The following is a 576,716-nucleotide window of genomic DNA, read 5'->3' on the forward strand; positions in this document are numbered from 1 at the left end:
GATACCGCTTTGCTTACGCTACGTTGACGACACCTTTACCGCCGTTCACAAAGACAAAATTGACGATTTTCACGACCACCTAAACGAACAGAACGTCGACATCCAGTTTACTAAAGAGATCGAAGAAAATGGAAAACTTCCTTTTCTAGACTGTTTGGTAAGCCGCGACAACAACGAACTACGAACGACAGTGTACGGAAAACCGACGCATACCGACAGATTACTTGACGAATCATGCTACAACCCGACTTCACACAAAGCCACGACTATAAAGACTTTGACGAGACGAGCGCAACTAGTTTGTGACACACCTGACAGCTTACGTGACGAAAACAGATACCTTGAACGTGTTTTTCACAAAAACAACTACAACGCTGACTTTATTACACGAAACATTTACCGACCTACTGAAGCTGACGCTACGAACAGGAACCCTACACCAGTTACTACAGCGACTATACCTTACATTAAGGGCACTTCTGAGACCATCTCACGGATTCTACAGCCCTACAACATTCGTGTAGCCCACAGACCTACAACTACGTTACGACACTTACTGACCAACGTGAAAGACAGAGATGAACCTAACGACAGACAAGGAGCAGTTTACAAGATCAAATGCTCCGACTGCCAGGCTTCCTACATTGGTGAGACTGGCAGAAACCTTAACGCGAGACTGACTGAACACAAACGAGCCACGAGAAATGGTGATGCCAACAATCACATTGCTGTACATCACCAACTGACAAACCACAACATATTGACTGGGACTCTGCTCAATGCTTAACCTACAGTACAAACTATTTTCAACGACTGACTCTGGAAAGCTGGTACACTAACCTAGAACAAACGCCTCTTAACAGATGTCAACAACTACCGGCGCCTTACAAACGACTTATCCACGACAGAAACGAAACCGACAAACGGACTTCTAACAGACCGACTTAACAATACACGGACCGAAAACCGACCTACTTGACCAACAATAGACGGATCGAAACCCACCAATGACTGATGACAAACTTAACTCGAGTCTTTCAGCCAATACCATCATGGCTATACTAACCAATCACGTTCAACGGACCAGACTTATAACATCATCGACTGACAAATACTATTCACTTGACTCTGAAGATGACTTCCGCTCAGGTTGTCGAAACGTCAGTCACCAACAACAGTTCTTTTCAGAACTACACTCACCCGGACGATCACACTATAATAAATCAGTCTTCAATGTTGGCAGCTGTTATTGTTTTAGGGTTAGGGGCATTGTTTCTGTTGTTTGTTCTATTGTTCTCTCAAAGGGCATCAAGCCATTTATGTGAGACCTTACCGTTCGGCATGTGCTGTGCGCTGTGTAGTCAAGTGACGGGTGGCCAGATTTCTTTTGGGCTGCCCAAGGCCACCAACCGTCAACCAGTTTTTGTCACTATTATTCCTAATAACTAATCGTGCCTTTGTGGTACACTTTGGAGGTATGTCGGGTGATCGAGTTTGGACGACCCATGGTTCGAAGACCAACAAGCCTTATGTGCTGCCGAAGCATAACAACAAATGTATGATTCGGTATTTACCGTACTCATATTCGGCCAAGTGACCATGATAACCTAGCCATATTAGGTCAGTGACTTGATATCACACGGTTTGAGGACAGTAGACACGGCTTCTGATTGGCTGATTGCGAATTTGGGTGCGGTAGATCATCAAATTGAAGACAGACGAATAAAAAGCGACCTGAGTTTATTGAAGTTATAGAAGTACAGCGATCATTGCCCGCTTTCTTGCAGTGAGGTTTTTAAGAGAAATTATTACGCTGTTCTTTTTTTTTTTTTTTTTTATTTCATCGTTTTAATTAAGGTGATTCCTCAGAAAGAAACGTTGCCGAACATTTTTTTTTTGAAACTTTCTCCGATCAATTTTGCAACATATTTTTTCAAATTACTGGAACAATGAGCTTTATCACCTTTCCAATTAGTGATTTATGGAACAATGGGCAGTTTAAATAGTTGAAAAAACTCACCGGAAGTCTAATCGTGAACAAACTTCTCTCACAGGAAAGGATATGCTATTGGAGTCGAGAGAGGGGAGAGGGTAAAATTGTCGTCGTAGAGCCGTCACCATTCGACACCTGTCGACTCAAAAGTAGAGTCTGCTAATGTTACGCTTTAAGTGCAACCCGTGTGCAGTGAAAATAAAATTACTCATTATGCAAACAAATCATTAAGAACCAATGCAGTGCTTACTCGTTCTATTAAAGTGCGTGGAAAAATAATACGTTTCATGCACTCAACTCAAGCGATTCAAGAATATCGAAAGTAAAATTTTCGAATTTTTAAGAATGTTATGAGAATAAAGCCAAGTTTAAGATATTGAAAATATAATTTTGTGTTGAAAATTTGTAATTAAACATGCGCGAGTGCCGTACTGGGAGGATTTCGGCCGAGGTCTTGACGGTACGGACCGAGCACAGCAAGGTCCGTACACTGAAAAAAGACCGAGGGCCGATATCCTCCAAGTACGGTCCCGAGCAAGCATGGTTAATACGATATTTATTACCCGACGGAAAATGTTAAGAAAAACTGCCACGAACACGTACCGAAAAAGAAATCGAAAACAAGCGCGCAATTGTGATTGGGAGCCAAGAAGGCGAATCAGTCACATGTGATGTTAAATAAATCAAAAAGCTATCTTATGTGAAAGCAAGTTCTTTCATAAACGTAAGCCATAAAACTACCAGAAGATCTCAGTCGCGCGGCATCATTCGGGAAAGTGCCCGGTCCAATACATAGAGGATATTGTACCGGCAATAGAGCAAGCTGAATGGTTTATTTTGGTTATTTGGTCTTTGAACTAACTTATTCGTGTAAGAAATAACGAAACTATTTTTTAATTAAACCAAATAAAATTCAGTTCTTTTTCTAAAAGGCAAACTGGCTAGCCAAAAACCGTCTAAAACAGCGCTAATTGTATGTTCGTTGCTGAAACATTTCTGCACATTTACTTCCATGTGTCATGCCATACTCTATTTGAATGACTGAATGACAACTTTATTTAAGTCTCAGTCTTACTAGCTGAGCACAAGTGCTCTACTAATTGGGGAGACTAAAATATGAAGTAAAATGTATTCACCTAAGATTTAGCAAAATTAAGAAAATATTAGAATATTAAAATTGAATCAAAAAAAAACAAAAAAAAAACCACTAATTTGTTGATAAATACTATCATAATATTATTACCTAATTTGTTATTTCACAACTAACTACATACATGAACAGCAAGAACAACGCATACATCAGTCGTCCAGCACAGAGCTAACGTCAAACTTTTTAATAGTGCTTTTAAAGTTGTTCAAAGTTTTTGCAGTTTTGCTCCAAAATTACTTAACGGCATGAGAATTATGATTGGACAGACAATCTGACGTTGTGTCGGCAATTGTAGAGACAATTAAGTGGTGAATACCTAACCCAAAACGTGGTCTACCAAGCTAGAGTTGAAAACCCCAAGGGAAAGGAAACATATATCAGACTTATCGCGAACCAATTCAAAATAAGATTCAACAATCACACGGCTTCATTTCGAAACGAAAATAAAAGGAACGCAACCGAGTTGAGCAAGTACATCTGGTCCCTGAAGGACAAATTTGCTGTGACCTGGAAAATAATGGCTCGTGCCATACCAAATTCAAATGTGACAAAGAAATGCAGCCTGTGCATAACGGAAAAATTCTTCATCATATGCAAACTGGGCGCGAGCACCGTAAACAAAACGAACGCACTGGCGAGTGCGTGCCGGCATACAAGCAAGTACTTACTAAAGCATGCTTGAACGATCAGCCTATGAAAGGAACCTTAGTTGGTCAGTGTTTCATGCTCCTGACGAGAGAGGACCACCAGGCCCTTTCGAAACAGGTGAATGAATGAATGAACGAACGAACGAACGAACGAACGAATGAACGAATGAACGAATGAACGAATGAACGAATGAACGAATGAACGAATGAACGAATGAACGAATGAACGAATGAACGAATGAACGAATGAACGAATGAACGAATGAACGAATGAACGAATGAACGAATGAACGAATGAACGAATGAATGAATGAATGAATGAATGAATGAATGAATGAATGAAAGACTTTATTTAAGAGTCAATGATATTTAGCTTAAAAAAAAGAAAAAAAAAAAGAAAAGAAAGAAAAACTAACTGGGGACACTGTTGTAGATAATGCTCTCCTTTCCTATACCGTTAAGAATATAGGAAGTCTGTGTTTCGATTTTTCCGTACTACGGTGCTCGATACATTGAAGTAGAGCGCAATATATATATTGAAGATAGAAAGAAATAAAAAAACAACAACAAAAAAAACGACACTTTCATCCCGACAAGCCTGTTTCGTGATCGCTCACTCTTTAGGGGATTTTTATGACAAGAATGTTCAAAACCATCGGTTAAATACTATAAAAGTTACACAATTTTTGTTGCAGAAAATTTAAATGTTTAAATGTTTAGTTGTTACGTAGTTACGCTTTGTTTCTGTGGCGGCAAGAAGATACAAGTTCGTTACGTTTGTTAAGTGATGACAGATTAGGTCGACAGATGATTAAAAATTTCTCTTTGAGACAGAGATTACATCTTCTACTTGAACTGTTGTAGGACGAGCTAGATGAAATGATACACCATGAAATAGAGTGGTCAATGTTGCTGTCTTTAAGAATCCAGACGTGTGTGCTGAGTTTGGTAAAGTTCCTGTGGTTTGCGTGACGGAAAGATGCAGTGTGGTTTCTGTATCTTGTCTTGAAGTGGTTTTCTGTCAGTCCGATGTATCTTTTTCAGGTGTTATTGTCGTTGCGTGTGACAGTGGCTTGGTAGATGACTGATGATTGGAGGCAGTTTCCGTTAAGTGGGCATGTGATCTTTTGTCGGCAGTTGCAGGATTTCTTGTCAACAGGGTTATCGGCGGTTTCATCAGCTGCTTAAATGAATTCAAAATTAAAGAGTAACTAAAGAGTAAAGATGGTCCCGCTAATCATTCTAGCAAGAAAGGAAAAATAGAATAATACCAAAATTAAGAATATATATATGTATATTTTTTTCTTTGTGAGAATGTTCAAAAGAATAATACCAAAATTAAGAAAATATATTTGCACATTTTTTTTCTTTCTGAGAATGCTCACAAGAATATTTTCAGCATAAAATCGGCAGGAAAGTAAAAATATTCAGCCTCGCCCTGAAAACAATAATTTTATATAAATAAAACTACGCACGCAAGCAAAATACAAAAAGTGCGAGTAAGCATGTAAAGTGTCAGCCAAGCCGGGAGAGAACCCATACTACATGAATGTTTAGTTGGCGCATACAATAGAAACCCATGCTATGTACAAAACTACCAGCATGTGCAGAAATTAAAAGTGATACGTTTTAAGGGAAATGCAGTGACATAAAGGACACCACTTTAAACGGACGTGACAGCGGTTTTTTATTAGTATTTTGATGTTGTGACATCTGTCAAACCAGGGGTCGATCTGTCTTAGAATGTTATTCGAAGTAAAATAATTTCGTCGTGCTTAAAGCGAACTACGGCAAAGATAGTGTATTCGCACGTGTCATCCTCGGTCTTACACGAGTGCGATACTCTGTGTGTTGAGGCATATGTATCAAATATACTCGTTTATCTCTTTTCTCAAGTATCTCACCATTTCAGAATCCTGAATTATAGAAATTGATTGGATAATACGCGGGGCAGTTTTTCACGATACAGATTCCAACAGGTCTTTGTTCACTTTAAACTATATCGGCTCTGTGATCGTTAAAGAAAAAAAAAAGAACAAAGAGAAGAAAAAAAACAAACAAAAAACAAATAAAAACAAAAACAAAAACAAGAAGAACGCAGAATAATAATGATAATAAAAAAAGACATTGCTTCGGTTAATAAAAAGATTCCAAATCGAAAGCAAGTGTTGTTATCCAGAAGCAATCATTTTACATAAGAACAATAAGGATTCTACAACACCTATACATTTGGACTGCTATTTTACTCTTTTTCATTTTATTTCTTGCGATTTCAAAATCCTTTGCTGTTAACTTTGCAAGTTCTCTTAAATGGAAACATCAAGAGAAAAGATTTACCTTACTTTTGCGATTTTAAAATCTTTGGCTGTTAGTTTTGGTAGTTCTACTAGATGGAAACTTCTAGAAAAATGTTTTATTCGCTTTTGATTGCCTTCTTGAGTATGCGAGGGTAATTGAATAGCTTTCATATTTCACTTTAATATTTTCTTTAGATATATATTAACTTTGGCAGTTTTATAAAATGAAATAAAATAAAAACGATTGTGGTCGGTATATTCCAAAAACAAAAACTTTACCCTCAGCCTTCGGCCTGTAGCCGTAGATAATACCTCCGGTAAGTTTTTTCTTGATAGGACATTGCGAAGAGGTCAACTCAAGGATAGAAAATTTATAACATTGAGATTACTCTTTTAGTTTTATTATTTTATTCGTTTATGAAATAGGAAAAAGTTAATTTTTCCTAACGTGTTGTAGACACAGGAGTGGACCTGTAGGAGAATGAGAAATTGTTACACTTGCATCATGGAAACGGTTCAAAATGCGACCAGGCAGTGAATACGAAAGGGTACGACACTGAAGGAAATTACATAAATGATCAATTCATTTTCTACGGTCCCATGCTACAATATTTGGTCCTTGATGACTTTTATAACGTTTATAATTTGTTTTTAAGCAAAGGAAACCAAACCTTGTTCCTTGATCTAAAATACATATGAAAGCAATTTTGCGACATGCCATTGTTTACAGAAATTAATGTTCAACTTGATATTTGGATATGCATGTTTCCAAGATAGCGTTTTAACAGGCTCTTTTACCAAAATTTTGAAGTTTTCAGTTTTTGCATTTTACTATTCCAATAGCTTTTTATACGGTTGAGACCATTTCGTTGTATAAAAGAAGGGAACTAAAATTGAAGGTGCCGGATCCAAGTTGCCGATTCCACATTGTTTAAGTTTTGTTAAAATTCGACGTCGGCATTAATACTTGGAAACTACTAGCTAAAAAACGAACAAAGAACACCTGTTTTTCCTTTTTTATCAATCATACAATCTTCACCACAGCGCGCATGTTTGAAGTGAAAAGGAACAGTGGAATTGACAGACATTGTCATCCTTCTCTCTCTCTTTTCTAAACACAGGTCACAGCTGTAAAATAGCACTGATAGGCTTGTAATTCACAAGGACAGATTACCAAACTAAGATCCAGGTAAATCCCATAAGCAGACCGTTGTCGAGTTCGTTTTTACAAAATCTCGACAAGAATTAATCGCTGAACAGTAACGTGAACAGAGTCTATTGAAGAGTGATAAGGTTCGTAGTACAATTACAAAACTCAGTTAGTCTCAAGACAGACAATTCACGCACTGAATGTCGCGTAAATCGGTTCGAACTGAAATACGACAATGAAAAAACAGAAATCTAAGTTAAGTAACAGATATAAGCACTCAAATTTAATACAAGATACTAAACGATTACAGGCAATAATACGCGATATAAAGATAATTCTACTCTTACTTGAAGCATAAAAATAACAAAGGCTATAACAACTTAAGGTGTCTGGACACGCTCAACTTTTGAATAGTCCAATAGTTCTTGGTAGCAGTTAAAAAGGGAAAAAAGACCTAACTTGACAAGGTAAAAGTTACACGTTGCGATCGACGTTCCGAGCATAAATCAACTCGGTAACGTTGCCTACATTACAACAGGGACTTTAAGGAAAATTTTCGATTCGACAGATTTTTTTTTTTAATATTTACTACGGTCAGATAACGAGTTACTTGTGTCAGAAATGCCAAAAAAAAAAAAAAAAAAAATGGTGGTCACGGACTTCGTTTCAGAGATAAGGCGTGTGGAAAACTATCCTGATTTTGAAAAATTGGCGCACGTTACTCAGCATGATTTACAGGGGTTTATAATTAAAAATATCGAAGGTGAGTCAACGGAGGTAAACGATCTTAGTCATATTTTTTGGAAGAGGGTATGTTGCGTAAATAAGTCGAAATGTTGCCAACGTTTTCACAAAACTTAATCCTTCTAGACGCATTTGAAACCGCCGCACAGATAAAACCGAGAGTAAAAGCAACGGAATTCGACAGTGCATTTTGCACAAACTTCAAACTGCTAATGGTTAAATGTTCTTCATGTTCTCGCTAAATGTAGAAAATCGGTAAAGAAAATGATCCATCAAAAGAAAAATAGGGATCACCCAACGTCCAAGATCGTTAAATCTAGGCAAAGCTATAGCAATGGCCATCTGCCCTATCACTGTTCATTTTATTACTGAGCATGCGCTCAGTGCATGACGTGGCGTGTGAATTTGCGTGCACAGTAAGGATGCGCAGAAGTAAGCAGCACAAACGTATTTATACGATAAACTCCAAAAATTTAGGGCTGCCAGGGTCATTTCCGAGTCTAGGTATGACACACGTGCCAGTTTTTCTTTCTGTTAAATAGACTCCACTTGAACAATCTTTCCACATGCAGGAAAAAAAAATCTTACGGCGATGTTGATGTTTAAACTCAAAAATTGGCGGGGGGGGGGGGGAGGGGGATGGGAGAGCTTACTCTGGCGTACCTGCAAAACGTGTTTAGCATCCGCAGTACACCGTGTAATCTAAGAAATTCTGAGCTGAAACTAGACCCGCCCAAGCCGCGCACAGACTATTGCAAGCGTGGCTTTGGCTATAGCAGGGCGCTTTCATGGAATAACCTACCCGCTTATTTACGGAAATCAGACTCTCTTGGACGCTTCGAAAGGGAAATTGACAAACTTTATAACAACTGTCAGTTAGGCTCCCACACGGCAATCTTGTAAAACAATGTACTTGTATTAAATTAAACTTTTCTTTTTTTATACTATTAGAATAATTTACTGAAGATTTTACCGTGTTGAAATACATAAAGTATGTAAGTATGTAAGGTATTAAACGGCGAGAAAAAGGGGGTGAAATTTGTCGTGTTGATCAATTTTAGTGGGTGAAATAGCGCCAATCGCCTTCCTTTTCCCTTTTCATACTTCCATCGACGATTAATCTACACAAGTTTTTCGCTATTCACTTTAAAATGTCAGGGGGAGTCACAATGAATAAATTCTAACGAATGTTTTAAGGTTGTGAGTTTGGTTGTGCGCTGCAATTGGGCGTAATCTTGTGTTTCTCACGGCGTACAGCTTTAACTAAAAAAACTGAGTCAATTTCAGTCGAGTTTATCTCTTTGATCGGTTTTTGGTTAGAATTGAGCTAAATGCAAGAAAAGTTAATTTCTAAGATATGAATCTGTTCTTTCATACATTCCTTTGTGTCTAGTATGTAAGTTGGTGGTTAAGAAGTTTTTTTAGGAATGGTTTGCAGACGGCACGTAAGCCGATTCAGAGACACAGTGGCAAAAACAAACCCACTTATAGTGTAAGCCAATATACCGCAGGAGAGAGAAGAGCAAATTGTTATTTGCCGGCTTAGGGTCGTCCGTATAGTGAAAAACTCTGTTCTCGAGCTTGAAATTGCTAACCTCGCCCTGCTGCCTACAGACAAAATTAAGCATAAAAGTAAACATATTAGTTGGTTGGCTACTCATACCCATTGTCTAGTATTTCCTTTATAAAGCACTTAACGTTTGCTACCGTTTAGTCGTTGATAACATGTTTCCAGTTACTATAGCTTTCTTGAGGCAAGTATCACTTCACGCGATCATCAATTCCTCTCGCACTTTTACAAGGAATTTTCCATCCTCCAAGTATACGCTCGATCGTTTTGACGTTCTACAGATCCTCTCTGCTGAGCTGTCCTAATTTATCATGAATTCGAGCACAGACACATGAAAGCTGGCCTGAGTTTGTTGAATAGATGGTCGGCTTTGAGTGCGCACTTTTTTACAGAGTGTATTACCATGGTGCTGTTCTTTGTTGTTGCGTATTTTGTTGTTGTTGTTGTTGTTGTTGTTGTTGTTGTTGTTGTTGTCAAACGTAGGTATAACTCACTTTAATGTCTGGCCTGCCATCAATTATCACTCTGTCCAAAAGATATTTATTTTGTCGTGACTTTGACTATATCCCAAGAAAAAGTGGTAACCGCAAGGGATTTGAAAAAGCTCGAGCGCATGGAGATGATCTTGGGAAAGACAAAATTGCTTTGTGTACACTTCGCAGCCCCCTTGCGCGCAGAAGAAAAATAACTAGTAGACAACAACGAAACGCGTGTGGACGGACTAATAATTAATTATTTATTTATTTATTCATTTATTTATTTATTTATACCTCTAAGTATATCGATTACTATTTCAAATATCAATTGCTAAATTCTAATTACATCGTTTAACTTGTAATGTAACTCTTCATTTTCATAATCGTATTGTAGCCAGCAGTAACATTGACAGTCTCAGTGCAAGAAAATGCAGGACCATAGCTTACGATTGTTTCTGAGTATCTTTCATAGTCAGGCCAAATTCCTTTAGAGAGCTTAAAAATTAAATGTGAAATCTAAATTACACGTGTCCGTAGCTGCTTACAAGAGCAAGTAAGCACTGAGTTTGTATGGCAGTTCAAACGGGTTTTGTGAAGGTGGTCGTAAGTTGACCTGTTCGCTTACGAGAGTGTGTGTTAGAAGAGGTTCCATTGTATTTAATTCAGACGTATGGTGTATAGGATCAATTCTAATAAAAGTTAAGTTTATTATCATTACAATGTGTAGCCATAACCTCACCATGCTAGATATAGATATTTTTCACTCAGTTTATCTATTGCATAATACTTACTTAGAAATAATAATTGGAATTGACAGAAAATGTTTTCCGCGGTGATAGCAACGCTTTGTATATCAACGTAATTTTTTTTCAATGTTACTCTGATCTAAACAAAATGCACTAATATCAGGATAAACAAGCAAGCTCCCACCCTACCCCACCCGTCTCTTTCCCCACATTTGGTCAGGAATGTGGCGGTTGGAGGATGGTCAATGAAATCCTCTTTTGATATTTCTTCCACGAAGTCACATAAAGATTATTTGTCGAAGAAAATATGGAAAGTGTTGATTAGCAAATCCGTTTTCTAATAATGAAAAAAACAAAAAAACTCGCTCTGATGCAGCAGAAGAAGGTTGAATTCGCAAAAACTGACGGCATTTGCTGCTAGTTAAGTGAATGGTTCCTGGTTTGTTTTAGGCTGTCTAAGGCCGTCAATCTTCTGCCAGGTTTAGTCACTATTATTCGTAAATACTAATCGTGCTTTCTGATACGCTTTCGTTAGCATATCAGGAGAGTTTGGTCGACCCATGGTTCGTAGTCTCGCCAAAATACTCATGGCGATCGAAACCTAACGAACCTGCTATGCTGCCGAAGCATAACAAAGAAGGTATGATTTGGTATTTACTTTCCTAAATTTGGCCAAGTGACCATGATAACGTAGCCATATAAGGTTAGTGACTTGAAATCACACCGTCTCAGGACAATAGACACGGTTTCCGATTTGCTGATTGCTAATTTGAGTGCGGTAGATCATCAAATCGATGACAGACGAATGAAAAAAGGCCTGAGTTTATTCAGTAGAAGTACGTCTTTTATTGCGAGTTTTGTTCCAAGATGTTTTTGATGAAAAATTATCACGCTGTTGTTGAGTGTTTTTTTTTTTTTTCGCTATTATTATTCAAGGACAGAAAAAATTTTGTTAATAACCATAATGGACTCATTCCAAAGTCTGTTTTCCCATAAATTGTAAATTAGCCTCAGGCTATAGTAAAGCTTTACATATCCGTGCATATTCCTAAGTCTTTTTTTTTTTTTTTTTTTTTTTTTTCACTTGACTGCACATTTTAATTGAGTCTCAGCTTATGATATAGCCACACATTTTTTTTTTTGTATAATAAATTTACCTATAATATGTTAATTACAATAAACTACTTAAATACAATACTTACGACAAACTTACCTACAATACGTTTTTTTTCAACATTAACATAACGCTACATACAGCACTTACGGATAACCACTGTACTAATAATAATACCATATAATTACAACTGATTTCTACAGGATATATTCTATTCAATTTAAGTAATTGCTAAGATGATGATTTTGCGAGGTTTCTTTTTTTTTTTATTGCGAGAAGTAGAAGACAAATTGAACTAAGCGAAACCTTCTACTTTCAACATAAAATTTAGTTTTCGGACAAAAACATCCCAATTACATGCACGTTGGTTGATTTTCTGGAAATGAAAGTAGAATTTGGCATAGAGGAGACAGAAATTTTTTATTATTATTATTATTAGTAGTAGTAGTATTAGTATGAGTATTAGTATTAGTATTACTATTATTATTAAAGATTCGCTCAGCTATTGATGATATTGAAGCTGGTTTCGTCATTGGCTCCGGGCAACAGCAACTTGTCTAGGGAAGCCAAGAAACACCCCTTGTTTGCTTTTTCTCTTCTTTCTACATCTCCAGCACCTTTCTAAGAATTCTTGCCGACCCCAACAATGCACATCTCTGGATCAGTCCAACAGGAATGCCCACCTCAATGGCTCTCAGATTGTCATTCAATCTCAGTGGTATTGATCCCAATGCTCCCACTACCACTGGGATAACCTTATTATTAATATTATTTCATTATCGTTATCAGTAACTGCTCCGAAGAGTATTTCTTTTGAGTTTAAAGTGATCGAAGAGTTTTCCTTTTCATTAAACCAGCATAGCACTTTCCGGAGAAAGTCGACCGCAATGCGACAACCTAAGAAGAAGTGCATTAAAGAGTCGTCATCCGCACAGTAATGACAACTCTTTTTGTCTTCAATTCGGTATAAATGTAACTCTTTCTTTGTGGTGACACTGCGATGAACAAGTTTGTAAAAAAATCTTTTAATTTATTTTGCTTACTGATTGACTTTATCCGCTTAAAAATTGTGCTCCAAGAGAGAGTGAACTGTGGAAGGTCGCGTTGACACTTGCTAGGGCCAGTTGCGCAAGGTTCCTTCCTGTTCAAAAAAAGCCAGTAATAATCTTTACATGTTAATTTAGATAGGTCGATCGACAGCGACGGTGACAGATGACATGTGGAATTCCCTAGAGTAAAAATTGGATTGGTGCCAAAAGAGTCCCTCGCCTTTTCCAGCAGTCGTTTAAGGATAGCCGACAGAAAATAGGTGAGAAAATTGGACTCAACTGAAAATTTCCGACAGAAATCTGCAAAATTTAAGTACATTCTACTGGAGTCGAGAATGTCACAAATTGAGTAGACTCCTTGGTCAAACCAGTCCTGATAAAACACAGTTTTACCACGTATTTGTATTTCTTTGTTGTTAAAAAGGATTAATTCCTGGTCTTTGTTCGTGTCATAGATACTCTTCAGTTCCAAAAAGAAACTGAGAATTTGCTTGTAGAAGGATGGCATTTCAATGGACTTTAGGAAATTTTCCTCAAAGTTACAGTGAAGCAAAAAGTATAAGCCCATATATTTCTTAAAGAAGGAACAAGGGATGACTTTGCAATTTTCTGTCCCCCGGCTATCACTTTTTAGGGGCCTTTGAATCCATGCCAAACGTAGAGCCTTATCCAAAGTTTCAACGCGTGTTACACGTAGACCACCTCTTTCATAAACTTGATATAGAACTCTCCTTTTAATTTTGTCCAGCTTTTCCTTCCAAATAAATTTAAAAGTTGAAGATTGAATTCTTGCAATGTAATCCTTGTGAATGTCTAGCACGGCAATAGAGTGAACGATCTGTGAAATCCCTAGAAACTTAACGATTAAACAGCGCCCGAAGATAGAAAGTTGGCGCAATCTCCAGCCCAGCTTTGCATTAAGGTTTTCAATTTTTTAGTTGACATTTTTTTTTCTCTCAATTCCCGCCTTATCGTAAGAGATATGAATCCCCAAGACTTTAAGCGGTTCTTTCGTCCATATGAAGTTGAGAGGTCTTTCGGTACGCTGTTTCCATGGACCTAGCCAAAGAACGTTGGTTTTGGATTCGTTGAGGCTTAGGCCAGATAAAATCCCGAGCTCGTTTAGTATGAACAAAGCGTTTTGGACCGATATTAGGTTACTGCAAATGAGCGAGGTGTCGTCCGCAAATTGGCTAATTTTGAGTTCCTTACGAAAGATAAAAATGCTACAAATCGAATTATCTTGCCGTATTTTAGTCGCAAGTGTCTCCGCAGATAGAATAAATAGATAGGGTGATAGTGGAAAACCTTGCCTTACTCCTCGAGACAACATGAGCTGCATAGTAGTGAAAGCATCATTAATAACAGAACTCTCTGCATTACAGTAGAAAGTTTCTATCCAACGCTTAATAGAAACACCAAAGTTGAAAATTGACAGGACTTGCTGAATCATTGGCCACTCGATTTTGTCAGAGGCTTTGCGAAAGCCGAACTGGAGGAGAATGCCTGGTATATTTTCCAGTTCCGTCTGTTCTAAGAGGTCACATAGTCAGACTTTAGTGAGCTTGCAAAGCCTGTAAAGTATATTGAACAACGTTTTAAATACTGGTAGGCCGATTACGATATCTTTAAATTCTAGCCGAGTTTGGCTCCGAAAACTTAGGGGAATAAAACAAAACACATTATTCATTCATTCGTCAACCTCGCCGATCTGATTTCTTATTTCTTACTCCTCTCACTCCTGTTAAAGGTAAGAGCTAAGGTACAAAACTCCCCTCTCCACCCCGTCCCTTATTTTCGGCCAACTTCAAACATGGCTACTGCCCACATTGACTTCATATTAAAAAAAAAAAAAAAAGTGTTCCAAAAATGTGAGATGTTGTTGTGTATAGTGGTCAATGGATATGGGATGTATAGGGCAGAAATTAAAAGGATATGGGTTACTCAAACCCCTCCCCCTCTCAACGGGGCAGAATATTTTTGCACAATTTTTGTTGAAAAAATTTTGTGCCCGCAAATATCCCTACGTTGTAAACCTCAAGGGGTGTCTAATCGACGATCCATTACATCAATGAATAATCAACGAGTAAACGTTGGGTAATCAACTGATTATTCATTGATTATTGGCGATGATCAATGACTAATCTCCCACACCACCCCACCACTCCCCCCCCCCCGTCCCCTCTAATCTCATAACTGGTCAAGAGGATGATGGTTTGAGGATGGTTGATAAAATTATCTGTTGTTGTTTCCTCTACGAGGACACATCAAGATTATTTGTCATAAACAAAAAATATTTATATTGTATGTGTTTACTATCAAATGAGTTTTCTAGTAATCGCTCTGATGAAGCAGAAGAGGGTTGAATTAGCAAAAGTTCTCGGCACGTGCCGGTGTGCTGTGTAGTAAAGTGATTGATAATCAGATTTCATCTGAGCTGTCTAAGGCCGCCATCTATTTTGGTCACTATTATTACGCTTTGGTGGCATATCAGGCGAGTTTCGTCGCCCCATGTCTCGAAATCCTTCCAAACTACCCATGGTGACCGAAGCCAAACCAGCCTGATGTGTTGTCGAAGCATACCAAAAAAGGTCGGATTATGTATTTACCGTGCTCAAGTTCGGCCAAGTTGCCATAAAGACGTAGCCATATCATGTCAGTGGCTTCACATCGCACGGTGTCAAGACATTAGGTACGGCTTCTGATTGGCAGATTGCTATTCTGAGTGCAGTAGAGCATCAAATCGAAGACAGAAGAGTAAAAAAGAGCCTGAGTTTATTGAATTTAATAGAAGTCCAGCGCTTATTGCGCGCTTTCTTTTAGGGGCAGAAATTATTACGCATTTGTTCTTTGTTTATTTTACCGTTTTAAGGTAATTCCTCTGAAATAAAAGTGACAATAGATTTTTGTTCAAACTTTGTCCACTCAATATTTGTCATATGATAACTTCAATTTTGAAATAAAAAAGGGGGGGTGCCCATACTCATTAAGGAGCAGTGAGGCATTGAAAATACCCCATTTTGGCATTATTTAATGCTTATTATAAGAACGCATTCCCAGTAATTGTAAAATCTTTGTGAACCCAGACTCATAAGAACACGCATTAAACTAGAGTCAATACATTGTGTCGGACACAAATAAACATTTTAAGTTTGATTCAGGCAGAAAGTTAAATCCTTGATTAAAAATTTGAACCAAATTTCTTGACGTGGTTACCGCCTGCAAAATAGAAAAGACCACAGTGTATCTGCTATTTTTCTTATTTATTCAATTTTCAGCAATAGAAATTAGATCAGTCTTTTCTCACACAAAGCTTATGATTAGTTGATTACAATGACTGGGAAAAAAATTTGGGTACCCGTGCTCGTTGGTGAGCTAGAGCCATTTTTCAACTGACAGAGCTCAATATCAAGGCAAATCCGTCATGTTTTCAATGTGCGTGTGCACGAGCGCGCGCTAATGACGCCATAAATTATGCGCAATAAGGATGCGCAATGCAAATGTGAGGAATGACCTTGAGGTGATTCCTGAGAAATAAAAGTTGTCAAACGATTTTTTTTTTGAAACTTTCTCTGAATATTCCCTACCGAGAGCTCTTTCAGGAAATACAATTAAAAAGAAGGTCACCAATCTCTAAAAAGATATATGATGGGCCCATCTTACCCCTTTTATGCCTAATCACGTGTGTTATTTTATCGGTTCACGTTACATTTTGCGGTCGATAAAAGAGATTTTTTTTAAAAAGAAAGACTTCATAAAAACTTGATAGGTAGAAATTCTAAGGCATATAGAACGATGTAATATATAATTTATGGCATATTCAAACAATTTAAAACGACATCGACTTAAAACGTTTCTCCACTTGTTGTTTTCAAGGTCATAATTTGTATCTTAGAGTAACGGTTTTGAGCACACTTTAAGCTACATTTTTTTTTCCTTCCGAACATTATTGCTTAACTGTTTAGTTATATAGAATTAATTGTATACCAAACGTCAGTAATAAAAGAAAATATAGCTCACCATGCTCGTTTAAGAGAAAACTAACTTGAAGGACATCTCTTCATGTTGTGTATATACACGCCTTCGTGAAGCGCGCGCAAAAGACGCGAAAATCATGCGCAGTAGACCTACCCTCTCCATCGTTTTTTTTTTTTTTTCACAAATTTTCCACTCGCAAAAGTGAATCTCTAGTGAACCTGCTATGCTTGTAAAGTGTATCGATCAACGTTTAAAAAAATAAAGGCGCCAATTGTGATATCTTAAAATTCTAACTTAGCTCTTAGGCTTAGGGGAATAAAAAACAAAACAAATTATCTACTCATCCTTCAATTTCGACTTGATTTCTATTTTTTCTCCTAAGCCGAGTTTGAATTTTAATATATTTATAAACCAATTGTGTTTTTAACCAATTGTACATACATTTTCATCTTGTTATTTTGTTTTCTTGGCGCACCTAAAAACTAGCTGATGCGTAATGTAGACTCGGCTGCTTATCAAGTCTATGGGACGCACCGTTACCATAGCTAAGTGTGTTCTCCGAGTAAAATAAACTGTCTGTCTATGTCTAATATACAGAGTACACTGGACAAAACGTTTTACAAGAAAAAAATAAAACAAGCAAAGTGACGGAAATTATTTTTTTGATTTTCTTAAACATTATTAAATTCTACACTTCTTCAGTTGTAACACGACGATGCAAAACAGTTCGTTCAGCGTACTATCGAAATTGCAACATTGCTTAATTGTACTTAAATCGATCCAACCCCAAACCCTAATATATTTTTAACTCGAAAAGTTTCACAAAGCATTTGCCATAACAGCCCAAACTGAGGGTGAAAAATTTATAATAGTAACATTACATTTTTATTATTGAAAGTGAGAGGTAAAATATAAAGAAAAGCGTTTAATCAAGCTTAAGTCTAACTCACCACAAACTCTGGCCTCCCATATATAGTAAATTATGTTGTAGTAAAAGTTCGTGCATCAATGTCAATTTCTTAATCAAATTTATCTTATCCTTAACAAAATGCACTAAAATTCGGAGATAAATTTCAGCAGAGCTGTTACAAGCAAACACCCTCTTTCCCGTTCTCTTTCCCCAAAACTGACCAGGATAGTGGAGGGTGGAGGGTACTTTTTGATTTTTCCTTTCTTGAACTCTTTTGTATCTTGTTTGTTTCTTATTTGTTTATTTTTTTTCCTTCTCATTTCTTTCTTTCGTTGTTTGTGTCTTTTGTTTTGCTTGTTTTTGTTTTTATTTTCGAAAAATGAAAAAGAAAAAGAAAAAAGGTTTGTGTGCAATGGCTATCAGGAGGGAGGAGGCTTTTGAAAGAGTACAACTCGGCTGAAAGTTATTTTAGATTATGAGCTCGAGATTTCTATCGCTTAAGGGCACAGTCTGAGTCTACTATATCACGCATGAAAATCGAGAGAGAATCATCTAATTGTTTTAGCATACTATTTCTTCGAGACGAAAAGAAGCGGATGCCATTTTGTTAACAGCCGCACACTGCTAGGCTACTCACTATATACAACAGAATAGATAATGAGTAGTGCAACCAGCTAGTTCTATACGAAAACTAGATAAAAATACTCATAAAATCCTTTGATATTTCTCTTACCAAACTCTGCGGGAAAATAAAAGGAAATTAACTGTTTATTTGGATTATCAAAATGTAAACTGTCTTTTATTATGCCATCACTGTCTCAACCGCTCGCGGTAGTTTTGTGTTTCCGTCGTGCATTTTATGATAACTTTTAACTTATTAACCACGTGCTTATTTTTGGCCAGTTTCTACTGTCGATAAGATTTCAGGTACATAGATCACACTATTATGCACACATTTTTACAGTGTGTTTAGTGATGCTATAATTTCCCGATATTAAAGCTCAAATTACATCTAACGGAAGGTCTTTGAAATGAATATTATATCAACATTGTTAACGATAACGTTAGGGTCAGATTGGATTTCAGAATTATTTTGCTTTAAAGAAACCCAGGTTCTTTCGCACTCTTACCTGAGATTTACTCACATCAAATCTACTGCCTCATCGATTTGGCTTTCGCTTACGCGAAAAACAAAATCCGTGACGCACCGTGCCTTCTTACTTATGTTAAATGTCGTCGTAAAATTGTCAAACTATTTTTTTTTCTCTCACTCGGCAACGCGTTTATATCCCACAACTAGTTTGCCCGCACTTTGTCATTAAATCGAGCACAGGCGTATAAAAAAGCTGGCTTCAGTTATTTAAATAGAGGTTGGCTTTTAGCGCGCTTTCTTATTGGGTGTTTTCTAATAGGAATAACCACGGTCTTGTCCTTCGTTGGCCTGTGTTTATTTAATTGATTTAAGGATTGCGAAAGTCTGCCAGCCCATTTGTAAGCTGATCAAGACGACACCGAACAGTTGAAAACAAAGCGCTTTTACGAACCTTGAACACCTAAAATGTTGATTGTAAATAATAAAATCATACTCAAAATGTAAGTACAATTTTTAAGTCAAACTGTAGAGTAAATCGTAACCATTATTGTTAGTGCGAATTATGTTGCGTAAAGTTTACTCCGATTTTAAGTAGTTGTTATTTAGATGTGTCATTATTTTACCTAGAAAGTTGAGAATATTTCCTGGTAAAACATCAGTAATCTGACGAGAAGTTCTGCTGGACGTTGCGGAATGTTTATATAGTGGTGGATGCTCTTAGCTACAGCTAGCTACTTTTCAGGCATGTCAATTAAACTGAACGAAACAAATATTGCAAATAAACATAACAGGCTTAAAAATCCCAAATGGAGTGAGGAAGACCAGTTGGCTACTTACAAGTGTGACCGAGGAGCTGACGCTTGATGTCATCGTGATATTATATCACTGTACTGATCACTGCACTGGTAGTCATTCAAGCCCTTCCAAAAAACATGCGGGAAATTTCTCACCCAGAATTTTCGTTCTATTCGATTTTAATCCAGCGGGAACTTTCAAATTGTTTTGTTGAATAAATAGCTTTTCGGAGATTAAAAATGCTCAAGATTTTCAGGAAACTTTACCAGCAAATCAGTGTCCATACCGTTTGTCACCTTTTCCAATGTTTTTGGACGTGCGCACTCTCATGGATCGCGCAAGGAACATTCCTTCCACGAAGGAGGAAGTTTCACGGGAAGCTAAACGAGTAACGAAAGCCCTTGCCACTAATAACTACCCTGCAAATTTCATTCACAACGCCCGCCAACTGAGTAGACAACAAGAAACGAATGATACCGACCATCGTGGTTTTGTCATCCTCCCCTACGCCAAAGGTTTTTCCGAAAGAGTCGCAAACGTTCTTCGAGGTTTCAATATCAAGGTCGCCCATAAACCTATTCGTACCATCTCGAACATACTAAAAAAAAAAAACAAAAAAAAAAACGTAAAGATAAGATCGAGAAAGAGGCTTCCAGAGGCATTGTTTACAAGATCAAATGTAAAGATTGTGACTGTGTTTATGTTCGTCAGTCATCACGCGCGTTAAAAACACGTATGAAAGAACACGCAAAGGCTATAGCAACATTAGACAAAAACTCTTTATTGGCCAAACACCATATGCTCAACGGTCACCAAATAGATTTGGAGAACGTTGAAATTGTCGACAGATCATCAGTATGAAAACAAAGACTAATTCTTGAAGCTTGGCATTCCTTGCGAGACAGGAACGCTATAAACGAACACATAGCGCTACCGAACGTGTACAATGGCATTAAGAATTTTTACACTCATTAAGAATACTCTAGAGACTATCGCTCATCTAGTTTTATCACACATCTATTACATATCCTAGCAGGACGCCGTTCAACATTTGTATTTTCCATCTTTTGCTGAAGAAGGCAACAGAAGTGGCCGAAACGTCCGATAACCATATTTTTAGCCAGTGACAACCATTTAATTCCTTTCCTTTTTTACCAATTTTTAACATGCCTGGCTACACACCGAACATTTATAATCGAAGTTGTCCTCTGACTCGCAGAGGACACATTAAAATAGCGGAAGACAAAAAAGGTTTTAGACCTTAATCTTCAATTTGGTGTTCGCTTAGACAAAACCTCATTACTTGAATTAGAATATTTGTTTATGCCTTTAAGTTAATTTTTTCAAACAAATTAGCAATTGTTTTGCCAACTTCTGCAAAGACTGGCACCTTCTGGGAAAATTGTGTAAAAGAAATAATCATAAATGTAGCCAGCATTAACATTAACAGCTTCAGTGCAACAAAATGCAGGACCATAGCTTAGAAATGTCTATGCAGAGAGTAGCTTTCATAGTCAGGCCCAATTTCTTTCGGGTTTCCGCTTACGAGAGCTTAAAAACAAAGGAACACTTTAAATCGCAATTCTTCAAAGTGTCTGTGACTGCTTTCGAGAACGAGTAAGCACAGAGTTTGTATGGGAGTTCAAATTAACTGGTTTTGTGAAGGAGGTCGTAAGTTGACCTGTCGGCTTACAAGAGTGTCCGTTAAGGGAACTTCCACTGTATTTGGTTTGGACGTATGGTGCACAGGATCAATTCTAATAAAAGTAAACTTTATTATCATATTACAAAGTGTATCCATAATCTCACCACTATTACTAGATATACATATTTTTACTTGTGTCTTTATCTATAGCAGATACTTATCGAGAAATAATATTTGGAATTTGACAGAAATTGTTTTCTTCGGTTAGAGCAAGGCTTTACATTTCAATGCCATTTTCCCCAATGTTACTCTGATCTAAGTAAAATTCAGTAGAATCAGGATAAACAAGGAAACGCCCACCCCACCCCACCCATCCCCTCTTTTTTTCCACATTTGGTCAGGCAGGTGGCGGTTGGAGGATGGTCGATGACATCCTCTTTTGATTTTTCTTCCACGATTATTTGTCATAGAAAATATGAAATGTGGTTATTGCCAAATCAGTTTTCTAATAACGAAAGGAAAAAAAACCTCCTTCTGTTGCAACAGAAGAGGGCTGAAGTAGCAAAACTTATCGGCATGAGCTGCTTGTTTTAGGCTGACTAGGGTCTACAACCGTCTGCCAGTTTTAGTCACTATTATTTGTAAGTACTCATGGTACTTTCTGGAACGCTTTGGTAGCATATCAGGTGAGTTTAGTCGATTGGCGATCGAAACCTAACAAGCCTGCTATGCTGACGAAGCTTTACAAACAAGGCATGATTCGGTATTTACTCTTCCCAAATTCGGCCAAGTGACCATGATAACGTAGCCATATCAGGTCAGTGACCTAATATCTCACCGTGTCAGGAGAGTAGGCACGGTTTCTGATTTGCTGATTGCTAATTTGGTTACAGTAGATCATCAAATCGAAGGCAAGCAAAAAAAGAGCGGTTTGAGTTTGTTCATTAGAAGTACAACGTTTGTTGCGCGTTTTATTCCAAGATGTTTTTCTTTAGAAGAACTTACACGCTGTTGTTGTGTGTTATTTATTTATCTTTTTTTTTTTTTTTTTTTTTTGATTCAATGACAGGAAAAGCTTTCTTTCAATCATTATGATGGACTCACTTCAAAGTCTGGCTTCCCATAAATTGTAAATTGGCCTCAGGTTTTAGTGAAACTTCGCATATCCATGTCATGCTTTCAGTGTTATTCTAATCTAACCAGAACCTTCCAACATAGTGATAAACAAGCAAATGCCACTCCACCCCACCTAAAGACATGAAAAGTATTTTCCATCCAGAAATTAGCCCTGAACCAAGAGGAGATCAAGGTACCAGGTACTTACGTTGCTCTTGCTCCAGAGGGCAAGGTGGTTGGAACGCTTTTATTAATGATGTGTACCTTAAGAAATAATTAAATAAAAGTTAGCTTAATTATTTCGACGTTACAATATTATTTTACACTGTGTACTCTTAAACTCGATATTGATGCCAAGAATTTTTTTATTTTTACAAACATTTTTTTTTTGTCTATCGCAGAAACCTACAAGGAAATAATATTCAGAATTTACCAGAAAATGTTCTCTCCGGTTTAAAGAGATTGAGCTGGCTGTAAGTATATCAATGAGCCGTGTTTTAAATTCTAATTGCTAAATTCCATTTACATCATGAAAACACCAACCCTCCACTTCCTTTTTTTTCTTTTACACATTTTCCTCTCGGAAAAGTGAGGCTTTAGTGAGCTTGCAATGCCTGTAAAGTGTATTGAACACCGTTTCAAATACTGGTAGGCCAACGATATCCTTAAATTCTAGTTTGGCTCCGAAAACTTCGGGGAATAAAACAAAACACATTATTCATTCATTTGTCAACCTCGATCTGATTTATAATTTCTTACCCTTTTCGCCCCTGTTAAAGGTAATAAGTAAGGTACAAAACTACCCCCTCTACCCCGTCTTATATTCTCGGCCAACTTTAAACATGACTATTCCTCGCATTGACTTCATGTTAAAAAAATGTTCAAAAAATGTTCGATGTTGTTGTACATAGTGGTCAATGGATACAGGATATGTAGTCCAGAAGTTAAAAGGATATGGGTTACTATTATTGATTACCCATTGATGACCCATTGATTACTCATCGATTACCCATCATTACTCATCAACTATCATTGTGCACTAATATTACAAATTTCTTGCTTTCTGGTAGCGATATTTTGTAAGTTCTTTTAGTGTTTGTCTTTTATAACAGACGTTCTTGTTTCCGTAATTACGCCTACACTTAAAGTCAAACAATGTACCAGCATGTCGAGACATGTTTAAGAAATGGCAAGCATGCAGCGTGCAACTATCGAGTTACGGATGCACGCGGGAGGTTGCTAAGCACGAAAGAAGCGTAACAGTCACACGGGGCGATAGCCGAGTGCGACTCTAGCTTCCTGAGTGGTTAACCAACTACCCAAGCGCATCCACAACTGGATAATTCCATGTTGCACGGTCACCAGTTCTCTGATAACATTGAGACTTTTCAGATAAACCGCGATAAACCGAGCGAAAATGTGTATTCAACAATCTGACAAGGTGACATATCAAAATTTTTCTTGAATAGCGGCGAGGTAATAGTTCCTCGGGCAAACAAACAATTTTAAAGTGCTCAGTTCACCTAAACATCAAGCTGACAACAAACGGAAATGGCAGTCGGTAAAGGCGTTACTCAAGAATTCGTTAAGCTAAATTTGGATCAGTTTACCGAAGAATTGAAAACAAGCTGCACATGGTTGAAGCTTTTGGTGGTTGAGCTTTCTGTCCTTCACGGCCTTTTCGACGAGAGAAAAGAACAAAATGGAACCAGACATTTCTTAAAAGCGACAGTGGAGAGGAAAGCAAACAAAACACCCCTGGCTTTGAGCTGTTTGAGATGTCAGTTATTCAATAGCCAGTTTGTGGGGTATGTTGTCAAACCAGCACTGCCAATGAAAGATCGAATGCACTCCTATAATTAACGCATGCACACCGCCAAAAAATTAAACGCACACTGCAAATGAAAGCAAAACGCACACTGCTAAGAAAAGTGGATTGCAGACTGGAAGTGAAAGCAAAATCAATCCCCAAATAAAGTAAAAAAAAAAATCTCACAGCAAAAAAACTGAAGGCACACTGAAGAGAAAGCAAAATCAACACTGCAAACAAAAGTTAACCGCACGCCACAAATGAAAGGGAAATAAACTATGCGCACGCATTTCAACGACAAGGCCTGAGACCTAGTAGTAGGCTCTAAGATTCGCGCCCTTTTTCGAAGACAGAGTTTAATAAATATGGCGTCCAGTGGAAACTCGAGCAGCTCCAGCGAGGACGAATCGGCTGAAACAACTCAACACGGCTTCGTGGGTCAGTATTACTTTTACAGAGGTCTTACGTATAGGCATATTACTCTGATGTTCGAAAAGCAACATAATATTACAATGAATCAGCGAACTCTTAAGCGAAGGCTGAAAGACTACGGACTTAAGAGCTTCTGCCTGAGAGACCGGGGCAGACTTGGAAATGAAGTTCCGCCGATTTCGCTTAAAATTGGTACATAGAGTCGTTATGTGGACTTATGCAATATGCCAAAGTTTCAGGTTCAACGACCTTCTTTCAGCCAAGTTCTGGATATCAGCCCCTCAGGGGCCCCTGAGGCAGATTTTTAGTGTAATTTTGGCCACTTTTCAATCTCTCGTTTAGCAACGTACAATTAATTTCAGACAAAACCAAAACCATAATTGTAATGCCGTATCCTTAGGCTTTTATGGGTAAAAGTATTAGCTCACGGGACAATTTTGTTAGACAATTTTGTTAGCCTGTGGCTGTGATCACAAATTGGTCCTATTTGAAGCATATGGGAAGCAACCGGAAATGGCCTGTTTTTCAGACCGCATATTTTCCATGCCCATGTTTTATATTGTGAAGTCTTAGTATCCCTGCAAAGTTCAGCCCTTAGTTTAGTAACACCAAGAAAAAAATACTGAGGTTGAGGCTTTTTTACTAAGAAAAAAATTACGAGAAAATGACTAACCAGGCCACCTCCGGTTGAAGTTTCAACAAAGCGTGTCTGTAAAAATGAGCCATTTGATTTCGATTAATACCTTTCTTTTCTTCTAATTCGTGAATTAGAGACTCTGATCATGAAGTTAATTTTAACCGAAAAGACTTACCGTTAATCAGATATTTTCATGTGATTTTTTTAAGGGCCGATCAGATTTTGGTCTGGCAGCGGTCATAAATTTTGTGGAAGAAGTCTTGAAAATTACGGATAATGGAGTCGCTGGACTTCTTTTCTGAAGAAAAACAACTTATCAGTCATTCTAAATGCAATCACAACGTCTCTCATGACACTACTTAAAAATCGCTTGAACCTTAAGGAAATTTCGAATATATTGAAAGCTGATTGTAAAATTAAATGCAGTCTCACTATTCCACTATATGCAAGGTGTCTGGATAAATTCACGTACTATGAATGCTTCTCTGGCTACAGATTTAGAGACATGCCCCTTTCTTATAATCCCTTAAAAGTGAAGCAACATTAAAAACCCTAGCCCCGGCGATAAATTGATCGTGAGTGTGTCGTTGCGAGTGATGAAAGTTCAGGTTGATTCATAACGTAGGTAGCGAGTTCATGACACACCAACTTATCTGAAGTTTGCTGGCTATGATTGTCTTGAAGTTCAGTTTTTTTCTCGTCTAGATTTGTCTCCTTGATACAACATAGAATGATTAAGTATAGAACTTGCATGAGAACCTGAAGAATGAATGGATATGTTACAGAATATTTATTCATACCCAGTCCGCCGGTGCAAACGGCTTAGGTATTATAAATTGAGGAAGTCCAAGATGGTCCGTTTTCCCCGCCAAGCCGCTGAATGGCTGACTAAATTACCAGAAAATTACTCATCGGCACACTTTCCCTTTCTCCATCGGGATTTTCCTTTTGTTGCTTTCTCAGTGCGCACAGATCCAGACTAAGTCGGTGTACTGCAAATATCCAAAGATAGGGCAGGGGAGAAGTGGATTTTCCTTCAAAGACTACTGCTTATAGCACCCTAGTGGTAGGATTGCTGGCGCTTAACTCCGATTTCCATAATAAGAAGCGATAATCCCAAGGACGACCAGTATGCTTGGTGTAGGTAGTATGGTAAGCCGTCACAAAGTCCAGTGTGTCATGCCTGCTGGAGCTTAAATTGGTTATTGCTCTTCTTCCCTGGACAGGATGATAATCACCGGCTTTCATTTATACATCTGGGTGGAGAGAGACACTGTGAAAGAAAATTGCCTTTTCCAAGACGACATGACAACGCCCTAGTAACCAGGAGCGCTCGATCCGGAGTCCAGCCCGCTAACCATTAGGCCGCTACCGTGCTATGTGCTAGGCAGTTGCCAGTTTTGTATAGAATCTGAACGCGTTACTACGTTACATGTTTACTTCAGTCTGTCGTAAATTGATAAAATGCAACTGTGAAATGAATATATGGCCAGCACGTGGACATCTTGCCGGCTTGATTGTCTATTTGAAAGGAAAGAAACTATCATTTGAGTGTGCTTGAAAGGCAGAGGAGCGAAAAAGTCTGGCTATTACAATTTAGTCTCCTGGAAAACTGAAAACATGATTATACAGTGTCCTGTTTGGAAAGAAGATGACATATGCGGGGCATGAGATAACAAGCCGCCAGAGCCTGCTGTGACTCTCCCATTAGCGACGCTAGATCGTGATGTTACCCACCTGCTGGTCAAATTAAAGTGGGCACTGGTACTAATAAATTGGCCACGTCCTATAGAGTTGACAATTTCCCTGAATGGAAGTTAAAGTGTGAATTAAAGAAGATTGCCAACGTCACCGCCGAAAATTCACCCGTTTGCGTGACCAAAGTGGGCCATGTCAGCACCCTTTCCATCAAGGAGAATAAAGAAATTGAAGAAATCAAAGAAGGTTACTGCTGACGTTTCAGATAGCATATTTCAGGCGCTCGGCATTGTAATACCTATTGCATCCATAAGCATCCAAGGGTAGAGTTACTGCATGCATGTTCATTAGACATAAATTTATTTTGCACGTTCAAAGATTTTTTTTACACGCTTTAATGTCTTTAATTCGTTCCATTGGTTCAAGGATCGTTGTTCCATCATCATCTGCATACACACTTAAACAAAATATCTCTAACTTAAATTGTCTACCCACCCACAAATCAATTTCTAACATTTTCGACGCCATATTGGATGTCGTTTCACTTGAAAAGTCGAAAGGGCTTGGAGATGAATTAAGTAGTTTCACAAGCCCAATATTAAATCACAGCGGAGACGCTTCGTGTATCATGCTCAAACAATGTAATCTCCTGACAAAAATAGGAAGTAATTTGGCCCTCTATTGTATCACGAGGCTTACTTACTTTCAATCTCTATCGTAACGCTAGTATTCTTATTTAGAATCGATACCAAAGAGGAGCTAGGACGGAAGCTTGAAGGAAAGTATCTCTGGGTGCGTCACAATTAAGTCGGAAATTTGTGTACCACTAGTCACACAGGGTATTTGTGATCTTCTGTCAGGGGAAAGGAGAAAAAACTCAGGGCTTAAAATTCTAACCATGGTGAATAGTCAGCTATGAAGGCACGTGACGTTAGAATGTCATAAATTTCAAAACATCCGTAATATTGAATCCACCGGTCTGGATTTCATGACTATTCCATGAAATCAAAATATCGTTTTTGCCAGGTATAACAAAATTAAAAGAGAAGAGAAAGGGTACTAAAAGAATTAAAAGGTGCAAAAAAACTATGTTTTCCCCAAGAAACCTTGAAAACGTCAATAAAAAACAGAGAATTAGATGAGAAAAGTCAAACTTAGGGTAATTAAGCCTGACAAAGCAAGGTTGCCACGGAGACAAGGCAGAGCCCCATCAATAAGGCTTTTTTTTCTGAGCTTTTGCCACCTAACTTATACACTCAGTAAACAACTTGTTTCATTGTGTTTTGATTACTTTTCTTGTTATCAACGTATAAAGATTCCCCTCACCTTCCAGTCCCCTGGGTACAGGGTACAAATCGTACATAAAATTTAGTTTCAAATCCGTCAGTAGGAAGATTAATTTCTAGTTTATGGTTTGAAAATATATATTTCCTTTAAATAATTTACTTTGGGATCATTGATTGTTTGTTAATTGTGCAGCTTGTGTCTAAAAATCTCTCCTAAAAAGTAATTAAGAGTTTGACAGGGGGTGCGTAGTAGGCAATTTCTTTAAAAGTGTCTCGTAGTAAAAAAGCCTCAACCTTAGTATTTTTTTTCTTGGTATTACTAAACTAAGGGCTGAACTTTGCAGGGATACTAAGACTTTACGATATAAAACATGGGCATGGAAAATATGCGGTCTGAAAAACAGGCCATTTCCGGTTGCTTCCCATATGCTTCAAATAGGACCAAGTCGTGATCACAGCCACAGACTAACAAAAAATTCCCTTGAGCGAATGTTTTTACCCATAGAAGCCTAAGGATAGGGCATTACAATTATGGTTTTGGTTTTGTCTGAAATTAATTGTACGTTGCTAAACGAGAGGTTGAAAAGTGGCCAAAATGACACTAAAAATCTGCCTCAGGGACCCCTGAGGGGCTGATATCCAGAACTTGGCTAAAAGAAGGTCGTTGAACCTGAAACTTTGGCATATTGCATAAGTCCACATAACGACTTTGTGTACCAATTTTAAGCGAAATCGGCGGACCTTCATTTCCAAGTCTGCCCCGGTCTCTCAGACAGAAGCTCTTAAGAGACGTGAAAAAGTAGACGAGGAGCTCAAGGAACGCGTCAGGGATCTCATTTTGCAAGAAATATGTACTGGTCCTGAAAGCCTTAATGGCTACAGGACTATGTGGCATGTCTTGCGTCTCAGACACCGGATTAATGTTCCTCGGCGATTAGTAGAGTCATTGTTAAGGGAGGTCGATCCTAGGGGAGTGGAACACAGAAGGAGCCGTTGCCTTCAGCGCAGGATGTATGTGTCACCTGGATCCAACTTCTGCTGGCACATGGACGGGTACGATAAACTAAAGCCGTTTGGCTTTCAAGTTTCCATTCACGGCTGTGTCGACGGCTTTAGCCGAAGAATTATTTGACTCGAGGTCCAACGATCGAACAAAAATCCAAAGTGTGTAGCAAGCTACTTCATCAAGCATGTCAAAGCAGTACACGGATGCCCAATGCGCGTCTATACTGACCCCTGCACTGAAAACGGTCTGGTTGCTGGAATACAGTGCTATTTGAGGGCTGAAGGATTGGATGAATATGCAGGATCGAAGTCTCACAAGTATGTATCGAGAACTAGGAATCAACGTATTGAATGTAAATGGTCACATTACAGGAAACAACGTTCAAGTTGGCGGATCGACTTCTTTCAAGATCTTCATGAATCGGATATTCTCGATCTGACCAGACTTGCATAAAGAGGCTATTTGGTTTTATAACATAACTAAAGCAAAGCGCGCTCTCTCATTGGTTAATTTAGCGTCTACTATTTGCCCATGGGTGTACGCTGCTGACGTGTGTGCTAATGTTTACAAAGCAAATCTTTTGACAGGCATTGTTTCCAAAGTAATGGTCGACGTCCTTCTCCTAGAAATGCGAAACTGTCTTCACAGTTGTGTGAATATGAAATTTTATCGAGTTACTGGTGTGCAGTCGGTTGTCATGAATGAATTTTCGCGCGCTCGTTTTCTATTGTCATGTAAGACTACACGAACATTTTTTTGTGATGTAGCTCAATAAAAGGACTTCTGTTGTTCCAATGTCTCAATGTTATGTTATAAAACAAATGGTAAACGTCATAGCGTACACTATTGAGTTATGGATGCACTTGGGAGGTTTGCTAAGCACTCAAGAAGCTAGAGTCGCACTCGGCTATCGCCTCGTGCGACTCTTACGCTTCTTTCGTGCTTAGCAACCTCCCGCGTGCATCCATAACTCAATAGTACACGCTATGGCGTTAACCATTTTTAAATTGTTTTGCTGATCTGCTCCAGACTGATCTGGATAAGGTAAAGGAATATTGGAACAGTCACCGGATCAGGAAGTCAAAGCATGCCACTGTTTCCGGCGTTCCCGACATGATGTACTTCCTGCCTGAGGATTTTGGACATAGCGACTGCTTGGTTCCAGTATCCCCACACGAGATCACAGAAATGGAAAATAGGTTTGAAGGATTCGATAATGAATATGATGAAACCAACCTAGTTTTCTGCGAGTATTTTCAATACGTCATGGAAAAACATAGCTTATCCCACCCCACAAGCATTCTGGAAGCAAGAATTCTTTTTGAGAAGCTAATCAAGTTCGCAAAAGGTGAACCCTAAATTTCTCATGTTCTGTGACCGGGGAAAACACTTTGCGAAGGACTCCTGTGGAGAGAGGAAGGAGGCAAGAACATAATAGTTCATGCACTGCTACCAGCCAAATAACATATTGTGGGGTACCAAAAAATATCCCTACTCACCCCAAGGCCTTGGAAAGTCCATGGGGGAGGGGACTTTCCAAATCCAAAATCTTCAAAGAAAAAAGTTTGAACCAAAACTGGAATATCCGGAAGGCTGGGGTCAAACCAACAACAAACCTCTGCGGGAGGAGTATGGATATTATCTGGAACAACACAATCATTTCTCACCATAAAATGGTGAGGGGCATCCTCTTCAATGGGATATGGGTATCATTTCACCTTTCTAGTGTAATTTGCATGTTCATTTACTATGTTTCATTTCTGCATCTATGTCTGATATACACTGAGAATTTTGAACCCATCTTCAATGACAAATGCGTGTAATCCAAACAACAGGCTGCTTGCAAGTTACAGAATTCTAACAAATTTATTGAAACCATATTACTAATTAACACTCTACATTCTGTCGGAAATGGCTTTGGCCAACACTTGGCGACAATAAAAGGTCATCTAAACTCTGCCAAAGGTTTTTTTGTGTGTTATTGCAGTGTCCATGTTAAACTTAAAATCACTGTATGTGGTCATGTGAGCCACCGGTAACTGTACCCAAAGGACACAAGTAGAAACCATTGGAAAACAAATTGGTGGTCAGTGCTGCAATGAATGAATTTTAGTGTTATGCCAAAACTGTTCCTCTCTGAGGGTAAAATTGGCCTCCTGGTTTTCCCAGTAAGAAACTGGAAAATATCTTTAACACTCACAGGGCTGTCGGTAGACTCATTGTCCCCTGTACAATAAGACAAATCATAAAAAGCTATCAGTACTAGTTCATATTGACAATTAGCAACAAGTCTATCAGTACTGGTTTATGATAGGCCTCTTTTCACTCTCTAGATTGCGAGTGAAACACAAAATGAGATATACTAACTCCAGGAAAGGGAAGTTCCCCCCCTATAAATATTGCAGGTGTGGTTGTTGAAAATTTTAAAAACACCCCTAAAACAACAAGAACAACAACAGCAACTTCATTTCACCTCAAAGGTACCAGACTCTCTTTTAGTGGGTGCTGCCTCCTAAGAGGCACAAATTAAAAAAAAAAACACTGGCATTACTGTTTAAAAGGGAATAATTCAGAAACAAAAGCTATTTGCAAAACAAAAAACGTTTACAGTTACTTTCATTTTTTACATCCATAAACTTAAAGGTCCCTAAAAGGTACCAGGACAGCTCTAGCAGAGCCCTCAGTGGTAACAATCTGCAAATGGTACCCATGAGATCCCTGGCCTTTTTGGGGGGAGTATTAGCTGTTAGCTCTTGGAGAATGATGGCCATGTCCTGCAGCATGTCCCCATATATGGTATTTTATTTAAAAAAAAAACAAATCGATAACATTTATCACTTTCTCCAAAAGTGAACTTTTATAGGAAACCCTGACTCACTTTGGCATCCTAAAGATTTGGAAGATTTGTCTAGCACCACTCTTGGAAGAATTGCTGTTCAGATTAAAATCGCTTTTAAGGAATATACACTCATTTTGACAATTGCAATTTTTGTATTAACTGGCCGATTTGAGATAATAAGGTACTCATGACTGTCTTCTGTTTCTTCAACATATTGATTGAAATGAGCCATTATAGCTGTTTCTTGTACTTTGTTTGTGGACCCTGATTGCGAGTATTCAGCATTTAATGCGTTCATCAAGTATGTAGATGTGACCTGCATTCAAACCAAAAAATTTAATCAGACCATTAACTTTGGGAATTCATTTGAGAAATCAATGAAACTGTTCAGTTATATAGTAAAGACTTTAATACAAAAATTATATGCCAAAGGATGAAGGTGAACAACAATAACAAGACAGGGGATACATGACTGATTGTGTGGAACACAGCTGTCTAGGTACATCAATAAACTCAAATGCTCATCCCTTTGAATGGCAAAATCTTCCAAACTTAGTGAGGGACACAAACAGCACAAGTGTTTAAAAGGGAGGAAGGAAAACTTTACAAAGATAACAAAAAACAAGGCAGGTGTCATCCAGGAAACTCTTACATTGTAATCCTCTCCTGGTACAAAGAGTTCTTGCATCAGTGATGGATATTCTTCCATGTATCTCAGAAAACCGTGAAGCTTCAGCCCCTCTCTCATCAAGCTCAGCTTTCACTCGCACAATGGTGTTCTGAAGTGTTATAACCCTAAAAACAAATTCCCTCTGTTACATGCGCAAAGTCAACCATGACATGCAATATCACTGTTAAATTCGAAGTGAACAAATGCGGAAAAGTTTCTGATCCCTAGGTAGTTTCTTTAAAAACTGTTAGATAAGTAGTACTTACATTTATTTCACATTTCAGATTTCAGGGTTTTTTCCCAAAGTTACAAAAACAAAGGTAGAGGTTAGGGAGAACAGTGCAAAACTGAACCACTGTTTCCATTTCTGTTTGACATTCTCCCAACTAACTACACGTCTTTCCTTGTTCTTTTAAATACACAGAGAAAATGTTCTATTTATTAGTAATTGTTTAATCCACGAAAAAGCTGCAGCATTTCAATGGAGTTACAGAGAATCGCTGCCTTTAGCCAAAGTAGTCCATAATAACTGACAAAGGACATGGATGTAGCATTTCAAATGAAGTAATTACATGCAAAAAGGCAACAGTTAAATACATCTTGGGATACTGTAAATGCTTGTACCTTACAATAGTGTCCTTTTTCTCCAAAGAAATTTTGGATGTAAAGCCAGTATTCATTAAAACATCCATATTTGCATCATCTTGGAAAATGACTTGTAGTTCTTCATCGCAGTTCACTTCTTTAACCTGGTGACATATCATTGTCAGAGGTGGTTTAATACCTAAGACTTATTACATGTGTAAATAACTTACTTCTATGATCTCTCTCTGCAGTTTGTTAGCATTTTAAAATAAAGAATAAAATGGCCTTTTTTCTGATGTAGACAAATATCCTGTAGAGAGAGTTTTGGGAGAATTTTAAAGTACTGTCATCAATTTTTCCTTTGTTTTTGCTTTGTTTTGCCAACAACCTTTGCATGAACTTTGGAAAGTCGTGCTGAGTTTGTGTTGGTTAATCATCATGCTACATGTATGCGGGTTTTGTATTACTCTAAACTGTTAAATTTAAATCACAGAAATAAAATGATGATGATGATGATGATATACAAGACATTTTCGATGAATATACAGCACACAAGTAATCCATATAAGAAAGTGAGAATGTTGTGTAAATCAGTAGCAAAACGAGCTGAGATATACAAATGGAAAGCTTTATGTCAAGCCATTGTACAAGGGAATATTATTACCCTTTTCACTAGAGTCCTGACATCTGGATTAGCAATATCATCATCTGCTAGTGATATGTCTGTGATTTCTGGAGTACACAGATAGTTGTAAACCCAGTTAGCTAAGAAGGCAGGTGGTGGACCCTCCTGGAGAACTGACATTGCCATGACTTGTCCAATGGCTTTGAAAGAGCCATTACCCACAGCCTCAACATAGGGTCCAGGTGACAGAGCGCTGTGTTCTGTGCCCTCAAATAAGTTGGTCTGGACAGCTGCAACAAATGCTGTAGAAAATAATATTTAAAGAAAAAAGTCTTCAAATGTATGCTAATCAAACAGACTTAGTTACAAGACACATCTTACTTCTATGTATGTTCTCGATATTTATGGAGGAAAATAAATTATTTTGTCAAGCTCAATTAAAGCTCAACAAAGTGACATATATTTATCTCCATTAAATAACTGAGTTACAGCCACCCACACAGTGAAAAAAATTCCTGAGATTTCCCTGCATTCTAATAATTATTTTGGCAAAAACAGATTACTGAAATTAATATCACTGTCTAAATTACCAGATAAAAACTCCTTCCGCAGCCCTCCAGTGTCTATCCCAGACTCTCCAAAGAATTGTACTTTCAACACACCCTCCAAACTTTTTTTACATCTTAGCTGCCTGATGCCATCCCACAAAAGATCTTGTCTGTTAACTCTTACATTGATTCATTCCTGTTGTTTAACTTTTCTGTAGAGGATGCTTAAGATATCATCCAGGCTGTGGAAAAATAATATTATTTTTTGATACCAAATTAGGTTAATGTACTCAGTAATCACTAAAAAGCTAATCGGGTTGAGTAAAGGATATTAATTTTGACATATAGGAGGCTAAGGAGAAAAAAGCACTTAACTAGTCAATAAAAAAAGAACAAGAAAAATAAGCAAACAAGCAAGCAAAGAAAAAAAAACTGGCAATATGCTTAGCCGAAAAGAAAAAAAAATGGAACAGACTTTGAGAGAGATGTGACAAGTATTTTACAGGTTATTTGTGATGGACTTGTTTTCCATCCCAGTAATGGTTTCCAGAGCAAAAAGAAAACTAAACCAGCACTTGACAAAAAAATTTTATTGAATGCTTCAAAATTTATAACAACATTGTTGAGAACCAAGTTTAAAGTCAGATGGATTTAATGGATTTTCACTATTGAAATTAAAGGAAAACCTGCTTTAGCTTCTATGAAGAAGCATGGATGCAAAACATCCACTTTTCAATTCATGCCTAAGCCACACAGTGAATATGAGAAAGTGATATGAGTAGAGTTTTGTAACACTGCTAATCAAAATGTTGTTCAAGTCCTGAAGTTCAAGAGGAAAGTACATTCTGGCATGAAACAAACACATTTAAAAGAAAAACATCCATCCATAACTCTAAAAATGCAATAATGAATTTATGCTTGAGCTGAAAATAACTGTTCTCACCTTTCTCACAAGTGAGTTGGTGTATTAACTCCCCTCCCTCTCCCCCCTTTGGACTACATACCTAACATATAGATTTAGCCAAGCCTAAAAGCAGAGCTCGTCAGTTATTTTTTGGAATGTTGTTACTGATGAAAATAATCCAACATGTACATGTATGCGAAGTAAACTGCGAGCGATTTTGTAGTTTCAGCCTGAACTAGGATTACATCAGCAGATCGAGGTGTAAGATGGTGTGGTGATGAAAATAGAGCCATGATTTCAAGCACTTCAGGGGAGCCACCAAAAATGTTGATCACATAACAGAACTGTCTTCTGTGCTTTTTGGTGGCATTTCCTGTTCTTTCTTATTGAGAAAGACAAGACATTGTTATTAAATGTAATCATTATATTCTTTCTTAGTTAACAATTGGGACTTCCGCACAAAAGAAGTTTACACATTTTTGTTGTTGTGGGGTACGACTGAAATGCAGTGGTTACAATATACTCAGTCCCCAAATTTCTACCAAATGAAGTCTCACAAAAATACCAAGGTAGCATACACATGTAAAGAGTTAAAAAGTTTTGTTTTCTAACTTGATCCCCAAAGATAGTTAGCTATCTTCATTTCTGTATGGAGTCTCCTCTTGCTGAAAGGGTTTGCACCATCTCTCAAAGTATAAGTATAAGCAAAATCACTCTGGCATGAACAATAAATATGATATTTTGTTGCTGATCATGAATACTTGCATAGGCTTCTGATAACAATTTTATTATTCAATTCCAATGTGATTTGTTCTTTTTCTCGACTGAGATTGTGGACTCCAGGAGCTGTTATTGGGTTCCATTAATTAATTTTGCGCTGATTAAATTATACCAAGAATTGTAAGCTATGAGTAAGTTATATTATGTACATGTATTTTGTCTGCACTGCACAACCAAACGCCCTCAAAGATTATGAGGCATAGGTACATTTGTCAGAAAAAGCCAGCATATCAAAGATATGTTTTGATTGACACATCAATTAAAGATAATTTACAGTAAAATGGATAAACAATACATCAATATCCTGCATGCACCAAAGCTGGACATGGGTTTATAAGGCAATCATTTAAACAACAGATTAAAATGATTTATAAATTAGAGAACACTATTTGTACAACACTAGGGAACAAATCAACCTTATTTGACGTTGCGAATGGCAAGGCTGTCGGTAGAATGTCACAAATTTCTCAAATCTTTCTTTCTACAAAAATACTAATCCTGCAACTTTGCTTAAGACCCAGTTCTCCATTTCGTGTTGGCAAAATATTAATTTATGCCATGCCCAATGCAGGTTATCACAAAATTGATTTAAGAGCAACATAAACCAAGCACAATAAATACCATTTTTAAGCCAAAAAAGCAATTATTTAAATAAACCATGACATGATGAGTAAATTATCTCTAAGAAAAACTGATTAATTTAACAGACACTTTAAATAATTCGTTAATACATGTATCATAGGTGTTTCTCAATGATGTAATACAGTTTATCTGTCACAATGTTGCAGTTACAGCATTTTGATATTACTACACACAGTATGGGTTGCAGACCTCAACTTCTAAGTCAGTTTGTTCAATGAACTTTGAGTGTAGAAATTATTATGGCATCAAGTTGTCTGTAAATATAGAGAAACTACACAAAGCATTACAATCTTAAGTAATAAATTATTGCACTCTTTCACATGTAAGTACAATGTATGTTCCATTAATATTGGGGATCTCTCAGAAGCTGCATCTATGATGATTTAATTTGCTCCCAGTGCAATTTTTTATGGAACTTTTCACACATTAATTTCTCTGTCATGACAGTGGTCACTGTGTTCTACAACAATTAGTACACAAGACAAATACACTCAGAAAGATATTGTTTACAATAAAATCAATCCCTATAAGCAATCATAAGGGCCTTGAATTTATATTTCTTTAGAAATATCTCACCTGGCCAAGGTTGCTTTAAATATCTTTGATATTTTAATCCAGGCTGCCCATGTGTACACTGTTCATATATTGACTGACAGGAACAGGGATGTAAATCATACTGTATATAGCTGCTACTTGAACACCACTGAACATACAAAGACATATCAATTATAATTTATAACCAACAGATGACATTCCTTTCATTGATATACAGTGTACTCCATTGCTAGTTGTTTACTGAGTGTCTACAGTAGTGAGTCAAATGCTAGGCAGATGGTACCAAAACTTTCACAGTGGCAGGCTCTGCCCTGAGATGCAAAGCAAACATATCTAACTGTTATGAACTTGCTTTTGAGCGCACATGCAATTTGCTTTAAGCAAGAAACTGGAACATTGTAGTACAAGAATGTGCACAGTCCCAATCAAAGGGCCATCCAGGCTGAAAATCAGACTTTGTCAGGATAAATACTAATGTTCTTGCTGACTTAATCTGAGTGTGCAGTTCCAGAAGATATTCACACCCAACACCCATTCATGGCCAGTCATTAGAAATTCCAAAGTAACAGGAGGAGGGAGCTCTTAAAGAAAGAAACCTCCATGTCGGGTATGAATCTTTTCTTGAAGAAAACAATGTCTAAGAAATCATTAATTACAAAATATGCTTTAAGAAATACATGAATCTTAAGTACCTTAGGTAAAGGCCAACTTTCAGAAAGTTTTGTAATCTAGACTGGCTGGCCAGTTCATACATTTGACAAGTTGACACCGCAGGCATGTTTGTAAATTTGTGTGCTTAAACATCGCAATACAATGTACATGTAGCAGCGTTGGTCAACTGAAAACAGCATAATTTGGTTAATTAATTTACACTGTACATTATTTGGTTAAATATTGGTGTATATCGTTGCACACCAACAGATGACTATTAAAATTAATTTACAGAACATATTGGCAGCTAAATTATAACAAGTGAAAAATCGAGCATGAGCCATTTATGTACATTTACATGTAACAGCCCTCACCCCAGAACTGTCATAGATATAATATATTTTCAAACTCGTTGAAATTTCAGATTATTTAATATTAACATGCACATACATCTTTAACACTGTGTTTGCTTTACATTCACATTACACACAGCCGGTATCCACCATAGGCAGACTTTTAAGTTTGCCTTTGAAAATAAATTGCGTCAACTAATGCATCTTTCATTACGTATTCTTGTGACAAAATGACACAAAATCCAAGTACAAGAAGTCATAAGCATAAAACTAACTTAATTACCTAGTAATGCTTACAGCACCTCTTACTGTCTGCATATGCCGTCCATAAACTGGTACAGCCTGGACAATACTCATTATTTTTCTGATCACATCTTTTAAAATATCACTGTTATATAATTTGTCCTGAAAAGGCAAATGCATGAAATGTTATGCCTTTGGCACTCACCACATACCTTTATATGATGTACAATGTACACCAAGTCATGATCGACATTCACAATTCTTTTTACTTTCATTGTAACTTTTTTTTGTAACTTTTTGCAGTGTCATTTTCCCTCACTTGAAGACAGGACTTCCACATTAGGTGGTAATTCTCTATGAATTCACAGGGAGTGATAACAGTTAAATGGTGACTTAACTTTTAGCAAAGGAGGCATTCAAATGTCAGATTTTAATGTTAAGTTCATAACTTTACATTTTTCTGCGTGTGTGTATATATAACGACACAATGATTGCACTTGTAGAATGCAGATGTGCTGGTGGAAGAGACGTTCTGAACTTTCTGAACTTTTTCCCCTTACCTGTAATAGGATGACTAATATGAATTGCAATTCACAACCAACACCACCATCAGGTTATACTGTATACACATGTACATGTATATTTTGTTGTCTTCTGTTACCATAAAAAAATAATAATAATAAACCTTTAAAACCCTCCATAAAGTTCACACTCATTATAACACTGCTACATGTAGTGCTGTTTAACTGGAAATCATTTTAACTGAAACTGTTGAAACAGCTCTGTCAAAATTGTTTCTAGCAGTTATTAGGCAGGATAACAGAATATACAATCATGTAGTACAAAGTAAAGGCCACCCAAAGAACACCCATGTTAGTTATTAATTTTGTTAGGATTTGGTGAGCTTCTGTGTCAGGTATGGTGAAAAATAATAATGGACGCTAGGTTGCAAAAATGAAGGTTCCTGAGACATTTTGACAGGGCTGAGAGGAATTAATATACATGTATTTACAAAAGAAGGAGAAGTTCTTGCCCTGTCCAGTTCTCAGTCATAAAAATATCTTTTGCATACATTTGTTATATATGGCTTGCATTTTGAGCCAATGTAATGCACACTCTGATTGTCTAATGCATTATTTCCATTTGCATGGTACATGTATATGTCGGTAAAATCGTAAAACATCACGTGTGACAAAAATAAAAATAAAATGCCCAATTTATAATAATTTAAAAATACTTAACACTAAAATGAATCTAATTCTTTACTTGAAAATTATTCTCCCATAATGCCCATGGGCCAATTACCGGCCTGCTAAAAGGTCCTAAAACAAAGCAAAAGGAAATTAAGGAAATCACTGCTTTTTTCCTGAAAATTGTAGCAACTGAAAACGATGATTGAACACTCTGAGAGTGCATTCTATTACCCTGATGAGATAAAATTTTATGAGAATAGAGAATTCACAAAGTTATACGAAACGAATTGGTACTGGACAGGACAAAGGAAACAGTCAGGAAGAAACTGAAACTTTCTTCGATGAGCAAAAAAGTAAAGCACAACAAAGAAAACAGTCAGTGACATTTGGTTAATAAGTTAGTCAATCAAAAAATTAGTGTGAAGAAGAGAGCAGAGAGAGAGTGGAGCGAGGAATGCACTCTCACCAACTAAATTTTGAATGTATATATGTAAAAGTTATTTTTATTACCGAGAAATGGTCAGGGCAAGGACTTCTACGACCTAAATTTTTTCTAAGTATGTAAATGCCATTTCACAGTTCATTACCGAGTAAAGCTCTAAGCATTTTTTTTTTAATTAGTACTATCTCACTTTTATGGAATATTTCCATAAGTGTAAATACCACACTGGGGAATAACATTTCATTAGGAAAATAGGGGCCATGTGCCCTTGTGAGATGACTTTAAGAATTCCTAGGAATTCCTAGGAAAAAATTCCTAGGAATTCCTAGGAATCTAAGGTGTGAATTTTCACGGTAATTCGGACTCGGAATTCCTAAGAATTCCAAGGAATTCCAAGTTTACATAGAGCTGACTTGGAATTCCTAGGAATTCCTAGGAATTCCAACTGAAATATACTCACCTTGAAAATTCCTTAAAACTCCCAAAAATTCCTAAGAATTTCTGAGAATAACTTGGAATTTGTAGGATTTTTTGAGAATAGGTTGGAATTTTTGGGAAAATCTGAGAAAAACTGGGAATTTTGTATCATTTGTAGGCCAGACAAAATTTTGATGATAAATGCCTAGCATTAAAATAACAAATAAAGTCACTGATATCACATCAAACAGGTTTTAAATGAATGGTTTATTACATTGGCTCTTATGAATTTAAACATAAGAATAATCATCCTGTTTCTTTTTCATTACATCAAGAATCAAAAGTAAAACTGAAAACAGATATGAAGGTCAAACTTTTACATGTTTGATAAAAAGAGAACTTTTTCAGATAATTTACTTTTTTAGTTTACAAATCCAACAATTTTCCATACACAAGATTTTACCTTAAATTATTGTTATTGTGTGGAACATATCTGGATTTTCATGATTGTAAGGAATCAATGATAAGAACAAAACTGAGACATTCCTTAAAATTAAAAAAAGGCTGAGTTTGGGCAAACTTAGCTGCTGTTCAGTTATTTCTGTTGATTCTGCAGCTAGCCTCTTCATCTTCATCTTTGTTGTATGACACCTAAAACAAAATTTAAAAAAATACATTACACTGCGATATATATGAGGTACTGTAAGACTAAGATCCAAATATTTATGTGCTCACAGTTTAATAAATGCAGCTAATTAAGGCCTGACTGTAAGCTGGTTGAAATGTGAAAAGAGAAGACTTGATAACTGTGAAGGTGCTTGTATACTATTGATAAATATGTTACATAAATCTTGAGCTTACAGTAGACTAAATCAAGGTTTTCCTTCTTCTATAAGTGTATCAACAACTCTCGAATTGGAGGATATATATCACGGTTTTTAGCCAAATTTAGACATTAGAAATATTAAAAAAGACACTTAAAACATTAAAGGAACATTGAAATAATAGAGTAAACGCAAAAGAATATACGGATGGACAAAATTGAAGATCAACACGGATTGCCATACAGTCAGGCTGAATACACACAGGAGACATCAAACTCATGCAGACTGTGGCTGCCTCGTTGGAGTTTTTTTCAAGAACTTTGACTGGGATCAGCGAGAACTGCTATATTTGTTTCGTTTGAACAAGTGTGGCGAGAGAAACGACTTGTTATTCGCAAATCAAATTGTTTAGGCATGCCCTCTGGGCAACCTAATTGTTTCAACCTTGCTTTAGCCAGAATTCATTTCGTGCCATGACTGAGTGACCCACTCGTGTATGATTCGTGATGACAAAGTTCATTCAAAAGCTTTTGTCTAAATAAAAGAAGTTACTTTGTATAATATAGGGTTACTTGAATTTGATTACTCACCAAATAATTTTGTATACAGCTAATCTGCCCTTTGAATTTTTCCCTGTTGAAACATCCACAGTAAGACTTTCTTTTAGCTCCAAATCTTCGCCAAGAATAACATGTTTCTCATTGATGACACTCACGCTGTTTTCTTCTAGTCACAGGACCGCAGAAAAAACCATTTTGATATAATTTTGGAAGTGAAATCTACTAATACGCACGAGCGATCAACCGTTAACGCTAAATTCAAAGATGGGCGCCAATAGAGAATGACTAACGCGATCTTTGTCACGCTCAGTCACGAGGATAGTCACGTGAAAATTCGCGTGCTGTGATGGGTTCAGTTGATCAGTTGAGGAGAGAATGGAAACTGGAGAAGAAGGAGAGAGAGACTGGCAACAAGGTTGCCAGACCAGTCGCTTTCGATAGTAACTCTACTTCCCTTTCCACGCTGTGTTGGTGGTCTTTTGAAAGATGGGTCTTGCTTCAAAAGGAAAAAACTACACAAACTTTTTTACGAAGAAATCGAGGAAACTGGAACGTACTTTAACTAGCTGATCTGTTCCCGACGGTTGTCAAGATATCAAAGGATCGTGAGGCACTTAAATCAAGTTCACTGCAAAGGTAAGGAATCCAATTTCATAGGGATTTTCTGTTATGATAAGCTATAATTCTAAATAAATCAAACTAAGCAATGCATTGTGTGCTCTTTAAAAACCCAAAAGCCGAAATTCACCTAAAAGGTTTCAGATCGACCTGAGAAAACGAGATAAATTCTGCAAAATAAGCTTAAGCTTGTTGTAAGTCCACCAAATCTATTTTGAGAGCCCACGTGTTTCAACACCCAGTCAGCACGATGCAGCAAGTAGAAATTTGCAATGCTTATCATTTTTCCTTTGAATTATTTATAAGGATTAACATTATATGAGATCTATAGTCTTTTCAATACATCAAGATGTAGGTTTTTTTTATTTGTCATTTATTTATGTCAGTTATTTATTTGTTTCCCACTGACTCATAATCTTTTTTATTCTTTTGATTTTGTTGTGTCATGAATTAAAGTGACCGTGAGGACAAGGAAATACAAGAAACATATTGATGATCCCACTATACCCATACCAAAATCTACAAGATTTGACCAGTTGATGTCATCTCCCTCTCTTGCATCACTTTTTCCTGGAGACCGTTTCCAGCACCATGAACAGAACACCTCAGAGTTTTCGGCTCGCCTGAGTGAGATGGCTGTTGACAGAAATGTTGTGGATGACTTTGATGGACTATGGAGTCAACCTTTATGCAAGAATTGAAGCTTCACAGAAGCATTTGATGAAATTGAGTTGCCTATACACTGTACCTGAAAAGACCACAGAAATACCAATTGATGTAATACACACAACAACTCAGATTTGTCCACAGACAGTGATTCAGATAATGATGTTGAAGTTTCTAGTTCTGACTCCTCTGAAGAAATTGAGAACTCTGACACTGACGGCCATTCACTGGACTCCCCTGATGAAAGTGAAACTAATTGTTCACAAGAAAAGAACATTTTCTGCCAAAGAATATGCCTGTATGGCTATTCTGGCCTTAATTTCAAGACATTGTATGACAATGAGAGGCTGCTAAAGATATCCTTGTTTTAATGAAACTACAGGTAATTTGTCCAGAGAATGTCACAGTACAGTTTTGCAAATTTACAGCAAGTGTGTGGAAACTGTGAGCTTTTCATTTCTGACATCTGTGAGAGATGTCTTCCTCTTTTTCGTAAAGTCATAAAGGATCAAGTCAAAAATTGTTCAACAGTGGGCTGCGATGGGTATGTGTGTGAATCTACAATTATATTAAATATATACATGCATATATATACTTTTGGTTTTATTGAAATTGTAAATAATATATATACATTTATGCTGACAGGAATTTTTTGCCTAATCTATTTATCAGATCTGAGAGCATCCATTTTTCTATCAGTTAAACTCTGGGTGTTTGATTTAAAGGTCCATATGGGCACATATACACTAACAAATCAGGTTGGATCTAAAAAGCAATGTTATGAGTGCTATAGTTTTATGTTGAGTTGTCAGACTTAAACTGGAATTAATGTAGTAACATTTGTTTGGAAATAATTACCTTGGAGCTTGACAACAATAAAAAGGTATGGAACTCCAGGGAAATGATCCTGTTGATTTTTACTAATTCACAGAAACTGATTCATGCACTGAGTTCATCTTTAATTTTGACATTTTGGGAAATTTATAGAAATTTCAAACACAATATTTCATGTGTTTTAGCTGCTCCCAAAAATTCCCAGTCATACTTTTCACTATTCCCAAATATTCCCAGAAATTCCAAGGTCTTGGATTAAGCATAATTTGCATGGCTTGGAATAACTTGGAATTCCTAAGAATTCCTAGGAATTCCCAGACTACTGGGAATTTATTTCGCAGGGGTACCCCCAACCAAAAGCAGTGGCATTAATAAAATGAAATAGCAAATCAAAATCGAAGTAGAGCTTTATTTGCCGACAGGGTTTACATGCATAATCGTCCACTCGACATTTCGACTACAAGCATTTCACCAAACCGAACTAACCCTACAACAACAAAATAAAACGAGGAAATCTACATTATAAACGCAATATGCATATCATTACATCTGAGTATCAAACAGCAAATCCCTTCTCAATGAAGGTTGACCGAATGAAAGAAAGGATGAGAAAAATTCGTTTAAGCTTGTAGTGTTGAAGTTTAACAATTATTCACGCTGAAGCATAGATTTGAATATCACAGTGTGTATTTTTGTCGACGGCTTAATTTACCTTTGCAGTCATTTTATCGGCGGTAGCTTTACCAGTCTTCAACCAAATTAACCTGGAAATTCCCCCTAAGCATTTGCCAAACCGAATAAATTGAACTAACAAAACGAGGAAATACTTTGTAATCACAAGATGTAAATATTCACATAGGAACGTCAAAAGTAAATTTAGCAAATCCTGTTCGCTTCGGCTTAAAATGGTTTGTTGACCTATCTTGGTTTAAGAAATTTTTGTAGTCTAGGAAGCGGTTGTGCCAACTAACACAGAGAAAACTTCAAAACTCGCCCGGCAGTGTTTACAAATACAGTTTTTTTTTTTTTTAACGTGACGACGAAACTCGAGACAAAACTTGATTTGTTTACAATATGCAACTTACAACAACCTCCACAAAGCCACTCACGTGTTATTGTTATGAGCGAAATTAAACCTATGTAATTTGTAAAATGCCCCACAGCATGGCTTCAAATAAGGAAGACTCTAAAAAGGATTCCTATTGAAAATAACCTTACCTCGCCGAGGCAACTTCATAATTTCCATAGCAAACGCCACAAAAAGCGTCACTTACCTCAAGTTGGCAATTCACTTCGGCCAGTGTAAATGTTCCGGGCAGGAACTTGCAGCAAAAGTTGTGAAGACTGAACCGAACTGATCTAATCTTTTCGATAGATCAACGAATCAACCACTTTTTTCCACTGTGTTTTCTGTTTTGCAATTACTCTAAACACAGAGTTCTCTAGTTCGTCACCTGATTTTAATCATGTGACTTTTCTTGCTCGGCCGCACGGCATCTCGACGCGACGCGCGAGTTAACTTGAGCAGTTCTGTAGTCGTCGGGTGTTTCGTCTCTTTCTATAGTCCTCGTTAGCTTTGCTTCACGGCATTGTTCCGAATTATTTCATCCCCTTTCTCTAGTCCTTGACTCGCTATTATTCACGGCAGTGTTCAGTACTGTTTCGCCTCCTTCCCCAACGCTGGCCTGCTCTCTTTCACGAGGCCCTGTTAGAGGGGGTACCCATGTCCCCTGTCTGAATTTCGCCACCAGCCATGTCGGCATTTCGCAAGATTACTATGTCGCCTGTCGGAATTTCGTCTCAGAGGAGTTGGGTCGGGAAATTTGACCTTGTTCAATTAAAACGAAGCTACACGTATAACACATCGTAATACCTTTGTTTATTACAAAAAGAAACCGACACAGTGCTCTCAAGTCTCACGCATTGAGCATGAGGCTCACACAAACGAATTCAATCTTGCGCTCTCATGCTGAAACTATTATTTCTCACGCATTGAAGGTTCCTTACTGTTTTAGTCTAGTACATATATAATTAAGTATCTCTTTGGATATAATTTACTCCTTGTATGCTTTGCAGTAGTATAGGGAGAGGCATACAAATACCATTTCGCAGAGGGAGCCTCATTTCACCTTATCGCAGCCCCCACCATCAAGTCCGGCCCTCACAGGCTCGGGCCGGTTGAACCTGGGGGCTGCGAACAGTGAAATGAGGCTCCCTCTTTGAAATAGTATTTGTATGCCTCTCCCTATACTACTAACAACAGAGGCTCCCCGCGCAGCGCCCCGCCACGCAAGGCGGCCGCGGCCACTGGAACGAACCGGTTTGGACCGGTTTCAACCGCTCCTCGCGGGGGCAAAACGGTTGTGGGGCGCGGGGCCACAACAAAGGAGTGCGCCATATTAGAAACGCGCGAGCCCGGGGTGTTATACCACCAGAGCCGGGATGGCACGAGCGCCAAACAAGTGCGGGTGGCTGATGCGGGGCCGGAAAGAAAGCTGCGGAAAGCGCCAAGAGGAACGGCAGCCGGCAAGCCAACCACAGAGAGAGCGGAGCCAAAACTCGCGCTGGAAAACGCTGCCGAGAGAACGCTGGAGCCTGCGGCGCCCCATTTAACGAACTTTCTCGCGCGTTTGTATTTTTTTGCGACGAGGCGATAGTGGTGGACCTCGCCGGCCAATGTGTTGGATATCTCGCTGACCTTATGCAAGCGGAAATTTTGAGAAGGCTCCGCCGCCACCACCGGATATAGTGGCTCGGCAGGCGGCGCGCTTGGTGGTAACAGATTTGCCGAAGACATTGCGTATATAAAGAAAATTAATTTAACTCTAATTCAAAAAGAAGAGGGAAGCCCTTGAAATCAAAGAGTTCGCCATTTTCATCTTTCACGCTAATGGTGATGCTATTTATGGTCTGGTCTGTAGAGCAGTCTCGCAAAACCTGTTGCGGAGAACCCTGGTAGCTTACTTTTTCATAAGGCTTCCCTTTCACATCAAAAGAGGCCAGGATATCTGACCTTTTGCCGTTGAACAGATTCTTTTGTTTCTCGACCAAGTCGCAATGAATGAAATATGTCGTTGGAGATCTTAGCCTTTTTACGAAGGTTATATACAGCAGCTTTCGCCCAATACCAAGAAAACCAGCTAAATCGCGATCAAGTTCTATCGGTTTTGACCCGGGATTTTGGATTACAAGCTGGCCAAGAGGCTGGTTTATTGTTGTTACCAACTTATAGTTATATTTGGCGAACAGATTGTCAATTTCTTTCGAAATTCTTTCTAAACTGTAATGCCCTGGGAGCATTTTGCCAACAGACAAAGCGACATCTTTGTTTTTGTCCCCCAAGGTGGCCGAACCTTCTCTTTTCAAATTGTCCCAGCTGTTGTACAAACTGCACGAAATGAGTTTCATGAAATCGACTCTCGGTATCGGCTCTTCAAAATAGATGGTCTCGCCGTTCTGTTGCGCGACAAGAGTGAGAACAACCATTTTTATATTCAACAAATAAAATTGTGTTCAAATAATATGGCGAATGTGGAAAGATCCAAACATTGTGATAAAAGACGCAATAGCCAAGGCAAACGCGTAGAGAGAATTTGTGGGACATTTCCCCAAGGCCGATAGATCCCGTTTCATTGCTCAGGGGAATACCGACGGAAAAAACGTAACGGAAGAAATCTTTTTCAAAGAGGGCCCAAGCTCGCTTCAAAGCGTCTTCGGCTCAGACAAAAAATATTGGAGCGAGGAAATGAAAAAGGCGCTCGGTTTGGAAGACAAGCGCTCGGGGGCCGTTGGAGGTTTTCCTTACCAACTGGCGCCGCTTGGTTCAAAAGTTTCCTTGCCCATCCCTGCCGTACCTTTCGACGGCAAAGCGCAATGTTTGAAAAAAATATTCGACGCCTCAATCCAAATATACGTCACGCCTGAACAATATTTCACGACAAAATTTCGAGAAATATTTGAAAAAACCAAACTCAGGCACACGTCGGCAGTCGAATCAAAACGCTGGCTGGGAGGGCCTGACATGAAATATTGGCCGCAGCAGCTCAACTTCGCGGTTTTCTGCGCGACACAGGGGTGCGGAGTTTCTCGCGAAATCTTCGACAGCGGGGCCCTGCGGGCGGCAGAAAATTTTGGGGGGTCCGGGGGTGAAACCCCCGTGGATCTCCCCCCGCAGATAAGAGCTTTCTACAAATTCCACGTGTACTTCACGGTCAGGCGGATTCTGTACCAGCTTGGAGGAATTCAGAGCATGAGCGCTTTGCCCGGAGACCCGCCGTTCAACCAATACAACAATCATTACGACGTCGCTTCGTACAAAAGGATATGCGGCGAGTTCGGCATTTCCCCCTCGAGCGATTTCCGCTTCACGCACGGGGAAAACCACGGTCTGGGAAGCGTTTACGTGTACGCGACCGGCGCGGCCCGTCGAAAACCGACTATAAATATCCGGGATGGAACAAATTCAGCGATGAAGGCGGCAAAGCTATAAATGGGGACTTGATCGATTACATCGAGCCGGGGGCCGCTTCTGATGCTCAAGCAGACTGGTTCGCGCCCAACACCGCGAACGGTTTGACGCAGGCGGGCTTGTCGAGAATCAACCAGTCAATCGAGGCTTTCGTTTACTGCGTCCTGGGCGCGCAAGTCAACGTCCGCAGCAGCATTCTCGGCTATGGCGGTCGGGCGAGAGAAGCCCAGAGCGAGTTCCTGGTGCTGATGGAAGACGCGATCAGACAGCCGGACTTGGCCGCGAGCGTGCAAAGGTACCAGCTCGCGGTGGACCAAGCGAAGGTCAGGCTCAATCTCGCTGTTGCCCCCATGGCGTGGCTCATGCCCGCGCAGATGATAATCAACACCGCAAGCACGATCGGTTACAACAACAAACTGAAACAGGCTGTCTCCGGAATGAAACTGGGGGTGAATAACGAGGTAAACCCAGAGACAAAAAAAGCTGGGCTCAAACACATGGCAGGCGGCCCGTCAAAAATTAACCCGCCCAATAGCCACCCGTCCAACCCGATTCACAAAGCCGCAACAGCCGAATCGGGGCGTGTGGTTCCACTCCACAGGAAACCAGCTTCGACTGCGCTGCGCGCGGCAGAAAAGGCCATTGGGAGTCCTGGGGCTTCGCCCCCGACCGAAACTCAGCAAGCGCAGCCACCGGCGCAAAAAATTGAGCCCGAGGCTGCAGACAAAACGCCGCAACACGAAATTAACAAAACGGCTGTCATTGTCGGTGTAGTTGGATTATCGGCGTTGCTGTTCATGGCTTGGCGCTAAGCTAACGCTGCTTCTTAAAATATTTTTCGAACAAAAAGGCCACCGCGGCAAGAATGAGCAGCCAGGTGTGCTCGGCCAGAAACCCGACGACTTGGCCGGCGGCTTTGAACAGGAAGCTCACGATCGAGCCAATCAGCCCGGGCAGCAGAGAGCCGAGTTTCGCGGCAATATCTTTGAGGCCGTTCCCCAAAGCTTTGCCGGTGGCTTTCAAACCGCTGGTGAGGACCCCGATGACAGCGCCGATTGTGGTCCCGGCGGCGAGAAGAATGGCGGTCAACGTCACGCCATATTTTTTGAAGATCTCCTTGACCCTTTCCAAGAGAGGCAGCCCCCTTTCCCTTTCCGCGATCTAAGTTTGCAAACGCGCGATCTCGTTTCTTTCTGCCACTCTGCCTTCTGCGGCTTCTTTTTCGGAGGGTGAGGCATTCTCATCTTAGATGATCGCCTGGTCTTCCTCGTTTTGGCGCTGCAGCTCGCTTTCCTGCTCTTTGAGGTCGTCCAACGTTTTTGTTTGGTTTAGCCTTTCTTCCATGGCGTTTGTTTCACTTTCTTTTGCTGCGAGGCTGGCCCTGAGCCTGTCAACCTTGGCTTGTTCCTTTTCTCTGTTTATCGCTTTTTTTGTGAGCGAGTCCAAAGATTTTTTCTTGTTTTCAAGATCGGTTTGATAGCTCTTTTTCTGTTGTTTGAGCCTACGCAGCTCTGCTTCACTATCAAGATTCGAACCTTGTTCATCCTGAATGGCATCAATCTGAGTATCAGTTTGCGCGATTTTACTTCTCAAAGCTTCCAATTCTCTCTTTTGGGCCTCTCTTTGCGCGGCTAATTTCCCCGCCTGTTGAAGTTGTTTTTCAGCTTCTTTCAGTCTTTGGCGCTGTTCTTTGATTGTATCTCGGTCTTCGGCTATAATTTGTTCAGCCCTCGGCCCAAGTTTATCTTTGAAGCTGTCTACAAAATTTTGCATGAAGCCTGACTCATCATCTTTTAGAATCTTGTACTCACCATTTTTAGACCCCAAAGCAACAATTTTTCCCTCATTTTTTCCGGTGCCTCTTCTAATTCTGATTTTTTCAAAGTTTGCTTTTGGGAATTTGTTTTTTATCATATCTACAGCCTTTTTTGAGTTTTTTCCGCAAATAACTTTCTTTTTGAAGATCGCTGATTGAAGGTGTTCTTTCAATCAAAGGGGTTTCTCTATCCCCCAAAGGACGTCTCGGCATAAGAGGTGTCAGGCGGGTCGGACTGCTTGTGAGGAAAAGTACTTATTTCCGTTTGTTCGCCCCCGTGGCAGGGGTCGCCAGGTTGGTAGGGAGTGGACGCCGAGCCTGGCTGAAAAGGACGGGTTGTGTCAACCTCTTGTTCGCCTTCATCAGAGTCGTGGTCAAGTCGATTGTCAAGGTCCGGGTCTCCGTAACCAAATTCGCCACCGCGATATATTTAAGCCAATTATTATTTTTCAAATTAGAAATAATCGCGGGAGTCCTATACACAATGGCAGTTCCAGAGAACCTTCGCGCGCCGTACAGCAAAAAAACATTACAAGGCATGCAGGCCGAGCGCGCGGTGAAGCGGATCACCTTTTCCCGCACTGAAGCCAACCCCGGCGATACTTTGTACGTTTACGCTCCCAAGCTGAACGCGAACGAGGTTCTGGTGCCGAGCTCGCTAGCGCTTGTCTTTAACATCGACCTTTCTGGAAGGCACGCCAACAACTTCCTTGTCCAGAACGTCACGCGAGCTCTCGTTGACAGGCTGCACGTGAAGTTTGGAGGCACTACCCTGCATGACGCGGCTGGCTATGGCATCTACAAAATCTATGATGACCTTTTCCTTTCGCAGGAAGAAAGAGACAACAGGATCCTCGAAGGGATTCAGAGCGAGGATCTATGCAAGATCCGCTCAGGCGCGGGAGACAAGAAAACCTCGGGCGTCGACGCTGAAGAAAAGCTGAACGAGGTGTACGGGAGCAAGTACCGGATCAGGCTGGACCATCAGATCTTAACCGACCACGGCGTTTTCTACCCCCAGGCCCTTTACAAAGACCTCACGTTCGAAATAACCCTGGCTGAAGCTGCACATGTGGTCAATGGCTCCGATACAACCAAGCTGAAATACAAGCTGACCAACATCCAGCTCGAGTACGATATGATCCGCAGCAAGACTCTGGCAGACGAGGCGCATAGCGTTTACACCAGTGGAAAAGAGTTCGCCTATGACCACGTAATGCGTTCCCAAGTGGTTACCTTCAAAAAAGACACCGACGCGAGGAAGAACATCAAAATCGATGCCCAAAAAAGGTCGCTAAAAGCCCTCCTGCTACTGTTCATAGAGCCGTATGCTGATGGCGCCAGAGATTCAGAAAAATACGTCTTCCCGGATCTGACGAAAGTCAGCGTCACGATCAACGGCTCGCCCAACATGATTTACAACAACGGCGTCGAAGGCAAGGACATGTGGGAAGAGGCCCAACGCTTCTTCGTGAAGGAAAAAAATAAAACCGAGCACATGGATGTGACAAAGTTTTACACCGGAGACAATTTCGGGCTTCTGGTTGATATGCGCTCCATGGCGGACCAAGACATTCATGGAAGTGGCAAGCGCATTGTGAACAGTACGGACGGGGTCCAGCTGGAAATCGAGAGGAAAGCCGAAGGCTCAGGCAACGTGAACTGCCACGTATTCGTCATCGCCGACTCCCAGTTCAACATTATGGAAAGACAGCTGGAATCTGTACAGAATTAATAGCGCTGCGCGCGGCAAAAACTTTCTCCAGTCGGAAGACATGGACCCAAGCAAGATACCCTTCAACGCTCTCATCGTGGGGCCGACAAATTCTGGCAAATCGAGGTTCGTGGTGGACCAGCTCTACGGCCCTTTCCGCGGGAAGTTCGACTACATCGTGCTCATCTGCCCGACGTTCACGCGCAACATAACCTACCACCGGCTTGGCGAAAACGATCCAAGAATGGATGTGATAGTCTGTGATCAGCACGACGTGGAAAGGTGGTTGAAGCTCGTGAGATGGCTTTCCGAGAGCACCAACACGCTCATAATCCTAGACGACTGCGCGGCCTCCAAAGACGTGAAAGGGCGCACAGGCGAGCTGGTAAATCTTGCCTTTTATGCACGACATATGGGCATCAGCGTGTGGGCACTGGCCCAGAAGTTGACCGGAATAACAGCTTCCTTCCGGGAGAACGTGGCGGCGATCGTCTTCTTTTACACCCCTTCGGCCAGGACAACGAAAGCCATCTTCGACGATTACGCCGGCGAGCTCTCCCCCGATGAGCACAGAGGATTGATTTCAAAGCTGAAAGAGCGAAAGTTCTCTTATCTTATTTTCGCGCTTCGCCACCCGTACGGGGTAAAGTTATTTGAATAAAAAATTACAGCTCTATATAGCCTTACACAATGGCTGCAGAAGAAGCCGCGTTAGCACAAGTTTTGGACCTTCTTGAAACGGAGCCCGCGCCGTCGAGTGGTCCCGCATGCGGCCTTGTTCCAACCGCCCCCGACATTCCTGCTCTTCGCGAGCAGCTGGCCGTGCTCATGTCCACAGGCAAAGCCAAAGAGGCTATCGGAGTGCAGATAACCCACGAGCGGGTGAAGCGCCTGAGCGACAAAGAGGTCGAGATATTCACCAAACGCTACGAGACGTACGTGGGCTCGAAGACGACGGAAAGCCTGATCGACAGCTTCATTTTTCTTGCAACCAAAGTGGTCGGAATGACCGTCAAAATCAAAGACATCGAGGCTTACCAAAAAGAGCTCAGAAACGACTACATCTTGAACAAAGAGCTCTCCAATCTGGCCGGCAACGTTTCTTTGAAGTGCGGCCGGTTTCTTGCCGCGGCCAACGCGGTGTTCATCACCACGAAACATATTGATTTTAGTCCACAGCAGGGCTCTGCCCCGCGCCCCGGGGATGTGGGGTGGAACCCCACACAGTTGCCCGTGCAGAGCCACCCTTCTCGTGATGAAAACGGCAATCCGCTTGAGGGCGTTGATGAAGTACCTGGCTCAGCAACTGCTGAATAAATGGGCACCATTCATCAACAAATACTGAGGTCTTGCTGTCAAATTGTTAACAATTAAACTTTTTTCATTTGCTTATAATACGGTTCGCTTCAATGTCAACCGAACAATCCGAGAGCGCGCCTTCCGCCGTCACTGAGACCAAGGCAGCGCCTGCCGCCGTCACTGCGCCTCAGGTAGAGACCAAGACAGCGCCTGCCGCCGATACCACACAGCAAGCGACAACTCCGACTGCAACCACGCAGCGCGTTAAAAACCCCAAGCGTGTGGCCGCCGGAAAAATGGTTGCCGAAAGAAGTCTTCTGGCCCGAGAAGAACAGAAGAAAGCGGCCGAGGCTTATTACGCAGAAAAGCAAGCGAAAGCTGCCACAGCGGCCCCTAGGCCAGCCGCGTCTACAGAAGGTGAAAGCCCAAAGAGCGGCGGCCTTTTTGGCCTCAGCACCAACCAATGGATTGGTATTGGCGACTTTGGCGTTTCCCTGTTCGGGATCTATTACAAACGTGAAGAGATCCTGGCAGCGACCAATGCCGCATTGGACAAAATTAGAACGCCGAAGCCCGCGCCTGAGCCCGCTCCTGAGCCCGCGAGTGTCGAGCCAAAACCTGCTCGCGATACACGGCAAAGAGGATTTTAAAAAAAAGGATTTAAATGTTTGCGCGTGATTCATATCTCACGATGCCGAGCCCGAGCATTTCCCAGGTTCTCATCTATACAGCAGCAATCGGAGGGATTACGCTTTTTTGGGTCGATTTAACCAAAACGGCTTACGGAGCGGTATCAATGCTTGCCAACGAAATGTATGCCGATAAGGTCTCTCAAGACAGAGAAAGACGGAGAAAAATGGAACAAGAGGTGCGAGAAGAGATCGAAATAAAAAAAAGATTGGATGAAATCGCAGCGGAGTCAGGCGCTCCGCGTGGTGAAAATTCGGGGCACAGCCCTGTGGATCTTTGATCCACGAAGAAAATTTCTTCGCGCGAAGCGCAGGCAAGACAGATTAATTTTGTTTTAAACTTTCGCTGATTCCTTATATCAAGCGCGCCATGTCAGACAACAAGCTTGTCAAGACCGTCATTGACGCCGCAACTATCACTGGATTAGCCGCGGGCATCGGCTGGGCCGCGAAAAAGGTTGTGAAAGAGAATTTCACTTCTGATCCCAGCAGCAGCTTTATGAATTACATGAAGTTCACCGTCGTCGTGACGGGCAGCATTGCCCTAAAAGGGTACCTTGAGGACCAGAAAATCCTGCCCGCCAGCATTTGAAAAATCTTCCGATAATATAGACCACGGCGAGCATCGCTATCATGATTGGCGGGGCTGTGTTGAACGCCACGGCTTTTATCGGTGACAATTATCCGGCGAGGGCACTCGGCGGGGGCGACAAAGCCGCGCTTGAAGAAAAGAAGCGCCACGACAAAGCTCTCGAAGATTATCAAGCCGCTTACGCCAAATACACGCGAGACCGGACACAACTTCTCGACTGGATCGCGACCAATGCGCAAACAAAGGAGCAGGCCAAGCAAAACCTGACCAACACGGACTACGCCTTCAAACTCTACAACCAGGCACATCCTGACGAACAGATGGTGCCCCCCAAGGAGCCGAAGTTCTCAGATTTCTATCAGCCAAGCGAGCAGCAGAAAAACGGCGAACTCGCGTTCGTGGGCGCCGGCGCTCTAGCTCTGGGCTACGCGGCCTTCCGGTTCCTTTAAACTTTTTTACGCCTTACTTATATGGACGCGAAACTCGCAAAGATTTACTACAGCCCCGGGGGCTACTGAAAAGGCATAGCCGCGATCAAAAAATTGGCCGAGGCCGCCAAGGTACCTGAAGAAGCCACAAAAAAGTGGCTGATCAGGCAAGCGCCCTGGCAGATATACCTCCCCGCGCCGAAGCGGATTCCTCGGCCGAAATTCGACGTTCCCACGCCCAACAGGGTCCATCAGGCTGACCTTCTTTTTGTGCCGCACGACAAGCTCCCTCGCGGCCGCAAAGTTTTCAAATACGCGCTGACCGTTGTCGACGTGGCCAGCCGCTTCAAAGAGGCCGAACCCCTGACTTCGAAGAATTCTGATGAGATCGCCCTGGCCTTTCAGAAGATTTACAAGCGCTCGCCTCTCGAATGGCGCGAAATGCTGCAGGTTGGCCTCGGGCGCGAATTCATGGGCGCAGTCGCCAAAGAGATGGACAAGCACAAAACCTTTATCCGGCGCGGGCGCGTTAACATTCACCGTGACCAGGCCATTGTCGAACGTTTCAACCGCACTCTGGCTGAACGATTGTTCGGGCACCAGTACGCCGAAGAGATGCTTCTCCCTGAGGACAAGGGGTCCACTGCCTGGGTGAAAAGACTTCCTGAAGTTGTTTCGGCTTTGAACAACGAGGTCACAAGCCTTATCGGCAAGAAACCCGCCGTTGCCATCAAAGAAAAATCTGTTTACGCAAGGCCGTCGACACTTTACACGAGGCCTGTTGGAAAAAGCGAAAAAATCCTCCCCTCTCTTGTCCGAGTTCGTTATCTCTACCAGCCCGGCGAGCTTGAAGGAGGCGTGAAAAGGGCCACGGACCCAATCTGGTCTTTGAAAGTTTACAACATTGAAACGTCTTTCATCAAACCGGATCAGCCCGTTCTATACTATCTGCGCGACGGGCCCAAGCGCGGCTTCGTGCGCGAAGAGCTGGTGGTTGTTTCTCCGAACACTACTCTTCCTCCCGCTGACGTGAACTAGATGTGATATGCGATTGGTTCGGAGTGTATCCCGTCGGGCAGCACCCACCGCTTGTCATAATAAGCGCTCAGCCCCAGCTTCCCCTGCTCGTAAGTGACGATCTGGCCGTCCCGCATCCTGAAACCCCGGTTGGTGGCCATGTCTTTGCTGCCTTCCAACGCTTCCTTGAACCGCTGCCATGACACCTCGTTCTGCCTTTTCGCCATCCCCTTTATGCTGAACTTCTGTTTTTCGCCACCCTCTCCGTCGTCGGCGTAATAACACTTTGAGCAAAGGGCGATCATCCGGAGGCCCTCGAACTCAAGCTTGAAGAGACCTGGGCTCCGGCCACTCCACTTGTCCCAAGACAGCCACTGGTTTTTTTCCGCATCGAATTCTGCCTTCAGCGACGTCCTCGAGCCGCTCGCCCGAGATCGCCATGTAGTTGCTGTCCGTGTCCATCTGCATCAGCTCGAAATCTCTTCTGTCGACGTACTTGTCGAGAAAGTCGTAGTAGAATTCCAGCATCCGCAGCTTCGCCAGCTGGTAGACGGCGATTCCGATCTGGAACGGCCGCCTGATCGTGATCCGGGGCTTGCGGCTTTCCAGCTCGTAGGCCTCCCCGATCTCGTCGAGGTCTTCGAAATACGCGCTCCGCAGCGCTCTGTCGACAACCTTCTCGTCTTTCGTGTAGATCACGTTCGTTTGCCGCTCCAGCGCTTCGATCAGTTTCCCGTACGCGCTGTTTCCGAGCAGTTTGAACACTTCAGCGAGCAGCGCCTTGCTTCTGTCCACGTCTCCTGTCCGGCGCACCTCCGTCCCCTGCTCCACGAACCATGTGAAGATCCTGCCCGGTTCGTAGTCGATTGTTCTGGAAACCTTCGTGACAACCGCCCCATGGTTCACGTACCACTGCAGCAGAGGGGCGTACACTAACAGCCGTTCTGCGGACAGCGCCCCCACAAGTTTTTTTCTGTCTCCGCGCTTTCTGCACGTTTTCGCCAAGTACTCTTTCATGTGTTCCGGCCAGCTTCGGCGGGAACCCTTTTGTTGTAAAACAAAGGGCACATCTCGTCGAACATTGGCCGCAAACGCTCTGGGATCTTGATGTCGACTTCGGCGAAGCCGAACCACTCCCCCGCTTTCAACCTGCTAAACAAAACTTCGGCCCCTTCCCCTTGGCGGTCATCGCTGTAGTGCACGACCTTCTCCTTCCCGCAAGGCATTTCTCTGAGCATGGTCGAGAGATAGAGAGCGCTGGCGTCGTAACCGAGAATCTTTTTGCAAAGACGCGGTTCTTCGAACTGATGCGACCTTATCCGTGTCACGCCGGCCTCGTGCCGTCTTGTGAAAACCAGGCTCGGCCCGCCAACAACCGCCCCTTTGAGCATTTGGTAAGTCTCTCTGCCAGGGCTGTAAAGGTCTGCACCGCGCTCGATCACCCCTCTGAGCAAATAATGCAAACTCACCCCTGGCAGGCTCACCGCGTCTTTCAGAATGTCGATTCCTCTCTCGGTGTAGAAGCTTTTCATCTTTTCCAGCGCTTCGAGGCCGGGAGCCACATCAAGATTGTTGTAGTAACGCAGCCAGTCTGCAAAGGTCAGCATCCCCTTTTCTTTGAACTGCCGCTGGCACCCCTCCCACTCCTTCAGCGTGAGAACGTATCCGCCCTTCAGCTTCGAATACCAGGCCTCGTATTCTGGGAGCCCAGGGAAATCGAGCTTTTCGGGCGCGTCGAACCATTCGTAAGGGAACCAGGATTTCTCAGACTCGCTTCCGTAGGCTTTCACCCATTTCGCGTAGCTCGTGCCCGGGCCCAGATAGTTGATGATATCGAGGAAACGGGCCCCCCAGGTGAGCAGGAACATGGTTTTGTTCCCTTTCTTGGCCACTTTGACTTTTTTTGAGACTTCGGCGAGAGTGCTGACGAAGTGTTTTTTGATCAGATTCAGGTCGTACGAGCCTGAGTTGAAGCCCACGACAGGGACCTGGTTGCACCATTCATTAATTTTTTGCTGCTGGTCTTTTGTCAGCAGGTGCATGTCTTCTGGCACGAACTCCGCTCTCACCTGGTCCTGGATGTTTTTCTCGCGTCTCTCCAGCTCTTTCAGGAACTTTCGGACCAGCTCCACGGGGTTTCTTTCGCAGATGTGGGTGGGCTCTCTTTCAAGAGAGTCCCCAACGCTTACAGAGATGGGCACGTGCGCGCTTTCTATCGTTAACGCGCCTGTCGGCTCTTTCCGATAATTTTTGTCGCCATAAGCCTCGAAATCGTACAAGATCTCGTGCGGGTAAGTTTTCGTTTGCTTTCTCGGGAGTTCCCCCTTGAGACGCCCAACTTCGCAAGACCAGGCCTCGATAACTTTGTAGCCGCTCTTTCGCAGAAATGCGGAACGGTTCACTGTGGCCTGGTACAGCTGTTCGGCTGTTTTACCGTTTGTTATGACCTCCTGTCGGTTAGGATAACATTTTGGGCATCCGTGGAAGGGGCAGCCGTGGTATTGGAATACCGTCCTCGTTTTGTGGTGGTACCCGTCGACAGGAGAAGACTTCATTTTACCACCTTCTCGAGGAAGCCATCTCTCGCCCCCGTGCCCGCACATCGCGTGGTGGATGTGTATGCCCCGTCGCTTCGCTTCCCGCTCCAGCCACAGAATCGCTTGCACCGACGCTGAGCCTTTTTGGTACATCACTCTCTCGAAAGCTGTCTCCGGGGCTTCCACTTTTGTCCCCGGGCAAGAGATCACCGTTTCTCCCGCGCTGCAGGTTTCATGGTGGCGGTGTAGATTCCAGGTTTTTGTGAATCTCTGGCCGCAATGGGTGCATGCATAAGTTTTCGTAAGCTTTGTGATGTCTTTTATCAAGAAAGCGTGTCCTTCGTAGACACCTATCGTCAAAATGTTTTTGAGTTTGGGGTTCGGGTTTGTTCTGAGATGCCATACCACTTCACCGCCAACCAAACGCTCAGGCTCGTAGACACGAATTCCGAGCCAAGATGCGACGGGCGAGCCCTCATTCAGATGGGCTTCCACCTTGTCGAGCTCGTCCAGAGACGTTTTTCTGAAGTTCGGCGGAATGGCCTTGAGTTTGTAGAAACTCTGGGCGATACTTCGGGCTTCTTTTATGCAACGATCTGTGCGTGCCCCTCGGTGCACTGCGATGCTCCGCCATAGGCACAGGTTGTCGTTGTACGTGTCCAACGCCACCATCTCCCGGCTGTGGGCAAGGTTGCGCAGCCAGTCAGGCAAAGGCCCTGTTCCCACCAACGGCTGCCTGTCGAGCACAACCTTCATGTCAACGTTGAAAAAGCCTTCAAAAGCCCACTTCGTGCTGGGTCTTTCAACTCTTTCGTTGTCGAGACGCTCTTCTTCCCGGGTGATTAGCCATTTTCCCGCGTCTTCCAGTTTGTCAAACCACTGTGAGCCCTTGGGGTTCGAGTAGTACACAATAATTGTTCCATCCTCAATGTTTCGCAACTGGTACGCGAAAACGTGCCGAAGATAGAACGACGTGCTTACTCTTTCGCGTATCTTAGCCATAAACTCTGGCGTGAGGTTTGTCCCCAAACCTCTGATGAAGCGCCATCGAATGAAACGCCGGCCTGTGATCTCTTCCCCTTCTTTTTCTGCATCGTCGAACAGATCCAGAATCTCGTTCTGGTAGTCTGTCACTGTTCTGATTCTCCGCGCAGGGAAGGGGTCGTACTCCCTCAGAAGCGCTTGCACTCCTCTTTGCCTTCTTTGGCGTGGAGGGGCTCTTGGCTCGTAAGGTTTCGGAAGAAGCGGCTTTTGCAGACGCACCTGCGTTTCTTGAGAAATTGGTTCATCCAGCACGTTCTGGACAACCTTTCTTACCGCTGGCGGGCTTTCTGCAAGAAGCTCATCGAAATAACGCAACACAGCGGAGTCTATTTTTGCGAGTTCTTCTTCCAATCTTTCTTGAATGACGGAAGACATGGCTCCTTGGAATATAACGCCGGTTACATTTCCCCAACTGGTGTTTTTTTTCTTTCTTGCAGCTCGAGCAAAACAAGCTGAAAAGCTTTTTTCGCTTTTTCTTGTTTGCGGTGAAGCCGCTGTTTTAGCGCGCCCCCGCCGCAGGGCTTGCAAAGACGATAGTCACACAGCAGTCCGACTCCGCATACTCTGCATGGCTCTGGCATTTTCATTCCTTTTTTCAGCTGGTAGTTGTGCTGGCCGCAATACGCCCCGTAACAGCGCTTTCCGCAGCTTTCTTTCCGGCCCCGCATCAGCCACCCGTACTTGTTTGGCGCTCGTACCATCCCGGCTCTGGTGGTATAACATCCCGGGCTCGCGCGTTTCTAATATGGCGCACTCCTTTGTTGTGGCCCCGCGCCCCACAACCGTTTTGCCCCCGCGAGGGGCGGTTGAAACCGGTCCAAACCGGTTCGTTCCAGTGGCCGCGGCCGCCTTGCGTGGCGGGGCGCTGCGCGGGGTGCCTCTGTTGTTAGTAGTATAGGGAGAGGCATACAAATACTATTTCAAAGAGGGAGCCTCATTTCACTGTTCGCAGCCCCCAGGTTCAACCGGCCCGAGCCTGTGAGGGCCGGACTTGATGGCGGGGGCTGCGATAAGGTGAAATGAGGCTCCCTCTGCGAAATGGTATTTGTATGCCTCTCCCTATACTACTTTTGCACTTACTGCGAACACTTTTCAGCACTAGGAATTCTTATGCAGAGCCAGCATTTCTCCGGTCAGTGGGTTTAAGGATTACTTTAAGGTTACTTTTAAGGTGGCCGAACACAGTTTTCGAGAGCCTATGCTTAATTCACCATTACTTTTAAGCTATTTATGCTTTGGCGCTCGTTTTTTGCAAGAGTCAAGGTTAGCCACAGAAAAGTTTATTCTCGCATTTTGGCTAAGGTGTGTGCTGTTGCCACGGCAACGGGGCTGGTTAAAAACAAGGCTTAAAAAATGGTTTTTGTTTATTTAAAAAATATCCAGTCGTTAGATTTTTTTCATCTTTTGCCCACTACGAATTGACATTAAATCCCTTCTGTCTACACTGTTCTAATAAAATTTTGACATTTTCGTAATTCGATTTTCGTAATTCGCCGTAAATCGTTTTCACCGCATGTTCTGTATTATTAAAAATTCCCTATGTCAAAATTCAGATTTTTTTGCGATAGATCATTCACGTGGTTTCTGAACTATTTTTTTGCCAAATTTCTTGAAATTCTAACGACTGGATCGTCAGAAATTCGCAAGTTTCTGCAAAAGCAATCGGTCTCAAATTTTTTGAGCAACTGCGCATGCGCTGCATTTAACTGGGTTCTTTCGGTAACAAAGAGAAAGCTGAGAATTGCTGGTCTCTTTGCGTCGTTACCTTTTCTAACATATCTTTGTAATAAAAGGCTAAAGTCATCAATATACTGCGTTCAATAATAGAGAAAAAATAGCACAGATAGTGCGGATGTTGAATGAATGAAATGATCGCTCTTTGCAATCCTTGTGCGCGCGCTCAATTGCATCAGCAAAAGCGCGCGCGAAAACCGTGTTCGGCCACCTTAAAGCATCACATTTCGACTCAGAATGAAGGAGAAGACTTCTTAGCTACTTCAATTTTTCAAAATTTTCTAAGGGGCTGGGGGCATGCTGGGGGGCATATTGGGTACATGTTTTCTAAGGGCTTGGGCATGCTTTCGAGCGCTGAAGTTGCTAACCTCCTAGGAGATGTGGGGGTATGCTTCCCCGCGAAATTTTGAAATTTAGACGCTTGGAATTGCTATTTTCACCCATTTTCCAGTCAGTATTTGGACCTAAAGTACAATCGAACCTATGACTATTTTTACCATGTTTATGTTTAGCAACCGTTCTTTAACTCAAAATCTCAACGGCCTCAATCAGATTATCTCTCCTGTCTATAATCTTTCTTTGAATTTGGCGTAACCCTTACTTTCTGCTGAAGACCAGAAGACCTTGGCAGCTTTCCCCTGTCTCTCTTTTCCTTCCATAATGCCATTTGTTGATAATACAACTTGATATTCTTTTACTGGTGACACACTAGTAAAAATATGAAGGAGACTTTCGAAGATCTCTTTCCTTTTTCCTTAAGCGTGTTTTTAGGCGTTTTAGGCCACTGCTCTCTTAGCTAAGGGTGAGAAAAAATACTCAGCAATGACGGACTCGATTTATTCAACGTGGACGTTTTAGCATATATATAAGAAAGCCTGTGTTTCACGACCCGTCAACATCGCGCGTGAGAGAGGAAAACACACTTAAAACTCTGCCGGAAATGCGTCTTCACTTCGACTCAGACGTTTAAAACAAACACTGCATTCTCAGTTCCGAAATTCGTTGTCGGTCTATCTTGCCATTGGTGTCGCTTTCTCTATTCTGCTAGAGTAGCCTGTCGTTCGTCGCCAATTCATAGCTCTCATGTCGCCGTTTCAAGGCCATGTCGCTTGTCGGAATTTACCCCTAACAGGGCCTCTTTCACGATCTTGTTCGCTACTTCTTTGCCTGTTAATTCTTGCTTTCTGTTTCTGTTTTGTGCTTCAGTGCAACCCCATCTTTAAAACGTTAGAACAACCTCCGCTATCATTTGTTGACATGACAAATAGAAATGAGTTTTCTTTTCTTTAAAAATCCCGCCAAAAAAAGATAGCATTCCTCGGTTCCCCAGTTTGCGTTACCGCGAGGCTCCTCTCCCCCTCCCCCACAGTCTGTACGGACGGCGTTCGCTCGCTCGCTCGTACGGTGACGTCATAAACAATTTTTTTTCTCGGCTTGATGGGTTTACCAAAATTTCTAAGGAATGAGGCTCTGCTCGCGCGCCTTCGGCGCGCGGTAGCTCCGCTACAAATGGGATCAATTGGTTCACTGCTCAGTTCAGTCGCTAGGAGTTTCTCAGCATCTCCATCTCTTGAACAAGCATTTTCAAGGGCCTGAATGATTTCTTCTTCTGTGTTTGTTGGAAAAGTTTCTTTCAAAACTTTTACATCACTTCCTTCTGTAATGAAATGTAATCAGAATTATCATTTTGTTGTCATTTTGTGTCACATCAAGGCTACATTCTTTGGAGACAGTAAATGAGAAAAATGCAGAAATTGGATACCTCAGTCAGTTGCGTGACTCGTTTTTGTGACAATAACTTGTAACCATTAAGTCTTGTCCACACTTGTGGATAATAACAAGGCCCAAGCCTGTGGAACAAACATAAGTCAACAAGACAAGTGCAGTGGCATCAGAGGAGATCTGGTGACAACAGATCATATGCTTGTGCTTATTTTGTTTCATGCTGTATCACTTATTTGAAATTAAAGCTCAAATACAAGAAAAGAACAAAATTTCTATGTATTATGCTTGTGCTTATCTCACACCGATCACACACATTATGCTTAAGACTGTGATTATTGCACAATTGCGTATCAGCCTTTGACCTTCATATCAAGTTTCACATGAGTTTTGACTACCACCTTGACTTGTTTGGATTAAATGTTACCGAGTTTCTTCAACTACTCTTCGAGGACGAGAAAAAAATAGAGAAACCTACCAGTTCGTTGACCCGTGATTAAAGGCTCAGCGGCAGATCCAGTGGAAGCCCAAGGGCACCGATCCATTTCATTGTCGTCATTTATATCATCGACAACCAGAACTGTGCTCTCAGTTGCCTTTCCTTTCCGGCATGCCCCAGAGAAACCATATGTACACAAATGCGATTCTTTAGCAGCACCTTCGAAAGTTTCGCTGTCACTTTTATCTGACTTGTTAGTATCAAACTCTTCAAGAGGTATAACGTAAAATGTTAATCGCGTGAATTCCTTGCCGATTGCTTGCTTGTAAGCTGCAAGTGAGAACTTGTCATTTGTTCCAGGAACATGAATCACTTCCCGAAAGTCCGGATATAGCAAAGCATAAGCAACGGTCTCGTCAAACGTCTGATCAAAGCTGGCATGTTTTGCCACTGCCCTCTGCATGATCTTTTCTTTGATGGCTAGCGAATTTACTGTAATGACCTGTGTCTTCCAACGACGAAGCTTTATCACTCCATCTGTTTGGGCTGCCAAACCAACCTTTATTTCTACATTTGCCGATTTCTGTGAAGTAGTGCCCATGGAATGGCGGGACTGTTTTTTTTTTTTCTTTTTTCTTTTTTTTCTTCTTGGGGGGGGGGGGGGGGTTTAAAACCGTGTTGACGTTCTTCTTCACGCTTTCCATAGAACTCTTCGAACGATTGAGTACGTTCTGACGACGACGAGTGGTCAGGGGAATCCGAGTTCACTAGACTTGTAGAACGACAGGCACCTTCACTTATCTCGCGTCCCGTTCCTGATGTAGAAGGAGAACCAAGCATTCGGAAAACCTCCTCACGGACTGCTGCACGAATTTCGTCTCGTACATAATGAGGCGCCATCTTGGTTGTCACCTCAAGGAAAAAGCGCGCGAATTAGAGCTTACTACGTAGGTCTCAGGCCATTCTCGTCTCCAGAGACTCCGTTTCTTTTGGTCACGTGGTCGGAGAAACGGAGGTCGGAGAAACTCGTCAACGACATTTTAAGACGAGTAGCACTGGGGACGAGAATGGTCTCAGGCCTTCTCGTTGAAATGCGCGCGCATAGTTTATTTCCCTTTCATTTGCGGCGTGCGGTTAACTTTTGTTTGCAGTGATGATTTTGCTTTCATTTGCAGTGTGCGTTCAGTTTTTTTGCTCTGCGATTTTTTGTTTACTTAATTTGGGGTTTCATTTTGCTTTCATTTGTAGTGTGCAATCCACTTTTCTTTGCAGTGTGCGTTTTGCTTTCATTTGCAGTGTGCGTTTAATTTTTTTGCCGGTGTGCATGCGTTAATTATAGGTGTGCATTCCATCTTTCATTGGCAGTGCTGGTTTGACTTCATTCGTAATATCTTTGATTTAGTGTGCAGCGACATTTTTTGTTATTTTGTGTTTTTTCTGTTTTGTAAAGTTGTCCCTAATGGGCCACCGTATAAATGAACAGAAGACTGTGACCTTGAGGAAAATGTCAGAAATGTAAGCTTATATTTGTGCATGATCCAGTCTTTCCTTCGAGCGGCTGTTTCTTCAAGAGTTCAATTCACGATCAAGCGACGAGTTTTCGAGCTAACCTAAAACCCGGGAACTGAAATAATTCATCAGAGGCTACCAATATTTGATAAAACTTCCTTTATTAAAGCTCAGAAAAACTATTGCCTTTATAACGTTTTCGGAACAGAAGGATTTCATATATAAGACTTCACAAATAGAGATTTCTTAAAGCATTTAAATGGCTTTCGATGTTACAAACGTTTTACAATGAAAGCTTGTGCTGAATTTTACTGTCGTCAAATCGCTAGAAAATTCTCTCTAAAATTTCCGCAATGCATTACTCACCTCGAAAGGCTGCTACAGACCAGTTTTCAAAACCCATTTTTTTTTCGGCCCGACCCGTCTCAGAGTACCGAATGCCTTTGTTCAACCAGCTGATTCAACCCCTGCTCGCCTTCGCAAATTCCTTAGGTGGATGCCCGGCAAAAAAACTTTAGCTCGAAATTTGGTAGCTCACAGGAATAATATTGCTCATCTCCGGAAGAATTATTAGATTTTCCCATATTTTACAAGAAAAAAAAATAGGAATTATGTTTTACAGTGTCAATCAACATCGACTAAAAAAAAATGGCTAAGAAAAAGTAAAAATAAACAAACTGCCGTCAGCGTGCAACCCACAGGCAAATGGATCGAGCGTATTAGTCAATCAAAACGCGCGCTTCGCTAAGGCTATGTTATAAAGATCAGTAACAGCAAATACAGATTTTGAAAATTTGCAATCAATGACTAATCGATGCACTCAATCAATGAGTAATCGATGACTGAAAATTTAGTGGCCTATCGATTACTCATCGATTACTCATTGCCCATTGGCAATAATTGATAACTAATCAACTGATTACCCATCGATTATAATTGCCTATCGATTACTCATTGATGTCACTGATGTCATCGACTAGATAACCCTGGAAACCTATACAATTATCTTTCGAGAATCAAGAACATTAGCGTTTTACGACGCATTATCACAAGTCAAACTTTGCCATAGTCAAGATACACCCAGTACACCGTATAAAAAGATGCAGCCAGCGCGACATCTCATCACATCCTTTCATATTCTGCAGACCGGACGTTTGCCTGCTAAGTGGTTCGAGCAAAAATAAAAACAAACAAGTTGAAAACCGGCAGCAGTAGCACTGGAGCAATGACAGTAAACTAATTCATCTAATAACTACTGTTCCCTGACCATTTACAAACACCCTCCAATAAGTCGTCAGTTCGCACTTCTTTTTATGCTTCTTTGTGGAGTCATCTACAACCTTAGCCCACTAAGTTTTGTTCTTCACGACATAACTCCCGGTAACTCGAGTTGACCACAAGGCTAGACGAATCGACACCCATTGGGTATGATGGCAACACTAGCCATTTTGACTAGAGGAAAGTCAGTCCCTCTTGCACTTTTTCCTAGCATTTTCCATCTTGATAGTTTTGGTGTTCATAGGTCCACTTGGCTGAGCCCTGCTAATTTGTCATGAAATCATGCAAGGACGCATAAAATTCTGGCCTGAGTTTGTTGAATAGAAGTACAAGTACAGCTTTTAGTGCGCGCTTTCCTACAGGGTATATTTGAAAAGGAATTACCATAGTGTTCTTTTTTGTTGTTGCTTATTTATTTTATGGTTTTGAGCTCAGCAAAAGCGAATTTTCTTTAAAGTCTGGCCTCCCATTAATTGTTAGTCTGTTCACAAACTCTCTATTTTGTTTTGACTTCGTCTAGATCCTAAGCAAAAGTATTAACCGCTCTGGATTTGAAAAGGCTCGAACACTAGGCTCGGTCCTGAGAATGACGAAATTACTTTGCGCCCGCTTCTTGGCCGCTATCGCGCGCCGTAAGAAAAGTAACTGATAGCCAAAAAATAAACGTCCGTTGACAGAAAAATTAATTATAAATCAGCTGCAGGCTATAAGCCTTTGCATATCAATGTTCTTTTTCCCGATGTTACTCTGATCTAAACAAAATGAACTAAAATCGGGCCAGCGTAATATAATTAACAAGCAAACTCCCACCCCACCCCAGCCTCCCTTCCCCCAAAACTGGTCAAGAGGATGGTGGTTGGAGGATGGTTAGGACATTAGATACGGCTTCTGATTGGCAGATTGCTATTCTGGGTGCAGTAGATCATCAAATCGAAGACAGAAGAGTAAAAAACGGCCTGACTTTATTAAATATAATAAAAGTACGGCGATTATTTGCGCACTTTCTTTCAGGCACAGAAATTATTACGCTTTTGCTGTTTGTTTATTTTACCGTTTTAAGATGATTCCTCAGAAATAAAAGTTGTCAAACGATTTTTTTTAAAACTTTCTCTGAATATTCCCTACCCAGAACTCTTTCAAGAAATACAATTATAAAGAAGGTCACTAATCTCTCAAAAGATATATGATGGGCCAATCTTACCCCTTTTATGCTGAATCACGTGTGTTATTTCATCGGTTCACGTTACATTTTGCGGTCGACAGGAGCGAAGTTTTTAATAATAATAATTTGCATCCTAGAGTAACGGTTTTGTGCACTCTTTTAGCAATATCTTTCTTCCTTCCGAACATATTTTTTTTAACCTTTTAGTTATAGAGAATAAATTGTATACCAATTAAACGTCGGTAATAAAAAAAAATATAGCTCACGTGCTCGTTTAAGGGAAAACTAACTTGAAGGACATCTCTTCATGCTGTGTATGTAGACGCGCTCGTCAAGTGCGCGCAAATGACAGGAAAATCGTGCGCAGTAGACCCTTGCCTGCGTCTTTTTTTTTTTCACAGATGTTCCACTCGCAAAAGTGAATCTCTAGTGAGCCTGTTATGCTTGTAAAGTGAATCGATCAACGTTTAAAATATAAAAGGCCCAATTGTGATATCTTAAAATTCTAACTGAGCTCTTAGGTTTAGGGGAATAAAACAAAACAAATTGTCTATTCATCCTTCAACTTCGACTTGATTTCTATTTTTTTCTCCTAAGCCGAGTTTGAATTTTAATATATTTATAAACCAATTGTGTTTTTTAATCAATTGAACATACATTTTCACTTTGTTATTTTGTTTTCTTGGCGCACCTATAAACTAGCTGATGTCTACTAACTATGGTGTAATGTAGACTCGGGTGCTAATCAAGTCTACGGAACGCACCATTACCATAGCTAAGTGTGTTGTCCGAGTAAAATAAACTGTCTATGTCTATGTCTAATATACAGAGTACACTGGACAAAACGTTTTACAAGAAAAAATAAAACAAGCAAAGTGACGCAAATGTTTTTTTTTTTGATTTCAAGTTAAACTTTATTTTAATATTTTAATAATTTAATAATGTAAAAATTCCACACTTTTTCAGTTGTAAGACATCCATGCAGAACAGTTTTGTTCAGCGTACTATCGAAATTGCAACATTGCCTAATTCTACTTAAATCCCTTTAACTCCAAATCCTGATTTTTTTTTTTAATTCGAAAAACAACACGAAGCATTTGCCATAACAGGCCAAACCGAGGGTGGGAAATGAAATTTGTTTTTACTATTATTATTATTATTATTATTATTATTATATATTTATTTGTTCGTTTTGTTTTGTTTTGCTTGTTTGTTTGTTTGTTTTTTCGAAAAATAAGCCAGTTTGTGCTATGGCTATCATGAGGAAGAAGACTTTTGAAAGAGTACAACACGGCTCATAGTTATTTTTAAATATGAATTTGAGATTTCTATCGCTTAAGTGCACAGTCTGAGTCAACTATATCACGCATAGAGATCTAGAGAGAATAATCTAATTGTTTTAGCATATTACTTGTTCGAAATGTAATCTGAATCCTCTTTACACACACGTGGGTACGCAAAGAAGCGGCTGCCATTTTGTTAACAGACGCACACTTTTAGCCTCGCGATCCTCACTATCTACAACAGAACAGATAGCGACTAGCGTAACCAGCTAGAGAGCGGCATTTATGATAGACGTTAGTAGACCTATGCGAAAACTAGATAGATACACTGAGAAAATGCTTCGATAATTCTTTTACTAAACTCTGCTGGGAAAAAAAAAAAAGTTTCACTTGCACTCCTACCTAGGATTTTCGTTTCTTTATACAGAGCTACTTTGACAATGTTATGACGCAATTTATCATCAAATCGAGGACAGCCGCATACAAAGTTAGCCTCAGTCATGTTGGCTTTTAGCGTGCTTTCTTACAGGCTAGGGCGTTTTCTAAAAGGAATTATCACGGTCTTGTTCTTCGTTGGCCTGTGTTTATTTAATTGATTTAAGGATTGCGAAAGTCTGGCAGCCAATTTGGGAGCTGATCAAGACGACAGCGAAAAGTCAAAGCGTTGTTACAAACCGCGTGGTGTGCAGCAAAAGTGTTAATAGTAAATAAAAACAGAAGGTAAACGCATTGTTGCGCTGAGTTGACAAAACTCAAGGCTCACTAAAGTCAAGGCTGTTGACTCAATATTTTGAGTAACCGTACTCAAAATATAAATACAATTTTCAACTCAAAATAAAGAGTATAACATACCCATTATTTTGAGTGCGACTTACGTTGAGTAAAGTTTAATCCAATGTTAAGTAGTTGTTACTCAGATATGTGTCATTATTTTACTCGGTAAGTTGAGAATATTTATTGGTAAAACATTAGTAATATGATGAGAAGTTTTGCTGGATCCGGGAGAAAAACAGAATAGTTTTCAAAACCAAGACCATCTGTAATCCCAAGCCAATTGTCTAAGAGTATATTTCATGTCTATTTCTGAATTGATATTAATTATTCACTGCCTTTCGAATTCTTTTACAAATATTTGTTATTTCTTGATTACTCCTCTTCAACGTAAGATTTTCAACAGCGAGTTTTCGCTAAGCATGGCTAAGACAATTTGGGCTTAACTTCAAGGACTTATGACATCCGGCCATAGCATTCATGATCAGCCTGAGTAACATGGAAATCTAGCTAGAGGCAGCAGTTTGACTCATCAAGTCTCTGGGTTTCTTGGGCAAATTTGGTTGAATAATACCTGCGTGATCATGACTTGCCTGTGTGCTGGAATAGTACTGATACTACCATATGCATTGCCAGGCTTGATGGCGCTGTATTACTTTCAACTGAGAATGCCTTCGTGGCCTGACTGCCTGGCAAATATGTTGGACTAATAATGACTGGTAGTCTTATCTTCGTAACGAAATTTTGTAGTGATACATACTGCCATCGAGCCACGCCAGAGTGAGGAATTTTTAAGCACCACGGTACGCTCTTCTCATACTTTTAATGCGGTTTGCTTGTGTGGTAAATCTGTCCTGATAATGTCTGTGGCGGCCGATCTTCAGTTAGGTGCTTTTCTTGCAACAAGTTTGGGCACTACCAAAGCTTTTGCCTTTCTCGGCAATCCAGGAGCCCGGAAAAAAAGAGAGAGAGAGGCTTAGCAGCCTTAACTGCCGGGTTGCAGCAGCAACCTAAAGATGTGACGTGGGAAAATGGAACGTACCAGGACGGTCGAACGATCAATGGCTCCTCTTTGTGCATCAATAAGTAGTCATGGTGGGCTTAATTTTCGTCTTTAGTCCCTATTTTAGTTTTATATTTCCAGGGATTTACTAACGAATTAGAATTTCAGTAGTTCTTGATCGGGTTGAGTGGCTCCTTCTGGTATAAATCATATCCCGGTAGCCACCAGAAGTCCTGTGCCCACTTGTATTTGAGTTGACCTTTCCTGGTCGAAAAGCTTGGTACTAACAGACTTAATTCGTCTTGTTGTTGTCATTTAGTTAGACTATAGGTAAAGCCACTATGGCTATATTCGAATCTCTTTACTATTTATACCGAAAGGTAAGATAGTGATTACCTCAGTGATTAACACCGAAGAAATATGGCACGCTAGGGAATGAGACCGTTTAGTGTACGAAAGTATATTCCATGCGGAATTCTTTTTTTGGGGGGCTATTTGCGTCCGAAATACGATCCAAAGAAAGAAGTGTCTTTTCTTTTCTGGCTTGTTTTCTTCCGTCGCGTGGGTTACTTTAGAACATTCTCCTGCGTCGTTGTCAGTCGTTGTCCAGAAAGGCAACCTCGTCGTATCGCGTATCCCGTGGTCCCCCTTCTCGTCAGGTGGTATCTATATACCCTTTTAACTTCCTTTTTACTTCTATTCATACAAGTCAGCTTTGTTTTTGTCGCCAGTCAGGTTTCCAGCTGCTGCGGTCGTATCGAGCCGTTCAACCCACATATTCATCACCTTGTGGTCGTTTCTAAGTGAACTGACCTGCTATGCTCGGTTTAATTCGTTTTTTTCTTTCTTTTTTTTTTTTAAAACTTCGAAACACTGTCTCGCCTTTGCTCAAACTTCAACAAAATTGTTCGCTGACGGTCTTGCTTTGTTTCTGGCGGGATTATTTTTCATGCATTTTTAGCCCTCATTCTTCATTTTAGCGCCTTAATGTGCTGTAAACCACCTCGTAATTTAATTAGAGCATTTGTTTTTGCCTTGTTATTTCAAACATATAAGCAACGCTTTTGGAACTTTTGCAAACATTGGCACCATTTGGGTAACTTTAATAAATAAAATGACCACTTTTAGAGCTGTTTTGGACGACTTTTGAGAAATCATGGGGCAACTTGTGGCTGAGCCAAGTCACAGGACCTTTAACAGTGAGTGTCTGACCCAGACGACTAATGAAACGGCCATATTATATTATAAATCTTAGACGTATTATCGGTCTAAGTAGTAAAACCGACGAATAAACTAAACTATAGAAAGCCCACGGCTCTGCACGTTTTTAGAGGAATTCGTCTCTCTTTTTTGCTTGTTTAGCTGTAGATGTATTTGAATTAGCTTATCTACCGAAAAGTTTTATACAACGGATTTAAGAAGAATCATAATGTCCAACGTCCTTTATCAGTTCTCAGTAAAGCCGACCTACAAAGGTCCCGGTCAGGTTTTGTAAGCTATTTCTCAGTTTTCAGGTAAAACTTTCGCCTGTTGTCAATTCTCTTATTTTTAGGCAATTTTTATCTGAGCTGGTTATGGCCAGCATAGGCTATAATCGAACAATATTTTCTCAGACCTTAATATGTCAGGCAACTTGTGTGTGCCGGATGTCAGAACCGACTGGCTTGTTGAAGCCATCCTTTTTTGTAGTTTTCTGGTTGGTGATGTATGAGTAGTCTAGTTAGCATTATTTAGTTCGCAGTATTTCTACATTCAGTCTGTAGCTTCGTATGAATCAATTTTGCAATATATTGTTTCAAATTACTCGAACAATAAACTTTATCACCTTCTCAATTAGTGATCCATGGAATAATGGGCGGTTTAGATATTTCACAAAACTCACCAGAACTCTAATGCATCAGTGAATTCCAGCAGTGCCCATCCCACCCCCCCCCCCCGGGCAACCGCGGGGCATTTGCTCGCATTGTCAGTCCCGGGGATGGGGCATTTGCAATTTTAGCGCGGCCGGGGGCTGGGCATTTGCGTACCCCGGGGCGACCCCCGGGCATTTGACAAACGTGTTTTCGAAAGCTAAGTGTCGTGGATGAGTTCATCGGGAAACACGAGGCGTTTGTTAAGCAATGACTTTTCCGTCAGGGATTAGGGAAACTTGTAGATGTTTTAAAGGTGTGTTTTCTTAATTTTAGATATTTCTCCATTACTTGTAAGCATATAAATATAAGCGACAAGGTGAACTATATTTTGTTTATCACAAAACAATCACTGACGTGAACACGACTATTTTGCATTTCGCATTCAAAACTAGCCTAGCATTTTTAAATTCAGGAAGGTGGACTTAAAATACTTAAGGTTTGCGAATTCAAATGATGCGATCTTCAAGAAAGATCTTGCGAGCTTAAAATTAAATGCATCATCATTTAAAATGTCTTGATTCCTCACATAAAAAGTAGCCTGAGAAAACAGGCACCTATCATCGCTCGCGGCTGGAGGCACGTCCGCCGCGAGCCTAGCTATGCTCTAGTAAACTGTTAAAAACAAATATAAAGAAATAAATATAATCAGAATCAACTAACACGTACTGTTGTCCTTGAAGTCTTACCGTTGCATTAAAGTACTGAACAGTTGAACATTTTATTCACTGATTAATAAGAAAAACTGCAGAGGTGTTGGAAGGCAACGATCCCGGGGGCGGGACATTTGCCCTCTTTCTTCGTCCCCACCTCGGGGCATTTAGACAGCTTATGTGTCCCCACCGCGGGGAATTTGCCCATTTATTTAAAAAAAAAATGCTAATGCCCGGGGAATAGCCCGGGGGGGGGGGGGGGGTGGGCACTGCTGGAATTGACTGACGCTTAAGCATAAATGAACTTCTCTAATTAACGGGAAAGGAAATGTGATTGGGGTGGGGAGGGCGTAAGGTGGAGAGGGTAAAATTGTCGTCGTCGGGCCCTCATAATTCGACACCTGTCGACTCAGAAGTCGAGTCTAGTAATGTTACGTTCAATGCATGTGCAGAGAAAATAAAACTATACCTTATGCAAACAAATAAGGTGCCCATGCAATGTATACCTCCTTCTATGAAAGTGTTTTGAAAAGTGAAACAAGTGCAGTGATTCAAGAATATCGCAGCTCAAATTTACGAAATTTTAGGAATGTCATGAGAATAAACCCGAGGTTAAGATATTGAAAATATAATTTTGTGTTGAAAATTTGTAACGTACATGTCTTATTAACCAAGCGCGAGTTCTGCACTGGGAGAATATCGGCCCGAGGTCTTTAAGATACAGACCGAGCGCAGCAAGGTCAAGCAGAGGGCCAATATCCTCTAAGTACGGTCTGATCAAGTATGGTTAATACGATATTTATTACACGAGTGAAAAAAAAAAAACTGTTACGAACACGAACCGATCAAGAGCGCAATTGTAATTGGGAGCTGAGCAGAAGAAAACTTATGTGTTATGCTAAACAAAGCAAAAGGGAAAGCTGGAGAGTTAAATGAAAAAGATAAGGAATCTGCTATGTGAAAGCAAGTTCTTTCTGAAACGTAAGCCATAAAACTACCAGAAAATGTCAGTCGTGCGGGATCATTCGGGACAGTTCCCGGTCCAGTGTTGGGAGGATGTTGGACCGGCAGTAGAGCAATATCTGATTGGTTGATTTTTGTTATTTAATCTTTGAACTGCTTTAGTCGTGTAATAAAATACAAAATTATGTTTCAATCAAACCGAATAAAGAGCCTTCCGCTAAACGTCAAAACTAGCCAAAAACACCACGAAAACAGCACTAGCCGTATGTTCGTGGCTAATAACATTTCTGCACTTTTATGTGTGTCATATCAGTCTCTATTACCTGCAGTTTTGCTCCAAAACTACTCAGCGATATGAAAGTCATGATAGGACAGATAATCTGACGTTGTTTCACCATATTCCATTTTATATCTCAGAACATATATAAAACAATAGAAGTAAAGAGCAAGATTAGTTGGTCCAAGATATTTACTTGCTACTCAGAGTTTCATCCTTTTTCCGAAACACTCATCAGGCAACTCTGTGTAGCAAGTAAATACCTTGGACCAACTCATCCAGCTCTTTACTTCTACTGTTATATATTGCTAAGTCTAACTACTGAGCACTCTAATAGCCGATGAGGACCTTTTTCTTTCTAAGAATATTCACAATAATATTTTCAGCAGAAAATCGGCAGAAAAGTAAAAGTATTTAGCCTCGCCCTGAAAACAACATTTTTACATCAATAAAACTACGCACGCACGCCAAACACAAACATGCGAGTAAACCTGTGAAGTGTAAGCCAAGCCGCAAGAGAACCCGTGCTACATGAATGTTTAGCTGGCGCATACAAACGAAACCCACGCTATATACAGCTCCTTCTACCAGCGTGTGCAGAAATTTAAAGAGATACATACGTTTCTTAGGGAAATGCATATGCTAGCTATTTGTAGCAGAAGACAAGAAAACTCGACGCGTATGCTTGTGTATAGCTTGTTTTAGAAATGATCTTTAGCACGAAATATGTATGTAGCGACGTTCCCCCAGGGAGTGGGGGTTGAGGCGTGACTAGCTTGTGAAAAAGGCGGGCGCGGTTGGTCATTTATGCAGTAACCCCTAAGCGACACGCATCGGTTTTTTATTATCATTTCAAAATGTGGTTCGATCTGCTTTAGAATGTTATTCGAAGTAAACATAACTTCGCCGTACTTAAAGCGAGTTGCGAGAGAGAAAGCGCACTCGTGTTTTCCTCGCTCTAGCGTACGCGAATGCAATGTGTGTTGAGGCATATATTTCAAATATACTCGTTCATCTGTTTTCTTAAGTATCTCATCGTTAAAGAAAAAAGAAAACAAAACAAAAACTTAAACAAAAAAAACCCCGCAGAATTAAAAAAAAAAAGAAGCGTTGATTCGGATAATAAAAGATTCGAAAGCGAAAGCAAATGTTGTTATCCAGAAGCAATTATATTACATGAAAACAACAAGGATTTCATGCTAGGATTTCATGCGATTTCAAAATCCTTTGCTGTTAGTTTTGCAAGTTCTATTAAATGGAAACTTAAAGACAAAATATTTACCCTACACTTATTTTTTTTGGCGATTTTAAGATCCTTGGCTGTTATCCGTGGATGTTCTATGAAATGGAAACTTAAAAGAAAAATGTTTTATTCGCTTTCAAATGCCTTCTTGAGTATACGAGGGCAACTGAATGGCTTTTTCTTTTCTTTGCGTATTTCCGGCATTTTAATACTTTTTGGATATTATCTTTGACAGTTTTTCAAAAATAAAAAAATTAAAATGTTGTTTGCGATTTTGATCACTAAATTCCAAAAAAAAAGCAACAAAAAAAAAAATGCCCTCAACCTTCGGCCTGTGACCCTAGTCAATGCCTCCGGCAGATTTTACTTGATATGGACATTAAAATGAGGTCAAACCAAGGTAGAAAATTACTCTTTTAGTCAGTTTATTATTTTATTCGTTTATGAAATAGGAAACAGTTCCTATTTCCTATCGTGTTGTAGACACACAAGTGGAACTGTGGGAGAACGAGAAATGGTTACACTTGCATCATGTAAGCGGTTCAAAATGCGACCAGGTGTAAATAAAAAAACAAAACCTCGCTTTGATGCAGCAAAAGAAGGTTGAATTCGCAAAAACTGTCGGCATGTGCTGTTAGTTAAGTGACTGGTTCCTCGTTTGTTTTAGGCTGCCTAAGGCCGCCAACCGTCTGCCAGTTTTAGTCACTATTATTCGTAAATACTAATCGTACTTTCTGATACGCTTTGGTTAGCATATCAGGAGAGTTTGGTCGACCCATGGTTCGTAGTCTCGCCAAAATACCCATGGCGATCGAAACCTAACAAACCTGCTATGCTACCGAAGCATAACAAATAAGGTATGATTTGGTATTTACTTTCCTAAATTTGGACAAGTGACCATGATAACGTAGCCATATCAGGTCAGTGACTTGATGTCACACCGTCTCCGGACAATAGACGCGGTTTCCGATTTGCTTATTGCTAATTTGGGTGCGGTTGATCATCAAATCGAAGACAGGCGAATAAAAAAAGGGCCTGAGTTTATTCGATAGAAGTACGGCGTTTATTGCGCGTTTTATCCAAAGACGTTTTTTAACAAAAATTATCACGCTGTTTTTGAGTGTTGTATTATTATTATTATTATTATTATTATTATTATTATTACTCAAGTACAGAAAGAGCTTTTTTCAATCATGATGGACTCACTCTAAAGTCTGGCTTCCCATAAATTGCAAATTGGCCTCAGGTTATGGTAACGCTTTGCATATCCGTGTCATGTTTTCAGTGTTATTCTAAGCTAAACAAAATGCACTGAGATGCGTAGGACGTTCCCTTTCAACATAGCGATAAACAAACAAACGACACTCCACCCCACCTAAAGACATCAAAACTATTTTCCATTCAGAAATTAGCCCTGAACCAAAAGAAGAAGATACAAGGTACTTACTTTGCCCTTGTTCCAGAGGACAAGACGGTTGGGACTCTTTTACTTTTTTTGACATTCAGCATTTACCAGAAAATTTTTTCTCAATGTCCACTCTTAAACTAGATACTGAAGGTAGTTATTTATTTATTAATGTGTGATTTATTGTTTTTAAATTGGTGTTTTTGTCTATCGCAGATACCTACAAGGAAATAATATTCAGAATTTACCAGAAAATGTTTTCTCCGGTTTGGGGAGGTTGTTGGAGCTGTAAGTATATCAATCAGTGTTTCAAATTCTAATTGTAAATTCCAGTTACATCATGCCAACTCCAACCCTTGACTTCTGTTTTTTTTTTTTTTTTTTACACATTTTCGTCTCGGAAAAGTCAGACTTTAGTGAGCTTGCAATGCCTGTAAAGTATACTGAACAACATTTTATATAGTGGTAGGCCAATTGCAATATCTTTAAATTCTTGTTTGGTTCCGAAAACTGAGGGGAATAAAAGAAAACACAATATTGATTCATTCGTCAACCTCGCCGATCTGATTTCTTATTTCTTACTGCTCTTAACCCAGTTAAAGGTAAGAACTAAGCTACAAAACTTCCCCCTCCACCCCATCCCTTATTTCCGGCCACCTTCAAACATGGCTACTGCCTGCATTGACTTCATGTTAAAAAAAAGTGTTCAAAAAATGTTCGATGTTGTTGTGTATAGCGGTTAATGGATACGGGATGTATAGGCCAGAAATTAAAAGGATATGGGTTACTCAAACCCCTCCCCCTCTCAACGGGACAGAACATTTTGGCGCATTTTTTTGTAATATTTGCGCGCAAATATCCCTATGCTATAAACCTCAGGGGGTGTCTAATCGAGATCAATTACAACAATGAATAATCAATGATTAAACGATGGGTAATCAACTGATTATTCATTGATTATTGGCGATGATCAATAACTAATCGGTGAGTAATCGAAGCCCAATAATTTGTGGCCTATCGATTACTTAACGATGTCATTAATTAGTCATTGATGACATTGATTTGCCATTGATATTATTGATTACTCATTGATGATTTATTGATTACTCATCGATTACCCAACTATTACTCATCGACTATCATTCTGTGTTAATATTACAAATTTCTTGCTTTTTTGTATCGATATTTTGTTCATTCTTTTAGGTGTTTGTCTTTTTAAACAGACTTTCTTATTAACGTAATTACGCCTGCGCTTAAGGCCATACAACGTACCGGCATATCGACACATATAGATCAGTAACAGCAAATACAGATTTGGAATCAATGACTAATCTATGTAATCAATCACTAATCGATGACTGAAAATTTTGTGCCTATCGATTACGCATCGAGTGCTCATTGCTCATCGGCGATAATCAAGGACTAATCAACTGATTTCCTGTCGATTGCCTATCGATTACTTATTGATGTCATTGATGTCATCGACTGCATACCCCTGGAAACCTATACAAGAAGAAAATCAGCGTTTTACCACGCTGTATCGCACGTCAACCTTTGACATAGTCATGATACACCCAGTACGCAGTATAAAAAGATGCTTCCAGCAGGATATTTCATCACATCCTTTCATACTGTGCAGAGCGGACGTTTGCCGCTAAGTAGCTCAAGCAAAACAAACACAAGCAAGTTAAAAACCGGCAGCAACAGCAAAAACATCAATAAACTAATACCTCTCACAAATACTGTTCCCTGAGCATTTCGAATCACCTTGTAATAAGTCGTCAGTTCACACTTCTTTTTATGCTTCTTTGTAGAATCATCTACAACCTTAGCCCACTAAGTTTTGCTCTTCACAACATAACTTCCGATAACTCGAGTTGACCAGGAGGCTAGACGTTTCGACTCCCATTGGGTATAATGGACAACACTCGCTATTTTGACTAGAGGAAACTCAGTCCCTATTGCACTTTTACCTAGCTTTTTCCATCTTTTAACCATACGCTTGATAGTTTTGGTGTTCATAGATTCACTTGGCTGAGCCCTGCTAATTTGTAATGAGATCGAGCACGAACGCATAAAAAGCTGGCCTAAGTTTGCTGAATAGAAGTGCAAGTACAGCTTTAAGTGCGCGCTTCTTTTCAGAGTGTATTTGAAAAGGAGTAACCATGGTGTTCTTTTTTAATGTTGCTTATTTATTTTATCGTTTTAAGCTCAGCAAGAGCGTTTTCTTTTCTTTTTTTTCTTTTTTCAAACTTAGGTCTGGTCTCCCATTAATAGTTAGTCTATCCACAAACTCTTTATTTTGCCTTAAGTTCGTCTAGATCCCAAGCAAAAGTATTATTAACCACTGGGGATTTGAAAAAGCTCTGCCCTGAGAAAAAAGAAATCGTTTTGCGCCCGCTTCGCAGCCGGTATTGCGCGCTGTAAGAAAAATAAGCAAAAAATAAACTGTAAATTGTAAATTGGCTGCAGGCTAAAAGGCATATCAATATTATTTTTCCCATTGTTACTCTGATCTAAACAAAATGAACTAAAACCAGGACAAACAAGGAAGCTCCCCCACCCTACCCCCCTCTCCTCCTAATCCCATAACCGCTCAAGAGGATGATGATTGGACTCGGATAGTTGATAAAATCATCGTTTGTTGTTTCCTGTACGAGGACACATCAAGATTATTTGTCATAAACAAAAAAAAAAAAAAATATATATATATATATATATTGTATGCGGTTACTATCAAATGAGTTTTCTAGTAATCGCTCTGAGAAAGCAAAAGGGGGTTGAATTAGCAAAAGTTGTTGGCATGTGCCGGTGTGCTGTGTGGTAAAGTGATTGATAATCAGACTTCTTCTGAGCTGTCTAAGGCCGCCATCTGTTAACCAGTTTTGCTCACTATTTTTACGCTTTGGTGGCATGCATATCAGGCGAGTTTCGTCGACCCATGTTTCGAAGTGTCTCCAAAATACCCGTGGTGACCGAGGCCAAACAAACCTGATGTGTTGTCGAAGCATACAAAAAGGTGGGATTATCAATCTACCGTACTGAAAATTCGGCCGAGTTGCCATAAAAACGTGGCCATATCATGTCAGTGGCTTCATATCGCACGGTGTCAGGACATCAGGTACGGCTTCTGATTGGCAGATGGCTATTCTGGGTGCAGTAGATCATCAAATCGAAGACAGAATGGTAAAAAACGGCCTGAGTTTATTGAATGCACTAGAAGTACGGCGATTATCGCATGCGCGCTTTCTTTTACGGGCAGAAATTATTACGCTTTTATTCTTTGTTTATTTTACCGTTTTAAGAGCACCTTTTTTTCGTGACCCAGTGAGAGGTGGCACATGGTCCAAAAAACGACTACCCTCATATTTCGCTCAAAGATACCCTATGATGAATTAATAAACGTGGTATAATTTTTTTTGCTTAGATCTACTTTAGTTTTCCAGAAAATTCGCAAAAAATTGTACAAGATGCCGACCATGCACTTCAAAAATGGTGGACATTAGCGCGCCGAGTATCAGCACAAGAACTTCGCTCCTGAAAAGTGCAAAAGCAAGTTCACTTTTCTTCTATTTGTATATATATGTGTGGGAGGTATTGGCAAATTATTTAAGCCAAAAACAAGAATTTTCCGTCTAATTTTGAATTCACGGCTCGTGTTTAGAAATCACCAATTGATGGTTTTAATTTCTAATTTTGGAGCATTTTTTCAAGGCACGTTTTTCCTATGCGGTATAACTCCGAATCACTTGAGATTAAAGTCGTGATTAGTGGAAATGTTCTTCTTTTCAAGGATATAAAATATTAGTTTGGGGCTTTTAATTACCGCACGGAAAATACACCCTATATTTCGGAAAAATCTCTACCTCGAGGTGCCAACAACTACGAAATAATAGAATTAGAGTTTCTGTTGTCGAACCTCAAATTAAAAGCAAATCTTAGTTGTTAGCATCCTATTAAATAAAAATCAATACTGATAAGCTCAGCTTGTAAATCCAGTGGCTGTTGATGGGGTTTTATCCCCATTTTCTGTTCATAATAATCGTCTTATAAATTTTCCGTTCAACAGTGTTTACCGCACGAGTAACCGATGTGAACAGTACCTGGATGGCTCTTGTAGAAACATCGCAATTCTTGGCAGTATCAAGCATTTCTTAACTTCTATCCTTCTATAACGTTCAAGGGAGCTTGAAACAAGTAAATTCTAACCATGTTAGTGGTCAAAACGAGCAAAATTACCGAATCCCGTACTAACATGTTCAATACATGTATTGTTTGTACGTCACGCAATGGCATGCCACACGCCTTTTGAGGAAGTCCCGCGAAAATGGAACTTTGAGGGGTGCTATATTTTGCGGAAAAGCCAATAGTTTTGTTTTGTTTGTTTGTTTGTTTCTTTTTTAGCACCGTTTATTTTATATAGCATAGCTTGAATAGCGCCTGCACTTTTTTCAGGGAAAGAAATAGCAGGCACTGACTGTCGCGGCATGTAAATGCGGTTTTCCTGATCTGGTTTCGTCGATTGAATCCGGCTTAGGCCGGGATCTTATCAACAGAATGTAGCTATTTGACCGATGGTACCATTCAGTATTATGTGTACGCTGTTTGTGCAGGGAAATCTGTTGGGTAATAATTTTTTCTTCCTCTAAGTTCCATGCGCCTCCTGGGAGGAGCCCCGATATTATAGCTTCGGCCAGTAGAGATGAGAACTCTATACTAATCATCCGACATCTTACGGCACTAGCCAGTAGTGCCTCAGTGATACAAATCAGTGGCGGATCCAGACTTAGAGCTAAGGAGGGGGCCCGGGTTTTTTTTGCTTGCCCTGCATGGTGTTCTTCCTTCTGCGATTTTTTTTTTACTCAAAATAAGGGGGGACGGTTCCCCGAGCACCTCCCCTAGATCCGCCACTGCAAATTGATAAATACTTAACTAATAAAGAAGCCGAAGCCGTGTATTACACTGTGGTAAAACACGACGGTCATTTGAGAACACGAGGGAAATGTAGAAAACACGAGCTACAGGCAAGTGTTTTCAGTTCTACATTTCTCTCACCGCCCAGTGTTCTCAAATGTCCGGAGTGTTTCATCACAGTGTAATATACGGTTTAGGCTTCTTCATTTGCTTCATGATATAAAGGTAACGTGGCAAAAAACAATAAAAAACTTTTTCTATGTTTTATACTTTGATAAAACATGGGTTTTTGATCAATCAGAGCGCGCGCAGGGTCCTATCTATATTATATAAAGAAATAACAGAGTTAGACGTGTATTCAGTCAAAACATTTAATGATTCATATCATGTTTTCAAACATGTGACAACATAAAATTGAGCATAAGTGCTTAATCTTATCATAAAAAAAAAGTTGACCAGACATCTAGTATCTCTCTCAGCTGAGGGGTTTAGTCTCAAACCGATACATGTAGACGCAGTCATACTACCACAAAATAAATCTTGGTTTTATTGGGTGTCCTGTGCACTTAGTTTCATTGCGTGACAAACATTGGCGACCTATTATCTTGGACACGACTCTACTAAATGCGCGTCTTCGGGCTTTAAAATTTGTTTACCTGCAGCTATAATTAATTGAATCGTCGTTCACTATCATGCAGTCAAGTTATCTCATTACTATAGCCGTATAGATTTCAAATATGGTTAAATCTGACAAAAAACTACTATGTTTCGTGCAAGAGCCGTACGGTATGCTTGTTTATTTATTGTGTCATTTGGTAAAACATGGCCGATGCGATGATAACAGTTTGAGTGCGAAAATAGCTATAAAACCCCACCTACAGCCACTGAATTTACAAAGTAAACTTATAATATTGATTTTTTTTTTGTTTAATAGAATGCTAGCACTAAGATGTGCTTGGAATTTTGGGTTCGACAGAAGAGACTCTTATTCGATTATTTGTAGTTGTTGACACCTCGAGGTAGCGATTTTCCCGAAATAGAGCGTGCATTTTCCGTGCAGTAATTAAAAACCCCAAACTAATCTTTATAGCCCTGAAAAGAAGAACATTTCCTCTAATCACAACTTTAATCTCAAGTGATTCGGAATCATACCGCATAGGAAAAACGTGTCATGAAAAAATGCTAAAAAATTAGATTTTGATAGCATAAAATATTGGTGATTTTTAAACAAGCGCTGTGAATTCAAATTTAGACGAAAAATCCTGGTTTTCGGCTTAAGTATTTGCCAACACCTCCCATACAAATACATAACAAGAAGAGAAGCGAACTTGCTTTTGCACTTTTCAGGGTTGAAGGTCTTGTGTTGATACTCGGCGCACTAGAGTCCAACATTTTGTAGCGGTTGGCATCATGTACAATTTTTGCAGTTTTTTTGGAAACAAAGTAGATCCAAACAAAACAAATATACCACGTTTATTAACTGATCATGGGGTAACTCTGAGCGAAAGATGAGGGAAATCAATTTTTCAAGCATGTGCCACATTTTTGTGATTTCACGCGGTCTTCGGGAACATTCTCTCTTAAGGTGATTCCTCAGAAATAAAAGTTGTCAAACGATTTTTTTTAACTTTTTCTGAATATTCGCTACCCAGAACTCTTTCAAGAAATACAATTGAAAAGAAGGTCACCAATCTCTCAAAAAATATATGATGGGCCAATTTTATCCCTTTTGTGCCTAATCACGTGTATTATTTCATCGGTTTACGTTACATTTTGCGGTCGATAGAGGCGAAATTCTTTTAAAGAAAGGCTTCATAAAAACTTGATAGTATAGAGTCTAAGGCATATGAAACAATGTAATTTATAATTTATGGAACATTCAAACAATTTAAAAGTGCATTGACTTAAAACGTTTCTCCAGTCGTTGTTTTCAAGGTCATAATTTGCATTCTAGAGTAATAGTTTTGTGGACTCTTTTAGCTATATCTTTTTTCCTTCCGAACATTTTTTAACTGTTTAGTTATAGAGAATAAATTGTATATAAAACGTCGGTGATTAAAAAAATATAGCTCACCATGCTCGTTTAAGAGAAACCTAACTTGAAGGACATCTCCTCATGTTGTGTATATACACGCGTTCGTGAAGCGCGCGCAAATGACTTACTGTACCCTTGCCTTCGTCGTTTTTTTCCACAAATTTTCCACTCGCAAAAGTGAGTCTCTAGTGAGCCTGCTATGCTTGTAAAGTGTATCGATTAACGTTTAAAAAAAATAAAGGGGCCAATTGTAATACCTTAAATTTCTAACTTAGTTCTTTGCTTAGGGAAATAAAACAAAACAAATTATCTACTCCTCATATCCTTCAATTTCGACTTGATTTTTGTTTTTTTCTCCTAAGTCTTGCTTGAATTTTAATATATTTACAAACCAATTATGTTTTTTAATCAATTGTACGTACATCTTTACTTTGATATTTTGTTTTCTTATCCCACCTATAAACTAGCTGATGCGTGCTATAAACGCGGCTGCTTGTCTATAGAACGCACCGTTACCATAGTTAAGTGTGTTGTTCGAGTAAAATAAACTGCCTATGTCTAATATACAGGGTGCACTGGACAAAACGTTTTACAAGAAAAAATTAAAACAAGCAAAGTGACGCAAATTATTTTTTTGATTTTCTTACACTTTATTTCCACAAATTTTCAGTTGTAACGCGACGATCCAGAACAGTTTTGTTTAGCGTACTATCGAAATTGCAACATTGCTTAATTCTACTTAAATCGCTCCAACACCAAACCCCGACCTTTTTTTGCTCAAACTTCCAACAAAATTGTTCGCTGACGGTCTTGCTTTGTTTCTGGCGGGATTATTTTTCATGCATTTTTAGCCCTCATTCTTCATTTTAGCGCCTTAATGTGCTGTAAACCACCTTGTAATTTAATCCGAGCATTTGTTTTTGCCTTGTTATTTCAAACATATCAGCAACGCTTTTGGAAACTTTTGCAAACATTGGCACCATTTGGGTAACTTTAATAAATAAAATGACCACTTTTAGAGTTGTTTCGGGCAACTTTTGAGAAATCATGGGACAACTTGTGGCTGAGCCAAGTCACAGGACCTTCAACGCTGAGCGTCTGACTCAGACGACTAAGGAAACTGCCATATAATAACAATAATAATAACAATAATAATAATAATAATGGCATTTCGGGCAGTATATCCACAGGGTGGCTCTTCGCCTGCCCGATGCTAACTAAATTTACAGTTGTAAAAAGATTAAAAGATATCTAAGAATTTATATCTATATGTAAACGAGATAAAATTGTGTTTTAAGATATGCTAAAATAAATAAACGAATAAATAAATAATTAAAATTATGCCAGGTGTTCTAAAGCTCTCTTAAAAATAATGTTTTTGGTGTCTTTACAAAATTTAATATAGTCTTGGCAGCACCTCCCGTTGCTGGGCAACGTGTTAAATAAACTTGCAGTCTGGTCCTGTAGAGTATTATTAATTAAAGATCTCTCTTACTGAATGCTGTTACTAGATCTTAAGCATCTTTCGTGTTGAAATACATTAAGTTTCAGATAACTTGGCCAATATGGGTTGTGAAGGGCTTTGTGAGTTGCCTTAAGTAGGTTCCATTGGCGTTGTTCCTTTACGGGAAGCCATTTGAGTTTCGTAAGGATGTCTTCGGATGACACAAATCTACCAAGCACAAAACTAGCTGTAGCCTTTTGTACTCTCTGGAGACGTTTCATTAAATAATCTGGGAGTGAGTGGTATACTATGTCATTATAATATAGCTTGCTTAGAACCAGTGCCTGTGCCAAATTCTTTTTAATATGGAAAGGCAGGATGTTCTTTAACTTCCTTAGGGTTGTTAGAGTAGCATAGCAGGACGCTGCTACTTGTCTGACATTTCCTTCCCAGTTCAGATGCTCATGGATGTGAGACCCCAATAATTTAGTGGTGGTCACTCGTTCCAAGGGGATGCTGTTGATTGTGATGTCGAACTTTTCAGTGTTTAAATGATGGACCTTTGATAACTGCGGAGTAGATAATAACATCAGCTTAGTCTTGGAAGGATTAATGACTAAGTTTGTTTCACGTGACCACGCTTCCAACTTGCCTATACTTGCAGAAAGTTCAGTTAGAGTTGATTGAAGATCTGCTGGTTTGCACTGTGTGTACAATGTGGTATCATCAGCATATTGATGACATTTAACTCCGCGTACATATGACTGAAGGTCAGCCACGTAGAGATTGAAAATGAGTGGCCCCATGATAGAACCTTGAGGCACGCCGAAACTCATCCTACAAAGCTCTGACGTTTTGTCGTCGACTTGCACAAAGTGTTTCCTTCCTGTAAGATATTGGATCGTCCATTTAAGATATTCCTTGGAAAAGCCCAACAGGCTGAGCTTTTCAAGAACAGTCTTGTACTTGATGGTATCAAACGCCTTAGAGAAATCGGCTAGTACCATGAGGGTAACTTCTCCCCGCTTCATGGCGCGAATAATGTCATCTCTGATCCCTAATAGAACAGTAGTCGTTGAGTGTCCTTTCCTGAAGCCTGAGATATTCTCTTTTAACAGGCAGTGAGAATCAATGTAATCGATGACTTGGTGGTGTACGAGTCTTTCAAAAACTTTTGAAAGGACCGGAAGTATTGATATCGGTCTCATGTCTGATACACTGAAGGTAGAGCCACTGGTCTTAGGGATTGGGGTTATCCTCGCAACTTTCCAAGCGTCGGGAAATGTTGATGTGGCAATACAGGAATTTATGACGTCTGTCCAAGGTCCTGCAATCAGGTCGGCTACAGGCTTTAGGAACTTAGCTGGTATTTGGTCAGGTCCTGTCGATGTATCGGAACGAATTAATTTGATTTCCTTGAGGACCTCTTCATATTTAACGTGGCGCAAAGTGAATGATCTTTTCCCCATCAGGCATGGCTGCAAGCTATCAACAAAGTTCAGTAGGTCTTCTTTTGCGTCAACACCTGCATTTCCGGTGGTGCGTTGGGCAACTTCTGCAAAATGCTTGTTAAGCTCATTGACATCCAGACGTAAAGGCTGTGGACATGGGTTCAAAATACGGTGTATAATACGCCAGACCTCTTTTGGTTTCGTTGATGATAATGCCGTATTGATGAACGATCGTTTCGCCTCTTTGATCGTTGTTTTCAGACGATTACGGACGTCGCGAAAAGCTTGCCAGGCATCGGGTGTTTTTAACGAGTGTGCCTTGTGTCTTAGTACATTTCTCTGATTTTGAAGACCTACAATTTCCTCATCATGTAACCAGGGAGCTGGTGGCCGTGTGACCTTTGTGCGTGTCAGTGGAGCGTGTCGTTCAATACAGTCAGAGATGAGTGTAATAAACATCTCTAGCTTTTCTTCAGGATCATCTGTTGCCTGAATGACACTAAATGGAAGGGATGTAAAGTCGCGAATGAACTCTTCTTCCTTGAACCCACGCTCTTTTCGAATCATTTTAAACCTTGGAACAAAGCGCTCAGCACGAATGTTGAGGCACGCGTAAGGTGCATCGTGGTCGCTCACATTTGAGCATGGAAGAACATCAACATGTGTAACACGCTTAGGATCATTTGAGATTATGTGATCAATCAAGGTCTCACTGTGAGGTGTAACTCTTGTTGGCTTTTGCACGTGCTGTGTTAGGTTAAACGTGTTCAATAAATCTGTATACTGTTTTGTCAACGGTGCATTTGGCTTCAGCACGTCAATATTTAAATCCCCAGTAACAAGCAATAAACCGTCCCACGAAGTTGACAGATCCGCCAACATGCTCTCCATTTGGGACATCCACTGTTGGGTATCTAGTATTCTTGTGGATCTGTATATGGTTCCCATTAATACGTGACTATGTTTATTGCGTCCTTGAATTTCAAGCCACAAGTGTTCTAATTCAGGGTATCTTGATTCAATATCCTTACGCCTTTTGTACTTTACACTTTCTTTAATGTATGCACCAACGCTTCCACCTTTGATTTTATCTCTGTTCCTAAACTCATTAGCATAGCCAGGAATAGTTACATGGCTAAGTAGTTGTGGGTTGTCTTTGAGCCATGTTTCGCTAAGCATGACCACGTCAAAACCATATCTTTGAATGACGAGGAGTAGCTCGTCGAATGTTGATGTCATACACTGCGTGTTGATGTGCATAAAAGAAAGTTGTTTTTGTCTCGCGATGAGAGCATCGAAGTGGCGGTCGGAATTCCAATGCAAATCACTCGCAGCATCATCTGTCGTGTCCAGAGCGACTAGATCTTTTACTTTAAAGAAGGGAAGCTCAGATAATGTACAAGTACTACATGTCCAAATGCCAGGCTGGTTAACTTTGATGATTTTATGGAAACTGGCGTTGCTGTTTACACAGCGAACATGAATTAAATCATAACACTTATCGCACTGAAGATGTTTATGGTTTCGCTGAACTGGCTTTGAGCACTTTGGACATTTGGCAGTAAATCCGCTTTTTGGTTTTAGGTTGCTCGAAGACGTATCCAACGCGGGTCCAGGATGCGGATGAACGTCCCCACAAATTAGTATCGCTGAGGCAGTAACATTGAATGATGCGGTAGAGTTGTGGTAGTAGAGTGGGCGACTCTTAAGCCATTTGCATTTCCTCGTGGTTGATGTCGGCGAATTTCGACTCCATTTGATAGGAGTTTCGATGAAACACCGATTACTTTCGATTGAATTCACCTTTAGGTCCGACTTGTAGGTAGAAATTTCAATATTTAGAGCGAAAAGAAGCAATAAAACGAAATTAACTTCGGAGACTAGGAAGACGCGTCTTTCCATACCTGAAGTTTTATTGTGTTTTTAATCTTAGACGTATTATCGGTCTAAGTAGTAAAACCGACGAACTAAACTAAACTGTAAAAAGCCCATGGCTCTGCACCTTTTTAGTGGAATTCGTCTCTCTTTATTGCTTGTTTAGCTGTAGAGATATTTGGGTTCGCTTATCTACCGAGACTTTTTATACAATGGATTTAAGAAGAATCATAATGTCCAACGTCCTTTATCAGTTGTCAGTAAAGCCGACCTACAAAGATCCCAGTTAGGTTTTGTGGGCTATTTGTTAGTTTTCAGGTAAAACTTTCGCCCGTTGTCAATTTTCTAATTTTTAGGATATTTTTATCTTGGCTGGTTATGGCCAGCATAGGCTATAATCGCACAATAGTTTTTCAGACCTTAACATGTCAGGCAACTTGTGTATTTGGCGGTTGTCAGAACCGACTGGCTCGTTGAAGGCATCCTTTTTTGTAGTTGTCTGGTTGGTGACGGATGAATAGTTTAGTTAGCAGTATTTCTACATTCAGTCTGTGGCTTCGTATGGATCAATTTTGTAGTATATTGTTTCAAATACTCGAACAATAAACTTTATCACCTTCTCAATTAGTGATCCATGGGATGATGGGCAGTTTGGATATTTCAGAAAGCTCACCAGAACTTTAAGCGTGAATGAACTTCTCTAATTGACGGGAAATGTGATTGGGGTGGAGAGTGCGTGGGGTGGAGAGGGTAAAATTGTCGTCTTCGGGCCTTCACAATTCGACACCTGTCGACTCAGAAGTCGAGTCTGGTGATGTTACGTTCAATACATGTGCAGAGAAAATAAAACTACACCTTATGCAAACAAATAAAGTGCCCATGTAATGTATACCTCCTTCTATGAAAATGTGTAGAAACGTGATACAAGTGCAGTGATTCAAGAATATCGCAGCTGAAATTTACGAAATATTAGGATTGTCATGATGATAAACCCGAGGCTAAGATATTGAAAATATAATTTTGTAATATATATGTCTTATTAACCAAGCGCGAGTTCTGTACTGGGAGAATATCGCCCCGAGGTCTTGAAGATACAGACCAAACGCAGTAAGGTCAGTACACTGAAAAAAGACCGAGGGCCAATATCCTCCAAGTATGGTTTCGAGCAAGTATGGTTAATACGACATTTATTACACGAGCTACACGAGCGAAAATATTAAAAAAAAAAAAAAAAACTGCCAGGAAGACGTACCGATCAAGGGCGCAATTGTGATTGGGAGCTGAGCAGAAGAAAACCTATGTGTTATGCTAAACAAAGCAAAGGGAAAGCTGGAGAGTTGAATAAAAAAGATAAGGAATTAATCTGCTATTTGAAAGCAAGTTCTTTCTGAAACGTAAGCCATAATACTACCAGAAAATGTCAGTCGTGCGGGATCATTCGGACAGTTCCCGATCTAGTATTGGGAGGATATTGGACCGGCAATAGAGCAATATCTGATTGGTTGATTTTTGTTATTTAATCTTTGAGCTAGTTTAGTCGTGTAATAAAATACAAAATTATGTTTCAATCAAACGGAATAAAATTCAGGCCTTCCGCTAAACGTCAAAACTAGCCAAAAACACTAACAAAACATCACCAGCCGCATGTTCGTGGTTAATAAAATTTCTACACTTTTATGTGTGTCATATGAGTCTGTATTACCTGCAGTTTTTCTCCAAAACTACTCAACGATATGAAAGTCATGATAGGACAGATAATCTGACGTTGTTTCCCCATATTCCATTTTATATCTCAGAATATATATAAAACAATAGAAGTAAAGAGCTAGATAAGTTGGTCCAAGACATTTACTTGCCACTCAGAGTTTCATGCTTTTTCCGAAGCAATCATCAGGCAACTCTGAGTAGCAAGTAAATATCTTGGACCAACTCATCCAGCTCTTTACTTGTACTGTTATATATTGCTCTAGTCTAACTACTGAGCACCCTAATAGCCCATGAGGACCTTTTTCTTTCTAAGAATATTCAAGATAATAATTTCAGCATAAAATCGGCAGAAAAGTAAAGTATTCAGCCTCGCCCTGAAAACAACATTGTTACATCAATAAAACTATGCACGCATGCCAAACAGAAACATGCGAGTAAACCTGTAAAGTTTAAGCCAAGGCGGGTGAGAACCCGTGTTACATGAATGTTGAGCTGGCGCATACAAACGAAAGCCATGCTGTATACAGCTCCTCAGGCTAACAGCGTGTGCAGAAATTTAAAGAGACATATACGTTTTTTCAGGAAAATGCATATGCTGGCTATTTGTAGCAGAAGACAAGAAAACTCGACGTGTATGCTTGTGTATACCTTGTTCTAGAAATGATCTTTAGCATGGAATATGTATATAGCGACGATCCTCCCAGGGGGTGGGGGGTGGAGCCTGATTAGCATATGAAAAAGGCGGGCGCAGCTTGCTTTATGTAGTGACCCCTAAACGACACGAGTTACGACAGTGCTTTTTTACTATTATTTTGAGGTTGTGACTTCTGTCAAACCAGGGGTCGATCTGCTTTAGAATATTATTCGAAGTAACAATAATTTCGTCGTACTTAAAGCGAGTTGCGACAAGTATAGTGTACTCGTGTTTTCCTCGCTCTTACGCGAGTGCAACATTATGTGTGTTAAGGCATATATATCAAATATACTCGTTCATCTTTTTCTCAACCATATCATCGTTAACGCAAAAAGAAAACAAAATAAAAACTAAAACAAAAAGAACGCAAAATGAAAAAAAGGCATTGATTCGGATAAGAAAAGATTCTAAAGCGAAAGCAAATGTTGTTATCCAGAAGCAATATTAATCATTTTACTTGGAAACAACAAGGATTCTACAACACCTATATATTTGTACTGCCATTTTACTCTTTTAGAATCCTTGGCTATCCTTGGAGGTTCTATGAAATGGAAACTTGAAGGAAAAATTCGCTTTCAAATGCCTTCTTGAGTTTACGCGGGCAATTGAAGGTTTCTTTTCGTTGCGTATTTCTGTCATTTTAATATTTTTTGGGTATTATGTTTGGCAGTTTTCAAAAATGAAATAAAAAAAAATAAATAAATAAAATGAAAATTTTCTTCGCCGATTTTGATCCCTAAATTCCAAAAAGAAAAAAAAAAAAAAGATGCCCTCATCTTCGGCCTATGGCCATAGTCAATGCCTTCGGCAAGTTTTACTCGATATGGACATTGAGACAAGGTCAAATCAAGAGTAGAAAATTGCTCTTCTAGTTTTATTATTTTATTCGTTTATGAAATAGGGGACAGTTCCTATTTCCTACCGTGTTGTAGACACATGAGTGGAACTGTGGGAGAACGAGAAATTGCTACACTTGCATCATGTAAGAGGTTCAAAATGCGACCAGGCAGTGAATACGAAAGGGCACTAAAAACTGAAGGAAAGTACGTAGAAACTGCTTTAATTCAGCTTACCGAAATAAATGATCAATTCATTCTCTACAGTTCTATGGTGGTGTATAACTTTTTTTATAACGTTTACATTTTTTTTAAGCAAAGAGAACCAAGCCTTGTTGCTTGATCTAAAATATCATGATATGACTGAAATCAATTTTACTATATGCCACTGCTCACAAAAATTAATGTCGAACTTGACATCTTGTTTCCATGGTAGCTTTTCAATACCTGTTTTACCAAACTTTTGAATTTTTCAGTTTTTGCATCTTACTATCTCAATAGATTATTTACAGGGTTGTATAAAAGAAAAGTATTGAAATTATAGGTTTCGACATTGTTTACGTTTTATTAAAATTCGACGTGGGCATTGATACTTGACTGCTGAGCTAACAAGCGAACAAACAACACTTGTTTTTCCTTTTTTTACATAGCATAAAATCTTCAACATAGTGCACATGTTTGAAGTGAAAAGTAACAGAGAAGTTGACAAACACTGTCATCCTTCTCTCTCCCTTTTCCAAACACAGGTCTCAGCTATAAAATGGCACTGATAGGCTTGTAGTTCACAGGGTCAGAATACAAAACGAAGATCCAGGTAAATCACATAAGCAGACCGGTGGATAGTATAAACACGAACTCGACAAGAATCACTGACGGTATATCTTAACGTGAATAGGGTTTATTGACGAGTGGTAAGGTTTGAAGTACAATGTTCCAAAATTAAATTTGTTTCATGATCAAGACACACAATTCACGTATTGAATGTCGCGTAAATCGGTTCGAACTGAAATACGATAATGAAAAAACAGAAATCTGAATTAACTGGCAGATATAAGCATTCCAATTTCATACAAGACAAAAGTACTAAACGATTACAAGCAATAATACGCGATATAAAGAAATGTCTACTCGTGCTAAAAGCATAAAAATAACAAAGGCAATAACAACTTAAGGTATCTAGACACACTCAACCTTCGAATAGTCGAATAGTCCTTGGTAGCAGTTAAAAAGAGAAAATAGAGCTAACTTGACAAGGTGAAAGTTATACGTTACGATCAACATTCCGAGCATAAATCAACTCCGTAACGTTACCTACACTAGAATAGGGACTTTTAGATACGCTACGGTGAGCTACTACTACGGCTACTTTGGCTGTGAGCTGAGGGTGTAGACGGACATAGCCGTTTTCTCCCCAAAACTCAACCAGACTAAGATTTAATTTCGCTTTTCGTGTACGGCAACTTCGGGTGCAGCCTCTACGTGTTCAAGGACTTCATTCTACTTCCATGCGACATAAGCTTGATTAATGATGATGATGTTTTACTTCTTCTGCATCCGTCTTACATTTCCCATGATCTTTCGAGGACTTTCCAGAAACAAAACAAAATAAGAATTATAAAAGTTTCGATTTCAGCACGGGCAGGGTGTTCCTACGACGTTATAAGGCTGGAAATACAGAACTTTTGATTTTAATAGATACGCTTTGAACAGGAATAAACAAGTGTAGCTCAGCTCAGTACAAACATGTACGAAGCTTTCTTATCCGCAGCTGTTCGGCCAGCTACAAATATGACTGTCGCTTACGGTAGGTGTTTAAATCGTTTCATTTTCTGTTCAAATGACAAAGAAACCATTATCTTAAAATGGATTTGAATGATTGAGCACTTTATCTTCGAACTAGGGTGTTCAAACAGTGAAGAAAAAAAAAAGCGTTAAAATGAGAAATAAACAGCAGGCTTATACTCACATAGAGTAGGTTAAACCAGGCAGGAAAGCTGTAATGGAACGCGCGTCATGACGTCAGCAAAGGTGGTCTTCACTATTTGCCGCCGTACTACGGCCTAGCCATACCATATCTTAAAGTGCCTAATATCTCGGTGACGACCGTGAAAACGTAAGCAATTAAAAGAAAACTAAAGCTAAATAAAATAAATAGAAAGGTTACTCAATTCGGTCGGCACACGCACCAAACGTAGATAGATAATAGCTGAAGAGCCGAACAGCTGCTATCACGGTAGCGTCTACACTTAAACTGATCCTATTTGGTAGATAACTTACTATCATACCCTTGAAAAACGTGCTCGATAAAAGTAGCGGCTCATTTACGTTTGTTAAAGGAAATACCACCCTTAGGCAAGCTTGACAACCATGAAGATTATCACCACGCGATAATTTCGTGGCATAACATAAAACTTTAGAAAATTCTAGCATTAATATATGACACTTCCCGTAAAGGAAATCACGCTTCAAAACAAACAAAGCTCTTTACCAATGTATACGTGTTTTTTGGTCATTACAACGTAATCTTTCACGCACGCTTTGACACGGACCGCCATAGTTATAACCGTCAAAAGAGATGAAGGGTAGCGGATTTAATCTCCCTTATAGGCCTTAGGCTTTCTTTTTTTCGACTACTCTGCAAGTCGAGTCTTGTCAACTCGTTTATACTCATCAGAGTCATCACTTGCACGTTTTATGCTACGCTAAACTTTTTACAACGTGTTACTTTTTATGTTACGGGCAACTTCTTATGGAAGTAAGTTGGGGTGTTTTTATTGACAAGTTTGCAAAATTTTTCTTGGTTAGAGCGATCTTAAATATTCCCATACAAACTCTTATGTTGTCGCCATGACCGCTTTTACGTAAGATGATCATCTCACCGCCAGAGCTAGCGCCGCCTGTGCATCTAACCATTAAAAAAAAAAAACAAAAAAAAAAAACAAAAAAAAAAAAAACAAAACATTTTCACCATCCAGAAAATAACCCTGAACCTAAAGAAGATCAAGGTATTTGATATTGTTCCAGAGGACAAGACGGTTGGAACTCTTTTAATAATGACGTATAACATTGAAACATAATAAAATAAAAGTTAACTTTATTATTTAGCCGTTACAATATTATATTACACTATGTACCCTTAAACTCGATATTGTTGTTATATCGATCATTCTTTTAAATTCTAATTGCTCAATTCATTTACATCATTCCAACTCCTACCCTTGACGTCTTTTTTTTACAAATTTGCCACTCGGAAAAGTGAAACTTTAGTGAGGTCACAATGCCGTTACAGTATGTTGATCGACATTACAAATACTAATAGGCCAATTGCAATATCTTAAAATTCAGCTTGGCAAAGAAAATTGGGGGAATAAAACAAAATCACATTAATTATTCATTCATTCCTCAGCCTCGACCTGATTTCTTACTTTTTACTCCTTCCAGCCCCGTTAAAGCTGCTAACTAAGGTAAAAAAAAAAACTCCTCCCTCCACCCCGTCCCTTATTTCCAGTCAACTTCAAGCATGACTATTGCCTGCATTGACTTCGGTATGTTAAAAAAAAAAATAATAATAATAATAATTTAAAAAATGTTCGATGTTGTTGTTTACAGTGGTCAATGGATACGGGATATGTAGGCCAGGAATTAAAAGGTTATGGGTTACTAAGACACCTCCCCCTCTAAATCAATCAATCAATTTATTAAAGTCATTGCGTGGGATTGAGGTTGCCCTCAGTATCCGAGCCAGAGACTCATGTATAAAACGCATGCCTAAAATAAAAGAGATAAAATTAAATAAACAATAACAAAGTGATAAGAAAGATACATACATGGAATTGTTAACAATTATCAAGCTATCCAACTACCCAACAAGCTAGATAATAATTATTTAGTTATAAATATAAGTACATCTAACCTAAAACGGGGCAGATTTTTTTGCTTTTATAGAAATTTTGTGCGAGTGCGCAAATATCCCTATGCTGTAAACCTATACAAGTATCTGTCGAGAATCGAGAACATCAGAGTTTAGCCACGCTGCGGCTCACGTACGTGTCAAGCTTTGACATAGTCTCAGCTTGATACACACAGTGCAAGGTATAAAAAGATGCTTCCAGCAGGATTTTTTTGCAGGATATTTCATCGGATCCTTTCATGCTCTGCAGACCACTCGTTTGCCTGTTAAGTAGCTAAAGCAAAATAAAAACAAACAAGCAAAAAACAGGCAGCAGTAGCAAAAACAACAAACGTACTCAAATTCGGTCAAGTGACGATGATAACGTAGCTATATCAGGTCAGTGACTTGATAACACGAGGTGTCAGGAGAGTAGACATTACTTCTGATTGGCTGATGGCGAATTTGACTGCGGTAGACCATCAAATCGACGAAAGACGAATAAAAAGCGGCCTGAATTTTGAAAAAATGAGTTTCAAAGCGTCTTTTAGCAACACTGTACCGTTACCATAGCAACCGTAAGGACATTGCAAACACCCTTAAAAATTTTTACTGCAATAGCTTGATTCAGATGACAAAACATTGCTCTTCTGATAGGGACAACAGTGTTTTAATCTTTCTTCATTAGACACGCATTGTTAACCACGAAAAACCCTTTGGAGCCTCCATAAAGGTAATATTGTGACAGGATCCAGGCCCTGACAAGTCCCATTTCGCCGACATAATTAAAAAGGAAAAAATAAGGCAATAATAACGAAGTATATTTTATTCTGTTACGAAATTACCCTGCTAAAATGTTTTTCTGCCAATTCTAATCAATTTTGGGCCAAACTGGACAGCGGTTCCATTTTATGATGTCATCCCCTAAAAAAACCCTTACAACTTCTCATTTTAACGCGTTTTTCACCGTTTGAACAGTCTAGTTTGAAGATAAAGTTCTCAACCATAAAAATCAGTTCTAAGATCATTGCTTCTTTTTCATTTGTACAGAAAATCGCGAGATGATCAATTCAGTCATATTAGTATAGCCTGCGAACAGGCTCCCAGCGAGGGCGCAAAAAAAATTTGGCGAGCGAAAGCGTGATTCCGCGAGCGAGGCGAGTGGGAGTTAAGGGCTGCCAATTTTCGTATTCCTTTACAAAACCTGTTAACATGTTTACTTTGAAGACAGAGTGCTAATCGAGCCCCCTTGTCTGCTTTCCCTGCGGCACCCTTCTAGGCAGGTTATCTGCAAACACGTAACCAGTTATGACATGAGAGTCTCTATGAGGTTAACCGTTAGTCGAAAAACGGCCAAAAATTAAGCCGTTAGGCGTAGAAACTGGAAAAAACTAACCGTTCACCGTCAAAAAAATGTTCACGATAAAGTATACACGACATGAAATCTAGATGGTTTTCCCACGCCGCGTCACGCTGCAATGACGCTTTCTGAACTCGGGTAGAGGGACTGTGCATTTGTGCATCCAAAGGCGGACTTTATTTTATTTCATGTTAGCAATCTCTTATAAAGAGTCGCTTCAAAAACGAACAGAAGGCAGGGATGATTGACATTCACCGGAACTTACTCAATTATTCATGTGTCCAAACATTTTAAAAGAAATTCGTTGAAATTCATAACCTTCTATCGTTAATAATTAACTCAAGCTTAAGGTCTGTTGATGTTTGCTCCTGTAAAATAAGACATGCAATAAAGATAAAGTGAAATTGTGGCTAACTGTTATGGCATCTGAATATTAAAGAACAGTAATCGTAATCGCCAGTTACTTAAAACTATTTGCCTTTATTCCTTTGTTTGTTACAGAGGAGCTGTACTGTGGAACTGTTTTTCAGAATATTGTAACGATTCTTGTAATTTTAAACAATTTTATTCAAAGGCAAAATCTAGTCCGAATTTAGGGAAATCAGATTTGCGATAAAGTAAGTTAATTTCTTGTATTTCATTCATTTTATCAGTAGGTAAGTAGATAATTAGATAATTAGTTAGATACAGGACCCCTCCAGCATGTAGTGCTTAAACGATAATTGAGTTTTAAATAAAGGATTTTACTTTACTTTACTTTAACAAAGGCAAAAGGCCAGGCAGTGAAATATTGTCTACGTACCACCGTGATTTTGGGCCAAAATGTATTACATTTACAATCAAACGTTGTTGCACTTAGAACCTTTATTACATTTAGGGCCAAATTGTATTACACTTACGACCTTTATGACATTAAGGGACATTTATTACATTTGAGACCCCAACAAGCCTCAATTCGAAAGGTTACAGGAAGCATTTGAGAGTTACGACATATCGAGGGTGGAAATTTATAATAGTAACACTGAAATTTTATTATTTTATTTAAGAAATAAAAGGACAAGGAAACGTGTTTAATTTTCAAACTTATGTTTGACTCACTTCAAAGTCTGGCCTCCCATAGATTGTAAATCAGGTTATAGTAAAACTCTGCATATCCATGTGAGTTTGCAATTTGTGTTTTCTGGTTCTGATCTAAACAATATACACTAAAATTTGAAAATAGTCCTATTCCATAACAGCTGTAACAAGCAAACACCCAGTTCCCCGACTTCTCTTTCCACATAACTGGCCAGAATAGTGGTGAACGGAGGGTGGTTGATAGAACCCGCATCTCTGTTTTCTTTTTTTTTTCCTTGTTCTTATTTATTATGATCATGATTATGATCATGATTATGATTGTGATTATGATTATTTTGTTCTGTTGTGTTCCGCTATATGTTTTTTGGGAGGGGAGGGGTGGTAAGAGTTCTGAAAGAGTATAATATGATTCAAAGTTAAATTAGATTATGAGCTCGGGATTTCTATCGCTTGAGTGCGTAGACACAGTCAACTATTACACATAGAAATCGGTAGCGAATAATTTAATTGTTTTAAATCTACTAGTTACCCAAAACTGAATCCTCTTTACGCACACTTCGAAACTCAAAGAAAAGACTGGCATTTTTTAGCAGCTGCAAACTGCTAGGCTTCTTACTATCTACAAAAGAATAGATTGTGAGTAATGTAGCCAGTTAGAGAACGGCATTCATGATAGAACGTTAGTAGATCTATACGAAAACTCGATAGAAACAAAGAGAAATGAAAACAACAGAGAAATCACTTGTTTACTTCGATTTTCAAAATGTTAATTCTCTTTTCTCATGCCATCATTTTCTCAACAGCTCGTGGTAGTTTTGTGTTTCTGTCGTGCTTTTCATGATAACTTTCGACTTATCCACCACACGCTTAGTTTGTGGTCAACTTCTGTCGTCAATAAGACACATAGATTACGCCATCAAGGGCGGAACTTAAAGGGAATACTGGCTGAAAAGTTCCAAAGTATGCCTAATGGTTTTCTATAACTGATTCGGGGGTTTTATTTTGATTTCTCTGTAAGTGTGTTTGGTTTTGAAATCAACTAGGCATTCCCATGTTTACTTTATGGTAATTTATGACATCATCACGCGGTCAGAGGTGTCAATTGGGAGGCTACAGGAGACTTCCCATTGGAACTGAACATATTCATCTGGAAGGTGAATTATAAACGATTAGAAGCTCTTTAATATCCCTAGATTCACACAACGCTGTATTTCAAAACGTCCAACCGCGCATTGACGTCATGATTTCCCATCAGTCTTTGCAAAGGTAAACATGGCGGCATGCGGAAAATTTGAAATCCTGAAATAGCTGAAAGGAAAAGCCCAGCATTTAAAACAGACAAAGAATTATCGGCCTCAAATCGCTGATACAATTATTGTCTGTAGTCTAGTATTTTTTTTTTCTCGGATTTACTTCGGTTAGAATTCGAGTAGTTTTTGTTCGGGTTGAGTTACTGTTGGTATACCGCATATCTCGGTAGCCACCAGACGTTCTGTCCTCAGACGTGTTAAGTTGGCCCTCTCCCGGTCGGAAAACGGTACTGTTACCCTTCCTTCTTCTCGTGGTTATCATTTAGTGAGACCTTAGGTAAAACCCCTATTCAAGTAGTTTTGCTATTGATAGCGGATGTTAACATACCCCACAGGAAGTCTGACTATTCTAACTGCCCATGCAGTTTTCCCAGGGTAATTTGTCCCGGAGTGATTAAGAGCGAACATATATGACTGACAAGGAATTCACACGTAAAATTAGTGTGTGATAGTATAAAAGACTGAAGTGAGACTTCTTCTTTTTGAGTCGTTTGCGCTCGAAATTCGATCACCCAGGAACATGTGTTCTTTTCGGGCGCTAGAGCTTTCCACTCGATCAAAAATTCTGGTTTGGATTTTCGGAAATTCCAGCAACAAATAGGCCATTGTTTTCCGGAATATCCTAAAGTGTTCAAGTGGAATAGAAGAGAAAAGAGGACTGAGTCACCGTTAAATATAATAGTAACATTAAGTGCAGTAAAAATGTAATGTAAATATGTAATATCAGCTGTTAATGTAATACAAATTAACGCTAAATGCAATAACAATCGCAAATGTAAAAACTTGTCCTACCGAAATGTAAGAAAAATCAGCAATTATAAATGTAACAACTTACCACACCGTAAATAGAATTCAGTCATAAAATTTAATGTTAAATTTAATTATAACGCTTTATTTTATCGCGATATGATATCACTGTACTGATCACGTCACGGATGATCATTCAAGCTTCAGAATTCTCTGGAAACCTTACAACAAATGTCTGTACCATTTGTCACCGTTTCGAAACTTTTTAAATTTTTGGCTGAATAGAAAGCGCCCTCCGGCTCTGGCTCCTTTTCGTTTGTTCACGTGTGTGATTTCAAACTTTGTTCTGCGCGGTTGTCCGGTCCATCCAGCAAGACAGCCTCGTCACATCGCGTATCCGGTGGTTCCTTTTCTCGTCTGGTGTTTTCCACATACCACATACTGCAAAGTAGATTTGTTTTTTGTCGCCAGTCAGGTTTCCTGCATTCAGTTCAGCTGTTGTGTCGCGCTGTTCTACCCACATATTCATCATCTTTTGACTCCGCTGGTCTTAATTCTGGTCGTGCTTCTTTTTTTAGTGACACTGCTTTGTCTTTGCTCGAGTTTCTAACAATTTTTTTTCTTGTTCTTCCAAAGCCGCTTTTCCTGGTGCGGGTTTTTTTGTAAAGGCGTTCCGGTCTTAGTTGTATTTCCGATGGAATTATTTTGCTTTGGTTTGGTTTTTCCCAACACCACAGCGTGTCTCACGTGTTTCAAGCTATTTTTTCCTCTTTTGTCAGTGCAAACAGTTTTAGTGTTTAGCGAGAGTCTGGATGGGGATCACAAATTTTAAGCAAAGTCTACGGTAACTTAGACAATTGTTCTTCTTTGGAGCAACCTCTTAGCTTTATGTGCTTTTCCGAGTGATACTTTATCCAAAAATACTCTGCGTTTCAATTTTTGAAAGTGTATGTGTGAAATTGTTTGAGTCGGCTTGCATTTTTTTTTACGTATTTTATCCCCTGGCCTTGTCTTCAAGGGTCTCTGTTGAGGTACCACACCATAGTTGTAGTGTCTATTGGCTCGCACAGAACACGCTTCAAAATAGCGGAAGACACTTAAAACAGAAGCTTATTTAAAAAAAAAAATACTCATAAGAACATCTTTAAGATTAGGCACAGCTGGGTGACATTCTGTTACAAGCATCGAAAATCGTTCCCCGTTTTTTGTTTACTTTGTAGAGCCTATATTCTTTCGCTAAATTTAATTTCTGAGAGAGTAGTTGCTAAATTGTGTACTGTGTAATGTTTTCTTTAAATGTAGGTTTTGAAGAGTTCTTTCTCAGATGCCGTAAGGCTTGGTCTTTGATGAAGCCTTTCCTTACGCCTGTAGGGTAGCAGGTGGTGAAGTGCGTGTATTGGAAAGTTTCGGTTGGTTTGAAGTACGCACAAGTGTCGAGAATAGATTCCTTCTTAAATCTTTCGCCCTCGTATACATGTATCCAGGAAAGGTTCTGTATCTGTACATTTAGCCGTGAATCGAACTTTTTGATGGGAGGATTGTTATTTGATAGCTCTATAAACTTGTTTATTTCTTCTCGATCTGTTTATGTTCCATGGAGAAAAGACGTCATCGATATATCTTTTGCGAGTGAGTGATGATGAAAACGTTGGTAAAACAGATTTTCAACTTTTTTTTTTTTTTAACATTACGGCATCCTGTGTTTGAAAAGAGTTTTGACGTTAAAATGTAAAGAGATTTTTTTTCGTTTAAGATAAGCCTGAGCATATCCCTGAGAGAGAGTGTGGGTATGGGGGGTTTGTTTTGGCGGAATGTTTCATATGTCAGAGCTTGGCTTTTCAAGTCAAAGTTTCCCTATCTTAACCAAACGGTGCGTTTGGCGTGTCAACCATTTGTATAAATCTGAAGGTAATGACCAAAGCCACACTTGATTGCCGATCTAAGTATCGCCTGTGTAAACCTGCAAACTTGCTTGTTTGGTTTGGAACGTTTGGGAGGAGGGGTGGTGTGAAATATCGTCGGGCCGTTACAACTCCCCAAAGGTCGACGTAGAGGTCCACTCGGGTTATGATTCGTTTTAAGCGAAACGCGTATGCAAAAAAAAAAGCTATCAAATGAGGGGAAGAAAGCGAAAAGAACCCATGCTATGTATGTCTTCCTCTTTCTATCGGTATGCGCAAAAATTTAAGGATATACGATTTTTTGGAAATGCGTATGCCTATATCTCGAGACAAGAAAGACTCCACATGTAGTGCATCAGCTGACGGGACTGTATGGCTTCCTTAAGAGAAACAAACGAAACTTTTATATTCTTAATCTTTTACTATCAAGCATCATAAAAATATATGACAGCAAGAACAGAACGGTGGCTTTCACTTTGTAAATCAAATACTAATACCCTTCTCGTGTCTCCATCTTGGATTTTTGGGGAAGGCATCAAAGTTAAAGTGAACAAGTCGCGTTTCAAATGCAAATAATAAACGTATTTGAACTACAAACATGATTTCCGTTTGTTTTAGTGCTTGAATTATAAGTACAGAAGGCACATGTGAAGTCACAACGCCTGATCATTAGTGATCATAATATGACCAGTTTGCACTTACTGCTACCTATAATAATTGCAAAAAAAAAAGATTGTGATAAACGGTTCTCAAGTTTTTTTTTTTTTTTTTTTCAGAAAAAAAGAGAGAGCGTAGATAAATTATATCTATAAATTACAACTTTGTTGAATGAATCCCTCAAGGCATTTGCACGGTTCCTTCCTCCAGCCCCAGTTCCTAAATATGTGGTCTTACAAATGAATGTTGGAAAGTGTTTCCTCTGCACCATGATCTGATCAATGGTGAACGAATGCATTGCATGCGGTTGCTTGGGTTCTAAGCTAGCCCACTATAGATATATTGTTTGATAGACATTTCTTTAAAGGAACCCAGTCAGTTTTGGGACCGCGCTGACTTGGACACTAATTTTTTCACCTTGAAAAAAAGTTCACCTCAGCCTGAAATCAGAGTACATCTAGAAATCCGCTCCAATCTGCGCACTGTTTTCCTTGATTTTCAATCGTTTACAGAGAAATCTGTTTTTGAGTGTGCTTTTGCTCATTCTATGGTATTATTTTTTATCATCCTTGCTTAAAAGTAGTATGGATCGCGTCACTGTGATTTGCAAATTAGTTATGAAATGGTATCTATTGTACATGTGCACCAGTTGACTGTTTCCCTTTAATCCTTTTGGACGAAAAAAACCTGGTAAGACCATTGAGAACACTATTAATTGCGACAGCTGGACAGAGGGAGGCTACATAGAGTTTACTTTTAATTTGCCGCGACTCAGATGTTAACGATACAAGACGTGGTGTGTATAGGAAGCTTCTTTCGAACATTTGGGTATTACTTCATCACAAACCTACATCCACGAGGAGTTGGCACCAGGAAGCATTAAAGAAGACATCAAAGCTGTAGAAAAGCTGGTGCATCTGCTTGAGGATGTATTCAACAGTCCATGGAAACAATAGGCAGTGTTCACGAGCGTGTTCACGGGTATCAAAGTGGCAACAGAAGTAGGTGATGACTTACTGCAGGGCAAGATCGAGCAACAGAAAGAAGGCCGTAAATGACTTTGTAACGAACCGCGTTTCTCGTCCAATCTTACTTTAGATTAATTTGATCTACTGAAGAAAGCCAAGGTGACGTCTTTTAGGATTTGAAGGCGTAAGGTTCCCAATAGGGATCTAGAATTTCCTTTTCGTATGGATCATGATGTATCCCCCTGATGGCACTTCTCGGAAAGTTTCGTGAGATTGACTGGATTTTTGTCTTCGACTGTCCTCTTAAATCTCAAATGAATATCAGCTCAGCTTCTCCAATGCAGTGAAATTTACGTCCAAGATATGGCGAGAATTGGGTAGGAGTGGACAGTAGGGACTTTAAGATATGATACGGCTAGGCTCTAGTACGGCGGGAGATGTTGAAGATTACTTCCGGTGGCGTCATGACGCGCGTACTGGCATGGCTTTCCCACCGTATCCTTGCTTTCTACGGGAAATTGTTTTCTTCGGCGTACACTTCACTACGTGAGTATGAGTCCGTTGTTTTATTCCATTTTTAACGCTGTTTTCACTGTTTGAGCAGCCAAGTTTGGAGATGAAGTACTAAACCATAAAAGTCCGTTCAAAGATACTTGTTCCTTTGTTCTTTTTACAGAATTCTTGAACGACTGCGAGCTACTTCCAGTGTACTTCAGTCATATGCCGAGTCACAGCATGGCTACAAAAAAGAAAGCGTCGTAAGTGCTACGTTTTGCTCTGAAATTTTATTGCTGTTGAAAATGGATTTCGAGAAAATAATCGGAATCGAAAGTTCTCAATGTTCGGGCTTATCACATTTTACGAACATTGAGTCAAAATCGAGATATATCTGTTAGTTTGCCTTGAATGTTGCCGAAGTACAGGCAGTTCGAAGCGTTTTGACAGATTTTATTCACTGTTTATTGTATCAACATCACATTTACAGCACACCTTATTCCAAAATGAGCGCCATCTTAGTGTTGGTTTTGTTTCCCTTCAAATTACTCCTTGTTCCCTCTCTCTTAAACTCAAAATTCAAAAGAATATTTTCCCTTAATTGAACGAAGCAACAAGGGCTAATTTGCAAAGCAAACAAAAGAACACTAAAATGGCTGCCATTTTGGAATAAGGTGTATGTAGTTGAATCTGATTGAAAGGGTTTTATGGTCTCTTCTGCGATAAAAAGTTGAAAGGGAAAAAGCTGCTCCGTTATCTGCAAAACAAAACATTTCTTATTTTTATGAGTGAAGGTTAAATGAACAGCTGGTTTGACATAACGTGGGCTGTGCACGGCTCAACAAAAGCAAAACCGATAAGAATATTCTTCGCTGTTTTCCAGCCTTGCGTCTTTTTTTAAAGTTTTTTTCTTTTCTTTTTTTTTTTTCTAATGCCCATACCGGCTGCTTATGAATTCGTATACCGTAAATAGGAGTGTTCCTCAGGGGATGGACGCTGGCTATTGCTGTTTAATACAACCTTGCTTTTTTCCCTTTCAATAGGAATTCAATGTACTGGACCAAAGCCTATGATACACTGCTCTGCAGAGAGGTTCTAGCTCTTGAGCCTTACAAGCACAAAAAGGGCAGAAATGAGGCGGGAAAGATGTGGACTGATATAGCTCAGTCTCTGAAGAATTGCCAGCAGCTGACATTTAAGCAGAATCTCTCACAGAGAGCAGTAAGGAAGAGATTCTCCCTTCTTTAGGCAAGGTACAAAGAGAAAGAAAGGGAAGAAATACGCGCATCTGGAATATCTCCTGAACAGGATGAGCTGGATGTTCTCTTGGAAAAGATCACGGAGAAAGAAAAAGCTGCAGAGAAGAACAGAGAAGATGTCAATAGAAAGAAAGAGAATGATAAAGTTACTGCTGAGGAAATGCGAAAAAAAAAAAAAAAATGAAAAGGATGGGCCAGGCAAAGAAGAGGAAATCCCAGGAAGATAATGAAGGTGAAATGAAGGACAGGAGGAAGAGAAGGAGTGGTAGTGATGCTGTAGAGTTTTTAAAAGAAAAATGCGAAAGAGAAATGGCACTCCGCGAGAAGGAAATCGAGATGAAGAAGAACCAACAGGAGGATAAGGCTAATCAGTTTCAAGTTATGGTGAACCACCACTAAACACTGCTGCAGGCCATGCAACAACAACAAACACAGCAACAGCAGTAGAGTCAAAATCTCCGCGTGATAATGGCTCAACAAAACCAGGCCATAATGTTCTTGTTAGAAAAAGCAATGTCAAAGCACTGAATATGTAATTTTTTTCGTTTTTTTAATAATTATATTATCCTTTTCTGTTGGAGAATTTTCAAATCCAAAAAGATGTTCTGATTAACTATTGTTGACATTACTGTTGTGGTTATAATTAATGTGGGTAGTTGTATTGTGCAAGAGTAGATGTTACAAAGCTGGGAAACCATGTTAGCGAACATGGGTATACAAAAGGATCAAATGCAAGCATTTCAGTTGGCTTTTCTACAGCAAGAGCAACAACAAACCTAAACTATGATGGCTTTATTAGAAAAAGTTACTAAGAAGAAAACTTTAAAATCTTAACTATCTCCTTGTAGCCAACTAATTGGAGTAACTTCTTTCGACTACACAACTTGTTTAACCTTTCAACTTTAGGGGACTGCATTATGTTGGGTTCCACTTTAATTGTATTTCATACTGATTCATCACATTTCATGGAAAAGTTCGCCAAGCGACAGCTTGATTCCCGAGCAAATACTTCCAAGCTTGGATGCCTAAGACGTATACTTGATTTTGCTGAAAAACCCCTTAAAGCTAATGAAAAATAGTCCACGAGTTGTTTGTTCAAGCGAAATACTGCTGAGGGTTAGGGGGATCACAACCAAAAAAATCCGATCTTGTGTTGCCACAAAGGCACGTTAGAGCATTTCTTAATAAAACACATACAATGTACATCTTACCAACGCTGCTCAAACCGATTTTTAAATTCTTCTTAAAGTCAATAAATTTAAAGTAATTAACAATGTCACCAAACAGCCACTCCACTGAAGATCGGACAGAACTCATGGAAGAATTGTATGCCTTCATCTGTGGCGTTAAAAGAGCATTCCGAAATGGTGCTTGAAGATGGACACGAAAGGGATAGGCGGGGTCTCCATAAATACATAGTGGATCGCTAATTGGTGAAAACGCAAACGCTTGTAGATTGGCAAGAAGGTTAGAGTCGGCTAACATTCCTGCATCGTGCTTCCTTCCCTCTGAAAGGAACAAACAAATGAAAAGCATCAGAAATATGGACTCTTGTTCCACAAATTAATGTTATTGGCAAAAAGTCAAATCGCACTTACCGACCGGTTCAAACATATTCGCAGAAGGCCATTAGGAAGTGCGACAGATTGAAATTTAATGGAATGTACACGTTTGTGACCATTATAAACCCCAGCTCGTCGACAAGCAGTGGCAGATGAGTTTTCTCAAAACGAAACTCGGTTTTACACTCATCATTTAACATGCTTTCGAGATCAAACAAAGGGTACTCGTCGTAAGGTAAATTTAAGCTCTTTGGGCGGTATAAGTCGCACAAGATAAAATATTCTTCATCGGAGATTATATTCTAGCAGTAGCAGAGGAGCAAATCCTTTTGAACCTGTTTAAATGAGCTCATTTTGAGAAGAAAAATGGTAAACTCCGCGTTTACTTCGGTAAACTCCGCCGTACTACAGCCTAGCCGTACCATATATTGAAGTCCCTAGTATCTTAAGAGATACGGAGGCACTTGTGTGTCAGTTGTGTCAGCTATACAGGAAGAGGTACCAGAGTGTGGATGAGCTGCGCTAGTAGATTCACTGCGCCAGCGGAGGGGAAGTCTGGCCAGAGGCTATGCCACCATGGAAGTCATCTCTATGGATTCGCGTTGCAAGAGCAAATTATCACCACCAATCTGTAGAGAAGAGATGCCAGAGTGTGGATGAGCTGCGCTAGTAGATTCACTGCGCCAGTAGAGGGGAAGTCTGTCCAGAGGCTATGCCGCCATGGAAGTGATCTCTATGGCTTCGCGTTGCAAGAGCAAATTATCAGCAGCAATCTGGAGAGATGCCTGTAGAGAGAAGACAGTTGAAAATACAACGCTAGTAGCGGAGTATTTTTGACAATTTTTGAGGTGTTTGGAAATACGGTCTTGAGTGTTTGATATATCTTCTTAATCAAGACTAAAACTAATTTTAAGGGGAAACACAAAATTAAAAGCGCAAAAATATCTGCTAATAAAGATCAGATATTCAAACACCTTCATGGTCATGAGTTATCGTGTTTGAACTTGATGAATTGTGAGTGAGTTTTAGAACTCATAGATCAAAAATGTAAGTGAGAGCGGCGAAGAACGACGTTATACGATCTTGGCGTTTCTGTACTTAAACGAGCTCTAAACTAAAGTGTATGTAGCTACTCTGATTTATGGTATATTAATTAACAGTTTATAAAATAACTGAGCTACTACGCGCGCTCTCATTGCTCGATAGGGGTGTTTAGACGAGAGTGTGTAAATACGGTTGTGACGTTTTAGCTTCGCGCGTATTTTTTAAAAATTAATTTATACTTTTTTCCGTGTTTACATAGCCTCATCTAAACACTCGAGGGTTGGGAGTATTCTCGAAAGTTATGTAAACCCTCGACTACGTCTCGGGTTTCCATAACTGTCTCGAATACTCCGAACCTTCCTAGTGTTTAGATTAGGCTGTGTAAACACGGAAAAAGTGTCCTATTGCTTAAAAAAAAAATCGTTTTTCTAGTAGTATGATGTGGAGCACCTTAACGGTAATTTAGTTTTTTACAGATAATTGAAATACAAGTTCAATACACAAAGTAGAAAACAAAATGGTATCACTGTAACGTAGTTTATGACGTCATTATAGCTCAAATTACCTTAGGCAATACTGAAATAATATCTAAGATATAATTTTTTCCAAACATATGTCTAGGCCAAAAAATAGCATTGTTAAAGTTTTCTTTAGAAATCCAAGATAGCGACTAAAAGCAGTGTATTAGGGGCAAATTCATATTTCGATTTACAAAGTGAGAGCTACCGTTCTATCCTTGCTATCATACATCTCTACGATACTTTAAAATGCTGAGTCAGAGATTAAGAATATAAAAGTTTCGTTTGTTCCCCTTAAGTGAGCCATACAACCTCGTAAGCTGATGGAGTTTTATAAGGCCTTCAAGACCGAAAATGTACATAGTGAAGATCCAGCTAGATTGTGACGGCCGTAAAATCAGTTGTTGAGCCGTCTTAAAATGCTCGGCGAAGGATAAGTAAAATGATTTCGTCGTTCTTAAAATGAGTTTAAAAAGGTAGCAAAATCGTTTATTCTTCATTCGTAAAGCATGTTGCGTTCAAGATATACAATGTATCCGTGTGTTGACGCATAGATATTAAATATACTCGTTTATTATTTCACTATACTTCGCAATCTCACCATATACCTTCATGAGAACGTGCAAAATATAAGCCAGTAATGCACGGTTTACATACGGACAGAGACAGCGGAGCAACATTGGTCGAACATAATGACTCAAACCTTGACTTTTTTGACGGGAACATGTGTTTGGTGTGAATCAAATAAGTGGCATTTTAATGGTTTCGTTTGATTTGTTTTCGTCTTTTGCAGGCGCCTTATGCGATTGGTACGATTTTCCGATTATCCAGAATGTATTTAAAAAAGTCGACAAACTTGAAAATGACATTATAATGGAATAATTAACCCCTTATTCCAAAAATACATGCAGATATTTTCCTCACAACAAATACTGCGCAACTTACAGTATATGCGGCGTATTGTTTGTTAAAACAACGAATACGGAGTACATTTTCCTTTCCTCAATCTCCTCAGCATTTCCCGAAATATCGAATCCTAGAATTTTATTGGCCATTTACGTTGGGCAGTTTCGACGATAGGAACCCCACGTTACGAACGCTCATATCTCCTCATTAAGGGTTTGGTTTGCTTTTAACTATGTAGGCTATGTAAACGTAAAAAAAAATTAAATAAAATACATAAATAAATAAAATAAAAGCGTCGTATATCCTTGTCATTTCTTCGATGTTACTCTGATCTAAACAAAAAATATGCTAAGATCTGGATGAATGTCCTTTCTAACTTAGCGATTAACAACGAACACACCTAAAAACACATCAAAACTATTTGCCAGTTAGATGGTGGCCCTGAATTTGCTGCACAGCACAACCCGGCTGGAACACTGTTAAACAGTGGCGTGTAATTTAAACAAATAGTTTAATATAAGTTTACTTTACTATTCAGTAATAAAAACTCGGTGTGTACTCTTAAGCTCCATATTGATGCTATATATATTTTTTAACTTGTTTCTCTATCTATCTCAGAAACCTACAGGGAAACAGTATTCAGAATTTAACAGAAAATGTTTTCTCCAGTTTACCGGACTTACAGCACCTGTAAGTATACCGATCAATGTTTTAAATATTAATTGTTGAATTTAATTCACATAGTTCCAACTCCTACTCCTAACTTTTTCAAACCTTCCAAAGCTTTAGTAAGGTATCGATGCCTGTTAAGTATATGGCTCGACTTCCTTAATACTAAGCAATAATAGGTCAATAAATAATAATAGGTCATACTAAATAATACTAAATAATAATAGGTCAATTGTAATATCTTTAAATTCTAACTTGGCGCCAAGGCCTAGGCTTATTGCAACTAAGATGTGCAAAACCCCCGAGTTTTGGGGTTCAGGTGAGATCACTCGTTCTTTTAATTAATCAGTTGTTTCAGTGCTGGATAGTTTGTTGAATAACCATACTTAAAATATACAAAAAGTTTTTAACTCAAAATAAGATGTATTTTATACCCATTATAAAAGAAAAAAAATTGTTTTGGGCAATTTGTGACTCCGCCTAGTCACACGACCTTTAAATGCTGTTTATTGTCTAATTTCGAATCGCGCGGGAGACTGACATTAACAACTTCTTGCGGACTTTTCAAAATTCCGGATTCAAATGGCTTCCAAAACAAAAGTTGAAGAAAAGATCACTACATTACGAGCGAGATTACTCGGGCAAAGTTACCTTTCTATGGCATAGAGCAGTTGCTTTACTACATATGAAAATTTTCACGAAGAACGAGGGAACAGCTACCGAAAGTTTCAGCCTCCTAGAGTAAATCGTCTTTTCATAACTTTGAAAAGACTTCATGGGGGCGTGGTGGGGGGGGGGGTTGCATCTACCCCCTCCCTCCCGCCTTGTACGTCCGAAGGTTAAGACATGCATGATATGAGTACAGTCATTAAATGCCAAATGGGAATGGCTAATGCGAACCTTGTCGTTGAGCTGCCTCTTTGGGACCGATCGGTGCAAGCAACATGTTCACAATATGGGCAAAAACCTTGTAAACACAACAAAGAATTAGTCCAGGCATTTTGTAATCAGACCTGCTACTAATTGCAACAGAAGCTTTCTCATCGTAAACCAGTTAGAAATAACCTATACATTAACATACTAAAAGTCTCTAAAGATTCAAGCGTGGGAAAGCCTCCAAAGACGATCAACCTCTAACTCGCTTTCTGCTGCAACATGAAAACGAGGCTCTAAACAGGAAGTTGCTATTTACGGTTGTTTTATTGGTATAAATCATGCCTTTCCTTGAAAATTAAGAACATACTCTTAGTACAATGTTCCCCGGGCCTTAATCTTAAAATAAAGACCCATAAAAGAACAACTTTTAAAATGCTGAGTCATTCGAAAGTTTACATTTTCCAAGACACGTTTATCCCTTATCTTCACGCTAGAAATAGAGTCATTCTTGAATTGTAATCTACACATGCTATACAAGTAAATCTTCCGAATCTTCAGTTTCGTAGTCCAGGGCGGTGGTAGAGTTACTGCACGCGGACCCATTCTGTAGAGCCTGAGTCAGCGTCATCAAAAAGCGTTGCTTGTTCTTAAGGTTAGAGAGAAAGTTATCTTTCTTTAGCGTGATGGACATGCTTTCTGTAAAGGTGAGAGTGGCAGCAACCTTCCCTGATGCGCGCCTCTGCTGTGTCATAGCTTTAGTTCACATTTCGTCATACCCGTCAAATACCACTATCGCTCTTCCGTATTTCCTACGCACGTAGCTGCAATACAAGTCGCACACTTCCTTGTAAGTTGGAGAACCTCTCGGCCACGAGACTCGGTGGAGAAGGGCACCTCCAGCCAACACATATTGGACATTTCCTTCGGGCTGCGTCTTGGCCTCTAGTGAAAGCTTCGCCCACAGTGCTTCCGCTAGCGCTTGTTTTTGTGGTTGTCTAAGGGTTAATGGTGAGTCGAAAAGAGATGTGGGATAAGTGCAGAGCTCGTATCGAAATAATTCCGCAAGTTGCGTGCAGGCATAGATAATAACCAGATAAGACGTTGCTGCTCCGTTAGGCCCCTTCCTCTTGCCAAGCCTCCGCTCGTCTTTAGACTTCTCCTAAGAACCTGCTCGATGATTAGGTCAATCGATAATCCTGCCCAAAACCTATCACTCCTTTTTGCCACGTGAAGACCGGAAACGAAATTTCTGTAGACATCCGAATGTTTCGTTTGGAGGTCCGTCATCGACTGTAGGTATAGTCGAGCGCACTTAACGTACAAGTTGTGGCCAGAAGCAGCGAGATATGACAGCATTGTTGTCAATGCCTCGAAGTGGAGTTCCCAATTAGCTGTTCGCTCTGCTTTGATAAAGGAGCGCAATATGTCCACCATTTCTAGGTACTGAATCCAAAGCGCTGCAGTGCGGCTTCTCTCGGCGAGGACGTCTTTCTTTCTGCGTACGCATTCTCGAATCTCGCTCAGAACATCTGTTGTGCTTGCTTCTTCAGCTGACTTTCTTTCCTGTCAACTTATCAAACAATGCACGCGCCCGTTCAATCTTTCAAATTCCAACCTGCGAGTGGATGTCTTCAGGCATCGGCTCCAAACGATGCTGGTGGCCTGCAATATTAAATTAAATTCTCTTCTTGCATTTTCTCTTTATTTTAGCAACGCTTGTCGAAGTAAAAGAATTGACTTTAAACTGATACTTACTGTTATGAGTGCTTTCTGCATGAGGGTAAGCGATACATGACTCGGAAATTTCATAAGCTAATTCAGACGCAACAGTACTCTCATTACCTGAAATGATAAAATGTAAAATAATCTGATATAATTGCTGTCTACTTTGAGTGACATGTAAAAGGTACCGTGTTAATTTTACCTCGCTGCTCAGTCTCATTGTCTCTGTTCGCTGTATCTTCACCGTTCGCATCGCAAATTGTGGAATTTTCCTCAGAAACTACAATATAAAAAAGTAAAAAGAAAATAAGAAATGACAATCAAACCAGATACGTTTTATAGACAAAATAAATGGCTATTACCTGTGTGTTGTAAGTGCGGTATGGGTACTTCCGGAGCTTCCGAATACAGGAGCACATTCAAAGCGGCGTCCACGATGAGGTGCGCACGAACAGCCCAAGCAATTGCTTTTCCGGTCATTATATGGTCTACCGCATTAGACGCATAAATCAGTTCCAGAACCTCTCGTAAACCGGACCCCGCCATCAGATGGCCAATACTTCCAAGAAAGCTCATCTCCGCATGAAAAGCACCAAGACGCACGATCACTTTGGGTAAATCGCTGTCAGCTGGTTCAGACTGTATTATGTCAAAGGCCTTTAACCACAGAGGCTGATCAAATGTGATGATGGGATTGGCAACTCCGTGTTCTTTGGCATGCTCAGTTACAAAGTTCAGGGTGGAAGAGATACACGTGACATCGGTCGGATTCATATCAATCATGGGAAGGAACATAATTGAAGACTTGCCCTGATGCCTTCCTTGGTGAACAGATTGCATCATGCCATTCCAAGATGGACGCGGGGTGCCAAACAGTAGAGATACCTTCCAAAGGACGTCAAGATTAGAAGTGGGGTCTTCCGCTCGTACGAGAACCACGTCATTGTATTTGATCTCCACGTTCACCTGACTGGGTCCACATGGATGAATCTCTGCTCTTCCAGTTGTCGAGATTTCTTCTGCAGTAACTTTGCGTCGTGGGTCATTACAGTTGTGTTTAGTACCAGGCGTAACAACTGCGATCATGCCCATACCGTGAAAGGTGTTGTTTCGATCGAGTGTCCTAGAGTTGTGGTCAACATTGTCGGCCGCGTACTGAACAAACTCGCCATTAAAAGAGGGTATATTAGTTCCCTGGATAAGTGCAGCATTCTGGTTGAACATTTGCACTTCTTGGTAAGATGAACAAAACCCGTGGTGATGCAAGGTGTCAATAAGGAAGCTGTGGTGCAACTGAACTGCAAGCCCCATCTGTAAAGGTGCGCTAACGACACGTAGCCGCGCAGCTTGAACAATGGCCTTCCCGATTGACGCTACCTTCAACGAATTATTTTTTCTGAGACGAGAACTCCCAGAAATGCAGAAAGCGTGGCAGGAAGAAAGTGGACATGACATTCGGCATCGGTGTCTATCGTGGGGTAGTTGCCTCTTGAGGTCGCAAGTGATTTGAGGTCGTTTTTTATCAGCCTAGCTACTGTTTTGATGATGTTAATTTTTTGTGTTTCGCTATCCACGTCATCCTTCTGTACGTAAAACTCTTGCAAAATTGCAGCGGCAGTGGTTCGAAAAGTTACAACGTTCGGCTTACCGTTAATATCCGTTATCACGATCTTATCTCCAAAATACTCAAGAAGTTTGTTTTTGATGTGCTGCCGTCCGTAAGCTTCGCTATTTGTGTCACTCAGATATTCCTCCATTTTCTCCACTAGATCACTCACTGTTATCTGCTCGTCGTCATTTTCTTCAAGAAACTTCGTAACTTTAAAAAAGGCCTCGCGTTTTTCTTCATCGTGGGGACGACCAACTTTCCTCTTTTTGACAGCCGGTTGCTCATCCCCTTCAAAAACTTTAGGTAATTTCCTCTTTGTGCGGAAGTTTACACTGCACGTTTGGTGGTAAACCGCTTCAGCAGCAGGCAAATCATGCACATTTAGAAGCCTTGCTCTTATCTTATCAGACCACTCGTCTCCTCTCTCTGAACAAATTTTCAATATCTTGTCCTTCGTTTCACTTGTCGTAACCCTCAACGCTTCCCCCAGTCTTTTTCTCTGTTCCCCGAACTCAACTTTGGTGTCACAAAAGAAGCAGTCAGCTTTGAATGAGAAACACTGTTCTGCTTGGCGAGTTAGAGAGCGACGATTACTAGTTGTTTCGGACGTAAGAATTTTCTTGGCTCGCTTGATGTTACGTGGCAGACAATACTCTCGCCGGCAGTTTTCGTGAACCCGCTGCCCAGGAACCGTAGTGATGAAATCATTTCGCTCTCTGCTCGCCCGATTTATTCCCGCGCTTCCCTTTTCTCTTAGTGGTACGACCTCGGCCTCGCTATCAAAGTTTTTTTTTTTTTTTTTACGAATAACACACTTTTCTGTGTCATCGATAGTTGAGAATCTCGTTTTCTGAAATTACTGGCAGATCGGAATGTATAAAAGACATCAAGACAACGATAGATGAATAAAGAGCGCTTTTTGCACAAAATAAATCTCAATTCTATTTACAGCTTTGTGGTACTTGGAAACGTTTAGTTTGATTGCGTAAATGTGACTTAAATTGGCTTTCTCGAATTTTTGTTAAAGTTCGGTTCTATTCTTGCCAAATTAAGTCTTCAGTGAAAATGAATTTCAGACAAATTGTTTTGTGTTCAAAGCGCATTTATTGTTCGGATAAATTTTTATTTCAGAAAAGTTTTTCATTTAGAGATTTCTAAGTTATGAGAAAAAGATAACGCACAAAGCGCGAAGCGATGAGTAAAATATCGATTTTTCGTGCACTGAGTTGAAACTCAATTTGGGATTCACTGCTCAGGTCACAATGAATTTTTTTGAACTGCATTACCTTAGCACATAACAGCCATGTTTCTTTTAGCTCAAAAATTTCTTTTTTACATTTTAACTTTGGTAGCTGAAGGCAAATTCCTACGCTAAATACCTCAAACGGATAAGCAACAGCGCAGACGCTTTCTACCAGCTTTGTGTATTTTTATCGATTTAAGAATCTTATTTAAGCAATTAGCTGATCTAGTCTGCATGTAATTGGACTTACCTATCAGGAAAACACGAAAGACTCTTTCTTTCTCTGCTAGCCCATGCTGCACGTGGAATTGAACTCAAGCGACACAGCAGATAGTACAGGCAGCCTCGCTTCCATGCTGCATTATATAGGGTCTTAAAAAAACCCGTTTTTAGTCACCTTCCCCTGCTCAGATTTTCAGAGACTTTTGATATGTTGTAGAGGACATGTTCCTGGACCAAAAGGCGTTGAAAAACCTTCTGTTGCAATTAGTAACAGGTTGACCTATTTTAGGCGATAAAATGCCTGGACTATACGTGTCTCTATACAGTTTAACTTTGCGGAACTTTACGTATCCCGTAGTGTCCAATTTGTGGTTTTGTGCTGTGTTAACCACTTCAGACGAGGCGGGTCACACAAAGAGAAATCGTTTTGTAGTAATTATCCCAAAAACGTCGGTCAAAACCGAATGAGAGGAATTCGAAGTTACAACAAAATGTGTAAATTTCTTGACTCAAGCAAAACACATGCGCTGCGCCGACAAATGAACCAAAAAAGTACAATTGTTCTGGTCAACGAACGAATACACGGTCGTGCTCTTGCCGTATGCCCATATTCGATAAGAATTTTCCGGGTCCACGTCACGGTTGTACACGCCATGAATACTCTAGAATTCTATAGCTTTGTTGTCAAGATCATGTATTCGAGGATAAACGTATACACGCGCAGATCGCGCATACTTTGAATTCATAGTCTAAATTTTGCTTCCAGGAGAATGCTATGCACCCGAACTATTACCTTTTTTTATAAAGTTCTTTTTAAAAAGGGTTCGCCATCATACTCTAGGAGTAAGACAGATGTGTGGTATACTTTAACGAAAATCCTCGAACGATTATGAACGGAGCGTATTCCGCCATATTCGACAAGAATATTCCAGGTGTACGTCACGTGTTGTGTGCGGCTTGAATACTCTAGGATTCTATTGCGTCACAATCACATATTCGAGTCTAGAATACTCTAGAATATTTTGGCTTTCACGCAGTGACTGGTGTTCAAGCAGGGGTGAATTATATCCACAACTCAAGTTCTAGGGCCTGTTTCTCGAAGGTCCCGAAACGTTTTCGCACCCGAAAAGCCGTAGCAAAATCTCAAAAATTATGAATTCAGAGCTGTTTTATGCACATATTCTTAATATGAAAAGGGGTTCTATATATACAAGACGTTTCACGGGTATACAATGCGGGCCCGAGAGGTTTTTTGGGACTTTCGAGAAATGGGTCCCTGGTTGCTTATTCTGCTGTTAAAATTGGCAGTGCTGGTTTACGTTAGAGCTATAACAGAGGGAGGCTTTATGTTCCTTGCTTGGTTCTTTACGATGGACCACACAAATTATGCCCGATGGATCCCTGTTCATCTGAGAGACATGGTTACACTGAAAGACGTTCGTCCCAAAGTTTTTGCAGAGTTTCTGAAAGGAAATTTTGTGATCAAGAAGACATCACACAGATTCTCTGCTATTGCTATTGACCTAGGCCATGAGGAGAACGATGCTGACGTGAACGATGACGGTGGGGCAGTAGACCTCACTGAGAACCCTGCTGCTCTAAGGCACTGGATAGTTTCTGGGTCGGAGATGGCTAGAGTTATTGGGGAGTTTTAAGTATCAACTAAAAAGAGAAAGAAGTTAGATTCACGATATCATGAGGAGATAAACATGTGCAAAGGGCATTTGAAAGAGGTGTGAAAAGTTTAGCCAACATCATAGAGGAAAAGGGCAACCCGTTTACTGAGGACAGCAGTGGCGATCTCCTTGCATTGGACAGTAGAGACATCGCCGATCCAGCCGTTATTGACACGTTGCGCCAACTGAGAAGACCACCAAAGTACCTATGTCAAAGAGCGTTTTTAATTTGGGACGAACACCACCCAGAAAGTTTAAAAGCTGAAACAAGAATCAAGAGAGGAAAGGGAGTTAGGAGACGTGTAGAGCCTCCTGGAAACTGGAAAGAGATTTTGCGCATTGATGAAAATAAAATAGAGCTACTGTAGTAGCATCCATCGACTGCAGCAAGCAGATAATCAGCACACATCGCACTGCCGTACTTTGCAATCAATCCAGGGATGTCTCAGGGCTTGCTCCATGCAGGCAGGAGAATCATTCTACATCTGGAAGATGCTGTGAAAGGAGGAACTACTGAGGTTTCCATACGCAGAGTTGACAGTGATGTGGCAGTGACATCAGCTCAGCACCTTAACAACGCTGAAGTATGGATTGCTTTTGGTACCAGAAAATACTTCAGTTTTATAGCAGCTCGTGAGATAGCCAGAGCTTTGGGGCCTGATCAGTGCATGGCATTGCCAATGTTCCATGCTTTTACAGGTTGCCATACAATGTCACGTTTTGGACGAAGAGATAAAAGAACTGCATGGAACACATGGAAATCCTACGGTGACGTCACACCAGCACTTTGTTATTTGCCGGCCATCCCAGAGTCTGTAAAGAGTCTTTTTAAACCATTGGAGTGATTTGTGATAATGCTGTATGACAGCACCAGTAACTTGGAATGTGTCAACCAGGCCCGGAAGGCAGCTGTCATACAGCACACTAAGCAGTCAACGTACCAGGCTGGTTACTGCTGGGGCCATGCAAGTAATGATTGTAATTTCAGAGCTTCCATCGCCGAGTGATTAGGGCTGGACAAGGAAGGAGCTAAGTGGTTGGAAAGTATGCTGGTCAACTCTGCCAGAAGCTATAAGGGCTTGTAGAGAAGTTCTGCGATGGGGTTGCAAGAAAGGTTGTAGACGACAATGCAAATGTCTAAAGACAGCACTCCAGTGCACTTCACTTTGTCATTGTGGTGGACTTTGCTCAGAGAACTAGTCAGAAAATATTGCAGTCTCTCGCACATTCCACCTTTCGAAATGGATTTTAAGGTAAATGACGCCAAAGAAGAGAGCGTAAATCTGTTAAATTAACATGTACTACTGTGATTTTGAAAGTTTTAAACATGACGATAAATCGCGGTATATATCCGCCTGTCGTCAACATACTTTGACATAGTAAATAAATAAGGAGACAGGATTTAAAGGCATGACTGTGATCTTTGCTATCTGATAGGTCATTACAATGTTTTTGGCTGTTTAAGATGTGCTACTTAAATCACAAAGGAAAAACAAAACAAAACAAAAAATAATAGACAATGCCAATATGATAAGTCAATAAAGATGGTGAATTTTAAGCTCGGTAATGAAATGTGAAGGTGAATTAATCAACATGACACAAGCGTGGGACAAAGAAAAATTCTGAGTCCCTGACAGGAATCAGGGCGGGCGCTCTATCCACTGAGCTACGAGAACTCATGGAGAGCAGGGCCATTTAACTGAGTTCATATATGACAGGTGTCCTGCAAACTGCTAGGATCAACACTATCGAAGTCATCGTGAGTAGTGATAAGTTAATAAAGATGGTGAATTTTAAGCTCGGTAATGAAATGTGAAGATGAATTAATTTTTCTTTGTCCCACGCTGGTGTCATGTTGATTAATTCACCTTCACAATGCCAATATGGTAGCCATAATGTTAACACGATGTTGCCATGGCAACGGGAATTATTGTCATGGCAACAGCAATTAGTGATCAGGCAGCTCTATTCGTTATTGTTAATAAGTATGGCGTGAGCAGTGTCTAGGTTTTACAGCTTTGGCTAATTCGTCGCAGTCACTAGTGAAACTGAGGAGGACCACGCCCTTATTTAGAAAGAACCGCCATATTAGTCACGTAACCAATCTGAAATGGCCCTATAACCAAAGATGCTCTGTTGGATATGCTTTCCATGTTTGCCAAGTTTCATTCTTTTATCATCAAAGGCACAATTATTTCATTAATCTGCTAGACTAAGAGGCATGAAAATGAGAATTATTACTTCCTTTGGTGATCGGATAAGAAGCGGTTCTTTCTTTATAATTCTCTCAATCTCTCGGACGAGAATAACTGGGTCTCTCAGACCGATAACTTCAAAAGTGTTTTCAACAGTATTATATCTCCTCGTGTATTCTTTTACCGTCGCATGCGTTTTGCACTATTTATCAACAATGCCAGTGGCATCAAAATTGTCACTGTTTACAGAGGATCCATTTTACAAGTTGAGTGGCTCATATCCACTTTGATTAGAATATATCGGTTATTAACTCAATATTTTGAGTAACCGTACACAAAATGTAAACACAATTTTCAGCTAAAAATAAAGAGTAAATTATAAAACGTAGCTATTATTTTGAGTGCGAGTTATGTTGAGTAAAGTTTACTTCCAATTTGCGTAGTTGTTACTCAGATATGTCATTATTTTACTCAGTAACTTGAGCATGTATACTGGTAAAACACAAGCAATCTCAGTGGTGAGGATTTTTGCTGGATCCGTAAGAAAAACAGAATAGCTTTCAAAACCAAGACCATTCATTATCCCAAGCCAATTGTCTAAGAGTATATTCCATGTCTATTTCTGAATTGATATTCATTATTCACTGTCTTTCGAATTCTTTTACAAATATTTGTTATTTCTTGATTACCTCTCTTCAACGTAAGATTTTCAACAGCGAGTTTTCGCTAAGCATGGTTACGACGATTTGGGCTTCAGGGACTTATGACATCCGGCCATAGCATTCATGATCAGCCTGAGCTAGCAGGGAAATCTAGAGGCAGCAGTTTGAGACTCAGCAGGTCTCCGGTTTTCTTGGGCATATTGGATTGAATAATGCCCGTGTGGCTTACTAACAGACTTCCTTCTTCTTGTTGTTGTCATTTAGTTAGACTATACGTAAAGCCACTATATTCGAATCTCTTTACTATTCATACCGAAAGGTAAGACAGTGACTACCTGATTAACACCGAAGAAATATAGCACGCTAGGAAATGAGACCGTTTAGTGTACGAAAGTATTTTGGATGTGAAATTCGTTTTCTGGGTTATTTGGGCCCGAAATACGATCCAAAGAAGGAAGTGTCTTTTCTTTTTAGGCTTGTTTACGTTTTGTCGCGTGGGTTACTTTAGAACTTTCTCCTATGTCGTTGTCAGTTACATCCAGAAAGACAACCTGGTCGTATCGCGTATCCGGTGGTTCCCTTTCTCGTCAGGTGGTCACTAAAAACCCCTTTAATTTCTCTATTGCTGCTTTTCCTACAAGTCAGTTTTGTTTTTGTCGCCAGTCAGGTTTCAAACTATTGCCATCGTATCGAGCCGTTCAACCCACATATTCATCACCTTGTGGTCGTGTCTAAGTGAACTGACTTGCTCTGCTCAGTGTAATTCGTTTTCTTTGTTTCAGAATTCGAAACCCTTCCTCGCCTTTGCTCCAACTTCCAACAAAATTGTTCGTTGACGGTCTTGCTTTGTTTCCCTTCGGGATTATTTTTCATGCATTTCTAGCCCTCATTCTTCATTTTAGCGTCTTAATGTGCTGTAAACTACCTTGTAATTTAATTAGAGCATTTGCTTTTGCCTTGCTATTTGAAACATGTAAGCAACGTTTTTGGAAACCTTTGCAAATATTGGCACCATTTGGGCAATTTAGTAAATAAAATGACCTCTCTTAGAGTTGCTTTGGACAACTTTTGAGAAATCATGGGACAACTTGTGGCTGAGGCAAGTCACGGGACCTTCAACGCTGAGCGTCTGACCCAGACCTGCAGACGACTAATGAAACTGCCATATTATAAATCTTAGAAGTATTATAGGTCTAAGTAGTAACACCGACGAACTAAACTAAACTGTAGAAAGCCCATGGCTCTGCACGTTTTTAGTGGAATTCGTCTCTCTTTTTTGCTTGTTTAGCTGTAGAGATATTTGGGTTGGCTTATCTACCAAAAAGTTTTATACAATAAATTTAAGAAGAATCATATGGTCAATCACCTTCTCAATTAGTGATCCATGGAATGATGGGCAGCTTGAATATTTCACAAAAGTCACCAGAACTCTAAGCGTAATTGAACTTCTCTAATTAATGGGAAAGGAAATGTAATTGGGGTTGGGAAGGCGTGGGGTGGAGAGGGTAAAATTGTCGTCGTTGGACCTTCACAATTCGACACCTGTCGACTCAGAAGTCGAGTCTAGTAATGTTACGTTCAATGCATGTGCAGAGAAAATAAAACTACACCTTATGCGAACAAAGAAAGTGCCTATGCAACGTATACCTCCTTCTATGAAAGTGTGTGGAAAAGTGATACAAGCGCAGTGATTCAAGACTATCGCAGCTGAAATTTACGAAATTTTAAGAATCTCATGAGAATAAACCCGAAGCTAAGATATTGAAAATATAATTTTGTGATGAAAATGTGTAATATGTACATGTGTGTCTTATTTTCAAGCGCGAGTTCTGCACTGGAAGAATATCGCCCGAGGTCTTGAAGATACGGACCGAGCGCAGCAAGGTCAATAACACTGAACAAAAACCGAGGGCCAATATCCTCCAAGTACGGTCTGCGCAAGTATGGTTAATACGATATTTATTACACGAGCGAAAATGTTCAAAAAAATAAAATAAAAACTGTCACGAACACGTACCGAACAAGCGCGCAATTGTGATTGGAGAGCTGAGCAGAAGAAAACTTATGTGTTATGCAAAACAAAGCAAAGGGAAAGCTGGAGAGTTGAAGGAAAATTATAAGGAATCTGCTATGTGAAAGCAAGTTCTTTCTGAAACGTAAGCCATAAAACTGCCAGAAGATCTCAGTCGCGCGGCATCATTCGGGACAGTACCCGGTCCAGTACTGAAAGGATATTAGACCGACAATAGGGCAAGCTGGATGGTTGATTTTGGTTATTTGCCCTTTGAACTAACTTGTGATAAAATCAAAAATATGTTTTAAATAAACCGAGTAAAATTCACTCCTTTCTCTGAAAGGCAACCTGGCCAGCCAAAAAAAAAGCGTCAAAAGCAACACTAGCCGTGCGTTCGTTGCTAAAACATTTCGTGCGGGATCATTCGGGACAGTTCCCATGGAGCAATATCTGATTGGTTGATTTTTGTTATTTAATCTTTGAACTAATTTAGTCGTGTAATAAAATACAAAGTTATGTTTCAATTAAACCGAATAAAATTCAAGCCTTCCGCTAAACGTCAAAACTACCCCAAAAAACCTCGACAAAAAGAGCACTAGCCGTAATTTCGTGGCTAATAACATTTCTGCACATTTATGTGTGTCATATCAGTCTCTATTACCTGCAGTTTTCCTCCACAAATTACTCAGTAACGACATGGAAGTCATGAAAGGACAGAAAATCTGACGTTGTTTCGCCATATTCAACTTTGTACCTAATAATATATATAAAACAATAGAAGTAAAGAGCTAGATTAGTTGGTTCAAGACATCTACTTGCCACACGGAATTTCACGCTTTTTCCGAAGCAATCATCAAGCAACTCTGAGTAGCAAGTAAATGTCTTGGACCAACTAATCCAGCTGTTTACTTCACTGTTATATTGCTCTAGTCTAACTTTTGAGCACTCTAATAGCCGATGAGGATCTGTTTCTTTTTAAGAATATTCAAAATAATATTTTCAGCATAAAACGGCAGAAAAGTAAAAGTATTCAGCCTCGCCCTGAAAACAACATTTTTATATCAATAAAACTACGCAGGCACGCAAAACACAAACGTGCGAGTAAACCTGCAAAGTGTAAACCAAACCTGGAGAGAACCCGTGCTATATGAATGTTTAGCTGGCGCATACAAACGAAGCCCATGCTATATACACCTCCTTCTACGTACCAGCGTGTGCAGAAATGTAAAGAGATATGAACGTTTTTTAGGGAAATGCATATGCTAGTTACCTGTAGCAGAAGACAAGAAAACCCGACGTGTACGCTTGTGTATACCTTGTTCTATAGCATTATCTTTAGCATGAAATATGTATATAGCGACGATTCTCCTTCCTCCCCCACCCCCCCCCCCCCCCGCCCAACTGGCATGTGAAAAAGGCGGGTGCGGCTTATGCTTTATGCAGTGACCCCTAAACGACACAACTTACGATTGTGGTTTTTTATTATCATTTTGACGTGGTGGCTTCTGTCAAACCAGGGGTCGATGTGCTTTGAATGTTATTCGAAGTAAAAATAATTTCGTCGTACTAAAAGCAAGTTGCGACAAAGATAGTGCACTCGTATTTTCCTCGCTCTTACGCGAGTGCAATGTGTGTTGAGGCATATATATCAAATATACTCGTTCATCTTTTTTCTCACACATCTCATCGTTAAAGAAAAAAGAAACAAAACAAAAACTAAAACGAAAAGAACGCAGAATCAAAAACAAAAGGCATTGATTCGAATAATAAAAGATTCTAAAGAGAAAGCAAATGTTTTTATCCAGAAACAATCATTTTACATGAAAACAACAAGGATTCTACAACACCTATATATTTGAACTGCTATTTTACTCTTTGTCATTTTATTTCTTGCGATTTTAAAAGCCTTCGCTGTTGGTTTTACAAGTTCTATTAAATTGAAGCTTAAAGAGAAAATATTTACTCTACATGTATTTTCGTAATTCTAAAATCCTTGCTTGTTATTCTTGGAAGTTCTATTAAATGGATACTTAAAGGAAAATGTTTTATTCGCTTTCAAATGCCTTCTTGAGTATACGCGGGCAATTGAATGACTTTCTTCTCTTTGCGTATTTCCGTCATTTTAGTATTTTTTGGATATTATCTTTGGCAGTTTTTCAAAAATGAAAAAAGTATAGATGTTCTTCGCCGATTTTTATCACTAAATTCTAAAAAAAAAACAAAAACAAAACAAAACAAAACAAAACAAAAAACAAGAAAAAAAAAATGCACTCAGCCTTCGGCCTGTAACCGCTAAGATACGCTACGGTGCGCTACTACTACGGCTACTTTGGCCGTGGGGGTCTAGACAGACATCGCCGTTTTCTCCCCAGAACTAAACCAGACTAAGATTTAATCTCGCTTTACGTGTACGGCAACTTCGGTTTACGGTGCAGCCTCTACGTGTTCAGGGACTTCATTCTACTTTCGTGCAACATAAGCTTGATTAATGACGATGATGTTTTACTTCTTCTGTATCCGTCTTATATCTCCCATGATTTTTCGAAGACTTAGTTTTGCCTTTTAGAACCACCTGTAATTTCAGAAAGAAAACAAAATAAGAATTATAAAAAGCTCGATTTCAGCACGGGCAGGGTGTTCCTACGACGTGATAAGGCTGGAAATACAGAACTTTTGATTCTAATAAATAATGAACAGAAATAAACAATAATAGCTCAGCTCAGTACAAACCTGTACGAAGCTTTCTTATCCGCGGCTGTTGGGCCCGCTACAAATATGACTGTCGCTTACGGTAGGTGTTTAAACCGTTCACATTTTCTGTACAAATGACAAAGAAACCATTATCTTAGAATGGATTTGAATGATTCAGTACTTTATCTTCGAGCTAGGGTGTTCAAAGAGTGAAAAAAAGAAAAAGGCGTTAAAATGAGAAATAAACAGCAGGTTTATACTCACATCAATATATCAATCTACGCTTGAACTGAACCTATTTGGTGGATAACTTACTTTCGTACCCTTGAAAAACGTGCTCGGTAAGCGTAGCGGCTCGGTTACGTTTGTTAAAGGAAATACCAGCCTAGGGCAAGCTTGACAACCGTAAAGATTATCACCATGCGATAATTTCATAGCCCATAACATCAAACGTTAGAAAATTGTAGCAGTAATGACACGTCCCGTAAAGGACATCACGATTAAAAACAAACAAAGCTCTTTACCAATGTATACGTGTTTTTTGGTCATTACAACGTAATCTTTCAGGCACGCTTTGACACGGACCGCCATAGTTATAATCGTCAAGAGAGATGAAGGGTAGCGGATTTAATCTCCCTTATAGGCCTTAGGCTTTCTTTTTTTCGGCTATTCCGCAAGTCGAGTCTTGTCAACTCGTTTAAACTCATTAGTCGTCACTTTCACGTTTTATGCTACGCTAAACTTTTTACAACGCGTTACTTTTTATGTTACGGGCAACGTCTTATGGAAGTAAGTTGGGGTGTTTTTATTGACAAGTTGACAAAATGTTTACTTGGTAAGAGCGATCGTAAATATTCCCATACAAACTCTTATATTGTCGCCAAGACCGCTATTACGTAAGATGATCATCTTACCGCTAGAACTAGTGCCGCCTGTGGAGTCTAGCTGTTAAATAAACACGTTTTCGCCATCCAGAAAATAGCCCTGAGCCTAAAGAAGTCAAGATATTTACCTTTTATTTATTTATTTATTAAGCTTCGGCCTACTATTACACATAAAGAAAAACAAAAAGAAGAGGAAGCAAAAAAAAACAAAAAACAAAAAAAACAACAGACAGCAAAACAAAACAAAATGGCCAGGGGAGCCGCTACAGCTTAGCCAATTACAGCGGCCCCCTCAGATATAATTAAGAGACAAAATTATACAATATATAAAAATCTAAATCTAGTATAGGGAGCTTAAAAGCAGCAATGCGGTGGGCGCGTTAAGGTCTTAGCGGTATTGCACTTTGGGCAAATTGTCCGCCACGTCCTTATATCTTCTTGATCAAAAATATCTACAGCATTTGTATAATATTTTAGTCAGGATCTCTTAAAAGCAAGGGGTGTTTGATTGTGTTCCTTAAGACTTTCAGGTAAAACGTTCCGGATTCTAGCACATCGGACAAAAAACGAGCGTTGATAGGAAAGAGTACGGCATTTCTTAGATATATAAGTGACAGAGCTATTGCTAGAATATCTTGTTATTCTGACCGGTTGCCTAGCAACCGGTAGAGCATCACTATTTACATATATTAAATTATTTACAGCTTTGTAAAAGAAAACAATGTCCAAATACTCGTGCCAGAGGGATAATGGAATTAAGTTGGTATTGCTCCAGAGGACAAGGCGTTGGAACTCTTTTAATAATGACGTATACCATTAAAAATAATTAAATAAAATTTAACTTTATTATTTAGCCGTTACAATGTTATATCACACTATGTACCCTTATAACTCGATATTGTTGATATATCGATCATTCTTTTAAATTCTAATTGCTCCATTCATTTACATCATTCCAACTCCTACCCTTCTCTTTTTTTTGTACAAATTTTCCTCTCGGGAAAGTGAAACTTTATTGAGGTCACAATGCAACTACAGTATGTCGATCGACCATTTAAATACTAATAGGCCGATTGTGATATCTTAAAATTCTAACTTGACAACGAAACTCAGAGGAATAAAAAAAGTCACATTTTTCATTCATTCCTCAACCTCGACCTGATTTCTTACTTCTTACTTTTCCCATTCATGTTAAAGCTGCTAACTAAGGTAAAAAAAAAACTCCTCCCTCCACCCCGTCCCTTATTTCCAGCCAACTTCAAACATGACTATTGCCTGCATTGACTTCGGTATGTAAAAAAAAAAAAAAAATGTTCAAAAGTGTTTGATGCTGTTGTTTAAAGTGGTCAATGGATACGGGATATATAGGTCAGGAATTAAAAGGTTATGGGTTACTCAAACACCTCCCTCTTTAAATCAATCAATCAATTTATTAAAGTCATTGCCTGGGATTGAGGTTGCCCTCAGTATCCGAGCCAGAGGCTCATGTATAAAACACATGGCTAAAATAAGATATAAAATTAGATGAATAATAACAAAGTAATAAAAAAGATACATACATCGAATTGTTAACAATTATCAAGCTATCCAACTATCCAACAAGCTAGATAATAATTATTCAGTTATAAATATAAACACATCTAACCTAAAATGGGGCAGATTTTTTTTTTTTTTGTACAAATTTTGTACGTGCGAGCAAATATCCCAATGCCGTAAACCTATAAAAGTATCTGTCGAGAATCGAGAACATCAGCGTTTAGCCACGTTGCGGCACACGTACGTGTCAAGCTTTGACATAGTCTTGATGCACGCAATGCACGAAATACAAAAATACTTCCAGCAGGATATTTCATCACGTCCTTTCATGCTCTGCAGACCGCACGTTTGCCTGTTAAGTGGCTCAAGCAAAATAAAAACAAACAAGCAAAAAAAACAGGCAGCAGTAGCAAAAACAACAACCGTACTCAAAATCGGTCAAGTGACGATGATAACGTAGCTATATCAGGTCAGTGACTTGATAACACGCGGTGTCAGGAGAGTAGACATTGCTTCTGGTTTGCTGATTGCGAACTTGGCTGCGGTAGATCATCAAATCGACGAAAGGCAAATAAAAAGCGGCCTGAATTTATAAAAATGAGTTTCAAAGAGTCTTTTAGCAGCACCGTACAGTTACCATAGTAACCGCTGGGACATTGCATACACCCTTAAAAAAATTCACTGTTATAGCTTTATTCAGATGACAAGACATTGCTCTTCTGATAGGGACAGCAGTGTTTTAATCTTCCTTCATTAGACACGCATTGTTAACCACTGAAAACCCTTTGGAGCCTCCATAAAGGCAATATTGTAACAGGGTCTAGACACTGACAAGTCCTATTGCGCCTACATAATTAAAAGGAAAAAAATAAGGCAATAATAACGAAGTATATTTTATTCTCTTATGAAATTACCCTGCTTAAATGTTTTTCTACCAATTTTAACCAATGTTGGGCCAAACTGGACAGCGGTTCCATTTTATGATGTCATCCGCTAAAACTATATCTGCATCATCCGATCTATTTTTATCTTCTCACACCGATGATGTCATCTTCCGAAAGGAGGAATTACGTCAACCTCAGCAAAATTATTCAAATCATTAGGGCAGTCTCATCTCCAGCGTTGCGAGGAACAAGCAAAAGCCCACTCTCTCTAGCTCACGCCTTCTTCTCAATGTACTAAGTGTTCAATAGAGGACTGCACAGATTGGAAGGTGGTTGATAGAATAGACCTTTGGTTTTTCTTTCAAAAAGACACCTTAAGACTAATTGCCCTAGAGAAGATAGCGCTGAACTAGCCCTAAAGAACAAGACGGCTTAAACCGGTTTAAAAAATGGTAGAAGAAATACAATGGAACCTCTCGTAACGCGATAGTTTCAGGACGCAGAATAGGTGTTCGAAACTGGAGTTGTCCGCTAATGAGAATGGTTTTCGGAAGCGACCTGTCGTGCCTTTTCCTGGTAACAATAATTACAACGACAATTGCAGCGACAGAACGAAAACGGTTACATCTGGAAGCATATTGTCTGTTACAATTTCCAATACACTCACTCCCTTTTTTGTATTATTTAATTATTTTACATTTTTTTTCTAAAGCAAGGTTCTTTTTGTCTTCTTTCTCGGCTACGTCATCATTGAACTCGTGTCAACTCTTGTCGCCACTTCAATTTTACATTTTATGCTACGGATAACGTTTCATGTTACGTGTACATTGTTTAATTAGAGTCATCTGCAACCAATTTCTGTTCTTTAATAAGTCGAGACGACTACCCGTTGGGTTTATTGTACAACACTCATCATTTTGACTAAAAGAAAGTCAGTTTCTCCGGCACTTTCACTTGGCATTTTCTATCGTCCAAGTATACACTTGCTAGTTTTGGTTAATATCAAATCAACCTCAGCTTTTTATGCATTCACTCAGATAAATTTGGTTATAACCATGTCATGGTACTATATGGACCCACTTGGCTGCATTTTGCAGTTCGTCCGGGGGATAAGCGACAAAAAATCATGGAATTGTTCAAATAGTGATACAAGTATGAAAATCTCAGTAAATGTAGCTTTTAATATGTAGATTAATATAAAAGCAAGACCCCAGCTGGATCTTGTCCCTAAGTTTATATTTTGGTAAGTTTTAGTATGCGGTCAGCAGTTTGGGACTGCAGGCTCATTATTATTAAATTTCTTTGCTTAAACACTCCGAATTTACGTCAAACCAAATAGAAAAGTCTACGTTTTTATTAAGAAGGGTAATTTTTGTCAATTTGCTCCCAATCTGAGCTTCCTGTTGCGTGCAGTATTGTTTGGCTGGTATTAGCACTCAGCATGTACGCCTGGCTGATATTAGAAGTAGCGCCTAGCTGATTTTAAAAGTAGATACTAGCTTTCGAACAAGGACTAGCAGTGTTTTAGATATTTGATTATGGAAACTGCTCAGGTAAGAACAGAAAAGAACTGGAATTTCTGTGCTTTGTGTGAACAATAGACAGAAGAGAAGTTAGGGTGTCCTTTAAATAGTCGAGGAAAAACTACGGCTCGGGGTACAAAAGTTTGGAGGACAATCTACAGCAATTTCGTGAGATTGGTGAATTGCCAATTCAAGCCTCTTTGTCAAGCCTCGATGAGGGAAGCGGAATAGAAGTAACGTTAAAATGTCATGAAGCAAAATGACACAAGTTGTGCTTTAACAAATGCAGCATAGTCCGGAAGATAAGGGTAGAATTGTTCAAAATATGATGCAAGTGCCAAAATTGGCCTGCCAACTCCTTTTGGCATGTGGAATGAAATAAAAGGAAGATCCTTCTCGGATCTTGCCTTGTTCAACAATAAACAGCCTTACAAATTCCCACATAAGGTTTGCATGGAAAACCACAGGGTACCCAAGTTCTGAAAAAAAAGTGAAACCTTTATAAAACTTTGTACGATCTAAATTATTATTGTAGAGTTGGCGGTAAAATGACATCCTTAATTATTTTATTCGATTAAGATAATTTTTTCACAGAATGGATCATAAAACGCACTGATTTGAAGATCATTCTATTCTTGGTAACAGCTTTCTGCACACTGAAGACAGTGAAGTGCAAGGGAGGTTTGCTTTAGTACATTTACATAGACCACGGCAAGTCCTCTTACATCCACAGCTTATCAGTTCACTGCATATATGCCTTTGATGCCTCAGCTAGCATATTCCACTTGAGAGACCAACCTTCTGGTGATTGCTGCCGACCCCACTCTGCCGGACTGGGAACTTGGTGCATGGGACTGCGGCGAAGCAAAGTGGGCTGACCAAGCGATGTAGTCTTCCTTGTCCAGTTTATCCTTTTCTATCAACTCTTTGACTTTATCTAGCCACTGATACTCAGTTTTCATACCTTCACCGATCCGATCTGACGAAGGTTTTACAGATTTACACGCTTTTGGAACATAACAATCCTTCTTTACTTTTTTTGCAACTTGGCATAATTAACATTCATAATATGAACATTAAAAAAATGTAATTAAAAAATGGAGTCACCGTGCTTGTCAACGCGTCAGCAGGCTCTTAAAGTGGGGTGTTTTTACTGGTTGCGCGTTAAAAAAATTCGAATTTCCTTCATACAGAATTGAATTAGGTAGCTGCCTGTTTCGCCCCATGGCGAGTCTGCCCCCACCGAGTTCGCCCCTACATCGACTCGACTTGATCGAGTTCGTCCCCAACCAGATTTTAATCGAGTCGCATATAGAGATAGTTCGTCGTTCTTTTATCCACTGCCTTATTAGATTACCGGTGGCGAGGAAACTTCCCTTGGTGGCTAGGTGACTTCGCTTGGTGAGAGGTGACTTCGCTTGGTGGCGAACGCAAAAACTTCATTGCAAATCAGTCCACCGACAACTTCGCCATGTTCCCCCTGCAACTTGTTTCGCGGCCAAGCTGCAGGCGCCACGCGGGAAAACCCGCTTTTGGCGGGAAACCCGACCACAGTGCGCAACCAGCGCCAACCGTGCTTATTGATAGCGGTTATCGCGAGTATTTGGCTCTCTCAAGTCTCTCTTATGTTCAGTTTTGTTTACAGTGGAACGAACAAAAGAAGTCGACGATCCGAGCAACATTTTTTTTTTGTTACCATGAAATGCTCCAATTTTGAGGATGTGGGATTTCGCTTTGGAACGTACATCATGGTTTGAAACTGTCTCCCTATGCAAAACATCTTGGCGAAATGTCAGAAAAGAAAAGTTGTCACAAGCGATTTGCAGCCAAGAATATTTCGACAGCCGGGTTGACTTTAAAAAGCTGCAAATTTTAGCGCTTCGAATTTTTTATTCAGGAAGTGTTCCAAAAGCAGGTCACGTAGATCACCTTGTACACTAGGCCAAAGGAATTTAAAAACGCAACAATCACTTTTTGGGATTGTGTTTGAGGAAAACTCGGTCAGGGAAATCACACGATTATCGTGACGCCAAAGTTTTCGAAAGCTCCGTTTACAAAATGCTTCCGTCCACACGAAAACGAAAACCCGACGTTTTCAGATTTCTCCGGTTTGAATACAATTATCGGAAAGCTCCGTTTTCGTGACTGATTAGTGTGGACGGTAGGCTTAACTTTAGAAACATAGCTAAATTTTCAAATTTCGCCGGCGTAGTGTGGGCGCTGCCTAACTTTTTACATGAAAATTCTTCGTAACACTAAGACAATCTGTACAAAAAAAGTCTGCGCTTCAAACTAACAAACAAAGTTTACGTGCAGACGTTCGACATCCTTCCTGCGTCGAAAATCAAAGCAGGAAGGAAATCTTAAGTCTGCAAGCAGCCTTCAGTTAGTGTTCGTGAAACCACCTTCTTAAGGAAAGTAAGTTTTGGACCACTAAACGCACGACTGACCTTTTTACTCTTGGTTTATTTTTAAAAAGACTTTTGGCCGGGTTAAGACAATGTTTTCAACAGCGGACGGCGCGGTGTAGTGGTTCAGAGAGTTCGCTTCAGAGCGGGAGATACCGGGTTCGAGTCATAGTAGGGAATTAGAAAAATGGGAAATCCAGAAATTCGGAGTTAGTGAAAATAAAATGTGGAGTAACATGGGAATCAGGGAAATTTGGTGTTCGGGAGAACTGTGATTAAAATTAAGAAATAAAGGAAATAATAATCTGAGAAGTCTGATCCTTAAAGGGAACTGAAAGATATGCCGGGAATCGAAGCAGAGATCGGAACGAAGAGAGAAGGGGTGTTAGAACGAAGGGGAAGAAGATAATTACCCTAGGGACACCAGGGCACATGAAAAGTAAGGGATATGGGGGACAGTTGACAACAGTGAACAGGTAAATTGGGGAAGTGGGGAACAGACGGAAGACTGGAATTAGTAGACAGGGAAAAAGGGATTAGTGCGGCCGTAAGGGTAACTGGAGAATATGGGAAGAGGAAAACGTGGGAATTATGCTAGGATTCACGGTGAGCAGCGACACATGTGGTCTTTGCCGGGGTGGGGGAAGGTAGCGAAAGAATCCATGACGAGGTGTGGTGTTTTTAATTACCATGTTTTATATTGGTCTAAAGGATGTAAGGAAAGGCAACGCGTGTCTCTTTTGTTTTTGGTTTGGTTTTGTTTTGTTCTTTTTGTCTGAAGGTGACTGTGCCATGATCACTAAGTTATATTTCCTCGGAGCCTTCCAGCCATTTTTTGATCTGCTAAATATCTTAACTGCGAAGGGTGCATGATGACGTTATAAGTGTCTAAGTGACCGACTCAACCCTTAAATACACTTTCGCTTAGTGCATATTTCTTTGTCAAAATAACACATAATCTGTTTCATGTAGGAGAGAGAAAATATATAGCCCTCTTCAAGCAAGAATAGTTAATTGGTATCTATGACTATAAGCCTTGTTCAATACTAAACGGCACGTCTACAGTTCAGTGTTCTGAACTAATTGCGTTTCACAGAAAAAAATAGTGCACAACAAGACTGAGTACGCTTTGAAGACAAACAGCTTCTACTAAGTGCTGCTCTTGTAAGTAACTAGGGAGCTTTAGCAAAGACGACGGCGTCTGTTCGAAATTGAATTTATAATTATATTTTACCATCAAAGTTTGCAGTTACCTAGAATTGTTCCGTGTGCCTACATCAGTCTAAAAACATGTTCAGGCTAAACGAAAAGTTAGTCGTCCTGATTCACGTTCTCCAAAATACGGAGAACTTGGTCATTCCTTGATGTTGTTTGCAGAGGACGGCTACGAAATTTACAAAGATTTATAATGCACGTGCACAGCCCCTACTCTGCTGAATGAAATTTTTTGTTTGGTGACAGTCTCGTTGCCGCAGCCGCCGTAGTTTACAATGGCCCCCTGAGTTAGTTCGCTGATTGAGACTGCTTGCTGCTAGAGTAGAAGACCCATAGAACGTTTGTAGAACGGGCAAAGAACAGTCGGTTGTTCAGAAGACATCCAAGCCTGAAAAAAACATACCTGTAAATGTCTTACTGACGAAAAAAGCAATGTATTTACATAGCGTCCTGAGTGACTCTAAGATCACAAAATTGCTTCTCTTTAGCCGTTACATCGCCCTCGCATTTCATCTGAAACTATTTCAATCATCTAGGCGGTGTTACTGACGTTCTTTGAAATGTTCCAAATTATGTAGAAAAGATTATTATCAGAAAAGCGTTTCTTTCAGATACATGATGCAAGAGTTGATTTTTTATCATTCCCGAAGTTTCCTCGAAATCTATCTAAAGGCCCGCCATTTAGTATCAGTTAAGGACTGGAGAGGATTATATAAATATACTTCCGTACCGTTCTTTTGATTCTAAGCAGATATTGCAAGACTGAACTATGTCTTTATATATTAAAAAAAAAAACGTAAGTCTGTTATAACGTTCTGGACGTATTTTCGTTGCCATGATAACGCGGCTCCAAAACTTAATTCTACCAGCTCCTCTTTTGTTTTTGTTTTTGTTTTTGTTTTTGTTTTTTTTTATTGTGACCTTGCTGACGTTTTTCTGCCTCACGAAGCTAACTTTTGGATGTTTTTGGAGGAGTTATGTCACGGAAATTGAAATTGAGTTCAGCTGTCGCTGTCATTATTTTATGAACACAGGTTTTTTTTACTGGGAAATACACCAAGGCTGCATTATCTAAATTGACATGATTGATGTATTTTACATTTTAATGCTATTTACATTTTTTCTGCATTTCCTTTGAAAAATACTGCAGCAACGTGATTGGAAACTCTTGTTGTCTTAGAAAATTAACATATGCTTGAAGGCTAATCTTGACTGTACCGGTTTGTGCAGTTGTGGTGGAAATTACGACTAAAAGAACCTTTATTCAGCCAGCGTTTTTAAAAGCAGGCTTAGGAACGTTACAGCCAATGAAAGCTGTCTTTTTCAAAACGTTTCCTTCAGACCAAAAAGTTCAGCTAGTGTTGTGACATACCTGATCTATTCCGGCATATTTGAAAGTTTCAAACGCGAAATAGAAAAGGTGTCTCAATCACAGTAAGCAAGTAACTCAAGAAAATCATGTCAATCAAACCTATTTAAGGACGGTGCCTACTTTTGTTAGTGCGCACACGTTCTGCGCATCACGGAAGCCATGGTTTCAGCGTCGCGCGCGCACTGGGGTTGACATTGACGTAATCAACCACGCTACCAAGTACATGTACACGACTAAAATGAAAGCAAAATTTTCTCTGTGACCAAATCAAGTTTAATGAACCTGTACTTAAACCAGGAACGCTAGAATAGCAGCACATCGCTAGCCAGTAACTGTTAACGTCTTCCAGCTCAAAAACTAGCTGTTATCTGTCGAAAATTATACTGAAATCCATCTGTAAACGTGTACCTGCAGATGGCGTAGTGCGCGCGCAAAACAAGTGCGAGATACGCAAATGTCTTAGTTACTGAGGGGTGACAGGAAAAAATGTAACGGGCACCGTAAAGTTTTGAAAAAAGATGAATAACTTTAAAAAAACGCGTGGTTACCCCTACATTTTATGTCATGAAGTGAAAGTGGCAAGCCTATTCAACACGTAATTAGTTTCTGGTTGTGAGCAAAAGGTATTTAGACTGTATTTTAGCTGAACCAGAGGAAGGCTGTCAGAGACGCTAAAAGCGCTGTTGCAACGATTTTGTTGTTAAAAACATACCATGGTTTCGTTTCTGTCGTGGATAAGTCGTTTGTAAGGCGCCGGTAGTTGTTGACATCTGTTAAGAGGCGTTTGTTCTAGGTTAGTGTACCAGCTTTCCAGGGTCAGTCGTCGAAAATAGTTTGTACTGTAGGTTAAGCACTGAGCAGAGTCCCAGTCAATGTTGTGGTTTGTCAGTTGATGATGTACAGCAATGTGACAAACGGACTTCTAACAGACCGACTTAACAATACACGGACCAAAACCGACCTACTTGACTAACAATAGACGGATCGAAACCCACCAATGACTGATGACAAACTTTACAGGAGTCTTTCAGCCAATACCATCATGGCTATACTGACCAATCACGTTCAACGGACCAGACTTATAAGATCATCGACTGACAAACACTATTCACTTGACTCTGAAGATGACTTCCGCTCAGGTTGTCGAATCGTCAGTCACCAACAACAGTTCTTTTCAGAACTACACTCACCCGGACGATCACACTATACGAACTAAGGCTAATTATCTCGAAAAAATGCGTGGCTACCCCTATAAATAAATGTAAAACTTACCATACCGTCAATAAAATTTCAGTCATACAATTTAATGCTAAGTGTAGTTAAAATGCTTTATTTTATCGTGATATGATATCACTGTACTGATCACGTCACTGATGATCATTCAAGCTTCCGAATTTTCTGCAAGCCTTACCAGCAAATGTCCGTACCATTTATCACCGTTTCGAAACTTTCTGAATTTTTGGCTGAATAGAAAGCGCCCATCTTTTCGTTTGGCCACGTGTGTGATTTCAAACTTTGTTCTGCGTCGTTGTCCGCTCCATCCAGCAGAACAGCCTCGTCACAGCGCGTATCCGATGGTTACTTTTCTTGTCTGGTGAGTTCCACATACCACTTGAATTTCTATTTTATTTCTTTTCTTGCAAGGCAGTTTTGTTTTTGTCGCCAGTCAGATTTCCTGCATTCACTTCAACGGTTGTCTCGCGCTGTTCTACCCACATATTCATCATTTTTTGACTCCGCTGGGCTTAATTCTAGTTCTGCTTCTTTTTTTATTGACACTGCGTTGCCTTCGCTCGAATTCCCAACAAAATTGTTTCGCTTATGGTCGCGTAACATGGCAAAACAGCTCCGCCTTTGGTTCTGTTCTTCTAAAACCGCTTTGCCTGGGGCGGGTTTTTTGTAAAGGCGTGTCGGTCCTGGTTGTATTTCCGATGGGATTGTTTTGCTTTGGTTAGGCTTTTTCCAACACCACTATGTCTCTCACGTGTTTCAGGTTATTTTTGCCTCCTTTGTCAGTACATGCAGTTTTAGTGTTTTGCGAGAGTCCGGATGGGGGGATCAGAAATTTCAAGCAAAGTCTAGGGTAACTTATACAGTTTTTCTTCTTTGGAGTAACCTCTTAGCTTTATGTGTTTTTCTGAGTCATAGTTAATCGAGAAATATTCAATGTTTAAATTTTTGAAAGGATATGTGTGAAATTATTTGAGTCGGTTTGCATTTTTTTGTTTGTACGTATTTTATCCCCTGGCCTTGTCTTCCAGAGTCTCTGCTGAGGCTCCACACCATAATTGTGGTGTCTATTGGCTCGCACAGAACACGCTTCAAAATAGCGGAAGACACTTAAAACAATCGTGTTGTACGTCTCATATGTAAGAATGTTGAAACAAATGGTTGACAGGCTTTGCTCTAACGAATACGTTTGTCAAAGACCTCCCTTTGTACGAAAGCCGGGAAGAGAATTATAGATCTCTCTTAGCAGAGGCTTATTTTCTTTTAAAAAATTTACTCATAAGAATATTTTTAAGATTATAAGCAGCTGTGTGATATTCTGTCACAAACGGCAAAATTCCGTTGCCTTTTTTTGTTTACTTTGTAGAACCTATATTCTTTCGCTAAATTTAATTTCTGAGAGTATATTGGCTAAATTGTGTACTGTGTAGTGTTTTCTTTAAATGTAGCTTTTGAAGAGTTCCTTCTCAGAAGCCGTAAGGCTTGGTCTTTGATAAAGCTTTTCCTGACGCCTGTAGGGTAGCAGGTGGTGAAGTGCGCGTATTGGAGAGTTTCCGTGTCGGTTTGAAGTAGGCACAAGTGTCGAGAATAGATTCAATGGTAAATATTTCCCCCTCGTATACATGTGTCCAAGAAAGTTTCTGTATCTGTAATTTTAGCCGTAAATCCAATTTTTTGGTGGGAGGATTGTTATTTGCTAGCTCTATAAACTTGTTTATTTGTTCGCTGATTATGTTCCATAGAGAAAAGACGTCATCGATTTTTCTTAGCGAGTGAGCGGCGGTGAAAACGTTCGTTAAAGAGACTGCCTTGTTTTTCCATTGCGGCATTCTGTGTTTGAAGTCAATTTGGACGTTAAAATGGAAAGAGATTTCTTTTAAGATAAGCCTAAGCATATCCCTGAGAAAGACATCCTCGTTCCCAGGGTCTCTCATCTTGCCGCCCCCTGGAGCGAACGACGAGAGACCCTGGCTGGGTCTGATCACGCGCCACTTTGACAATTGAGAACATCAGGGAGGGGTCCTCTGTAAGCAGCAATTTGTCGCGTTGAGCTTTGTAGAATTCAAAGTATCGCGCTGCGACTGCCATTACCCGCGGCGTTTATCAATACTTTGCTTTCAGGCTGAAAATTCGGATAATGTCTATTCCTAATGTTTACCTAAAGGTTAAACAAGGCTGTTTCGAGGCAATTTAGTGGTCGTGATTTTCAGTGTTGCCGTCTTACCCACTGGATTTATGGAAAGATCTGGAAAGTCAGTCATGTTTCAACTGTGGACGTCAATTACTACGGCATTTCATCCCGTAGTAATTGTTGTTTCTCCTTTGAATGCACTCGATCAAATTGATGCAAAAAACATAAGAATGTCTCTAGGAAAACGTATAGCTTTCTCAAAGTAAAGCTAAGGCAGTCTCTGAAGAAAAGGTGGACGAAGATAAATATGATATTTGTGCGACACAATGTACTTGCAAACATCTAATCAAATAGCCGGGCCTAGCGTCACCTGCGGCGTCACAATATAGAATGCAAGTAGGCAATATGTTCACGGAATATTTTAATCTTTGTCCCTGGAGAGCCAACACTTAGAGCCTTAAACCATATCTTGCAATAGAAACGAACCTAAACAAATTATAAGCACGGCATGGCAAATTACAGAGGTGTCAAACTCTGAGAAGCGATGTGCAGATCGGAAACCATGCAGAGCTACGACCTCTAAAAATATGCCGTAACACAATCAAACGACTCCGCTCTACTTATAATTTCCATTTCTTCTAATAACACGGCATAAAAAGTGCCCCTCAGAAACACGCGTGAAGTAAAGAAAGGTCGAAAAATCGAAAATTAAATTAGAATGTGTACAATTGTCACGAGCCGTTGGAGTGTGATAACAGGTTTTTGGCCTGGGAAAGCACTTCTGTAAAAACCTGGGGAACTCTCTTGCTGCGGGGATCAGTACCGGATCTGTTACAGGGAATTGTCTTCAGAGAGGTCAACAGCACTCAGAACTTAGGTCCAACGATATCGTTTTAATTCAAGAACACAACCAGAATGCAACCGGAACATAACCGGAATGCAACCAGAATGTAACAGGAATGCAGCCGGGATATAACTAAAGAATATTTTACAAGGCACGACTATTTAAGCCGAAAGCACAACCCTAAAGGATCACGTAAGGTTATTAAAAAGTCTTAACTAAACATCATCTGATACATTTCAGAAAGCTCGATTGGCTATAACGGAATTCAACGTTTACAAGATTAATAACTTTCAAAATAATACAGGTAGATAACAGTTTAACAAAAGACTGTCGCAGATAGAAATTACAGTTCAACGCTTATTACAGTTATGATCCTACAACAAACTAGCAGGTGTCTGCTACGGTCAAGGAACTGGAACAGTAACCTGTAACTTAAAAATGCAAAACGAGCTAAAACTAATATCTACGTTGGATTTCTATATTTTCTGACAGCGAAAGCAAATATGTAAAACATACTTCATTATCTAATTTTCTCTCCTCACAGGAGTCACGTACACTAATTTATTAACGACACAATAAAGATTATATTTTTCTTTTTCTAGCTTTCTTTCGGTCGAAGATAAATCCAGTTTATCAGCAACGACGGCGAAATGCATACCGCGACGAGTTCGTTGTATTATCCTTCGAAGTTCGGGGCGCCGACGGCGCGGTGAAACTTCAATAAATGGTTTTCACCCTTTCGCTCCTTTCGAAGTGATTGGGGCTTTCAGTGATCAACTAATGGCCCTGAATTCTCTAAAATTATTTAACCGCCGTTCACAAGACCTACACTTCATTGTGAGGAAAAGATGAGTCAAAGATTGTCCATACACAGCCTCGGCCGCGGTGTACAATTCTCCATTCGCCCTCTTGAGGGGATTTTTACAATATGTAATGTCCTTCACTGAACCGTACAACCTTCAGCGACTTGGATTTCCGCTATCAGATGATGGATAAGTTTTCCTCGGCGTGCATTGCCGCAGAACATCATATCGTTCCTGGTTTTATACTTTGGTGACAACACATCCCGCATTCCCGTAGGCTAAGTATAGACGAAATTCCTACTAGGCCGCCCATTCCTTCAATAATAGACCATTTTACAATTGTCTGGTTGGTGACCTGGCCTTTGCATGGCAGCGAGGCTGGAGGTGACCTTGCTTTGATACAGACCTCTCCGCATTTGTCATGTAAATGCACCTAGTTAGCATTAGAACAACTTGATTTACACAACAAAGCAGTGAGGTCTGTATCAAAACAAGGTCAACTCCAGCCTCGCTGCCATTCAAAGACCAGGTGACTGAGCAAACAACTGTAATATGGTCTATTTAATTGTCATCTCCCAGATTCTGGGAGACACGTGACCAGATCCAACCAGGGTCTCTCCTCGCTCGCTCCAGGGGGCGGTAAGATGAGAGACCCTGGGAACGAGGTTGTGAGAGAGTGTGGGTATAGGAGGTTTTTTTTGGTAGAATGTTTCATATTTCAAGAAATGGATAACAACTTTAAGTTTAAAACAACACATGTTTCGATCGTTCAACGATCATCTTCAGTTGTGAATTCGTTTACAAGTTCGGTTGAATTAATACAAGCAATGGCGTATAAGATAAAACGTGATACAATTCAAAATTTCGAACAAATTAACGTACAATTTTAAGAAGCGCGAGGCATGTTTCATATGTTTTGCATACAGAAAAGAGAGGTCTTTGAAAACGTTTTAGTTAGAGCTTGGCTTTTCAAGTCAAAGTGTTCCTATCTTGACCAGAAGGTGCGTTTGGCGTGTCAACCATTTGTATAAATCTGAAGGTAATAACCAAAGCCACACTTAGCTGCCGATTTAAGTATCGCCCGTGTAAACCTCCAAACTTATAATTGCTTGTTTCGTTTAGACCTTTTGGGAAATGTTTTAAAGTACTGGAACAATGACTTTCCCATTATTAATCAGAGTTATTCGTGGAATAATGGGCAGTTAGCCTGTTACTAAGTTTCCCCACGTCGTTCGTTCCGCAACGCGCATCGTTCGTAAACTCGCTGGCGCGCTAAAGCGAAAAGTCAGATAACAGCACTTGAGTGCGAAACTCAAACAGTATTGCCTGCTCGCAGGCAAAAAGAGAGTAAGGATGGTATACAAAACTCACCGGAAGTATAATGATGAATGAACTTCTGTAACCCGAAAGGATCCGGAGCGGAGGGGTGTTGTGTGAACTATCGTCGACCAGTTACCACTCCCCAAAAATCGACGTAGGCGAGGTCAACTCGACTTATGATTCGTCTTAAGTAAAGCGCGTGTGCGGAAAAAAAGCTATCAAATGATGGGAAACAAAAACAAAAACAAAAACAAAAAAACCCATGCTATGTATGTCTTCCTCTTTCTCTCGGTATGCGCAAAAATTTTAAGGATATACATTTTTTGGAAATGCGTATGCTTATATGTTGAGACAAGAAAAACTCCGCATATAGTCCATCAGCTGACGGGATTTTATGGCTTACTTAAGAGGAAAAAACGAAACTTTTGATATTCTTAAGCTTTGACTGTTAAGCATCATAAAAATATATGATAGCAAGAATAGAACGGTAGCTTTCCCTTTGTAAATCGAATACTAATACCCTTTTTGTGCCTCCATCTTGGATTTTTGGGGAAGGCATCAAAGTTAAAGTGAACAAGTCGCGTTTCAGATGCAAATGTTAAACGTATTTCAACTACAAATATGATTTCCGTTTGTTTTAGTGCTTGAATTATAAGTACAGAAGGCACATGTGAAGTCACAACGCCTGATCATTAGTGATCATAATATGACCAGTTTGCATTTACTGCTACCTATAATAATTGCAAAAACAAAACAAAAAAGATTGTGATGAACGGTTTTTATTTTTATTTTATTTTTTTCAGAAAAAAAGAGAATGCGTGGATAAATTATATGTACAAATTACAAGTTTGTTGAATAAATCCCTCAAAACATTTGTCCCGTTCCTTCCTCCAGCTCCAGTTCCCAAATAAATTATGTGGTCTCACAATTGAAAGTGCGAAAGGGTTTACTCTGCACCATGATCTGATCAATGGCGGACGAATACATTACATGCGGTTGCTCGGGTTCTAAGCTAGCCCACTATAGATATATTGTTTCATAGATATTTCTTTTAAGGAACACTGTCAGTTTTGGGACCGCGCTGACTTGGGCACTAATTTTCTCACTTTGAAAAAAGTTCATCTCAACCTGAAATCAGAGTACATCTAGAAATCCGCTTCAATCTGCGCACTGTTTTGCTTGACTTTCAATCGTTTACTGAGAAACCTGTTTTTTAATTGTGATTTTGTTCATCCTATGGTGTTATTTTTTATCATCCTTGCTTAAAAGTAGTATGGATCGCGTCTCTGTGATATGCAAATTAGCTGTGAAATGGTATCAAATGCACATGTGCATCAGCTGACTGTGTCCCTTTAATCCTTTTGGACGAAAGAAAACTGTTAAGACTATTGAGAACGCTATTAATTGCGACTGCTGAACAGAAGGAGGCTACACTGATCGAGTTTACATTTAATTTGCCGCGACTCAGATGTAAACGATACAAGGCGTGGTGTGTATAGGAAGCTTCTTTCAAACATTTAGCTATTACTTCATCACAAACCTACACACACGAGGAGTTGGCACCAGAAAGCATTAAAGAGGACATCAAAGCTGTAGAAAAGCTGGTGGATCTGCTTGAGGATGTATTCAACAGTCCATGGAAACAATAAGCAGTGTTCACAGGCGTGTTCACGGGTATCGAAGTGGCAACAGAAGTAGGTGATGACTTACTGCAGGGCAAGAGCAACAGAAAGAAGGCCGTAAATGATTTTGTAGCGAACCATTTCTCATCTAATCCTACTTTAGATTAATTTGATCTACTGAAGAAAGCCTAGTTAAAGTATTTTAGGATTTGACGACGTAAGGTTCCCAATAGGGATCTAGAATTTCCTTTTCGTATGGATCATGATGTATCCCTCTGATGGCACGTCTCGGACAGTTTCGTCAGATTGACTGGAATTTTGTCTTCACCTATCCTCCTAGTCAGGTATTAGTCCACTTCCTTGGTCTCCTGCCGCTCCCTGTGGACATCCGCGAAAAACAGCAAAGCAAAACTCTCTCAGTGTGGTAGCTCAGGTGGTAGGCGCCTAGACGTAGAGTTCAACGGGTATCGCGTGTCTACCTCTGATATACAGCAATATACTTCCTGCCTATACTGCAAAGTCATGGCACAAGCTTTTCAGTATCACCGCAAACATGCCTGACATTGGCAATTCCCTCGTGTCACAGCGGAAGAAAGAAGGACAAGAAGCGTTCAGATGGACGCTCGATAACGGAATCATGTACTTGACAATCGCGAAGATCAGTGCTGGAGACTAGAAGCAGCCATGCATGTGCGAACCAGTTCCAGGGATACGGTATAACCACGAAGAGGCTGATACGCGTATGGTTCTCTTGCCATACTCGTTACGTGGGAGACAAGTGCATCATCTACTCTGACACGGATAGCTTGTCTTTCTGCTTGGTCATAGCTGAAACCTTGGAAAGTGCTGCGTGAAGAAGAGGCAAAGTCCAGAGTAATGAAATTTCTTTAGTTATCACCAGCTTGCAGAAGCAACTCGACCAAGGCATTGACAAGCCCATGAAAGCCCTAATTGACTTAGACACAGTCACACGCCGTGAAACCATCCCTTCCTTCTCTGGTATTGAGAAATTGATATCAGTTCAGCATCTCCAATGCAGTGAAATTTACTTCCAAGATATGGCGAGAATTGGGGAGGAGTGGACAGTATCTGAAGCGATACGGAGGCACTTATGTGTCAGTTGTGTGAGCTATACTGGAAGAAGTGCCAGAGTGTGGATGAGCTGCGCTGGTAGATTGACTGCGCCAGAGGAGGGAAACTCTAGCCAGAAGCTGTTGCAAGAGCAAATTATTAGCGGCAATGTGGAGAGATGTCGACACAGAGAAGGCAGTTGAAAATACAACATTAGTAGCTGAGTATTTTTGAGGTGTTTGAAAACACGGTCGTGAGCGTTTGATATATCTTCTTAATCGAGACTAAAACTAATTTTAAGAGGAAACCCAAAATTAAAATCGTAAAAATATCTGCTAATGAAGATCAGATTTCCAGACACCTTCATGGTCATGATTTATCGTGTTTAAACTCGATGAATTGCGAGTGAGTTTGGGAAGTTATAGATGAAAAATGCAAGCGAGAGCGACGAAGAACGATATTTTACGATCTTGGCGTTTCTGTACTCAAACGAGCTCTAGACTAAAGTGTATGTAGCTACTCTGATTTATGATATAGTGGTTAACAGTTTATAAAATTAGTGAGCTACTACGCGCGCTCTCATTGGTCGATAGGTGTGTTTAGATGAGAGTGTGTAAATACGGTTGTGGCGTTTTAGCTTCGCTCGTATTTTTTAAAAATTATTTTATAAAAGCAATAGAACACTTTTTCCGTGTTTAGATAGGCTCATCTAAACACTCAGGGTTTGGGAGAATTCTCGAAAGTTATACAAGCCCTCGACTACGTCTCGGGTTTGCATAACCGTCTCGAATTCTCCGAACCCTCCTCGTGTTTAGATGAGGCTATGTAAAGATGGAAAACGTGTTCTATTGCTTAAACAAAAAGGCGTTTTTCTAGTAGTATGATGTGGAGCACCTTGATGGTAATTTAGTTTTTTTCAGATAATTGAAATAGAGGTTGAATACACAAAGTAGAAAACAAAATGGTGTCACTGCAATGTAATTTATGAAGTCATCAGAGCTCGAATTATCCTCAGCAATATTGAAATAATATCTAAGATACAAATTTTTCCAAACATATGTCTAGGCCAAAAAATAGCATTCTTAAAGTTTTTTTTAGAAATCCAAGATAGCGACTAAAAGCAGGGTATTAGAAGCAAATTTAAATTTCGATTTACAAAATGAGAGCTACCATTCTATCCTTGCTATCATACATCACTACGATACTTTGAAATACTGAGTCAGAGATTAAGAATACAAAAGTTTCGTTTGTTCCCCTTAAGTGAGCCACACAACCTCGTAAGCTGATGGACTTTTATAAAAGGCCTTTAAGACCGAAAATGTATATAGTGAAGCTCCAACGAGATTGTGACGGCCGTAAAATCAGTTGTTGATCCGTCTTAGAATGCTCGGCGAAATATAAGTAAAATGATTTCGTCGCTCTTAATTTGAGTTGCAAAAGGTAGCATAATCGTTTATTCTTCATTCGTAAAGCGTTGCGTTCAAGATATACAATGTATCCGCGTGTTGACGCATATATATTAAATATACTCGTGTATTATTTCACTATACTTCGCAATCTCACCATATACCTTCATGAGAATGTGCAAAATATATGCTAGTAATGCACGTTTGTATACGGACGGAGACAGCAGAGCAACAATGGTCGAACTCAATGACTCAAACCTTGACTTGTCTGACGGGAACATGTGTTTGGTGTGAATCAAATAAGTGGCACGTTAATGGTTTCGTTTGTGTTGTTTTCGTCTTTTGCAGGCGCCTTATGCGATTGGTACGATTTTCCGATGATCCAGAATGTATTTTAAAAAGTCGACATACTTGAAAATGACATTATAATGGAATAATTAATCCCTTATTTCAAATATACATGCGGATATTTTCTTCAAAACAAATACTGCGCAACTTACAGTATATCCGGCGTATTGTTTGTTAAAACAACAAATAAGGAGTACATTTTCTTTTCCTCAATCTCCTCAGCATTTCCCGAATATCGATTCCTAGAATTTGATTGGCTATTTACGTGAGGCAGTTTTCGACGATAGGGACCCCAAGTTACGAAAGCTCACATCCCCTCATTAAGGGTTTGGTTTACTTTTAATTACTATATATATAGGCTATGTAAACGTAAAAAAAAAAATTAAATAAAATAAATAAAATAAAAGCGTCGTATATCCTTGTCATTTCTTCGATGTTACTCTGATCTAAACAAAATATGCTAAGGTCTGGATGAATGTCCTTTCCAACATAGTGATTAACAACGAACACACCTAAAAACGCATCAAAACTATTTGCCAGTTAGATGGTGGCCCTGAATTTGCTGCACAGTACAACACGGCTGGACCACTGTTAAACAATGGCGTGTAATTTAAACAAATAGTTCAATATAAGTTTACTTTACTACTCAGTAATAAAAAACTCAGTGTGTACTCTTAAGCTCCATACTGATGCTACATATTGTTAACTTGTTTCTCTATCTATCTCAGAAACCTGAAGGGAAACAATATTCAGAATTTAACAGAAAATGTTTTCTCCGGTTTACCGCATTTATATGAGCTGTAAGTATACTGATCAATGTTTTAAATATTAATTGTTGAATTTAATTCACATAGTTCCAACTCCTACTCCTAAATTTTTCAAACTTTCCAAAGCTTTAGTAAGGTCTCGATGCCTGTTAGGTATATGGATCGACTTCTTAAATACTAAATAATAATAGGTCAATAAATAATAATAGGTCATACTAAATAATACTAAATAATACTAAATAATAATAATAGGTCAATTGCAATATCTTTAAATTCTAACTTGGCGCCAAGGCCTAGGCTTATTGAAACTAAGATCTGCAAAACCCCCGAGTTTTGGGGTTCAGGTGAGATCACTCGTTCTTTTAATTAATCAGTTGTTTCAGCGCTGGATAGTTTGTTGAATAACCATACTTAAAATATACAAAAAGTTTTTAAGTCAAAGTAAGATGTATTTTATACCCATTATAAAAAAAATAGAATTTGTTTTGGGCAATTTGTGACTGCGCCTAGTTACACAACCTTTAAATGCTGTGTGTTGTCTAATTTCAAATCGCGCGGGAGACTGACACTAACAAATTTTTGCGGACTTTTTAAAATTCTGGATTCAAAATGGCTTCCAAAACAAAAGTTGAAGAAAAGATCACTACATTACGAGCGAGATTACTCCAGCAAAGTTACCTTTCTGTGGCATAGAACAGTTGCTTTACTAGATATGAAAATTTTCACGCAGAACGAAGGAACAGCTACTGAAAGTTTTAGCCCCCTAGGGTGAATCGTCTTTTCAAAACTTTGAAAAGACCTAATGGGGGAGGGGTTGCATCTACCCCCTCCCTCCCGCCTTGTACGTCCGAAGGTTAAGGCATGCATGATATGAGCACAGTGATTAAATGCCAAATGGGAATGGCTAATGCGAACCTAGTTGTTGAGCTGCCTCTTTGGGACCGATCGGGGCAAACAACATGTTCACAGTATGGGCAAAAACCTTGTAAACACAACAAAGAATGTCACATATGCTTTTTGGTCAACATGCCAGTATAGAACACTCCCTCATTCTACCTATGTAATTCTCATTGTAAATTCCTAGAGTTGTCACATCAAAGTTTCTGCTCATGTCACTCTCCTCATTACATTTGAGTAGTGAGCGATTGTGTAGAAGTCACTTTGAGTGACAGAGATCCTCAATTCCTAATCCCTTGTCGGTCAAAACTGTGGTGTCTTTTTCCTTTATCATGTCAAGAAAACCACAGTCTGAAGTTAAATCACTATCAGTAACCGACCCTGGGTATGTATCAGTACACATGACCAAGCTACCATATGGTGTGATCCATATGCCAGTTTTGCCAGTGTCGTGGTTCTTTAAAGAACTAAATGTTGCACCGCTGATGTCATGATTCTCTTAGGAAGAGATCCAGTTTTCAGTCCAATCACCCAGAAGTACAGTATCCTAAAATCCCTCCAGGTAAAGGGCAGAGGTCTATTGCATCGAAAACGGTACAAAAAGAAAAAAAAAAAAGAAAAAGAAAAAGAAAAAACTGCCCAGGCACTAAAAATTCTGGACTGAGTAGAGTCACTTGTATTTGTCATAAATCCCATTATTCCTAGATGGAGGGTGTGTTGTATCTTTTTAGATAGCACATTAGTTCTGTCCTCTTTGTTCGCTTTCTTTGTCCATTTTCATAATTAGGATAGACAAATACAGGGCAGGACACACTCAAAAAGACAGTCAAGTCATTTAATGATAATCCAATCATGTACAGAAATTGTTGTGGATACAATTTCAAACAAGCATAGGAGAATGCAGACTTTTGGTTGCTTTGACCAAATTGTTTCAGTTGTTTGGCATAGGCTTCTTTCTCCGCTTTAAGTGAGCTCAATTCACCATGTAAACATTATATTTACCTGTTCTGTTTTCACTTTCAGTGTCTCTTTTAGATCCTCAATTTCCTCTCTTAACACTTTACAATCAGAGGGTTATCTTCCTTTTTATAAACCAGTCTCCTCCTTTTTACTCTCTCATCTGGCTGCCTTGTAAGAGCACGTTTGGTCGACTCCGGTTTTTGCACTTGATGTTGTTTCCTTGGTAATTTTCTTTTCAAGATAACTGTTACTACATGGCAAATCTGGAAGTTTATTTATATCCCTCCTTGTTGTATTAGTCCAGTGGGCAGAACAAACGAGATCTCGTTTGAAATGCACGCCTTTATTCAGAATTTTACTGTATGCGTGGCGTTTCTCTGAACAATTAGCGACTTCACTGAAACGGTAGGAAGTCAACTTACTATTTGCTCTCAACGAATTCGTACAAAGTGTTGCATCACAGTTTCAGTGCTCGACTCCACACGTGGTAAATTTTATAGTCGGCAGGTCTTCGATATCTGTTCTGCTTCCTGCTGCCTCGTGTTTCGTGCAAATGACATGGCCATTAAAATTAACTTCATGTTTTGCTTGGCCAAGAACATACAAATAAGCATAAACAACCTCTTTTCTTTCTGAGGCTAGTTTTGTTAACGTATAGTATTCACCACCGTTTTTCCAGGAACTCTTACAATATCTCCTTGAACACTACCACTGCCAAAAATGGAAACTCTTTACTTTCTGCGATGTACTTAATTCGTCTACCACAGCGGACGCCATTGTCATTCTGTCCGCACAAATCCGTTAGCGCCAGTCTCCCGGGCGACATGAAATTAGGCAATGTGTACGACGTATAAAACAGTCTTATTATACGTCTCAGATGTATAATGCGTCCAGGTAGTAAAACAGTCGAACTAAACGTGAATAAACTGTGTAAAGGACATGGCTCCGCACGTTTTTAGTGCAATTCGTCGCTGTTTGTACTTGTTTAGCTGAAGAGATGTTCGGGTTCTCGTAGATGGTCTGCAGAGTCAGGTAAAATATTATTTCACTCATACAATGTTTTGTTCTACATTTGCGAAGCAAATGTATCGCAATGGAGTTTGCTAAGCTTCCTTTCTGCACGGATCGGTAATTTTGTACGGTCCAGCCAGCACGGTCACTGTCACAAAAGGTCGATTCGTCAACACATGAGCTTTATGGACTATCATGCCTCTCGTACCTAACTAAAGCTAAGGCTAGTTGGACGTGTAACACCTTTTTCTAAGTAAATACGGCCATTTGCGATCTGCTTAATAACGATGTGCACCAAAATGCCTTATAAATCCAAGTGGAAATGAGCATGTATTAGTCACGAAGATGGTAACTATCAAGGCCACAATTAGTTGCTTCCATCTTAGAAATACCACTGGCATTGGCATGCGGGCTTCATTGATTTTCGAACGCCGCATCGAAATCGAGACAATAAACACAAATGCTGACGGTCCCTTGGATAAAGCCACAAATGATTCTCTTCTCTTCTAAAACGTGTGATCATCAAAAATTAAAGATCCTGTAACACATGCTAGGGTCGAATTGGTAATGATTATTTAACGTGCAAATCAATACATGAAAGATTTGACATTTGGACTGCGAAGAAAGATATGAAGAAATTAGTGAGTATCACAGTTATATACACAACTTACCCAGCTGTGAAATTAAAGTCTGAAAAAAAAAATTGGGTTTGAACTGGATTCGAACCAATGACCTCTGCAATACATCTACAGTTGGACATATACCGTTGCAGTGCGCAACTCAGCTATCAAGCCAACTGGGAGCTGGTAACATTGTAAGTTTGTAATATACCCGTAGATGGTGAAGAATGCAAATGAATATATGAAATATCATATATTTGAGCTGCGGAGAAAGTTCAGGTGTTAATTTTGCAGCTGCTTAACTTATGTATATAACTGCCATGGTCATTGATGTCTTCAGATCATTTAACGTGGACGCAAAACTCTAGAGTGATTATTTCTTACAAAGAAATCAACAAAAAATCAACCGAAAAGTTTTTATAATGGGTTTAAGAAGAATCATAAGATCCAACGCTCTTTATCATTTGTCAGTAAAGCCTATTACTATTTAAATGCCAGTGTCATGTTTTCTTAGGCTATTAGTCAGATGTCAGTTAAAAGTTTCGCCTGTTATGAATTCTCTTAGGCTTTAGGTCAAGCAATTTTCATTTTTGCTGGTTATGTCCAGCATAGGCTAATTGGACACATTTTTCTCCCAGACCTTAATCGTTCAGGCAACTTGTGTCTTTGTCGGTTGTTAAAACCGACGGGCTTGTTGAAGCCATCCTAGTAGATTAGTAAAATTTTTGTATATTTTGCTGGTTGGTGGCGGAGTAGTTTAGTTGGCAGTATTTCTACATTCGGTCAGTGGCTTCGTAAGGATCAATTTTGTAACAAATTGTTTCAAATTACTCGAACAATGAACTTTATCACCTACCCAAACAATGATCCGTGGAATAATGGGCAGTTTGGATAGTTTATAAAACTCACCGGAAATCTAATCGTGAATGAACTTCTCTCACAGGAAAGGATATGCGACTGGGCTGGGGAGGGGTGGGGGAGGGTAAAATTGTCGTCGTCGAGCCATCACAATTCGACACCTGTCGACTCAGAAGTCGAGTCTGCTAATGTTACGTTTTAAGTGCAACGCGTATGCAGAGAAAATAAAATTACGCATTATGCAAACAAATCACAAGAGCCAATGCAACGTATACTCGTTCTATTAAAGTGTGTGGAAAAGTGATACGTTTCATGCAATCAAGTGGCTCAAGAATATCGAAGCTGAAATTTTCGAAATTTTAAGAACGTTATTAGAATAAACCCGAGCTAAAGATATTGAAAACATAATTTTGTGTTGAAAATTTGTAATTAACCAAGCGTGAGGGCCGTACTGTGAGAATATCGGCCCGAGGTCTTGACGATGCGGACCGAGCGCAGCGAGATTCGTACCCTGAAACAAGACCGAGGGCCGATATCTTCCAAGTACGGTCCCGAGCAAGCATGATTAATACGATATTTATTTCACGACCGAAAATGTTCAAAGAAATGTGCCACGAACACGTACCAAAAAAAATCGCAAGCAAGAGGACATTTGTGATTGAAGTAAGCGAATCAGTCACGTGTGATGTTAAATAAATCAAAAGGGTAAGCTAGAGAGTTGGATGGAAAAGAAAAGGAATCTGTTATGTGAAAGCAAGGTCTTTCATAAACGTAAACCATAAAACTACCAGAAGATCGCAGTCGCGCGCCATCATTCGGGGCAATGCCCGGTCCAATACATAGAGGATGTTGGACTGCGAATAGAGCAAGCTGAATGGTTGATTTTGGTTATTTGCCCTTTGAACTAACTAGTAATAAAATCAAAAACATGTCTTAACTAAACCGAATAGATTCAGTCCTTTCTCTAAAAGGCAAATTGGCTAGCCAAAAAAAAAAAAAACGTCAAAAGCAACACTAGCCTTGCGTTCGTTGCTAAAACATTTCTGTACATTTACTCCGATGTGTCATATCATACTCAGTTACCTGCAGTTTTGCTCCAAAATTACCTATCGACATAAAAGGCATGATTGGACAGATACTTTGACGTTGTGTCAGCAAATTCCACTTTGTATCTAAGAATATATTCATGTATATATTTTTTTTTCTTTCTAAGAATTTTCACAAGAATATTTTCAGCACAAAATCGGCAGGAAAGTAAACATATTCAGCCTCGCCCTGAAAACAATATTTTTATATAAATAAAACTAAGCACGCAAAACACAAAAATGCCAGTAAACCTCTAAAATGTAAGCCAAATCAGGAAAGAGCCCATGCTATATGAATGTATAGCTGGTGCGTACAGAAGAAACCCATGCTATGCGCACGTCGTTCTACCAGCGTTTGCAGAAATTAAAAGTGATACGTTTTCAAGGAAATGCGTATGATAGCTGTCTGTAGCTGAAGACAAGAAAACTCGACGTGTATGCTTGTGTAGACCCTGTTCTGATCTTAAACATGGAATTCTAGAGTAAGCAAGGAGTTCTAAATTTGTGTTTTGAAACGACATAACATCATATCGGAATACTGAAAATAAGTTGGCTCTTCCGCAGCCCCGCACGTGCACCAATTATTTGAAGAAGAGTTTCTCTTACAGCGGAGCCAGGTTGTGGAACAGCATATCCGATGACGTTCGTGCAGCAACATCTTTACATGATTTTAAACTTGGCATGCGTCACCACAGTTTTGAAAGAATTTTTTTTTTTAATACGGCTTTCTTGCAAAGCATCTTTGAGTAGGTAGTTTAGGTTAGTTAGTTTAGTTAGGAATAATTATTTGATCTTTTACCATTGTATAATCTTTGCTGAAGGATGTACTGTGTACAAATAAAGTTATCAATACCATTAGGGAATATGTATATACTGACGATCCTCCCTCCCCCCTTCGCCCCCCCCCCCCCGCCTCTTTGTGCCGGGGGAGCCGACGCCGACTCGCTTGTGAATAATGCGGGCGCGGCTTGTGCTTTATGCGGTGACCCCTTAAGGACACCACTTAAAACAGAAATGAGAGCGGGTTTTCTTTTATTATTATTTTGAGGTCGTGACATCTGTCAGACCAGGGGTCAGAATAAATACAAAACAATGAAATCTCAGCTTGTTTGTTTGGATGCTAAAGTGATTTATACAGAGTCGCTTAAATTGTCAATTTAACCGTTAAAAAGAAACCCTTCAAAAGGTCTCTAAGCAGTTTCGTATGTGTACAGGTTCGTAAATACGAACGAATTGGAAAGGTATTATTTACGATGTAACTGAAAGGAGCGGAAAGCAGACTTCAAGTAGGAGAAATGAAAAGTACTTGTAACCTAAATTGTTTTTTCGAAATATCTTCGATTTTTTTCATCAGGTGAGGTTCCTATGCATGGCGCTATTGCCGTTTGTTTTTGCCTAAGTGATTTTGCACGCTGAGGCTTTGATAGTACTACGAGGAAAAAAAAAAACTCGTTTGAATTCTCCATTAAGATGTTATTTCAATACACTGATAACCCAGAAAGGGAGCTCAAACTCCGAAATGTACAGCTGTTGAGACGGTCAACGCGATTGTTTTCCGTGAACTGCTTAGTGGATAAGCGAAAGCTGAATAAAAATAGAAACACAGACAACAGACGAGGAATTGATTCTGTAGAAACACGTCAAAACTGGTTTGTGCTAACTGGCATTTTGCTTGTGAACGGCGATGAGCTGAATTTTAAAATTCTGCCAAAGTTTTCTTGTCGTCTTTACCTTGTTTTTCTCATCAGGCCTTTTGGCGCTTCCATAAATAAATAATTTAAGAAGAAAATATAGACGATGATTTTGCATTTTAGATTGCAACTTTTTCACTGCAAAACATTATCGGTCTAGATGTCGGTCTATATGAGAAAATCTAGACCGCTCTCTGATATCGATTTCAGCCAATCAAACTCGTTAATTTGGTAGTTCCCAGTCCTTGTGGGAGAGACCCATATGATAGTCTACGATTTTAGACGACAACCGTAAAATGATATTTTGTGTGGCCGTACGTTCACAGTGGAAAACAGTCAACCTAATGAGTTTACCACGCTTGTTAATGTAAAATCTAAAATAAAGTAACACAATATTTCCTAACGCGAAAGTACTAAGGGCTTGAGCTTGACAATTTATTAACAGACACCGTAGCTGCTTAAGCATCGCGGTGAATAAGTTAAGATTTCATTGCTTTGAATGGGACATTTGATTGGCTGGATTTGAAAATATTGGTATCTATTGTTTCAGTTCTGCCGCGTACCTGATTAGCTTTCATTGTCTCGTGGCCCCGGTTTCTGTAAAGACAAAAGATTTACCTTATTTTTTTCGATTTTAAAACCCTTGGCCGTTAGTTTTGGAAGTTAAAAAGGCGTGAGTATTTGCCACGCTAACTGCGTATTTGCTACGGTAGCAATTACTTACCAGGTAGCTATTTGCTATATTGGTAGGTATTTGATACGGTAGCAAATACGTATGGTAGGTATTTGCTACAGTCGCAAATACGGAAGGGTGGGTATTTGTTACCAAAAGTGGGTATTTGCTACCTAACAAATATGGAGGGTAAGTATTTTCAACCAAACATGCGTAATTGCCGAGGTATTTGCTGCTCAAAGTAGTTTAAGGTTAGGTGTGCTCTATTGCTCTACATTTGTTCGGAATAAAAATATGTAACTGTTATTTCCTCGTTGCTACACTTACATTAGGAAACTCCGTCTTTAATCGCTGGAAATAAACGGCTTTTTGAGGAGGAAAATGTGTTGGTTCTTTCGAAAGGGGAGAGAGGAAGTTAACTTATCTAGTTTCATACCTTTGCCCATTTTCTCCCTGTTATCGTATTTTATTGCGTAGCTTACTTCGTTGACAAGTGATCAGTCAAGAATGTGTCAAATTTACTGATGCTTTGAGGAAAAGGATAAAGCAATAAAGGGGTGAAATGGAAACTTCGGGTTTGTTGCCCTTATGGCCATTTAAGAAAACATTGATTTTAACCCACATACTGCTGCAGCCTCAATTCTGAATAACGAAGAATTTATTTGAACTTCCAGGGGCTTGAAACTAATTTGCAAAGACTTTGCCTTTCAGTTAGAGCAGTTCGGGAAAGATTACGACAAGCGCGTTGATCTACGTACTGGTTATCGTATTCTTAATCAGAAGAATAGGAGTCGTTTTGGCCTAACACGGACTTGAAATTGAGCTGCCAAGACAATGATTATGACCGGACCTACATAGGCTTGATTCTGAAACACGCAGAGGTTATTTTTAAGTTAAATGGCCTTGCAACTAAATTGCAGAGATCTTGCCATCGAGTTAGAGCGGCTCGGTAAAGATTACGACAAGCGCATTACTCTAGGTTACTGTATGAAAGAAGATTACGAGAAGATTACGAGAAGCGCGTTGGTCAAGGTTATTGTTTTCTTAGTCAGTAAAGTCAGGATGGGTCGTGTTTACTTTACACCGGCTTGATACTGAGCTATGGAGACATTGATTTTGACTTACATAGGCTCAATTCTGAATAACGCAGATGGTATTTTTGAGTTCAATGGGCTTGAAACTAAATTGCAAGGCCCTTGCCTTTCTATTAGAGCGGCTCAGTAAAGATTACAAGCGTGCTGGTGTAGGTAATTGCATTCTTAGTGAACAAAATAGAGGTTGTTTTGGAGTCAGACGGGCAGCTGCGGAGACATTCATTTAGACCTGAATAAGCTAGAATCTAAAACACGGAGACTGAGGTTATTTTCAAATTCAAGGGGGTTGAAACTAATTTGCAGAATAGTGAGAGCCACTCGGTAAAGATTACGACAAGCGCGTTATAGCTAGTCTAGGGGGTCGTTTTGACTTTAGCCGGGCTTGATACTGAACTGTGGAGACCCTGACTTTGAGATACATAATGTTGATTTTGAATAGCGCAGAGGTTATTTTTGAGTTCTAGGGGCTTGAAACTAAATTAAGACAAAGAAAGGATTGCCTGTAAAGGCTCGGTTTATATTACGACAAGCGCGTTGGTCTAGGTTATTGTATTCTTAATAAAGTAGAGGTCGTTTTGGACTTACACGGACTTGATATTGAGCCGCGGAGACATTGATTTTGACGAACATGGATGATTCTGAAACACGCAGAGGTTATTTTTAAGTTAAATGGCCTTGAAACTAAATTGCAGCGATCTTGCCATCGAGTTATAGCGGCTCGGTAAAGATTACGACAAGCGCATTAGTCTAGGTTACTGTATTGTTAGTCAGTAAAATAGAGGTCATTTTTACCTTGGTCGGGCATGATACTGAGCTGTGGAGAGAATGGTTTTGGCCTGCATAGGCTTGATTCGGGAACACGCAGAGGTTACTTTTAAGTTCAAGGGGCTTGAAACTAAATTGGAAAGACCATGTGTTTTAGTTGGAGCGGCTAGGTAAGGATTACGAGAAGCGCGTTGGTTTAGGTTTTTGTGAGTAGTCGGTATTTTTTTTACACAATATCTTGTAAACATGTAGTTTGCAATTAACACTTTGCTTCTTCTGAGTTTCACACATGATCATTGGTCAACTAGCATTGCGAATACAAAGCAATATTACAGCATTTTCCCGAACTTTAAGGTACCATGCACTTTATCAAATATCCCTTATCTTAAGAACCATGTATGTGGAAATTAGGGAACATTTCAAAAAAATGTTCGCCGTTCATCGTTGAGTTCTTGTTATGTTAATTATAAATGTAAATTATACTTATATTATTGCGTTCCGTTCATTTGTTAGCTTTGACATTTTTGTCGAAAAGAAAACTAGGGACGGTATAATAAACATTTAAGCGTTGGAGATAAGTATTCTTATCGGGAGATTTCATTTGATTGACATTAATCATTGGATGGTTTAATCGTTGAATTAATGATGGCGGTGTTACGCCGTAAAAATAAAACAACTAACGCAAAATGTAATAACGCGAGATGTAACAACTTTTGACCCATAATGTAATATTAGCTCGAATTGTAACAACTTTTGACACAAAATGTAACAATTTCTTTGACGCGAATTACAACAACTTTTTAACTCAAAATATGATAACCTCTTCAACACGAAATGTAACAACGCAAAATGTAACAACTCTGCTCTTAATGTATAAAGGACGAAATTCAGATAATGTATCATCGTTCTTCTCAAGCTTAGCAACCCCTGTCAGTCAAATTATACAAACCAACCTGTTATATGACCAGTTCAAAATTTTAAAAGAACGTGTTAATTATACCAGGTCCGTGTCTCTCCGTCCGTGCTCTACGGACAGACATGAACTTTATATCTGCTAACGCTAAACAAACAACAGCAAATACAAAACATGTACGAAGGCACGAATAATATACTACTACCTGACAGTCACAGTTGGAGGCGTCAGAAGTCACCCGACTTTAGAAAACTGCTTGTCCACTACCTTATCACAAAAAAGTGATCACTTACAGGAGCTGGTAGGTTAAGGGAAGTGATCGTCAGGAAAGAGTTGACTTTATTGGATAAAATCATTTGGTTTCGGAAGGTCAACGTTTTTACTCGACTTAAAATATTTTAGTGCATAGAATGTATAGAGCGGTAGAACAACTCTCTTACTCTTGTTAAATTGCTAATTCAATTTAATTTTTGAGTTTTGTTTAATGATGGGGAAAGCAAATTTATACTGTAAGTAAAAGCAAGGGAAAGTAAGTGGTAGAAGTTGTTTAAATAACCATTCTTCAGGTACCAGAGATAAAGCTTTCGAAACTCCTCCTGTGTGTATGTAGCGTTTAACAGTGGCAAGGAGGACACTACATTTCCGCCATATCCACCTAATCTGACAATCGCTTCTCCGTAACTTGTCGTCTCACAATTCTAAGAACTTGGGAATATAATGACCCTTCGCTCCTCTTGCCTGCTTTACCTCTATTACTATCGATAGCAACATGAACAGCGGTTTATTAATTTAGAATCCGAAAAAAAAAATACTTCATAAGGTTTAGACCATCAAAGGATAATATTGGCTAAAGCTATGCTAAGGGTTGTTGTAGCCAAGTTTAGCCACTCTTACACAGTGATTAGAGATGTCACGTAAGCTCTACTAGTAATAATATATCGAAAGAGTTGTTACATTTTGCGTTGTTACAATTCGTGTTAAACAAGTTGTCACATTTTGCGTTGAAAAGTTGTTGCAATTCGCGTCAAACAAATTGTTACATTTTGCGTCAAAAGTTATTACATTTCTCGTTAATGTTACATTTTGCGTTAGTTGTTACATTTTGCAGCGTAACATTCGTCACTAATTTTAGTTAAAAAGCGCTCTAGTACAACGTAGAGATGTTCTCTCGTTTAAGTGTCACTGTTTGAAATGGAGATCAGTGACTCCAGAAACATTAACCGTAGTTGAACAGTACAGAAAATATAAGGACAGCGGGTATTTTCAAACAGAATCAAGGGCTCGTTGAGCCTATGACTGTTTTTGAATCCGGCGAATCAGTGAATTATCTTCAACTTAGTACACACTCACATGCGTATTAAGGACCCAGAGTTGCCAGTGTTGCAGTTTGGTATTTGCCTGTTGTGATGGTTGGATATGCTCGGTGATATTAAAAGCTGATAAAGCTACTCTGCAAAGTAGCACTTAGAATTTTATTTCACGTTGTTTTGCACTTCTTAAGTGCATGCAGAGCTGACTGCTCATTGAATCTTGTGTTCCCTTAAATTAAAAACTTCACCGTCGTTATCCCCACATAATGCAGACTTATATGACTCAGTATTGTGATTATAAATTGTTAGTTCTGATCAAATCACTATGATCAACTTTCCCTCTTGTTTTCTTCGACCAACTGAAAAAGTCTAGTTTTGGAACGAAACAGTGGACGTTAAAGCCGGTTTCACTACAACATAAGCACAAGCATAAGCATAACAGTAACAGGGGCGTCCACAACACAAGCATTAGTGCAAGCACGTGGCAGTAAAGACGCACACAACACAAGCAAAAGAGTAAGCACAAGAAGAACAAACGTTCTTGTGCTTCTTGTGCTTGCGCTTATGCTTATGTCAAGTGAGAATTTGCTGCTGTGATCGCGCGCATTAGCATGAGCGAAAGTCCGCCTTCTTGTTTTACTGTATCGAGAAGGTATGGAACCGGAAAAAGGCAATTATCAAATCTGCGCATGCCAACGTGCTTATGCGTGTGTTGAGGGCGTTCTAACTTCCGTCATGCTTATTCTAATAGTTGCTCTTGTGCCGTGTAAAAAGTCCAAACTTCGACGGTCATCCTTAGTGCGTATTTCTTACGTAAGTGAGTATTTACTTCCTCCGGACTTATTTCTTTGAATTAAAAAGGTCCAGAATGTGCAATAACATGCCAGGGCAATTGAATCCTTTGCAAATTTTCCGAGGCGATGTATCTTAGCACAAAACCCTGAGAGATTAAAAAAAAAATGGATTTTTTCCACAAAAACCCTTCAAAACACACAAAAACAGAAAAATTAATTGTTTGTTTAATTTAATATAGACCAAGATGCCTGATTTGGAAAGAAGTATATTGCGCTTCTCATATTCTCAAGTTAGACTTTTTGTCCGTTTTTCGTATTTAAAATAAAACGTGCTATTTCTTCAGCGAAACATGAAAGTGGTATTTGCTACAGAAATGCGTATTTGCAACGAAATTACATTTTTTGAAATAAATTTGTTTCAACATACAAATTTGAGGTCAAACAAGATGGAGGCAATTCTTTATTCAAAGCGCCCACATTCTCTGCAGAAAAAACGTCGTAAAAAAAAAAAACAAGGGAAGGGTTTTAAAAGGCAAAAAAGGTCCGGCTACCTTCTAAAAAACCTGTTCAGATTAAGGTCGAGTTTACTTGTAAGCTAACAACAGGATATTATTCAAACTAAGCTTGGCAAAGGACCAAAAATATTTCAGATTGATGGGGGTTTAAAGGGAATTATCCTTATCTAATTGACCTTCGGATTTGGCCAAAAGCTGGATTTTATTTTAAAATTTAGGTCAGTGTATCAAAGAGTAGGTAATTGCTACGTAGGTGGTATAAGAAACGTGATAGAAATGTTTTATTCCTTAAAATTTGGTATCTTTCTACAACGGTCAAAGAATAAAGTGTTATTGTTAAGGACAATACCTATTAAATCGCTTTTTTATTTAATTTAAGGCATTAAAAACGTAAATAGAAAATAAGCAGCAAATACCTACTTATGTTTCTAAAGAGAGAGAGAGAGAGAGAGAGAGAGAGAGAGAGAGAGAGAGAGAGAGAGAGAAAAAAAAACCTTCTTCGCCGATTTTGATTAGTAAATTCAAAACAAAACTTTGTCCTCAGCCTTCGGCCTGTGGCCGTAGTCAATACCTCCAATCCGGCAAAGTTTTTCTCGATACGGACATTGTAAGGAGGTCAACCCAAGGGTAGAAAATTCATAACAGTGAGATTACTCTTTTAGTTTTATTACTTCCTTCGTCTATGAAATAGGGAAACAGTTCCTTTTTCCTATATCGTGTTGTAGACACGCGACTGAAACTGAGGGAGAAAGAGAAATTGTTACACTTGCATTGTGTAAGCAGTTCAAAATGCGATTAGGCAGTAAATATGCTGAAGGGCACGAGACTGAGGAAAATTACATGGAAACTGTTTTAATTGTACTCGCCAAAATAAATGATCAATTCATTTTCTACAGTCCTATGCTGGTGTATTCAGTCCTTGATAACTTTTATAACGTTTATAAGTTTTAAGCAAAGGGAACCAATTACCAGGTTGCCTGATCTAAAATATATATGAGAGCAATTTTGCGACATGCCTTTGTTCACGGAAATTGATGTTGAACATGATATTTTGACGTGCATTTTTCCATGGTAGCGTTTTGACAGGTTGTTCTACCCAAATTTGGGATCTATTTCATTTTTTCATTTGACCATTCCAATGGATCATTTACAGTGCTGAGACCATTTCGTAGTATACTAAGACAAGAATTGAAATTGAAGATGGCGGATATCGATCCAAGTCGCAGATCCCACATTATTTAAGTTTTGTCAAAACTTGACGTCAGTATTGATACTTGGTCACTACTAGCTAACAAGCTAACAAACAACCTTTGTTTTTCATTTCTTTTTCTTTACAAAGCATGCTATCTTCACCACAGTGCGCATGCTTGTGTCGACGAACACTGTATTCCCTCTCTCTTCCTTTGCCAAACACAAGCCACAGCTAAATAAGACTATAGGTTCCTTGTTAATGTGTACGTGTGTTTTAGTTATTACAAATTAGTATTTTCCGCAGGCTTTGACAAGGACTGTCATAATTAAAATTCGTCAAGAGAGATAAATGGTAGAGAAATTGATCTCCCTTATAGACCTTAGATGAATGGTGGGGGAGTTTATCTCCCCTACAGACCTTAGATGAATGGTAGGGGAGTTTATCTCCCTTGTAGACCTTAGATGAATGGTAGGGGAGTTTATCTCTCTTATAGACCTTAGATGAATGGTAGGGGGAGTTTATCTCCCTTATAGACCTTAGATGAATGGTGGGGGAGTTTATCTCCCTTGCAGACCTTAGATGAATGGTAGGGGAGTTTATCTCCCTTATAGACCTTAGATGAATGGTAGGGGAGTTTATCTCGCTTATAGGCCTTAGATGAATGGTAGGGGAGTTTATCTCCCTCATAGACCTTAGCTTCAAGGTAATCCCTCTCAAGTTATTTTTAAACATAGTACCCAGTTCTTCGCCGGATAATGTTACCACGGGTGTTGCTCGGATGTTTTCGTGGATGCTGTTAAACCTCTTGTCCTGTCCGCGTTTGCAAAATATGCGTCACAGAGTTGGCTATTCTCAGACCGCCCTGAGATTTCCGAACCGGAAGCGACGTTTAAAGTCATCTTACGAATAAGACCTTTATGGAAAATCAGCTCTTTTTATTTTCATCCTGTCTAATAAAAGTCGTGCTTTAACACGGTGTGAATGTAATTCATCAGCGAAGCTTTGAAAATACAAAAGGTTTCAATACAGCCAAGGAAGGAAAATGATGGAGGCTCATCTCCGGTCAGTTCATATTGCAATTGACCAAATGTGATTTGGTTCGCGATTACGAACTTCAGCGGTAAAATACTCTAACCGCAATTGTTTTAATTAGCTTTGGATAAACTACATGATATATTTTATATGATTGCAGGTATCTCGGCTCAAATAAAATTCAACATCTCCCCACAGGAGCATTTCCCAAACAACACCATTTGTACTTGTTGTAAGTATATTATAAGGGTGTTAATGCACGTCATGCATGAACGGGGAGTAGGATTGCTTTGATGGTTCTTGGTCCAAAACGTTTGTTTTTTACCATACATTTATTATAGGGTCTTTTTTACACAGAGGGCAAATCAACTGAATGGCTATTGGTCAAGGAGTATCGATTTCCTTCCCTCGTTTCATTTGTTGACAGACAAACTAACCTGCTTCTCATTGGCTTAGTGTGAGGTTTTTGCATTCAATTTACCTCTGGCAATGACAGGAATTTAAAAACTGTCAACCGTGCTCTGTGTGGCCCTTCGGAGTTTGAGGTCACTTTTAGGATATCTGTTTCATTACATAGGATTAGAAACTGAACGATAAATGCAAAGTAACAAGAGACTACTCAGCTTGAGACTAGAAAAATTAATTCACGTAGAGACAGAGCCGTTTGGTCGATATTTTACACACAGGCTGCTAAAATTCTTTGCTTCTTTCCCGGGGAAGGGGAAAAGTCTACCCCCTTCATTGGTCATAGACCATATCAAATGACTATTGAAGTTTTGCATTCTGTGCTCGAAACAACATTTAAGTGTTTATATCAGTAGTTTGCACGGTCGCGAAAGGAGACAGGCACTCGCTCACGAGCTAATGTTACGTGACCTCATATGTTAGTTCCTGTTCGGTGAAGTTGTCCACCAGCAATCGCTTAGTCGTTTGTTTTAGTAGAATTGTGATTATGCGTTACGTAACGGTTTTGAATATACTGTAGTTTGCAAGTTCAAGAGAGAAGAGATGTACACCCACGTGTACAGCTCACGTGAGCTCCTAAGTGCTTGATGTAGTTGTTGTTTAGTCAGTCCAGTCCTAACACCATGATCTTACATTGTTCGGGCAATTTACAAACGGTTAAATGCTTAAAGGAAAATAAAATTTTCGACCTTTGCATTATAAAAAAGGAACTTTGTTTATTTTGTTTATTTACTTATTTATTTATTTATATATATATATATATATATTTTTTTTTTTTCGCAGGGATTTGGCGTCAAATGAGATTCAATATCTACCTACAGGAGTATTTTCCAGCTTCTCGCGGCTTTATTACCTGTAGGTTGAAATGAAAAAAACTTTAACCTTGCTACACAAAACATTTAGAACCTAGCAGTCTCAGATTTTGATTTCTATTCCCTTTTGTCTGTGATTTTGATTTTTGTATTCTTTTTAAAGTGATTGCTTTTTAGTACTTAATGTTTAGTAGTTTAGTAGTTAAAGTTAACCCCCCCCCCCCCCCCCGACGTGCAAAGGTGGAAGGGATCAGTGGATGTATCTGAGATGTACTTTGTGATTTCGGAAGTTTCAGTAGGGTTAGGTTAAATCTGTCCTCTTTTTCGGCTAGATGAAAAATGTGGAGACGGGATACGGGATACGGGGTCCCGGGGTCTGTAGAAAACACGGGGAGTGGAAAACACGGAGCTGATGTTAAACACGGGGTCCCAGTGGAAAACGTGGGGTCTAAGTGGCAAACACGGGGTACATTTTTTTTTCCGCCAAAATATGAATTTTCCTCCCTAAGATGAGAAGTCGACATTTTGTTAGTTTAAATTGCAGTGAAAATCAATTCAGCATCTCGAGGTGAAACGCGTTTCACGATCAAAAAAGCAAATTAAACGTTTTTTGAGAAAGAAAACCATTCAAGAGCCAACGTGTCGTGCATTGGTTTTCTTTTGGGGCGTTTATTTCATTTTTTAGCGGCAACTTGCGTGTGGATAACATAGGGTCTAATAATAAAAGCACAAAGTGACATAACGCACCTCTGCACGGTATTCTGTAAAGAAAATATAAACTAAGGAAATTTAATTACATACATTCAATTATATTTGTTTGAAAAAAATTCAAAAAATAGTTGTTCGAACAGTGAGCGCTATAAATTTTTATGCCATGACAAATGTGTATATCAAGTTACCACAGTTGCCGTATTTGCTCGATTAAACGCCGGTTACCTTGTAAGTAGGTCCTCAAGAAATGGCTACAAAAATTACCATAGAATATAAGGAATGAACGTCGATCGAGCTTACCTAATTACAAATGTAGAAATAAAATATGCCTGGACAGGCCATGCCAAATTTGAAACAAAAGCTAGGGGAGTTTGAAGGGTTATTAATCGAGAAAATACAGTAACCTTCTTACAATGCCAGTTCCAAAATAAATTCTGGTGTTCTTTAAAATAGAACAGAAGTCGACACAGTACAGTAGTTGCTCGCATTAATTTCACCGCGAATAATCTCCACTCTATAGATATCGTTTTTGGTGTCGCAATATACATGAGTTTACAAAAACTAGATGCTTTGCAGCGTGTACCCAGGCAGTCGTTATACTGAGAAGCAATAGCTGTATTGCAATTGAGCTAAATGTTCTGCATTTAAAGTTGTACGAAATTCAATCGAATTTATGTGCTTAAGCTATTCTGCTTTTGATTGCATTTCTTGGAATCGATTAATAGCTTATTACTCGTTTGCAAGTCTTTAGGGTGTGAAATGAGTCAAGGTCTTTATATCAACCTTTAAACGTTTCAGTCTATTTTCCTTAGCCTTTGTCGTTGTTATTTGCGTTTCTCAAGCAAACGAGACATTTTGAATTTCATAGTTATGGCGATGCGTGACATAGACTTACGAACACGGTTGTCGAAATCATATACTTATCTCGTGAGTTTTAGCCCATTTAGAAGATAAAGTATTAGGAAAAGTGCTTATGTAAATGCCTGTTTGTTCAGTACAGATAATAAGTCGCCTAGATAGCCAAAGTAAGTTCCAGATGCATGTTTACAATATTTTCCGGCCGCAAATTTGTAGGCGTACCGCGGTTCCATACTGGTCTGTCTAAATTTGTGCAAAATATTTCGACGAATATCTAAGCTTGGGAAAACGTACAGACTTAAAAATTCGAGGAGTGTCATCTTTATTAATCTCCTATAAACATCACAATTTCTTGATTTTATCCACCAAATGGTTTTCGAATAAATTTTTTAATTGCGTCAGGATTGCGTGACAGTGCAAGCCAAGAATTGTTTTGCCGGGGTCAACATACATTAGTTTCTTTCAGCTTAAATGTACAATAATTCGCTGCATGAGTTTCACTCTTGTTAAGACACATAACTCTGTTACAAGCTAATAACGAGAGAATATCGTTTAGTTCGAGATTTTATCTTTATTTATACTTTACGAAGTTTCTCAGAGCGGTGTTACTTAGGTGTACTCGAACAGATGAATTCGTAAACAAATTCTCTAACCTTTCTGCTCTTGTTGCTCAGACTTTCTTGAGCTCTTGTTGGGATTCTGCTCGGTTCACGATCTAAAAATACGAAGACGCTTCTGAAGATGCTTTTTATTAAGTTGAAGAGTTGATAGCCCCGGTTGATGGCTCCTTTGGTATAACATGATTCATGATTCACTCAAAATGTTCGCTCGTAAATTGATCTCTCGTACAACTTGCAGCGACCCTTTCCGAAAACGCTTAACGTCCTTTAGTGTTGGTCTACCTGGAACGGTGTGCTGGTTTGTATGTGATTTCATCGCCCTAGAAATCATGGAATCCGTGCTAACTTTTCTCGACGACAACCTCTGTAACTTCCATGTGCTGTACGCATGCACAGGTGGCCCATGCGCTTTAGAGACCAGACGGCGATTTGTGACTGAACGTGGAAAAAAAAAAAAAAAACGGAGCCGAAATTTAAATCCAGGCCTCACTGCCTGGGTAAAAATGTAGCTCTAGTGAAGTCAAAATGTTATTCCCTTGCATCAACTACCGACTGGGACCTCACTAGCGATATACCACAGTCGTTTAATAAATGATCGGACTCCAATTACTTTTGTCGTATTTCATGTAGCTGTTGTGTATATTAGTCGCGCGCTTCAAACGCTCAGTTCTGCAGTCGGAAGTGAAGCTCTTAGCACTTGTATGGAGAGACTTCCTCATGGTTAAAGATACTAAGCAAAACAATCTTTATTATAACATTATACACAATACAATGCAATGTAATGCAATGCAAGTTTATTGTGTCATACGTTTATTCAGGTGTGACATTACATGACGACCTTTTTCAAAGCGTTTGAAAAATACCTGCCAGTTACTCAGTGATAAAAAAAAAAAAAAAAAATAGACGCCTTAAAAGAAAACCAAGGTAGGACACGTTGGCTCTTGGATGTCTTTTTTTCGCACGAAATGTTTCATTTTCGTTTTTTTATCGAGAAACGCGTTTCACGCCGAGATGCTGAATTGATTTTTATTGCAATTTAAACTAACAAAATTGCGAATTCGCATTTTAGGGAGGAAAGTTCATATTTTGGCGAAAGCAAATGGTACTCCGCGTTTTCCACTTAAACTCCATGTTTTCCACTCATGTGTTTTATACAGACTCCGGGACCCCGTACCCTGGCCCTGCATTTTTCATCTAGCCCTTTTTTTTTCCAGTTTGATAAAGCAACATTGCAGAATAAGCACCTTTTTACTGGATGAAGTTTTCATCGAGTTACGTTGTTTTCTAAGTTTGTGAGAAAATGAAGAAATCCAAGATTTCGGATCCAATAAAAACGATCCAGTGGACTTCAAGACACTTTGTTATGTTATATGACGTCACAGCTAAAAAAGACATAATAACCTTGATATGTCTTATTAAAACGAAACCCATGGCTGGGCTTCATCCCTGCCACCCAACTCTCTCCCTCCCTCCCGCCCCCCTCCCTCCCACCCCTTCCTTCCCCACGGTGGAGGTACGAGTTTGCTTGCAACTCTCGAGGATTAAACCTACTGACATACTTTTTACGTAACTTTTCTCAGGTTTCTGCACAGCAACCTTATAAGCACCATATCAAATGAAACATTTTCCAACCTTGAAAACCTTGAATATTTGTAAGTATGCAAATTCAAAACATTCAAAGCACCACCTCCATTATGGACACTGTAGGTAGAAGTTTCAGTCGCCCATCAGAGACACATTGCGTCTTGGACAGTGATATAATTTTGTGATCTCGATGAATAACTTAATGCAACTTTCTGTAGCCTCAAGTAATATTCACCGCCTAGCCTTCAAAACTAAATAAAAGCTTTAAAATCTATAGTGAAATCATTCTGTCATTCTGTGCTGTCCTAGCCCCTCTAAATTCGACAAGACCTTTATGCCTCAACAGTTTTTTTTTTTTCTATTTAATTGCTATAGCTACCAGCCCAGTTGATATATCATAACATGCTTTCTGTGTGGCAGTGATTACTACTCAAGTATCGCAAATATTTTTGTAAATCCCATACTGAGTGCTGCAATATAGCTGTGGAATCAATTTGAAATTGATAATGAAATGTCTGGATTTCAATTTTATTAGATTACTCAGTGAGAATCGTCTCCAGGAAATCCCTGATCAGGCATTCAAGACCCTGACAAATCTGAAGATACTGTACGTAAAAATTGAATCATGCTCAACTGAATTAACAAAATATACATTATAAATTGCGGAGACTTTGCATACTGTAGGTAATCGCTTGATTTTTAGTGTCTTCTGGAACAAAGAGAACAAGAAAAGTTATAGGAACATCTTCTGAAATATCCTGAAGATAAAATTTTGCATTATCTTTGGATTACCATCAACATTCTTTCACCGGCTGTTTTCGAGTGATTTTCGATAATTTTTCTTCTTTTTTTTTTCTCCTTGTTTTTTTCATACGGAGTACGATGAAGTTAGTTTAAATGATAACCTTGCTTACAATACTAACATTACCTACAGCAACAACATTGCTTACAATATTAACATCGTACGAGAGATTAAGTCAGGAAAAGAACGATAGCCTCAACGTTTTGGGGGCTGGGTAGTAAATATAAAATAGTGCGACTTATGTCAGTATTGCTAACCTAGTTAGAGTTACGGATGTAGATTGAAGGATCCATTTCTAAAAATTGTCTCGCTAAAAGATTAAAAGAAGTTTATTTGAAGGATAAACTTCTAAGTATCCGACTTCAGCACGGCGATATCCATGGGGATAGTTTCCTAGTAACAATCGAACGTTTTCTACACTGTAAGTTGCTGACCGAGTGTTAACCCCCTCGGCTTTTGGACCAAGCTTGGGCCAAAAATACAATAGAAAAATCGAGGATCCGTAAACTTGACAATATGGACCAAGAAGATAAGGTTAGTAACATATCTCTGTTGCGCGGAGTGCCGGAGTGCCGTCTGCCAAAAGCATCCTGACTAGTAAGCAAACTTAGTGAGTTATGGCAACAGAGAATGATATGGTATAGGTTATCGTCTCTTGGTTATGGACGTATTTTTCTTTCTTTCTTTTTTTTTTTTCCTGTCATTTTTGTTCAGGTTAGTCTGATTTGATTATAATTTCATAATTCTAAAATGTCATTTTTATGTATTTTCTAGATTGCTTTCAGATAACCCTATCAAGACTATTGGATCACAGGCCTTTGCCTGCGATCCACATCGAAAGATTTTGATGTAAGAAAGCCTACTAATTGTTATTATAGTTTAAAATTAAAGTTTCCGTTGACCTCATTGGCCAAAAATGATCACGTGGTACGGTCTTGTGAGAGCAGATCGATCAGGCGATGGAAAAGGCCATAAGCGTACTATTAGACGATTCTTCTCGCTCAGGGAAGTGGCTCAGGAAACACAGCTTTGTGCTACAACGTTTAGCATGAAGATAAAACACAAGTCACCCTCTTAAATTCTAAAGGAAAATTCATTATACGACGAGGGAATTCCTCGTTAGATTTCATGCGAAAAACCCGGCGATGTCGCAGGTGGAATTCATGAGTCAGGTTACGAATTTTCCTTGAATCGCATACCTTTCTTTTAAAGCCTCATCCCACAACATATTTTACATACATATCACACCAACTGGGGTTTAGTCGGACCCCGTAACAAAATGTGCTAAAAACAACACCGGAATATCACCTTTAAAATTTTTTTCTGTTTCAATTTGTTTTTATTGTTAATTTAACAAATAACATATCACGTTGGTGTATTAATAACCCAATTATTAACTTTTTCCCTCACAACATACACCTCAATAATTTCCTTTAAATCTCACTCAATAATAACTTTTAGAAAACTAATGTAAATTATACTTCCATTTGGTTATACAAATATTAACATAGCTCCTTGAAATTTAAGGAAAGTGTTTACTTGTCAATTGGACAAACATACTTAGGCAATTCAATTGTCCAGTAGTTCAAGTAGTACACTTGAATTTTCCTTGTGCTTCCCTGGGGGCATTTTAGACCCCAATAGGCAAATGAGCGTCAAGTTAACGTAGTCCTCTGCAATCTAGAAGTAACATTTGCATTTAAGTCACCTAACAGATGGAGACAAATTCTTAAAATCTCGAAAATTATGTTTAACCATGTGAGCTATTGTGAATGTTTATTATTACCTGGGATCTCTTTGGACCCCACTTGATAGGATGAGAGTTAAATTAAATGAACGAAAACCCTGTTTTATTTACGTCTGTGTAAATGTTGCAATATTCAACGCGCCTCACTTTCAAGAGTCGCAGTTGCAATTGTACGCTGAATGCCTCGCCTAGGTAACCAACAGCGTACGAGAATTCTCTGGGTTATGCGATCCTGATGTAAACGGATAATTAAATTATTAAGAAGACTAAAAGAAAGACATTAACGGTTTCTTGACGTTAGATTTCTTGAAATAATTGAAAAATGATGAGCGCGCACACACAGCTGCAATTTCAAATTCAATCCGAAGGATCTTTCTAATAGTGAGGTGGCTTAGGATGATTTTAAGACGTGATGTTTACAGAGTGGAAGAAAGTGAGAAATTTGGAAAAAGAATCTTGTTGGTGTAAGAAACAAATTTAGCCTGGGTGCCACGTGTGCCAATGATCCGGGGGGAGAAGGCAGAGATTTCAATTCTCGACAATCTTCATTGGCAAAAAAACGAGGCTGATGAATAAAACAATGGTTCTCAACTGTTTTGACCACTAAATTAAGCCAACATACATCAACAGCTTATAAATTACCTTGAATGACTGGGTGTCACGTGTGTCAATGATCCGGGAGGAGAAGGCATGGCATTTCAATTCTCGACGATCTTCATCGCATGAAAATAAGGCTACTAAATGAAACCATGGTTCTTAACAGTTTTGATCACCAAATTAAACCAAAAGACATCAACAGCTTATAAATTGAATCTTTGGTTCATTTAAATAGACTTTAGGTAATAGCGACTTCTGAAAATAGCGTATTCCTTAGCTTTTTTATTTACGTTCAATGATCTGACTTCAGAGCCTGCAGTTGAATTTGAACTCGTTTTTTTGTTAGTTTTCCCTAGGTTATTCACTAAACGAATGAGAAACTGAGGAGTTAGAAAAATATACAATTGCTGCCAGGTATGCAAAGGATACGAGCGTTGCCATGCACAGAAAAGTTTGCAAAAGGTGCCAAATAAGGGAATCCTGTAAAAGATCAGTTTTGGTTTGACTTCAAAAGTGTGATCTGTAAACAAGTTTTGCTGCTGTATCAGTAATTGTTTTAGCTCCCAAGAAGCTCCAAGAGAGTTTTTTCTCCACGGTCTTGGTGAATGCATAGAGTTTTTTTGAATGAAGGAAGTCCTCTACAGGTGAAAAGCGCCCGGCCGCTTTCCATTTCTGGAACATAATTCTCTGGTTGGAAGTCCTCATATACCCATATTTTCATCAGATCTCTTCGTGAATTATATTTTCATTCTATGGTAAAACACTTGAAACCTTTATTCCATGGTACTCCTTGGACCAAACCGATTATGCATGATGGCTTCCACTGTGCAAATCAGGGGCATGATGAACAGTCAAAGAAGACAAGCAGAATTACTGGATTGTTAAGAAGACAGAGAAGACATTTTCCTGTATAGCAAATGAGCAGGCACATGGGCAAAATAATGCCATCGTCAAGGGTTCTAGTGGTGCACTGGGCTAAATCGCACGCCCAACGGTTTTTAAAGACGGATGGTTTCTGGCGCAGGGTTTTTGTTTGTTTGTTTGTTTGTTTGTTCAAGCACAGTACCTCGCTGAAAATGACCCCATGCTGACAAGTCGTTAAAACACCATTAAAGTGGCATTTCTGCACAGAAGATATTCCAGATGCAGGTGCTTAAAATGGCAGACACGTGATGAAAACATTAGGAATCTTTTATTGAGGGGACAACGTAGAAGAGCTTGTGAACATTGGAAATGGAGATTGTGCATCAGGTGTTGTAACCGCGCATTGAAGTCCATCTAGAGTACGGGGCAGAATCGGGACAAGAATTTTGTGATTATAAATACAATGATCGAAAATAGAATTGTGTCTATTAATAATACCATTACCTTTTTACGTAAAAAAAAATGTAATGTGTGTGTGTAATTTGTTGTCGTTAATTTGTGTAATGTATGTTACGTTGTAAGTAATGCATTGTAAAATCTAATAATAAAAAAATTGTGAATAAGCCAATTGTAATTTAATTAGGAGATTGTATATTGTAAGATATGTATTGTAACTAGTGCATGTATAAATAGTGTAAGAATAAGAAGTGTAAGTAACAAGTATCGTGTAAATGTAAATGTAAGTATAATATTAGTATTGTAAGTAGTGTAAGTGTTCGTCCTGTAAACAAAATTCCATTTCAAACAAAAAATTAATAATACCACCAAGAAAAATCTGTCTGTACATAGATAGCCACCCAGCATATCGAAGTGGAAAGCTTGGGGAGTTTTTCATACACAAAAACTAACCCTAGTACCTACCATCTCTATACGAGTTTGGGAAGCTACGATTTAGGAAGAAGTCAGACCTCTTGACATACGTTAAGCCTGCCAGTACAAAGCAGCCTGGCGCACCTCCACTCTATGATTGTCGGATCTTTGATGGCTCAGTTGTGTCCACAACTGTTTGATAGCTAAGCTGAAAACACCTTTATTTCGTTCATTATAAATAATCGACAATCAAGTAATCGAGTGGTCATTGTTTGGGATACATACAAGGTGAACATCATCCGGCAAAGATGGCTAGGTGGAAAACGAGGGGCCGGGGTTTCGGGGTACGGGGTACGGGGTCCCGGGGTGTGGAACACACGGTGTGTGGAAAACACGGGGTGTGGAAAACACGGGGGGAACATTTTTTCGCTAAAATATGAATTTTGCTCACTAAAATAAGGACTCATTGCTATTTTAAATTGCAATGAAAATCAGTTCAGCTTCTCGGCGTGAAATGCGTTTTTCGATCATAAAGGCATATTAAACATTTCGTGACAAAGAAAACCATTCGAGAGCCAACGTGCCGTGCAGAAGTTTTCTTTTGCATGGGGCTTTTATGTTATTTTTTGCAGTGACTTGCGCGTTTTTTTTTTTTGTTTTTGTTTTTTTGTTTTTGTTTTTTTTCTTTTTTTATGTACCTTTGAACGAGACTGATGAAATAATAAAGATTGTTTTGCCTGCTATCTTAAATCATGAAAAAGCCTTTCTATACAAATAATCACATTTCGACTGGTCATTATTTATCGCCTGGGGGGTGACAGAGGAGTTTCGGCTAAAGACAGTAACATTTAGCTGATACCCCATTTAAATGTTATTTTATCAAAGTATCCCCCTCATAACAAATTTCATGATACCCCTCAATGTCTTCGCACACATATTCAGCTTTCTACATGTATATTTAGTGCTTTTAACGGTCATGTGATAGTAATATTTCTAATCATGATGCTGACTTACAGGTTAATGAAGCCGCCATGGTGCAGTCACTTGATCCGTGTCTTCCTGATATCTGATCAGGGTTCTAACAGAAGTTAGAGGCGTCAGAGGCGTCCAATTCAGCATAACAGGAGACATAAATTAAAGTGAGGCCCGATTCGCCCGAAGGGGCAAGCCAACGTACGGACTCGGGGGTATCTTCCCCCAGGAAATTTTGAACTTTTAGGTAGTCAAAGATGCGATTTCACGTATTTTGGGGGGCAAAGTGTTACGGAAAATTAGTTGTTCATGATCATAAAATTAGACGTAACAAGTAGCGCTGTATCACCTTTTATTATTTATTATTTTCTTCTTGAAACGTCTCAGTCTGCAAGTTTTAATTTATTGTTCTATGTATACAAATTTCAATGACCGGAACAGGTGGCTACATTCGATTTTACAGTCTGTAGAATTTCGCCGTTCCACTGAGAGCCCTGTGACTGATGTCAGTTGACATACCAGCAACTAACCATACCAAGTGTTTGGAAACTGCAAAGTTACATTTTAGAGTGCCAAATAGCTGACTACCAAGTCTTTATGGGCATGTGACATGTAGTGATTCTCTTTTCTGGGCTCTCAGTTATGACTGATTCCCCCCCCCCCCCCCCCCGTCATCCTAAAAATCTAATGATCCCCGAAAAATCCTCCGCGCGTCCCCCAACAACCCCCCCCCCCTCCAGGAGTCTGATCAGTTATGAATCGTTAGTGAGGTCCCAGTCGATAGTTAATGTGAAGGGAACAACATTTTGATTTCACTAGAACAACCTTTTTTTTGTAAACTCGTGTGTAAGGAGACACCGAAAACGAAATCCACATTCGTAATAGTGGAGATCATTCGCGCTGAAATAAACGCAAGCAACTACAGTAAGGGGCCGACTTATGTTTTACTTAAAAGCACACCAGAATTTATTTTGGAGCTGGCATTTCAAGAAGGTTACTGTATTTTCTCGATTAATAACTCTTTAAACCCCTTTAGCTTTTTTTTTGGCTAGGCCACGCATATTTTATTTTGTTTATTCTTTATATTTTATGGTAATTTTTGTCGTCATTTCTTGAGGCAGGTAACCGGCATTTAATCGAGCAAATACGGCAACTGTCCCTTTTCATGGTTAAAGGTACTAAGCAAAAATTCTGTATTATTTTAAGATTTTTTTTAAAAGTTAAAACAAAAATCCACGCAAGTTACGGCGAAAAATAAAATAGACGCCTCATGCAAAAGAAAACCACTGCACGGCACGTTGGCTCTTGAATGGTTTTCTTTCTCACGAAATGTTTGAGAAACGCGTTTCACGCCAATATTTTGATTGCAATTTAAACTAACAAAATTTCGACTTCCCATTTTTACTATTTTTGGCGAATAAGAATGGTTCTTCGTTGTTTTTCACGAAGACCCCGTACCTCATACCCCGCGGCCCCGGTCCCGCGTTTTCCACCTACCCTGGCAAAGATTCAGCCAGGGAGAAGAGGACTAAAGCTCAGAAAAAGGTGACAGCTGACACCAAGATTCCTCCAAACTGGAAAGCATTTTCCTCAGCTAGACAATACCAGCCATAAAGACCTCTTTTCCCCGCTGACAAGCATAGTTGCAAACTTCAAGTTTCCAGAGATCAAGGAAGTAAACTTTACCTCCGACGAATCCAGTGTTGAAAGCAGAGACTGTTCTTTTATACAGAAATGCGTCCACTAGGGAGCTGACACGAGGATAGCTGTTCATGTTCCACAGGTGCTGAACAATGTATACAGTCAGGTTCTCCTGCGCACAGGGGATACAGGTGTTATTGTCATAATGATAGGGCTTTTTCATTATACAGTATTCATCTGCAGTGAAATCTAAATTGGTTCGGACATGGAGAAATATGTCCAGTACATCAGTGTGAATTTCACTTACGAATTTCTTGGCCCTAAAACATATCTGACATATTTCCTGATAGTGCCGACATATCGGGCAATAATTTTATTCGTCGATTAAACGCAACAACCTCCTGTTTCTTGGGAAGGGTAAGAAGTCTGCTTGCGACGCATAAAAGTTGTTCACTGCCGACATGACGGAGGCATTTAATTTCCTGTAAGATCACCCTTAATATGTGTTGACCAAGCATGATTCCATTTTCAAGCTTCTGGACCGATTTACTGATCACAGTAGTTCTTTACAACAAGACCAGCAATGGGCTAAATGTAAATGAATCCCACAAAGAAATCTTCATAAACAAAAACAGTCCCTAAGGGGAACATACCTCGTACACGGATAAATTGCGTGTGTGTTTCATTTCGACCTATCCTATTGCTTTTATATTAATAAATCTGTAACGAAAGGGACAGAAGTAACAAAGTTGATTTCTAATTTTGCTTATGTAGGACTTACTATTACAGCACGCTTTAAAATCGGAGAAGTTTACCAAAGTAGCATCTCAGTGCACAAGCCTGTAGATGGTTTCTTGACCAGAGGGATGAAAACGAAAGGTTATTACTCTAGAACTCCAACGCATTGAAATCAATACTCATTCTATTGAAACAATTGTTCAGTTAGCATAAACTTGAGCGATAACTCATTTTTTGACCTACGCGAGAGCCTTCTCGGGCCGTCATTTTAATGTCAGGGAACGCATAAACTTGGAAAATTAAATGTGCTCTATAACAAAATTTGAAACCCTGTCGAGCTTAAACGTTGGAAAACGTCAAGTTATTACAGGGTCTTAAATCTGATTAATTTTAAACTTCAGAAGGATTGGTGATTTTTAGTTTTGGAAAATGGTGTCGTCACATGAAAACGAGCAATAGGAGCCATAGCCTGCCTTGAGCTCTTTACATGTGGCTGGAAACAAGGATGTTCTGGCAGATGCAAATATTCCAAAGCTAATCTCCTTCTATTAAGATCACTAACCTGATCATAATAGAATATGTTCAAAACTCCATGTTACCTGTCAGTTTTCAAAGTTGTTTGTGATAACTGGAAACACCCAGACGCCCACCCCTGAATACTTGATTTCATTTCAGGAAAGCTTGCTGTAAATCTATTTTCATCGTACGACTTTCAGTTTTCAAAATAAATATATCAATACATGATGTATGTGCTCTTCTTTACTCTATTCTGTAATGACATTGTTGGTCCATATTAAGTGTGCGCGAGAAATATTGGCACGTGATTGTCACGTGACTGCATCATAAGTACGAGTGCTATTTCTTTGTGAAATGAAAAGAGTACTCAAATAATTATTTCTGTTTCTGAACAAATTTTTACCGATTAGAAACATCTGACTGTTTTTCCAAAAACATCCCGCGGATATAAACCCCTTCATTCATGTAACCTCTGATTTTGTTGTTGTTGTTGTTGGCTTTCCTAATGGCAGCACCTTGTAAGGCTTAGCTAGCATGAAATGTAGAGAACTTATTTCTGTACGTTTCACTTATTCATTTATTTTTTTTTAATCATTTATCGCTACCCCCGTACCCCTGCTTTATTCAATTGGCGTTAAGTTTAGCCCAGGCTATACTCGACTGATTTTCAGGTCGCGCCGTGACTCGGAGAAGGCGCTGATCTATTAACGTTTTACTACTGCTGTCTAAAGAAAGTCTGCCCGAGGACATCATTAAGTCCAATGAAGGCGCAGGTCTGACGCTTTGCTAGAAAGCGTCGTCCATTATCGTACATGAAGGGCCCTGAGATGTACTGAAACGGGACGTCATTTAGTCCCGCAATATTGGGCCGTTAGCACTGTGGCGATAATAATGTGCTCGCTTTAGACAGCAAAGAGCTTTAGCTGCATCAATTAGGACTTAGAAGTGCAATGGACTAGACATTTGTAGCTGCTGTTGACGTTATCTGGGTTGAACTTTGATGCGGCTTAAGACTTTCCCACACGATGAAATTCAAGTACATTCGGGACATTGCTATTTCCGAGCAAACAATGGCCACAAACCGAGTGAATAAAATCTCGTCAAAGGCCGATCTTGGGTAGAATTTCCTTGATTCATCAATTTTAGGTGTTTTCGGTTTAGGTAACTATCAGAATTGTCTTTGATTCGGAAGTGCGGAAGAGATTTACTTCTGTGACTTCCGGTCGATAATTGAAGTACCGACGACACACGGAGTGTTCGTTTACTCATAATTATGGCCTAGTTTGTTTCACGTTTAATCGATTGTCGATGTAGGAAGCTCTTGTTCAGTCCATTTAGGACGATGCAGGCCTTTAGAAAACTGTAGATCAGCTCTCCGCCGAGGTTTTGATACGTGTACGTTTGTGTTGATTTAGACGCGAATTTCATGTTGAAAGCTCTCTTAATTGTACAATTCATGATTCAGTGAAAAGACGGAAAGTTTCAAAAGGCATACAGGAGAGATATTTGCTTTTATTTGAACCTTGTGGAAAGCTAGCTCTAGGACATAATTGTATCAAGATTATCAGTGACAAGTCAAATTCTGTGGCTATGTTTTTGCGAATACAGACAGACATATTTTAAAACATTTAAATGTACATGCCTCGTTTTCATGCTAGCAAAGAGTGGCACAAATGAATTGCTGTCATGCCCCCACCACCCCCCGATAATCAAATCATGTGGCACCCAGCCTAAATTTGCTTGCAGTATCGTAACGAGTTTGTGTGCCAAATAGGGTAAAGATGTGCTTTCTTCCAGTCGTTAACGATTTTTTCACCCTTAACCACCTCACAATAAAGCGTGAATTTTTTAAACTTCACGCTTTATAGTGAGGTGGTTAAGGGTAAAAAAAAAATATTATTAAAATGAATGTGCTTAAAATTATTATTAAGTATTATTAAAATAATACTTCGAGAAAGAATTAGAAAACGTTATTTGAAGTAGATTTCAGTTAAAATTCTACTAAAACGATTAGATTATTCGCTCTTAATTTCTTTGAGGTGATAGTTGATGAGGCTGAAGATCTCACCATGCAGCTATCACCCCGTAGAAATCCGGAGCGAATAATCTAATTGTTAAATAGTTTACAGTTAATACTTTGGGATTTACAAACTATATTTTAGACCCTCTTTAAAAAGCTAGAGACCAACTCTTCGCCGGAGTTTTGATATGTGTAGGTTATGCGTAGGTTGTTGTATTAATTTAGACTTGCAATTTAATGTTGAAAACACTGCTAGTTAAAGTGGTACAATGATCAAATTTTTACCCCCTGATTTTTTAAGTGTATCACATAGAATTCCAAAAAATAATAAAACTGCCGTTTACCATTTGTAAATATCTGCATTACTTCCGGAGATATTTAAGTTTGAAAAATGTGTAATAAAATATGCAAATGGTGACTGACTGATGACGTCATACACTCAAACCAATATTATATCACACAGACAGACAGACAGACAGACAAACAAATTATTTCAACACGGTATCTCTTCCATTAAAAAGAATTGGTTTCCAAGAAAGCCGTGCTAAGAAATTACTAAAAATAATTCAATTACAAAATTTCATGATATATCGATATATCATGAAATTTTGTATATCACGTATATAAATGAAGCTATCTCGGTCAATTTGCACCACAGACCATTGGTACTTGATAGGCTATTGGTTCTATAAGAAACACACCTATGGCCTACAGCTATAAAAAGTCATGTTCCCATGGCAACTCACCTTTCCAGTCCCCACCCACTTTATTTCAATATGTTAGTGATTTTCCGCTCAAAAAACATTAAACGAGGCCGCGAACTCGAACAAAACATATTTATATGCTTGCTGGATCATGCATATGAGACACCATAAACAAAATCAAAATGGAACACCAAAGGGGGCAAGAAAAGCCTTAAATATTGGGGAGGTCTGGAAACCAGTATGTTGCCATGATAAAAAAAACTGTTAATCTGGTATTGTGGAGCATATTTAGTAGAATTTTACTGCAAAGAATCAAACATTTCTGATACAAATTGTCTGAGATATCTTTCTTGATCATATTTGAACAAAATTTGGTTGAGTGAATGAAGTCGTCACTTAGCTAATTTGCATATTTTAGAAACTTGAGTATCTCTGGAACGAAAAGAGATATTTGAAAATAGTAAAAAGCATTTTCTTCCTATACAGACTACTTGTTTATGATTCAAGATGGCCTAGGTAAGAAACATGCGATTTTCGTCATAGTACCACTTTAAATATGCCCAGCTCATGATTCAATGAAAAGACCGTGAAATAATTTAGTGTTTCTAGCCTAAAAGAGGCATAAGCCTTGTCGAGAGCTAGCTCTAGGACAGGAATGAATCAAGATTACCAGGGACTTGTCAAATTCTGACTTTGCGAATACAGACAGATATACACTTAACATACCGTAGAATTCCGAAAGTAACGCCGCTCTCCCCTGAAAATAACGCCTCCCCGAAAGTAACCTTAATTCTTTACCTTCCTATTGAATTTCGAAAGTAACGGTCCTTCCGAAAGTAACGGGGCCACCCGAAAATAGCGGCCCTTTGAAGAAGTCAGTAAAAAGAGAAAAGTTTTGTTCTCAAGCGCAATGCGTATGGAACAGCCTGACTGCAGGACTAAACAGCTTGAAGAGTTCTTTTGAATTTATTTCGAAATAAGCTGAATGTTTCTTTAATCTATCATTTATAGGCTGTATTCTAGCAGCAGAGCCAAATGATAATACTGCAGTGTATCGAAGTGTAATGAGTTACGCTGCTATATAATGCAACGTTAACCATTAGACTTTCGCCCACAAGCACCAACAATTAGGGCCTTTTTTTGTTTATCCAGGCTGTCTCGTTTATGTGGGTAGTTAGGAATATACAAAATACGAAACTTTTAATTCCATATGTCACGTGTCCGCTTTGTCTGAAACGAATGTTACCGCACAAACGTTTTTTGACGTTCCGAAAGTAAGTAACGCTACCCATAAGTAACGGCGACCCGAAAGTAGCGGCCCCTTTTGCCTGCTAATTCCGAAAGTAAAGGGAGCCGTTACTTTCGGAATTCTACGGTAATCTTAAAATATAGCCAATCTCAGTCTCCATATTCTTTCAAAAAGGGTTTTACATATATAAAAAAGCGGATTCATTTTAACAAGGTAGAAAGAACGAGACATAAGCAGATGTAGAAACTGAAATGATACTTGTGGTAACATCAATATTTACATGATCCTGAAAACATTGGTCAGTTGACCATTTGCCATTACCACGGCTCATTCTTGGCTACTTGATGGCGCTGATCGGGCATAATACCACTGCTTTAATCACTCACCATACCCGCATGCCCTCTGAACTACACCCAACAACTTATTGTTACTTTTTGCTGACGTTTTCGTAAAACCTTATTTTTGAGCAGTGCCGCGCTCTCATAGATTAACCCAAGCGGATTTTGAAATAAAAGGGTTCGGATGGCCAGCGTAGTTGACAGAAATTTGTCATCATGGCACATGCTGAAAAATATCTCTCCATTTCATTCCTAAATCAGGAATTTCACTAATTTCCCAAAGACATTTTTTAAACATTGAAAATCTTTGCCCGAATCAGCTCTCAAGTCGAGTTAGCACCTGTTTTTGAAAGCTGAATATTTTGTCTTTAAAATGAAGTATCGGAGCATTTTTTAGTACCAGTGATACTGAATGTATCATACCCACAGCTCTAACTTATATCCAAGCTGTGCGAATTGTTTATTCATTTACTTATTTATTTATTTAATTATTTAGTAATTTATTTATTTTAATCTATTTTTTGTGTGTATTTAGTTGCATGCTTAGTATTTTCCCTTTTTTAGATATATGATGCGGACAAATTTAAAACGTATAAGCCTTCACTCTACATACGACGTCGATAACCTGCCTGCTATTTTGTAAGTATTAAACAGGTTTTTTCCTGCTCAACATTACTGTTGTAATAATAGTCTAAATTTTAGATCAAGTCCTCGACTGTGTAAAACATCATTAATTATGCGGAGTTACAAACGACACCGTTTACTTCAAGATAAAGAGAACAACTCAGAATGCAGTCGTAAGCGTTGACAGGCTGTCAAGAATTTCTAGTTAAATATCGTAAGATCATACATTTTTAGTGGCAATACCTTGCTAATGAGTTTCTTTTAGCGTGTACTTTTTGAGTTAGACGGAATTTTAATTGAGTTTCTCAAACTCATTAATTATTCAAGCAGCTCTTACCCAACCAGAGCATCTTCTTCTGGTCAGGTGGATGGGTTTAGAAACCCAATGATAAACGAGGTAAAAACCACGGCGTGTTTGGAAATAATTTCAAACACGGATGCAAATTTTCTTAATCTGTATATTGATGAAGCAAGAAAAACACTTGACGATAAACAACTTTATTTAATCACACATTTTACAAAACAAACTTTAAACCTAAATTGTTTACTGGTGACGTTAAAAGTAACGGTACAGTTATTTAACTTCCCAAAACAGAAAGGGCGATTCTTTTTCTAAATTTAAATTCTCGCTCAATGGTGGCGACTTCGTCTGTTGGTTCGCTTTCAACCTTGCTGTACACTTCTGACCTAAAATGACAGTAACGTTAGAAATTTCCAGTTCTAAGGCGTACTAATTTACTGTCTACTCCTGCATTTAACGATTAGACGCACACGTTACCTCGGAATAGCGCAGTAGTATATAGGGCATTAGACAAATACCGTTTCGCAGAGGGAGAAGTATTTCCCTGTTTTACAACCCCCAGGTTCAAAACCGAACCTCACAAGCTCGGTTCGGATGAAGTTGGGGATTCCAAAACGGGGAAATGCTGGGTCCCTCTGCGAAACAGTATTTGTCTAATCCCCTATATACTACTACAGGGAAGGGAGGGAAGGGGAGGGATTCCTATTAGATAGAAACGACCTCGCTGTTATACCGCCCGAATAGCGGCAATGGTTCGAGGAACAAACAAGTGTGCGTGGCTGATGCGCAACCGGAAAGAAAACTGCGGAAAGAGCTGTGTCGGCGCTTATTGCAGGCAGCACAACTACCAACTCAAAAAAGGGATGAAAATTCCTTCCCCGTGTGTCATCTGTGGAGTTAGAGTTTTGTGCGATTACCGTCTTTGCGTTTCTTGCGGCGGGAGCGCGCTAAAACACCGGCTAATCCGCAAACGCAAAAAAGCGAAGAAAACTTTTGAACTTGTTTTGCTTGAGCTCAAGTCAACCGTGTTAGAGAAATGAGCACCTTTAGTTACATCGTCATGTCTGATGTTGCCCAAAAACTTGAAGAAATTCTGAAAGAAGAGTTTGCAAAATTTGATCCAGCAACGTTGCAGTATTTAGAGCACCTGCAGAAAACAAGCCAGCTGTTAGAAAGATTGTTCAGAACGTGCTGGATGAACCTATTTCCCAAGAAACGGAGAAGAGTTTGCAAAAACCTTTACTTCCAAAACCTTTCCAACCAAGACCCCCTCCCCGGCAAAGAAAGGGGAGAAAAACGCAAGAGCTTCTGAGGGACTACGACCCTTTTCCCGCACAGAACATCCGAACAGTGACAGACTACCAAAATGAGATTCTGGACCTGTTCGATGATGCAAGACATGACGGGCAAGAGAGTAAAGGGCGGCGCTACATCAGATGGCGCTTCATCAGAGGTCTGGAAAAAGACCTAACAACAAACTTTATGGAAAAAACTCGAGGAAATGTTGACACATCGTTTTACCTGAGGCATGTTTTCTCGTATCAGTTGCGCAACATTGAAGATGGAACGGTGATTCTGTACTACAAAAACCAAGGCTCACCTTGGATAAACAGACTGGCAGAGGCAGAAGAATGGCTGAGTGAAGAAGAGACAAAACGCCTGGACCATGACAAAATCGAAAGACCATCAACAAAGTGGGAGTTTGTAAGCTTTTTTAATGTTGACCTGAAGGTTGTGATTGACCGTCAGCCGTTGTTGGGTGCAGGATCTTTGCCGGACTGGCTGCGCAACCTTGCCCATGGCGGGGCGATGGCGGCTTTGGATACATATAAAGACAACTTGTGCCTTTGGCGTTGCATCGCTGTGCACCGAGGAGCGCGTGTCGATCGAAGTACAAAAGCAGCCCACGGTCTAGTCAAGAGTTTCTTCAAACTCAAAACCATGCCGACCGACTGGCCAAAAACGTCTCTGGACGAATTAGACAAGGTTGAAAGGCATCTGAATCAAGGGACAGCTTTTTCGGACTGGCTCGGCATCCGAGTGTATGAGCCCGAGAGGGGGGAAGAAGTGGTATGGCACCTTAGATGAAACCCAACAGCCAGTTTAAAGAACATTCTGACAATCGGTATCTGCGAAGGGCACCCATTCGTCATCAAATATATTGCCAGGTTGGCCAAAAATTATTCATGCAATCATTGCAGAGCGAGATTCACGCAAGTTTGCCATCTCCAACGTCACTTCCAAACCTGCAGTGAAGGAAAAACGGTAATCGATTGCCCGGGTGAAAGGGTCGAAGCCCTGCAGACAGCTTTCGAGAAAGCTTTCTACCCAAAAAACAACTCTGCCAAAGAATCGCTTCGGTGGCTTGATCGAGAAGCCAAGCGGCGGAAAATCCACATTCACCACGCAATGTGTGGGCCTGGTGGCGACCGTTGGGTTGAGAGCGCACCTGTCGACGGTTACAACCACGAAACGAAGACTGTATTTCAATACCACGGCTGTCACTGGCACGGGTGTCCAAAATGTTACCCGCAAGATCGCGACAAAAGCATTTACCGCAACAACAAAACACGCGAAGATATGTATCAAGCCACAATGAAGCGCAAAAGGTCCCTGCAAGAGGCCGGCTACCAAGTTGTCGAGGCCTGGGCGTGCGAAGTTGGGAAAATCGGCGCTGACCTACCGCGGGCCGAAACAAAAAGCTACCCGCACGCGATCTTGTACGATTTGGAGGCGTATGGCGATAATAATCATCGGAAGAAGCCGACGCCTGCTCTCACGATAGAAAACGCGCACGTGCCAATTTCGGTGAGCGTTGGCGACACCCTTGAAAGAGAGCCCACCCACATCTGTGAAAGAGACCCCGCGGAGTTGGTCCGCAAGTTTATGGAAGAGCTAGAGAGACGCGGAAAAAACATCCGGGTTCAGGTACGAGCGGAGTTTGCGCCAGAAGACGTGTACCTGCTTCCAAAAGCGCAGCGGCAAAAAATCGAGGAATGGTGCAACCAGGTTCCTGTCGTCGGGTTCAACTCAGGCAGTTACCATCTGAATCTGATCAAAAACCACTTCGCTGGCCGCCTTGCTGACACAACAAGCAAAGTGAGAGTGGCAAAAAAGGGGAACAAAACCATGTTCTTGCTCACTCGGGGATTCCGTTTCCTCGATATCATCAACTACCTTGGGCCGGGGACGAGCTACGAGAAATGGGTGAAAGCCTACGAATGTAAGACAGTGAAATCGCGGTTTCCATACGAATGGTTTGACACCCCCGAAAAGCTTGATTTCCCTCGGCTCCCAAAATACAATGAGTGGTATTCGAAGCTAAAGGGCGAATACGTTCTCACGCGGGATGAATGGGAGGGGTGTCAGCGATTGTTCAAAGAAAAGGGCATGCGTACCTTCTCAGATTGGCTGCGTTACTACAACAATCTCGATGTGGCTCCCGGCCTTAAGGCTCTGGAAAAGATGAGAAACTTCTACACCGAGAAGGGCATCGACATTCTGAAAGACGCTGTCAGCATCCCAGGCGTGAGTTTGCATTACTTGCCCCGGGGAGCGGTTGAGCGTGGCGCGGAGCTTTACAGCCCGGGGAAAGAAGCGTATGAAATGCTGAAAGAAGCTGTTGTTGGGGGCCCGAGCCTAGTTTTCACAAGGTGCAGCGAAGTTGATGTTACAGAGATAAGGTCTCATCGAATATCAGAACCGCGTCTTTGCAAAAATATCCTTGGTTATGACGCCAACGCCCTCTATCTTTCGACCATGCTCAGAGAAATGCCTTGCGGGAAGGAAAGGGTCGTGCACTACAGCGGCGAGTTCCAAGCTGAGGCGGCTCCTGCACCAACGCACAGGCTCAAAGAAGGAAATTGGTTCGGATTTGCTGAAGTCGACATCGAGATTCCAGAGTGCTTGCTTCCAACGTTTGAGGAGATGTGTCCTTTCTTTTACAACAAAAAGGTGCCTGCCGAAGCTGTGCCGAAAGATATGGCCGATTACTTAACTCGAACCGGCAGAAAGCGCGGAGACGGAAAAAAACTTGTGGGGGCGCTGTCTGCAGAACGGTTGTTGGTGTACGCCCCACTGCTGCTGTGGTACGTGAACCACGGGGCGGCAGTCACAAAGGTTTACAGAACAATCGACTACCAACCGGCCAAGATCTTTCCCTGGTTCGTGGAGCAGGTGACGGAGGCGCGCCGGACAGGAGACGTGGATAAAAGCAAGGCGCTGCTCGCTGAAGGGTTCAAACTGCTGGGAAATAGTGCGTACGGGAAGCTCATTGAAGCTCTGGAGCTACAAACAAACGTTATTTACACCAAAGACGAGAAGGTAGTCGACAGAGCCTTGCGAAGCGCGTATTACTGTGATCTTGAAGAGGTCGGGCAGGCGTATGAGTTGGAAAGCCGGAAGCCTCGGATCACGATCAGACGGCCGTTTCAAGTTTGAATCGCTGTCTATCAGCTGGCAAAGCTGCGGATGTTGGAATTCTATTACGACTTTCTTGACAGGTATTTAACAGAAGAGATTTTGAGCTGATCCAGATGGACACGGACAGTAACTACATGGCTATCTCTGCAAAGCGTCTCGAGGACAAATTTCGGCCGGATCTGAAGAAAGAATTCGAGGCGCAAAAAAAATGTTGGCTGGCCTGGGACAAGTGGAGCGGCCGCACCCCTGGTCTCTTCAAGCTTGAGTGCGAGGGCAGCCGGATGATTGCGCTCTGCTCGAAGTGTTATTTCGTCGACGAAGCAGAGGGCGAAAAAAAGAAGTTTAGCACGAAGGAGATGTCGAAGAAGCAGAACGAGATCACGTGGCAGCGTTTTAAGGCAGCGTTGGAAGGCAGCAAAGATATGGCAACTAACAGAGGTTTCAGGATGTGGGACGGGCAGATGGTCACTTACGAGCAGAAAAAGCTGGGGCTGAGCGCTTATTACGACAAGCGGTGGGTGCTGCCCGATGGGGTACACACCGAACCGATCGAATTTCACATTTAGTTCACGTCAGCCGGAGGAAGAGTAGTTTTTGGAGGGACAACGAGCAGTTCTTCACGCACGAAGCCGCGCTTAGGACTGTCGCACAAATAGTAAAGAACGGGTTGATCCGGTTTGGTGAAAGATCTTTCAATGCTGTAAACTTTCAAAGACCAGATTGGGTCTGTGGCTCTTTTTAAACGGCCTTCAAGCTCTCCGGGCTAGTAGAGATAACGAACTTGGACAAGGGACGGGAGTATTTTTTTCGTTTTTTCCAACAGGCCTTGAATAAGGGGTCGATGGCCTTGCATAAACAGATTTTTCTTTGATGGCAACGGCGGGTTTCTTGCCGATAAGGCTTGTTACCTCGTTGTTCAGAGCCGAAACAACTTCAGGAAGTCTTTTCACCCAGGTAGTGGACCGCTGGCTCTCAGGGAATCGCATTTCCACGGCATACTGGTGGCCGAACAAGCGCTCAGCCAGGGTGCGGTTGAAACGTTCAACAATGGCCTGGTCGCGGTGAATGTCAACGCGCCCGCGCCGGATATATGTTTTGTGCTTTTCCATCTCTTTTGTGACAGCTCCCATGAATTCGCGCCCGGAGTCAACCTGCAGCATTTGAGGCCATTTCAGAGGCGAGCGCTTGTAAATCTTCTGAAAGGCCCGGGTGACCTCATCAGAATTTTTCGAAGTCAGGGGTTCGGCCTCTTTGTAGCGGCTGGCCACGTCGACAACGGTCAGCGCGTATTTGAAAACTTTGCGGCCACGAGGGAGCTTGTCGTGCGGCAGAAAAAGAAGGTCCGCATGATGGACCGCGTTGGGTGTTGGAACGTCGAATTTCGGCCGAGGAATTCGCCTCGGCGCGGGGAGGAATATCTGCCAGATCGCTTGCTTGATCAGCCACTTTTTTTTGCGGTTTCTTCAGGTATCTTGGCGGCTACGGCTAATTTTTTGATCGCGGCGATACCTTTCCAGTAGTCCCCGGGGCCGTAGTATATCTTTGCGAGTTTGTCGTCCATAGCGTTACTATAAGTAAGGAGTAAAAAGTTTAAAGGAACCAGAAGGCTGCGTGGCCCAGAGCGAGCGCCCCGGTGCCCACGAACATGAGTTCACCACTTTTCTGCTGCTCGCTTGGCTGATAGAAATATGAGAACGTGGGCTTTTTGGGGGGTATCATTCGTTCGTCAGGATGAGCCTGGTTGTAGAGTTTGAATGCATAGTCAGTGTTGGTGAAGTTCTGCTTGGCCTCCGCCTTTGTTTCAGCGTTGGTAGCGATCCAGTCAAGAAGTTTTGTTCGGTCGCGCGTGTATTTAGCGTGAGCCGCTTGGTACGCCTCGAGAGCTTTGTCATGGCGCTTTTTTTTCTTCAAGTGCAGCTTTGTCGCCCCCGCCAAGCGCCCTCGCCAGATAATTGCCTCCGATAAAAGCCGTGGCGTTCAACACAGCCCCGCCAACCATAATCGCGATGCTCGCCATGGTGTTATATAGCAGAGTCTTTTTTTTAAATCATTAATTTCAGACCCTGTAACTCGAGATTCTTCTTTTGTTCCGCATGTATTCGCGCGTTGTTCGCAATCCAGTCGAGAACTTTTTTGGGTTCGGTCTTGTATTTTTCTCGAAAATTTAGATACACCTCGACGTCTCGATCGTAGCTATTTTTAATAGACACCTCATTTATATGCATGTTTTCCACAGCCCACCCGATAACTTCTTTTTTGCGTTTGAGAATTGTTTCATCGAAAACCTCTAGAAACTCCTTGGCTGCTTCATCGTACTCTTTTCTTTTTCTCTCGCGGTTCTCAAAACAGCCTCGTAAACATTATCCCCGATGCTTTCCATGGTGCAATCTAAGAGATTTTTTTTTTCTTCAAATCATCAATTTCAGACGCTGGTGGGAAGGATTTTTTGGTCCTCGAGGTACTCTTTGAGCGCGATGCAACCCGCCACGACGGCGGTGAACTTCACGTAATTCATCGCGCTGCTGCTGGGATCAAAAGTAAAATTCTCTTTTACAACCTTTTTTGCGGCCCAGCCGATGCCAACGGCTAAGCCAGTGATAGTAGCGGAGTCAATGACGGTCTTGATAAGCTTATTGTTTTTTCGGACATGGTGCGTTTGATATAAGGAAAAATAACAAAAGTTTAAAACAAAATTAATCTGTCTTCCCCGCGTCCTTGCCACACAACGCCTCTTCTTCTTCTTCTTCTCTTCTTATTATTTCTTCTTCCAATTCTCTTATTCTTCTTTTTTCATCATCCTTTTCAAACAATGTTACACTCAAAATATCGAAGACTGTATCAAAAACTTTTACGTTGACGTCGTACCATAACAGCCCGATGCCAAAAATTGCTGCTGAAGAAATGAGAATCTGGGGAAAGTCAGCTTTCTTCATGTTGATATGTTTATCTCTGAAAAGTTTAAATCATTTTTTTTAAACCTTTTGGCTGTGTCGCGTGAGCAGGTTCTGGCTCAACACGCGGGGGCTCAGGCGTTTTTCTGACGAATGCGGCCTTGAGCTCTTCACGTTTGTAATAAATCCCGACCAGTGAAACGATTATGCTGCCAACAGCAAGCCATTGGGTGGTGCTGAGGCTGCTATTTCTTTCTCCGCTGCACTTTGGCCTTTCGTCTTTTGTAGTCGGGGCTGGCTCAGGGGCCGCTGTGGTGGCTTTCGCCTTGGTGCTTGCGATATAAGCCTCTGCTGTTTTTTTCTGTTGTTCCCGGGCCAGTCGCGTTCTTTCAGCAACCATTTTTCCAGCAGCCACACGCTTGGGATTTTTTACTCGATGCTTTGCCGTTGTTGCAGTTGGAGTTGTCGCTTGCTGTGTGATATCGACCTGCGAATTCGCCGTGACGGCAGGTGCTGTATGGGTCTCGCCCTGAGGTGCGCTCTCGGATTGTTCGGTAGACATTCTGAAACAAATGTGAATGCTGAGCAAATATAATAATGCTTATGAATTACTCTGCGGTCGTTCTGCAATCACTCAGCGGGCGTTGAGGATTGCTGTTGAGGAATTTCTTCCAATTTTACTTCGGCCTTTCTCTCCAAATGGGAGTTAAAATCAATATGTTTTGTGGTGATCAGCGCCGCGTTGGCCGCAGCAAGAAACCGGCCGCACTTCAAAGCGAGGTTTCCGGCCAGATTGGAGAGCTCTTTGTTAATGATGTAGTCGTTTCTCAGTTCTTTTTGGTAAGCATCGATGTCTTTGATGTTAACGGACATTCCGACCGCTTTGGTTACAAGAAAAATGAAGCTGTCGATCAGGCTTTCTGTTGTCTTTGAGCCCACGTATGTCTCGTAGCGTTTGGTGAATTTCTCGACCTCTTTTGTCACTCAGGCGCTTGACCTGCTCGTGGGTTAACTGAACTCCGATGGCCTCTTTGGCTTTTCCTGTGGATACCAGCACGGCCAGCTGCTCACGAAGAGCAAGAATGTCAGGTCCGGGGGCGGTTGGAACTATGCCACCTGCTGGACCACTCGGCGGCTCGTATTCGGTTTGAAGAAGGTTCATAACTTATGCTAACGCGGTGTCTTCTTCAGCCATTGTGCAACGCTATATACAGCTTTCATTTTTTTATTCAAAATAACTTTACCCCGTAGGGGTGGCGAAGCGAGAACACAAGATAAGAGAACTTTCGCTCTTTCAGTTTTGAAACCAGACCTTTGTACTCATCCTGACAGAGTTCGCCGGCGTAATCATCGAAGATGGCTTTCGTGGTCTTAGCCGAGGGGGTGTAAAAGAGAACGATCGTCGCCATGTTCTCCCGGAAGGAAGCTGTTATGCCGGTCATCTTCTGGGTCAGCACCCAAACGCTGACGCCCATATGTCGAGCAGAAAAGGCGAGATTCACCAGCTCGCCAGTAACGTCTGCAGCGACTGGCAAATTCCAAAACGAGACGAAACAAAACGAGCTCTAGGCGTGTCGCGACAAACTAGTGGGTGGGGCTACTTTACAGGTCGTCTTCAAGGGTAGACAAGTAAACCACGGAAAACCAAAGTCGACGGTTATCCGCGATTTATTGCATCAACATAAACGATCGTAAACTGAAATAACAATATGTAACGAATTTCTATCAATTTAGCGGAAAAGTTGCGTAACAAATAGTCAAAACTTACACGAGACAAACTAACGATTTGGAATCGATAACATAACGAAATTGAATAACAATACATCAAAAATAGCCAGCGTAAATACTACGCTAAGATACTAAATAAGATTCGATCACAGAAGTACACAATAAAAGGAACTAATTAACAGCTCAATGCTTTCGAGCCTAAAAGGTGGGCGTTCACTCTAGTAACGTTCAGAACACTTTCTAATTTAGACGATTATAAATCAATCAACATTGTACAAATGTTCCTTTGTATTCCTTCGCCCATAGCTATAAAAAACGTAACCTAATCAAAATGACAAAGGTACTCACATATCGGTCCCGCTTGAGCCAAGGGTTAGGAAATCAAAAAGCATCAAGAGTTCAAGGTTGACAAGACCACTCGGGATGGAAAGAAAAACTACTTTAAAGGGACGCTAACTCAGCTTTTATATGCGCGTGGTGACGCTTAAAGGTCCGATTACAAAACCAATAAAAAAGAAGTAAACATTGTAACTACGTTCGTAACTAAGATAAAGAGACAATTATTAACTAATCAAAATTGACCTTTGTCTAGTGTCCTTAACAGCGCCCTTTCACGTCTTTGGAGGCCGCGCAGTCATCGAGGATTATGAGGGTGTTGGCGCCCTCGGAAAGCCATCTCACGAGCTTTAACCATTTTTCCACGTCGTGCTGGTCGCACATTATCACGTCCATTCTTGGATCATTTTCGCCAATTCGGTAGTAGGTCCTGTTGTGCGCGAATGTGGGGCAGATGAGGACGATGTAGTCGAACTTTCCGCGGAAAGGGTCGTAAATCTGGTCCACCACGAACCTTGATTTGCCTGAATTAGTCGGCCCCACGATGAGAGCGTTGATGGGAATCAAGCTTGGGTCCATGTTCATATTCCATACTGCACAGATTCCAGCTGTCTGTCCATAATGTTGAACTGGGAGTCGGAGATGACGAATATATGGCACTCCACGTTGCCTGAGCCTTCACCTTTCCGATCAATTTGCAGTTGGATACCTGAATGACTGTTCACGAGGCGCGTGCCGCTACCGTGCAAAAGCCGATCCGCCATGGAGCGCATATCAATCACAAGCCCGAACTTATCGCCGGTGTAAAACTTTGTCATATCCATGTGATCGGTTCCATTGTTTTCTTTTGCAAACATGCGGCTCACCTCTCTCCACATGTCAATGTCTTCGATTCCGTTGTTGTAAATCATGTTGCGCGAGCCGTTGACCGTGACGCTGACTTTCGTGAGACCGGGGAAGATGAATTTTTCTGAATCTCTGGCGCCGGCAGAGTGCGGCTCTATGAACAGGAGGAGGAGGGCTTTGAGCGACCTTATTTGGGAGTTGAACTCAATGTTGAGAAACGTGTCAGTGTCTTTTTTGAACTTTACCTTAGTATAATGCTGCACGTAGTCGTAAGCGAACTCTTTACCGCTGGTGTAAACGCTGACTGCCTCGTCTGCCAAAGTCTTGCTGCGGATCATTTCGTACTCGAGCTTGATGTTTTTCAGCTTGTATTTCAGCTGGGTTGAATCGGAACCTCTCACCACATCTTCAGCTTTAGCAAGTGTTATAACGAACTCGAGGTCGTTGTAAAGGGCCATGGGGTAGAAAACGCCATTGTCAGTTATCAGCTGATTGTCCAGACTGATCCGGTACCTGCTTCCGAATACCCCGTTTAGCGAGTTTTCAGCGTCGACGCCCGAGGTTTTCATGTCTCCCGCGCCTGAGCGGATCTTGCATAGATCCTCGATCTGAATACCTTCGAAAATCATGTTGTCTCGTTCTTCCTCCGAAAGGAAAAGATCTTCGAAAGTTTTGTATAGGCTGTATCGATCCGTGTCTTGCAGAGTGGTGCCTCCAAACTTCACTTGCAACCTTTCAACGAGAGCCCGCGTGACGTTCTGGACAAGGAAGTTGTTGGCGTGCCCTCCGGAAAGGTCGATTTCAAAGACAAGCGCTAGCGAGCCAGGCACCAGAACCTCGTTCTCGTGCAGCTGGGGCACTCTAACATCCAGCTCATCGCCAGGGTTGGCTTCAGCTTTTTTGAAGGCGATTCGATTGACCTCGCGCTTTGCCCTCAAGGCTTGAAATGTCTTTTTATTTTACGTTGGGCGAAGATTCTCTTGCACCGACATTGTATAATACACCGGCGATTTTTTCTAATTTAAAATATCAGGATTGAAATGTATTGCGATGGCGGAAGGCGGCGGCGAATTTGGTCACGGAGAAGGCGATACGCTCCTAGGTCATACAGATGATCAAGACGACTATGACGAACAAGAGGGTGAAAGAACCCAGCCTTTTCAGCCAGGCGCGGCGTCCACTCCTTACCATGGCGGGGAGACAATAGAAATGCACTTGGCCGAAAAAAGATTCAATAGAAGACATTGAAAGAAAACTTTACAACTTGAGAAACACGGACACGGGTCTCTTGAATGATGAAGGCATCAATAATTTGCCCCCCGGCTTACAGCAAGAAGAAATCGAAAGAGTCAAAAAATTTATCAAAGCTCGGTTCCCGTACGCCAAATTTGGTTTGGGGCCAAATGAGCTTACACTTGAATTCTCCGAAGAAAAAGGTAAAAGGGGTGTGGTTGTCATTGGTCCGAACGATGGGAAGACAAAAATTGCTTTGGAAAATGGCAGCGGTTTCCAGAAAGCCTTCTTAAACAAAACCTTTCTCAAAAACGCTCTGGGAGATCCTACTGAAGAAATTATCAGCAGAAACGCTGATTCAATTCGAAAAAAACAAAAAGAATATGAGGAATTAAGAAAGAAAAAGTCAGAAGCGGAACAAAAATTGAGTGAACAGAATGAATTGGTAATGTCCCTTAATGAGCGGTTGAATAAAGAAAAAGCCAAGATTGATCAACTCAAAGACCTACCAGAATATGAAGAAGAAATTAAAAGGAAGAAACAACTGGCAAATAATTTAGAAAAAGATTTAAAAGACGCAATAAAAGAAAGAAAAGAACGTGAAAAAAAAGTAAAAAAACTTGCCGATCAAGATGAAAAGAACGCCCGCCTTGAAGCAAGTATTGCAGAAGAGATCAAAAACACAAATGCTATCGAAGAAAGGCTGAACAGAACAAAACCTTTGGACGATCTAAAAGAGCATGAAAGCGAGCTGCGGCGCCAAAACGAGGAAGGTCAGGCGATCATCCAAGATGAGAATGCCTCGCCCTCCGACATTGAAGCCGCAAGAGAGAGAGTGGAAGAAAGGAACGAGGAGCTCGCGCGTTTGCAAACTGAGATTGAGGAAAGGGAAAGGACGCGACCTCTGTTGGAAAGGGTCAAAGAGATCTTCGAAAAATATAGAGTGACATTGACCGCTATTCTTCTCGCCGCCGGGGTCACAATCGGGGCTGTCGTTGGTTCAATTACAAACGCTTTGAAAGCCACCGGCAAAGCTTTGGGGAAAGACCTAAAAGATATTGGCTCTAAACTCGCTTCCCTGCTGCCCGTGCAGATTGGATCGATCGTGAGCTTCCTGTTCAAAGCGGCTGGCCAAGTCGTCGGGTTTCTGGCAGAGCACACCTGGATGCTTATTCTCGCCGCGGTGGCGTTTTTGTTCGAAAAATATTTTAAGAAGCAGCGTTAGCTTACCGCCAAGCCATGAACAGCAAAGTCGATAATCGTACTACACCGACGATGACAGCTGTTTTGTTAATTTCGTGTTTGCGGTGTTTTATCTGGAGCCTTGGGCTCTATTTTTTGCGCCGTTGGCTGTGCTTGCTGAGTTTCGGTCGAAGCTGATTTCCTTGATTCGGCTGTTGCGGCTTTTTGTATCGGGTTGGAAGGATGGCTGTAGGGAGGGTTAATTTTTGACGGGCCGCCTGCCATGAGTTTGAGCGCAGCTTTTTTTGTCTCCGGGTTTACCTCGTTGTTGACCCCAAGTTTCATCCCAGAGACAGTCTGTTTCAGCTTGTTGTTGTAACCGATTGTACTTTCGGTGTTGATAATCATTTGCGCGGGCATAAGCCAGGCCATGGGGGCTACAGCAAGATTGAGCCTAACCTTCGCTTGATCCACCGCGAGCTGGTACCTTTGCACGCTCTCGGCCAGGTCGGGCTGTCTGATCGCGTCTTCCATCAGCACCAGGAACTCGCTCTGGGCTTCTCTTGCTCGGTCGCCAGAACCGAGAATGCTGCTGCGGACGTTCACCTGCGCGCCCAGGATGCAGTAAACGAAAGCCTCTATTGACTGGTTGATTCTCGACAACCCCGCCTGCGTCAAACCTGATGCTGTGTTTGGCGCGAACTAGTCCGATTGGGCATCAGAAGCGGGACCCGGCTCGATGTAATAAATCAAGTCCCCTTTTATAGCTTTGTCGCCTTCATCACTGAATTTGTTCAATCCCGGGTATTTATAGTCAGTTTTCGACGCGCCGCTCGCATAGACGTAAACACTTCCGAGACCGTGGTTTGCCCCGTGCGTGAAGCGAAAATCGCTCGAGGGGTCTATGCCGAACTCGCTGCATAGCCTTTTGTACGAAGCAACGTCATAATGATTGTTGAATTGGCTGAAAGGCGGATCTCCGGGCAAAGCGCTCATGCTCTGAATATCTCCTAGCTTGTACAAAATGCGCCTGACGGTGAAATACACGTGGAATTTGTAAAAAGCTCTTATCTGAGGGGGGAGATTTATCCCGTTGTCAAAGATTTCGCGAGAAATTCCACACCCTTTTGTCGCGCAGAAAACCGCGAAGTTGAGCTGTTGCGGCCAATATTTCATGTCAGGCCCTCTTAACCAGCGTTTTGATTCGGCTGCAGAAGTGTGCCTGAGTTTGGTTTTTTGAAATTTTTCTCGGAATTTTGTCGTGAAATATTGGCCAGGCGTGACGTAGATTTTGATTTCGGCGTTGAATATTTTCTTCAAGCTTGGTGCTTTGCCGTCGAAAGGTTCCGCAGGGACGGGCAAGGGAACTTTTGAACCGAGTGGCGACAATTGATAAGGAAAACCCCCGCTGTCTCCCAAACCTAGCGCTTGTTTCATTTCTGCACTCCAATACCGCCTGTCTGAACCAAAGACGCTTTGTAACGAGCCTTCGCTTTCTTTGAAAAACACCTCTGCGGTTGCGTTATTTTTCTCGTCGATGTTTTCTTGTGAAACGAACCGGCTTTTGTCTGCTTTTGGAAAGTGGCTTAAAAAATTTGTCCACGCCTTTTCCTTGGCTACTGCCGCTTTTTTCACAAACTCAGGATCTTTCCACAAATTCGTCATCTTATTTGGAGACAATTTTGTTTGTTAAATATAAAATGGTTGTTCTCACTATTGTCGCGCAAGATAACGGAGAGACTATCTATTTTCAAGACCCTTTACCGGAAGTACATTTCATGAAACTCATTTCTTGTAGTTTTTTCAACAGCTGGAACAATTTGAAAAAAGAAGGTTCAGCCACCTTGGGAGATAAAAACAAAGATAGAGCTTTGTCAGTTAGTAAATTACTCCCAGGGCATTACAATTTAGAAAGACTGGCAAAAGAAATAGAAGTTCTGTTCGAAAACTATCACTATAAAGAGTTGCAAACAACAATAAATCAACCCGTTGGCCAGCTTGTAATCAGAAATTTGGGGCAAAAACCGATTGAATTTGATCGCGATTTGGCCGATTTGCTTGGTATTGGGCGAAAGTTGATGCCTTTAATTATAGCATTCGTAAAAAGGCTTTGATACCCAACGACATATTTTATTCATTGTGATTTGCTCGACAAAGAACGGAATCTGTTCAATGGAAAAAGGGCAGATGTCTTGGCCCTGTTCGATGTGAAAGGGAAGCCTTTTGAAAAGGTAAGCTACCAGGGTTCTCCGGAACATCCCTTGCGGCACTGCTCTAGAGCCGAGTCTATAAATAGCATCACTATTTCCGTCAAAGATGAAAAAGGCGAACTCTTTGATTTCAAGGGCTTCCCGCTTCTTTTTGAATTAGAGTTAAATTAAATTTCTTTATATACACAATGTCTTCAGCAAATGTGTTACCAAGCGCGCCGCCTTCTGAGCATATCTATCCATCACTGACGGCACATTCTGAAGATTTCCGCTTGCAAAAGATCAACGAGATTTCCAACACTTTGGACCGTGAGGTCGGCCACTATCGCCTCTTTGCTAAAAAATACAAACGGGCAAGAAAATTTGTTAATTGGAGTGCTGCCAGATCCAGTGTTCTCTCGGCAGCGTTTTCTAGCGCTAGTTTTGGCTCCGCTCTGTCTGTGGTTGGCCTGCCGACAACAGTTCCTTTAGGTGGCGCTGGGGGGTGTTTCGCCCTCATTTCTCTGGGGCTGATAATCGTCAGCAAAAAACTCGATTCGAAAATAAAAAAACATCAAGAGATTACCACGCTCGCCGTTGCCAAGCGGGATACAATCAACAGATTGCTCTCCAAAGCTTTGAACAACAACGAAGTGTCTTCCCACGAGTTTGACACAATCCTCTCCGAGTTTCAGCAGTATAACTCACTGAAAGAACAAGTCCGAGCAAAGATGCTTCGCCAACCATCAAATAGAAAGATTGCTGATGTTGATGTTCGGAAGCTGGAGAAAGACATCCGCGGCAGACTTGAAACTGAACTGATAAAAAAATAACAGACACCTCCGCTTCGAACTGACTTTTAGTAAACCGCCGGTTTTATTTGCATATTATAAAAACATGCTCGGCTGTTTCCACTTGATTGCGTTTCTCGCCCACGAATATTTCACACCTGAGTGGCAAAAAAATGTTCACGATATTACGCGCGAGGTAGTTTCGGCTATTCTCGATGACGATTAGGTTTTTATTAGGAAACACCCACCTTTTTTCGCTAACGCTCCCTGCCAAAAAGGAACCACTCATGCCAATCATAACCATCCTAGGAGCATATTTTTAAAAAATTCTTGTACTCGATTTTGTCTTCTATGAGAGGTATTGACTCCATCGGCGGGCTTAGCGACACTTTATGAAGAGTTCCCCTTTCGTAACAAGGAAAACAACATCCCTCGAAACGGCAGTTCGCATATTCAAGGCAAATTATATTTGGTACAATCTGCTGCCTGTATTGGCAGAAAGGCAGTTTTGAAATATGCTCGTGTACCTTTTCCCACCCCATTTCCTTTTTTTCCCTCCTTTTTATTGCGAGATACTCCTTGTAAATCATCTCGCGATGCTCTGGAGGGAGGTTTTGAATGGCATCGGAAAGTTGACACTTGTTTGTTCCTCGAACCATTGCCGCTATTCGGGCGGTATAACAGCGGGGTCGTTTCTATCTAATAGGAATCCCTCCCCTTCCCTCCCTTCCCTGTAGTAGTATATAGGGGATTAGACAAATACCGTTTCGCAGAGGGACCCAGCATTTCCCCGTTTTGGAACCCCCAACTTCATCCGAACCGAGCTTGTGAGGTTCAAAACCGAACCTCACAAGCTCGGTTCGGATGAAGTTGGGGATTCCAAAACGGGGAAATGCTGGGTCCCTCTGCGAAACAGTATTTGTCTAATCCCCTATATACTACTAGCGCTGGTCACACACTTTTCCTCTTCTTCGCGAGTTTTAGGAGGTCTAAATCTGCACTCTGTCATTTGCTTTGCGAAGTAACGTGTTCGCTCAGAATTGACAAACAATTAGGTATCAACTTGACATTGATCAATATTCAAAAATTGGTGCACAGCAGCAATAAGGTTATAGAATAACATTCACGTCTTAAATATAATATTTGAATTGAGAAAACTTATTCAAATGATAATTTAAACTAATTTGCTTTGTTGGAGAAGTAATTTCAAAAACTTGTGCTTCGGGTTTCATCAGGTTTTCAAACGCTCGCATTGCATTGCATTGTATTGTAATTGTAATTGTCGTCACACAAAATTATATTTTTCTTCAAAATATTAGCCTCGGGTTTATTCTCAAAATATTCTAAAAAAATTCGCAAATTTCAGCGTCGATATTCTTATAAAACATATTCTAATAAAAAAGAAAGTTTGTAATGATGTCTTTGTATTTCGTAGAGACATGGACGAAGGAAACATTGACAAACTGAGATTTATGAACGGACACACGGAACGTTGCAGAATTCGCATGTATGTAAAGTTTCGTGGAGACTTTTGATTTAATTGCATTAACTTTTGCTTATTACAGAACTTCTCAGTTGTACCCTTGCATTAATGTGTTTTTGTATTTAATTTTAGTGGGTTGGGGAAAAATGACAATGACTACATCAAAATACCAGATCATTGGGCAGTGCGTAATACCTTATTCGAGGCTTTTGCTGGAGCTGGATTTGCCAGAAGGAAAGACCTAGATGAAAACAAGCTACTTCCATGTCCCAGGGGAACGTTTCTCAATCCATCTGCCACCGACCATAGTAAACTTGTGTGCTTGAAATGTCCTGCAGGTAGTTATAATATCTTAACAACTCGTCAGAGCTATTGCATTAAATAACGGTTGCACAGGCATTTATTACTTTTATATATATATATATTTTTTTGTTTTGGTCTCTTTTTTTTGTTCACAATTGCGGTTTCTTCAGGAACGATGTTAGCTATGATATTAACAATACAATGCAATACAATAGAAGCTATGAGATAACACACTTAGACGAAACCACTTCTACACTTGAGAGCTTATGTGTGGTTGTAGCAAGCTGCGCTGTACGAATGCCATGGAAGCTAACAGAAATGAGATAACTTTAATGGTTCAGACTTAGCTTCTTATTTTCTTTCACGTGATTCTTACTTTCAGAAGTTCTTATCAAAGCTTGAGTAAGATTTTCCAAGTAAATTAACTGAAAGGGCGATACTTATAAAAACTATCTGGATCAGTAGTGCAACAGTTGTGAGACAACACACAACGCCATGTTGGACGAGAAAACACGCTACTTTATTATGCAGCCCAGAGTGCAACGCGCACCCTAACATCTCCCTTCCTTTTTTAAAGCTATAAGCTGAACAAAACATTTAGTGATGGCCTAAAGGGTCTTGTGCCACAGCTAGCTACAGTAGGCCACAAAATAAATTATATTTATATAATAAATTAAATTAAAGTGTCCTTATATAAATTCAACGAAAAGGAGAGAAAAAAAAACGAAAGAAAAGGGAAAAAACACCTATTATTGACAGTAACTTGTGTATCTCATATCGACCAATTTCATGTCACTGATGGCTAGAACGGGAGTTCATAAGTCCAAACGTGTAGGCGGTTTGGACACTCGGCACGAACGAGTTTTTTTTGTCAGACTTGTTTGTTTGGCTCCGCTTGGCAGTTGGGCTTGGTTGAGAGCACACATCTGGTTCTTCGACGTTTGTTACTAATGGGACAGGCACAGACTGGTTTAGAGGTGCTTTAACTACAGTATTCTGCACTGACGGTTCATTGGGGGCGGATAATTGCACTGCAGGTGGAGTGAACGGCGGAAGTACAAGTTGAACAACTGGTGAAGCGCAAGGTAGTCGAGTGGACAGTGGAGTGGAGGGTGAATTGACAGGTTGAACAACTTGTGGAGTGGTTGGCAGGCGCGCTGAGTGTTCCGAAGCCGGCACAGGACTGGGAGACAGCTTGTCCATCCACGACCTCGGGACTATAGCACCAGGAGGTGGCGGTGCCGCAGGACGCAGGTGTGCCCGGTTCCGTCTGTGCTCATGACGTGGTTTGTCTGGTACATTTGGCAGAGCCGCTCAAAGTCTGATGCAATAAATTGAGGTCCATTGTCAGTTAATATCGTTTCAGGAACACCACGGCGGGCAAAATGGACTTCCGTTTTGGCCACGACGGTGGCAGACAAAGTGTTATCCAGCTCTTCAACCTCGATAAAATCTGAGTAATGATCACTTTAAAGTAAAAAGATCCTGACTTACAAACTGCCAGGGGTACTCTGGAATAGGCTGGGACTTCATGGGTTCCTTGACATTCTCTACTTGGAACTGTGCACACTTCCTACACGAGCGGCATGCTTTCCGAATATCAGACTTCATGCCTGGCCAGAATTCAGTGTCCTCACAGAGGCGTATGTTTGATTCAGCTCCAAAGTGTGCAGCGTGAGCTTTCGGCAGAAAGAAGTTTCTTTTTGTCGACGGGACACGTACTTGCGTCCCTTTATAGATGACCCCATCTTGAAAGGTAAGCTCTTCCCTAAAGTTCCAATAGGGGTGTACACTTTGGTGAAGTTCCGATTTTCCTGAAGGCCAGCCTGTGATTATAACCCTGTTCAGGCTACAAAGTGTGGGGTCACTTGCTTTTGCAGCTTTGATATCTTTCATTGTCTCGGAAGTGACCCGAAGGTTTCCGATGTTGTTGTCTTGTCAATTCTGAAGATTTCAAAGTTGGTCTGTTTGGAGTCGTTGACGATTGGGAGGGGGCTCCTCAAGAGGGTGTCAGCCAGCATGAGTGACGTACTCTTCTTGTATGTAACTCTGATGTTGTAGCGTTACAGCGGCATCATCATTTTCTGAAGGCGGCGAGGTTCAGAGTGTAGAGGCTTCTTCAATATAGTTTCTAGGGGCTAGTAGTCTGTGTGCACATTCACTTCGCTGCCATAAATCCAGGGGTCCCACCTGTCGCATGCTGATACTGTGGCTAAGCACTCTTTTTCAATTTGAGCCCACAGTTCTTCGTTAGGGCAGAGCTTTCAGGATGTGTAAGCCACTGGTTGAAGATCTCCGGAATCATTAGGCTGGAGAAGGGCTCCTCCTGACGCATCTACTTGGAGAGTAACTGGTCTTTTGTTAATAAAGTAAGCCAAGCACGGAGCACTCGCAATGAGACGCTTTGCTTTGGCGAATGCTTCTTGGTGAACGTCTGACCAGATGAATTCACGACCCTGCTTTCTGAGGTAAAGCAAAGGCTTGATCACTTGCGACAGGTTAGGGCAGAGCGTGTTCAAATAGTTCACCATGCCACAGAAGCGCATGACACCCTGCTTATCAGTAGGGGGCGGCATGTCAGAAAAGGCCTTGACTTTGCTCGGGTCCGCTTTTACTCCCAGGTCGGATATTGCGTGGCCCATAATGGTGATCTTTGACAACTTGAACTGAATCTTTTGTGGGTTGAACTTCAGATTCTTATCCCGAGCGCTCTTCATTAACGCAAGGACATTGAGATCATGATTTCTGTTTGCTTCTTCAACTGTGTCGCCTCGGCGCACGACAAGGATATCGTCAGCTACGCAGTACACATCTTGTAGACTCTCAAGGGCATCGTGCATTCGTAACTGGAATTCCTCCGGACCACAACTAATGCCATAAGGAAGGCGGAGCCAGCAATATCGATCCCAGGACGTGTGCATGGTGGTGAGCAGGCTGGACTCATCTGTTAGCACAACTTGGGTGAAGCCATCTAGGGCATCGAATATGGAGAATGTCTTGTGCTTCTTCCCTGACAATCGCGGAAGTATCACCTGGACGGTGGGAATTTGGTAACGCGGAATTATCATGGCTTCATTCAACATTTGGCTAGGATCTAAGAATAGGTGTACTTTGGTGGTGCCATCGGGGAGGACTTTTTCTCTAACCGTCATGTTGCTGCACCAATTTGTGGGTTAGTTCACCTTCTTGAGCTTTCCACATTTCACCATGTCGTCAAGTTTTGCTTTCACTTTTTCAAGTTTCGCTACTGGTTCTCTATGGATGCCTGCATGGCAGGGTGGAACTTCAGGATCCAAGGTCAGGCGGACTGGCTGACCCACAGTTCCCAGACCCTCAAAGTTGTCCTTGTACATGGTAACCAATTGATCCCTTTGGAGGTGGCCTGGTTGCAGGTCCCCTGTGACCGCTGATTGAAGAGGTGCTGGTTTGAGGAAGTAGATGAAGTGAGGCAGTTTGACGTCTTACGTTGTTGAGGAGAATACTCTATTCTTGTGAAATTTCAGCAGGCCGAGACGCTTATTGTCTCTACCAGTTATGAGAGCCGGCTTGCCTGGAATGCACGCCGAGTTTATGACTTGAAATTCTAGTGTTTCAAAGCGTCAGACTCCCCGCAAGCTAGACTGACTTTACCCAACGGACGAATAGCTTCCCTAGAGTAGGGAAATATCCTGACATGGGAAGGCTTTAGCGAAGCCAGAGACGATATCTTCCTGAAAACTGATGATGGCAAGTTGTTGCAGGACGCTGCAGAGTCCACTTACATTAACACCTTTATACTCTTTTCGGGCCTAACAGAAACTGGGAGCCAGGTGAAGTACTTGTCATCCTCCGCATCGTCATGAAGAGCAAAGGCTGAGAACGAGCGGACCACGTACTCATCGTCATCATCAGAACACGTTGCAGACGCACCATTTCCTTCAGAGAACTGATGAACAGTGTCTGAGCGCCGTGAGGGAGGGCGCTTGTTGTGTTTTCTTTGTTTCTTTTCAAACTCCGACTTAAACTTGTCTTTGGGCGATCTGCACACCTTAAAAAAGTGGTTCTCAGTTATATAACAATTAGTGCAATAGGTACCTAGTCTGGTCGTTGGACAGTCCTTGCTGGAGTGACTTTGGCGTCCGCACCAGCCACATTTTCTACGAGGGAGTTGTATCGATTTGTTTGTCAATTGATTGACTTGCCCTTCGAGTTTCGGGTCGGCAGAGTGCATAATGGCTATATTGGTATTGTGAGCTGCTTCCCAGGACTTTGCGCGGGCAAGTTGTTCGTGAAATGTGTAGGGTGTTTTCCCGTCTTCCTTGTAGTGGTGAAGAAGCAGTTCTCTAAGGTCTTTGTTGTGGACGCACGAACACAGACGGTCTCGCATATGCATGAGCTCCTAAAGTGGATCTGTCATTTCAGAATATTTGGACTGGGGGGCAGTGCTTCTGATCCGGGTTTCGAAATCTGTTACGGACCCGTCAGGTTTTTTGTATGCAGTTGAAAATAGCTAGCCGTTCAGGCATTATATTCTCCTGGCCGACAAAATGAACCTCTAGGCGCTGCTGATATATCAAGGGCTGATTTTTGGCCGTTGTTGTCATTTTCGCGACAATTGTGGTGTCAAAAACGTCCAAGACATCATCTGGGAGAGCGAGAAAGAAAGCCGCAGTTTCGGACTGGGCCTTTTCAGCAACCCAATGATCTGGAGTCGTTGGACATTTGTTAGCGTTCCTCCAGGCTAGCTGCAGCAGACACCAAGCGTTGAATTTCCGGCGCCATATCCTTACACTTGCTGCGTTGTCTTCGCTGAGCGATAGCTTTGGCAGCTTGCTTTCGGCCATATTTACTTCATCCGAGCTTGCTTGACGAACACATTTCGTCGAGAGCGTTCGTCTGAGTTGCCACTCGCAAATTCCGTCGCTTTAAGAGGCTATACCAAGAGATGGGGGTGAAGTTACGAAAACTTCTGACACCAAGTTGTCAGACGACGCACGACGCCATGTTGGACGAGAACACACGCTACTTTATTATGCAGTCCAGAGTGCAACGCGCACCCTAACACAGCTTCGAGTTAACAAAAAAGATTCGTCTGTGCAGTCCTGGTCTCAATATTAAGTAAATTATTTACAAAATATCTTAGTGAAAGTGCTGAAGCGTAACACAAAACAGTGTACAGTGTCTTATATTAGTTCATGTTCTCACTGGCATTTTTAGATATTATAGTTCCGAGTGAGACTTTTACTGTACAAACGCTTCTTTAGTATTTACATTCAGCGGTATACGTCCTGTTTAACTCGAGGCTAGACTATTGGAGGTAAGGGATAAATAGCAGTATCAGCAGGGGGTGATGTCATGCCATGTAGGACCTAACTTGTTCAATCAATGTCCTCTTGCCACAGGTGGCTTCTACTCTGACACTGAAGCCTTTGTTAACCAAGGTTGCCGTCAGTGTCCCAATGGCACTTTCGTCGCCCTTGATAAAGCACCTGGAAAGATGATGGGAGATTGCAATCCGTGTCCGAAAGGTAATAACTTACTGGATTCTGTTATCGGGAGAATCTAGCATTTAGGTCTTGTGTGGCCATGCATTACTGTGCTTCTAAAGGCAACCACCAAAGGAATAATATATATATATATATATATATATATATATATATATATATATATATATATATAACTGCAGACAATACTGTTTCGCCCTTCTGGGCTTCATCAGCGCAGTGCTGAAGACTAGGATGGAGGCTGAGCTTAAAAAGCCGCCCCAAATACTACACATGTGGTAGTATCTAAGCCATTACCAGAGTGCTCAAACTAGCGAGCTAGTGAGCATACGCAATTGCAACAGTAACGACTCATCCCAGTAGAGTGCTCAAACTGGACATGAAAGCAGAGCTTTGTATGCCAGCGAGCTATATCTAACTGCAGACAGTACTGTTTCGGCCTTCTGGGCCTCATCAGTGCAGTGCTGAAGACTAGGATGGAGGCTAAGCTTAAAAAGCCGCCCCAAATACTACACATGTGGTAGTATCTAAGCCATTACCATTACCATTGATTTAAATTTGAAACTAAACTATAAACAGCCTGAGTATGTAGGTTTGTTTCTTTGAGTTTTTGTTTGTTTCTTTTAACAGGAACAGATTCCCTAACTTTCGCTGGGTATCGCGCTTGTAAATGTTTAAAAGGTCATCACCGTACTCATCGGTTTGAAGGTTGCGAACTTTGTGAAGATGGATTACACTGTGACAACGAAACTGTTACTCTAAAGACCGGTTATTGGTGGAAATGGAGAAACGAAACTTACAAACTCCTTTATAAAGATTTTGCAATGAGCCTCGTTAATATAACTTACACTCCTGGCAAAAGCATCAAGTCCTCAATAATTAATCATTCCCTCAATAAGTTCCCACACCCCGTGCCAAAGTCATACAAATGTCCGAGAGAAGAGTCGTGTAAGGGAGGTCAAGATTCATTATGTGCCACAGGCTACCAAGGTCCATTATGCGCGGTATGCAGTCCTGGTTACTATAAACAGTTGCAAACATGCCGGTTGTGTCCAACCAAAAAATGGATGATTGTCCAGCTGTCAATCATAGCGGCAGTAGCTGCGATAGTCCTTGCTGTTATAATTTGGACAAGCAAAAGAAAAAGCAAGAAAAAAGAAGGACGTTCTTCAGTGGATATCATTCTCTGCAGGCTAAAAATTGTTATTGGCTTCTACCAAGTCACAAATGGAGTTCTGGAAACATTTTCATATATAAAATGGCCAGGCGCTCTTCAGGTTATTGGAAGATACTCCGAGATATTGCAGATGAATGTTTTCCAGGTGGCACCAATTCATTGTCTCTTGCCAAATGCAAGAATGAACGCCTTTGCAGACTTGTTTGCCATACTCGCGATGAATGCTGCTGCCATCCTGATGTCTGTCCTTGCTTTTGGACTAAGAAAGTTATTTCTACTGCGAAGCGCTTTGAACAGACAACAGAAAGAAAAAAAGGTTGCCCAGACTAAAGAGGTGATTTACCGAAACTCGTTTTTCTTCCTTTTCCTGACGTATCTCAGTACGTGCTCGAAGACAGCACAAGTAGTTCCACTTGCCTGTCGCAAACTTTGCATCGACGAAGAAGACGAAACATGTGACGAATACCTCAGAGCAGACTACAGCATAAACTGCAACAGTCAAGAGTACAATCGTTCGGTCATCGTTGCATACTGCGCCGTATTTTACATCATCCTACTTCCCACTGCCTCGCTGATAGCTCTTTGGAGACAACGTAAGGTGCTTCGTGGAAATGTACTCGACGCCGAGAGTGAAGCTTTGGAGCCTCAAGCGCAAGCCACGGGAAATGCTATCAACACCGAAAATGAAGATTTGGAGCCAAAAGAGCAAAACACGGGAAATGTTATCCACGCCGAAAATGAAGATTTGGAGCGTCAAGAGCAAAACGCAGGGAATGCTATCCACACCGAGAATGAAGATTTGGAACATCAAGAACAAAACGCGGGAAATTTAATCCATGCCAAGAATGAAGATTTGGAGCCCCAAGAGCAAAACATGGGAAATGTTATCCAGGCCGAAAAGGAAGATTTGGAACATCAAGAACAAAACGCGGAAAATTTTATCCATGCCGATGCCGAGAATGAAAACTTGGAGCCTCAAGAGCAAAACACGGGAAATGTTATCCACGCCGAAAATGAAGATTTGGAACATCAAGAACAAAACGCGGGAAATTTAATCGATACCGATGCCGAGAATAAAGATTTGGAGCCTCAAGAGCAAAACACGGAAAATGTTATCCAGGCTGAAAACGAAGATTTGAAACATCAAGAACAAAACGCGGGAAATTTAATCCATGCCAAGAATGAAGATTTGGAGCCTCAAGAGCAAAACACGGGAAATGTTATCCAGGCCGAAAACGAAGATTTGAAACATCAAGAACAAAACTCGGGAAATTTAATCCATGCCGAGAATGAAGATTTGGAGCCTCAAGAGCAAGCCACGGGAAATGTAATCCACGCCGAGAATGACGCTTTGATGCCTCAAGAGCAAGCGAAGGGTAGTATAGTCCACTCGGAGAATGAAGCTTTGGAACATCAAGAGCAAGCCACGGGAATTGTAATGGGATTACGATTCCTCTTCGAAAACTATCATTCCCGTGCATGGTACTGGGAGTACATTGAAATGATTCGCAAGCTTGTTTTGACGGCTGCTCTTATCTTTTTGGGTGGAGAGAGCAGGGCCTATGTTGGATTAGCGTTCGTCACCTCAGGACTTTATGTGGTGTTGTTTTCCCTCATCAGCCCTATGGCAGATCCATTCGAGAACAGGTTAATGTTGTCATCTCTGTCTGTCACGCTCGTTAATCTGGCGATAGGGGCTCTAAGCAGAATTCCGCAAGAGGGTACGCCATCCTCCATTGACCCATACGAGGACGACATCACGTTCAACGTACTGGTTTTTGGAGCTAATACGTTGGTGATCACCCTTCTCGTTGGTAATTATTGATTCATATATTAGCTAGTGGTAGAGTGAGTCATCTATTTATAGTTCGTTTGACAGTTTAATTGCCCTTAGAGTGATTATATGTAAACGCGAAACGACCATTGAATTTACGTCTAATAGTGTAGCCTATTTATGTAGCCTATTTATGTAGCCTATTTACGTTGTAAATCTTTCACTTTTACGGTCAAAACCTTCGGCTAGACACCGATAAACGAAACACAGAAAATTCTACAGAAACAAAAAATGTATGAACGCTCTAGGCAAAAAAGCTTGCAAAAGGCCATTTGATAGCATTTTTTCAAAGTAGTTTTCTGTGGACTTAAAGGGAACAAATCTGGAAACAAACACAATGTAATATTTCCAATCATGATCTCTATTTAACTTTTCGCTTTAGGGAGATTTAATAGTTTAAGACTACCAAAAGGAAATAACATTGCCTAGCCTGAACTCCTCGTTAATATTGTTTGAGACCGAGCTTATTTTTAACTTCTCCGGCGGGGAGGAAGAGGGAATCCACCTTCCCTAACTTTAGCATATATATTTGCCAAATACGTATGGAACTTGTAAGCTGTATAGTACGGTTAAAAGTGTCTCCATTGACATAAATAACATGCGTTGATGGAGTAATGTTTTCCAGAGAGCCGCTTTCTTAGATCAGCTAACTTAAATTTATTTTTCTTCTTCGAATTCAAAAAATAGATGAATAAAAAAAGATAAACAAACGAAACGATGCTAAAAAGCCCGGAATAGACCTTTTTGCAACAGTTGGTGAGGTGACGTGCTTTTCAAAAACACAATGTCTTAGTCATTGGTCAGATGCATAATGTTATCAGAAATGGAAATAGCATTTAGAAATAAGCTTACATGCAAATGTTCAGGTTTATCTCCTTTAAAAGGGAATTTCTATGGACGATAGAAATTAGAAGGATTTGTATGAAAGGAAGACGCTTTGCCCTACGCTCAAGTGGTTGTCAGTACAGATCCTTTAAAGTTTTCAAGCTGCCATAAAATCTTTGTCTTTTAGTTTAAGAGCCTGTAATTTCCATTCTTCCAAATATTTTACCGTTCTTTCTATATCCCATACTCATATGCCAGCAGCTTTATTTCGTAGTGATTAATAACGGGAGAGGTTTCTGGAGACCGAAGCTTCCTCGCTTCCATACAAAAGCTTTTAATTTTTTCAATATTCATATCGTAAATAAATCTCAATCTTACACGGCTTGGGCTTGAAAATTGGTGTTCTACCTATTTAAAACATGTTATTACCAGTTCTGAAATTCATTTAGCTGTGGTTAAATGTTTGGAAATGATCAGTCTTGTGGCATCCTCTTCTTAAATATTGAAAAACGTTGCAAAAATCTTTTTACCTCTTTTTTTTCAGTTCAGTATGCTGCATACCTGCACCGTTACATAAAAGCATGGCGCAAAAACCCAAAATGGTCTTTCTCCTGTTGTCTTGCTCTGGTCCTACCGCTTACCGAACTGCAGAGCGAAATACGCGGATTGACTGGAACGAACATCCTGAAGCAACAGCTCAAAACTGGTGAAATGAACATGCCGTCGGTGTCCAGCACTTTAAAGGACAGTGGACTGGTTACGTTTGAACTCAAGGAACGAGGAACTAAGCCAACTCGAAAACCAGGGAAGCGTGATAAACGGGCGGATAATCCCAGCGAGGAAGAAGAGGAAAACTTGATTTGGGAGGAAAGCTTGCCTGTACGTGCTGATGTTCATAAGCGCAAACGAGTTACCTTTGATCTCAAAGACCAAGTAACCAGCCAAGCACCAAAGGCAAGGAAGTGTGATAAAGTGGCTGGTAGTCCCAGGAAGAAAAATGGGAAAAACGTAATTGGTCACAATAGCTTGACCGTACGCGTTGATGTTCATGAGCCCAGGCGGGTTACCATTGATCTGCAAGACCAAGCAACTAACCCAACACCAGAGGCGAGGAAGGGTGATAGAGTGGCCGGTAATCCCCGCAAGAAAAATGAGGAAAACGTAATTGGTCACAAGAGCTTTACCGTTCGTGTTGATGTTCATGAGCCCAGACGGGTTCCCTATGATCTAAAATACCAATCAACTAACCTAACCCCAAAGGCAAGGAAGTACGATGAAACGGCCGATAAACTTAGTCAGGGAAATGAGGTAAACGTGATTTGCCAGGAGAGCTTTACCGTCGATGTTCATGATGGCGGACGGGTCACCTCTGGTCTCATAGAACAAGCAAAGAACTCTACTCCAAAGATGGGAAGCTTGTTGAAATGGTTGATGATCCCAGCGGGAAGAATGAGAAAAGCGTTTTTTGTTTTTTTTGTTTCTTTTATTTTTTTGTTTTTGTTTTTTCTTTATTAACACTCAAACACACAACAAAACACTGCTGAAACTACTTACAATTTAAACTTCCACGTACAATATAGTGCGAATACAATGGTAACACAATACTCAATAGTACACTGCTTGCAATTCTTTTTTTTTCTTTTTCCACGTACCTTTTTAAATACAGACCAAGATAAAATTTATAAAAAGTAACAGACACGCACACTACTAGCACAAAAAGCAAACGCTAATTTCAGAATTACATTTTTATCGCTGAGGCTTTAAGGACACACTACACAGAAAAAATATATATAGAAGAAGTGCAAAGAACTCGAAAAAATAAGAAATATGACTCCGTAGCTTTCAAGAATGAATGAGAAAAACGAATGAGAAAAACGTTACTAGATAGGAGAGCTTGACCATTGATGTTCAGGGAGGACGGGTTACCTTTGACCTCAAAAAAACAAGAAACTAACCCAGCTCCAAAGGCAGGTGCACGTCAGCGTTATGAAACGGCTGATAATTCCAAAGAGAAAAATGAAGAAAGCGTTATTTGCTAGGAGAGCGCGTGTGTTAATGTTAATGATCAGCCAGGAGATGTAGAGGACACTTGGCTGTAACTGCAAGAATGATTCATCAAAAATGGAGCCTAGTAGTCACATCCAAGCAAGCATGAACAGACTTTTGAATTGAAGTTCGATTCCGATCTGATCGTAGTTGAAGCTACATAGCTATAATCTTGGAATAAAAAGGGTAGGCCATCATAGTTAAATGATAAGTATATATGACGGTTTATCATACACTCTTTTTAAAAGAAATTATTTTATAAGAATATCGAGGCTAAAATTTGCAAATTTTAAGAATACTTTAAGGGTAAACTCGAGGCTGAGATCTTCAAAAGAATATATACAATTACTTTAACGTCATCCAGGCACCAAATACATCCGAAAACAGAAATGTCGTGCGCTATAATCTAAGAATAATCGCAAGAATATTTTCAGCCTAAGGGACCGTTCATTTTTTATGAGGGAGGGGGGGCTGGTGGGATTTGGGAAGCACCGTTTAAAAATCGCATGACCCCCCCTCAGCTTACCAATTTTTTCACATGCCCCCCCCCCTTATAGCGGTCATTTTTTGGGATGACCCCCCCCAAAAAAAAAATTGAACAAACAATATTTAGATTTCAACTTTTTTAATATTTCTCTATTATCCCCCTACTTCACGTTATTGTGCTCACTATGAAGACAATATTTACAATCTCTATACGACAGAGAGCTGTTGTTTAAAAAACAAATCAAAAGAAAGAGAAGTCAATTTCGGATCTCCTAGTTATGGCTCGCCCTGAGCGTGTGGCATTTGGCCTCTCATTGGCATCTTCCTCATCTGAATTGATGAATGCAAGAATGACGTCACTTGAGTCATCTTCTCCCCCAGAGTCAATGGCATCACTGTCATACTCATCATTGTCACTTTCATCCGTTTCACTGCTGTCAGTACTTGCCCTGTTGTCATTTTGTGTCAATGTCCTGGCATTTCTCAGTGTTGGTTGGCCAGCTCTGAGAGAACTCTTCTGCTGCAAGCATGAATGTCTTACAATTGCCTTTACTTTCTCACTCTTGTTGCTTTTCAAATGCTGCTTCAGCCCGTGGTGGTTTGAGTACTTGTTTAGTTCTGGAACACGTAGCTTTTTAAGCTTGGTTAGACCTTCGCACAACTCAGTCCAAGGATAATCCTCCTCCCTACTTAACTTTGCCTTTTCTTCTGCTCTCTTTTTCCTTTTAAATTCCAGCACTTCAAGATGCTGAAGATAATCCACCACAAACTTCGATTTGAGAATAAACTTATCTGCAAATAGAGCAACGCTCTCTGGGTCAGATAAAACCAGCCTGCCACTTCCATGCTCTTTCTTCTTTATATTGTTAATCCAATCGGGGAAAGAGCGCATTACTACATGAGCATCATGAAAGAGGCTCATTCCAAAATGCGCAATAATGGCGAAAGCGACGAGTCGTTTAAGAAAAGGTTTACAGCTGAACGATCCAGGCAGTTTGACATCTTACAAGCAAAAGAAGCAATTTTTCTAGGTGCGGATGGCTGTTCAGAAAGGGCGAGTGAGTTTTCCATGCAAGGGTACCAGTTGAAGCCCAGTGATGGAAGAAAACTGAACTTCTCCATCAAAGAGCACAGAGCAATGGTGGAAAAGTTGAATGTCATATTGAAAGATGTAAAGGAACACGATTCCACACTCTTTCAGTCCAATGGGCTTGCTTTAAAGCAGGGCGAAGTATTTGCCCACAGTTTTAATGTAAAACAGATCAAATGTACAGAAGCTAAGTTGACGAAGGTCACGCAGGACATGGAAGCACTAGAAAATAAGAAGAGCAATTATAACAGCATATTCAAAGGCATACTCAAACAGCACATCAACAAAAGGAGAAGGAAAAAAGAAAACCGCAGAAAGTCAAATGAAAGAAAGAGGAAGCGGACTGAAAACAACGTCCAACGAGTTTATGGAATCTGTGTTGGAAACCCGCTAGGAAATGATCTTCCACAATGCCTTGTGTACCATCCTAGAACGGCCGTCCCGGAAGAGTGTCTTAAAGTTGATGATGTTGCCACGTCGATATTTAGAAGAGATGGGCCATACATCGCCCAGCTCTTGGAAGGGAATTATTTCACCAATGCTGCAAGAAGCAGAATCACCACCAACCTTGAGCGGGAAGTCAGAAATTATGTTTACACCTTCATGTACCCTGAAGAGTACACTCTGACGGAAAGCATTGCTGCTTCTTGCAGCACAGGCCGCGACGAAGAACTCGACGACAGCGGAGATGAAGATGAGTGCCGGTGAAAGTTGCATTCGAAAATAACAGTGTTAAATACTTCTTTTCAGTAGCTACAAATGCTTTTTGTCGCCAAACGTTTTTTTAAAGCAGAAGGAAAGTTTGTAATAAATTTGTATCCTGCCTTCTATGTTTATTCTATAGCAATTTTTTTGATATTCAAACATTATGCCATTTTAAAGTTTTACTAAAATATTTCACGTGACCCCCCCTTTTTCCCTTATTTTTTTGGGATGGCCTCCCCTCGAAAGCCATTTTTTTTCGCATGCCCCCCCCAAATCCCACCAGCGCCCCCTACCTTATAAAAAATGAACGGTCCCTAAAATCAGCAGAAAAATTCGAATATTTAGCCTCGGCCGGAAAAAATAATATTCTTATAAGACAATGTAAAAGAGTGTAGCTCATAAGATTTTATTACGCATAGTATTTCACATCCCGTAATGTCCAGATTGCGTCAGTCTCAATTGACCACGCGGCTCAGGACCACGTTTTCGATCTACGTGCGTGCGAGTAATGGAAAAAGACAAACACATTTATCCTTCTTTGCTAAGTCCGGACCAACCACTCGACGTCCAGATATTCTGAAGTTCTCTTTCCACCATTCATCAACGAAATTTCCGTGTAAAAGGGTTTCAAACGACAATTGATTTCTCGGGCATGACAACGCTCGCTACCGCACCTTCTCTTTCGAAGAGCAATTTGAAGCCTAATCAATTGCTTTCGCTTCGAGTTCTTGGGGTTCTGCAAACGTTAGTGCAGCTGAATTCTTGTGTCCTGAGTTTGCTGCTCAAGAGCAAGAAAATAAAACGAGAGGACTACAAGAGCGACAGCTTCTCTTTCGAACGCGGAACATTTATGCAGGGATTTTAGAATTTGCCGCCATGTCGGTTTGATGCGATCGTGATCATGATTGATGGCAGGCTTAGCTCGGTTATTTTAACCAGTATGAACACTGCACAATTTTACCAAGGTAAAGTAATGAAATGTCTACCTCGGTAAACGCTCAAGTCTTAACAAAGGGTAAGACCCGATAATTAATTTATCTTTCCGATTACAAGTTGAAGACTTAGCAGCTAAAAGTAATTGGTTCCAGATGCGAGTTGTTTAGGGAGCAGTTGTTATAAGAATACTTACTGTTGTAACACAGTTTCCTCATCAGACATAGTGAGTTGACGGGGCTTTAAAAGGTTAGAAATGCCGCTGGGCCTCGTTTACAAATCTTTTGAAATACAATCAATGACTGTTAATAATAACAACAATAACAATAGGAATAGCGATAACGATAACTATAACTATAACGACAACGATAACGATAATAAGAACGATGACGATAACGACAACGATAACGATAATGACAACGACAACGATAACGATAACGATAACGATAACGATAACGATAACGATAACGATAACGATAACGATAACGATAACGATAACGATAACGATAACGATAACGATAACGATAACGATAACGACAACGACAACGATAACGACAACGACAACGATAACGATAATAAGAACGATGACGATAAAGACAACGATAACGATAACGATAACGATAACGATAATGAGAACAATGACGATAACGATAACAAAACTACAACGATAATAAGAACGATAACGATAACGACAACGATAACGATAACGATAACGATAATGAGAACAATGACGATAACGATAACAAAACTACAATTATAACGATAACGATAATAAGAACGATGACGATGACGACAACGATTATAATAATAAAAACGATAACGTTAACGATAACAATTATATATTTAAGCAGGGAAAGCCGGCCAACGTAAACAGTGCAATGGGCACCTTAAAATTGCAAACAAATAAACCTAACAATAGATTACAATATAACAATGAAACGAGGCTGGTATAACATGAAAAAAAGAAAAAAAACTATATTTAGCAGCAAGTCAGTCTGAATCTTAATTACATAATTAAGTTCAAGCCATCTTTGCTCTAACCAGCGCATAGAGGCTAAATTAATTCAGGTTTGAATCATAGCTTACGTAGAGATGTTAATGTTTTTAAGTCTATAGTAGTTTGCATGATCGAGTTTACTATAAGTGGCTAACTAATTCATATTTATACGGACGTCAAATAAATTTACGGTGAGGCAGTACGTAGGCCTTAGTAAAATTTCCACTAGCATTAAGGCGACGTAGGGCTACAATCTTAAGTTTTCGTGAGCATTTCTATGACATATTAGCTTTAAGATGACGCTTTTGCTCAGGGTACCTCAATCTTTATGGAGATGTAAGCAATTCTGAGTTCGTACTTGTAATTTGGTTTCCGAAGAATCATTGCTTTTGTTTAGCATCATTTATTTGTATAGAAAGTTCTCGTTCAACCAACCGGACAGCGCATGGATATCCTGATTGAAGAAGCACGGAAGCAATGGCGATCACAAATTCGAGGCTTACTGATTGAAATCGTCAGCGTTAATGCGTAGGGATATAATGAATTGATGACAGTATGATTGTTGTTATCTGTAAAGATTCTAATTTGTTAAGGGCTTTGCAGTCTTCACTGAGGCACTGCGCAGCGAAGAGCTCGCCAATCAGAATAGACATCGTTGCACTTCACCCTCTGTTTCGATCTCTCAGGCATGGTCTCGTCAATAATAGGGTCGAGTCTTGAAGGCAATATGCTATAGTGAAAGCAACCACATCTTTTTTTGATCATTCTGATCAAATGCCTCCCACCAATCACCAATCAATTGGATTCGCGTCGCGGCACGGGAATGGCCACAAAGGAATACTAGCATGCTATCCGATAATATGGAATGGTGGTTAAGACGCTGATTGGCGGGTAGTTTTTCTTGCTGGTCGCCTCTTCTTCTTTAAATTAATTCGCATTTGATTAGAGAGGTTTTCAACTGAGTGTCTTCAAGCCAAAACCAAAGCAATCACTCTGTTCAGTCACGAAGGGCACAGATAATCCAGCTAACGAATCAAAACTGGATGCAAATACATGTAGCTGAGGAGAGGCGAGAGAACGTCACGATTTGTTTTCGTTCTCTTCTGATTTTATTGCAAATTAGCCAATCGCCTAATGTATTAAAGATGTAGTTAAATGCATGTACTGCTTAGTTTACAGACAGTATAGCCTAAACATCAAAAAGTAAATAATATTGTAATAAATATTAACAAAAGATGTATTAGATTTCTAAGTAAATAAAGATCAAACCTGTACTTAAAGGTAATCTTTGACTACGTCATTTGCTGCGTTTTTCCTTCCGTCCTTCCTTCCAAGTTTGCAACCGAGTCTAGAAACAATTGCTTTGCGAATAGAGCTGAGTTATTTTGCAAAATGCGAATTCTTCGAATTGTGGATAGCAGAGCCATAAATACACGCTTTACGTGAAGGCGATAAAAAAATTGAAAGGAAGCTTCAAAAATAGGTCCGCAGTGTGTACTTGTCTGGCCTTTCATGCATGATACTTGTGCAAGTTCAGTTTTTGTTCCGAAAACAAAATCCAGCCGTAGCACAACAACATGGGTAAAAACAAGACCTGGAATCGGTCATTGAGTTATTTTGTACTGGTAACAAACAAATAGAGAGTCACAGGAAGGATTTGATGTTAACATGATGATATGAATGGTTAAATTAACCGGAGAAGATTTTAAACGAATCTGCTTTGGTAACCTTAATATATAGATTTAGGCCAGCCTAAAAGCGGAGCTCCTCAGTTATTTTTCGGAATGTTGTAACTAATGAAAATAATCCAACATGAATGAGGTAAATTGCGAATGATTTAATAGTTTCAGCCGGAACTAGTATTACATCAGCAGATCGAGGTGTAAGATGGGGTGATTATGAAATATAGAGCCATGATTTCAAGGATTTCCTGGAAGCCACCAAAAATCTTGATCACAGAACAGAACTGTCGTCTGTGCTTTTTGGTGGTATTTCTTGTTCTTTCCTACCTTATTCAGAAAGACAAGGCATTGTTATTAATCATTATATTCTTCCTCAGCTAACATGGGGACTCCCACACAAAAGAAGTTTACACATTTTTTTGTTGTGGGGACTGATTGAAATGCAGTGGTTACAATATACTCAGTCCCTGAATCTCTACCACATGAAATCTCACAAAAATACCAAAACAGTATACATATGTGAAAAGTTGGAAAGTTTTGTTTTCTAACTTGTCCCCAAAGATACATTTAGCCATCTTCACTATTGTATGGAGTCTCCTCCTGCTGGAAGGGTTTGCAATAAGCAAAATCACCCTCGCATGAATGGTACTTACGATATTTTCATTTTTGCTGATCATGAATACTTGCATAGGCTTCTAATAACAATTTTATTATTCAATTTCAATGTGATTTGTTCTTTTTCTCGACTGGCATTGTGGACTACAAGAGCTGTTATTGGGTTCCATTAATTAATTTTTAATTGATTAAATTATACCAAGAATTATCAGTAACCCGTACGAAACGAGCAGATCTGTTCATAGTCTGTTACAGATCTGCTGGCACATCTGTAGCAGATCTGCAGATAATCTACAGATGATCTACAGATTATCTGCAGATCATCTGCAGAATGTCTGCAGAATATCTGCAGAATGTCTGCAGAATATCTGCAGAATGTCTGCAGAGCGTCTGCAGCGATGATCTGCAACAAGTCTGCAAATTTGCAGACGCTCTGCAGACGAAATCAGCCTATCATGTTAAACAAAAAGCCCACAAAATGCACCAATCAAACAACGTTTATTTAAAAGATAGACAGAGGAGGTCGGTTTGTTATTCATCAAAAGTAAACAATTACTGTTGACAGATAAAGCAAATAATATCACTAGCAGGAATTTACAGTATTTTCTTAGCGTGACATTTTCCACATATTCCAAATGAATAAAAAAAAACCTCGGGTAGCAACTACTCCTTTCAAAAAATCTAGGCTTCACGTAGCCAGCGAGCAACAAGGAGCTTGCTCAGCTCGCAGGCTAGGCTTCGCGTGCTTTTTTTGGTTCGCTTGGCAGGTTATTTACAGAAACGAGATCGAGTAAACTGGATACTAAGTGAGATTCATTTCCTTCTCGTCTGTGCTCGGCACCTGCTTGACATGAAGCCAGTTTAAAGGAACGAAAGAGGTAAGTCATAGAGTACATAAGTAATGCACAACAGCGACCGCTTATCGAGTTTTTGTTCGCCTTATGTATCAATTTTTTTCATTCGCTTCGTAGCTTACTTACATATATCAACAGATATCAAAAATATTCGTTTATTAGTTACTCGGTTCACGTTGCAGCATTCTACTGTGGCCTAAAGTCTATGGTGCACTAACCTTCGATCCCTGAACGGCTTGTTTCGAACATGTGTCACTAATATTCCAGCACACCAGGGCCGAGCGAAGACCGTAATTGAGAGAGGTGCTACCAAGAGTTTACGGAACACTGACGGAATCTTGACCCGCACTGTTAACGCATACTGAGAAAGTACGCTTACACATTTGTAACAAGTTTAGATGGTGCATTGTCTTCTAGTAGGTAGCAATAAAAGTAAAACCTAAAGCCAACTTGGCATATTCAGTTTTTACAGACCAGTCAAAAGATTATTCACGATATGCGACCAATGATTAAATGTTACTTTTAGTGTGACCTTTTCATAAGGTCGGTTTCGATTCTAAGTCACTGCAGGGAGTAAATCCAGATTTTTCAAGACATAGAGTATTTTCAATAAATGAGTTTACTGTCAAGCGTTGTAGATTTCGTATGTTCAACAGCACACATCCAAATACTCGGAATAAACATAATACACCCGCAAATAACTTGATTCACACACTGCTCTAAACATAAACTAAACATGAGTTTAATCCATGCTGTGAGAAATTACTAACTCTTTGTAAGTATTTTTAGTGATTCGACAAAATGTTTCATTCTCTTCGCTCAACTAATACTCGTTTGTTTACATTGTTCGATCGCATTATGAAAAAACTACATTTTTTTTCCGTTCAACAACTTCTTCTATTGCTTCAATAAGCCCATTTTCTCACAAAATGTTTTCTTCATTTTTTAAGTCCAAAATACAATAAGTATGTCACGCGGCAATTCGAGCACTGCAAGTTACTGAGTGAAGAATTATCTTGATATCTGTTTTTTGTTCGCACCAAAATGAAAAAAACTACTGAGGGAGTTTTATCGATGATTTAAGCATTTAGCCTCACATCAGTGTAATATCAATTTTGCACTTTTCACGCCAAAGGAAGAAATAAATAACTTGGATACATATTGTTACATTATACTGATACTGAGAGAAAAACTGTCAGCTGTTTTCATTTCGTAGAGACGGTCACGATCACAAAAATACATGTACTTTGGTAGAACTTTCCATTCTTATTTAGTTACAGCTTATCTGTACTTCTCTGAGTTTTTTTCTTTTGGCTGTTCCAACTTTGTTAAAATGCGGTTCATCTGGGATACGGAAAACTCCAGTTCGTTGAGAGTGACAAACCTTCCAACATACGCTATAAAAAATAAAATATATTAGTAAATTACATGTATGTATTACTTTTAAAAGTAGTCAGTTTATTATTATCGCAATTATAGCAATATGATTACAAAAATGCGACACATCATCTCTGATCATGTGTGTTTGTGTACGTATGTTTCTACAGGTTACTGCCTGATGCCCTTGCCCTTTAAAGTCTTCACCACATCTTGATTCAGAGCCTCACTAATGAAGCACACCCGCTTTGCTTGTCTGTGTTCGGGAGCCATGGGCAAGACTTGTTGCCAGAGTCTCCTCACTGAAGGAGGCTTCAATTAACAGCAAGTATAATTTCTTGGGGTCTTTATCGCATTGACTGTATGTGAATGGAGTTAAGTTTAGCTGAGGATATGTAGATTCCAGATCCTGGCACAAGTTCTTGTTTCCCAGCGCCTGCAACGTAGTATTTTTTACTCTCATCTTGATTACCAGACGGCAAGTTCTCGAACCTAATCATTAAATTAAAATCGAACAGAACTGCTTAATACTAGCCTGTGCATATATCACGAGTTTGATTGTACTACTAATACTACTAGACGGTTTGATTGTACTACTAATACTACTAGACGGTTTGATTGTACTACTAATACTACTAGACGGTTTGATTGTAATACTAAATTGGTTATTAAATCGATTGTTGAACCTACCGAGTTGGAGTTAGTTTCCGCTGCCTTGTGAAGAGTCTACAAAAGAGTTGAATAGTTTTAGGTACAGAAAGTCAGAATAAAACCCAAAAATTGCCAACCTTCTTGTGTAAGTTGACTACATAACTAAAGTGCCACTCAGTCCTACTCCAGTTTGTTTCCAGAAATTTTATATTTTGTACATAAACATCTATAGGAAGCAACAGATAAAAGCTCACAGGCTTCATAAAGTCACATTTATCTCTATTTTGCGCTCCAAAATTAATTTATTCTACTTAAGAAATTGCATGGCTGGATTGCCTGTTCATTTCAAAAACTACCCATTTAAATGTTCCAAGCCTCCTGAACTGGTCTTTAAATGTTACTATTAAGTACAGCTACGTATGTGCAATGTGCACGTAAATCTGCTCAAACAGTAAAAATCTGTAAATCGCGTCACCGTTACTCCAGACTTAGTTAATATGATTTCGGCAAGAATGCTGTGAATAAAATTGTTTCTCGATTTGCTGTTCACCTCTGATAATAACCCTGTTTTTTGAACGATCATCAGAGTTTAGTTAAACTGGAATGTTACATTAAAAGATGTCTTAAAACAGTTGAAAAACCACCAACCTCCAGTCTTAATAATTTTCTCTGGGTAGGGAGTATTTTTACTGGTCTTCCTTCCTTTCTTTCCCTCCTCCCAGTCAACCATGGCGTCTAAGCCCTCGAGGATTTCTCCGGCATAATGTACTTGCGAAGCACTTGCGACGCTATATAAATCTTCTTCCGTCCAAAGAACTATAGCAAAAGCCATCTTTTTATGTCAAAAAGCAATTTCTTACAGACTGTCTTGTTTGCGCGCAAAATTTGAATGTGACACTTTAACTGAAAGGAATATCAGTGTCAGCAACATCTCCTACTCTTATTGGACGGTTCAAGTGTGACAGGTGTCGGGTATCAACCAGGAGAATCTGTCATATTCGCAGCGGCCGATGAGATTTCACTTGTGGTTTTCTCTCTTTGTCTAGAACAGCGAATAAAGGTAAAGATAATTTGTACGTTTATTTCATTTTCTTCATGGCTGCGATATACTTACATGTTTATACCCCCAAATTGAGGCATCACGTTTCTTGTCACTAACAAACATGCCACTTAGGTCACCCGGTTATGCAAATCAGGGTCTGCGTTACTGACTCATTCTTGTAAGATAATGATGGTTTGAAACGTGATGTATTTCACTTCTGCCATTTCCGGGGCGTAGAAGACATCAAGATTTTAAGAACGTCTCCTTATGTTTTGAAGCTGTTGTAGGTATAAGAAAAATAATCATAGTACAGAGATTTAACCATCTTGTTCCACTTTTCATTATTCATTCACGTGTTCACTTCAACTTTCGTATCGTTGTTCTATCAACGCTGATATGTCGATCGATGAAATGTTTTTCCCTACGCATTTGGAACTGGGAATTTAACACCAATGGGCCCTGCAGTGCTCTTAAATTTTATTGAAAGGATGTGTTAGGCATATGTGTCTAATCCCTATATAATAAGAATAAATTAAGGTCGAAAGTGTATTTATCATTTAATTTAAGTGTTCAATTGACGTATAACATTTGATTTACTAGCACGTTGTACGTAAGTGGCTGACCATTTATGCCTCTTATTTACGCATTTTCAGTGTTCGACTATCTTTTCATTCGTAGAATCGAACTATTTTATTCATCTCAAAACGAACCAGTTATGACTGATCCAACTAAGGTTAATATACCCAAGTGACGATACAATGAATGGTCTATCGATCCGGTTTTTGGACTTTAACGTGCTGCAGATCATCTGCAGACGCTGCAGATATTCTGCAGATCTGTTGTTCGTCTTTTTTCGTCTGCAGTCTTAAAATCGAGAAGAGTTTTCAAGCTCAACGTCTGCAGCAGACTGAAAACAAACTCTGCAGACGATAAATTAGTCTGCAGTTGATCTGTTTTTGTCAAAACAGATCTGTTGCAGATCTGCTGCAGATCTGCTCGTTTCGTACGGGAAGCTAAGAGGAAGTTATATTATGTACATGTATTTTGTCTGCACTACACAACCAAATGCACTCCAAGGTTATCAGGCATAGGTACATTTGTCAGAAGAACCCAGCATATCCAAGATATGTTTTGATTGACACATCAATTAAGATAATTTACAGCAAAATGGCTAAAAAATACATCAATATCCTACATGCACCAAAGCCAGACATGTGGTTATAAGGCAATCATTTAAACAACAGATTGAAATAATTTATAAATTAGAGAACACTATTTCTACAACAGAATGGAACAAAGTAACCTTATCGGACATTGCGAATGGCAAGGCTCTCTGTAGAATGTCACAAATTTCTCAACCCTTTCTTTCTACAAAAATGCTAATCCTGCAACTTTGCTTAAGACCCAGTTCTCCATTTCGTGTTGGCAAAATATCAATTTATGCCATGTCCAATGCAGATTATCACAAAATTGATTTAAAAGCTCAATAAATATCATTTTAAAGCCAAAAAGTCAGTTATTTAAACCATCAATAAATTATCTCTAAGAAAAGCTGATTGATTTAAAAGGCACTTAAAAATAATTAGTTAATACGTGTTTCTTAATAATGTAATGCAGTGTATCTGTCACAATGTTGCAGCTATGATATTACTACAAACAGGATGGGTTGCAGAACTGAACCTCCAAGTCAGTTTATTCAATGAACTTGGTGCAGAATCTATAATCCCATCAAGTTGTCCGTAAATACAGAGAAACCAAACAAAGCATTACAATCATAAGTAATGAATTACTGAACTCTTTTATATGTATGAACAGTGTATGTTCCATTAATATTGGGGATCTCTCAGAAGCTGCATCCATGATAAATTAATTTGTTCCCAGATGCATTTGTTTATAGAACTTTTCACAAATTAATATCTCTGTCATAACAGTGATGTCTGTGTTCTACAACAATTAGTACACAAGAAAAATACACTCAGTAAGATATTGATTTCAATAAAAATCAATGCCTATTAAAACAATCATAAGGACCTTTAAAATTTATATTTCCTCAGAAATATCTCACCAGGACATGGTTGCTTTGAAAATCTTTGATGTTTTAATACAGGCTCCCCATCTGTAAACTGTTCATATATTGACTGACAGGAACAGGCATGTAATTCCTTTCTTTGATATACAGTGTACTTCATTCTTAGTTGTTTACTGAGTGTTAGTAGTGAATCAAATGCTAGGGGTTGGCACTCCAACTTTCACTGTGGCAGGCTCTGCCCTGAAATACAAAGCAAACTTACATAACTGTTATGAACTTCGCCACTTGCTTTCGAGAGCAAATGCAATTTGCTTCAAACAAGAAACTAGAACATTGAGGGTTACAACAATGTGCACAGTCCCAATCACAGGGTCATCCAGGCTGTTTGATTGTACATATAACTGTACAACTGTATATGAGTTCAGCTTCCAGAAGAAAATCAGAGTTTGTCAGGATAAATACTGATGTTCTTGCTTGCTCAATGAATGAATGTGCAGTTCCAGAAGATATTCACACCCAACACCCATTCATGGCTAGTCTTTAGAAATTCCAGATTAAAGTATCAGGAATCAAGAGCTCTAATAGAGAAAAAACCTCCATGTGGGGTATGAATCTTTTCTTGAAGAAAACAATGTCTGAGAAATCATTAATTGCAAAATAACGTTTAAGAAACATCTTACCTTTCAGAGAATTTTGTAATCTACACTGTCTGGCCAGTTCATATATTTGACAAGTTGACACTGGGCGTGTTTTTAAATTTGTGCCCTTCAACATCACATTACTATGTAGTAGCACTGGTCAACTAAAAACAGCATAATTTGGTTAATTAATATACACTGTACATTATTAGGTTGAAATATTGGTGTAGATTGTTGCACATCAACAGATACAGAAACTATTTGCACCTGAATCATAACAAGTGAAAAATCGTGCATGAGACATTTACATGTACATGTAACAGCCCTCCACCTCAGAACCATCACAGATATGATATGATATTTTTAAACTTTCTGAAATTTCAGATTGTTCAAGATTAACATATGCACATACATCATCTGGGGCAACCCTAAAACACTGAATTTGGAAACCGAAATCCGGAATCCAGAATCTGGAATCCGGAATCCGCAACCAAAAACCAGAATCTGGAATCCAGATATTATGAATGATGATAGAAATAATTCACTTCAGCAATGTCTAATAAATAAATATGAGCAAAACTTATTTTGTTGTTATTTATTTTCTTGGCTTTACTTCAGCCACAGACTGTAATTGCTAAAAAATTATGGACTAGTTCTGAACAATCCTTAGCTATATTTCTGGCCCGGTTGTTCAAAAGCTGCATAAAGCTATCCATTGGGTACATCACTATCCAGTCAGGGTTACTGATTTTTTGGGTGGATAGAGTTACTCATAGCCTGCGAGCAGGCTCTAGTATCTGTCTCTAGTGTCTGAGCAGGCTAAATAGGTGTCTAGTGTTTTTCTGCATTGGCATGTCACCAAGAGCCTTCATTCGGCTTTGCCACTCCCGCCCCCAACCCAAACACGAGAGCCTGCTCATAGGCTAAGTTACCCATCTTTTGTTCAAGCTGGTCCTGGTGAGAGCCTGCTTCTTGTCTAGATCAAATTGCTCTGAGAAGACTGGTGAGCAGCACACTAACAACAAGCTATTATAGGCTATTGCAGTGAGTTTCTGACAGTCTTTTAGCATCTTTTAACAACATGTGGTCTTATCTGTTAGCAAGTGAGAAGGAGACGGAAGTAAGTGTGCAACATTTCTACAAATTGTTTTAATATGATGGCCGCCAAGAATATGAAAGGCTGATTTGTCACAGTATCAGTGTGGAAATTGTATTAATCTAGAATTGGTCTCGTATCTGTTGGAAAAATCAAATTTCATATTTAGACCAGATGGGTTAGCCTTTGGACTTCGAAAGTGGGGGGCGTGACCGTCAATGTACAGGGGGCTACCACTGACGGATATCCTGTTCTCTATGACATTTTCGATCTTGTTCAGTATCTACTAGACATAAAGGATAAACTTATACTCCCGGTAAATTGAAGATCACTTATTAAACAAACTGGCAATTACCAGCAAGCTTATTTTAGACACTCTCGAGGTGCTTGGAATAAAATTAAGATGCACTTTACTGAGATTCTCATAATCATAGCCCTCACTAAAAATATTGGTTGCACGATTTCAACAGACGGGGAATTTTTGTTTCAAAAAAGGTTAAGTTTGAGGTCCTTTTTACTTGGCAGCTTACTTTTTACAGTCGAAAAGCTAAGCAAAACAATTTTCGTGTATTTGAAGAACTTATTTTCTTTGATTTGTGGATTCCGGTTTCCAGTTTCTGGATTCCGGTTTTTGGTTCCAGATTCCGGATTCCAGTTTCTGGGTTTTAGGGTTGCCCCATCTTTAACAGAGTGTTTGCTTCACATTCAGTTTACACATGGCTGTTATCTAGCGTAGGCAGACTTATAAGTTTTCCTTCAAAAATATATTGCAACAACTATTGCATCTTTCATTACCTATTCTTGTGATGAAATGACACAAAATCCAAGAACAAGAAGTCATAAGCATAAAACTAACTTACGTGGTAGTGTTTACAGTTCCTCTTACTGTCTGCATATGCCGTCCATAAAGTGGTGCTGCCTGGACAATGTACTCATTATTTTTCTGATCACACCTTTTAAAACGTCACTGTTATATAATTTGTCCTGAAAAAGCAATACATGAAATGCTATGCCTTTGGCACTCACCAAATACCTTTACATAATGTATAATGTACACGATATCAACATTCACAATTCTTTTTACTCTCATTGTAACTCTTTTGTGTCATTTTCCCTCACTTGAAGACAGGACTTCCACATTAGGTGATAATTTGCCTCTGGAATCTATATGAATTAACAGGGAGTGATAACAATTAAATCGTGACTAATTTTAGTAAAGGAGGCGTTCAAATGTCAGATTTTAATGCTAAGTTTATACAGTAACTTTACATTACTCTTAGTATATATATATATATAACCTCTCAATTATTGCACCTATAGACAGAAGGTGTGCTGGGGGAAGAAATGTTCTAAACTCTCTGAACTTTTCTCCCTTACCTGTAATAGGATGACCACTATGAACTACAGTTTGTAACCAACACCAACATCAGGTTATGTACACACACGTATATTTTGTTGTCGTCTGTAATCATAAAAAAATAAAAATCTAAAATCCTCCATAAAGTTCATACTCAATAACACTGCTACATGTAGCGCTGTTACTGGAATTCAATTTAAGTGAAACTGTTGCAACAGCTCTGTCAAAATTGTTTCTAGCAGTTAAGGCAGGATAACAGAATATACACGTAGCACACAGCAAAGGCTAGAAATACACACATGTTAGTTATCAGTTAGGATTTGGTGAGCTTCTGTGCTGTAGGTATGGTGGATAATAATAGATTATCAGAAATGAAGGTTTCTGAGACATTTTGACAGCACTGAGAGGAATTAATATATAAATTCACAAAAGAAGTTCTTGCCCTGTCCAGTTCTCTGTAATAAAAATATAATTTACACACAAGTCATTTATTATATATGGTTTGTGTTTAAAGCCGATATAATGCACACTCTGATTGGCCAATTCCAGTGCATTATTTACATTTACATGGTATACCTCAGTAAAATCATAAAACATTGTCTGCGACTAAAATAAAAAAATATAAAAAATAAAAAATAAAAAGAAATGCCTAATACATAACAATTTAAAATACTCAACACTAAAACGAATGTAATTCTTTACTTGAAAATTATTCTCCCATAATGCCCATGGGCCAATTACAGGCATGCTAAAAAGTCCTAACACAAAGTAAAAAGAAATTAAGAAAACTATTGCTTTTTTCCGGAAAATTGTAGCGACTGAAGACAATGATGGAACACTCTGAGAGTGCATTCTATCAACCTGATGAGATAAAATTTAAGGAGAATAGACAATTCACAAAGTTATATCACAATCGAATTGGTACAGGACAGGAGAAACGAAACTGTACAGCCAGGAAGAAACTGAAACTTTCTTCGACGAGCAAAAAAGTATGCATGCACAACAAAGAAAACAGTCAGTGACATTCATTTAATAAGTTAGTTAATAAAAAATTAGTGTGAAGAAGAGAGCAGAGAGAGAGAAAGAGTGGAGATAGGAGAATGCTCTCTCCAACTAAATTGTGTATATATGTATGTAAAAGTTATTCTTATTACCGAGAAATGGTCAGGGCAAGGACTTCTATTACGCTGTTCAATTTACCGAGTTAATTAGTACCATGTCACTTTTTAGGAACATTTCCATATTAAGTGTAAATACCGCATTGGGGAATAACCTCTTATTAACAAAATACGGTCCATGTACCCCCAACCAAAAGCAATGGCACAAATAAAATGAAATAGCCAATCAAAATCAAAGCAGAGCTTTATTTGCAGACAGGATTGCCATGCATAATCGTCTACTCGACATTTTGGACTATATAAGCATTTCACCAAACCGAACTAATTGGACAGACAACAAAATAAAACGAGGAAATCTACATTATAAACACAAGACGCATATCACTACATCAGAGCTCGAGTATCAACAGCAAATCCCTTCTCAATGAAGGGTGACCGAATAAAAGAGAGGATAAAGAAAATTCGTTTAAGCTTGCGGTGTTAAAGTTTAAAAATTATTCACCCTTAAATTTGAATATTACTGAGAGTCTGTATTTTTGTCGACGGCTTAATTTAGCTTTGCAGTCATTTTATTGGCAGTAGCTTTACCAGTATTCAACCAAATTAACCTCGGAATTCACAAAAGCATTTCGCCAAACCGAATAAATTGAACTAACAAAACGAGGAACTCTCCATACTTTGTAATCACAATGTGCAAATATTCACATAGGAACAAAGTTAAATTTAGCAAATCCTGTTCGCTTCGGCTTAAAATGGTTTGTAGACCTTCCTTCGTTTTCAACAACAGAAGAAGAAATTTTAGCAGTCTACGAAGCGGCAGTGCTAACTAACTCAGAGAAAACTTCAAAACTCGCCCGGCCGTGTTTACAAGTACGGTTTTGGTTAAGCTTATTTTTAGACGTGAGGTTATAAGCTTAAGTTGACGACGAAAATCGACAGAAAACGTAATTTGTTTACAACTTACAGCAACCTCCAAAGCGACCCACATGTTATTGTTTAGAGACGAGCGAAATTAAAACGATGCAATTTTTAAAACCTCTTGCAGCATGGCTTCAAATAAGGAAGACTTTTAATGGATTCCAATTGAAAATAAGCTTATATCGCCGAGGCAACTTGTTAGTTTTCATAGCAAACGCAACAACAAAACTCACTTACCGCAAGTTGGCAATTCAGTTCGGCCAGTATAAATTTCCCGGGCAGAAACTTGCAGCAAAAGTTGTGAAGACTGAAGTGAAGTTATATTTTCGATAGATCAACGAATCAACCACTTCTTTCCGCTACGTTTACTGTTTTGTAATTTCCCTAAAACACTCGGGCAAATCAGGTAACTTTTGAATTTTCTTGCACGGCTGCACAGCATCACGTTCGCGCGAATTTTGAACTTGGCCTCGGGGAGTTCGGCAGTCTTCTGAATCAATTGGTCGGGTACTTTCGCCTCCTTTCTATAGCCCCCGTTAGCTTTGTTTCACGGCATTCTTCGGTATTATTTCACTTCCTTTCTCTAGCCCTTGACTAGCTATAATTCACGGCATTGTTCAGTACTGTCTCCCCTCCTTCCCCAGCGCTGGCCCGCTCAGTCTTTTTCGCGATCTTCTTCGCTACTTCTTTGCCTGTTAATTCTTGCTTTCTGTTTTTCGCTTCAGTGCAACCCTGTCTTAAAAATATTAGATCAACCTCCGCTATCGTTTTTCTTTAAAATCCCGCCAAGAAAAATGGCATTCTCCCGCTACAAACCGAGGGTGCATGTCTCTGTCAACCTATTAGCTGGAGTATGGCCGCCATCTTGCGTGACTCCGTCGTCGTCGTCGTCGTCGCCGTCGTGCGTACGCGCCCACGAGCAATACCGCTAGCCATGATAACCATGAGAAAATCAATTCATGGGTTTCCTTTTCTTCCCTATATGGGTATGGGGCTCCGCTTGGCGGCCCTTCGGGCCGCCGGAGCTCCGCTAAAAACTACTGGTGCGATCTTTTACAAGTTTCTTTTAATTATTGTGAGAATTTAATCTGTAATGCTCGAAAATTATTCTGTTTTTGTTTTGACGTTGTGATGTTGACATTGAAATATTATTTTTCTATCAAAAAGAAGTTAATAGCTCCCAATTAATGAGAACGAAGAGATTGAAAAATATCCCTGGTTTATTACATCCATTTTGAAATCACTGGTTATCTACTGGCTATGTGATTGGCAGTAAGTCGTGGGATTTATTCACGAATCGCACAATTTTATGCTCTAAATCGCATCTTTAAATTTTTCTCAGCCTATGAGAATGTAACAATAAAACAAAACAACCAATAAGATTTCAGCCGAATTGCAAGAATTGTAATCAAAATTCAAGAGAAAGAAAAGTAAAAAAAGCCATTGCATGAATAATTTTGAACCTTTTGTGGCGAAAACTAACGGTTTCCCCTTTTTTAACAAACTGGATCAATAAAATATTGTTACTTCGTGTATTTAGGGGAATTGTGCGTTTTAAAAATGGAATTGAACTTCGTGTCTTCCAATTTTGGTCTGCAATTATACTTGTGATTTCAAATCTAACACGTGCTGGGCGCTCGTTCGATTTTAAAATCCACAACAACAACCATTTTATTTTGCATGATACAAAGAATATCATTCAGCAAAAGAATACACTAAACTTAAATAAGCAAAAAAAAAAGTACTCAAAATAGTGAAAACTAAATGAGCGGAGTAGTTACTAGAATTATTACGCTTTAAATCGGTTGTAGGAAAATAAAGAAAAGAAGAGGTAGAAAGAGAAAAAAAAAAATATATATATATATATATGGTTAAGTGTAAGATGAGGCGTCATGAAGCAAACTTCTAACTATTCCGGCTTTTAATGTGACGTTTCGGCCTTCGGCCTTCTTCAGATTGGAACAATATTTACAAGTTAAAAAATAAAACGTTAAAAATCCTAGTAAGTTTACAGATTTGCATGTATATATATAAGATCAGAAAAATGTAAATATAATTACATAATGCTTTACAACCTGAAATAATAGATTACATAACAAGCTAATGTCAACTTACAAGAACGCGCCGGGTGATAAGATTACAACAATGTATCTGCGAGCGCCTTAATTACCAAGTGTAAAATAGTCAGTCTAATTCTGTATTGTAACAAGCTAATGGCAACTTACAAGAACGCGCAAGTGATGAGATTACAACAATGTATCTGCGAGCGCCTTAATTACTAAGTGTATAAGTGTATAATAGTCAGTCTAATTATGTATTGTAACGGACGCGATTTTTGGATCTAAATTCCCGTCTTTTATTAAGACCATGAGGGCTGAGTGTAAATAGCTGGGAGGTCCAATAGGCCTCTCTGGTCAATAACAACTTATCAATATACGCAGCAACCCCCTGGCTAGTAATTTGTTCGATGACGATAAAATTAATTTCGGAAATTTCGTGCCTAGTACAATTAAAATGGACTGCAAGCTCACACGTCTTTTTGTTGGTGAGCATAGATGATTTGTGATTGCGAAAACGTACTTTAAATTCTGTTGTGGTGGAACCTACATACTGCAATTTGCATTTATTGCACGAGGCCAAGTAAACAACGTTTTTGGAAGAGCAAGACAATTTTTGCTTTATCTTGTAGACTCGGCCTGTGGAAAAGCTTTTAAATTTGGAATCTTGAATTAAAAAATTTTTGCAAAGATCACAACGAGTACAACATTTGAAGCACCCTCCCATTTCGTTCTCTGCCTGGTTTGCCCCGTTGTCGCCACGAAATTTAGATGGTGCTAAAATATCTTTGAGATTTTTGGTACGGCGATATGCTGGAAAAATCGATTTAGATGGAAAAATTTCAAGTAATTCGGGCGACGATCTCAGAAGATGAGCATGTTTCTTGATAACTCTCTGAATATCAGGCAGGATAGGATTGTAGTCAAGAACTAACGGGAGAACTCTCTTGACAGGCTTGGCTTTTTTCTTAAGCAATTCTGATCTCTCAATACTAAGCGCTTTGTCGAATTGTTTGTCTACTAAAGCTGCATTATAGCCCTGGGACTTAAGATACCCTTTGTATTCAGCACACCTCTTGTTAAGAAAATCGTCAGAGGAACAATTACGTCTAATTCGTAGAGCAACCCCATAGGGAATAGCCCTTTTACAATGTGCCGGATGAGAACTTGAAAAAGGTAAATAAAGGTGACTATCTGTAGGTTTAGCATAAATATCTGTCTTAATAAAACCTTCCTGGAGGTGCAAAGTGAGATCCAAGACATTGAGGGTATGCTCCGAATAAACCAGCTCAAACTTGATGGTGAGATAAAGAGAATTGATGTATTCAGTAAACTCTAACAATTTAGGTAAACCATGCGGCCAAATATCGAAAACATCATCTCTATAGCGCCACCATAACATGGGTTTCACGGCACCTTCAGATTTAGCTTTCTCATCAATCAAACCCATTGCCAAGTCGGCATAACTACAAGCGTTTTTGGGCCCCATGGCTGTACCGTGTTTTTGCACAAAATTTTTTCCAGAAAATTGACAATTGTTGGTCTGGAGACAAATTTCAATAGCCTCTACAATGCAATCGGTTGATGGAAACTTATCAGATCTAGAATCAAGAGCTTTTCTAACAGCTGAAATTCCTAAATTATTGTCAATGTTGGGAAACATAGCGACTACATCCCAAGACACCAGCAAGCACCCAGGTGGTAAGGGGCCTTTCTCGGAATTGAGAATTTCGATCTTGTTAATGAAATCTGTAGTTGTCAATTCCGAGAAAGGCCCCTTACCACCTGGGTGCTTGCTGGTGTCTTTGGATGTAGTCGCTATGTTTCCCAACATTGACAATAATTTAGGAATTTCAGCTGTTAGAAAAGCTCTTGATTCTAGATCTGATAAGTTTCCATCAACCGATTGCATTGTAGAGGCTATTGAAATTTGTCTCCAGACCAACAATTGTCAATTTTCTGGAAAAAATTTTGTGCAAAAACACGGTACAGCCATGGGGCCCAAAAACGCTTGTAGTTATGCCGACTTGGCAATGGGTTTGATTGATGAGAAAGCTAAATCTGAAGGTGCCGTGAAACCCATGTTATGGTGGCGCTATAGAGATGATGTTTTCGATATTTGGCCGCATGGTTTACCTAAATTGTTAGAGTTTACTGAATACATCAATTCTCTTTATCCCACCATCAAGTTTGAGCTGGTTTATTCGGAGCATACCCTCAATGTCTTGGATCTCACTTTGCACCTCCAGGAAGGTTTTATTAAGACAGATATTTATGCTAAACCTACAGATAGTCACCTTTATTTACCTTTTTCAAGTTCTCATCCGGCACATTGTAAAAGGGCTATTCCCTATGGGGTTGCTCTACGAATTAGACGTAATTGTTCCTCTGACGATTTTCTTAACAAGAGGTGTGCTGAATACAAAGGGTATCTTAAGTCCCAGGGCTATAATGCAGCTTTAGTAGACAAACAATTCGACAAAGCGCTTAGTATTGAGAGATCAGAATTGCTTAAGAAAAAAGCCAAGCCTGTCAAGAGAGTTCTCCCGTTAGTTCTTGACTACAATCCTATCCTGCCTGATATTCAGAGAGTTATCAAGAAACATGCTCATCTTCTGAGATCGTCGCCCGAATTACTTGAAATTTTTCCATCTAAATCGATTTTTCCAGCATATCGCCGTACCAAAAATCTCAAAGATATTTTAGCACCATCTAAATTTCGTGGCGACAACGGGGCAAACCAGGCAGAGAACGAAATGGGAGGGTGCTTCAAATGTTGTACTCGTTGTGATCTTTGCAAAAATTTTTTAATTCAAGATTCCAAATTTAAAAGCTTTTCCACAGGCCGAGTCTACAAGATAAAGCAAAAATTGTCTTGCTCTTCCAAAAACGTTGTTTACTTGGCCTCGTGCAATAAATGCAAATTGCAGTATGTAGGTTCCACCACAACAGAATTTAAAGTACGTTTTCGCAATCACAAATCATCTATGCTCACCAACAAAAAGACGTGTGAGCTTGCAGTCCATTTTAATTGTACTAGGCACGAAATTTCCGAAATTAATTTTATCGTCATCGAACAAATTACTAGCCAGGGGGTTGCTGCGTATATTGATAAGTTGTTATTGACCAGAGAGGCCTATTGGACCTCCCAGCTATTTACACTCAGCCCTCATGGTCTTAATAAAAGACGGGAATTTAGATCCAAAAATCGCGTCCGTTACAATACATAATTAGACTGACTATTATACACTTATACACTTAGTAATTAAGGCGCTCGCAGATACATTGTTGTAATCTCATCACTTGCGCGTTCTTGTAAGTTGCCATTAGCTTGTTACAATACAGAATTAGACTGACTATTTTACACTTAGTAATTAAGGCGCTCGCAGATACATTGTTGTAATCTTATCACCCGGCGCGTTCTTGTAAGTTGACATTAGCTTGTTATGTAATCTATTATTTCAGGTTGTAAAGCATTATGTAATTATATTTACATTTTTCTGATCTTATATATATACATGCAAATCTGTAAACTTACTAGGATTTTTAACGTTTTATTTTTTAACTTGTAAATATTGTTCCAATCTGAAGAAGGCCGAAGGCCGAAACGTCACATTAAAAGCCGGAACAGTTAGAAGTTTGCTTCATGACGCCTCATCTTACACTTAACTAAAATTCACATTGAAGCACGGTATCTTTTGATCCTTCTACTGGAAGTCACCGTTTGGAAAACCACATTATTCTGCCTATATATATATATATATATATATATATATATATATATATAGATAGATAGATAGATAGATAGATAGATAGATATAAATATAACAAATATATATATAAGTAGTAACAGTACCAGTTATAGACAGAGCGTTGTTTTATTAAGACAGGAACCATAATCGGGGACGGAGACCGTAAGTCTCGGGATTCGCGCGCACCTATGATATGGGACAATTTTTCTATTTTTAGAACAAATTGCGCCATCCTGACGTCATATATCCGCGCTGATTCACGCACATGTCGGGGGCTCTCGCGTGGATGTTGTCACGTTGCGTGATCAAATGGTGAGAGTTAAGAGATTCTCTTGCGTATTTTTCACCGCGATGACAGGGAAGACAGGGAATAAGGCAGGGAATACGAACCAGGGCGCTTATTTAACAAATGGTAAACGCCATAGCGTGCACTATTGAGTTATGGATGCACGCGGGAGGTTGCTAAGCACGAAAGAAGCGTAAGAGTCGCACGAGGCGATACCCGAGTGCGACTCTAGCTTATTGAGTGCTTAGCAAACCTCCCAAGTGCATCCATAACTCAATAGTGCACGCTATGGCGTTTACCATTTGTTTTAAAACATAACATTGAGACATTGGAACAACAGAAGCCCTTTTATTGAGCTACATCACAAAAAAATGTTCGTGTAGTCTTACATGACAAGAGAAAACAAGCGCGCGAAAATTCATTGATGACAACCGACTGCACACCAGTAACTTGATAAAGTTTCATCTTCAGACAACTGTGAAGACAGTTTCGCATTTCTGGCAGAAGAACGTCGGCCATTACTTTGGAAACAATGTCTGTCAAAAGATTTGCTTTGTAAACATTAGCACACACGTCAGCAGCGTACACCCATGGGCAAATAGTAGACGCTAAATTAACCAATCGGAGCGCGCGCTTTGCTTTAGTTATGTTATAAATGTAGTTTTATGCTCTAAGCTAACGGAAAAGGTGGGTTTTTCAGGGTCGAAAACAAGACTTCAATCTCGCGCTGGGAATGAATAATAAGATCTGCTCACGCTAGTTGTAAGCTTACGCGTATGTTTTTGCGTTTGTTCTTACTTAAGAATATAGCAAGAAAACTCTCTACTCTGGTATCGAGTTAATTTGTGAGTTTCTCAGACAATGGTTCATCATAACAAAAACCTGTTTTGATGGTTTCTAATTGTTTCTGCTTGTTTGGTGAGTTTGCAAAAGTTTTTGAAAGGAAAGTCTGACGCGTACAATTTGCTAGCTAGATAGAGAATCCTTATTTATCCACGGTACAAAATTCGTCAGCTTTAAAATACCAATAAAAATACCTAATACTGATATAATGAGAAGTATTTAAATAAAAAGCTGCTCATTTGCATAGTGCAGCTCGTGCACTTTCAAGTCCGAGTCGGTGTTTTCAATTGTCAACAAATCTTGACAAAGAGATGCTGAGATGCTGTAACAAATTTCACGAACGCAAAAAAGGCTACTAACATCATATGTCTTTCTTCAACATAAGCATAGTGAAGTTTTACACTACGAAAATGAAAATAGACAAGGAGTTTTGGTAACTCGATCAACAAAATCGAAATCGTTATTCCAAGTTGATTAAAGAAAGCGTCATCACAACTTTGCTGATTGTTTCTGCCTTATTCAAATATTTTCAGCTTAGCTTTTAATATGTTCTCAAACATTTATCAATCTCAAACATATCTAAAAACTATAGAGTTATTGTTTGAGTTCGATGTGCGCTTTCACACGAAAGTGCGGCGGAAGTACAATTTGTCATGTTTACTGACTGTACAAAACACGCATCGGCGGGCGCTCTCATTCATCGACAAACAGAGAATTTACTGGATTTTTACACGAATACAACTGAGCGTTATCTACGGACGTAAAGTTATTGGGCCTTGATGAAACATCAAGCGTTGCTTACAATTCAAGCGAAGCTCAAACTAGCAATTATTTTGTTTTACTTTTCGGTCGCGATAGACTGACAAATTCCTCGCAAGCGTGTGGCAAGAAGAGCTAGGAAACTATGAAATTCTGAAGCTCTGCTATATCTAAATATATCCAGCTAGTTTTTTGCTGTGTAATGGAAAAGCTGTTAACCTTCAACATATGTGAAATTTAAAGTGGAGTAATGTACAGCTCATGTAAAAGAAGCATCCGTCGGAACACAACTTGGTCAGCGATATATATAAGCTTACAGCGGAACATACCTAAATTAGACACTGTCTTACTTCACTCAAACTGGAGCAGCTTACGACGAAAATACTTAAGCAAAATTCCAACAGACGTAAACGCGTTGAGTTGTGGGCCAACTGAAAAACATGAAAAATTTCGGGAATTTCGGACGCCATTTCCCCCGCGCGACATCCGCAAAAATCCTCGCAGCATGTACGTGCGTGTGCCGCAGGCGATGGTGCAATTTGTTCTAAAAATAGAATTATTGTCCCATATCATGGGGAAAACCCCAATACTAGAAATGGCGCGCGCTTACGGTCTCCGTCCCCGATTATGGCTCCTGATTAAGAGCGATAGTAACTTTAAGAAAAAAAATACTAAGCTAGGTTTAAGCATAAGAACTTAGAAATTGCTTAGTCAAGGTTTGTTTAAATAAACGCGGAGATCAACTTTATCTCTGAATCACGGGTATAATGTCAGACCAAATTGCACTCCCCATTGTTCAAGTAATAATAATAATAATAATAATAATAATAATAATAATAATAAGCTTCTTGGGTGCATTTAAAAAACTCAATGCGTTTATATTGCTATAAAAAAAATTAGTTAAATCCTTTAAAATAATTCTAATAACAGTAATAAATAAAATAAATGAAACAATTAATTAAAATACAGTTCCTCATAAAATAGAATAAATCAAAAGTAAGATTTCCGAAACAATAATGTTTTGAGGGCAGATTTAAAAGACGAAAGAGATGTTGTATTGTTAACAGAATCCGGTACTGTTCCATAATATAGGTGCGGAGAAAAACAATTACCATTATTTATCAAACTGAAAATTCTCCTGGCGTGATTTAGCGAACTTTGCATTCCCTTAATTTCCATCGGAACTTGACTTAGTGCTAGTGCACGTGTTTCCACACGAACGTCCCTCGCAAAGTGGAAATTACCGCCGGTGAAATCGTCATTTGGTACCCTTGCAGTGCAGGCCAGGCAAGAAGTTTAAACCACTGATACACCAACATAGGTTCGGCGGCTTGAACTTGTCCCGGAACCTCTAATACCAAGACACTTTCGCCTAAGACTTGAAGAATTTAACCCTGAGGAGACAACATTTTCCGTTCCCATGCAAAGACGAACATTCAGTGAAGAATATGAACCCAGGATTCCGCTAAATGTGTTCAGTTTCTCCTCGTATATTTTTCAGGGGGATTTCGTCCTTAATTGAACCATACCTACAGTTAAAGATCTCCGAAATTGCTTTCCGAAACCCGGGCATTCTCAGCGAGTAAAGAACAGTATTCATGAATAAATTGCAATACTGCAAGAGCTTAATGAAGTTGACTGCATTTTGTGAAGGCAACGGGCATGTTAGGCAAAAGTGAACAACGTAAAGGAGGCTCTGAAAAGGCAACCATGTTAAAACAAATGCTCCGGTTACAAGACATAACGTCTTTGCAAGCCTCCTGTCGGGTTCTCGACTTAAGCCTCTTCGGTCTCGAAAGCGAGCTTTTATCTACAGCGCGACATATGCAGTACATGTTATTACAAACGATGTCATCAAAGTGGTGAGAACAATGTCCGGCTTGGCAAAGTAGGGGACTATTTTGTAACGATAAAGCAAATTAATCATCGATATTGTTAGGGCAGAAAACCAGCCAAGAGCAACAAAACCAAAATAAGCTTGTTTCTGTAAGGCGCGATGCAGCAGAGGCCAGTCAATGGCGAACAATCTTTCGACTGAAATTATTGCCATTGTAAAGACAGACGCCAAGCCTGACAGAATGTCAACCTCTTCCAATAAGTTGTGTACGGCACCTTTTTGAAGACCAGTCTTCAAGGTCAGGTAGAAATAGAGTGGTATCGCTACCGCGCCAACCTGTTACAGAATGTGACCTCATACATGTGGTAAAGAAGTGATAGTAATAAAAATGCCCAGATCTTGTTCTTTTGGGTCTAACGTAACTGACTCATGTGTTCTGAGTGCGATCTTTAAACCTTTAAAATCCCACCCCATCATGACAGAGGAAGTAAATTCAACAGGTTTTGGGCCCAGACGAGATGTTCCTGGAAGATTTGGAGGATTAATTTTCGATGGGGATGAGCGAATATACGAGCAATGAGAGGTCAAATTTCTTGGCTACCTTAGATTGCAAAAGTTGAAGGACGCTCTCGTGTCCGAGAGCTGGGATGAGGAGGCTAATGCCAGCAAAAACGAGGAGGCGTTTGCCGAACTAATTCAGTTCCTAGATGACAAAAGCCTAGCGCTGGTAATAAGAGATGCAATTGACGATGGAAGAAAGGCGTTGCAGATTATACGAGCCCATTCCGCTGGGACTGGGTAACCACGTGTGATTTCGCATGAGAAAACAGACCAGGACATTGACCACGCATTTGTTTTTGAGACTAAAGCCCATGTGGATGAGAATGTCTCTGGTAAGCCTACATCTGGAAAGTCAAACACCCTATTAGTTCATTGCGGTGCAACTGCGCATATTATTACTGATTTGTCTAAGTTTACAAAGTTTGATGACACATTTAAACCAGACAAGCACTTCATTGATTTAGCAAATGGAACTCGAGCAAAAAATGTTGCCCTAAAAAGAGGAGATGTTGATTTTACAGTCGTCGATTTGTCTGGAACATCTGTGAAGGTAACTTTGCGAAATGCTTTGTTCATAAAATCTTACTCTCAGGACATATTCTCAGTTCAAGCTGCAACAGAGAGGGTTTCCAGTGTGACTTTCCTGCCAGATTCTGCTGAGCTGACGTACAAGGATGGCACAAAGTTTGTCATTGAGAAGCATGGCAGATTGTATTATTTGAACACATATGATAACATCGGGGACTCTGATTCCGTAAGCTGTGTACGCTCTATGAATGAGTGGCACCAAATCCTAGGACACTGTAATTATGATGACATTAAGAAACTATAGCATCTTGTAGATGGTATGAAGGTTAGCCATAAGAGTTCTAGCAAACCTGATGATTGTAATGTATGTATACTAGGAAAACTCACAGAATAGGAATAGAAAGCCTAATGCATGAGCAACTGCCCGCTAGAGTTAGTTCATACTGACCTCGCTAGACCTGTTGATCCAGCCTCTAAGCAAGGCTTTAAATATTGTTTGGCCTTTACAGATGATTTTTCAGGTGCAGTTTTTGTCTACTTTCTGAGGAACCAGAGTGACACAGTGGCTGTTACAGAAAGATTTTTGGCAGATTCAGCCCCTTATAGTAAGGCGAAATGTATGAGATCTGACAATGGTGATGAGTTTACTTCTGTCAATTTTGAGGCACTTCGCAGGAGAAATCACATAACGCTTGATACCTCTGCCCCCAATTTACCACATCAGAACGACACAGCCGAGCGGCACTAGAGAACCCTATTTGAAATGGGGAGATGCCTGCTCATACAGGCCAGTTTAGCTAAGGTGTTCTGGCCATATGCTGTTATGGCAGCAGCATACACTCGCAGTAGGTGCTATAACAATCCCTTAAAGCAAGCACCTTATTGTGCTCTCACAGGTCGGAGACCTAACTTGTCCAACATGAGAGCTTTCGGGTCTGAATGTTATGCCTACAAGCAGGAGGAAAAGAAGCTAGACCATAGGTGTACCAAAGGGATTTTTCTGAGATACGACAAGCTAAACCCCGTTTACCTTGTGTATTTCCCAGAGATTGGTAAGGTAATGAAGCTCAGGGTAGTAAAATTCCCTTCGAAAAAAGTTAATGGGAAACACACTCAAACAGGAAGTATGTCATGTGATGAAGACGATTTCATGTTGTTACGACGTGGCACTTACCCCGATATGTGTATTGCATCTGGTGTTAACAGGTCTAACAAAGTCTCAGGCAAACATGTTGAGGACACAAGCCCTGCTAAGTGTAGTGCATCTGGTGTTAACAGGTCAGAGGAAATCTCAGGCGAACGGGCTGAGAACACTAACCCAGATATGTGTAGTGCATCTGATTTTGATAGGTCGGAGAAAGTCTCAGGTGAACAGGCTGAGAAGCGTGTGACTGGAGACAAAACTGATGGGAACTCTCAATCTGTGGCTAGGTGTGAGATACCCCACAAGGGAGAGGAGACGCCCAGCATACCTTAATGATCTGGAAAAGTTGAAAATTTACATGGACATGTCAGTTTTAATTTACAGCATGTAAATATTGATTTACATTCTTTGTAAATTACAATTTACATGTTAGGGTTTTGTAAAATAAATTTACAGGAAATTTACAGCTTTTAGCACAGCATGTAAATGTTCTGTAAATAGTGATTTACATTGTCTTTGTCGACAATGATCATTTGAAGAACATGTAAAAACCTGTAAAATATTTTACGCACTTTTACAGTATCTGCCTTTGTAAAAAACATGTAAATTGCTTTGCTAAACCATGTAAGAAACGTGTAAATAATTCAAGCGAATGCTGTAAAAAGTCTGGAAAGGTTATGTTTGTAACCCTGTAAAAACCATGTAAATGAAAAAAGGGGGCCTGTAAGAAACATGTAAAAACCATGTAAATGAAAAAAGGGGGCCTGTAAGAAACATGTAAAAACCATGTAAATGAAAAAAGGGGGCCTGTAAGAAACATGTAAAAACCATGTAAATGAAAAAAGGGGGCCTGTAAGAAACATGTAAAAACCATGTAAATGAAAAAAGGGGGCCTGTAAGAAACATTTAAAAACCATGTAAATGAAGAAAGGGGGCCTGTAAGAAACATGTAAAAACCATGTCAATGAAAAAATGGGGCCTGTAAGAAACATATAAAAACCATGTAAATAAAAAAAAGGGGGCCTGTAAGAAACATGTATAAATAATGTAAATGAAAGAAAGGGAGCCTGTAAGAAACATGTAAAAACCGTGTAAATGGAAAACCTAGAAGTTGCACGGGTGCAGTGGGGGGCTGTAAATAGCCTGTTAAAAACATGTAAATTAAAAAGGGGGACCTTGCAAAGGCTGTGAAAACAATTTAAATGAGATAATGGGGGCTTTTCGAAAAACTGTTAAGACCACGTTAATGTAAAATGGAGACTTAGAAAAAAAAAAGATCTAAATTTAAGAGAAGGCCTGCCTAAACCCTGCAAAAACCATGTAGCTGAATAGTGGGCTTATTTAATATAACTCTGGTGTAACGGTTCAACCAACGGAGACTGTTGAAATGATGTAAATTCCAAGTTACCGACAGGTTCGCTATCTTCTTGTAAACGGTTGGTTGGATTTTGCAAAGAAATAAATGAAAAGTTACCCCGGTCAGGTTAAACTTGGGGGGACGGGGGGGAGAGAGAGGAAGGGTTGTCTCGGGTAACCGAGAACATATAAATGGGACCTTTTAAAGGCGCGTAAAGTTAAAATGTAACACCGCCCTAAAGCTCCGTAAACCTACCGTGAAGCCTCCATTAAGGTGCCTTTTACGTTGAAGCATTTGAACTTCTCTAAAATCCAAGTGTGTGCTATAGTGTGCTTTAAATTTAAGTTGGTTTAGAAGGTATGCACCAAACTAAATCGCTGCATTGATCGACACCGCACTAAGCTGTCTTCTTGTGAACTTTCCGCGCATCCACAACCACAAAATAAAACTAGAATTGTTACTGCACATGCAGGCGTCCCAAGCTTACGTCTCTAGATGAGAGAAAAATTAATTCTCGGACACGTACGTATTTATTCGTGAAGGACCATGAAAGCGTCACGTGTTGTGTGAGTTCAAGACGGAAAGAGCCCCGGTGACCGAGTTTGAACTGACGCGAGTTAGGTTAGGCAGGGAACCATAAGGGACACAGCCGGCCCAACGACCGTTTTCTCTCGAATGCTTTGAAACGCTGTTTTAGGCTATCTGGTGTACTTTCAAAGCTCTGTAGGTTAATTTTAGGTTGCGCAAAAGAAATTTATCTGTTCGGTTATTCTAGAGGAGCTTGTGTATCTCGTACTTATTAGGGCTTTTTTGTCCATTTCCCGAAAACGTTAGGACTTATCGCCTGTCCGAAAATGATAGCTGACTTTTTTTCGGTACCCAAAATGACATTTTTGTTTTTTTGTTTTGTTTTGTTTTGTTTTGTTTTTTTTGGTGATTTCTACCGTTCTGTGCTTTCATTGCCGTCACTGTTATCCCAGTCCCTTTGTAAGAGCATACCAGCCTTGTGAGTGCCCGATCTCCAACAAACAGTAATCAGCGGTCTTCATGTTAGGTACCAGGTCCTCTCGGTTCTCCCGCCATGTTTGGCAGTTCGTTGGAGCTTGCATCGAACTCGAGCTCTGTTTTAGCAGGCCAAAATCCACTCTACCTTCGCTTCGTCATCGTGCACCGTTTCAAGGCAAAGTTTTCCGTTACCCAGAAGCTGAAGATAGCGATTACAGGCAACAACAAAAACAGGTAAGCAAGTTTTGCATAAATTGAACGAGTAGAGTAAAGTAACGTCAAGATACGTATACATTTCGTTTTGCCTTTGGTTGTGAATGTGTCATTATCAAGGAGAAGTTACATTGCTTGTGGAATCGACTTTGGGATGTTTACCTGCTGTGCATAAAGGGCTTTATTATCTGTTATTATCTGTTCTCGATAACCGAGTAAGAGCGTGCGACATTTGTTATTGGCTTATATGCACCTTATGATTCCTTCTGATGCATTCTCTTGTAAGGTTATGTTGCCCTCTGATGTGAATGCTAGTAAGCTAAAATGTAATGTGCCATCTTCAGTAGAGAAATTTCTCTTATGCTAGTGTAAGTATTCTGAAGTTACTCAAGTGTCTACAGTTGTACCTACATGCAAGTTACAATATGCTACACAACTGTACATGGACATTGCACCCACTGGTGCTGATAGTAAGTTAAATGTTGTGAAATTTTCTTTCACAAAAAAAAGCGCTACGATACTTTATAAAGAGGTATACATGTACCTCAAACTGTCATGAAAACTACACAGGACTTGAAAAAAAAGGAAGAGTATCTTGCCCAGGCAGGAAAATCTACTTGTCTTGGACGACACAGTATAGTCAATCAATTATTTCATAACAATCAATAGGAATTAGTCAATGATATCAGAAATCAATAAAAGGATTTGTCATGAGTAATCGATTGTGATCAAATTTTCAATAAGCATTATCAATTTTGCTGATACTAGCTTATCTTTTAAGCAACATTTAATAAGAAAGAAATGAACAAAAGATATAAAGTGAAATATGAAATCATGAATACAATTGCATAAAAACATAACATTGTATCTTGTAAACAGAATATTTTGCTGGCATACATGTATCGGGGACTATGTTTTGGGGGTCTTTGGTAGTGCCTTTGAAATCTACATAAAAAAGGTACAATCAAACATTGTGTTGAGGGACACAATTTTTCTACAGTTTATGTGAACTAACAAAGAGAGGCCAACTTTCAATTGATTCTCTAATGACTGATAAATTTGGTAAAATCAAATTGATAACTTGAAACTTCTCTAGCATGTGAGTATGAATTTCTTTCAATTGATTGATAGCACTAATAACACTTACATTAATTTCAATTTATTGATTTATATCAATTTATGGATCAATTTCAATCGATTGCCTTACCCTGGGATGACCAGACAGCATTTTAGAGACCTGTTACAGCTGTACATTTTACTTGTACAAAATTGGGCTCTTACCAAAATTAATACATGCAGGTTTCATGTGTCATGCATCTGTTCATTCATCTGTAGCAGGGCAGGAAAAAATTGTAAGTCACTTGCCCAGTGGGCCAGTCAATTTCAGTTTTCACTTGCCCCCATTTAAATATTAGTTGCCAGTGTGGTGGCCAGTAAGGAAATCAGAGGACAAATGCGAATGAAGTACGCTCAGATTTCTAACTAATTCTTGCTTTCAGCCTAATAATTAACTAATCTTTAGGTCTTAAGTTTTGAAATGGAATGACTGGAAATTATCATTTATCAAGCTGGCATTTTTAGTCATACTTACAAGACTACTGAGGCTACATTGTAATTTCACTTGCCCACCGGGCCACTGAACTTCTATTTTCACTTGCCCAAGAGCAAAATTTACTTGGCTGAGGAAATCAGACCTGGTTTCTTCCTGCCCTGAGTAGATCACACATACCACCAAAATGTGGTAAAAACAAAAAATATTCACATAAGCCATTACCAGAGTGTGTCACAGAATCTGTGAATTTTTCAGGTGTGTGTCACTGATGTTCTTACCACATTTTGATGTCTTCTGTGATCTATTACTGAACAGATGCGCGACAATGTAGAATCTATCTGCTTCGTAATACATAACAAAGAAACAAAAACAAACATTTATGACATCAGCTGTCCCTTTGTCCACCAATAGAGCATAAGTGCGTGTAAGAAACAATCAAATTGTGCCTGCAAATAACTTGACTTATTATTTAAACATTGTTTGATAGGAGTTTGATTTATTGTGCATGAATATTACAATGTAGAAGATAGTGAACATTGAATATTTACTGCCACACATTTTGAGTTTAGTTCTTCCACATCCTCTGACATTCAGTGCCTTCCAATCAGAGATGCAAAGTTTTTCTCACACAGTAGCTACAGATGTAGATGTAAGATCTGTTTCATTGATGAATATTCAGGGCTCAAAATAATGGCCGGTCAATGGGCAATGTCTGGCCAGAATGGTGACTTGACTGGCCAAAAACTTCACTCGTCGGCCATGTTGACCAGTCATGTCATGTTGAGACGGTCACGTTGTTCATTCTTGAATAAACAATCAAATCCCTAACTGTAAATCTGAGAGTTTTTAATCTCTTTTTTATTATGACCTCTAATGAAAACATACACCAATGCATACATGTATCTGTTCAAACGGCTAAAGACCATTCGTTTGCTGTTTGTCATGCATTCAAGATCGATAGGAATGCCATTCGAGTGACTGGGGTTAAATCCGTTCGGAAAAATATTAAGCCAATTTTTAAACGGTCTAGCAGTGACTGGAACAAACAAACTATATTTGTGGGTTTAATTTGGCTCACATTACATGTACTTGATTTTTGCATAAATATCCTGACCGGTCAGAAACAAGACGTGACCGAGCTAAAATTGCTTTGGCCAGTCAACATGACCGGCTACAGTCCGATTTTAAAGGTCACAGTATACATTCGAATGATAAGAAACAAAATAATAACTCCAATGTAAAATTCACTGATTGATATCATACACAGAATTTGCTGATTCATACTCAGACATAGCTTATCTTATTTAACGAAATGTTTTATGTTACTTGTAGGATGAAGTAAAATTGAGAGTGGTCAATACATGCATACTCCTTGGCATTGATGCTTGATCGGGAAAATATCAGCCACTGAGAAGTCTACAGTACTTATGACTCTATAAGGGGTCCAAGGCCCATTTCTTGAAGGCCCTGGAAACTTTTCGGGCCCACAAAGCCATCTTTAATTGAGCTGTGTCTAAAAACTAAGAGCTGTATGTGCCTGAAACTTCTTGTGTGAAGGAAACCTCTGTTCATATTGAGAATAAGCGATTAAAATAGCTCTGTAAGCATAAGATTTCAGATTTTGGTATGGCTTTCTGGGTGCGAAAACTTTTTGGGGCCTTCGAGAAATGGGCCCCTGGTGCATTACAGTCTAACATGGTGACCTTCAACACTTTGATATGCTCTGGCAGCTTTCTGGCATAAATTCAACCACTTTAAACATTATTTTTTAATGCTTTGAAGTATCACTTACACTGTACCTGTGTTAGTGAATTAGCATCAAATTTAAATATCTTAGATTGCTAGGTTGATACTTATTGTTCAATACAGCAGCTATAAGATTTCATCATAAAAAGAAAAGGCGATGTTTACATACATGTAGTGCCAGAACAATAATTTATTAACTTATGATGTGTTATGGGAACTATGGTACTAGATAGGCCTTTAGAATTTCAACAGGCCCCTATGAATTTTGTTTTTACAGTACAGTTTTTTTATCACAAAAAAGAAAAGGTAAAATTTTGAATATTGTTTACAGTGAATGTTTTGTCAGGGGTCCAAAATGTTTGTACTGTTTGGATTCTGTACAGTTTTGGAAAAAGAAGGAAACTGTGACTTTGTAAACATAGCCTTAAAGATATCAGAAGCCTTGTTTTATGTTATGCAATGTAGTATTCCTTTGGCATGAATGTTTTTATGATGAATTTAAAATGTCAATCTTTATCTTGTGGTAAATGTTTTTTCTCCCTATTTTCTGTTATTTCAAAAGAACAATTCACTCTATGAAAAAAGTTGATCAATACTTCACACTTACATTGCAGTAATTTTCATAATAAGGTAAAGGTAAAGTCTGCATACGAGCCACGTAGCCCAACAGACTGGAGCTTATCCCGCTTTCTGTAGCAGGAAACGACTAGGACTATTTCTACTCCCCCTGGATGAGATGCCAGTCCATTGCAGGGTTACCCCACCATTAAATTCACTGCTACCCACTTATACACCTGGGTGGAGAGGCACTGAGAGTAAAGTGTGTTGCCCAACAACACAACAGAATGTATCCGCCTAGAGCTTGAACCCAGATCGCTCGATCAGGAGTTGAGCACACTACATGTAACTACGAGGCCATCGTGCCTCCCCCATTTTTCATTATTAAGGCTAATTTAATCCTACATTAATTACTTAGTGAGAAAAAACAGTTTATTCATGCATTTTGTGATAAAGGTATTATCATTATGTTAGATTTGACTTTGTGGATTTAGTATATATTTAAGACAGGTATCCATTCGCAAACAATTTTAATTTAGTAATACACCTAAATTGCAAAATTTTTACTAGTTGTAGCTGACAACAGTATAGTTCTTAATCATTTTATTATTTATGAATTAAATAGAGCTGAATATGACATGGTTTCGCACAATCTTGAAAAGGTCTTGAATTTTAGTAGTCTTCTTGAAAAGTGCTTGAATTCAGTTAAAGGAGCTCAGTCATGGTATTTTAAAATATTTTGGCCATGCACAAAATTACAGTTAAGTCGTCTTGTTATGGATAGATAGAAAAGAAAACATGTTTTATTTGTTGCAATGTATACATTGTAAACCTTATTCATGGCATATAAAAACTATTTGAATTTTACTGAGTTTGTTCTGATTGCAATAAACTTCTGATTCTGTATAAATTTGCATATTTTATACTATTATAATTAAGGTCAACAGATTTGATTACAATAAAACAGTACATTCCATGCATTTTTCTTCAAGTTATTATTTACAAGTCATTTATCGTACAGGGTTTCTGCCTCCCTTTTTCAATTTCCATGTTATTTACAGGCTCCCTTTTTCGATTTCCGGGTTATTTACAGGCTCCCTTTTTCAATTTACAGGTTATTTGCAGGCTCCCTTTTTCAATTTACAGGTTATTTACAGGCTCCCCTTTTCAATTTACATGTTATTTACAGGTTCCCTTTTTCCATTTCCATGTTATTTACAGGCTCCCTTTTTCCATTTCCATGTTATTTACAGGCTCCCTTTTTCCATTTCCATGTTATTTACAGGCTCCCTTCTTCGATTTACATGTTATTTACAGGCTCCCTTTTTCGACTTACATGTTATTTACAGGCTCCCTTCTTCGATTTACATGTTATTTACAGGCTCCCTTTTTCGATTTACATGTTATTTGCAGGCTCCCTTTTTCGATTTACATGTTATTTGCAGGCTCCCTTTTTCAATTTACATGTTATTTACAGGCTCCCTTTCTCGATTTACATGTTATTTACAGGCTCCTGTGTTCATTTTCCATGTTATTTACAGCCTCTCTTTTTTTATTTACATGTTGTTTACAGCCTCCCCCTTTTTATTTACATGTTATTTACAGTATTATGGCACCCTCCCCGTATTAAAATTACATGTTATTTACGGGTTTCCAGGTTGAATCACAAGAAATTTACAGGCTATTTACAGTATTTGCAGGAACAGTTTACATGTTATTTACATGATCTTAGCCCTTTGCTTTGAAACATTGACAGTGTTTTCTTCATCATTTACATGTTTCACTTAAAATATTTACATGTTATTTACATGAAACCTCCAAAACATGTAAAAGGGGAAAAATCATGTAAATTATTCTTTAGAGTCTTTTTGATTATTTACATGTTATTTACATACTCTGTAAATTTTCAACTTTTCCAGTGCATGCATGCATGAATATGTTACTGATCTGGATGAGGTTATTGCTGAGAGTGACCAGGTATTATCTAGTGTTAATTATTGTTATAAGGTTTCAGCCTTTCCCCAGACATACCAAGAAGCAATTGAATCTCCAGAGTGAGAAATTGGAACGCAGCAATGAGAGAAGAGATGGATTCTCTTATCGAGAATGAGACATTTATTCTAACCACCCTGCCAGAGCGTAGGAATTTAGCAGGGGGCTGTCAGGTGTACACTATCAAAGAAGGTTCTGATGGTGCTAAAACGTACAAGGCTAGGTATGTTGCTAAGGGCTATAGTCAAGTGAGAGGCGTAGATTATCAGGAAACACTTGCCCCTACAGCAAATCTCACATCAGGACGTGCTCTCTTGCAAATAGCAGCACAACACGATTTAATTCTACACCAGATGTCAAAACGGCAGACCTAAATGCTTCCATTGATTGTGAGATATATACGGACCAAGCTGAAGGCTTTGAAGCCCCTAGTAGTTCTAATGGGAGACTTGTGTATAAGTGACACAGATCCCTGTACGGATTGAAGCAATCAGGTAGAAATTGGAACAATGTATTACACTGTTTCCTACTAGATAACCAGTTTGTTCAGAGTCCAGTTGACAACTGTATGTAAACTAAACAGTTTGGGAGTAAAATGGTTGTAATACTTGTTTGGGTCGACGACATGATTGTTGCAGCAAGTGACATGGTTCTGATGTCTAAGGCTAAACAAATGCTGCAGGAGAGATTCCGCATGAAAGACCTGGGTAGACTTTCATATTTCTTAGGTATTGCTGACGTCCGATCTCACCTCTCTGGTTCCTCCGCAATTCAGCCTCTGGCTGCAAGGGAGGAAATTGGCACCAACTATCTCTCTATCCATCTATCTAAACAGGGTTATGGCTTTGTGAAGATGAACCAGAGAAGATAATTAAGCAAAATCCTTGAGAGGTTGAAATGTCTAATTGCAAGCCAAGGGCCACACCTGAGCAGAAGCTTGAGTTTGGTAATGAAACACCTTGTGATTCCAGAAGGTATCGTGAAGCTGTTGCTAGCTTGGTTTATACCATGACATGCACCAGACGAGACATATGTTGGGTGGTAAGTAGGTTGTCACAGTTTCTCTCCAGCCCACTTCAGGAACACTGGACTGCAGTGAAACATGTTTTGAGGTACTTGAAGGGCACTCTCCAGTAAGAGCTATGTTACAGGAAATGTGATGATGGCCTAACTTTGGTTGGTTATAGTGACGGTGACTGGGCGTCAGCAACAGATGACAGGCGAAATACCAGTGGGTACTGTTTCAGTCTAAACAAAGCTGGCCTTCTTATTTCCTGGAAGTCGAGGAAACAGCCGGTGACGCTGTCATCTTGCGAGACAGAGTATATTGCACTGTCGGCAGCTCTGCAGGAGGGTTTGTACCTCACTCAACTGTTAAGAGACATCGATGAAGTGTGTGGACCAGTTGTGATTTTTGAGGATAATCAGGGCGCAATCGCTTTATCTAAAAACCCCGTAAATCGGCAGAGATCGAAGCATATTGACGTCCGTTATCATGGCAGCTGACTTGATGACTAAGGCAGAAACAAAGTTCAAGTTGCAGAAATTCAGGCGTTACATTTTTGGATAGAATGCATGGTTTCAGTTTACAAAACTTTGTTCCCGTTCATAATTGTGTATAATTTTGCTATATTTCACATTTGATAAGAAAACTATGTAAACATGGTTATGTCCTGAGCAATATGAGATCAAGTGGGGGGTGTTACAGAATGCGACCTTATACAGGTAGTACATAGTGTAATAAAAAAAATCCCCGGATCTTGTTCCTTCGGGTCTAACGTAACTGACTCATGTGTTCTGAGTGTGATCTTTGATTTTTTAAAATCCCACCCCATCATGACAGAAGAAGTGAATTCAATACCCTGGATCTGGGCTACAATAGATAATCCCCGTCAACCAGAGCAATTTTGCCTCGAGGGTGATCTACAAAAGGAGCTTTATCCCGAAACCCGTGTAGTTTCGTCAATTCCTGGAGTTATTTCCAAGCAATTACAGCACGCCCGCAAAAGGACTTCTGTAATGCCCGAATTTAGAAAAACCTACGAGTGGGAGTTCCTCCGCTATACTGAATCGGTTGCCGTAAAACGTACAGATATTTGAAGCGGCGCATGTTTGTAATTCACGACATCGTTTTCCTTAAACTAAAACTTCTCAATTTCATACATAACATGGAGAACAAGCTTGCAGGGTTTGTAAGCTGGATTATACGTCTTCGATGTTCTATCTCCGTGTTTGTTTGAGCAAGCCTTTCGAAATGTGACGCGTATGTATATGTTCGTTAGGGATTTCTATACAAATATCTTGCCAGTGTTACTTAAGAAAAATGTGCCAAAGGTTACCTGCTTTGAGAGACTTGTATTCAGCTTTTACAGATTTCTGCCATCTCACAACGCCAAAAAGTGTTACGACCATTTATGTTTTTGTCGTAGTTTCGGCGACTTAGCCAGCTTGAATTGGCTTGCGAGACTGCTACAGACTAAATCGATAATCACGAGTGAGCATGAGTTGACATCTTGCATCATTTACTTAGCCAAGCCAAGTATTGTCCCTCGTTTATTAAGTTAAATTATTTATGTCATTGTTGTAGATGTGACCATAAGCATGCGTTTTGTGTAGAGTAAACACGTCTCTTGTGCGTTTATCAACACAGTATTTTTCTCTTTCTTTCTTTTTTCATCATTTAGTATTATTTTTAAAGCAAATGATCACGAAAGAAACTAAAATCTGGACTGTGATACAGTTAATAAGTTACACGAAACATCTTGGATTACGATGAACCATTGCACGTAAGCTTTCTATTTACGTAATTTGGCAACAAACACAAGGCTGGCAGATAAAACGAAATCTCACAAAAACCTAATTTGGGGTTTTAGCTGGACATTTCAGTATATCGTTCTTGGGTTTACATTAAAAAAAAACATCGAATATATTTGTACCAAAGAGACATTCACATCATTTAAGTCAGCCGAAATTGCTAAAAAATTGCAAAACAAGGAAGAAAACCCAACAAACAACCAAACTAAATTCAAAAGAAGTTTTGTTGACTTCCTCACGCCAACTAATTTGTATAGGGTTCCACAAATGCCTTGACCTATATAGTACACGTAGATGTTCCTGAGTAAACACAGAACACTTTAGGTTGTGTGACTAATCATTACAGTTCAAACACAGGCGTGAAAAGCAAACAAAACAAGGGCAGGATGACATCAAGAGAACAAAAAATGCCCTTTGAATGAAAATGGTCTGCAAACCTCTATTTAACTGCAACACCAAAATACAGGGACAAATCCGAGGGCAGCTGAAAGGGCAAACAACGTAAAACATTGTTAAAATAAATGAATATCTGCAACAATTGCAAACAAGAATGCTTAAACAACGAACTTAATTTTGATATACGTTTTCTTCATATTTGCCCAGGCCCAAAGTATAATAATTTGTTCTTTGTGTGTTTATTTCTGTGGCATTTTATTCAAACATGTTTTCTTTTTCGGTATTATTGCATAAATAGCAATATAAGTATAGGTCAAAAAGCAGAAATTGGTAGACGCGTTTTTTTTTTCTTTTTCAAATACATGAATAACTGCGACACTTGCAAACAAGGATGCTTAAATAACGAACTTAATTTTGAAATACGTTCTCTTCATATTGGCCCAAGCTCAAAGAATAATAACTTGTTCTTTGTGTGTTTATTTCTGTAGCATTTTGTTTAAACATATTTTCATTTTTGGTATTACAGTATAAATAGTAATAAGAGTAGTAAATAGCGCTGATTGGGGCCGTAACCAATCAGGAGCCAGGGATTATACCACGTGACCAAGATTTTCCCATACATTCTCTTAAATTTGAAAATCCAAGATGGCCCCTTTGGTAGCAAAACATGGCGCCCGTGACGTCACAGCTCGCGCGCATGCCCAAATAAGGAGATAGACCGGAAGTGAGTTTAAAAATTGATTTTTATTGATTACAGGAAGTAAAAATTACAATGGTGTGTATCCGTATGGAAACGACATGAAAGTGTTCGTGTCTACGACGCATTTGTCGAAGACGAGTCCGTAGCGTTTAGTCCGTGTGATGACTTTGAGATGTTTGGTGGCGGGGTTTCTCCAGAAGAAGTTGGGGTTGACAACGTGGATGTTGCGTCGTTCCTCTAGAGGTTGTGTGAGTTCGTCGAGTAGATTTTGCCGCATGACGTCGTAATTGAGTTGCCTGGATCCTCGTACATTGAGTGAGAAGCCTCGGACTTTGCAGCAGACTTTACCTTGGTGGGTTCTGTATCCGTAATTTTTGGGTCCAGCGGCAGTGAAATCGGTGATGAAATCGCCGTCGTCGAGTTCGTTGGTCATCTCTCCCAGGTAATCGCCTAGCGGGACATCGGCTTGACCTGGTTTGTGCGAGTAGATGACGGAGTCAGTGTCAAAGTAGAGAACTTGTTGTTTTAACTGTTCTAGGTAGCTGTATAATTTGAGCCGAGCCCAGCAGGTGGTGAAAGCGGCGACGAAGATGTTGATTCGTCCGTTATCGGGTTGATTGTCTTTGAGTTCGGCGTGGACGACTTCTAGGGCTTCGTCGTTGGCGATTCTGACTTGTCGTATGTCGTTGAAGGGATTGGAAACGAGGTCGAAGAGTTGCGTGGCGTTGTAGACGACTTGGGTAGTGGGTTTGTGTAGGTTTTCACCGAACTTGCCCCAGAAGGAGTTGAGCATGAGTTTGGCGGTGGCTTTGCGTCCGGGATTTTTCTGGATCATGGTCGGATCGAGAGCGATGCCTTCTTTCTGTTGGTATTGTTGCACGTACCGTGCCTTGTCTTCGGGGGTGTTACACCAGTTAGGGTAGCCAGCGGATTCCTGTTTAATTTTTAGCCAGGTATTCACGTAATCGGCGAAGAGTCCTTTACGGCGTTGTTCTGGCGGGAAATGGTGTACTTCGTGTATTTTGTTGAGCGTGTATCCCATGGCAACGGCTTTCTGGATTTCGGGTGTGCACCAGGTCCCTCGTAGCGTGCGTTGCTCGGCCGTGTGAGGGCAGTGATGCGATTTCTCTAGGAGTGGTTTGGTCATTTCGTGTTCCACGCACGACCGGCAGAGTGGGAAGGTGAGTTTACCTCCGTGCCTGAAAGGTAGAACGGGATGGTATAATTGGTGAGGTGGTAGTATGTCCACTTTGGCCATTCCGAAGTAGTGATGGATGTTTTTATCTTGGGGGTTGACAATGACTTGCGGGTGTCCTATGGGGTATTCGCCTTCCTTGTTGGCCCATGGGTAGAGCGAGGTCACGTCGACGTACTTGGTTTTTTCTCCTTGGGTCACGTCGGTCACGTGATGCAGTTTGACGGCGTTCGTGCGCCCTCCGAAGAAGGCTTCTCTGGGATCCAGCGGTTCGACGATTTAAAACGTGTCTAGAAACTTGCGGAGATCTGGGTCGGTTTTGACTTCTAGGTCCCACTCGCATTCCCACTTGACGCAGAGCTGGTAGCCTTGGCGACTGAGAAGGTCGTGTTTGCGGAGTGTGGACTCGTAGACTTCGTGTAGGATGCGATCGGCGTGACAGATGGGATATCTGTCTCGTTTTAGAGGGAAACATCGAGGACATCCGTGCCATAGACATCCGTGGAATTCGTAGACGGTTCGAGTGGTTGGATCGTATCCGTCCACGAGGTGATTGGCTAGTCGGACTTCACCTCCGTTTCGCACGGTGTGGATACGATCGCCTTGGTCAGTGTGTTGTAACAAGTGTTCTTGCCAGGCTAGCCATTTTAGGGCTTTGACGGACTGATTGGATCGGGCCCCGTGCCAGCCTCGAGGTGGTCTGGAGGCGATGGTGTTGGTCGGGACGAGTTTCTTGCGCCAGAATTGGTTGCAGGCGGAGGCGATGGTGACGCATTTCTCCATGGGGTCGAAGTCGGCTTTTTGTTTGAATTCTTGCCGGAACTTTTGACAGCCCGCTTTGAGGAGTTTGACGTCCGATTCGCAGTAGGCTTCCATTTCGTGCCTTAGTACGAAATGGTAGTTGTCGTTGACTTTCTCTTGGTACCACAGTTCGAATTCGGCTTTCTTTTTGGCGGACATGCCGTCGGGATCGTACATGTCTCGCGGTGGCATGGGTCCTTCGTACTCTTGATTTTCTAGGGTGTTGAATTTGTGCGGGAAGAATCCCTTGCAGAGTTCGTGGATTCCGAAGGTGGCTGGAAAGTTGGCCAGCGGGAACGGGAGAAAGCAAAGGGAATCTTCGAAAGTCAGTCTGTCGGATCTCAGGGACAGTATCTTGGTGCCAACGGTGATTTGGTCTGTGACTTCTCGATGCGTGGCGTAACAGTGTTGTAAGATGAACATCCCGTCGTAGCCTTTGAGATTGTGAAAGAGGACGATGACGTCCCGGTCGTCTCCGTCCACGTCGACTGCGAGGGATTCGAGGTGGTCGAACATGTCAGCGGTGCAGTTGGGACCGTAGAAGGAGCAGAATTGGTCCTCTTCATCGTCTTCCAGGCAGAGTAGAATGGGTGTCTGATTCCCTTCGGCGTCGGTGATGGCTTCGTAGTCGCAGTACACTTGAAGGGGTGGATCTCGGTCCACCAGGACGCGTGTGTCTGGATCATCGGGTTCGGGTTCTTCGAAGGATCGGCCTTTGACTTCGTCGCGCGGCACGCGTTTCTTTTTGGGTTCGTCTTCGTCTTCGGGGATGCGTTGGATGTAACATCGGTGCGTCGGCAGAAAGACTTTCTTTTCGCAGATGTGGCATTCGCCCCATCCGCACTTGTGATCTGGGGTGAAACGGTCACCTCCTCGCCTGTTCCTGTCCTTTGGTTCGTAGACGTGGCAACAGTCCGGACACTTTTTGTAAGTGTCGCAGATGGATGGGATATTGAGGCTCCGCCGTTGCAAGTGGTAGTTGTAGCATTGGGCACCGAAGAATTTTCTGTGGCACAGTCGGCAGATCGAGGTGGGTGCGGGAAACTTGCCACGTGCTAGGGGTCGTTTGGCTTCGATGAAATCGGGGCAGTCCTTTCGTTTGCAGGCAGGACACCATTTGCCGTGGCAGGGATGACGCTGAAAGTTGTCGTGATCGTAGCCTCGATTGCATTCGTCGCAGAAGTAGGATTTGTTGAGGAATCCCTTAAACGAGTTACATCCGTCGTAGTGACTGTCTTCTTTGATGAGACGAATGATCTTGTCCGAGGGTTCGGGTCCTGCATAGATGAGCATGTGGGGTGGATCGATGGAAAGGACTTTGAGTTGGTACCCAGGTAACGCGGCCTGGAACTGTTGCAGTTCGGGAATGCCGCAAGGTCCTTCGGGGACGTGGGCCAGACGGTGGAGTTCCTTGGCCAATCGCTCTTGGACGGGTCGCCCCTGTTTGAGGTTGTGGTAATCTTGGTCTCGCGGATTCATGTCAGCATCTACCAGGGCTTTCATGATGACGATGGCGCGAGCGCAGCATAGATTGTCTTTGTTTTGGATGGTCACGCGCGACCGTTTGACGATTCCCCGTACGGCGGCGCAACTCGGCTTGTATCGTTTTCCGTTCCCACGCCCACGCCCCGGGGTGCGTATGAAAGTGGTTTCCATGGTAAACGTGTCGTCGGGGGTGAATTCTTCGTTGGAGTTGAGTTTGGCCGCGAGAGACTGGAGATAAGTGTCTAGTCTTTCACTCCCTTCTTCGAATTCTCGCACGGTGAAGGTGGTGGATTGAAAGGCGTGCGTGAAGGCACTGGACTGCATGGTGAAATGGACCGTGGAGTTGGGTGTCAGGGTAGGATCCTGAGCGATTTGTTGCTCGATGGATCGTTGAAGGGCGTGAGTCAATTCTTGCCCTAGATTGTCCCTGGGAGTCACGTCTCTGTGTTGTCTGAGCGTGGCTTCGAATCGTTGTTTGTTGAGGACATTTCTCCAGTTACGTCGAGCGCCTACGGGTCTTAATTCAAATTCTAGGAGGGGTCTTGTATTGCTTCCACCTCCGGTTTGGATCATCAGTCGGTCGAGAGCCGGATCAAAGATCCAGTCATCGTCGTCGTCGTCGAAGGGGAAGGCTTCGTCGTGGGTCCGTCTGTTCTGTGAAAAGACATGAATGAGACAAAATGTTACGAACATCGCTTTCTTTATTCAACATCAGCATCAGCGTCCTCGAAGGGACCGAACAGGGACGCTTCTTTACGTTCTAAGTTATGGAACACGTTTATGAAACTGTATCCTAGATAGATTTTCTTTTTCCTGTTACTAAGATTGATGTAATAACCATAGAAAGCCGTGAAATAAGATCTGCCTCCGTAATTTGATCGAAGTGTATATTTCTGTTTTTTGATTTGTATGTGTCCGTAGCCCCATTGTCTTTTCAGTTCGGCATAATCCAAGATTCTTCTGTGAAGTCGACTCAATGGTTTATTGTTCCTGCGGTCGAATATGTGTTGCCAGGTTGCCAGGCAAAGTATGTAACTCTTTAGTTCTTCTGGTAACCTATCCCAGTAACTCTGTAAGAACCAATCATACGTCATCTAAGAATGCATACGCTTTTTTGTCATTTACATCACGGAGTGCGTCTTTGAAATTATATCCTAAAAAGACTTTCTTTTCGCGGTTATGAATGTCTACATAATGACCGTGGATGGTCATGTGATCAGGCTTGAATGGCCCGTACATCTCATTACAAGCGATAAAATCACATTTTTTTGGTTCTTAATTCTATGTGACCGTAGCCCCATTGTATTTTCAGTATATCGTAACATACAATTTCTTCATGAAGTTTGTTCAATAGTTCATTGTTCCTGCGGTCGAATATGTGTTGCCAGGTTGCCAAGTCGATCACATGACACTGTATCTCTGGAGGTAGCCTGTCCCAGTGACTCTAAAAGAGTGAAAGTCTCTTAACGTCATCGATTCTGTAGTAAGCACCATTAAAACTGTATCCTAAAAATATTTCTCGCTGGACATTTTGGGCGTCTCTGTATAAACCCGACACGATCATATGCTTTTTTTGATGTGTCCCTGGAACCAATCCTTGGGGGCAAAACTTCAGTTTACATGTCTCTAGCTTGACTTTGAGTGACCCTAGTCCCCATTTAGCTTGGACCTTAGCAAAGGTTCGTATCTCGTTACAAAGCTCTCTCCACGATTCACGTTCGCGCATCTCGATGAGAGACTGGGACTCTCGAAGTCGAACGATGTAGGTCTGTATCTCAGGGGGGAGACAATCCCAGTGGCTCTGTAATCGGAAATGACAGGCAGGGTATCGAGCATGAGTTGTTTGAACGGGACGGGTCTCGGTCTCTCCAACCATCTGGATATGCTCATTTGTGTTTTGATTGCCCTGTTCCACTCGAAGGCAAGTTGTGACTCCGCGAGTGAGATTATGTACACTTGGATCTCGGGCGGCAACCAATCCCAGTAACTCTATGAAAAGAAGGTGATGAACAAGGCGTGACAAAGATGTCGTGTGAATTTGTAACCGCAAAACACAACGAAACAAAATCTCAAGTCCAAACGGAGGTAGAACTCTAGGGTAAAGGAGGTGACGACGAGTCTCAGTTCCATGGGTCAGTTGTCCAGGGAGGCCACGATCGTACTTAGATAACACGGTGTGTGACAGATCTGACAGTGCAACTTTTCCTGTGTCACCCCCTTGTTCACCATCTGATCATCGAGTGCCCTGGCGAAGCAACCGTAGTGCACGTAGTAATTACAGCACTTGGTAAGGGCGCAGGTTTCGGTTCTAAGGATGACTGTCTCACATAGGGTGCACGTTATACTCACTGCTTCATGTTGACCCATCTGTTGGTTCATCTCCTCATCGGTCAGCTCCTGTGCCATGATTTTTTCAGCGCTCGAAACAAGTCAAAGACTCAGAGTGCCGTGAACGGTTCGAGCCGATCTTTTTATACTTACGGTAAAACTGGATCCCAGGTTGCACTCGACCTGGTTCCAGTCTCCGACCGTGAGTTGGGGATACCCCCTATCCCCTGGGTCTACTCTGATCACGTGATGTCGGCCTTTTTTCGTTTGATTGGTGCATGATTGACATAAAGCGAGGTGCGCGCATTCGACGTTTTTTCAGTTTTGCTGATGGAGACTGAATCCAGGCGCAGTCGAAGTCATTCCCCCGAAGGATCGCCGAGACGAGTACGTCGTCGGCGTGCACGATCACACGATGACGATGAACCACCGAGACGTAGTCGTCGCCTTCGGGGTCAGACACCCGAGGAAACACCGATTCATCAAGTGTGTTTTATTTGTCAGAGAGATATTCACGTCGATTCTCTGGCATCGTGCCAACGTACTCCTTGCTGCGGTGTGTTCATGCATCGACGTTGCTACCAGGAGATGGAGAGACGGGTTATGACCTGCGGCAACTGCCGACGCGTGATCGACGATATTCAACCCGAGGTCGTGTTGGAAACCGACGAGGAACTCGAGGAAGATGATTATGAGGAGCCCCAGTTACCGGCAGGTGCGAATGATCATTTAGTTAGAATGGAGAGAGAGTTGGAGCGATATCGTAGTGAGGGTAGACCTAACCATTGTCATCACGAGGGATCGTACCTGTGGAATGATTTGCCGTATGCCATTGACCCTGGTATTTGAACACGTTATTATACCTTTATCAGGAATTTCGTGACTCTGTATCGGGATCGAGACCTGTACATTCACGGCAGTGTGCGTCTCCCCGTGAAACCGACCCGAGAGATTAGAAGTTATCTGTACCGTCTGTTCATTTACAGCACCCCTTACTATACGTATAACTTGATCCGAATTCAAAGGTTCAGACTCTTCTTTAGACGCGTGGAGGGACAAAGGGATATTGAGATTCGAGAGCTCTGTTTACTACCTTTTCCTGGCGGCCCCTCGCTTTACCATGAGAACGGACTGTGGACCTGACACTGTTTTTTTCATTTTCGCAGTGGACAGGATACGTGGAATGATTCATGACGCCCTTACCAATATGAGAGACACCGGAAGACCCTTCGAGACACACAATTCCTTGACGCGTTCCTGGAATCATTTGCCTTATTCCCTTCCTGTCACGGTGTGGTTCCAGTACTATCGCGAGATGGAGGCCTTTATACAATCCACGGAGTTACGAAGTCCCATGTACATTCACGGCACCGTGTTCTTTCCCCTCAATGTCATTTCGTACGATCATATACGCATGGAGGTGTATCGCCTGTTTTATTTCAACACCCCTTTCAGAGTGTTCGAATTCACCTCCAGAATTAGGTTTAGGTTGTTATTCATATCTTCGTCGACGTTCGGGGACCAAATAAGGATCGAACGTTTGTTTGTGACACCGAATGCCTCGGATACTCTGTACCACAATGGCATGGTGTGTGAGACTTGAAGAAGAAAACAAAAAGAGACTCTTTTTGAAAAAACAACAAAGTGTGTAATTTAATGATGACAACAATAAAAGTTTACAATTTCCAACGTTTCTTGGTTTGCATGATTTTCTTGACAATGCGTTCTGTCATGGTTTTACGTCCGGGTAATTTGCCAATGGCTTGGATCATCTTGGTGTCGGCTTTCCATTTGTCCTGTAAGTTCTTGGCCCTGGAATAGTCAATGTCGTGTTGTTTGGCCAGTCGGTCCAGACGGTTGATCCCCGGGTCTCCTCGCGCGAGACGTTTCTTCAGTTTGGTACCAGGTCCCATGTACTGATAACCGGGCCAATGAAACTCGATCCCAGTCTTGCCCAACCATTTTTGGATGTCGATCCCATACCCTCGTTGACGATGCCTACGGGTACTTCTCCTCGTGGGGGGTGATGCCTTTTTCCTCTTCTTTTTAATCCGAGTCATAGTTCAGTCCTTTTCTCCAGGGGTCTTCGAAATCTTCCCACTCTGCTTGTAACTTTTCTGCGGCTGTCGGTTTGACCTTCTTGTACTTCTTTGCCTTGCCTTTGGGACTGTAACCACCGTCGTCGTAGTCGATACCGAGTGATTTCAGGACACGTTTGGCTCTATCGGAGATGGGTGCTTTCTTGGATGATATGGGAGTTTTGCCTAACGTGACTGGTTTGGGTGGAATGAGAGGTTTGTGAGATTTCCACTCCTTTTTAAAAACTGACGTGGATGGTTTGGGAGTTTTCAGCTCCTTTTTCAGTCCTGTCGTGGAAAGTGGTTGTGGCGGGATGATCACGGGGGCTGCGGTGGTTGGTTGACTCCCTTGAGGATCTGTTTCAACAGAGTTTCGACGGGTGCGTCGACCATGCCTTCGGGTTCTGTCGTTCCCTGGTACGAGATGGGACCGCTTTTACCCGTCCGTATGCGTTTCACCAGTTTACCTTCCTCGGTGGCGATGGGTTTGGTCATCTTGACGGCCATGCTGTCGGGGATACGTTTGTCGTTCAAGATGAGATGTTCTTCGGCGGCCAGACGTCCCGCTTTGTTCAACAAGGCATTCTGACTGATCTTACCCTTGTAATAATCTTGCAAACGATTGAATTCTTGAACGGGTACCATCATGACTTCATTCATACCTGACTCAAGGTCGTGTCGGGAAACTCGGACAATTCTCTCAAGGCCGTCTCGTAACAGTCTTGCCAGTACCGTATGGATTCGTCTTTCTTTTCCAACTCGAGTTTGAGACTTTGAACGGTTTGCTTGCCTTTACCGCACTCCCTGCACAACTCGATGCACCCACCGGGCGGCGTGGTATCTCGTTTCGTTTGACAGGTTTGGCAGAAGTCACCGAACTTTAAAGCCATGTACTCTTGATACAGGTCGTGGTATCTCTTGTTCAAGAACTCGTACGAGTCTTTCCATCGGGCTTCGCGACGGTTGGCGTCTTGCAACAACTGCACGAGTTTAGGAATGGTATTGGACTCGTCTTTTCTCGGTGGGAAATTGGGTAGGACGTCGATCCCCTCGAGCGGGTAGCCGTCCTCGCTGCGTCCTTTCACCGTACACAACATGCTTTGAAACAACCGTGTAAACCGCTCCAGAACCCCGCTCCGTTCTGGCTCAGGAGATGTTCTCTTCGACGCTTGAGGGAGTTTTTGCGTCTACCCACTTCACGCAAAACCTTTTTATGTCTTTTCAGTTTCCCATAAGTCGTTGCGTTGATGGGGATCCTCTTTTTCAGCAAATTGAGAACCATCTCGCTGATGGCGTTGATCTGATCTTTGTCGGCGTATTGCAGCAGCTGTTGACGTTTTCTCCGATTGGCTTCTTTCAGGACGCGCGTCAAGAAAGGACGTTGTCGTCGTAACCGCTTCATCGTGGACTTATGCGTACGAGTGGATTGGTGTCACATCTTTATACTATTAGCCACCATTTTGAAAAACTGACGTGAATTGAACCTCGGAGAAATTTTTTTCGAGGCTCGTGCGACTCTGTTGGATTTTGATAGATTTCTCAGACCTTTCTTTAAACCTTTTTGAAGCACGAATCCAACCATTCCACCTCTCTGTATCCTTCTTCGTCTCCTACTCCTCCTACGTGCTGTCATGGTGACGAGTGAAGCTTACGACGTCGATCCTCGTCCTTTTATTTTCACATGATGGAGCAACGGAACTCTTCGCCCTTGTGTGGAATCTTTTCACCTCGTCTCATTCGTTCCATCATCCTTTTGGTACGCGCCCGTTCTTGTCTTTCTCTCAGGCTTCCGATGCCTTTGGTGATACTCCAAGCCGCCTTTGGTAAACCCGCCACCACACTGGCAAACCCTTCTCCCCTTTGGTACCGTCTTCTTTTGGTTTTAGTGGTGGTCCTACGTCTTCTCGAAGACGCTTTCTTTCTCCTTGACCTCTTGGGCATGTTGGTTCTGAATGAAGAGTATGACCGCGAGGTCATTTTTTTATAGTGGCACGTGATGAAATCGTAGGTCGTAGTTTCGAACGTATCGGTCGTACGTGGGAGGTGTAAAATCCGTCACCACGTCGTCCAACGTTTGCATCTTGGTCAAAAACCCATCCAATTCCTCCACTCCGCCCAAAGCGTAGTTCCTGAGTTCTGTCAGCGTCTTTTCGTACGTCGTGTAAGCGAATTGGATCATGTCCATCTTGAACGAATACTTCTTGAAATCGTTCCATCCTTTCAGTAAGGTGGCGAAAGCCGTCAATCCTACCACCGTGTACCCGTCTTTCCACACGGATCCCAAGACGATACTCACGGCCACAGTCAGTAAGGCCAGTCCGTTGAGAATGGCGTTGCACAATTTGTAGTAACCGAACATCTGTCTTCGACACCACCAATACTTGTGGTAGAAAGCGTACAAACCGTCCAAACGTTTCAGGGAATCCAAATCCACCACGGTGTTGAAAGGTTCATCCAATAAACATACAGAAGTACTCATGACTCTTTCCCAACCAGTGCCAAACGTAGTCTGACTTTCTGTCGGGACGTTCGATCCTTTTAGCCTGTTGCTCGTATTCCCAGATCTCGTCCTTGAAGGCGGTTTCTACGGATTGGTTCAGGATGTCCCGGACTTGTCGGTAACTATCGCACTCGTCCGCGATACGTTTCATGTCTTCGTGATCCATGCTGGTCGCATCCCAGTAAGAGCGAGAGCATCGGCATAGATGTAGGAAGTAGGGGAACCACTCGACTTCACTCCTCAACATCTTGATTCGAATGGGTTTTTATCGGCGAGGGGGTCGTCTTTTCTTAAGTCTCACAAGTCTTCGGATCCCTTGACCCACGCCCACTCCCGCAGCACCAATGGCAGCGGTCGTTCCAGCTCGGATTCCTGTTTTCACCGCGCGGCCACCCAACGCTCTGGCCAATCCCAGCGCAGCCCCTTTGCCAATGGGTAACATCGCAGACAAGGCATTCGCAAGAGCACCGTCCCATTGCTTTCTCCTTTTCTGTCGACGACGGCGTCTTCTCATGGTTGTTCTCAGTTACGTACACTGGTCGAATTGCGCGTGACGGTAGGGCGTTGTCCGTTTTTATAGGTGGTCGTGATCGTGTTCGTGGTCGTGATGCCTGCAATGCGACGACCCGCGGCCGTCTGTTGTTGTTGGCGTAAAATCTCTTCCAATTGTTGCTGCATCTGGGCCTGGTCGAGAACACGGTCTCCTCGCCTCCTTCTTCTTCCTCCTCGACCCGATCGAATCGACGAAGGCGGTGTGGAGTCACTACCACCTCCACCTCCGCCTCCACTTCCTCCACCTCCGCCTCCGCCTCCACCTCCGCCTCCTCTGCCTCTGCCTCTGCGTCTTCCACCACTAGCGCTACTTCTTCTGCGGCTGCCGGAATCACTGGAGGACGTTGGCGTATTTTGATGTGGGACGCGTCTCGGTCGTTTCCCTCCTCGAACGGCTCGTGCCAAAGGTGTGGAGTCCGTTATCCGGGGTGCACCGACACCCGCTGTGACGTTGGAGCGCGAGGTCCCTGGGCCAGCGCTACCGACACCCACCGGGACGTTGGTCTGTGAGGCACCCGAGCCAGGAGTACCTACTCCGACGGACGAGACATTTGGCAGGGGCGGTGTCGCCAGTGACGATAGCGGTGAAAGGGCGCTCAAACCTACACCCGCTGCAGGCGGAATGGGAGTACTCGTCCGATTCGGTGTCCCCCAAGGCGAATAATCGTTCAGAGCCGAGAGGTTGAAATCGTCACTACCATAAGAGCTCATTTTTATCCATTCCCCTCTCTCTTTCTATCTTCTTCTCGGCGAGTTCTCGTTGCTTATGAACCAAATAATCGAAACCTTCCCCATTATATGCGTTTATGACGGACCTCACTTGACGGTAACTCTCGCATTCCGTGACCTGTCTCATCGGTTTGTAGTCCGTTTCATGGGGATTCATACTGTATTTGAGTCTGGTCTTACATAGGACAATGAACAGCGGAAACCACTCGACCTCGCTCCTCAACATGACGGCGTCGCAAACTGATGGCATCGTACGAATCCTTCGTCTATTAATACGTGACTGAGGACGCGTTGATCGTCCTGACTGGCCGGATGAAGATCCAATAGCATGTAACCATAAGGTCGGTCCGTGACCTTTCGAAACGTGTCCAACACGTCCTGCCATTGCGTGGGAAACGATTGCAGTAATAGATTTCGTATCCCCAACTGATCCCGAGGGTTCTTGAAGGCCGCGATGTAATGAGCGTTGCGGGAAATGGTCTTGGCGAATTTTCCGTTAGGAAATAGATCCTGACACAAGTAAATCACCGTGATGTTCCGATGATGCGAGTGTTTGGTGAAGAGATCCAACACGCGCTTGTCGCTACCACCCTCGTCCATCAGATCGTCCAAGACCAACACACCCCCTCCAGGAAACCATCGGGGTAACTGGTCGCTTTCGGGGATGCCTTCGTAAAACTTGACCCCGCCCTTCTTGAGCTTTTGGAAACCGTCTTGCCACGATCCGTAGCAGTAATGAATACTCTTCGGTGTTTGTTGAAACAAGTCGCCGTTCTCCAAGAGCAGTTTGGTAGTGAACACCGTCTTGCCGCACCCCGACGGCCCCGCTATCAACAAACTCGACGGAGTGTGAAATTGAAACGCTTTGCGTCGTTCCATGATCTTGAAATGGTCCAGGGTCTCGAGACGCTCCGTTTTTTATCTGAACAACTTGGCCAATGGGGTCTTGACGGCCGGGATGCGTCTCAGCAGACCCAATAGGGTGACCTTACGATTGAAACAGATGGGTTTTTTCTTGGCACGTCTCCTGATCTTGGCCATGGCTCTCTTGGCGGCGGCTCTCTTGGGACGCTTGGCGGGCGCCGATCTCTTTTTTCGAGGTTTCTTGGCGAATTTACTCAAATCTCCGAACTTGTCCTCGTACCAATGCCTCTTTTTCATTCTTCTTTTCCTATCTTCCTTCTCGGAAAGCTTCGGCATGGCAGGCGCTCTCTTGCGTTTCCTGCGAGTGGTCACAGTCGCTGGTAATTCACCGGTGTCAAGGACAGCTGGCGGTTGAAAAGACACTTGTCTTCTGGCCGGTTGAAGTATTTTAAGATCGAGCCGTCGTTTCGGTGGCTGATTTTTCTTGAAATGAGCCGCACTGGGTTGAGGCGTCTTTTTACCAGCTTTTCCGTAGCGTTTTTCTAACCTGGCTATGACGTCGTCCAAGTGTCGATGCCCTCGAAACGGAAGATCCATGAAGTGTCTTGTTTTGTCAGTAACTCCATAATGAACGATTATGGTTTCCGTCGCACCTTTTTATGCATTCGCAAAGTGATGGTGTAAGGACTTCGTGCCGTAGCGAAGCACGTGCCAGTACGGGTGACAATTATAGTCTCGCCAAGCGTCCGTATGAAGTCTGGCTTTAATGCGCAGATGGAATAGTTTGTATCGAAGCCAAGGATCTTTTTCCCGGTCCAGTATGAATCGGACTCGACGGTAACTGTCGCAATCCAAGATGCGTTCAAGGACCTGGGTACGAGGATCGACCGAGGTCAGGTCCAGACACAGGTCTCGACACAGTTCTAGGAATCGAGGGAACCATCGGACTTCACCACGCAACATCCTTTTCTCAAAAATGAACGTCTTTTATTTCGAACAGCTTACTTTATAACAAATGACGCACTCCTCCGGAAGAACCGCCCGTGTCCTGGTGACACGGGGTTTTACAAATCTTGCGCCAGGCCAACTCGTCCACGATCAAACGTTCTAACATGTGTCCTACTTTACGATCGTTCTCCACAAACTCGTTTTTCTTAAAACGATTCAAGAACTCGTTCATGTCACGACCTTCGGCTCGGTCGATCAGGAACATCAGGGCGTAGCCGCCGCAACTCTGACTGAACAGGGACTGTAGACTCTTGCCGTTGTGAATCTGGTACTTGAAATGACGGTCCAACCATTCTTGGATCGGTTCGGCGGTTCCGTACGCGTCCAACGGCAGACCGTAACTGTCCAGGATCTCACACTTGTTCTTGTCGGCCCACAAAGCGATCCAATGCACGCCCGGTTTATCGTGAGGGTCCGTGTTCACGATGTAAGCGGTCGGTCCTTCTTGGGGGAGTGTCCTGGGAAGCCGATCGCAAGGCACCGTACCGTAAAATACACAGCGTAGGGACGGATTCGACCAGGCCAAATGATCCAATTGTATATTATTCAAGGCTACTTTCTCCATTTTTTTCTTCTTCTCATTGGTACACGTCGTAGATGACGACTCGGTTCTCGTTGATCTCCAGCAAGTTCTCGAATTCGCCGTACAACAAGATGGTCAGGTTTTCTCCCGGATTGGCTCCGAAATCGATCACCAGACGCAGTTCACCTTCCTGCTTGGGATTCAACACTGGACTGTCCAAACATCCATTGGCCGTGTTGTCAAATACAAACATGTTGCATCTCTTGTTGTACCCCCAATCCTCTTTTCTGACCATGTTTCCTTTTCCCCGGCACAACGCTTCTGAGGCTTGGAGGAATCTGTAGTAGCCTCTCTGATCTTTACTGTCCCCATCTCGTTGGAGTTCTAGGGTCTCGTAGGGGTACTCTTCACCTCTCACCAATTGTTGGATGGAAGCGATATTGAATCTTCCAAAATTGAACGGACTCTCGGTGATGGTTCCGTTGAAGGCAGCTTGTTTCATCAACAACACCACTAACCGATTAGGTAGCTTATTGTGGAAAGGATTGCTGCACTCAAAATGACGATTGTCGTTGGGATGCGAGTAAGTGCGAATTTCCCCTCTCACCGTGGGGTAAGTGGCCACTCTTCCACCTTTCAGACTGGTCATGATCTCTCGGTACACCGAGGGAGTCACTCTCACTTGAGACAGGAACAATCTCACTTTCACGTCGGCTTCAGTCAGTCTGAGAGTACTGGCACCATGCCATCGGACGGTCCACATGGCTGGGGTATTGAAGTACATGTCAACCTGGATCTGCACGCCAGGTAACAGTAATTTGCTGAGATGAAACACTTCCAGGAAAGGTTTGAACCTCAAAGTCACGGACTTTCCACCCACAAACTGGGCTCGTCCCAGGACCAAGTTCTTGAGATCTTGGGGTAAAGCTTCATAATCATTGTGAGGAGTGGCATAATCCAGCTTATTGGCAGTCAATTCATCGGCATCTCCGTCGTCGGGTACACCGAGACAGTTGTACCAACCACTGGGTGTCAGGATCGATTCACCGTCGTCTCGGTCGTGGTTCAACAGGGTCTCGATGTAGGCTTTGAGGTGGTAAGTATCCGTCTGGGGGCTGATGAGAGTACCATTCAATCTCACATTGATCTGTTTGAAGAGGGTGTGGGCCAGATTGTTGGCGAGTCCCATGACATCCGCCGCCAGTAGATTCGTAGCGTCACTTTTCTTGACGGTCCATTCCACTTCGAAGAAACTCTCGTTCAAGTCGATAAAGTCTTCTTGAGGATCGACTTGGAAGGTCACTGGATTGATCCCCGTATTGAACGGGTTGATTCTCACCAAACGTCGAGACGACATGCTGACGTCTGTGGGAGGGGTACTGAACATGTTCAGACGAGGGTTACGAACCCCCGCCGAACGGGCATGAGCCACGAGGTCCGTCATCGTCTACGTCGTCGGCGTCTTCGTCTCCTTCTCAGGGCCGACTGCACCCAACAATAGTTCGGGCGTTTTGATCGGGACGGGAAGATCGATCCACCTTTATACGTTCGTCGTATTGGGATAAGTCTCACGCGCCTCGAGTAAATGGGATTCATACTCCAAATAGATCTTTTCTCACTTTTTTCGCCAACGCCCGTTTGATCTCTTGCGTCGCTTTACGTTTCACGGCTCGTGTCGCTCCTCTCTTGACCCCGGCAAGTCCACCTCTCCAATTGGGCTTTCCTCCCTTGCCACCCGAATTTAAACCTTTCAGACCTTCCGTGGCCGTCTCGGTGATAAAGTCTCGGAGAATGCCGGGACCTCGTTTCTTGACACCTCTCCAAGCCATACCGAATCAGTCTCCAGATTGCTTTATTTTGTCGGGATGAAATCGTACCAACGTTCCACCGATCATTCTTTCTTAAAGTGCAACGTCACGATCGTATTGCCTTCTCCAAAGGTCGTCAGTTCTCCAGTTGTCTCAGCCACTTGCACCTCTATTATGTCAAGGACGTCTTTGCGCACAGGAATATATTGAATGTGATAGGGCTCGAAATACTGGATACCCGCACCTCTTCGAATCAAGTTGACCTCTCTCAGTAAATCCGTGACTTGATTTCCCACCACGCCACTTCCACCCACGTCGGAGTAGACGAACAAGGAACGCGAACTGCTTCCCACCACCACCTCGAAAGATTTGTTCAGGTTCAGAAAACGCCAATTGCAATAGATGCTGAGTCTTAAAAAATCTCCATTGCCTCCTTTATCTGATTCGACAATCCAAAAGACAGGCGCTCCGTCGGTGTCGTGTACGTCCCCGACGACGCTAATGTCCGAAACGACATCGTCAAAAAATTCGATCTGCAAGTTAGGTCCCAGTTCGTAACTATTTCCAGTCTTCTTGAGCCATCCCATCTTTAAAGCCAGTTCAACATTGACGTGTAATGCAGGGAAACGCGTGATCGGACGTAAGGTGCCTTTGTTGTCCGTGACCAGGTCTTCGCCTTCCCACTTTAACTTGACATAGGTTCTTTTACCATCGCCATTGACATATTTTGAGCCTAACTTGGGTCCATTGTTTTTGAAAACGCGTTGTCGATGGAAATAGGCGATCATGGATTTCATGAATCCAACACCGTCCACGTTGTAGAACACCTCCTTGAGGTCATCCGTATCGAAGTAAGCTTCTCCATATTGTTGGTAACTACTCGAATCGATGCGTCTCCATGCTGAAAAGGACAAAATGGTTTTATCCTCTGACTTGGTGAAGGAAGGAAGAGACACGTGTGCATCCGGCATGGAAATGCTACTCATCCCCACTTTCCATCCTCCGCTTCCATTCAAGCGCATGGGTTGGGGTAACCTGATCTTGAAATGGTTCGCCTTGTTGTCCGGGAACTCGCTCTTACTGCTGTGACTGGGTAAGGTGACGTAAAAATCACTCATCCTTTCTTGAAATGCAACGTGATCGTCGTCACACCCGACGCAAAGTCAACCAGTCGTCCGTCGTTCTCAGACACCTGCGTCTCGACAATGTCCAAAAAGGTCGTGCGCACCGGTAGATAAAGGATGTGTCTCGGTTGAAGGTCGACCACGTCCGGATGGTAACGAACTTGTTTCAACAGATCCGTGACTTGATTTCCCGTCACCATACTCTGTCCCACATTCGAATACACGAACAAGGAACGACGCTCGTGACCGAACGCTTCTTCGTAACTGCGATCCAGGTCCGTGAAAACCCAATTGATGAAACAACTCAAATGCAAGGTGTCCGGGTCGATCTTGTAAAATAGTTCGTCCCCGTCATTCTGTCCTATGATCAAGTCCGTGGCCGTGGGTATGACTTCCGTGGGAAATTCTTTCCTCAAGTGGGGTCCCAAGACGTAACCCGGTCGTCCGTTTTGCAATGTTCCCATCTTGACCCATTTCATCTTCTTGGCCAATTCGATGCCGATGGACATTTGTGGAAAGACTCGTTTACCGTTGATCAGGAGGCTGAGGCACGTTCTCGAGTTGTCGAGGACGCATTCTCCATTCTCGGCCCGATGCATGACCGTGTACAGCAATTCGGTGGGATCGTCAGCTTTGTTCTTTTTCTTGTACATGGTCACGTCGGCATCCGTTCGATCTCTCAACCTACGCATGTATCGATCTCGTATCGCGTTCAGTAACTCGGTACCGGTCCTAGGCGTGAATTCCAAATCGCCCTCTCTCGTCACTCCAAAGACCCGACTGTATATGTTTAGAGAGGCGTTCACCATATCGATCCACCAGATTTCAAACAGAATAGAATCTTTCAAGTCCATCTTACGCGTCGCGGGCGGAAACGAGAGGTCGCTGATACCCACTTTCCATCCCGACTCTCTCAACTGCAACGGGTTCGGCAGACGGTTCTTGAAACTGTGGGCCTTGTTGTCCGGGAACTCGCTCGTGCTGGCATTGCTCATCAGTTGCACGTAAAAGTCGTCGACAGACTCATTCATACTTGAAGTGTAATGTCACCGACGTCACGCCCGAGGTAAAGTCCACCAATCGTCCGTCGTTCTCGGCCAATTGCACCTCCACTATATCCAAAACATTGCTGCGCACCGGTTTATATTGAATCTGAGTCGGCTCGTACGTCGTCTTGATCGGGTCGTGGGGGACTTCTCTCAGGAGATCCGTCACGCGATTCCCCGTAATGGTGCTACGACCCACATTCGAATACAGGTTCATGGGACTGCGAGGCGGAGGAATGTCCGGATGAACGACGACTCCACGATAGGTCTTGGCGTATTCCTCGTCCAGGTAACTGAAGCGCCAGTTGCAATAGGGACTGAGCTGTAACGTCTCGGTGCTGAGCAAATTCCAAAATTCGCGCGATCGATTGTCGCTATGGTCGGTCCAGTCTTTCTTGAAATCAGACGGGACTTTGTCGTTGGGAAAGATCTTGAGCATGTTCACGTCCAAGTGAACGGAGTAATACGATTCCTCGCGAATCAAACCCAACTTCTTGACCAGTTTAGGACCAGAATACACTCTGGGACGATGTCTGTCTCCGGACTCGTTGAGGAATGTGTCGGTGTTGTCGATAATCAAATCGTTCTCATCCCATCGGAACACGGGGTAGTATTTTTTCCCGTCCGGCGCTCGTAGACTTTCACCCGCATGATCCATGTAATGATACAGGCGTTCGTGAAAACGATTGATGAGGTATTGCATGAGAGATCTGCCACTCGTCACTTTGTGTCGGACACGGTTCAGTTCCTTCAAATGTCACGGGGTAACGAGATGGACGCCACGTAATCCCGTCGTCCTGCAACCTGAACGTTTCAATGGTCCACTCCATACCGAACACGTAGTAGTCGTCGTCAAAGTCGTGCGCTTGAGGGACCGGTACTTGATGCGGTCGTGACGGAGGGATCGGGTAAGACACGCTCGCCAATCCCACTTTCCATTCCTTGTCGGATTCAAACAGGAGCGGATACGGCAGACGATTCTTGAAACTGTTGGCCTTGTTGTCCGTGAACTCGCTCGTGCTGGCATTGCTCATCAACTGCACGTAAAAGTCTTTCATTTTTTCGTCTTGGGCTTTTGGGTCACGTACAAGCCTTTTTTATCCACCCAACTGTCGTACTTGACTGGCCAACCTTTCCAACGCACCAAGACTTTATCCCCTTTTCGTTTGACGATCTTGTCGATGCGGAACAGATCGTCGTCTTTCACGTCCACCTTTTGCAAATCCTGCGCGTAAAACGTGCCCTCGACCGCCGTGCCGTCCCATTCTTCCACCTTGTACGTGGTGACCTTCCCGGGACGCACCCGGCGTATCACAAACACCTCTTCGGTCCAACCGGGTAAATACCCCTTCTTGAACTGTCGGAACTTCTTGTTCAGTCTCACACGATCCCCGACTTTCAGTGAAGGGCGTCTCGATTTCTTCCCCTTTTTCTTCCCGTAAAGAGTCTCCCACACGTCCTCGCTATTGCCTAAAGTCACTTGATCGGGAGCCATCATGATACTGCGATGATACGATCGATTGTACCCTCGGACCAGATCTTGTAACACGGGCACAAACTTCATCGTATTCTTCACGGTGAAGTATCGGTACAAACGTTCTTTCAGGGTCCGATTGAACCGTTCCACCACACTGGATTTCGTGTCCCCGCGCGTCGAAAAATGATGAATGCCTTTCTGCTTCATCAAATCCTGAAACGTCTTGTTGTAGAATTCCTTCCCGTCGTCCGTCTGAAGATTGATGGGTTTTCTACCTCCTTTCAGGATCTCAGCCATGGCTTCCGTCACCGCTTTACCCGTCTTGCTCTTCAAGGGCTGGACCCAGGCGTGCTTGGAAAACACGTCCACCACCGTCAAGAGATAACGATACCCTCGATTGTACCTTGAAATATTGATCACCTCGATCAGGTCGGCCGTCCACTGCTCGTCGATGCCGAACACCACCACCGGGACCGTGGGAAACCGACGACGTCTGGGTTTGTGCAACGTGTACCCCAAATCCCGTTGCAAGACCTCGCGTGCACGTCGTACCGAGATCTTATTGGCCTGGGCGAATCGCGTCAAACCACCCAGACTACCGGGTCTAGAAGGATCCCGATACCGTCCCAGTAACGTCCCGGTCGAAAGCGGCTTCTTCTTTTGACCTTTCTTCATAATCGATAAAGTTTGTACACGCACTGTCTCCACAACTCGAAACGCTGCTCACGTACCTCGAGATACTTCTTAAATGAATCGGGTTGCTGTTTCAACCACAAGATATAAACGACAAAACGCATCACGTTGGGTTCGACGTCGGTATAGTCAAACACCTCCAAGGGCGAATCACTGAAGTTGTACGGGATGGGTTCACCCTTACCGTATCACTCGTAGACTCTAGTGCACTTGGAACACAAGGGAGTCCAACACCATCGATCGGCCAGGTCGCACACACTCTCGAGATCAACCAACTCAAGGCATGAGACATAATGATTTGAACCCAATTTTTATTAAAAACGTTCTTATATGTACAAAAAACGTCGTGCCTGATTGGTTCTTACGAAAAAACAACTCTGATTGGTTCTTACGAAAAAACAACTCTGTTTGGTTCTTACGAAAAAGAAGGCAAAAAGACTAGTCCGAATCTGAAAAGTATCGAACATATTCAGTGTTCTTACATTCTTGACCATACTCATTATCACAGTCTTCCTCATAGGTATCCATGGCATAATATTTACAATTTTTACATTCACAATTCCCTTTACCGGGTCTCCACTTCAGGGCTTCCTCCTCGTCCCCCTTCACATAGAATGCTTGTCGCATACTCTCCCTACACTCCTCACACAGGTCATCATAATCCGCTTCAAGGGCAGCAAAGAAAAACCGATCCTTCCACAGATCACGCTGACGCATGACATCGTAGATCAACTCTTCCAACTTCAGACACGTTTCCTTGTGAGCGCACCTGTTGAACGTCAGTATCTCCTCCACCCTGGGACTCTTGTCGGACTCCAACACCCGTCGTGATAGGTCACGAGCGAACCGCAAGGGTTCAAACAGATCACGGATGGCATCGCTCATCATGTAGGTGAGGTTATCCGTGGCAATCAAACAGGCACGCTCGGCGTCCAGGGCGGGATCCCGACAATGAATGAATTTGAATTGACCGCTACCACTTCTGTACATCACGCGACACCACTCACCACAGAACAAATACACCTTTTCGTTCCTCTTCATCATCTCCAAAATCGTACCACCCCAGTCAGGACGACGTCTCATAAAGAGCTCAAAAGACCACAGACAATCGGGTATTCGACCTAACGGTTCGAAGAGATTGTCAAAAATGTACATGTCCACTTTGGCTTCCGGAATGGCATCGAGATCTGTTAAAGTGTGTACCTTCTGATCCACGAACTGCTCCACGAGGTCCCGAATCTGGTTCGAGTTGCTATAGTAAGTCATGTCTTGCCTCGTCAAACCTCTTTCTTCCTAGATCCGACAATTCAGGATGGTGCTTCGGGTCTCCCCAGTCAGTCAGGTGTCTTTGAAGCCTAAAGTACAAGGGACCAACAACGTGCAATTCTAAGTCAATTAGCCTCACATAGGACGCCTTCTTGCCTTCTTTTTCGATTAGATCCAAATCGTCAGAAGCTCGATTCAAATGTTGTCTCAGATCTTCAATGATCTCTTTTACGTCTCCATCATTCATGGGTCTATAGGTCATCACCGCGTCAAGAGCAAGTCGAGAATGATTTCACGACGTCAAACGGGCTCCTTTTATACCCGCGCCGCGGATCCACTTTTCACTCCGTACTTTCACGGATCACGCGCCCCTTTTTTTAAGATCCACCAATCGGAACGAAGACCGTCACATGATCCCATCACACCACACGTCACCGATTGGGTCTTAAAAAACGTCCATAAAGTCGAACCACGCATTCCATCACGAGTCACTTTTCAGAAGTCGTCATGGATTCACACGACGAACCCGACAGGAAAAAGAAAAAATCGTCCAAAAAGAAGGAGGCGCGTAAGAAACTGAAACTGCTCCTACCCAAGAGAGTGGAAGGAGAAGGAGGTAAACTACAATCCACCTTAGATAGATGGTTATTCAAAAAACCCCGTTCCAGACTCGTTTCAACGAACGCGTCCTCTTCAAAGAGATCACACCGGACTCTGTCAGTTGGACCACCGTCCCTCTCAAAGGCTTCTCGCAGCCATGGAGCGTCTTTTCGATCCAACGTCAGGAATTCAAAAGCCAAATGAAAAGTAACCATCGGCGTCGAAGACTAAGACTGACCCCCAAAAACGCGCGAAAAACCACCCACATCCTAGAAACCATGCTACGGGAAAACACCTTGTTGGGATACTAACTCATCTCTCTTCCTCATATAGACTCAAAGCTACCTGCCATTCAAGGCGGATGTCTGACCGTGATAAGAGATTCACCTCCTCGAACCATTCAAGTCATGGAACCCGTAGGACTCGACAAATTCAAGAAAGACGACCTCGTGGAATTACCACCTGAAGTGGACGACCAAGGAGAGTTCACCGAAGTACAAGTGTTGCAGGAATTCGACCCCGATCAGTTCCTGAACCAACTGAAAACCCAAGATCCCACCTGCCCGCGTTGCATGGTACCCATGGAATTCGGAAGATTGAAAACCCACGACGGTAGTACCTGGTGGGAGTATTACCGATGCCCCACTTCCAGATTCTACACCAAGTGTTATGTGACCTGTGGCGCCAAAGAGGTGAGCGCCTACCTGAGACGCGTCGAAGAACAGACCCACCCCTGCTACAGGAACATCGACCCAGCTCGTTTCCGATGTCTATGCAACAAGTCCCTGGTCTTAGCCACCTCCCACTCCCAGTCCAACCCGGATAAGCTCTATCTCAAGTGCCCCAAACGCACCTGCAAGTTCTTTCAATGGATCGACGAATACCCGCGAGGACTCGCCGAAGCAAAACTGATCAATGGACAGAACCCAGACTAAGAAACACACAGACACAGGTTTTTGTAAAAAACACACTCTGACATTTTTTTATTTTTTCATATTTACACGTTGGGTAGTTTGTCTTCTGCATCGATCATCGATCGCATCGTTACTTGGTTACATTTGTTAAAAACGCTGTAATAAAAGTTAATTACATTGACATACCGTCTCGCTGTCTTCTTTTGTCTCTTAGTCCACGTGGACTGAAATGGTTCAAAACCGTAACATAACATCATTCGGTGAAACGTAATACGGTCCACAGGCGGCTTCACTTTCACGTCCCATACAATGTTCTTTCGTATGGCAAAGATCGAGTTGAACGAGGTCCTGCCGAAACACTTCTCAATGCTCCGGTACTGGAACAAACTCCGCGTCCAGTTTTCCCTCTGCTCATCCATGAAAAATAATATCTGATGCAGCATTACCTCGAGCTGACTGGAATCCTTGATGCCCACAAGCCAACGTCGACCCGCCAACAAATCCCGGATGGGAAAGTTCATGGTCTCATAGAATCGGGTCCAGTCCTCGTCCATTCTATCGATTGCTTCTTCATAGGTAGAATCAGGCTTTCTCGGTCTGAAATTGTTTTGCAAGTATCTCTCCCTCAAGGCCATGGTAAGCGCTCAATACAAGTTAAAAACTCAGAGTGAAGATCGGGGGCGGCGCGGATTCGCTTTATGAAGATCCGTCCAGCCAATCACAGATCGAGACGAAGTCACGTGTTACCCCAGACCCAGGGGATAGGGGGGTATCCCCCTACCACACCCACTCACGGTCAGAGACTGGACACCAATATACCGTGCGTATAAAACGAGCGAGTCGGACCGTTCACTTTCACTCTGAGTTTTTTTTGACTTGTATGAGCGCCCATTACAGAAGACTGTGGATATTGCTGTGGCTTCTCAAGGTACCAAGTGAGTATAGCATGGAAGTATTAGAGCGGTGTAACGTAGAGTTGACTACCTGGGAAATGCGGGTGAGAGAGTGGATGAACGACGAAGAAGAAGAGACCCCTTTGTACAGGGACCTAGAACAACTTTCAGGTTTTATCAGGGTAGCCCTGGACGAACTAGATCTCTTGTGTCTGGAAGAGAGGTTGGGGGTCCTTGACGAAGACGATACCAATGATTTGGTGATTCATGTAGACTGGGTCCGCAACACTTACCAACAATTGCTTCAATTTTAGACATGGAACCCGACCTCCATTGCCACGTTTGCAAACAAATGAGACCCTGCTGCCGCCAACCCATCCTAGAATTGAGCAGAAAAGGGAACCACACCCGATTCGTACGCGCACTCTCCGGACCACTGAGAAAAGAATGGGGGCTAGGGTGCGTCTACGCAACCTGTTGCGGGGTCATCTATGGCATGTACCACAACGTGGAAACCAACTGTTACGAACCCGTCTTCCTTGGAAACAGTTACGACCAGGCCCTGTCACGTGTCAATCACGTCAAATCGTTCATCGATTGTTATCCTGAAGAAAAAGAGGGCGCCGGTCAATAGGACCGTGCACACGTCCCACCATGTAAACTAAGTAGAATGACCAATAAAAAGTTTTTTGTTCTATTTTCAGACTCATGTCACGATTTCCTAAACCCGAATGTCTATGGTGTAAGGAAGGATTCACCCCCAATCACAGTATCAGCGACTACTTCCTGACACCATGTTGCGACCAATTCTTTCACGGAAGCTGTAAAGCCCTCCACACCTGGTGGTTGAAACCCTCCCAAAGACTCTGTCCTCATTGCAAAACCGTGAATTTCGGACTGCCTCCCGATGACATCCCCAAAACCAAACCCTAATGAGATAAGCGCTTCGATGGTCTAATGGTTAAGACGTTGAGTTGTGGCCTCAAAGACCCAGGTTCGATTCCTGGTCGGGGCATTAAAATTTTTTCTTTTTTCCCATAGAGACCCCTGGCCTGTAAAATCTGTTTGGACGAACCCCACCCCGACGAAGATGTCATGCTCCTCTTCCTCACCCAACATTTTCCCTACCCCTGGTACATGAGAAGAGACCTCTCCAAGGTCTGGCCCTTCGGACGCGTTTTCGAATCCTCCTCAGGCTTTCACGGAGAATTTCTCACCCCACAAACCATGATGCTAGCCCTCGTGCACCTGGGAACCGATGACGTGCAAGCAATCAAGATGATGCAAAAAATCACACAACAAACCATGTACATTCTCTCGTTAAAGGATCTTTATTAGTGACAAGCATGAATAAAAATTTTTTTCACTCCTCTGATTCTTGTGGTGACGTCATCGTTTCGATAAATGCCGCGTACGCCAACTCTTCTCTGTCACCCCAACCGCTCTTCCACTCTTTCCATCCGGCCTCAAAACCCTTCGGCAACCTCTCCAAACGCACAGGTTCCTTTTCATCCAGAGACTTGTCCTCCAGCATCTTCCTCGACATGGCCTGTCTGAACTTGATCACCTCATCCGCCAGCTTCGTCATCTCTTTCTTCATGAGATTATCCGTACTGTCCCTAACGGAGCCTTTCATAATCTTTCCAAGAAGACTATCCTTCACGGCATCCAACACTCTCTCCGCAAACTCCTCTCGAGGAATGTCCTCTGGCAACGCCCCTGCAGGAATACTAATCACCTCCACCTTCGTCTTGCTCTCCTCTGAAGACATCTTCGCGTCGATCTCAAAACAACAATACCCACTCGATACTCAAGCAAACCCCTTTATCACCCCATACGAACCTCGATTTCAGGCATTGGCTCATTTGACCATGCACGTGACAACCTCGATTTCATGTTGACCTTATTTGGGCATGCGCGCGAGCTGTGACGTTACGGGCGCCATGTTTTGCTACCAAAGGGGCCATCTTGGATTTTCAAATTTAAGAGAATGTATGGGAAAATCTTGGTCACGTGGTATAATCCCTGGCTCCTGGTTGGTTACGGCCCCAATCAGCGCTATTTACTACTAATAAGTATAGATAAAAAAAGCAGAAATTGGTGGACGCGTTTTTTTAGCCACAAAAACAAGTATTTGGGTGGATATATAATTGAATTATTGGTATACCCAATCTAAACACTTTCATGTCTCGCCAAGTCTGAGTGCCTTAAGACGACCGTGCGACAATGTCGGAAAATGAATAATGGATTGTAAACTGAACTTTCTAACAAAACGATATTTTATTATCATAGCAATTATGAGTTAGGACATCTCATTGGGTCTACTACTCATCTGATATTGTACAAATGAGAAATGGGCTGAGATTTGACAAGCAGAGAAATCGCCGGTAATACATAAGTCGTACAACTGACAACCGGGATTACAACACCCTCCTTGCATACGGCTGGCGCGCCTAAAATTTGAATTGACTAACCAGGATTCAGCAGGCGGAAAAAACTTTAATGTCCTGACGTCAACGTAAGTTAACAGGAAAGGCATTGAAATCAGGCAACTTTTCTCACAGGAAATGGCATTAAATATTTACGAAAATGGATTTACATTTCCCAAAACCATATCGGATTGTAAAAAGTGAAAAATATGAAACACTTTGTGTCTCCAAGCTTCTAATTCGTCGAGTGTGGCCAGGAAGGATAATAGTTGTCTTATTTCAACAAAGTATGCTGTTCCTCGTCAAATTAAACCCAGAATTCTCAAGTTAACCATCAGAAGAGGCCAAAACAGCTTTAGCATTATCTTTAGTTTCGTTGGCTGCAAAGAAAAAGTCTATTGTCGTGTCGTGTCGTTTTGACTGCCGCTCGTACTGCGGGCGCAGCTGCCGTATGCCAGGCCAATTCATACCTTGGAAATAGTTAGCGAAGCCGCCGCGGAGATGCATCCAATAATACCCTCTCTGTTTTAGAGTGTGTTCTTGCCTTCAATTTTGAAATAGATAGAAAGGTACAAAACCGACTGGGAAACCAGACTTTTAGGAGTATTTTGTTAAATAGCTAAGTAATAATAAACACTGCAACGTCTACTTAATGGCCAACCTCGGAGATGGAAGCTCTACCAGGGAATTAGAGAACTCAGTAAAATAGCGTTAAAAAGTGTAATTTACATTATCGGCTTTCACTAGCTGAGATAAAAATAACGCGGATATCTATCTTTTCATTCAACATATACACGGAAATTTGAAATGAAAAACGGGACCAGAAGTTCGTTTGCAAATAAGCTTAATGCTTGTTATATTTTTCCATGTCAAAAAATTTGCGCCGAATCCGTTTACGCTCGAGTTTAGCATTAAGGGAGTTTTAAGCGTGTTATGTATGCATTTATAATATAGGTAGGACACTGCGCGCGCTCTGCTTGGTCAAAAACCCATGTTTTATCAGAGTATAAAACATAGAAAATGAGTGTCTTATTGTTTTTGCGCGTGGAAAATCTATATCATAAAGCAAATGAAGAAGCCTAAACCGTGTATTACACTGTGATAAAACACGACGGGCATTTGAGGACATTCGAGAAATGTAGAAAACACCCGCCTGCCGCTGGTGTTTTCAAACGTTTATCGCGTTTGGAAACCTGATGAAACCCTCACACTCGTTTTTGAAATAGTACTAATTCTCAAATGCATTAATAATTTATGAAGTGACCAGCCAATAAATGATGTCTATTTTGGTCAGGTGGTTGAGTCTTGCTACCCAATGAAACACCAAATGAAAACACGCCGTGTTTTGATATCAAAACACACGTGTTTATATCAAAATTACAGTAACAAAAGCAAAAATCTCAATATTGCTGTTTATTGTCATTAATTTACAAAAACAACAAAACAACTGTTCATCTTTGTCAAATAAATCTTCTTTCTCCTCTCTTTTTGTCTGAAGCGCCACACCAGTACGAGTGCCGTCTTTCATCTCAGCGTCCAGTACGCGGCGAAATATTTCTAACCTTTTGAATACAGTAAAACCTTTTTCTTTTATTTTAAAAGTCAGATTGAAAATAAAGACAAAGACTGGTCACTTCTATATGCACATGCCTACCTCTTGTCCTTATAATCTAAAGGATTGAATGCGGATGCGCCCTTCACCTCCTCCAAATGCCTCTTTAGACCGCATACGACACCATACAACGTTCGTTGAGGATACCGGCCGCCCTTCTTATTTGCCACCTAATGGATAAATTTTAGCAAGCCAGTAGTTGAATGATAAAGCACCCATGTACTCCAGATTGTCTTCAACAGAACACACGAGGTGAAAATCGTAATCTTTAAGAACGTTTCCAACTTCTAAATCCGGAAATTTCAATGTTCTCGTCCTTTGCCATTCACGAAAAATTTCCACCGCCCACTTATCTTTGTACTTCGTGCTACTTGGTCTGGCTTCACTGACTAAAGCAGACTCTTCTTCGACTGTTCCTGGAACTCTAAAACGGGAGTTAGCTGTACTTGCATCCATCTCTCACAAGCACATGCCAAAATGACTTCCAAAAACAATTCACGACCAGGCCAACTTTGAATAATTTGCATACTAATTTTGTAATTAAACAATACAATCCAATAATATATTACAACAATACAACAAAAGATGCATTCTTTTTCGTTTTTTTTTTGTTTTTTTTGCGCGAGATCACTCCTTGTGCTCACCACTCACCAAAAGAGTTGTTTTACTGTCCATGTTTGCCATTCGTGGCATTCGTGCAATCAAGTAGAATTCAAGAAACGTCTATCAAATGAAGGAGATATAACCTTGGTCAGAAAGTTTGAAAAGCGTTCAAGTTCGAGTCATGGAGAAGAGCCAAATAATTGTGCACTTGCACATTGCCATCGTAATAATGGTGCGGAAAACTTTGATCGCCATGTGACACAGACGTTGTGACAAATTTATTCTCGACAAGATCTCTCTCAGGATTCCCTTGCTTTGAAAGCCTTGGCATTTCGAGCTGTATGTGTGGAGCTCATTGTTGGTCAGTTTAGAGTCAAGGACAGAAACTATCTTAGGCCCGGTTCATACATCGCATTTCTGCCGTGTCGAATTCAATTCAATTAAGTGCGGCAGAAATGCGACTGACGATTCATACGTCGCACTTGTGTCGAATTTAATTCAGAATTAATACTGTCGGGTATGTCGGTCAGCGGAAAAAGTTTTAAACGCAGAGTATTCAATATGACGGACGGAGATACTGGGGACGAAGGACTTTAATTTTGCGAAAAGTTGTCCGCCAATGGAATGAGAAGGAGAAGGCTGACAATGCAGCAGTTTGTTTGCAATATTTTCAGGTTGCATTGGGTCGAGAATAGCCAAGTTTCTTCTTTCTCTTTGACGGGACCAAATTTACACATGCTCAATACATTAACATAATGTATGAATTAGATTCGACACGGCAGAAATTCGACGTTTGAATCGGTGTCGCATTTCTGTCGGATAATGCGACAAGACCAGTCGAACGTGCGGCAGAAGTGCGGCAGCCGATTCAGACGTCGAATTTCTGTCGAATTTAATTCGTTGAATTGAATTCGACACGGCAGAAATGCGAAGTATGAACCGGGCCTTAGCGTCAGATTCATCTTCAGAATTTCCGAGGCTACCCTGGTGGTTTTTCGTGCCTGGTAAAGAACCGGGCTTACTTTGGTTCAGCTCAAAACACTCAACTCCTTGAGGTGTTTTTCGCAAGGACAGAATTGTTGGCGCTAGCTGTCGTTGATTCTCTCGTCGTCGTCGGCCAAAAAAGAGACTGAGATAAAACTAGGTCGTCCTCTGTAGCTGTGCGGGATTCTTGTTCTCGGTCGATCCGAGCTTGCTTAGTCGAACAGTTTCCTCATCTGCTCATTGGAAACTGGTTTCTTATGACTACGCCGGCAATTATGCCTGTTTTCCTGCGGCCTTTTACAAATGCATATGCTCTAATAATTTATTTGCCTGGTTAGAGATAATGGAAAACGGTTTGTTGTGCGGCGGCGTGCGAAGGAAATGATCAACTGGTGGCTTTAATGGATTTAATCAATGAACTTTTGCAATACGTGTCATCTTTCTTCCTCGCAGACGAGTAAAAACACTTCAACTGAACATTCAGTTCTTCTTTTGACATTTCTTATATCGTTTTCGAAAATTTGGTGCCACCAGGACTAGCAAGCCATTCTGTTCAGGTACAATTTGTTTTTGTTACGTAATCTTCATGAATGCGTAAAATCTCGCCGGTCATATTTTAATTTTGCAACTTTAAGGGAAACTTGACGTATACGTACCGTTAAATAATCTTATCTCGAGCTTTGTGGCTTTTTTGTTGTTACTGGGACGGCATTGTCCATAATTTCCTGTATTTCCTGTGTAGATAGCTCACCGAATGTGCTTTTTTTCATCCATTTTTTTTTGGCGACGAAACTTTGCTTCACGCCAAAAAGCTCATGCCGAGCGACATTTGCCGCTTTCATTTCCATATAAGGTCAAACGCAGGTATAATGGCTGGTAACCGAGATCCAGTGAGCCAATCAGAGAGCTAGAATTGCATTATCCCAGGCTGAGAATTAAATAATTGTAGATATTGGAAGCATGCGCATGGACTTGCATCATTTCTGCATGGTCTGCAGTTCTAAAGTTTACCATTTTTTTTTTTCAGTTTGGAACCTGCTCTCTTGTGAGAATTTTTTTATCCTCTGATTTATGTATTTTTTTAATCGAATAAATGAATGAAGTTGTTTGTAATAACTCAAGTCCCCACCAAAAAAGGAACAACAACAACAAAAACAATAATAATAATAATAATTACAACAATGGTAATAATAAAATTTATTTATTAATTTATATTGCACTTTTTAACATACAATGATCAAAAGCATATTACAATATTGCAACATATTTAATATGTGCTTAAACTGAATTTAACAATAAAGTAATTTAAGCACTAGAGGCTAAAAGTTAGCTTAAAAAGATATGTTTTAAGGTAATTCCTCTGAAATAAAAGTGACAATAGATTTTTTTCAAACTTTGTCCACTGAATATTTGTCCTATGATAACTTCAACTTTGAAATAAAAAAGGGGGGTGCCCATGCTCATTAAGGAGCAATGAGGCATTGAAAATGCCCCATTTTGGCATTATTTAATGCTTATCATAAGAACGCATTCCCAGTAATTGTAACATCTTTGTGAGCCCGGACTCATAAGAACACGCATTAAACTACAGTTAATACAATGTGTCGGACACAAATAAACGTTTTAAGTTTGATTCAGACGGAAAGCTAAATCCTTGATTAAAAATTTGAACCAAATTTCTTGACGTGGTTACCGACTGCAAAATAGAAAAGACCACAGTGTATCTGCTATTTTTCTTATTTATTCAATTTTCAGCAATAGAAATTAAATCAGTCTTTTCTCACGCAAAGCTTATGATTAGTTAATTACAATGACTGGAAAAAAATTGGGGTGCGCGTGCTCGTTGGTGAGCTAGAGCCATTTTTCAACTGACAGAGCTCAATATCAAGGCAAATCCGTCATGTTTTCAATGTGCGCGTGCACGAGCCCGCGCTAATGACGCCATAAATTATGCGCAGTAAGGATGCGCAATGCAAATGTGAGGAATGACCTTAAGGTAAGATTTAAAAGTTAAAATAGAATCAATATTGTGCACACTTGCTGGGAGCGCGTTCCACAGTGTCGGCGCAGTTACACTAAAGATCTATCGCAAAAAGAACGAAAATAAACCAGCGAAAAATAAAGAAATTTCCTTTATGGTGGAATCATGAAAGGCATTGCTTGCGTGCGAGAGCGAGCGCACGTTATATTCCACTTACCTTCTTTCAGGCGCGGCGTTCAGTTAGTTCGCGTAGGGTGCGAAAAAAAAAAAAAAGAATTGGCGGAGCGAAATATAGGAGAGAGTAGCTTGATGCGAGGACCGAACCAAGGCCTGTGGACAAACAAACTTAACAAAACGTCGTTTCGGTAAACTAGGTTATGGTACACCCTCTGATTGGTCATTTTTGAAAAGTTTTGTCAACGTTCAAGTGCTATTGACGTAGATGAGAAATGCGAAATGGCGGTGGTTGAGTCAGATCACTTAGTGTTGAAATCTTTAAGATATGCCGCTTGGCGATTCCTCTTCAAATAAATACGAAAGGCTTGACGTCGACCTCAGGAATCTTCACGGCTGGAGTTCATAGGTAGCCAACAAAATGGCGTTAATTAATAAATTGCCGTTTATCTTGTCATACCAGGGCTAAAAGTGGAGAATAATCCAAGAAGCGAGTTTGATCATTTCGCCGACATCAAGTGATAATTTAGTAATTTAATAATTTATTTCTAATATAGCGATGTTTATAATAAATAAGATCAACAGCACTTTGCAACAGGCATAATGATAATAATAATAATAATAGTAATAATAATAATAATAGTAATAATAACAATGATAATGATAATAATGATGATGATGGTGATAACCATAATGATAATGATAACAACAACAACAATAATAATAATAATAATAATAATAATAATAATAACAACAATGATAAGCAATATTTACAGGGATAACGTAAAAATATCTGTAAAGATAGATAACTGCTAAATTACAATGTATGGATAATGTCCAAATTAACAGTATACAAAATGCAGGGTAACCTAACAATCTAGTTTACTATTAAGCCCTAAAAATATTCATTAAACTCAAAAATTGACATCAAGAGAACGCGATCTTAAATGCAAGAACAGATGGTCTTAAAATTTATTGATCCTTCAGCACGGAACGCTGAGAAGTCGACATTCAGAAAACATCTAACAAGGGAAACGAGCCATAACAAACTGGACCAGCAAAGGATCGTAATTACAGAGGCGTCACACTCTGCTTGACAAACATTTGTCTTAAAACCTCTCTTAGTAAATGCGTTATAGCACATGGTACCTCTTAGTGTGGAGTAGAAAAAGGCGGAAGACTAAAATCAATAAAAAAAAGCAAATAATAAAAATATCAAGAAAAGTAGGAGTTGTGTAGGTCATATCTGTGTCTCAGAAAACCACAAGGCACCTAAAATCGGCGATCATATTAGAGGCCCTTGTGGTTGGTCTATAAGTGGAGGAAGGACCTTTTGTTAAGTTTGTCCACAGACGTTCACTCGCGTTCCCGCTTCCCTATTTTTTTGTTTTTTTTTCGTGCACCATTTTCGCGCTAACTAACTAAACGCCTGAAAGAGGGTATTTTGTACTCATCTATTGAACAACTTGATGTTGATAAAGGTATAACACTGCAGCGGTGAGTAAATGACGCTGACGCTTGTTTGTTTGGTTTTGTTTTTTGTTTTTTGTTTTTGCATATATATTTTTTCTTATTGAATATACCTTGCTATGGTCAACATTTGGTTAAGCAGGAATGAATATATTTCGCCTACCTCTGCTTTGTTTTGTTTTCTGTTTTTTTTTTTTTTTTTTTTTTCTCCTCACTAAGTTAGCCGGTTATCAGTGATGTTCAAATCCTCTCTTGTTTTGAAGAATATCACCTGCAATGAACTTTTTTTTAGCAATGGCTCACGATGTAGGCCCCTCTTGTTGTTGTATGAACGCAACCGGCAAAAACCGAATTTTCGTACCGAAAAAGCGAATTATATGAAATACAGAATACTTTAATTCGAATTAAACTTCACATGATCGACGGAAAATATGTTTATTCCCTTAAATGCCATATTGTAATGTTCAATTAATTTCACATTTAAAGATGTGGTCGTCGAAAAAAACACAATTTGGCTTTTTGGTCGTTATGTTGAAACACAAATTGTCCTCATTGTCAAACAAAAGCGAAAAATCGACACGAAAAAATTACATAGTAATTAATGCATTATAGCGATCAAAATTACAGAAACTACACACTTTGCAAAAACACTTTAATGATAATTTTGAAGCATTAGAACTGAGAGGAACTAAACAGCGTTTTTTTCAAATTGGTGGGTTGTTTGTCGAGTAATCAATAGCCTGACAGGCTAATTAAGAAGTCATGTACAGACTGTGAAGATGAACTTTTTTTTCGAGGGGAAAGGGGATTTCAGAAAGCAGCAAATATTAGGCAAGAAATTCATGTTGGAAAGGTAAGTCCTAAACCTAATTAGGATGTTTTGAGATCAGGTATCTTTAAACTCTTTAGTCTTGCCACAAGTCGACCTCATGAATTTCAGGTTAGCATAGCTAAGTAATGGGTAAACAAGACGATGGACTTTTCTGAAATTCTAAATACTCCTCCGCAATGCAAATATTCCTCCTCCTCTGCAAACAAGAAATAGGGAACACAATTAAGCTTGACTACTTAGGGTATTTAGGCGGACGTCATTGATACTGAACAATACCTTCCTGCGCAAACAAATTCTCAAAACAGACTACAAACCCATCTTGAAGATTCAATCTACTCGTACGTTAAAAACAATCATCTAACGACAAAATCGTAAATTAAAAAAAAAAGTACGAAGGTTTCAGCCTTTCATGGCACGAGTCTGCTAAAGTATAGATGAATGTGATGGGATATTAAAGTTTTGAACGACTTCACGAAATTCCAATTATTCTTACAACTTGACCATTAGATTATTCGCTCTTGATCCCTATCGCGTGATAATTAACTAGGACGCAGCCCAAGTCAACTATCACGCATAGAAATCGAGAGCGACTGATCTAATATTTTTAGTATAAATCTACTAGTCGTTCAAAACTTTGTCTACATCCTCTTCACAGACACTTCAAAAACGTAAAGTAGCGAGCGCCAGTATGTTAGCAAGTGCTCACTACTACTTTACTCACTATCTACTTAACAATTAGCTATAGATTACCGTAGAGTTCCGATAGTAGTGACCCTCGTTACTTTCGGAATTAGCAGCCTTTGGGGGTCGCTACTTTCAATCAATCAATCAATCAATCAATCAATCAATCAATCAATCAGTCACTCAGTCAGTCAGCCAGTCAGTCAGTCAATCAATCACAGGCAGTCTGTCACTACACAGTATATTCACCTTGTGTTGCTGGGTGCTTGCCGTTCCCTTATCCTGAACGGCACCGTCGGTAAAGACTGTCCTGCGAAGAAAATAAAGAGTTTTACTGACAAAAATACCCCTCTCTGTGTGTCTCACCCCGACCCCGCTGTTTCTGGCCCCTGGGGCCTGGCTTGGCATCAAATGGCAGCGCCAGGGACCGGGGCTGTCATCCCCAGCCCTCTTTGACGGAAGCACTCCCCCACCTCCTGGGTTTCTAACGCCTCAACAAAGATCTCACTACCAGCGATAGAAAAAGTTTTGCCCTAATTTTGACACGTGTTTTTATAAATCCAGACGTATGCATATTTTTTTGTGCTTTAGCTCGGTTAGAAACGTGATGTTTGCCTCTTGTTCCAGGCAGCTGAAAATCAAAATGGGACAAGTTAAGCCAATAAATATTGAAGACCATGGCATATTGACGCATTGTTTACATGAAGTCTTCTACTATACCAATATTTATTCACATATATATTTCAGTTTTCAGTTTTGCTCTCCTCCTCCTCCTCGAAGGCTGAGTTTTTTTTTTAATTTTTAACAGGGCAGGTTAAAGCAGTTCTAGAATATATCCTGGCACTTTTTTCTTATCATATATCGAATTCTTTCTGCACTCTCCTTTATGGCCGACTGCCGCTATCTGCTTTTAACAACTTTATAATTAATTGGCGCCAAGCAAACTTCTTATGCGGAAAGTTCGATTGAAAGCGTGACATTTGTTGTCTGAACCCGCGCAACTGAAAATCGACACGGAAAAAAAATATTCCATTAATTACCATTTAACACCATAGTGTTTTGACATTGTAATGACATTTAATTCTTCTACTTGATCAACATGACATATATCCCTGCAGTGAGACTGTTCTCGATTATCTGCACCGAGAAAACTTACTAAGAACTAAGTCCTCTATTGATAAGGTAGGCTAAATGACTTTCTGAACTTATTTTCATTGTTTAAGGCTTATCCAATCCTCTCCTTAGAAATGAACATATCTTCTGCCGGTTAGTCAAACCTTCCTTAGTGTTCCATACTTAGATGGTTGCTATTTGACAGCATCGTATTTAAATTCAAAGTCGTTCAACATTTCTAACCCAAAGGAAATTTTGCTGTCTCTTCATTCTGAGTCAATCCCGTTTTCACGTTTCATCTTACATAACGAGATGAAATACTCCAGTGCTAAGCAGGGAGATGATTGTATGAGTAGAGGAAGTCTTGTGTCTTAAAAGCGGCCGCCACAGTTTAAACATGAAATTGTCGAATTCGAACGCCTGTCTTTTGTGTCATGGTTATATTTACCGTTTTAAGGAAAATTTGGAGTTTTCTTCTCTCTAAATTGTTCAATATATGAAAACACAGCTAAATGAAAATCCCGAGTCTCGTGTACGTTATTGGGAAGGGTAAATATTTCATGCAGTTCTTTAAAAAAATAGAGACAAGTTACAAAATTAGAATTTTGCTTCTCGAAACTAATATCTCGTTAACAGACATTTTTTTTAAGCCGTTACAAACTAAGTTGGGTCTAGCTCAGCCGAATTAAAAAACACGATTAACCTGTGTATATAACTATCTTTATAATGGTCACAAAAGACTTCATATTTTGTACTGAATTCCCTCGAGAAAACTCTGTAGAAGAACTTAAACATAATTCTTACGACCAGAGTTGTTTGACAGGAAATTTTGATCGATGCACGTGTTAATCGTTAGTCATATACTCCTTGCCCACCGAGACAACAACAAAATATCACATAGGTCTCGAAGTTGTTTCGCAGTTTGGAATAGCGAGCGTATCCAATATTTACGTTTCAAATGGACAATTGGTTTCAAATTTGCCTATACTGTACTCCTAAATTATTGAAAAGCGATCTGTCGCAACAATTGTTCTTTAGAACCAAAAAACTAACAGAAAAAACAAGAAAGTTATAGCTACCCACCAGTAATGAAAATAACCATAAACCAAAATAATGATATTGGAACAGAAAATGTGGGCTTAGACCACCTTGAAATTACGTCCTGTAATATTTCAAAACTTATAAATGCGTTTTTTGCACAAAGGAAGTCGTAGTGAGCGAAGAAATTTCGAACAGGCTTCGTTATTTGTCTAGTATTCCGGAGGCTAAACTTTGTGCTTATGTCGACAAACTTGTAATTAAGGTCTGTAAGTAAGCTTTGAGGATGAGAGGCCAAACCCGAATTCTACCACGAATAAATTAATGGGTCTTTAATGAGGAGACATGCCGGGCGTCAGCAAGATCATGTCGCAAACAAACATTAGAGTAGTTCAGGTGTAATGATATATCCTGGTATTGATGACGTGACAAAATTTAACGGGTTTGCCTATTATTGAGAATAACAATGTATGCTTCGTTTTTGTCGAATATTCAAGCAAAGATCTGTTATTCGCTTTATAATCAAATCATATTTCATGGAAAAGATAGGAAGACTTCTGTATTTTAATATTGACAGTCAACAGAAGAAAGTAGTATTGGACACGACAGTGGTCAAGTTTTTCACTTGTTGTCAGGCTTTACAATTTGTAATTGTTTTTAAAAGCAGAGTTGTGGTATCCTTAGTTGCTTGAGAAAAGAATGCAACAATGCTTAATTGATAATTATTAACATCACATTATTCAGTGATGAGATTTTGTTATTTTCTTTGTTTTTGTTTTTGTATTAAAGCAGCATAACTTTGTCTCTTCACAGTTTGACAGTTTTCCGTTGCTATTAAAACCATTCACCAGGAACTCAAGTTTCCTATATTGACAGGGTAGGTTGACGCGAAGACTTTTCCTAGCACTTCTCTGATAATTTTTTTTCTAAAGATAGACTCTGTCTGCTAGAAATAAAACAAGCAAAAAAAATAAACAAACAAACAAACAAACAAACACTACAAATATGCTCAGTTTTTAGAATGACAGCTCTTCGATATATTTGCATTGAGACGCTAAGTCAGGAAGCTTTGTATACAATTCTGAGTGAATTCAGTTTGCAGTTCTGTCGTCGCTTCTGCGCGCGCACCTTTCCAACATTTTTTCACTTACAACTTACTGGATAAATATATGTTATTTGCCGGCTTGGAGGTCCGTATAGTGAAAAACTGTGACCTGGGGCTTGAAAATGTTGCCCGAGGTCACAGTTTTTCACTATACGGACCGACCCTAAGCCGGCAAATAACATGTTTATTTTTTTTTCTTGCGGTAAATTGGCTGTACAGATTACAAATGGGTTTGTTTCCGCAACTCTTGTCATTTAATCGGCTTCCGCGCCGTCTACTAACGATTTGTAAGAAAACTCTTAGCAACGAGCGAGTTACTCAGATAGTAGACAAAGAAAGATGTAGTAAAGAACAGATTTTTTTTCGAACTACTTTAAGTTAGTTGCATTTATTTCACCAGTCAAGTTCTCCAAAACTGTTTTTGCGGTGTGAAATTTCGTGCGAAGTTTGAAGTTTTACTACAAAGACAATTTCTGTCAGTCGTTGCTTTTAAAATCACTTGAATTCAGACTTTTCTACCGTAAATTGAATAGCAGAAAGCGAGGAAATTCGTTAAGTGTATTCCACAGAAATTCTCCTAACTACAGCAACGATCAGAGATTGATGTAAACTCGACAGAAATTGACTCAAATTTAACGGCGAGAGAAACACAGGATTACGCGCCATTACAGCGCCAAGCTACAAACCAAGCAAACTCTCACAACTTCAAAACACTCAATTGAATTTACTTACAGTGACTTTCCTTGCCATTTTAAAGTGAACAGAGATAAACTTGCGTTGACTAATCGTCCATGGATGTGTAAAAAAGGCCAAATATATGAAGATTACCGCTAACTTTTAGGAGCGAAATTTAGGCAGCGGGGAAAAAAATCCGGCCCGAAATTTCCTCAAACTGTTGAAATTGTTTTCCTGTCAGTTAGAGTACAGTCGTTCTTGCTTTTCTTAGTTATAAACAATATGTGTCAATAATATCCTTAGAACCGTGGTAATTGCACTGTAAACTCTAGGGAAAAATCTGATCTCTTTGCAAAAATGTTCGCGGAGGTCAAAACCCAAGTGCGACCAAGCTTAATTTCATATCTTACCAGAAAGGCAGCTAGTTAAAACAAAATGAGCTGTATGAAACCTTGTAACAGGGAGCTTAGTACTTAGTATATCTTGGTAGGGTTGACTAAAAGTGTCCGTTATATGATTAATTTAGGGTCTTCGTTAAAAAAAGAAAGATATTTCATGGTAAAACTGTAGAAATCGTTGAGCTGCTTGTTCTGTAGCTGGGGTACAAAATAGAAGCTCACCCTCTATTTAAACTGAGGTGGTTGTTGTCGTTTCATCTTGTTTTGTTTGTTTGTTTGTTGTTTTTTATTTGCAAGCCTGGGTGGGAGGGGTGCCCCTGTAAAATATTGCGCGAAAGTAATGCAAACAAATTTCTTCGAATTTTGCTCTTTGTTTTCAATCACGAAATTTCGTCGTATTTTTGAAAATATGTCGTAATTCCTCCATTTCGTACACTACCTAAGTACGAAGAGTATTATGTGTATGTGCATGTTAAAATCTTCAAAAGTATTGTCTCGATAATAAGCCGCTGATTTTTTCAACGTTAATTTCTCCATTTGAAACCAACATGCTTGTATCATCAATTATAAGCCAGTATTCAATAATCATTGCTTATTCTGTCATGAAGAAGGTCCTGAAGATGAATTTTGATGGTTTTTTTTTTCGTGTCATTGCAGTTGTTCCACTGAGTGCAAGATGCCGGGCTGTCTTTATACAGCTCTGGTAATTGCGATACTTGTGTGGAAGCCCAATGGTAGGTCTTATGTAAAACAGTACAATCATAATTATGATGATTGAAAAAAAAAAACAACTAAATACGAGGAACATGGAAGCCAGTTTAAATTGTATTCTCAAAGTGCTAACATCATCATCATCATTATAATTAAAACAAATTTGACTATCTTAGTTTCGAAATGTTTTTGTTTGTTTGTTTTTATCAAAGAACTACAAAAACCAATACTGAACAAGCAGTGTGATTCGTTTCGCTCTAAATTATTTGTTTAAATCAGTTCTTTAAGGTTATTAGTATTGTTTTATTGTTTTGTTGTCTCATTGTTTTAGCCCCTTTTTAACGTCGTAGAAATTTTTATCACTTGTCTTATATATCTCATTGCAAACTATCTTTTAAAGTTAGAAAAATATTGATGCTAATTTTATAGATTTTTACTCGCACTAAAAATAACCTCGGAGAAGTCGAAACGTCGATTTTTTTTATCGTGATTTATTTTATTTTATTATTGTGTTTTCCATTTTTATTTCGTTTTTTTGTCGTTAAATTAAATATTGATTTTTTTGGACCGGAGGGCTCGCCATTGTGAACTCACAGAAGCGACGAATATCGGGCGATTAAACTAAGCAAAATGGACAGGATAATCTAAAAAGACAAGCAGAAAAATTGTTTTATAAGCATGCAGTACACTTGTTTTGAATTAAACTATACATCGTTTTCATGTGACGTCATCACTTTCTAAAATCGAAAACTGAAGAGCCACCAAAGTTTCTATCCCCATCAGGCATAAGAGGGGGTAAATTTATCTCTATTTATGTTACAGCTCAACAGTGTGCTTCGTTTGAAAACCAGCGTATTTTGAATTTCAGAGTTATGACGTTGCGTGACACAAAGCTACAGTCGCATTTGTCGAAAAATATATACCTATCTCATGATTTTTAGCTTTTTTAGAAGTTAGATCATTAAGAAAAGTGCTTATGTAAATGTTTGTTTGTTCATTAGAGATAATCTGTCGCCTTGATAGCCAAAGTAAGTTCCAGATGTTTACACTATTTTCCGGCCTTCATGTTGGTGCACCACAGAGGTGCATCAATATGGCGTCTCCATACGGGGCTCTGTAAATTTCTGCGTAACATTTCGACAAATATCTGCAGTCTTTGAAAACGCACAAACCTAAAACTTGGAGAAGTGTCTTCTCTATCTGTTTTCTATAAGATCATAATTTCATGACTTTATCCACTGAATGGTTTTCGATTTATTTTTTTATTGCGTGACAGTGAAAACGATCTATTCATAATATTAGGAAGTGAATTCTTCGTACGCTTTAATTTCCTGAAATGACCACACTCAAGAAATCAAGAAACCATTGGTTTCGACTCGTTCCACAATTTCCCAATCTGACAGCAAAAAGAAATGAAAACAAAATTTAAAAAGAAGTTCTTCAAATGGCATTTAGTTTTTAATTTAACATTTAACATATGGTCCTGCCTTTAACTAATACTGAAGCATCTACCTTTATAGCGGTGTTTTCCAGATGCGACTTTGACGTTCAAGATTCTGGCGAATTCAGCAGTTCTGATTTTGATTTAAGAGTATGGTACTGCAGAGCTTACAGCTGGGTCATCAGGGCGCAACCGAACCAGCACATCAGATTAAAATTTGTGACATTTCAACTCTCTGATTCACAAACGTTTGGTCATGATTGGTTCGAAATCTACGATGGACATACCTCAAGGAGCACCTCGTTAGCTACCTTTACCGGAGCAAGGCAACCTTTCATAATACAGTCAAGTGGGAGATTTATGTTGGTAGAGCTTATGAGATTGGGAGGAAAATATTGGTGGATGAAACCCCTTAGTAGCTTTAAGGGTGTTTACACGTTTAATACAACTAAAGGTAAGTTTTGAATAATTTATCCGTTACATGCTAAATCTTCAGAGCAAATTGAAAGGAATACGAGGCAGGTTGCTGTGATTTTTTTTTGGAGGAATTCGGGATGATAACATTAAGTAACAACTTGATTACACAATACACCTTTCAGTTCAAAACCGTTATCCAGTCATACCCTATATCAGTAAAATAATATATATTTAACCGATTTTCCAAAAACATGCCCGCTATTTTGGTGCAAAGTCGTTAACACGGTTTTCATAAATTCAGACATACATTGGCACAGAATGTCCTAAACTGCTCAGGGAACTCCCTAGTTTGACTCTAAATGTTTTAGAAAGATCGACAGAAATTAGACACGCTCGTTTTTCGACCTTTCTGGGTCATCCAGTCTTGTTCCCTTGAAATATATGTCTGGATTTATGAAAACGTTGTTAAAGACTGAACCAAGTGTTTTTTTGATTTAGTTGTTTTTTTTCTCTTTTTTTAATTTGTTTGTTTGCTTTCGCTATGACAGCAGCTTGTAAATCTGAGTTAGCATGAAATGTAGAAACACCTTGCCGCATGTTTCATTTATTTAGGGTTTTTTTTTTCTTTAATTATCGAGCACCCCCCCCCCCCCCACCCCCTTTTTCAATTTGTGCTAAGTTTAGCCCAGGCTATACTCGTCTGAATTCAGTTCGCGCGGTAACTCTGACAAGGAGCGACCGATTAGCGTTCTGTATTTGCTGCCTAAAGGAAGTCTGCCCGAGGACATCATTAAGTCCAATGAAGGCCCAAGTCTAACGATTTGCTAGTAAGTGTCGTCCATTATCCTAGTGAGGCGGGCCTGAGGAGATGTGTAAACTGTACGGGTCACATTTAATCTCGTAACAGTACGCCGTTTGCCCTGTGGCGATAATGTTGCGCTTGCTTTAGACAGCAAAAATCTTTAGCTACATCAATTTAGGGCTTAGACGTGCAATGGAGTAGACATTTCTAGCTGCTGTTGGGTCATTTGCCCTCAACTTTGATGTAACTAAAGACTTGGAAAAAATCTGTTGAAATCTGGATACGGCCGTTCGGCGCTCGACAAAATTGAAGTACATCCGGGACATTGCTATTTGCGAGCAAAACATGGCCACGAGCAGAGTGAAGAACATGAGTTCAAGCGCTTATCGTGAGTAGAATTTCCTTGTTTTATCAATTTTAGGCGTTCTCGGCTTAGCTAACTATCAGAACTGTCTGTGATTCGCTAGCGTGGAAGAAATTTATTTGAGTGGCTTCCGGGCGATAATTGACGTAACGACAACATGTTGAGTGTTCGCTTACTGCTAACTATGGCCTAGTTTGTTTGAAGCTCAATCTATTCTCTATGTAGGAAGCTCTTGTTCTCGATGCAGACCTTTATAAAGCTATAGATCAGCTCTCCGCCGCGGTTTTGATATCTGTACGTTCGTTGATTTAGATTCCAATTTCATGTTGAAAGCACTTTTAATTAAATCGTATAATTCATGATTCAACGAAAAGACGGTGAATTTAGTCTTCCTGGCCTCAAAAGGCATATAGGAGAGTTATTTGCTGTTATGCCCTGAAAGGGCAAATTAGCAAATTAACTAATTTGCCTTTTCAGGCTCCAAAGGCCTCGTTTTGGGATTTTGGTGCGGTTGACGTTTTCAGTTATATGTAAGGGCGGGTTTAACTTTTTCTTATGCTTGCCACGTTGCCTCTTCGGTTAGTTAATTCGTTTTAGCCAGTTTGGTTTTTAGTTTTTAGTTTTTATCTCTCATACTCTGCCGATTATTTTCATAGTAGCTTGTTTTCGATTCATTCAATATTTTTCGCTTTGTTGATTTTGTTTTTTGTCCTTTGTTACAGTCAAGAGTGTCGAAACGTGGCCACCCGACTTAGTTTTTGACATCTTTTTGACAGGTTTTAGATTAGTTTGATGGGTTTTATGGCTTCCGGTTGCTGTAAACTCCCAATAAGACGCCTTAAAAATCGAAGTCGGGATATCAAAGCCGGCGCGCTTCTTCGTTCAGTTCAGTTGCAAAAATTTGGCGTTGCAGGTAAAAGTAGATTACGGAGGGGAAAGATTTGCGACATTTCTACTGAGAAATGTTACATACGAAAGCCTGCTTCAGACCATACAGAGGAATTGTTCACCTCTTGCTCACCTTGGTCAAGATTCTATCAGACTTCGCTATAAAGACGAAGATGGAGACTTTGTGAACCTCAGTCAAGACGATCCTTTTGCTTTTCCTGAAATGTTGCGTACAGCAAAGCAAGTAGGCGATCGAGACTACAAAAAAATCTACATCAAGGCCCACGAGGTGAATTTTCCAGTTCCACAAAAAATGCTTGACTGTGGTGGGTTGTCAACTTCTGCTGCTTTCAGTGGCGGCGAGTTAGAGCGAAAACAACTTACCTACAGGGCTTTGGCGCCAGTTGCCACTTCAACGGCACAAACTACAATTCCGTGTTTTACATTAGCTAGGGAAAGGAGTCCATTAGATCTGAAGGAAGAGGAACTAAAGGAAAATCTCACTGTCTTGCAAGTGCAGCTATCAACTGCAAGAGAAGAATTGAACAATCTGAAACAACAAGATAAACAGTTTTTGTCGCTGTCCAGTATTCGAGCACGAATGTGTACAGTTTGCCACGTCGCTGGGCACACAAAAACCACCTGCAAGAATGAGCCTTGTACTAACATCAGCCGTTGCAAAGTACGAGAGAAACATCCAGAACACAGAGCAAATATACAAGAGCTACAGCATACGATAAAGAATCTCGAACAACAAAGTGCAGACGAGGAAGCTAATATGGAAGGTCTCAGAAATGCGCGCGAGCGGGCCAAATTATCATTTTTCGCCATAATGCGACCGAGATTACGAGCCCAAAATTTCATCAAATATGCAAGTGGGAAACGTCTTCAGTTGGATCGTGATTCCAAAATTCTCAGCTGAAAGCACTGATGCCTCACAAAGATATAAGCTAGAGCGCAAATACTTGTGCGAGTTCTTCAAGACAGCGGTGACATTACGGATTATTTGTTGCAATATTTTCGGCTTTATTAGACTGCTTTAGTTGAGTTATGAGTTTTGTTTTTACGAAGAAAAATCATGATCCCACTTTCATAGTAACTCGATGCGCTCTACTGCACAGTAGTGACTTTAACTGTGAGTTGATGAATCTCGATGTTCTATTGATACTTTTAGTGTTGTGTTTTACCTGTAAGCGTAAATTTACGGCATTTAATCAAAATAATCGTGGTTTATATCTTACTGTAAGTAGATTATCCCATTATTATTTACAACGTTCTGTTCGTTTACTTTATCCAGGCGCTGTGCGGTCGCGCATAATTGCATTTGGAAAGACCAAACAGGGGTGTTTTTGATATTCTGTTTCTTGGTCTGAAAAGTCATAAATGTATTGTACACTAGTTGTTCAGAGGTAAAACTGATCATGGTAGAATTATTCAACGAAATAAATTAAGGTTTTGTATTCTGGTTCTGATTTCATACACTTCATAAAGAAACCAACACAATGTCAGACAGTCCGGCGTGCGGCAGCATTCTGATTACATTCAATGTAAAATTTGAATTTATACTTATAGGCGAACCCACACGGGAGGAAGAAACAAACCTATAAACCGGAAACCCAGCTCGAGTTCTTTACAGCCACGTTCTGTGTACATCTTCAACCTTGTCTTTTGAAGTGCTGATTGCAATGAGCCAATCGCGAAGGCTGACGACCGGTGTTTGTTTCATGTTTATGCGAATAAACGTGTGAGTGGGTCCGAAATATGCACATGAAACACTGAAAAACATGGCTTGCACTCTAATTCTGGACTAACATCTCACGAAACAGGAGGTCGAATATAACAAATTGCTTGTCTATTACGTGCTGACATGGCTATCAAGTACGGAGGCCCGTTCTGGTCAAAATTGTAGTAATAAAATTGCCCCACAAGTCAGTTTTTTCAGTCAATGTTTTACTTTTTATGAGCTTGCTGTGTATTTTCATCGGCGGTACAAATTTCTTTTTCGAGGTGCTTGCTTATTTTTTTTTTTTTAGCAGCCTGAATTATTTTAATTTAGTCAGGTCAAATTTTTTGTGGGTACTAGGAACGAATTTTTTCACTCGTACTGCAAATTATTTTTGACTGGTACTGCGAATTATTTTTTACTTGTGGTACTGAGAATTATTTTTTCATTGGCGCTGACAATTATTTTTCAAGGTATCGTGAATTTATTATTTGGCCTACAATACATTGCGGGCTTGCGATTGAGGGAGACTGGCTCGAGTGTTTTGACTTACTAGGCGGCCATTTTGAAAATTGTGCGAGTGCTATCCAAAAGAATGCCAAGGCGAAACATTGTCAGAGAAAGAAACGAAAGAGGTTTTCACCTTTTCTTACAAAATTTGAAAGGAGTCGTTAGTGTGTGCGCAAGTGATGAGGTTTTCTGGACCGAAGATTTAATAGAAGAGATTACGCAGCGGCTGCAAGACTCGTACACAACTCTAACCCTTATTGAACATGACATGACTTCCCAAATGAGCGATCCCCTTCTTGAACATGTGCGTCGTTTGAAGAGCAATGTGCAATCTCTTCAAAGACTTCTCGTGTCTTGTGAAACTACTGCATCAAGCGCAGAGAATTCTGTTTCATTTTATCCTCAACCAAGTCCAAGGATGGAGGGTCAAGGACCTGGAAGACCGGCCTTGAACATAACGAAAGAACAAATAGAATATTTGCGTTCTATACATTTTTCATGGGAAAAAATAGCCCAGTTGCTTCACATAAGTGTATCAACGCTTCAAAGAAGACGAAGGGTGTTAGGTATAAGTGATAATTTTGAACAATATTCAGACATATCTGATGATGAGTTAGATCAAATCTACAAAGAAATAACTGCAGCTGATACAAATGTCAGCAATGGTGGATTTCTCACACCAAATATTGGTAGGAGACGATTTATTGGAGCCTTGAGGAGTAGAGGGTTGCGAGTTCAACGCTGGAGGGTAAGCGATGAAGACTACCAGGTACAGATTGATCCACCAACCTTTGTGCTCACAGAAGAGCAAAGGATGCAACTGCCAGATCCCTTTCAAAATGACCATAATCAAGGTCGGAACAATTACCTTAATAGTGCCGAGCTCATGACATTATTCCTTTTCAACGAGGAAGAAACTTAAGAATGGAAGTCACTGATGGAAAACCCTGTTGATGTGAGCTTTTATGTCTGCTTGCAATTTTGAAAACTAGGATTTCTGTGTCAAATAATAAAAAACTCCGTTTGTTGCTGCTTTTTGGAGGAAAGATTTGAACTCAACCTAGATTTTGACTAGACCTTTGAGAAGGTAAAGTGCATTAACCTAAGTGCACTGAGTCAGGTTATTACAAAACAGTCATTTTGTGCCCTTGGGACACTTTGCAAAATTGTATCCCATGATGAACAGAGGGAGAAGTCAGATGTATAAGAGTCACAATAGAAAACCTACTTTGAAAGATTAAAAAATCATCTTGTTAACACCCACACCCTCCACCTCCCCTCAAAACAACTTGGCTTTTGTACCCATTTTACAGTCACCATTCCATGTTTTCTAATGACAGGTCTGTAGTTCTTCATTCAAAGTGCACTCAATAGCTCCCACTTTCATTTTTCATTAACATTAAGAGTGGTAATGACCTGGATAAGTTGTTACACAGTTGCCTCTTTTATCTTCTTTCTGATTCTTTTGTTTGTTTGTTTGCCACAAACAAAACCCACACCAATGAACTAAAGTAGTGAACACCATCAGAATATGAGAATTGAAATCATTCAGGAAAACATTTTACAGTTCATCAGCCTGAGTTCTATAGCCTATTCCCTGCACTAAGAGTGGGTATTTCTCCCATATAAAGAATTTCCCTGAAAAAAGAGAAAAATGATACTTGGGTTGATAACATAAACATTTTATTAAAGGAAAGTAATGACAAAGTTAAGTAACAAATACCGGGTATGAAAGTAAACTTTTGCTACCTCTTCCCATAGCTGTCACTAAAGTATTGAGGTACATGTATCAATAAGGCTGGAGAAAACACTATTTAGAGATCTCGCTTGAATACATACAAAACTGATGCAAAGCACCATTACTAAACCCAACCAGTTGCAAAAGCTAAGTTGTTAAAATGGAAACCCAAGAATGAGGAATATCCTAGATTGAAGCAGGAATATCCTAGATTGAAGCAGGAATATCCTAGATTGAAAACCATTTTCTGTCAGTTAACTGAAAACTGTTCAAACTCAACATGGCCTGATGTTGTCATGAATAATATTACCATTGTTTAACATGGCCACTGAAACATTTGTGATTAACAACATCATGTTCAAGGGACAGACTTCTTTCAATCGAACTTGACTTCAAGGTTCAAGTTGTTGTAATGTAAAAACCTTCAAAACAAACTGTCACCTTTCTACAAATTAACTCTTGACAAAGCATAAGTTTCAATTCAAACTTGTAATCCTCATTTCTGAAAAGAGCCTTTTGGTAACAGATGTAATAATGCTTAACTCTACAATAACATTATTGGAATCTGTTAAATAATTCCAAAATATGTGCTACCAAAAGCATAGTCATACAGATTAAAGAGTATGTCATCTGAAGGAAGACTGACTGTGCTGCTTGGAGATGGGAGATGCAATGTATTAGTGCAAGTGTTTGAAGTAGGGAGGAAGCTCCCACTGCTGGATACAAATCTGATCTGCGGGGAAATTGAAAATCCCAATGCTGGCTCCTCATCTACGCCACAAACAAATTGCAAAATGTGATTAAGGGTTAGGGTGGTGGATCCAGTAACCCTTCTCCCTGAAGCAACTTCTTTCACGTATTTGTAAAATGCGGCATATACTTCTTTTTCATACCTCTTAGTATTGGAACCCTCCTCTGCAAACTTTGGTTCCAACAAATGGACAAGATTCCTCACATTGAGTTTGCTAGAAGAGGGCCTGAAAAGGTATAAAAACAAAGGAAGCTTTGCCATCAGTTGCAGGACTCCAACTTTACGTAAACCATTTCGTAGGTTGACAATGCAGGGGGAATGCTCAGATGAATCATCAATAAGTTCTTGAAGTTGTTCCTCAGACAGAAAGCTGGGAATTTTCCCATTCTGTAGAACACTTAATCCCATTATTATACCAGATGTATAGCAACGTTCTGCAAAGTCCTGGATGAGTCCACTGTCAAACAATTTTTCTTTGATTTCTTTGAGAACTAACCTGAAAAACTCTTTTCTAGGTCCCCCCAAGTCCTGAGCTCCCTCTCCCATAAAATTTACCTCAAGTGGCAGCCTTAAGTTGTCAATTAATGCTACTTCAGCTAATGCATCTTGAAAAACATGGTCCCTATCTATTATTATAAAGTTGGTCTTTCCTTTTAGTTCTGTTGAGGGGTCAATTATGTCCAACTGCCTTCCATCTAAAATGTGTTCTTGGGCTTTCTTCAGGATGGCAACTGGATTTTGAAATCCCTTACATTCATCAATAATATTGACAGTAATGTTATCAATGATTCTCAAATAGTCAGCCTCACTGAGAGGCTCTCCATTATCTACAGGCTGTTCCTTATTAGCCGCAGGTTGTACTACATGTTGTTCTCCATTGCCTCCCTCTTGATCATCTACAGTTATGGCTGCATGTTGTTCTCCACTATCTCGCTCTTCATCATCTGCAGATTCGACTGTATGTGCCTGTTCCTCTGCATGTTCCTCTTCCTTATGTCTATTTGTATTTGGCCCTTCACAGTTCATAGATTGCACCTCATCTTGTACGATGATGCTCTCTTGATTCACTTCTGACATGAAATCATCCATACTCCTTTGAATACCACTGTCCACCTCATCAGGGTCATCTTCGACCAGTAAACGCACATACACAGCACCTGTAGAAGCAATGCTTTTCAGCAAAATGTTTCCATTGATCCTCACCCCTGAAGCCAATGTCGGTTTCACTAGCACTCCAGAGATATTCTTCACGAATTCGAACTCAATGTATTTGCATTCCTCTGGAAACTGTGCTTTCACTTTATTGTAAAGGGTTTTTTCATTCCACCCTTTGTCAATTGTAAATCCACTTATAACACGATTTCTACGTTGGAGACTGACCTTTTCCTAGCGAGTTGTTGGTGTTTTTTCACACTGTAAACCCACAATAATAATGTCTTTGATGGCAAACTCATTCGATGGACGGCCAACCCTTTGTGTCGAATTAGAGCGGCCTCTACCGCTCGAAGTAGGAGCAGAACTACGATGAGTTGTTCCTTGCATACTCGGGAATCTTCGGTGCAGTTCCCTTACCAAACTTCCTGAACTTCTAGAAGAAGATCCCGATTCTGATCCTGACGGAAGGGCACTAGAAGCAGAACCAGAAGATAATGGACTCGAAGAGGAAGAACTTCGCTGATTACTTGCTGCCGCAGTGTGATTGGAGTTCACTAGCTGAGAAATTCGACTGATTTCTGTTATAGCATTATTGGCTATCTCACGTATCTGCCGTTGAACAGATTTATCCATCTCCAAATATTTTCAATACAATTAAAAGATGAAACCTCAAAGATGGCGCGAAGAAATTGAGCGGGAAAGTACTCGAGCCAGTCCCCCTCAAATCGCAAGCCCGCAATGTATTGTAGGCCAAATAATAAATTCACGATACCTTGAAAAATAATTGTCAGCGCCAATGAAAAAATAATTCTAAGTACCACAAGTAAAAAATAATTCGCAGTACCAGTCAAAAATAATTTGCAGTACGAGTGAAAAAATTCGTTCCTAGTACCCACAAAAAATTTGACCTGACTAAATTAAAATAATTCAGGCTGCTAAAAAAAAAAAAATAAGCAAGCACCTCGAAAAAGAAATTTGTACCGCCGATGAAAATACACAGCAAGCTCATAAAAAGTAAAACATTGACTGAAAAAACTGACTTGTGGGGCAATTTTATTACTACAATTTTGACCAGAACGGGCCTCCATAATCAAGTGTGCTATTACAAAACATATCCAAGATGTTGAAAAAATGATCAGGATTGTCGTGGGGTAATTTCAAGTATACCATCAGCAATAGCAATTTTCGTTTCATTTTCAGCTAGCAGTTGGTGTCGTTGCAAAAAGCCCTTGATTTGGTGGAAACACAGTTCTCATGTGTTGAAATCTGGGGAACACGGAGGCTGATAAATAAGTCCAACCCCGCAATCCCCAAGCATGCCCCGCAAAACGGGTTCCACAAATCGAGCATGGTGAAAACCACAATTATCCATAATAACACAATCCTCACGTTCAAGAACAGCGCTTCCATCTTCCCGCTCTAACTGGAAAGCTTCATCAAAAAAAATCAGAAGCTCCATGCCATTCGACGGCCCGTCTAAAATGTTACAAAAGTCAACCCCAGTTATCGAGTGGATTAAGTTAACCGTGTAATTCGCATTTGGCGCGTAGCGTTGCACTTCGAATGCGGGTACACCTACAGGCGCACTGCCATAAATTCTATTTCCCGAAGTTTTGATTACCCCAGTTTCATCGAAAAAGTGCAGTTGAGTTGAGTGAAAGGTTGAAATTTCATTCAGATAATCATCTGTTCTCTCGATTACTTCAGTCGTGGTAGATTCACGCGGAATAACTGATGTTGTTTTCTGGTCGTGGCGTGCTCATTTCGTGACAGTTTGTTTATTTGTGAACTGCTTGGGAGATCAGTTGGATGAAGGATTCCATCAAGAAGCAGTCTTTGCCTGATCTCACTGGCATAAATGCTAGACTTTATGAGTCGCCGAGCTTCTATAAATCCAGAAGCGTAAAGATCAACTTTCTCCGGGCCACGACAGACTTTTGGGGCTCTAAGAGACGTATTAGGTTCATTGTACCGCTTGACAATATTATTCGCATACGAACTTCTCTAGCGATTCCTCGCTCGCTGTTGCCGTCATGGTAAAGATCCAATACCCGCTCCCGGTGACAAAGTGATAAAGCCCGCCCGTTATCGTAAAAACCGCCGTTTTGGTTCAGGCGAAACTGGACATTCGCCTTTTGAATACAAGAGAAAGCAAGTAGCTGAAATAAACAGTCACAACGCTTGAGACAACTTCAAACTGGAACTCACTCATGTTTTGATCGGCAGCCATGATGTCTGTCTGTGGTTAAAGTTCACTCTGTGCTTAAAGTTCACGGTCGCTTACAATCTAAATTTGCCGCCAAAAATTCCTTGCTCTGAAAATCTGATTGGCCCGCTTAAACCGGAAGCCATCAAACTAATCAAAAAACTGTCAGAAAGATGTCACAAACTTAGTCTGGTGGCCACGGTTCGACGCTCTTGACTGTAATTAGCACCACTCTCTGCTCTTTCACGTGATTTTGTACATTCATTAGTTGTCACTTGTATTTACGTAATCACTAGCACCTTGATATTATTTAAAGCTCGTTTTTATTCAAAAGTTGTAATAACTGAAGGTCTCTGACTGAAACGTTTTTATTAAATTTTTTAATCTTTTTTAACGTCAGAAGTTGTCCGAATTGAAATGAAATGTTAAAACGTCTATATGACGAGAAATTAAAATGTCCTCCCCTTCTCGCAGCGACTTGTCGCCTGACAACACGCGAAGCAGTTCATCGCAAAAACCTGTCCCAGCGTCCCGGGCTTGACGATTCTTGCTGCCGAAAATTTAGGACTGAAACTAACCAACTAAACAATTATTAGCTTTCGTCAACTTTGTTTGGTATTAAAATTTGTGTTGAACAATTTTAAGAATCTTCACCCGGATCTTTGGCCAGGCCATTTTCAAACAAAAAAAAGTTTCGCATCCTCTGCTCTAGCTCGAATAACGTATGCGGGTTTGTCAACTTCGTTCTAAGGTGATAGGTTCTAGTAATCGCATTGTTATGACTCTTTTGGATTTTGGATCCAAATCACGTGGGAAAATCAAACAAGTCTGATACCTTGCTGACGTTATCAGTGTACCTAACAACTCCGACCTCATAAATTTTGGACACCAGCCAATCAGATAATAATGCTCATTTCCGTTTGGGCTGAGGTGAAAAACATCAAGAGGCAAATATTGGATGAAAGACCGCGTTTGACCTCATTTACAAACACCAAGAAGAGAGTTGAAAATAAGAGAGTTGCGGAGTATTTTTGACGAAATTCGAGGTGTTTGGAAATGAGGTCAAATAGAGTTTTTCATATATCTTCTCAATCGAAACTAAAGTTGAGGAGAAAACGGAGAAATAAAATCATAAAAATCTATACATGGTAATTATATAAGACCAGATATCCAAACACCCTAATGGTCATGATTTTCTTTGTTTAAACTTGATGAATTACTAATGAGTTTGACCAGAGAGTCGAAAATGCACAGAGCTACGGAGCATTTCTTAAGAGCTTGAAAGTGTTTGGAAATGGCGAAAAAGTTGGTCTCAGGTGTTTGATATATCTTCTCAATCAAAAATATAAAGTAAGTTGCAAACGGAGAAATATCATAAAAATTATATGATTATTGAGATCAGTAATCCAAACACCGCTACCGTTATGATTTCCTTTGTTTTAACTTGATGAATTATTGATGAGTTTGAGAAGGAGTTTTCACATCATCCACAGGCGTGATGGCCTCATGATTAGTGCGCTCGTCTCCGGATAGAGCGGTCCGGGCCGAGGACATTGCGTTGTGTTCTTGGGCAAGACACTTAATTCTCACGGTGCCTCTCTCCACCCAGGTGTATAAACGGGTACTGGCGAATTTAATGCTGGTGCATTAAATCCCATCCAGGGGAAAGTCGAAATACTCCTAGTCGATTCATGCTACAAAAACCGGGATAAACTCCGGCCTGATGGGCCACTTGGCTCGTATGCAGACTTTACCCTCATTTTTCACATCTCAGATGTCTTACGTGGTCTTATTAAATTAAACTGGTTCTCTTTTTTACGTAAACGTTACCTTGCATATGCAGATAAACCGGAAATATTGATCACAGACCCAGATGTGCGGGCAGCACCAGGTCACTTAGTTTGGTGTTCTGCCGAAGGATTTCCACCTATCAACATATCCATCCTTAAGAACTCTACCTCCTTGGATAGCGGAACTGGTTTGGTAATGACTCACGTAAATGAAACTGGAAACTACTCATGTGTGGCTAGTAATGAAGCTGGTGCCGACGAGAGAAGCTTCTCGGTTACAATTGTGGGTAAGACATATCTCACCAGACACTACATTGAAATACTCTGGTTATGAGAGGCTAAGATCATCTTCGTAGAATAGAAAAAAAAAACCCTTGAACATTACATTGCCAAACCTAATGTTTATGTTACGTCTGAGTCAGTTACAATCGGCACATTTGTGTTTGGGTTGGCTTTGCTGTTCTTTTCAATTACAGCGGTCGAATTAATAGAATGGCAAAAATTCGACTTCCACTCAGACATCGAACTTCACATACGCGGAATCTACTGCATACATTACAGATACATTATATAAATTATATCAAATCCACAGCACTATACGTCCAGGTGTAATGTGCAAAAATCCTGGTGTGAAAAAATATGGCGAGAAAAGAGAGATCTGCTTCGTCATGCATCAAAAACACTAGACATACGTCTAATATAAATCGGTACAGGAGCGAGGAGCAGTCGTAATGTTATCTCTTGGAAATAACATCTGTAATAAAAGAAAGAAAGGAACATTCAAGACTTGTCTTTCACATGCAACAAGGTGGTGTAACGCCATTTTCGCGTTTAAGCACCTTCTCCTATTTTCATGGATGCTGTTAGCGAGCATACCAAGCTCAGAATTTTCAATTTGCATAGTGCTTTTTTACCGCCACGTTGAAACCATTAAGTCCTCGAAGAAGAACCGCTGACCCTAAAGGTTTTCTTTTTGTCGAATTAGCAAGTTTCATGCCATTAAGTTTCACGTGCAAATCTCCTGACGAACTTAATTATATCAGTCGACTCAAATGGGTATACGTTTCGGCACATGGAATGTCCGAAGTTTGAACCGGACCTAAAAGTGCTTCATTACTTTATTTACATGCAGAGTGCCCAAATCTGTGCTTTAGCCGTGGTAAAATAAGGAACCGTCAGGCCGAAAATACATTTTGGTGCAAAAATTCAAACTCATCAGTTGACATCTTCAAGTGTCTTCCAACGACGGCTACAAACCTGTAAGTGTACAGCTTTGTCGGGATATCGACCTTCTCGACTTAGTTTTGTCGAATGGGTAATTAATATTTATTTTTCCCTCTAAACGTTTTGAGGACAGATAGGAGTGATAGATTTCTCACTGAGACTGGAGCAACAAGAGACTGATAAAATACATGTTGAAGTGTAATGTTTCGACAAAATTTTGTTCAAACGAGGATGCAAACGATTGCTGGAAAAAGGAAGGACCTCCTTATTATATGACGAGATGAAATTTGTACCCTTTTGAATAAAATTGGGCGTGAAATTAACACCACTGCTCAGTTGAGTGCCAAAATATGGCATCTAAAAGATGTTTCTTAATCCCTTTTTGCAAACAGCCGTTCTTTTTTGTTTTACAAAATGTTACCTAGTGGCAATCGTGCTTTTGATAACATTTGGCCAAGTTTGACAGCAACAGTGCGGATGTAAGGGATTTGCGAAGACGAGATAAAAGACTCAACTGAAGCTTTTAAAATGATAAACTCTTAAAACTTTTGTTGGTAATCACTTGAATTGGCTATGGACAACTTCTGCGAAACTTGCATAAGAGCGCAATTTTCACTCATAAGCTATCTGGAGTGTCAATGGTGGTCATTAAGCAAATTAAACTTCTAATATGTTTTTTTTTATTTTTGTTTTCTTACTGAATTAGCAACATAAGCGGGAATAAGATTGCATATTTGCCTAAAGAGGTCCTCCATAACATGGCTGGGCTTAAATCCCTGTAAGTAGCAAAGAAAGGAGCCTGCTCGCATGTGACTTTTGGTATCTCGTGACATCATTATTTTTTATTCTTTTATTTTTAGCCCATTATCCAAGAAACGCAAGGCTGGATTTTTTTGTACCTAAAGGTTAATTGACTCTTAAAAATAATCAGAGCAAATGAAAAAAAAAATAATAAAAATAAAAAATAATAATAATAATAATATATATATATATATACAATATATGTAATCGGATGTTGATTCTCAGAAAGTTGGAACGAATAGATCAAGAGTAGGCAAACACGAGCACTTCTCTTTCTCCTGATTTCTTACCTTTTGGCGATTCCTCTACTTTTATTTTTCTCATTCTGTTTCTCTCATTTTCTCCTTGCCTCTACCTGAAAAATCATTTAAACAAGTTAAGAGACGATCCGATCATGGTTTCTCCTTACAAAAGGATAATGATATTCGTCAGATGACAGTTAATGTTGTGTTTAAAACAATAACGCGCGAGCAAGAACATCTGATGGATTATAAGTGCCTTTATTGTCTTTGTTGTTTCTAGTGATATCAGTGATAATGGAATAGAAGTGCTGCCAGAAGCAGTATTTTCAAAGATGTTCAGCCTGCAAGAGTTGTAAGTTTGCACCTCCATAATATACCATTACAATTTTAAGAGGCCTTTAAAATTTGAAACTTCAAATGTTTTACATTTCAAAATTGTTTCTAGCTTAGAAGTATTATTTGCTCAGATTTCCTTATAAAATAGAAGCCAGTATTGAAATAATATCTACCTCTACGGAAAGGATACTCAGCTCTGTACATTTGGTGTCGTAATAGTACATAGTTCATAGGTTGGACTATAATTAAGCGTTTGTGAAAATTTCAGTTTTTGATTAACGGGGCGAAGCGGAAATGGCTGGTAGGTTCTTGTTTTGCAGGAGAGCGATATTTGTCAATGCACTAGTTACAACCTGCATAAACACGAGTAATAATTGTAATAGGACTGAGAGGAGTCGAATTCGGTCGGTAATCATAAGAGTGATTAACAAATCGGACTTCCGCTTCGCGATCGTCCGATTTGTTAATCACGAGTATGATTACAGACTAAATTGGATGACACGATGTCCTGTTACCAATTAATCATAACAATTACAATTTCCCACAAAAGTAAAAGTTTCATTTAAAAAAAGAGCTTTTAATAGTCATTTTTCAATATCATAATTAAAAATATGGAAAAAAGCTTGCAAACTGGCTGTTATTTTCATTCAAAAAAGTCACCGGAGACTAAAGCTCCACAATTTTACAAAGTCAGTATCTGGAATTGGTTACTATAGCGATGTAATCAATGTTGTGATTGGTGGATATAGTGTAGAGGACTTAAAATGATTGGCTCATGTAACTGTCCGATTACAGGTGTCCGATTACAGCCAACTGTCCGATTACACTGTCCGATTACAACTTTGCAGATTAATTAGAGCAAAATACAGCAGTTTATGCACCAATCACATTTGAGGAAATTGTAATTGTAATTGATTTTTGTGACAAATAATAAAAGCTAAGTTATTGCGCTTTAGGTCAAGGTCGCCGTTACCAGGCGCTGATTTCCGTTTCGTAAACGGTGGATGCCCAACCTCGTTGGCAGGGTCTGTCATCTTACTGACCCCTGAAGCGAACGAGGAGAGACCCTGGTTGGGTCTGGTCACGTGTCACTTTGACAATTGAGAACATCAGAGAGGGGTCCTCTGTAATCATGGAATTTGTCGCGTTAGCTTTGTCGAATTCAAAGTATTGCGCTGCCACGGCCGCCATTACCTGCGATGTTTAACAGTACTCAGCTTTAAGGCTGAAATTTCGAATAGTAACCAGGGAACCAGGGAACGAGGTTGGGTCGATGCCATTTTTAACGATCGCTGCCATCCTTGGTAACCAAGCCTTTTGGAATGGACGATGCCATATTTGCTTTAGTTTAGGCCTGGACAAGGTAGAAACTGGTTACAATTTGTTGATGGAGTAAAACGCACTCACCAAATGCTGGTTTGCTTGCGGTTAGCTTTTCTTTGATGGTTGGGGCAACTCTATAATTAATATTTAAGAAAGTCTCGTTTTATAATTAAGGAGATTTGGCGGATCAAACTGGTAGTGTAGTGGTATAAGAGGAATTTTAGGAAACGGAGGTTCTGGGGTCGATACTGGGTGGTTGTACTCACAAGTTTTCATTTTTCTTTAATTTAGTAGAGTAGTCCGGCAGATTGGTGAAAAAATATGACGGAATTGTGGGATTTATGGTGAAAGCACCAAACTTGCCTCATAGATAGGGACATACCTACTGAACAATATTAGCTATGGACCCACCTGGGAGGTATCCCATAATTGCAGTTTTAGCTCGTTTAAGGTGGCTCACTGAAATTCTAGCATGGAAACGAGGCTGGGATTTTGTTTCTCCTGTAGCAGCCACAATCCTGCATCAAAAGAGCGACTGTGCTACAAAAGTGGAGAATTATTCAATGCATATCTGCTATTCTTTGATCGTGGAGTCGTTTCAGTTGATCACGTGACAGGTCACGTGATTACACGCACAATATCGTGACATAACTAATAAGATTTTGAGACGGCGATACTGCGCTGATATTGATGGATGGTTTGGAGTGAAATGCATTTCAGAATAGACAAGGAAATAAGACCACTACAGCGATAATATTTTCTTCCAACTTCGTCAATATAGGGCTGTAACGCTGCCCTAAAAATTGGGATTCAAATTATTAGCATAACGAAAAATAGGCTGTTAATGAAAATAGAAATCGTACCAGCTATTCACGGGTTGTTAAACGTGAACATCTACAGTCAAAACGATATTTCCTTTGGCAGCCTGTTTTTTATTCAAAGTTCTTTTTAAATTCTTTTCTTCTCGAATTAGAAGGCTACCAGCAAAACAAATTTAGACGGCTATCGAATGGGTTTTTCCGAAAGCAGAGTGAGAGGAAAGAAAAAAAAAATCCATATTTCACCTTTTCCACCGAACTGGTTCAAAGCCACAATTTATAAGACTCATATATTTCTAATTTTGTAACCGAAAATGCATTAAAGTTAATCTACCACAAATTTTAAACTTTTTGTTCTGTGCATGAGGAAACCAACAAATGTCGTAATTGGCCAGGTTACTATTTCCACACACTTGTAGACTGAGGCAGTTGAACACACCGCTCAGTTAGTTTTCGAAAATAGTATTGTTTATCGCTCTCATTACTACTTGGTTAGAGTACCACACGAAGGTAAGAACCCTTTCTTAAGATTTGAATTCACGAAGTTGGTCTGAATTATTGCCATGTTTAGTGAAAACAAAGTGTAAGGTTATGATTGTATAAAAATCGCGACAGCACGGAAAAAACTTTCGGCTACCTTTGCCATGCTCTTTCTTCTAAGGCAACTTTCCAGCAATTTTAAATCTCCTTAAGTTTTATGCAAAGTACTCTGTTTGCTTTCTGGACATAAAAATGCTCTTTGATAGGACAAAGTAGAAGCGAAACCTCCTCTACTCATTGTTCCAAGCAAGCGATATTTTGGTGGTTGGCTGTGCAGCTTTGTAATTTCATTCATCAAAATTCAAATTTCATCGTTCGCTTTGCTGATTTAGCAAACAGTGTGTCTTTTTCACTAACCAATTTTATCCTTCGATTTTTATCGCCTTAAGCTTAAATCAGCGCTACACTTCCCTTATATTCAAAACAGTTTTCATGATAAATTATTATGTGAAACCCATGGAATAGATATTATTGAGGGAGGTTAACGTTGTCATAAAATTATTTAATCAGCATAGTCTATTCCACCGTTATTAAAAGGCCAACCGTTTGACTTTCATTCATTTTAACATACAGCTTGCCGTTATGTGATGTATCTAAAGTTCCCTCTGATAATCCTTGTTTTCAATGTATCGCACATACCCGCGATGACTGAACGAGGTGATGGTACTAGTGTGGACTGGACAAAGTGCATTTTGTGCCAGGAAACAACCTCAGAACCCCTTCAATGCCCATAGAATGTGGAACAGGCTACCACAACTTGGCTAGTAACATTCTTCAATTTAGTGAAATTCGAAGCTTGCCAATACCCATAAATGTTGAGAAGCTGGACGAGGGTGGAAGGATTACAGAAACGCTTATGCAACGAAAAGCCAAATTGCACAAATCCTGCAGAAATAAATTTAGTAACATGAAGCTAAAAAGAGCAGAAAAACGGAAAAGACAAGAAGAGCCTGGATCCCCTCGTTGTACATTTACAGGGGTGTGTTCTGGCGCAACCACTTTCAAACCCGAAACAAGCTGCTTTTTCTGTGGAAGTTCTTCGGAAACGCTTCATGAAGCCTCGACTTTTAATATAGATACAAGGGTTCGCGACTGCGCGCATCAGTTGCAAGAGAAGGTGTTAATTGCAAAATTGAGTGTAGTAGGCGATATGATTTCTCAAGAAGCAGTTTATCATGCGAAATGCCTAGTAGAACCTTATAACAAAGCGGAGAGGTCCAAACAGAGTACAATTAATGGAAATGAAAAGAAAATACAAGATGTCGCCTCAGCACACGTAGTTGCATATCTAGAAGAAACACGCGCCGAGACAAGGGGTAACGCTCCGACAGTCTTTAGGCTAGCAGAACTTATGGAAATGTATTCTAGCTGTCTTGCACAACTTGGAGTGGAGGTTTCTGTCCGAGGTCACTCTACAGATCTTAAAGAAAGGCTTTAACCAAACGCTCCAGGTCTTCAGGCTAATAAGAAAGGGCGAGACATTTTTCTAGCATTCAATGACCAAGTTGCTACTGCGCTTCAACAGGCTTGCGAACGCGATTTTGACAATGAAGCGATGACCCTCGTTAAGGCAACGACGATAATTCGTAGGGATATGTTGGACACTAAATCAAAGTTCAACGGCCCATTTAATAACAGTTGTCAGCAGGAATCTGTCCCAGAGTCTCTGAAAACATTAACTGGAATGATTTTTGGGGGAACAGATTTCAAGACCCAACCAAGCGATACGACCGAGGCGCAGACCACTCTAAGTATTTCTCAACTTATTCTTTTCAATGCGACCAAAAGGCGCCGTGACAGCGGTACGACAGGTGCTTCAAATTACCATTCAAGAGATCGCGAGCCGCCATTGCTCATTTATTTAGGCCTCATGACTCACGCAGAAACGCGAAAGCGTACACTTGTTGATAAGCTCTACAATCTGGGATTGTCGATCTCGTATGACAGAGTATTGGAATTATCGACTGACACGGGAAAAAGTGTTTGTGCGCGCTTTGAATCAGAAGGAGTCGTTTGCCCGCCCAAGCTTCTTAAAGGAGTTTTCACAACTGCTGCCGTGGACATTATTGACCACAACCCAAGTTGTGTAACTGCGCAAGGTGCTTTTCATGGAACTGGCATATCTTTATTTCAACATCCCACTTCCGATGCCCCAAGATAAGAGCGAGAGGTACTGAACATTGAAAATCAGCCTTCGAAGACAAAGCGTCTTGCCCGACTTCCTGATTCTTACACAGCTGTAACACCAGTTATCCTTTCCAGGAGCGAGCCAGATGTTCCTCCCCTTCAAGTTTCGTTTGTAAGAATCTGCCCGGGAATGGAAGAAGCATTCAGTTTGGAGTATAAATGGCTACAGAACGCAAGGGATGAGCTGAACAGAGAAATATCACAAAATATCCTGCTAATATCATGGGCAGCGTTCCACGCAAACCAGCTACTTCCTAATCGAGAAAATCAGTTGGGTAGAAGCTCGTTGCTACCTTTATTTCAAGAAGAGGCAACTTCAGCGGCTATAATTTGCCATGCTATCGACGTCATCACGAAAGCAGTGAACTGCCCCAATCAAGGGCAGGTTCCAGTTCTCGCCTACGATCAACCACTTTATGCCATTGCCAAGAAGATTCAATGGAACTTTCCGGCAGTGTATGGTGAGAAAAAGCTGGTGGTAATGTTCTGTGGATTTCATACTGAGCTTGCGGCTCTCAAGGCACTAGGAAGCTGGATAGAGGACAGTGGTTGGACCAGTGTTTTAGTACAAGCTGGCGTGACAACTCCAGGTACCGCTGATTCTTTTCAAAAGCTTCGCACGTTTCATGCACTCGCCGCGCACATCAAGTTACTGCTGCTGCACTGTATGTCCTTATGGATAAGGCATACAACACCTATAGGGAAGGTGTTGATGAAGGAAAAGAGCCCAAGTCATTCAGCGACTGGCGCAAGCAAGCAGAGCTAGAAAGTCCAAAATTTCATTACTGGTCGCTTACGCTTCACCTTCAGCTCACCATTCTGATATTCGTCCGGTCGTTGAGAGAAGGCAACTTTCAACTTCACAAGGATGCCTGCCAATCACTAGGGCCGTGGTTTTTTGCTTTAGATCGCACCCACTACGCGAGATGGCTGCCAGTTCATATTTGCGATATGGAATGTCTTGAAACAGAAATTTCAGCAATAGCTGCAGAGTTCAAGAACGGTAATTTTGTAGTGAACAAAACCAACCGTGCATTTTCCTCGCTACCCATTGATCAAGCGCATGAGCAAAATAGAAAGATCGTCAAAGGTGACGGAGGAGCTATTGGCTTGACGGAGAGTTCAACTCAGTTATTGCGCTGGATGGTATCTGGACCAGAAATGTCAAGAATAATCAAAGATTTCGAGTTGTCCCAGCAATTGGTCAGGGATATAGCGAAACAAGAAGAGCAGGAAGAGCAAGAAGAGCAAGAAGATTTACGCCACCACGAGCAAATTAAAGGGGTCCAAAACACATTCTGGAATCAAGTGAACGCAGTTTGTAGCACCATTGAAGAAATGGGCAACCCCTTCGCAGACCAAACTGGAGATTTGTTTGTGCTAGACACCCGTGACATTCCAAGGTTGTTGAAACGGTCAGAACTGTAGAGCAACTGGGAAAGGATCAGTATCAGCGGTTTGCTGCCAAAAGGCTGCAGGAGAGAACAGCACCACTGTTTGATACAATCCAGAAAAACAAGTTGCCACTATTCAGCAGCCCTCCCACTACAAAAGAGAAGTCTAGCGATAAACTCAAGATAGGATCACTAAAGAGCAACTGCTCTCTGTTTTCACGCCTTTACGTCTCATGTCAGGTGAGGGATGGCGATTTGGAAGGATTCTTCGGTCACGAGAACCAGAGTTTTCCCCCTTCGTTACTTCAGTATGGGAAGCTCAGGTCTGGTACCAAATCGGATTTGTTATCATATCTTGAGAACAATGGACCAGCCCAAGCACAAAGGCCATCTGTTGAAACTCTACTACTAGACGGTGCAGCTATCGTTAATATGCTTAAGCCTGGAGCCTCCAAGACATTTCAAGAGTACAGCGAGACCGTCTTTCTTCCATACTTAATAAACCAGCTAAGGAATGTCGAGAGGGTGGATTTGGTATGGGACAGATATCTCCCCAGCAGCCTTAAAGATTCTGCAGGAAGTAAGAGAGGAAAGGGTATCAGTAGACGCGTCAGACCGTACACCAGGATCCCAGGAGATTGGACAGCCTTCTTGAGGGTTGACGAGAATAAACAGGAACTTTTTCTTTACCTGGCCGAGCAGCTTACCACAATTGGAACTGACCATGGAGAAGTAGTATCTACTAAACATAAGACAGTGATCTTTAACAATGACAGAACTGACGCTGCAGATCTATCACCTTGCACGCACGAAGAAGCCGATACGAGACTCTTACTACATGCCGCTGACGCTGCAAGACGTGGGTACACTAAAGTAATGGTACGCACTGTAGATACGGATGTTGTAGTCATCGCAGTTGCAAAATTCCAATACATTTCCTTATCCGAGCTTTGGATTGAGTTTGGGGTTGGTAAACACCTGAAATATCTGCCAGCGCACGACATATCCCGTAGTATTGGCGAAGAAAAGTCACAAGCTCCTCTCCTATTTCACGCCTTCACGGACTGTGCTCAAACATCGTCTTTTGCTCACTATGGCAAAAAGACAGCATGACGAGCCTGGGGCGCATTCCATGATGTGACAGCAGCTTTCTGAGCTCTTAACAATGCTCCAACGGTGGATGTTGTGGATGAGGTGATGCCTATTTTTGAGCATTACCTCACCATCATGCATGATCGCACCAGCACTTGCATGAAAGTAAATGATGCGCGGCGGGACTTATTTACACGTAAAGGAAGAGATATTGAAGCCATCCCCCCCCCCCTCAGATGCCTTACGTCAACATGCAAAGAGGTCTATCTACCAGGCTGGCCACTGCTGGGGCAATTCCGTGGTGCTGTCTCCTCCGTTTCCGTGTCCAAGTGAATGGGGCTGGGTAAAAGTCTCTAATGATATGTGGGCGCCCTTGTGGATGACAATTCCTCCGGCATCACAGAGCTGTCAGGAGCTATTAAAATGTGGTTGCAAGAGTGGAAGAGGTTGTGCAGGACGATGCAAATGCGTTAAAGCCCAACTGCCGTGCACAGCACTGTGCAACTGCACTGGGCTGTGCGACCGAGAATGAACAACAGAATGCCGGATGCAAATCTGCGTATCGCTTGCATTATTAGCAACATTCATATGAATTTGTGTTTAGCTTTTTAAAGTGCGTTTGAAGTTTTTAGGGGTTAATTAAAGATTTTACTGTTTCGTAGTTTCTAAGTATGAACTTGGCCAAATAATTAAGATAACAATTAAGAGAGCCAGGTTAAGATTATTATGCCCAAAGCTAGGCATTACAATTGTATTTAATCAAGTGGTTGGTCACGTGATCACACTAGAACGCCAATAATGTCTCAGAATGCAAATTTGTAATTCCCTTTCTTGGTTAAACTTGTTAATTTCTTACGAAACATTGCCTCATTTTGTTGGAAATAAATAATTTATCCAGCCTCGTTTCCATGTTAGAAGTCAAGTAGGTTACCTTAAACCCATTACAGTTTCAATTATGGGATGGATCCCAAATAGGTCCAGAGCATTTTCGTACTTTCTCTGTATAAGCTCGACCAAATAACTCAGTTGCAAATTGAGAGAGCCACGGTAAGAATGATTGGTATTAAAAAGCGTATATGGTCACGTGGTTGGTCACGTGATCATACAAGAAGGCCAATAATGTCCCAGAATGCATCTTGTTATTTAGTTTTTGGATTAACTTGTTAATTTCTTCTGATACATTGTCTCACTTTGCTGGAAATAAACAAATAACTCAGCCAGCCTCGTTTCAATGATTGAAGTATAGTAACCCGTTATAATTACAATTACGGGATAGATCCTAGGTGGGTCCATAGCTAATATTCTCTATCTCTGTGCAAAATTTAATGCTTTTACCATAAATTCCACAATTCTTCCACCAATCCGCCGGACTAAGAAAAATTCGTTGATAGTTAAAAAAATGTTGTTGCGAAGTGTCGCGAAAATGGCATCGACCGTTTACGAAACGGACAACTGAGACCATAATTGGGTCGTCATGTTTGCCTCGAATTCCCGGAAAAGTGTTCTATGACATTTAACTATCAAAACTCCCCAGGTGCACCACGGGAACTGATATAACAAGAAATAAGCATGCCAAGCAAGGAAACTATTGCTTATTACTATATAAACAGTACCATCCTCGCATACTTGTCCCCGAACATTATCTGTTCCGAGAAGCGAACAGTTTCAGCTGTGCTCTTTGAGGAAAAGATAATGTCCAAGGACAAATATCCGAGCATGTTTTCGCGCAAAATGGAGGCTTTTGCGTTTATCATCCGTCAATTGTGTTTCGTTACGCGCACAATTTTGAAAATTGGGGAATATCACTCGGATATTTGTTGTCTTTGAAAACTTTACAAGAGCTTATTTATTGTAAATTACCAGAAAATAATCATGAGAAACAGACCCACCAGATGGACGATGTGACGAGGCAGTGGATGGAACGGACAAAGACGCAGGAGAAATTAGTAACAAACGTGGCAAGAGGAAAAGGCGCCAAAAGCATTTTGGGTCGTATTCCGAGTGCAAACAACACTAAATAACAAATTGCATTTTTTTTCATTGTTTTCGCAGGCTCATTTAAGGTGTGAGTTCCTTACCTGGCGTGTTTATCCCTCCTTAATCAATTCCCCTGGAGTAATTGGGTAGTTTGGATGGTAAAGTCAACATCGAATACCGTAAAATCCCACTTTGAAGGCCCCTCGGATATAAGCCCATGTATTTGCTAACAAAAAGATTATTCCGGATATAAGGACGCCCGGATTTAAGCCTCCCCCCCCCCCCCCCCTCCACGTCACCCCAGATATAAGCCCATCTAATGTATAGGCGCGTTCCTTTTGCGCTTCTTGTAAACATCAAAAGTTTTATTCTAAAGTTTTAAGCTTAAACGAGTGATAAATTCTTTGATTCAGTTGAGGCCTTGAGCTACTGCACTGTATTTTAATTCCAAGCTTTCGCCGTTCTACGGCATCATCAGGAAATGATGATGCCGTAAAACGGCGAAAGCTTGGAATTAAAATACAGTAGAGTAGCTCAAGGCCTCAATTGAATCAATATATTTATCTTTTCCGATTTGCTACTGAAGGACAACTTCAAACGTTGAAATAAACAAGTGACTATTAACTTAAGAAGAACAATTATAACAATACCAAAGAAAGAAAGAAATCTTCAAGCGTATAACAACGCTATGAGTTTTGTTCCACTGTTCATTTACAACAACACTGTTCAACGACAATGTTTTGGAGTACAGTAACAGGGCAAGCAGCTAGCTACACTCCGGCAGTTTTCCATGCACGCATATTTTTTGTAGCCTCCCTACAATGAACTCAGAGCCTTCTGTAGCTTTCGTCACTTGCGCTTTGTGTTTCTTGCTCCCGTAAATGTAATTCACACATGGTAATTCACTTCCACCTCCAATAACCCAAGTGCCCTCCGATGCCTTCCTTGCTTCCCCGGTAATTTCACCAGTCGTGCTTGTCAGTATCCCGTCTTTTAAGAAGGGTCAAAGAACTTGAGCTAACCCATTGGGTTTTAATTCGTTCCTCAGGTACGTTTTATTTCGTCATCGTTCCGAAACTTTTTTTTTTTTCATTTCGCTTATAACCCACCCTCCCCCCCCCTCCCGATATCAGCTTTCCCGTTTATAGGCCTACCCAAAACTACTTATGAAGTTATATAAGTCCAGGGCTTTAAAGTGGGATTTTACGGTATTCTATATGGCTGTAGATGTGTTAATGTTTTCCTTCTGGTTGTTTTGTAGATACTTGAAAGGGAACACTATTCACAATTTAACAGAAAATGTCTTCTCTACTTTGGTCAACTTGCAATATCTGTAAGTATATCCCTTTAACCATCGGCCACAATGAAACCACATTGCAATAGCACTGTAAAACAATGACTCAATAATGAAGTGGTGGCAGGGGGGGGGGGGGCGGCTGGTATTGACAGGAAATTAGGACAAATTAATCAGGGTATTATCTGGCCAACCTGCTCTATTCATTTCTTAATTCTAAAACCTATTGAAAATCATTATTTTTAGAGTTTTCTGATTTCTTACTTCCACCTTCTGAATTTTGTATTTCTGACTTCCCATGTCTTGTTTCTGGTTCCGTAACATTTGATTTCCGATTTCTGATAACTGATTTCTTATATCAGGTTAAGTACCGGATAAACATGATCGCAAAATCGCATATTTTTTTATTAATAAAACAGAAGTCAAAACTGGATTGCTTCAAACTTCAAAAGATCCTGATTTAGAATTGAGGACGAAAGAGGAATTGAAAAGTACCCAGTGTTCACATGTACAAAACCGCAGCGTTATACAAGGTTATGTTCAATGGCCTCCACAGTTTTTCATTTTCTGAATAAATATAGCAAGTGTTATTCTGAAAAAATATGTAATTAAAACACGTCTTTTTTCCTCCCTGGCTTTTAGAGATTTGTCTCACAATGCCATTCGTCATCTCCCGCCAAGGATATTCACCGGACCATCTCAACTACGTCTCTTGTACGTTTATCTTTCTTTTTCTCTTTGCTAGCCACCGGTTGTTGTTGTAGTGTTGTAGTGATATTAGGAATATTATGGATATAGAATACAAAGTTAGTAGGTTGAATAACTCTCCAAGAAAAAGTAGTAAAAATCGTTGCTGACGTCATTGTTTACGTTTTGTTTCTTTAGTATAAGACTTTGCGTAGAGCATGTAAGAGAACGCATCGTGCTATAAGCCTTATTGTACGAAAATTTCACTGAGCTTGTAAAATTTGCTAAATTGGTTTGACTTTCTTGACGTACTACACTCTGCTGCGTGACAAAGCGAAAATATAGGAGTTTGTATGGGAAGGTAACTATCGTTCGTTTATAACAGTTCCAAATATATATGGACTAGATATTTAATAACAGCGACTTACCTCGACACTAGTCTCCAGTTTGCTACTTGTGTTTCCGTGACATTTTGAGGCCGTTTCAGAGCGATTTCAGCGACCTTTAGTTTTATTGTTTTTCTCTCTAAATATCAACGGAAAGAAGACAGCCGTAAATTGGCCCCTAGAACTCCGATCGCCTTAACATTCCTAGAGCACCTCCAAGGGTTACTTTAATTACCTATTACCATTACAGCACAATTTAAGTCCAGCATTCAAGCGGGTGGGATGGGGGGTGGGGTGTGGGGGAGGGGGGGGGGGTTGAGTGGCATTCAATGTATTAATCGTGGTCTACAATTTAATTAATAGAGATATGACATTTAACACACCCTTTCTCACAGGGTGTTTTCTAAAAGAAATTGCCATGGTATTGTTCTTCGTTGTTCTGTGTTTACTTTGTTGATTCAAGAACTGAAATGGATGTTTTGGAACTTAAATTTTACTCACTTAAAATTCTGGCCGCCCTTTGGCATGGGTTCTGATCAAGCCGAATTCGACCGCTTAAACATGTTTCCGCTGACCGTAAGAGCAACAATGTTGGCAGAGTTAATTGTAAATAAGGTTAACATTAAGCTTTGCTTCTCACTCCTTGCCATTTCCTCGGTGTTACTCATATCTAAAAGAAATGTATTAAGATTCTAAGGACTGCCTTATTCCATCCTAGTGAAAACATCCGCCTAGCTCCTTCACCACACCTACTCCTCCCCCACCTACCTCTCCCATAACTGTTTAAGAATAATGAGTGAATGGAGGTCGGTGGAATCCCCCTTTCAGATAACAAGAGACACGTCTTCACACATTCTAAAGAGACACACCGAGACTATAGCTATTGGGAAGATAGCGTTGAACTTGCTCCACTGGAGACGCTTGAATAATGACGGAGGAGGACATTTGACACAAGGGACAGGTCGACAAAGTATAAGGAGGAGGGGGAGGGGTGGGCCGGAGCATTTGAAAAGTAGTTGAATTATAAGCCAAGTACAGTTATACTCTAATCACCCTGAAACGATTATAAAATATTTTGTAACTAATCTTAATAAACACAAAAACAGCATCAGGACCGGGCATCTCGTTTATTGATGCAGGATACAGCGAGCGTTATATCATCATAAAGAAAATACAGCAGTGAATAAACAGAAAAATTAAAAAGCAAAAAGTTGAAAGAGATGCCTTCGAGTGGCTCTTGCATAACTTACAAATTCTTAAATAGCCTACTAGCCCTTAGGGATTCACGCCTAAAATACTTCTACAGTTAACACGAACCATACATAGTGAACATACTCCAGTGTAATTAGCGAAACGTTACAAAATATATTTATACTCTAATCACCCTGAAACGATTATAAAATATTTTGTAACTTATCTTAATAAACACAAACACAGCATCAGGGGCGGACATCTCGTTTATTGATGCCCGCTTTCGAAAATAAAGAAAGAGAACAAAGGAATCTAAGTGTGCAAACTTCAAGACACTGGAAGTAAAGATTCTAACTTATCGTAATATAGCCGTATGTAGCTAAACGTCCTTAGCTCGATCAGTCTTCCATCTGCCGTGACATAAAAAGTGTAGATTGCTGATGCCTGCTCCTTAGCGGCCCCTGTTCTTAAGCTATGTAGATCAAACAAGTGCATAAGATATCCTAGTTCCGCAAACGCATGCCAAGTCTAAAACTTTATTTTACTACGAATTTTTTGAGAGCAAAATATGCTATATCTTCGAAGAAAATAAATTCATAAAATTAAAACCAAAAATTACATATAATAAACATCTGTTTTGCTCTCACATGTATAAATTCTGACAAATGCATCGCAAAAACTAACGTCACAACAACAAAGGCTAGCTAACTCGTTGCCGCGGAGAAAAGCCGTTAGGCAGTCACGCAAACTGCAGCTAAGCGAAGATTAAAAGGATTAGCCTGGGGGTCCGCAAACCTATTATATATCCTCAAAATCATCTCGGGAGTAACAGCGCCCCCCTTTTTATGGAAACAGGTTTTGCGAGCTCAATTTTAGCCGCCTCAAGAACACTTCAAGTCAAATCGCAAATCGGAAAGCCATACCGAGGGTGTGCCAATTTATGCCATAACAGGCAGACTCAAGTGTGGAGTAGAGGGAACTCTGCTGCAGCAAAATACTCCAAACAAGGAGCAATTGACGTCTCATCAGACGGCAAACAAGCGACTTCCGCAAAGCGCGAAGACCATTCTCTAAATGTTTGAAAGTCACTTCAATAACGCTCTGTTGTTGAAGGGGCCTTTGCTTTAGAGGGACGCAAGGGAAGACCTTCCGTGGACTTGCGAAGCCGTCTGAATCTTCTTGAGTGGGCAACCATTGAAGTAAACACTCATCCACTCTGTAGACTTGAAAGATAACAAAAGAAATGTGAGAACAATTAGAAAAAACAAAAATGCAACCACACGCAGATCAGAACATAAGGAAGGCCCAGAGGCCTAAATCTTGCATTCAGCACACAATATACTGGCAGTCCTGCACAAAAACGGCATGGCTCAACGGCCTAAAACAGTGTAATCACCTAAGATCAACACGTGATAAAGGGGCAGTCCCGCACAAAGATGACATGGTCCAACGGCCTAAAACAGTGCAATCACCTAAGATCAACACATAATAAACGGGCAGTCCCGCACAAAAATGACATGGCTCAATGGCCTAAAACAGTGCAATCACCTAAGATCAACACATGATAAACGGGCAGTCCCGCACAAAGATGACATGACCCAACGGCCTAAAACAGCTTAATCGTGACCGCGCGGCATGACTTCTCCATAGACAGATTCTATTGGACACTGGACTGTACAGCGCCGACAAGCAGCTAAAATTCTCCGAGCCAAGAGGGAACTGTTATTTGCCCCATGGAGATAAACATCTTTACCGTTCTCAAGAGAAATTCAATAACAAAAGATCTAAAACCCCACCTACGATCCACCAAAAAATTAAAGGCCAAAAGGGAGCTGAAAGGCCAATAAAGAGTAACCAGTTCTATTAACAAAAACATATGTGGCGGAAGACATTTTTAACTAACGAAAACAGGTGGCACTAGAAACTGGAAAACTTGAATTCTTTTTTTTTACTGGGAAAGTAATCAATTGAACAGGGACCCCGGTAAGAGGTTACTTCATGAAAATAGCTATCTTTAACTGACCAGTCATCAATCGACGATCTTGCATAAGTAATCAGCTGAACGAGGTATCAACTCAGCCTTGATTTTGATATTACTTTCTCGGCGGTATCAAATATATCACCGGTGAGTTGAAGCGAACACAGTTTCATACTACCAGAATTGACGATAAAACGTACAGTTTGGTTGTCTGTAAACCACTTAACAGAGCACCCTGAAAGAAGATGTGCAAACTTTTCAAAGCAAAACGAACACAGTGGAGTTCTCTCCATGTGGTACTCGATCTGGTATACGTCTACAAAGAATCTCAGTTTTTGTGCAAAAACAGGCATGTTACCAATGGCAATGAAAGCAGCCAATCCAATAGCGCTAACATTCGAGTATACAATACGAGATAGTCTGCGAGCAACGTCTGCAAAACACTGGAATTGAGATAAGAAACATTGTTCTTCCAGAACTCCAACTGTATGGAAACTGACAACGGGTTAACAACAGCAGGAGCAAACGCGCACTCGACCACTGAACCTGTGGCCAGAAGATCAGAAATAGCCTGCTCGACAAATCACTGTACTGGACTGGATGGCTGAGTGATTATTAGAAAACTGAGCTGAGGGTAGAATGTAAATAAAGAGAATCTGATACCCATCAAAAATAGTATCGCGAATAAAGCAAGAAGCACCTATATGATTTCAAAACTCTACATTAACCTTAAGGTTGCCTTTAACTTAAATATAATGCGTTCCGTCCTGACAATCAGTCTTTTATTCCCTCATTCAGTCATCAGGGCTAGTACAATCGTTAACCCTCGGACTAATACTCCCATCGTGGTACAAGGGGGATGAAACCCCCTCCTTGGGTTTTCGTTCTATTAAGGCACAGAAAATAAATTTACATTCATTAAATAGAAAGCCCTGAGCTTGCTCTATAAAATAATGACATAAATTTTTGGCTGTGACGTCGCATGACGTCATTTGACGCGCCATCTTGGATCCGCCATCTTGGATTTTACTATTTTCTTAAAAAAGTCAAAAAGTAATCTAGAATGCTTATGAAGCCAGAATGCTTATGAAATGTACAGTTTGGTGAAATTCAGCAAAATGATGAACAAAGCTGAGAAAAAAAAATACAGAAGTATGTCAAAAAAGTTGATCTTTGTCTAGACCTATAAGAAGTTTGCGGTTGCCATGACAAAGTCAAAAGTAATGGACGCAATTGACATATCCAAAATTTACGCGAACGATGAATGAACAGCTACAGAAATTTTTCAGCCCCTTAGAGTAAATTGTCTTTTCAAGACTTCCAAAAAACCTTGAATCACATGGTTTAACAAAATTATCAATAAGTTCAACGGGGTCAAAGTCTCCCAATCATTTGATTAAATTGAATAAATTATATACTCTTCTTATCCCAGTCTCTTCAATGCAGCTTGGTATTTGCCATAAGTATGTATTTTTACTGCTTGGAGGGGCTGCAGCGGCTCTTCTAAAACGGTTTGGGCAGGAAGATGGATTTGCTCAGTGGCTTCTTTGGCCGCATCTGAAACACTTGTCTGCTAGTTGAGGCTGACGTCCACGAAAGGACTGCATGCGAAAAAAAACAAAAAGGTTGATTAGAAGAAAAATAATTGCCAGTGGACAGGCCATGAGTGGATGGAACTTCACTGGATGTAGAGCGGGTAGCTGTAGAGTTGGCCAGCTTGACGCATTTTCCCGCCTTTTCTCCCGGATCTTAGCCAGCGTTCGTATTTCGGCTGATCAGAGCTTTTTCTCTTCCTCTGAATCTTCGACGAGTTCGTCCGATTCGTACTTGCACTGCTGTCCAAACAGCGGGATCCTTGTCCGCGGAACGAAGTAACTTGGCTGCTGAAAGGTTTCCTTTTGAGATGGTCTTGCTGGTCCCGTCTGTTGCATCCAGCAGAGAGTTGCTGAACTCGTATTGTACTTTAGAGTTAAAAGAACTCGAATCCTTGGACACCGTTTTTAGCTTCTACAGTTGAGACTGAGTGGCAGCTTGTTTCTCGTCGAGATCGCGTTTGAATGCAGCGAACTTCTGATCAAACTTAACGGCGAAAAGACGAGGAAACAATGTTCGTGAAGCAGTCTCATGAAAAGGATCTCCCTCAGTGAAGGATTGCGCGAACGAAGCGGGAACGCTCGCTCGTTCAGTATCCGACGACATAACAGCAAAAGCAAAGTTGAAAGAGATGCCTTCGAGTGGCTCTTGCATAACTTACAAATTCTTAAATAGCCTACTAGCCCCTTAGGGATTCACGCCTAAAATACTTCTACAGTTAACATGAACCATACATAGTGAACATACTCCAGTGTAATTAGCGAAACGTTACAAAATATATTTATCGGTGACAATCCAAAAGTCATTTGAGTTACCTTAACTGTATGGAACAGAGCAATAAAATGTAAAACAAGGAAAGAAAATTAAAATATTTTAAGGTAGCTTTTATTTAAAGACGCAAAATAAGTTTGAGAGCCTTTTTATCTATTCATTTATTTTTTTTACATAATAATGATTTCGACTCAATGCACAAAAAAATTAAATGTGTGGCTAACTGTTTCATTAGAATCAGGACTTTGATTGATCAAAACACTTTCTTTTTAATGTATGCAATTTCTGTTATAAAATAAGATGATCCACCCCATGGGAAGCTGACAATCAAACAACCCACCCCATTGATGACCCGCGCCCCCGGTCTCTGCTCCGGCCCAATCCCACAGTACTTTTTGACCAGGCCCTAAGAAAACTCATTTTTATTTTTTATAATATTATCTTTATCTTGCTATTAATGTTACAAATATCTGAGATATTCTTCTATAAGAACTAAACGATTGACTTAAATGGGGCCAAGTTATGCATTAGATTTAGTGTATCTCATTGTTCTGTCACTCTTTCATTTAATAAATCCATTTAATACGGGCTCAAAACTGCTTAACGGAGTGAAACTACCGTGGCGGGATACTCTGTAAAACAACCTACAAGGGAGGTCACTGGAAGTGAAGTACACCATGAAACACCCTGAGAGTCACCCTCCAAGGAGGGCCTCTTTTATTTCAGTAGCACTGTAAGAGGGCATGGAAAATAAATCTAATAACTGCAGCTTCTGGAAAAAGAAAAGAGCAAGGAAAAAGAATATTCCTTACATGACACAGGAATGGAAAAAAGCTTTGAGAAACAAAAGGAAGTAGGCCAAATAGTTTGCCAAAGACTGCACCGCTGAGAATCTAAATCTGGAAAGGAAGTATCGAAATATAGATACACGGGAGTGCAGAAACACTATCCGAGCATACTGGTATACTAAGGTGGACGAGCATAAATAAGACCATCGAAATTCTATGACACGTTCAAACCTTTTTTCAGCAACGAGAGGCGCGCCGGCGAAAGAATCGACAGCAATATATCTTAAAACGAAGGGTGATAATGCCGTAAAGGATCAAACGGAAGTAGCAGAGATACTCGCCAATTACTTCACTAATGCGACACTAAGTATGGGCGGAGACCACGTAAATAATTTCACGGAAGAGGACCGCAGTGACAACAGCAGTGTTAAGACCATATGAGAAACCTACAAAGTAACCAATTTTGAATTTAAGCTCTTCACAGTGGCTGAAGTAGAGCAGGCACTGGAAAAGATTAATCCAAAGAATTCCCGTGGATGGGACACAGGACTACGACCAAAATTACTCAAGAATATGGCTAAACGAGCACCAGCATCGTTAACCAGCCTTTATGACAACAGTATAGAGCAGACTGAGTACCTGGCCCAACGCATGGAAGATCGATGGGCGAGTGGACACCCGTATTTAACAAGGGAGACCGACAGAAGGCTATAGATTATCGCCCTATCACCTCCCTTATAGCTGTCGTAAAAATATTTGAACTCTTGCTGAGCAATCAGGTGACAAGCCATTATGATGAGAATGTCTACTACAGAATGACAGCCTACAGAAAAAAACATAGCTGCGAAACAAGCTTGCTTATGCTGATTGAGGATTGGAAACAGCTCGTTGATATAGTAAGCAACTGGTATCAGTGTTATCTACACACAGGAGCAAGGCCTTCGGTTCTCTCAACCATTCCCTGACGGTAAAGAAACTGGAGGCTTACGGATTTGTAACCTACGAGCAGGCTCACTTTAGAGTCACGCGCGTGAGCAGTGAGGAGGAAAGTGATCGGGCGGCAAGGAGTCTAGTGAAGAGGCACCAAGAAAGTGAGCCTGCAAACTCTGTAATTTTTTCATTTGTGCTTCGCCTGAGGGAAGTGAAATACCATTGGTCGAAAAACGGGAAAGGCGAGAAAACTGTCAATATATTATCTTTGATGAGAAGCAATTTAATAGATCCCCATGGAGTCGGTAATAAACCGCACGTTCTTACAAAAAAGTTGTCCACCTTTGGAGTCAGAGGAAGAGTTGAGAGCGCGTATTACTGTCCAGTCTATTTCTGGTTAAATTTCAAACTAGCTAAAGAGGGAGCAGGAAATAGCAGTTGAAGGTATGTTAACGAATCAAGACGTACCTGTCGTGTTACCGACTGCATATGGAAAGAGTAAATAGTACCAACGTATATATGTGATTACAAGCGAGCAACGAAACATCACGAAGGCGTTTACCCGTTTACCAGCAACATCAAAGACCAACCTGCCAAAGCACGATCATTTGGAATCAAGTGTGTGTCCTTATTAGACATAAATTTTGACGGTTTTTCTTCGGCAAAACTTTATCAATGAACGGATATCGCGCCTGCATGTTGCTATAAAAAAAGATTTACAATTTTCCCGGAAAATCTGAGCTTCCGAAGTTCATACTTTTGGTGAAAATTAATTGACTTATCCTTTTCTGCGGTTTCCGGGGTGGAAATACAAAATCTGCAGTCATCAAAGCAGGCTCACTTTCTTGCCTCGCAGCTTCGCCGCTCGATTTCGCCATCGCGGCTACACCGCGCGCTTTTGTGCTCCAACGTGAGCCTGCTCGCAGGCTAAGCAACATTTACCAGAACGATATGTCAGCTCATGTTAAAGACACAAACTTAACCATGTATCCTGATGATGACCAAATGTACGTCAAAGGAAGGGACCATGAAACAGTAGGACGTAGAATGAAAACTTGTGGCCAGCAAGCACTGTCCTGGTATTCGAATAATTGTCTACTGGCCAATCCAGACAAGTTTCAGTCTCTGAACATCAATCCATGGAAACTCGAAAAGGACAAGAGACAAATCTCAACTTTACTGAGTATATTAAAAAATTATGTACGAGGGCAAGCCAGAAAGTTGGAGTACTCTCTCGTCTTCGAAGCTTAATATCCTGCAAGGCTAAGCTACTACTGTATAGATCTTTTATACTGCCTTATTTAACTTACTGCCATTTAACCTACTGCCATTTTTGCAAGTCATGGGACAAAAGGAAGCTAGAACGAATACAACCAAGAACGAGCCTTAAGGGTGATATATAAATTCCGCTCCGATACATATGGAAAACTTCTGAGACGTGCTGATATACCTTCTTTATATCATAGACGGCTTCAGAATCTCACAGCACTTATGCGTACAAAGTCAAACATATTCTTTTACCTGACTGCGTTTCCGATCTATTTGTCCGCAAAGGCTCTACACACTCGCTGCGGAATAGTGACTTCGTATTACCACGTTTTAGAATCGTATACGCTGTTAGACATCTTGGGCCATTCTTATGGTCAAAAAGTACCGAAAATCAAAGAGACTCGCTTAGTTTACCTGTTTTTTTTTTCTTTAAAAAAAAATAAAATTAAGAGACTGACTGAACGTTGCTGACATTTTAACTAACCACGGCAATTGCTGTATGCTTTTTAGCCAATAAAATTATTTTAATTTTTAAAATTTTATCTTGTCCATAAGCTAGCATAGGATCTCTCATATTCATTAGGTTTTTATCATTTTCCTGTAAATATTCAAATTTTATAGGTACCCTACAGTATGTCAATTAGTTTGCTATTTTACCAGTGTCCCCAATTAGTCTATCTAGGCACAACACATGGACTGACTTAAATAAAGGTTTTACTTATACTATTACTATTACAGCTATATGTACATGTAAATTATATGATGTACTAAAAGAACTACATTTCAGTCAGACACTTTGCCTCAGATTACCTCTGTTTGTAAACTGAAAGTTTAGATAATTGCTCATATAATAATTGGTAATACAATAAAGCACGTCACAACAAACAAAGGTGACCAGACAGATGGGAATATACCTTGGGTGTGGGGGTTTACAGTGAGAATGTTATGTTTATATGTTAATTGTAGTTAAGCTTGAGACTGCTAGTGGCCGTCAGACTGCCCAGATTGACAAAATTATGTCTATTTGTTGAAAAAGAAGTTGAGACTACACAGGCAGGCCACACCAATGTTCACTTACCTTTTAAATGAGAGTCCTGATCTGTCTTTGGATAGGGTAGAGCATCGAAAAGCAATTTCAAAGCTGACATCCATAAATCTCCAAGAAACCAAACAGTGATCAGCGTGTCCATACTGAAGCCCTATTTTTACAATGCAGTAAATTCTTAATGTTAGTATGGTTAAAACATTCTGTTCAACATTTTCCCAGTACTTCAGGGTTCAAAATTACTTTTTTTCTCCAGTTCTACCTAAGAATGACCTAAGAATTTTCCTGAAATCAGACCAATTCCAGTGTAGTCTCATCTCAGAATGAGAACATTGTAATACAATTTCTCATTAGGGAGTCTGCACTGGAGTCACATTATTTTTGCTTCACACTAAGTCCATAGACTCAGGACAGAATAGTACTTACTATTCACCTCCGAGGTAGCCAATCAGAATGTATAGAAAGCACTATTCATTTGTGTGGTTTACACTAATGGTAAATATTTTAAGATTTTCACAGTATTTGAAGGCAAAAAAAAAACAACAACAAAAACACAACAACAACAACAACCAAAATACATTGACCATTGTCTAGTGTTTATCTCGATTTTTTTTTACATATTGCCTTGACAATTTAAGCTGCCCTGTGGGAAAATATCCATCTCTGCTCTATAATTTTAACAAACCCAAACAAGCACTGATTTCAGTTGAAAATTAAAGGACCCGCCCTTTTAATAACCCGCGCTTCCCGTGTCTGCACCGGCCCAACCCCCCAGTGCTTTTTTTTTTTTATTTTCATAATATTATCCTTATCTTGCTATTAATGTTACATGGTTTTTAGCTTTTTCCCTGTCTATTGAAGAAATTTAACAAGGAATAATATTCAGGATTTACCAGAAAATGTTTTCTCCAGATTGACGAGCTTGCAGTGCCTGTAAGTACTTCGTTGAACGTTTTACATAAATATTTTGAAGGGTTTCTTTTCTTTTCTTTTTCCTCTTTCTTTCTTCGTTATTTCTTTATTCTTGTACCCGATTGATCTCACGCATCTCGTGACCGAATATGCCGTGCTAAAACGGGAATATATTTGAGTGATATTCCCCAATTTTCTAAAGATCCCGGGTCTTGTGAAAAATATCTGAAGGATAATAAACAGAATAATATATTTGTCCTCGGACATTATCTTTTCCTCGAAGTTCACAGAGGAGAGAACTTTTGGTTTGATTAAGAAAAGTCAACTTCATTTTCATAATACCTTTATCCGATATTAATGATATATGGTTTGTAACTTTGTCTATTCCAGATACCTAGCAGGGAATAATATTCAGAATTTACCAGAAAAAGTTTTCTCTAGCTTGGTGAAGTTGTGGGAACTGTAAGTATATCGATGAACTATTTTAAGCATAAATTGCTAAATTTGTTCCTATTACTAGCCCTCTATTTTGCAAATTTTCTACTCGGAGGGTTAATCGTTATTTTTCTATGACAGGTCAACCGAAGGGTGGAGAATTTATAACAATAACTTTATTCTTTCGTTATGGATTTCATCATCACATTGTCAAAATACAGTCGAAACGAAATGGAAATCAGTGAACTTTTGATAGCGGTTGGCAACCTTTTGATACTTTTTACCATCGGGTTAAGTTCTTCAGTAGTGAACATTGAATCACGTCCACACAATCAACGTGTGTTACTCTCTATTTCGAACTGTTATATGGTCATTTCCTTTTCCAAAATAAAACTAAACTACTACGTGCACGTGTATTAAAATTTAGGAGGCCTTTTAGCAAGCGTAAATACCATAGAAAAACCCACATCAGACCAGCCAACTGGGGTTTCATTTCCAATATTTTTCTAACTGACGATCCTTTCGGAACTTTGATAACTAGCTGGTTAATACTGACTTGGTGGCCGCTTAAAAGGTGGCTGCTTAATAGAGGTTCGGCTGTAGTCTATGGACCCACTTTGGCTTCGGGGCTGTGCTATTCATATACATATTATCAGCAAATCTAGGACAGACGAATTAAAAGCTGGCGTTATCAGCCCATGTTCCATTTATCATAATTGTTGCATGGCTTTGAGGCTTTCAAGTCAAAGCTGCAAATTTTCTAAGATTCCTTTTTCTGGTAACTCTCTTAAAGGACAGAGACATAAAGAAAACAAGGCCGAATATAAACGTTTCGCAGAAAGTCTCACTGCCATAAAACATTTTGATATATCAAATATTAATGCGAGCTATTGGTTTAATACAAGTACGGCTTTTAGCGCTTCCTAGTCACAGGTTGTTATCTAGAAGGATTCACCATGATGCTGTTCTATGTTATTCTGTGTGTACCTTGTTGATTTGAGATGGGCTCAACGGGGTTAATCGTCAACCGTCAAATGACCAAAAGAATTAACCGTAAAACCGCAAAATATTTACCGTCAATCGTCGAATGAGGAAGCCAATATTAGCCGTCAAATATCTGAGATATTCTTCTTTAAGAACTAAACGATTGACTTAAATGTGGCCAAGTTATGCTGTTTATAAACGATCGTTTTAATATATCACAAAAATACTTTGATGTGCAAGTCGCTTATCAACTTCTAGTCTCGGGAGCTGACGATTAATACGTCCAGCGGTAACAAAGGCGATAATTTTACGCTAATTAGACACATACTTGAAAACCAAAGAATTAATTTTTCGTGCACAAATCATAGACTAATAGGACTATTTAAATATGGGCAAAATTGTACACTTTTATAAACGATTACAGCCAAATTTGCGCTTTAATTTCGTGTTATAAGCGTCATTCCCAAAAATTAACCGTCAAATCGGCTAAACTTTAGCCGTCAACCGTCAAAAGGGCTTATTTTTAACCGTCAACCGTCAAAGGGACCCCTTTGAGACCCTCATTTACTCACTCGCCTGACAGGACGGAAAACACGTGCACTGTAAGTACCTCCCGTTGTCCCATACAAAGCCTGAGGAAACTTTCCTAAGGCTTTGTATGGGCTTTTATCTGGAGTATCTGGTAGCGCTCCAGGTTACTTCATTATGTTTACCGCAAGGCGTCATAATCTTGCCGCTTTGTGACAGAAATGTTGTTTAACTAAAAGTAAACCAGAACACCAACAGACCTATGCATGTATCAATTGTCAGATGAAGGAATTTTACTTATCAATGACACGTCATCGCTTGTCAAACTTTGCCAATGAACACGACGTAATCGGTTCAAGGGACCACTGATAAGGAAATAATAAATAAGGTGGCGGTAAGTCGGATGATATTGGAACTCGAGGAAAATGCATTTCATATTTCAGAGAACTTTATAACGAGTAGCTACAAATTAAGCTTAACCGAATTAAACTGAAGTATGCAGCATGTTAATGCTGATGTTCGTGTCACCTTGTGAGAAAAAAAGAATACATATAAAGATAAGCGTCGGCTTTATTAGCCTTGTAGCCACCAACACTGTACCAAGATCGCGTGACGCTTTTTCGGTCACGTACTTTGTTTGACTTTTTTTATTGAAATGAATCAAAACAAAATGAATTTACGCGATTTTGCTGGAATTGGCACGTTGAAGGAAAAGAAAAAAAGCTCGTCAGAAGTGTTGCTTTTTCTTACAATTAGCATCTTCCTAAATCTTGCGCACATTTACGGCAGGGACAAAGCTTTCCCGCTCTCCTGCTTTCCAGCTAATTTATTACTATTGTTTAGCGATAATCCGCTGCCCGTTCGAATTTAAATATAAGGAGTCGGATGCATTGAAACGCGGGCACATAAACAAGCCACAGAACCTTGCGATGATATGTTTTACAATAGAGTCGGGAACGAGAGGAAAGCGCGCCCTTCCGAAAAACTGATCGATCGTCCATAAAATTTGCGTGGAAACAGTTCACTTGAGGGAAAACGCAAGATGCGCGACACTAGAAACAAATGGAAACGAGAAAATACGAGAAATTCGTGGACAAAAAGAAGGAGAGGAACATTCTTGTGCTATGGAATTGGCGCGTGTCTATTATGAGACTGACGTGGAAGGCATCAGTGCTCTAAGAAAACAATCGAATGACCCTGGGCAAAACCAAGGTAAGGCCCGTTTAGGGAAGAAGATAAGTTATTGCGGAACCATATTTGGCTCGACTGTCACAATAATGAATTCAAGCAAAACATTAATGCGACTAACATGATATTGCAATGTACATCCTCTGGATAATAATCCCCTGGGCAGGCGTCAAGTGAATAGCACTAAAATAAAAGAAGTTTTAACCTGGTGGGCTTTCTTTGGAACCCACCTAGTCTGTTGTGTTGATTATTGGAACCCTTAACATTATTGCGAATGTAGTAGTACTGTACAGCTTTTTCACGCCAGTACCATTATGCGCATGTAAAAGTCTATATTGGTCAAACTTCAAGAAAATGTTTGGGTAACAGAGCTCTGTGAAAAGGCTCTAGAAATACAACGACCTTTGCAAACTTTGTTTTGGGCTTGCATGAGAACCCTCAAGCCTTAGCAACTGGTTCTTTCCGGGGGCCATGGGTACACAAAAGTTACCCGATTACGAATATAATACAATACAAGCGTTGATGGATCGCGCAATACGATGCTACGGAGACCTTGGCAAACGAATGCGACGTATCATTCACACGTCACCGCTTGACAGATTTTGTCGAAACAATAAGAAATTCGATTCTCAACTTTCACGGCAGATAACTCTTCACTGCTGGACACTGTACCAGTTAGCTACTTTGGTCTGTACTAAATAAAGATATATTGACAGGCATTCAGACCGCAGGGAGCGAAAGAAGAGCGTAATGAAAAATTAATAGGGAATTAGCGCTTGTGCTTTTACGTGAATAGAAGGTACTATTTGAATAAAAGGAACCAACAAAGCTTGTCATCGTTCTCTGGTTTTAATTTGTGAATAGGCTTTTTTCCGAATGAAAGTCCCGCTTTCGTTGGCAAAAAAGCGTTTGACCGCAGGTTAGTTTTCCTCACTCCTCAAAGAGCAAAATATTATACTGAGCGATATGACCGCAGCTGATTCGCGGCAGTATATTTGTCCGTGTGTTGACCGACCCATGAACAAAGAAACATTTACCATATTTTCCCGCTGTCCGACCGGCTGGTGGAACAAGGTAAGTTAGCGTCTATTTATTGGCTTGATGGAGAGTTTGGTTTCAAAAGTTATGATCAACGATATGCTCGGAGGAATTTATTTGGTTTGAGTGAGGAGGATTTGATAATGCCATGGTGTCTAGAACTCCTCAGTGCTTTTTGACAATGCAACAGAAACACTAGGTGGCACGCCCGTGACTCTGTCAGTTAGACGCCATGGCATTATGAAATCACATTGATTCTAATAAAGGGTTAATTTTTTCGGTCTGGACCTGTGGGTCTTTGATAATGCCATAGTGTCTAGAACTCCTAAGCGCTTTTGACAATGCAACAGAAACACTAGGTGGCACGCCCGTGACTCCGTGAGTTTATAGACGCCATGGCATTATGAAATCACCTTCATTCTAATGAAAGGGTTTATTTCTTCAGTCCGAACTTTTGTGTCTTTGATAATGCCATGGTGTCTAGAACTTCTAAGTGCTTTTTAACAATGCAACAGAAACACTAGGTGACACGCCCGTGGTTCTGTGAGTAAGGGCCCGGACGCACTGGGCAAATTTTTGTTTATTTTGCGAAAAAATCTGTCATCAATTCCCTGAGACAAGTGCGTCCGGTGATCTTTAGATCTACCAAATTTTGTCAAGGCCTACCAAACTTCAAAGACGCCGTCGTCCTGCCTCGGAGCTGGACAACTTTTTGTCAGGCGTGAAATCTGACAGATTTGTCAATTTACACGCCATGATTTGAAGGAAAATGTCAATCAAGAAAATTTGATCTCTATTTTTAGTCGGAGTATTTCCGTCCGAAGCCCGCCAAAATTAAATTTATATTTGCGCGGCAATCAACGATAAACATGGAAGATTCGTACCTCGGTATGCTCCATGACGATCCGTTCGCACAGTACAACTATTACGGTTCCCAAGTCTACGTTAACGTTCCAGCTGCATCTCCAGGACCAAGCTCTGCTCAATTTGCACATCCGTATGTCCACCCGAGTCAGCCGAGTACAAGTACAAGTGCAAGTTTCACGACTACATGTGATCAAATTGAAAGCGCGCAAGCGATGGTGTTAATTTCCCTGTGATTGACACTTGTGGTTAACAATTATTTTGCTGTGATTCAGTGCGTCCACGCTTGATAAATTAAAAATTTGGCAGAGACAAAATTTGTCGAGATTTTTGGAAGGGCCAAACAAATTTTGTCAGTCCAGTGCGTCCGGACCCTAAGATGCCATAGCATTGTTAAATCACCCTCAACAACAACAACACGAAACAAAACACGTTTATTTACCATTCTCATCAAGAGTTCTTTTTTTTAGTTTACAGGTCTGTTCAACAATGCCATGATGTCACGGAGCACTGAGCACTGAGCACTGAGAAGCTCACACAGCTCACACTTGCTCACAATACAAGAATACGTTAGGCTTTCTTAGAGCGAGAAGAAGCTTTCGCTGATCATAGTATGGCGCATTAACAATGCTGCAAGGTCTGCGTTGTCAGCGCAATTAAGTGCGACATGATGAAAATAAATGTGTTCAAAATACAAGCCACGCGTTTCTTTAGATAGTGTCGCAGATATGGGAAATTCACACAGACCTTTACGGCCAATGTGTTTTGATATATGTAAAGAAAAGTTTGTTACTTAACTTTTGTATTCAAACTATCATGCATGGATGTGGCGCAAATTTCAAGTGTAGCGTTTGTGATTGCGTGTTTCGCCATTAAAACAGTGAAATTCGTCAATCCCCGGAATATAATTTTCTTAACCACAAATGCAGCTTTCCGTGCGAAAATGATCTTAAAGATGCTAATATCCATCTTAAATCGGATCCATCATCTCGAATCCTGAAAGTTTTATAAACGGCTTTAAGCAGATAATAAAATATGCGACGTTTTAATTTCGGTACGCATTTTATCCTACCAGACCACCTCAAGAGGTGTTGATAAGTTGATATCGGAGATTCAAAGTGGCGTTACAACATTTAACACGTCGCCAGTAAGAAGCGATGATAAATTGATCTCCTGCAGTTTGACTCCTTTTCAACACTTCCCCAACACCAGGGGAGAAAAGGTCTGCGTGAAATGATACTTACAGTTAAAGCCCCTTCCGTCCTCTCATAGGTTTGCAAAAGCGTGTTTTGGAGTGTTTGACTCACTCTAAAATGGTGGCCGCGCATTTAATTTGGTCTTGATCAAGCTGTTCAATGAGTTAATCAGCTGCTCAATCTGTTCAATCAGTTAAATAAAGTGTAACTCACATCTAAACAAAATGCTTTAAGAGCCAGAGGACAGTTCTGTTTAACAATTGGATTGTGATCTCGAGGTTTCCTTGAGGTGATAGTTGATGAGGCCTCATCAACTATGGCCTCATAGAAATAGAGAGCGAATAATCTAATTATTTTAGTACAATCCTTACAGCAATTACAGACAAACCTGAATATAACGTTAACCATTGGGAAATGGTCAGGTGACCGTTATATACAGGGTGACCGCTGTACACAGGCTTCCTTTAAACTCCCCTGGAAGTCAATAAATAGCATTTTTGTGCGCAAAAAATCACTTAATGTACGTTTTGTTGACAATAACGAGTAATAGCAACGCAATAAACACGGTTAACAAAGGCCCACAAAATGTCCGTGGTGTACTTTAAGGGATGTGCAGTATACTTGGATCTAAGTTTCCTTGTAGGAAAAGCTTTTAACGTAACAATTTCTGATATTTCTGAGCTCGAAGATCGATTTCATGTAGTACGTCATTATCTTTACTCGGTGTACAGGTGAAAGAAAGTTCTTCATGTTCATGCATTAGTAATTGTGTTTATTACTAAAATTTGTATGTTTATGAGACCCCTGCCTTGGTCGCTGCTATTTAACGAGCTGATGAATAAAGCTTGTCATGATTCGTTAATCGTAGCCCGATTTCGTGACTGTTATATACAGATAAAAGATAATAAAAGTGTGGATTCAGGAAGTCTAAAGGTTGACCGCGTCCGGTACATACAGGTGGCCGCTCTATGCAGTTCAACTTAACAGTAAATATATTTGGGAAGTTGTTCAGTGACCGTTATACACAGGGTAACCGCTATATACAGGGCCGTTATATACAGGTTTGACTGTAAAACGAATAACGGTTTCCAATTATTTTGCCATACATTATTAAATTTTACGCTTTAACAAAACCGGACGGATTGAATTGTAGGGGTGGAGAATGGTTCTTCAAAACATCGCGTAGAATGCCTATTGTTCTCGGGACATTTACTTGCAGTCGAATAAAAATTATAGGTCTGTAATATTAGCAGCGAAGCGTAAACAGGGACGCTCTGATTGGTCAAAGATCACGTACGCTTTCCTCCGAAGGGAATACTGCCTTAGCTCATTAACTTGTCAAGGCGGGGCTAAGAAACAAAGGCCTCGAAAGTTATTCTTTATTCTATTGTTTCCGATATCGCGTATTTCAAGCTGGCTATTTCAAGCGTTGGACTTGTAATGGATATTTGCATCCGATTTTTACCATAGGCCATTACATGTATCCGGGTTTTTCGTACCAACGTCTTTTCGTACCACCCATTTTCGTACCACCTACATACACGTTCGTACATGTTCGTACCACATAAACATACATTCCAAATAACACAGATTTAGACTATCTGATAGTCTAAATGAGATTTTAGATGTATAGCATGGTTTTGGTGTGATTTCTTTACGTAAAGAATATCACAGAAGAAGTTCCGGAGAATAATTATCCACGGAATAACACTCTTATCTTCACGCGAGCGAATTATTCTGTGACAAAAACTTCGAAGATTGTTGTCACACAATAACTCGTTCGCCTCTTCGAAATTTTTCAGTAATTGGCGATGTTTCCCTCACTTTATTCGCCTTGAAATCCCCTAAAACTTTGCAAGGAATAAAAAGAATTGTTTCTTTGCTAAAGATCTGGTCTTGAAAGCCGAGCTTCTCAAAAATATCTGACTGATGACACCAGTCTTCACGCTGTTGTTGTCACATAATAACTCGCTGGCCTCTTTGAAGTTTTTCAGTAATTGGCGATGTTTACCTTACTTTATTCGCCTTGAAATCCCCTAAAACTTTGCAAGGAATAAAAAAAATTGTTTCTTTGCTAAAGATCTGGGCTTGAAAGCCGAGTTTCTCAAAAAAATCTGACCGATTGACACGAGTCTTCACGCTGTTGTTGACAATAACTTGCTCGCCTCTTTGAAGTTTTTCAGTAATTGGCGATGTTTACCTTACTTTATTCGCCTTGAAATCCCCTAAAACTTTGCTAGGAATAAAAATAATTGTTTCTTTGCTAAAGATCTGGTCTTGAAAGCCGAGTTTCTCAAAAAAATCTGACCGATTGACACGAGTCTTCATGCTGTTGTTGTCACACAATAACTCGCTGGCCTCTTTGAAGTTTTTCAGTAATTGGCGATGTTTACCTTACTTTATTCGCCTTGAAATCCCCTAAAACTTTGCTAGGAATAAAAATAATTGTTTCTTTGCTAAAGATCTGGTCTTGAAAGCCGAGTTTCTCAAAAAAATCTGACCGATTGACACGAGTCTTCATGCTGTTGTTGTCACACAATAACTCGCTGGCCTCTTTGAAGTTTTTCAGTAATTGGCGATGTTTACCTTACTTTATTCGCCTTGAAATCCCCTAAAACTTTGCTAATAATAAAAATAATTGTTTCTTTGCTAAAGATCTGGGCTTGAAAGCCGAGTTTCTCAAAAAAATCTGACCGATTGACACGAGTCTTCGCGCTGTTGTTGTCACACAATAACTCGCTGGCCTCTTTGAAGTTTTTCAGTAATTGGCGATGCTTACCTTACTTTATTCGCCTTGAAATCCCCTAAAACTTTGCTAGGAATAAAAATAATTGTTTCTTTGCTAAAGATCTGGTCTTGAAAGCCGATTTTCTCAAAAAAATCTGACCGATTGACACGAGTCTTCGCGCTGTTGTTGTCACACAATAACTCGCTGGCCTCTTTGAAGTTTTTTTAAAGTAATTGGCGATGTTTACTTTACTTTATTCGCCTTGAAATCCCCTAAAACTTTGATAGGAATAAAAATAACGCCAATGGGAACCGGTGCCGTATCGTGCAGCTGACTTTCTGATGCTTTCCAAGAGGCAGAATACTTAATTGCAGAAGCGCAAACACTGTGTTCGGCTGTCCACAAACTTCTCTCCATCTCCAAAGAGCTTCGCCATTCAGCAGGGTCTCTCAAAAGTTTAGTCGTTTCCGGATCGTTCTCGGATCTCTCAGTCAGGCGACCGAAAATCTATGAAAAGCGGATTTCGCTCGTATTTTCCATTTAAACGCTGGACTTCCAACGTTATTCTGCTCCTCATTTCTGTGGGTTACCTTACCAACACGTGACTGATCGACTGAGACAGTAGAAACGTAATTTTTTTTTTGCTGATCGATTATGCCCACGCACCATCGATCGATCAATACTGCGGGCGCAGATGGATCTTCGCCGATATTTTCTCTATATATCTTGCATCCTTTTAACGTATCTGAATGCTTGAATACTGCATGTTATTTTTACGTTGATAACTCAAAGGTTGTCTTTTCTTTCTTTACACGGAACTCAAGAGTACGGAATTGCTCAGACCTGGTCTAATGTATCATTGCCTGAGATTTAGCGTATCTCAATGTTCTGGCACTCTTTCATTTAATAAATCCATTTAATACGGGTTTAAAACTGCTTAACGGAGTGAAACTACTGTGGTGGTATACTCTGTAAAACAACCTACAAGGGAGGTCATTGGAGGTGAAGTACATCATAAAGCATCCTGAAAGTCACCCTCCAAGGAGGGACTCTTTTATCTCAATAGCACTGTAAGAGGGCATGGAAAATAAATCTCATAACTGCAGCTTCTGGAAAAAAAGAGCAACGGAAAAGGATATTCTTTACATGACACAGGAATGGAAAAAAGCTTCGAGAAACAAAAGGAAGTAGGCCAAAAAGTTTGCCAAAGACCGCACCGCTGAGAATCTGGATCTGAAAGGAAGTATCGAAATATAGTTACACGGGAGCGCAGAAACGTAATCCTAGCGTACTGGTATACTAAGGTGGACGAGCATAAATCAAGACTATCGAAATTCTATGACACGTTCAAACCTTTTATCAGCAACAAGAGCAAAGAATCGGCACCAATACATCTTAAAACGAAGGGTGATAATGCCGTGAAGGTTCAAACTGAAGAGGCAGAGATACTCGCCAATCACTTCACTGACGCGGCATTAAGTATGGGCGGAGACCACGTAAATAATTTCACGGGAAAGGACCACGTGACCACAGCAGTGTTAAGACCATATGAGAAACCTACAAAGTAACCAATTTTGAATTTAAGCTCTTCACAGTGGCTGAAGTAGAGCAGGCACTGGAAAAGATTAATCCAAAGAATTCCAGTGGATGGGACACAGGACTACGATCAAAATTACTCAAGAATATGGCTAAAGGAGCAGTAGCATCCTTAACCACCTTTATAACAATTGTATAGAGCAGACTGAGTACCCGGCCCAACGCATGGAAGATCGATGGGCGAGTTGACATCCGTATTCAGAAAGGGAGACGGACAGGGGACTATAAATTATCGCCCTATCACCTTATAGCTGTTGTTAAAATATTTCAACTCTTGCTGAGCAATCGGTGACAAGCCATTACGATGAGAATCTCTACTACAGAATGACAGCCTACAGAAAAAGACAAAGCTGCGAAACAAGCTTGCTTATGCTGATTGAGGATTGGAAACAGCTCGTTGATATAGTAAGCAACCGGTATCAGTGTTATCTACAGATAGGACCAAGGCCTTCGATTCTCTCAGCCATTCCCTGACGGTAAAGAAACTGGATTACGGATTTGTAACCTACGAGCAGGTTCACTTTTGAGTCACGTGCGTGAGCGGCGAAGAGGAAAGTGATCGGGCGGGAAGGAGTCTGGTGAAGAGGCACCAAGAAAAAGAGCCTGCAAACTCTGTAATTTTTTCCTTTCTGCTTTGCCTGAGCGAAGTGAAATACCATTGGTCGAAAAGCGGGAAAGGCGAGAAAACTGTCAATCTATTATCTTTGATGAGGAGCGATTTAATAGATCCCCATGGAGTCGGTTATAAACCGCACGTTCTTACAATAAAAAACAAAATTTGTCCACCTTTGGAGTCGGAGAAAGAGTTGAGAGCGCGTATTACTGTCCAGTCTATTTCTGGTTAAATTTCAAACTAGCTAAAGAGGGAGCAGGAAATAGCAGTTCAAAGTATGTTAATGAATCAAGACGTACTTGTCGCGTTGCCGACTGCACATGGAGAGAGTTAAATATTGCAAACGTATATATGTGATTACAAGCGAGCAACGAAACAACACCAAGGCGTTTGCCCGTTTACCTACATCGTCAAACACCAGCCTGCCAAAGCACGATCATTTGGAATCAAGTGTGTGTCCTTACTAGACATAAACTTTGACGGTTTTTCCTCGGCAAAAACTTTATCAACAACGGATATCGCGCCTGCATGTTGTTATAAAAAAAGATTTACAATTTTCACGAAAAATCTGAGCTTCCGAAGTTCATACTTTTGGTGAAAATTAATTGACTTATTCTTTTCTGCGGTTTCCGGGGTGGAAATACAAAATTTGCAGAGATCGGAGCAGGCTCACTTTCTCGCGTCGCGGCTTCGTCGCTCGATTTCGCCATCGCGCTTACGCCGCGCGCATTTGTGCTCCAACGTGAGCCTGCTCGCAGGCTAACGGATTTGGTGGGCGATCAGTTAGCCTTATGCGATCATTTTTCGACAACAGACTAAACAGAGTAAAAATGTGTGAAACTACTAGTGACTGGATAAAGATAGAACGGGGATGCCCTAGCTCGAGGATCGTCTATCGGTCCCTTGCTATGGAACATTTACCAGAGCGATATGTCAGCTCATGTTAAAGACGCAAATTTAACCATGTATCCTGATGATCACCAAATGTACGTCAAAGGAAGGGACCATGAAACAGTAGGACGCAGAATGAAAATTCATGGCCAGTAAGCACTGTTCTGGTATTCGAATAATTGTCTACTGGCCAATCCAGACAAGTTTCAGTCTCTAAACATCACTCCATGGAAACTCGATAAGGACAACAGACAAATCTCAACTTTAGTGGGTATATTAACAAATTGCGTACTAAGGCAAGCCAGAAAGTTGGAGTACTCTCTCGTCTTCGAAGCTTAATACCCTGCAAGGCTGAGCTACTACTGTATAAATCTTTTATGCCGCCTTATTTAACTTACTGCCATCTAACCTGGCATTTTCGCAAGTCATCGGACAAAAGGAATCTAGAACGAATACAAGAACGAGCCCTAAGGGTGATATATAAATCCCACTCCGATACATATGGAAAACTTCTAGGACGGGCTGTTATACCTTCTTTATATAACAGACGGCTTCAGGAAATCACAGCACTTATGTAAAAAGTCAAACATTGCCTTTTACCTAACTGCGTTTCCATTTTAACTAATACCGGCAATTGCTGTATTCTTTTTAGGTAATAAAATTATTTTAATTTTTAAAATTTTATCTTGTCCATAAGCTAACATAGGATCTCTTATGCTCACTAAGTTTTTGTCATTTTCCTGTAAATATTCAAATTTCATAAGTACCTTATGTCAATTAGTGTTTGTACTTTACTAGTGTCCCCAAGTAGTCTATCTAGCCTTCACACATGGACACTTAAATAAAGGTTTTACTTACTATTACTATTACAGCTATATGTACATGTAAATTATATGACGTACTAAAAGAACTACATTTTAGTCAGCACATCTTTTCTCGGATTACTTCTGTTTTTAAACTGACATTTCAGATAATTAGTACAATAAAGCACGTCACAACAAATAAAGGTGACCAGTCAAATGGGAATATACCTTGGGTGTGGAGGTCTACAGTGAGAATATTATGCTTATATGTCAATTGCAGTTCAGCTTTAGACTGCTAGTGGCAGTCAGACCGCCCAGATTGACAAAATTATGTCTATTATGTTGAAAAAAAAGTTGAGACTATACAGCTAGACCACACCAATGTTCACTTCTCTTCTAAATGAGAGTTCTGATCTGTCCGTTGATAGGGTAGAGCATCGAAAAGCAATTTAAAAGCCGACAAATCTCCAAGAAACTAAGCAGTGATCAGCATGCTCATATTTAAGCCCTATTTTTACAATGCAGTAAATTCTTAATGTTAGAATGGTTGAAACATGCTGTTCAACATTTTACCCGTGCTTCAGGGTTCAAAATTAGTTTTTCTGTCCAGTTCTACCTAAGAATGATCTAAGAATGTCCCTGACATCAGACCAATTCCAGTGTTATCTCATCTCAGTGTGAGAACATTGTAATACAATGTCTCATTAGCGGCTCTGCACTGGAGTCACATCATTTTTGCTTCACACTAAGTCCATAGACTTAGGACAGAATAGTAGTACTTGCTATTCACCTCCGAGCTAGCCAATCAGAATGCGCAGAAAGCACTAATTTTTTTGTGTGTGGTTTACACTAATGGTAAATAATTTTAAGATTTTCACAGTATTCGAACGCAAAAAAAAGAAAAAAAAATTGACCATTGTCTAGCGTTTATCTGTTTTTTTTTTGTGTGTTTTTTTTTTTTTTACATATTGCCTTGACAATTTATGCTGCCCTCTGGGAAAACATCCATCTCTACTCTATAATTTTAGGAAACCCAAACAAGCACTGATTTCAGTTGAAATTAAAGGTCCCGCTCCCTTAATAAACCGCGCATTCCGTGTCTGCTCCGGCCCAATCCCCCAGTACTTTTTTTTTTATTTTCATAATATTATCTTTATCTTGCCATTAATGTTACATGGTTTTTAACTTGTTCTCTGTCTTTTCCAGAAATTTAGCAGGGAATAATATTCAGAATTTACCAGAAAATGTTTTCTCCAACTTGAGGAGCTTGGTTTTCCTGTAAGTGTATCGATGAAGGTTTCACGTAAATATTTTTTTGCGGTTTTTTCTCTTTTCTTTTCTTCATTCTTTCTTAGTTATTTCTTTCCTCTTGTACCCAATTGATCTAACGTAACTCGCGACTGAATACGCCCCTGCTAAAGTTGGGATAAGTCTGAGTGATATTCCCCAATTTTCAAAAGAACCCGGGTTTTGTGAAAAATATTTGAAGGATAATAAACAGAATAATATATTTGTTCTCGGACATTATCTTTTCTTCGAAGTTCACAGAGGAAAGAACTTTTGGTTTGATTAAGAAAAGTCAACTTCATTTTCATAATATTGTAGTTCATAACCTTCATCTCGATATGAATGATATATGGTTTGTAACTTTGTCTCTGTCTATTGCAGGTACCTTGCAGGGAATAATATTCAGAATTTACCAGAAAAAGTTTTCTCCAGCTTGACGAAATTGTGGCAACTGTAAGTATATCGAAGAACTATTTTAAGCACAAATTGCTAAATTTGTTCCTATTCCTAGCCCTCTATTTTGCAAATTTTCTGCTCGGAAGGTTAATCGTTATTTTGCTATGACAGGTCAACCGAAGGGTAGAGAATTTATGACAATAACTTTATTCTTTCATCATTGATTTCGTAGTCACATTGTCAAAATACAGTCGAAACGAAATCGAAATCAGTGAAATTAATGAGAGGTGGTCGCCTAATAGCAGTTGGCGAACTTTTTACCATCGGGTTAAGTTCTTAGTTAACATTGAATCACGGCAACACAATCAACTTGTGTCACTCTCTCATACAGTTATGGCCTTTTCCAAAATAAAACTAAACTACTGCGTGTACGTGTATTAAAATTTAGGAGGCCTTTTAGCAAGCTAAAATACCATAGGAAAATTCACATCGGAGCGACCAAAATGTGGCAGAGCCCACTTATAAAGGTGGCCGGCCAACTGGGGTTTCATTTCCAATATTTTTCTGACTGACAATACTTTCGAAACTTTGATAACTGGCTGCTCAATATTGAGTTGGTGGCCGATTAATAGGTGGTTGCTTAATAGAGGTTCGATTGTAGTCTATGGATCCACTTTGGCCTCGGCGTTGTGCTATTCTTATACATATTATCAGGAAATCTAGGACAGACGAATTAAAAGCTGGCGTTAATGTTCCTAACGCATAACCCTTACTATAATTATATATAAACATACAACACAACCAGAACATTTGTGGGGAAAAGGGGTAAGGGATGAACAACTCCAATGAAGAGTTCTAGGTCACTTTTTTCCTAGGGGTGTAAGGATCGCCCTGGGGGTGATAATCCCCCAAGGGTACTGAGTGAGAGGTGATCATGCTCTCTAGGTGGTGATGATCCTTCAGGATACTCAGAGAGAGGTTATAATCCTCTCTAGGGGGTAATAATCCCCCAGAGTGTGGAGAGTTGATAATCCTCTCTAGAGGTCGAATTCCCCGGGTTAAGGAATAATAAGAGTCTATGGGGTAAAGGGCGACCTCTATGGGAGCACTTCATCGCGAAACCCATCTTTAGTAAACATCAATAAGGCTCAATACTTTTAAACGGAAATTATCGCTGTAATGAGGGAAATAACCTCACAGTTATTAATTATTTACAAAACCTCTGCAAACATGCTACCTGGTTTATTATTATTATATAATTTCATTGTCAAACTTTATAAAGTCATTATTTGGAGTTATTGTTTAAACCTTAGTTCTCACTGCAATACCTTTGTATTCTAATACATGTACCAGAGCTACTTGTACTTCAAGGAACACATATCTTCTTGTCTCATTTCATAGAGGAGGGATAAAACAGGGAAGGGAGGGAGGGAAATTTTGGTTCTGCGAATGAGAAAGTGCAAGAATTGTGTTGTGCACGGCTGAGCATGTGATTATACAGTGCAAGATTTCATGTGCATGGTAGATGCTGATTGGCTGAGCGGGATCATCCGACATGAGTAACTCATATGTGGAAAGAGATCCATGACCAGAAGTGACCTGATTTATTCTCTCTACTGGGGTGTATGGTTAGACATTACCTATAATTTATATTTTGGTATAAGTTGGCTTTAATAGCCCATGTTCCATTTATCATAATTATTACATGGCTTTGAGGCTTTGAAGTCAAAGCTGCAAATTTTCTAAGATTCCTTTGGCTGGTAACTCTCTTAAAGGACAGTGACATTAAGAAAACAAGGCCGAATATAAACGTTTTGCAGAAAGTCTCACTGCCATAAAACATGGAAGGTTTCCAAAAATTAAACGATAGATTTACAATAAGTAATAGCTACGTTGCTTAGACGAACTCAAAATGGACTCTGAACAGTTGTCCGAGCTTTTATATGGAGATGTTCGTCTGCATGCAGGTAAGCCAGTAGAAAAGTCTGTACTACCGAACAGCTTACCCTTACCCCACGTGTAACATCTTAAACATGAATAGTGCTTTAATGCTTTGCACCAATGCTATGGTTCGTTATCACGTTCTGAAGGTAACAAAGCTACAATGTTTTAGGTTTAACTACAGTAAAGCTTACAGTTTGCTGACCTTTGGAATACAACTTCTCAATAACTCTATAGAAAGTGATGCCGCCATGAACGGCTCATTGAGAACGTACGTCACGCTCCATTAACTATATTTTACTGGCGTGACAGTAAAATCTCATTTAAATGATTTCAAAGAGCATTCTGGCCTAGAAATAAACCCCACTAAAACCGAAGCAATGTTGTTAGGCGAATGGTAAGACAGAACACATGAACCTTTTGGTCTTAAGTGGCCAAAAGAACCTATCAATGCCCTTGGTGTCTTCTTTTCTTACAACCAAGAAAGCGCTAACAGACTGAACTTCGGTGAAAAAATACTTAACCTCGAGAAAACGCTAAACACTTGGCAACGGAGAAATCAAACTCTTTATGGAAAGATAAACATAGTTAAAACACTTGAGATATCTAAATTAATTTACTCAGCTTCCGTGCTCCCTGTTCCAGATCACTACATCCAAGAAATAAATAAGCTAATTTTCAACTTTATTTGAGCAGGAAAGCTCCCTAAAATCAAAAGAAACACCATAATTGGAGAAAAGAAAGACGACGGATTGAAAATGTGTGAGTTTAAGATCGTGGAAAAAGCGCTCAAAATAACTTGGGTCAAGAAGAAGATAAGTGAACAACAAATTTATCAGAGAATAAAAAAAAATTGAAAGACAAATAAATCTGGAGTACAAAAGTATTATGTGATTTGCCAATGTGCTTTCCTTTAAACTGTTTATGAGAAAGATGGCTGCATTTTATTGAAGATTAATCCTAATTATGATTTTGATAAGAATTAAGAAATATGTAATCTATATTTATATATGAAATCGTATTGTGTGAAACAAAAAAAAGGTGACAGAATGTGTACCAAACAGTGAAAAATATACCAAAACCAAAAATGGACGATCAATAATGAAATGTAAATGTGCTGAATGCGGCATAACTAAAACACGATTTGCGAAAGGCCAAAAAGGTGGTAAAGTACCTGCATGGACAGGTCAATGGAAGAGGCTCACCGATTGGATAGAAAAAGGTACTTTAGCCGCTGTGAAAGAACCAGGAGCAAAAGAATCATTTGACGATTTTTGGAGTGGAAAAACATTCAAACGAGCTTGGGATAATATAACAGGTAATCATCCAGATCCAAATAAAGGTGTTGCATATAATGCACCAAGTACTGGAGATGATTATGTAGCACCATATAAGAAACCAAAGGGTTGCAAGTTAATAACCACTTGTTACGATGGAAAAGGAAGACCTGTATCATATGGTTGGTGGAGATAACTAAAACAATCAAAATCAAAAATATCTAATGTATATGTATTATATGAAATCTTATTGTGTGAAACAGAAAAAGGAAACTGAATGTGTTTCAGGAAGTTAGAAATATGTTACAGCCAAGAGTGGACGATTGATGATGAAATGTCAATGTGCTGAATGTGGTATAACTAAAACCAGGGTCATTAAACAAAAGAAATTAAACTAAATAAGCCCTCACAAGCTGGGGGCAATATATTTTAACCAATGGATCTGAGTTATGAACTTGCGAAGCTAACTGAACAAGATGAAAACAGAAAAGAGGAAAAGGTATTCTGTGTAGTGTTGGAGATACAGCTGCTGAATTATTTACCAGTAAGAGAATACCTTATTTAGCCAAGAAAGGTACAGAAGCTGGAAGATATTATGCTTCGGAATTCATGAGAGATCCGAAATTACAAAAGAAAGCAATTGATTGGAGAGTTAAGAAAGCAACTCCTGTCATTCAAAAAGTTGGATCAGAAGCAATTAATCAATTATCCACTAAAGTGAGACCAAATTATAAATATAAAACTGATAGAATGGATCTTGATGCAGATATGTACAAAGGAAAAGGATTAGATATAAAAAAGAAAGAATAATTGAAGGAAAAGGATTAGATATCCACAAAGCCATTGGTAACATACCCAAACAAAGGCTGGATGGATACCAGGAAAGTACAAATATATGGGACCGTACAACCCCCTTGATAAACAATTAGAATACAACCCAAATACTGGTGAAGTTACAAAGTGTCATGTACAGCCGTATAACAAAGTGGATGAAATAGTTGTTTATCACGATATTTGTGATGATACTTTACTCTCACTGCTTGTCAGAAGCACGAAGAAATTACTTTCAGACGATGACCTCAACTTACACAGCCTTGCCTGAGCCAGATACTTCAGTGAAGCTGTACAGACCCGTGTTACTATCCGGCTTACAAACCGCTGGCGCCATGCTGGAAGTTTAAGCAAGGTGGGAGGCTATTATAGCGCACGAGTTAGCCGCTACGCGAACTCAGATTCTACTTTCCAACTAATATGAGTGGTAATAAGCGGAGACGTTAGCGAGAACCCTGGACCAAACCTCAAAAAACCAAAGTGCTACCAGTGCTTTAAGACCATTGCTCGAAGCCATCGTATCATCACCTGTAGTTCGTGTGACTCAACATATCACATAAAATGCGGTGGTGTCACACCAAAACAACACAAGACCATAACAGCAAAGCGACCAAACCTGGAACTGCTTGCATTGTGCACAGTTAACTGCGACTTTAAGCAACGACGCATTGACCGAATTACAATTCAGCCATACTACCGATGAATCATTTTCCTCGCTGCCTGGCGGCAACCATCAGCACTCAATCGGAAATTTGACTGCTGACTTGGTGACTAACGCAGATGATTTAATTGTATAATATGGCGAACGAGCTCAGTGCCGCCCCAAAAGACACTCGTGTTGGTCATCTGAATATCTGTAGCCTGCGTAATAAAACTGATGAACTTAGATACAAAACATAAGCCGCTTCGACATCCTAGGGATCACTGAAACACACTTAAGAGCATGTCCACCAGAGGACCAGGCAGAGGTGATACATGCCATCTCACCGATTTCAGTGAAACTTGGCCAGATTGAAGGGCATACCCAATAACTCAAAAAGCCAAAACGGTTTCCAAATTGCAATTTTCCGGGGGGAGTTACACCACCCCCCACTTTTTTCACATAAATTTCTTTAAATACTACACTAAATGAGGGTAAAAGTAGGGGGCTCTTAAACCTGAGCAATTCATCCAGTTCAATTGTGGCTATACATGAGTGTAGATTAGTCTTACATGAGTTATGTACGGGAGTTTTACGTAATTTGATTCATTACCTGTCAATCAATGTAAGCTAATAACTACCCATGTAAAATGGCATAGCAAAGTATGGTGATTTTGAGGCCAAGTATCTCCTGTGGCCAAGTCCCTCCCAAAGAGATATCTATACCACGGTTCAGTTCCACCTTTGGTCTGTACGAATTATCAAAAAAAAAATTTGGGACCTGCCATTTTTTGTTCGCAGATCGAGCTCAAACCCTGCACATCTTGCACGAGATTTTAGTGTAATGACTGGCATCGTAAAAGTTCCTGCATAAACCGCACCCGTAGATTAGCCATAACCCCAAGATGGAAGCTCAAATATTGAAAAGCAACGTAAAGACAATAAAGTTTGAAGTTCTAGTGAAGTTCTAATTGGTATAAAAACAAAGACAACCAAGTGCGGTTTCAGAACACTGATACAGCGGCTGTTGCGAGCCTTCAAATGCACTTAAAAGTCTTTAGGTAACAAATTTTCACTTGTTATACCTTCTCGTCTTCCTAATTCACTCTTCTTAAACTTGCGATTTTCTCTTGATAACATTATCGCTTCGCCAAACACTCCATGGCATTAAACTTCGTACACCATATTGAAACGATACGAATTAGTGCTTAGTAGCCAAGCTTTGAAATGTGGAGAGGAGTCTGGGTACCACAACACACAAGAGGACACCTATTTACTTTAGAGGGATACTACGTACCATCAAGATCTTCGAACAACTACAGCAGGAGAAAAACTTCACACAGACGAGTAGTTGGATAATCCAATGGATAAATGTTGCTGTAAAAGTGATAGCAGTCGCAGCTAAACTAGAAGAACTAATAATGATAATTATTTACAATGCTAATAATTTTATCAAAAAGGATCAACAGTGCATTATAATTCTCAAATATTAAATATTTTAACGCTATTGCCAATGGTATTAATACCACTAAAAGTACTTACAATACTGATAAAGAAATAACATTGGCTCAGCAATAATTACAGTACTCTTTTTCACTATTTGCAATACTATCAAAGTTAGAGTTTTTAACTACATATTATTTTTGTACTGACTTTCAGGTAGAAGATTTGAAAATAATTACGCGAATTTCCACCAAAATTATTTACAAAATGGTACTAGACGCTAGCACGTGAGGTGATTGTTGCTCACAGTGATTTTCTTGCGAAAAATTCTAAGGGATTCGTGTGAGGACTTGGCTGTCGCGCATATATATTGCAATAGGGCGTTGACAACTGCGAGGTAGTGTATTGATCTGTTGGATTCCAGAAGCCCGAGCCCACGTCTCTCTAACCTTAATCACCTCTACATAGCTGAATTGTAGCTTCCTCGCCTTGCCCACTCAGAAAACCCTACACCGAAAACATTTTGACTAAAATAACGCTAGTATTGATGGTTGGGTCCCTAGTGTATGGCGTGACCAACTTTTGAGCCTTCTTGTTGATCGTTTAACAAACAGAGCTCTCGCTGCTTATTTACAACTTAAATGTTTAAAAGGGAAATAGGAAAAAAAAACGTGATACGAAAAAAAAAACTGGGAAACCGACAAATATGCAGAAAATGGAAGTGTTGATATTTATAAGTTCGGAAAAAGTTATATTTATGACAGTTCAGTGTCACTACAATTCCAACTCGGGCCGGATCTGTTGCCTTGTCCAGATGGCAGTGGTCTCTGTTGTTAAAACATCGTCGTCATCTTCATCTTCATCGTCATCTGCATGTTGAGATTCTTCAACTGTATCGCGTAGCAGTCTACCAGTTCTATTGAGGTTTGATAGCCTGCTGAAATAGCGGGACATCTGCACAGTTGTCAACCACTCTTTTTTCTGGAATCTCTTCTTCCCGCTACTGTCTCGCAACCCCTTCATGCGCGTTGCTACATCTCCCGAATTAGCCTTGTGGCCTGTCTCTTCCCCCAGAAGGACCACCTCCAGCAAATAGTTTCCCACATTTTCGGAGAAGTTTACGGCATTTCTGACCTTTTTAAGGGCCCATCCTTCTTCTGCAGAAGGCATGTTTTGATTGTCAGGTTGGTCGGCAGTAGCTGCAGCCGAGGTGGAAGGCACAGATTGAAGATATCCACCAGCCAAGGACTGGCAGGTTTCTGCCCATTTGCGCTTGACCTGGTCATATTGAGTCTCCCGTTCAAGTCTTATAAGGTGCTTTCCCACATCGAGATGCCTCTGCAAAGCAGCAAATGACTGATACACTTTGATGCATCCTTCCTCGGGGCAAGCGAATGGGACCCTGTCTTCATCTTCTTCCCCTTCACACTGAGTGGCGGGATCTGGCTGAGAGGGGCTGGGTTCAACAGGAGATGGTGGTACAGGTCTCACCAGTGTCAAGATTTGTTGCTCCCTGTGGAGTAACCAACCGTGCTAGCATAGTTAGGGTGAAGAATTTTCCAGGTCCAATGTTGTACGCCCGCCATGCCCTCAGTCCTCTTTCCTGGTAGGAAAAGTTGTTCAGGGACTGTAAGCCTGTCATACTGTGTTTGTGCATCGTCTGCAAAGTAGTTTGCACCTTACAGACCGACGCATAGCACCCCTTCACGCCGCCATGAGACTCGATAGCTGCCTTCATAGAAGCTGCCGTTTCCACATCGTTTCCCTCGTTCACAAATCGCCTAATGTGACTCTTTATTGAGTCGATCCGACGGTCACATATATCCTTTCCCGCCTGAGGCTCACTAAAGTTATAGCGTGCAACTCTAACTCCACTGCGCTCCCCAAGGCTTGGTAACGAGAGCAACAGGAAAGCGGTATGATAACACCCAGCGTTATCCGACTTCAGAAAGGCTTCTGCGAGGTGGGGCTTTAATCCCTTCAGAGTTGCTAGTGTGTGCTCTAGGATAGATGCCACAGCAAACCAATTCTGGTTACAGTCATCAAAGAGGTGAATGTCCTTGTCTGAAAATAATTGCAAAAATGTAACTCATCATCTCTACCAAACATGAGTCTGTTGCACTGTCACGATTGTGTAGTTATTACCAAAGCCATTTTCAGGCCTGGGCATTTGTTCGGATAAGCTTATCGCCCAAAGATTTTATTAGAAGCAAACAAGACAAAATGGAGCATCCTACCTCACTCGGCATTTATTTGAGTAAATAATGTGAGACGAGTACCTCAACTTCACTGCCAGTTTCATCTTTCGTGACTGCTACCGTCACATGCCAGGATTTTCCTTTTTTCCCAAACCAGTCTCTTTGGGTCTCTCTGAAACTGATGGGAAGGAACTTCATTGCCCAGTCCATGATCAGGAGAACTTGACTGGCTGATAGATGATCGACCACGAAGGATTTGGCTGCATCTTGGTGGACAGCTCGCACAATGTGCGCCTTCCACTCCTCTAGCTTAGGTACAGCGCTCTCGATATCATAGTTTAGCTCTTCTCGTCCGTCTGTATCACTGCGACATTGAAATGATAAAAGAAGAAACCACGTTACTAATTTTTTCTTAAACCGAAGCCACTAGAATTTGAACTGTTCACGCAAAAAATAGGGAAATAGGCTCTTCACATTTTACCTAAAATGTACATCAGAGGAGGGCAAGGCTAGCTGGATATCGATGACTACATTCCTCAAGTCATCACAGCGATCACAGCAGATGTTGTGTTGGTGCTGGCATGTCCCGCGATGATCACTCTGTCCACTGCTGAGGGCATACACACTACAATGGTCGGCACAGGGCTCCTCTTGGGAAATATGGACCTTGAAATCTGACTTGAGATATTGCTTTGCTGCTTTCAGCCAACGTTTGATGGAGATTGATGTTTCATTGTCCAGACCTGAGGAAATGAAATAAAAAAAGTAACGAGATCCCACTCAATAGTTTCTACCCAATTTGAGCGGAAAGGTACAGCCAAGCTCAGTGAAGACATGGGGAGTGTTTGTTTACATCATATCCTGTCGTGATGGCGTTTTTGCTATTTGGATGACAAATAACTACAAAAGAGAAAAACCCACAAGCAATCGTATGTTGTTTCAAAAATAACTTAGCTTACCATGCTGGTGCAACTGGTTAATGGTATCTTCAAGAGAGGCAGGGGCGTTCACACCGTCGGTTTGCGTACTGTCAAGACCGGCCAGTAATTTCTTTTGTGACGCTGCGCATATCTGATAAAAAAAAGAGGGTTCATTATTTTACTTTCCGGTAAATCTATCGATCATTTATTGCGTTATGAGGCAAAAAGTGTAAGGAAGGCTGTCAAATAGGGCAAGATGTGTCAACCAAATATTGCGCGTGAATCAAGAGGAGAGAAAATTTGGTAGTTAATGACATCTGTTATAGCCATGACTAACAACTGTCACAGAAAGGCTAACCTTGATGATGCTAAATAGTGTAGATCTTCTCAAGGGCTCAAATGCAGACTCAGCGCAGTATTTCAAGTACGAGATGACGGTGCGCACCACACTTGGAATTTCAATTTTCTCACCAGTTGATAGTTTGAGATTTCTTGTCCCGTACGCCAAGTCTTGGAGGAATGAGGGGCTAGATATAAAATCCAGAAAGTGATCAACCTTCACAGGATTCAGACGCGTCCTCCGCAGCGTTGGTGGCTTGATAGGTTGACCAGGCTTGTTCTTGAAAGCATGCTTTCTTGCCTCATCGATCCTCCACTTGGTAAGGCCAGGGATCATCAGGAGTAATTCTGTTCTGGAATAGTCGCCTGCAAAAAGTGACAATATTTGCTGCCTGTTGTACCATGAGCCTGCCTGGGGCTATGGCGTCCAATACGACGTCAACTACCTGTTCAGCCTACCTTCTGTAGTATCGCTGTGTGGAGGCAGAGATAGTCAGCACGTGAGACTTGCACTGTGATCGTACAGGACTGACACTCCTGTCTGATGTTCTCCTAAGGAAGTTGTTCAGGCTCTGTAGCTTGTGCTCAACCTGGGGAGTCGGCTGCCATTCCTGCGAGGTCTCGCCTTCTTGCGCTGAGTCTTGAGAAGACAAGGAGAGCACCTCGGAGTTGTGCTCACTTGGCTGTAACAATAAAAATTTGAATAAATAATGCTCCTATACTAAGCATGAAAAAACAAACAAACAAACATAGCCATTGGAAGATGGTTTGCAACAACGTCTTGCGCAACAAGGGCTTTGAGATCGTAGCAATCCCAAAACAAATATTGGAGATATACTTGCACACTGAAGGATCATGATATTAGGAAGAGAAACTGTACAAGGATATCTCAACAACGAAACTACATATTATAGGAGTCTCTTTTGTTCTAGCTGTGACCATATAGTCAGTAGTTTTGTTTGCTTCATTGTGTATCTTTACAGCTGCCCTATAACATATCAGCTACAGCCAGTGAATAACAACTGAAGAAAAGTGACATTCCTAAACTGTCCAGGAAAGGCCTGCGAGTGCTGCTGATCAAAGTAGTCGAAAGAACTAGCCTTAAAGTGGCAGAGGGGGCACAGGGCAGGGGGGGCAGGAGGCGGGAGAGCAGTGGGCGGGAGGCGACGCGTGCCACCAAAAGAGACGGTGATTGAGCGAGATTGAGAAACATTGCATAGTATGTTTCCATACAAGACGGGGATTAGGAACACAGGATACCATAAGCGGGATATTCAGACTCCCTGCCCCTCTCCCCCCACCACTGTCCTCATTGTCTCTCATTGCGCATATACTCATCTCTTCTGCAGTTAATGAGCTGTGTAACCAAAGGCATGTATTCCTCATCTGCCTCTTAAAAAATCTCCTTTCAAAAATCGACTCGAAAATCTCTTGGAACCGTATCTACGTATAAAATACCCTTGTGTTACCATAAAAAACTAAGAGATAACTGAGTACACATGTGTAATACCTCACTTAATGATTCTTCCGGTGGTAACAAGAATCGCACGTGCGCTTGTGGATCAACAATGGTGCTGTCAGCCTCCTCCATGGGTAGGTCTGCTGAACTTTGTTCCTCTCTCTGCTCCTGGGGCGGTGAAGCATTTGCTACGAATTTTATGGCAGCTTGATGTTTCCCACGACAAATTCTACAAATACCTGTGTTCATAGAATATGACATCATTTATTTGTAAGGCCAGATTTTCTCCGTTTTCTCGAACACCGACTGGTAATCGAGCTTATAATTCTTGAAAACAAATCAAGGTAGGAATTCATACTTTAGCTGGATTCGAAGATAAAGAGACAAAGCATTTTACCTGCTCCAACTGGGACAACAACATTCCATTTACTCTTGATTTCTTTTGACATTCGCAGGTTAACACCCCTCTCCCTCTTACCCTTACGATTTCCATGGAGTGGAAGCTGACATTTTATCGAGGCCTTGAACTTGACGCCTAACTGATCCCGGTGTTTTGGACAAATTGTGAAGTCACGGCCGCCTTCATCAAACAACCCCACGCGTGCAAGAATTAGTTCTTTCTCAGAAGAGACACTTGTTTGGGATGCAGAGATTTGTCGAAGATGAGCACTTATATCTCTAGAGCAAGAGCTCAGAGGAAGAAGCTCGTTTCCTTGGGATGAAATATCGCAGTGAGAGTCACAGTGCGAGGCAAAGGAACAGGAAAGATTAGACATTGTTTTCACAACGTAAAGGTCACGAAGAAAATGACTTTGTTGTGCCAAGGTCCCACTTACAATCGCAGACAAAGTTGTTTACTTTTCAGTGTAGACGTAATTGTTTGGCGCACGAAACATCACAGTTCATGTTTCGCTGAAGTTTTTAAACAATAAGTTCAAGAACAATTTCACAAAAATATATTTATTAATAGTCGTTAAGAAATGCTGTTAAAAAGAAAAAGGAAAGGTACCTTGAAATAAACAAGGCGAGGAAGTGTTTTATTTAAGCTGAAAATGGACAGTAACTATGAATGTCCGTAATTTTCTGTCTCGGCTCATTGGAGTAATAGTTTTCTGAATTTTTTTCAGGGAATGTCGGGTTAATTTCTTTGTTCCAAGTTCAGGGTTATGAAATTGTTCTTGAACTTACTATTCAAAAACCTCGGTGAAACATGAACTGGGATATTTCGTGACGCCAGGTAATTATCTTTGCGCCAAAAAGTAAACAAAGCAAGAAACTTCGGCGCATCAGTGAAAATGTTTACAGTAGGAATAGTAATTTATTTTCCCCTTTCAATCAATTTTTTTGCCCGTCAGAAACGCGAATGTTTTGGGGAAATGCTAACATTTTTTTTCGTTTTATGCTGTGATGTTCTCAAGTCTCTCAGTGAACGTGCAAACGATAGAACGCACGTGAAAATTATCGCTCGACTCATACACGTTATGTATGCGTAATAACACTGTGCGGTATTGAAAAATAATTTTTCCCTTGGGTAAGTCGGCCTTAATGTATATTTTTCTTTCATTATTATTTCCAGTGAATTTTAGAGGGGGTCGGTAAGGGGGGTGAGTAGGGGGTCAGTTGACCTGGGGTTAGTGTTTTGTCGTAGCCCCCCTATTACGCGTTGTGATGCCCAGACTCCTCTCCACATTTCAAAGCTTGGCTACTAAGCACTAATTCGTATCGTTTCAATATGGTGTACGAAGTTTAATGTCATGGAGTGTTCCGGCGAAGCGATAATGTTATCAAGAGAAAATCGCAAGTTTAAGAAGAGTGAATTAGGAAGACGAGAAGGTATAACAAGTGAAAATTTGTTATCTAAAGACTTTTAAATGCATTTGAAGGCTCGCAACAGCCGCTGTATCAGTGTTCTGAAACCGCACTTGGTTGTCTTTGTTTTTATACCAATTAGAACTTCACTGGAACTTCAAACTTTATTGTCTTTACGTTGCTTTTCAATATTTGAGCTTCCATCTTGGGGTTATGGCTAATCTACGGGTGCGGTTTATGCAGGAACTTTTACGATGTCAGTCATTACACTAAAATCTTGTGCAAGATGTGCAGGGTTTGAGCTCGATCTGCGAACAAAAAATGGCAGGTCCCAAAAATTGTTTTGATAATTCGTACAGACCAAAGGTGGAACTGAACCGTGGTATAGATATCTCTTTGGGAGGGACTTGGCCACAGGAGATATTTGGCCTCAAAATCACCATACTTTGCTATGCCATTTTACATGGGTAGTTATTAGCTTACATTGATTGACAGGTAATGAATCAAATTACATAAAACTCCCGTACATAACTCATGTAAGACTAATCTACACTCATGTGTAGCCACAATTGAATTGAATGAATTGCTCAGGTTTAAGAGCACCCTACTTTTACCCTCATTTAGTGTAGTATTTAAAGAAATTTATGTGAAAAAAGTAGGGGGTGGTGTAACTCCTTCCGGAAAATTGCAATTTTGAAACTGCTTTGGCTTTTTGAGTTATTGGGTATGCCCTTCAATCTGGCCAAGTTTCACTGAAATCGGTGAGATGGCATGTATCACCTCTGCCTGGTCCTCTGGTGGACATGCTCTTAAACTCAACAAATGCTGACCGTGATATCCACATCGACGGCCTCGAGTTTTTACGCCTTGATAGAAAGGAACGTAAGTGTACTGTATTATGCCGATTACCTAAATGTCACCCACCGAAAGGATCTGGCTAAAAAAGACCTAGAGGCTATCTGGATTCAGGCCAAATTTCCAACCACTAATGTATTGCTTGCAGTAATTTACAGATCTGAACTATACTCGCCAAATTTCTTCACTAACTTACAGGACGTGATGGAAAAAACTTGGATGAAAACAGATAATATTGTTCTACTTGGAGACTTGAATTGTAACTTGCTTGGGGTAAATGAATGTTCTTCATTCTCTGAATTACAAACCAAAACATGAAATTTACTGCATATTTTTGATGTGTTTAATATCCAAAATGTGATAAAGGAAGCAACACGCATCACACCTTCGACAGAGACCTTGATTGACGTGATTGCCACAAATAAGTCGGAATTGGTTAGGCGAACTGGAGTATTGCCGTTGGACGTCACAGATCACAGCCTAGTATATGCAACTCTCAAGTTAAAACGAAAAAGACCGCCGCCCACAGTCATTACGGTCAGGAACTTCAAACAATTTAATGCAGAGACTTTCAAAGCAGACATGGAACAAACACCCTTCTACATTGCGTCAGTGTTTGACGACATGGATGACATCCTCTGGGCGTGGAATCAATTGTTCAGGGACGTTTGCGATTCACACGCTTCACTGAAAGAAATTAAAGTGCGAAGTGTATCGTCACCGTGGATCAATAACACTATTAGGTTGAAAATGAATCGCCGATTTAAGTTATTCAAGAGAGCTGTTGAAACTAAGGATCCAAATACATGGGCCGACTATAAGAGGTTGAGAAACGAAATAACATCTGACCTTAGGAAAGCGAAGGCTGCTTACTTCAGAGATCAGCTAAAGAAGGCGAAGACCACCTCGGCGTATTGGAATATATTATCCAAAGCTACCAACCCCAAAGTAAGGAAGAAGATAGGTCCATTAAAGCGTGACGACAATAGCTTAGCGGTAAAAGACACGGAGAAGGCGAGCCTTATGAACTGCTTCTTCTCTACGATAGCTGAGAAATAAAATGCTGGGCAACTCCAAGCACCACAACTTTTGACTAGTCCATGCTCCATACCTGTACCATGCATATCCGATATTAGTCTATCTAGCCTTGTTATTGACAGGAAAATAACATTATTGAAGAATAATAAAGCCACCGGACCGGATGGTTTATCACCCAAATTATTGAAACTCGCAGGTATTGCTGTTGCTGGCCTGCTGACAAGCCTTTTCATGCAAAACATACGCCAATGTAGAGTCTACAATAATTGGAAAGTGGCTAGATTAACACCTGTATTCAAAAAAGATGATCCTACGGAAATAAGAAATTATCGCGCCCTCTCCTTCCTAAGTGTACCCCGCAAGATCTTAGAATCATGTGTAGCGGACATGACTGCGAAACATGTTTTCTCGGAAAACGAAGCGCTCGTCACTGACAAATAATGGGCCTACCGGAAAGGAAGATCGACAGAGGTATTACTCATTCACCTGATTGAAACTTGGCGACGAATAATCGATAACAAATTAGTTTTGGGCGCCGTATTCATAGACTTCCAGAAGGCGTTTGATTGCGTTTCACACTCAATCCTTCTTCACAAGCTAGAGCACAACTTTGGAATCACGGGAAACTTACTGGCGTGGCTAAGAGATTATCTATCTGAACGGGAACAGTATACTGTAATTAATGGTGTAATCTCTGAGAACACCAAAGTTGCACACGGTATACCACAGGGCTCCGTACTCGGGCCCATACTCTTCACCTTGTACACAAGCGATCTACCGAAAGCAGTTAACACTGCAACGACGTTCCTGTATGCCGATGATACGAGATCACAACAACGCTGAACAAAGCTCTAGAAGAACTCGCTCTTTGGTGCAAACATAACTCCCTGGTACCACACCCCAAAAAGTGCGAGGGAATGATCCTTAAACGAAATCATTTTATCGGTCCCTTAGGCAGTCTAAAAATTAACCAGTATCTCATAAAGTGGTCGTCAAGTTCTAAACTGTTAGGTGTAACCATTGACAACAAGCTTACGTGGACAAAACGCATATCAGAGCTCAAGAGAGGGTTCGTCAACAAACTCAATCTGATCAAACGCAGTCGCTTTTTACCGAGAAATTCTTTTTTTAGATCTATATTTTAGTCATTTTACCCTCCGTTACATATGCGCTACCAATTTGGGGGTGTTGTTCAAATAAAGACGAATTTAATTCTTTGGAATCCATACATTGTAGGGCCGCTAGAGTCATATATAACCTCCTGCGCGACATGCCCTCTGAGGATGTAAGAAAAACCGCTAATTGGGACTCTTTATTCGACACTTATAAGGTCAAAATATAGCCACCTTAATTTATAATATCCACAACCGCATAACTTCATCATGCTTGGAACATATAATCCAAAGGAAAGAGTCTAAGTATGACCTCTGTCATCAACATCGTGTTAGCGTACAACGTTTTGAAACTTATTATATGAAAAACTCTATTTCTCACAGAGGATCCATTGTTTGGAATATTTTAGGACCATCCGCTGCCAGCGCTAGGGACTACGCCAAAAAGGGTAAAAAAGTCTCACGCCCTCAGAAACTTGAACTTTAATGAAGAGTCACCGCAAATGGGCCGTCCCCAAATTGACAGGGATTTCGTCTTTTATTAAATCTGTTCATATCTTTAATGGTGCATATCTTACTTTTCGTTGACTAGATTCAGTTTTAATGATTTTTTAAATAATTTTTAGTTTTTTTATTATTTTAGTAACATTTTTTACACGGCCCCCCAAGCTATATTAGCTTTAAAACCTACCGTGTTTAATTAAAAAATGTTGTTGTTGTTGTTGTAGAAACACATATTTGAAAACAATCTACCTATTATCCATGAGTAGATGCTATAAATGCTTCAGAAGACTAAGGTTGATCGAAAACGACGTCGACAAAACCGGGATCGGACCGGACCGGACCACGGATCGGATCCCGGACCGGATCACAGACCGGATCACGGATCGGATCAAGGAAAAAAAAATTCAAAATTCAAAATTCAAGATTCAAAATTGAAATTCACGATTCAAAATTCAAAATTTTGTTGAGCAAATTACACTAAAGTGACTACTGTAAGCAGAACGTTTCATTTAATTCAGGTGTGATATTCCTTTATTCTTTTATGATATCAAGCCAACTGGGAGCTGGTCACAGATGAATTTTTTTCAGGCTGTTGGTTTTTAATTGCGATGATCAATCATGTCTTCATTTCTTTCTCCGCAGCTCAGATAAATGATATTTCGTATGTTCGCTTGCATCAAAGGTAAACTGTCATAAAAGGAGTCAGCATGGTAATAACAGGACGAACGTATGAATCGAAACACAAAAACTAAAAACATTAAAAAAAATTAAACACCTGATGATTTCAAACAATTTCTGAGACAAGTCTACACTTTTAGAAGATGTGAGTTTGGAATACGATATTTCGTACGGGAATAAAACGAAACAAACCATTTGTATTTCAAGGAAATATAGCTGTTTTACAAAAAATTATAGAAATAACATCGATAGTGTGGACGATAACGCAACCCGAGAATAAACAACATTTTAGGAGTTACGTCACGACTTTTAGAGTCATTTTTAGGGTTGTAAAGAGTTGCCTTTATATGGAATAAAAGCTTAAAATGATCGTGTTCTGGGATAGAAAGCACTTAAGAGGCAAGAACAAATCAAAACGGAATGAGGATCGTTAAGAATGGCAAAGATTAACGAGGACTGCAAATGACAAACTTGAAAAACTAGGCTAGTTTTTTCAAGATGCGCAAATCGTGACGTAGCTCCCTTGACGCAAGTCGTGTCCATACGTAAGCTTTCTCATTAACTGTAACGCTAACTGTAACGTTAACATCTGACACGAAAAAGTAGCCGAGAATTAGCTACTGATACTAACAACAATTTCAAAAACGAGAATGGGAGGTTCACGCAAGCTTCGAGCCAACTAACGTTCAAATATAACTACAGCTGCTGTTCATTACAATTTAAATTCGTCGTAAATTAGGCGCTTATGTGGCTTTTTAAATGACCTCTTGTCATTCTCTGTATTTAACATGTCATTGCGTCAAATTCGGGATTCTTATTTTGATCTAACATATTTTAGTTTTCCATTATTATTATCTTATAAACTATTTGATTTTTTTTTCCTGTGATCCGATCGGTGATCCGATCTGTGATCCGATCCGTGATCCGGTCCGTGATCCGATCCGTGATCCGATCTGGTCCGGTCCGATCCAGATTTTGTCGACGCCGGATCGAAAAAACCATTTGCGTATGCCGATGTGGTAATTTTTTTTGTTTATTACATCGAAATGACCACGACTGCGATTTCAATTACAGACGTTTGTTGAAGAAAGAAATTAAAAGAGGGCTGGAAAAGTGAAAAAGATATAAGGCTAAACCGCCTTTTATACGTAATGATTTAATTCCAATTGTAGCGTATTGCTACTTTTGATTGATTTTTTGCTATGTTTAGCCAAGATTGTTAACCGATCCTGGCTATTATTATTTTTATATAAAGCCATGTGTTTATGGTTATCTAGTGTAGTATTATGGAAGATTATAAGAAAAAAAAAGTAGCTGGAAGACCCAAGATATATTTAACTGAAGAAGAAAGAATAAATGCTATAAAACAAGCAAAAATAAAATATTCGAAAAACACTGATTGGTATTGTGACCTATGCAACAACAATGTAAATTATAAAATGTGGGGTAGAACAAATCATAAAAAAACGCAAAAGCATAACGCAGCAGAAGTACAAAAGAAAATGATAGAGTATGAAAACAACAAAGCCTAATTACATTGATTTATTTTTATTGATTTAAATTGTTCATTTATTGGACTTTTTGAATTTTTATCTTTGAAACGCCTCTCAGTGATGGTTTTTGGGTTAGAATGGCCATTTTCTGAAAAACGTAAAATTATATAAAAGAATGATATTATCTAATCTCATAGTATAGATGGTAAAAAGTAAAATAAATAATATAGATATGAAAAAATCAGATCTTCAGAAATTGACTAAAGATGATTTAATCCAACTACTTATTAATAAGAATGCTAAGACAACTGTTCAATCAGGAAAAAATAAGCAAACTTCTGAGCGATTATCGGAATCAGAAAGAAGTACTGGAAAACGAATTTAAATTAAAAATACTAGAGTTGCAAAACCAGTTCAATTAAAAGCTAAACAAGCTACAAAATCAGCGAAAAAACTTACCACTACAGCACTTGATAGAATTAGAAAGAGGACTCAACAAATTATGGCTAACTCAGTAAAACAGGGCATTAAAACATTAGAATTAGACCAAAAATATTTTAAAAAACTTACAAAAAAGCCCTTTGACATTACAAAAATTAATCAAATACCGATGAAAGAAGTTTCGTTGAAAGAAATGAGAAAGTCAGAAGGATTACTGAGAAAAAAGTCTCAGCGCAAAGACGATTCATTTGTTGACATGTTTAATGTTCGAATGGCTCTTCTACGGGGCAAAAGAAAACGTATTTCAGTGACTATTGATGTCAAAATAAAAGCAGAAAACAGAGATCAAGAAACTGCAAAAACAGACGAGTGTAACGTTGAAAGTGACAAAGTTCAACAAAAATTAATTGACTTTGGTGAAGTTTACAAACGGTATGGCTCATTTGTTGTAAATATCAAAGAAGCGTTAGAAGAAAAAGACTTGTATAAATATTTGATGTACCTTTTGATTGAAAAAAAAGTTTACGAGATTATCAAGTGAATATTTCAGTGAGATTGGAGGTACATATTTACCATTTCGATCAAAAAAAAACTGGAAAAGAAAAAATGGGGAAATTAAAATAGAGTCATACTTGTTATCGAAACAAAAACCAATCAAAAAGCACGGAGAAAATCTGTGTGTTTATGACTATGTTTGGTCTCAAGTAAAAAATAAGGGCGGTTTTAAAAAAATATGCCTTTGATACATTGAAAAATGAAATGCAAGGATTTGTGATTGGTGATGATAAACGTGTTAGTACCGAAGAATTCGTCAATTGGGCCAAAACATGTCATACAAACGTGTCAATCCATGCCTATGATGCACGATATAAGAAGTTTTTTAGACATACCAATAATTGTTCTGACATACAGACAAAGATATCAAAATAAAAGCAGCAAAAGCCAACAAAGGTGGTTGTGATAATTTATTAACGCATGTTGAATTAAAATGGTCAAAACGTCATGATAAAATTATCAAATTAAAAAATAGCGATGATATTGCGTTGCATCATAAGATCAATAATGGTAATCACGTTATGATCTTACCAGAGGAAATGAAAATAGAAGAAGCAATAAAAACTTATACAATAGTGACAAACAATTATGTTGAATATCTTCATTGGAATAATAATGGTGTTCTTGACGGTTTTGTTGATCATGCAAAAAGTATGTACTGCCTTAATGAGGAATATAATGCACGAAAATCCATATGTAGGAAGTTAAAGAAGATGTACAAAACAGAAGATTTCTTTTGGACCAATCAAAGTTATACAAGTTTAGTTAATTCTTTATTCAAGCAAATATGTGGTTTTCTTCAAGAAAGCAATTATAACGCGAAAGCAAGGCAAATTCTGGATGATGCAATGGTGTACAGATAAAGAGATCCCTGAGGATACCCTGAATATTGACATTTGCAAGTGTTATCCATCTATTTCATTAAACAACAATCAACCAATACCAATTTATATGATACATGACACCATTGAGGAATTTGGTTGTAAATCAGATTTGAGACATACTGGAGAATTTTACTTAGATGAAACAATATCATACAATTTTAAGACACCAATAAAAATAGAAGCAGGGTTTTATTCACATCAGTTAGTACAATATGTTGTCGATGTTTGGAATATGTCAACAGAAACCATAAAATACAAAATCACAACGAGAAAAGCCTTGAACCCAAAAACATTCTCAAAATTCATCGAGTTTGTATTTGACACGTTTCCAGAAGCAGAAGCAAAAAAATTAACCAACAGTTTCATTGGCGACTTAGGCAGAAGATACAACAAAACGAATTATGGGTTTACGTGTACAGAGTATGACACAGCAATGGGTTGTTGGAAAAGTGGGCTAGCTGAAGGAAAAAAATGTGACAATTGACAAGTACGAAGATATATATCTTATTCGTGAGCAAAAATGTGAAAGAATGTTTAGCGACAATACAAGTATTAACAGATTTGTCGTCAGTCAAGCGATATTAAGATGTTTACAGTTGATCTGGGATTGTATGATTGATTCCAAAAAATCAAAGTTATACGGTTACAACACAGACGGTATTTATATCACGAATCCAGGGTTAAAGTTCAAAAACAAAAAAGATGTTAAATCCGAAACCTAAAACATAGGTAAAGCTTATCCTACTAATTCAAGACCTTCATATCTTAAAAAACGTTACAGATGAAATCTAAATATTCATGATTATGAAGTGGACAAAGGTTCAGGTTGTATTTTTAATGGAAAAGTTGGAAGTGGAAAACTGAGTTATTAAAAAATATGGTATTAGAAGCTGAAAATCCAATAGTTCTAAGTTTTACTAATAAAGCCGTTGAAAATGTAAAAAATTGATTGACGTGTAAAGAAGAAATGAGCAAAGAAGATGCCAATAAAACTTGTTTTACATTTGACTCTTTTCTTTGTGAGTGGAAAGGAAGAAATATTTCTAATTTAGAAACAAACCGATATTTTTAGAAGAGTACAGTATGATACCAAACAAATGGATGACTAAAATTTACGAAGCTTTTACAAAGTAAAACAATACGATTTATTTATTCGGCGACTATAATCAAACAAACCCTGTTGAATCAGGCAGCCAAATACATAACAATTATGACTTGTCAGAAACTGTAGATCAAATGACTGGAGAAAAGCAAATATTAAGGTACAAGGAGGGATCATCGAGATATGATAAGAAGACGTACAACATGCTTGAAAAATTTTTGAAGATTAGTACGATTTCAACGTATTTCGAATCCATAAACAAATTATACAATAAGACTATCTACTATCTTAATAAAACAAGAATAAAAGTAAATGAAGATTGTTGTAACAGATTCGTAAAGGGCAAACAATATGAAGAAGTAAATTTCTTGTATAATGGAAAACGTGAAAAATATAAGGTATGTATTGACATGCCAGTTATGGCAGCACAAAATATCAAAGACGAAGAAATTTTTAACACAATGGAATTCAAAATACGTGGCATAAATAATCACACAGGTAGTGTTAATGGTGCTTGGTTTCCAATAAACGAATTCTCCGAAAATTAATTTCAAGTTTCTGTTTGACTGTTTATAGCTTCCAAGGTGCTGATATCAATGAAAATTACAATATTTATGATGTCGAGAGAATGGATATTAAAATGCTGTATACTGCACTAAGCAGAACATGTAAATTCGAATTTATTCATCTTAATTTCAAAAGTCTTAACAGGAAGTATAAAAATCGTCATTCGCCAATAATTGAACTAGTCAACAGCAAATTCAACAGTTTGTACAAAAATGGAAAAATTTACGAAGTCGTATTTGATAATGGTAAATTTTATGTTGGTTGTACATGTGAAGAATTGGCAAAAAGATTAGAACAACATAAAAAAGATCTAAAAAGCCAAGTTTACAAAAGCAAAAATCACAAACCTAAAATCAGACTAACAATTGACGCGCCATCGAGAGAAAAAAAAAGCATTAGAATACATTGAGAAGAAATATATCAAAGAATACGCTGATAAATATGGCGATAAACTGATTAACAAACCAAAAAACAATCCAAATAAGAAACCAAAAGAAAGCAAACAAGATCGTGAAATACAATATCAGGTAGAAAAAGAAGAAGAATTAAAAAAGCGAATCGCAGAGTTAAAAGAAAAAATTGAAATAAAAGACGACGATGTAAGAAACTACTTTTTCTATGACGTAAAATTAAAGGGTGAAAGTATAAAATCAAAAGCCAGATACAATGAAAACAATAAGGATAAAGCATTAATGAAGATCCAGGAAAAAAAGACTTTATTAATAAATCAATTAACGTTGTCGTTTGATTAAAAACTGACGACGGAAAAATTCATCTTGTACACCTCGTAATAGTCCAATTTTATCACAATGCCAATTCTTAATACAATAATCACTTTTTTCCCCATCACTGTACAAACACATTAAAAATACTTGTTGAAATTCACCTGTTATGTTATGGAAAATATGTCCATAGTTGTATAAAAAATATGTAACTGACACCGTCTTTATCCATCATTATTAAAGGCTCAAAATAAGTATCTTTAGTTATCAATTCGGGAACAACATGTTCACCATATGCATCTTCAAGTAGTTGTAAATCATTAAGATCTAATTCATCATCCTTCACACAAACTTTTCGTAATAATTCTAAAAAACTAATTTTTTTCATAATATTAAATAATATTATATTTTTATACAAAAGACCATAACATTGTATGTATCCAAAGGGTATATCCACGAGGAATAGAAATTGAATGAAAAAGCGTCTTAGTGACGCAAAAGTGTGTTTAAAACCGCTCTCGGTAACGGTATTTTATATCATACGGTGATATACAGTATCATGAGAGTTCATTTTTTATTTCTGTTATGTTTTATTCATGAAGTGCGATTTCTTGTAGTAGTAGTAGTAGTAGTACTGGGGGGAGATTTCGCCATGACAGCCATTGTAGTAAAGTGTCAGAACAAATTTGACTGCCTTATTTTTGAAATGATTTTTATCAAAGAACTGAAACCAACGCTAAACAAACAGTGCGATTCAATTCGCGCCAAATTATTTGTTTAGAGCAATTCTTGCTAAGATTATTTTATTTTTCCATTGTATATTTTTAACACTTTTTCACATATTTTATCACATTTTAGCGTTCACCACATTTAATTTTTATCTATTATAACTTGTTTTTAACATATTTATGCTAATTTAGAAAATTTTACTCACTTGAAAATGACCTCGGAAAGGTCGAAACGTCGTGACTTTTTAGCGCTAGTTTTTATTTCCAACTTGAGTTCTAAGAAACTACTTATTATTTATTTATTGATTGATTGATTTATTTAACTTTATTTATACACGGGTAAAACATCAGAACTTAAAGTAAATGCTAAAATTGCGTGAATTACATTGTTAAGATACTAATCTACTACTAAGTAAATCTAATAACAACAAAAATAAAAGCAATAACGAAGTGCTTGCTTTCCATGACTGCCGTGTGATTAATTAACTTATTTATTATGAAAAAGGAAACCTTTGGAGTCAACTTCATTTTCATAATATTGTAGTTCATAACATTCATCTCGATATGAATGATATATGGTTTGTAACTTTGTCTCCGTCTATTGCAGGTACCTTGCAGGGAATAATATTCAGAATTTACCAGAAAAAGTTTTCTCCAGCTTGACGAAATTGTGGCAACTGTAAGTATATCGAAGAACTATTTTAAGCACAAATTGCTAAATTTGTTCCTATTCCTAGCCCTCTATTTTGCAAATTTTCTACTAGGAAGGTTAATCGTTATTTTGCTATGACAGGTCAACCGAAGGGTAGAGAATTTATGACAATAACTTTATTCTTTCATCATTGATTTCGTAGTCACATTGTCAAAATACAGTCGAAACGAAATCGAAATCAGTGACATTAATGAGAGGTGGCCGCCTAATAGCAGTTGGCGAACTTTTTACCATCGGGTTAAGTTCTTAGTTAACATTGAATCACGGCAACACAATCAACCTGTGTCACTCTCTCATACAGTCATGGCCTTTTCCAAAATAAAACTAAACTACTGCGTGTACGTGTATTAAAATTTAGGAGGCCTTTTAGCAAGCTGAAATACCATAGGAAAACTCACATCGGAGCGATCAAAATGTGGCAGAGCCCACTTATAAAGGTGGCCGGCCAACTGGGGTTTCATTTCCAATATTTTTCTGACTGACAATACTTTCAAAACTTTGATAGCTGGCTGCTCAATATTGAGTTGGTGGCCGATTAATAGGTGGCTGTTTAATAGAGGTTTGATTGTAGTCTATGGATCCACTTTGGCCTCGGCGTTGTGCTATTCTTATACATATTATCAGGAAATCTAGGACAGACGAATTAAAAGCTGGCGTTAATGTTCCTAACCCATAACCCTTACTATAATTATATATAAACATACAACACAACCAGAACATTTGTGGGGAAAAGGGGTAAGGGATGAAGCACTCCAATGAAGAATTCTAGGTCACTTTTTTCCTAGGGGTGTAAGGATCGCCCTGGGGGTGATAATCCCCCAAGGGTACTGAGTGAGAGGTGATCATGCTCTCTAGGTGGTGATGATCCTTCAGGATACTCAGAGAGAGGTGATAATCCTCTCTAGGGGGTAATAATCCTCCAGAGTGTGGAGAGTTGATAATCCTCTCTAGAGGTCAAATTCCCCGGGTTAAGGAATTATAAGGGTCTATGGGGTAAAGGGCGACCTCTATGGGAGCACTTCATCCCGAAACCCATCTTTAGTAAACATCAATAACCTCTCCTCAGGGAAATAACCTCACAGTTATTAATTATTTACAAAACTTCTGCAAACCTGCTGCCCGGTTTATTATTATTATATAATTTCATCGTCAAACTTTATAAAGGCATTATTTGGAGTTATTGTTTAAACCTTAGTTCTCACTGCAATACCTTTGTATTCTAATACATGTACCAGAGCTACTTGTACTTCAAGGAACACATATCTGCTTGTCTCATTTCATAGCCGAGCTCGGGCGCCCCGAAGGGCCGTCAAGCGGAGCCCCATACCCATATAGGGAAGAAAAGGAAACCCATGAATTGATTTTCTCATGGTTATCATGGCTAGCGGTATTGCTCGTGGGCGTGTACGCACGACGACGACGACGACGACGACGACGACGACGACGACGACGACGGAGTCGCGCAAGATAGCGGCCATACTCCAGCTAATAGGTTGACAGAGACATGCACCCTCAGTTTGGAGCGGGAGAATGCCATTTTTCTTGGCGGGATTTTTAAAGAAAAACGATAGCGGAGGTTGATCTAATATTTTTAAGACAGGGTTGCACTGAAGCAAAAAACAGAAAGCAAGAATTAACAGGCAAAGAAGTAGCGAAGAAGATCGCGAAAAAGACTGAGCGGGCCAGCGCTGGGGAAGGAGGCGAAACAGTACTGAACAATGCCGTGAATTAGAGCTAGTCAAGGGCTAGAGAAAGGAGGTGAAATAATACCGAACAATGCCATGAACCAAAGCTAACGAGGGCTATAGAAAGGAGGCGAAAGTACACGACAAATTGATTCAGAAGACTGCCGAACTCCCCGAGGCCAAGTTCAAAATTCGCGCGAACGTGATGCTGTGCAACCGTGCAAGAAAATTCAAAAGTCACCTGATTTGGTCAGGTGATGAACAAGAGAAATCAAACGTACCCGAGTGTTTTCGAGAAATTACAAAACAGTAAACGTAGCGGAAAGAAGGATGAGTGTACGATGAGTGTACCACGTGGCCATTTCAAATTTTGATGTTGTTATTCAAAATGTATTCTGAAATTCGCCTGAATTCACTTTTGCCTTCTGTTATAATCTTGCCTCGATTCCGTGTTGACTTTCTGTCTTTTGCATTCTGCAATTATCTTGCCTCGATTCCATATTTATGTTCTGTCTTTTGCATTCTGCGATTATCTTGCCTCGATTCCGTGTTGGCTTTCTGTCTTTTGCCTTCTGTAATTATCTTGCCTCGATTCCATGCTTATTTTCTGGGTTTTGGATCAGTGTACCAGGTGGCCATTGCAATATATTCTATGTCCAAATTGGCCGGTTATATGCTGAAATTCTAATTTATTAATTGTTATTTTGTAGTCATGAAGTTCGATATTTTTGCCCGTATTTTGAGTTTCTTCCGATCGTCTTGCCTATCAAGCAATGATGTTATTACATCATTATCGTGATTGCTTCGTCTTCTTATCTTACTGTTATCTTTTTCTGTTATTTCTTATTCCGTACTAGTGACTCCCTTACGTAAAGTCCCGTGATTTTATTTATTCCTTTTTTTTTCTTTATATTGTACTTGTAATTGGTGGGTGAATAGATTGTTACTACTCGACGGTGGTTTGTTTTCGGTCCTCTTCATCTTGATTTCGTATTTTTCATTCCTCATTTTGCAAGTATGTTGCCTCGATCCCAGTGCAAAGTGGGGACGAGGTTGCTCGAGAGGAGACTGAACCTGAGATCACGTGCTCATAAATAGGGCGGGTATTTTTGAAAAGAAAATTGGCCCAAAATGAATCTAGACGAAATCGTTGAAGAGGAGTTCATACGAGACCTCGTTAAAAGGAAGTTATCCTACCAAGCTATAAGTGAAAGACTTCAAGCACTCTATCCTGGTAGGTTTAGCGTGTTTAGCTGGAGTTTTTAACGCCGGTTTATTCAGGTCTTGATTTATCAGTTTGAACCAATTAAACGTGTAATGTTATGTTTATGTCGGCTCTTTGTTTTGATTGATAGAAGCACGGGGACTTAGTTCAAGAAGTATCAGAAAATACTGTAAGAAGAGAAACATAAATGTTTCAGCTTTACGCTGGGTTTCAGAGGAATGTCTGGAGGAAATGGTCGTAAGAAACATCGAACAGGTACCCGTATATTTACGTACTTATTCGGTTTACTATGCTTTAACCCAACAACAAAGATTAACACCGACCTCATGTGATTTGCGCTACGAATTTGTCTTACTTCTTCCCCGTACATTAGCTATGTTATCCCTCATCCCCTCCCCATCTTCCCTCCCCACTCACACCCCTCATGCCCTTAACTTGCTTCAGCCCTCACCCCCTACCCTTCACAACTTATCCCAAATAGTGTGTATTTCGATCCACAGTATGGACATACATATGGGCGACGCATGACGCAGGGCACCCTTCGATATCAGCTGGAACAAGGTTCACGCGGTCGTGAAATCAGTCAGCGGCGAATATCAAGTATGCTGAGAATAGTTGCTCCCAGCGCCCACAACGAAAGGGCACATGACCTACTAGATAGAACAAATCCAGTTCCATACTATGCATCATATTTTGGCTATAAGTTGCATATGGACCAAAATGAGAAGTTAGCCCAAGAGTTTGGGGTCACCCACGTCCATGCTCTGGATGGCTGTAGTAGGATGGTCCTTGGATTTATTACAATACCTAAAAAGAACCCTGTGCTTATCTACCAATATCTATTTCGGTAGGTGCTCCTTTTAGACCTTCTTCAGATCAAAACATGTCCTAAAGATTAACTTATCAGATCTGAATTATTTTCACCAACAATTTTATGATCCAATCTCTCAAAAACTAAAAACAATTCAAAATTATAGCTCTCCCTATCATTGGATTGTACCCTCCCCTTCTGCATCTGGAAGATATACATGTATGAATTTTACATCTCTTTGTATAAATCCAAAAATAATTATGAGGTATCCAAAAAGTAAACCCAACATTAAAAAGACTTCTTCATGATCACATAGTCTTGCAGTACTTCATAAGTGACTGGGCCTGGGTTATAAATTATTGGAGAGATCTTCCATTTTCTTTCAAAGCTTTTTAAAAGCTCATGCTGGATTGGTTGGTAACTCAACTGGGGGTGATATTGTTTCGCATGATTTCAAACCTTTTCCTTTTAACAATCCTCCTTGCTGACTAGTTTTCATTTTATCTAATACAGGCCTCTTCTGCTTCAGTTTGGGTTATTTGATCAGGTGCGTGTTGATCATGGCACAGAGTTCTGTCTCTGCATCTTTGTACAGGAGCTACTCAAGAATAGACGTCATGATAACAGCAGGGTCCCTTGGAGGCAAATAACATCCACCAAGAATTACAGGGCAGAGAGGCTTTGGCCAGAGGAAAATTCCAGAGTAAACTATCCGCTTAAAAAGGCACTCTGCATTATAAAAGAGCAAGAGATCTTCAACATGGAAGATCCTATGGTTAGTTTTGCTGTATCCTGGCTGACCATAAATGTCAGCAAAGTGGGATCTGAAAACTTTGTTAATTCTTGGAACCATCACCGAATTCCAGGTGAGTGGTGGTATTTCATGTCAGAAAGTCATGCACTTTGAACTTCACTGAAACCACAAGTAACCATAACAATACAGCATTGTTATCTACAGAAGTATTTGGCTCAAAATGTGTTTCAAACAAATAAGCAGCTAGAGTTAAAGGGTACATTATAGCCACATTACGCGTTGTGGCTCGAGCATCAATGTGGAATGTAGCAATTCATTGGTATATTCTGAATGTATTTAATGGCTTACACACTAGAAAACATTTCCTTCTCATTTACAGGACCCAAAGGATGTATACCCATTGAGAAAATGAGAGGGACAAATCAGGCTGTGCCATTGGAACCACATTTGATTCCTACAACTCCAGAGGCTGTACGAATGTATGAAGAACGAGGCGGAAGGCTGAATACTGACCCCAGCATTGGTTATGATCCAATCGCATGCTATGATCACCTTCAAGAGTCAAGGGAGCATTTATTTCTTTCTCGAAACTCCTCTTTTGCAAGCATATTTTGTGATGTTGTTCATGACAGGATTGACACATTTGTTACTGCAATTAAAAGTTTTATTGAAATAACAGAATTCCTTGCCCAAACAGAGGCCACTTCATAACTGGAGAACTAAAACATTAACTTCAAGTTGAACTACAATCAAAAAGAAAATATAAACTTTTTTCCATAAAGTAAGAGTAACTGATAATTAGTAATTTCAGTCAATGCCTGGCACACACAAGTTAATCAACAAAGGCATTAAAACTCCAAATGTTGTTCCAGGCTTATCTACATATCCTAATGAAATATCAACAAACTATTATAAGCTATCAGTAACAGATGTATAGAAATTAAAGAATTTCATTGTCCACATCTTCCTCATCCTGCACATCAATCTTTGCTTCCCGTAAGGCTGAAGTAACAGAAAATTCAGGAATCCCTAAGACTCCAGCTAGTCCACTGACTTTCAGTGGCTTCCTCAGTTGTGGATCAGGCAGGCTAACCCTGCACAGAGGGCAATCCTCTATTTTGGATGCACATAAAAAACAGCCTATTAGCTGGCCACAGCCAGTCACACAAAAATACATTACTGCAGCACTGGTTTGTTGGCAGATGACACAGGTAAACACCTGCTTAAGCTTTTTAACTTCCTTGTTTGATTCTATATTATCTTTAATTTCAAGGAACATACTCTTTATCTCAGACATGTCTCCTGTTTGAGCCTATGGAGGTTAAAAAGAATAAAAAAATGCATCTTAGAGAATTAGTTTGGATTTTTAATATTTTTGCACTGAATTTTAGAAATTATATTAGGCTTCAAATAGAAATAAAACGATTTCGGAAGCTGCCATTTTAATCACATTTCTCTCGATTTTTCTTAATTGTATTTCTAATTCATGTGCTCAAGAGTTGGAGATGTGGTCGTGTGACCTAAAGAAATCCTGAAAAGTATGTTTGAATTTTTTTTTTACTAATGACTATTTTTATTAAACTCAGAATATTATAAAGATACACCTACATGTATGATTCCTTGAAGAATACTTACAGAGTTCTGTGAGAAGAAATGATGTTGTTCTTCAGGAACTGTTCCCTGCCTTGCTTCATCTTCCTCCCCCTCATCAAGAGTGTAAAGACCAGTGTTAAGAGCTTGCCAGACTCCTGGTTTCCACTTTTTGAATGTATGCTGTGATATCACACGAAATGTTCGCTGAGATGTCCAAAACTGTTCTTCTGCATAGGTGAGAAAAACGTTTCAGAGTATGCAACTTTTTGCACCAAAATTAAAATAGCTATTGACAAATAAACACGGTCACACCAATTCTTTATGTAAATAGTTAGCAATGCAGCTTGATAAGGTTATGGCAAGGAACCAATGCACATTTTCAGTAGTTGGCAGTGACATGTGGCCTGCAGAACACCTACGTATGATGATGATATATGCATGATTTTTTGAGCAATAAAGAGCAGTACTAGCAGACCTGGGTGAAAGGGGATACTACTACTACTACACCACCACCAACAACAACACCATCACCACCAAAGACAGGGAGAGAAGCACCAAAAAATAATGTCAAGAAGCAGGAATCATGGGTCGAGGGAGTGAGTTCAAACTGCCCTGTCATTTCTTTTCCTGTCATTAGAGAGCCATAGAGAAAAACTCAAGCCACAGCATTGCCCCAAACACTGACAGCTTTTTCTCACTTTGTTGAATAGTGAAATACAGTTTTAGTTTAAATTAGTTCCTGTCCGTGAAAGGAAACTTTATTTTTCTACCTACAATACCCTGGTTCACTGGCAAGAACAAAACCAAAACTCCCTTCAGTGTCATTGCACCACAAGATAAGTCCATTGTGACTGTAAGGGTGCAAATGAAACAAAACTGAAGAACTTACTTCTTGTCTCAGAGGAATCCATGATAGGTTGCCCCCTTGCATCCACCACTACCAGTCTTACCACCTCTCCTTGATCCCGCAGCTCTTGTTCCACAGCGCTACAGATGATTGGTACAGACAACTGACCAAACTTCACTCAAATTGATTGAAATTGGGAAGACTGTCACCATTTGGCCCTCATCATCAACAGATGAAAAAGTGAAGTCCTTCACAAGGCTCGCTGTTTTCTTTTTCTTGTTCTTGATAAAAGCAAGACCCGGTGCTGGTCTTTTCCCAAAGCCAGCACCCATCCCTGATGGTCCTGCAGGAACAAATTTACTTCCGCTTGGGGTTGGTTTGCGAGGGAATGAGGGAGTGCTGTAGCTAGCAATAACAAAAGACAACAGTCAGACATATGTAATATACACAACTTTATTTCAACTCAGATTTAAGAGTAGCACATGAGCATTATATCGTCGAGAAAATAAATGAATAAATAAATGAATGAAATACACAAAAGTACATTGATGATGTCTGTGAATTATGTGAATAAGTAAACTAAGAAACAACACTGGATGATATTATATCAGAAATTAGAGATAAATAAATATTACTCTTTAAAAAAAAGATAAACATGTAGCTGTTAGCTGTCCTTGATTGAGCAGTTAACATGTTCTACAATTTCGGAGCAGAAAATTTAAAGGAATGTTTTTCATAAAATGTCAAACGCCCGTACTTGATTACCTAGCGCATAAAGGTCGAGAAGAAAGCTCGAGAGGAAGGGATAATGAACGATACGGAAACAAAATTACTTAATACGTACCGAAAGCCAAAGGTAGAGGGCGCAAATTCTTCCTCGTCTTGATATTCTTCAGCACTAAATGCGATGACAGTGGCATTCGTTATCCCGGGTGGTAATAAGAACTTCCCAGTTGACGAAGGCCATATATTCTCAATTTTGCCATTTCTACTCACTTTTAAGTGTAAACCGTTCTCGTGGACATTAAGAAATCGAGCTATCGTTGATTTGTAAAGGCTTGACGCCGTTAAACCGACTGTTTTTCCTTCGAAATCCAGCGAGACAAGATCCGCCATGCTGTTTAACCCGCCTTTTTAGCCACGTGACATTTTCCCGCCAAAAGAGTATGCGAGGTTGAAAAAATAACCAAGCAGGGTATGGAATTGAGGCAACAGAAGGCAGAATACGAACAACGGAATTGAATTCTTAATTAGGTAAATAAAATAGACATGGAATTGAGGTAACATAATTATAGACAACAGAATACCAAAAACGGAATTAGGTAAACAAATTAGACCTGGAATCGAGGCAACAAAATTACAGAAGTCCAGAATAGTCTACCAAAACGGAAAATTAGACATGGAATCGAGGCAACATAATTACAGAAGGCGGAATATGGAAAACGGCATGGACATGGAATCAGGGCAACATAATTACAGAAGGCAGAATACGAATAACGGAATACTGCCGTTAGGTACACAAATTAGACATGAATGGAGTTGAGGCAACACAATTACACAGTGCAAACTTCACGGATGGTACAAAAGCAATGAAATCTAAACAATATTGTTTTTAGAAATCAGAAATGGCCAAATGTAACGATTGTGCAATATGAAATCGAAGAAGGAAACGTATACTAAGAATGAAGGCGTCAAATATCCGCATGGCATCATATAACTGAAGGAACTTAATTGCAAAAATAGAAAAAAAAAAAAGGAAATCTGTGATGGCCATTACCGAATAAAGACAACAGTCTGCCCATCGCAACAAAGTGATAACAACTTTAAGAATGTCAATAAATATAATAAGAAATTAAAAGGGATAAATAAGGACGAAATATTTAAATCGATAAATGGCCATGTGTAACACTTATTAAGAAGTGGTTGATTCGTTGGTCTATCGAAAATATAACTTCAGTTCAGTCTTCACAACTTTTGCTGCAAGTTTCTGCCTGGAAGATTAACACTGGCCGAACTGAATTGCCAACTTGCGGTAAGTGACTTTTGTTGTTGCGTTTGGTATAAAAATAAACATGTTGCCTCGGCGATATAAGCGTATTTTCAATTGGAACCATTAAAAGTCTTCCTTATTTGAAGCCATGCTGTAAGAGATTTTAAAAATTGCATCGTTTTAATTTCGCTCGTCTCTAAACAATAACACGTGGGTCGCTTTGGAGGCTGCTGTAAGTTGTAAACAAATTAAGTTTTCTGTCGATTTTCGTCGTCAACTTAAGCTTATAACCTCACGTCTAAAAATAAGCTTAACCAAAACCGTACTTGTAAACACGGCCGGGCGAGTTTTGAAGTTTTCTCTGAGTTAGTTAGCACTGCCGCTTCGTAGACTGCTAAAATTTCTTCTTCTGTTGTTGAAAACCAAGAAAGGTCTACAAACCATTTTAAGCCGAAGCGGACAGGATTTGCTAAATTTACTTTTGTTCCTATGTGAATATTTGCATATTGTGATTACAAAGTATGGAGATTTCCTCGTTTTGTTAGTTCAATTTATTCGGTTTGGCGAAATGCTTTTGTGAATTCCGAGGTTAATTTGGTTGAAGACTGGTAAAGCTACTGCCAATAAAATGACTGCATAACTAAATTAAGCCGTCGGCAAAAATACAGACTCTCAGTAATATTCAAATTTAAGCGTGAATAATTTTTAAACTTTAACACCGCAAGCTTAAAGGAATTTTCTTTATCCTCTCTTTTATTCGGTCACCGTTCATTGAAAAGGGATTTGCTGTTGATACTCGAGCTCAGATGGAGTGATATGCATCTTGTCTTTATAATGTAGATTTCCTCGTTTTATTTTGTTGTCTGTCCAATTAGTTCGGTTTGGTGAGCTGCTTATATAGTCCAAAATGTCGAGTAGACGATTATGCATGGCAATCCTGTCTGCAAATAAAGTTCTGCTTTGATTTTGATTGGCTATTTCATTTTATTTGTGTCATTGCTTTTGGTTGGGGGTACATGGACCCTATTTTGTTAATAAGAGGTTATTCCCCAATGCGGTATTTACACTTAATATGGAAATGTTCCAAAAAAGTGAGATAGTACTAATTAACTCGGTAAACTGAACAGTGTAATAGAAGTTCTTGCCCTGACCATTTCTCGGTAATAAGAATAACTTTTACATACATATATACACAATTTAGTTGGAGAGAGCGCTCTGCTATCTCCACTCTCTCTCTCTCTCTGCTCTCTTCTTCACACTAATTTTTTATTAACTAACTTATTAAATGAATGTCAATGACTGTTTTCTTTGTTGTACATGCATACTTTTTTGCTGGTCAAAGAAAGTTTCAGTTTCTTCCTGGCTGTACAGTTTCCTTTCTCCTGTCCTCAGTACCAATTCGATTGTGATATAACTTCGTGAATTCTCTATTCTCCTTAAATTTTATCTCATCAGGTTGATAGAATGCACTCTCAGAGTGTTGCATCATTGTCTTCAGTCGCTACAATTTTCCGGAAAAAAGCAATAGTTTTCTTAATTTCCTTTTACTTTGTGTTAGGACTTTTTAGCATGCCTGTAATTGGCCCATGGGCATTACAGGAGAATAATTTTCAAGTAAAGAATTACATTCGTTTTAGTGTTGAGTATTTTAAGTTGTTATGAATTAAGCATTTCTTTCTATTTTTTATTTTTTATATTTTTTTATTTTAGTCGCACGTAATGTTTTATGGTTTTACCGAGGTATACCATGTAAATGTAAATAATGCACTGGAATTGACCAATCAGAGTGTGCATTATATTGCAAACAACAAACCATATATAATAAATGACTCGTATGTAAATGATATTTTTATTACAGAGAACTGGACAGGGCAAGAACTTCTCCTTCTTTTGTGAATTTATATATTAATTCCTCTCAGTGCTGTCAAAATGTCTCTGGAACCTTGATTTCTGATAATCTATTATTTTCCACCATACCTACAGCACAGAAGCTCACCAAATCCTAACTGATAACTAACATGTGTGTATCTCTAGCCTTTGCTGTGTGCTACATGTATATTCTGTTATCCTGCCTTAACTGCTAGAAACAATTTTGACAGAGCTGTTGCAACAGTTTCACTTAAATTGAATTCCAGTAACAGCGCTACATGTAGCGGTGTTATTGAGTATGGACTTTATGGAGGATTTTAAATTTTTATTTTTTTATGATTACAGACGACTACAAAACATACATGTGTATACATAACCTGATGTTGGTGTTGGTTACAAACTGTAGTTCATAATAGTCATCCTATTACAGGTAAGGGGGAAAAGATCAGAGAGTTTAGAACATTTCTTCCCCCAGCACGCCTTCTGTCTATAGGTACAATAATTGAGAGGTTATATATATATATATACGAAGAGTAATGTAAAGTTACTGTATAAACTCAGCATTAAAATCTGACATCTGAACGCCTCCTTTGCTAAAATTAGTCACGATTTAATTGTTATCACTCCCTGTGAATTCATAGAGATTCCAGAGGCAAATTATCACCTAATGTGGAAGTCCTGTCTTCAAGTGAGGGAAAATGACACAAAAGAGTTACAATGAAAGTAAAAAGAATTGTGAATGTTGATATGGTGTACATTATATATCATGTAAAGGTATTTGGTGAGTACCAAAGGCATAACATTTCATGTATTGCTTTTTCAGGGCAAATTATATAACAGTGACGTTTTAAAAGGTGTGATCAGAAAAATAATGAGTACATTGTCCAGGCAGCACCAGTTTATGGACGGCATATGCAGACAGTAAGAGGAACTGTAAGCACTACCACGTAAGTTAGTTTTATGCTTATGACTTCTTGTTCTTGGATTTTGTGTCATTTCATCACAAGAATACATGTAGGCAATGAAAGATGCAAAAGTTGTTGCAATATATTTTTGAAGGAAAACTTATGAGTCCGCCTATGCTGGATAACAGCCATGTGTAAACTGAATGTGAAGCAAACACTCTGTTGAAGATGGGGCAACCCTATAACCCAGAAACTGGAATCCGGAATCTGGAACCAAAACCGGAATCCAGAAACCGGAAACTGGAATCCGCAAATCAAAGAAAATAAGTTCTTCAAATACGCGAAAATTGTTTTGCGTAGCTTTTTGACTGTAAAAAGTTAGCTGCCAAGTAAAAAGGACCTCAAACTTAACCTTTTTTGAAACAAAAATTCCCTGTCTGTTGAAATCGTGCAACCAATATTTTTAGTGAGGGCTACGATTATGAGAATCTCAGTAAAGTGCGTCTTAATTTTATTCCAAGCACCTTGAGAGTGTCTAAAATAAGCTTGCTGGTAATTGCCATTTTGTTTAATAAGTGATCTTCAATTTACCAGGAGTATAAATTTATCCTTTATGTCTAGTAGATACTGAACATAGATAGAAAATGTCATAGAGAACAGGATATCCGTCAGTGGCAGCCCCCTATACATTGACAGTCACGCCCCCACTTTCGAAGTCCAAAGGCTAACGCATCTGGTCTAAATATGAAATTTGATTTTTCCAACAGATACGAGACCAATTCCAGATTAACACAATTTCCACACTGATACTGTGACAAATCAGCCTTTCATATTCCTGGCGGCCATCATATTAAAACAGTTTGTAGAAATGTTGCACACTTACTTCCGTCTGCTTCTCACTTGCTAACAGATCAGACCACATGTTGTTAAAAGATGCTAAAAGTCTGCCAGAAACTCACTGCAATAGCCTATAATAGCTTGTTGTTAATGTGCTGCTCACCAGTCTTCTCAGAGCAATTTGATCTAGACAAGAAGCGGGCTCTCACTAGGGCCAGCTTGAACAAAAGATGGGTAACTTGGCCAATGAGCAGGCTCTCGCGTTTGTGCTAGGGACGTGAGTGGCAAAGCCGCATGAAGGCTCTTGGTGACATGCCAATGAAGAAAAACACTAGATACCTATTTAGCCTGCTCAGACACTAGAGACAGATACTAGAGCCTGCTTGCAGGCTATGAGTAACTGTATCCACCCAAAAAATCAGTAACCCTGATTGCATAGTGATGTACCCAATGGATAGCTTTATGCAGCTTTTGAACAACCGGGCCAGATATATAGCTGAGAGTTGTTCAGAACTAGTCAATAATTTTTTAGCAATTACAGTCTGTGGCTGAAGTAAAGCCAAGAAAATAAATAACAACAAAATAATTTTTGTTCATATTTAGTTATTAGACATTGCTGAAGTGAATTATTTCTATCATCATTCATAATATCTGGATTCCAGATTCTGGTTTTTGGTTCCGGATTCCGGATTCCAGATTCTGGATCCCGGATTTCGGTTTCCAAATTCAGTGTTTTAGGGTTGCCCCAGATGACGTATGTGCATATGTTAATCTTGAATAATCTGAAATTTCAGAGAGTTTAAAAATATCATATGATATCTGTGATTGTTCTGAGGTGGAGGGCTGTTACATGTACATTTTAAATGTCTCATGCACGATTTTTCACTCGTTATGATTCAGGAGCAAATAGTTTCTGTATCTGTTGATGTGCAACAATCTACACCAATATTTCAACCTAATAATGTACAGTGTATATTAATTAACCAAATTATGCTGTTTTCAGTTGACCAGTGCTACTACATAGTAATGTGATGTTGAAGTGCACAAATTTACAAACACACCCAGTGCCAACTTGTCAAATATATGAACTGGCCAGACAGTGTAGATTACAAAATTCTCTGAAAGGTAAGATGTTTCTTAAACATTATTTTGTAATTAATGATTTCTCAGACATTGTTTTCTTCAAGAAAAGATTCATATCCCACATGGAGGTTTTTTCTCTATTAGAGCTCTTGATTCCTGATACTTTAATTAGGAATTTCTAAAGAGTGGCCATAAATGGGTGTTGGGTGTGAATATCTTCTGAAACTGCACATTCATTCATTGAGTAAGCAAGAACATCAGTATTTATCCTGACAAACTCTGATTTTCTTCTGGAAGCTGAACTCATATACAGTTGTGCAGTTATATGTACAACCACACAGCCTGGATGACCCTGTGATTCAGGGACTGTGCACATTGTTGTAACTTGCAATGTTCCAGTTTCTTGTTTGAAGCAAATTGCATTTGCTCTCGAAAGCAAGTGACGAAGTTCATAACAGTTATGTAAGTTTGCTTTGTATTTCAGGGCAGAGCCTGCCACAGTGAAAGTTGGAGTACCAACCCCTAGCATTTGATTCACTACTAACACTCAGTAAACAACTAACAATGAAGTACACTGTATATCAAAGAAAGGAATTACATGCCTGTTCCTGTCTGTCAATATATGAACAGTTTACAAATGGGGAGCCTGTATTAAAACATCAAAGATTTTCAAAGCAACCATGGCCTGGTAAGATATTTCTGAGGAAATATAAATTTAAGGTCCTTATGATTGCTTATAGGCATTGATTTTTATTGTAAACAATATCTTACTGAGTGTATTTTTCTTGTGTACTAATTGTTGTAGAACACAGAGATCACTGTTATGACAGAGATATTAATTTGTGAAAAGTTCTATAAACAAATGCATCTGGGAACAAATTAATTTATCATGGATGCAGCTTCTGAGAGATCCCCAATATTAATGGAACATACACTGTTCATACATGTAAAAAAGTTCAGTTACTTATGATTGTAATGCTTTGTTTGGTTTCTCTGTATTTACAGACAACTTGATGGGATTATAAATTCTGCACCAAGTTCATTGAATAAACTGACTTGGAGGTTCAGTTCTGCAACCCATCCTGTTTGTAGTAATATCATAGTTGCAACATTGTGACAGATACACTGCATTACATTATTAAGAAACACATATTAACTATAATTATTTTTAAGTGCCTTTTAAATTAATCAGTTTTCCTTAGAGATAATTTACTCATGGTTTATTTAAATAATTGGCTTTTTGGCTTTAAAATGATATTTATTGAGCTTTTAAGTCAATTTTGTGATAATCTGCATTGGACATGGCATAAATTGATATTTTGCCAACACGAAATGGAGAACTGGGTCTTAAGCAAAGTTGCAGGATTAGCATTTTTGTAGAAAGAAAGGGTTGAGAACATTTGTGACATTCTACAGACAGCCTTGCCATTCGCAATGTCCGATAAGGTTACTTTGTTCCATTCTGTTGTAGAAATAGTGTTCTCTAATTTATAAATTATTTCAATCTGTTGTTTAAATGATTGCCTTATAACTCCATGTCTGGCTTTGGTGCATGTAGGATATTGATGTATAATTTTTATCCATTTTGCTGTAAATTATCTTAATTGATGTGTCAATCAAAACATATCTTGGATATGCTGGGCTCTTCTGACAAATGTACCTATGCCTGATAACCTTGGAGTGCATTTGGTTGTGAAGTGCAGACAAAATACATGTACATAATATAACTTCCTCTTAGCTTACTGATAATTCTTGGTATAATTTAATCATAGCAAAATTAATTAATGGAACCCAATAACAGCTCTTGTAGTCCACAATGTCAGTCGAGAAAACGAACAAATCACATTGAAATTGAATAATAAAATTATTATTAGAAGCCTATGCAAGTATTCATGATCAGCCAAAAAAAAGATATATATATATATATATATATATATATATATATATATATATATATATATATATCGTAATTACCATTCATGTGAGGGTGATTTTGCTTATTGCAAACCCTTCCAGCAGGAGGAGACTCCATACAATAGTGAAGATGGCTAAATGTATCTTTGGGGACAAGTTAGAAAACAAAACTTTCCAACTTTTCACATATGTATACTGTTTTGGTATTTTTGTGAGATTTCATTTGGTAGAGATTCAGGGACTGAGTATATTGAAACCACTGCATTTCAATCAGTCCCCACAACAAAAAAATGTGTAAACTTCTTTTGTGTGGGAGTCCCCATGTTAGCTAAGGAAGAATATAATGATTAATAACAATGCCTTGTCTTTCTGAATAAGGTAGGAAAGAACAAGAAATGCCACCAAAAAGCACAGAAGACAGTTCTGTTATGTGATCAAGATTTTTGGTGGCTTCCAAGAAATCCTTGAAATCATGGCTCTATATTTCATAATCACACCATCTTACACCTCGATCTGCTGATGTAATACTAGTTACGGTTGAAACTATTAAATCATTCGCAATTTACCTCATACAAGTTGGATTATTTTCATTAGTAACAACATTCCGAAAAATAACTGAGGAACTCCGCTTTTAGGCTGGCCTAAATCTATATATTAACTGCCGTGAAACTGTCTGACTCTTGCCATGTATGGATGAAACTGTGCAATGAACCAGGATTGTGTAGCTCTTTCAGCAACATGTGCCTCACTCCTAGCATTCTTAAAGGTGCATACAGACACGTTCTGTCGGAGCTTCAGGGGTTTCATTAAGGGTGATACGCCAGGCATATTGACGGGCCCTTGAGACTAATTTTGTCTGCCAGGTTTGAACATCTGGAAGAAAGATTTTCTTATATAAAAATTCTTATAAAAAAGTTCTGTTCAAAGAGTTTTGCCCGCCTGTGAACAGTGCAGTCATAACTGCTGTGAAACTCTCTGACTCTTGCCATGTATGGATGAAACTGTGCAATGAACCAGGATTGTGTACATGTAGCTCTATCAGCAACATGTGCCTCACTCCTAGCATTCGTAAAGGTGCATACAAACACCTTCTGTCGGAGCTTCAGGGGTTTCATTAAGGATGACGCGCCAGGCATATTGGCGGACCGTGGGGCTAATTTTGTCTGCTAGGTTTGAACATCTGGAAGAAAGATTTTCCTATAAAAAAAAGTTCAGTTCAAAAGGTTTTGCCCGCCTGTGAAAACCAATTGTCCTTCTGCTGAAAACGTTCATGAAACCCCTAGAGCTTACAACTGTGGTCACAGTCTACAGATGTTCATTGTAGGAGAGAAAACTGTTTATTTTTTGAAGAACGAGAGCTTGTTGTTCAATGCCCTATACTCTTCTCACGTGTTGATTTCATTTTAGGGATGGTCAACAGCAAGCTCTTTATGACGATTTCGAGAATTGGACGCAGTCTGTTTTGTCCCATTATATTTAAAACCAAAAACCAAGGAAAACGTACAGTAATCTTCAAGTACGTTCAAAGTGCTTTAGTCATAAGATGTTTAGACTCGCATTGGTCGGAGAATCTTTCGATGTAAAGGAGCGCATGAGGGGATGTCGAAGAAAGTAAAATTTGGACGGGACCGATTCGGCTCGCTGATTGACTGCGGTTCCACTCGGCTATTAGGGACTTTAAGCAACGACAACGCAGACGGCAACGGGGGCGCCATAAGATCAGGGAAAAGTCAAAAGGTCCACTGCGCATGACTGGCGGGAAACAAGTTGACGTTCTGCGTTCGGGCCCGACGTGAGTGAAGCTCATTTCGCGTTGTCTGAAAACGTGAGTTTTCGCTTTCGTTTCCTCTGCTGTGTCAACGCTGAATAACCCGTCTTACTAATTTCGAGGAACTTTAATGCCTGTCTTCTCTTGTTATGTGAGATATTTTATTTTAAAGAAACGTCGAGAAATCTGAAGCGAACTCAAGCCAGTCGGCGAACATGTGAGTACCGTGAAATATCTTTTTGAAAGCTTATGTAAATAAAGACAACTTACACGAATTTCAATCGAAATTTTTCCTTTCAAGAAGTACTTAAATGTCAAATGGCTCATTATGGGGAAATTCTAACACATTTAGAAGGGTAGACACCATTAAAACTTGCGTAGCTGTTTCCATTTTCAGTCGTAAGATCAGTGGTTTACTTAGATCTTTATCAGTCGGCACACGGATTTGTCGCGCCAGTCTGATTAAACATCTGCTGATAATAAGTTCATTTACTTCATTGTACAGCTCAGCGAGAAGGGGCAAGTTGCGTTTGTGGAAGCGAAATTCAGACCGGCACTCGTCGTCTGCAACCATAAGGTTGGTCGAGATCATTCGACCGGTTTAAATCGTACAAGAGGAGAAGTTCGTCATCGTTTAACACACCTTCATCGTAATTATCAAGAGTTGATTGTGAACTTCTTTCAATGAAGTCATCCTAGTTCATCCTGATAAACAGAGGACGAATAATGTCAATAAGCTTGACAGTGCGGAAACCGCGGTTTCCGACGGTGCTGCTTAATGTTTGTGAATTCCCGCCACAACGGCCTTCTCTCCCCAGCCTTCTCACAGGTTTCGGCGTCCCCGTCGCCGTCCGCGTTCCCGCTGCTTAAAGTCCCTATTGCCTCGTGGATCCACACCTACTTTGACAATGTTATGATGAAATTCATGATCAATAACAAGACAGATGCACGGAAAACTGACGTCAATTTGTTAAGCATGGTATTGCATATGATGTGGCATAGTATCGTGTATCTCCTATATGTTTGTTGTTACTTCCTTTAGGTAACTCATCCTCAGGTCCCACAAATTTAAAGAACAGTGTCACAAAAACTGTGTTGATGAGCGTGGCTGGAGCAGTAATGGACATAGTTCTAGTAATCATTATTGTCACGTTCTACAGAAGGTAAGGTGGATAAACATTCAGGAGTGGGCAGTGAGGACAGGGAGGTGAATTTCCAGTGAGGGGTAGTGAGTGCCTACTTTGGGGTGGGTAGTTGGCGCAAGGGGGGCTGGGGCAGAGATGTTGATGAATAATTGGAGATGTGGAGAAACTTAAGAGATTGTGACCAGGGGCTCCTTTCTCGAAAGTCCCAGTAGTTACCAGTCCCGAGAAGCTTTTATTTTTGTTTGCCGAGTTTACAATACATTCAAGATCGAGATATTACTAGTTTTGAAACAATAAACATACCAGGAAACCAAACAAAATGGACTGATTTTTGAGCGGAGTCCCACACTACTATTCCTTAGATGTAGATCTTACAGTATAGTTCCAGGCACGTTAAGTTACCGGGGACAGATTGACTGCGGTGAAAAATAGAGGCCCAGGAACTACGATTGAAGCCTGGGAATGAGTTTACAATAGAAACATTGCCACATTAGAAGCTTAAAAACATGCTGCGCAGCTTTCTGCGCATCCCTAGCCCTACTTGCAAGCTCAGGTAATAATGCAGGCTGCAATGGTAGAAAGAACAGCGGACTGCTAATAAGGTACGCGAGGATATCGTTCGGTTGATTTATTTATAATTGGGCACAAGTTTTATTCCGCATTTCACTGTTGAGAAAAGAAGTCTCCCCCTGCCTGCTGAGAAGCTCTCTTGCTTATATATTGACTGGTTTGCTTGAATGGATGCAATATGTAAAGAGTGTTTGTGGCAAAAATGTGTCTTCGCACCGGAATTTCTTGTATATTGTTGGGAAATAAAGGGTTTGGAAACCTTCTTTAGGTTAATTTTGTCCAAACAAAAACTGATTCTCCAGGAAAACAATACACCAGCTTTCCATTAGTGACGTTAAAATGTTGCTGCTCACCAGGAAGACTTAACGGGGAAAGCAGACAAAGTTCGTAACTCGATCTTTTGGTTCAAAAGATCAAGGAAATCCCGCCATTTTTTTCAAACTTGGAGCCTAGCACACAGCCAAAACTCGTGCATGCTTATTGCGCTTTCCCGCTCTGAATTTGCCACACATCTTGCTGCTAGTCACTCAGCCCATGCTACTTCAGACTTCAGGGATTGCTCACGTTTTAACGTGGGGGAAACTGAACTCGGTCTGTTTCCAATTCAGAAGCAGTTGAACGATCTCTGTGTTATACCAGGATAGTACAGTAATTTGCTCATCGGAATCAACATTTCTTTTAACAGTTCGGTAATTTACCAGTGTTTTTTTTTCTTTTTCTTTCAGGAGGCGTGAGAACGGAACATCGGGACCTCCCTTAAGAGATTTTCTGGTGAGACTCAAGTACAATCAATCTGAGTTCAATCTGCAAAATCTTTCATCAAGAGATGAGGTTTACTTAGGTTTTCACTTTCGGGCAAATCAAACATGATTTCTTGAGGAAGATGAAAAAAATGATACGAGGGGACTTGAAAAAAAGGTTTGATGCGTTTATTTAGGTGATATGAATCAGGTTTGGAATCCAGCAATAGTTTCTTGAAGACGCATTCCTGAAAGAGCGATTGTTTGCGGCTGAAAAAATCTGTGACAAATCTTGTTTCTGGACTGACACATCGCGTACTTTGGTTTGTTTTTTCTTCTCTTAGTTTTTCTCACTGTAGTTCTCAGACCCTTTCTTTCTCCTTTGGCAGGTTATGCCCCCGGTTATCCATGGTTATGACGAGGTTGAAGAGCCCTTGGTCAATAACAACTGTTACAATGTAATCACCGTGCAGTCACATGCTGGATGTGAAAGGACCCTATGAAAGAGCCGTACACAATTGCAATAAGGTCCTGAGCAAGGGAGCTGTGTTCAGGAGTGTACTACTCATACGACCCTTGGGAAAAAAAAGGGTCCTTATGTGGTAATGTTCCATGTCCGCAAAAGTTCTTGGAGAAGTCCCCGAAAAAAGAGGCGCTTGAGCCGTTTGGGGTCATGTTGCGAACCAAGCCCTCCGCAAGTTAATATTTTACATCAGCTTGGCTCCATAAGAATTCCTTGGCCTTGAGGTGCAATGTAGGTCAAAAATTGGATTCTCCGACCCCGAAACGCTATTTTCTCCCGATGCAGATAAGATCAAAGGTCTATATATATGCACTGAAAGGAATAAGTAAACACAAGAGGGGATAAAGAATAAAGAGTTAATCCACGTATAGGCTTTATTTTTAAGGTTAATCCTTTTCAAGTTATTTCTAGACATAGTACCCAGTTCTCTGGCGGATAATGTTGCCACTCGTGTGCGTGGATGTTTTGGTGGCTAAATTTTCTAAACTCTCCCGGGGACCTGAGATGTGATATGAAAATAACTTGAGGGGGATTACCTTAGGAGTAAGGTACATATCGAGGAATAACTTGATCTCTTACCTTTCAAAAGTTCACGCTCTCTTGGTAAAAGAAAGTATCTAACAGCAACCGCCGCAGTATAGTTTATTTTAAACGGATTGGATTGTACACTACTGCCGGTGAAGGTAACATTAAGTTTCTCTCAGCTCAATTCTCTTAGCTCTTTATTCGCTGACAAATTAAACTCATTTTCATGTGAAAGATCTCACATGCTCTTGGTAGTCCCAAGTTCAAATTCTTGGCTACTCCTCTCAATAGCCTGCTGGTTTGGTTCCTGCCGGTTGGCAGTCTTATGTTCAATTGCATTTTTTCCCTTGGTTTGACTGACATGCCTGATCACAACTATGACAAATCTGCTTGGTTCTCACCACTGAGCGCAAGCTGCTTTGCTGTCCAAAGACAAAGTGTCCAATAACATTGTCCAGTAACATGGCGTCTATTTATACCACAATTGCTACTGATCTCGCAATGATTGGCTAATTTGCTGTTGTCGATCCAGACAACACTGCTCTTGTCAGTGTGTCACGCAATGCCTTTTTCAGCTCGCGCTCTGAAAAAAAAGAAATATCCTCTTGAGGGAAAAATACCCCTTAAGATTTGTTCGTCTGTGTCCTCAATTATCACTGTACTCTTTTTCCTAGTTTGTAGACTTCAGTAATAAAATTTAAAGTGCCACTATGATCAAATTCTCCATACCCATTTTTTTACATTTTCGCACACAATAGGTCTTTCCTAGATTGTTTGCCAAATTTCAATCTATTACGAACATTAGAACTCATGTCGTTTGGACCTTTATTTCCGAGAATTTATGGCCACCATTAATTTTCCTTGTTCCAAGTCTTGGTTGAGAATTTGAGAAAATGACGTCATTTTCTCAAAAATACCACACGGGTTGAAATTATAATAACAATTAGCGCAGCAATTCGCATAAAGAATAACAAAAACTTTGGCTCATATATTCGTGCAATTTTTTTACATTAATTGTTATCATAATTTCAACCCATGTGGTATTTTTGAGAAAATGATGTCATTTTCTCCAATTTTCAACCAAGACTTGGAACAAGGAAAATTAATGGCGGCCGTAAATTCTTGGAAATTAAGGTCCAAAAACCACGAGTTTTAATGTTCGTAGAAAATTGAAATTTGGCAAGATATCTAGGAAAGACCTAATGTGTACGAAAATGTAAAGAAATGGATGTCGAGAATTTCATCATAGTGGCACTTTAATAGTGATTCACAAAAGTGCTGTGGTATAATTATCACTTTCTATTCTTTTTCTAAAAAATCGAACATTCCTATATCGAGGTTAATTTATTGCAATTTTAAATGATTTATCTAAGTACTTTGTTCGTTGCAAGCAATAGTACTAGTTCAGGGTTACTGATATGAAAATTTGCTTTCATGTGTTAAGAATGGCTGGCTCAACATTTTTTTGTATATGAGAAATGTTTTTATCGGTGCAGAGTGTTGATGAGAATTTCTTACCCAAACATTTTTTATGAGTGGATTAACATCAGCAACAAGCCAAATTAAAAAAAAAGCAATATATTTAGAATATAGATATATTTTTTATAGCATACACTAAAATTGTTATGGGGTTCAGAAATTGAATATAAACCAGTAAACTTTGAACATTAATGAAGTGTCATGGCTTTCGGTTTCTGAGGACCGTTCGACGGATTTGATTGTTAAGCAATGTTGCTGCCCACATCCACAGCCAACCCGGACAGAATCCCACGAACCAGCCCTGTGGAACAAAAAAAGAGTTCACAAGTAAATGCAGTGCATGGTCGAGTTCTGCGAAACTACAATGAGCTACAATAGTGTTGAAAGACTTCACAGTAGAATTCAATTTTCGAGCGTCTGGGAAACATCCCCCCCTCCCCCTCCCCTTCCTCCCAAACAATGTTGGATTTTCTATTTCTAAGATAACGCAGATCATAGCACCTACGCAACATTGAATCAGGGGGCTGGGAGTATCAGAGAATCAACGCTAAATGCAAATGAAATAGAATAAGAGGTTAAATATCGAAAAGTATCATTTTCTAAAAACCTCTCTACTTTTACCACCTATTGTAACGCACAAGATGCGAAGCTTGGGAAAGTGAGCTCACTGTTTTATTTGACATTTTCCATTACACACTTTGCATTGGGATGCTAAAAATAATATTGAAAACTCTATAATTGTGCGACCTCCGGCCATCTTAGTCAAATTTTGCCAACGAAAAACCCAGACAAATTGTCGTGTTTTGTAATTTGAGACCTGGCAAGTGTCAATGAGGGTGGTTTTTTTTTTTACATGTACCCAAAAAGGTCATTTTTTCGAGCCAAAATGTGACCTTGTAAACAACCGACTGTGTTTTTTGGAGCATTCTCATTCGTCCAAATTAACCACTTTAGAAACAGGAGGAAATCTGGGGCGAGTCCACAAGCCACTGCGAGATGTGACTCGCCCCAGATTTCTCCTCATTAATTAAGAATGGCTGACTGTTAGGATCGAGAAACGCCGGTCAACGTCCCATTTGACAAATCGCTCATATTTTGCCCAAAGATACCCTTAGGTGACCTAATTCTAAAAATCATATTTAAAGGTTCCAGCGAGTTTTTATTTTTCAGAAATTCGCGAAAATTTGAAAGCGCGGTCAAAGTGCGGTTTTTCGTGTAATAAAATGACCGAAATAAGGTGCGAGGACGAAGCGCTGCTTAAGTCTTAAAATAAACTCAATTGACTTCAAACTTCACACAAATGTGGAACAACCACTCTAATTTATTCCTCGCTTTAAACTAATCTCAGATATGTTGATATAGGGGTTTTCCGAACCATTTTAAAAACAGCTATGAAGCGTGTGAAAAATAACGGCAAAATATAGGTCATGTTTAACAACATAAAAATGCATCTGGTACCTCACTTTCCGATTATTTTACTCTACAGCCTTAAAATATCATTATTAAAGATATACCATGCCAAGTTTCATGCTCGAACTCGCAGTATTTCCCTTTGTGAAAAACGAAAATCTATGTCAATGGGTTGGGCGCAAATAACACAATAATTATGTACGAACCAGAGACAAATCAATTTCAATGGCGAAAGTAAAAGGCTATCATTAATTAGAATCCCGTCAATTCACTGCTATCAGTAGAAACATAATGTCCACTGCATAAAAACTGTTTTCAGACGTTTTCGAACCATTGCGCGTTAACTTTGTTTAATTTCGTGTCCGCCGTCATGTCTAGTTTGTCATCGCGTGTATTTCCTTAATGTCAACAACACGTGAATGGTTGTCATAACAAACGTAAGAGATTTCCCGGAACCTTAATGTTTTCGATTCACCAAAACGCTTTAAGTTCGTTAAGACACAATAATGGGTCAACTTGGAATGCTTTTTAGCATCAAGGACGTTAAAGGACTGTAAATTAATCGAGTTGAAATATCTTGAAGCAAATCAAAATCACGCCCTTATTCTAATTTGGTAAACAGCCGATCTCCGTTCAAGTTCAAGAAGTCGAGAGGTTAATCCGGCAATGTATTACCGGTACAACTACAAAATCAAACCGAGGTCATCAAAAGTGTAAGTTTAAAAGTGTAGTGGCAAGTTCCAAATAAATTTCGCCTATTTAAATTGGAAACAAGATGTGAAACGGTCTGACCCGAAACAAATAAACAACATATTAATACGACTAATTTAACCCGAAAATGTTACAGAAAACATACCTAAAAGCCGTCGATTCCCCTCGATACCACTCCGCATTGCCTTAAAGAGCCCAAGCTTTCTGCTGTAAGAATCAGGGGCCTCATGAATCTGTATTTATTATATCGGCAACCATGCTGCGTGGCTGATATTCGAGACTCAGTAAAAGTTGTCACACAACCGTACGAGCAGCCCCAGTCACGCTTTCACTGCTCTTGCGCAAATGTTCAACATTTCGCAATTTACATAAACCGACTACAAGTTTAGAGTAGTGACAGTAGATTGAAATGCGCTTGTTAAAGCTGTCCTACCAAGGAACAATTATCTCTTGTTTTTGAATGGCTCTTAGTTGTAGCTGCAGTCGGGGAGGGGGGAGAGGGTATTCCCGGAAATTTCGGATATCTGTATGCCGTGGAAGATTAAGTGGTCTCCAGCTCTTAACGCCAACACTGAAACACTAGATGATTCTCGAAGTATCACAGGGGTCACTAAGCTAAATAATTTTGAGTGTAGCTCCGCTGAGTCAATAAACCGTTGGCGCGCATATTGCATTGACCGTGGACAGGTGGAAGAACAGTTAAACCGGAAAAGCCTGTTGCACATTGTAATTTAGCGTTGTCCAACACGCAGTCGGTCTGGTTGTAATGTTAATCGTATTTGAGAGAATCTCAAGTTTTCTTTCGACACATACTGGGGTGACATACTACTAGATGGGCGTGGCCGGGAGCCACGAGTCAAGTCAGTCAATTTGCCATGCTTAACCGAGAAGAGTGACTGCGACCTTAACATCAGTGCCATTATCAACGGGTGTGACCGAGGAAGCGTCTGCTGAGGTTTCCATAGATAGTAACCATGCACGGTAGGGGTGTATTGATGTCTTCAAAGCCGCTGCATTCATGTATTTTATAGGCTGTCTACTTTAGAGAGGCACTTGTCGCTGGAGAAATGTACTCAGTCCCTGGAAAGCTATTCCCTTATGGACTTAGCCAAAATGTGCTACAAACCTTGCTTGGAGCAGGCGTTGGCGCTTAACTCAAAGCCACAATAGGTCACCAGGAAGCCCTCGCTGTTTTAAAAAAGAGTTGGGCTCTCAGGGCAGTCAGTGACAAGCAGCAATCGTATCTTATGGCAAAATTCCGCGTTGGTCAAACGACAGGCCGAAAGGTTGACGCCGAACTGGTGGCGCGGCAATGCGCAGTGCCCGGGATACTTATAATATTCGTCTTTTTCAGGTGCTAGTTTTTCTCTCACCTAAGTGACGCAATGCGCCAAAGTGATCCTGATGAGATGCATGTTCAGGCATCTGAAGAGGAGAGAAATTTTAGTCAGGCAAAGGAAGTTGTAGAAATACTCCAGCTCCAGCATCCTTTGGTACACGACCAGCAAGACTCCTGTGCCTTGGCGATGGAGGGTGACCTAAAGAACCTGAAACTGTGTATGCTACCGTGTGGGTGCGAAGACATGGGACTAGATATACCTCTCCCACTCGTGCGCGGAAAAGCTCCAAACTCGGCGCTTCTGAAGTATTTTACTAACAACTGCACTTGGCGGAAGTATTCTTAGGAACTGCCGGTGCTTGGCTTCTTCGGTATTTAGCAACCACCTCTTACGGGGGGAGGGGGGAGGGGGGAGGATCGTTAAATTTTTTGTAGAGAAGGGGAGAGAGTAGAGGAGGAAGACACTTAAGAGGAAAAACTAACGGCCGAATCGTCTCGACCTCGTTCCCAGGGTCTCTCATCTCACCACCCCTCTCGAGCGAGCTCAGCATCAGTTCATTAGAATAACACAGAGGCCTATTAGGGTAAACCGTAGGGACAATCTGCAGTCCTTCCACTAGTGGCTCACTATCACTCTTCTCGGTTAAGCATGGCAAATTGACTGACTTGACTCGTGGCTCCCGGCCACGCCCATCTAGTAGTATGTCACCCCAGTATGTGTCGAAAGAAAACTTGAGATTCTCTCAAATACGATTAACATTACAACCAGACCGACTGCGTGTTGGACAACGCTAAATTACAATGTGCAACAGGCTTTTCCGGTTTAACTGTTCTTCCACCTGTCCACGGTCAATGCAATATGCGCGCCAACGGTTTATTGACTCAGCGGAGCTACACTCAAAATTATTTAGCTTAGTGACCCCTGTGATACTTCGAGAATCATCTAGTGTTTCAGTGTTGGCGTTAAGAGCTGGAGACCACTTAATCTTCCACGGCATACAGATATCCGAAATTTCCGGGAATACCCTCTCCCCCCTCCCCGACTGCAGCTACAACTAAGAGCCATTCAAAAACAAGAGATAATTGTTCCTTGGTAGGACAGCTTTAACAAGCGCATTTCAATCTACTGTCACTACTCTAAACTTGTAGTCGGTTTATGTAAATTGCGAAATGTTGAACATTTGCGCAAGAGCAGTGAAAGCGTGACTGGGGCTGCTCGTACGGTTGTGTGACAACTTTTACTGAGTCTCGAATATCAGCCACGCAGCATGGTTGCCGATATAATAAATACAGATTCATGAGGCCCCTGATTCTTACAGCAGAAAGCTTGGGCTCTTTAAGGCAATGCGGAGTGGTATCGAGGGGAATCGACGGCTTTTAGGTATGTTTTCTGTAACATTTTCGGGTTAAATTAGTCGTATTAATATGTTGTTTATTTGTTTCGGGTCAGACCGTTTCACATCTTGTTTCCAATTTAAATAGGCGAAATTTATTTGGAACTTGCCACTACACTTTTAAACTTACACTTTTGATGACCTCGGTTTGATTTTGTAGTTGTACCGGTAATACATTGCCGGATTAACCTCTCGACTTCTTGAACTTGAACGGAGATCGGCTGTTTACCAAATTAGAATAAGGGCGTGATTTTGATTTGCTTCAAGATATTTCAACTCGATTAATTTACAGTCCTTTAACGTCCTTGATGCTAAAAAGCATTCCAAGTTGACCCATTATTGTGTCTTAACGAACTTAAAGCGTTTTGGTGAATCGAAAACATTAAGGTTCCGGGAAATCTCTTACGTTTGTTATGACAACCATTCACGTGTTGTTGACATTAAGGAAATACACGCGATGACAAACTAGACATGACGGCGGACACGAAATTAAACAAAGTTAACGCGCAATGGTTCGAAAACGTCTGAAAACAGTTTTTATGCAGTGGACATTATGTTTCTACTGATAGCAGTGAATTGACGGGATTCTAATTAATGATAGCCTTTTACTTTCGCCATTGAAATTGATTTGTCTCTGGTTCGTGCATAATTATTGTGTTATTTGCGCCCAACCCATTGACATAGATTTTCGTTTTTCACAAAGGGAAATACTGCGAGTTCGAGCATGAAACTTGGCATGGTATATCTTTAATAATGATATTTTAAGGCTGTAGAGTAAAATAATCGGAAAGTGAGGTACCAGATGCATTTTTATGTTGTTAAACATGACCTATATTTTGCCGTTATTTTTCACACGCTTCATAGCTGTTTTTAAAATGGTTCGGAAAACCCCTATATCAACATATCTGAGATTAGTTTAAAGCGAGGAATAAATTAGAGTGGTTGTTCCACATTTGTGTGAAGTTTGAAGTCAATTGAGTTTATTTTAAGACTTAAGCAGCGCTTCGTCCTCGCACCTTATTTCGGTCATTTTATTACACGAAAAACCGCACTTTGACCGCGCTTTCAAATTTTCGCGAATTTCTGAAAAATAAAAACTCGCTGGAACCTTTAAATATGATTTTTAGAATTAGGTCACCTAAGGGTATCTTTGGGCAAAATATGAGCGATTTGTCAAATGGGACGTTGACCGGCGTTTCTCGATCCTAACAGTCAGCCATTCTGAAGTGGTGAACTGTCTATGAAATCAAGACAATTTTCGTTTCGATGTTATCGAGATTTATTAGCATCCTGGGCATTTCCTCGCTTTAACTGAAGCTTAACTGAATCTTGTTCCCACCCTCCGAGCAAATGCCTTTCTAATTATCTAAGATCTCTAACTTCCTTTTGGTGCAAACAGGACAACTCGGATTAATATTAATTGAATTAATATTAATCCTAATGATTATTATAATCCACTAATAAATTATTATAATCCAGTAATAGATGATTATAATCCTTTACTGAGGTTTGAGCCATGCCTTAATCAATTATATTATTGTGATAAATATTAATCCATCATGATATATGCCGGCTCCGAGCCTCGAAACAGTTAGTGTCTTTATGATTGTCACTATTCCCATGCAGCTGGTAGTTATTCCCTTTCTCAAGCTCCCCTTTTTTGTAAAAGCACATGCCCATGGCACGGATTCGCTGGCGCAGAGGCGCTTGTTCCTATTTATTTACTTCTAGGGTCAACATAGTGGTATCTACCAGCTCTAGCATATGTACGTGATCGTCATGTGACTGATGTGATCAGTGTTATGTCTCATCAGTCTCGTGTTATGTCTGCAGTGTGTCTGTCATATAGATCTGTTATATCCGAACATTCACGGGAATTTTATCTGGATTATAATAGAGATTAATATTAATCCAGATGATATTATTAATAATAATCTAATCCTTCCCATTGAATTATAGTTATCTCTTACTGAATTATAATAGTCTATTACTGGATTATAATAATCTATTACCAGATTATAATAACCCTATTATAATCTATTATTATTATTAATCCGAGTTGCCCTATCCAGGAATCCAATGGATTCTTGCCAATGTGCAAAATGTGGCTCATATCGTGAGACTCCCCAGCCCTCCCCATTTTCCTTTTTCTGTCCACTTTATACTTATCATGCTTATCCTTATAAAAAAAAAAATGCAACTTAAATTGCACAATAAGGGATGAAAAACCCCATGCATACATGCCTTTTTATAACCCTATGAGGTAATCTCTGAGCTAGCTGTTTTCAAAATGGTACCCAGCCTCCCGCAGACGGTTTCCACGCGCGTTTAGAGCCATCAGCCACCGTGTCCTCGCGAGAATACTCGTTGTTTCCATCAAGAAATGGCCTTTTTCACATTGACCTGTTTTGGCTTGTTGATGGAATGCAAGTGCGTCTGGCAAATTGAAAATAAAAATATCCAGCTCTTCCAAGCGGCTTGACCTCACACACTCGTTGTCGGGAAATGGCTGTCAACTTAAGTGCCACTATGGGGTAGGGTAGGGAAGAAAGAGATATAGAGTCCGTGACATGCTGAAATTTAGCATTTCACTTGAATTTGAAACATAGTTCTATCATTAGGCGTATACCAAATTTTCCAGGATGTAGCAATTTTTTTTTTATTTCTTGACATAACAATTTTGTTTTAGAGATTATTTCCCGTCTAAGTATTGGTAGGGAGAGTATTTGTCGTCTTGTGACTGTCTGAAATGCGATCTTCGCAAAACAAAAATGGACCCCTGTGTGATGTAAACAGTGCATCGTTGTTTTTCTGGACTACGTGTAACATCGCAAAGTTCAGCTCTCAAATTTCCCTTTCCTCTTGCGATGATAGACGTTTATGCGACTTCTTGAACATTTCGGTACTTGTAAAATGGCTGGATTATCGTCGTCGACTACCAAAGAGGCGGTAGAAATCTGGTTCAGCAAGCAAGCTCAAACGAAATGGCGGAAATTCTTCGCGCTTGGGACGATGAAGATGACGAAATGGTCGACTTTATACGGACTTCAAAGGCCAACTGTGAAAATATTTCCTCGGCTTCTTCACGAAATACTAATGGTTCGGCGACCGTGGCGAAATATTCGCCATCATCTGTACGAGTGGCGAAAACTGTCTGCCTCTTTGTCAGTTTCTTCGGCTTGGTGAGCAGAATTTCTTACTCATGTTTCCACTGAACCTAAAATGTTTATAGGAATGTTCTGTTACAGCGGGCGTGACTTTTTGTGTAGATGCTCGCCTCATTGAGCACAAACAATATGCTGCTATTATAATGACAATAAGCCTCGAGATCGACTGGTAAATAAATCGAAGAAAGGCAATCGAACCAGTTTTTCATGCGTCTTCTAGCACTGTCAAAGTAGCTGTGGATGGGTGATAGCCTGGAGACTACTTTTTCAATGTTATGATGAAATTCATTGTCAATAATAGGACAGACACATGAAAAACTGGTGTAATTTTTTTTTCACAAGAACTGCAGAAATCCTGGTGCACTTATTGGCTAATTTTCATTGTCGCGTTTTAGACAGACACATAAATTTATAATTTATGTGATGACCATGCAACGAGTGAGAGCAGACAATTTGACATCCACAGCTACTTTGACCTTTTGACAATGTCACATGCATGATGAAATTCATTGTCAATAACAGGCCAGACACATGAAAAACTGAGGTAATTTGTTTTTTCTTTACAATAAATTATTGCATAAATTATAAATTCATGTGTCTGCAGGCTTATGGACATTTATAACATAGCCTTAGACAAGCACGCATTCTGATTGGCTGATATGCTCAATCCATTTGCCCGTGGGTTGCATGCTGATGTCAGTTTGTTTATTTGTACTTTTTCTCAGCAATTTTTTTTTTTCAATGATGCCACTTTTTTAAGGCATAATTCCTATTTGTTTGCCTAAAATATGGAAAAATCTAATAATTCTTTTGGAGATGAGGAAGATTATTCCTGTGAGCTACCAAATTTCAAGCGCAAGGTTTTTGTCAGGCCTCCACCTTGCTAATTTAAGCGAGCAGGAGTTGAATGAGCTGGTTGAACAAGCACTCGGAGATGGACCAACAAAACAACAAACTGGTCTGTATCAGCCGAAAGCCATTGAAATGCCTTTGGCGAGAAAAACTTGAACATGAGAGTTTTAGCAAATATCTGTTTTAAGTGAAGTCTTACAAACAAAATCCTTTTGTTCCAAAATCATTAATTAAAGATAATTGTTTTTCAAATATTGGTAGCCTCTGATGAATTATTTCAGATCCTGGGTTTCAGTTTTGCTAGATCGCTCATTGTTCGATCGTGAATTGTACTCTTGAAGAAACAGCTGCTTGAAGGAACGCCTGCATCTTGCGTAAATATAAGCTTGCATTTCTGACATCTTCCTTTAAGCCTCAGTCTTCTGCTCATTTAAGCTTATTTTACCAAATAACGGAAGTAACAAAGCATCCTTTAAAACTGTTCATGTGTTTAAGTTCAGCCTTAGACGTGCAATTCATCAAATTTAAAACAAAGTGGAAAGGACATCATAACCCACAAACCTGCTATTGAATAAGAGCATCTCTAACAGCTCAAAGCCAGGGGTTTTTGTTCACTTTCTTCTCCACTCTCGCTTTTGAGAGATGTTTCTTTCCAAATTCTTCTTTTGTCGAAGAGGCCATGAAGGACAGAGAGCTCAGCCACCAAAAGCTTCAACCATGTCCAGTTTGTTTTCAATTCTCCGGAAAACTGATCCAATTTACCGTAAGCTTAGTCAATTTTTGAGAAACGCTTTTACCGACTACAATAATTATTTTCGTTTGTTGTCAGCTTGATATTTAGGTTAACTGAGCAGTTTGAAGTTGTTTGTTTGTTTGTTTGATCGAGGAAATATATTAAAACTATAGCTGGCCGCAATCCAGGAAAAATTGTTGGTGTGTTGCTTTGTCGGATTTTTGAATGAACATTTTTGTGCGGTTTTAAATTGATGTAAGCAGGATGAGATTTACTAAATATTATCTCAAAAGTCTCAATATGTTTATACAAGAAATGGTAAATATGCAGTGTGCAACTATCAAGTTATGGATGCTCTTGGGAGGTTTGCTAAGCACTCAAGAAGCTTCTTTCTTTCTTCTATGCTTCTTTCATGCTTAGCAACCTCCCGCATGTGTCCATAACCGGATAATTGCACGCTGCACGCTTACCATTTCTTAATTGTCAATTATTCCACGAGCGGGCATTGGATATGAGTTGGCTTATCATCATAATCATCCGATATCCAGCAAGCGTGAGTGGAATATTGGAATATTGAAAACACCCCTAAAATATAGAAAACTAAACTAAAATTAAAAAACTCTTAAAACATAAGGTATAATGGCTGACAACCCATGATGGCTAAGCCAATGAAAATGCTCGAATTGCATTATCCAATGATCCAATTCGTAATAATGAAAATTAGCCATTGAGCACACAAGGATTTCTGCAATTATTGTTAAAACTGCAAATTGTTACTAATTCATTACTTGCAAAAAATTCAGACGCTAGAATTTCAGGTGTTTTATTTCAGAGATTTAATTGGAATTTCCTTAGGGAGGGGGAGGGGGAGGGGGTGGGTTCTTTAAGACTAAAGAAAAAATATAGAAATGTTTGAAGCTTAAGGTAATTCCCCTGAAATAAAATTGGATTTAGATTTTTGTTCAAACTTTGTCCAATGAATATTTATCGTATGAGAACTTAAATTATAAATAAAAAGGGGGGTGCCCATGCTCGTTAAGGAGCAGTGAGGCATTGAAAGTGTCCCATTTTAGCATTATTTAATGCTTATTACAAGAACGCATTCTAAGTTATTGTAAACTCTTTGTGAGCCCAGACTCATGAAAACACGCCTCAAACTACAGTCAATATTTGTGTCAGACACAAATAAACTTTTTAAGTTTGATTTTGACAGACAGCTGAATCTTTGTTAAAATATTGGAACCAAATTGCTTGCTACGGCTATCAAACTGCAAAATAGAAAAGACTACAATGCAGCTGCTATTTTTCTTTAGTTATTTATTACATTTTCAAACATAGAAATCAGATCAGTCTTTTCTCACGCAAAGCTAATGATTAGTTGATTAAAATGACTGGAAAAACATTTGGGGTGCCCGAGCTCGGTCGCCAGCTATAGCCATTTTTCAACTGACAGAACTCAATATTAAGGCAAATCCGCCGTGTTTTCAATGTGCGTGTGCACGAACACGCGCTAATGATGCCATAAATTATGCGCAGTAAGGATGCGCAATGCAATACAGGGGAATGACCTTAATATTGGAATTTTCAGTGGAGTTGGGGAAGAGAGAATATTTTGTGGAACTACACAATTTTTGTACACTAATCTTATCTCACCTCAGACGGATTTCAGATGAAAATTTGGGACACTAAGCTGCTGAAACATAGCTAATGAAAATTTACCCCAGCAGCCTGCAAAACACATTTTAGGCTGTTAGATTTACTGCACCCTCAGAGTTTTACAGATACACTGACAGGAAAATAAGAAAAAAATTATATCATTCAAGCCATTATGAATCTGACCTCAAACAGACTGTCTTTTGCATGTCTGTTCACTGTTCCTATGGTCTGTTCAACTAATCTTTCTGGTGGTGCAGTGGACATGGGCATAGGTAGAAGAATGGTGAGCACATGGTGTGTATCCTCTAGGTTCTTTCAAACATTTAATTTGTTTTTGATTCAGAGACAATCCAGGCAAACCCAGACAGCTTGTTATAAGTTTTTTTTTATGTTTTAGACCATCTGTTTGCTTGGTTTAGAGCACAATGTTTGAGCATTTTTCACACATGTTTTATTTTTTATAAAGTGAATTCAAAATGAAGACATTGTATTACTGTTAGCTATAACACTAGGCTAGACTTCCAGTAGTCCCTCTTTTGCTTAGTCTGTCATGCATGATGCGAAAGAAAGCCACAATAAAAAATGGCCACACAACGTGCTTGAATAACTAAGCGAAAGAGGGACTACTTGTAGTCTAAGCTATTTGCACAGAAATTCTTGGAAAGCCAGTTTAATGGCTAAGTGATTCTGACACTAATATTGCATCATTTTTATTAATACTAACAATTTTCTTCCCTTTCTACACAGGGTACTTCTGTGGCCATCCTAGGACCCACATTGATAGAGTTGTCCTGTCAAATTGAAACAAGCCTGCGCCAGTAGTCTAAATGGACACACACTAGGCCCCGACGAACTGTAAGCTTTATCTTTAATGCAAGCGAAATCTCCCCGTAACGAGAACTAGATACAACCAAGATGGCGGACGAATGAAGACTGATCGCGCGGGCTTTTATACAACAATGAACGCCGCTGACCGACCGACCACAGCGGAGTGCCGCTGGACAACCAGCCTACTGGCGTGGCTTCTTTTTCCTTCTTAAACAAATAAGCATGCAAACAAAGAAACACTAGGCGATAAGTCGGTATGAAATACACACACAGGTTATGTACGAGAAACGAGAAATGTACTGTGTGAAGAGCAGTCTTAAAGTCTCGGACCAGATAAGAGGAAAAAAAAAAACTAAAAAAATGCTGAGAGACAGCTAAATGTCTAGAATTGTCCGGCTACGGCTAAAGGATTAGGATCGACCGGGCTACTTCAACTCTACTACATAGTCCTGAAGACGTTGCGGGAGACGCCGTTGCCGAGTTGGACGTTTGTTCACTGCAGGGCTAACACTTGGAGAGGGGGCGGGTATAACCTCGACGTCATCCGGCGAACCGGGTTGGCTATCCTCACCGTATCTCGGGACATCTTCTGCCGGGACAAAAGCGGAAGGTGGGGACGACAACTCGATAGGGATCCCTGGGGCAGGTGGAGGTAACGGGGGGCTTTCTGGGGACGGTTCCTCGACGTTAGGAAGTACTCGATCATCAATAGGAGGGCTCTGGTCGACACCGATGTCAAGATCGCAGTCGCTGGACTCTTCTTCACTGGGGCGCCAGGGCGTGTGTACTCGGATGGGAGCGACCTTATAGCACTCATTCTTCTTCACACGGTACGAAACGTTTCGTAGCTGTGACCCAACAAACTTGCGAACATTGCACCACTCACCGTCCACTAAGACAACGAGGTATCGGTCACGACTTTGGGACTTATTACGATCACAGTAGAGGTAAACTAAGTCACCAACAGTTATTGAAGGAGGGCTGCGCAAGTCACTACGCGGGGCTTTTGACGTTTCACTGTGGGGATGGTTTACCAGTCTTTGTAGATGCTGCTCGTGTATTAGCGCCTGATCTGTTAGGGGAATCTGAGAGTTGGTAAACTGATCTCTCTGAGTCCACATTTCTCTAGAGGATAGGCCGTGGCAGCGGATTCTTGAGTTCAGGTGGGCAGTGGCTACGGACAGAGTCCTAGGAGAGACAGGGCCACCTTCCGGTTGCAACCGCTGGAGTTCGTGTTCCAACTCTTGGATTGCTTTTTCAGCGACAGGGTTCTTGTTCTGATTCTTCACGCGACCTATCTCAAGGCTAATCTTGTGTTGCAATAGGACTTGGTCATTCACGAGAGCTCTGAAGGCGGGCGCTGGATCACAGCGAATGACAGCGTTAGGCCCATCAAGGGGTCGCAGGCCGACGCATAGTTGGATTAACCCATCGCGTAAGGTCCCATGCTTCTCGTCTACCACGAGGAGGGTCGAAGTATAGGAGGAAACGCACTCTCGGAGCACCAAAATAAGTTGGCGAGACTGCTTCAGGATATCGGCTGCGAAGGAGACACCCACTGCTGCTGGAGGATCAGAAGTTGACTGTTCTATAACAGCGTGGGGGACGTGGCGAAGTGCAGCGCAAGGATGACAACCAAGAGAAACGCGCTCTATGGCCTTGTCTAGGTCAAGGGCGTAAAAGTAGCGGCTGACAACTTTCTTAAGCTGGAGACACGATGGATGAGACAACCTGAGGTGTAGGGCGGTTAGTAAACCATCTAAGACCTGTCTGGGCACTACGATACAATCACGCGAAGGAGCCAAAGGCTCAGTCTTTTTCACGACTAAGAGGCCATCACTGGAGATAGAGGCGACAGACAAGTACCTTTTCACGTCCTTAATGTTAGTAAGCTTCTTGGACGGACGAGTCCCTTGTATTAGGTGGGCATGCGTTCGACGTAAGTCCGCGCACTCAGATTGGATAGACAACCAAGTTTTTCGACTTGTGAAAGGGAGGTTCTTCTGACCAGATAGGACGTCCTGGGCAGATAGGTGTCGGACGACAGATTCCTCAGCTTGGGTGATGAATTTGCACACCTGACAAGAAGGATCAAAGCAGTCCGGTGCATTGCGGCTTGCAAAGGACTTCATGCCGCCAACTTTATTGGGAGGACTGCAGGAGGACAGTGTTGAGACGCGATGAGGGCTGGCGCGAAGAGTGCCTTGGGACCAAGTCCAACCCAAGATGGAAGTAGTTTTGGGGTTGATGATGGTCTTCGACGCCGAAAGGCGCAGGCTAGCTGTATGGAGAGCTTGGAGAACAGAAGACCAATTTCGGAGCAACTCGTCTGGGCTGTTGCCCCCACAATACAGATCATCTGCTATCTTGGCTACGATACCAGCCTGGAGGAGGTCACCCAAGACGCGACACATGAGCTCTTCAAGTGCGGTTTCCGAGCCAGGTATACCCATGGCCGACCGGGCATAGACGCGTACGCCCCGGAATGGGGTAGCGACTCCGCAGTACTTCATGGACTCACGGGCGAGAGGGATCTGATAGAAGGCTCTGGTTAGGTCTGAGACGATGATGTGTCTCCACTGGGCTATGCAGCGTAGGGTAGAATCCACGTCCGGGAGCAGGGAAGGCTGGGGTTTGCTATAACGACCTACGTCTGCAAAGTCAGTGACGAGACGAAAGCCACCCGACGACTTTTTGACCAGGAACGACGGGTTAAGATACTCGACAGAAACATCAATGTCTTCGGGGCGACGGAACACGCCAAGATTTTCCAATTCATCGAACTTCTGCTGGAGCTCGACAAGTTTATCGCGACCGTACAGGGGGAGGCGACCTTTACGCTGAGGAGGCTCTACCGGGCCCATATTTACTTTTGCCTGAAGGGGACCAAAGGCGCCATTGTAGCCGGTAATTGCTGGGTCAAACACGGAGTCGTACTGGACCAAAAGGTTACGGAACTTGGTTGTGATGTCTGGAGGGAGGAGGTTGTCGGGGTCTAGTGCCACACCCTGGGAGCACTTTGACTCTGAAACTGGAACTGAACACACCTTGTGGTACGGAAGGTTGTCAACCGGGTTGGAAGACTGATCTTGAGTAGACGGACAGAAGACAGGGTTGACCTGGCAAAAGTGTTCATTTCGTTTCAGGACATAAGGCCTATCTGAGAGGTTAGGAATACGCACTCTACCAGCGACGCTTGTGATGAGACAGGGAGGCGGCCACATGTCGACGACTTTGGCCGAACGGGCGTTAGTGGCGTCAAATCGAGGCGCTAGAGCGTACTCAGCATCAGGTAAGGAATCTTCCGGGAGAACTATTTCTATAAAGTCGCCAGGCCAGACAGTGGTAGAAGAAGAGGGTGCACGTAGCACTTGTGCACGGCGGATAGCATTGTGAGTCGGAGGATGGTTGACAGATCCGTAGGTGAAGATGGTACCATCCCCAAGGATGACCTGGCGTTTGGCAGGACGAATGGTTATGTCATTCGCTTCCATGAAGGGAGTACCAGCCAAGACATCTACGTCCAGATTCTCCACAACAAGACCTTCAAATTGAAACGAATGACTCCCACGGGTGAGGCTCAGGCGAGTTTCCCCCAGGACTTTCAAAGGAGAGGAGCCATCCGCTTGATGAGCTGACTGTGAACTGTGCCAAATCCCTGCACCGAGCCTCTGTACAGCGGAGAGCCTGATCATGTTACCTGTGGCGCCGCTGTCAATGATGACTCTAGTCTGATGGTGGCCGAAAAACGTGTCAATGTAAGGGGACTGACGAACGAGGACCCTCCTGGATGCATCAGACGTAAATGGATCACTCTGCTCGACCAGATTCTGATGACGCGGCGGGTCAACACTACTTGACAAAAGGTCTAACTCAACGCTGTCGTCATCCAGGATTGAAACTATCTGACGAGCTTTCAGAAGGTACAAACGGTCCTGTTCAGGAAGGAACCCACATTCGCTTAAAAAGTGGCTGTGAGAAGCGCGGCCAGCTTGTTTACAGAGGGGGCATTCTTTCACCTTTTGAGAGGAGCGTCCCGGGAACCTCGCAGACGACTTACTGTAAGTCGGTGTACCCCTCCGAAAAGAGGACGTCTGAGTGGCAAATGAGGCTCCTGTACGCATGACCTTTGTGTCTTCAGCAGAACGGATTTCATCAAGGAGTGAGTCCAGCGCCTGGGAGATCTCAGGCTTCAAGGACGCCAAAGTACGAGACCGAAGTTCAGTTCCATATCGTTGTTTAACAAGTTTAGGTAAAGCAGGGTTAATCAATCTCAGCCACATTAAAATAACAAAATTCCCTAACGTCGGTGACAATTCCTCTTCCTCGTCAAGAACAGAACCGTGGTGGAGCAGGGTGTGAGGTTTAATTAAACTGTCCTCCACAAAAGCCATAAGACGCTGGAAAAGATCTTCCGGGCGCTCATCGAGGTTCAAATGAATGTCATCCAGGTCTAAAAAGTGACCCCCAGTAGTCTGGAATCCGAAATGAAGTCTAATTGTCTGCCATATGTCGCCAATACAAGTAGAATTCTTGACAATCGTATTACGAGAGATAATTGGGCAATAATTTGCAATCTGGCCTAGCATGAGTTCGAGCATGTTTACCTTTTGGGTAGCAGTACGCCTTCGAGCAGCTGGAACCGACTCCCCATCATCAGTGTAACCGCGTAACGGGCTCGCCCTAGTCTTTTTCAGCCACGACGACCCTTCGCCCAAAAATGGCGCGAAATTGGCGTCCAGAGACAAGGTGTACAGAAGATTTTGTTTCCAACTCTTGAAGGAGGTTAAAGTTTCGTTCTTTGAGAGGCACCACTGCTTGGGGGCTCTGTTAGAAGACATCGCAGCTTACGGAACAAGATGATATCGACAACCGACTCTTGGCTGCTCGGGAATCCCGACGAATCTGTCGATAAAGTGCGTTGGATCTGACGGGAACGTGACGATTCGAATCTTTATCGCTGCCACCACGCCAGTAGTCTAAATGGACACACACTAGGCCCCGACGAACTGTAAGCTTTATCTTTAATGCAAGCGAAATCTCCCCGTAACGAGAACTAGATACAACCAAGATGGCGGACGAATGAAGACTGATCGCGCGGGCTTTTATACAACAATGAACACCGCTGACCGACCGACTACAGCGGAGTGCCGCTGGACAACCAGCCTACTGGCGCTGGCACACATGTCATATGCATTCACATCTCGCTCTATTGGTTACCTCACTGGGAGCATTGCTGGTGGCTGGTTATTTGACAAGTATAATGGGCACGTGGTGTTATCGCTGTCATGTTTGTGGACCACTCTGATGATGTGGGTTTTGCCGTATGTTAGTAGTATTTATGGGTTGGTGGTTGTCATAGCACTGTTAGGAGTGGCACTTGGATCACTTGACACAGGTTAGAGAGATCAAATAATATTAATAATGTTGTCAGCATCAGTCAGAGCAGAATTCTTGCCGTAAAATGTAAAATGCAACAGTGTCACTGTTTCAAATTTGATATATCATACTCCTGACTAGATAATTGGCAAATTTAAAGTGCAGTTCCAGAAACTAACCATTTTCCCCGCACACAAAGGATTGGAATTTCCTGGATATATTTTCTGGAAAGTTCTACCCAATGCTGCTTAGGGAGATAATAAAATATAGTACATGTAAAGATAATTTTCTTGGAGTTTTGTTTTGAAGTGGCTACTGTGGCATTGATAATGAGAGAATTTTAATCCAGCCAGTTAATTTAAAGCACCCTAATAGGGAAACTATTTTGCATGAGACCATGTGACATGAACTTTAAAATTCTCCCTAGTAACTCTCTCTCATGTTTGTGTCAGGTCACATGGCTTGACTCTTTTGTGAATCAGTTCAATGATGTGGATGATTATTTACAAAATTTCCATTTCTGTAAAACTGGCTGCTTGAGATACATTTAGTAACAATAATAAATAATAAATAAATAAATAAATAAGTCTTTACAATTGATTTTATAGATCACTCCTGTTGATAGGTCTTTACTGAATTTGTCGTAAGGTTTTTTTTTTTGAAAATGGAGCCATCGGTCATTACTTGTCTGTGGGCGACATTGATATTGAACTGATCTAAAGTTTTTGCGATTTTCTCTGAATTTCCTTGAATGTACGGCAAAGTAACTAAACCTCTGTTAGTTTGAGACTGGTTTGTAGAAACAATGGTACTTTGACAGCTTCTAATAAATTGGTCGGTGTAACCATTGATCTTTAGAGCGTCGACCACGTGTTGTACTTCGGATAATTTGTCTTTTATCATGCCTGACTACAACTATGGCATTTTTAAAGTAAACTATATTTACGGTATTAATAGCACTGTCGTGCCAATTGGGTGACACTGTAAGTACATGTAAATAATCAAACAAATATTGCAAATAAAACATAAACTATAATAATTAAGAATCTCAACTGGTGGGAGGCTAACCAGTTGGCTATTTACACAATGCAGTCAAAGATAGCGCTAGGGTGGAGGATTTGAAGCAGGGAACTCCAGATTTAAAATCCAGTGCCCTAAACCACTTGGCTATGCTGCCTCCTATCTGGTGAAAGGGTCACTTTGATGGGTAGGTAGGAGGGTAGACAGGTGCTAAAAACTGAAAGCATTTTAGGGGAGATTTGTTGTCGCAGAAAACAGTTTGTGCTTGAATGGCAACTGAAAAGAAACACTAAAAGGAGACTTCAAATTAGTTTCACATTCTGCAGTTCCTTCTGGCTCTGTCTATTTGGTTCCAACTGCCCACCAGCTCCCCCCCTTACCACGCCCTACTATTTATTGCAAAAGTTCATCTCGAGGCAGACTCACCATGTGCATGTAATTCAATGCGGTTGCTAACAAATACTTCAACATTTTTGAGGATAATAAGCCTATGGGCATACACTGTATTCTCAAACGACCTTGTTGTGGGTCGACGTATGATAGGAGGGAGGGAAATTTACACCTGATATCTGCACTGTAGTGAGCTTATTTTTGGGAGGATTTCTTTTCTGAAGGGGTTACCTTTTTTGCCCGATGTATCAGGATGGTTGCTTTTTGATTGCAACCACTTTGGCTAAATAGCAATAAATTAAATGTATGTACAGTGGAGAAACTATTGTATAATCAGGGCTGCAAATAGCAGTCAGTCGTCGGACATTGGCTAACCAAACTTTACTCGTCCAACGAATCCCAACGGTGGTCGGACATGGCGTGCGGACATTTACCTTACGTTAAATCATTTTACCGTAAGGATGAATAAAAATCTACCGTGAGTAAATCTTACTTTTTTCGATGATGTCCGACCACAATCTGTTTTGTCTGACCAAGATGGTGTCTTAGTAGGACATATGCCCTTTCAAGAGAAAAAATATATATATATGTTTGCAGCCCTGTATGATGGGCAAGACACTTAACTCTCACAGTGCCTCTCTCCACCCAGCATTGGCACCCAAAAAGGCACCAGTGAATTTAAGTACATTTGAACCTCCCGTAAGCTACCACCCAAAATGTCAAGCCTAAGTGGTCGCTACAGGAGGTGGTCGCTTTACCCTATTTCGAGACTAAATCCGATACTTCCCATTGAGAAATTTCCATCTCGTGTACTACTCAGGAATGCGACAATGTTACAACACTTTATTATCCAATTTACGCTCCATTATCTGTCAAATGGTTGCTTACAGGAGGCTAAAAACAAAAGAAAATGTCAAACTTTTAGCTCTAAAAGTGGTCGCGGTCACTGACGAGAGGTGGTCGCTTACAAGAGGGCTCCAAATATAGTGATTTGACTTGGAAACTTTCGGTACTTCGGAAAACTGATCGCTGAGGAGAGATGGTTGCTTACGAGAGGTAGTCGCAACCGGAAGTTCGACTGTATATATATATATTTTTTGTTTGGGGGTGGGGACGGGGGTGGGGTGGGGGGGTTGGTGTGTATTGTATAACTGGGATGAACTACACGTATCATCCCATCCAGTGTGGAGTAGAAATACTTCTAGTTGCCTCATGCTACAGAACCTGGGATAATCTCTAATGGCATGGACCATTTGGCCCAATGCACACTTTACCTAGTTACACATCTATAACAATATCCACTGTGTGAACAGCTTGTCCACAGTCTACAGCTTTTACTCCCGTTTGTGGCACTGATGCCTGAGTGAGCAGCTATTGACCAATTACAAAATGCGTATGCTGGGGCAGATAGAGGAGTTTAGAGGAGGGGTTCGAGATACAGACCGGATCCGTGGGCATTCTCCCCCATAAAATTTATGAAATTGAGGTTGTCGGAAATGGGATTCTCGGCATTCTGAGGCCAAGTCCGATGTCAGAAAACGTTGTAGTTTCATTCCATTAAGAATGCATTGATTAATATTTTTACAAGTTCTACGAGGTTCGTCTGAGACCCCTGAACCCCCCTAGATCCGCCCCAGGTATATGCATATGTATGATGTTGTGGTTCAATTTTACCTTTGGTACAATGTGGTATTTTCCTTTGTTTCACGTCCATTATTTAAGAAATAGAACACATGTACCGTGTTTGTATCGAGCTATAGAAACACGAGTGGAAGTTTGGGAGAATGAGAAGTGTTTCCATAGCTTTTTTGAGTTCTCCCAAACTTTCACGAGTGTTTCTATTAAACAATTAGATTATGAGCTCGATAGAAATCGAGAGCGAATAATCTAATTAACTTTTTATAAATCTACTAGTCGTTCAAAACTTTATCTAAATAATCTTCAGACACCTCAAAAACGCAAAATAGTGGTCGTCATTCTGTTTAACAAGCGCACATTGCCACGCTACTCACTATCTATCACAGAATAGATAGTGAGTAGTGTAGCCAATCAGAGAACGGCATTCGTGATAGAACGGTAGTAGATTTATACTAAAACTCGATAGAAACACGGGGAACATGTTTTCTGTTTCTTTTAGAAAACACCGCGACGGAAAAAAGGAAAGCAACTTGTTTACTTTGATCATCAAAATGTAAATTCTCTTTGCACGCGCCATCATTACGTCAACAGCTCGTGCTAGTTCTGTGTTTCTATCGAGTTTTAGTATAAATCTACTAGCGTTATATCACGAATGCCGTTCTCTGATTGGCTACGCTACTCACCATCTATTCTGTGATAGAGAGTGAGTAGCGTAGCAGTGTGCCATTGTTAAAAAAAATTACGGCCGCTTCTTCGCGTTTTCGAAGTGTCTGTGAAGAGGATTTAGATGAAGTTTTGAACGACTAGTAGATTTATACTGAACTAATTAGATTATTCGCTCTCGATTTCTATCGCGCGATAGTTGGCTCGGGTTGCGCCCTCGTCAACTATCAAGCGATAGAAATCTCGAGCTCATAATTTAATTGTTTAATAGAAACACGATTTTTAACCAATCAGCGCGCGTATTTTCTAAAGGGCTGTTTTTTTCTGGTGCATTACCATATACCAGAATAGAGGGAAACACAAGTACCAAATTGTACTAAGGGTAAATTTGAACCATAGCATGTTGACAGCTTTGTTAGGACACTTGGAAATTTATTGTCATTTACACGCTGGAGTTTTAATTTTGGCTAGTGAACAATATTCATCTTGTCTTGAATTTCAGGTGGAAATGTCCTTCTGCTGAACACCTGGGGTAAGAAATCAAGACCTTATATGCAGGCTCTTCACTTTGTGTTCGCCTTCGGCGCGTTTGTGGCCCCTCTGATAGTACAACCCTTTCTTCAAGATATGGGCACACTCAAGATAAATGTCTCAGTCGCAACCAAAAACGAAACAGAGTTCATAAACACAAAAACTTACCACTTAGTGAATATTACTAATTGCAGTATTTACAATGCCAGTGAGAGTACGATGCCTGTCACGTGGGCGTATTGGATCAGCTCTCTCCCCCTGGCCATTACTGCTGTTGGATTCATTGCGTTCGTGCTAATAAAAGCTTGCAGTCTACAGGACGCTCAGAGTCAGCAGGAAGATGCTGCTAAAAGCAACCAGAGCAGCCTGGTATACAGGCTGGTGATTCTTTCGCTGTTTTCTATATTCCTTTTGCTTTATGTGGGTCTAGAGATTGCGTATGGAGGATACATCTTTACATTCGGTGTGAAGAGTATTCCATCGATGAGCGTGGATGGTGCAGCATTTCTCACTTCTGCTTTCTGGGGCAGCTTCGCCTTGGCGAGACTGGCATCTGTACCGCTGTCAAGGTACCTGAGACCCTCCAAGATGCTCTGGCTTGAGATGGCTGGGTGCATGTTGGGATCAGCCATACTAGTGTCGCAAATTTCTGACTTAAAATGCAACAAATCCGACCATAGCAAACTGTGGGCGGGCACTGTCATGTTGGGGATTTCAATGGCGTCCGTGTTCCCATCTGCCATCAACTTTGCGGAGTATTTTGTAACAGTGTCAGGAAAGACCGCATCTGTTCTTTTAGTGGCGGCAAGTTTTGGCGAGATGCTCATTCCCCTTGCTGTGGGAAACACGATTGTTGATACATCGGTGGGGCCGTGCTCGCTGATGGCTTGTGCGTTTGTCATCAGCATCTTAACGCTTCTGACTTACTTGTTGATCGTGGGAGTTAGTCGCTACTTTAAGTGGAGCACCGGCTTTGCTGGGATGTTGTACCAGCGGAATCAAGAAAAACATGAAGACGGGAGAAGTAAACGCCAGCCTGATGAGGTTCTACAGCTCTTGGAGCAGAATAATGAGGAATTCTTCAATGGCGATCAAGACCGGGCAGTGTACAGTCAAGTGGCTTAGAAGTATTTTTTTTGCTAGTCTAGAAGAATGAAGTGTATTTAAAAAGAGAGTCAATCCCCAGTGACAGCGTGTAATATTTCCAAGGTCTTATCTCAATTTAATTTTAGAGATGGTAACCATTTCTTTACCTAGTCATTTTATCACGAGCGTTGCGTGGAAGTTTTCGTCGAAGATGTGAATGCGCGTTAATCCGCTTGAGCTGGTCACGTGACCAAAATCCGCGTCCCTGGATTGGCTATTTCTGGGATTCCGGGATTTCTGACCCCAGGGAAGGATTACCTACGGAATAAAGTCTATATGGGAAGTTAACCCTATCACCCTTCACCTTCTCTTGTTTTAGGCAATGCAAAACATGCATGAAAAAGTACAGAACGACAATGAAGATTCGTGGGACTGTCACTTGACCATGCATACAAAGTATCAAATGCTTCTGTTTGCCAAATTTCAGTCTCTTTTTTTTTGAAGAAAACGCGACCCTTTGATTGCACTACGTGAACTACCCTTCCCTCCCCCCTCACGTGGCATTCCGTCTAAATTTGTGTGTTTAAAAACAAACCAACAAACAAACAAACAAACAAGATAGTAAATTTTAAATTAGGTATTGAAATAAGAAAAAGGTGAAGTTCGTAGACCGACCAACACGGAGATACGAACTCTTGAACCCCTAAACAACGGGGAGCGAGCGTTTTGTCCACTGAGCTGGGGAGAGACTTTAAAAAAAAAACATTTGCAACAAATTTGGTGAAAATATAACTTCCTTTACGGACCTGGGGCCCGTTTCTGGATTAGGAAGGTCCTGAAAGGTTTTCGCACCTGGAAAGCCGTAGCAAAATCTCAAACCTTATGATTACAGAGCTGTTTTATTCACATATTCTTAATATGAACAGAGGTTCCATTCCGTACAAGAGGTTTCAGGCCTATACACCTCTCTGTCTTTAAATACCGATTAACTGAAAATGGCTTTTCGGGCCCGAGATGTTTCCGGGGCTTTCGAGAAACGGGCCCCTGGCCACTGGAGTTAATCCAAAAAATGGCAGATTTTTGGTGAGTTCGCGATAGAAGACCGGTGATTATTAAAAGCTTAGGTCCAGTTTTTTTTTTTTTTTTTTTTTTGCTACAGTATCTCTGATACACATATTTCACAGTAACAATTTTCTCAGTATATTTTATAATAAATAGAACATTTCATTACAGGTATTTGCAATACAATATTTTAAGTAATGATCCAGCTTAAAGAATTAAATTTACTTAAATTCAAGGACAAATGCAGGGCTTTCACAGTTTGGTTCACTGACTGTTCAGTGCAGAAAAGCCGACGATTTTCGGCAATCCTCCAATTTTTTTGTCTAATCAGGAAACAGTCTGAGCTCGTCCCGAGCAGTAAGAATACTCTCTCGTAAAACTGTCGCCACGAGCGCTACAGTGACGCAATTTGAGGGTTAGACTACTTCATGGAGACGGGAAAACACGTAATGAATTGCTTCCCACATGACTAACAGTGAAACATTTTACATAACCTTTATATAAATTTAACGGAGCTATGAGACAGAAGAAGCAAGGAAAATGACAGTCACCATTTCATGAACTGTGTCTACGGCTCGTTTACACCAGAGGAAAGGAAAAAAAAAAAATTTAGGAAGGGCACTAAAAGAAGTTACTTGTGGACTTAAGTCCGAGGTGTTTGCACTACATTTAGTGGACAACAAATCCAGAAAATAATCAGCCTGACTAAGATCGAGTCCGTACTGCTTTTTAAGAAGTTCTTTCTGTGGTGTAAACTCGCCATTGTCTAACCCCCCCCCCCGGCCCCCCGGCCCCCCGGGGAGGACTCCCATATAAAAAGGACGGGGGTGCTCGTCGGAAATTTTGAAAAGAACCGCTAAGAGATACCAAGATCCTGTTTTGTGGCGTGGCTTGAAATCGTTTTCACCCCTGAGAGACACTAATTCTAAAACAAAACATCTGTCATATTTACTGGGCTCAATACCCTAAAAGGTACCACAAAAGCTCCCGCTGAGGACCTTCTCAGACTGAACACCCTAACAGCTACCAAATCTGCTTTTTTAACCCGTGAAAGGTACGACGAACACCCCGTCCTTTGTATATGGAAGTCCCCCCCCCCCCGGGTATCCAGCATCTATCATCGCCCAACAAAGTCAGTGAAAACGTCTTCAATAGGTTTTTTGAGTTATAATCTCGTGTTAACAAGGTTTTCTAGGGACAATATCGGGACGATATCGGCCTTCGACTGCGCTACACTCGATCCGTATTGTGTTATGAAATGTGTGGCAATCCCAACCCAGCGAGACAGACATTTCCCCTTTATGCACTGTCTGACGGTTTCTCGGGATAAGCAGTCCCTAAAGTCAGTCTCTTAAATATTTCACGGCATAACACGTAAACTGAAGCATGAAGTAATATCTCTAAACTAAAACCAGTCATATTATGGTGAGCGGGTCGTACGTTTTAAACCAGTTTTAATGATATTCTTTTTACACCAAGAGAAGATTAAGATAAGTACCTTGGTCTCCTCTTGTTTTATTCGTATTTTAAAACCTTGTAGCAAGTTAATGCGCCCGTCATTTTGCTATACAAAAAGTTTCTCTCAAACAGACGGAAATCTAAACAGAATAAGCTAGTAACCTAGAGGAAAAAAAATATATTTGGAACTGTAAAGGACATAACAGGCTTTATGCTCTATTCGGAGCAACGAGAAATAAGTCAGGGAAGGTGGGGAAATGACTGAAACCCCGGCCAAACGATCGCAACATGTCAACACAACATATCCCAACATTGTTGGCCCAACATTTTGAAGGTTAAAACAATTTACTCGCAAACATTAACGAGAATTTGAATGAATTTTAAGCTCACAACTGATGTTACGTGGGATCAATAATTTACGTTTGGTAAAAATGATTACTCCGTTCAGGCAACTTGAGTTTAAATATAGCTCTTTGTTTTCTTTTCAGTGTAATATTTCTTGGTATCCTGCGAATTCAACTTGCACTCTTTTTGGAAACAACTATACAAGCGCATTACCGTGCTACCCCCCACCCCTCCCCCCTCCCCCTAAATACGGTACAGCTACTAGAGCAGTAATTTAATATCCAGTGTTGTTACTATGGTAACACTCTCTTCTGTTGAGCTAACAAGCCTCTTGCAGTTGGATATTGCGCAGACTCCGATGAACCCTGCTGTTGACCTGATGACTGTGGGCCTCGACTCTTCTGTCTGAGGAAATAAGGTTAGAGAATTACGACACGCGATTCGTGCATGTTTCGATGTTGTAGATCAAACTAGTAAATTTCACGCAGCGAAAAGCGCTGTGTTTTAAATGGTTTATTAAACTTATTGTGAAGCGGTCCGTGCAAACCACGTGGAAATCAACCAATCAGAGACCGCGTTGCACGGATCGGCAAGGTTTCAAATTCAAATCAGTGCAACGGAAAAGTAATTTTGATTTACAGCTTACCCTGTTTTCGGTCGCTCACTGCGATCAGGCTTGTCCCTTCGTTTTGATTTCACTTTAGTTTTACTGAGAAGAACACTAAAAAAGAAAGTAATATACGACAAAGGTCAATACATCATTACCAACATGCACACAAAAAGCACTAATACAGATCGATGGCTACTAGCCATAGATTATTTTTATTAACCTATAGTTGAGATAAACCATAGCTCAAATCAAAATGTTTTGGTGTCTGTAAGCAATGACATCCCTTGATAGTAAAACAACCAAGTGTTCCGTAGCTTACTCGGCATCAAGGGTGAGGTCCTCTTCATCTTGAAGAGCAGCATCAAGAGCCGCTTGAACCTTGGGTGCCACAGTAGGACCTTCATAATCCCTGGTAGTCCTGTTAGGCATGTCTAGCTCGATCATGATGATATTCTCAGCCTTGGAAAGAACAAACAACAAGCATCGTTACCAAAACAACCACGACAAAAACAATAGTTTATTTCTACCTCATCTAAAATATAGTATTTTTTTATATAGTATATTTCACGAAAAAAAAAGGTAACAGGGTACCTGACTAACTATAAGAAACCAAACTAGTTAGGTGCCCATATATTGCTAATATTGCTAATAATAAATATGTAGCATCATTCACTGCTAATATCGTTCGAACGTGACTAAAAGAACAACAACAAACACAAACAACAACAGGAGCGAAGGGTCTTAAGCGGTCTTCACAGGGCAATCTTAAGTTGGCCAACTCTTGTTGGCGAACTTCAAGAAGTTGGCAAACTCGTTCCTTCACACGTCAAACTCGCGTCAAATCACAACACACGTTAATTTTCAACATGGCCGACTTAGTGCAGTGGCACTCACGTAGAACAATGGAACAGAAGAAGAGAAGAGAAGCGACAGAAAGCGAGAAAGGTTCGGAGGAAACTCAGTTTGTCTGCTAGCTCCTCCATTTTCTTTCGTTTGTTTTTACTATCTTTGTAGACTACAGATGAAACGTCCCAAACAGCCGGACAATTGTGAACCTCTTCGATAAATTTTGAAGTGGCCTCAAGTTTATCTTGACTTGCGTCCGCCATTTTGTGAAGTGTCACGCAAATGAATCACGTGAATAGAGCGCGTGTTTTGATTGGTTCACACGTCAAATGCGAGTTTACCAACACGAAAAAGTTAGTGAAAAAGTTGGCGAGAATAGAGACAAGTTCTATTTGTCGCCAACAGTTTGCAAACGTGTTTGCAGACTGTTTTTGTGCCGTTCACACACACCAACTTGAGTTTGCCAAAACGAGTTTGCCAACCTTTGTTTGCCGAGTGAAGGCCACTTAAGGGATTCTTCAGACCCGCAGGTTAATCTTAGATTCCCAACAACAGGGTTTGAACGTGCTTCATAAGCTTTAGCCACATTGACATATTCTATGTTGTTATACCTCCCCACTCAAATACGTTTTCCAATTGGATGAGAATGTGTCACGTACCGTTGGTCAAAACTCACTAACTCCCTAGGGAAACAACTTGAACTTTCGACTCGCACGTGATCAGGCCGTGCTCCTTTAAACTGCAGCAAATTTGTGTGCCAGCCGACCTCAAGCAAACGATTTTCCACAGTTTTTTTTTCTTTTTGAGTTGGGAGGTATTACAAAACACTTAATGACTGGCTACCCGGGAAAGAGTTTTGTTTCCCCAAGACCCTTAATGTTTCGCCTCTTTCGCCTCGCTATCGCTCGGTCAATACGGCAAGGTCTCAGTTGGAGATTTTCCCGTAAAGACCTCAGTCTCGGTTAATAAGTAGTTATTAATCAATTATGTTAAAATATTGCCATCTTGTGATATTGAAGACTTAAGACATTGAGCTGATGACTCACGTAGCGTTTCTACGACTTTATTCACAGCGAAGACGTGTAAGATTAGAGAACAATCTTTTGCATTTCACAACGGTGTCCAATATGTTTTTGAGTTACTGAGTAACATTTCCTGGATATAACCTCGCAATGAAGTCACGTTAAAGGGAATTAAGTTACATCACGAGGGTAATTTTTAACAAGACGAAATGACGGGCTGTTTGGCTGATAGTTGTAGGTACCTTGTATCTCATGTGTCCGCCCATAGCCGCCGCCATTTTAGCATACTCGGTGATGGGTCGTCTATTCCCAACAGCTGATACTGGTCTTTTGGCCATAGCTTGCTGGCTGCTCAATACAACGTGCAACATTAGAACTAGTCAGCATAACAAGCCACAACAAAAAAGAATCAGTAGGACGTGAATCAAAAGGATAATATTGAACCGTGTAAACTTTATTTGATTGGTTAAAAAGGGGAGAGTCACAGGGGCATTAGACTACAAGCAGTCTCTCTTTTGCTCGAAAATCCGTGGAGAAGAACGCAACGAAGAACGCAACGCAGTCACGCTCGCACGTTCACTTGATTTGCTTTCTTCCCCACGGATTTTCGAGGAAAAGAGAGACTGGTCGCAGTCTACAGAGCATTGGCCAAAGCTGTTAACAAGAAACGACAAGGAGTACCGCTATTCACTCTTAAAGGACCCTAGTCAGCCACATCTTTGTTTTTGTTAACACGCGAGAGTTTGGCTATTATATTTTATTCCGAGCATGTCGAAACAAAGAAACATAACCACTAGAAATAATTAAACGCACTTTTAGGAACACAACTTACAGGAAAGCAATAAGATGTCGCTTCACCATGCAATATCTATAATTTCGATGCCATCGAAAATGATGGAGACTGACTAGGGTCCTTCAAATGAAAATACAAAACAATCAAAACAAAACCTTTCCCAGTATCACTCTACAACGCACTTCAATGAAAAAAAAGGAATAGGACTTTGTGTACGAGTCAACAAAATGTCCATCACCTGCCATTCTGAGAAGAAGGTTTTAACTTCCACTCTTCGTTCTCTTCATCGTAACTCGCTCTGTTTGTTAATTTGACTTTCTCGTCTGGAGGAATGAAGTTCTCTATTATTAACGTTCTACAAAAGAAAAAAAAAAGGAAATAATCACGGTAAATTACAGTTCACTTTGCCAAAAAGACCGACAAATAGCTTGTGAAACAAGGATTCCATAAAAATTATCTTGGCAAGAATTGACAGGCTATTTTAACAAATATGGTTACCACAGACATCAGTTTTCAAAATTCCCTGATTTTCACCTGAATATAAATATCAAATTGTTCCTCATTGGGGAAAAACTTCAGTGACATCACAGTAACCCGAAATGTTTCTTCCAGCCCTTAATGGAATTGAGTCAGCCATGCTAAACTATTTCAGATTTTACTGACTTTTCGTCAAAATGTAATTTTTTTCTTAACTCAAGATAAAACCCCTGACTTTTCCCCGACCTTGAAGATTTTTTCTCCCCTGAACAGTTCCTGACCTGTGGCAACTCTAAACAAAACCTCAGCTCATTTATTCTCAAGACCTGGAATCGGTTTCTCGAAAGCCCCGGAAATTTTTCGGGCCCGGAAAGCCATTTTAAAAATTAATCTGTATCTAAAAACTTCTTGTATGAACGGAATCTGTTCATATTAAGAATATGTGAATAAAACAGCTCTGTAATCATAAGGTTTGAGATTTTGCTATGGCTTTCCGGGTGCGAAGTCTTTTCGCGACCTTCAAGAAACGGGCCCCTGGACTAACTAGACGTGTTATAAAACCGAAGTTTTAGTTTGTGACTCACTTTAGTTTCAGTTCCCTTGTCAGATCCTCCAGTGCTTGCTCTAACTCTTGCCTTTCTTGAATATGCGCTTCTTGCTGGTCAGAGATCTCCGACCGAATGGTTTGTAACTTTACAAACAACTGCAAGACAGATTTCAGACTAACAAGTTAGCTTTCTACGCTACTTTACTAGATTTTCCTTTCCTACGTATTGTATGCTCTTGAAATGCTCCCCTGTGCTCTTGCGCTGTCGAAGTGACTGCTACACAGACATTTTTCTCAATGTGGTTTGCGATTTTCTGCTTGTTTTATTTTCCTCTAATCCGCTGAGTACAAAATGTAATTCAAAGTCTTGCATCACCAGTCGATTCTTCGATGATAGTCATTGCATTCACTGACTGTCTCTATGGCTGATATCAAATGTATTGTGTGATATCTGAATCTTTGAAGCGATGGCCAGTCGAGAAGGAGAGACTGTATTTTATTAACCCTTTTTTTTTTACCTTTTTCAGCTTCTTAGTTTTGCTATTCACTTCCTGTTGAAGCGATGTGAACGTTTCTTTTATTTCCAGGGTGTTTTCGTCCTTCTCCTCAAGCTTTTGTTGCATTTCTCTTTCACGGCGCTAAAAATGAAATACAATTTAGAGACATTTTGACAAATGTGAAAGGAATCTTAAGACAATAGTTTGGTATCGCGGTAAACAAACGAGCAACACCGATACAACATTGAAACAATAAGAATCGTGGAAATATTAACCCTTTAACACCCAAATTTCACAAAAAATGCCATTAACCCTTTGACTCCCAAGCACGCATATACACGTCCTGAGTGGTCGTGCTCTTTGTACCACCTGTGACGTCATCAATTGAAATGTCACCAGATATTCTTGATAAGCAGATAGTAGAGCTAGGATAGATCTATCCGCACAACAGTCGGTTTTGGATATCGATGCCATTCTGTCGTAGCAAATTGAAAAACAACGTTAACAGTTTTGGTGCAAAATGGTGGTAAAATGACCCGTAATACCTTGAATTGATCAAGGTCCCATTCCCAGGCTTTGCCCATGATTAACACCCAACTTTTTACGGCAGCCAGAAAGAATATGAAACGCAAAAGGTAGCGAGAGTAAAAGGGCCGAGAAAAAGGAAAGAAAATTGGTAAGAAAAAAATTCGGAACGGGCAAACGCAAAACAAAAAAATAAAACAAAACAAAAAAAGTACAAAATTTTGCTTATGCGCATGCACTAAATTACAATACTGTACACTTTTGTATCTAATCTTCGGGAAATCTACCTGTTTGGTTAAAAAAAAGCTTTTTCAGCAAAACTAAGGCCCATTTAGCGTCATGGCAGCCACAATAACTGATTTCACGGTCAAAAACGGCATTTTTCGTGAAAATTTGGGCGTTGAAGGGTTAAATAAAAGCACAACCTAACCCTCTGTATTTTTGGCAAAAATGTATAAGATCGTTTATCGGCCCAAAGTTTGCTCGTTATAGAGACTTAAATAGGTAAATTGGACAGAATTATAAAGAAAACAGAAAGTTTTGGAAAAAATTGTACTTTTCTCTAAGGAAAACAGGGCTGGGTATTATTGGAGCGAAATAACTTAAAGCTCGAATCTGAGCCCCTTTTCGCTGGGGTAGAAGGGGATTTCAATTGATTCTTCTATTCAAAAGAAGGTTCTAATTTTAATAAAGCCACGCGTGATAATTATATAATTTCGTAGAGGCATTTTGGTGTTATCCTGAAAGAGGAAAGCGAAATTAGCGAGCTCAATAGCTAGTACATGTCATTACCTGTTGTTCAGCGATCTGTTTCCTTCGTTCCTCTAGCGCCCGTTCTTGTTCAGACGTTTTGTCGATAATGCTCTTCCCTCCAACCAGTAATTTGCTTTCCATCATCTTTTAAGAAAAAAAGACACAGAAACAAATCTTTAACAAGATGCCGTAACCCTCGTGTACAAGCCTTATCTTGTAAGCTTAGTATATAATTAATATGACATTAACCAAAAGCTCAAAAGAAAACGATCCCATTCCACTTTTAGTTACCGTTGTTATAAATCAACTTACCTTGATTTTTGATTTTAAAGCAGATTGTGCTTCTTGTTGCTTTTTCAACAGCTGCGCCCTCTTCTGAATTTCACCCATGAGTTTCTCTTTTTCCTTAAGAAAAGTAGAGAATTAGTAATAGTAAAAAGTGGTATCAACTGAAAATTCCTGTGTTAAATAAACAATAGCCTCCATTTGGCGCGAAAATATGCTCGAGTACTTGTCCGCGGACATTATCTGTTCCGAGAAGCGAACAGTTTTCCGAGAACGAAGCTCGAGGAAAACTGAGCATATTTTCGCGCCAAATAGAGGCTATTGCGTTTATTATCCTTTTGATAATTTTTGCAAGACGCACAGTTTTCCAAAATGGGAAATATCACTCAGATATTCCCCAGTTTTAGCTGGGGATTATAGATAGAAATCGAGAGCAAATAATCTAATTGTTTTAGTATCAATCTACTAGTCGTTCAAAACTTTATCTCAATCCTCTTAACAGACACTTCGAAAACGCCAAGAAGCGGCCGTTATTTTGTTAACAAGGGCACTCTGCTACGTTACTCCCTATCTATCACAGAATAGATAGTGAGTAGCGTAGCCAATCAGAGAACGGCATTCGTGATAGAACCGGCGCTAGTAGATTTATACTAAAACTCGATAGAAACACAGTGCATGTTCACAGGTGAACGAGAAATAAATCAGCGTGTGGTGGATGCACACCTCGGCCATCATTGTGTGGTTATCCTGCAGAGATTTCTTGTCTTCTTCAAGCTTGGCTTGTTCAAGCTTGATTTTATCTTCTGTGCTCTTCGATTCTCCTTCCTCGCCTTCTTCGTCTTCTTCTTGGACTATAGAGCCTTAAAAGGCAAACAAAACAAAACAAGACAAGAATATAGAACTAAACAATAAAACACCTTCAATACAACACCCTTTTCAGGTTTTCAGATTCTCAGATACTGTAGTTGGTAAAAACGGTACAAAGCTTCCAGCAGCAGCAGTAATAATAACAATAACAGAAACAAACGAAGAAACACACAAACTACAAACACGTTTTTGCAGCAGTTTTTTTTTTATGTGCGTTGAAAAAGCGGATGCTGTTATCGTTTCTCTGTACTGCACCGCGTGTACTGTAGTGGATGAATCTCGTATTTCTCATCACCTTTTGCATAACAATGTATGATTATCGACAGGAGAAATTAGATGCTGATCACATTTGGATTGAAAGACCAATGAGGGAATATTTTTTGAATCATTTCTCTAACGCACAAAATTACTTCCTAATGGAAAAAAATCAATATTCCCACTATTTGACTGAGACTAGCTTGCAACTAAGGTTATAACATAGCGCGCGGGCTGGTCCTACCTAATTCCTATTGAGCCATCATCAACGAAATCTCTTTTTATGATAACTGCCAGAATTCTCGCACGCTCGTTGGCTAATTTTTATTGTCAATAAGCTGACAGACACATGAATTCATAATTTATGCGATGCGTCATTGAGCGAGCGCGGACAATTTGACAATTTGTTACCGTAAAAAAACAAATTGACATCAGTTTTTAATGCTTCTGTCCTGTTACTGACAATGAATTTCGTCATAACATTGTTAAAGTAGTCTGCGGATCCATTCGGCTTAATCGCCTCGTGGATCCACAGCTACTTTGACAATGTTATGACGACATTCATGATCAATAACAGGACAGACGCATGAAAAACTGACGTCAATTTGTTAAATGTACGCACGGCCGTGCGTATATAACTTGACGTGTGCATTTTCAATATAGTTGCAAAATTTCCGTCGAGTTTAGTGCAAGTTTCTTTTGGTTAAGTTTCGGCAATGTGAAGATTATTCTGAACGATCCAAACCCTACTTCGAGCCTTTGACTTTTGCCAAGCTAAGACGTTAACTTAAGGTGATTCCTCAAAATTGCATTGCGCATCCCTACTGCGCACGATTTTCGCGTCATTAGCGCGCGTTCACGAGCGCATGCACATACACAACATATACAATATGGCTGCTTTTTCTAAACGGCTCGGCTTGCGAGAGACAAATCGTCGTTTTTTCCTCGGATACGAGTACCGGGACCTAACGATTTTTTTTATTTAGTTTGAATGCAGAGATCACCTTCTCTCTATACAGTGAATATGGACCAATTTCTATCGCAGAGTAAAAACTTATCACCGAAAATGAGAGCATAGCTAGCACTCGTAAAAGATAATATGTGGCCCCAGAAAACTGCGTGCTTGGAACATATTGCATCCCTGTCGACTAAATATGAGTGCCTTTATCATCAAATGTACATCAAATCTCTCCTTAACATTTATGCAGTACATCCATTGTTGTATTTCTCGCTAAAAGCGTAAATTGAACGGTTCAAATATAAACGTTTCTGAAAGCAGATAATTTCAAGAATTAAGGGGGTTTATTGAAAATCCTCCTGTTCCTAAACGAATACGGGAACCCCCTTTTCTTATTTCAAATTTTAAGTTCTCTTGATACATTTATAAGCAGCCAACAGGTAAAGTTTGAAAGAAATCTATTGTGAGTTCTATTTCAATGGAATTACCTTAGACTTGAGTATTTTGACTTTGTTTGTCTACAGTTTCATTGAGTATTTTTGACTTTCTTTGCCTACATTTTCATTTTAATTAAATACGCTTTTTTCGTGCTCTCCTAACTTATCGCGTGCATCCATAACTCGATATACGCACGCTAAGCATGAACCAGTTCTTTACTAATGCGGGGAGTCTTTTGAAATGTAAATGACATTTGTCTCTTTTTAATGATATTCCCCCGCATGAGCCTCAATTGCAAGCTAGTTCCAGTCCAATACCGAGAATACGAATATGGTTCATTACAGGTGGGATCAACATGATAGTTTTCTAAGGAGCAGCGACACAAGAGGAGAAATAATAAATCGAAACTGATAGACAAGGGCGTGAAGGACTGAGCAAGATGATTATGACCAATAACAAAAGAGAAACTTTTCAAAATTTTGTCGCCGTGACGTTACTCCTTAAGTTGAATATCTTTCTCAAGACACTCCTGCAATCCACACCATTTTCCCTTTGTCTTCTTTTCTTTGCCTTCTTTGATCCTTCTCCTCCTCCACCGCCATCGCGCCTTTCCAGCTCTCTCTTTAACCTGTAAATAAAGTAATTGATTCAGACCAGTTCAGTATCATGTAGCAGTCAACCAATTAAAACTTGAAGCTAAGTGTGCGGGAGGCGCACCCCGGTCAAACGACGCTTGGGATTACGTCATACTGTGGCTTCCAAGCATTTTGCATGGATTTCTTAAGCCCCGCGCACACTACACCGGAGAAATTTGAAAACGCAGCTTTATTTCTACGGTTAGGTCTACCGTCCACACTAATCCGTCACGAAAACGAAGTTTTTATTCAAACCGGTGGAATTTGAAAACACCAGCCTTATGGAAGACACTTTGAGACGAGGCACCTTTTAAACATAATAGGGCACTTAATATTTAAGTACGAGAACAACTTTTCAATTCTAGTTTGCAGGCTTCACATCATAGCGTCACATAGGCATTTCATCCCATGAGCTGCCTTTGTATTAGGAACTTGTTTTGAGTTTAGGAACATTGTTTCTGTTGCAGTTTTCGCCGCAATGAGCCCGCGCTGCATGCGGTTTTCATATTGTTACCCATTAACCCCTGCGGGAAAAATTTTGCCATGTGCTATCAAAAACGGCGGCGCCATGTTGTCGTTTCGGTGGTTAACCATTTTAGCGTTCAGGACGGTATTAAGGACGTTCGCGGGAAAATTTTCCAACGTTGATTTTTTCTGAGACTTTTACCATTATAAGATGATGAGTTAGTTATGTCAGAATTGTAAAAAAACAAAAAAAAAAAAATGGGGGGTCACCGACTTCGTTTTGGAGAGAAGATGCCGGGAAGAACACGCTAAATCGGAAAAAAATCGGGCTTCGTGAGCGAATAAGGCCACAATGTCTGTAAGCCCAAAAATATTGCAATTAGATCTTTCAAGTAAAATGTTCTCTGCCAAATAGTGTTTAGGTGGACCTATTAACTAAAGTGAATTTAGTCAACTGGTGAGGTTCCTTAAAGAACAAATTCGCATTTAGCGACCATAGTTTCACGAGCCTTGCAGCCGCAAGATGGCGGGATTCGATGTCCTGTGGACAGAAATCTTGATTTTTTTTTACTTCCCACATTGATTTTTGTTCATTTTTGGACACCGTGGAGATAAATGTAAATAAAACTGTTTCTGGAAAGAAAAGTAGGGAACACCAAACGTCCAAGATCGTTAAATCCAGGCAAAGCTATAGCAATGGCCATCTGAACTATCATAATTGTTCACTTTATTACTTAGTGAGCGCTCTCATGCATGACGTGGCGTGTGAATTTGCGTGTGCAGTAAGGATGCGCAGAACATGACAATTAGCGCGAACGTCCTTAATTCGGCAGTATGCATCAACAACGTTCTACCTACTGATTTATCTATCAATTTAACGATTGTCGATAAATCTGAGTTGGAACGACGTGTCTGCTTGGAATTGATCCCGTCACAGCCTTCTCTTCCTAAAACCAACATGAAGAGAGAGAACTCTGGAAACGTCACTGGTTTGAAATTTGAAAATCGTATTCGTAGTCAATCTTGTACTCGTGGTCCAATCCAAAGGTCCCTAATGTTCATTCTAATCTCTCGATCCGTAAATTGCCTCTTCAAGTAAAGCACTTACTCACTGACTCAGTGATGTCACTTGAAAATGCTATCAGATTTTAATCGAGATTTTAATTGTGTATCACTGGGAACTTTTCTCTTACTTTGCAATCTCCTCTTGAAACTCTCTCAACAAGGCATCCTTAGGATCTTCGTTAATCTTGGGCTTGTTTTTGATGTTCTTGGCGCGGTTTGCATATCTGTATCAACAAAGGAAAACGGCTTGATTAATTAACTTCAATCAATATAAATGACAATCATGAAAACTGCAGAAGGTACACACTATTGCTCGCGAGTAACGCGACACTACAGCGCATAATCGTATCTAAGACAAAATTCTTGATCGTAATTGGTTCTCTGCGTGCCTTTTTCTAATGGTGATAGGACCGAGAGGAGTTCAATTCGGACTGTAATTATACAAGTGATTAACAAACTCGGACGACCGTGAAGGGAGAGTCTGATTTGTTAATCCAGATTGAATTGGATGACGTGATGTTGTGTTACCAATATTAATGATGGTAATAGGAACAAGTGGAGTCCAATTCGGTCTGTAATCATAAGACTGAAAATTATTAAAAGTCCGATTGTTAATCACAAGTATGATTACAGACAGAATTGGACGACACGATGTCCTGTTACCAATTAATCATAACCATTACAATTTCCCACAAAAGTAAAAGTTTCATTTGAAAAAGAGCTTTTAATAGCCGTTTTAAATATTGTAATTAAAAATATGGAGAATAGCTTTCAAAATGGCAGTTTAGTTTCTTTCAAAACAGTCACTACTGGAGACTTAACCTCCACAATTTTACAAAGTCAGTTTCTTGAAATGGTTACTATAGTGGTTGTAATCAGTGTTGTGATTGGTGGATTTAGTGGAGAGGACTCAAAATGATTGGCTAATGTAACTGTCTGATTTAGAGGTGTCCGATTACAACTTTGCAGATTAATTAGAGCAAAGTGCAGCCGTTTATGCACCAATCACATTTGAGGAAATTGTACTTGTTAATCATAAAAATCCCAATTTTCTCAATTGTGATTGGTTTAAAAAACTCCTATTTTCCACTAATTCACTTGCCAAGTTGTCATCTGACAGTTTGTTATTGGACAGTTCTATAAGCCAATCACATTCAAAGTTGTAGTTTAATTTCAGAGTGACATTAAACAATTTACGCCTCTTTTGTCAGTCTTTTAATGCAAATTTACCCTTTCTATCATAACTTGGCTATTCTTCTTTTCTCGGAAATTGTAATTTTTATGATTAATAACTACTTAATAACCGAGAGTGAGGTCGTTACGGGAAAATCTCAAACTGAGGCCTTGCCGTATTGACCGAGCGATAGCGAGGTCAATACGATAGGCCGAGGTTTGAGATTTTCCCGTAACGACCGAACGGTCGAGGTTATTAAGTTGTTTATTATATGGCTCATGAATTAAAGAAAAGAAAAAGAATTATATGAGCGGAAGTCGTCAATTTACATCCGGCGATGCGCGCGTTTACCGATTCATTCATCGTCTCAAACCCAGGGCAAAACTACACAGTCAGTGAACTTCACCACTGTATAAGTACGAATTCCGTTAAAAACACATTTCGTTATTGGAAAAATGATTGTCACAGCCGCAAAAAGGTAGTTTCGTATCGTGGTGCAACAACTTGATGGGGGAGTTTGCTGACTTTTGTGGCGAAACGTCAACGCACATAGAAAATACAGAAAGTGCTTCAACGTCGAAACAAACGATCTTTCGGGGAAAGAAAATACTAATGCTTCAGAACGCACTGCTCAGAATAACTCGATCTTCGCATTCGCTTTCGACAAACTTCGCCTTCTTCATTCTGGGATTTATGGATGAACTGTTCAAGCCTCGTGAACGTCTAAAACTTCCTGCAGTTATCAGAAATTCTGCTTCCGACAGAAACCGCCCGATTGTTTACTGATGATCCTGGAAGCTGATTTACGCTTGCTTGTGTTAAAGCGAGGGAATCTATTTCATGAAAACTCTGACGGAGTTCAATATTTCGGTAAATTGTTGTGACTAAGATGGTAACTTATAAGTTTCTTCGTGGTGTTCTGCTCAGGATGCATGACAGATCTGACGATGTTGTTTTTCACTTGGCGATTTTAGCTTTACTTAAGACTCGGCAAACTTTGATTGTTTTTCACACTTAAGTCTGGTAAGTCAAAAACGACTTCTATATAAACTTTATTAAGGAAAAATCTCTAAACTTTTACTTACTCGGAATTAAATTTACTTTCTCTTACTGTTTTTAATCGGCTTTCATCGTTTCAATGCGCGTGAATTTTCAGAGTCGGGCTCTTTCTAATTTGCATAATCCGTAATCGGCCCGTGGGCATTACGGTTGCATAATGACCGCTCAGATCTCGCTCTTAGCCAATCAGAGCGCGCGTTATATCGGCCACAAGCCAAAGCCATATAATAATTGGTAATAAGACTTCGTGTCGTCCAATTCGGTCTGTAATCATACTCGTGATAAACAAATCGGACTCCCACTGCACGGTCGTCCGATTTTGTTATCACTTGTATGATTCCAGACCGAATTGGACTCCACTCAGTCCTATTCCATTGCGAATTGTACTCCACACAGTCCAGTTACTCATGATTACTAATTGAGCTCGAGCTCGTTCGATTTTAGATTTAAAAGGTTTGAAAATTATACTCTAATTTTTGCATCCTTTTTGTATGATACATGTACCTTAATGTCGTTATTGTCTCCTCAAAATTATAACTTGCCGGCCCCTGCAAGAATATCACAAAAATAAACTTATCGGCTCTCACGGGAAACGCAGTTTTGCCGAATTCAGGAAACTTACATAGAAGATATCGTTCTTAAAGCTCAGCCTCAGTGCTGAGCTGAGATTTCAACTATCTATTGCCGGTTTTCATGTGACGTCATCATTTTCCAAACTAAGAAATTACCAATCCTTGTGTAGTTTTCGTTTCATCAGATGTAGGACCCTCTAATAACTTGACGTTTTGCCACGTTCAAGTCCGACAGGGTTCCTCAGTATGTAATAGAGCGCGTCTGAATTTCCAAGTTTATGCGTTACGTGACATTAAAATGGCGGCCCGAGAAGACTCTTGATTAGGTCAAAAGATGAGTTATTGCTCAAGTTTTTAGTACCTAAACAATTCTTGCTCTATAAGAAGTGTTAATTTCAATGTGTCAGAGCTCTAGAGTGACAGGGCTCCTCAGTATGTAATAGAGCACGTCTGAATTTCCAAGTTTATGCGTTGCGTGACATTAAAATGGCGGCCCGAGAAGACTCTTGACTACGTGAAAAGGTGAGTTATTGCTCAAGTTTTTAGTAATTAAACAGTTCTTGCTCTTTAAGAAGTGTTAATTTCATTGTGTCAGAGCTCTAGAGTAATAACGTTTCATTTCATTGGCAAAACCCAAGGACCGATGTTTCTGTTACTTTACGGCCGCCATGTTTGTCTCTCTCCGAGGGGCACAAACATGGCGACTCCATACAAAGCTCCATAAATTTGAGTGAAACACCTTTCCGTATAACGCGCCAATGTAAAACTGCACGAACCTAAATCTTGGCGAGAATGTTTATAAATCAACCATCTATCATACCCCAGTTTTTTGACTTCATTTATTGAATGGTTACGATTTTTATTTTTGATGGCGTGACACCGCAAACCAGCCTTTGTGAGAAAAAGAACAGAACAGAGTACTTACTATGTTGGCCACCATAACCGTCCTTGCGTTACCTCCCAGAGAATCTGCTCACAACAGAGAAAGAGGAATTTCGTCGGCAAAGAAAAAACAAAGAAAACAATACGAAACAAAAACAAAACAAATATACATTATTGCCGCCACTGATAATCCTTATATATTCAACAAACATCCCCGAATTTGGCAATTCTTGTTAATGACCTTTTTTATTGTTGAGAACGCATTCATCATTCAATTCACCTTGCAGCAATCTTGTTAGCTTGGAATCTCTGTAAGGAATATGAGTACTCTTGCCATCCACCTAAACAAGAAAACAGTAAATTAACTGATCGCTTACGATAGACCATTTACTTTAAGCGTACGGATAGACAATTTCAAAACAATATCTAACAGGCCTACTCAGACCAATCGTACAGAACAGAACATCCCTGACCATGCCCCAAAACATATTCAAAATACTTTCATAATTCTTTCTCTCTTGTGCGTTTAAAAGTGGTGTTCAAAACAATAAGCACCGCTTAAATTAACTTTTGACAGGATAAATAAAATTAACGGATAACTGTCGCTTTCTAATAGAGAAAACGTTCATGTATTACACTGAAGTTCACTCCATATTGAAAGCAGGTCCATTTTGTTTTGCTTGTTTGTTGTTTGTTAGTTTGGTTTGTTTGTCTTGGTGCTGTTGCTGCTGTTTTTTTAGTATTATTATTGGTTTAAGTTTCTTCATTTGTTTGTTTGTTTGTTTTCTTTGACATCTGGAACTGACTCATATCCTTTACTTCAATCTACAAACACAATTCACTGGGCGGTTTACTTACCAGCGCAGATATCACGTTACCGAGTGCAGAAAGTGATAGGTTGATTTTAGTAGCTTCCTTGAGTCTCTCTCCCTACCATGAAAAGACAAGAAAAACGCCGGCTACAATAACAGCACAAAACGAACTTAACACACTAACAGTAGTTGGTAGTAGAAAGATTTCATGCCTATGCCGTTGTTTTCTTAGCGTCGGGGTACAGTTGGATTCAACCATAACAGCACTTTTCTATTCGTTAACGAAACGTCGCCCAAAATGAAAATAAAAATGTTATAGTTTTGATGAATTAATTTATCACACCGTTGTAAGTAAGAGCAGAACTTACCGTGGCACCAGTCTTGGCCTGCCTTTCACTCCCAGCTAAGTCCACCATGTTCAGTTTACCAACCCGAATGTGACTCTCACCATCTGCACCAGGCTGCAACAGAATTCCGTAATATTCAACAGTTAACAGTCTCTGTTTTCCCTTTTATCACCTGTTCGGACATATCAAGCCATTTGCTCCTATTTTGTAACTATTGGTAGTGCGGTCGTCACTTATGATGGAAAACACTTCTTACAGTTTACTTGGATCTCGTCCGCACTACTCTGGAAAAATCTGAAAATGGCATTTTCACTCTGAAAACGCATCAAACGTTTGCCGTCCACACTAGAAAACAGATAAAATGTTTTCTGTCCACACTTCGACGGAGAAATTTGAAAACACAACAATATCACCGGCGGCAGAAACGTTCAATTCAGTGCACCTTTGAGCACACGCTAATATGGGTCTAACTGGACCCACGTGGCCACCCACTTGTTGTTCCGCCATTTCAGCCACAATTTTGGATTTGTGTTTGAGAAAGACTCGGGCAGAAAAATCACATGTATTGATTACCGTGACATCGTCGTTTCGAAAAGTTCCGTTTTCAATTAATTTTGTTTCAAACTTTTAGCTCTAAAAGTGGTCGCAGTCACTTACGAAAGGTGGTCGCTAACAAGAGGTTCCGAATATGGTGATTTAACTTGGAAACTTTTGGTATTTTGGAAGACTGGTTGCCGGGGAGAGGTGGTCGCAACCAGAGGTTCGACTGTAGTTGTAATGTTATATTTACGAAATAGAAAACTTGTACCGTGTTTCTATCGAGTTTTAGTATAAATCTACAAGAGTTCTATCACGAATGCCGTTCTCTGATTGGCTACGCTACTCACTATCTATTCTGTGATAGATACTGAGTAGCGTAGCAGTGTGCCCTTACTAACAAAATAACGGCCGCTTCATGGCGTTTTCGAAGTGTCTGTCAAGAGGGTCCACAATAGGGTTCTCAGATCCCGCTTTCCCGCCCATTTTTTCCTGTTAATCCCACCAACCCGCCCTTTTTTGCTTGGAAATCCTGCTCCCGCCTACTTTTCCAGGACGTTTCTGGGTTAATTATTAATTTTTTAAATTAATAATTAATTTAATTATTGACACAAGCTTTTTAAAACAAGATATTGCATACAAGATCACAAAAGAATTCAATGGGTAGCAGATACGTAAGCACAAATGATTATAACGTTTCTTCCTGTAAACGGTTTACTGTTTTGTTTCCTTTTGTCCATGTATCAGTGAAAGAAAAAGATTGTTCATTCCCATATTCAAGAGATGGCCCGTAAACACACTTGACAGTTTCTTTCAAAGCTTTCAGCGTCTTCACTTTACTTGAAAACTGGGTTCAGAACTTTTCTTTCCGAATGAAGGCATTCCTGCTCGCACATCCTTTTCGTATTATGGTCTAATATATGGTGACGCAATTCGCAATGTCGCATACTTCGTTCGGTAAATCACTATCACCGCCATCCGGTGTGGCCATCCTGGCCAAAACAAGCCAAGCGCTTTGGAAAAGGTCGAAAGACTAGAAAAACTAGAAAGGATCGGGAGGTCAAGGTGACAGACGCAAACATCGAAAATGTCGAAAATGGACGACACGTTTGAAAGAACCTGACAGGGTACAGAGCGGTTGCTATTCGTTACTTGAAACCTGACACAGCTATACGGTTCGTTTCTGCCAGCTTGGGGTTTTTGCGCTGGTCAATAACAATTTATAAGGTCACGTAAGAATTGAAATCCCGTATCCCGCTCTGTTCCACTTGCAAATCCCGCATCCCAACCCCATAAATACACGAAATCCCGCTCCCGCTCGTAATTGCAATTCCCGCTTCCCGCCCCTGTTTTCAGCTTAAATCCCAAATATCACGGCGAAAAAAAGCCAAATCCCGCATCCCGCCAAACCTATTGGGAACCCTCTGTCAAGAGGACTTAGATAAAGTTTTGAACGAGTAATAGATTTATACTAAAACAATTAGATTACTCGCTCTCGATTTCTATGCGTGATAGTTGACTCGAATTCACTATCTACATTGTAATCGTTTAATAGAAACACGATTTTTAACCAATCAGCGCGCGTATTTTCTTAGCACTGTTTTCTAAAAGTTAATGTAGATGGAATTTTGAGTTACCTGACTGCATTCGATAGTGATGATGAAGATAGCATGGGACCTTGACGAGTGTTCGTTCATATTGGTTGCCCTTATGGGAAAAAACAACCGTTGTAGTATTCATACACAAACAACACAATCATAGGCAAGCAATACGTGCGAAAGAGTCGTAGACATCTCCATTTCATACAATGTAGCACATTGCATGGATACATAAATCCTTTCACATGTATCATCAATAATGCTACATGTACATTACCCAGTAAATGAGTTCATTCTAAAATCCTAGCCAACACTGTCTGGGGCACTGCCCGATTTCACGCCTTTCACATGTGGAAATTGCAAGTAACTAATATCTTACACTCATAGAATCAGCCTACACAAAGGTTGAAACGCAGTCCTTAAACTGTAGAGGATTTATGAGACATTAATTTTTTGATCCTGACACTCAACATTGTCCGGGGGGGGTGGGGGTGAAGGAGAAGAGAGTAGTGGGGCAGGACTGGTCAGAATTGTAAGCTGAGTTATAACATGTGCAACAACACTTACCCCACTGCTCGGTTCTGATTGCCAACATTCATGACATGTTCAATCTCTTTTACACTTTTACAAACAAAGGACTGAAGATCCTACAAGAAGCACAACACAAATAACATTTTTAAGTGTTTGTTCATTTATTTATTTATTTATTTGTTTATTTATTTCTAAATTTTGCATCCATTTATAAAAAGTAAGAAATAAACTTGTCTATTTGTTGTCCTCTTGATAAAGTGGAATGGAGTTTGCTTTGAGATGCATTGTGCACTGTGATTCAATGTATTATTTTGTTCCCACATTCCTCAAGTCACTTCACTAGGACATTACAGAACTTTACAACATTGTTACATCACTGTCATGCTTCACCTATGTCTACAGTTAAAACTGTATAAAGCGGACACCCATGGGACTCTCACTAGTGTCTGCTTAATACAGGGTGTCTGCTCTAAGCAGGTTCTTATATATTGTGCAATAATAGTGAATTATTAACCCATTTGTAACTCAGTGTAACACAGTGTAAGATCAAAGACTGCTCATAGCACAATGTCCAGTCAGTCAATGTATCAATCTGGAATAATCACTTAGATTTAAAACGATATTGCTAAACAATGTTAAAGGAGTCTCAGCTGAACGTTCAGAGGTAAAATGCCCTCGAAGTGTGCGCTTATTACAGGTTTTGTGCAACAAAATGACTTAATATTGGTGTCCGCATCCGCTTAACAGGGGTGTCCCCTGAATGCAGGTTTATTTTACTATAAATGTGGGAAGAAAATTTTGGGACTCGAGCTGGTGTCTGCTTAATAGAGGGTGTCTGCTTAATATGGGGTCTGCTTAATACAGGTTTCTCTGTATTCCAAATGCTGTCATACACATGGTGTTAACTGAACATCTCAGGTTTAAATTGATTCCTTAATTCTTAATGTTACTCAATTAGGTCAGTTAAAAAGTTGATTAAATGTATGCTTACAGTATATATTCAAACCCTGTAGTCAATCTGTGTGGCCCTTACCACTGGTTTCCGTAGCACAACAGTGAGTATTTCTGCTCCCAACCAGATCAGGGCTGTCATTAAGATTTGAGTCACCTGTCACCTTGATCTTCACACCCATAACAAACTTGTTGCTTTGTGGGTGAATTGTATCAACAGAAGTCAATTTCACCCGTAACATCAAGGGCCTATCAAACAAACTCAGTCGTAACCAGTGTTACGGGTTATGGCCCATAATGACAACCCCGTGGTTGAGATGCTAGTCTATTACGTACACCCCCCACCCCCACCCGTCTCCTTCCAACATGACACTCTGTTGTTACCATTTGCATGCATATATACACCTGGGTGGTGAGAGGCACTGTGAGAGTAATTCTAATGCCAAAGAACACAACACAATGTCCCCGGCCAGGGCTGACAAACCCGAGCCTTTTGATCAAGAGGCCATCAGATCTATTGAGGGAAGAACAGTAACATTTATTTAGCTAATAGCATTAACAACAATTATTTATTAATTACCTTGACATAAACGCCAGTGTCTGGTCTTTCCTTAAGTTCCAGTCTTTTACTCTGATCTTTTGACAGTAAGTCTCTGATATCCTCCTTAAAATGCCAAAAATCATTGTGCATCATTTATTGCCATGTACATGTACACTTTGTTATTATGTAGTTTATTATAAGAAAAGTGAAAGAAGAAGAAGAAACGTACATGTATTAGATATAAAACGCATGTATTGTTTTCAAAAGTAGGGTAAAGGAAAGGTGCCAAGCCTAGTTGAAACCCTAAAGGATCTGGTAGGAGGTGTAGGGCTGTATTACGCTATAAATTATGATGTTTAGTTCTTGGATTGTGCAGGATCTTAGACAGGACCCTACAGATAAAAAGAGGATCTTGCATAGGATCTTACATGGGATTGCACAGGAGGATCTCAACATACATGTACTAGTTATCTTATCAGGATCATGGAAAAAAAAGTTCCTTCTGGGGAGACATTTCAAAAGGATCAACAAGGCACATGTAATATAAGTTAGTTAGTCATATAATTAATTTGCAGTATCAGTTAGCATGTCAGCTGGTCAGGTTTTTTACCTTACACACACTTCTCTTTTACAATGTATCTGGAACAGCTACAAGATAGCTGTAGTACAGTGTACCTGATAAATTTCAAGATAAGAAGCTCTGACTAAATATTGTTGATTCTCTGTCCTGGCTATGTGTGTAAAGATATGTTCAAAGGAATTGGGTATCACTCCTCTTAAAACAGGGTCTGTCCGTACACCTGTGAAGCAACAAGAATAAAGAAACTAAAATTGTAAATTTTAATCACTAATAAGTTACCAGCTGTCAATTTTGTTTTTAAGGCAGAGTGTTTGACAACAAATTAGTGGAACTGGCTTTATATGTATGATTGTGAATCACACACAACTGCCTAGTGCTTTGTGCCTGCTTAGATTGTGGTCCTATGATAGTAACCCAAAAATGTGCAGTTATAAAATTGTGTAAAATAAGTACAGTGTAAGTCACACAGATGCACAATACATGTACATTTACCGACTTTTACTCTGACCTTGAAAGTGTTTTTATTTGTTCTTTTTTTCAGGGTTAATCTTCTACTTGGCATACCAGTAATTGAAGGTTCAACTGTGTTTCCCTTATCAAGATTTTGTTTGCTTTTTCACATGGCAGAGAATGACCATTGAAATCTAGTAAAATATCCGCAACCTAGAGGGAAGACTTGTGTATCTTGCTTGTTTACAATGGCTTACCGCACCTTTCAATTAACATGCGCACTTTAAAATTCAAAGCTCAATCAACAAATGCTTTTTTTTGCTACTGTCAATCAAATGTTCAGCAGCCCCTCCAGCTTACAACTACCACCGAACACGTGGTAATTAAATCCTTAAGCACAGTTCAGACAAATTATGAAACAGTGCTCAGCAGTAGTTGGAAGCAGGGAGGAGCCGCTGAACATTTGAAAGGTGCAGTAAGCCAACCAAAAACAGCTGTTATTATTTAGTTGTAAGTGGTTCAACATGAAATGAGGCAAAAAGGTGAATTCTGCACAAGACCTTGTTTGTTTGCCTTTTTAGACAAAACAATATTTGACCACAGACTTGACTGTAATTACAGCTATTGTTATACCTCCCAACTCAAATACGTTTTCTGATTTGAGGAGAATTTGTGTCATGTGTCATGGGTCAAAACTCACTAACTCCCTAGGGAAACAACAACTTGAATGTTGGACTCACATGTGATCAGGTCATGCTCCTTGAAACTGCAACAAACTTGTGAGCCAGCCAGCCTCAAGCAAACATCTTTCTTTACAGTTTTTTCAATTTTCGAGTTGGGAGGTATAACAAAACACTTAATGACTGGTCCCGCAGGAAACCTCAAAGCTCACTGAAGGGTCTCGGGGAAACAAAACTCACTGTTTCCCTTGGGGCCAGTCATTAAGTGCCTTTTGTACACATTTATTTGAACAAATGATGCTTTATATAATTATTGACAATACACTGTCAATCATTCTAACTGACATTACCTTCCATGGTAAATGTTTTCCCTGTTCCTGTTTGTCCATAGGCAAATATTGTACCTAGCAAAGAATACACTGTACATTTAAATTCACAAAGTAGCTTAAAACAGTCAAGTCTTGTTCCATATAATATTTATCACATACCATTCACATATGTACTAGGTCCAAGAAAAATTAAAGGTCTGTACCTTTTTATACACTTAGTCCACTCTCATAAGGGGACAGTCCCTCCAGAATTGGAAAAAGTGTCTGTTTATTAAGAGCCATCCACTTACAAGAACAAGAAGGAATTTGGACCATGACAAACATGGCCACAATGTGACACTAAAAAAATTTCACCTCAGACTCTTGTTTTACTAAAGAGGTTAAGCATGACGGTTAAGGCAAACGGCAAACGGGTATTTAGATGTCTGTACAGTAGAGTGAAAATATTTGTATTTGTGGTGAATAGTAGGAGACATTTTTCTATTTTTGTGTGATTTATTTAAGGATCAGAAGAAAAGAATAAAAAATCAGAGGTCATCTTTGCCATTTGTCGTCTGCCGTAAACATCATGCTTAAACTCTCTAATGTCAATTGAATGGACAGCTTGCTTTGCCGCCAACAAATGAAGATTTGACATAACCGATCCCCACTACTGCTCTGTTGAGCACTGTCAAAGGTCATACTTAAGTTGATCTATTGCAAATTAGAGACAAATTTCATTGCCTTGAGAGTCAAACATTCATGGGTTGTCTGCTTACAAGATGGCGTTACACTAAAGAAAAATCCAATTTACATTTTCAAAAATTGTTCGCATCCGCTTACAAGAATGTGTAAATTACAGAGTTTGACTAGGAGGTAAAACAGGCAATTGATAAAATTGATAAAAGAAGTATCTGAAGGTAGAGCTGTCAGCTTACGAGAGTGGCTGCTAGTGGAGAGTTTCAAGACTGTAGATGTAATTTAACATTGAATTAAACAATAGAAAGAAAACCAAACAATGCTCACCTGGAAAAAAGTATGACCAAGCCACTCAAAGAATTAATTGTTACTAATAAAAGTATGTGTGATTTTTTTTTTCTTTTTAAACGAATTAATTTATTTAAAAAAAAAAAAAAGGTCCTGTAACCAGGTGGTTGATTCATGATTGAAAAACATTACTCTGGTTTAAAACAAATGTAAAAATGTTAGCAAAAATTTTATCTGTAAAAGTCCCAATGTTTCAGCTAAAACTTCAGCCTTCATCAGGGGTAAGTGACAAGGAATTTGTAAAAAGGCACGTTCTTATACATGTACATGTACTATGCATATCGGCAAATCGGAGCTAATTATGTTCTGTCCCTTAGGGCTAAATTTAAAAATTTGTGCGGCAAATGCATGCCATCATCACGGTTCAGTGGATTCCTGTAAGTGTCAATTTCCCATGCTTCTAAAATACATCTGTTGCGCCAATTTGTGCTTGTGCGTAAACTCTTTGAAGATTCCCAGGAGATGGTGTGGCCAGAGTGTAAACAATGTTCCGCCAAAGCTGACTTGTGCGAGTGTTTGTTTACAACTGCTTTTTGATGTTCTTTGAGCCAGGTGGAAAATTTTCGTTTCGTTTCCCTGATGTAGCTTTTGTCACAACCTTTACAAGGAATTGAATAAATTGCGCCACAATCAAAATAAAAAAAAAAGACCTAGCATTATACCCTTCAAGAACAGAATCCACCAACTGTCTAAATGTCTCATCATAGAGATCAATCTGTTTTGAACTAAATAAATATCAGAAGCACAGCAACGTTAAAATGCAGATGACAGCAGGTAAATTATAGCAGGTTTTAGCAAACTTTTAAAATAACCTATTCAATGGACAATTTCACCTAAACCATTCATGTATACATAATTAAGACAAAATCATAACATTTTTAACCTACAGAAAAGTTGCCTTCACTGTTAATGTCAATAATTATGGTAGGGTAATTTATGGTGACACTCAATACATTTCTTCTTATCTGAGTGCACACATTTGACAGTTTACATGGCATGACATGGCAATAAATTAAAGTTATTTGTTCCGTGAGGATGGGCGGCAACAATTAAGGATCAAATTCCTTTATTAAGGAGTTCTTTTCATTGGTATTGAGCTGCTGGAGGGCTGGGCTTTGTAATACAGAACCAATAAGTTAATTCAGGAATCATATTTGAACAATGTATGCACAAAAATATGCCTGTCCAGCAATGAAACCACATCCTTTCTTTGTCAGAGTACATGTGCTAAATGACATCAAATTAGAGTAGACTTCTCCCGTCACCTCTTCTCAACCCTTAATCATTACATGGACCTAGTGCCCTTAGAAGTCGGATCGTGGTCGTGTAGTCCTTGCTGCCTTAAATTGGGTTATATGTATGAATGAGATGATTGATTGATTGTTTACATATTGTATTTACCCATGTTTAAAAATCATTTACCATATGAATTGTGACAAAAATAGGATAACTATTCTGGATGGAAACTGAAGAAACCCTTATGGGCTTTTACATGTACAAGGCAGTCCCCCTATTTACAACACATAACTTTTAATTCATGACTAACTCACTTCCAGTCATAAACTGAATCATAAATGAACATGCGTGGCACTTCTTCTTTCTTAGCTGGGTTGGTGATTCGTATTGTCCCTTTTTTAACATTCATCTCAATTATCCTTAAAGCATAAAAAGAATAACATCACAATTTAGACATGTTAGAATCAATAAGTTAGTCGAACATGTACAGCTGTAGCAGTCTGAAAACATCATAATGTGTAGTTACAGTGTACACTGTAACTGCAGGGATTTGTAAGTTAATATAATATAAACTATAATTGTAAATGCAATTTTGAACAGGAGAAAACACTAAACAACACTACCCCATTCTACATGTACATGTATTGGCAGCTAGTTGAGAGAAAATATATGAATTCATATAATTATATATTGGTCAGAGTGGCGTAGCAACAGAACCGAACACAACAATAGCAATATTTTCTCGCAGCACCCATTATAATGCAGTAATTCCCTTTCAAAATCACATTTAATTTGTATCACATGACTATTTAACGATTCTTTGAGAATACTAAATGAAAACAAATTTTAAAATTCTACTACGCAAAAAGGTTTTTAAGTTAATATGTTGCTGTGAACAAGCCGGCAACGCAAAATAAATTAGAGGGTCCCAACAGGGTTTTCAGAATAAGGGATCTGGCTTATTGGAAGGCCTCTTACATGTAAATTACCTGCAAATTTATCACAGCTTACAACAGCCCTACCTTTGATGCCCTTGGGCTATTTCCTTTTCATTCATTGGACGGCATCTTACGACCACCTTCACAGACTCGCCTGGTTTCTTGCTAGACTGAAGTCAACATGACAAACGTCAACCAGGTTCAGTTGTGTAGTTAACTGAACATAAACCTAATATGTATATGTCTTGCTTTTGAATTCTGCAGAAGTTTTCCAATTTTCAGACCAAGAGTATTTACAGTAACAACAAATTTTAGAAGGGTGTTACATTTATAAATACCTAAAAAATCAACTAAAGACAAAAGATAAATGAAGAATAATTGCCAAGAGCACTAAAAGAAATGAAGGATTTCATGCAAAAAGGGCATATATCACTTTTTGGGGTGATTTTCATTTTTTGCAGGATCGAGCCAATTTTTGGTAGACTGACTTGTTTTGACATGAAAAGCATTGTTGCATAATTGAAGAAGCTAGTCATAAAAGGGGATAAGTGACGATTTTGGTTGCTTTTCTTTTTTCTTGCTCCAAATTAGCTGAATTTTTGCATGTGGTCTTCAATGTAATAGAAAAATGTGGTTCTGTATTTTTGTCGCTGGTTTTTGCTTTGTTTTCGAGTTAAAACGTAGGCAAAAAACTTGGCTTTTCCTAGCCATGTCTTTAGGAGTTTATTTGTTGAACAGCAAACAGGCAGACTGTTTATAGTGTATGAAGTCAAAACCAAATCCCACAGCATATAGAGCGGAAATCTGGGAACGGATTGTTTACACCGGTTATTGTGACGTGAACACAACACGTGAATCGATCGAGCGTCAAACGAAATGCCATCAAACAAAAAAGAGATGTGCCGTATTAGAGCTCTGTCAACTAATATCTTAAGCATTGTTTTAAAGTACCTTGTGTGCCTACCTGGTGGTTGAGAGGCATCATAAAGCCTCGATAAACCCGTAAGTCATCAGCACGTTTTAAAGAATCAAAATGTGTTCTGAAACTTCGAAGGCAGCTGATATACCGTAATCGTGTTATCGGCGTTCGAAGTCAGATCGAGCCAGGTAGCAAAGTCCAAGAGCAGTTCTTGCCCAAGAAAAATACCCTCTGGTGAGTTGTGGCCCATTTGCCAAGCGTTGCTAGCGTCAAAGTTTGGAAAGCGAGAACTGGTTTTAGAGTGATAAAATTTGTCTTGTATCGACCGCCATGTCTTCCCGCGCACGAGGTGTAAAGACCCTTCCCGGCATGCATTGCGATTACGTTCTGCGGACGTTTCTCGAACTGGTAACTAGATTTAAACATAATAATGGCCAGCAAGTGGCGATCGATTGTAACAGATCTGTGATCCAGTTTGCGTTGATTTTATTTCAAATCGGCATGATTTGTAGTGTTTTGAGCTTCTGGGATCAGGGGACATGCAGATGTATGGAGACCCGTACGTTGCGCAGAAGGGTTAATCTGTTAATCTGTCAGCCCTATTTATAGAGCGTTTTCACGTGGAGTCATCAAATTCTTAAATCCAAAACTAAACAGCCGCCAAAGTTGTTGTCCTCATCAGGCATAAGAGGTACCAGCGCATTTTGAACTTGGAAGTTATGGCGGTGCGTGACATAAAGCTACGATCGCGTTTGTCGAAAACTATATTTTATCTCGTGATTTTTTAGCCATTGAAGACGTTGCCGTATTTGAAAAAGTGTTTATTGAAATGTTTATTTGTTTCATTTTATTTTTATTTACACCTTTTTTTGACCTGAAATCAGCATTTTTGAGCTTATACGTTGCGTGAAATTACCATTTTCAGGAGCCCATCATGGGCTCCTACCATTTTGCTGTTTTCTAAGTGAAACCAACATCCTTGCCGTCACGCGTTAACGTGAAATCAACATTTTAACCTATTTAGACCTGAAATCAACATCATTGAGCTTATGCGCTGCGTGAAATTGACATTTTGCTGGTCTCTAAGTGAAACCATGATCCTTGCCGTCACGCGTTAACGTGAAATCAACATTTTAACCTATTTAGACCTGAAATCAACATCATTGAGCTTATGCGCTGCGTGAAATTGACATTTTGCTGGTTTCTAAGTGAAACCAACATCCTTGCCGTCACGCGTTAACGTGAAATCAACATTTTAACCTACTTAGACCTGAAATCAACATCATTGAGCTTATGCGCTGCGTAAAATTGACATTTTGCTGGTTTCTAAGTGAAACCAACATCCTTGCCGTCACGCGTTAACGTGAAATCAACATTTAAACCTTTTTTGACCTGAAATCAACATTTTTGAGCTTATACGTTGCGTGGAATTGACATTTTGCTGGTTTCTAAGAGAAATCAACCTCCTTGCCGTCACGCGTTAACGTGAAATCAACATTTCAACCTACTTAGACCTGAAATCAACATCATTGAGCTTATGCGCTGCGTAAAATTGACATTTTGCTGGTTTCTAAGTGAAACCAACATCCTTGCCGTCACGCGTTAACGTGAAATCAACATTTAAACCTTTTTTGACCTAAAATCAACATTTTTGAGCTTATACGTTGCGTGAAATTGACATTTTGCTGCTTTCTAAGTGAGATCAAAGTCCCTGCGGTCGCGGCGGGCCGATCCTTTGTTATGATAAACCGAGGCGAGACTTCGACTTATAACAAAGGCTTGGCTTGGTTATTATAACAAAGGATCGGCTCTGTTTATCATAACAAAGGCCCGGCTTCGTTTATTTGCAGCCTCGGCGGGAAAAGGGCGTTAGGTATTTTAATCAAAAGTGAACTTTGTCGAAAACGCTCCAAATTTCGCATAGAGTTTTGTTTAGGTATGTTTAGCAATGTCCCGTAGTTTTTGCGCTAAACCTTGCTTCGTTTTCAGGATATTGCGTATGCAAAAAACCACTCGGTTTTCCTAGCGGCGTCTTTATAAAGCGAAGCAAAAACCAGCGGCAAAAATACAGGAACACGTTTTTCTATTACATTGAAGACCACATGCAAAAATTCAGCTAATTTGGAGCAAGAAAAAAGAAAAGCAACCAAAATCGTCACTTATCCCCTTTTATGACTAGCTTCTTCAATTGCTTTTGTTGATTTGCACTTCGTTTTTGAGAAATAATGTAATACTATGCAAAAAATAAAATCAGTTTTTCGAGCGGAATCTTTTGGAGCGAATCCTTTGAAGGTGGATTTCGATGCAAGACAGCAGTTACTTTCAGCAGTTTCAACAGCATGGTTTTTTTTTAAATACAATGTTTTGATTTTTGAAAGAAGTAGAGAAATAGACTGGGGAAAAAAAATTGCCCAACCTCATATCGAACAGATGTCAGAACAAAACAAACTTGAATCCGGCCCATTCAGCGCCTTATTTGCTTGCGCTAGCGAAGCAACAGCAAGAGATTAGCGTAATTATATGAACAATAAAACTTGTATCACTTTGAACAACTAGCGACAAATGCCACATTTTGGTGACTTCATCGTTTAGTGAAACAAAAGGTTTCTTTTGTTTTTTGTTCAACAAAAGATCTCCAAGAGATGCCCTTGGAAAACTGAATTTTTTACCATACCTAAAATTACAAATAGTCCTTTGAGAATGCTGGAAATAGCATTTCTGAACCTCTAGATTTCAAAATTTTCTGGAGGAGCATACCCTCAGACCCTCCTAGCGGCTCGCATCTTCGCTGCTCAATTCTGTGCCCTTAATTACGTGCGTCAATTAATGGCTTCCTTCGCGATGTTTCCTGCAGTTTTTAAAACTTATGAAAAGTGCTACAGACATTTTCACTCAAAAGAAGTTCTCAAAAGACATTTTTAGCTCCTAAATTTGTTACAGATAAGATAAATTACTAATTGGACCTTGTGTTGTACAATTCAGGGAGTAATCGTGCTCGTTATTTCAAATCAGCCTCACGCTTCACTTGCACAATTACTCTCTAAATTGCACTCCATTCAGTCCAATTACTATTACTTATCAACGTACCATAGCAACATAACACACGTAACCTTAAGCTTACAAGTATATGTACATGTACGTTCAATGAGCCTAAGCCTGTACATAAAACTTTAACTGAAAAATAGATCACATTGATGTTGAAAGTAGAAAAAGGTTTTATTAGAGTTAATTTTTCTGATATCAAATTTATCATGCCTTTCGGTATTAATTATAGAAAATTAATGATAATAATGTTAGGCAGGTAGTTGAGATTATCAGCACTGGTGCTAAAAAACAGCGTATTTACCCAGGCAGTGAGGCCTGGGTTTAAATTTTGGCTCCGCTTTTTTTTTTCCCTTGTTCAGTCACAGATTGTCATCTGATCTCTAAAGCGATCACCTTTGCATGGGTACAGCACATGGAATTTATAGAAGGTGTCGTGAAACGTTAGCATGGATTCCATGATTTCTAGGGCAATGAAATCAGATACAAACGAACATACATGTACCGTTCACAGTAGACCAACACTAAAGGACGTTAAGCATTTTCAGAACGGGTCACTCTGCAAGCCTTATGAGACATCAATTTACAAGCGAACATTTTGAGTGAAATTATCAAGAATCATGTTACACCAAAGGAGCTATCAACCGGGGTTAGCAACTCTTCAACTTGATAAAAAGCATCTTCAGAAGCGTCATTGTATTTTTAGACGTGATCGTGAACCAAGTAGAATCCCAGCACGAACTCAAGAACGTCTGAGCAACAGGAGCAAAACGTTAGAGAATTTGTTTACGAATGTATCTCTTTGAGTACACCTAAGTAAAATGTTCTGAGAAACTTCCTAAAGTATAACAAAGTTAAAATATCGAACTAACCGATATTCTCTGGCTAATTTCTTGTAACAGAGTTATATGTCTTTACAAGAATGAAACCTATGCAGCGAATTATTGTACATTAAAGCTGAAAGAAACTAATGTATGTTGACCCCAGCAAAACAATTCTTGACTTGCACTGTCATGCAATCCTGATGCAATAAAAAAGTTATTCGGAAGCCATTTAGTGGATAAAGTCAAGAAATTGCGTATAGGAGATTAATAAAGATGACACTTCTCTAATTTTTAAGTCTGTGCATTTTCCCAAACCTCAGATATTCTTCCAAATATTTTGCACAATTTACAGAGCCCAGTATGGAGCCGCCATGTTGGTGTACCTCCACGGTACACCAATATTGCAGTTGGAAAATAGTGTAAACATCTGGAACTTACTTTGGCTATCTAGGCAACTGATTATCTGTATTGAGCAAACAAGCATTTAAATAAGCACCTTTCCTTATACTTTAACTTCTGAATGGGCTAAAAATCATGAAATAAGTATATGTTTTTTGACAAATGCGTTCGTAGCTCAATGTCATGCACCACCATAACTCTGAAATTCAAAATGTCTCGCTTGCTTGGGCAACGCAAAAAAAAAAAAAAAAAAAAACGACAAAGGCTAAGGAAAATAGACTGAAACGTTCATAGGCTGATATAAAGACCTTGACTCATTTCACGCCCTAAAGACCTGCAAACGAGTAATAAGCTATTAATTGATTCCAAGAAATGCAATCAAAAGCAGAATAGCTTAAGCACATCGATTCGATTGGATTTCGTATGACTTCAAATGCAGAACATTTAGCTCAATTGCTTGTGCTTCTCAGTATAACGACTGCCTGACTGAAGGGTCTCACTCCATTTCGGCCAAAAAAAAAACAAATACAAAGCAGCAAAACGAATCAAGAAAATGATAAAATGCCAATCAGCTCAATTTAAATTTCATAGACAAATACATATATGTCCTCCATTATCAACAGTTTACGTTTCGTAACTCACCATGGCGACTAAACTCAAGCCCTCAGCACCGCCTTGTTCTCAAAACGTAGAGTCTAAACGTCAAGTTTACCGCCAAGGAGATGAATGTTTTCGCTTTTGAGCATATCAATGTTAACACTGAGGTAGGAAGACACGTCTTTTCTATTCCGTTTGTGCATTCATTTGACGAACCAAGCCGGCCGCCATTTTACCCTTATTTAGTTTCTAGTCCTTCTCGCCCCAAGCCATAACTATACCCAGTCTTCCACGGATAACAGCGCGCAAATGGAGTACCATGGCAGTTGTGTCCTCTATCAGGAGCCCATCGGCGATGGGCTCCTGATCTTGTAAGTTTCTGTTTCGTTCTGTGCGATGAACTAGAGTTTTGACAGTTAATTCTTGTTTTCAGTGCTTTTTACAGGCTTCATCTGGAAATAAACTTATTTTGCACCAAACCCAGTGGACAAATTATCTAGTGTCACTTGACAGATGTTAAAATGTTCCGATTTTTGGCTGATTGCAACAATCACCAGTCAGTTTGGATTTGCATGTGTTTGAGTAAAACTAAGCCATGGAAATCACATGATTATCGTCACGCCATCGTTTTTGAAAAGCTCCTTTTTTAAATGTTTTCTCTTCACGCGGAAACAAAAAGCCGGCGTTTTCAAATTCCTCCGGTTTCAAGAGCGGTTTCAAAAAGATCCGTTTGTATGATGAATTAGTGTGGATGGTAGGCCTAACCGTAGAAATAAAGCTGCATTGTCAAATTTCTCCGGCGTAGTGTGGACTGGGCCCAACTGAAAAAGCCACCATGTCCAGTGAAGGACAGAACAAAATAAACAAATGGGCGCTGAATTCGCCTCAGTCAAGGAGCTACAAAATCACTGTTTATATATACAGTGAGTCCTATTTTAAAATAGCAGTATATTGTAACGGAAGATTTTTCTTTTTTAAACGAACTGGAACTGGCGAACTCTGAATGCTTTATTAACGAGATAATTCCCGGGGCAAGGGTCCCCATGTAAAGAACAGGGGGGGGTGCTCGTCGTACCTTTTAGGGGTTAAAAAACAGTTTTGGTACCTCTTAGTGTTCAGCCTCAAGAGGTCCTCAGCAGGAGCTTTCGCAGCACCTTAACGGTTTTGCGCCGAAAACAAGTCAGTGTCAGTTAAATTGTTGTTTTAGTTTTGGTACCTTTTAGGGGCAGAAAATATTTTAGCCAAGCCCACAAAACAGGATCTTGGAACCTCTTAAGGGTTCTTTTCAAACTTTCCGACAAGCATCCTCGTCCTTTTTATATAGGAACCTGTCCTTTTCCTGGGGAATAGAGAGTTGTAGCAATGACGACGGCGATGGGGACGACGCCTTGTAAAAAATGAATTTATATTTTACCTTCGAATGTCACAACTCTGTAAATCAGTTCAGTACGCGTATCGGTCTAAAAACTTGCTCAGACTAAACATGCACCGACAGTGTTCAGTTCAAAAGAAGATACCAAAAATTAGCCATTGCGGTTCGCGTTCTCCAAAATACATAGAGCGTAGTAATTTCACGTTGTTGTTTTGCAGAAGACGGCAAATAAATGTACCAAGATTCAAAACGCATGGGCACAGCTATTGTTCCGCTCATTAGGGAGTTTTAGCAAACCAGGACGGCGACGGCGACGAGAGCGACACCAAACAAAAGGTTTAATGAACAGAGCAACGGCTGTGCACGTGCGTTTTGAATCTTAGCTTGGTACATTTCTGTTGTGACATTCGAAGGTAAAATATAACTTCATTTTTTACAAGGCGTTGTTCCCATCGCCGTCGTCATCACTTAAACTGTCCATTAAACCTTTTGTTTAGTGTCGCTCTCGTCGCCATCGCCGACGTCGTAGTTTGCATGCTAAAACTCCCTATTAATAACTACGACGAGGGAGCTTAAGCAAATCACGACGGCAACGGGAACAAGAAGTCCACCAATCAAAAGGGTTTAATGAGCAAATCAATGGCTGGGCACGTGCGTTATAAATCTTTGTACATTTCTTTGCCGTCCTCTGCAAAACAACAACGTGAAATGACTAAGTTCTGCGTATTTTGGAGAATGCTAACGACGGCGGCTAATTTTTCGCATTTTCATTTGGAATTGAACGCTGGCGTTACATATTTAGCTTGAGCAAGTTCTGAGACCAATAGGCGCAGATCTAGACAGTTGCTAAATTCGAAGGTAAAATATAAATTCATTTTTTCACTAGGCGTTGTCCTCGAGTTCGCCGTCGTCATTGCTTAAGCTCCTAATAAGACACAAACCGGGGCACTCGCTTGCAAGGAAGAGCCGTTACACTCTTGGGTATTGGGATCTAGTAACGAACTGGACAACCAATTAACAGCAATAACTCCGACTGCTTTGGTTCCAACAGCAGTGTTTTCTCCAAAAAGTGCATAAAATTTAATCGAAATCTTATCGAAAGAGCTTTGCAACTGCGATCGCTTATGTATGACTTTTACCAGCGTCTATTGCTCAACGATGTGAAAGCAATTGCAACGAGATACAAAGTCCTTTAAGGATAGTGCAACTAATATACCAGTCAAATCGAAGTTTCAACATTCCCCCGGGCATACCCCGAGCATTTGACGCCTTTTCCTGCCCGCGGGGGGAAGGAATTTGATCATCTTAGTCTTCCCGGGGGCGGGGCATTTGATCACCACTAATACCGGGTAGGGAATTTGATCCCTAGCCTCGATTTCATGTCACGTGTCCCGATGAATCCACGTGGGTTGATAAATCAATCGCGGAAACAAACTTTGATGAATTCAAAGGAAAAGATTGCGGATTCGTGGCGGGTTGGTTGAAAACCAAAGGCTTACACAAGCTTTGTTCCGTATTATAATTATTGAAGAGGTCTTCAAGACGGGGATTGATGCCGAAGACGGCCTTATCACATTAGCTAAAAAGTGTTGCCTTTCCTTAAATGAAGTGAAGATTTGGGTAAGCCATCTTCAGAAAAAGAAGGAAAACCGTGCAAAGCCAATGCAGAAGGCAAAAGAAACAAGGGCAAGGAAGTAACAAAAATGATTTCAACAGAGACAAACATATTTTACACTCATATATTCTTTAAATAGTTTAAATTCCTTTTAAAAACTACGCAAATTTGAAAGTTTGCATTGACTGGCACTGACATTGCGGTAGCAGCATATAAATTAATAGTTATGTTCTACATCGACAGAGTGCTAATATGATTATTTCAATTATACTAATAAAAGTTTACATAATTAAAGGTTTAATAATTTGACATCAAAATTTGAAAACTTTGTAATTGCTTCTCTTTTACTGATATATCCAATATTTAACAAAATTGGCTTCAATCGAAACAGAGGTATTAAATATACTTATTTTAAATTGAAATATTCTCTACGTGTTTCTCTACGAGTAGAAAATTGATCTAGTGTAATACTTACATGCAGTTGATCCACATCGACAAAACGCTACTTTTATATTAAGGGTTTATTGATAATAATTCGACATCAAAATTTGTCAATTTTGTTATTGGTTCTCTTTGGTTATTACCTGTTACCTGTCCTCCTCGTGCCTCGTGGCATGTAGGGCCTTGGTTCTCTTTGGTGTTGTCTATTAAACCATGTTTACATAAACATCATCACAAGCATAATAGAAGCTACTGAAAAGTTAAATCCAAATGCCCGGGGGCTTGCCCGGGAGGGGGATGTTGAAGCTTCGATTTGACTGGTACATAACAAAAAATTGTAGTTTCAACTTAAGAACTTATTGTTACAAACGTATGTTACTTGGACGGGAAAGTTCGAACTAAGTTACTCTCAATTAGCTTCAATTGAAAGCGATCCAACGAAATCAAAAGTAATGAATGGCTAATGAGTTGTATGGCGTTAAGGAGCGGCTTCGTTCCGCAAGTTCTCACTTAAAACAAAATATCTAAATATTAATAGCATTATCTAGACGAGACCGTTAAAGTATACATAACAACAAGTGTTTCAACTTTCAATGAGATAAATTAGCAAATAACAGGTGGTTAAATAAACTCCTATTGGACTAAACGAAGATCACAGACTCAGTGGTTCAGAACATGAACTTATTGGCAAAAAAATCCACAAGCTTAATTAGAAACTGGCAAAATGTGATAACAGAGGAAATATCTTGTAATTAAACTCTGGCAAATAAAGCTGTTGTTGGCTTTTCAAAATGCAATGTTTAACAATTATGACAAGTAAACACAAATCTAAATATTGATGATAATTACCACGGAAATTAAAAATTGCATTGAGGCAAAGACAAAGGCTAAATGCGAATAGCCGGCAAGCAAATATTAAAAACGGATTCAAACGATTACCACGCTATTTTCCAAAGCTAAATACATATAACTATGATAAAAGCTTGAACTTGAATGGCAATTATGAGCAAATAAAGCAAATTATCGAAAAGCTGAATATGCCTCTATAAAATACACAAATTTAAGTAAATACAGCGAGGTATTAAACTGAGCAGTCTACAAATTGCTCCTGACTGTATATTGCCCTTATTCTTAATCATACAGGTTTCTAGAACGTTACGTCACTAATTGCTGTCACTTTAAAAGCTTCTGTTTAATTTTCTTATTTCATATATATAAATACCGTAATAGGTGCAAAACATAGAAACTCAAGAATACAGTTATTTAGTTTTAATTATGATCAGACAGAAATCGAAGTCCAGTTTATGAGTTCGTTCATGTTTGTCCACTGACTAAGTCATCGTTCTTCCAGTTACAGCCAAGTGTCCTCGACATCCCTTGGCTGCTCACAATATAATATGCTTCCTTTCCTCTGGAGATTGGTTAACTTCTTGTTCTGTGAGTCCACGGGTAAACCGCCCTCCCTCATGAACATCAACGGTCAAGTTCTCCTGGCATATCAAGTATTCTTCGTTTTCCTCCCTGAGAGTAGCAACCATTTCATCAGGCTTCGCTTCCTTTGGAGTTTGGGTCAGCTGCTTGTCCTGTGAGTCCATGGGTAACCCGTCCTCCCTCATAAACATCAACGTTCAAGCTCTTCTGGCATGTCAATTTTTCTTCGTTTTCCTCCCTGAAAATAGCAACCACTTCATCAGGCTTCCCTCCCTTTGAAGTTGGGTCAGCTGCTTGTTCTTTTTAGCTTTGTGATCAAAGGTAACCCGGCCGCCATCATGAGGGTGGAAGGTTGCAAGAGTCAAGGAAGACAATATTCAGTTTTTAGAAGATTTTGTATTATTGTCGAGAAATAAATCAAAAACGTAAATGGTAACACAGTCGCCTACACAAAATGTGATTTTGTGGGATTAGGCAACCAAAACTGTCATGTTTTGTAGGGGGTGGGTCATGTGACTTTCAACCTACATTTAGGGGTGGGTCAGTCAGTTTTGTGCCAAATGGGAGGGGTGGGTCATGTGTTTTCTAACCAGCACTTTACCCCACTTTGTAAATGTGACGTTCTGATTACATGGGGGAATCTCTTCCTCGACGAATTAACGACGATAATGGAAATTTTAGAAGTAATCGGAGCGTCACATTTATAAAGCAGCAGACTGAGATAGCTTGAGATAATATCCGAAATGTAAACTTCTTCGATTCTATTCAAAGCCCTTTTAAACGACTAAAAAAGATACAGAAACACTGGTAGATAACACTGCAGTTATTTACTTTTTTAAAAAATTTTATTTTTAATGCAGTGTTCGGGTCCCCTGTGGTCAGACAAGTCATTTAACGTTGCACCAGAAGTGTCTCAAACAGGAGCATATGTGATATGCTCCTGTCCCACAGTATTGTTTTAACCCCTCCCTCACCTCCTCACCCCCCCCAAAAAAAAACAAACAAAACAAACAAAACAAACAAACAAACAAAATACAAAAACAAACACAAAACAAAAGAAAAACAAAAATCAAACAAACTAGAAACAAACGAAATAACCAAAGTGTGCAATGCTGAAGTTTTGTCAGGATCAGGAGTCGATGGAGGGCCGGGGGTAGTTCCCAGTCCTCCCCATGAAGTGGTTCAGGACAGTAGAATAATGCATACTTGACGCTTGTTCCAGGCAACCATGATCACGAGATTGAGGAAATAACTATGGTGGAACTAAATCAACTTTATAATCTTTTTTATTTAGTTGAGGTGGAAAAAAAGGAAAAATAGTCCAACATGTGACGAACCGGTGAAGATTTTTCTCAATCGAAGCGAAGAACATCTGCATTTACGAGTCTTCGTAAAAGACAGCGAAAGATTAAAAATTTATGCGTTCAGGCATGTAAATGTACTGTGCTGATTGTGCGTGCCGAATCAGATGATGAGGAAATCGTGTTTTCCTGTACTTGTCCTGTTGGTAGTGTTTTCATCTCTTTTGGCTACTGTTGACGGATCGTTATTAAGTGGTAAGTTTCAATGTGAAGCTTTATTGAAGATTTTTGTTTTTATTTGACTGACAGCTTCAGTGATGGTTGTAACACGAGTTTAACTTAAAAACTTAATCTTCATATCTTTTAACTACGTATGTCATAAAATTCAGCTTACTAACGGGCTAGAATGTGCTGCGTCCACGTTTGAATGTTACGGACCTGAGTTTCCGTTTTTTGTCTTAGTTTCCTAATAAGTTTAAGGAACTTGTGCTTCTCAAGTGAAACACAATATATAACACACAATACATAAGCTTTAGTTAATGATTTATGAACTACAGCTTATATATGTTTTGTCACCAAAAGACCTTGTATTCAAACCCTCTCAAGCTCAGTGTAGTGCAAGTCTGGGACTAAATTGTCATTCCAGGATAAAATTAATAATTTTTTTTTTTTCAATTTAATATTTTTTTTGATACTGCAGCACTTGGTAAAAAACACACCATATAATCAGAAAGGCAGAAGAATGTCCCAGTTAACACTCCACTTGGCTTAGAGTTGCTATTAGGCTTGCAAACAAAAATGTTAGTCTCGCCTTCTCATCAAGTCTCACATTTGCCATTCACCTCCCCTCCCTATGCCCTCTCTTGTGTAAGGGTTTTTTGGTTATGTGGACTGCAGACAAAGAGATAAAGATTTAATAAATACAACTAGGCTAGAAAGGAAACATGGACAGATAAGAAGTAAATAGATGATTGATATTCTGCATGAAAGACATTTTAGTCATTGTGAGGCCTGATTTTGATGTCAGGCAAGATCAGAATTACTTTAATGAAACATAATCTTTTTTTCATATGCTTGGACATACCCGAGAATGTGTTTTGACTCTTCAAAGAAAAAAGAAAAAAAAATGGTTTGAGAAAACGTTTTGTGAGAATGTTTTAAGCTGGGAATAGTGAGATACTAAAAGCTCTCTTACCAGAGATTTTCAACTTCCTGTCAAGGCACATGTAATATGAGAGGACGGGGGGGGGGGGGGGGAGGGGGGGATGGGGGGGAAACACTCACATGAGTCCTTAATTGTTCCAGTCTTGGCTTAGGGGAATTGTAAGATTTGTAACATTCAGTATGTACAGTAAATGGCTACTTTCCCTATGACTGAAGATTGAGTCCTAAGGTGTGCTTCCAGAAAATATCCAATAACCAACTCCAAATAGGGTTTGTGGAAATTTCACAGGAGAGGGGGAGGTCTTAAAGGCCAAAGTTTCTAAAGGAATTCAAAGTAAACCAAAACTAGAATTTCCAGAGGCATTGGCTGGGGGACATGGGGGGGGGGGGGGGTGGGTTTAAACTAAAAAGCTTTCTGTGGGAGGGGTATGGATATTCAAACCCTCCAGAGAATGGGGTGGAGATATTTTCTGGAACAGTACAAGGTAAATATTATAAATAATGCTAAATACAATAAGTGCATTTGAAATATTCACAATTAAAGCATAAGTAATAAATTATTATTTGATACCAAAAGAAGATTCTTTTCACTTTTAATTTCAGTTTTGGATTTTAAACTTCAACCAGAAAGGCCCAACAATTTGTACTATTCATTGAGGGACTCTACATTTGTTTTAAACTGCACTGTTTCAGTGGGAAATTATACGCAGGCATTGAATTTAACATGGCAACATAACAGGAAATGGTTATTTGGTGAAGTACAGCATATTGATACTGCCACAGTACAACTGACATTATCAAGTACAAGCAGCAAAAACAATGGAATTTACTGGTGTGGCCCAAAACTTGGTCATATGTCACAAGGAGTTAACATATCTCTTATAGTGGCAGGTAACTGAATTAAGAGTTATGATTTCAATTAAGTTTGGACCCTCCTGTGTGAAAAGCCTTAAGTACATTTACTATCAAAAAATTTTGGATGATGTAATTTAAACTGTCTGTCTATTTTTAAGCATTCAAAATATTTACAGTATATTAATAAGACTTTTTGAGTAGTTTCAGATTAAAGCTCTTAGTTTCCTTTATGAAGCTAATCCAGCTGTTAAATGTTTCCTTTTTTCTCTTCAGATCAACCTAGTCCTCCACGTAATTTAAGATACAGTGTTGTGGGTGCCATGGACCTTGAGAGAGAGTATCGTGTGTTTTGGTCAGCATCAAGTGTTACTGGAGGTTTGCCTGTTAATTACTCTGTCAAGCTGTGTTTGAATGACTCCTTCACTACAAATAATAGTGTCTGTAATTGGAGCAGTAACCCAGATTGCCGACCTATGAATGTTCTGAGTATAGATAAAGATTTCTTCTGTGTGCTACAATGTAGTGGAGATTTTGTTTCCCCGTGTGAGAAAGCCTGTAACTATACAGTGTCTGTAGTTGCTGAGAATGCTGTTGGAAGTGCGACAAGCTGGCGATATCTACCATTCATTCCACTGTATTCAGGTAACGCATCGTGTGTTGGGTGTGGCACATGTACATGTATATTGCCTTCAGTGGTAATAACAATGTTCTGAAAGTTATGATCCTTGATATTTTAGGTCTGAATTCCTATCAGTACTTTTAAAGTGTCTTGACTTTCCAATTGTCTAAAGGTGCAAAATGCAAAATGCACAACATTGAGTACACACTGGGTCAGTTCATCTTTAGTTAACAAAACAACAATGTCCCATGGCCAATACATGCATCATACATGTAGGGTGAAGTGAGGGACATATCTTGTTGAAAAGGATTTATTTATTGCCTTAAATATTTTGATCTCTGCACTAACCATGAAAATCATAGTCATAATGAAATACATTCATTTGTATGTTTGTTGAAGATATGAAACAATTAGGTGAGGGATTTGAACTTGCATCAATAGAACTGATCATGTCTTTGATTTGAAAAGTCTGCTCCTTAAATGGTCACTGAGGGCTGTTTACTTACAAGTGGAAATGCAATAAAGATAGAGTTTTTATTGACATGTACAATATTTCAAATGGATATTTGTGTTTTTTTGAATATAGCCTTTCTCTCCCAAGATGTTTCCTTTACGTCCCCTCCCATCTGCTCCTGTCCCTCCCCTCCCTATCCTCACCCATAGTTAAGGTAGAATTGACCACAAAAGATTGCATGGTACATGTGTAGCTGACCAGCTCCAATCCATTTGGCCTAATTGTAGTAATGCACCCTACCCTCCATTCTGCGGTGCATGTCCCCTCACACCACCCCTCCCCCATCCTCAACACTTTGGTTGCTTTGTTGACTGTACGGGCCACTGGGTGAGGAAAACCCTTATGGATCCACAAATTTAGAACTACATGGCCTGTATACTCACTGCAGGCTGCCGCTTGAAAATGTGCCTGTCCAATTAAATGTATTCATGAACACTTGTACTTCTCAGACTGTGTAAAACACTAATAATTGTGACACAGGTTGCACTTTGTGTTGTTGTCATGTGTTGCACTAATGTGTATTATGCTCTGTGCTTTCCTGGCTAATATTTCCCTGTCTGCCAGCTACATGTATTGTAAAATTTATATTTTGTTGTTTTTGAATTAATTCAATCTAACGTTTTTGTTTTTGACTTTTTCTAACTTTAAGCTACCCCTTTGCCTCCTTTGAGTTTCAATGTTGTCACAACTGATAAGCAGAATGAATTAAGAGTCAGCTGGACTGCAAGGGCTGCATGGAGATACACAAAGATGGAATACAAAATACTGTACCATGCAAGAAATGAAATGGAAAACAAGGTTTGTTGGTATTGCATAGTGTAACTCTACTGCTGTTGTTTTTCTTTTAGTTGATTTGAAGTGACACACTGAGGTCTATAATAAAACTGAAAAACTATTCTTGGTTTACTGTGAAACTGATAAAAGTACCATGAACACTTTAGTTTGATTCTGACAGGTCAGTTGTGTACTGACAAGTCACAGTAAAGTTCAATACATGTGAACAAACCTCAAACCAATAATTGTTACTGATGCTATCTCAATTGGATAGGTGCAGTTAGTATTTCTCGAGGCTACATCAAGAACTTAAAGCCTAACGTTAATGAGGGCATCAAAGCCTCTAGAGAGTTACCAGATCTTTGATCTGTTTAATTACTGTAATGACCAGCCACGAGTGAATCCAAACATACACTAATTTATTCAGTAAAGAGGAAATACATCATGTGATCATGGAAAAATGCCAATCACAACAATTATATCATGTATTGTCATTGCTCTGTGTACATGCCTTATTAGCCTTGATATAGCTGTTGACTCGTTTTGATCTAGCTGCATGACTATATGACCCTGAAGTTTAAGAGCTGAAATATTGTAAAAACCTTTCTATAGATTTGTAATAATAAAACTTGATCTTCAATGATGTTCAGACTCGTCTTGTTTAATATGCTATTTCTGGACTGTCCACGGTTTCCTGAGTTTCACAGTAAGAGTTAAATACCAAAAATTATTCAGTTGATACTGATTCGCTAACATCAGTGCAGTTCTTGAAAGTGTTAGCTCAAGAGCAAGAAGTGTAACAAGGGATGGTGCAAATTAAGGGGGTAATACCATGGCAAAAGGTGTATAATATTCACTGGTGCAAATTGTTTTCAGAAGATGTTCAGAGGATAATTTACTAAAGTTAGTAGAAAGGCACGGAAAGTCTGCCAACTGTCATCCTTGGTGCATTGTTTATTGAAGGTGGCTGAAGTTCACCCTAAGTCTTCTGAGCAACCTTTCTGAAAAATTTACAGCGTAACTCGAAAGACCGTGAACACTTTAGTTTGATTCTGACATGTCGTGTACTGACCAATCACAAAAAAGTTCAGGAAATTCCAGCAAACCTCTCAACTGCAAAATAATAAACAGTTGCTGTTTGCAAATAATTTTATTTGGTTTCCTTGTCAGTGTCTAATTGGCTTTTTCATTGCTACACAATAAGATATTTCCTTAAATATTTCTGTTTTTCTTTTTTGATAAATTGATGCCTGTTTTTCATGCATCTGTCCTGTTATTGATCCTGAATTTTGTCATAACATTGTCAGAGTAGCTGTGGATCCACAAGGCGATAGCCGGGTGGATCTGCAGACCACTTTGACAATTTTATGACAAAATTTATTGGCCATTACAGGACAGATGCATGAAAAACTAATATCAATTTGTTTTTTACAATTATAACAAATTGTCAAATCGTCCGCTCCTGCTTCTTTCGTGAACATCACATAAATTGTAAATTCATGTGTCAGTGCGCGTGATGACAATGAAAATCAGCCAATGAGCACGAGAGAACTTCTGCTGCAGTTATTGTAAATATGGTTTTTGAGTTTCACAGTAAATAAGTTGATCAGTTAGATAAAAACCAACTACATGTAGATGAAACTGCATACTGTAAATGAAAGTTAAACAGATGCATATATATATTCATGCATGGAGCCTGATGAAGATCTTTTGTTTGTTACTCTTCCCTTGTAGACCAAGGTTATATCTATTAAAAACAGCTTGACAGAGGTTACCTTGCTCAAGCGATTGAAGGCATTTATGGAGTATTACGTCTACATAATAGTCAGATTTGTTAATGAAGAAGGAAAGAAGAGTGCTCCAAGTGAAGTGCAAGGACCACGCATTGTGAAAACACCAGCTGGGGGTATGTCTTCTGTGCCAGCTGATACAGCTGTACAAGCATGTTAGATCAAAATTGTTTATTTTTTGTATGTGCAGTTTAAACTCTTGGAGATATAAGTAGACTCCTTTCAGACAAAGGTGTTTTGCTTTAGAAAGCATATTTAATACTACTTTACTAACTCCGAATTCTGAACCGCTTGCTTGGCTTGCATTGTACATGTGTGTACATGAATAAAACCTCTTGTACTAGCACAAAGTTATTAATATTGCTAGTTAACTTGTCAGATGCATTTTCCATGGTCCAATAATTCAGCAACCGAGCTTTAAAATACAGTCATGTGCTGATACAAAAAGGTTCACAAGATTTTCTTTTTGAGCAAGAAAATGACTATTTACATTGTAAATACTTTTTAAATAGTACAGTTAAAACATAGAAACTGCAACTACAATGTAATTAATTTAATTCATTGTTAATATTTCTGTAGTTGTTTTGCAATTTAAATTTTAGAACCAAATACTCCATCGAAGGTGATAAGAGATTGGTCAGCAATCTTCCCTGGTAATACTGCTCTGAGGAATGTTACAGTAGAGTGGGAGGTGTGTATTAGCTTTTTAAATTACACTGCCTATATAGGAAACTGGTAATGAAGCTACAGTTTAATAATTGTAATATATATTACATTTTTTATTTAAAGGTACTAGAAATGATTTCAACTGATGGCTTTTCATTGTTACTGAGTGGTCAGCTACTTACTTTTCCACCTTCCTTCTCGTCCGCCTGCCTGCCTGTCTGGCAAACTCCCTGGTTAGCACCCTTCAGTCCCGGGGTGGGTACTGCCAGAAAAATTGGGTAGGGGTGTGTGGCCCGCTTTCCCAAAAAGATAACGGCCCTGTTTATGACCGAAATATGTGATATTTCCTACCATACATGTGTTTATGACCTGACGAAAAATTTGATAGCCTTTTTATGACCTGGCCCTAAAATCGATACCCTGTTCAGACCTGCTTTATAATTAGTTCCCTAGTTTAGACCAATGTTAAATTGTTGTAAATATAATTTGTGAAGGGCTTTTGTTGATGGTCTTATCGATACTGCTGAGAAAGTAGCTTATAATCTTCTTAAAAGCATATCCAGTTCAAGACTAGGGTGCAAAAACCATACCCTATTTATGACCAAGTTGGCCGAAATTGATACCCTATTTCTGACAAAAATGCTGAAAACCTAGCCCTTTGGGGCTGCACATACCTACATTAAGGGATTTCCCCCCCTCTCCCACCCCCCACCATGCCTTCAGTTTCCTTTCTTCCCACCCTTCTTCTGTTCTGCCTGCCTGCCTGTCTGGTAAGCTACCTGTTTAACATCCTTTGGTGTCCCTCTCCCCCCCCCCTGCCTGACTGTCTTGTAAGCTCTGTGCTTAACTTCCTTCTGTTTCCTTTTTTCCCACTTTGCTTCTCTTCTGCCTTCCCACAATCTCTCTAATCTCTACTCCTTGGTTCCACTTATGACTTAAAAAAGTTTGGTTAATATTTTCCTTACAAGCCAACATTGTATAATAACGATAAAAAATATTTGATTTGTTAATTTGTGTATCCAGAGTAGTGGCCAAATCTACACTAGGGACGATTTATTTGTCTGAGACTAATAATCCGTAATTATTTTTCTAGCATCGGTCCTAACCTGGCAAAAGCCATACCTGCAATAAAGTCTTCTTGTTGTTGATTCCTTGGGGATAACAACAACACACCTGAATGAATTCAAATGAATTGGAAGTTATCTGCAGGAATTTGTCAACGAGTAAAGCCCCAGGTTATGATAAATCCCAATGGATGTGATTTAAAATTCATTTCACCTCATTGTGCATCTGGTTTGTCAATATCATTAACCTCTCTCTGCATAGAGGTGTTTTCTTGAAAAACTTGAAAATTGCTTTTTTAAATTAACGGGATCCTCAGCTATGTAAACAGGAAGCAGTATTAATAGCCTTGTCTTTTTGTAAACTACAGACAATCTCTTCATTAATTTGTCTTGGGCTGATCCGTCTCAGCATGTCTGCAAGTCGTGCTGACAGATGAATCAGTTCAAGATCAATTTTGCCACCTAATTCGTCTAGACACCGGATTTATACTTAGGCTATTTATCCATGTCAGACTGATAGGCCGTATCAGTTGGATAAACCAATGTCTCCCAATATAAATCCGGCATCGGATAATTTGTCTCTAGTATAAATTTAGTAATGAAAGTCTTGATAAGTGTTTTCAGCATCATCCTTTGGCTTCAGCTGACAGCACCTACCCCACCCTTGATCAGTTTGGATATGATAAAGCACCTCATCCATGGTTGGAAATCTTCAAAAACGTCGTTATGTACTATGAGAATTGTATCTAATAAAAAAGAAAATTTCATGGTCGCTTGGAAATACGAAATTTCTCTACTCGTGTTGAAAAATATTTCAATCGTCCGCAGCGCTCACTCGTGAAATATTTTTCAACACTCGAAGATAAATTTCTTATCTCCGTGCGGCCATGTAATATCCTCTATTTCAACTCTTAATAATACTTATTTGCCATCGTTTCTTCCAGTTGGCACGCAATTCCTCCTGGCATGGTACTCCTGGTAAACATGTGGTTTACTGCAATTATCATCATGTTAGCCAAGGTTCTGTTCCAGACTGTGAATATCATGTGGATGCCACATCAAATAGAGCAGTTTTACAAAGACTTGATTCTGCCAAAAGTTACAATGTCTTCATAAAGATGTGTAACAAAGAACAATTTTGTAGTGCAGGTGGTGAGCCGTACATAGTTAAGGAACTTCAAGGTGGGTTAAGAAAGTAAAATATCAAATAGAAAGAAAATGTTTGACCGCATTTCTAATAACCGACAAGAGAGTTAACGATATGACACATAGCGTAGTATTTTTGCGAAACCTTGGAGGGTTGTCCAATACACCCAACTAGAGTCGATTCGTGTTTTAAATTGACGATTCGACCAACCGGATGTCGATTCGAGGACCCTTTTGGATGGAATTGACACGAGTCGTTTCTCTTTCTGTCGATTCGTCATGCCGGAAGTTGATTTGCGCCAGACTTAGAAAATATAGCGCATCTGGGCTTTGAGGGTGGGTTGAAAATGTTGTCGATTCGACACGATTCGATCGAATCGTGACGAGTCGTGGCCCTTGCTGTCGATTCGTCATACCGGAAGTCGATTTGCGCGAGACTTAGAAAATATAGCTCATCTGGGCTTTGAGGGTGGGCTGAAAATGTTGTCGATTCGACACGATTCGATCGAATCGTGACGAATCGTGGCCCTTGCTGTCGATTCGTCATACCGGAAGTCGATTTGGGCCAGACTTAGAAAATATAGCGCATCTGGGCTTTGAGGGGGTGCTGAAAATGTTGTCGATTCGACACGATTCGATCGAATCGTGACGAATCGTGTCCCTTGCTGTCGATTCGTCATACCGGAAGTCGATTTGGGCCAGACTTAGAAAATATAGCGCATCTGGGCTTTGAGGGTGGGTTGAAAATGTTGTCGATTCGACACGATTCGATCGAATCGTGACGAATCGTGGCCCTTGCTGTCGATTCGTCATACCGGAAGTCGATTTGCGCAAGACTTAGAAAATATAGCGCATCTGGGCTTTGAGAGTGGGCTGAAAATGTTGTCGATTCGACACGATTCGATCGAATCGTGACGAATCGTGTCCCTTGCTGTCGATTCGTCATACCGGAAGTCGATTTGGGCCAGACTTAGAAAATATAGCGCATCTGGGCTTTGAGGGTGGGCTGAAAATGTTGTCGATTCGACACGATTCGATCGAATCGTGACGAATCGTGTCCCTTGCTGTCGATTCGTCATACCGGAAGTCGATTTGCGCGAGACTTGGAAAATATAGCGCATCTGGGCTTTGAGGGTGGGCTGAAAATGTTGTCGATTCGACACGATTCGATCGAATCGTGACGAATCGTGGCCCTTGCTGTTGATTCGTCATACCGGAAGTCGATTTGGGCCTATAGCGCATCTGGGCTTTGAGGGTGGGCTGAAAATGTTGTCGATTCGACACGATTCGATCGAATCGTGACGAGTCGTGGCCCTTGGTGTCGATTCGTCGTACCGGAAGTCGATTTGGGCCAGACTTAGAAAATATAGCGCATCTGGGCTTTGAGGGGGTGCTGAAAATGTTGTCGATTCGACACGATTCGATCGAATCGTGACGAATCGTGGCCCTTGCTGTCGATTCGTCATACCGGAAGTCGATTTGTGCCAGACTTAGAAAGTAAAGCGCATCTGGGCTTTGAGGGTGGGCTGAAAATGTTGTCGATTCGACACGATTCGATCGAATCGTGACGAATCGTGTCTCTTGCTGTCGATTCGTCATACCGGAAGTCGATTTGCGCGAGACTTAGAAAATATAGCGCATCTGGGCTTTGAGGGTGGGTTGAAAATGTTGCCGATTCGACACGATTCGATCGAATCGTGACGAATCGTGTCCCTTGCTGTCGATTCGTCATACCGGAAGTCGATTTGCGCGAGACTTATAAAATATAGCGCATCTGGGCTTTGAGGGTGGGTTGAAAATGTTGCCGATTCGACACGATTCGATCGAATCGTGACGAATCGTGTCTCTTGCTGTCGATTCGTCATACCGGAAGTCGATTTGCGCGAGACTTATAAAATATAGCGCATCTGGGCTTTGAAGGTGGGTTGAAAATGTTGCCGATTCGACACGATTCGATCGAATCGTGACGAATCGTGTCTCTTGCTGTCGATTTGTCATACCGGAAGTCGATTTGCACGAGACTTATAAAATATAGCGCATCTGGGCTTTGAGAGTGGGTTGAAAATGTTGTCGATTCGACACGATTCGATCGAATCTTGAGGAATCGTCTCCCTTGTTTCAAAATCATTGCTGAATGTCTACAGGTGAGGTTCAATTTTTTTTTTATTAAATTATAAATCAGTTCACTATTGATAGCTTACTGTATCGAGTGTGTTGTAATTGGATATTTGCTGTACATCCATCATTATATTTGTAAGGCTAACATCTAGTGACATATGCACGTTTAATGGCTTTTAAACTAGGCAATCTTAAGATAACTTAAACTGTTACGGAACCATTTCTCATTAATTACTGTTTTTTTGAAATTAACTATGCAATAAATGGTGTAATATTTGGAACTGGAACAACATAGTGGATTAAGTTTTGTATTCTGGTCTAGCTTTTTATCTATCCTGGCATTATTCATCAAAATTAGGCACCTTGCTATGTATTAAATCGTAAATAGGAAATATAAACTCGTAATATTATAAGGCATACACGAGAAATCGATAATGTCAATTGTTATTATTAAGGATGCACAACTGCTTATTGTGTAGTCCCATAAAATACCCTTTTTTTTAAGGATGGCCATTTGTTTATGGAATGTTTCCATCTGAATATCTGGACAAAAAACACATTAAGAATTGTTTGATTTTTTTTTTGTGATTTCTTCAACCAGGCTCAGAGTTTCCAATTATTGTTCTTGTGGTGGGTAGATAATTATTGGGCTGCACATAATTGTTATGTCGGTATTTCACAACATCACTGTGTTGAAGATGCCTATATCTGTTTTGAAATGTTATGTTGTTATATACAGAGTAATAATCTTTATGAGCTGATTATTTTTATATATGTGATATGCCTTGCTTGGTTTGATTACCTTGCAAATAATGTTACAGTCTACCAAGTGAAGCATACCTCCAAAGATTACATTAACAAAATGCTTATTTGAATATTGAACATGTCAGTCATTTCAAGACTGCAACAATGAATTGATTCTTTGAATATTGAATTTGTTAGTCATGCAAAGAAATCAATATTAAATGTTATCTTGGAATCCATCAGTCGTATTCTTGGAGAGACAATTGGGTTCAATTTTGCAATAATCAATTGATTATTGCATTTTTGAATTTGCGGCTGATTCAATATTGAAATAATCAAATCACTAAATGTAATTTTTGGGGGTATGTTTCACTTGGTATGAACGTGTAATTTGTGGAAGTTTTCTTTATGTTAATTGTGGTGCCAGTTACTATAGGTAAAAATATGGAAAAGGGTTTAATTATTATTTATTGATTTGGTTCATCATTTAAGCGTTGTCGTTTTCTAGGCGTTCCATTTGTTTCACTTTCTTTTCTTTGCGTATAATCTCCCTGATGTCTTGCACTGTTTGTGACCAGAAAGAGAGAAGTATCAAGATATGTTCTTTGTAGTAACTGTAGTTGAGTATGTTAGTTGGTATTTGTGCCAATTTACTATTAAACTGTTGTTGTTGTAGTTGTTGTTTTTGATGTTGGCATTCTATTGTTCTTTCACTTTGTATTAGTGGCTTTGGGCTTTTAAATTTCTACCTGTCAGGGTATCTTGATATGAAAAATTATTACCTTATAGTATCTCATTGAATGACATAACCTAACAAGTAATTGCATTTTCAGGGAATTCTTTGCAGATGTACATTTTGAAATTGATTGTTGGTTTGATTATTGTCTTTCCCCAATCTGTTTGCTAGTTGTTGCTGCAACAATTTAGTATTATGGCTTTGTATAATAAACTGTTACCTTTGTAAATTCTGAATTACAATGTTGCTTTACAGTGTATGTGTTGGCTTATAACATATAACATAAATTAATATATTTGTGTACCTTTCATCATCTTCTGTTTCATATGCTTTGATATATCGTGGCAAAGACATTCCGATATCTGCCAGTCTCCGTGAAAACACTAATGCCTCCTCATTTTGCGTTGGTGGTGCTTGTTTGCACAAGAAATAGACCTACAAAATAATGTTTAGGGAAAATCAGAAAATGAATTCTGAATAACATGACTGAATTTTGTTGTGTACTGTTGTTTGTGCTATTCATAGCTCGAGCTGTGTTGAAATTATTGTTGTTTAAATTGAAATAGTTAACCGCGCGGCCATGGGCCGAGCGCGGTTCATGGTTTACCCGTGGTTTTTTTTTAACCGCGCGGCCATGGGCCGAGCGCGGTTCTAGGTTTACCCGTGGTTTATTTTTTTTTTTTTTGTCGGTGACCAGACGCAGACCTCCACTCGGCCAAATTCCGAGTCACGCAACGTGTGATGTTTTTTCCGCCAGAAGCTGTTAAAACATTAATACACGGATAATTTTACGGATATTGTTTCCTTTGTTGTGGGTAAAATATATCTTCTTTTGGTTTTATCGAAGCGTTGGATTCAAAGGGAATAATAAATACGCTAAAAAAAGGTATTACGTCATCCATGGAATGCGCTGACGTTGCAGCTTTCACTTTCGCTACGTTACTAATAAGATCGTGTTTACTTTGGAAGTTTATTTCGCCAGAAGCGACGGTCATTAATTTATTTGCAAGTTTGCGAGTATTTCTTGTGGTTTTAGGCAAATGAAGTAAATTCTTTGGCTGTTTCATCGCAGCGAGTTCATAGATCGGAAGGAAAATGAAATATTTGCAAGCCAAGCAAAGAACATGTCAGGACATGCAATGATTACGTCATTGGTAGGGAAATAACCACCGTACTAAAGATAGCCGTCGATAGCGCAATTCTTGAATTATGTGACTCGTGTGACTTCTTTGCTAGCCCTTTACTCAAGGAAAAAATTAAATTTAAACTTCACTTTTAAGAAAGAAAGCTGTTGTTAATAGTGTTCGTATCTTCATGCCCATACATATCCCAAAGAAAGTTCCAGATTAACACTATTACGTCATCGGAGATTTCGCAACGGCTACGACTGATGGTGCAATAGTACAGTCTGTGTTGATCAAGTGATGTGATGTCTACAGTAATCAATGAATCATCAAGGATTACTTTCGAATGTGCACTGCGTTGCGACTGTGGTGCTAAGAAAACAGTTAAATTTTAAAAGCGCGGTTTTAAGATCTAACAGATCTTCTTGTTCGTCTTGTATGCGACCAGAGCCAAGCCTTCACTCGGCCAAATTTTGAGTCACGCAACCTGTGATGTTTACTCGCCAAAAGCTGTTGAAACATTAATAAATCTCATCTCCGATACTGACTTTCGCGGGAAAAAAATTAAAAACCCAGCGTTCGTCAAAAATTATATTTTTTCAGCTGAAATTTCGCTCGGAACATATACATATTTATATTCGTTTGAATCATCGATGAAATGACCTTTCTTGGATATTTTTTCCTTCGGGGTCAACAAAAACCTCCGATTTCAAAATCACGCCGAACCCACACGTTGCAAAAAAATCTCTTCGAAACCCTGATTTCGAAGCGATATATCACTTAAGCGTTAATAGCTACCACACATTGGCAGGCGGTAAATCTATTCCTTAACAATCCAGCTTTATCGTGTTAAAATTTCATAGAAATCGAACAAAACCAGAATTAATTAGCATTTTTTGTGACTTGACCTAACAAAGGAAGCCATGGTCGCCCATAGCAACCGAAAAACACGAACATAACAAAGCTGACGTTTCGGCCAAAAAACTCCAGAATTATCGGCTGAGAGCTTAAACTTGAATGGGAACATCTTTTTCGAACTTTTTGCAACTGATTTAGACGAAAGACTGGCCTCGGCAGACTACAAAAAAGACCAAGAGAAAAAACAGAACAAGACAGCAGAAAAAGCCGATAATATTAATTCATCGCGTGGCTTTCGGCACGAAAACGAAAATACAGCTTACTTCTGGATAAATTCAGTCTTAGAAGCCAGCAACTGGTCCCAAATTACTTTCTGTATCCTTACAAATGTCTTGACTTCTATCTCCGAAAGATTTGGCCGCAATTTTTGAGCAAATAAACATTTCGTCGACGGTGACCGCCATTACGTTGGCTTGCATACTAAATTAGCTAACTTGACAAAATTCTCCCGTGGGGGGGACATGACGAAAAGAGCTGAAAGATGGCCTATAATTGGCTAATGATACCGCTAATGATGAGATCATCCCACTGTCCAAATTTGGTGAGAATCGAAAGTAACGCCAATTTTCTGTCACGTTTTCAATCTGTGGTCACTGGAGTGACCAAAATCGATACATCGGTCGGGATAGAGTTTTATTATTAAATTATATGACTTGTGTGACTACTTTACTAGCCCTTTACTCGTGGAAAACACCAATTAAATTTAATCATGACTTTTAAGAAAGAAAGCTGTTGTTAATAGTGTTATTATCGTGTCATTTATATCGTTCATGCCCATACATATCCCGAAGAAAGTTCTACAAAGATTAAGACCATTACGTCATCGGAGATTTGTCAATGGCTACCACTGATGGTGCAATAATACAGTTTGTGTTGATCAAGTGATGTGATGTCTACAGTAAGAAAAGAATCATCAATGACTGCTTTGGAATGTGCACTGCGTTCCGACGGTAGTGCTAAGCAAACAGTTAAATTTTAAAAGCGCGGTTATAAGATCTAACAGATCTTCTTGTTACTTGATGATTGGACCTAGTTAGTACGGATATGATATCAGTTTGTAGTACATACGAGTATTTTGGATTTTGTTTTAACTTGTAACAAAGATGTACCATTTTTTGAGCTGTTCTTGCTTACTTTGGATCGTTTGCATTAACTTGTAGTTTTTGGTTCATGATTTTTTTAAGTTAGGTCTTTTAGAAGGTGATGGAATGGTGTATTTAACTGTTTTGGTTTTTTTGTTTTGTCAAAAATAGTAGCCTTGGTTACCTACCTTTGAATTGTTAGAAGTAATGGAGAAATTTTCTATGTGCCCAAAGTGAAGTTGTGAAAGTTGATTCACTGCTTTCAGCATTAACTCTTTATTTGCGAGGGTGTTTGCGGTGCTTCTCCTGAACACGCCCTTTTTAACCAGGATGGAGAAGCTAACAATGGGTCCTGGTGTTGATAATATTGCTGCAAACACCTTGCTCATGCCATCTGTTGCATTGGACGAAATATCAAATGGTGTATCTTTGTCCTCATTGGACCCACTGCCATATAGTACATGGGTCTTGTCATTAAGTGTGCCTTTGTGAAAAATCAATTAAATATAGTCACATTATTCTTGTAGTTGAAAGAGTATTATTGCCTTAAAAATCAAATTGCAGTATAGTTGCATAGTTCCAACATTATTTCTAGTTGGTGGAAAAACATGGCCTGCAACTATGGATGACCATCTAGCATTCAACTTGGTGCTATTTATTTTAATTGGCTGGTTTCTGATGTTCACTTGCCACTATTTGTTATGCTAGTAAGTTCAAAGGACTGTATTGAATGCTGATAACACATGTCGTGTAAATATTAAATCAAAGTAGGGAAGTTTTGGTCTTTTTGTAAAAATACTTACATAACTGAGATAGGCATGTGTTTACGAGGGAATACGCTATTCCAATTGCATGTGCACTGATGTCTGATTCCGTGGCAGTGCCCTCGTTGGTTGCCTCAGTGTCATCTAGGCTGCCATCAATGGTGTCCTGCTTGTAAGAAAGAATTTGTTTTGTTAATTCAAATTTATTGATTGAAGGTATATTTATCATTTTGTTGAACTATAATATTTATGTCATAGTAATTTTTTTTTGTACTGCTGCAGTTTTTATATCTGCTGTAAAAAATATTATTAATGATTGGATTTATGTATTTGATATGGAGAGGATGTGGTGTAGTTTAGCTTAATAAATTTTTAATTGCATTTAGTAATATTTATAGCTTATGATTCATGTTTAAATAATGATAGTGGAATCCTTACTCCATTGTACAGGTTGAATGAAAAGTTTTGATCAACCATGAATTTTGACTGTTTTTTCATACCTCGTCATCTGTTAGAACATGTGAACCACTTTAGGAATTCCTCATGGCCTGAAATTTGTAAAGAAAGAAGTTCACAACTACCATAATTGTAATTAAATTTTTTAGGAATTTTGGGTTGACCTATTTTGTTATTAAAGTTGCTGGTAGTTTTGCTTGTGATTTGTTTTCAACAAAATTACTGTTGTAATAATTATGGCACATGTTTGAATAATGTTAGTGTAAATTCCTACTCCATTGTACAGGTTAAATGAAAGTTTTGATCAACTATGAATCCTGATCATTTTGTTCATACCTCTTCATCTATTAGAGCATCTGAACCACTTTGGGAATTGGTCATGGCCTGGAATTTGTAATAGAAGAAGGTCACAACTACCATTTTAATTAAATTTTTAGGAATTTTGGGTTGATCTATTTTGTTACTAAAGCAGCTGGTAGTTAAGGTGGTGATTTGTTTTCGACAAAATTACTTAATGCTCAAAAACCCGTTCTATTAAAATCAGAAATGTGTAACAATTACAATAACATATAGTTCAGGCATGAATAATGGAAATTAACTTGTACTTTAATATGCCAGAGCTTTATTTTGTGGCAATTTAAATTGTCGGTGATCAGATAGTATTACCAACGTACCTCGTTATCATCTTCTGGTTCGAATTCATTTAAAAGCAGTAGAATTGGAACTGCCATGCGAAGCACATGGGACTTTCCTCGTGAATAAATCCCTATATCAAATTGATAAAAAAAATTAGTATGCTATTTTAGTAGAAAGCCCACATGGATGAAGTGTTTCACAAATCTGAATATTATGCTTGTTCAGTAATTTAATTCAATTGTCTACTATAACAACATTTGTTCATTGCACATGAAATAAGCTACGCAAAAAGAACAGTTTCGATTGAATTCTTGTTATTGTTTATTTCAAGAAGGTTGAATTAATCTCAAGCCACCTAAGTACACAGCGCATGTCAGATGCTGTTGTTTATGCACTCTGGTAGTAAATTTTTCACAGAAGTAATTTCAATGTAGAAATGAGGGCAGATTGCTTTCGTTGCTAGCGGCAAGCTGATGTGCCAGCTAATTTCCAGTAATGTGTTGCTTTCCTGTTCATAGTTCACTATTGGATGCTGCATACCAAATGGGTTGCCTTATGGTATTTGTGAGTGGTGGTTGGAAAGGTTATGTTATCACATGGCTGTGTCTCACAAGGATTGGGCTCTATTGAATTCATGAATTTGATAGGCTGTATTTTGATTACGAAGTAGATTGTCCTACCTAGACTGCCATCTAGATTGGTTGCATTTGATGGTGAAGAAGTTGCAAACACACTACAAGAAATATTACACCCGCTTTCAGTGTTACGTGCATAGGTGACATCTTTTGCCCATCTTTCAACCTGCCATCTATCGACATGCTATGAAGACCGTTAAACTGTGAACCTGGTAGTTTTTCCGGTTATTAGCAGAGGAAATGACAAGTAAATGATAATTACCTACCTCAAATGGCTGCAAAAGATTTTGGACTTTACATGCTTCCCTATTTACGGGATGATGCAAGCGATTTAGTGTAGGCGATCGGTTCTCAATAGTGACTTTTGGTAGAATTGGGTCGCTGCCGCTTTTAATATTTTCGATGTGTAAACATTCAATACAGTCAACTTATTTCTGCCAGAATGACTTCTTGATACATTACAATTCAAGTTCATCCGTAAAGAAGTCTGTTGTGCTTACATTTTTTAAGTAGGCCAGGTTACATAGCAGGTTGAAAGATGGCATGTCGAAAGATGTGGCCTATGCATGTAACACTGAATGTGGGGGTAATGATTCATTTTAAAATATTATTTATGTTATTGAAGTGCCAAATTGTCTGATGAAAAATAATTTAAAGAAGACAAGCAAACTTTGGCAGATTTAAGTTTCGATTGTCACTGTTGTAAGCAAAATGTATAGTTCCAGAAAATATTCATACCTCCCCCACAGAAGGGAATTTTTCTAAGTTTCCCCCACCCCTCTGGAAATTCTGATTGACTTTCACACATTTCCTTAAATTTGTTGGTCTTACTGAGCCCCCCACCCTCCAAGGAATTCCAATCCCTTTTGTAGGGGGAGTATGGATATTTTCTGGAACTGAACATTATCAACCACTACCAACCAGTTACAGAAACCAATTATTATTTTGTTGTTTGCCATAGAATATACCTGTTATTGGGTGAGCTTAATTGGCCTGCATGGAGGGTTGTCCAATACACCCAACTAGAGTCGATTCGTGTTTTAAATTGACGATTCGACCAACCGGATGTTGATTCGAGGACCCTTTTGGATGGAATCCACACGAGTCGTTTCTCTTTCTGTCGATTCGTCATGCCGGAAGTCGATTTATTGTTTCTAACAATAACAATGTTGTCATTACTTGAAAAATGATATAACATTGTTGGTAAGCTTCACATTTAATGTAATGGTGGGAATATTAAAAATTGTTTGGTTTTGGAAAGTTTATAATTCTATAAATCAGTAATGAATGTCAGTTACTGTCCACTGCAGTTAGGCACCGCAATATAAAAGTTGTAGTGCACCTTGGCCAATTAAAACTGCTATTAAATATATATGAAAGGAATGATTGTTAAACAATTCAATTTCTTTATATTTAGAGTTGTCTATTAAATATTTTTTAATTTGTCACATTTTTGTAAAGGATAATGAATTCCAATGTTAGAATAAAATTGATAAATACCCTATATTGTAGACAGGGGTGTTACCTCTTGACAGTGTTTGTTATAATGGGATCCTTTCCTCCATCAGCGCCATTATACAATTGTAATTCTTCTTGTGTTTGGCCAAATTCATTTATCAATACAGGTCTCTGTTGGATCTTCTTCCCAACTTTGTGGAGGTCTAGTACTTTTTTTGGCATATTGGACTCTTTCAACCAACTTCTTCTTCCATCAGACCACAAAACCTGTAACCAAACGATAAAGATTACTTTTGCAAAACATTTGAGCAATAATGGTAAATATGAAATTATCAATAAAATCTTATGACATGGAATTATTTTGAATACAGTCAAAAAGAAATTATCAAAACTTAAGCTCTCAAGATTACCCCGCAAGAAAATTGCACTAAAAATTAACCATATTTCAATCAAAACAAAGGTTTGGTATTAATTAAAACACAATCACACACGCTTCATGTATTCTTACAAGGTTACTTTCCTGAGAATCCTTGGGAATTTAATTGAGGGGTCACCTAGAGAAATGAACTAGAGCTAGTTGTTTAACTGGTATTCCAAAAGATTTTGATTACTACACTGTACCTCAAAGGCACTATCTTGACGTAGTATCCTCTCATTCAAAATGCTGACAATTAGAAGGCCGCTTCCTGCCTCAGCAACAGCAACTAGTTCTTCATCATTTATATACTCATGTGCTAGATCCTTGTGCTCCTCGCAGTAACGGAATCCCTTGGCAGGGGCATTCTGGCAACCTATGAAATGAAATAAAGCCTAGATTAAACAAATTTCAAATGAAACTAACTAACTTGCCCATACAGTACATTCTATCAACATAGTGATATCTGAACAACATAGACAAAAAAAATTCAAGTGAAAAATACACACCAACAACCACACTTCCTTGTAGTGCAGCAAACTTTAACTCCCCAATATCACGGCAAGCACAAACTTGACGACAATTTTTCATGTTGCCATCAAGGACCAGAACTGAGCCACATCCAGGGGTGTCACAAACATGGCCTGTTTGTAAATAGAACATGAGATGTGTAATCATTGTATTCAAAGAATTTCAAAATTAGTTAGCATTACACTTAGTAAGAAATAAACAATGTACTGTGTATCACTAAAACACCAAAATTCATAGGTTGAGAAGTGCTTAGGTACGCCTCAGTCAAGTATGAAAATGAGGCATGTGACTACACTCTCTGACTTCAATATGGCGCTAAGTGAAACAGCATTGCCTACAGCTCAAGTTTTACTTAAGGAAATTCATAATTCTGAAGCTAGATTGCTTGGAAAAAACAGTTGTGCTGGAAATTATTTATCTTTGTTTCGCTTTAATGGAATCCTGAAGGTGGTATAAAATTCAAAATTAAGAACTTTTGATATTCAGCTTTGCTCACAATCTATCTTCAGCCAAATGGCATTATGCATAAGAATGGTAACATTAACCAACTTTACCTAGGCATAAATTATGTGAAGCAGGAAATGCATTATAATAGAACCACTCACCACTCCATTTTTCCACAAAGGCATCATGGAACTTTCCAGCCATCATCTCAGCCAAATCGTTGTGGTTGCATGAAATGCTGTCTAATTGCAAACTGTATTTCTTCATGATTTCAAGGCATGCATATAATAGAAAAGCTTCTTCAAGACGTCTTCGATCTAGCATCTGGCGTGCTTGTAACAGATCAGTGAGTTCTGAAGGTTTGTCTCTACCAAAACCAAACAATAAAAGATTACAGAGATGCATTTTAAAAGAAATTTGGTAGAAAAAAAAAAATTGTTTTCAACTCTGTTATTGGGCAAATTGTTACTCACATCACAATGGTGACCATGGGGACACTTGATTACTCCTTTAAGTGATCAAATTCAAGCATAATTTTGGTAATTTTCAGTCCGTTAGAAACCAACCGTATAGTAAGAAAAATTATGTAAAAATGAAATTGAAAATTGATGCATGAGTAGCAATTCATTTGATAACAATAACAAAGAATCATTCAAACTATCATATGTCAATTAACAACTCCCAAACGATCCAGAAAAGCTGCATAGTTCGCAAGTCTAACCCTTGTTTAAAATAATATGGTTTCTGTGGAAAATGTCCGAAAGAAATACTGAAAATATAATACATATTAACAATACCTTTTCATTCGCTTGATAACAGGTCCACTTTGTGTCACCTTGTGCCCCTTTTTGCAGCTTGAGTCATATCCAAACCTTCTGTTGAAAGTCTGTGCGAAAGTCGCGAATGGCACGGCACCCACTATCAAAAAGTTGGCACACTGCTTCACTAGTGTCATCTGGAAAGCAGTGTCTTCAGATGACAACAAAAATTCGTCGCCTAAGCAATCGTCATTAAACTGGCGCTTTCCCTCCTGCGTCCAATAGCCATAGTGTTCGTATATCTTGCAAGTGCGACAGCATTTAGTTACTCGCGAAGCAAGATAGCTGCCACGCTGTTCGTGGTAAATAACGACAACATGGGTATTTGGATCGACAGCTAAAACTTTGTTACAGCCCCTACATCTCTCTTGTAAACTGACAAGCACCGTTGCCATTGGCTTCCCAGAATTCAAACTGAAGTTGTGAAAATCTGGGAAGCCACGTTCCACATCCCCAAACTCAGGAAACAAATAAAAAAAACCTTCCACCTCACGAGCAAAACTTTCGTCCTCGCCATCCAACCGCTTTCTCTTTCCATCAACGACAATTTCCTCCTTTTCGCCACAAACATACCTTTTCACAACCGACGTAAATGAACATAACTTTAAAAAACTCGTTCCAACGAAATTAATAACAGATAAAAAACGAAATAAACGCATACGATCTTCTAAAGAGCCAGCCATCTTTTGAACGAAATCTCACCAAAGTTACCATGCGAACTGTAATGAATGCAAACATACCATGAGAGCGAGGTAGCAAGTGAGAAAAACAAAGAAAGGGACTGGAGTGGAATTAATAATCCGAATAAAGTGCACAAACCAGCGTCAATATTCCGCGGAAAACGCCATAACAACCGTCTTTTTATAAACATTTATTACGAGCCTTAACTATAATTTAGGAATAAGAAACAGGTTATCAAAAAGGATGGTGGAGTAATAATAAATTAACCAATCAATCAAGTTATAAAAAAGCTTGCGGCTCTGTTACCAATCGTTGTTGGGGAACAAAGCCAAAGACTTCCTAGTGAAGAAGCACACATCGAATTGAAGAATAACATTTCAATACCCCTTGATTAACATTAGGCAATTAACTTAGGTAATTTCTGTTTACGCGAACAACGTGAAATTAACGTGCGCCTTTTAGAAGAATCCTGTAACCAAAGAGAGTGTGTGGTCAAAGTATGCGGCCTTTAAACAAACCGATGGCCACGGGCGAATCGTGTGGATGAATGAATGAATGAATCAATTAATTAATTTTATTGAAATGCCCGTATTTTTAACCGAATGACAGGTCCTCAACCATATTATACCTTCCGCGAGTCGACTTCCGGTGAAACGATTCGACTTTGCAAGGCCGATTCGCGACGAATCGTGCAAATCGACTCGAATCGCAACAATTTCACACCCCCAGTTATTGCCTGGCGCGGGTCGACTTCCGGCGAGACGATTCGACTTTTCAACAACGATTCGCGACGAATCGTGCGAATCGAGTCGAATCGCAACAATTTCACACCCCCTGTTATTGCCTACCGCAAGTCGATTTCCGGTGAGACGATTCGACTTTTCAACAACGATTCGCGACGAATCGTGCGAATCGACTCGAATCGCAACAATTTCACACCCCCAGCTATTGCCTGGCGCGGGTCGACTTCCGGCGAGACGATTCGACTTTTCAACAACGATTCGCGACGAATCGTCCGAATCGAGTCGAATCGCAACAATTTCACACCCCCTGTTATTGCCTACCGCAAGTCGATTTCCGGTGAGACGATTCCACTTTGCAAAAGACGATTCGCAACGAATCGGGCGAATCGACACAAATCGTCAAAAAATTCACACCCCAGTTACTGCCTACTGCGAGTAAACTTCCAGGGAAACGATTCCACTTTGCACGAAACATTCCCGACCAATCGAGTCGCTTCGTTAAGTGCCTCACCGAATCGACCGAAGTTTGTAGCCACGTTTTTAGAACGACAAACGTTCATTTATCATTATTTCACGGGTATTCACTTCCGGTGGTGCGCATCGACTCTGTGCGAATCGAGTCGAATCGTTAAGTACCTCACACGAGTCGACTCAACCCACCCTCAAAGCCCAGATGCACTATATTTAGTAAGTCTCGCGCAAATCGACTTCCGGTATGACGAATCGACAGCAAGGGATACGGTTCGTGTCGATTCGGTCGAATCGTGTCGAATCGACAACATTTTCAACCCACCCTCAAAGCCCAGATGCGCTATACTTTTTAAGTCTCGCGCAAATCGACTTCCGGTATGACGAATCGACAGCAAGGGATACGATTCGTGTCGATTCGGTCGAATCGTGTCGAATCGACAACATTTTCAACCCACCCTCAAAGCCCAGATGCGCTATATTTTCTAAGTCTCACGTAAATCGATTTCCGGTATGACGAATCGACAGCAGGGGACACGATTCCACTTTGCAGGAAACATTCCCGACCAATCGAGTCGCTTCGTTAAGTGCTTCACCGAATCGACCGAAGTTTGTCGTCACGTTTTTAGAACGACAAACGTTCATTTATCATTATTTCACGGGTATCGACTTCCGGTGGTGCGGATCGACTCCCAACCTCGTTCCCAGGGTCTCTCATCTTACCGCCCCCTGGAGCGAGCGAAGAGGGCGGTAAGATTAGAGACCCTGGGAACGAGGTTGATCGACTCCGTTCGAATCGAGTCGAATCGTTAAGTACCTCACACGAATCGATTCAAGTTTGTCGTCACGTTTCAAGAACGAGTAACGCTCATGTATCATTATTTCACGGGTCTTGACTTCCGCTGGTGCGGATCGACTCCGTGCGAATCGAGTCGAATCGTTAAGTACCTCACACGAATCGACTCAAGTTTGTCGTCACGTTTCAAGAACGAGTAACGCTCATGTATCATTATTTCACGGGTCTTGACTTCCGGTGATGCGGATCGACTCCGTGCGAATCGAGTCGAATCGTTAAGTACCTCACACGAATCGACTCAAGTTTGTAGTCACGTTTCAAGAACGAGTAACGCTCATGTATCATTATTTCACGGGTCTTGACTTCCGCTGGTGCGGATCGACTCCGTGCGAATCGAGTCGAATCGTTAAGTACCTCACACGAATCGACTCAAGTTTGTAGTCACGTTTTAAGAACGAGAAACGTTTATGTATCATTATTTCACGGGTCTTAACTTCCGGTGATGCGGATCGACTCCGTGCGAATCGAGTCGAATCGTCAAGTGCCTCAGACGAATCGACTCTAGTTGGGTGTATTGGACATGAATGAAACCTTGAGGTGTTTGGAAATGTGGTCAAACAGTATCTTGAGTGTTTGATATATCTTTTCAATGGAAACTAGAGCTAAGGAGAAAACGGAGAAATAAAATCATAAAAATCTCTTTTGGTACAAGCTGCCTTGTCGTGGAAGTCACACTGTGTAACTTGTGCCCCAGCATGGCTGATTTTGTTCCGTGTTACCGGGTCGTGTAAACGCTGTCACGTTCATGATTTCTCTTCTTAAGGCTGCTGCTCAGTAGCCGATTTTTTGTCGGCCGACAAAAAATCTTCTCTTGTCGGCTAGTGTGCGGTGAATTCAGACAAGTCTTCGAGAAGATCAGGGCTTGTCGAGCGATATCTGACAGTGCTAGATCTCAAAACGTCTTGTCGGGCTTTGTCGGCTAGTGTGCGGTGGACCAAGACAATTTGTCGGGGCTCGCGCGCCCCTCAACTAATTAAGAAATGTCAGGAGAGTCACATCAGTGAATAGGCGCCATCTTGATTTTGGATGACTCAGCCCCAAGCCTGAACGCGGTCAGTCGCGACAAAAAATCGGCTAGTGTGCGGCAAGCAGATGGCCCGACAAATTTTAACCCGATTTGACCCCGACAAAAAATCTGTAGTTCTACGACAAAAAATCGGCTAGTGTGCGGCAGCCTTTAAAATTTCATTAGTCATTAATGAGTTTGCGAACACAATGCGACGTACCTTCATGGAGTTTAAATTGTATTCTAAGCAGTACATGATTAAAGGAGCAAAGAAGTGGACCCAAGCTTTTACTCATCGTTTTAGGAAAGATGGGTACATGGTGGGGGTGCTCTTGAAAGAGAGTACAGTTAAACGTATTCTGAGGGAGGTTTTTGTTTTTTAAATGAACAAATATTCAATCTTCATGTTTTTGTGGCATGTAAGATGCAAACAATACATGGCGTTTTGAATACTGGGCCAGGGTTTGTTTTCGTGTTTCCATTTTGTTTTAAAATGAATCCCTGGTAACAAACTCATATGTAACTACTCGGCATGTGTGTATTTTTCATGTAGATAACTCAACACCACCAAAGGACGGAGGAAAACTGAGCAGCAAGCAAATCGCTTTGATCACAGTGTCAGTTGTGGTGGCATCTATAACAGCTTCGGTTGCGGTATACGTGCTAAGGTGCGAAGGTATTTTTGTCAGTATACTGCTGGTAGTCAAGAGTGGCTTTCTTATTACTAACGGAAGAATCTCTCTTAAGCGACCACCTTGGGAAATCCAAGGAGGGGTCATTGGACATAAAGAGAGATCTTGTCGCTTCTGGGAATGGGCTCCTGTGAGCGATTATGTTCTAAAGCGATATAGACTTTGCTCTATTAGAACGTTTAGCATAAAGCTGGGAATGTGTAAATGGTTGTGAATAATATTTTGAGTTAAAGTGATGGGTATTTTTTTTTTTTTATAGACAGTTGCTTTAAAGAATGGAGGCCCATTGAATCAACGTCTCAAGACAGTTCTTCATTGCACGGCAATCGAACATCTGTTAACTCGCTCCCTTAGCAGTGTTATTTTATTTCAGTGATTGCGTCCTCGTCAACTTTCACGCGATAGATATCGAGAGTTAATAATGCTATTGTTAAAAATAATTCACTAGCCTCTCAGCTAGTGTATCGCAGTAAATCTGTTGACCAAGGATTAGGCATGCATCCAAACTGTGTATGTAATCTTCTCCTCAGACAATGGCTTCATAGACGTGGTGTGTTGCCAAGAATACGCTTGAGGAACCGTTTAATACTTCAGGTAAGTAGATATTGTCTGATAATATTACAATTGATCTTTATTTGTCCTACGTTTGGTGCTTTCTGATATATACTTTTTAATTCTTAAGTGTTATAAGCCCGAGTACACATATTGACAGCAAGGTTGGTTTTTGAAAGTGAAGAATGATCATCGCAGTTAATTTTCCAATTTAAGCAATTGGAAAGAAGAAGCCTGAAAAAATCAGGGCTTCAACGGGATTCGAACCCGTGACCTCCGCGATACCGGTGCGATGCTCTACCAACTGAGCTTTTTAATGAAGCCACACATTGGGAGCGAGGTCAATTAATTGAGTTCATATCTTCCCGTGAGGAGTGAAATGATGTGAAGTTTATATGAAATAATTCATATATGAACTGCGGTTGTAGATGAAAGTGAAGAATGATCATCGCAGTTAATTTTCCAGTTTAAGCAATTGGAAAGAAGAAGCCTGAAAAAAAAAAAAAAAAAAAAATCAGGGCTTCAACGGGATTCGAACCCGTGACCTCCGCGATACCGGTGCGATGCTCTACCAACTGGGCTATGAAGCCACACATTGGGAGCGAGGTCAATTAATTGAGTTCATATCTTCCCGTGAGGAGTGAAATGATGTGAAGTTTATATGAAATAATTCACAACCGCAGTTCATATATGAATTATTTCATATAAACTTCACATCATTTCACCCCTCACGGGAAGATATGAACTCAATTAATTGACCTCGCTCCCAATGTGTGGCTACATAGCTCAGTTGGTAGAGCATCGCACCGGTATCGCGGAGGTCACGGGTTCGAATCCCGTTGAAGCCCTGATTTTTTCAGGCTTCTTCTTTCCAATTGCTTAAATTGGAAAATTAACTGCGATGATCATTCTTCACTTTCATCTACAACCGCAGTTCATATATGAATTATTTCATATAAACTTCACATCAAGGTTGGTTTTTGTCAGGTTAATATATTGTAACGCGCGCGGGCGACAACAACTTCCAGTCAAGGAGTCCAACAGCCAACGGTTTAATTACTCGACTCTCAACGTTTAGCTTACTTGTACATGGCAAGTCTACTAACACACACAGGCCACTCCATAACGTGAGTCCCTTATATACGCTGTATTACGGGTACATTGCGCATCCCGTACTCGCCATATAACCGTCTCTTAGTCTTAGAACTCTTGCGAGTATACATTCAAATACAACCGTTATACATCTTAGCACGCGCATCATAACTCGTGCAATCACTATATATCAGTTTCATTACAATATGTTTTCCATGTTTGTTTACCGCAATTTATTTGGAAACCTCACTGCATGCTCAGCAATAGAAGAAAGGGGATTCAAGCAATAATATTTCAAAGCAAAATAGTTTGATCAGTGGCAAGCATTTAACGTTGCTTTTTTGCCATTGCACGAGAAAGTTGCTAAATACACTACATGCTGACTGTAGGCTGTGAGCTGCTCTGAAACTGACTTCAGAGCTAGGCTAACTCCAACAACCCAGCAATCATCGACATAGTACCAGTACAGTGGAGCCTCTGACATTCAGACACCTCTATAATACGTGCAGTTTTGTTTTTGTTTTTGTTTTTTTCTTTTTGCAACCAAGCCAGAATTTAAATAATCTCGCTGTAATGTAGTACGTCAATATTAGGGACACATGAAGAGGTTTGACGGTATTGAGGTACTCCTGTCTTATGGCGACTTTGTATTCTTAGTACAGAGTTTCTTAGAGGTTAATTATTTTTTTCCTTATATGGTATTCCTGGTTATTCCTACAAAATCACACACCACACACGTGTCAGCGACTGTTTTAGCTTTCAGATTGTAGTTAGGTTATTCCGTAATATTCCCATAAATTTCGTGTCCTTGTCACGTTCGTTCTTTGGATTACTGCTTTAAAATGTTCACCCACGTTGTCAACTACTCGGAGATATTCGCTGTGAAGATGTTTTCTTTTTTTTTTTTAATGTGGTCGTTTTTAGAAATTTCAAGGAGTTCGCAGATTTTCGAAAATTGGTTTCACAGGGGTTTATGGTTCTCACTTCTCTGGATCCTAATCAATGTTATTACAAGAAGCGATCGCTCAGCTTCAGGTTAGCAAAATGACATGTTATTCTCTTTTCCTTTGCAGCCCCCTGTACCACCTTATGACTATGTGGAGCCATCAGCGACAAATGACTATGATCAACTTAATTTAAACGAAAGCCAACTTTGATGTCACATTGGACAACATGATAAATGCCCAAGTAAAGTAGTCGCCTGGGTGCTGAGTCAAGCAATTGCTAGTTTATATTTAAATTAATAACTTAACAGAACCTCTCCACAACGGCTGCCTTGGGACAGAGAAAAATGGCCATTGATAATAGAGGTGACCGTTATGAGGAAGTAAGGGTGAAATATTAAACCAGATTTTTTTTGTGTGTGTATATAAATACAAAGCACAATCAAGTATATATCTATTAAAGGAGCTTCGTCAAGGTTTGCGCATGATGAAGAATTAAGCCTGAATTTTTATTGCTGGTCGTTTGTAATCCGTGTCAATCTTCTCCATCCTTAACCACTCTTGTTCCTTTATGGTTTATTATTATCGCTTTGCTGTTTTTCTATCGTAGTAAAATATCATTTTCAGGTTTCCTTTAATTTGGAGGTAATTTTGCACGTGGCCAAAATAACTTAAAATGCCATGACTGAGCTCCTTTAAATAAAACAGAAACAGACACCAACGAGGCACGGTACGGACTGAGTTTCGTTGACCTTTTGCTATAAAAAATGGAGTTTTGCATACACCGTTCTAGACTACGAGTAGTCCCTCTTTCGCTTAGTCCCGTCGTGCGTGACGCGAAAGAAAACTCTGAGAAAAAAAAAAACATATAGCGCGGCCATTTTTCTCTCGCAGTTTTCTTTCGCGTCACGCACGACGGACTAAGCGAAAGAGGGACTACTCGTAGTCTAACACCGTTCGTGAATTATTGTTAAACTGGCCGTTGTTGATAGGTTATTTAGGCAGTCGGGACGCGTTTAAGTGGCCGTTACTGTTGTGGAGAGGTGGTCCTTGTAGAATTGTTGTCCTGAGGTATGGAACGTTCGCAGAACAAAAAAAAAATGGCCGTCATGTAGAGGTGGCCGTTGTAGAGAGGTGGTTGTTCTATAGAGGTGGTCATTAGTGGAGGTTCGACGACCTTGGTTAAAAGGCGTATGTTAGGAAAATTATGATGGAAAAAGAACAAAAGGGAAGAAATAGACAGTAATGTTTACAAATTACATACAAACGAAAGTAATTGTAAACCTAGATAAGACAGGAATTTCCAAGCCAATTACAGTTAAACATTTTGAATTAAACGCGAAAACCTCTTATTTAAAAGTGACCAAAGTTTGAATTGTAAATAAACAATGGCCTACATTTGGCGTGAAGATATGCTCAGATATTTGTCTGCGGACATTTTCTGTTCCTGGAAGTGAGCTGTCAGTTTCGAGGAACAGATAATGTCAGAGGACAAATGTCCGGGCCTAATTATAAGGTCAAATGGAGGCTATTGTGACTTTTAAGTATTTTTGCAACACGCGAGATCTTTTCTTAAAATTGAGGAATGTTCCCCAGTTGGTTTATATTCAGACACGTGACTCATTTAGAACAATCTCATGCGAGCAAAAATATTTGATGAATTATAATTACATATATTTAATTACTTTAGGATATTTGAGCTGCACTCTGATTTTTTAATCCAATCCACTTAAAAATAATAACTATCATGACTGAGCCCGAGTCATGTGTATAATTTATTTTATTTACAACGTACTCTTTGTAATAATTGTAGATGCTTTTCCATATCATCTTTATCTGTCTGCTTGCCATTGTATATAGTAGATATTGTGACAGGATTTTAGGCTTTTCAAATTCATTAAAAAAATTCATCAACATAGTACATCAGCATAGGTTCAAAAACCGGTCCACTACTTGATCAACGTGAGCGAATCAGCGACTTCAACCAGTTAGTCATGCTCAGAATGTGCATTAGGCAGTTTTGGGCTTGATCCATTTTGGACCAATCTTGGGTGAAGATAGCCTAAATTGCACGGCCGCTGCCAAAATGAACTGGTCTAGGTATTCACAAAGAGCGGGTTCAGTTTGAACGGTTCCAAAACTGAAACGTTGTCGTGAAAGGCAAAAATCGGGAGAGGAACAGCACAGGTAGCGGGTCGGTGACTTTATCCGGTTGTAGTGTTGGACCTGATCCATTTGCAATGGTTCCCTCGTCACCATAACCTTAGTTAAATTGAACTTTCTAGGCATTTGAAAATTGGAAGCATGCACTCTTTTTTAGAATTGCATGCCCAGACTTTTTATACCAATTTCTCATCCACAGACAACTTTGTTCAATGGAATTATTTGTATTGTGCAAATAATGTTTTTTCTTATTGCGATCAAAACTAACTCTCAGACGAGAAAGTACAAGCGTTAAGGTTTCTTATTACTTTCTTCGCTGCTACTACTATTATATTTAAGACCATCTTGTTTAATAATTTTGTATTTCATGTTTTATACTTTGATTTTGTAGTTAGTTAGTTAGTTAGTTTAGCTGTTGCAGATGCTGCTGCTGTTGTTGTTGACTTTAGATGGCTGTTCAATAACCTATAGGTAGCCTTATAAAGGCGTGCTGAATAAATATTTACAAAACATAAACTTGTTTTTAGCTTCTCTGATTATCATAATATTTGATTTAGTTGTTATCAGAGTGATGTTCCAACTCAGACTCTAGCTTTCCGTCAATAATACTTTAATGGATCAATGCTACCGCTCTTTATTACCTGATGCTACAATAATAGTATCACATAAATGATAAAAAGCTGATGTTAATATTTTTGTGGAAACAAGGCTTTGTATGTCAGATAAAGATGATACGTATATCCTAAGTGGATTTATTCTTCACAGAAATGACTTTTAAAACTTCAATATCAGAACTTGCTATGCACTGCCGTATACATTAAAAATGATTTAAAGTACACAGGAATTCCATGCAGGTTCAATATTAATAATGTAGAAATTACTGTAACTGTTCTAAAAAGTCCAATTCCAAATATCCGTGTGGTAGGTATCTACCGTTCAAATCTAATGTTCCAGTTTTAGAGTTGATAAAAGCCCTCGTTCATCTTCATAACTCAGTAATAACAGATACTAGAATACTCACCATACTTATTGGAGATTTCAATATTAATATAATGCAAGACACAACAGACGAAAGGTCTCTCAAAAAAATCACTGATAAAAAACAGAGGATACATACAATTAGTTAACCATTATACTACTGACTACCGTACACAAATGGATCACATTTATATCACTGTACCACAACTTGAGCAATCTTCATGAACCCTTGAGTCATACTGAGGCAACTCGGAATTGGCCTATTGGCTGCAAACATGTCTTTTTGGGGGTTGCCAAATATTTGAAGTTTTACAGCCGACAAGCAAACTTTCGCGCCAACGTTTGCAAGTATTAGAGGTTTTTGATATATTTTCGATTAATATTTACTTGCGCAACTTCAAACCTAGGCTCGATTTCCAGCCGTTTTGGGAGTCCGTTTGTTGATAGTCCTCCCAACAGACGGCTGGATCACTGGTCCGTATCGCTTTTGTCCGTGACGGCATATCCGCCTTTTATGCAAACTAACATGCGAGCAGCGCGGGGGAAACTATGGCGGAGGTTGTCTCTCCGTGAAAATTAAACCTGTTAGCAAAAATGTGTTCTACGTAGAAACATTTTGGATAATCCAAAAAAAAAGCGTAAAACTAAAACAGGAACTGCACGAAATCGTAGCCAGCAAGAATCTGGGCCCCAAGGGTATCTTTGCAGCGATAAACTTATTTATGGTAAATCGGTAAACAAATATTCTGAGTTGAGTCGAAATCGTCATCACTGAGCCCGAGTGGTCCAATGCAAGAGAACTATCCAGTGATACCAAGGATCATAAGCCAATGTTGCTTCTTCGGCCTGCCTCTGTTATAAGACCTCTGCAGCAAACTAGACCTTTTCCTTTTTACCATACAGGTTCTACCACTCTTGGTAACATCACCGAATGGCACTAATTTTGCAGGATTTCCAAAGCGAAAAAGCTCATATGTGTAAAGTGAAGGTAAGAACTCTTTTTCTGTTCTTGGGATAAAAGATACCAGGAGTATAAGGTGAAGTACTGTTTCTATCCCGATTGCATGATACGTTTGGGTAAACACACGGGCGTAATAAGACTCGTATCCAAGCACATGTTTAGTTAGCCCTACCTTTTTGCGTCTATCGAAAATAACCATAAAGAAAATAACCAACGGACAAAATCAAGTTGATTTACTGGTAAACATCGCCGAAAAATAACTTTTTTTCCGGCAAAATTAATTAGTGAGAGAATAGGCGTTTCCTCGGTGATCCGCATGCTGTAAGTAATGCCAAGTTTTGTAGCAAAGGCTATAAACAAGTACAGTAGAGCAGGTCATACATTCATTCAAAACTTATTTCCTGTTTTTTTGGGTGCACTCACAAGAGCTGATGGTTCACGGGATAATAATTACTAAAACGTACAGATACTTTTCAGGTTTGTTGATTACAAATAACCTCCCTTCTTTGCAAGACAGATGAAGACTTAATTAATGGCAAATATTTACAAAAAAACATGTATTCCATTTACAATTGGATATCAAAATTGCAAAGTTTTTTTCAAAATCCCCTACGTCTACATCAAAATGTAATTTGTGATAATCGGTATTGACATAAATTAATATTTTGCCGACACGGAACAGAGAACTGGGTGGGAGAGTAGTACGCGAAGGCTCGTGGGTAGTACGTTTGTAAAAAGAGACGGTTGAGAAACTTGTGACATTCTACGGTCAGCCTTGCCACTAGCACTTTCCCATAAGGTTTATTTTTATTGTATAATTAGCGTCACATGATTTGTTTTTTCATTCTGTTGTCAGTTATAGGTCAACCTTAAAACCCCAAAGGTGGCGCCACTGCATTTGGTCGGGGGTACACGGTCCCTATTTTTCCTAACAAGAGGTTTTTGGGGTTTACATGTCCGGCTTTGGCGCATGTAGGACGTTACTTGATGTATCTCTTATCCACTTTGTTGTAAGCTTATTGTCGCAAATAAAACATATCTTGGGCCTGGCTGACCAACGCGCCCATGCCTCAACCTTTCAGTGTGTTCGGTTGTGTAGTGAAGGCAAAATATGTAGAAGTAAGACCGTGCTATTATGTGCTAAATGTCCATGTGACGATGCTTCAACATGACATTTGGAATAGACCTTTTTAGCATAGGCCGCTTGTTGCACTATTTTAGAACATGTGTTGATACTCTTGAGAATTCTCGCTTTCAAATTTTCAAATAGTCGCGTGTATATGAATAGATATTTTTTTAGGTTAATAAAAGACAATTCTCTAGCAAATATCACGTGATGTGTAATGGGAAAACAAACCACCCAAGCTAAAAAAGTCTATAGAGCATTACTGGAGTGCACAGGCCAGATGTGTTTGTAACAGGCGGTCAGAACTGGCCCGTGCTATTAAACCCTTATTTCATATCCAGTGTTTTCTAAAGATAAATTTGGAATCAACTACGACAAATATTTGAGACAAATCATTCTAATTCTTACCAGTGTCGGATAAAGTGGGCGTCATCAATGGCCCTCAGCCGCAGCCTTTCCCTATAAGTTACATATATCAAATTTATATGGATCACCATATCGGGGACCCTAGCACGACCTAAAATAATCCGCCCTCTTTTGCTCGTCCCAGATATTAATTACTTTTACAAAGATTGAGGTAAGAAACCTGGCTTAGTCCTGCATAAGCGAGTTGAGCAGAGAGATAATATAACCAATGCACAACCAGTAAATCGTAGTAAATCGGACTGGTTTCTGAATCTCATCAACGCAGCATCGAAGACGAGCGGGAAAGACTGAAAAACTACGGATTTTCCTGAGGCCGTTGGCTGTAAAACTCAGACATCTTTTCCCTTAATTTGCCGATACGAAAAGCGCCCTAAAACACACTTTACAGCAAAAGAAAACTCAATAGCACTGTTTTCCGTCATGTTGGAAAAACGAGTGCCAGAATTGACCTATCACAGCCAAGCCTGCTGGATTCTAGCAGGCTTGGCCGTGATTGGTCCAAAAATACAATGGCTAGACCAGTGATCCAGCCGTGGTGTGGGGAAAGAAACGCGGGCTCACAAAGCGGCTGCAAATCGAGCCTACTTCAAACCAGCAGTTCTTCTGTCTTAGGATTTGAGAAACGAGGTGTCGCATGCTTCCAGTTAGTACAATAAGTCGCAGGTTTCGTCTTCAAAGTTCAGCTGCGCACAAGAACGCTAAGCAACATCACGAGACAGGTAACATCGACTCGCTTTCAGGAAACCACATCAGAACACCGAGCAAACTGTCGTTCACTTATTCGAAGTTGTTGGAATCGATTGTCCAAAGTAAGGGGTCATTTTCTCGAAGAAGTCTTGGATATCCATTTTTTCCCGCCATTTTAGCAGAACTTAGCATGCACGAACGCCCTTCAAACCTCAAATATTTGGAGGCAAACATGTCATGTTTTCACCAATTAGAACATATTTTACGTCATGTGTCCACGCTGAGATGAAAAACTCGGTATTAACATTTTAAACACCCATTTTTTTTTTCTGATTTGAATATTCCGGATATTATGACCGACCGAATCTCTCTTCTCCAAAGAATTTTCCTGCCATGAACCAATTCTCAATGATGGCCCATTTTGTAGGCCTTCTTGTAGGATGAAAGCAATCAGTTGAAAACGAATTTCGGATTAAAAAAGCGAACAAAATCAACTGGAGGGAATGTTAAGCTTAAAATGATAAGCGGAAAATTCGCCCATCGTGCCAAGTAATATTCAATTTCATATTCAAAGACGTGGTAGTCAAAAATAGATATATATTAAACTCGATTTGGCTTTTTCGTCATTTTCTCGTAAAGAAATATTTTCGTTTTCAAACGGAAGTTAAAACCAGACACGATAATTATAAAGACAACTGTCCATGTTAATGATTTAGACTACAGAAATTATAAGTTGCGCACAAACACCTTAATGAGAATTTAAAAGCTAAGTATTCATTTTATTAAAAGCAGCTGAAAGGAAGTCCCAACGAAATTAGCGTTTTCCAAATTGCTTGCCTTATTTGTCAAGTAATCAATAGCCTGACAAGTTAATTAAAAGGTTGTTTAAAGACTGTCAAGATGAACGGGTCTTTTGGAGGAAATGTCAGAAAGTAGCAAATATTAGGCCAGAGATACATGGCGACTAGTTAAGTCCTAAAACCTAAAACCGATTGATATTTTGAGATATCATAAAATTTTAACCTTATTAATAGAGATAATCTGATGACCTTTATTGATACGCGATAAATTTTTAAAGCATGGGGCTTCTGGAGCCGTGGATAAAATTTACAAGGAAAAAAACGGAATGCAATTTCACCTGGACTACCGAGAGTATGTGGGCAGACCTCATTTATATTGGAAAATAATTTATTTTTGGAGAAAAATAAAACTGTTCAGCAAATTTTCAAACCGGTCGTGAATATTGCATTTAATTGCATATTATAAATTATTAGTTCGGTTAGAAATGTATTGTTTGTTTCTTCGTGGAAAGTTGGATTAGAAGCGTGATATTTAGTTTTTTGATCTCAGACAGATGGAAATCGAAACCGAAAAATATTCAATTAATTAGTATTGAACACCAGAGCATTTTGACATATTATTTACATTAAACTCCTCTTCTGAAAGCAACATGAAATTGATATCTACAGAATGACTGTTCTTCATTATCAGTGAGACCACTCACTTGGAGCTAAGTCTTCTATTGACGAGGTAGGTTGAGTGACTTTTAAACTTCTTGAATGATCCTACTTACTGCTGTCGATTTATTGCCTCGTTACAAATTAAGAACATGTCTTTGCCGGTCAGTCAGCCCTTCGTTTTTTCCCATTGTTGGGATTGTTGTTGTTTGACAGGATGGTATTCAAATTCAAACTCAGTTTAACATTTGAAATTTAAAGCGAGTTTTTCTGTCAGCCCTGAGTTAATTTCGTCTCAACTTTTCATCTTACCTGAAGAGATGAAGTTTTCCAGTACTAGGCAGACAGTGGTTATGTATGAATAAAAACATTCTTGCGATTTAAAAGCGGCACAGGTTATATTGTCGTATTCGGACCCTTGTCTTTTGCGTCACAGTTATATTTAGTGTTTTAAAGAAACTTTGGAGCTTATGTCTCTCTTAACTAAATTAAAGCTAAATTAAAATGTCGAATGTCGTGTGTTCTGTTGTTAAGAGTAATTATTTTACGTAGTTCTTTACAAAAATTGGGAAAAAGCTGCAAAGTTAGAACTTTACCGCTCTCGAATTCGTTCATAGAGATCTTTGAAGCCGTAAAGTTTAGTCTACTTGAATAGAATTAACTGAAGCGTTGTCAACCTGCGTATATGCATACTATGGTTTTAATGAAACATTTAGCTCGGCGTTGAGATCAGGACGCTATTGTGAAACCGAGTGTAAAACGTATTCCCGTTAGCTTTTGATCACTTAATCGTCGTGAGAGTTTTGAGCGTTTCGTTTTCCTAGGTCGAACTCTAAAGCGGAACTCTTAATTAGCATCAAAAGATGTTTTATGGAAAGATTCGAACGCTTCTGTATTTCAATATTCTCAGGTTAACTGAAGTAAGTGGTATTGAACTTAATACAAAAATGGCCGAGTTACTTGCGTGTCGACCCCAAGTGTGCAATTTGTAGTTTTATTTACAGCAGGGTAATTGCAGTATCCTTAACGGAGCGAAACAAAAGAGCGACAGTATTTAATTTACAATTATTTAACATCATATTACTTGAAGTGAAATTTTTTATATTTCTTGAATTAAACCAACCTTATCTCTTTGTAGTGTGACTATTTTCCCTTGCCTTTAAACCTACAGTTTCCTGTTAACAAGGTAAGTTGAAGACTCTCTAAACTTTTTATCAGGTAATTTTTACTGTGCGTATATCCTGTACGCTGGGGAAAACACATCCATGGCTATAATCGGATAGCTGTTCGAAATCAACAATCAAAGTCAGTTAAACATTTGAAAGCCAAGGGAAGTGTTGTTCACAATCCTGAGTGAATTTAGCTGACAGTTTTAAACTCGATTAACACTTTTCAGGGTTTTAGCTCGTGCAGCGAATTAACTTGACATAATATTAGGCTGTCAGCACTTTTTTGATCCAAAACCAAGTCTTCGAGGCAGCAGACTTTTAGCTTTCCGAGTACGAGCTCAATTTTATTTGTCGCAGAATAATAATTAGTTTCTCGCTTTTCGAAGACTTCAATTTGAGGTTGTTTTAAAATGTGCGATGTCCGAACATGAAACAGGAGTAAAATAAGCTGATAACTCGCTTTTTCTCGTTGATAATCAAGAAACATAAATTATTCATTTATTAAGAAAGGGTAGGTAGGAAACGCGAGGCTGTGATCCCGTTTCAAGTACAGATTTTACGTTTTCTAGATGTAGTTCTTAGGTTGTGTTTACGGTGCTTTTTTCGTAAAAATAATTCACTCATCACGTATGTCTTTTAGTCGCTTTTCACGCTTCACGCGATAACTTTTGTCCTCATCGCGTGTTTCGGATAAACTCTGTCTACCCTCATAAGAATGAAATGACATTGTAAAGCAGCTGAAAGGAAGTCTTGGGGAAATATAAAGTTCCGAACTAGTTGCGTTGTTGGTGAAACTAATCTATCGGTGGAGCAGTACTCACCGAAATCCGCCTTGCGCGCGTGACATCTCGTTTGCATCTTGTTTACACTGAACATTTGTTATTTGTGCATTAGACCAACATTGTACTTTTCTTCGAAGTGTGACTGGGTTAGTTCACTCAGAGACCACTCACCAGGATGTAAAGTTTGATATCAAGGTGAGTTGAAGTCTTTGTCAACATTTTTTCTTGAGAATGTCTACTGTAGATATCATCCTTTTGGTTTAAAGAACATTGTTTTGCTGTCGAGATCTACTATGTTTTCATATTCATTACTATTAAAAAATTGCTCGTTTAAGGAGTCTCACAATCCTAGGAATTGTCAAAACCTTGTGGAAAGTTTTTTTCGACCTTACATTAAAATTATAGTCAATTACTTAGGTGCTTACATACAATAATGGTAATATGTTCTAAACGTTCTCTTTGCACTGCGAGAAACGGAAATTTTTCTTATATTTGAAAGTATTTCTTAGTTAATCATATCTATAACAAAATTCTCGATCGTGATTGGTTCTCCGAGCGCCTATTTGTCACATAATCGCCGCGCGATCACGGGGGTGTCCAATTACAGGTATCCAATTTGAACTTTTCGTAATTGGATACCTGTAATATTGGATACCCACGTGATTCGCACGTCAATTACGCGCTCTTTAATGGCTTCCTTCGCACTGTTTCGTACAGCTTTCAAAACTCATGAAAAGCGTTACAGACGTTTTCGCTCAAAAGAAGTTCTCAAAAGACATTTTTAATTCTGAAATTTGTTATAGATACGATTAATTAGTAATTGGACCTCGTGTTGAACAATTCAGGGAGTAATCGTGCTCGTAATTTCAAATGGGCCTCGCGCTTTGCGTTCGTCCAATTTTGAAATTACTCGCGCGATTACTCCCTGAATCGTACTTCACTCAGTCCAATTACTATTACTAATCGCGTTATTGTATAGATTCTACGCCTGTCTAGAGCTGTTGAGGAATGCACTACAAGATATGTCGACAAAGTAATTTGTACTGAATGGAGAATCATACAAAATACACTTCCGCGTCAATAAATGCGTATTCGCTTCTACCTTTTTCATTTTATATGTTTCAGTTGTACATATGCTTTTCTCAAACATATTTTAGTTCAAACAATGAATTTCACAAGAAAAGTAACCTAGCATCTTGTTTGCAGTTGAGGTAAGCCGAAAACAAAATTTAAACTCTTTTTTATGTTGTTGTTTTGTTCCGTTTAGTTTAGTTTTGTTTTCTTTTAAGTGATCTGGTAACTGTTTTCACTGAAGATGTCAAAAGAACATTGTTTCCCGCTGAGTTTTTACTTTCAATGTTGTGATAATCTCCCTTTCAGAAAGCTTCAGAATTAAATGAGAAGTCAGTATTCAGATATTCACATTCATTCTGCTGTAACTGACGATGACAGAAGTTTATCTGTGGAAACACGTATTTCAATCTGACAAGCGTTGTACTTTTATAATTTGTTTTTTTAGTAACCGTTTGGTAAATGCGAAGTCAATTTCGATGTTCGATACCAAGTAAAGCGCTATTTAGTTCTTACAAGCGATTACGTTAGTTTGTTGAGACAACACTCTTATGTTCTCAACATTCTAAATTTATCTAGAATCACAACAAGACCATTTTCGACTGGACCTTCGTCGACTCAAAGAAACAAAAATACCGTTGAAAAGTGAATAAACTCTTCAAAGTTAACCACGGAATTTTACAGTGAGGATTTCGTTGCGTGTAAAGGCTATTGACGATTCGAATGCAATCAAGTTGATTTTCAAGAAATTTCAAAAAAAAATTTTTTTTCGGAATGGAAAGAAAAAATATCGTATAAAGAACTTGCGCGATGAATAACTACAGATTTGCTTCCAATTATCTGTTTATAGACGTACACAGCTGTTTTACACATGTTTGCTCAAACTATTAAACTCGTCTTTCTCTTTTCATTTAAGTTGCCGGTGCCTTGGAAAGAAATTTCACTGGGGAGGGTTCTTATTATATAGGTTAGTGTAAAGTTTCCGTGAAGATTTTTTTTTTCTGCTGTTAACGTTTTTACCTTTCTAGTTAGAGGACTGCCGCTCTTTTCTCGTTTATGAGCGATATTTTATCAGTCCAATGTTCCAAGAACATAACTGCTCTGTAACTGCGCATAAACAAAAGGTATGAATCCAGAGAATCGTCTATGGAAAGCGATCAAGTCAACGGTCCAACGAAATCGTTTTGCATAAAACTCGGAAGAGTGGAAAACTTAAAATAATATGACCATATTGACAAAAACTGTGACTTTCAGTTGGCCCTGGATTAACGTATTGCTCGAGGTGGAAGGTGTTTTCATATACATGTTTAAATCCGTGCTACGCAGCTTTGCCGCTCACAGATTTATCTACCACACTTGATACTGAGCATTCATATCATTTCAGTTCATATCATTGGAGTTGTTCCGCTGAGTTAAAGATGCAACGCTGGCTTTATACAGCACCAGTCTTGTTTGCAATATTATTGTGCAAACCGCAAGGTAAGTCATTTGTGGACAGTACAATCAAACTAATACGTAAAGTTGACTAATGTTGCAGTTGTATGGGTAAAACCTCGAGATAGTGGACTATAGAAACCCTTAGAAATTATCCGTGCAAACAAATTGGCGCACATTGAAGTCCTACTGCAAGGCTAATGGTATCCTGACCAAAATTTTTGATTTATTTTTGCATAAATGCACGGGTGCGAAAGATATAGAACAATTAAAATACAGTGGAATCCCGATTTTTTGAACCTCCAGGGGAAACAAAAATTGGTTCGAAATATTGGATAGTTGTATAGTTATAGTTATAATTATAGTGTTCGACTGATGAGAGGAAACGACTTTTGGTTCGAGTTATCGGGAGGTTCGGAAAAAAAATGGGGGGTTCCAGAAATCGGAATTCCACCGTATTATAAATCGACAGAAAATTTTCAGATATAAGGTAACCATAAATTACAGCTAGTCTGTTTTAAAAGACCTATATCTGATTTACATTAAACTGTTCATGATGAGCACTGAATCCTGCGCACGCTTCCCATTGTCAAAAATGACTCTCAAGAAATTAAGATAAAATTGTGATCGACTCGTTCCATAAGTTCCCATTGCGATAGTAAAATACCGTGCTTAAATGGTTGTATTTGTGCAATAATCTAATATTGAGGCATCTTCCTGTATAGATGTGTTTTCAAAAACATGCAACTTTGTCGTTAATGGATCTTCTGGCGAGTCCATCAGTTCCGAGTTCGAATCATCTGAGGACTGTGAAAATTCCATCTGGGTCATCACGGCACCACTGAACCACAACGTCAGGTTACAATTTGTGACATTTCAGTTATCTGATTTTATTTTAAGATGGTATGGAGGGTTTGAGTATTGGATACATCCATACACGCAAATCTATGATGGACGAAACTCAACTGACACCTCATTAGGGGTTTTTACCGGAGCAAGGCGACCTTTTACCATACAGTCAAGTGGCCGGTTTATGTTGGTGAAGCTACGATTTGCGGAATTATGGTGGAGGAGGTACCTTAGCAACTTAAAGGGTGTTTACACATTTAACACAACTAAAGGTAAGCTTGCTACATACCTGTACAACTCACCGGAACAATTTAAAATCAATATGAGAAATGTTGCTCGTTCTATTTTCTTTCTTAGTTTGTTCCGCAGGAATCAAGTCTAGTGAATATAAAATTGATGACAAACGTTATTATTCAGGGAGCCACTACAATTAGAACTGTTATCACTCAGTCTGTATGCGCGGTCACAGACGTAAAACGTATACTTGAAGTGTGGACATTAGAAGTTCCTTATCTATACGTACAGGGTTTATTGAAAGTTTGCTAGCTTGGATCAACGACTTCGTAAAAGAAATATAGGTAATAGAAAACAATTGAAATAAAACCCTTCGGTAAATTATTTTGTTAAGCTGTATCAAGGTTTGTTTATTTACAGTGCGATCATAAGTCAACCTTGTTTCTCTGAAATGAGCCAGTGAAGTTGGAGAAAATCAGAAAATGTCAGAAAACTACCAGATTAAGATGGTCACTTTTTATTGGAAATTTTTAATCCTATGAGATATTTAAGACCTTTTCAACCTTGTTAGCTACGCGGTTTCGGCTTTTTGAGGGATTACAATCCAAACAGTACCTCTTAGAGTGGCCATAAAGAGAGCTTCGTGGTCTCGATCAAAAAGTATCGGGAGGTGCAGTGGAATGTTTTGATTAAAAATGTAAGCCCAGTATCAAAGATCTCCGCTCGGCGGGGTTATCGTCTTGTTACTCGTTCTTATGATAGTTCTTGCTGCTTAAACTGGAAACTAAACAATCAAAAAATACTAATTTTCCTAAGAGGTCCACAGCTTTTCGCAACTTTGTTAACCGGTTTTAAATTATTCTTTGATCTGGAATCTTCACCATCCTCGGTACGTTTTCAAACGAAGATTGGCGTGCTTTGGATTCTGTATCCAAATCACGTGTGCGAGTCAATCAAGCCGGCTGATGAAACGCTGACGCTATCAGTGTGCTCAATTGTTCTGACCACACACAGGTCACCGGAAAGAGTTAATAAATAATGAGGAGAATGAAATTTTATGACGGTTCGTGTGTTTAATTTAAATAACGAGATTTCATGGAAACTGAGTCGTTGAAGAGCAAGACTTTGCACTCCCGAAACATTTTCAATTGAAATTCTCTACATCTTCCGAATATTCAAATTGTCGTATAAACATACTCTTTATTGCCAGGGGCCTCGGTAAATCTGCCATTGGTGCCGAGTTCCTATATCCTTTGCCCACCCCGGTAAGGGTTGATTTTGTCATCAACTAGTCATTAACGACGGTTTTGAATCTCGTGCTCGGAAATTAGCTAAACGTCGGTTCTTTCGAACCTTTTTAATACAGTCGACTCCCGATAACTCGAACCCTCGCTAACTAAAACCTCGCGCTAACTCGAACCCAAATCGGTTTCCCCTGGATTTCCGTCATACATTTACTGTAATTTTACCCTGGGTAACAAGAACCCTCGATAACTCGAACCTCCCGCTATCTCGAAGCAATTTTCGTTTCCCTTCAAGTCATTTTTTTATATAATTTCACCCTCGATAACTCGAACCATGGGCATGAGCTTTGTACCAGTAGCCAGTACCAGTACCAGTAGCTTTGTACCAGTAGCCCGACATTGTTCTCTTTAAAAAAACCTGTACAGTTAACATTTCCTGGGCTTCTCCCTGCTGCTTTCCTTTGTTTTATTTTTCACATTACGTTACGTTAAGATTTATACAGTAATTTAGAGACGAATTGTTTTATTTTCACTCGACTTCTCTATTCTGCAATTAAATTTGATTAAACACCGTTTTTTCCTTATTTGCGGTCATTTGTTCTCAACTTCCGATAACTCGAACTCCCGATAACTCGAACTCCTGATAACTCGAACCTTTCTCAATTTCCCTTTAGTGTTCGATTTATCAGAAGTCGATTGTAATAACAAAAGAGCCTCAGAGCTACAGACAATTGAAATAACCATAAAAGAAAGTTACGCGGCGCTATTGTCTACCCAAACTTCAAACCCAAAGTATATTATGATTTCGATATGCTCTTTTTAGTTATGGCATTCTTTAAGTTACAGTCCATAATCTATTTTTTTAAATCAAAATTTCTGTCACGTGCCCCAAGCTACAAATGACCTATTGTGTTCGTTGTTGTTGTTTATACAATACTGTTGCTTATGCAGATAAACCGAAAATATTGATCACACGCCCAGTTGTGCGGGCAGCACCACATCACTTTGTTTGGTGTTCTGCCGAAGGTTACCCACCAATCAACATATCCATCTTTAAGAACTCCACGTTATTGGCTAATGGAACTGGTTTGGTGATGACTCGCTTAAATGAAACTGGAAACTACTCATGTGTGGCCAGTAATGAAGCTGGTAACGACATCAAAGACTTACCGGTTACTATTGTAGGTAAGATATATTTTTCCTGTAGGAGCTACAATGAAATTCTTTGGGTTTGGTCAGCCATTAAAATCTTTTTTTTTTTTTTTTAATTCCTTCGTAAAATAAAAAAAAATAAAAAAAAAACATGAGAGTGACTAAGAGTTTGCCTCAAAGAGAACCCCACAGGGGCTGGAATGATACAGCTCAAATCACTTCTCTCAAACTTGACAAAACGTTGGGCTTGGTGAGTAAATGATTATGGTGAAAATGACAGGTCAAAATTATCCTGCAGTGCAGGCGTTATTATGGAACGGATCGTTCGATAGACCAGGTTTTCGATGCCGCCATTTTACATTGTAATTAGATGCTTGATTAGTAGAAGGTTGGGACAGAGTGCGGAGGGTTGGGAGAGAGGTGTGTGGGGCAGTTGGAATAACGAATTTTTCTTTCCCCTCCCCTCTCGCCCATTTGTCCACCTCACGCCTACTTCATGGGTATATTTTCCTTTGCCCCAACCCTCCACAGTTACCAAATCCATGATGGTGGCCTAGTACGAAAATGTGGAAAATGAAATGGAAATAAGAAATAACCACAGCATTTATATTACTTTGACACGATTTTGTGATCTTTCATTCTTGGATTTTCGTGCCCCCTCAAAATTTCAGATTTTTTTGTCATCTGTACTGCCGCCTCGACGTGTGTTTTAAACAAAAGAATATCCGCTGATGTCCTGCCTTTATCTTCAGAGATATAGACAAGCGCGAAAGCTACTCAGATGACGTTCAACATCCACGGAGAGCCATCACTGCTGCCATAAACATACAGATTCGTTTGAAAACCCACAACAACGCGTTGAGCCATCTTTGAAGATATAATGTTGAGCCGCTGTTTTTAAGTTGGAGGCTTGGTTCTTTTTTGGTTCATCTGGAACACGATCAGCCACAATAAAAACGAGAATGTTAAGAACGGTTTTAATCATTTTTGTTTGGACCTTGGTGCTGGTGGCAGTGGAGAAGAGGGGGGGGGGGGGGGTGGGTGTTGCGGAGAGAAAACTGAGAGGCATAAATCAGAGAACTGAAAGGCTTATGGACGAGTGGGATCTAGTGTGATTTAAATGCTCTTTGTACGTGTTCCGAAGATCCCTTGATGTACGACACTCTATAGTACATTATCTTGTTAAGATAATCTTTGAAATCTTTCGTGCCAGTGATCCAGTGTTCAGTATTGTTAGCATCAATTGTTGTTAGCAGGCGTTTCCAAAAAAACACGGGAAGGGAACAAAGCTGCGAGCAAATGCGAAAAATAAGGAGCCGGGATAGGGGGTGACCCCCTTCCCTTTTCACTCACTCTCTCCCCACTTCTCCCCATGTTTTGCTTATCCCAGGCGCTATCCTTAGCTCGCCCGCTTCAGAAAGGTCTGAACTCGGAGTGGCAGAGTTTGTGTTATTCACAGCTGTGTTATGTTACAGACGAAGGTTAAAATGGAACTTCAGGTACTGATCAGAATGAGTCGTTTTCCGGTAAACAGACAATCGTTGATTCATCTTGGTTCACATTTTCACATGGTTAGTTCAGTTCTTTTCTTCCTCCGAAGCGGAACTGAATGTGTGGATCAGTGACGTTGAGGTGATAGGAAAAGAGTTCAATGGGTATTCATGATTTTCTTTTTTCCCGAGTCGTCAATACATCGATACAAATTTCTTTCTTATTAATAAATAAGAATGTATATTTTTTTATACCCAGTTCAGATATCCTTATTTTTCTACCGACTTTAGGCTAAAAATATTCTTCTATACATTCTTAGATTACAAATTCGGAGTATATACTGAATGCATTTCAGTCTCACAAATCCCATGTCACCAGCTTGATGGAATCTTGTATCTAGAACTAGTTTTTTCGTTCGTTAGCTGGTTTTGTTTGATTAAGGAAGAAATACACCTCACTTTTCCAGTGGCAAAATAAAATTCATCTGAAAACGTTGTGTTATTTTATTGTATTATATTTTCCATCAACACCCAAAACGAAAATGCTCGTGAATAAATCTCAGCCGTGGGTATATTCTCAGCATCCCCGAGGGGGGGGGGGGGGTACTCCCTTATATGGGCTAAATAGGTATGTGCGACCCCAAAGGGTATGGTTTTTCAGCTGTTTGGTCATAAATAGGGTATTGATCTTAGCTGATTTTGGCCATTTTGGTCATAAATAGGGTATGGTTTTCGCACTCTAGCCTTGATATGGGTATGTTTTTAGGAAGAAACCACTTTTTCATCATTATCGAAAACAAAATCAACAAAAGCCCTTCACAAATTATGTTTAGGGTAATTTGATATTGTTCTGAACTAGGGAACTAATTATAAAGCAGGTCTGAAACAGGGTTTTGATCTAAGGGTCAGGTCATAAATAGGGTTTCGAATTTTTGGTCAGGTCATAAATAGGGTAGGGAATATCGCAGATTTTGGTCATAAATAGGGTAAGGGTTTTGGGAAGCGGGCTGCACACCCCTACCCAATTTTTCGGAGAGTACGCCAGCCCCCCCCCCTCCCCCCCCCCCCCCCCCGCCGCCGGGGTCAGCATTCGCCAATTTCAGTCTCAATGTTTCTATAAAAATGATCAACCAAGTAGCTAGAGGGGTGGGGGCGGTATCCAACGCTCAGCTCTGTCTGTTCCATATAACGATTGGCGACTATATACTACATATATGGGTAAAATTGAGGACCTCATTGAGGCTCTTTGTAGACTCTCTATACATTCAGCTGTACCACACAGCGTTAAACATTCCTACTGAAATTTTACGATCATCCCAAGATCCGCAAGAAAGACTCTCTGCTACGACCAATAGACTCGAGCATTGGTAGCGTGATGTGCAATACTGCCATGTTCTCTGACAAGATATAAAGACTTCTTGTTAGTCTCAAAGGTAACCACATCATCAACAGTGAAGCTTTTGTCAAAACAATGCGGGACTTGAAGTTTCTCCTGGAAAGAAATTCGAGTCGTGCGATATTTCGGCGTTGTTTACGAGATGCTATACCAGTTGTCAGAGCTAAGCTGGAAGATGACCGAAGTCTACGGAGAGGTGTCCCCTGGATGTACCACAATTATCCACCTTACTTGAGAAGTGTCTTTCAAGTACCTATTTTACATACCAGAATGAATTCTATAAGCAGAAACAAGGAGTGGACTATACTTTAACATGGTGTTTTTGTTGTTGAAATAATAAACCAGACAGCTAATTAAATATCATAAATAACTGTCAAAATGTCATTTTTTAGGGGCTCCCGGTCCTAAGTTAGAGGGACTAAAATATTTTGACCTTCCATATTGTCATAATCATTCATTCACCAAACCTAACATTTTCGTTTTGGCATCGGACACGCTCTTAATTCCTTCATTTACATCCAGATTGCAGAAATCTGTGTGTTAGCCGTGGTGAGAAAAAGAACGGCCAAGTTGAAAACAAAGTTGAGTGCAGGACGTCAAATTCATCATTTGACATCTTTAAGTGCCTTCCAACGACGACAACAAACCTGTAAGTGTACTCTCTTATTAGATTATCGCTCTGTATATCGGCCAGGATGTTGTTGACCAATTTAACTTAAGGACGTTCGTGCGAAATTTACCAGTCGATAGGCTTTTTTTTACTGCAGTCAGATAATGCATTAGTCACTTGTGTCAAAAATGCCAAAGAAAAAAAAGAAAAAAAAAAAGATTGGGGGTCACGGACTTCGCTTCAGAAATAAGACGTGTGGAAAACTACCCTGATTTTGAAAAATTGGCGCACGTAATTCAGCATGGTTTGCAGGGGTCTATAGTTGAAAATGTTGAAGGTGAGTCAACGGAACCAAACAATCTTAATCATATTTTATAGAAGTGGGTCTGCTGCGTACAATTCCAAATGCTGCCAACGTTTTCACGATACTTAACCATTCAAGAGGCATTTAAAACCGCCGCACAAGTAAACGAAGGGCTAAAAAGAACGAAATTCGATGGTGCATTTTGCAAAAAATTCAAACTTCTAATCGGTAGATTTTCTTAATTTTTTCACTAACTGTAGAAAATGATCCATCAAAAGAAAAATAGGAGTAACCGAACGTCCAAGATCGTTAAATCCAGGCAAAGCTATAGCAATGGCCATCTGCCCTGCTTAGCGCGCGCTCGAAGCATGACGTGGCGTGAGAATTTGCGTGCACAGTAAGGATGCGCAGAAACAATTAGCGCGAACGTCCTTAAATAAAGCTTTCTTGAAATTACCTTTCGACCTATTAGAAGACAGATAGAAGACATATGCGATTTCTCTCCAAGATTAAACAGATTGGCTGCGGCCGCACTAACCTGGTTAAAATTTCTAAATAGCTTAATTTGGGTAGAGGTTGGTTATGATGAAATAACGGGGTTATATTTTATGAGTGGCCGCACTGAAATGGGTTATGAAATCAACAAACTGGCAGACTTCGAGGACCATTCCACGTTCTTATTTTCTCGATTTTTTTTCTCTTCTTTTGTTTCGTCTACCTACACTTACCGTTAAGGCAGTTCTTCCTCCATCGCAAATTTCCAAGGGTGAGATCTTTCAAACAAGATGCTGACTTTTTGCGTAGACGTCAAAATGTTTTCCATCGCCGTCAAATGAATCGTCCTCGAATCAGTGGTTTCATTTAATTCAGGAAATCACCAGAAATCCTGCCGTGCATAACTTTTATACAGAGCACTTCCGAATGAGCATCGAGGCCTTTCAAGCGCTTTTCCTTATTCTTTCACCATTTATCACGAAAAAGCAACACTCTATTCCTAGCAGCGGTACCAATAGAGAAGCTTGTAGCAATTGGCTTGTGGTTCCCAGGGACTTGGGAAGGCTATCGCTCCACATCTGTTACGTCCGGGTTGATGAGAAATGCACTGCAGTAACATTGTACACGAATTCCTGTGAGCAATGTTTCACGTCAGAGAAGATTACATCTCAGTTGCGATTCAACGGAAGGGCATAAGAAAACGTAATAAGCAAATTTGAATTAAAATATGGCGTACTTCAAGTTGCAAATGTTAAACTCATAACAGTTGTTTTGTAAATCTCCAGGATATAAGCAACTTCAGCTCCTTTTTTAACTGCGACTGAGAGCCCTTATTTAATTATAAATATAAGGTCAGCCCTTAAATTATTACAGGTGCTATTGATGGTCATGTGGCACGTTACACTTCTAATATCGTGTTTGTCTTTATGAATTAGCTATATAACTGGGACCATGATAACCTATGTACCTAAAGAAGCCTTCCGACACATGGTGGCGATTAAAAGCCTGTAAGTACCTAATAACAGTAAGTGTCTGAGAACAGGCTCCTTTCTGGGAACCCTGGGCGAAATAGAAAATCGAACGACTCGAGCTTGGTTAAAAGAACACTCTATTGAGGAACCTGTTCAAATGTGACCTTTGTCATCACGTGCTATTTTTATTATATTTTTTGCCTATTATCGAAGATACAAAAAACTTACTTTTTCTACCTAAAGTTTAGCCAATTCGTAAACACTCTTTTTCCTTGGCCATCGTAGCTTTAGAAGAAACAAAACACAAACCGCGGTGATAAACATGGAACCAAAACGCATGTTAAACAAAGTTAATTTCCTTGACGTTTCGTATGTACAACATACATCTTCAGAAGTGACCGTTAACTAGATTACAATCGAAATTTAAACGCGAAGAAAAAGAAAAAGACTGGTATTTAATAATATGTAACAAGACTAATAGTTAATAACAAACAGATGAGTCTGCGGGAGAGAAAAAAAAAATTACCATAATAATAATAACAATACAAAATGTTAGTAAAGAAAAAGTTTTTCACTGCCAACGTTTTCATTCAAGGCTGGCTTTAAATCACGAATTAACAATGTTTCCTTAATTTTGCAATGTATATCTGACCTACCAGTTGCTAAGATATCAAAATTGTCCCATTTAATATTATGACCCGTGGAAGTAACGTGATCCGCAATGGCTGAGGTGTGACCGCTTTTAGCAAGGACCTTAAAATGTTCAGTTTTTCTATCGTGTAGTCGACGCTTTGTTTTTCCTATATAAAAATCATCACAGTCCCAGCAGCTTGCCTTGTAAACCACCTTAGACATCTGAGAACGGCTGACCCTGTCCTTGTACGGGAAAAAAGACTTAATTCGGCGGGTGTTTCGGAAAATTATTTTAACGTTAAAACAACCATAAACCTTATAGATACAAGATTTAAGTTGCTGGGTAATTACTTTACTTTGGAACCCTAAAAATGGTAAAACAATGAAGATTTCTCTCTTGGGAACTGTAGTGATAGGGTCTTTAGGTTTGTTTTGATGTCTATTCACTACATCGTTCATGTTGTACGTGATGATACCACGGGGATAACCATTGCGTGACAATAGCTTCCTGAGATCACCCAAGGCAGACTGTAATGATGAAGACGATGAACAGATGCGAAGACAACGACAAGTAAGGGTGCGGATGAGGTTTATCTTGTACTTGCGGGGTGTGCAGGAGTCCCATTTCGTGTAAAGGCCAGTGAAAGTTTTCTTACGGTAAATGGATGTTGAGAATGAATTGTTATGGCGTTTGACAAGAACATCAAGGAATGGAAGTTCGTGATCCTGTTCAAATTCAATGGTAAATTTGATGTTGACATGTCGGTCGTCGAGATAAGAGAGAAATTTAACAGCAGCGTCCTTATTGTCAAATAAGGTGAAGGTTTCGTCAACGTATCTGAACCAAATGGTAGGACGAGCACTGTTATTCATCACCCACTTCTCCTCAAAATGACACATAAAAATATTGGCCAAGACAGGACCTAAAGGGAAGCCCATGGCAACACCATCAATTTGATAAAAAAACTGGCCGTCAAACACAAAATGGCTTTTCTTAGTGGCAAAAACAAGCAAATCCCTTAAAACAGGGCGAGGTAACTTGGGTGGATCAGATAAGGCATATATTTGTCGAGACATATTTGTATTGTCTCTTCAAGTGGAACGTGGGATTGGTGCACAATGAACTAACATCAAAAGAGCACATAAACTTGTTGTTGTGGTTGTACATCTTGGCCCATTCAGCAAAACTAAAAGAGTCCTTGACTGTAAACTGGTTGGTGGAGATAGGTTGAAGTACACGCACCAAATAAGAGGCAAGATTGTAATTTTAAGTGTTAATAGACGAAACAATTGGACGAAAAGGGCAGCCAGATTTATGAACTTTGGGAAGACCATGGAGGACACCAGGAGTAGAACCAGAAGGCATTATCCTCTGAAGTGTTCTGAAGTGCTCGTCTCTCCCCGTCGGGGAACGGGGAATCTTTAAAATGGGGAATCTTTAAAAGCGGGAATCTTTAAAATGGGGAATCTTTAAAAGCGGGAATCTTTAAAACGGGGAATCTTTAAAAGCGGGAATCTTTAAAATGGAGAATCTTTAAAAGCGGGAATCTTTAAAACGGGGAATCTTTAAAAGCGGGAATCTTTAAAATGGAGAATCTTTAAAAGCGGGAATCTTTGAAACGGGGAATCTTTAAAAGCGGGAATCTTTAAAATGGGGAATCTTTAAAGTGGGGAATATTTAATAGCGTTATTCTTTACTGAAAAGTGAACGAGAATCTCTCACTTTCCCACCGGAAGCTATTTATTCTGTCACATGTATCAACTCAACAGGTACAGAGACAGTTGTGGAATTTATTCATTGTAATTTTATTGCACGCTATTAAAGCACATCGGTTTAGCGGGATAGTGGAACGGTTCAAATCTCGATTCTCACTCTTTGAGATCCGCTAGACCGACCAAAGAATGGAACCGCCTGGATTTATCTTAACTCCGGACTGTGACGTTTAGTTTCGCAGCGATGGATATTTGTCGTAGCCTTATCATGTGCTAATGGAAGGACTTACGACTTAACGACAAATATATGGCAGGGAAAACACGTTTTTGGTTGTTTAATCGATAAATCAACAGTCCCCTAAATCTGGTTTTCACATTAATCATCCTGAGATTTTACTTTCTTGATGTGTAAGAGCAGCTGAAAACTAATAGTCATACAAGTTTTTGCTCCAAGTGGGTTCTTGGTTTTGTAATAGACTACGCTTTAATTTCTAAGCTTTTGCGTGACGCGGCATTTACATGACGGGCAAGAAATAATAATAATAATAATAATAATAATAATAATAATAATAATAATAATAATAATAAACGAATCTTTAGACAGGATTAACCCATCAGTACTATAAATTAGTGTTATCAAAGGGGTCCTGTAAGATTTAAAAATTTAAAAACTTTAAAAAGGTCACAAGTTAAAAAGGCAAACCTACGTACATTGGAAAACATATAAAAACTCACGATTAAAAATTACAAGTAAAAATGTTCGTTGGCCTTTTGCCGTCGTGTTGGTTAAAAGAGTGACTTATTTCGGGGAATTTGGCTATCTGAACAGTTCATGTATTATAAAAAGTTTTATTTTAAAATGTTTTTGAGTTCCTGAAGAGATAAATTCACGCTTTTGTAGCAAAACTCAGTGACAGATGTTTCTGTTGGTTTCCGGCCGCCATCCGGATGGGCGTCTCCATCAAAATCTCTATGAATTTGAGTAAAAAAATTATCCGCATATCTTGCGGAAGAAACATTGCTGTGACCTGAATCTTGGCGAAAGTCTTTGGGTATTTACCTTCTTTCTCTTCAAGATTCTGGACTTAATCATTTGAACTGTTTTGATGTGACGGCGAATTTCGCGTATAATCCGTCATTGCGTGCTTAATGATACCTCTTTCTACGCCATGCAGTCATGCATCAAGAAATCACCCGCTTTTAAAGATTCCCACTTAAAAAAGATTCCCCATTTTAAAGATTCCCGCTTTTAAATATTCCTCATTTTAAAGATTCCCGCTTCTAAAGATTCCCCATTTTAAAGATTCCCGCTTTTAAAGATTCCCCGTTTTAAAGATTCCCGCTTTTAAAGATTCCCCATTTTAAAGATTCCCGCTTTTAAAGATTCCCCGTTTTAAAGATTCCCGCTTTTAAAGACTCCCCGTTTTAAAGATTCCCGCCTTTAAAGATTCCCCGTTTTAAAGATTCCCGCTTTTAAAGATTCCCCGTTTTAAAGATTCTCGCTTTTAAAGATTCCCGCTTTTAAAGACTCCCCATTTTAAAGATTCCCCATTTTAAAGATTCCCCATTTTAAAGACTCCCCATTTTACAGATTCCCGCTTTTAAAGATTCCCCGTTTCAAAGATTCCCGCTTTTAAAGATTCCCCGTTCCCCGCTCCCCGTTCCCCATTCCCATTCCCCGATTTCCCATTCTCCTATTCCCCATTCTCCGATTCCCCATTCCCCGATTTCCCATTCTCCGATTCCCCATTCCCCGATGCCCCGTTCCCCGATTCCCCGTTCCTCGTTTTCAAGATAGCCACATCAAATTTACCATTGAATTTGAACAGGATCACGAACTTTCATTCCTTGATGTTCTTGTCAAACGCCATAACAATACACCGATTCCAGAAAAAAACTGGAAGTTGCACCGAAACGAGGCTTAATAGCCCTTGCGGTAACTAAAGCAACATGGCGAACGAAGAAGAAAGGCCAATCTCTCTTCTGATGATATTCCCGGCGTCAGTGTGAGCGAAGAACATTGAAAAATTGGCACTCAGCCAATCGAAATTCTGGCTTAAAAGTCGCCGTATAAATCAAAGGGGCAAAATAAAGGAACTTTTAGACGGGTATGTTTTCCATCCTTCGATTGTCTCGATCTCCAATATGCGCAAAAACAACCTGTTCTCACCATTTTTATGGCCTAAAAGAACTTTGTTCATGGTCGGTTTAGGAAAAAGAATCTGAATGAAATGAAAATTGTAAAAGTTCACGACCCTGACCCGAAGAACACTTTACTAAAACTAAAGTAGCTTAAAGTAGTAAAACTGATGAAGCAAGAGCTCGAAAGAACATAGGGAAGTAAATTTAAAAATTGTGCCGGATATCGGGAATATTGCAACAAAACACTTGAACAAATTTCCTACGGCTGATTCATTTTTCACTGACGACTTCAGTCTTCTCAAGTTAGAGAACATCCAATCTCTCTTCATAAATTAACAATCGGTGTTAGAGAATAAAGGGAAATCCTTCAGTTCAAAAGATCCTAATCAGAGTATCAAACAAGACCACGATCTACTCGCCAAGAATGGTATAAGCAAGGGTTCGGTAGAGTGACAGCATCATTGCGTTACAGGGTAGGACGCAATCGCAAAGCTGATTCATCAGTCAAATCAAAAATAAAATTATCAGTGAGGTGTACTACAGTGTAACAAAGACTATCGGTCACATGCCATGAAAGATGGCCTAGAAAACTAGCAACTAGTAATGGACAAGTACACTGAAATAATGCATCAACAGGGATAGACGAAGGTGCAAGTAACAAAATGCTTTTTTTTTGCTCAAGAGAAAAGGGAAATTTTGGGGGCCTCCCTAGGGTCCCCCAGCTGGACTCAGGTTACAGACCCAAGTTAGAGCAATCTCCATGAAATAACTTAAGCTAGGAATGTCATTGTTATGGATAGTGAGACCATGAAAGATTGCCTTCTTTCAATATGCAAAATGTTTGACACTGGTTTAAAAGTCAACAAGAGTCATATGAACTTCAGTTTATGATGTACCATGTACAACAACTACTCTTTGTTGCGAACAGACTTTTGAATTTCCTGGCTATAAATTGGAAGTAACTGCAAATTTTTAATGAGCAAATTGCCTTGGACATATAATGGTGGAAGGAGATGCTAAAGAATATTGTCTTGAACAATTTATGATAAATATATATGAATAGGCTTACCTAATGCTTAGAGATGGCCTTACACGATGTGATTATTGCTAAAGCCAGAATAAATAATGTATATCAAATGTCCAAAAAGTTTGTCCAGCATCTAATATGAGAGAATTCAGCTACTTCTAGTTTTTCTCTGGTAATGAATATTTGATTGAATATTTCAAAATAGTTCAAAACAATTGGGAATCTATAAGATCATACAATGTAGGAAATTCTCAATAAAGACAAAATCATACACCAGCTCTACCATGTGTCCTTCTATGTTACACCCTGTGCCAGAAAATAGAACATGAAGCCACATAATGCACAATTTCAGTACGGTGGAAATCACCAAATATATAATTACCACTGATGAACAATATCATGTACTCTGTTCAAAGTCACTAACAAATGACAAATAAACATCAGATAACTTTTTTTTCTGCCAGTTTACAAGCAAATAGCTCACTATCCAGGGTTGATTAACAACTCTACACAACCTTAGTGGAGTTACACCCTCAAATATATGCCATCCATTTATTCTCCTAATAGCCATTTCAGCTTGTATTCTTACATTTGCAGTTCTGGTTCATGGTTGGAAAACAGTCTTCCTTAGAAAATCGGTATTAAAATTATAGTCAGTTCTGATTTACTTGGTTGCATAGAAGGGATCAAGATTACAACCTTCCTGCTTGCCAGTACAAGCTGTCTATCAAATCTACGACATTAAGGAAAATTCCTACAAGGCCTTAAAATGTGTTGTCAGACTTTAATTCAGAGTAAAGTTCACTTTTGGGTGTCCAGGTCTTGGGTGTCTGACCTTTTGTCTCTCTGCAGTCTATTCTACACCTTATGTTTTCAAATTCAGCCTAAAAAAACTTCAGGTAAGTAATTAATGGACTGGCTCCCCAACATCAAGTACAGGAAATTGGCCCATGCAATAATTTATCTGACACTGCTAGTTCTGAAACATTAAACCTAAAAGCCAGATCTTGCTGAAATATTAAGAGGCCCTGCACCTAAGAAACGACCGATGATTTCCGGCTAAAAAATAAAATCGGCCGATTTTTATCTCTCAAGTAGAGGTTACCGAATACTATTTAAAAATGAATTTCTTTTGTTTCAGTTTCGCTTTAAACCAAAAATATCGAGCCGCAAAGTTTTTCCGTCTGAAAGCAGCAAAATCAGGCCGAAAATAAGCCCCCGCAAAAAACTGTTCAGAAATTACTATCACAACGCAAAATAATGAGAAAACTACACAGTGTTGAAGAAAAAGGCCTTTTAATGCAATATCATTCGATAAACATCAAAAAACTGCCGAAGCGATTAACAAATAAAGTTTCAAATATTGCATACTAAATTAGATGGAGCGTTGGAGCTGATTTTAAAATAATTATTTCTCAAAAGTTCAACGCTTTTGAAAGCAATCACAGTGATGAATGAGACATTGGAGGGATACAAATCACGTTTCTGGGAAAACATTTTTCGGCCAAAGTATATTGACCTTGTACAAAGCGTTCAAAGTTACCGTTTTTACCGTTATCCTGCTACTTCGGCGAAACGCTTCTCTTTTGCCAATACGGCCGTGGATAGCGTGTTAAACGCCACTTTAAACCTTGCTAGGCATTCAGAGACTATCCTGAGTAGAAGGGTGTAGAATTGAAAGAGAAAGGGAGATGAAAAATACACAGAAAAAGAAAATAACTCGAAATTACCATCTGCTAACGAAAGTTGAATCTGGAAAATGTCGTCGCGTGACAGCGGTCAGTGACGTCATTGGTCACAAAGGTCGCAAGAGCGTGGGAAAACGAGTCTGCAATGTCCTTCGGGCGGTCAGCGGCTGGAGATCCAGTCGTGACCCCATAACTCAGATCACGCTTCGGCCAAAACGGTGTGGCTGTTGGGGAAGTTTTTCTTTTTGAGTGACCATCATTTGTGAAAAATAACATAACATTGTTCCACTAAACGTTTTCTGGCCGTGAAAAATTGTTTTCCTATTTGTGCATTCGTTTGGATTCCACCGCTATTGATACAAATAACGTCAATGGCCGCTGTCACGCGACGACATTTTCCAGATTCAACTTTCGTTAGCAGATGGTAATTTCGAGTTATTTTCTTTTTCTGTGTATTTTTCATCTTCCTTTCTCTCTTAATTCTACTTCCTTCTACTTAGGACGGTCTTTGAATGCCTAGCAAGGTTTAAAGTGGCGTTTAACACGCTATCCACGGCCGTATTGGCAAAAGAGAAGTGTTTCGCCGAAGTAGCAGGATAACGGTAAAAACGGTAACTTTGAACGCTTTGTACAAGGTCAATATACTTTGGCCGAAAAATGTTTTTCCAGAAACGTGATTTGTATCCCTCCAATGTCTCATTCATCACTGTGATTGCTTTCAAAAGCGTTGAACTTTTGAGAAATAATTATTTTAAAATCAGCTCCAACGCTCCATCTAATTTAGTATGCAATATTTGAAACTTTATTTGTTAATCGCTTCGGCAGTTTTTTGATGTTTATCGAATGATATTGCATTAAAAGGCCTTTTTCTTCAACACTGTGTAGTTTTCTCATTATTTTGCGTTGTGATAGTAATTTCTGAACAGTTTTTTGCGGGGGCTTATTTTCGGCCTGATTTTGCTGCTTTCAGACGGAAAAACTTTGCGGCTCGATATTTTTGGTTTAAAGCGAAACTGAAACAAAAGAAATTCATTTTTAAATAGTATTCGGTAACCTCTACTTGAGAGATAAAAATCGGCCGATTTTATTTTTTAGCCGGAAATCATCGGTCGTTTCTTAGGCGCAGGGCCTCTTAAGCGAGTAGAAAATATTCAAAATTCATCAATGGCTGTATTTAAATCACTAATGTCCTTCCACATTCAACATTGTTTTTGGGAAACGTTTTTTCTTTACCTCAGAGGCATGAAAACTGATTAATTCCTAAGTTGATTGAAGCTGATGGGTATTCATATGCCAGACTAAGATGAATCACATGTTTCGCTCTACACAGAGATAACTTCCTCGTCAACTTTTGCCCAAGGGAAAGCCGAGGGTACGGCTTCCAGTTTCAAAACGTGTACTCAGTTTAAAATCACTTGGCAAGAAGTGCTCGGAACAAAAAAAATTATTTCCTACCGAGGCCAAAATAGACATCTCCCCTTTGCATAAGTATTTCCCACTTTTTTCTTCTTTGTTTATCTGGCTAGCTTGTCCGAAGGAAACTCAGTCGTGGAAATGATAAATCAGGTCGGTTTTTGCTTCGATTATTACAGTTTGCAGCCGCACAACAGTTGTGTCCAACTCTTTTCCTTTCTTTACCACATTTGCTCCAGACAAGTAGCTCTAACCTACATACATTCGAATTTTTTCGTTCTTCCCCAGCATTTCGTCCGCCATTTTGAAAGATCGAGGGCTATTAAGCCTCGCTTGCCTGCAACTTCCGGTTTTTTCTGGAATCGGTGTATTCATTCTCAACATCCATTTACCGTAAGAAAACTTTCACTGGCCTTTACACGAAATGGGACTCCTTCACACCTCGCAAGTACAAGGTAAACCTCATCCGCACCCTTACTTGTCGTTGTCTTCGCATCTGTTCATCGTCTTCATCATTACAGTCTGCCTTGGGTGATCTCAGGAAGCTATTGTCACGCAATGGTTATCCCCGTGGTATCATCACGTACAACATGAACGATGTAGTGAATAGACATCAAAACAAACCTAAAGACCCTATCACTACAGTTCCCAAGAGAGAAATCTTCATTGTTTTACCATTTTTAGGGTTCCAAAGTAAAGTAATTACCCAGCAACTTAAATCTTGTATCTATAAGGTTTATGGTTGTTTTAACGTTAAAATAATTTTCCGAAACACCCGCCGAATTAAGTCTTTTTTCCCGTACAAGGACAGGGTCAGCCGTTCTCAGATGTCTAAGGTGGTTTACAAGGCAAGCTGCTGGGACTGTGATGATTTTTATATAGGAAAAACAAAGCGTCGACTACACGATAGAAAAACTGAACATTTTAAGGTCCTTGCTAAAAGCGGTCACACCTCAGCCATTGCGGATCACGTTACTTCCACGGGTCATAATATTAAATGGGACAATTTTGATATCTTAGCAACTGGTAGGTCAGATATACATTGCAAAATTAAGGAAACATTGTTAATTCGTGATTTAAAGCCAGCCTTGAATGAAAACGTTGGCAGTGAAAAACTTTTTCTTTACTAACATTTTGTATTGTTATTATTATTATGGTAATTTTTTTTTTCTCTCCCGCAGACTCATCTGTTTGTTATTAACTATTAGTCTTGTTACATATTATTAAATACCAGTCTTTTTCTTTTTCTTCGCGTTTAAATTTCGATTGTAATCTAGTTAACGGTCACTTCTGAAGATGTATGTTGTACATACGAAACGTCAAGGAAATTAACTTTGTTTAACATGCGTTTTGGTTCTATGTTTATCACCGCGGTTTGTGTTTTGTTTCTTTTAGTCAATTCTTTACAAATAAAATCAGGGGGATTTCTTTTTTTTTTTTTGTACAATAGAAACCTTTTAATTAGGTCGTCAAGTTAGAACGAACAAGTGAAGAGTAGGCTAAAGCGAAAGCTGCTTTTTCCCCTACTTTTCTATGTACTGTTTTTGGGTTTATTATTATTATTTTTTTATCTTTTCACTTTATTCTTTTTATTTTCCTTGTCGTGCAAAGGTAGAGCGATCCGATGAATGCTTTGTTTCGAAAACAAGATAACTTTTATAACTTGCATGTTCATTCATTATCTGAGTGAGTTTTTTCTCTGACGTTTAGAGTTGCATACCAACCACTTTGTAATTTATTAGACTTAAACTGTAAGTTACCGGTAGCAAATTACTATCCCCCCCCCCCCTCCTTACACTACCAGCCCAAGGAGTGGTTCAACAACAGCATAATCGTCATTCTATCATAGCAATACTTGATTGTAAATAATTTTCTTTACTGTCCCTAGTAATATCAGTGAAAATGAAATAGAAGTGCTACCAGAAGACGTATTTTCAGATTTGTTCAGTTTGCAAGACTTGTAAGTTTGTAGCTCATCGAAATTCGATCAATGTAACCTGAGTATCCGGCCTTTCTTAGCAGGAGGGTAGGGGTAGGGGGAAATTGCAGAGAAAGGCCAGACACAAACGTTTTAATTGGCTTCTGTCAAACATCCAAAATCTGCATGTTACGCTGATTGGATAACACACAATGCAACATAACGTCACACTACCGGAAGTGAAAGTATTTCGATTGGTGGTAAATTCTTTTCTGTCGCGATGTTCATCAGGCTTGTTATTTCATCGTCGAGCTTAGAGTATTGGTCAGAAAACAGAGCTCTCTTTGTTGAAGGTCTTCGCTGACCCCCTTCAGCTTCATTTTCACAACTGCCTTTTTTTTTGCCGCTTCGCCGTTGGAGTCACTCCAGTTGGGGATCACTGGCCTCGAACAGGAATTGAACCTCTAGGACTAGTTTCGAAGGAGTTCGTGGAGCGCTTTCCTTCGCCTGGTCGAGTGCTCTACCACCCGCAAATGCCTCCCGTAACTCCGTGAACATTCTGTAGCAATTCACTATTTTCCTAGCGCATTTTTTGCGAACAGACCTTTTGCTGTCTTCACTATCTTGAATGACAACAATTCTCAGCTCGAGAAATAATTCCACAAGAATGACAGGTTTTTCACACAAAAAATTAGAAAACTTTTTGTTCGAAGTTTCAGGAAAAAAGGTGTGAATTTTTTCGAGGCAAATTGTGCAAATATTCTCGTAAACCATTTCAAACATGGACGAAACTGGATTATTTGCTCAAATTCTCGCCGTTGTGATCTGTGATGCATGCAATTAAACATGACAGCCGGAAACGATTCTGATTGACGCTTGATGATTGATTGATTCTGACTGACGCTTGTCACGCTATGAGGAGGTGGAAGACTGCGATAAAGACCCTTGTGTCAGGCTTTTCTTTGCCGTGTATTTCCTCTTTTTACCTCACAAGTAAGAAAAGCCTAATACTCAGGCTACGATCAATGTTATAAGACGCTTAAAAAATAGTAGAAACATAATTTCATTTTTTTTTAAATAAATGCGTACATTTTTATTAATTGCCTAAATGAATTATTAGCCCAGATTTACCTACAGGTCAAAGACACGGACTTAACGAAACAAAAGCTTTAATATATCCCATAAGTAAACAAAAAGGGCCAACCAGAATAAACTAGTCTCTACCTCTAAGGCACTGACAGTCAGTTCTGTATATTAAGTGTTCTTCATACGTTGCACTGTGATTCCGAAATTATAAAGATTTCGAATTTTCAGTTTTGTATCATTATTTTCAACGTCGCCTCCATGATTTCCAAGCTTTTTTGTACCGTCCCATATAGAATGAGATATATACCCTTGAAATGCAAACCTGGACGATTCAAGCAATTTTGTTTTTACTTTACGTCAGAACATTGGATACCTTTATTGGCTCGTCAAACAGGCGACTAATTTCCGAAGAAGGGTCCCCCGATAGTGAACTTAACAATAATTGTTATGGTTGCTGCTCCCTAGCTGTCGTTTTCTTCCTTGTTGTTTTGCAGATACTTAAAGGGAAATAATATTCAGAATTTGACAGAAAATATTTTTTCTGCTTTGGCAAGCTTGCAGTACTTGTAAGTATACCATTTACGTTCTGTACATATTAAATGACACAATGAACTTAAAATGCTAACATTGTAGTCGGGGATGGACATTAGCAATAAACATTTAAATTTGAGTCTGACGCTGACCTATAGAAACGTTACAAACAACTCGTATAGTGACTTTGAAAGACGTTTTGAACGAACGACTTCGGCCTTCGTTGCTTTTAAAAAGCCAGCTTAGATTACCTGCTATCTAACGGCTCACAATTTTGCGCGTGGTACGCCAGAAATATGGCGAGTGACTGCTGCGCCACATATCAGATCACGCGAGTGATTTAAAAATACTCAGAATTTCGATATGATGTCGCTGGCTGCATTGCGGTCTCTATTAGAATACCAGGCGGTCTCCGAAAAAAAAAAAAAGACTTTTTTCCGAGGCCTATATGCGTTGTTTTTAAGGTTTCTATAGGTCATGCATTGTCAAAAACAACTTTAAATGTATATTACCATATGAAACACTGAACTTCAGTCACAAATGTTACTAAACATGCGGGACTAGGGGCGGGTAACTGGAGGAGAGTGACTGGGATGGAAGAGGGATTGTGGGGAAATGAGTGTTTTCAAGTATCTTGGCGCAGCGTTAAACGAGACCATTTTGCATCACTACAGTAGTTTTAACATTTTCCGATTATACACATCAAGTTTTTAATGTCTTTCTGAAAAATATACATTTACAACGTATCTATTTTTCTTCTTTGTTTGCAGGGATCTGTCTCAGAATGCCATTCGTCGTCTTCCTTCAAGGATATTTACCGGACCATCTCAATTACTCTACTTGTACGTTTATCTTCATGTTTCTCTTAACAAATACGTTACCTATGATAAAAAGTCACTATTTCCTGCTGTACATATGGTGTTGAAGTGATAATAAAGAACTGCAAGGCTGTTATGAATAAAGAATACAACATTAACAATTGACACCTTGTGGAAGAAATGGCAGAATATTTGTTGACGTAAATGTTTACATTTCACCTTATAATTGGAAGATGACTTCTGGAGCATTTTCTAGCTCTTTTTGAATGTAATGTTAAAAAAAGCTCGAATGTGCTCATACAAGTTTTTGGTTATTAAAAAAAGTTTAAGTTTTTATACTTTTGTAACACAAAAAGATTTTCAATATTTCAGTGTCACATTTCTTTAGAATTCTAATCCTGTGGTGCCCTTTTATTGCCCAGCAAAATTACCTTTAATTCTACTATTAAGCATTCAGTCAGATATCTTTGGCTATCTTTTAAAGAGAAACAAAAAAACATTAGTACAGGCACAGGGAGTTACTTATCTTGCTAAGAAAGACAAAACCACTTATTTTCTTTGTTGTATAATTGTTAATAATATTATTTGCATTGCTTTTAATGTTAACAAGATAAACAAACACCAAAGAAGCAAAAATTATTATGTAATCATGCATAATGGATAGACAACATTTTACCTAATTTTAGGTCCCTGGGGGAGAACCAAATTGAAAAATTGCCCACGGGATTGTTTTCCAATCTTTCAAAGTTAACGGCACGGCAAGCCTGTTTTCGGTTCTCTCCTAATTTAAACAAAGAATCTCTACTTCTTTTAATAATATATATCTCAGATATATATTATTAAAAGTATTAAAGTCTCTGTCAGATATTTAAGAAATAGAAAACATGTACTGTGTTTTTATCGAGTTATAGAATCACGGATGGAAGTTTGGGAGAACGAGAAATGCTGTGGAAACAGGAGCCGCATGCAGGCGAGTGTTTCCACAGCTTTTTCGAGTTCTCCCACACTCGATAGAAACACGGAGAACATGTTTTCTATTTCTTTTAGAAAGCACCGCGACGAAAAAAGGAAAACTGCCTGTTAACTTTGATTATCAAAGTGAAAATTCTCTTTGCTCGCGCCATCATTACGTCAACAGCTCGTGCTAGTTCTGTGTTTCCATCGAGTTATAGAAACACATTTGTAACCAATCAGCGCGCGTATTTTCTTGGGACTGTTTTCTAAAAGTCAATGGAGCGCCCTATCAACTCCTTCACTCTGGTTGTGGAGCAAAAAGAAAATCATCATATTTGACTATAGATATTGAATAGTTTGTACTCAGAGGTTTTTTTTTTTCTTTCGAGTTACAGGCTATGAATTATTGAAAGCGTTATCGGTATGTTTTTTACATTGTTCAGGGGCCATGACCGATCGGTACATGAAAGCTAAAAGGAACAGTGCACAGTAGTATAAAAGGAAGATGTCAACAAATGCAGTAACAACCAAAAAATGTCCTAAAATCCACAGGACAGTTCTTTTCCAGTATAACGATAACAACTAAACGCCCAACACCCTCCCCCTCCACCTCTGTCTCTCCCCATAACTGTTCAAGAGGGTGGTGGGTTAAGGGTGGTCGATGGAATCCTGTTAAGTTTAACTCCAAAAGACACAGCAAGACTATTTTCCATTGAGAACATAACGTTGGGCTCACTCCCCATGCAAGAGTAGACGGTTACAACCGGTTGGAATAATCATGGCAAAAGAGAATATTTGGTTTAGACAAATGGTCCAGGTTAGATTTTATTAAAAGTTAGCATTATTATCCACTTACATCGTTCGATACTCCAGGCATTTGACAAATTCTCCACTCGAAAGGGTGGGCAGTTACAGGTCAACCCTATGTTAAAAAAAGATTATATTATAACAGCAACATTACATTTATTATTTTATTGACGAAATAGGGAACTATTTTCGTAGTCTTATCGAATTGTAGAAACGCGGGGGAAAGGGTGAAAGAATGAGTGTTTACACGGCTCTCACAAGTTATCCCACATTTTCACGAGTGATTCTATATAAATAAATAGACACAACGAAAAAAAAAAAAGAAAAAAAAACAAACAAGTTATTGTTATTTCTTTTTTTATAGCTCGTGTAAGTCCTTTTGCCTGCGTTGCAGTCGTAAACTGGTAAGGGGTAGTGAGGCAAAAATTAAAACGTGAGGAAGAAGGGGAAGGAACGCCTGCTATGAGAACCGGGTTTTTCGCAGCACACCCACCAGTTTCAATGGAATCCGATTTCATCAGCTGTCAATTACTGTCAACAGTTTCACCAATCAGTAATTAGCGCGTGCTTATCGGCAAAACTGACTTCCTTCGGGAATTTAGTCAGCTGAGAAATTATTTCCCAGAGTGCTATTGATTAATTATCGAAGTGTAAAAAATGGGAATATCTCAACATAACAACATAAACATCGAGGTCATTTTAGCGTGGAAATGTCCTCCATCCCAACAAGTGTTCGAAAATAGGAAATAGAAAGAAGGATTACAATTGCAATAATCTCTACAGGTTCTGTGGTATCGAGTCTGGTGCAAAAGCGGAGAGCGTCTTTCGAAATCTTATTTACAAAATGTCCAGAGACTATGCTGGCCGACTGTTGTTGTTCCTTTGGGTTCACTTTTAATTGATGCGAAAGTCGTCTAAACGTATTTGTAGAAGGTGTGGCCACAAATCAGAAACGCTGCTGACGATGTGTTAAAAGGTCGGATGTATCTTCAAGCAATGCTAAAACTGCTTCGGCTACGAACTGTGTAGTCTCCTCTGCAGCCGTTTTTTTAAGATGTCACGCAACGCCCCCCCCCCCCCTCCCCCAAAGAAACGGCTGCTCACATCCGCACAACATTCCTTTCACGAAATTAGCCAACCACCGCTTCCGTTCCATTTTCAAGAACATTTTTGTGCCAAATTCGCCTTTTGAAACTTGTCCAGTCAGATAATGTTTCTTTATCTTTGTTTCCCGTCGTGGGAGATTTCACAAATGAACATACAGATTTCCGGCTTTTGTTTATGGACACCGAAACATACCGGCGACGCTTGAACGAGCTGAAGACTCTTCAAAGTTCAAGTTAATTATTGGAAGCTTTCAACTCAAAAAATTATTGTCGAGAAGGAAGATACTTAATAAAGGAACCAGGAAATCAAGTAGCTTCGCTCGACTTGTTGACAGCGAGATCTGAATGCTGCTCTTTCCCGTTCATGAATGAATGCCGAGCGTTCCCGCTCAGTTCATGGTTCCTGGCGAGATCAAACATTTGATAACTTAGATTTTCCCCGTATCCTGCAGGCTTAACTGTCAAAAACAGCTCCTCCAGCTAAAAGAACTATCACGATCGGTTCTTGGTCGGGTTTAAACGTAAATTTTTCACGCTTAATCTGTCAAAACTCTTGCTAATACATTTTCTGGTCCGCGACTATTGTTGGTTGTTTTTGATGCGAATGTACAACTTCCGATTAATAAGTTACTCAGTGAGTATTAGCCAATGGGAATTTTGCGCAGAAATGAACAAAAGGGGGTTCTTATAGCAGGAGTTCTTTCTTTTTCCCAGTCCCCCTCCTCCCCCTCTTCCGTTTAACGCCTACTACATCCTACTAAGCTGCGCAGGCTAAAGTTCTTTGATGTTATCGAGACGTTTATCTTTTTTTTTTTTTACAACAGCCTTCAGTCACCTTTTCCGCACTATCTTCACGGCTGAAAGCATTAAAATTATTAAAGAATAACTTGAAGTCACATCGGATTTATCTGTAAGCGGAAAACACGTGGCAGTTAAAGGTTGACAAAGAACTTGATGAACGGAATATATTTTTTTTCATTTTATTGTGTTGAAAAACGTATCTGATGTGAGTGCAATAGGAATTTAGTAAATTTTCCGAATGGAACCATCCCCATCGTCATCATCATCATCATCATCATCATCATCATCATCATCAATCTTTTAGAGGCCGAGTGGTGCATGGAGCATCAGCAAGACATCTCCATCTATGTCGGTCCTTTCCTAGCCGTGTCGTTTGCCTTTAGTTTAGGGTTAGGTCCTGAAGCTTTTCTGCAGTCCTCCTCCAGCTGGTGGGACGGCCTCTCTTCATTTTACCCTCTGGTTTCCATCTGAAAGCATCTTTAGAAATGTTAGTAGTTTCTCTACGGAGCGCGTAAGTGATCAGCCAACGCCACCTTCTTCTTACAAGAACAATCCCCATGTCCTCTTGCTCTGTCAGTTTGCAGAGCAGATTGTTGGAGACCTTTCTTGACCATAAGATATGCGAGGTTTTATGGAGACAAGAAGTGTGAAAGGTTTGCAACTTCTTCAGGTCATTCTCCAGCGTTGTGATTCATAAAATAGTCCAGAGAGTGCACAAGCTTGGTAGATCTTTTTGCCTTTGCTATACATTCTGCTCCTCCACACACGTCGTAATTTTATGAATGCCCCTACAACTTTACCAATCCTCTGTTGAATGTCTAGGTCGGCTGCCTCTTACTACGTACTGGTAAATAGGTAAATTTTAAGGGTGATTTCTAAGAATCGGCCGTATAATATTAATGGCCAATAGTGCTGAGATGTTTACAGGCAAGACCTCTCTCTTGTTAGGACTGCATTAATATTGGGTATTTTGGACACATTAAACTTTAGGCTCTGTTTAAACGTTGCATTTTAGATGCGCCGAAACTGATGCTAATTTGACCCGACTTGAGTCGGCATTTGAATTAGACGTGGCATTTTATTCTCCCGAATTTAATTGTTGAGCGCGGGTGAAATGACTGTTTATTTCTTCCCTCACGCTTTTTAATAAGTGTTCCATAAAGATTCGGGAAGGTTGGAGGGTGGTTGATAGAATATACCTTCGGTTTTTCTTCTGAAAAGACATATTAAAACTTATTCCTATCGAGAAAAAAACCCTGAACGTGCCTCAAAGGACAAGAAGGCTGGAACAAATTTGAATAATGGCGGAATAGATACAGTGGAAAATTTCGTAACGCGAAACCCTGGGCACTCAGAAAAGTTGTCCGTAACTGAAGCTGGTCGCTTATGACATTAGTTCTCGTAAGCGGCCATTTGAGGTATAAGGGATAGATGCGGGTTACCTAGCGAGCTTACCCAGAAAAAGAAATTGGAATGTAAAGAGATAAAAAAACGTGTACCATTATATTGATATCCCGATGCAATGCCGCGATAATGGCGATAACTTCTATACAGCACTGTATACTAAAGTATCAGGCCCTTTGGGGTTTAGAGTAACAAATCATAATTGCTGCCAGCATTAACATTAACAGAGGGTCTGGATGGGGTTAACTGGCAACTGACAAATGGCCGAAAAAAAAAAAAAATGAAATAATAATAACAATAATAATAATAATGATAATAAAAACTGATAACCGACAAATAGCTGAAAAGTCAACTGACAACCGACATTTGTAGTCCGATTTACTGAAAACTAAAACGTATTGCCTTAACCTTTGTTGTTTGATGTTAAAGCTACGTTGTTTAGACTGCTTTTAGATCGAAAACATCAATTTTCTTTTAAGGTTACAGTATACCTTCAGGGGTGTCTCACATGCAAGCGATATAGCGCGTGCAGTTTAAGCTGTAGATACCTAAACCCCTATATCAAATTAAAGCTTACAGAGCTGGCTATCAAACTATACCAAGAATTTTGAAATAAAATGAATTGTCCAATTTTTCACGACCACTAAACGCGCGCGCCCGAATCACCTTTCGAAAGCTACAAGTCAAAACGAATTTCGCTTTTCGTCAATTTAATTTTTTCCTCGGTTTCAGGGCTTAAAGCGCTTAAAAACATGTCTGCGTTTTGGCATATTCAATTGCAGTAAAAAGTTACAGAGCATTTTTGAAATAGGATTAAAAAAATGTGGAGTAATCGTACAAAAATCGCCTTTGAAGAAAAGGTATTTCGAAATTAATAATTCCCAGACACGGTTTTGCAGTTTATATGTTAAACTAGCTACTGTCTAAATTTGAGGGTAATTGAACAAATTCCCTTTGAGTTCTAACTCTTTAAAGTGTCTGCTTCAAGTGATAAAATTTATTCGAGAAAACAGCGCTAAGAAAAACTTCTGCTTCGCAACCAAACTCCGCCCACGAACGCCTTCAACTGGGTTCTCAGATAACTGAGCCAATCAGTGCAGGGAACGTTTACTACCGCTAACCTCCTGGTGAAATTTACGCGCGAATCTCAAAAATACTCTTATGTTTCGCAATGCGCTCAGGGAACCGAAGGCGGAGAGATAATTTTTCTGTAGCTCGGTTTTTCTTCAAGCTGGTCTGGCAAAATGGAGAAGACTAAAAAGGATACGAACGCTAGAGTGGCTGAGCGAGGAAAACAAACAAAAGAAAGCGCGGGGAGCAACTGTGTGTGGTCAGCTGTGCATGAATAATATTTCAAATGGTCTCAATAAGTCCGGCGATTCGTCGATATCGGACTCATCAGAAGAGTTTCTGTCAACATCCCTGTTATTGCTGTCAAGTTCCGAAATTTTTACAGAACCTTTCTTTTCTCTTACCACGTATGTTTTCCCCGCCTTATACGATAGCTATAGCTTCATCCACGTGGCGAACTTTCGCTTCTTCACTCATTGATGTATTTTTGTGCGTTCTTCGCTGTTTTCGCTTTTTCGAACTGGTCCATAGTTTTAACGTGGTCTATGTTTACTTATAACTTAATAGAGTTACATCTAATACCAAAAATGCTGGGTAGTCAGAACAACAGTGCTGATCAACTGAGTAGTCAATTTGTGACATCCATACAGGTAATTCCCGCGAAAATCGTCTCGGTTGATTGCATATGTACCATACGGCTGTCAATCAAGAGGTAAACTTTTACTTTGGTGAAAACGTCAAACCGCCATTTCTACGCCAATATCAAAAAAGTTTTTCAGAAATTAGAGATTATTCTTCAACCACTACTTTGACCCAAAAATCTAAATTTGAAGAAAATTGCTGACCCAAAGGTATACTGTAACCTTAAGACAATTTTCTTGTAACTCTGTTACTATTAATCATTTCCAATTTCACCCTCATGCTATCTGTTACATTTTCCTCAATGGAAGGCCACGCCCTTCAGAAGTCAGAGAAAATCAAAAAATTTCTTCTGTTAGGCAATTATATGAACTAAAGCTCCACAGCATGTCAAACGGAACTGGGGATAATAAGAAAACCATTTTATCCTGGTGTTGCGGAAACTGTTGTTGGTTAGCTTTTGTGCTTTGGTTTGTGTATTCGTTATTAACTTTGGAATCTTTTATTTCTTTTGTTTCAAGTCATTTGGTGATCACACCATCCACAACCATCCACAACACCAATGAACTAAATTTTCATAGTCTGTTTTTTCAGATCAACAAGACCGAACCAAAATAGAGGTTATAGACAGGTAGCGAGGTGTAAGTCAGCTGTACTTCTCGCAGGATGGTCGAGCACATGAGCGAAACAAAAACCGTGGATATTAAATTAGGGCAAATGTGAAGGGGTAGGGGAGGGAAAAGGAGAAAATCATTTAGGGTTTTGCATTTAATTATATGCATGGCATACAGTCGAACCTCCACTATCGGCCACCTCTCTACAACGGCCACTTGGTTTGGTCCCGGTGGACAGGTCATACATTTTCTTTTCAACCTTTCTACAACAGCCACCTTTCCACAACAGCAACTGCTACTGAAACGCGTCCTAACTGCCAAAATAACCTCTCTATAACCGTTACTTAAGACAATCAACGTCTGATAAACAGTGTATACCAGACCCATTTTTCTAATTGTCAATGTTCACAAATCTTGATTCGTACAGCCTTTCTTTGGTCTCCTGCTTAAATTTGCTTTCTGTTTCATGGATATATTTTGAAAATGTGTTACGTATTTATATTCTCTTTCTTCAAAAGAAATGTTGTATCCCGATAAAACGGGAGTCATATTACACCGCTACCTCCCCATAACGGCCACTTCTCTACACTTACCTCTTTCCTCTGTCCTCAAGATGGCCGTTTTAGAGGGTTTCGACTGTGTTGTTTACAAAAGGGGACAATAGGACAGGCTTACGCCATTTCAGGTTTTAAGTTGATTATTAAGAGCCACTTACCTGACAAATGACAAATGGCCCAAAATTTACATGACAACTGAAAAATAGATAACATTTTAACTGAAAACTGACAATTGCAGCCCCCACCCCCTTACCCCTTCCCCCCAATCCAGACCCTCTCAACAGTCTCAGTGCAACAAAATGCAGTGACGTAGTTTACAAATGGTTATGAGTATCTTTCATAGGGAGACCGAATTCCTTTCGGGTGTCGGCTTACGCGAGCTTAAAAGCAAAGGAAAACTCTAAATAGTGGGACATTAAATTATCTACGGCCGCTAACGGAAATGTCCGCTTGGGAATGGGTAAATGCAGAGTTAATATGCGAGTTCAAACGCGGGTTTTGTGAAGGCGGTCGCAAGTTGATTCGTCCGCTTACGAGAGTCTTCGTTAAGAGAGCTTACGCTGTATTTGGTTTAGACGCATGGTGTACCATCAATTCTGATAAAACTTAACTTTATTATTGTACTACAATGTGTTTTCTTAATCTCACAATTAATGCTAGACGTGTTTTACTTGTTTGTTTGTCTATTGCAGATTTTTATCGGGAAATAATATTCAGAATTTGACAGAATTTCAGAATGTTTTTTCCGGTTCCGTGAACTTGGGACTCCTGTAAGTATAGCGATTAACGTTTTAAATAGTAACTGCTCAACTCTAATTACATCGTTCAAGTTGTAAAATAGTTGTGCATTTTCCGAATTTTCCTCTAGAAAGGTTGGACAATAGCTATGATACGTAAACTCAAGGGCTTTATGATTATTTTATCTAGAACATTAAAGACTGTTTCGGTGTTCCTATCGGGTTGTAGCAACACGAGTGGAAGTGTACAAGAACGAGAAATTCTGTGGGAACAAGAGCCCACACGCATGCACGGAGCTTGAAACGTTTGGGAAAGTTCTTACAGTGTGTTTGGTGGTGTTGCTATTTTCGAACATAAACGAAAAACTGCATCTTAAGAGCCAGTGCCCATAACTATGGACCAAACGACGGCACAAGTCGAAAAATCAATTTTGCTCATTTTTTGCCCATAGATTGGCCCTAGCTAGTAAACAAACGGACCATAGTTAGTTTCTGCTAATGCAGCTTTTTTGGGGAGAAATTTGCGAAAAACGATTTCGCCCCGATTGAGCTCAAAATCTACTTCCTGTTATGCTAAATTTTCTGAAAATTTGGTTGCTTTGCGCGTCGCACAGCGGCCACTTGAGAATCTTTCAATGGTCTTTGCATTCAGCTCAGGTCTTCATGGTATGACTGAGCCAAAAATAAAATAAATCGAGGTTTCTTTTGAGCCCGAAACGAAATCGAACAGAAACCCAAAATATTACGATGTGTTGCAAACAAATTATAGCACTAAAATATCGCCATATTTTTCTATGGGCTATAACTTTAAATACCATAAGAACACTTTCTACGGGTTAAGTGTACACCCACCTGTTTGAAAATCAAAAAACATCTCTGGGCAAATGGTTTTAAGTCGCCCGCCTTGACCTGTGTTTCTCATAAATTTTTTCCCTGAACCGCCGTGAGAATGTAAACGATTGCGTGACGCGGGCGGTCACCCTGAATACATAATTCGTTTCCAACAAACCGCAGATGGCTATCTTAGAACATTTGGGTGAAAAAAGAAAAACACAATGGACCACTTTTAACTTTAATATTTTGAAAGTCATCGCTTTAGAAATTTCGTTAATTAAAAACGCCAATTAAAAGCAATTTACTTGGAGTTCGTGTTTATTGCTATGTCGTTTTAAGCTGTCGTTCTTTCTTTGATCATTTTAATAACAAGGACGAGTTCTAGAAAGAAAATCGTTCTAAGTTCATTTTTTAAGCGTAATGACAAGTTGATATTGTTGGTTTGTAGCCTTACGTGATCTGAAGGAACGCTACAGTGATTAAATTTGTATTTCTTGATTTCGACGGATCGATTTTCGGTTAAACCTTTTTATTTGTACCAGCACATTTAGTGCCTTTTCTCCTGCTAAAAAGTCGGAAAAAGTAAAGTAAACAAATCCTAAAAGTTTAAATCATAAATAAGAGGCATCAACAGTGCCAGTGTCTCGGTAAGCTGTTAATTTGAACAATTACTGTGCTGGACGGATTGCTTTCCAGGTTACGCACGTACTACACATATAGTTCATTGTGCGCGAACGTTTCTGTTTCAAAGAACTGAAATGCTCAATGCTTTTTTTCTTTTTTTCTTCAGTCTTAAAACTTAAGGTTAGAGTTAGGCTAAACCCTAAACTGTTTTGGTCGCCAACCTATTTTTGGCTAATTGCTTAATCAAATTATATATATATTTCACTGAAATTCGCTCTTCCGTGACCGACTTCCGCGAACAAAACAAGATGGATGTTCGCTGTTCATTTAAGACTACAATCCTGGTCAAAAATGTTGGGACAGTTACCGCAGATGAATTCACAGGCAGCCTCTCTTAAGACCAAAACCGCGCAAGCCCGCCTGCTCCCCTCCCCCCTGTCAATGTTGATAAAAATCTCGAAGAAAAAAAAAAATCCTTGACAATAGCTTTAGAATAGCCACGTTTCAAGAATTGTTCGCCTCCTAGAACAGTATTCTCGAACTAAAGAGACGATAAGATAGATATTCACGTCTTATTCCAATAATAACGATTTTTCAGCAATCGCGTTCGGTTCCAACACAACTGTCTAACCACTTTCTATTGTCCCTTTTTCCTTTTTTCCCACATCCGATCTAGTCTTCAGAATTCTTGGTTTTCATGTGACGTAGTCATATTCCAAAATTAGAAATTATCCTTCCTTCTGACGTTTTAGTTTCATCAGTTAAAAGACCCTGTAGGAACGTGACGTTTGACAATGTTTTAGCTGGACAGAGTTCTTCTTTTTGTAACAGGTCAAAAGACGAGTTATCGCTTTAGTTTTTGTTAAATAAACGGTGCTTGCACTAGAAGAAGCATTTATTTCAATGTGTCGGAGAACTAGAGTAAAAATTTTCGTTTCAATAGCAAAACTCAATGACGGATGTTTTTGTTATTTTACGGTCGCCATGTTTGTGCCCCTCCGAAGGGCACAAACATGGCGTCTCCATACAAAGCTCTATAAATTTGGATGACACGCTTCTGCGAATAACGGGCGAATGAAAAACAGCAGAAACCTGATTCTTGGCGAGGTTGTTTATATAGCAATCATCTATCATATTCCAGATTCTTGAATTTATTTATTGAATAGTTACGATTTTTAGTTTTGATCACATGACTGGTGAAAACCGAGAATAGCTTCATTTTCTTGCAACATTGCTACTGGGGGGGGGAGGGTGGGGGTTCAATTGTACTTGCCTCTATTCATCTTTTGTTCTAAAACGTTAAGGACGTAGTTGAAATCGTGGGTTTTAGGGCGCAAAAAGGGGAGGTGTCCCAACAACTTATGGACGGGATTGTAGGTTTACACCAGAGGAAATTGTTCCGGAGTCGTGAGGAATCTGGAACGTTTTAGTGCCGGATTGATTTTGCCGTTTACACAAAAGTGGACGAATCTGAAATAAAAACTCCCCGGTTTGGTCGTGTCTCCGGAGATTTTGAATCCGGAATTTAAAGTGGGAATTTTGAATCCGAAAACTTTTGAATCCGGAGAGTTTTGTCGTGTAAACGATTTCCTCTCGAATCCGGATATTTTTCCGCCTGTGATCTTTTGAGTTTGCGGTGGAACGAAAATGGCGGATTACATGATCCAGTCGTAGTCGAGTCGTAGGCTTATTGATGGCCATTTAATGGTGGTCGCTGGGTGATTACCTCGTGCTGTTTCAGGTGTAGGTAATCACTTTTATAATGGGTAATGCCATATTCCTCAGATAACCAATTTATACTTTACTGCGCTGATGACGACGATGGCACGATCGAAAACCTCGACGGTTCTAGAAGTAAAGACCAGAATAAATACCTGGAGGGACCTGACAGGATGGACAACAGTACCGTGGTCAGCGAGTTGAAAGAGAACTTCAGACTGTCTCAACCTACCCCTAGCCTTATTTTCGGAGGCATTTTGTTTCTCGTTGTCGAGGCAACAAGATGCTTGTTAACCATACCATCATGAACGTTCCCGGAGTTATCGTCGTGTGTAAACGGTTAAGAATCCGAATATCCTTTCACTGTAAACCCCTAATAATCCGAATACTATAAAATTGATGAATCCGGGAACTTTTAGGAATCCAAAAAAACTCCTTTAGTGTAAACCTAGTCCTAGATCGACCACTGTAATGTTTATTTGTCTACCAGTGTTATGATCTGCAAATTTCAGTTAATTGATCAAACAACCAAAGTAGAAAAGATGGATTTTTTCCCCAGTATGATTAAAACTTAAACGCAATTTCTTCCTTGGCTAATTCAATTCAAGAAATTCCGGGTTTTCTAGCTGAGTTTGAGCATATTGTGTAGGTACAAATTTTCTGCACAGCACGCAGTTACTAGTTTATAGAATTTATGGTATTTCCACTTGACTTTATTTGTCAGTCAATGATTCAATTGCCATAAACCATAGAGGATTGGTTAAGTGTATCTTTAAAACTGCCACTGTATTGTAAGTTATCAGTGAAATCAATAAAGTAAACAAATGTTAAAATCATTTCCCGGGGTACGGTAGTAACGTTCTTTACCGGGGATGCCGTGGGTGTTGCAATGCAAATGAAAAAAAAAATATATGTCTATATACTAACTTAAAGAAAAAAAAAAAAAAAGACGAAAAAAAAATTTCCATTATTTTATCCACACAACGTTTCAAAAATTGCTTTCATCAGATTGCTGGAAACGAATATTTAATTGAGAGTGGCTATCCGCGTCACGCAACTGTTTACATTCCAGCGGCGGGTTTTGGGCAAAATCTATGAGAAACACAGGCCAAGGCGGGCGACTTGAAGCCATTTGCCCAGAGATTTTTTGATATTTTAACAGGTGGGTGTATATTTAGCCCGTAGAAAGTGTTTTTATGATATTCAAAGTTATAGCCCATAGAAAAATATCGCGATGTTTTTATGCAATAATTCTCTTGCGACACATTGTAAAATTTTGCGTGTCAGTTTGATCTCTTTTCGGGCTCAAAACTAACTTTGATTTATTTTATTTTTCGATTAGTCATACCATGAAGACCTGAACTGAATACAAAATCCATTGAAAGATTCTCAAGTAGCTGTTCTGTGGAGCGCGAAGCAATCAAATATTCGGAAAATTCAGCAACACCGGAAGTAGATTTTGAGCCCAATCGGGTCGAAATCGTTTTTGGCATATTTCTACCAAAGAAAGCTGTATTAGCAGAAACTAACTATGGTCCGTTTCTATTCTTACTAGGACCTATCTATGGACGAAATACAAGCGAAATCAATTTTTCGACTTCTGCCATTGATTGGCGATTTAGGTCCATTTTTATAGGCATTCACTCTTAATACGAGTTAATGCTAGTCAGATTGAATTTATCTTTAAGGCCGAAAAAATGCATTAGTCAAAGTTTGACGTAGAATTCGAACAAAAAATCTTTCTATATCATCGTGTTCAGAGATATTATCTGACGCAAGTGCACTGAATTTGGTAATAGAGAGGGTTTTCAAGAATTTGTAAATGGACAAAGGACGATTTTGCATTTTCATTTTTCGTTACTGAAACCTTAAGACATACTTAGAGTTTTCGAAATCGCTTTCACTAATGTCGAATACATTCTAAGTGAGTGGAGTCGTGTCTGTGTATAGTCGAGCCGTCCTCGCAGAAATCATGAAAAACGTGAAGCTCTCCTTGCCTTTTTTTTTTCTTTTTCAAGGTTAGTCCGTGGCTCAGCCTATAGTCTGACCTCCCATTAATTATTAGTCTATTTAGAAACCTTTTAGTTGGTTTTGAGTTTCTCTAGTGCCCGAGCAAAAGTATTAACCGCAGGGGGATTTGAAAATGTTCGAACACTAGGGTCGGCCCTGAGAAAGACATAATTGTTTTGCGCCCTCTTCGCGGCCGCTATCGCGCGCTCGAAGAAAAATAACTAGTAGGAAAAAATAAACGTCTCTGGACAGACTAATTGATTGTAAGACAGCTGCAGGCTATATTAAGGCTTTGCATATCAAGATCATTTTTCCCAATGTTACTCTGACTCAGCCAAAATGACCTAAATTCAGGATAAATAAGTAAAATCCCACCCCACCCCATCTGCTCCTCAAAACTGTTTAAGGTTACAGTATACCTTCAGGGGTGTCTCGCGTGCGAGCGATGTAGCGCGTGCAGTTTAAGCTTTAGATACCTAAACCCCTATATCAAATTAAAGCTTATAGAGCTGGCTATCAAACTATACCAAGAATTGTGAAATAAAATGAATTGTCCAATTTTTCACGACCACTAAACGACAGCGACCGAATCACCTTTCGAAAGCTACAAGTCAAAGCGAATTTCGTTTTTCGCCAATGTAATTTTTTCCTCGGCTTCAGGGCCCAAAGCGCTTAAAAAACGTGTCTGCGTTTTGGCATATTCAATTGCAGTAAAAAGTTACAGAACATTTTCGAAATAGGATTAAAAAAATGTGGAGTAATCGTAAAAAATCGCTCTCGAAGAAAAGGTATTTCGAAATTAACAATTCCCAGACACGCTTTTTTAGTTTATATGTTAAGCTAGCTACTGTTCAAATTTGAGGGCAATTGAACAAATTCCCTTTGAGTTCTAACTCTTTAAAGTGTCTGCTTCAAGTGAAAAAATTTATTCGAGAAAACAGCGCTAAGAAAAATTTTCTGCTTCGCAAACAAACTCCGCCCACAAACGCCTTCAACTGGGTTCTCAGATAACTGAGCCAATCAGTGCAGGGAAACTTTACTACCGTTAACCTCCTGGTGAAATTTACGCGCGAATCTCTAAAAAACTCTTGTGTTTCGCAATGCGCTCAAGGAACCGAAGGCGGAGAGATAATTTTTCTGTAGCTCGGTTTTTCTTGAAGCTCAGTGGTCTGGCAAAATGGGGAAGACCAAAAAGGATACGAACGCTAGAGTGGCTGAGCGAGGAAAACAAACAAAAGAAAGCGCGGGGAGCAACTGTGTGTGGTCAACTGTGCATGGATAATATTTCAAATGGTCTCAATGAGTCCGGCGATTCGTCAATATCGTACTCATCAGAAGAGTCTCTGTCAACATCCCTGTTATTGCTGTCAAGTTCCGAAATTTTTACAGAACCTTTCTTTTCTCTTTCCATGAATATTTTGCCCGCCTTATACGATAGCTATAGCTTCATCCTCGAGGCGAACTTTCGCTTCTTCACTCCTTGATGTATTTTCATTCGTTCTTCGCTGTTTTCGCTTTTTCGAACTGGTCCATGGCTTCAACGTGGTCTATGTCTACTTATGACTTAATAGAGTTCCACCTAATACCAAAAATGCTGGGTAGTCAGAACAACAATGCTGATCAACTGAATAGTCAATTCGTGACATCCATACAGGCAATTCCCGCGAATACGTCTCGGTTGATTACATACGCACCATAGAGCTGTCAATGAAGAGGTACACTTTGACTTCCGGTGAAAACGTAAAACGGCCATTTCTCCTCTTATATTTAGCCTTTTTCAATTTTTTTTTCCAGAAATTAGAGATTATTCTTCGACCACTAATTTGACCCAAAAATCCAAATTTGAAGAAAATTGCCGACCCGAAGGTATACTGTAACCTTAAGAGGATTGTGGTTGGAGGATGGTTGATGAAATCCTCTTTTGTTGTTTCTTCTACGAGGACAGGTCGAGATTATTTGTCATAACAAATATTGAATGTGGTTACTACCAAATAAGTTTTCTAGTAATCGCTCTGATGTACGAGAAGAGGGTTGAATCAGCAAAACCTGTCGGCATGTCCTGTGTGCTGTGTACTGTGTAGTCAACTGAGTGACTGGTAATCAGATTTCTTTAGAACTGTCTAAGGCCGCCACCCGTTAGCCAGTTTTGGTCACTATTATTAAGCTTTGGTGGCATATCAGGTGAATTTCGTCGATCCATGGTTCTTAGTCTCTCCAAAATACCCATGATGACCGAGGCCAAACAAGCCTGATGTTCTGCCAGAGCGTACTATAAAAGGTATGATTCGGTATCTACCGTAATCAAATTCGGCCAAGTGACTATAATAACTTGTCATATCGTGTCAATGACTTGATATCACACGGTGTCAGGATAGTAGGCACGGCTTGTGATTGCCTGATTACTAATCTGGGTAAGGTAGATCATCAAATCGAAGACAGACGAATAAAAAGCGGCCTGAGTTTACTGAATATATAGAAGTACAGAGATTAATGCACGCTTTCCCACCAATAAGTGACAAAGACAAGGAGCGCATTTTGCGCAGTTTCGTCGTTTAAGGTTTTCAAATACCATTCGCGAAACAGGAGACGGCAATTTGTAATGCAAACGACAGTATATTGCCTCATAAACCGCGATATTCGTTTCACTTTACGCATGTCAAACATGTAGACTTTGCTAAACGGAGAAGTACGAACCACTGCTGTACACACCATTATCCTTAATAGCGCCAGAATGCTTTCCTACTCCGCATGTCACTTAACATAAAACTGTTGAGCTATTGGTGAAACATAATTACATAATTTATGAATTAGATTGGACGAGTTTTCAATACGGCGTTTTGTTAAAATAGCTGTCAAACTGCAATCGCATTTAACACAAATCTGCTGAAATATCTGCTTTCAACGTCACATTTTATTTATTTTTTTCTAAATTCGGCAATTATTGCTAGCGTAAACGAGAGGACACGAACAAAGAAATAGATAAACATGATAATTCAATTTCTGTGTGTGTCGTCTAGGCCTTCATACTAGATAAATTTTCATGTATCGAAAGAAGCCATGTTATTAAAATTACTTATTAAGCTTGTGATTTGTTGTGACTGCCTTGCGAACTTCCCATGAACGCTTCGTTTGACTCTCATCATGGCAAATTATACTTTAGAGGCTGAACACAAAAGTGCAACAGCCAATATGCTTTAAATAGAAAGCCAAGTTACCTGATGTGAGTTTTTTGAGTGTTCCTAGTTTGCTTCACCTCCTTACTCGTGTTCACAGTGTTAAATGAAAGGAAGGTTTTTTTTTGAGCTTATGGACTCCTTGACTTTCGTCAAGTTTTACTTTTTTCTAAAAAAATGTAGCCAAGTCATTAGGACAGTCTGTTCTCCAGCATTGTGAAGAACAAGCAAAAGCCCACTCCCTCCCTCACGCCTTCTTCTCGAAATAATCAGTGTTCAATAGAGGGCACGCGCCGGGAAGGTTGGAGGGTGGTTGATACAATAATACTTTTTTCTTTTTCCTAAAACGACACATTAAGACTATTGCCATCGAAAAAATAACCCTGAACTTGCCTCACACGACAAGACGGCTGGAACAGATTTGAATAATGGTGGAATAGATACAGTGCAAAATCTCGTAACGCGAAACCCTCGGCACGCCAAAAAGGTGTCCGTAACTAAAGCTGGTCGCTTATGACAATGGTTGTTGTCAGCGGCCATTTGAGGTGTAAGGGATAGATGGTGGCTTACCTACGGAAGCTTTTCCAGTTACAATAAAAAAAAAAAAAAAAGAAAATAAAAAAATAAAAAATAAAAAATAATAAAAAAAATTGACTGTTAAGAAGAAAAAAGAACATGTACCATTATATTAATATCCTTATGCAATGCCGCCATAATGGCGATAACCTCTATACAGCACTGCACACTAAAGTATCAGGACTGGCCCTTTGGGATTTAAAGGAACAAATCATAATTGCTGTCAGCATTAACATTAACAGAAGGTCTGGATGGGGTTAAGTGACAACAGACAAATAGCTGAAAAGTCAACCGACAACCGGTATTTGTAGTCAGATTGATTAAAAACTGAAAAAAAAAAAAGGCTTTAGCCATTCTTATTCTTTGAAATTCATGAAAAATAACCGTTTTTGGAGGAAATACTGTTAGTTTAATCTTTGTTGCTTGGTGTTAAAGTTACGTTGTTTAGACTTCCTTTGGATGGAAAACATCAGTTTTCCTTTAAGACAATTTTCTTGTAAGTCTGTTACTATTAATCATTTCCAGTTTCACTCCCATACTATCTAAAGCATGTTCGTCAATTGAAGGCCACGCCCTTCAGGAGTCAGAAAAAAATCAAAACAATTTTTCTGTTAGGTAATTATGAACTGAAGCTCCACAGCTTGTTAAACGGAACTGGGGATAATAACAAAACCATTTTATCCTGGTATTGCGGAAACTGTTGTTGGTTAGCTTTTGTGTTTTGGTTTGGGTATTCTTTATTAACTTTGGAATCTTTTATTTCTTTTGTTTCAAGTCATTGGTGAATACACCATCCACGACCATCCACAACACCAATAAAGTAAATTTTCAAAGTCTGTTTTTTCAGATCACCAAGACCAAATCAAAACAGGGGTTATAGAGAGGTATAACTCAGTTGTACTTCTCACAGGATGGTCAAGCACACGAGGGAAACAAAAAGCGCTGGACATTAAATGAGCGCAAATGTAACGGGGTAGGGGTGAAAAAAGGAGAAAATCATTTACGGTTTTGCATTTAATTATATGCGTGGCATACAGTCGAACCTCCACTATCGGCCACCTCTCTACAACGGCCACTTGGTTTGGTCCCGGTGGACACGCCACCTTTCCATAACAGCACCTGCTACTGAAACGCGTCCCAACTGCCAAAATAACCTCTCTACAACCGTTAGTTAATTAAACCAATCAACGACCGACAAACAGTGTATGCAGGGCTCATTTTTCTAATTGCAAATGTTCACAAATCTCGATCCGTACAGCCTTTCTTTGGTCTCCTTCCGTTTAAATTTGCTCTCTGTTTTACGGAGATATATTTTAAAAACGTGTTACGTATTTATATTCTCTTTCTTCAAAAGAAATGTTGTATCCCGATAAACGGGAGTCATATTACACCGCTACCTCCCCATAACGGCTACTTCTCTACACTTACCTTTTTCCTCTGTCCTCAAGATGGCCGTTTTAGAGGGTTTCGACTGTGTTGTTTACAAAAGGGGGCAAATAGGAGAGGTTTAAGCCATTTCAGGTTTTAAGTTAATAATTTAGAGCCACTTACCTGACAAATAACAAATGGCCCAAAATTTACATGACAACTGAAAAATAGTCAACCTTTTAACTCACAACTGATATTTACACCCCCCACCTCCCCCTCACGCCCTCCGCCCGGTCCAGACCCTCTCAACAGTCTCAGGGCAACAAAATGCAGTGTTGCAGTTTACAAATGGTTATGAGTATCTTTCATTGTCAGGCCTAATTCTTTTCGGGTGTCGGCTTACGCGAGCTTAAAAACAAAGGAAAACTCTAAATAGTGGAATCTTAAATTATCTACGGCCGCTTACGGAAATGTCCGCTTGGGAATGAGTAAATGTAGAGTTTGTATGGGAGTTCAAGCGCGGGTTTTGTGAAGGCGGTCGCAAGTCGATTCGTCCGCTTACGAGAGTCTTCGTTAAGAGAGCTTACACTGTATTTGGTTTACACGCATGGTGTACGATCAATACTGATATAATTTAACCTTATTATTATACTACAATGTGTTTTCTTAATCTCACAGTTAATGCTAGACATGTTTTACTTGTTTGTTTGTCTATTGCAGAGACTTATCGGGAAATAATATTCAGAATTTGACAGAGAATGTTTTCTCCGGTTTGGTGAACTTGCGATACCTGTAAGTATATCGATTAGCGTTTTAAATAGTAACTGCTTCATTCTAATTACATCGTTCAAGTTGTAATATAGTTCTGCATTTTCCGAATTTTCTTCTCGAAAGGTTGGACAATTGCTATGATAGGTAAACCCAAGGGTTTTATGATTAGTTAATCTAGAACATTAAAGACTGTTTCGGTGCTCCTGTCGGATTGTAGCAACACGAGTGGAAGTGTACGAGAACGAGAAATTCTGTGGGAAGAAGAGCCCACACGCATGCACGGAGCTTGAAAAGTTTGGGAAAGTTCTTACAGTGTGTTTGGTGGTGTTGTTATTTGCGGACATAAACGAAAAACTGTATCTTTATACGAGTTAATTCTAGTCAGATTGGATTTATCTGTAAGGCGAAAAAATGCAGTAGTCAAAGTTTGACGTAGAATTCGACGAAAAAATCTCTCTATTTCATCGTGTTCAGAGATATTTTCTGACGCAAGTGCACTGAATTTGGTAACAGAGAGGGTCGTCAAGACTTTCAAAATGGACAAAGGACGGTTTTGCATTTTCATTTTTCGTTACCGTACGTAACATTTAGAGTTTTCGAAATCACTTTCACTAATGTCGAATACATATTAAGTGAGTGGAGTCGTGTCTACGCATAGTTGAGCTGTCTTCACAGAAATCATGTCGTGAAAAACGTGAAGCTTTCCTTACCTTTTTTTTTTCTTTTTCAAGGTTAGTCCGTGGCTCAGCCCATAGTCTGACCTCCCATTAATTATTAGTCTGTTTACAAACCTTTTATTTTGTTTTGAGTTCGTCTAGAGCCCAAGCAAAAGCATTAACCGCAGGGGATTTGAAAATGCTCAAACAATAGGATCGGCCCTGAGAAAGACAAAATTGTTTTGCGCCCTCTTTGCGGCCGCTATCGCGCGCTCGAAGAAAAATAGCTAGTAGCAAAAAATAAACGTCTTTGGACAGACTAATTAATTTTAAGACAGCTGCAGGCTACATTAAGGCTTTGCATATCAAGATCATTTTTCCCAATGTTACTCTGATTCAAACAAAATGAACTAAAATCAGGGTAAATAAGTAAAGTCCCACTCCATCCCCCTTTGCTCCTCTTTTATTGTTTCTTCTACGAGGACACGTCAAGATTATTTGCCATAACGAATATTGTATGTGGTTAATACCAAATAAGTTTCCTAGTAATCGCTCTGATGTAGCAGATGAGGGTTGAATTAGCAACACCTGTCGGCATGTGCTGTGTGTTGTGTACTGTGTAGTCAAGTGACTGGTAATCAGATTTCTTTAGAGCTGTCCAAGGCCGTCACCCGTTAGCCAGTTTTGGTCACTATTATTCCGCTTTGGTGGTATATCAGGTGAGTTTGGTCGACCCATGGTTCTTAGTCTCTCTAAAATACCCATGATGACCGAGGCCAAACAAGCCTGATGTTCTGCCGAAGCGTACCATAAAAGGTATGATTCGATATTTACCGTACTCAAATTCGGCCAAGTGACTATAACAACTTGCCATATCGTGTCAATGACTTGATATCACACGGTGTCAGGACAGTAGGCACGGCTTATGATTGGCTGATTACTAATCTGGGTAAGGCAGAACATCAAATCGAAGACAGAGGAATAAAATGCGGCCTGAGTTTATTGAATATATAGAAGTACAGAGATTAATACATGCTTTCCCACCAATAAGTGACAAAGATAAGGAGCGCATTTTGCGCAGTTTCGTCGTTTAAGGCTTTCAAATACCATTCGCGCAAACAGGAGACGGCAATTTGTAATGCAAACGACAGTACATTGCCTCTTAAACCGCGATATTCGTTTCACTTCACGCATGTCAAACATGTAGACTTTGCTAAACGGAGAAGAACGAATCACCGCTGCATACACCATTATCCTTAATAGCGCCACATTGCGTTCCTACTCGGCATTTCACTGAGCATAAAACTGTGGAGCTATTGGTAAAACATAATTACACATAATTTATGAATTAGATTGGACACATTTTCAATAGGGTGTTTTATTAAAATAACTGTCAAACTGCAATCGCATTTAACACAAATCTGCAGAAATGCTTTCAACGTCACATTTTACTATTATTTTTTTCTAAACTCGGCAATCATTGCTCTCAATTATTCCTCTCAATTTTTTTTTTTTTTTTTGCTTTTCACTTCCCAGCCAGTATCAGTGATTTTTTCTCTCTTATAAATATATGGATAAATAAATAAATAAATAAATAAGTAAAAATACTTTTAACACTACTGTAAAGTGTAAACCAAGCCGAGAGAGAATTATGCTCCATGAATGTATAGCTGGCGCATACAAAATGAACTTGCACTACGCATGCCTCGTTCTATCATCGTGTGCAGATTAAAAAGTGACAAGTCTTTTTTTTATGGAAATAAATATGCGTATGCAATATCTAGCTCAACACAAGAAACCTTAGCATGTATGCATGTGTACTGATCGTGTTCCAAAGGTCTGCAACGCGGAATATAAACAGAGTGACTATCCAACAAGATCGTGGTGACCTCCACGTCTTAGAATGTTGCCGAAATAGTAAAGAAATGGATTTAGACTGAATGAAAGCACTCAGAAGGAAAGCGAATTGTACTATTTGGAAGCAAACATTATGTAGGAAAACAAAAGCATAATTGTTAACAAGCCTACCTTTGACTGGCTTTTTTTTTACTCCTTGTCAACGAAATTTTGCGATTTTAAAATCTTAAGCAGTTAAATTTGGAAGATCTAGAGATCTTTTTTCCTGTCCTGTGTCTTTTCGCCATTTCAAAAATATTTTGCTATTAATTTTGGCAGTTCAATTTTATTGACAACAGAACAACATGGAAAAAGTTATTTGCTGGCTTTGGACAATCCACCTCGAGAGAAATTTTGCGTTACGCTTTGAAACAACCTTCCGTCGGCTTTCGGTCTCGGGCCGTACTCAAGACCGCGCTCAGGTAAAGATATTTTCGATAGGGACCTCCCGCCGACAAATATCATATATATTTTTTTTCCCAAGAGGCGCACGGTAACGAATCTCGCAATCTGATTGGTTTTTAACGCGGTCCGGAATTTCCTATCTCTGACCATGGCATGCTATCAATACAGATGTGCCCGTAACCATAAAATAACGAAATTAAGAAGGCCAAGCGGAAATATTTCACTACAAATCTTCATCATCTTCTTGCAGTAAATCACAACCTAGAAAAAAAGTGGCATTTAATTAACAATTTGTTCTCACGACATCCAAACAAGGTAAAGAATATTTCGGAAAATAAAATTAGAGAACAACCTATAACTGAATCTCCTGCGATGGCCGAAGTATTAAATCTCTATTTCTCTAGCATTGGTGAGAGACTAGCCTCAGAATTACCGTCGTTTAACATAGAACCTGAGTCCTATATCGAGCCAACTGAAACTACCTTTTCTATGAAAGCTCCAGCAGTGAACGTAGATTGCAAACTGTTACTAAAACTTCATGAAAGGAAAGCTATGGGGCTAGATAACAATCCAAGGAAGTTTTTACAAATGGCTGCCAACATAGTCGCACCATCGCTCACACAAATAATTACAAAGTCGATTAGCACTGGTTTGTTTCCAACTGAGTGGAAATTAACAAGGGTGACCCCTATTTTCATGAAGAGAAAAAGGGACGACCCAAACCACTCGCGTCCAATTCCTCTCATTCCGACAGTCGCAGAATTTTTGGAAATAAATTGTATACAACCAGCTTTACGAATATTTTACTGCTAACAACTTACTAACTCACTGCCAATCTGGATTTCGATCTCTACATAGTACACTTACTGCATTGATTGAAGCCACAAATAGCTGGTCGGTCAACATTGACAGTGGTCAATGGTGTTATCTTTATCGATCTCAAAAAGGCCTTTGATACCATTGACCATAGCCTCCTCATAGGGAAGCTGCATAAATATGGTGTTGCTACGAGTAGTCTGAAATGTTTTGACTCATATTTCTTCGACAGTAGCCAAAACTGCAGCATAAATGGCCATTTGGCGGGTGTTGCCCTAGTTTCTTATGGTGTCCTAGAGGGTAGCTAGCTTGGACCCCTGCTACTCTTAGTTTACATTAATGATCTGCCCAATTACCTCAGTTCAGCCTCTGCGAGGATGTTTGCTGATGACGCAAGTATAACCTTAGCGGCCAGTGCAATAGCTGACCTTGAAATTGTCGTTAACGCAGAGCTAAGAAAACTTATTTGCTGGATTGTAATAATTATGCTAACCCTTAATGTTTTTAAGACTGAATTTGTGGTAATTGAGTCAAATCAACGAATACATGCTCTCTGGAATAACCAAATCAATATTGAAATCGACGGCAAATCGAACGAAAAAGTTAAAGAAGCCAAATCAGTTGGCTTGGTAATTGACGAACACCTTTCATGGACAAGGCATATAGACGAAATGGGCAAGAAGATATCTTCAGCCATAGGCGCCCTTAAACGCGTGAGACCATTTATCTCTGAACGTGGCGCTCTTCAAGTTCTACCCAGCGTTGACTTTACCCTTTTAATTCCTTTACTGCTCTCAGATAATGAGATACTTGTGTTAGAAATGCGAAAATAATAATAATAATAATAATATTATTAATAATAGTAATAATGATGATGATGATGATGATGATGATGATAATAGTGGGGGTCACCGACTTCGTTTCAGAGATAAAGCGAGTGGAAAACTACCCTTGTTTTGAAAATAATTGGCACAAATAATTTAGCATGGTCTACAGGGGTTTATAGTTAAAATATCAAAGGTGAGTCAACGGAGGTAAACCATCTTAGTCATATTTTTTAGAAGCGGATGACGCCAGTGATGTTTTCACAAAACTTAACTCTTTAAGAGGCATTTGAAGCCGCCGCACAGATAAACGAAGAGCTAAAAAGAACGGAATTCGACGATGCGTTTTGCAAAAAATTCAAATTTCTAACTATAGAGTTTCTTCATTTTCTCGCTAAATGTAGAAAATCGGCAGAGAAAACTTAAGGCGATGTTGATTTTTAAACTGAAAAATTGGGGAGGGGTGGGGGGTGCTTATTCCTGTGTACCTGCAAAACTTATTTAGTATCCGCAGTACACCGTATAATCTAAGAAATTCTGAGCTCAAACTAGACCCGCCCAAGCCGCGCACAGACTACTGCAAGCGTGGCTTTGGCTATAGCGGGGCGCTATTATAACAATGGAGTTTATGTTCGCGGGCATAAATATGTTTTAGGCCCGACTCAGACTCATTTTAGCCCGAGGTGCTGGGCTAAAATGCGCCTGAGAAGGGCCCGAAACATATTGATGCCCAAGAAAATCAACTCTATTACTATTATTACCAATCTGGAGGGCATTGAGAAAATAAAAACTAAAAAAAAAAAAATGACAACAAAACAGACTGAACAATCATGCGAGCATTTACAAGTTGAATTACTTTTATTTTTCCCTCAATGAAAATGCACAATAGCTGACTAGAAATTACGAAATCTTGCCATTTGAGTTTTCAAAAATTGTAGAAGACATGAAAGGAAAGTTCGACAAAGCTTATTTGTAAGTGTTGAAATTGATAGTACAATTGCTAAACTGACATAATTGGTTGAACGATATGCGTTTGTCTCTGAAGCCGCAAAACTACATGCACTTCGCCACCGGCCATGGAGCTACTACACGCGGTATTCACGTCAGAAGCTTCTTTTGAAAGAGACGGACGACCAAGAATGCCCGAGCAAGCACGTTTCTGTGAGGCTGAGCTATTCTTTAATCTTTATGTAGGGATTCTGTAAAGTGCGGACCGGATGGCGGCGGATGGCGGATGGCGGATGACGGATGATAAAATGCGGATGACAAAATGCGGATGACAAAATGCGGATGATAAAAGGCGGATAACAAAATGCGGATGGAAAAATCCGGATGATAAAATGTGAGAATGACAAAATGCGGTAACCGTATTACGGATGATAAAATTTGGACAAGGGAAAAATACCTTACGATATTTTGTTTAGGGAGAAATAGAATATCCGTGAACAGAAATCGATCATCATAAACCATTTTCTCCTGTTATGGCTAGTGTAGGGAATTTCCATATGTTCAGTTAGGAAAATTGATGGTTATAATCCATCGAATATTTTCGCTCGCGTGCGATTGGTCTAAACACGTCACGTGTCCGAATATTCCCCAGCTAAAACTGGGGAATATCCGAGAATATTGCCCAATTTTCAAAACTGCGCGCGTTGCGAAAAAGATTTGAAGAATAATAAACACAATAGCCTTCATTTTGGGCGAACATATGCTCGGATACTTGTCCTTGGTTATTATCTGTTCCTCGAAGCTCACAGTTTTCCTCGAGCTACGCTCTCGGAAAACTGTTCACTTCTCAGAACAAATGATGTCCGCGGACAAATATCCGCGCATATTTTCGCGCCAAATGGAGGCTATTGTTTATGTACTTTTGGGACAGATTTCTAAATTAGCCCTAGGTTTTTGTAGATTCCCACGCCGTGCCGGATACGCTTCAGTAAACTACCATTTCATCTGTTACTGATGATGGACTATTCAGGTTAGTTTGTATAAAAAAAAAAAAAAAGAAAAACTAGGGGCGAACTTATTTCCCTGTAGTGTCAATAGTAACTGACCTTTCTTAGGTTGAAACATCAAACAAAATATATCTCTGATATATTCCGTTGTGTCTGTGAAAAATCCAACGAACTTTGACGGGTTTCGCTGGAAAGGGCGTGCAAAGCTATTTTTAGCACTTCTTTATCTGAAGTTTCTTTGTGGCTTTAATGCGGACTGTTACTTTAAAAGAGTTGTTCGGTTTCTGGTCAAAATTACCCCGTATTAGTAGGGGGGTTTTTCCCCAGCTAGGTGGTTGATGACATTCTTAATAAAGTTTCTATCTATCTTCTTTTTAACATTTTCTTTACTTTTCCCAATTCGTCCTTTTTTCCAGTCCGGCCTTAAAGTTTTCTCAAATAAATCACAGATTTTACGCTTTAAAGTTGCCTTACTGTAGTGCGACAGCTATGTAAACTGTATAAGCTGCAGCACATCCAAAAAGAACTCTTTGCAAAAGTTTAAGAACGTTTCCTCCTTGTGTTCAAGTTTTGTTTCCGCTATTGTAATGGCATGAAATCTGTTCCAAAACAAAAGCTGTAAAACGCTCTTACCTTCCATTTTCAAAGGTCTTATTATCCTGCCGATCGGAAGATGAACCGGCGCTTTCACTAGACAAGCAAAAAAGGAAATGGTTAGCAAAGATTTCAAGAAATAAAGTTAAGGTCGAAGTTTAATCGACTAGATTAAATCCATCAACTCACGTTTTCGAAACAAAGATAGATTCAGTCAGAATTGTCGCTGTCGGACGACTCCCTGGCTCTTGTGCAGTCCACTTGTGACAGAGACACCTTTGCACACGTGTTGTGCACAGTCTTTTGCTGCGAACGCTCTGTGTGCCCAGCAAACTTGTCAATAAGGGTACAGTGGGTAGCCGATCTGTGACCGTAGAAGTGTTTCACTTCGATGTGGTAAAAGACGGAGTCTGAATAACTACTGTTCCTTGATCAAAGTCTTTTCGTGTTTTTTTGTTTTTGTTTTTTCGTTTTTTTTTCTTTTAATTTCACTTTTTTCATAACCGGAGTAAAAAAGGTTTCGATCTATGAATTCTCCAGGCTAGGAGTCTCGGCCTAATTTTACAACTCAGAATATAAGAAAACATCGTAAATTTATTTCCCCTCGTGTCTATATTATCATTCACATTTTGTCACCTGCATTTTTCCATCCAAATTTTATCAACCGCATTTTTCCATTCGCATTTTTACATCCGCCATCCGCCGTCCGCGGCCATCCGGTCGGCACTTAACAGAGACCCCTTTATGTAGGACGTCAAGCTCCGTTCATTTTTATGCTTTGTAATGGCGCAAATTTGCTTTGCATCAACCCCGGCCTGGTGAAGACTTGTTATAGTAGGCGCCCTTACGCAATGTGCTGTGTAAACCTGGGAAAGTCCAGCCTTTTTGGAAATCTTTGGCATAAGTTGGGCGATCGAATTCTTTCCCAAGGGCTCGTTCTTGTATCAGCACTCTAACGCCTTAGGGAACTTTGTCAACGAAGTCTGAAACAGGGCTTCACAATCAGGGTGAAGTTTAGTCAGCATCAATTTCAGCGATGAACCGGGTAACCCATAAATTCTCACATCAGTGTAATCTTGGTCTTTCTGCTTACAACCACCTTGATTGTTCTTGGTTTGTTCTGTATGCTTTATAGTGAGATGCTCTTTGTCTTGATCGTCGTGCTTGAACTTGAGTAGGTTCTTAGTAAGTTCGCGCCAACCTTCCCTTTCTCTCCGCCCCAAATAATAACAAAGGTTGAACCACACAAATTCTTGGAGCTTGTCTGGACAGTCATTTGAAAAACTACGAGTTCAATTTCGCCATATCTCCAACTTCAATTGGATTCTTGTGTTGTGGTTTAGGGTTCCCGCGCTTGTAATATGATTCACAAATGAATTCAAACATCTTGTTCGCTTGTGTGAAATCGACATCTTTCAAGATGTTTATCGACCTTGAAATAGGTTGTCCCGTAATTGTACGGTGAATAGCAGCTCGTATACCAGTCAAGGAACTTGGCGTGGAGTAACCCGAAAACACTGACCCCCGCTCCGTGGACCCCACTGTGGACCGGGTCCGTTGACTACCCATGGACCGGTTCACGGACTACCCCTACGGACCCCCTCTACGGGACCCCCCAAAACAGTGTAAAATACGAAATAAATATTTCACTGATACGTTGTCTAATGGATTACTCGTATCGGCGAAATTTCGAGTGTTACACTGTGCAAATGTAATTAACTCGCCCCCTTCCCCATGCCCCCTCCCTCAAAAAATGCCTGAAAACTGTTTTCAGTGTAAGGAGATGCCAATGACAAAAAGAAGGAAAGTTCTTAACTTTCATTCGTGGCTCAATCGAGCTATGGGAGGTGTGTTTTTAGGTTGTTGAAGCTTGTTTGTATCTGTAATTCCGCTGAACAAATTATCGAGCCTGGAACGAGTTCACAAATCCACGCGAGAACGAGCTGAAGAAAATGGCAGAGGGCAAAGAGCACAAATGTCAAGGCTTTCCAGAGGATTCCTGGAGGCTTCCTGGAGGCTTACCGGTCATTAATATACTGTATGGCCACAGCAAAAGAAATGGCAATATATAATGGTATAACTTGCGCTTTAGCCTAAACCCAAGAATGTTTCATTTGTACACTGTAACGTTCGAAATTTTGCCGACACAAGTAAATTATTTGACAACCCATGAGTGAAATATTTGTTTCTTATTTTTATTTTATTTTCGGGGTGCTCCGTAGAGGGGGTCCGTAGGGGTAGTCCTTGGTCCGGTCCGTAGGGTGGTCCGCGGACCCAGTCCGTAGTGGGGATCCGCGGACCGGGGGTCAGTGTTTTTGGGTTAGCCCTTGGTGTGAGATCTGTTTTCTTGTTTGTTTTCATCACGGCAAAACATTTTCGCAGAATTCCGTTTAGTTCAGCAGGGCTCACGGTGTGAAGATCACAGCTTATTTTTAGCTTCTCTAGCCACTGAGTAAACTTCTTTAAATCCCAAGAGGTCTGTTTTTTGGTGTTTACAGGCACGGAATCAGCCTCTAACTTTTGTAGATCTTTTTCCTTTAGTTGAGAAGATTGAGAATGTAGATTTCCTTCGTTGTCTACTGTGTTTTCAGCCTTGATTTGGACATGAAAATGGCGCCATCATTTCTTTCACCAACGCTGCAGGAAAACGGCGCGAACATTGTAATGGCTTCACGAGTTTGATTGCCTACTTATATCGTACGACTGTCGGATTCTCACTTTTCATTGGTTTATTTCAGCGGGCGGGCTAAAATACATTTTAGCCCGCAAAATGCGCCACAATGCCCAAAAAAGTAATAATAATATGGAAGAGCCTACTCACTTATTTATGGAAATCAGACTCTCCCGGACGCTTCAAAAGGAAAATTGACCAACTTTATAACAACTGTCTGTCAGGCTCCCACACGGCGATCTTGTAAAACAATGTACTTTTAATTGAACTCCTTTTTGTACAATTATAATAATTTACTGAAGATTTTACCGTGTTGAAATAAATAAAGTATGTAAGTATGTAAGGTATTAGACGGCGAGAAAAGAGGGGTGAAATTTGTCGTGTTGATTAATTTTAGTGAGTGAAATAGCGACAATCGCCCACCTTCTTCCTTCTTATACTTCCATCGACTATTAATCTACACAAGTTTATCTCTATTCACTTTAAAATGACAGGGAAAGTCACTATGAGTAAATTCGAACGAATGTTTTAAGGTTGTGAGTTTGTTTGGTTGTGCGCTGCAATAGACCATTTTACAGTTGTCTGCTCAGTGACCTGGCCTTTGTATGGCAGCGAGGCTAGAGTTGACCTTGTTTTGATACAGACCTCACTGCTTTTGTCATGTAAATGCACCTAGTTAGCATCAGAACAACTTGTTTTACACAACAAAAGCAGTGAGGTCTGTATCAAAACAAGGTCAACTCTAGCCTCGCTGTCATACAAAGGCCAGGCCACTGAGCAGACAACTGTAAAATGGTCTATTGGGCGTAATATTGTGTTTCTCACGGCGTACAGCTTTCACTAAAAAAATAAGTCAATTTCAGTCGAGTTTATCTCTTTGATCGCTGGTTGGTTAGAGGTGAACTAAATGCAAGAAAAGTTAATTTGCAAGATATAAATCTTTTCTTTCATACATTCGTTTGTGTCTAGTATGTAAATTGGTCGTTAAGAAGATTTTTTAGGAATTGTTTGCAGACGGCACGTAAGCCGATTCACAGACACAGTGGCAAAAACCAACCCACTTACAGTGTAAGCCAATTTACCGCAGGAGACGGATGAACAAATTGTTACTTGCAGACTTAGGGTCTTCCATATAGTGAAAAACTGTGTTCTTGAGCTTTAAATTGCTAACTTCGCCCTGCGCCTAGAGACAAAATTAAGCTAGTATTTCCTTTATAACGCACCTAACATTTGCTCCCGTTCAGTCGTTGGTAACATGTTTCCCGTTACGATAGCTCTCTTGAGGCAAGTATCACTGCACGCGATCATTTTGAGTTTGCTCAACCTATGTTTAATGATGGAACATCCAAGAGAGAATCTTTTCCGTGTCATTTATTACCTAGCCAACGCTAATTAAAATATTTCAAATAACGCAAACGTTATCTTTGTTCGTAAAAGAGTTTACAATAATAACCTGGGGACACATAAGCCTGTTTTTAAAGATCTTTAGCTTTTTACTCGAAGCTTTAAGTAACTTCTTTTAATGAGCGACCACACTGGACGCTTGTCCCGCCTACAGATAATGTGCACGCGCCAGCTTTTTTCCCAAGGGTTTTCAGGCTCACGAGTTATTCAGTGATAAATACAGGATACAGGATACTTGGGGGTAAAAATAATGAGATATGGAACATTATGAACAGATATCCCGGGACATAGAGAATGAAAATTGTTGATTTTGATGATTAAATAAATAGGATACGGGATATATAGGCCCAAAATATAGGCGGGATATATAGGCACAAAATCTGTGCAAAACAAATCTGCCTCCTCCCCCCCCCCCCCCAAGGGGGCAGATTTTGTACCTGCGCATAAATATCCCTTTGCTGCAAACGCAAGTCTGATTCGAGAATCAAGAACATCAGCGTTTTACCACGTACTCACGACCTCGCTCAGGTAAAGATATATTTTCATAGGGACCTCCCCCTGGCAAATAACATATATTTATCAATTTTTTTCCAAGAGGACAGGGTAACGAGTCCTGCTACTTGATTAATTTGTAGCGCGGTCAGGATTTTCGTCTGACCCCTCCTCCTCCAAGCGAGGCACATTGTTCAGATTTTGTACGTGCGCGTAAATATCCCTTTGCTGCAAGCGCAAGTTTAATTCGAGAATCAAGAACATCAGCGTTTTACCACGTTGTAGTACACGTCAAGCTTCGACCTAGTCATATTACACGTGGTGCATGGTATAAAAAGGTGCTTCCAGCAGGATATATCGTCACATTCTTTCATACTCTGCAGGCCGGACGTTTGCCTGCTAAGTAGCTCAAGCAAAACAAACACAAACAAGTCAAAGCCGTCAGCAGTAGGAACAACAAGAAAAAGAAGCTAATACATCTCATAAATACTGTTCCCTAACTAATTCCAATAACTTTCCACAAAGTCGTCAGTTGCTACATTTTCCCTCTTTATACACCATCACACTTAATCTCTTTTCATGTTGCCAAAACTTTCGTTCAGTAGAGTCAGAGGGCTACAACATAAGACCACTAGTTTTCGTTTTTCACGACATAACTTCTGATAAATCGAGATGTCGTCAAGGCTAGACGACTCGATCGACTCCCATTCGGTATATTGCACAACATTCGTTACTTTGACTGAAGAAAGTTAAGTTGCTCTCGCACTTTTACCTGGCATTTTCCATCGTCCGAGTAAACCTTTTTTGTAAATAATTTTAATTTTTTTTGTTGTGTCCCCAATTAGTTGTGAAAACTAAATACATTGACACATTAATAAAGCTTTTACTTGCTTACTTACTTACGCTTGATCGTTTTGATGTTCTATAGATCCTCTCTGCTGAGCTGTGCTAATTTGTCATGAATTTGAGCACAGACGCATGAAAAGCTGGCCTGAATTTGTTGAATAGGTGTAAGGCTTTAAGTGCGCTCTTTTTTTACAGAGTGTATTACCATGGTGTTGTTCTTTGTTGTTGCTTTTTTATTTTGTCAATTTAAGGTGTTTTTTTTCAAACTTAGGTATAACTCGATCACTTTTAAGTCTGGCCTCCCATTAATTGTTATTCTGTCCACAAAGTCTCTATTTGTCTTGAGTTCGTCTATATCCCAAGAAAAAGTGCTAACAGCAGGGGATTTGAAAAAGCTCGAGCACAAGGAGATGGCCCTGGGAAAGACATGGTAATTTTTTTGTGCACACTTCGCAGTCCCCTCGCGAGAAGATCGCAGTAAATGAACTAGTAGAAAAAAAAGAAACGTCTGTGGATGGACTAATATTGATTTAGTTTATACCTATAAGTATATCGATTTATATTTTAGATACTAATTGCTAAAATCCAATTACATCGTTCAACTTGTAATATAACTCCCCATTTTCGTAATCATATTGTAGCCAGCTGTAACATTGACAGTCTCAGTGCAACAAAATGCAGGACCATAGCTTACGAATGTTTATGAGTATCTTTCATCGTCAGGCCCGATTCCTTTCGGGTTCTCGCTTACGAGAGCTTAAAAACAAATGTGAAATCTAAATCACAAGGCCTCTACGTGTCCGTGGCTGCCGTAGTTGGCCAGACTCGAACTGTGCCACGAGTCAAATCTTGTCACAGAAACTTGTTCTTTAAAAACGCACACCACTATACCACCGAGGAAAATGACCCAGTCTTTCCTATTATTTTGGATTTATTTCCTTGATTTATTAACGATGTGGTCGACTAAAATTACAATTACATAAAGCTAAATTACTAACAGCAGGTAAGTGGTTCTACACGCGAGACGAGGAAAACAAACTAGCTATGTACACTAATGGAAAACAAACATAACTGAAACAGGCTGAAATTAAATGCTGATAAATATACTTACTCTCCGACGTTTCCGGGTTGAATCCTATCTTATGTCTTGATAAGTTCTTTAACGATTTCTGATTCTTCGATCACGCGCGTTACTGATCTCATTCTATAGTGCTATTAACTGGTTCTTATAACGAAATATATTCCACGTGATACTCTGTAAATCACGGAACGAAACTTGATGATAGATACTTAGCTGCGCCTATATCGCAGCGGATAAATGGCTCTTCTAAATTGTAAAATCAATTCATAAAAAAAGGCGTCTGCTAGAATTCTTAGCTATGAAATGTCCAAACTAAAAATAAAGTGTTCATTCAGCTTCTGTCAGCATCAGCTTCACTTGGTTTTACGGGAATCTGTTCAGCCTGGCGGGATTGGCTCCTCGTCGGAGACACCCGGTCTTCCTTCTGTGTTATTCGGGACTCTGAGGACAAGCTTGTTGATTTGGGTGCTCCAGGAAAGAGACTCGTTTTGTTCGTTTGCCACTGCTAGAGGGATGGCGATTTCCAACAGCGAGGTCCACCTTACGTATTAGCCCATCATCTCCCTTTGGGGCTTTTGTCACATGAGCTAGTTGCCACTGGTTACGGGGGGTATTATCGTCTCCAATTATAACGACATCTCCAATCTGTAAGTTTCGTCTTGGGCGCACCCATTTCTGCCGTTCTTGTAGAGCATGGAGAAATTCTTTCCTCCATCGAGTCCAGAACTCGTTCGTTATGTGCTGAATGCGCCGCCATTGTTTCCTTGAGTACTGTTCAGCGTCTTGGAGGGCTCTAGGGGGGTTGGAAGAGCGACCTTAGCGTTCGCGGTAAGGAGATGATTCGGGATCAAGGCCTCTAGAGAAACAGGCGACGTGGTTTTGTCAGTAGTGAGTGGACGGCTGCTTGTCACTGCTTCAGCTTCACACATAAATGTTCTTAGTACTTTGTCGTTCAGCTGGCTCCCGTTCTTTTCCAAGAGGGCGAAGAGGACGCTTTTAATGGTCCTGATTTGTCTCTCCCACACGCCTCCCATGTGACTGGCTGTGGGAGCGTTAAAATTCAATTCTATACAGTCACACTTCATTTTCCGAGTAGGTCGGACTTGATCTTGTCTTGATCCATTTCACTGAGAGCTTCTCATGATTCTCGTTTTGCCCGGATGACGTTTGAACCTTGATCTGCTCGAAGTTGGCGTATGGGGCCACGCCTACAGAGGAATCGTCGCAGTGCGTTTAGTAATGAGTCGGTTTCCAATGTAAGACAGACTTCTGAATGAACGGCTCTGGAGGCCAGGCATTCGAAAACCACATCCCTTAACGTACCATTGGCCGAAGAGATCGACGCCGCAGTAACTAAATGAAGGGGATGGTTCTAGTCTTTCTCAGGAAGGTCAGCCATTTTTTGCTCCTGTATTTTCCCTTGCAGTCGTTGGCAGGTAACGAATTCTTTATAAAGGTTGAAACAGCACCGCTAAATCCAGTGATCCAATAGCCGGAGAGGCGAATTCCGTTGAGGGTAAAACCTCTCCCTTGGAGCTGAGTCTTCTCATGAAAATCCTTTACGACGAGCTCGTTGACGTGTCCTCTTCTTGGAAGAATGACTGGGTTCTCTATATCCTCAGGTAGGCTAGCTTGCTGACTTCTCCCACCCACTCTTAGAACCCTATGTCTATCTAGGAAAGAACGAAGGCGGCAGAGAGTGTTTGCTTGTTTCACGACTTGATTTCTCTTTCTTTCTTCATCTCTTTTCTGTATTTCTTCGTTCTACCTGAGGTTCTCAAGCGCCTTGATCTCATTGTCAAAGACCTTTACTTGTATTTGCTTTACTATTTCGCGCACGGCTTTCTTCAGTTCTTCTATGCAAACCGGCCGGTACTTCTGAGTTGCAAAGGTTTTTCACATCTGTCAAGTGGATCCCTTCCTTTATTTCATTCTCTCTCGGAGTACGTCCCGGTATCTGCGGCAGACAGCTACGGCTCTCTTTGCACGGAACCGATCTGAGAAATAATCAAATCGTTGCAGCAAGGATGCTGGGACTTCATTCGCTGCTGTCGTGAAAACAGAGATTTTCTTGACTTCTTTATCGTCAGGTGATAGCTCGAGAAGTTCATACCTCTCCAGCCTTCGCTGTTCTCCCACAAGAACGTGAAATTCTAGTTTTAGAAGACTGTTGTATTGATCTTCCAGAAATTGTTCAAAAAGAAAAGCTGAATTCATTAATATCCGTAATATCGTTTTAGTGTATCTGTAGTCTCTTGTCATAACTGTTGTTAATTATTATTTGTAATACCGTTAGTTAATCAGTGGTCTCTAGTCATTGTTGTCAATTTTTATTTCTTCAGTTGTCTTGTTGCCTTAAGTTGTATTTAGTTGCGCTTAGTTGTACATATTTCCTGTAAACATGACCCGCCTAGATTAGCTCAGCTACCCGCGGGCATGTTATAATCGTACTTTTAATTTTAAAACACAATAAAATGTATGTAGGTAATTGTATGTATGTAAGTTACATCTTACGGGAGATCTATGAAGTGAATATTATCAATATAGTTAACGATAAAGTTAGGGTCAGACTGGATTTCAGATTTCTTTTCCCCTAAAGAAACCCAGGTTCTCTTGCACTCTTACTTGGAATTTACTTTCATCAAATCTACTGCTTCATCGATTTGGCCTTCGGTTACTCGAAAAAAAAAAAAAAGAAAACCGTGACGCACACTACCTTTTTTGTGTTAAATGTCGTCCTAAAATTGTTAAACTATTTTTTTTTCCACTTGGCTGTGACGCGTTTTTATCCCACAGCTAGTTTGACAATGTTATGACGCATTTTATCATCAAATCGATGACAGATGCATACAAAAGCTGGGCTAACTAAATAGAGGTTGGCTTTTAGCGCGCTTTCTTATACGGTGTTTTCTAAAAGGAATCATCGCGGTTTTGTTCTTCGTTGGCTTGTCTTTATATCATTGATTTAAGGATCGCGAAAGTCTGGCATCCCATTTGGGAGCTGATCAAGACGACACCGAACAGTTGAAAACAAAGTGCTTTTACAGACCGTGAACACCCAAAATGTTGATTTCAAATAATATAAGCATACTCAAAATATAAGTAGAATTTTCAACTCAAACTAAAGAGGAAATCGTAACCATTATTGTTAGTGCGACTTATGTTGAGTAAAGTTTAATCCGATTTTAAGAGAGCATCCATCTGAAAACCATGGAGTCCACATCGACCCTCTCAGATTTTGTTCAAATTCTTTGTAGGGTTACATAATAAGGTGGTAATGGAGTGGGTGGAATATTATCACAAAATTCTTTAACGTCTAGGAGATATCGCGGTCAACGTGCTCATGATCGAATTTAGCCCAACAATTGACCATATTTTGACCCATTTTTGGACTAAAATATTTGTAAAAGCATTGAAACTTTCCTGCTCAAAATGCCGGTGTAATTAATATTATGTAACTAGATTGCAATGATACCAACTGAGATTTCAAATGACTTAGTGGTCTGGTAACATACGCATTTTGAAAATAATACCCTGAAGGAAGTGTTGGGCGGAAAGGATTTTAAGGTAAAAAAAAGGTTTGAAAATCGCTGATGCGGCATTGTTTCAAAAGTTTTTTTACCTTTATGAAGCCTTTATCGGTCAAAAAATACCAGCAAAAATAAGTCTGTAAAGTTTAAAACGATCGTGAGATTTTGATGGACAAAAACGTGCTATATGTCAGTGCAGGAAAACAAAGAATTACAACGAGTGTCATAGCATAATGGATACGCCGGTTGAGTAAGCACCAGATTAATCCATATTAACAATTACCTTTTAAAATTATAGCTGTTAATGTTAATCAGTTATGTTGTTATAAAGTACGCTCGGTATGAAAGCCTTACGACGAGGAAGGCAGATAATCAAGCCCCACTGAAGTCGCCACATACCTCATCGATCGGCTGCACGCTTACATTCACGGACAAATTGGTCCAGAAGGAGGACAAACCTCTAAGCCACTAGTTTCATTTCTGCCTGGCATGCAGTTTCAATCACCAAAAACAATTCGTAAGGCTTAAAGATGCAATTATCTCGTTAAACGAAGGGCTACTGCACTTTATCCCTTCCGGCGCCATTTTGTTTAAGACTAGCACCCAGCCCCTCAAGACTCTCATGAGTGCTTTGTACAACTCTATCCAGATACGTGTCAAATCTAACCCGATTCATCGAAAACTCGATTGAGCGTTAATCGATACTCCTGGTGTGTGATATAGCGTTGCGCTCAGAGAGTCAGACAAAACTTTTAAAGCACGAACTTTTATTTGCATAGGAATGAGGCGGTCTGTTACATTTTACTCGACCCGATCGGGAATTCAGAGCTGTCTAGTTCTGGAGGATCGGTCGGTTTCTAGACCTGTTCCGCTGGATTTATTATCCCTGTGATATTTAGTAAAATATAAGCTCGGGAGGGGGGACTCCCATGTAAAAAGACCGGGGGCACTCGTCGTAAATTTTGAAAAAAAAAAAAAACCTAAGAGGTTGCAAGATCCCGTTTTGTGGGCGAGGCTTAAAATACTTTTCCACCCCTAAGAGATTCCAATTCTTAAACAGCAAATTAACTGACACTTTCATAAAGCCTCGTTATCCAAACTGAATGCACACTCTTTTATTGAAGAAATGTGAATTCCCGGTGTAAATGCGACAAAATTAAAAATCAGTTGATTGTCAAATATCTCCTGTCATATTTTTTTTCGGCTCAATACCCTAAAAGGTACCGCGAAAGCTTCTGCTGTGGACTTTGTTAGGTTGAACACGCTAAGAGGTACGATAACCGCTTTTTAAACCCCTGTTCTATTTATATGGGAGTACCCCCCTGGTATAAGCTTCTTTTTTTTATCAGTTTCAAGGTTTTCCACAATTTCAGCTCTGCCTAGTTATGTTGCGACAATGTGAGCCTACCCGGATTTGAGAGGAAAAAGTTGACCGAAAAACGTATTATTAAGTTCACACTGAAAGCTGACAATTGATGGCATTATTCATTGCGGTCAAACAGTCAGCATGAATTTTAACTATCATCAACAACGCGTTATCATGTGCCGCTTGACAGGGGAATCGGGAAGGGGGCAAATAGCAAGGGAATCTCCCGCCTCGTCAAACAAACAAAGTTTCCATTCCGCTTCAACACCCACGGATGTGGTTTTATAACAGAGGTCTTTAATGGTACGGTGCTGTCTGGTCTTTGTACCGACCAGATACACTACACTCTTTCTTGGAATGCCCTCTAACGGAGCGTTCAAAAGAAGCCTAGCAATAATGTGATTGGAATCAGGCTGAAATTTGATACAAAATACGGCCGTAAGATGTCACAAGTGACATGCTCTCAGTCTGCCACGTAATCAATCGTTCCAGCTGGTGCTTTACTTTATAGTAAAACAATAACGCAAAAACTTAATGTTCTGGTGGTTACCATTACATGGAAAAGAAATAAGTGATATAAGATTTCGTTGCGGAGAAAAAAAAAATTGTTGTGACTGTTTGAACAAAACACCCGACTAGATAGTACAACAAGTCGGTGAAGTATTAAAATGCTTGGATGTGACGCCGCCAGCTGGCCGCGTGGCTCGATAACATCTGTTCAGCAAAATTATTATGGTGTTGGGAATACAACAAAATGAGGCTTGGTTGCCAAACGAGCTTTGTTACTTATTCAACCTTCAAGGCAATGATTTCTAAATGCTATGATGCGGCCTTCCACGAAAACATCTCACTTCGGTACGAGGTTTGTATGACAACTACTCAGAATTACTCAAAAGGGCTCAACTACCAACACTAAAGAACAGACGCCTGCAAGATGTATGTACCCTTATGTATAAAGTCAAACACAAATTATGTCCAGCCTACATTAGCAGCATTATTAATACTCATAGCACTTCTTATTCCTTAAGACAAACTGATTTCAGCATTCCTAGATATAATACAGCAACATATGGTCAACATTCCAAAATTATGGGCAAAACTGCCTAAAAATATTAGATCTGCAAAAACTTTGAATAACTTTAAAAGCACTATTACAAAGTTTGACGTTATCTCTCTGCTGGACGACGGATGTATGCATTGTTCCTGCTGTTCATCTATGTAGTTAGTTGTTAAATAACTATTAGGTGATAATATTACGATAGTATGATAGTATCTATCAACAAATTAGTTTTTTGATTCAATTTTATATTTTAATATTTTCTTAATTTTACTAAATCTTAGGTGAATACATTTTACTTTATATTTTAGTCTTCCCAATTAGTAGAAAACTTGTGCTCAGCTATTAAGACTGAGACTTAAATAAAGATGTCATTATATTCATTCATTCATTCATTCAACTCATGATTTTTGCGGCTTAGCTATAAGCCAACTAGCTAACAGTAGCTTAAATACTAACAAAATAACTAAATTGGACTTTCAAAATTTTCATAACGATGCTTCGCTTCTCGTTAAGTAACGTTTCATCTACGTATTATTATTTCCACTCAATTCTGACAATACTTCAGACCAGGCAGGCAGACCAGTTAGCTATTTGCAAGCTTGACCGAGGAGCTGAACTGGGATCTACCAAGAAACGACTCCAGCTTAGTGGTCAGAGCGGGACTTGAACCCGCGACCTCCGAATTTTAAGTCCCGCGCCAAAACCACTCGGCCACGCTGCCTCCACAATTCTGGAGAAGAACAGAATAGTTTTCAAAACCAAGACCATTCGTTATCCCAAGCCAATTTTGCAAGAGTGTATTCCATGTTTGTTTCTGATTCGATGTTCATTATTTAATGTCTTTAGAATTCTTTGACAAATATTTGCTATTTCCTGATTACTCCTCTTCAACGTACGATTTGGACAGGGAGATTTCGCTAAGCATTGTGAAGACGATTTGGGCTTCAAGGTCTGATGAAACCCGGCCATGGCATTCATAATCATCCTGAGCTAACAGTCTATAATAGTTTTTCTGTTTAGTTACCATTGTCAAAGGATTTCAGTTAAAACGCGATCTTGTCAAATTTATTCCAGTGGCGAAATCATATGTGCAAACATCACTAGTAGAATCCTTTTGCTGTCATTTATTTAAAACGCCTCTTTTGCTTAGAGACAATCAATGAAAGTTTACATGAAAGGATCGTCTGAAGGTACTCCATTGTGAACACCATCTAAATATTCCACACAAGAGTATGATGTAATTGTGATAGAGTTGTTTGCGCTGGAAATTCGATCAAGGAGGAACATGTGTTCTTATCGGCGGCACTTTCTTTTTAATTACAATTTAAAAGACTACTCGCAAAAAGCAGAAAACACTACTTGACAATAACCTTTTTACCATAACTGCAGAAATTCTCACGCACTCATTGGCTAATTTTTATTGTCAATAAGCGAACAGACACATGAATTTAGAATTTGAAATAATGGCGGAATAGATACAGTGGAAAATCTCGTAACTCGAAACCCTCGGGGGACGCAAAAAAGGTGTCCGTAACTGAAGCTGGTCGCTTATGACAATGATTCTCGTATGCAGCCATTTGAGGTATAAAGGATACATACAGCGGCTTACCTATGGGAGCTTACCCAGTTAGCAATAAAAAAAAATTGGAATGTAAAGAGAGAAAAAAAAAAAAACATGTAGCATTATTTTGATATCCCTATGCAATTCCGCGATAATGGCGATGACTTGTACACAGCACTGTATACTAAAGTATCAGGTCTGGCCCTTTGGAATTTAGAGGAACAAATCATAATTGCAGCCTGCATAAACATTAACAGAGGCTCTGGATGGAGTTAACTGACAACTGACAAATGGCCAAAATATTAATAATAATAATAATAATAATAATAACAATAATAATAATAAATATTAATAATAATAATAAATAATAATAACAACTTTCAGCTGACAAATAGCTGAAAAAAGTAGTCAGATTTACTAAAAACTGAGAAAAAGCTTTATTCGTTATTCGTTTGAAATTTATTGAAAATGTGTATTGTTTTCGGTGGAAATATTATTACTGTAGCCTACTGTAACTGTAATTGTAACTGCTTGATGTTTAAGTTGTTTAGATTGTTTTTAGATCGAAACTATCAGTTCTCTATTAAGATAATTTTCCTTTAAGTCTGTTATTATTAATCATTTCCAGTTTGACCCTCATACTATCTGTTACATATTCCTTAATTGAAGGCCACGCCCTTCAGGAGTTAGGGAAAATCGAAATTAATCAAGACCATCGACGACTGACAAACAGTGTATACAAAACCCATTTTTCTAATTGTAAATGGCCACAAATCCTGCACCGTACCGCTTTTCTTTGATCTCTTGCTGTTTCTGTTTTATTGACATATTTTTAAAATGTGTTACGTATTTTTATGTCAATGTAAGCATTTCTCTTTTTTAAAAAAGAAATTTTGCATCCCAATAAAACGGGTGTCATATTTCACCCCTTACTCCCCATAACGGCCACTTCTCTACACTTACTTTCTTCCTCTATACTCGAGGTGGCCTTTTGATACGGGTCCCACTGTATTGTTTTTAAAAGGGGTCAAATAGCACTCCACTTAGCTGACAAATGACAAATGGCCCAAAATTTAACTGACAACTAATAAATGAATAACATTTTAACTGAAAACTGACATTTGCACCACCACCCCTCATCCATACCCTCTTAACACTCTCATTGCAACAAAATGCAGTGATGCAGTTTACAAATGGTTATGAATATCTTTCATAGTCAGGTCCAATTCCTTTCGGGTGTCGGCTTACAGCAGCTTTAAAACAAAGGAAAACTCTAAATAGTGAGACATTAAATTATCTGCGGCCGCTTACGGAAATGTGTGCTAACGGGAATGAGTAAATGCAGAGGTTGTATGGGAGTTCAAACGCGGGTTTTGTGAAGGCGGTCGCAAGTTCGACGCATGGTGTACGATCGACTCTAATAAATTTAACTTTATTATCATACTGGGAGGCGCGGTGGCCTCATGTTTAGTGTGCTCGTCACCGGATCGAGCTGTCGGGGTTCGAACACTAGCCGGGGACATTGTGTTGTGTTATTGGGCAAGACACTTTACTCCCACAGTGCCTCGCTCACCCAGACACGGTATAAATGGGTACCGGCGAACTTAATGCTGGGGGTAACCCTGCGATGGATTAGCGTCCCATCCAGGGGGAGAGTAGAAATACTGCTAGTCGCTTCATGCGACAGAAACCGGGATAAGCTCTGGCCTGGTGAGCCACTTGGCTCGTATGCAGACTTGCCTTTACCTTCATTATCATACTACAATGCGTCTTTTTAATCTCACAATTAATGCGAGACATGTTTTACTTGTTTCTTTGTCTATTGCAGAGACCTATCGGGAAATAAATATATGTTATTTGCCGGCTGGGAGGTCCGTATGGTGAAAAACTGTGACCGTGGTCTTGAAAATGCTGCCCGAGGCCGCAGGCCGAGGGCAGCATTTTCAAGTCCGAGGTCACAGTTTTTCACCATACGGACCGACCCTAAGCTGGCAAATAACATGTTTAATTTTTTTTCCTGCGGTAAATTGGTTTTACAGATTACAAATGGGTTTGTTTACGCAACTCTTGTCACTGAATCGGCTTCCACGCCGTCTACTAACGATTTGTAAAAAATCTCGGCAACGAGCGAGTAACTCACATAGTACACAAAGAAAGATGTATTAAAGAACAGATTTTTTTTGAACTACTCTATGTTAGTTGCATTTATTTCACCAGTTAAGTTCTCCAGAATTGTTTTTGCGGTGTGAAATTTCGTGCGAAGTTTGAAGTTTTACTACAAAAACAATTTCTGTCAGTCGTTGCTTTTAAAATCACTTGAAATCAGACTTTTCTACCGTAAATTGAATAGCAGAAAGCGAGGAAATTCTTTAAGTGTATTCGACAGAAATTCTCCTAAATACAGCAACGATCAGCGAGGTAAACTCGACTGAAATTGACTCAAATTTTATGGCGAGAAAAACACAGGATTACGCACCATTACAGCGCCAAGCTACAAACAACCCAGCACACTTTCACAACTTCAAAACACTCAATTCAATTTACTTTCAGTGACTTTCCTTGCCATTTTAAAGTGAACAGAGATAAACTTTCGTTGATTAATCGTCGATGGACGTGTAAAAAAGGCAAAAGATTGACAACTACCGCCAACTTTTAGGAGCGAAATTTAGGCTGCGACGAAAAAATCCGGCCCGTGGGCCGTATTGTAAAAAGCTGGACCGGTCACGTGCGTATGATTAGCCAATCAAAAATTCGAGGATTTAGGAATCCGGTCCGCTCAGATACTTGAGAAAAAAATAATATTCGGAATTTGACAGTGAATGTTTTCTCCGGTTTAGTGAACTTAAGACTCCTGTAATTATATCGATTGACGTTTAAAATAGCAACTGCTTAATTCTAATTACATCGTTCAAGTTGTAATATAGTTCGGCATTTTCCGAATTTTCCTCTCGAAAGGTTGGACAATTGCTATGATAGGTAAACCCAAGGGTTTTATGATTATTTTATGTACAAAATGAAAGGCTGTTTTAGTGTTCCTATCGGGTTGTAGCAACACGAGTGGAAGTGTACAAGAACGAGAAATTCTTTGGGAACACGAGCCGATACGCATGCACGGAGCTTAAAAATTTTGCCAAAGTTCTTACAGTGTGTTTAGTGCTGTTGTTATTTTCGGACATAAACGAAAAACTGCATCTTAGTACGAGTTAACTCTAGTCAGATTGGATTTATCTTTAAGGCCAGAGAAATGCATTAGTCAAAGTTTGACGTAGAATTCGATGGAAACAAATGTCCTCATTTTATCGTGTTCAGAGATATTATCTGACGCAAGTGGACTGAACTTGGTAATAGAGGGTGTTTTCAAAATTTTCCACATGGACGAAAGACGGTTTTGCATTTTCATTTTTCGTTACTGTACGTGACTGAAAGCTTAAGACATTTACAGTTTTCGAAATCACTTTCAGTAATGTCAAATACATTCTAAATGAGTGGAGTCGTGTCTATTTATAGTCGAGCCGTCTTCGCAGAAATCATGTCCTGAAAAATGAGAAGTTATCCTTACCGGAAGATAACATACCTTACACGGCAAGAAGTCTGAACATGCTCACCTGAAGAATAATCTTATGTGCACTTCTGCTGCTTGAAAGAAGGGAAGGACGTCGAGTCGTCATAACCCGAAACAACTCGACGAAATTTGCTGTTCAAGAAGTCGACTTTACTAATGATACGTTTTAAGCGAAACACGTGTGCAAACAAAATAAAACCGCGCACAACTGAACCAAAACAAAAGAAATGAAAAATAAAATGATGCAATGTATGTCTTGTTCTATGAACGAAAGCAGTCTTAAATATACTTTTAGGCATGTGATACATTTTAAGCGATACCCTCGTAGACACAAATAACACTACGAACGCGTGCAATGTATATCTCGTTCTACAAACCAGTGCAGACAAATAATGTATGTTTTAGGTAAAATACTCATGTAAACAAGCGAAAGTACAAACGCATACAAAGTAAAAAATAAAATGAAATAATAATGATGATAATAAAAACTACTATCATCATCATAACATTAATTAACATATTCCATACAAATTGGTATATACAAGGTAAAAGTAAGTAAAAGTAAAATAAACTATTAAAACCTATTTCAACAGTGTTTACATAATGGCTCCCTCCTGGGTTTCAACGTCAATATCGGTATATTACAAGGCAAAAGTAAATAAAAGAAATAAACTAGTAAGACCTATTTCAACAATGTTTACATAATGGCTCCCTCCTGGGTTTCAACGTCAATATCAATGTTCTTAAAGTCACAAAAGGCTTTCCTTCTAGCTCTTGAACCTCTTAGGCAGATTAGTGCGGATCTTAGTAAAGCGAAGGATGTCCTTGCTCTTATCCAGGAGATTGTTTTAGCATAATGTTCTCCTTTCTTGATGGAGATCAGCTGCGCCAGTCTGGAATGGTATTGCAAGCACTCGTTTCCCATGCCGCCTGTTGACGTGAACATAAGGGGTGTAAAAGTTCCTTGTTCGATATCCAAGACCCTCCTCGCGTAAAGGCTCTTCTTCTCGTTCTCATGATTGCGGTATATCTGTTGGAGCTCTAGGTCCCTATACGAATCGGCATTAGGGTGACAAACCCTCACGTCAAAGAATGCTGATCGTTGGTTCTCCCAGAACCCGCGCGCATGAATATCTAATCTCGCATCTGGAGCTCGATTAGAACCTCTTCCCGGCTGTTCACCCGAGATGTCTTGCAGGACAGGCTCAATTTCAACATCGGTACAAACCATATTCAGGAGTTCGGCTTCTAAGTCCCTCAGCTCATTGTGACGTTGGGTAACGAACCCACCTCTCTTGCATATCATTGCGTGGTCCACTGTAAAAGCATCACCGCATACACAGGTGGAGGGGATATCATCAACCGGCCAATCGTAGCGCAGTTTGATTGCATCGCGGAACTCTCTCTTATTTAGATTGAAACCCATTTCACGAAGGGGGAGTACCGTCAGCCAAACAGATGACCCTTTTTCCGCAGCAAGGTCAAGTGCCCGTTGGACTTTCTGTGGGGCTACCCCTCTGATATGCTCTGCCCTGTCTTGGAGTACCGTTGTTGTCTCACTCCTCATTGCCTGTTGTAGTGGCTTGACCAAAGAATCATCCGGCATCTGATGGGATTGAGCCACGATCTGTTGGACCAGCGGGATGGTAACTTTGACGGAGGAGGATTGCTCAAGATTTGCGTCAAGACCGAACAATGGCGGAATAGATACAGTGGAAAATCTCGTAACTCGAAACCCTTTGGGGACGCAAAAAAAGTAATAATAGTAATAATAATAGTTATAATAATAATAATTTTTTTTTACAATAATAACAAACTTTGTTGAGCACTTTTCCATACAAACTTGAATCTTACATGTATCTGGTAAAAAATTCAGAAATTCTGTTGTTCCTTACGTTTTCGGTAATAATAATTGCAAATTACACTCATTCTTTACAACTCTTTTAAATTTGTCTATTATCATTTGTGGACAAAATTTAATTTAATTTAAATTTATAATAATAATAATAATAACTGACAACTCACAAATAGCTGAAAAAATCAACTGACAACTGACATTTGTAGTCAGATTTATTAAAAACTACATGAGAAAAAGCTTTAGACATCGTTATTCGTTTGAAATTTATTGAAAATGTGTATTGTTTTCGATGGAAATATTATTACTGTAACCTACTGTAAATGTAATTGTAACTGCTTGATGTTAAAGTTGTTTAGACTGTTTTTAGATCGAAACTATCAGTTCTCTATTAAGATAATTTTCTTTTAAGTCTGTTACTATTAATCATTTCCAGTTTCACCCTCATACTATCTGTTACATATTCCTTAATTGAAGGCCACGCCCTTCAGGAGTCAGGGAAAATCGAAATTAATCAAGAGCATCGGCGAATGACAAACAGTGTACACAAAATCCATTTTTCTAATTGTAAATGCTCACAAATCTTGCACCGTACCGCTTTTCTTTGATCTCTTGCTGTTTCTGTTTTATTGACATATTTTTAAAATGTGTTACGTATTTTTATGTTAATGTAAGCATTTCTCTTTTTTCAAAAGAAATTTTGCATCCCGATAAAACGGGTGTCATATTACACCCCTAACTCCCCATAACGGCCACTTCTCTACACTTACTTTCTTCCTTTGTTCTCGAGGTGGCCGTTTGATAGGGGTCCCACTGTCTTGTTTTTAAAAGGGTGAAAAAAGCAGAAGTTTAAGCCATGCAAGGTATTTAGTTAGTCATTAACATCCACTTAACTGAAAAATGACAAATGGCCCAAAATTTAACTGACAACTAATAAATGAATAACATTTTAACTGAAAACTGACATTTGCACCACCACCCCTCATCCATACCCTCTTAACACTCTCAGTGCAACAAAATGCAGTGATGCAGTTTACAAATGGCTATGAGTATCTTTCATAGTCAGGGCCAATTCCTTTCGGGTGTCGGCTTACAGGAGCTTAAAAACAAAAGAAAACTCTAAATAGTGAGACCTTAAATTATCTACGGCCGCTTACGGAAATGTGTGCTAACGGGAATGAGTAAATGCAGAGGTTGTATGGGAGTTCAAACGCGGGTTTTGTGAAGGCGGTCGCAAGTTCGACGCATGGTGTACGATCGATTCTAATAAAATTTAACTTTATTATCATACTGGGAGGCGCGGTGGCCTCATGTTTACTACGCTCGTCACCGGATAGAACGGTCGGGGTTCGAGCACTGCCCGAGGACATTGTGTTGTGTTATTGTGCAAGACACGTTACTCTCACAGTGCCTCGCTCACCCAGGCACGGTATAAATGCGTATCGCCGAATTTAATGCTGGGGGTACTCTGCGATGGACTGATGTCCCATCCAAGGGGGGAGGGGGGGGGGGGAGTAGAAATACTACTAGTCGCTTCATGCGACAGAAACCGGGATAAGCTCCTGCCTGGTGGGGCACTTGGCTCGTATGCAGACTTGCTTTTACCTTTATTATCATACTACAATATGTCTTTTTAATCTCACGATTAATGCTAGACATGGTTTACTTGTTTCTTTGTCTATTGCAGAGACTTATCGGGAAATAATATTCGGAATTTGACAGAGAATGTTTTCTCTGGTTTGGTGAACTTGGACGTCCTGTAAGTATATCGATTAACGTTCTAAATAGTAACTGCTTAATTATAATTACATCGTTCCAGTTGTAATATAGTTTAGCGTTTTCCGAATTTTCCTCTCGAAAGGTTGGACAATTGCTCTGATGGGTAAACCCAAGGGTTTTATGTTTATTTTATCTAGAAAATGAAAGACTGTCTCAGTGTTCCTATCGGGTTGTAGCAACACGAGTGGAAGTGTACAAGAACGAGAAATTCTGTGGGAACACGAGCCCACACGCATGCACGGAGTTTAAAAATTTTGCCAAAGTTCTTACAGTGTGTTTAGTGCTGTTGTTATTTTTGGACATAAACGAAAAACTGCATCTTAGTACGAGTTAACTCTAGTCAGATTGGATTTATCTTTAAGGCCGGAAAAATGCATTAGTCAAAGTTTGACGTAGAATTCGAGGGGAAAAAATGTCTTTATTTTATCGTGTTTAGAGATATTATCTGACGCAAGTGGACTGAACTTGGTAATAGAGGGTGTTTTCAAAATTTTCCACGTGGACAAAAGACGGTTTTGCATTTTCATTTTTCGTTACTGTACGTGACTGAAAGCTTAAGACATTTAAAGTTTTCGAAATCACTTTCAGTAATGTCGAATACATTCTAAGTGAGTGGAGTCGTGTCTATGTATAGTCGAGCCGTCTTCGCAGAAATCATGTCCTGAAAATTGCGAAGCAATCCTTACCGGAAGATAACATACCTTACACGGCAAGAAGCCTGAATATGCTCAGCAGAAGAATCATCTTATGTGCACTTCTGCTGCTTGAAATAAGGGAGGGACGTCGAGTCGTCATAACCCGAAACAACTCGACGAAATTTGCTGTTCAAGAAGTCGACTTTACTAATGATACGTTTTAAGCGAAACACGTGTGCAAACAAAATAAAACCGCGCATTATTGAACCAAAACAAAAGAAATGAGAAATAAAATGCTGCAATGTATGTCTTGTTCTATGAACGAAAGCAGTCTTAAGTATACTTTTAGGCAAGTCATACATTTTAAGCGATACCCTCATAGACACAAACAACACTACGAACGCGTGCAATGTATATCTCGTTCTACAAACCAGTGCAGACCAGTAATGTATGTTTTAGGTAAAATACTCATGTAAACAAACGAAATTACTAACGCATACAAAGGAAAAAATAAAATGGAATAATAATAATAATAATAAATAAATAAATAAATAAAAATACGTGTAACACTACTGTATAGTGTAAAACCAAGCCGAGAGAGAATTATGCTAATGAATGTATAGCTGGCGCACACAAAACGAACCTGCACTAGGCATGCCTCGTTCTATCATCGTGTGCAGATTAAAAAGTGACACGTCGTTTTCATGGAAATACATATGCGTATGCAATCTGTAGTTCAACACAAGAAACTTTAACATGTATGCATGTGTACTGACCTTGTTCCGAAGGTCTGCAACGCGGAATGTAAACAGAGTGACGATCCAACCAGATCGTGATGACCTTCACGTCTTAGAATGATACTGACAGCAATAGTAAAGACATGGATTTAGACTGAATGAAAGCACCCAGAGGGAAAGCGAATTTTACTATTTGGAAGCAAACATTATGCAGGAAAACAAAAGCATAATTGTTAACAAGCCTACCTTTGACTGGCTTTCTTTTACTCCTTGAACTTTTTGCGATTTTAAAATCTTAACCAGTTAAATTTGGAATATCTAGAGATCTTTTTTCCTGTTCTGCGTTTTTTCGCCATTTCAAAAATCTTTTGCTATTAATTTTGGCAGTTCAATTTCATTGACAACAGAACAACATGAAAAAAGTTATTTGCTGGCTTTGGACGGTCCACCTTTCGATAGGGACCTCCCGCCGACGAATATCATATATCTATTTTTTTTTTTCCCAAGAGGCCCACGGTAACGAATCTCGCAATCTGATTGGTTTTTAACGCGGTCCGGAATTTCCTATCCCTGACCATGGCATGCTATCAATACAGATGTGCCCGTAACCATACAAATAACGAAATTAAAAAGGCCAAGCGGAAATATTTTGCTGCAAATCTTTATCATCTTCTTGCAGTAAATCAAAACCTAGAAAAAGTGGCATTTACTTAACAATTTGTTCTCACGACATCCAAACAAGGTAAAGAATATTTCGGAAAATGAAATTAGAGAACAACCTATAACTGAATCTCCTGCGATGGCCGAAGTCTTAAATCTGTATTTCTCTAGCATTGGTGAGAGACTAGCCTCACAAATACTGTCGTTTAACATAGAACCTGAGTCCTATATCGAGCCAACTGAAACTACCTTTTCTATGAAAGCTACGACAGTGAACGTAGTTCGCAAGCTGTTAGTAAAACTTAGTGAAAGGAAAGCTATGGGCCTAGATAACAATCCAAATAAGTCTTTGAAAATGGCTGCCAACATAGTCGCACCATCGCTCACACAAATAATTATAAAGTCGATTAGCACTGGTTTGTTTCCAACTAAGTGGAAATTAACAAGGGTGACCCCTATTTTCAAGAAGGGAAAAAGGGACGACCCAAACAACTTGCGGCCAATTCCTCTCATTCCGACAGTCACAGAATTTTTGGAAATAAATTATATACGACCAGCTTTACGAATATTTTACTGTTAACAACTTACTAACTCACTGCCAATCTGGATTTCGATCTCTACATAGTACACTTACTGCATTGATTGAAGCCACAAGTGCAAGTTTGTTTTGTTAAATGGACTCCGCTTGAAAAATCTTTCCACACGCGGAAAAAAAAAAGATTAAGGCAATGTAGATGTTTAAACTGAACAATTGGGTGAGTGGGGTCGGGGGTGGAGGTGGGGGGCTTACTCCGGCGTTCCTGCAAACTTACTTAGCATCCGCAGTACACCGTATAATCTAAGAAATTCTGAGCTCAAATTAGACTAGCCCAAGCCGCGCACAGACTACTGGAAGCGTGGCTTTGGCTAAAGCGGGAGCGCTATTATGGAATACGGCCCGCTTATTTACGGAAATCAGACTCTCTCCGACGCTTCAAAACGGAAATTGACCAACTTTATAACAACTGTCAATCAGGCTCCCACACGGCAATCTTGTAAAACAATGTTCTTATAATTGAACTCCTTTTTTTATACTATAATAATAATTCACTGAAGATTTTACCGTGTTGAAATAAATAAAGTATGTAACTATGTAAGGTATTAAACGGGGAGAAAAGAGGGGTGAAATTTGTCGTGTTGATCAATTTTCGTGTGTAAAATAGCGGCAATCCCTCACCTTTTCCCTTTTCATACTTCCATCGACGATTAATCTACACAAGTTTATCTCTATTTACTATAAGTAAATTCAAAGGAATGTTTTAAGGTTGTGAGTTTTTTTGGTTGTGCGCTGTAACTGGGCGTAATCTTGTGCTTCTCACGACCTACATTTTTAAATTATAAAAACTAAGTCAATTTCAGTCGAGTTTACCTCTTTGATCGTTGGTTGGTTAGAGGTGAACTAAAAGCAATAAATGTTAATTTGTAAGATATGTATCTCTTCTTTAACGCATGCTTCTGTGTCTAGTATGTAAGTCAGTCGTTGCGAAGATTTTTTAGGAATGGTTTGTAGACGGCACGTCAGCCGATTAAAGGACACAGTGGCAAAAACAAACCCACTTACAGTGTAAGCCAATTTACCGCAGGAGAGAGCAGAAAAAATTGTTATTTGCTGGCATAGCGTCGTCCGTAAAGTGAGAAACTATGTCCTCGAGCTTGAAATTGCTAACCCCGCCCTGCTGCCTAGGAACAAAATTAAGCTTAAAAGTGAACATATTAGTTCGTTGGTTACTCATGTTCATTGTCTAGTTCAAAGTCTGGCCTCACATTAATTGCTATTCTGTCCAAAAGATATCTATTTTGTCGTGACTTCGTCTATATCCCAAGAAAAAGTGCTAACCGCAGGGGATTTGAAAAAGCTCGAACGCATGGAGATGGTCCTGGGAAAGACAAAATTGTTTTGTGCATATTTCGCGGCCCCCTGGAGCGCAGAAGAAAAGTAACTAGTAGCCAAAAACGAAACGCCTGTAGACGGACTAATAGTTATTTATTTATTTATTTATTTATTTACTTATTCATTTATCTATTCATTTATTTATTTATTTATTTATTTTATACCTGTAAGTATATCGGTTAATATTTTAAATATTAAGTGCTAAATTCCAATTACATCGTTCAACTTGAAATATAATTCTCCATTTTCATAATCATATTGTAGCCAGCAGTAACTTTGACAGTCTCAATGCAACAAAATGGAGGACCATAGCTTACGAATACGAGTATCTTTCAAAGTCAGGCCCAACTCCTTTCGAGAGCTTAAAAACAAACGTGAAATCGAAATTACAAGGCCTCAAAGTGTCCGCGGTTGCTTACAAGAAAGAGTAAGCACTGAGTTTGTACGGCAGTTCACACGGGTTTTGTGAAGGCGGTCGTAAGTTGACCTGTCGGCTTACGAGAGTGTCCGTTCAGGGGCGTTCCATTGTATTTGGTTAGACGTATTGTGTATAGGATCAATTCTAATAAAAGTAAACTTTATTAACATATTAAAAAGTGTATCCATAATCTCACCACTATTGCTAGATATATATATTTTACTCGTTTCTTTATCTATAGCAGATACTTATCAAGAAACAATATCTGGAATTTGACAGAAAACGTTTTCTTCGGTTAGAGCAAGGCTTCACATTTCAATGCTATTTTCCTCAATGTTAACCTGATCTAAGTAAACATTCAGTTGAATCAGGATAAACAAGGAAATGCCCACCCCACCCCACCCATCCCCTCTTTTTCTCCACATTTGGTCAGGAAGGTGGCGTTTGGAGGATGGTCGATGAAATCCTCATTTGATTTTTCTTCTACGAAGTCACGTAGAGATTATTTGTCATAGAAAATATGAAATGTGGTTATTGCCAAATCAGTTTTCTAATAATGAAAGGAAAAAACCTCGCTCTGATGCAACAGAAGAGGGCTGAAGTAGCAAAAATTGTCGGCATGAGCTGCTTGTTTTAGGCCGTCTAAGGTCAACAACTGTCTGCCAGTTTTCGTCACTATTATTTGTAAATACTCATGGTACTTTCAGGTACGCTTTGGTAGCATATCAGGTCAGTTTGGTCGATTGGCGATCGAAACCTAACAAGCCTGCTATGCTGAAGAAGCTTAACAAACAGGGCATGATTCGGTATTTACTCTTCCCAAATTCGGCCAAGTGACCATGATAACGCAGCCATAACTGGTCAGTGACTTGATATTACACCGTGTCAGGAGAGTAGGCACGGTTTCTGATTTGCTGATTGCTAATTTGGGTGCGGTAGATCATAAAATCGAAGACAGGCAAAAAAAAGAGCGGTCTGAGTTTATTCAATAGAGGTACGGCGTTTATTGCGCGTTTTATTCCAAGATTTTTTTTTTAGAATTACCACGCTGTTGTTGTGTGTTATTTATTTATTTATTTATTTTTTGATTCAATGACAGGAAAAGCTTTCTTTCAATCATTATGATGGACTCACTTCAAAGTCTGGCTTCCCATAAATTGTGAATTGGCCTCAGGTTTTAGTGAAACTTCGCATATCGATGTCATGTTCTCAGTGTTATGCTGATCTAAACAAAACCTTCCAGCATAGCGATAAACAAGCAAATACCACTCCACCCCATCTAAAGACATGAAAACTATTTTCCATCCAGAAATTAGTCCTGAACCAAGAGAAGATCAAGGTACAAGGTACTTACCTTGCTCTTGCTCCAGAGGACAAGACGGTTGGAACTGTTTAAGTAATGATGTGTACCTTAAGAAATAATTAAATAAAAGTTGGCTTTATTATTTAGCCGTTAAAATACTATTTTACACTGTGCACTCTTAAACTCGATATTGATGCTACGTATTTTTTTGGTACAAACTTTTGTTTTGGTCTATCGCAGATACCTACAAGGAAATAATATTCAGAATTTACCAGAAAATGTTTTCTCCGGTTTGGGGCGCTTGTACTATCTGTAAGTATATCAATCAGTGTTTTAAAATCTAATGGTAAATTGCTTTTACATCATCCCAACTCACCCTTGACTTCTGTTTTTTGTTTTTTGTTTTTTGTTTTTTGTTTTTTACACATTTTCCTCTCGGAAAAGTGAGGCTTTAGTGAGTTTGCAATGCCTGTACAGTATATTGAACAACGTTTTAAATACTGGTAGGCTAACGATATCCTTAAATTCTAGTTTGGCTCCGAAAGCTTAAGGGAATAAAACAAAACACGTTATTCATTCATTCGTCAACCTCGATCTGATTTATTATTTCTTACCCCTCTCACCCCTGTTAAAGGTAATAACTAAGGTACAAAACTAGCCCCTCTACCCCGTCTTTTATTTCCGGCCAACTTCAAACATGGCTATTCCCCGCATTGACTTCATGTTAAAAAATGTTAAAAAAAATGTTCAATGTTGTTGTGTATAGTGGTCAATGGATACAGGATATATAGGCCAGAAGTTAAAAGGATATGGGTTACTATTATTGATTACTTATTGATGACCTATTGATTACTCATCGATTACCCATCATTGCTCATCAACTATCGTTGTGCACTAATATTACAAATTTCTTGCTTTTTGGTACCCATATTTTGTAAATTCTCTTAGTGTTTGTCTTTTATAACAGACGATCTTGTTTACGTAATTACGCCTACACATAAGAAATGGTAAGCGTGCAGCGTGCAGCGTGCAGCGTGCAGCTATCGAGTTATGGATGCACGCGGGAGGTTGCTAAGCACGAAAGAAGCGTAAGAGTCACACGAGGCGATAGCTGAGTGCGACTCTAGCTTCCATAACTGGATAGTTACATGCTACACGGTTACCATTTCTCTGATAACTTTCAGACTTTTGAGATAAACCGTGATAAACCGCGCGAAAATGTGTATTCAACAATCTGACAAGGCGACATATCAAAATTTTTCTTGAATAGCGGCGAGGTAATAGTTCCTCGGGCAAACAAACAATTTTAAAGTGCTCAGTTAACCTAAACATCAAGCTGACAACAAACGGAAATGGCAGTCGGTAAAGGCGTTACTCAAGAATTCGTTAAGCTAAATTTGGATCAGTTTACCGAAGAATTGAAAACAAACTGCACATGGTTGAAGCTTTTGGTGGTTGAGCTTTCTGTCCTTCACGGCCTTTTCGACGAGAGAAAAGAACAAAATGGAACCAGACATTTCTTAAAGCGAGAGTGGCGAAGAAAGCGAACAAAACACCCCTGGCTTTGAGCTGCTTGAGATGTCAGTTATTCAATAGCCGGTTTGTGGGGTATGTTTTCTTTTCCACTTCCTTTTAAATGTTTGATGAGTTGCGCGTCTAAGGCTGAACTTGAACACATAAATGGCCTTTAAAAATGATCTCTGTCAGTTTCGTTGTTTGGTAAAATAAGCTTAAATGTACAGCGGCGCATTAGGGACAACTTTACAAACCAGAAAAACACAAAATAACAAAAAATATCACTGCAAACTAAATCAAAGATACTACGAATGAAGTCAAATCAGCACTGCCAATGAAAGATCGAATGCACTCCTATAATTAACGCATGCACACCGCCAAAAAATTAAACGCACACTGCAAATGAAAGCAAAACGCACGCTGCTAAGAAAAGTGGATTGCAGACTGCAAATGAAAGCAAAATCAATCCCCAAATAAAGTAAATAAAAAAAAATCTCACAGCAAAAAAACTGAACGCACACTGCAAATGAAAGCAAAATCAACACTGCAAACAAAAGTTAACCGCACGCCACAAATGAAAGGCAAATAAACTATGCGCACGCATTTCAACGACAAGGCCTGGGACCTAGTAGTAAGCTCTAAGATTCGCGCCCTTTTTCGAAGACAGAGTTTAATAAATATGGCGTCCAGTGGAAACTCGAGCAGCTCCAGCTAAGACGAATCGGCTGAAACAACTCAACACGGCGATTTACCTCGTGGGTCAGAAAGAGATGTTATTACGTATTACTTTTACAGAGGTCTTACGTATAAGCATATTACTCTGATGTTGGAGAAGCAACATAATATTACAATGAATCAGCGAACTCTTAAGCGAAGGCTGAAAGACTACGGACTTAAGAGACGTGAAAAAGTAGACGAGGAGCTCAAGGAACGCGTCAGGGATCTCATTTTACAAGAGATATGTACTGGTCCTGATAGCCTTAATGGCTACAGGACTATGTGGCATGTCTTGCGTCTCAGACACCGGATTAATGTTCCTCGGCGATTAGTAGAGTCATCATTAAGGGAGGTCGATCCTAGGGGAGTGGAACACAGAAGGAGCCGTTGCCTTCAGCGCAGGATGTATGTGTCACCTGGATCCAACTTCTGCTGGCACAAGGACCGGTACGATAAACTAAAGCCGTTTGGCTTTTCCATTCACGGCTGTGTCGACGGCTTTAGCCGAAGAATTATTTGACTCGAGGTCCAACGATCGAACAAAAATCCAAAGTGTGTAGTAAGCTATTTCATTAAGAATGTCAGAGCAGCACACGGATGCCCGATACGCGTCTATACTGTCCCCGGCACTGAAAACGGTCTGGTTGCTGGAATACAGTGCTATTTGAGGGCTGAAGGATTGGATGAATATGCAGGATCGAAGTCTCACAAGTATGTATCGAGAACTAGGAATCAACGTATTGAATGTGAATGGTCACATTACAGGAAACAACGTTCAAGTTGGTGGACGGACATCTTTCAAGACCTTCGTGAATCGGATATTCTCGATCTGATCAGTGACTTGCATAAAGAGGCTATTTGGTTTTGTTTTGCTGATCTGCTCCAGACTGATCTGGATAAGGTAAAGGAATATTGGAACAGTCACCGGATCAGGAAGTCAAAGCATGCCACTGTTTCCGGTGTTCCCGGCATGATGTACCTCCTGCCTGAGGATTTTGGACACAGCGACTGCTTGGTTCCAGTATCCCCACACAAGATCACAGAAATGGAAAATAGGTTTGAAGGATTCGATAATGAAGATGATGAAATCAACCTAGTTTTCTGCGAGTATTTTCAATACGTCATGGAAAAAAATAGCTTATCCCACCCCACAAGCATTCTGGAAGCAGGAATTCTTTTTGAAGGCTGGGGTCAAACCAACAACAAACCTCTGCGGGAGGAGTATGGATATTATCTGGAACAACACAATCATTTCTCACCATAAAATGGTGAGGGGCATCCTCTTCAATGGGATATGGGTATCATTTCGACTTCCTAGTGTAATGCAAACAAATTTACATGTTCATTTACTATGTTTCATTTCTGCATCTATGTCCGAGATACACTGAGAATTTTGAACAACCCATCTTCAATGACAAATCCATGTAATCGAAACAACAGGCTGCTTGCAAGTTACAGAATTTTAACAAATTTATTGAAACCATATTACTAATTAACACTCGAACATTCTGTCGGAAATGCCTTTGGCCAACACTTGGAGCCAATAAAAGGTCATCTTAACTCTGCCAAAGGTCTTTTCGTGTGTTATTGCAGTGTCCATGTTAAATTTAAAATCACTGTATGTGGTCATGTGAGCCACCGGTAACTGTACCCAAAGGGCACAAGTAGAAACAGTTGGGAAACAAATTTGGTGGTCAGTGCTGCAATGAATGAATTTTACTGTTATACCAAAACTGTTCTTCTCTGAGGGTAAAATTGGCCTCGTGGTTTTTCCCAGTAAGAAACTGGAAAATATCTTTAGGGCCGTCGGTAGACTCATTGTCCCCTGTACAATAACACAAAATATAAAAAGCTATCAGTACTAGTTTATACTAACAATTAGCAACAAATCTATCAGTACTGGTTTACGATAGGTCTCTTTTCACTCTCTACATTATGAGTGAAACACAAAATGAGACATACTAACTCCGGGAGAGGGAAGTTACCCCCCTGTAAATATTGCAGGTGTGGTTGTTGAAAATGTTAAAAACACCCCTAAAACAACAAGAACAACAACAGCAACTTCATTTCACCTCAAAGGTACCAGACTCTCATTTAGTGGGTGTTGCCTACTAAGAGGCACAAATTAAAAAAAAAAACACTGGCATTACTGTTTAAAAGGGAATAATTCAGAAACAAAAGCTATTTGCAAAACAAAAAACGTTTACAGTTACTTTCATTTTTTACATCCATAAACTTAAAGGCCCCTAAAAGGTACCGGGACAGCTCTAGCAGAACCCTCAGTGGTAACAATCTGCAAATGGTACCCATGAGATCCCTGGCCTTTTTTGGGGGGAGTATTAGCTGTTAGCTGTTGGAGAATGATGACCATGTCCTGCAGCATGTCCCCATATATGGTATTTTCTTAAAAGAAAAAAAAACAAATCGATAACATTTATCACTTTCTCCAAAAGTGAACTTTTATAGGAAACCCTGACTCACTTTGGCGTCCTAAAGATTTGGAAGATTTGGAAGATTTGTCTAGCACCACTCTTGGAAGAATTGCTGTTCAGATTAAAATCGCTTTTAAGGAATATACACTCATTTTGACAATTGCAATTTTTGCATTAACTGGCCGATTTGAGATAATAAGGTACTCATGACTGTCTTCTGTTTCTTCAACATATTGATTCAAATGAGCCATTATAGCTGTTTCTTGTACTTTGTTTGTGGACCCTGATTGCCAGTATTCAGCATTTAATGCGTTCATCAAGTGTGTAGATGTGACCTGCATTCAAACCAAAAAATTTAATCAGACCATTAACTTTGGGAATTCATTTGGGAAATCAATTAAACTGTTCAGTTATATAGTAAAGACTTTAATACAAAAATTATATGCCGAAGGATGAAGGTGAACAACAATAACAAGACAGGGGATACATGACTGATTGTGTGGAACACAGCTGTCTAGGTACATCAATAAACTCAAATGCTCATCCCTTTGAATGGCAAATCTTCCAAACTTAGTGAGGGACACAAACAGCACAAGTGATTAAAAGGGAGGAAGGAAAACTTTACAAAGATAACAAAAAACAAGGCAGGTGTCATCCAGGAAACTCTTACATTGTAATCCTCTCCTGGTACAAAGAGTTTTTGCATCAGTGATGGATATACTTCCATGTATCTCAGAAAACCGTGAAGCTTCAGCCCCTCTCTCATCAAGCTCAGCTTTCACTCGCATAATGGTGTTCTGAAGTGTTATAACCCTAAAAACAAATTCTCTCTGTTACATATGCAAAGTCAACCATGACATGCAATATCACTGTTAAATTCGAAGTGAACAAATGCGGAAAAGTTTCTGATCCCTAGGTAGTTTCTTTAAAAACTGTTAGATAAGTAGTACTTACATCTATTTCGCATTTCAGATTTCAGGGTGTTTTCCTGAAGTTATAGAAACAAAGGTAGAGGTTAGGGAGAACTGTGCAAAACTGAACCACTGTCAGCTGTTTCCATTTCTGTTTGACATTCTCCCAACTAACTACATGTCTTTCCTTGATCTTTTAAATACACAGAGAAAATGTTCTATTTATTAGTAATTGTTTAATCCACAAAAAAGCTGCAACATTTCAATGGAGTTACAGAGAATCGCTGCCTTTAGCCAAAGTAGTCCATAATAACTGACAAAGGACATGGATGTAGCATTTCAAATGATGTAATTACATGCAAAAAGGCAACAGTTAAATACATCTTGGGATACCGTAAATGCTTGTACCTTACAATAGTGTCCTTTTTCTCCAAAGAAATTTTGGATGTAAAGCCAGTATTCATTAAAACATCCATATTTGCATCATCTTGGAAAATGACTTGTAGTTCTTCATCACAGTTCACTTCTTTAACCTGGTGACATATCATTGTCAGAGGTGGTTTAATACCTAAGACTTATTACACTGTACATATGTAAATAACTTACTTCTATGACCTCTCTCTGCAGTTTGTTAGCATTTTAAAATAAAGAATAAAATGGCCTTTTTTCTGATGTAAACAAACATCCTGTAGAGAGAGTTTTGGGAGAATTTTAAAGTACTGTCATCAATTTTTGCTTTGTTTTTGCTTTGTTTTTGCCAACAACCTTTGCATGAACTTTGGAAAGTCGTGCTGAGTTTGTGTTGGTTAATCATCATGCTACATATATGCGGGTTTTGTATTACTCTAATCTGTCAAGTTTAAATCACAGAAATAAAATGAGGATGATGATGATGACGATGATATACAAGACATTTTCGATGAATATACAGCA

At 39.8% G+C, this 576,716-nt stretch overlaps 11 protein-coding genes, 7 long non-coding RNA genes, 1 other non-coding gene and 6 pseudogenes across 28 annotated transcripts in view; 15 read left to right on the forward strand and 10 right to left on the reverse strand.

Annotated features, from left to right (window-relative positions):
- Window positions 1-10,486, forward strand: part of LOC145501642 (uncharacterized) — a 54,411-nt gene extending 43,925 nt beyond the window's left edge. Inside the window, exon 4 of the long non-coding RNA XR_014051254.1 lies at window positions 10,422-10,486. This is a non-coding gene — a long non-coding RNA (uncharacterized LOC145501642). The remainder of the gene's footprint in view (window positions 1-10,421) is intronic.
- Window positions 10,487-28,461: 17,975 nt separating this feature from the next.
- Window positions 28,462-31,139, forward strand: LOC145500509 (uncharacterized; annotated as a pseudogene).
- A 130-nt stretch (window positions 31,140-31,269) lies between these two features.
- On the reverse strand, window positions 31,270-34,793 carry LOC145500497 (G2/M phase-specific E3 ubiquitin-protein ligase-like; annotated as a pseudogene). The gene is made up of 6 exons (XR_014051076.1): window positions 34,652-34,793; window positions 34,101-34,363; window positions 33,476-33,600; window positions 32,834-32,976; window positions 32,341-32,497; window positions 31,270-31,568 (listed from the first exon to the last, which is right to left on the reverse strand). The product of XR_014051076.1 is annotated as a G2/M phase-specific E3 ubiquitin-protein ligase-like (transcript).
- LOC145500501 (uncharacterized) lies at window positions 34,769-227,289 on the reverse strand. 6 transcript variants are annotated; one of them, XR_014051080.1, is made up of 7 exons: window positions 42,329-42,809; window positions 42,204-42,246; window positions 39,298-41,440; window positions 39,007-39,091; window positions 38,778-38,899; window positions 37,512-37,638; window positions 34,793-37,189 (listed from the first exon to the last, which is right to left on the reverse strand). It is a non-coding gene; the product is annotated as an uncharacterized LOC145500501 (long non-coding RNA). The 6 variants fall into 6 exon arrangements; XR_014051082.1 differs by lacking the exons at window positions 42,204-42,246; window positions 42,329-42,809 and adding an exon at window positions 226,277-227,289 and having other exon boundaries at window positions 39,298-39,991; XR_014051079.1 differs by having other exon boundaries at window positions 42,204-42,809.
- LOC145500511 (uncharacterized) lies at window positions 42,819-383,322 on the forward strand. 2 transcript variants are annotated; one of them, XR_014051102.1, is made up of 5 exons: window positions 377,019-377,734; window positions 379,907-379,991; window positions 380,385-380,508; window positions 382,307-382,428; window positions 382,871-383,322. It is a non-coding gene; the product is annotated as an uncharacterized LOC145500511 (long non-coding RNA). The 2 variants fall into 2 exon arrangements; XR_014051103.1 differs by lacking the exons at window positions 377,019-377,734; window positions 379,907-379,991; window positions 380,385-380,508 and adding an exon at window positions 42,819-44,001.
- On the reverse strand, window positions 50,005-50,673 carry LOC145500489 (uncharacterized). The gene has a single exon (XM_081480021.1). It carries the CDS (start codon window positions 50,671-50,673, stop codon window positions 50,005-50,007), a length of 669 nt encoding a protein of 222 aa, XP_081336147.1.
- LOC145500479 (uncharacterized) lies at window positions 51,045-52,318 on the forward strand. The gene has a single exon (XM_081480009.1). The coding sequence runs from the start codon at window positions 51,060-51,062 to the stop codon at window positions 52,308-52,310; it is 1,251 nt and encodes a 416-aa protein (XP_081336135.1). The 5' UTR covers window positions 51,045-51,059; the 3' UTR covers window positions 52,311-52,318.
- Window positions 105,230-106,501, forward strand: LOC145500491 (uncharacterized; annotated as a pseudogene).
- LOC145500514 (uncharacterized) lies at window positions 154,251-155,677 on the forward strand. The gene is made up of 2 exons (XR_014051106.1): window positions 154,251-154,711; window positions 154,744-155,677. It is a non-coding gene; the product is annotated as an uncharacterized LOC145500514 (long non-coding RNA).
- LOC145500580 (uncharacterized) lies at window positions 172,066-177,062 on the forward strand. Its single transcript, XR_014051115.1, has 2 exons — window positions 172,066-173,398; window positions 173,971-177,062. It is a non-coding gene; the product is annotated as an uncharacterized LOC145500580 (long non-coding RNA).
- Window positions 217,776-220,273, reverse strand: LOC145500622 (uncharacterized). The gene is made up of 3 exons (XR_014051126.1): window positions 220,090-220,273; window positions 219,481-219,516; window positions 217,776-218,810 (listed from the first exon to the last, which is right to left on the reverse strand). It is a non-coding gene; the product is annotated as an uncharacterized LOC145500622 (long non-coding RNA).
- Window positions 239,901-247,039, forward strand: LOC145499931 (uncharacterized). The gene is made up of 2 exons (XR_014051008.1): window positions 239,901-242,002; window positions 244,866-247,039. It is a non-coding gene; the product is annotated as an uncharacterized LOC145499931 (long non-coding RNA).
- On the reverse strand, window positions 261,606-262,107 carry LOC145501298 (uncharacterized). The gene has a single exon (XM_081480784.1). The coding sequence runs from the start codon at window positions 262,103-262,105 to the stop codon at window positions 261,608-261,610; it is 498 nt and encodes a 165-aa protein (XP_081336910.1). The 5' UTR covers window positions 262,106-262,107; the 3' UTR covers window positions 261,606-261,607.
- Trnah-gug (transfer RNA histidin (anticodon GUG)) lies at window positions 276,567-276,638 on the forward strand. The gene has a single exon. It is a non-coding gene; the product is annotated as a tRNA-His (tRNA).
- Window positions 292,955-307,837, forward strand: LOC145500494 (uncharacterized). The gene is made up of 5 exons (XM_081480024.1): window positions 292,955-293,324; window positions 305,268-305,501; window positions 306,347-306,473; window positions 307,145-307,216; window positions 307,762-307,837. Exons 1-5 carry the CDS (start codon window positions 293,231-293,233, stop codon window positions 307,835-307,837), a joined length of 603 nt encoding a protein of 200 aa, XP_081336150.1. The 5' UTR covers window positions 292,955-293,230.
- LOC145499846 (uncharacterized) lies at window positions 299,881-301,742 on the reverse strand. The gene has a single exon (XM_081479375.1). It carries the CDS (start codon window positions 301,150-301,152, stop codon window positions 299,881-299,883), a length of 1,272 nt encoding a protein of 423 aa, XP_081335501.1. The 5' UTR covers window positions 301,153-301,742.
- On the forward strand, window positions 373,165-373,992 carry LOC145500005 (uncharacterized). The gene is made up of 2 exons (XM_081479517.1): window positions 373,165-373,374; window positions 373,642-373,992. The coding sequence occupies exons 1-2, from the start codon at window positions 373,269-373,271 to the stop codon at window positions 373,971-373,973; spliced, it is 438 nt and encodes a 145-aa protein (XP_081335643.1). The 5' UTR covers window positions 373,165-373,268; the 3' UTR covers window positions 373,974-373,992.
- Window positions 383,323-398,541: 15,219 nt separating the features above from the next.
- LOC145500507 (sodium-dependent glucose transporter 1A-like) lies at window positions 398,542-415,131 on the forward strand (annotated as a pseudogene). The gene is made up of 4 exons (XR_014051101.1): window positions 398,542-399,086; window positions 403,060-403,133; window positions 408,306-408,538; window positions 412,733-415,131. The product of XR_014051101.1 is annotated as a sodium-dependent glucose transporter 1A-like (transcript).
- Window positions 415,132-416,080: 949 nt separating this feature from the next.
- Window positions 416,081-443,936, reverse strand: LOC145500506 (kinesin-II 95 kDa subunit-like). The gene is made up of 26 exons (XM_081480039.1): window positions 442,958-443,936; window positions 442,078-442,163; window positions 441,370-441,474; window positions 440,475-440,544; window positions 438,815-438,869; window positions 437,430-437,554; window positions 436,794-436,877; window positions 435,299-435,378; window positions 434,771-434,840; window positions 432,618-432,710; window positions 432,296-432,367; window positions 431,718-431,778; window positions 431,481-431,524; window positions 430,488-430,531; window positions 427,879-427,974; window positions 426,128-426,213; window positions 423,791-423,927; window positions 423,095-423,187; window positions 422,822-422,926; window positions 421,526-421,645; window positions 421,045-421,163; window positions 420,222-420,338; window positions 419,433-419,538; window positions 417,642-417,781; window positions 417,359-417,433; window positions 416,081-417,117 (listed from the first exon to the last, which is right to left on the reverse strand). Exons 1-26 carry the CDS (start codon window positions 442,976-442,978, stop codon window positions 417,006-417,008), a joined length of 2,316 nt encoding a protein of 771 aa, XP_081336165.1. The 5' UTR covers window positions 442,979-443,936; the 3' UTR covers window positions 416,081-417,005.
- A 9,885-nt stretch (window positions 443,937-453,821) lies between these two features.
- Window positions 453,822-485,115, forward strand: LOC145500726 (uncharacterized). Its single transcript, XM_081480249.1, has 10 exons — window positions 453,822-454,189; window positions 455,702-455,989; window positions 456,227-456,595; window positions 457,736-457,884; window positions 459,595-459,766; window positions 460,253-460,341; window positions 462,325-462,562; window positions 479,713-479,827; window positions 480,382-480,445; window positions 482,569-485,115. The coding sequence occupies exons 1-10, from the start codon at window positions 454,102-454,104 to the stop codon at window positions 482,650-482,652; spliced, it is 1,656 nt and encodes a 551-aa protein (XP_081336375.1). The 5' UTR covers window positions 453,822-454,101; the 3' UTR covers window positions 482,653-485,115.
- On the reverse strand, window positions 465,625-470,252 carry LOC145500729 (uncharacterized). Its single transcript, XM_081480251.1, has 4 exons — window positions 470,052-470,252; window positions 469,437-469,732; window positions 466,429-466,559; window positions 465,625-465,952 (listed from the first exon to the last, which is right to left on the reverse strand). Exons 1-4 carry the CDS (start codon window positions 470,239-470,241, stop codon window positions 465,856-465,858), a joined length of 714 nt encoding a protein of 237 aa, XP_081336377.1. The 5' UTR covers window positions 470,242-470,252; the 3' UTR covers window positions 465,625-465,855.
- LOC145500728 (uncharacterized) lies at window positions 471,143-476,088 on the reverse strand. Its single transcript, XM_081480250.1, has 6 exons — window positions 475,385-476,088; window positions 474,749-474,954; window positions 474,122-474,256; window positions 473,819-473,988; window positions 473,265-473,464; window positions 471,143-471,234 (listed from the first exon to the last, which is right to left on the reverse strand). The coding sequence occupies exons 1-6, from the start codon at window positions 476,086-476,088 to the stop codon at window positions 471,168-471,170; spliced, it is 1,482 nt and encodes a 493-aa protein (XP_081336376.1). The 3' UTR covers window positions 471,143-471,167.
- A 6,290-nt stretch (window positions 485,116-491,405) lies between the features above and the next one.
- Window positions 491,406-576,716, forward strand: part of LOC145500477 (uncharacterized) — a 227,602-nt gene continuing 142,291 nt past the window's right edge. The window contains exons 1-12 of the mRNA XM_081480006.1: window positions 491,406-491,423; window positions 492,326-492,383; window positions 493,346-493,399; window positions 494,176-494,226; window positions 494,644-494,738; window positions 495,419-495,814; window positions 497,972-498,205; window positions 501,581-501,707; window positions 503,403-503,474; window positions 513,943-514,014; window positions 515,553-515,624; window positions 516,360-516,431. Coding sequence (XP_081336132.1) covers window positions 494,678-494,738; window positions 495,419-495,814; window positions 497,972-498,205; window positions 501,581-501,707; window positions 503,403-503,474; window positions 513,943-514,014; window positions 515,553-515,624; window positions 516,360-516,431 — 1,106 coding nt within the window. The 5' untranslated portion in view covers window positions 491,406-491,423; window positions 492,326-492,383; window positions 493,346-493,399; window positions 494,176-494,226; window positions 494,644-494,677. The remainder of the gene's footprint in view (window positions 491,424-492,325; window positions 492,384-493,345; window positions 493,400-494,175; window positions 494,227-494,643; window positions 494,739-495,418; window positions 495,815-497,971; window positions 498,206-501,580; window positions 501,708-503,402; window positions 503,475-513,942; window positions 514,015-515,552; window positions 515,625-516,359; window positions 516,432-576,716) is intronic.
- Window positions 572,162-574,135, forward strand: LOC145500480 (uncharacterized; annotated as a pseudogene).
- The window catches only part of LOC145500500 (uncharacterized), a 2,646-nt pseudogene continuing 781 nt past the window's right edge, over window positions 574,852-576,716 (reverse strand). The window contains exons 3-5 of the transcript XR_014051077.1: window positions 576,192-576,316; window positions 575,543-575,685; window positions 574,852-575,207 (exon numbers count right to left, since the gene is read on the reverse strand). The product of XR_014051077.1 is annotated as an uncharacterized LOC145500500 (transcript). The remainder of the gene's footprint in view (window positions 575,208-575,542; window positions 575,686-576,191; window positions 576,317-576,716) is intronic.

Source organism: Orbicella franksi, chromosome 10 (genome assembly GCF_964199315.1).
Source record: "Orbicella franksi chromosome 10, jaOrbFran1.1, whole genome shotgun sequence".
In the NCBI taxonomy this organism is placed as follows: Eukaryota; Metazoa; Cnidaria; class Anthozoa; order Scleractinia; family Merulinidae; genus Orbicella; species Orbicella franksi.

Excerpts from the sequence above, each read along its gene's own strand:
- LOC145500489 (XM_081480021.1), bottom strand. The coding sequence starts at position 50,673 with ATGATAAAAAACAAATTCCCAAAAGCAAACTTTGAAAAAATCAGAATT.
- LOC145500479 (XM_081480009.1), top strand. The coding sequence starts at position 51,060 with ATGGCAGTTCCAGAGAACCTTCGCGCGCCGTACAGCAAAAAAACATTA.
- LOC145501298 (XM_081480784.1), bottom strand. The coding sequence starts at position 262,105 with ATGAGTACTTCTGTATGTTTATTGGATGAACCTTTCAACACCGTGGTG.
- LOC145500494 (XM_081480024.1), top strand. The coding sequence starts at position 293,231 with ATGTTGGTAGAGCTTATGAGATTGGGAGGAAAATATTGGTGGATGAAA. Across the intron at positions 305,502-306,346 it reads CTTCTCGGTTACAATTGTGG|AGTGCCCAAATCTGTGCTTT; the intron begins GTAAGACATATC and ends ATTTACATGCAG. Across the intron at positions 306,474-307,144 it reads CCAACGACGGCTACAAACCT|CAACATAAGCGGGAATAAGA; the intron begins GTAAGTGTACAG and ends TTACTGAATTAG.
- LOC145499846 (XM_081479375.1), bottom strand. The coding sequence starts at position 301,152 with ATGGATGATTTCATGTCAGAAGTGAATCAAGAGAGCATCATCGTACAA.
- LOC145500005 (XM_081479517.1), top strand. The coding sequence starts at position 373,269 with ATGGAAGATCCTATGGTTAGTTTTGCTGTATCCTGGCTGACCATAAAT. Across the intron at positions 373,375-373,641 it reads GAACCATCACCGAATTCCAG|GACCCAAAGGATGTATACCC; the intron begins GTGAGTGGTGGT and ends TCTCATTTACAG.
- LOC145500506 (XM_081480039.1), bottom strand. The coding sequence starts at position 442,978 with ATGATGCCTCTCAACCACCAG. Across the intron at positions 427,975-430,487 it reads GAGACAATAACGACATTAAG|ATATGCAAACCGCGCCAAGA; the intron begins GTACATGTATCA and ends TTGTTGATACAG. Across the intron at positions 417,434-417,641 it reads GACCTCACCCTTGATGCCGA|TGTTCTTCTCAGTAAAACTA; the intron begins GTAAGCTACGGA and ends TTTCTTTTTTAG.
- LOC145500726 (XM_081480249.1), top strand. The coding sequence starts at position 454,102 with ATGATGAGGAAATCGTGTTTTCCTGTACTTGTCCTGTTGGTAGTGTTT. Across the intron at positions 457,885-459,594 it reads GAAATGAAATGGAAAACAAG|ACCAAGGTTATATCTATTAA; the intron begins GTTTGTTGGTAT and ends CTTCCCTTGTAG. Across the intron at positions 459,767-460,252 it reads TGTGAAAACACCAGCTGGGG|AACCAAATACTCCATCGAAG; the intron begins GTATGTCTTCTG and ends TTTAAATTTTAG.
- LOC145500729 (XM_081480251.1), bottom strand. The coding sequence starts at position 470,241 with ATGATAAATATACCTTCAATCAATAAATTTGAATTAACAAAACAAATT. Across the intron at positions 469,733-470,051 it reads CACATGCCTATCTCAGTTAT|GCACACTTAATGACAAGACC; the intron begins GTAAGTATTTTT and ends TTTTTCACAAAG. Across the intron at positions 466,560-469,436 it reads TTACTTCTAACAATTCAAAG|GTCTATTTCTTGTGCAAACA; the intron begins GTAGGTAACCAA and ends ATTATTTTGTAG.
- LOC145500728 (XM_081480250.1), bottom strand. The coding sequence starts at position 476,088 with ATGGCTGGCTCTTTAGAAGATCGTATGCGTTTATTTCGTTTTTTATCT. Across the intron at positions 473,989-474,121 it reads ACAAGGAAGTGTGGTTGTTG|GTTGCCAGAATGCCCCTGCC; the intron begins GTGTGTATTTTT and ends TTCATTTCATAG. Across the intron at positions 473,465-473,818 it reads GTCAAGATAGTGCCTTTGAG|GTTTTGTGGTCTGATGGAAG; the intron begins GTACAGTGTAGT and ends GTTTGGTTACAG.